The following is a 576716-nucleotide window of genomic DNA, read 5'->3' as shown; positions in this document are numbered from 1 at the left end:
TTAAAAAGTAAGGAACTTGGGGCACCTGGCTGGCTCAATTGGTAGAGCATGCGGCTCTTGATCTCGGAGCCATGAGTTCAAGCCCCATGTTGGGTGTAAAGAGTACTTTTTAAAAAATGCAATAGAACTTACTTCAGGGCTTGTCCTAGGTGGTTGCATGATGAGTAGATGTCCACACCTGTCTGCCAGACTCTTAAAAGGTTACATAAGAGGCCTTACCTGGGTTCAGTCACCTATATGGCTCCAATGTCCTTAATAACATATCACTCTTTCAAGGCTGTGTCCTCAAATATGGCCCCAACCATGGAAAGAATGTATATTCTAGAACAGTGCAAGGAGCTTCCAATTCCCCAGATATGTCCTCTCGATGACCTCCTCCAACCCTGGAGCACACCATTCGGGAGTGAAACCTCCTGTCCCATCACATTACAGAAAAGCTGGCCACATGCACTTCCTTTCCTACTACCTAGGTAAGTAGTAGCACCCTGGACCTCACAGTTCATTACTGTTAGACCATTATTGACTCATTAGCCAGTAGGGTTTCCTTGGGGCTACTTACTATTTCTGAGGCATTTTATAGTTATCTTGGGACAAATATCCTTTTAAGGGCAGGCTGAACTTCTAGCTTTAACTAGTATAGTGGTCCCCAAAGTGTGGTCCCTGGGCCAGCAGCATCAGCATCATGTGGGAACTTGCTAAAAAATGTGAATTCTTGAGCCTATCCATACCTACTGGATCAGAAACTCTGAAGATGGGCCAGAAATCGTGTCTGAACAAGTCATCAGGGCACTTTTTTTTAAGTAGGCTCCATATCCAGCACGGAGCCAAATGTGGGTCCCTAAGTCACAATCCTGAGATCAAGACCTGAGCTGACATCAAGAGTTAGACACCTAACCGTAACTGAGCCATTGAGGCACCTCCATCCAGGGCACTCTGATATAGGTTAGAGTTTGGAAACGACTAGTGTAGTCAGGTCTAGTCAGGCATGAGATATGACACCAGTGACTGAAGAGAAGAGTAGAGAAGATTGTTAGCTAAGCATAAAGTTTTAATCAGGTAACTGAAAAGGCAAAAAGGGAACCCTAAGGTCTCAGGGAGACCATGAGGAGAAAGCAGCTGGCATTTGGAGGGCTAGGGAAACAAAGAAAAGGGACTAAAATTATGAAAAAGATGCCAGGAGAGGAGGGTTCCATTGAGAGGGACCCTTGGTTTAGCCGGTTCTGTTCTTCAGACTCAGTCACTCCAGGGCTTTTTAAGGAAGGGCCCTGACAGCTGGTACCTGAGTGCCTGTGGAGGCACCACGAAGCCGGTTCTGTGAGTGGTGAATAAACTGCAAGGCAACTAACTGCTGCCGCCCCAGAAAACAAAGGGTGTTCAGGTGACACCCACCTGCCCAGGAAGCCCCTTGTCCCTCCTGTAGCCTTGCCTTCTCAACCTAGCATCCCTGTCAGCAGCAGCTGGCCAAGCTGAACTGGGAAGAATGGGGTCTTTGCCCCAGCACCGCAGAGTTCAGAGACAATGGCTTACCAACTGACAAGGTTATTTGGAGCTATTCTTTCCAAAGAATCTTATGTGGTCTCAGAACAAATATCCCCTTTGGGGCAGGCTGCCCCTTGTCTAGAAGTCTGACAGCCACAGTACCTTGAGTGGCTTCCTGACAGTGGCTCACTGACTTGTGTGTGTCTGTTTGGGACTCCATCTGATAGCAGGATGTACTTTCCTTGGCCTCTTCTCATGGTGAGAAATAGCCAGGGATTCTTTTACCCACTGCAGAGGAAAGCTAGAAAATAAAGAATGGAAGAGGACAGCCGAAGGAGCAGGGATTCTAGGTAAGGGGAAAGAGCTGAAAGCTGCTGGGGGTGCATGGCCTTTTGTTGCTTTCGAGAATGAAATGTGCATTAGAGCTGTCTGCTTTTGTCTTCCTCGGACATCAACACCCCAGAAAAGGAAAGTTCCTTGGATTTCTGTGGAGCTGGGATGGGCCTGGCACGCATACCCTTTGGCTACTTCAGAGAGTGTTCCCTGAGCTTTAAAAAAGATAAAATCACACACCCTTGAGGTCCCCTCTGACAGCTGGCACCAACACCTCCACTCCAGGCCCTGTCAGCTCCTCAGGCTCAGCCTGCCCATTACTTTCAAGGCAGCCCTGCCAATGATGCTGAGATGCATCTCTCTCCCACACTCTAGCTCTTTCGGGTAACAGAATACATGATGCTTAATAGAGAAAAGAACATGCAAAACTTTCAGTGAAATTGAAAAGAAATTTTGAGGGGCAAGACAATAAAGCACTTGGGCAGTGGAGAATAAGTTTTTCATGAAGGTCACAGATCCCAAGAGATAGCTTCTGATGGCTCAGTCAGCTCCAGCCCATCCCTCCACCATGTCTCAGGAAACCCCAAGAAGAATACATTGGGAAATCCCCACAATGAAACACTCTTTAGAAAAGAAGGAAAATACAAGAGGATACATTTTGTGTGGAACTTGGGCCTCCCTTCTTTGGCTATTCTTTGAACTATAGCTTTTCTTAATGTTTGAGATTAATGTGACTCTAAAACTTGCTTTAATGCATTTGACTTTATGTAGAATAAGCATTTTATCTCAATTCATGCCCAGCTCTGAACTAAAATGAACTTATAAGATTCATCACAAGCCTATTTCTCCTGTCCAACTTGCCTCTTTGTAGAAAAGGAAGAGTCAGACTATCATGGTACAACATATCAACAACTATGGAGGAGAAGCTAAAACCCAAACTCCTGGCATTCAAGGCTGTCCAGAGTCTGGCCACAGTTTTCTCTCTCCCTATCCTCAATCCTCTGTCATCTAAACATGTGTTTATGTTCATAGATTTTCTTTAAACATGCATTTCATCTCTTCATCAAAATGCAGCTGGACCTTTTGGCTCCTCCTCTTTTCTGAGGCCCTTCTCCAACTAAACCAGTTCACCTATGGCCTCATCCTCCTTCTCTACTACTTAGCATCAGCTAAATCTGACAATGATTGGCACCTCATCTGTTTTTGCTCTTCAGTAAGAATGTGAGGTAAAGAGGCAAGAACTGTATTCTATACAGCCCTCTGAGCAGCCAATACATTTTAAACTTGCAGCATAAATAAATGTGTGTGTCTGAGTTCTTGGTGCAAACTGACAGAAACAAAAAATGAAAGGTACCTAAAGAACCTAACAAAAGATATGCAAGGATTTTATAGATAAATTCTTCATTAAGGGGCATTAATACCTTTAATAAACAAAGCATGTTCAGAGGTGGGCTGGCAAAATTGTAAATACATCAGTCTGCAAATTAAAACATATTTTTTTAAATTTTTTATTGGAGCTCTATTTGCCAACATATAGCATTACACCCAGTGCTCATCCTGCCAAGTGCCCCCCCTCAGTGCCCATCACTCAGTCACCCCAACCCCTCGCCCACCTCCCTTTCCACTATCCCTTGTTCATTTCCCAGAGTTAGGTGTCTCTCATGTTTTGTCACCCTCACTGATATTTTCACTCATTTTCTCTCCTTTCCCCTTTATTCCCTTTCACTAATTTTTATATTCCCCAAACGAATGAGACCATATAATGTTTGTCCTTCTCCGATTGACTTATTTCACTCAGCATAATACCCTCCAGTTCTAAATGCAATTCCAATGAAAATGTCCACACAGTTTTTCATGGACCTTCACAATCAAATTATTGGGAAAAGGCCCAAGAACAGCCAAGCCAATTCTGACAAAGAATGAGGATGAATGGAGAAATTCATTTACCAAAATCTAGTATTTTGTAATGTATAGTGATAGTGATGAATGCAGTGTGGTATTGGCACAAAGATAAACGGAAGTCAATAGGACAAAATAGAGATCCTTGAAATGGTCCCATTCATACAGAAAGTGACATGTAACAGAAGAGGCACTATAGATTACTGAGGGAACAATGGACCATGTATTAATGGTGCTGGGAAGATAGCTCATTACACATGTAATTAGATCCCTGCACTACACAACACACAAGAATCCATCCCAGGTGGTCTAAAGGCCTAATGGTGGCAACACAGGAGAACCTGCTTATGATTTTAAGGTAAGGAGGACTTTCCTAACAACATACAAAAACCTGCCACAAGTCACAAAAATAGAGATTAATAAATTCAACTCCATTAAAATTTAACATTTCTGCCTATCAAAAGACTCCATCAAAAAAATGAAAAAGACAGGTCACAGACTGGAAAAGGATATTTCCTATTTCCAGGGCTTGTAACAATAAAGAATTACTATCCAGAATACATATCTCACTCCTACAAATCTTCAAGAAAAAGACAAGCAACTCAGAAAGAAAAAGAGTAAGGCAAAGGATTTATACTGAAAAGGAATCCAAACGTCAAAAATCATCTATAAAGGTAATTGATTTCACAAATAAACAGGAAAGTACAAATTGAAAGAAAATACCATTTCCCATCAAAAATTGGTAAAAATACTTTTTTTTAGGTATGACCACATATCGGGAAGAATATGAAACAGGAAACAGAGTTATTGGATGGAGGTAGGAGTGTAAATTGATGCAACCACTGGGAAGAGTAATTTGTCAGGCACCCAGTATATTTGAAGATAAGTAGATGCAGTGACCCAAAAATTCTGAAGAAGGTACCCCCAGGTAAAGCTCCCAGGTGATACCAATACTGCTTTGAGGGGCAAGTTACTAAAAATTACCTAAAAGGGATAGTCAACTCCCCTTTCCAAACAGAGGTAGTATATGAGCTAGAAGCTCAACTAAATGTGCACTTAGCACCTCAAGGTCTTTCAAGAGGACTCTAACACTACTGAGCATTCATTCCAATGGTTCTTAAAAAGTATAAGATACTTAACACTGACAGTAATCTTGGTTTTTAAATAATAATAGCATCCAATAGCATTTCGTGTCTTCAGTGGCCACTTAGCACCTCATTATCAGAACACAGATATGATTTAATGAGCTTCATTCCCAAGGATAAAGTGTCCTAAGAGTGGTTTTGTGCCTTGCTAACCGTGATCCAACTGAGAGTTTAACCCAAATAAACTTTAACACCAGGGAAAAGGACAGCCTCTGAATGAAAAACGTCATCATGTCAACAATTTAAAATCTGTCACCTGAGAACACATTTTAAACAGAACCAGGTTTGCAAAAGTGAAAAAGGCTCAGCTTTTGACATGGAATGCACGGAAACCACGGTAATGCGGGATCCACCTTTACAGCCAGAGTGGACTAATTATTCTGTCCACTTTATACCAAGAAAGAGAAAGGCAAAGGTGACCTCAAAAGGTAAACTAGGCAAGATTTCCAACAAGAGGCCTATCTTTTGTCCGTTGCTTTTAGTGGCTTCCAATCTGACCTATTAAAGGTATACCCTCGGCTCCAAAAAAGGGGGAAGAAACTATAGCTTTGTATTCCCAACTCATGTATCTTTGCTTGCGATCTTGCATTCAATTTCAGTGTAATATGAAGAGGCCTATTCTTTTACAAAAAGTTCCCTCTTCCCACCAGGCTTGTTTGTTATTTTATGTGTTTCTGCATCATTTGTAGACTCTGCTTTGATCTGCATTCCTCCTGGATGTGGGGTTTCCTTTTCAGCTACCAAAAGGAAAGCTGGTTTGTTTGAAAAATCTGTTTATTTGGATTTTTTGCTAGCCTAAAGTCCCTATCTTTATCAGGATGCGCAGAGCTCCGTGTCTGCCAGTCTCAGACATCACTCGTTTTCCCTAAGGAAAAAGGCAAGTTGGAAATAATACAACTTGCCCATTTGTATTTGGAATATTCTGGGAAAGAGGCTTTAGAGGTTTCAGTTTAAAGCTGAGGAGAAGTGATTCTTTCCCAGATATATTTAATCAGCGGTGGATCTTTCATGTTCAGACTGAGAAAAAAAAGAGTTTCCTCTCATTATTTCTCAATTAGGTATTTTCTCAGCAAGTATGAGCTTACTTGTGTACACAACCAATGACATCTGCATTTACTGGTGAGAACCTGTACTCCCCACTGAGCGAAGACATCTAGGACAGTGCGGCATTCCTCTCCCTGTCTAAACCAGCCTGTGGATGTAGGAAGAAAAGAGTCCAAATCACTCCAACCTGGCAATATCACGTCACCATATCCAGAAAGTTTTCCTTTTGAAAGAAAAGTCAGTGTTTGACTCAGGGACAGATAGTAGGTTGCCACTACCATCTCAGCTCTGATTAATTAGCACTGGCTTTATGAAGAACATGGGGCATATCACGGCTCCTTGGGAAAAGGCACCCATGGTCATGTGACTAGGGATGCTGGCCATGGCTCGGAAGGATGTGGCACACATAGAACATCATCAGTGGATGCATCCACAGGTACCCTGTGAATCTCAGATCATGGTCTCTGATGAGTATGTGTAGCGGATGGGGGAAGGGAACACTTGTTGAGGGCAGGGTCATGGGTTTCTTAAACCAATCCCCTAATTTACTACTTATTACCTGTAAGCAATATTGGCTCCTGAACAGTGTTTTTTCTTAGGAGGCCTGGAATAGTCTATAGACAAAACAGAGAAAGGAAATAAAGGTTCCCTAAATGGGGAAGACAGGAGTCATTCTCCCACATCCTTCAAATGCCTCTTTGACGGAGAAACAGGATGTGTTCCCCAAGGAGCTTATGAGACCATCACCTCACGGGATGGCAGTGGCCAGGACCCTCTCTCTGGAGGGTTAACCAGCAGGATTCAATCTGGGAATCCAAACAAACTTAGGAAAACAATAGGCAGGACCAGGAAGGAATGGGAATTATTTGTCTGTTTTTAATAGAATCCTGCCTTCAAATTGCAGCTTTGCTCTAGGAAAAAAAAAAAAAATCACAGTTTTCTTTAAAGTCACACATGAACAGTTTCTGGCTTCAAAAGATAGAGATCAAAATAAACTCCAGTTGTCGCCTAAGAACCACCTCTTTTTGCGGGGACACCAGGCCTCACTCCGTTTAGGCTGCCTTGGGACAGGTGGCAAGTCTACAAAATAAAACTAGTTAGGTAAAATGACTCCACGCTGAGTTTCTCAGCTATTCAAGCAGTTACAAACCCCAAATAGGAATTAAGATGGACTTGTTTACACCAAACCGTGGGCTGATCTGATTTCTCCATGTGGCCCTCTGTAGGAAGATTTTGAGTCTCTGAGAACTAACAGAACTTTACACCCCCCTGGATGATCAAACCTCAAAAATCTACACGTTTGAAGTAACCAGAGGGCTTTGTTTTGGCAAAGCATTTAGATTAGACTTTGCTCCTAAAAAAGATTACATCAATTCACTGTAGAACTGCCCAATCCAGAAAGGGAATAATGTGGGGTCAAACTGAATTGAGGATTTCATCCTGGCAGATGAAGGAGAAACAATAGGATCCCTTCTGGAAAGTTTAGGGTTTGGGGCTCAAACTACAATGTAAGTTCAGCAGAGTAGTCGAGACTGTCCAAAAGTTCATTAAGAAGGAAAGAGTGTCTTCCTCTTCAACACCCCCTCCCCAGGTGCAAAAATGTATGACATACAGATTAAATTTACAAAATTGTATAGATACATTCCCTCCCCCCACCCACTTACACCCCCCCTCCCCCCCCCCCCGCCACTCACCTTACATTTCTGAATCTCACATACTTAGATGGGACACAATAAGGAATGGTGACTCTCCTTGGAAAAGCTTGGATATCACACACAAAAGCTACTCTAAAAGGGTATGAGTCCTATTAATAAACTTCCACTGAGAAGACCCATTTGAGGCCAGAGTTCCAACTAACATCCCCTAGAGAATTTACTGAAGTCTAATCCCCCCCTAGCAGATAAGCAAAGGCATACACTCAAGACTCCTGAGGGCGGCTAGAGTAGGCTTCTTGAAGTATAAACCGACCAGCGGCTGCAGCTGGAAGCTCATTAAAAGCAGGTTTCCAGCATAGCACCCCCTCTACCCTGCACTTCCAGAATCCGAATTGCGGCTGGGAGAGGGGAGCAAATCGCTTCACAATTTTTCAAAAACGATTCTTATGTATACCTAATTGTGAGATCTTAGGGAATGGTCCAGCAGCTGGCTAAGAGGTCCACCGCTGAAGGACTTCGTAAATGCAGGAAGGACCCAGAAGACAGACAGGTAGGAGAGAGTGGGTACCCAGAACTCCAGAGTAAAAAGGGAGCTTGATGATTACTACCTGGGCCTTAGTGTGAGGCCATAAAACCAACAAGGATACACTAACTTTGATCCTTGGTGGAACACTGGACATTTCCTGCCACCCTTCTCATTTTTCCTGTGGCAGTGCAAAGGAAGAGCAGGTTCAAGGGCCAGAAAACTAAACAAATCCTAACATGAGTGGACTCTTCACCAGCCTCCTCTGTTTGGGCTCCATCTTAACTTCACCTTCCAGCTGCTCTTTCCATTCTATTGCTTATGACCTACTAACAACCTCTCAAACCCACACACCAGTATCTTCTCCACACCCATCTTGCTCCTCTTTCCTGGGTACACTCATTCAAGCCCAGGACTCATCGCCACTGATTAGGGCCTCACCGCCAACTCACTCTGCTGTGCTGTCATGCAGGGTCAAGCACCATCCAAAAGTTGGTATCACTGCCACCTTAGCTGCCTCCATTTTAACTCAAATCAACTCAGCAAGTTTTTCATTGGGTGATATAACCTGCCTCGCTCCCTGGTTACATGCTACCTCTGTTCCTTCTGAAGATATCAAACACAGACTTCTTCAGAGATATAAGAAGCCTCTCAGAGCTCAAATGTATCAATTATGATGTCTTTTTCAAAGAGCTCCTTTAACCTTAGCTTCTGGAATTTTTTTAGTTTCTACTCTATTTGGAAAAAAATTTTACTCATTTCTCCTTCTCCTATATTCTTTGACAGAGGCTGACCTTAGATCTCCACCTCACAGCCCATTTCATGGTGACCACAGTGATCACAGTGATGATAATGGTAATGGCCATTAAAACCTATGGAGAGCTACCATCTGCCAGGTGTTGAATCAAGCATTTAACACAATGTCATTTAATTTACCTAGCCAGCCTGTGAGGAAAGTACTATTATGATGTCCATCCTACAGATGGGAAAACTGAGGCTTAGAGGGGTTAAAGAACTTGCCCAAGATTACAGAAATAATCCCAGAGCTGGGATTCGAACCCCAGTCTATCTCATATTCTTTATGCTTTATTGCCTCTGTAGGCTTAAGAGAAAATACACGTGAAAGTAATTTTACCTTCTGAAGCACTATCTTCAAGAAACACATTCTTCTAAAGGCTCTCCCCTTCTTTTTGGCTCCTTCCTTAGCTGATTCCATTCCCCTCTTGACAACACGGCATTCTCTCAGTTTCTCTTTCACCACAATTCCAGATCCCAGTCCTGTTATGTGTCCTAAAGCTTTTCCTGATCCAACTTTCCTGTCCTGTTGTGGCCATGAGACCCCCCTCTGATGGGCCTTCTATGGAAGAGAATGTCATTGGTCTGTCATTGATTTGTCCCCTTCTTAGTACACGGTTTGTGAAGCCAGAGCTAAGTTTCAGCCTTGGCCACATGTTGGAAGATTTCAATTATTCTTAGTGCCTAAGCTGCCAAGTAGACCAATTAAAGCAGACTTTCTGGGGGTGGGGCCCAGCAGCAATCTTTTTTAAGGCTCCCCAGGTGATTCTAATGTGCAGTGAAGATTGTGAACACTGTCTCTCTGCTACTCTTCTAATTTTTTTTTTCAAGTACCTTATGACTACAAAAGCCTCCAGGCAGCCTTACATCTGTGTTTCTCTGGTAAGCCTTCTGGACCATCCATCCTACATTTAGTAGAAGCTTAATAAATGATCCTTCTGGGGTCCTGAAACAAGCCAGAAGGAATTTATTGTTTGATGGATGGGTGAAATTCCCTTTGTTCTTTTGCTTTCCTTGTAACTGTATGAACTATGGGACTCTTATGAGGGGACTTCTCTAAGCCTGGAAAGACCTGAGAAGTTCAGGGAGCATGTTTCTCATAAGTATCAATGAGTTCTGGAATAAAAAGAGGTTTGATGCTCATTCTGAATATATCAGTATCTTATGACCAAGTTTCTTAAAATTAAAGGACTTGGCTATAAGATCTCACATTCCTTGGTGGCAGGGGAGAGACCCAAGATACATGGCTGTGGGGTGCCTGGCTGCCTCAGTCAGTAAAGCCTACAACTCTTGATCACGAGTTTGAGTCTCACGTTGGGTGCAGAGATTACTTAAAAAAAAAAAAAAAAACCTGTGGCTGTGCTTGGCAGTTGAGTAAAATTATCTTCGTTTTCTTCAGTCATGTCTAAAATAGAGTATAAAAAATTTAGTAAAGATCCTTAACAATCCATAGGTGAAAGTCTACTCAAACTCCCCTCAAACATCTCTACTTCACCTGGGTTCTTTTGCTATCTTTTCAGAAGTGAATGCATGGTATAAAAAAAAAAAAATCCAAATGTTACTTTTCCTTGAAGACGTTATTTTAACCACTCTCAAACAGGGGTTATGAATAGAAGCTTCTAGGTTAGGGAAGAATCAGCTTCCTGAATAGGATGTCAAATCATGTGACATCTTTCATCTCCTTTCCAGCATAAGAATTAAGCCCAGGTTTACCTCCAGCCAGCCGCACCTCAGTGAGAGAGCGAAGAGGATTTTCAACAGGATTAAATGATATGAATAGCTTTCAGGTTTCCACTGGGGGCAGAGCCAGGGAGGGGTGGTAGTGCTACAGCAGCTGCTCCAAGTAGAGAATAAAGGATTTGCTGGAGCTTTGTGTGACTCGGTATATCTGCTGAGGATTGATCTGAGAGCCTTTCTTAGCCTCCTTTTGACAGGAGGGGGAAGGACTTCTTTTCAAAGTCACATTAGCTGGCAACAAAGCCTGGCCCAGGAGGGTGGTGTTTGGGGGACTGCACACTTGCAGGGGAGAGAGGTGGGCTCAAAGCCTCCCTCAAGGAGGTGGCACGCAGGCCTCAGCAGATGGGTCTGGAAGCTGGGAGGAGCCGGGGGAGGCGAGCCACCTTCCCTCACTGTCCCAAAGCCTCTGACCTCAGCCTTTTCTCAGGCGGCTCAGGCTACTGGCAGCTTCCTCCATAAGATCCTAAAGTGAACACTGTACTGTGTCTGGAGGCTAGGGGCAGTTTGTGGTGTGAAGCTCAGAGAGATTACTCACTGGGACACCTGGGTGGCTCAGTGGTTGAGTATCAGCCTTTGGCTTAGGGTGTGCTGCCCGGCTCCCGGGATCGAGTTCCACATCAGCTCCCTATGAGGAGCCTGCTTCTCCCTCTGCCTATGTCTCTGCCTTTCTCTCTGTATCTCTCATGAACAAATAAATGATCTTTAAAAGAGAAAGATTACTCATCTATTGCAAGGGGCCAGTGCAAAATGGTAAGTCACTCTGGAAAACAATTTGATTCTTATAAACATATCCTTTCCAAATGACCCGGTAAACTCACTCCTAGGTCTTCACCTACGAGAAATGAAAACTTATGTTCACACAGAAACCTGTATGCAAATGTTTGTAGCAGCTCTCTCCATTCATAATCACCAAGAACTGAAAAAACCCAAAGATCTCTCACCTGGGAATAGATAAATACATTGTGGTACATCCCAACAATGGAATATCATGCAGAAAAAAAAAAAAAAGGATAGAACTGTTGCTACATAAGACAGCATGAATGAATCCCAAGTGCTTTTTGTTAAGTGAAAGAAGCCAGACTCAAAAGGCTGAACACTGTATGGCTCCATCTATAACATTCTAGCAAAGGCAAAGCTCTAGGACATATAGGGAGGAGATGAGTACAAAGGGGCAGCATGAGGGGGTGTGCATGGTGTTGGAATATTTATATCTTGATAGTGGTGATTACATGACTGTCTGCATTTGCCAAAACTCACAGAAGTGAGCCACCCAGGCATCCCAATAAATAAAATCTAAAAAAAAAAAAAGAAATTAAAGCCAGAGGTATGCAGCAAAAGGAGTGAATTTTACTATACGTAAGTCAAGAAAATAAATCAGGAACAGTTATGCCATGAGAAGTGTGAAAACAGATGTGAAGAGACCCTCTTAGATTCTTTCACTATAATTCACATTCCCTTTTCCTGTTGATAGTAACCAGGAGGGCAGAGTGGATTGTTCTAGATTCCCATCATATGCTTCTGCAGTTGGTGAACAGCTGACCCAATGCCCTTGCTGCTCCCAGAGGAGATCGTGATAGGGCACAAGCAGTGGATATTCTTGTTATGAACCCAATTCCCTCCCCTCAGCTAAATACATTCTCAAGAAGAATGTATGGCCTTGGCATTCCTCCTTGAGCTCATTCTTTTAACACAGATTCCCCTTTTGATCCCAAATTCTTCATTGACAAAATAAGAGGCAAATTGTATTGTGTGTCTGACATGATTAGAGGACCATTCAGGATCTCCAGTTCCTGCTGAGAGACATCTCAGACTCTGCACTGATGCCAATGGGGTTCACAGCCTCACTTCTCCAAATGTGTTCAGGGAAGACCACAGCCTTGGCATCACCTGGGAGCTTATGAGAAATAAAGGCTCTCAGGCCTGTCCTAGACAGAATAAGGATCTGCCTTTCAATAAGGTGCTCAGGGATTCACATACATATAAGTAGTCCTGCTTTAGATTCAAGTGTTCATCCTAATGACATAATTTAGGTCCCCATTAGCTGTTATGGAAAGAATGGGGCCTTTGGTTTTGACCAATCCTGACTTTTTACTGATTTCTAGCTGTGTCCCCCAGTTGAGTGAGTAATTACAAAAGTATATAACCTTTTTGAACCTCAATTTTCTCATCTGTAAAATGGAGATATTAATGCCAACTTTATAGTGTTGCTGTGGGGGTTAAATTATGTAATACACAAAGGCAAGGCTACTGTGCATTTAGCACAGGTTATATAACTTGGTTGCCCCACCCCACTTCTCAATCTTCTTGGCCAATTTAGTAATTATTGAAGGAATTAAATGGGCTGGGGAGGGTAAATAGATGGGGGAGGGGCAGATTACCTTGGTAATTGATCACTTTCAGGCTATGCTAGGTCAGTAATTAATAGTTTGGTCCCTGTATAGCATCACCTGGGAGCTCATTAGAAATATAAATTCTAGGGGTGCCTGGGTGGTACAGTTGGTTAAGCATCTGACTCCTAGTTTTGGCTCAGGTCATGATCTCAGGGTCATGAGATCGAGCCCCGCATTGGCCTCTGCACTCAGTGTAGAATCTCCTTGAGATTCTCTCTCTCTCTCTCAGATGAATAAATAAAATCTTTTTAAAAAGGAACCTGGGCACCGAGGCTCCTTCCACAGTTTGGCTGTTGTGGCCATTGCTGCTAGAAACATCGGGGTGCAGGTGTCCCGGCGTTTCATTGCATCTGTATCTTTGGGGTAAATCCCCAACAGTGCAATTGCTGGGTCATAGGGCAGGTCTATTTTTAACTCTTTGAGGAACCTCCACACAGTTTTCCAGAGTGGCTGCACCAGTTCACATTCCCACCAACAGTGTAAGAGGGTTCCCTTTTCTCCTAACTCTGGGAAACGAACTAGGGGTGGTGGAAGGGGAGGGGGGTGGGGGTGAATGGGTGACGGGCACTGGGGGGGGCACTTGACAGGATGAGCACTGGGTGTTATTCTGTATGTTGGTAAATTGAACACCAATAAAAAATAAATTTATTTTAAAAAAATAAAAAAAAGGAACCTGGGTCACTCAATCAGTTAAGCATCTACCTTCAGCTCAGGTCATGATCCCAGAGTCCTGGGATTGAACCCCAAATGGGGTTCCCGGCTCAGCAGAGTGTCTGCTTCTCCCTCTGCCCTTCCCTCCTGCTTGTTCTCTCTCTCTCCCTCTCAAACTAAATCTTAAAAAAATAAAAAAAATTTAAAAATAAATATAAATTCTAGGGTCTTACACCAGATTTACTAATTGGCAACTGTGGTAGACCCTAGCAATCTGATTTAACAAGTCCTCCAGGTGATTATGATACATGCTAATGGGACCTCAGGTAACACCAAAACCCCAGTTTTAGCCTTTTTCAATGACCTGGGATAAAAGAATTGATATTTAAAGAGGTTTGCTGGAAAGCTTAGCCATTCCTTCAGCTTCTAGAGTACTGATTTTCACACTCAATATTGAAATACATTGGTGTGTGGAGACATGTCTGGTTGGGTTGCGATGAATATTGTCGGCAATTTGCAACTAATTCATTCAACAAATTCATTCATCAACTAGTTCCCGTGCTCCCGTTATATGTTAGGCATTCCTCCATGTTCTAATAGAATAAACCTTTAAGTGATGCAATCATGACCAATTATTGGTTAATCAAGAATATAATTTAAAGATGGAATCATAAAGCATGACATGCACAAATCATACAAATGGTTATTTCTCAGCTTTTGGTCTAAGACAAAGCTTTTTAAGTGGCTGGTGTTGCATCCTATTTCATCTGTAGCACCTCATTTATAATTTATAGTTTTGGTTTTCTTTAAATTGGAATGAAAGTTAAAAGACACTTGGGAATCAAGTTGTCTTTTTCACATTCATTCAACAAGAATATATTTTTAGCTACTCACATTTATTCTCATCAAGTTCTACTCAGTTTGCAAAGAAGTGACTTTTTTTTTTAGCACTCCTATTCACCGGTGTAAGGAATAGTGGATTAAATGATGTAGTCCAATGACAAGTATGACGGGCGTATACAGGTTTGGGAACCATCCAGATGGACTATTACAGAGTATAACATCCCACCCCTCCTTGTGACAGGAATTAGTCTATTACGTGCAAGAGTTCTCTGTGCTGTGGGTAGCAGTCAAGAGGGAAGGAGGACATCCCGTGATTATATTTAAGTACTTTACGGTTACAAGAGTCTCTGCCATGATCATCTTACAGGGACTGCAAATAACTTATTTTTTAAGATAATTTGAGCAGAGCCAAGATTATTCCTATAATAATGCGACTTGAACTCACATGTCAGCTTCCTTTCTCAAGTGGAGACTGAAGATTTGTCGCCCCAGGCTAGGCTTAGCTAGTGGCAATTATCACTCATTTCAGGCTTGCAAACGATTTTTGTGTTTCTGTTTTCTTTAACTTTTCACCCACAGAGGCCATATCCGTTATCTATTGCCACAATAGTGCTGCATAACAAACCAACCCCACGTGTACGGACTTAGAGTTGTTATTTCTCACTAGTTTATGAGCTGGCTGGGAGGTTCTGCTCAAATGGGCTTCCTGGTGTGTGTGCGCAGTCAACTGATGGGTGCTGACTGGTTAAGGAAGACCTCTGCTGGGATCACTCTGTTTTCCTCTACATTATCTCTAGTTCTCCAGCAGGTTAGCCCAGCTTGTCCGACGGCAATAGCAGTCTTGAAGTAAAGAGAATATAGAAATGCGCAGGACCTCTGGGGGCCTAGGCTCTCAGCCTGCGCTTGGGCACCTGTGCTTCCTTCCCTAAAGCGAGCGAGGAGGCCAGCACGGATTCCTGGGGTGGGGAAATAGGCCACACCTCCTAGGGGGAGGAGCCATAAAAATCACATCCCAAAGGGGGCGTATGGATATGGGGTTTGGGGGGTGTTAAAGAGTTGGGGTGATTTTTGCAATTAATCAAGGATGCATCTGTAATTATGAGAGCAGGAAAGGACAGATGAAGAAAGCTTGAAAAGTAAATTTAAACTGAAGCTAAGCTTATAAGTTTATTACCTGTGGAGTACAGGTGTGGAGTACAGGTGTACCTGTGGAGTACAGAAATCAAGACATTGAAAAACCAAGTGTAGTACCTTTTGATATCAGATTAGCCATATTACCATTCATGTAAAATTTACATTTTTGAGGAAGCTAAATGGCTTATTTCACTCTTTCGGTGCTCATAAAAGGCTTTTTTTTTTTTTTTTCAAACATAATGCTTTTTTTTTGTTTTGTTTTTTTAATAAATTTATTTTTTATCGGTGTTCAATGTGCCAACATACAGAATAACACCCAGTGCTCATCCTGTCAAGTGCCCACCTCAGTGCCCGTCACCCAGTCACCCCCACCCCCCGCCCACCTCCCCTTCCACCACCCCTAGTTCGTTTCCCAGAGTTAGGAGTCTTCCATGTTCTGTCTCCCTTTCTGATATTTCCCACATAAAAGGCTTTTTATAAGTACCCTACAAAGAAGAAAGAAAAAGGAAAGAAAGGAAAGAAAAAGAAAGAAAGAAAAAAAAAAAAAACAAAAAACAAAAAAGAAAGAAAGAAAAGGAAGGAAAGAAATAGAGGGCTTATATCCAATAGCTTTACTTCCCAGAAAAAACTACTGAGTTTCATTAAATCTACACATCTATATAAGAGGGCAATTTACATAATTGTGGGGGAAAAAACCTTACTGTGTTACCACCCTGCATAATCACGACCATGTAAACTGGAAGATTAGCTAGCTCAGAAAAGCTGTGCTAAAAAGGCCCATCTTGGGTTGATCTTTGGACAGGGCAATTTGTGAATGTTTTTAGAATATGAACACTTAAATTGTTAGGAATTCATCTGTAATCATTTCTTACACATGAGAATTTACTCAGTGACTCGATAAATAGTTGCTAAGCAGTATTTAAAAAAAAAAAAAAAAACAATACCAAAGCCACCATACTAGTTAGGAATCATGTTTGGATTAAGCAAACTTTCAGAAAGATGTATTCTTTCCTTACCCCCACCCTGCTTTCCCTGAGCAGTGCTTTGGTGTCATGCCCTCAAATTTCCAGTATACATCATTCTCAGAAAATAGTTGTATTTCTCAGCATTCCATATATATAAGGCCCAGGCCTCCAAATATCTGTAACAATATACCCACGCATATGTGGATATTTTTCATAACAAAACGCCAAAAAAAGCTTGGCTTCACCTGAGGGACTAGCTTGTGGGCGCATGAGTAAAGTTAATCTTGTAACTGTTTTCTTGGTCAGCTTGGCTGTCAGTGAGCCCAGCATCCAATTCTCAACTCAAATAGTTAATGCTCAACCTGCTTGTCTCCGTTTATTATTTTTCCTCCCTGATCTTGTTCTTCTTCTTTTAGCTCTATTTTCCTTGGTCCTGATATTTATTTACATACATATTTTACCTGAAAGCCTCCTGATTTTCTTTTAAGAATATGCCAGTATAGAGGCGCTCGGGAGGCTTAGTCAGTCTGCCTTGGGCCCAGGTCAAGATCCAGGGGTCCTGCAATTGAGCCCCACGTTGGGCTCCCCAGTTAGTAGGGAGCTAGCTTCTCCCTCTGCCCCCTCCCTCCCCCAGCTTGTGCTCACTTTCTCTCTCTTTCAAATACGTAATTAAATCTTTTTTTAAAAAAGCATATGTATATAAACATATACTTGGATAAATAACTGTGAGGAATTCTCATTATGACACTGAGCCGGTGATGGAACAACCCTCCTCCCCAGTGATGCAGTATTGCAACCATTCCTGGAAAGAACATTTGATAGCTTCTGCCTAACTACATACAGATTGTTTCTATATTAGACGTAGATTAAACCTTATCATGTATATGAATTGTCTGGGGATCCTGTGAAATTGCAGATTCTGATTCACAAGGTCTGGGGCAAGCTGAGAATCCAAATTTCTATCAAGCTCCCCGGTGATGCCAACACTGCTGGTCCTCTGAACTCATCAAAATGGCCAGGGACAAAATGGCAAATGGCAGGGGCATGGTGATCAACTCCGCGACATTTAGGCTTAACTGATTTGCCATAACCATTTGGTAAATATGTGTGTGATTGATACTGGAGAAGTCAGTTCAGAAAGCAAATGCGTCCATGCCGTTCTCACTCCCGCACACCAGGCTCTGCTAACCCTCAGTCAGTGGCATCAACATCACATTGGTCGAAAATTGACTCCTAGATTTTTATTTGTTTATTTATTTTTACTCCTAGATTCTCTCTGCAGTGTAGACCTGAATCGCCATACTACTCATTAGTCCTGGCATGGCCTCATAGAGGCTCCTAGGAAATCACCTGGTTCAGGCTCCCACCCAGGATGGGGAATCTCCCTGTCTGCTGCCCCTGTCCTATGGTCCCAGCAGGGTCTGTTTGATTACCTTCACTGGCAGGGACTCACGATCCCCAAGGCAGCCTATGACATTAAGGAATAGCTCTTATGAAAACAAAGCTTGTCTTTCTGCTGAGTCAAAATCAACTTTCTGGTAACCTCCACCCACTGAGCCTTGTCTGCTGCTTGCAGCATTTCAATTCGGCTCCTACCCATGTCAGACTTTCCAGTACTGCAGACAGCTGCTATGCCTCCTGTCCACGCTCCTCCAAATAGATGCTCCCAAGTCCTCCAATTGCTGGGCTGAAAGATCCAAAATGCAAATCTTCTTCTGAGCATGGCCCAGCTGTCAATATGGTTCTTAAAAACAGTGCTCAGCATGTATCCAAAATAATTGAAAGCAGGGTCTTGAAGAGATCTTTGTAGATCCACGTTCACAGCGAAATTGTTCACAATAGTTAAAAGATGGAAACAGCCCAAGTGTCCACCAGCGGATGGAGAAGCAAAATGTGGTGTGTACATACAATGGAATATTATTTAGTCTTACAAAGGAAGGAGATTCTAACACATGCTATGATATGAACATTGAGGACACTATGCTAAATGAAAGGACAGTCACAAAAAGATAATTGCTGGGGTTCCTGGGTGGCTCAGTCAGTTAAGCATCTGACTCTGATTTCAGCTCAGGTCATGATCTCAGGGTCCTGGGATGGAGCCCCGCATCAGGCTCTGTGCTCAGCAGATTCTTTCTCCTTCTGCCCTTCTTCAACCTAGTCTGCCGTCCCCCCGCTCTCCCCGCCAAATAAATAAATCTTAAAAAAAGGAAAAAGTCATGCTGTATTATTCTACTTATGTGAGGTAGCTAGAGTAGTCAAATTCATAGAAAGCAGGATGATGAATGATGATTGCCAGGGGTTGGGGGAAGAAAGGAATGGAGAGTTGTTTAATGGGTACAGAGTTTCAGTTTGGGAAGACGAAAAAGTTCTGGAGATCGGTTTCACAACACCATGAATGTACTTTTATTGAACTGTACACTTAAAAATGGTTAAGATGGCAAATTTTTTGTTATCTCGATTTACCCCAATTTTGAAAACAATGGTGCCCAGACCTGGTCAAAACACCTCAGTTGTGTTAAGGCTAGTGTAGAATAAGCTAGAGCTATGATTTTTCCTTGACTGCTAATCTACATTTCTAGTAATGCAGCCTCAGAATGTGGCCTTAGTATTTTTAATAGGCGTGTTGCACCATTAAGGCATATTACACATGTGGTCTATTAAAACCCCCAGTCCTCTTCACATGAATTACTGCCAAACTATCCTAAGATAATGTAAAATTGACTTCTTTAGTTATTACCTGCCTTTGAAAAAAATATTGCCACTTCCATAGATGCAATATCCATCTTTTGGAAACGAAACTTTCTCCTTTACAGTCATTTTAAGTTTTCTATGCCTTAAGTTTATTTCCAAAAAAGAAAAGAATCTTCGGCATGTTCTGAAATCATTTTTAAATGATGCTTATAAAAATCTGTGTATGTTATGACTAATATCTAAGGATCTAGAAGTTTATAGGTAGTACTTGTGCCATATTTCTGTGCCCAAGTGAATGCTTCTTTAGCCATCCTTGAGCACTCTTGGCATAAAGACAATAATAAAAACAACCATTTACATTCCAAATGAAAAACCTAAGGATTGCAAACACCCACTTTTCATGTTCTTCATAACTTCTAATTTAGAGGAGGGCATCAGGAAAGGCACCATTGGCTTGAGAACAAAAGTGTCAAACACAGACATAGTCTTGTAATTTATTGAGAACCATTAACCCAAACATGAAATACTGTGATTGGAAAGCCCGTGGCTTTCATGCCATTGGCAGGTGTAATCACCTTCCTTTGACTCTCACATTTATGTATGTTTTGAAATTTTCTCAGATAACTAAATATATTTAGCTTTCCTTTTCCCAAGTTCCAACAACTACTTTGATTCTTACAAATCTTTTTTTTAGATCTGGAGGTAGATTTGGGTTTGTTCGTATTTGCAAAAGCTGAATGCAAACAAGATGAAAAGTTGCTCACAGAGTGAATTGTATTTTGGTAATTTCCACATGCTACCTGCTTCTGAGAGTATAATTTCCAGAGCCTTTTTGGAGATAAAAAGGTTTGTAAGAGCTCAGTCACACTTTGCAATTACAGAAAATTGTTAGTTGCATTTAGATCAGTCAACTGTACAAATGGACCAATTTGGTTTTCTGCCTTTTGTTTTTTCAAATGCTATCCCAGAATATCTATGGGTCAAGTTGTTCAGGTGTCATTCACAGAATAGAAAACTCACTACATCATCATCACAAAAAGGAGGGCGAGTGAATCATTTATAATTGTTTTGAGAAGGCCAATTTAACAGCAATTTACACCCAAGATTTTTTCATTTTCAAAAAGGCTCTTAGCTGTAGAAGAGGGGACATTTTACAAGTAGAACTTTTTTTCCTCAGTAAACTATGAAATTATAAAACTATATAAAACTATGACAGGTCATACAGAATCGTTGGTTTTAATTCAAGGAGTAAAACGAGGAAATCAGTTCCACGGTTCCTGGATTCTGCATCTTGGATTTTTTTGTGTGTGTCTTTCAATGATTGGCTTGTTAAAGGGGCCGTGGACACATTAACTCTGTCCTGATAGCTTTCCACCTAATGTCTGTGAGACAGCATTGGGGCAGGACAGGCAATATTATAATACCTGAGCTCATGGGCAAACCAAAGCAATGTTTTAAATGAAAGCTCATACATAATTACTGTTAATAAGGCCAGAAATTCATAGTTCTTGTTTCCAAAGAAAATTAATTCATCTCTCTTGTGTATGTAAGATGAAGCTTTGAAAAAAAAAGATGCCTGGATCTACTCACTCTATGCTTAAATATATAAACCTGTGGCCTGGTTATGGTTGCTGTGGGAGCAATAACTTTATCCTGAATTTTTAACGTCTTATTTGCTGCCCATAGGTTTGTTTTGCTCAGAACTTCTTGTGATGTGGAAGCATGAGAATAACCCATGAAGGTGATTGTATTTTCAGATGCTATGCTTCCTTGGAGAGCCTGCTGGGCAGAATTTACAGGGGCTTACATTTTCTGAGGCGGTAAGGTGGTAGAAGGAAAGAAGAGCTCATAGGACACTGAAGCATCCCTTGGTTCTGCTGCAAAGGAGCAGAAAGATATCCCATCTGCTTTTCTATGGAGGAGGGCTCGTGAATTTGCCTGAACTTCTCTGCAATGTGCAAACAAAAAGGGAATATATTAAAAGATTGTTTACGTGGCTCTTCATATTTGGACCTTCCTCTCATTTATTGGAAAGAAGAAAGGTATTAAGGAGACAAGGAAGGGGGGAAAATAAGTACCTTCCTTTTGCTACTACAATCTCCACTATCATCATCCCTTACAGGAATGCCCTTCACTGTCTAATGTTTAAGTCCAATGCTTTTGTGTTGCCTACTATACTCTTGGCACCCTACAGAGTACCTGGCATATCGATGACTATTTTCCCGAATATCCTGCAGTGAAAAATTTCAGGCGGAGAAATTTGAAAGAATTTTATGTGAACACCAGCATGTCTCCATCTAGATCCTATCATTAATTTTTTAAAAGATTTTGTTTATTTATTCATGAGACACACAGAGAAAGGCAGAGACATAGGCAGAGGGAGAAGCAGGCTCCCTATGGGGAGCCTGGTGTGGAATTTGATCCCAGGACCCCAGGTTCACAATCTGCGCTGAAGGCAGATGCTCAACCACTGAGCCACCCAGGTGCCACATAGATCCTATCATTAATTAACCCTTCACTATTTTGCTTCAGCATATATCCAGCCAGCCATCCTCTCTCCATCTATAATCTCATTTTAAAAATGCACTTCCAAGCTGCAAATATCATTTCACTTCCCTCTATATACTTCAGCACCCATATAATTAGGTTGAGTATCACAATTTTGTTTCTTTTGAACACACGAGATGCACCAGTCTTAAGTGCACTGATGAATTTTGACAAATGCACACACCTGTGTAACACAAAGGCCTATCACGATACAGAACATTATCCCTCTTCTGGAAGAAGACTCAAGACCATCCCACTTCATCTCCACCCTTCCGTCGACATTTTACCACAAATTAGTTTTGCCTGCCCTAGAACTCTCTACACAGTTTCATACAGTATGTAGTCTTCTGTGTCAGGCTTCTTTTCATTAGTAGGACATATTTTGAGATCATCCATGTTGCTAGGTGTAGTTCTCAATAAAGATTGATTTGCTGATTTTTATCACAGTGCTGAGGCATTTAAGTTGACCAAATGTATTTACATACAGTTGCTATAGCTTAAATGTCTCTTATTAAGCCTTTGGTGAGGAGGTGTTCAGGACTGCTGTTTGTTGATGAGTCAGTACAATAGGGCAAGTTCTGTGGAATAAGTGAAATAAGGCATCTTTTTAAAACTAAGGACAGTGGGGTGCCTTGGCGGCTCAGTTGGTTGATCATCTGATTCTTGATTTTGGTTCAGGTCATGCGTGATCTCAGAGTTGTGAGATGGGGCCCCACATGGGACTCTGTGCTCAGTGGTAGGTCTGCTTGAGATTCTCTCTCTTTCTCATTCTGCCCCTCCCCCTGCTCTCTCTCTCTCTCACTAATAAATACATGTTTAAAATTAAAAATACCTAAGGATGGTTATGGTTTGAACACATTAGACAGTCCAGACGGTAACTGACCACAAACTTCTCCCCTTTGCACAGGTGTAGGTGAGATGGCTAAACATGGCCCTTTCCATAGAAACGTTATCTCTGGAATGTTCATTTGCTATATCCAAAGGCAGGATGTGACTTGGCCAAGGGGGAATCTGTGTGCTTGAGTTCTTTCCGCAGTAGTTCCCCATTCTCTAGAGAAAGAGACTAAGAGCTGCCTGCAAGGAAGTAGAGATCAGAGCTTCCATTTAACGTCTGTTGTGGTAAACGTGACCGGCTTTTTGGGGGAGTACCAATTAGTTGGAAGAGTCCCAAGTGAAAATTTTCAAAAGAATCCCCTCTAGCCCACAACTGTCTTCTCTAAAAGTGGGTTCCCGAGTTCAGGAAGGGTGAGGGACGCTGTGCTCTTTGGCAAGAGAATTTTGTGTTTAACCGTAACAGGAATAGTGAAGTCAGATAGTTTCAACCCCCCCCCCCCCCAAAAAAAAATCTTTGTTCTCTTCCTTAAGAAAAAAGAGCCATGGGGGCTAAACTCAACTGTGGCCTGGAACTGACCCCAGCTTACATGCCCACCGGATTACTACCTGGAGGCACCTGAAATCTCAGGTGGCCCTTTCAGGTTTAGCCCAGGTGGCTGGATCTAAACTCTTCAACTAAAGGGCTCAGCCTCCTTCCTGAGCAGTGTGTGGGGGACGAGCCACGGGGCACAGAATTAAAACAGGTTCAGACATGGGGAACTCCAAGGAGTGTGTAATTTAAGACCTCATCAGCCTCCATGAATTGTCTGTCTTCCCCTGCACCACAAGCATTTTGCTTTTGGACCATTACTTAGCACCCCGATGGACATTTGGCAGTACAAGGGAGAAGGAGATAGACAGGAGGTAGAGGATGTATGGTTTGAAAACTTTGGTGAGAAAAGTCTGTCTAGATGCAATTACAGTTGACAACTGGATGCCTTGCATTTAGGATAATTGGATAGACCGGGGCACATGAAAATGCTCAGGTTGCTCCTGCCTGTGCTAGCTGCAGATGTGCTCTGCTCTTGGATAGGTCCCTTCCAAAATATGGATTATCTCGCCAATGATCAAGATGGGGCACATTACACACTGAGAAGTTACCTTAAGAGTATTTCCTGGGCTGTTCAAACGCCAAGATTGCTAAACCACCCTTGGTGACTTGGAACCAATGTAAAGAGGTCAGCTGGCTGCCTCATTGCCTGGCGTGATGAGATCTAGCACTGAAAATGTTGTCCATCTGAGCCACCCATTAAATGCGGGAAATAACCACGACTTACCCAACCTTTTATGCACTCGTAACTCAGTATATTGGAAATTATTTTCCCTTGACCCATTGCTGCCCATCATGCCCGATAGTCCCAGGGGGCTCAGTACCCCCGCAGGACATACCCATCACAAGGGCCAAAGCTCTGCCTCCTTTATTTCAGTGGAAATAAAGAGTCTCCTCAAACGCAGCCTCGGGGGTGCTGCGAGAGGGCCTGGCAGGGGGCCTGGCCAGCCCGCAGGTTTCCTTCGACCTTGGTTATGCCCAGGAGTGTCGCCGTTAACTGCGAGGCCCGCCTCAAGGTGGAAGGTAGCAGCGGTCTCCGCTGCCACCCTGGAAAGCCGAGCTCGGCGCAGGGCGACGGCGGCGAGACGGTCCCTTCCAGGCTGGTCTCTGGCCACCCAGAAAGCTGCTCGGAGGCCGCCTACAGGTGCAATCCCGGCACTGCGGCCCGGGCAGCGGGACCAGCACCGCGCGGGCTCCGGCCGTCAGCATCTCGCTCGGCCCCTCCCCGAGCCTGAGCAGACCCCGGTGCGCCCGCGCCCGCGCCCGCGCCCGGCCGCCTTCCCCCCGCCTCCGCCCGGGCACGGTCTGGGAGAGAAGCTGGGAACCCTCGTCCGAGGCTTGGCCGACTCGGATCCGGGAGGGGGAGGGGGAGAGGGTGGGGGCGGGGGTGGGGCGCGGCCGAGGCTTCCCCTCGACTCGGCCGCAAGACTGGCTCCGGGAAAGTCTTTCAAAGTTCCCAGCAGCGCCTGCCCAGGTCGGCTCCGCCGGGCGAGCCGACGGCTGCAAGCCCGCCCGCCTCGCCCCCGCCAGCCTCGCCCCCGCCGCCGCCGCCGCCGCCTCCGCAGCCGCCAGCAGCGCGCTCTGGGCGGCTCGTTCGCTCGCGGGAAGCGGGCCGGGCTCCCGGCGGGCAGGGCTCCCGGCGGGCAGGCCCTCCTCCCGGGGCGACAGCCGCAGCTGACGCGGGCGGCTCGGAAGGCGGAAGCTGCCCCGCGCCGACCGCTCCGGCAGCGCCTACCCCTGGGGCCGCGACCCGCCGGCACAGCCGCCCGGCCCGAGGAGCCCGAGGAGCCCGAGGAGCCCGAGGGGACTCCTGGCATCCCCAGGCCGCCGCGCGCCCCTGAGCAGCGGACCCTGGCGAGGTCCTCGCCGCACCCCGCCCGCCTCCCCGCCCGGCCCGGAGCTCCCCAGCGCGCGGGTCCGCGCCGGGCCCCGGGACGCCCACGCCTACGCCGTCCCGCGGGTCCCGGAGCCCCCGGCCCCTTCCAAGTTCCTCCCAGAACTCCCCCTCCCCAGCAGCCGGAGGGAAGGGGCGTGTCCTCGCCTGGCACGCCCCCTCATGAATATTAATAGGCGCGCATGCGCCCGTCCGGCGCGCTGGGTAGAGGTGGCCAGCCCGGGCCGCGGCTCCCAGACGGGCTCTCCGAGTCCCTCTCCGAGAGCCGAGCGGGCACGCGTCATTGTGTTACCTGCGGCCGGCCCGCGAACTGGGCTCGGGTTTTTTTTTTTTTTTTTTCCCTCCCCTCCCTCTCTTCTTTCTAAGCAGCTGATCTGAAAGGGAATAAAAGGCTGCACATAATCATAATAATAAAAGAAGGGGAGCGCGAGAGAAGGAAAGAAAGCCGGGAGGTGGAAGAGGAGGGGGAGCGCCTCAAAGAAGCGATCAGAATAATAAAAGGAGGCCGGGCCCTTTGCCTTCTGGAACGCGCCGCTCCTGAAAGGGCTTTTGAAAAGTGGTGTTGTTTTCCAGTCGTGCATGCTCCAATCGGCGGAGTATATTAGAGCCGGGACGCGGCGGCCGCAGGGGCAGCGGCGACGGCAGCACCGGCGGCAGCACCGGCCGGAGCACCAGCGAGAGCAGCAGCAGCCGCGGCAGCGGCGTCCCGAGTGCCCGCGGCGCGCGGCGCAGCGATGCGGTCCCCACGGACGCGCGACCGGCCCGGGCGCCCCCTGAGCCTCCTGCTCGCCCTGCTCTGCGCCCTGCGAGCCAAGGTAGGAGCCTGCCGGGCCTCCCTCCCGGCCCGCCCTCTCCTTTCCCTCGCAGCTCCCTGGACGCCTGCGGTGGAGCGCCTCGAGCCGGCGCGGGAGCCCTCGGGCGCCCCGCTCCGCGGCTGGGTCCCCGCGCCCGAGAGGCTGCGCCCGGGCTGGGAAGCCCCAGCCCCCCTGCGTGTCCCCTCCACCCTCCGGGCGGGGCGGGGGCCGCGTCCTCTCCGCTCTCCTCCCCCGGGAGCACGCGTCGGACGGCTCCGGCACTCGTGCGTTTTACGCTCGGGGTCACGTCGAGCCCTCGCACTCAGTCTTGCAAAATTACTTTCCCCCGGCGCCGGGGGCCCGTCGGGGCGGGCGGGGAGGGAGTCGCCACTTGCCCCCTCGGAGAACACCGCTCTCCCCCGCGCTGACCTCCCGCCCCCGTCCCTCGCCGGCAGGTGTGCGGCGCCTCGGGCCAGTTCGAGCTGGAGATCCTGTCCATGCAGAACGTGAACGGGGAGCTGCAGAGCGGGCACTGCTGCGGCGGCGTCCGGAGCCCGGGGGACCGCAAGTGCTCTCACGACGAGTGTGACACGTACTTCAAAGTGTGCCTCAAGGAGTACCAGTTCCGCGTCACGGCCGGGGGGCCCTGCAGCTTCGGGTCGGGCTCCACCCCGGTGCTCGGGGGCAACACCTTCAACCTCAAGGCCGGTCGCGGCAGCGAACGCAACCGCATCGTGCTGCCTTTCAGTTTCGCCTGGCCGGTGAGTGCGCGGCGCGGGGAGGGCGGCCCGCGGGGCCCCACGGCCTTGCCACGGGGCTCGGAGGGTCTGGGCCGGGACCTCCGCGCTAGCTGGGAAGCCCTGCCGGGTGCGGCGGGAGGCGGCTGCGACTCCGCTTACGGTCTCCGCGGGCCCCGTCTCCGCGGCCTCTCGCCTAGCGCGCGGCGGTGGGGAGCCCACGGGGGCTCGTGGGGCAGAGCTCCCAGGGAGGCGGGCTTATTAGACCCGCATCTGGAAGGCCCCAGGGTGACCCTCCCCACCCCTCCCCACCCCTCCCCACCCCCACCCCCACCCCCACCCCGCCCGGGCTGGGCGTCATCATGGACGATCTCCTTGCTTAACGCATTAAACCTGATGCGCCGTGGAAGGCGACGCGCAGCCCAGGCCTTCGAAGCCGTCCAAACGGTCACTCCCCCCTTTCTCGTGAGCTGCCGCGAGGGCGGGTGTGCCCTTCCTGGAGGGCGGGGGAGCCAGTTTCCCGCTGCTCCCCGGGAGACTGGGGCGTGCGGGGACGCGCTCCGGGCTGGACGTAGGGTGCGGGGGCGGCCGCCGCCCGGGAGGGGGGTGGGGGTTGTCTCTGGGCCTGGGCTGGAGCCGCGAGCCCGAGAGCCTCCGCCCCCTGCCGGCCCCTTCCTGCCCTCGCCCCCGCGCGGCGTAGCCCTTGTGGCCTCACTTCCAGCGGTTCCCGGGCTCTGGAACCAGCTGTGTTTGCAAACTTCCCCGGGAAGGGCGGGGGTGCGCCCTCGTCCGGCGGGCTCCGGCCCCCGCTAGCCTCCGGGGGCGTGTCAAGGCCTGGAAGGGGCGGCCCGCGGGAGGCGGCTGCGGAGAGTGCAAGTGCTCGGACCCCTGCCCCGGGCGCCGCTCGAGGCCCCGGGCCCGGCCGGCCCGCCCTGCAACCAGGCCCTTGCAACATCCCGAACTGGGTAGAAGGAAGATGCGTGTGATTGCAGAAGCGGAGGAAAGGGGAAAATGCCGGTGCCCTCTGCTCCGCTGCTGCCGTCCAGGAGGCGTGGCTCATCGCCAGGACTGGGGCTTGGCCCGGCCTGTGCGGCGAGGGTGGGCGGTGGGGGGGGGGGGGGGGAGCTCCGTGCCCGGGGGAATACTCTCCGCCACGTGCTCTGATGGGGTGCGCTCTGCTGCCTCCTATCCGCGGGCTGGGGCTGTGATTCGCAGGGCCGGGAGGAGAGGGAGGGGGGAGAGTGCCTCGGTGTGGGCGTGGGGGGGCACGTGTGAGTGTGTGTGTGTATCTTGGGGTGGCTCTCAAGCCGCACATTGACTGGAACTGGCGTTATAAAGCGCCCTCTGCCATGGGTGAGATAAGACAGTTATCGGAAACATGCCATTAAAAGGGACTTATAAAAACCCATGGTATGTAGAGTTCTGAGAATGGAGGGCCGCGTCTGTCGTGAGATTTCAATTTTACAAAGACTGTTTATCTTGTTTGTTAATCCCCTACTAGGGAGAACTTTAAAGAGGCTGGCCACTTTGTAATCTGACTGTGCCCAAGTTAACTGTGAATACTGCCCGCCCTTGAACTTGTGTTTAGAGTTTAGGGGGGAAGGGGCCTGCAGGTGGTTCCACCCTCCTGAGGATCAGTCCGGAGCCCCTTGCTTTTCACAAGACCATAAAAGGAATCTTATTAGTGATGTGGAAAAGCTGCAGGCCTGGCTGAGGCTCACTTTGGAGAGTAGGGTCAGAGGATGGCTTGGATGAGAACAGGGAGCCTTGCTCACCAGACTGGCCCCGGAAAAGTGACCCAGAAGGTGTGTCTGTCCCTATCTAGGACTCTGCCAAATGTCAAATGGGGAATGAGCAGAAGCGGTGTGTGGGGCAGGGAGACGATTGATTTGCTGGTGCTCTTCTGTGGTTTCAGGGCCCACGGGTCACCAACCATGAAATAGACTCTCGGCTTTTCTAGAATAGGGAGACTGCTGGGGCTACACAGAGTGTAGTTCTTTTGAAGTTGGGCCAAATGCATGTATCACTCATAAATGAGTCTCCACCCTGCCCCCCTAAAAGACCTGCTGTGAAACATAAGCTTTGCTTCCCAAGAGAAAGTGAAGTTTAGGTGTATTGTTTTAGTTTATTTTCCCGAGTGTGGTTAGAGAAACACCACAGTCTGTAACTTTAAAGAATGATTCCAGGGTGAATGTTAACCTGAAGTGAAAGCTCTTAGGTATTGAGGAACATAGAACAGTCTCATTCAGTTTGGCAATAAAATATTAATAAGCATGTCTATTTAAAACTGACTTCCTTACTTGTACTGAACTTACTTGTACTGAACTTGGTACAGAATTCAAGATGGGAAGGTGATACAATTTTTTTTTTTTTTTTTTTAATCAAACCACTTGGGACTTCCATTGGAGGCCCTGGCCCGTAAGCAGTCACAATTACCCTTAGCATGGGTCTTCCCAAATGTGCTGACAGTGGAAGAGCTGTGGTTCAGAGGGCACGGTAGAAGGTCAGTTTAGAAGGTGGTGTAATTCATGTCTTTTGTTTGGAATTATGACTGTAGTCAAACAACTGTTCGTGTTATAGAGAGGAAGAAGAGGAAATGAGTGGTCACATTTGAAATCTAGTCCACATTCCAGTGTCCACGTGGGGAGCTCTGTAGAGGTGGGTCTGCCTGTTGGATTGTATCTGATCAATGTGCCACTGGTTGTCTGCTGCCCCTGTTCCGGGCTTGTGGTTCTCATTGGTGGCTTCTAATCCCCAAACCAGGGCTGTTCACAGGGTCTTAACTGGAACTAACTGGCCTGATTGATGACCCTCCAATCAGACGCACCCAGTGATAAGAACATATGTTATGGAAGGTAATTGAGCTCAACGGGAAGTGATTTGAGAATAACCATTTATAAGTCATTGAAATGGTTAAGTTGTACCTCTCAAAATTAGTGCTAACTCCCCATAGTACCTGCTTATTGAAAATCCATTCATGCAGTTACCACTACCCAGCCCCCAAAGCTTCTTAGGAACTCCAGGACCCCAGTTCCTGAACTGATGCTTTGCGGACCCTGCAGTGAAATGAATCTAGAGAAACTTGGGGTGGGGTGGAGGTAGTTGATTATCAGGTCTTTTGGTGTCCTATTTAAAGGCCATTGACAGTGATAAAAGGTTTGCTGGGAGCAGCTGATTTTTTTTTTTTTTTTTTCCAGGAAAATCCAATGAAGTGTCTTTCTTACAGAGGGATGCCAGCTTTGGCCCCTATCACACTTAGGGCCTGATTGAGCAACTGTGGGGGGGGGGGGGGAGATTTGAGGAAATCCGATGCCACTAGATTCATCACAGAATATAATTGACATGTCCTTGCCTTTATGCCCTCTGCTGTGTTTCTGGGTCCCTGTGCTTCTGTTAGGTGCGGTGTGGACACATGGATGGGGTTCTCCTCTGAACTGGCTCCTTTCTGCAGCCAGTATGTATAACCCATGTGGTCATCATGCATGCAGACAACTGCACACAGGAGTTTAAGTGCTTAGAGCACAGGCCTTTTCTCATGTGGAGAAAACCTCTTCTGCTCTCAGACCCCTGTGTCAAATGAAAGTGATGAAATGACACATCTGCGTTGCAAAACCAGGCTTGGGGGGAAAGGGGACCTGTGCTTACTTGGTGCTAAGTGTCTGTAGGATGGCTGCTCCCCACATGAAATCCCTGTTCAGATTACTTGGTTTCTAATTTTTTCTTCTCAAGGTGTAAACCTCTGTGTTTTCTTCCTCCTTGTCTTGTTTCTTAGCAACTTAAACCTCCAGTACTTACATGAGTTTGCAACCCACCAACTCCACACCCATAATTCTTCAGGAACTTCAGACATTTGTAGACAACGGTGAAGCTTTTGGCATCCAGGCAGTAGGGGTAAGAAGGAGTGGCAGCCACTTAAACAGGCATGTCACTTCCCTGAAAACCAATGATCTGAGTATTGCCTACAACCTTTACATCAAGGAGCAGGAAGGGGTCCCTTGGTAGAAGGCATGTGGAAAGTTTCACACGGATGAAAAACGTTGTTCCTGAAAAACATGCAGCCAAGGCAACAAAGGAGTCTTCATGTTCCTGATCTGAAAACAGGAAAGCAGGCAGAGGTCTTGGCTGGATTCATAGCAGCCACCAGTCCATTCTAAAGGCCCAGAACTTGGTTCCAGTGTCAGGCTTGCCATGTAGGAATGCATCCTCTCTGGATGTGCACACAGCATGGTAGTCCTTAAGGCAAATATTCCCAAGAGTTCCCCCTTGGTAAACTTCTACAAGTGTGTTCCTTCTGAGAGAAGTGGCACATGGCTCGAGCTTTTAAATACACTTAAAAAAAAAATAGAACAAAATAAACATAACCTACTTTTCAACTTCAGGAAGATGTATTAGGATGCATGAGAAGTGATGACTCTTGGGTTTCCTAGAACGGTGACAGAGGCAGAACCGGGTTCTGCATTCAGAAGTGTTCCACCTTTATCTTGGCTCGTGGTGCTGGGTGGCCGTGTGGTGATTGCCTTGCTGGTTTCTGGTCACTGCGTGGACTGCCCTGCCCTGTGGTGACGTTTGTCACTGGTGCAGTGCATGTTCAGGGAAGAAATTCTGCGATGTGGCTCCCAGGGGCTAAAGTGGTACATAAATAGTCAAACATTGAGTCCTCCACCAGCTCAGCCCAGTTTTTCTACACTTTTGGTAAATAAGTAGAAAGGCTTCTTGTTCAGGCTTGCTCTGTGTGAACCGGACGGTTGTGCTTGGCTGGCTTCTCGGTATTCTATCTATTAACCTCGCCACCCTTTTGTAACTGGTGCATTTAATTATCAGTGGGATGCTTTTCAAACAGGTAAGGGTAATGATGGGAAAGGCGGTGGGGGCATCTCATTGAGAGTCTCCAATCTGGATATGAGCTTTGGGGCCCACTTGGTGAGTCTTTGAGGTGGGCTTTCATGAGAAAATCACCCTTTGTAACCAGATCGGACTCTATTGAAATGTCAAGCCCTGCAGACTAAATTGCAGTCCACGGCCCGGCCGAAGTCATGTCAGCTCGGACGCTGTGGGGCAGTTGTCCTTTCTTCAGGCCTCCCCTGGCCACGACCTGGTGACACGTGAATTGTTCGTGCGAGCGTGCGTGTGCCCACACATGCGATCGCTGAAGCCTTTAATATGTTTGTGACTGGAATATTTTATACTGTGGCCACCCAGACGCAGGCAGGACAATAGTGTGGCCGAATTGACTGAAATGAGGATTACAGAGAATAATGCCGCCTCTCCAAAAATACTGCTAATACAGGGCCCGCGACAGGAAGCGACAGTTGAGTCAGCAGAGCACAGGGCCCCAGACAAACCCCGGGCCGGCCGCCTCGCACAATGGCCCCCTGGGCACGTCGGGCATCCCCGGGGTCTGTGCTCCTCGGCCGCCCCGTCGCAGCGGCCTGGGGTTTTGGACGCCGCACGTGTGCCGCTTGGATGGCGGTTTGTTTGTGTCCGTCGGCTTGGCAGGAATGGAAGCAGCCTCTTCTCCGGGCTTGGTTTGGCTGCCACTGTTGCCAGGAAAAGGAAGCTCCCAGCTGCCAACACAATTACCTTTGTTTCTTACATCCCCCTTCTTAATGTGGCAATTAAGTGCTTACCACTGTGCGCGGTGCCAAGGTAACCACTGTGGAGTCGCCTGGGCGCAGAACGCGGCCGCCCGCAGCCTCCGTGCCCGGGGTGCTGGGAGGTCCCGGGCGCCCCGGGGGCCTTGGGGTTGGAGGCCGGACCCTCCTCCCCAGAGGTCATTCTGAGAGCTGGCCATTCCTGCCTGCTGCATGGGAATGGGAACCAGCTGCTGTGGCCAGATTTCCTGGGCCTGGAGGTGGGAAGGGAGGCACAAACCCACACTGAAGGAGCTTCCCATCTACCCATCCCTCCTGCTCTGCCCCCAGGCTATCCTTCTGGGAGAGATTTAAGAAAAGAAAAAAAAAAAAAAGTAAGGGGACTCTTCTTCTAGTCTTGCTTGTGTAGTCTGAGACCAAGAAAGATCCAGGTATTTGCTGGTTCTGTTTCTCGTGGGTGGTATTATTGTATGAACTTGTTAAGTTGGACACTTGCCCGTCATCTGGCCTGGCACCCCCTTTCCAAGCCCTTAAGAGGGTGCCCAGGGACTTGGCCTCTGCTGGGGGACAGATTGGCAGTGACAAATTGGGGGTGACGTGATCAGAGCAGATTGCATCCAATTTTTGGCCTGATACTGGCCTAACATGATGACACAAAGTGTGCGGTCTGGACCTCCGAGTATGGATATATATTCTGGGATGTACAGAGGTCAAGCGTGGGCCTGGGAAAAATTAAAGTTCCTAGCAACTAATAATCATTACCAAATTATCTTGATTGTTGATCTATAGTGTGGGGATGGAGTGGGAGGGAAGAGGGCCTCCTAATAGGGGCCTTGGAGGGAATCCTTTCTTCTGAAGGCTGGGTGGGAGGAATCCTCCTGCCCCAGGAGGTGAGGCCCAGAACCATCAGCACTTCTCAGAAACCAGGGACAGAGACATCCAGGGCTTTTTATTTCTTTTGTTTATTTTTTTGACAAGGCCTTGTTGTCAGCACTGTAGCCCCAGCCCTCACCCCGTGTCCGTCTCTGAGAAGGCAGTTCACGGAAGATTAGGACACTTGGCGTCCCGAGCTCTGTGCTGCTGTGTCACTCTTTTCCCTCGGGGTTGGGCAGTGTTGGTCAGCACCTCCTGAGGTCTTCCTGGCAATGGTGGAGATCAACCTGGGACACAGCTTGCTCTTCCTGGTTCTTTTGCAAGAACTGAGGGATGCCACCTTCTTTGAGCATCAGGCAGAGTTAATACTGTCATGCCAGCTCAGTCCAGGCACGCCTTCTCCTCCTGTGGGGTTTGTGGATATTACATGTTTAGTGCTTGTGCAAGTCTGTCAGAACCGCGGGTATCAATGCATTTAATCAGAGGATTAATTACAATACGTGAATGTATAGAACGTGGGTCTCGACATGGCCAGCCAGCGATGGGCTTAATTATACAGAATCAGTCCCACATCTGGCCTCATTTGGACTTGGTTCTCACCTCCAATCCGTAGAGAAATGTAATTTCTTGCTGCTCTCAGGGAAGAGTCCTGTAATTTGTTGTTAAGTCCCGGGAAATTTAGTGGCTGTAAACAAGGTGTAACTTTTACTAATAAAATATTAACGATGACAACAATGAATTGGGACCCATGGCCACCAAACAGGAGAGGGCTGGGTATGTGCCCTGGCTTGCCTGGTTTTGCTTGCTTTTCTGAGCATTTTCCCACAGTTATCAGTGAACGAAATGGAATCCTACTCTGCTTTGAGTATGAAACATATTTCGGCTGAATTCCAAGGCAGGGTCTATCACAAGATATTTTTATATTCAGAGACAACATGCTGTGTCTCTGTGCGAGCCATAAGCTTGCCTGGAGTTATGAATGAAGCTCCTTTTTTCTTTCTTTTGCTCCATGTTTGCCTTCACCTTGTAGGTCTGCCTCTTCTTGGTGACTGTGCTTCTGGCCACACGGGGTTCTTTGAGCTCCGTGCGCCACTGTGTCCAGCGCGTTGGTATCTGACAGTGACCATGCAGGGATACAGAGGAGGAAGGCCTCATGGGCCTTTTCTCCCCACCCCCCTCAGATATATTTCTCCAGCGCCAAGATAGCAGGTTTATTTAAACTGTGTTTTGTGAGACTGACCTCATTCTAAATTACAAGTGAAGATTTGAGTAAAAGCGGGAATTTGCTAATGGCTTGGATTTGGGGGGGGGGGGGGTGTGGAATTCTGAGATAAGCCTGGAAGATAAAAGGTGCCTTCAGTATAATAGCTGGCATCCTGCCAGTGTCCAGGGAATTTGTTTAGTTAGTGGACTCTGATTATTCCTGGAATGTTAGATCTTATTGACAGATAAGTCCATCAATAGCTATAACCCGTGGGGGTGTGGTGGTTTCTCCCTTTTTGTGCTTTCACCCCCAGAGTCTGGCCCTCAAGCACCCCAAGTTAGGTCGCCGCCTTTGTCCTGGTCTCTTTGCACCTACCCCCCCTCCTGCTTCCTAGAGTCACCTGATACTTGTGGGAGCCGAGATGGTCTCACAGACAGGGCTTTCAAAGGGGTTCTGGAAAGGAAAGGGGGCCTCCCCAGGGGCTGCCCCACCAGGGCCCAAAGTGTAACCTTAGCAATACTCAGCCCTCCTCACTGGATGGCCTCCCCCCGCCCCCATGCAAATACCTGGTTAGGTTAGCTTAGAAGAAATTCTTTGTGTTTCTCATGCACTAGAGTTAAGGTCTGGAAAGTTTTGGAAAACTGTACTGTGTTCACATATAGGGAGGTGGTACTTCCTGATGATGACTTTGGGCAGCTTGCACAGCTGACGGTGACCAATCGTGGTGGGCCCCTGCCAGGCAGAAGGAGTCAACCTGGGGATGGGTACCAAGGAGGGGCGTTGGGGGAATCTCTGCTCCACAGCAAACAAGAGTTTTCATTTTGGCTTTATGGTTCTGTTCGGTGGAGTATGTGAGGGAGGGCGAGCAAGTGTGACATGTGGGAGCTGACTCTTATTTCTGAATACTAAGTGGTGGTTTTTCTCTGTTGCAGAGGTCCTACACTTTGCTGGTGGAAGCGTGGGATTCCAGTAATGACACTCTCCGTAAGTATCACAGCAACGGGCTTTACTCCAGGTGTGCCTTTCTGGAAGTGCGGTGCTTGGGGCACAGTAGTGTTGGGCTGGATCTGTCTCCGGAGTGCTGCAGAGGGCTTGTCCTACACTCCCTGCTGTCTGCCCCCATCCTGTACCCACCCCACCATCCCCAGGGTGAACTCCCTGGAGTCTCTTCCATAACTTCCCTAGAATGTGTCCACTTGGAACATTGAGTGGCCAGGACAGATTCCCAGTTACCTCAGTCCCTGAATATGAGACCTAGATTATCTTTGGGATAGAGATCTTAATGGTTTTACAACTTTATTTATTTATTTTTTTTAAGATTTTATTTATTTACGAGAGAGAGAGAGAGAGGCGCAGAGACACAGGCAGAGGGAGAAGCAGGCTGCATGCAGGAGCCCGACATGGGACTCGATCCCAGATCCCGGGATCGTGCGTGCCCTGAGCTGAAGGCAGAACCACTGAGCCACCCAGGCGTCCCGGTTTTACAACTTTAAAACTGTGCAGACTGCTAAAGGATCAAAGTAGTGACTTTTTAAAAGTCCATTTAAACTTTAAGTTGAGCGTTTAATCTCTCATCAGAAAGATAAAGCCTGCAAAGGTGGCGCTGAGCTCTAAATCTGAAGACCTTGAATTTCACTTGGTGGGCAGGTGAGCCTCTAGCGGCTCAGGGTTTCTTTCCCACACTGTGCATGACAGACCTCTCATTGAAGCGGAATCCCAGAGCCTCACAGGCACCGCGGCTGCCTGTCCCCTTCTCAAAGATGACGGCGGTTTCAAGGGCAGGTTGCTTTTCAGAGCTGCGAGGTGGGGAAGTCACAGGGGTTGTGTCTGGAAATGGCAGCAGCCTGGCTTCTATGGTGTAGTCTTTGCTCTTTAACTTAAAAATGTTTTCCCTCCCTCGCTGAAACTCTGCACTTCCTTTTTTGCTAGCAAGATCTGGAAGGTTGTCCTGGGAAAGCTTGATTCATGCTGAAATCCCTTAGTCTGCATAGGGGGAGGGTGATCCAACTCTCTTTGCCCTCCACCCTCTGAATGTCTCCTCCCTTCTTCCGTACCTCACTGACCCTTTCTGGTTTTGGCTACTGATAACCTCTCCCCTCATTTCCTCACCATGCCATTTTCTTTTAAGCACATCTGAGGATGCTGAATGCCCAGAGTGGACGTGGTGAGGGCTTGGCACTTGTGAGGAAGGCTACTTTGGGCTGTGTCTGGCTCATCGGCTCTGCCCCCCAGCCCCCCACCTCCCTACCCTCCGCCCGGGGCCGCATAATTACTGCTAAGCCCTGTAGTGTTGAAGGTTCCAGGCAATTTGGGTCACTCCTCTTGCTCTGATATCCGAAGCCCAGATCTGTGGACTCTCTGAGGGCCACCCCGTCCTGCTGTGGTGTGGTGGCAGAGGAGGGTGGTAACCAGCCTCAGTTGTGGCCCATGCCTGTCAGGGTCATTAGACACCTTTTTGTTCTCCTCCCTCATGGGCCACAAACACTGGGGATTGTGTGAGAGTTGTGTCACTGTGAACTGGTTACCATGGTAACTAAGCTTTGGGAAGATGGGGAGGGGGCAGTTAGACACTTCAGATATTCTGGTGCAGATGTGATCTTCTCCTTCCCTTCCCTGTTAGATGTTAAAACAATCTGGTAGAGTGAAGATCCTCGAGATTGATTCTGACTCATGGCAGGAGCTGGTTCAGGACACCTGTTAGGGTGTGCAGCACAGTTAGTGTCTGTAGGGCCCTTCTTGGGCCTTCCGTCCCCCCACAGGTCAGCTAGCTGCGCCTGTGGGAAGCTGGTGACCATCCAGAGCTGCCCGCGGTTGTTTCCATTTCAGAGTAGCCCTGTTTTGGGGTTCTGAAGCCCCTCCTCACTGAGGAGGGGGTAAAGAAATCCCCGGAAAGGCACAAGGAAGACTTGAGGTAGGGAGAAAGAGCTTTCAGACCTCTACTCTTGAAGACAGGAGTTGTCACAAAGCCCTGGAATGCCTACTGCAGGTCGCTGAGACTCACTGTGTGAGCCCCAAAGAGGAGGAAGTGGTTTATACACTTGTTTATTCAGCCTCTCTCTTTACGGCACTTACAAGGGATCTTGAATTCACGTTCAGAACCATATTTGGCATCTTCTCTCTCCAAATTAGATCCTGCCTAGGGCCCTTCATGGATGACTGGCACCAGCATTTCAACACCTAGTACCATGAGCCAGAAATCTGGAAGACACCCTGTAGTACTTCCCTTTCTCTTCGCATCCATATCTAATCCACCTCCAGGTTCTGAAAATCTTATCTCTAATGCCTCACTGGAATCCTGCCACCTCCCGCATGTCCCCTGCTGGTCCAAGTCACCATCTGCTAACACCCGAACCCCTATGGTAGTGGCTGAATTGGCCCATCCATATCTACTCTGGTCCACCACCAGTGCTTTCTCCATCCTCTTGCCATCCTGGTCTTTCCAGAGCATTTCCCTTTTTTCATTTAAAATGATTGACCTACAATATCCTCTGTTTCTGGTTTACATCTTGATTCGATTTGATTGTCCTCTTCACTAAGAGCCACTTGGTGGCTTCCTGTTGCTCTTGGGACAGCTCTCTGTGTGGCCCCAAAGGCCTTGTACAGCTGTTTTGTTTCCTTGCTAGCTCCTAACTCCATCCTGCATGCTGCATTGTCTTCTACCATATCCAAATCCTCAGCCTGTTCCACCAGTCCCCATTCTGTCCTCCAATGCATCATCACCTTCTGTCCTGCCGCAGGGCCCTTGCACATGCTGTTTGCACTGCCTGGAATGTTTTGCTTATTACTCTTTACCCTCTGTCCCTCCCATGGGGCAGTACTCCATGAGGGCAAAGCCTAAGGATGTGTAGCAACCCAGATGGAGTTGGCTGCTCTTTGGGGGCCAAACAAGTTGCCTAAATTCTGGCTTCATAGAGGCAGAACCCTGAGTTTTAGGACAGAGGATTCCTTCTCACCTAGGCTCTGTAGAGAGATTGGCCCCGACAAAGCCCAGGTGCTGTTTGAGTGTTAGACTGTTGCCTAAAGCCTGGCCCTCCTGGCATTAGTCCTCTTGAGACCATTTCTCTTTCAGAACTATATAAGACCCACATTTTTCTTTTCTCCCCCAGTGCAAACGGTTTCAGTTTATGGCACTGCTCAGCAGATCGAATAAGCGTTAGTCCAGGTTTTCCTTCTAGCTTAGGCACCTTGACTAAGCTCCTGTCCTAGGTTTGTGGGTTGGCGTGGCCTCAAGGTTATGCTCAGACTCGCCTTATTACCTCTGCCTTGGCCTGCGAGGCTGTTGTGGGGGCTACGTGCTCCATCTTCACACAGCTGAAGATCACAGGAGGGTCTGCTAACATCGTCTTCCGGTCATAGAGCTGGACCCCCAGGTGAAAAACCCCCTGGATACACCTCTATGCCCCAAGCTGAGAGGAAGTACAATTCAGGTGGTGGCAGCTTGGAAGAAGCAGGTAGCAGAGTTGATGTCTACAACCAGATACCAGAAACCCTGTCCTGCACCCATGACTCCTCCCCCCCACCCCCACCCCACCACCCCCAGCTGCTGGGAGGAACCTGCCACACAGGTGTGAGGCTGGTTCTATGGATCTGTTAGCCATGGTGAGGATTCCAGAATAATAGTTTTCGCATATTCTAGACTTAGGTGGAAAGCCAACTGAACTGTTGAAAATGACCTGTCAGCCTGTGCCTTTAGGATTACCCTAGACTCTTGTCTGAACTGTTTGTTGTTACCTGCCCAAGAGATGCTGGAGGCTTTTGAGCTGTGTGTTTAAATAATTCCCGTATTAAGATCTCATAATCACATGGTAATAGCTTGCTACACTTTTTAATTGAACCAGCAGAGCAAACACACAGTTAATGGAGGGACATTTTTGTCATTCCTTGACCTGTGTTATTTGTAAGACTTCATGTTAGTAAAGCGTTATCTGCAGGTGGTTCTGTGTGTGCTGGGGTGTAAGTCTACAGGTATGTGGGCTTGTTCGACGCTTGTCCTGCCCACACTACAGTTAAACCCAGAGGGTGAATGCTGGGGTGAAGCTGGAACTCGTGTGGATGGAGCCCCTCGGGAGCTCCTCCTCCCCTGGTCACTTGTTGGCTTTGCATAATCTTGTAGATGAGCACAGGCCCTGGTCCTAGAAAAACAGGGGTGTGGGTGGGTAAGAATCACAGACATTGTGAGTAGGTCCTAACACAGTCTCCCGAAGGTGGCCTTGCCCTTGACAAGGCAGTGAAGGCTTGGTGCTGGCAGGTTTAAGAAAACAAACACCGCATCAGGCTGTGGTGCTGACTTACTGCCTTGTTTCCCTTTCCCGTCCCTCCCCTGGACTCCTGGCACCTGGCGGTTGGATTTATTTTTGAACCTGTCTCTTCTCTCAGACTAGATTATAAGTGACCTCAGGGCAGGGACCACTTCTTACTCCTCTTGAGTGAGAGCTGGCTGCTTGAGCTCTGGGCGTGTTCATTTTCAATAGGCACCTTTTAAAGAGCATGACTTGGCTCTGAAAAACCCCTAGTGTACCTGTCCCTAAACTGGGGTGTGTTACTTTCCCCTCTGCCTTCTGGGCAAAGGTGAAAGGTGAATCACATCAAGTTCGTGGTACAAGTGCCAGCTGAAAAGGTGGCAAAGTTTACAAATTTTTAAAAATCTAAAACTCTACCCTTGGCTTCCAGGGAGGAGTTTAGAAGTAGACCAAGTCTTTCTAGAGCAAGACCCAAAACTCTAAAACCAGAAGAGGAGGATTGCTAACCTTTACCTGGAATAAGGTGCTTTCTCTAATATGTAAAGAGCTTTTGCAAATTGGTGTGGCCAGCAACGCACTAGAGCACTTGGCAAAGGAGAGAAACAGGTTACAGTTCACAGGAACAGATGCAGATGGCTTTGTAACCACGTGGAAGGGTGCTCACCATCACTTAATTAAATGCTAATTAAAGTAAGAGATACGTCTTTACCTATCAGGCAAAGATCAGAAAGTTTGGTAACCTATACTGTGCTGGCATCGCTGCCGGGAAAGCCAGTTTCCTGTGCGGGTGGCAGGACAGGCTGACAGGCCTTTGTTCGCGGTCGTCTGTGGCTGGATGTGGGTTGGGTGCACTGTCCTCTGACCCAGCGCTTCCCCTTCTAGGAGGTCTCTTACACTAGAACCACACACATGGGCAGTCGGTTCAAGGATGTTTGTTATGGCTTTGCTCACTTGTAAAAGGTCAAAATGGCCTAAGTGCTCATATGTCAGGAACTAGGTGAACGCGTTTCACTGTATTCCCAGACAGGGAAGTACTACACAGCCATTTAAAAGGGTAAATAGGGCAGCCCCAGTGGCGCAGCAGTTTAGCGCTGCCTGCAGCCCAGGGCCTGATCCTGAAGACTCGAATCGAGTCCCACGTTGGGTTCCCCGCATGGAGCCTGCTTCTCCCTCTGCCTGTGTCTCTGCCTCTTTCTCCCTCTCTGTGCCTCTCATGAATGAATAAATAAAACCTTTAAAAAAAGGTAAATAAACGTAAAGGTGGCTGCCTCTGGGGAGGGGGACAGACTTTTCACTTTTCTGCCTGTTTGTAGTGTTTGAATTTTGTACTATGTGCGTTTGTTTTCATTGTTAAAAATAGGCAAAATGGTCAGGGGAGAAGCTTCTGGTGCAAATGTTAATGCAAATCAATACTTTTTTTTTTCTTTTTTTGTTTTGTCTCTAGAGCCCGACAGCATTATTGAAAAGGCCTCTCACTCAGGCATGATCAACCCCAGCAGGCAGTGGCAGACACTGAAGCAGAACACAGGGGTTGCCCACTTTGAGTATCAGATCCGTGTCACCTGTGATGACTATTACTATGGCTTTGGCTGCAACAAGTTCTGCCGACCCAGAGATGACTTCTTTGGACACTATGCCTGTGACCAGAATGGCAACAAAACTTGCATGGAGGGCTGGATGGGCCCAGAATGTAACAAAGGTGTGTGGGCAGGCATGTGCTGGGTGGGTTAACCAGCTCTGAGTGGCTGGCACTGTTGGTGTCAGGTTCTCTCCCCACCCCCACCCAGTCAAGTGGCTATCTGACATGGGGGGGGATATTTGGGCTGTTTTCTAGGCCTGAAGCACAAAGATGCTGAAGATGCTGTTGGTACTCCCCTTTCCCCCAGCTGCTGAGTGTTGGCTGCTAACGGCTCACAGCTGTTCCTTCTCTAGAGCCTTGTCCTTGGCCAAACAGCCACTCCATGCCTCTTCCCTCCAGCTCACAGTCTGCAAATGACTATATGGGGGTACAAAGGCCAGCCACCACCCCCACCACTCCCCACCCCCCGTTGGCCTTGCACTCTGTGCTACAGTTCACACGCCAGGGCTTCCCCTGGGATCACGTTAAAGCCAGATTCCAGCTGAGACCTCTGCTTGGCTCCTTCCCCACCCCATCTGCTGCCTTCAACTCCTTTCTCCTGTACCCAAACCCCTGTCTCAGGCTCTGCTTCTAAGGAACCTGACCTAAAGCAGATGCCAAATGGGACAGGGTTAGCTCAGTGCCTGAATATGTGATCCTGCAGCAAATGACAGCCCCTAGTTCACGGCCATCTGCTGGCAAGCTTTTATGAGGTGTTTTCGGGGGCTGTGGTGTTGAGGGGGATGGGGTGAGTGGTGAACCGGAGCTTTAACACTTGCATAGAGTCGAACCCATCACCGCAGCATAAGCTCTCAGATGTGCTGTCTTTTGTTCCAGCCTTCTCCTGGGATTCAGGGAGTTAACTGCATAGTCACAGATGTTCACAGAATTATCTGTGCTTTGTACCTTTACAAAGCTTCTAATTCATAGCAAGTGGGTAATTCTAGTTGACCAGTGTAGGCCCTCACGAACATTAGTGTACTCTGCTTATTTCACCTAATTTGGTAAATTCTTTCAAGATACACTCAAATTTAGAAAGGGAGGTTTTGAATTGACTGAAGGGCAAGACACAGAGGAATTTGCAGGTCTCCTGAGCTTTTCTTAAGTCACTAGAGTTTTAAAGGGATGGTATTTCCGGGATTCAAATGAAAGAATTAGCAAACGTACTTAAAGTAGTTGGTGTTCTGAAAATAAGTAATTATTACTGGGATATCATGTTGAGTATTTTTTTATTATCTGTTAATTTTTTTTTTTTTTTAATGAAAGGAAAAAGAATTCCTTTGCAAGGATACTTTGCAAAAGTACCACCAGATCTGGCCTCTGGATTAGCCTGCCAAATGAGGCCTGCCTCATTGGCTTTGTTAGTCCCATGGGATTTTTGAGACATTGGGCATTATAGGGGGTGGGGATGAGGGGGTTAAGGATGCTGGGGCTCATCTTGAATGTGCCCTCATGGGACAGGGTGGTGAGATGAGGAAGGATCACAGCTCCTGTTCTTTTGGAGAGGGTGGGAATTGACAGGGAGCTCGCTAGCTATTGTGGAGAGCCTCAGGATGAAGATCCCCCTCCCCCATTTAGTCCCTGAGTAGTATCACGTTTTGAAGAGCTGCTAGCATGGCCTTGAAGTTTAAAGCTGGATTTGCTATTTGGGCACCTCCCATCTTCCTTCCCTTACAATGGACTTGACATGAGATCTCTTAAAGTCATGGATTTTGTAGGCTTAATGTACTGGGCCATTCTCGTGGTGGTGGTGGTGGTGGTGCAAGAAACCATGTGCTTGACTCATCTTTGTGTGTGTTTTGTTGTTTTTATAGCTATTTGCCGACAGGGCTGTAGTCCCAAGCATGGATCTTGCAAACTCCCAGGTGACTGCAGGTAAATGACTAAACTTTTTTTTTTTTTTCTTTTTAATCCTTTAATGCAAGAGGGGGACTGAATTTATTGTGAACATGCCTCTTTTCCTTTGGAGGACAAGAAAGCTTAAAAAAAAATCCAAATAGGCACATCCGAAGCTTATTAAATTATACCAGCTGTCTGGTGGAATGTGCACACTTCTCTCTTGGAAGGAAAAAAAAAACTCTTATGGGCATAGTCGGTGACTTCATGTATTAACTGTTCTGTAAATTGATAACACGTTTTTATAATCTTCCCCTTAAAGTGCTAATGGATGAGATGGAGGGATGTGGGTTTCTTTGAGTCTGTCTCCTCCCCCAACCTGGTTTTCGGTCTCCCAACCCTCCCCCACTTTTCCCATCACTAGGGGACAGCCGAGCATTCTTTAGAATGGGATTAGTACAATCTCCTGGCCCCTTTGCAGGCGGGAGCCAGGCCGGTGCTGAGAGGTTAATGGCTGCGCTGGAATCTTGTCAGTTGAGCCTGATGAATGTAGACTTTTGCTGCTGGCCTTTGAAGTCTGTTCTTTTATGGTCCCGGACAATGCAGAAGCCAAACAGAGACCCACCCCAACTGCTTCATGATTACAGTTTTTGGAACCTTCTTGAAATGTACATTATGCCAATTTGGGAAAGACTTGTTTCAGGAAATGGTGTTGGTGCCTGTGACATTCTGACACAGTCTCACTTGCCTCCCCCTCCTCTCAGATCTGAAGGATTAGCAGATTTAGTGACACTGAGAGGATCCTTGGGGCCCAGCAGTTTTCCCCCAGGAGCTACCCTGGGTTGAGCCCAGGGAGGCAAACGAAACACACTAAACCAGCACATCTCAAGTGGACTCTCTTCCACCGCTCTCGTTACCATGCAGGGTCTGATCCCATAGGTCTGGGGGGACCTGAATGTGCATTTCCAATAAGTGGCCCGTCCCCCCGCCCGGTGATGCCCATGTCGCTGGCAGGACCATACTTTGAGAATCACTGCCCCAAACCTCAGTGTTCATGTCAGCAGTTCCCCGAATGAACTGGGGACTTGGACATGCAGATTCCCGGGTGCTGCACCGCACCCACTGAATCCCAGGCCAGGGTTCGGCCCAGGAATCTGCATCTTGACAAAGCCCACCGAGCGATCTTGCTGTTCTCTGTGTTTGGGGGACTGCCACTTTGCAGGGAATTCTCTGGTCTTTACTTTGCGGCCCCGCCGGCGCACGTCTCTTCCCCTCCTCTGCAGCGGGGAGCACTGCTCTGAGGCTTGATGCCAAAGTGAGAACTGAGGCAGCTGGAAGCAAACTCAGACCAGGTTGACCCGGCATTGTCTCTTCCTCCATGTCAGAGAGGTTTATTTTCTGGAAGGCCGTGGGTGTTGGCATGCTAAGCCCCATTGGTGGCAGCTGAGCATCGGAGTTGACAGCATTGCTGTCAAAGCGTGAGCAGGAATCCACCTACCTTCACCCCTCTTAAGGGTGTTCTAGAGAAAGTCAGATGAGCAGCGCTGATCGCGACTCTGGGCCTGCTCTGCTCAGATGAGTGTCGGGAGGCCTGCCGCCGTGATTTCGGATTTCTGCTACTGTCATCAGAACGGCTGCGGCTGCGCAGGGGAGGGCCCTCCCAGCCAGAACAACAGGCTTTGTTTCCAGAACGGAGCCCTTTCTCTTTCGAAGTCTCCCCTCCCACTCCCTGCCCAGACATGCACTGGTGCCTTTATTTACTTAAGGTGTGACTTTCCCACACGTCATTTGCATAGTCTCCCAGCCTGTCCTGTTCTGCCTACCTTGAAAGAAAATCAAAACAGAACCTTCTAGCTGAGGAAGCTCAGGTTGTGTCCTGCTCCAGAAATAGTTGAATGGCCAGTTACCTGTAAGTTGTCCTATGGATTATGTATTACAGAGGTGGTGTTTTTTTGTTGTTTGGTTTGTTTTTGCTGCTTTTTTTTTTTTTTTTTTTTTAATCCCCACATGAGAAAACTTCACCGGTTTTGTTGTTCCCAAGTAGACTCAGATTCCTTTTCCTGGGTGCACATGCTTGCTTTATTGCAAGCCTGCCAATAATATCAAACTTAATGATGAATCATTGTAGGAGGAAAGTCACTTCAAATTCTCATGAGAACCTTAATCATGTATTATTAAACTGGGATAACTTTGTAGATGCCTCTTTTAGGGTCAGTATTTTTATTTGTTTTCTTTTGAAGTCATCCATGGCCTCTTGTGGTTTCTTCTTTATGCTTGGGGATCCAGCTCTCGTTAATTAAGAGGTGAGGTTGGGTCCTCAGCTGCCTCTTCTTGCTTTTATTAGGCAAAGTGAAGAGGTGTCGCCATCCATAGTTTGGAAGGAAGAGAAGACAGTAAGAATATTGCTATTTCCGAATCAGTTTCCTCTTAATAGCTTTCAAGCTAAGATGATCTTTTACTGAATGAAACCCCCTCCCCCAACTCCCACTAACTTGAGTGTCCCACTTTTAAAAAAAAATTTCTACCAGATTTTTTTTTTTTTTTTTTTACTGCTCTGAATGGTCACGGTCATTTAGACTGCTGTTCTGTTATACACAAAGCCAAACCCTCTGTCTGATTAATTTTAAACCACGCATTCTGGTGGTTCTTTGAATTGGGGTGTGGATGGCTTGTTTGTGGAAGTTAGGAAGTGGTTAGTCAGTGTTCTCAGGGGTTAAGTTGACTCTTGGCCGTGGGTGATTAGCTATTAGCTGGATCCCTATAATTTTCCCATGATAAGGATTTGCTAGCCTGCCTCCGGCTCTCTGGAAACGGAAAGCCTTTCCTTCTTGGGGGTGCTTGTTTTCCAGAGTTACAGCTGAGTGGCTGGGGGTGGGGGAGGGCGCTGGTCGTTCTTACTGTGGCTTTTCCCAGGTCCAGTTCCATGCTCGCCCCACCTTCCCTGGGCTTTCTCCTGTTTACTAAAGCTTGAGTTTTAAGAGGGCAGTTAAAGTTTCTGAGGGCTTAGAACTTGAGGGGAGAGTGACTGAGACCCTGCCCTCTCTCCCACCCCAGGTGAAGGTTTATGTTTGTGTTTCTGTTTGGGGATCAAAGGCACCGTTTGGCCTCTAAAGAGTCCGATTAATGAGACGCTTATGAAGGAAACTTGACTCTGTTTCCCAATACTAGATAAACTGAGTTGACCTCTTCCTCCCCCCCCCCCCCAAGTGAGAAATCACTATAAAATGAATTAGCTTAAGCAGCCCCGGTAGTGGGCCATAAATTATCTATGGGATTGGTTCCAAGTGCTGCGGCTCCGCTCGCTCTCCTGCAGAAGTGGGTTCCGAGATCTTTGCCTCCTCTTGGCCAGAGGAGGGTGCCCCCCCCCACCTTTGATTTCCTAAAGCCTCACAGGGAGGTGGCTTCCTGCCTCACTGGGTGTCTTGTTGCGTTTTTGTGCACTGGTGACTTGCTGTTTAGACAAAGAACCAGGCCTCCGTGGCAAAGTGGCCGACAGTGCCGTGGTTGCGACGACTTTCACATGGCTGTTGTCACCCGAGAGTCCTTCCTGTGCCTCTGCAGCCGCTCGCTGGGGCCCTGAACTGATTTATTCCACGCCCCCACCCTCGCGCAGCGCAGCCGTGTGAGCCTGAGAAGAGAGTGGCTTTGTGAGGCCAGCCCCCGCCGCCTCTCCCCAGACAGCCCTGCTTTTGTCGGCAGCCGCCGGGGAGGGGACCTCGGCCCAAGTACCGAAAATGTTTGTTTAGACGGAGCCCCCGCACAAGCCTGCCTTGCAAGTCCACTGTCCTGTCACCAAGAATGAAACAAGACAGGAAAGGCCTGGACTTCTTAGCCTTGCACTTAAATGGTGCAGATCGCCCCGAATGTTCTAAGGACTAAAGGGGGGGGTGTGCTGTCTGTCCCCAGGTGCCAGTATGGCTGGCAAGGCCTGTACTGCGACAAGTGCATCCCGCACCCTGGGTGTGTCCATGGCACCTGTAACGAGCCCTGGCAGTGCCTCTGCGAGACCAACTGGGGCGGCCAGCTCTGCGACAAAGGTAGGCTCCTCGGGGATGGGGCCCTGGGGCGGGACGGGGGCCTCGGGGTTCACGGGAGGAGTTAAGGAGTGCGGCCGCTGTCCTAGGGTTTTTACTTTTATTTATTTTATTTTTTTTTCTAGGGACTTATTTCTGAATCTGTTCGAATTTGCCTTTAAGGCCGTGGCTTGGGGTCTTTTTTTCTGGTTTTAGTTTTTAAAGAGGAACGGTGGGGGTTGGGGCCCCCGCTAGAACCGTGGCAGCTGAGCAGCCTGTCGCCGCCTGCGAGCCACTGACCCCGTGCGGTCTCTCTGGCAGATCTCAACTACTGCGGGACTCACCAGCCCTGCCTCAACGGGGGGACCTGCAGCAACACGGGCCCCGACAAGTACCAGTGCTCCTGCCCCGAGGGCTACTCAGGACCCAACTGTGAGATCGGTAAGCGGTCCGGGTGGAACGAGAGCCCTCGGTTTACATTTTTTTTTTTTTTTTTTTGTACTCTGAGTTTACAAAAAAATAACAATACCCTTAAGGCCTCATAAAAAGACAAAAATATCCTCCAAAGTGAAGACCTGTTACCCCAGCGGTTCTGTGGGTCCCCTAAACTTCCTTCAGGCGGCGCGAGGGTCCCCGGTGATCTGCCCACGCGGGGGGCGTGACCCCGGCTCTGAGCCGCCTTGAAATGTGGCTGGGGACACTTAGGGCGAAAGCCGGCTTCCTGCCTTCCCTGGACACAGCGGGCCTATAGCCCGGGCTGGCTTTCGCTTGTCCGAAGCGAGCTTGAGCTGCGGCCCAGGCGTGGGACTGGCTGCGGGGAGAGAGGACGTAGGTTGAAACAAGCGGGTGCCCCTTGCTCACTGCCCTCCGGGTTTCGCAGCGGAGCACGCCTGCCTGTCCGACCCCTGCCACAACAGAGGCAGCTGCAGGGAGACCTCGCTGGGCTTCGAGTGTGAGTGCTCCCCGGGCTGGACGGGCCCCACGTGTTCCACAAGTAAGTCTGGGGTTGGGCCCATGTCTCTTCCAGAGGATCACTGCATTGAGGTGGGCCTTGGGGGCAGGTACCTGGGCCTGGTTTGGGGGTCAGGTCTCAGGAGTCTTGTCTCGGTGGGAGGGGGGAGGTGCCATCAGCAGTCTGATGGGGAGTCTGGCTTGGGCTTCCAGCCCTTGCAAGCGAAGTCTCTGGGCACCCTCCTCCTACCAAGCCAAGTTTGCATGGTGTGGCTGCTACCAGAAGGGACTTCTCCGCGGGATACCCCCGTGCTTTGTGAGTGCTCCCTGGAGCTCTGCTGCCTCCAAATCAAGTCCTAGCTCTTCTCCTTGGAGCCATGGAGAGGCTGCCGGCAAGGGAGGTAGCCACTCCTCAATTTGATCATGGGTGGAGGGTGGCCCCAAAAGAGAGACCCAGGCTACAGAGTGGTCGTGGCTCTGAGGCCTGGCTGCACATCAGAACCCCCAAAGTGCTGGACAGTGCAGATGAGGGGGTCCTCACAATTCCCCTCAGGACTGGGGAGTCCACATTCTTTCGTGAGCACCTGGGTCTCTCAGGTGCAACCTGGCCTAAGAACCACTGTCGTCAGCACCCTGAAAGTAGAGCATGCCTGATTAAGAATGTGGGTTCTGGGGTTGGGTCACAGGGGCTGGCACCCTGGCCCCACCTGCCTCTTGTAGGACCACTCGTTACCTCTCTGTGCCCTGTTGAACGGGACAGTGGCAATGCCCGTCTCTTAGGGTTGTGTAGAATCAATGAGCAGATCACAAGAGAGCCTGGTACTTCCTAAGTGGGCAGCAGAGGAAGAGGCCACTAGAGACAAGTGCAGAAGTGGGATGTGAGGCCCCCAGCTATATGGATTTGGGAAAACTCTGAGAAAATTAGAAGAATGAAGTTTTCTACCAGAAAAGAGTCTGTTTTCCTTACCTCTTCTTAGCTACCTCTGAGCCACGCTGAAACTTCTCTTTAAAAATAAAGAGTAGGTAGGGTGCCCAGGTGGCTCAGTCAGCCTTTGGCTCGGGTCTTGATCCTGGAGTTCCAGGATCAGCTGCATCGGGCTCCCTGCTCTGCGGGGAGTCTGCTTCTCCCTCTACTCCTAAACACCCTCCTCCCATGCACTTTCTCTCTCAAATAAATAAAATCTTTAAAAATAGAGAGTAGACAGAGCTAGAGGTCCCATGTTACCAGTGTGGTGATGCTCTTGGGGATCCAGCTGGCTTTTCCTGCTGCTTAGATGGGGGATTAAATGAACTGGGGCAGTGGAGGATTTAAAGCTAAAATCAGGCCTTATCGTCATAGCAGTCACTTAGAGCAGGTGTCTGGCTCTTAAGTGAAGGCCCCTCATGTGAGGGTTGGCATTAAATTATCTAATTGTCAAACGGACTGAGATTAAATTGCCAACCCTCTTCCCTTTTGTCCAACAGACATTGATGACTGTTCTCCAAATAACTGTTCCCACGGGGGCACCTGCCAGGACTTGGTTAATGGATTCAAGTGCGTGTGCCCACCCCAGTGGACTGGCAAAACGTGCCAGTTAGGTAAGGAAGTTCGGGCACCCAGGTTGGCCCTTATGGATCCGAGTTGTTACTGGAGATGAGCCTGTGGCTAGTGGTGTGAGTTTGCACACCATCATGCTAAAAAGTAATTTATTGTCAGGAGTCCAGCGGGCCTGGGAGAGGGTACTTGAATGCTAATGGCCTAGCTCTTTAGGCCCTGTGGGAAAGTCGTGGGATTCCTTGAACCATGTCAATCGTCTGTCCGAGGAGTGTTCAGCTGGGTTCCACGGGGATGGTCTCATGAGGAATGAGCTGTCTGCATTCTTCCTGCCACATTTAAATCCCAGCAACTAGGCTGCGCCGCGCTCGCACAGCAATGCCTGGTGGCTTTTTGCTCTCCTGTTGGGGGCCAGTTGTTAACCACCAGCCAGAAAGTTATCAATTAGCATTCCTTATTGGGTAATGGCTAGGGAGAGGGATCAGCTGTTCCAAATAGTGGGAACCTAGTCTCTGATTTAGCGAGGTTATTAAAACGTCTCCTAGTTCAGACTATTGATAGGGTGTGTTTGGGCGGGGGTGGGGAGTGGGGGTAAAACTCCCATTTCTCAATGCCCCTCCACATTTTCTTTCAGATGCAAATGAATGTGAGGCCAAACCTTGTGTAAATGCCAAATCCTGTAAGAACCTGATTGCGAGCTACTACTGTGATTGCCTCCCTGGCTGGACGGGTCAGAATTGTGACATAAGTGAGTCCCTTTGTTTCGATTTTGATTTTTGTTGAAACTTGGGTATTAAAGGCTTTCCTCAGCCTCTATGTCAGCTCCAGCTCTAAGACTTGAGCGGTAAAAGGAAAACCTCAGAGAGGGAATGTTTTTTTGGGGGGGGGGGGGAGTGGTCAGTGCAGAAATGAAAACATGCACTTTATCAGCTCATTAGCCGGTAAAACAGCCGCATGCTGATAAGGTGGCTAAAACAATGATGTGAAGTTTCACTCGCTCAGTCTGGAGGAATGAGGGAGGGTTCCCACCCAGTGTAATAACCGCATGTCAGGAGAAGCACACAGGACATCTGATTTGAGGCTTTTATCTGTCCTGAGCGGAGAACGCTTTTCAATTAAGCCCAATTTCAATGTAAATTGCCTCTTTAATATGACAACTTGTTTATTTTTCAGATATTAATGACTGCCTTGGCCAGTGTCAGAATGAGGCCTCCTGTCGGGTATGTGAATCTTTGCTTAAGTGAAAACCTTACTGATTGACACAAATCTGTTAAGATACATGTGGCCCTGGGAGAGCTTGATCCCTCTGAGATTCTAAAAATGCAGGTGAAAAGTGATTCTCTGCAAGTTTCAGTTGGGCTCCTGTTACCTTCCCAGCCCCCTGGGAGCCATCTCGAAGGCATGCCTATAGAAATTCCTCTCACACGTTGCCGTTGCCGTTGGGAGAGGCTGGGCATTTAGCGATGTCAGGGATTCAGTGGAAGGGCAGCGGGTGTGCTAGACTGCCAAAGCCCCATGTTTGTGGAATACAGAGGAAAAAGCATGTGTTTCTCCCCCCCCTCCTTCTCCTCTTCCAGGATTTGGTTAATGGTTATCGCTGTATCTGTCCACCTGGCTATGCAGGCGATCACTGTGAGAGAGACATCGATGAATGCGCCAGCAACCCCTGTTTGAATGGGGGTCACTGTCAGAATGAAATCAACAGATTCCAGTGTCTGTGTCCCACTGGTTTCTCTGGAAACCTCTGTCAGGTGAGTGGGGCTAGAACCTCCAAGGCCAAGTTTCTAGAGCAGAGCAGCTCCCCACCCCTGCCCAGTTCCCCTCCTCCTGATCTCTGGACTTGCCATGAAATCTGTTACCATCCAGTGACCAGGGACTTCTGCTCGGTGAATACAGGTGGAAGGACACCAAGGAGTGGGTTTTGTTCACAGTGTCAGCAGCCTGTCCATTTGTGCCCCCAACTCCGTGCTCTCCCACTCTGCCCTGTTTTGCCGTGCATCCCTGGACAGTCTCTAGGACATAACTGTCTATTATGTAGGGTGTTCTGCAAATGGAAGGAGGTGAAGGGGTCAGATTCCAGCATCTGCTGCCCCAGAGCAGTTCTAATCACACCTCTGTTTCCTCTCCCCCTTCCCTGCTCCTGGCAGCTGGACATAGATTATTGTGAGCCCAATCCCTGCCAGAACGGTGCCCAGTGCTACAACCGTGCCAGCGACTATTTCTGCAAGTGTCCCGAGGACTACGAAGGCAAGAACTGCTCCCACCTCAAAGACCATTGCCGCACGACTCCCTGCGAAGGTACCTGCCCCACCTGTGGTCCTGGCTGGCCTCCGAGGCTCACTCCTCTATCCCTATTTGTCAGTACCCCCCAATATTCTCAGAAGCTGGCTGGGTGAGACGGTAACGCCCTAACCTGCCTCGCTAGGGGAGCCAGAACACGTGGAAACCCTCTGTCCGGGCCTGCCAGTGGGAGAACCTTGTCCACACGTAGCATTCCTGTTCTGGTGTGGGCTGATTTGCAACCCTGAGACCTTCCCCAAAGCAGTGCTGCCGGAAGAACTGTCTGCAGCACTGGAGATGTGTGCTGTCTGCACTGTCGGGTGTGCTAGCCACAGGAGCACTTAGTGTGACCGCTACGACTGGAAACTTCCTTGACTCCAGTTCATTCAAATCTAAATAGCCCCACGTGTCTCATGGTCGTTGTATTAGGTGGCCTGGCTCTGCAGGTTCTCTGTCCTTCCTGCTTGCTTAGGTAGGAAGTAAAGCTCCTCCTCCCTGTAGCAAGCTTCTGCCCGACTGAGGAGATGTCAGGGGTAGGAGGAGAGGGGCCCACAGACACAGAGGCTTCTTAGCCACGTAAGGTGAAATGCCTAAAAAAAAAAAAAAAAAAAAAAAAACAGAGCTTCTGTCTGGAGTCTCGGCTTTGCCTGTCACAGTGTGATGTGGCACATCGCCAGAGTCTTGGCCCCAGGGTGCCTCTTGATTTCTTACCCTCATTAGCCAAAGGGTGCCTGTTTCCAGGAAAGCGAGCTTGGGCGGAGGTCCTCAGCTTAGGAATGCCATGCCTTATGGGTCTGTGGCCCTGATCTGACCCCGAGTCTGCCTTCTAGTGATTGACAGCTGCACAGTGGCCATGGCTTCCAACGACACACCTGAGGGGGTGCGGTACATCTCCTCGAACGTCTGTGGTCCCCATGGGAAGTGCAAGAGTCAGTCGGGAGGCAAATTCACCTGCGACTGTAACAAAGGCTTCACTGGAACGTACTGCCATGAAAGTAAGACCCCTCTTCGGGGAATGGGGTGTGGTGCCCCCCACCCCTCCTCTGCCCAGTTCAAGGGAGCATTTGAGCTTGATTCGTTTCAGTCGAGACCAGTGACGGTTTACCATTACATCTAAGATCTAAGACCGAGTTGTGTTTAATTTATTGAGATCACAGACACCTCTGACCCTTCAGCACGTTTACGTTCTGGAATCTTACTAGTTTGGGTGGTCCTGCGCTCTGTAGGCTTTTCTTCCCCACTCCATCCAAGTAGCTTAGCCTCCAAGGCATTAAATAAAACAGACAACGTATCCTCTGGAGGCTTCTGCCTGGTAAGCTGCTTGCTGAAGTCGGAAAAACCTTCCTGATGGAGTTGAGGATGTTGAGGTGCCTGGCTGCCCATTATCTCAGGAGGTGGCCTTTGGGCCAGTGCCTGGCTATGGCATTGGTTGTCCTTACCAGCTTTTTTGTCTTCGTTTCACAGATATTAATGACTGCGAGAGCAATCCCTGTAAAAACGGCGGCACTTGCATCGATGGGGTCAACTCCTACAAGTGCATCTGCAGTGACGGCTGGGAGGGGGCCTACTGTGAAACCAGTGAGTGTGTGGTCTCCCTGGGCCAGACAGCTCTGGGATGCTGGGGTAGGAGGTATCATCAGGGAAGCTCGCCTTTTCAATGGGAATTAGATAGTAAGACCCCAACCGTTCCTGTCCTGGGACAGCATTGCCTGTGTCCCGTCTGTATTTGTGAATGCTGAGGACGGCCAAAGGGGAGGAACTTCTGCTGAGGAGCTCTAGAAACAGACTGTCATTAGGCTAAATATCCCTGCTTGCAGAGAAAGTAGTCTTCTTTCTGTCTTAATAGTAATTTGTGTCTGTCCTGATTTTTAACTTCCATGGGAGTGACAGAGGCCTGCCCTTGTCTTGCCACCTTGTGGGGTTAACAGTAACCCAGCTGAGAAGAGTGAAGGTGTTTAAGTCCCAGGATGGATGGCTCAGCTGGTCTTGGACCTTAGAGTGGAAAGCTGTGGGTGGAAGTGGCCATAGGAAGGGTGTGGCTCTGACATGCCGTGGATGGCCCTAGAAGCTTCTGGAGCTGGGTGTCTCCTCTTTGATTCTAGACATTAACGACTGCAGCCAGAATCCCTGCCACAATGGTGGCTCGTGTCGTGACCTCGTCAACGACTTCTACTGTGACTGTAAAAACGGGTGGAAAGGAAAGACCTGCCATTCGCGTAAGTGGTAGCTGGCTGGGGCCCCCTCTCCGCGACCCCTTCCCACCACCCTGTCTTCTGTGAGGGGGGCTGGCCAGGGCCTTACATGGAGATCCCCCTCCTCCAGGTGACAGCCAGTGTGATGAGGCCACGTGCAACAACGGTGGCACCTGCTATGACGAAGGGGATGCTTTCAAGTGCATATGTCCTGGAGGCTGGGAAGGGACGACCTGCAACATAGGTAGCTTTCTGCCCCACGTGGGGTCGGCAGTGGGTGTGGCCATCTCAACACCTAGGACCGCTTTCCTGGCGGTCTGCTTCTCGGCTCTCCTACTCTCTTTGGATCCTCAGGGAGGGTGGTCCTGTCTTGTCTTGTCTTACAGCCCGAAATAGTAGCTGCCTACCCAACCCTTGCCACAACGGGGGCACCTGTGTGGTCAACGGGGACTCCTTCACGTGTGTCTGCAAAGAAGGCTGGGAGGGGCCGATCTGCGCTCAGAGTGAGTGTCCCCTGCCCCACCCGCCTTGAACTCCACAGAGGGCTGCAGGAGTTCATCCTGACACCCTCAGGGACTCGCGATGGAAACCAGAAGCAGGGCTGTTTGATGTCTGCTTCTGCATCACCTGGGTCTGTTCTAATGCACTTGATGGACCGCAGCCCTGACCTGGGCATGAGAAAGTCGCCGATGAGATAAGTGGAGACAGATGGTGTCTCTGTTCCCAGCGTGGGTCTGACCAGCAGCCTGTCTCCTTCCATTCTCACAGCCCCCTTCCCGCCCTGAGCGGGGCCTCTTCCTGTGTAATGTCCCACGGCACACAGAACAAAGTGTGGTGCAGGCCTGGTTCCAATTGAGCAGAGGTCTTAAGCGCATTTTGCCAGTGTAAACTACAGTGTGATCATACGGGTATTAATGGAAATAAGTGGTGCTTCTACTTAGGGTTAAAACTGCTTTGCCCGGTGAAGGCCTCGCTATTAAGTCGTCTTTTTACTTTGCAGATACCAATGACTGCAGTCCTCATCCTTGGTAAGCATGAGCGCTTTGGAAGCCAGCCCTTGCTGGCTACGATGTGCATGGGCATCACCTGGGGGTCCTGTCTAAGATGCAGGTTCTGAGGCAGGAGGTCTGGGTGGGGCTGCAGACCCTTCCTGTCTAACAAGCTCCCAGGTCCTGCTGGTCCGTGGACCACACTCTAATTAGCCAGGTCATGTCTTGGTTGGGGGCTGTGATTATTCTCAACGATTCTCAACCTTGGCTGTGCATAAGAATCACCTGGGGAGCTTTTAGGAGTCCCAATGCCTGGATTGCAGCACAGCCCCATGAAATGAGACTCTCTGGGGTTGGGACCCAGGCACCATTATTTTGAAATCTCCCCAGGCTACAGGGGTGTGTGGCCAGGGGTGAGAGCTGCTGAATGGAACTGGCGTGGCCGCCTGTGGTCAACTGGCTGGTGGAGTCGTGGATCAGGAGGTCGGTAACTGAGGCCGTCTTTGCTTTCTTCTTAGTTACAACAGTGGCACGTGCGTGGATGGAGACAACTGGTACCGGTGTGAGTGTGCCCCTGGTTTTGCTGGACCCGACTGCAGAATAAGTAAGGACCAGCCCTGGTTGGTTTCCCCAGTGGCCTTCTTCCCCCTGATTCAGCCCTCAGCCTGAGACTTTTCATCTTGAAAAGTTAAGGTTACTGCTCTCTGTAGCTCTGAGAGGCACAGAACCTCCCACCTCCAGCTGGGATTAGGATAGCCTGGCTGGAATGTCCCAGGTCCTTGGTGTTCCTTCCCCAGGGGACACAGCCCTCTTCCAAGGGAGAGAGGAGCAGCCACAGGATCTGATGATTAATCTGTTCTGAGGCCCCAAGGAAAGGGTGCTTTTTCCTCACGACTACCTGAAATTAGGGGCAAGTGGACATTTGCCACAGAGGACCGAGCTAAGGACAGTGGCCAGAACTAGGGTTGTGGTTCCCAAAGGATTGATCCGGCCTTAGTGAAATTAAAATGGGAGACAGGCAGTGCAGTTTTTCAGGGTGCCTAAAGTCTATTTTGAGCCTTTTCCTACTTTCTTTTTTTTTTTTTTTTTTTTTAATTTTATTTATTTATGATAGTCACAGAGAGAGAGGCAGAGACACAGGCAGAGGGAGAAGCAGGCTCCATGCACCGGGAGCCCGATGTGGGATTTGATCCCGGGTCTTGAGGATCGCGCCCTGGACCAAAGGCAGGCGCCAAACTGCTGCGCCACCCAGGGATCCCCTTTTCCTACTTTCTTATATGCCTTTTAGTTTGGGAGGAGGGAGTGATACTTGTATTTTCTGTTATTCTCATCCCCAAATTATTTGGAATTTTCCTAGTGTTTGAGATCCCCAAATCTGGGGCTGACTGGTGTTCACCAAAATGGGGTACATTTGGTCTATCCCATGTTTCTAAATTGTGTTGGCAAACTGTAGCCTTGGCCCACTGCCTGTTTTTGTAAATAAAGTTTTGGCACACAGCTACCCTTTTATATACTATCTAAGGCTGCTTTCATGCTATAACAAGGGTAGTCATGACAAAGCCTACAAGGCCTGCAAGGGTTAAAATATTTGACCTTTCTCAAGAACTTTACCCTTGCTCTTAAGTTGTAGTATCTGATGAAAAGGAACTTACTTAATTAAAAAGTGCCGCCTCCTGAAATGATTCTCAGCAGCTTGAAGTCAGGCTAGTGATGATCTTTGGGAGGAAGTGACTAGTGGAAATTTGGGGGCTACTGATCGGTTTATTTGGGTGTTGGTTACATAATTCATCAAGCTTATACCTAGGGTTTATACGCTTTTCTATCTGTATGTTAGGTTAGTAAAAACTTAGAAGAATGTCATTGCTTCCCATTGGAGCCTAAAGTTGGTCTCCATTTCTCCTAGATATCAATGAATGCCAGTCCTCACCGTGTGCCTTTGGGGCAACCTGTGTGGATGAGATTAATGGCTACCGGTGCGTCTGCCCCCCAGGGCACAGCGGTGCCAAGTGCCAGGAAGGTATGTAGGTCAGGCTGCAGCTGCCCATGTGTCTTGTGGGGGTAGTGGGCACTACAATCACCACGGTTACCCTTTGACTGTCCCTGAGTAGGCACTGTGCTACAGGAGAACATGGCGGGGATATGCACAGGGGGCCACAGGGACGGGGAAACTTAGGGGGTCCCCTACAAACAGGATAGCTGTTATTAGTCAACTCCCGAAGTTTTGCCATGTGACAAACCACCCCCAAACCTGCGGCTTACAGCAGGCTTTTATTTGCATTGCTCATGGGCACGCAGGCTGGGCTCAGTTCTGTTCTGTGTGCTTCGTCACCCTCCTTGGGCCAGCGGCCATATCTCAACTGCGAGAGGCTGCCCACATCACATCCCCTAGTGCTGCACAGGCCCCACAGGTCCTGAGGCCACATGCAAAGGCAGCAGGTGAGGGAAAAACACCTGTTGCCCCCGTGGCACAGGGCAAAGGTACAGCCCTTCCCTGACAGGGAGGGAGTGAAGAATAGAGAACGGTCAAGACAAAAGGAAATCTGTTCCACTCATGCGCTCTACCTTTCAGTTTCAGGGAAACCTTGCATCACTATGGGAAGTGTGATCCCAGATGGGGCCAAGTGGGATGATGACTGCAATACCTGCCAGTGCCTGAACGGAAGGATCGCCTGCTCCAAGGTACAGCATGAGGGCCCTCTGCCTCTCACCTGGGTTCTAGATTGCTGCTGGGTGTTTCTCCTGAGCTGCCCGCTCCATCTCCTCTCCCCCTGCTCCCCAGGTCTGGTGCGGCCCTCGACCTTGCCTGCTCCACAAAGGGCACAGCGAGTGCCCCAGCGGGCAGAGCTGCATCCCTATCCTGGAGGACCAGTGTTTCGTCCGCCCCTGCACAGGCGTGGGCGAGTGTCGGTCTTCCAGTCTCCAGCCGGTGAAGACCAAGTGTACCTCTGACCCCTACTACCAGGATAACTGTGCCAACATCACATTCACCTTCAACAAAGAGATGATGTCACCGGTATGAATAACTTTGGCGGTGTGTGTCTGCTGGTTCCAAAGCAGGAGCATTGCAAGCTAGGATCTTCCCCTTAGCTTAAATTCCTAACTTGCAAGGAAACGTCAGCCTTTTTTATTTTTTTCCTGTTCCTTCCAATATCTTACATGTGTGGTTTTTACATGTGTTTCTAGGGTCTAACCACAGAGCATATCTGCAGCGAATTGAGGAATCTGAATATTTTAAAGAACGTTTCTGCTGAATATTCAATCTACATAGCTTGTGAGCCTTCCCCTTCTGCGAACAATGAAATACATGTGGCCATTGTAAGTATGAGACCCAGTCACGCCTCATGACTCGACTGCAGGGTAGTTCTCAAAGTCCAGTTAGCCGGTGTCCAGACAGAGCAAGGACACTGAAACAGCTTGGCACACGGGCTAAGGCACTTTCAGTGATGGCTGCTGTGTAGTGTTGCCCTGATCCCACATCTGGCCCTTCTTTTTCCAGTCTGCTGAAGACATACGGGACGATGGAAACCCTATCAAGGAAATCACTGACAAAATCATAGACCTCGTTAGTAAACGTGACGGGAATAGCTCGCTGATCGCTGCTGTGGCGGAAGTGCGAGTACAGAGGCGGCCTCTGAAGAACAGAACAGGTAGGTGGCAGGTGGGGACAGTCCTTTCGCGTGAGGACTGTCCGACGGATCTTGGCTCACCGTTCAGGGAGGGCATTAGCTGACAGCTTCTCTCAAGGAACCCCACCCCCACCCCATTTAACTGGTGGAAAAACTGGGACCAGCTGCCATGACCAAGGTCCCGTGGTGATGGGCAGAAGTACGGTTTTTCCCTGCTGCCAGGCTGTGCTCTCGGAAGCAGGCACCCCTGCGGAGCATGCATTGTTTACAGACCCCCTGCAAAGCCCTAGGGCAGAGCATTGCTGCGCCTTGAGCTGGTGGCATCCTGGTGTCGTGGGATCACCCGGCCTAAGCACTGAGAGACCCGGGTTTGATAGGCAGCCGTATGGCCCTGCAGGGGAGCCACACCTTTAGACCACCATTATTCTAGCTAGGAGCACGGCCCATCGGAGCTATGCACGCTCAGATCGGGTTTCTGGTAATGCTGAAAACCAGCTCTTCTAATGAGCTGCCGCCTGAGTAGCCAGACTTGCCTTGCGTGAACCAGATGCTCCTCTCCACACGGGAGTCAGGAGCCTGCAGGAGCTGCTGCTGTGCCCGGTCTCTGGAGACCAGCACGTCATGGTCCCCACGGGCCCTGGTCCTGTGCTTATCAAGCTGTGAAGTGACAATATGTGGTTGTGAAAAGGGACTTGTCCCCATGGCACCCCTTTCAGGAATTAAGGACAGGAGCACCACTGTTGGTATTCTTTTGTTCGTGTGATGGCTTTTTTTTTTTTCCTCCTTCTTTGAGAGTTAATTGGTTTTGTGCCCGCCTTACAGATTTCCTGGTCCCTCTGCTGAGCTCTGTCTTAACGGTGGCTTGGATCTGTTGCCTGGTGACAGCCTTCTACTGGTGCGTGCGGAAGCGGCGGAAGCCCAGCAGCCACGCGCGCTCGGCCTCCGAGGACAACACCACCAACAACGTGCGGGAGCAGCTGAACCAGATCAAGAACCCCATCGAGAAGCATGGGGCCAACACGGTCCCCGTCAAGGACTACGAGAACAAAAACTCCAAAATGTCAAAAATAAGGACACACAACTCAGAGGTGGAGGAGGACGACATGGATAAGCACCAGCAGAAAGCCCGGTTTGCCAAGCAGCCCGCATACACGCTGGTAGACCGAGAGGAGAAGCCTCCCAACGGCACGCCAGCCAAACACCCAAACTGGACAAACAAACAGGACAACAGAGACCTGGAAAGTGCCCAGAGCCTAAACCGGATGGAGTACATCGTATAGCAGACAGCAGGCGCTGCCGCCGCTAGGTAGAGTCGGAGGGTGCTGGGGGCTTGTAGTTCAGTTCTTCAGCTGTCCTGTCCTCTTCAGTCTGAGGCTGTCGTTGACTTAGAATCCTGTGTTAATTTAAGTTTTGACAAGCTGGCTTACACTGGCAATGGTAGTTTCTGTGGTTGGCTGGGAAATCCAATGCTGCAGCTCACAGCTATGCAAAAACCAGTCCAAAGTGCCCCCCCCCTCCCCCCACCGTCGCCCCTGCCCCACAGCTGACACCTCTCGGACCAGGCTCCCAGGAGAATGCCCGGCCCCGGGGCCTTGAGCTTCCACCTCTGCCAGATGTCCCGATGGTGATGCAGTCTTAGGATCATAGTTTTTATTTATATTTATTGACTCTTGAGTTGTTTTTGTATATTGGTTTTATGATGACGTACAAGTAGTTCTGTATTTGAAAGTGCCTTTTGCAGCTCAGAACCACAGCAACTATCACAAATGAGTTTATTATTTATTTTTTTTATTGTATTTTGTTGTTGGGGGAGGGGGGACCTTGATGTCAGCAGTTGCTGGTAAAATGAAGAATTTAAAGAGGAAAAATGTGTCAAAAGTAGAATTTTGTATAGTTATGTAAATAATTCTTTTTTATTAATCACTGTGTATATTTGATTTATTAACTTAATAATCAAGAGCCTTAAAACATCATTCCTTTTTATTTATATGTACGTGTTTAGAATTGAAGGTTTTTGATAGCATTGTTAAGTGTATGGCTTTATTTTTTTGAACTTATTTTCTTATTACGTGTTGCCTATAAGCCAAAACTAAGGTGTTTGAAAATAGTTTAAAACAATAGGATGGGCTTCAGTGCCTGGAATACTGGTGGAATTTTTTTTTTTTTTTTTGTACGACGTCAGATGTTTAAAACACCTTCTATAGCATCACTTTAAAACACGTTTTAAGGACTGAGGCAGTTTGAAAATTAGTCTAGAAAAGCAGGTGGTTTTTTTGTTTTGTTTTTGTTTTGTTTTTTTATGCTTTAGACTTGAAAAGAGACAGGCAGGTGATCGGCTACACAGCAGTTTAAGAGAACATGTTGAGCTTCAACTTAACGTAGCCAAAATGTGAGTGGTTGAATATCATTAAAAATATCAAATTGTGTGAAGTTGGAAGCACACCAATCTTATTTTGTAAATTCTGATTTCTTTTCACCATTCGTATGTAATACTGAACCACTTGTAGATTTTTTTTGTTTGTTTGTTATCTACTGCATTTAGGGAGTATTCTTATAAGCTAGTTGAATACTTGAACCTTAAAATGTCCAGTAAGATCACTGTTTAGATTTGCCATAGAATACACTGCCTGCCTTAAGTGAGGAAATAAAAATGCTATTTACAAAGTTGAAGATCAAAACGGCTTCTAAAACAGTTCACGTCGTCGGCTCACTACGGAGACCGTGAAGATACTCTGTATTGTCCTATTAGTGTTATGAACATAAAAATGCATCTTCGATGTGTTGTTCCTGGCAATAAATTTTGAAAAGTACTATTTATTAAATTTTTTGTATGAAACCTGGAACAGTGTGGCCTCTTCTGAGCTTCTGTAGTTTTGCTTGGCTCTACCTTGTGCCTTTGCCACCCCACCGAGGCCGTTCTGGTAATCAGGGTGTGATAAACAGGCTGTGCTTGACAGGGGTGCTGAGGAAGACTGAAAGCCTTTTCAGCCACAAAATTTCAGCTGAAGTTCTCAAAAAACCATGGGCTGCTGTGAAGCCAGAGCTGTGAGAGCCCCAGCTCGGGGGTCCTGGATTCCCTTGTTATTCAACAGCAAGTGTGAATACTGCTTGAATAAACACCACTGGATTAATGGCCTGTAGTGTGGAGGTGAATTGTTTGTGAGCACTCACGGGAAATGCCCACCGCACTAAAAGGGGTTTTAAAAAGCTTGGAATTAGTGTTGGGGGAGGAAGAGGGAGATTCGGTGCTTTCGATCTTTTTTTTTTTTCCCCTGGCTGCTTGGATTAATATTAATGTCCTGCCATCATTTTAGACCACACCCTCGTGGCTTCTGTGCACGCTTACGCCTCCAGGGCGGTTTCCTCGCTGCACAGGAGGTGGTAGTTACAAGCTTCTGGGGTTAGAGCCATGTACTCATCACCTTGTTCCAAGGGAATCAGTGCAGCTGTGGGATGCCAGGTATCTGGCCTTCCTGGAGGTTCCAGAGGCCAACCATCCCCACCTGTTCAGGACAGGTGAACTGTGGTTCTCCTTGTGGCTGCTGGTGCCAGAGGCCAGAATGGCCCTGCCCGCACATCACGGGTGGGGCTGGGAAAGCTTTGCCTCTGGCACCTCAGTAGTCAGAGATGAGCCAGAGTGACGGGCACATGGATGGCTTCCAGCAGCTTCGTGGAGTTGCCAGGAGTTCCCTGCTTCTGATGAGTGAGCCAAAGCCTAACCTCTCTGGAGCTGTCCCCTAGCGCTGCACGTTCAGGCCATCCGTCCACCTCTGATTTTCATAGTATGCTTTTACTCTTTCTTGGGAAAATTCTCTTCTACTGGACTAGGAACTGTGTTCTCTGATGGGCATCTGCTTAAGAATGGGCAACGGGCTTTAAAAATATCTCAAGTTTCCTGTGCATGAGCAGAGTACTGAGGAGTCAGAATCCGTAACTATGCGTTCGGGCTTGCTGGGAAAGCAGCTCGAAGGACCTGGAATCCCGTGACGACTCCCTGCCCTGGTGTAGCAATACTTTCTGTCCCTAATCTCTGCTGTGGGACAGCTGGTTTCTGCAAGGTGGGGTCACAGGGAGAAGTGCTCTGGTACAGACCCAGGGAGCCAGGACACAGTCCGATTTAGCAGCACTCAAACACCATCCCGAGGCAATATCTTGCTCCGGTGGTTTGTGAACTTGGATTCTTCAGGACCCCAGAATTCCTTGGGTAGTTGCCAAGTGCTTGCTTTTGTGCCAAGAGGAAAAAAAAAAAAAAAGTTTAACGAGCCTCTGCAATTCTTGATTCCAGGGGGGAAGCGATCTTGAGATTCACATTTGTTGTTTTAAGAAGCCATCTCAGTAGTGAGAAGGCAGAGATCAGGCTCCTCTGGGCATGGCTCAAAGCCAGGACCTTAATCATAATGGGCAGTTTCCCTCTTTTCCAGGTAGAGGGAATCCGGCAAGGGAGCCCTGGTTATCGTGGGAACAAGCTGGAAAAGAAGGGACTCCATACCTTTCCCATTCCCCAGCAATGTTCTGAGCCCTCGTTTAAGCAGACCCTGGAAGAGAAAGAATTTTTAGGCCAGAAACCTGACCAATTCAAACCCCAGCATTAGGCAGTACTGTGAAACTCCAGTAAGGAATTCACTCGAAGCTGACTGTGCTGAGGTTCTAGACTTCTACAATATAAAATCAGAAAAGGGGTGGTGGGGGGGGGGTGTCTACCTTAATTGACTCCAAGGCAACACTCAAGCATAACTTGCCAGCAGGTTTCTCTTAATGCAGGTTCCCAGGCCCAGTCCAAGAGTGGGGCCAGGGCATCTGTATTTTCAGCAAGTTCTCCCCTCCTCCCCTTCCTCTCCAGCTTATGTATAGTAAAATTTAAGAACAACTCTCAAGTACAAAAGGATAAGCTCTCCATTAATTACAATGTTTTTCCTCCTTGTTAAACTGAATTAAGTAGCCTGCAAGCCGGTTTGTTGCTAAATTGCCACCTGACATCATTTTTAAGTAAAATAATTATACTGCCCCTTAAGCAAGTTGTGGTCTAAGTGCTTCATGTTTATTGACTGATCTGAGGGGTCAGGGAGTCAAAGTTAACTTATTTGGTAATATTTCTTAGGTACCCAAGAGCCAAAGGAACAAGTATGGGTTTCCCACCTTCCTAAACAGTGTATACCTATCTATCCAAAAGTGAGCGAGGGTGTAGCTAAAAACCAGTTGCCTTTAAAGAATGAAAAACTCTACGGACCTACAGAAACTTGCAACTTGGCCTGGGCAATGTTCTATCATTTCCGCTTCGGCTGCGGCTCCTTCTTGCCTCTACTGGGAATGAGAAGCAGGAGTTCAGAGGTTCCTGGTCTGGGAAGACACACAAGCACTGGGTTATGGGAAGCCTCCTCCTGCTAATGTGTATTTATACTTTGTGAGCTCTGATTCATCCTAGCATTGGAACAGAAATCTGCTTCCTGAGGTTCTGTTTTTAAATAGATAGTTTGCAAAAACAACAATTATTTTTCTTAACATTTTTTTTTCCACCCCACAAGCAGCTAAACATCCCGGCCTGGGCTTTGTCAGTCTCCCAACAGTGCCAGCAGACAGCTTGCTTACTAGAGACAGAAGGGTGCCCCCAGGCAGTTCTGTGGGGTGCTGGCCCCAGAAGTGTTAAAAACAAAGGTCAGAAACCATTAAGGCAATCTCGTTGTTGCATCACTTTCAAATCCATAAGATATTTTTGGTCCTCTTAAAAATAACGAATTTCCCTTTGTGAACAGTTGCCTTCCGATGGTTGTTAAAAGTAGGGGCAAGTGGGGGGTGATGCTTGCGGGGCCCCGAGTCCCACTGCCTGGAAGCAGAGGAGCCTGCACACCTGCATGGCACCCTTTGAGATCGTGTCAAAAGGGCGCGGCTCCCTTGCTTTGGACATAAATTCTACCTGTATTACGTGCTCTTGCATGCCGGGCACAACCTTCCTGGCTTAAGAGTGTGTTTCTTTCAAGTCCCAGGCAGCTTTTACAAGTCTTAAATTATGTATCATTATGCATGGGTCTGGAATTAACCTGTGATACGCACAAGTCAAGTCGGGAAAATTAACCTGGAGAAGAGCAAAGGCTCTTAAACCAGTAAGGACCTGGAACCAGGGCCTACCGGCTGCTTCCCCAACCCGGCCCCATCCCCTTCCCTGGCAGTATCCACACCAGGGCACCCAAGGGTTGAATTACCCGGAGAGCAAAGGCAGATGCCAGCAACATGAAAGTAACAGCTTTGTTTTAAAGAGAAGCTCTCTGGGCAGGGCCAGTGGGGCTCCACCTCGGCCCCAGAGGGGAATACAAGTTTGCAGCTGGCTTCCTAATGACTACTCAGGCAAGCAAACGGCTTGGCTCCCACTCTGCACCTGAAGAGTGCAAAGCTGCTCTATTTCATCAGTGCTGAGAAATGCGCAGTTGAAAAGCCTTGGTTTCAGACCTGCTGGATATGAATGCAACTGGAGACCTTACTTGTCAAAGGATCCAAGTCACATGCTTTCCCAGGAGGGGAAACTGAGGCCTACGGGGCTTGGAGGGCTTGTCTCAGGCCACACAGGTTAGCAACAGCCGGGACGAGAACCCCGGGCTCCTGCTGCTCGGGCTGCTGCAGGTTCTGGGAATTTGCCAGAATTAGGTCTGGACCCTGCCTTTGGTGTGAATTTCAAAGGTAAAGAATCGGGAGATGAGTGATTAACAAAAAAAAATGGGCTGCAGAGCCTCAAGGGAGGCTGCAGAGAGCTGCCACAGAGACACTGTCACCAATCTGAGTGGGGCCTAAAAAGTGACATCTTTATAAGCTGATAGCAACAGGTATTTTCTGAACCAAAGGCTAAGCCCTGTCCCTTGGTAGGTGGTTCCTTTGTTCTTGGGCAGCTTCAGATTTCCTCTTGAGTTTCTGCTTCACAGAACCAGAGCGTAAGACTGCGGGGAGAGAGATCCAGAAAGGCACTGGACAGTCCCGCTCACTACGGCCCGCTCCTCTGCGCATGCACACAGCCCGCAGGCGCACACCTTGCACCTTTCTGGACGTTTGTGCTGCTCCCGGTGTGGGAAAGGCAGCTGGGAGGGTCCTGCCAGTGTCAGGCGAGGGCAATTGTAATTAGGTCTCATCCCACATTCCCTAACGCTCCTGCTTCCCCTAGCAGGCTACGTGATGGGGAAATTACCTGAGCCTTTAAAAATATTAAAATCCAAGGAGCCTGAACGCGATTAGGTTGGCCGTGTCCCGTGGGCAGCTGGGCGGGCACGGTAGATCGGGGAGTTCCTGGACCAGCCTGTGGGCAGCAATCCTTCCTCCACCCAGCACCCCAGAAAGCCTACACCCCCGTGCCCTCCCCACTCACCACCAAGGGATTAGGAGCGCATCCCACAAGTCACTTCCAACCTGTTTGTCGTGTCAGGGTAGCCAGAACCCTGTAGGATTACTTTCCTGTGGCTTGAGGCACCCACGCTGAGCCACTTGGAAAAACCCCGTCCCAGAGACAGAAAGGTAAACCCTCCCAGTCCACGTCATTAACAACCAGATATCCTCATGGGGCTCTCTCTGACTTTGCCAGGATGGTCTGTGGAAGTGCATTTTAAAAGGAATCAAGCAGGGGCGCCTGGGGGGGTCAGTAGGTTGAGCGTCTGCCTTCCGCTCAGGTCATGATCCTGGGATCCTGGGGTCCTGGGATGGCAGAGCCTGCATCGGGCTCCCTGCTGAATGAGGAGCCTGCTTCTCCCTCCGCCTCCCTCTACTTGAGCTCGCTCACTTTCAAATAAATAAAAGGACTCAGGCACAAAAAACAAAGGGAGAGCACAAATGTGAAACAGCTACAAGGTTGCACAAAACTAAGGAAAAAGCGTGAGGGAAAAGAACGAGTGGGATGGGGCCTAAAGGGGGTGGGTAAGGCCTCCCCACACATCCACGACCCCAATATTTCTGTGTTTCCTGTGAGCTCTTGGTACAACACTCAGCAAAAGAGGTCCCGAACATTTCCTCCAGGGCGTCGTGCCCCGACATGGGCCTGACTAGTGTGCAGAGCCAGGATGTCTGCTGAGTGGCAAAGGCATATGCTCCGGAGCCAGACTTCCTTGATTCCAATCGCAGCTCTTCCTTCCCGGCTTCTGGCATGCTGTTTTGCGCCTGTGCGGTGTGAGGCTCACACAACTGCAGCCCGACAGCAGAATCTCTGGCCTCTGAGGTTGGAGGGACCTGGATTCTAGGCTCTGCTACTTACTAGCTTTGGGAAGTTTCTGAAATTCTTTGCATCTTAGTTTCCTCATCTGTGAAATGGTGATAATAAATGTGTGCCACCGTTCGTATTCATAGAAAGGGCTGCAGAAAGAAGAATGCACGCGGCTCTTTTTGTCTAAGCATCCTGGGATAGGAGGTAGAGTCCACTAAACGATGAAGGAATCCAGCTAGATTCCAATGATAGTCTCTGTTCTTGCCACTTAACTGGACCCCTGAGAAGAGATACGGAAGGGCTCTTGGTCTGGTGGTAGACAGAAACCCAAGATAGCCCCTCAAGATTCCCGGGCCCTAGTTATTTGATCAAACACTAATCCAAGTACTGCTGTGAAGGGATTTTGCAGACATAATTAAAGTCCCCAATTAGTTGGTCTTAAATTATGGAGATTTTCCAAGTGGAGATGACTTAATCACAGGAGCTCTTTAAAAGCAGTTTTTCTTCTGGCTGGTTACAAGAGAAGTCAGAGATTGAGCACAAGGTAGGTTTCTCCATTCTCAAGACGGAGGCAGCCATGTGACAAGGACCTCAGGATGGTCTCCCATTGCTGAGTGAACGCCCCATCCCCCAATCACCAACAGGACAATGGAGCCTGCAGTTGCACAACAGGAGGGAACTGAATTCTGCCAAAAACCCAAGGGAGCTTGGGGGTAGGTCTTTTCCTAGTTGAGCCTCCAGATGAAGAGCCTGACTGCTACTCTGGTCCCAACCTCAGGAGACCCAGAGCAGAGGATCCAGCTAAAAAGTGCCAGGACCTGAGGGATCATCAGTTTGCATTGCTGCAGGCTGCTAAGTTTATGGTTGTTAGGCAGCAAGAGCAAAGTTCTCTAAAGGGAGCCATACCAGGCTAACATGATGAGAAGATGCTGGTCTTGGCTACACACATCATTGGCTTTCCTCCCATCAGTTCAGTGCCTGCTATCAGTGTAAAAGAAAGAAAAGTTTAAGGTAAGGGTCAACTACAGGAGCACAAGAAAACTTGGTTCCCAATTAAATTCTACAACAGTGTGTGCTCTGCCAGTGTAGACTGCCCTCGACAGCCTCTATATAACAGTAATAGAATATGGTTCTGTCTTCCATATCCATCCTCCTTACCGTTTTATAGAGTTAGAGCCAAATGAGGTAAAAGCTCAGGTGCTTGGCCTCAGAGGACTCTAGGACACATAGTCTTGGGGCAGTTTTCTCTCCTTATATAATGATAATATATGACTTGATAATATATAATATATAATGTTTGACTGGTTTTCTTGATGAGGTTTATCAGAGGACTGGACGTCCCAGAAATGCTTGGTAATGTCCCCCTCCCAACAAGCAGCCTTTCCCTAGAAGGAAGTTCCCTCCTCAGCTGTTCTCACTGTGAGTGGCCATTTGCTCTGGATAGAGCCAGAGCTAAATATCAAGCCCAACTTTCTCTCGTACCATCTCCTCTATCCTGAGTCAGCCCTCATAGGGGCAGCTGGCCTAGATGAACATGCATAGCCAGTGGCAGGAGGTTTAGGTTTCTCTCAAGTTCAGCAAGCTTTTCTAAAGCGTTACCAGGATCTAGAATTAGACCTTATAAACTTGTAGAGCAACAGACAAAATTGTTGCTACAGCCAGGATCGAGAACATGCAATTTGATAAACCAATGTTGAGGAATACTGTCTTCAAGAGAAAGCAAAGCCAGTTTGATGTGGAGAATTCACAGATGGGCAGTAGTCTTGTCTTTGAGCATATATAGAGATTTTAGACGAGATCCAGAAGGTTCTTCCAACTAGAGATAATTAACATCAAAACAAGAACACCAACAGCAGATCCCCTGAATCTTTGACCCGGAAGGCTCTTGCTCCCAGAAGTGCTTTTGTACTGATGGGCACTTTCCACTGGGAAGCCACCAGAGGACACCTCTCTAGATGTCGCAGGGTCTGCCCATGCAGTCACCACTCTGCTCTAGATGGTCACCGAGCCGAGCAGAAGGCACTGGAAAAAGGCTCATCCAGGATGCATATTAAGGGGAATACAAATCAAAGCGGTGTTGTTGCTTCACAAGCCTCGACTCATTCTGGCATCATTACAAAAGGGCCTTCTAGGCTCCTCCTACAGGGACACATCCCAAACACCCCGTCTGCCACATCAAGGCTGGAGGTCGTCCTAATTCACCATTCCACCTTCTCCCTCTGACACAGGAATGGATAGGCTGGTATTAATCCTCCCCGGTACCCACAGTGCCTTTGGGAAAGAGCTTTCTGCATGCTTCTCACCAGCTGAGCATGTTAAGGAGGAAGAGAAAAGGCCTTATGAGCCACTGGGCTTAGTAACATTCCCAGTCAATCCATCACCTGCCTCCTCCGGAGAAGGGTCTGCCAGCCCAATCTGCAGTTCCTGGGGCAGGTGGAGAGAGAGAGGTGAGGCAGAGGGTGGAGGGGAGAGCTGAGGGCATGTGTGTGTGCACGTGCATGTGTGTGTGTGTCTATCTAAGGGCAGAGACAGGACTAGTAACAGAAGAGCGGTGAGAGGGCGTGGGAGACTGGGAACTTATTTATAAAATCTCTTCTGCCCTAAAGCAAGTCAAACTCCCTGCTGAGGAGTTGCTTTTTCTTCCTCCCTTTTGAGTCTTGTGTGCTGAACTGACCTCTCCCCGGCAGAGGTCAGCGCTCTGCTCACCCTGTGCACACTCGGCCTTCTGGGGCTTGATCGCCTTAGAAGCCTGAAGAGGACAGAATCTTCAGCTCTAATTTTTGAGAGAAAAGCTGTAGTAAATCTCATGAGGAGCCTGGTCTGCATGTGTTTTAAGGATATATATATATATATATATATATATATATATATATGTTACGATCTTTTGGAAACTGTGGAGAAAACAAAAGGCAAACATGAGAACTGTACATCACCAGAATCCCCTCCCACAGCCTGCTTCACCCACTAAAATAAATCAGGCTGGGTAATGAATGAGGTTTTAAGAAATGTAGCTGAACTTAAAATACAAGGTCAGCATCTCATCGTAGGTAATCCTTTGGAGGATGAGAAATTCTCCTGACTTTCCCACAGGGTTATTTCAGATGTGCTTTCTGAGCCAAACTATTTTAAAAGCGTTCATTCTTCCACTGCCTTGCCAAATGTGAACTTGAGATTCACACGCACTTTTTGAGAGCTTATTAGGGATATTAATGATCATGGATCAAAGGCAAACCCTAGACAATTATTTAGGTGCTTTAAAAACTCATCTTCTGTATGAGGGCAACAATTTCTCAGTGTTGGCAAAGATGAAACTGTTCTGTGTTGGGTCTAGAGCAGCATTACTAACATAGAGGGCCTGAAGGAGAAAACAAAACACATTTCTGCGATTAAATTGTACACCTATTGACACCTTGTCACCAAAGCATTTCTCATTCATTTAAAAGTAGGCACATTCCTGATGTGCAAGCCCCTTTTATAAAGGTTACTTAGCTGTGAGGACATCCTGCATCTTTAAACACCCGCTATTGAAACACACCCCCCCATATTTTATATATATATATTTTTTTATATTTTATATTTTTTAAGATTTTACTTGGCAAAGACAGAGTGCACACACGTGCACATGTGCGTGTGCACACGTGCGTGCACAAACACACACACACATGAGTAGCGGGAAGGGCAGAGGAAGACAGAAATGCAGGACTCCATCCCCGGATCCTGAGATCATGATCTGAGCTGAAGGCAGCCACTTAACCAATTGACCCACCCAGGTGCCCCACACCCTACATTTTAAAACAATTTTTAACTATGCCTCCTCATTAGAATCAGTATTTGAAGAACTTTTAAAACTGCTGATATCCAGACCAAATTTCAAGGATTCCTATTTAACTAGAAGCTATTCAGGGTAATTCCAAAATTCGGCCAGTACAAAGAACATGTTTTTTAAATGAATACAGAAATTTAACACGTGGGAGTGGTATGTCTACCTTCAATGTGGCACTTATAATGTTAGAGAAATTTTATTTGACAAAGGAAGAAACTGAGGCCTGGGAGGTTAAGTGACTTGTCCCAAAACACCTGAACCCGGGGTTTGCAGCTTGGAGCACCAGGCCATCTCCAGTCTCTGGATCCCCAGCCCAGACCCCAGGTCCAGGGCAGGTCGGCTTTCCCACGGGCAAGGTCAGTCAGTGCACCAGCAAGAGCAAAACACTAAGAAAAGTGCTTTGCTTCATTGATTGCAGTGGTTCTCACCATTTCATTCACAGCTTCTCAAATGTATTATCCCAACCTTGTATTGAAATGCTTCTGAAAAATTTTGTGTAGGTCCGAGGGGAGATACATACACAAGCAATTAGAGAGGCCTGGGATCCTGTCATAAAAGGCAATGTAGACAGAGTTGGCCCAGGACTTCAGTCAGTGATGAACAAGGACTAGATCCACTTAGAAATTGGAAATGAAACCACTTGGGAAACGTCAAGATTTTCTGGAAAGGAGTCAAGGTTGCATACTTTAACCTCTCACAAGAGGGATCTATCTTAGCTCACAACTGGAAGAAGTGGGAACATATCTGGATTGTAAAGAGCATCCCAGAATCGTATGGTACAATTTAATCACAATACCCTAGACAGGGTTTTCCAGACCTAGGTGTTCTAAAGCAGAGCTCCTTGGATTATTTTAAAAACAGTGTTTGAAATCACAGGGTTGCTTCCAGGAGGAAAAAGTCTCTAATAGAATGTAATTTTAAATTGCATGTTCAGAAAAGGGCATTTTGGATATATATTTCTTGGGGCTAACTCACTTGTTTTGAAGAAAAGTGATAACACACTAATTTAATTTTTTAAACAATTTTATTTATAAGTGGGTTCATTTCCTCTACTTGCACTCATGTACTCTCAGGCACATTCAACTATTTAAACTATTTAAATAGCTCAAACAAAACAAACGACAGGATAAGGGCAGTGGGAAAAAAGAACACTCAAGTGATGACTGCAATGTCTGGCTTTCTAACTTGGTTCTGTCAAATCCACACCTACAGTCATCTGATCATATGCTTTGGAGTCTTAAGTATGGTTTTATTGATTTTTGTTTAATTAAAAAATCAAGATTTTTGATAAGTAATTCTAACGGCAATTATAAAGCAATACATGGCAATATTATGCTGCAAAATAAAACTTACATGAATGTGATTAAAGTCCAGTACTGAGTTGTTCTCCACAATTACAGGTAATAATTTCATCTACTCAAGTCCTCTCTGTTAAGTGCACACACTGACATATATCTGTTTCTTATCTTGTTAAATAAATACAGAAACCAAATTAGAAGTTCTGCAGATTTCTGAGAATTTAATCGTATCATTAAATTGTAATACCAATGATATATATATACTTAGACTTATGTCCTGAGCAATTATGTGCATTAACTTCATTTTACAATGCTTAGTTTACTTAAGGCAGATTTTAAACTACTTAACAGAAATCAGCTTAATTTTGATTTTTTACTTGCTCCACCATGTTTCAATTCATTAGTGTTTCCATAATAAGGAATGAACTCTATTGTCTTAACAAACCAAGCATGGAAATTTCTTCATAAGAGAAAAGACGAAATTAAAATGATTTCCATATTCAAGTCATGGAATGCTGAAGAGAGGACTTTTGGCTCTTAGGAAAGGCATTTGTTACCTCCAAAGGAAGGCCACTCACTAAAATTCTGTGGAAATATGACAGTGGGGCTGCCAAGAAGGAATTCAAGGAAACTGGGAATGGCAGCACTGTGATCCCAGGCCATTCTCTTGGGCACAGAGGTTTCCTTCCCTTATGTGCTTTGCCCTTACCAAGCTCTCAATAAAAATCAAAGGCCGTGAGATGCATAACAATTCATGCTCAAATCCGAACAGGACACCAGAAGCAAACAATTAACGGTGATCACATTGTTGTCCCCAAGACATATCTTGAGATATCTCCTTCAGAAACAAACTATGTTCTCCATAAATCCAACTACAGAGTTTTCCATGATTCTTGCTTTTTATAAAATGAAATACACTTTCTTACTTCTTTAACAAAAGTAAACAAAAAAGCTGTAGCCCTCACTCCTCTCTCCCCAAATGCTGCTCCTTGGCATTTAACAATTTATATGCATAGCTGGACAACAGTTAACCTCCAGGGGCAAAGAAAAAAAAAACATGTAAGAAAAATCACACTGACTGTTCTCAGACGTTTGTTTACAAACACTTAAAGAAAAAACACAAAACACAAAACCCAACATCAATCTATTAAAAAGTCATCTGAAAGCACATGGATGTGACGTAGAAGCCATGACATTGAGAAAGCGAGTTCAAAGTTGTAACATTAACCGAATTGGATCCACATTTCTCCCAAGCATCAGAATTACAGGAACTTGAATATAAATTGAGTTTAGGTTATTAAGTAAGTGGTTGAAGAACTTGTTCTTTTTGCCTAAGAATACTGACAGGCTTTCAGATTTTCAGATGCGGAATTAACAAGATTATTAAGAACGTCTACACACATACCACTCCCAGTCATAGAGAACTGTGCATTTCCCAGCTAATAAGCAACAATAAAACCTGGCAGCCATTTTCCCCTTTGTACTTTCAAACATCCAAAGAATCACACAACCACTCAAGTAATAAGAGATCCGGGGGTGTTTCAGACATGTGGAAGAAAATGCTTAAAGGCAAAATTCCTCAAACACATGCCACAGTGTGGAAGCGGAGAGCTGTTCCCTCTGCTAATCCTGTCACAATCCCATGGACTTGTGGGCTGTGAGAAAGACTGTATCAATCTACAACCAAAGGTGCTATTTTCCCTCTTACGTCAAGGTAACTGTTATTTCCACAAATATACCAAACTCTAAAGCCAACACTGCTTTTGAAAGAAAATCATTAAATCGCCAAGTATTGGCTTTACCCACTGTGCAAGCCCCTGTTAACAAATGAAATAAAAACTTTTCAGTTAAAACCTTCTCTCTGGCGCCTCCATTTCAAACATCTTCTAGTTCTGGGGTAGGCAGCAGCTATTGTTCTGAAATGGTTGTCCTTTTTATTCTAGACTCTGTTCCCAGGAGCTTATTGTTTCTTGGCCGATCACCTAGGTTATTATTTGTACACCTTCTCTTTAAACTGTTCCAAGAATTCTGTTTAAGAAGATTCAGTGACACATTCTGCCCCTGTCCTCAGTGAAGAGCACACCTAAGAATAGTTGTCACTCTAAGAGAAGGAGCCCACAATGGAGCATTTCCATTTTGGGCAGTCTAGTCTACTCTAACTGAATGAACACAATCTGCTCCACTGTGGTTAGGACTCTGTTGGGCTCCCTCTTCTCCTATAGAATGCTTTGACTGGGATCAGCAGAGAGCAGGAAAAAAACTGTAGGAAGAGGAAGACACTGGTGGGCAGGGTATGTTCCTGGTGGGGGTGGTGAGGCTGGGACCATGAGAAGGGGACAGGTTTCCAGGCAGTGTGGGGAACATCAAGGAATAGCATATACTTTCATGGCCAGGTGTACTGACCAACATTGAATTTCACAACCCAAAATGGTGTCATGAAATATGGTTGCCTCTTAATGAGTCTTACCCTACAAGTGGGAAAGGAGTCATGGGGAAGTAAAAAAGAGCTAGGAGAAACCACAATTAGTTTCAAGCATCCTGAACCACCTACACTGTGTCTGTTTCCATATTCTTTTATTTCATTGGGCCTTTTCTGGGTTATTTTTCGCTAACTCCAACACTGGGAATATACTTGATGTTCCTTGTTACTAGGGAGGTGCTACTTCAAAGGACCACACAATGTTGAGCAAAAAAAAAAAAAAAGATGTATTTGATGGGTGGCCTTTGAATATGGTTTTCCCCCTATTTTAGAATGAAATTGGGTTAAGAAAATCTTTAGTAGGTATCCATCCAAAATAAGTCATTGCTATGATTCACTTTGTGACATTTCAGCAAGCCCACTGGAGACATTAGCGGGTGATACTGCAAATGGAAGGCTCCTGTTTTGAAATCTAAACTGCCTGTAATGCCTTCCAACTGGGAAACTGGAAACTCTGGCCACTGAGTTCCGCTTGGGTTCTAATCCTTCCTGAACCTAACCATAATCTTAGAGATGGGGGCAAGGGCAGGGACAGGGACATGCCTGGGTTACAAGTGAGAGTATGCCTCTCCCCCCACTGTCTTCCTCTAATGCTGAGCCAAATTACCCATAAACGTCTAGCACTTCTTAGGGTAAGTAATAGTCTATGGCCACCACGCTGCAGAGAAGCCAGGAACTCAGCAGCTCATACACTGAACCTAGGTGTTTTACAAGTTTAAGGTAGCATGAGGGGGTGCCTGTCCACAAGTGGGCCCCAGCTGATAAGCTGGAGGCCATGGGAGCCGGGCTGGAGAAAACAAACACTAGGGAGTCTCTAATTAGTACAATGGTTCTCAAATGGGAGCATGTTTCAGAATTGCTTCTCATTTAGTAGGTCTGGGGTGGGGCCCAAGGTCTGCATTTTTAACACATTTTCAGACAGTGATGCTGGCCTCAGAACCAGATGTTGTTGAGGACCACTAGCCCGTTCCTTCACTTCTGCTCAATTCAGGCTGAGGAACAGGAGAAGAAATTGTACCTATAGATACAGCACTGTGGTACTGTCTTCATATGGTCCACCTTACAGTTGCACAGTGATGAGCCACAAAGGCATATGATTGGTTTCTTCGTGAAGTTCCTTCAGGGATGCGGTCATCCTTGACAAGGTGAATGGCTCTGAAGACAATTATAAAGTATGATGAGAAATTAGCAATGTTGTTAGAAAAAGCACATAGCCTCCTGGAGATGAATGTGTTAAAAAGTAACCTGCACACAGATACCTATTTTCTATACAAAATAATCACTCTAATTCCTTTAACATCATGGCAGCAGCACACCCCTCTCACTTTCCACACCTTCAGCCATTATACACCCAAATACAACTTTGCAATCCCCTTTGGTAGGTTAGTGGCCTCTTTCACACTTCTTTCTTTTCTTGGTTGGGCTGCCCCGGATTGCAGATAATCTTTCAGTGTTTGTGGCTGAGCGGTTTGCTGTGCCTGCTCTGGTTTATTTTTTGTGAGATGTCGGGAGGAGAGATTTTCCAAAACATGCAACTCTTCATTAGATGTCGTTTTTGCCAAACCTTGTTTCAAAAGTAACCCCGGATCTGACAGCTCTGAGGCTGGCAAAACTCTGACAGCTTTGCTTTTTTCCACTATTATTTCTCTTGGGACTAATTGATCACTTCCAAGAGAAACTCTCTTGTGGTGGTCGACGTCTTCTGCAGAGCCGCAGTTCCTGCATTTCTGTTGTGTTCTGGCCCCTTACGGACTTTGTTTTGGACCTGGTGATGCTGACTCACAGCTATAGACAGGGCTCCTGCTTAGAAGCCCTGTCTCTAACCACTCCCCAAGATGAGGTTTTTGCTGGCTGCTAGTGTCTTCTGGCTGCTTCTGATGAACATTTTCCAGCTTTTGAGCAGGAAGCCCCCAGTGGCTCTCAGCTGCCTTTATGTAATCTTTTGCTTGTCCCGTGGACTCTGATGGGGGACTGGCTGAAGCCTGACTGTCACCCCTCCTCTTCACTAGCTCCACAATCACTGGGTCACTGATGTTCCCACAATGTCCCTGCTGCTCCATGGTCTGCTCACAACGCTGCTTTTTGCTTCAGTTCTTTTCACACTAAAAGAAAGAAAGATTGTTTTGTTTTGTAAAGTGTAATGGCATGCTGTCCTCCAATTCCTACAATCCTTGTCACATTTCCTATACCCAGAAAAGGAAGCATGTGCTACCTTTCTTTCTCCCTTACCTCCCTGGCAAATCTAGAGAAATCCCCAAGTGTTATGTTAAATTCAGACTGGATCAAGCCATAGCTGTCACATTTTCCAACACAAGAGTTTTGTTATTAGGATACATAAAGACAGGCTTTGTTTACTGATCACTGGGTTATCAATGTAGTTATATTGGAGTTACGATGGATCTATTTTAACTAAGGCAGACAGGGACAGGTATTCATTTCAGATGTTAAGGGTTAATATTGCCTAAAATTGATAGATTGATTTCCTTCCCCCAGAAGTAAATGACCAGACACACCCAAAACACAGGCTGCATGTGTATGCACATGCACACATAAGGATGTGCTTGTACACACATACACACACCTTTTCTACAGCACAAAGTCAATGCAAACTTCACTCTGATTATAAAATTCACTTTGAGGGGCAGGGCAGGAGCTGCCTGGGGAGAATTAAAGAGACCAGACACTGACTTCAACACAGATTTGTAGGCTTGTGAATAGCAAGAAATTTCTTAAACCACTAAACTCAAAACACTGAAGCTGAAATGTTTATTTTGGCTAAGCTTTAGTCTGGAAACACACACACACACACACACACACACACACACACACACACACACGTATGTTCTTATTGTTCCTAATCAGGGCATGAGGATCATCATAATTATACTAGAATCGGAACTTGCATTTAGCAAAGGAATGTATTTTTTTAAGATGGGTCTGTAGGCACTTGGAAAGTTGTATGAAACACACCACCAAACAGGTGCTTTTCATCTTCAAAGCACTTGTCATTAATTACTTCTTGCAACACACCTGTGAAGCAAGGACTCGTTCCCCACTGTCTAGAACGCAAGAGACAAGAAAGTAGAAGAGCAAGAATGGGACTTAAGGGTAAGGTTGATGCCAGGGGGCTTTGTGATTAATTTCCAGGAACTCCTGTTGAATTCTACACCATGCCACATATCTATACACATGCACACAGTCAAAAAGAAGGAAAAGAAAACTTGTCAGACCTACATTTTTTTCAGAGCACTTCTCTTGCGCTTTGCACTGGGAGGAAGTGGACTCTCCGCACACTCAGCAAAATAATCAGACGCTCCGTGGAGAGCTCCTTCCGTCTACTCCAAAAGATAACAAAGGTTCAACCAGAAATCTATTAGCTGAACATGAGGAAAAACAGTTATACTCTGAATGCCCCCAGTGAATGGATTTTTGTGAAGACTAGGTGAAACTACTCAGGGTTAGGCTATTTTAATTTTTTAAATCTAGCACTTTTTGGTAAATTGTTACTTTTTTTTGGACTCCTACCCAACACAGTTCATACAGTGATATGCACCACAAAATACAAGACTGTAAGAGAAAGGATGTTGGTTCCAAACCATCTGGGAACTCTTGGCCAATATCTTTATCTCTGCAGCCTAAAGTGTGATGAAGCCCAGAATCATGGTGCCAGGCAGCAACATGTTTGTGAGCTCTGATCTTCCAGAGAGACCTAGTGGCACAGTGGTCTGTACCCTGATTATCCTAAGAATTCCACACATTTACTCTACCTACAAAAATACAAAATGTGGCCTTTATAATAGTCAAGGCTGCATAAAGAGTTAAGCCTTTTTTTTTTTTTTGAGTTAAGCCTTTTAATACTGGTACTTTGAAAACTGAAGTCTGTGATTCTTAGCTACCAGAAAACTGGGAGTTATGTTCTTAAACTAACAGCACTAACACAGTTTTACATAATTCGTAGATTATCTGTGTATCTATCCTTACATGTTCCCATGGAAGCTTCATACAGAAGTACTTCTAAAATGTCAAAAACTCCCAACCTTTGCCAACATTGACCTATTTCATAGTTTTAGAATCAGTTTTTTAAATAAGCAAGTAGATAATTGAGACAAGGTGTTAACTTTTCTCATTTCTTGGGATAGTAAGAACCCTTCTCCACTAAATTCCATAGTAAAATGTTGAGGCCATGAGGAACAATTCTGGGAAATTATCAGTAGGTTTCTTGCTTTAGACTTCCATTGGAATTCATTTATTTATTATTTTTAAAAAGATTTTATTTATTTGACGAGAGAGAGAGAGAGAGAGAGAGAGAGAGAGAGCGCGAGCACAAGCAGGGGGAGCAGCAGGCAGAGGGAGAGGGAGCAGGGTCCCTGCTGAGCAGAGAGCCTGAGATGGGCTTGATCCTAGTACCCCAGGATCATGACCTGAGCTAAAGGCAGATGCCTAAGCAACTGAGCCACCCAAGAGCCCCTAGACTTATACTGGAATTTAACAGTGGCAGCCACCAATATGATGCATGGGTGCCCCACAGGCAGGTGCTGTGCAATCACTGCCCTGAACCATAAGTATGAGCCTTTAGCTCCCACTAATCCTGCCTATGGTTTCAGACCTGGATCAATGTCACTCATAGTCATATCCAGTTATAACCTAAGTCAGTTCTAAGAGTTAGTGAACAGGATATTGTAGGTTTTATTGGATTATACTTCATTTTGATGCTTCTCCCTTTCTCCCCTTAAGACTTACTAGTTGACTAAATAAGCTACAGTTTTAAAGTTAAATGAGAGAGAGATGAAGGGGGAGGGGGAAAAGAGGGGAAGAGCTTTGAGAAAGACAGAGAGAGGGAGAGAGAGAGACTGAGATTTATGTGTGAAACACTTCTAAACATGCCCTATAAGTACAGTAGATTTTCCCCTTACGACCACACCCTGTAAGTGCTGTATTTTCAGAGCTGAACAATTAACATAAGGAGCATGAGTCAGGCTTTGAACAACTCTGTGGGAACCAGAAAGCCTTTTGCTATTAGGAATGATGTAAATTCCCCAAGGCTTGAAGAAGTCCACAATGGAAGGCAGACAGGGTCATAAATAACAACAATGGATACTGCGTAGACCACATAAAGTATGATGCCGCGATAGTGACACTCTTCAAATCTCATACTTGATCCAATCTCTGCCTTTATTTATTTATTTTTTAAACTCAGTTTAAAGAGCATGATGTATTTCCTATGGGAACTTCAAAAACTTCTTTAAGAAACATGACAATTGACTCTTGTCCCAAATTCCTCTGATCACAAACAATGGAAGAAAATGTCCTTGGAAGGAGAAGGACAACAGAAAACGTGATGGAATGACAGAAGGAAATGTCCAGTTCAAAAAGTGCAAAACCTGTGACTTCGATTTTAAAAAAGAGAGAAAAAGAAACCAGCAAGGCAGGGTCTCCTGCTTACAAATTAAAACCACATTTGGCAATTTGTTGAAGGAGGCATATTTACATTTGTATGAAGACTGGGTGGGCAGGAAAATAAAAAAAGCTTAGATTCCTTCTTCAGTCCTTGAACTGTCAGATCTCATTAGAAATCTCTCATTCCTATTTTTCTAGGGTCAATTCATTCCCCTTCGTCACTAAATCGCAGCCCCCAGAGCCCACCAAACAAATATTCCAGAGGAAGCAGAGATCCTCTGGAATAGATCTGGGAACAGGATTTCCCAAGGGAGTTGTCCTGATTACTAATGGCTTCTCACATCTGGCACCAAAATGTAATCTGTGGCTTATCCAGAGTCCAAACTCTAAGGTACAGACAATGTGTGCTCAGAAGCACTTCTTGGGTTTACTTAAATGACATGACTCCTTTTTAGATTCTGCCTTGAATAACAACCCAGACATCTTCTGCAAAGAATACACACAAACTCAATATACTAAAAAAAGATTACCAGTTGGCCATCCAGAGTCCAGAGTGCATAGTCCATGGGGACTCAGGTATTTAAGAAATAGGTTAACCAAGGGGTGCCTGGATGGCTCAGTCGGTTAGGCATCTAACCCTTGATATCAGCTGAGGTCATGATCTCAGGGTCCTGGGATGGAGCCCACATCAGGCCCTGTGCTCGCTGGGAAGTCTGTATGGGATTCTCTCCCTCTCTCTTTCTCCCTTTACCCCTCTCCCTGCTCACTCTCTAAAATAAAATAAATCTTCTAAAAAAAAACCCCTCAAAATATCACTAAAAAAAGAGAGAAAGAAATAGGTTAACCAAGGGACTCTCTTTGGGCTTTCATCAGTGATTCTTCTTCTTCTTTTTCTTTTAAAGATTTTTTATTTATTTATTCATGAGAGACAGAGAGAGAGAGAGAGAGAGAGAGAGAGAGAGAGAAGCAGAGACACAGGCAGAGGGAGAAGCAGGCTCCATGCAGGGAGCCCGATGTGGGACTCGATCCTGGGTCTCCAGGATCATGCCCTGGGCTGAAGGCAGGCGCTAAACTGCTGAGCCACCCAGGCTGCCCTCAGTGATTCTTCTTAACCTAAAGGCTAGCTCTGAGTCTAGCTAAGGAATAAAATTCTGTAAGTAACATCACCTGTTCTGTCCACTTGTCACTCATTTACTTTTTTATATATATATAATATTGAATTTTTATTTTAATTTTGAAAGGGAAAGTTCCAATATCTACTTTAAATACCTAGGACAAAAAAACATTTTTTTTTTTTACATGAGACAAGATAAAACATAAGGTTTAGTAAATGCACTCACTTTAAAAAACAGCAAATTTTCCAGTAGTATTTAAGAAGAAATAGTCTAATAATTGTCATTTTGGATGGTCTCTTCAGTTAATATGGCTTTGGCTAAAAACCTATTTACTTTTTATTTATTTTTTTTAAAGATTTTATTTATTTATTCATGAGAGACACAGAGAGAGAGGCAGAGACACATGCAGAGGGAGAAGCAGGCTCCATGCAGGGAACCCAAAGTGGGACTCAATCCTGGGTCTCCAGGATCACATCCTGGGCCGAAGGCAGCGCTAAACTCCTGAGCCACCCAGGTTGCCCCATTTACTTTTTAACTTTTGGTAATGCTTTGATTTTAGTTTTAAACTTTCCAGCTGTAAAGAGTGTCTAAATAGAATTCCAGGACAAAGCCAAAAAGAAGTAGGGCAGGGCCACAGGCCCCAAAGGGAATCAAATCCAGGGGGACACATTCTTTGGCAGACTGAGCAGCCCAGGCAAGCTCCCAGAGCAAGGGGTCAGGTCTTGTCACCATCCCCAGGGATGTTCTAGAGTCTAGTGGATGCATCCTGAGGCTAAGGAAGCCAAAGCATGCACACCCTAGTACAGGTCTGAAAGGAAGGTTGAATAGGTAAGTGTTTAAGTATGAAGATGGGTGATGTCACCTCAATGCTGTCTGGTCTGACCTGAGAAACACATTTTACATTTGTGGACAGGAAATACTACCAAGAAAATCCCCACCAGAATTATCGAGGCAGCCAAGACACACTTCATGCCTCTTAATCAGAGAATGGGCTAGACTGAAATGTAGTTAGAAATGCTGGTTGGTGTTCAGGTTACAAAGGCAAATCAAAATTGTGGATAAATCAAGGTGTTCACTCCATGTGACTTACTGAACACCACTTTTGAATAGAACAATGTTGGGATTAATGAGGGATGGGAAGAGAAGTTGGCCTAAAAAGACATAAGAAACACATGCTCTTGAGTTTATAACCTTCTCAAGGAGTCTGTAAAACAGAGCTGAGGCTCCCAAAGGCTACTGGGAAGACTGGCACCAAGGGAGCTTTTCAGATATATAGATTCCCAAGACCCATCCCTGGCAGTTCTGATTCACCAGATCTAGGGTGGGTCCATGAGATCTATATTTAGGTTCCCAGGTGATATATGTGAAAAATAGTCGACAGAGCAGAGCAACAGATAAACAAATGTCAACTGGTATGCTGAAGCGGTGTTGGCAAAGTGTGGTGCAGTTACCTCAGGCATCAAAATTATCTTGGGAGTTTGTTTGTTCACTAATGCTCAGGATTCTACCCCAGATTCTACTGCATTTAGATCTCCAGGGGGTAGAGTAAAAGCATATGCATTTTAAGCAATCTCCCCAGGGATTTTTTTTTTTTAAAGATTTTATGTATTTATTCATGAGAGACAGAGAGAGAGAGAGAGGCAGAGACAGGCAAAGGGAGAAGCAGGCTCCCCTCGCAGAACCTGATGCAGGACTTGATCCCAGGACCCCGGGGTCAGGACCTGAGCTGAAGGCAGACACTCAACCACTGAGCCACCCAGGTGCCCTACCCCCTCCCCCCCCCCCCCCCGCCAGTGATTCTGATACCCAGCAGAGTTAACAAACTTCTGTCCACTCTAAAGTGGCATGGGTGGACTTGATAACTGAGTGGAGTCTGGCAGAAGCATCCAATCAGACAACACTGAACTCTGTATTGAACATTGTTTTGAGGCCCTTGTGGAAAAGATGTGGACTCACAGAAAACATCCATGCTCTCATGGAGTCTCCATCCCATGGGGAAGACAAGAAACAAATAAACAAATGATGTGTCAGAAGGTTGTGATGTTATGAGCAGAAATAAAACTCCAAAGTATCTGTTTTAGATATATTGGTGGGGGAAGGCTGTAGTAGGTAAGAAGATAAGCTTTACCCAGAGATCTGAGTGGAAGGGGAGCCATGTGAACATAGTGTATCTCGGGCAGGGAGAGGTATGAACATCAAGGCTCTGAAGGCAGTGTGCCTTGGGAGGAGGGGAGAAATGGCAGCAGACCAGGGGAAGGCACTGGAGGGCAGGTATCAGGGGTGCGTATGTATTGGTGATGGTGAGGGGGGCAAATCATATATGGCTTTTGTAAGGAAGACACATTTTATTCTAAGGACGATGGTATGCCTTTGGAAGGTTCCAAGGAGAAATGTGAGTTGGTATTTTAAAAGGATCACTCTAGGTTCAGCAGAGGGACAGGTGGATGCGAGGACAGCAGTACTGAGACTACTGTAAGAGTCCACTCAGCGATGAGGGATCTTCAGGAGCTGATGATGGTAAGAAATGGTTAGACTAGAAATACAGTTTGAAGGGAGGCCCAATGGAATTTGTTAATCGATTAGATATAGTTGGTCAGAAGAAAAGTCAAGGATGACTCCAAGATTTGTGGTTTAAATAAGTGGGTGAAGGAAGTTAGCTTTTACCAACACAGGAAGTACTGGGGGAGGGGTAGGCTTGGGGAAATGGAACCAAGAAATCAACCTTGGATTTGTAAACTTAGAGTTCTCTTGGGTATCCATATGGAGATGTTGAACAGAAGTTAAGACACAGGTTCCAGGAAGAGAAAGGTCTGGGCTACAGACACAAAGTTAGGAAGTCTGTGAAGATGGTATATAAAGTCATCAGTCAGGATGACTCCACTACAGGGTGAGTTTGGATGAGTAAAAAAGAAGTTAAAAAGATGAGTAGGATTCAGGAAAGGAGACCATGAGGGAGCCATCAGTGAAGAAAGAGAAACATCAAGATAACATGATGGTGTCTCACTGAAAGTGACAACCTCGTCAAATGGCTGCCAAGCAATTAGGAGTGAATTAGGAGTGACCAGTGGAAGGTGACTTGACAGAGGCTGTTTTTGGTGAAGGTCTGGGACCCAAGCCTGTTTGGGATGGATGGTTTCAAGAGTGAGGTGAAGACATAGTAGAGACTAGGGCTCTCCAGCAGGATTATAACATTTGCTGTCCATGTAACTTTAAATTTTTCTACAGACTACTAAAAAACTAAAAGAAAACTGGTAAAATTAGAATTCAATAATATATATTATTTAGCCCAACATTAAATATTACCATTATAACATGTAATATAAAATATTGAGAAATTTTATATTTTTAAACTAAGTCTTTGGAATCTGGTATGTTATTTGACATTTACAGGACATCATTTCTGACTCACCACATTTCAAATGCTCCATTGGCCGAACATGGCCAGTGGCTACAGTACTGGGGCTTGCAGGGCTAGTTACTTTTGAAGGGTTCTACAGTAAGGGGGAGCATGGAAATGAGGTAGTGGCTAGGCTGGGGTGGTTAATGGAGGGGGCATAACTGATGATTCTGAGCATATTTAGAGGATGTGATTGGCTACTGTGTGCCAAGTTTCAAGTGGCATCAGGCACTATTTCAGAAGTTTTGCAACTATTCACCAATGTCACCCTCAGAAGAGCATGGTGAGGCAGGTAACATTGTTCCTCCCACCCTCCAGCGACCTCACCCAACATGGACAGACAGCATGGATAGCAATGCCACTAGTCATCTGACAAACGAGGGTTCTGTCAGGAAAATCCTGCTCCAGCTTTCAGCCCCAGGCGTAGGCCCTGGGACATCAGTATTAGCCCTCGTTGGAACTGCTGGGGAAGGTCCTTGGGGCCATAGCACCAGACTACACAGGTCACTGCTAGAGCCCTGTGGGTGCATCACCATCACAATGCAGTACCGCCCCCCCCCTGCCATCCTCACAGCCATACTTAGAAGGGATAACAGGAGTTATCCCTCCACACTCTTGCTTCCAGGACTGCAGAACATCCTGCCTGATATGAAGGCAATAAAGGGAGAAGGGAGGAAAAAAAGCTTTTCAATGCCATTAAGGATTTTCTCACAGTAGGGCTGAATGTACTAATGTGGTGCTCAGTCTTTATCTTCTTTTAGATCTGTTTTCTTATAGTTATGTACATGAGTTTCCTCTGATTGTTTTATTCACTCCTACATGAAAATAATTAATAACCCAACCAGAATATTTTAAAAGTGGGTAACTCATAGTATAGTAGTCTTAGGTCACATTCAACATGTTCCTCTGTCTGAATTCTTTGTGATCACATATCTCCAGAGTTGATCAAATCAGGTTAACACTTCTGGGATTAGAGGCAGAGCACAGCAAAGCAGGAGACAGAAGCCATGGTCTGGTGTTCATCAGTTGCTTGTCCCAGAGCCCATCTCTCAATTCTCTGATTAGGGGGCTTCTCATCTTCCCTTCGGGATGGCTTGGGAAATTTAAATGCAGAGAGGTGTATGAAGCACACTTTAGAAACTGGAAAGTGCTAAACACATTTTCTTGACATTAATGGTAAAGAAAACCTGGTGCCCATGGAAACCATAAAGGGTCTTTTTTTTTTTTTTTTAAGATTTTATTATTTATTTATGAGAGACACACAGAGAGAGAGGCAGAGACACAGGTAGAGGGAGAAGCAGGCTCCATGCAGGGAGACCGACATGGGACTCGATCCCGGGTCTCCAGGATCATGCCCTGGGCTGAAGGCGGCACTAAACCGCTGAGCCACCCGGGCTGCCCCATAAAGGGTCTTTAAGGAGGCAAGGCTGCCTTGCATTTTTAGAGAACTTATATAATTAAAGTATTTTATCCGCCCCATCTCATCAGAGCCTTACTGAGTTATTTGGCAGGCAAGTTTTGTCCCTCTTTGACAGACAAGAAGAACGAGAACCAAGAGACTAAGTGCCTAAGGCCATACATTTAGCTGGGGGCAGAACTGAGTAGAGAAGGACTGGCCCTCTGTGTAGTGTTCTCTCCACTGTGCCCAGTGGGTCATCTGCCACCACAGTCAGAGATGGGAGTTGTAGAAAGAGTATAGGATGCTGAGTCAGAAGTCCTTGGGTCTAGCCCCCACTTGGTCTCTTCCTTGCAATAAAATCTAGACAAGCTACTTACCTTCTCTGAATAGCAGTTTCCTTGTCTAGAAAAGAGGAATGATAAGAACAACTCTATGGCAGATACTCATTTATTTCCTGGAAATAAAACTCAGATTTTGTCTCCAGTCCCTATCCAGTGTCCATGTATTTCCAGAGGTCTTGTCTCCACACCAGACTCCAGAAATAGGCCCGTGACCCTATCCAAACCAATCACAATACTGAATTCATGAGGCTCAAAAAGATGCATAAGCTTCAGCTGGCCTGGGAAGAGGCCCACTCTCTGTTCCCATGGACCTGGCAGCACTAGCAGAGCCAACCACCACGTACAGGCTAAGAATGAAGCCAACACTGTGGAAGGCAGAGCCAGAAGATGTGAGAAATAGTCCTGATGATATTCTTTGTGCTTCTGATCAATAAGCCATACCTGAAGTCTGAACTTTACAGGCACATGAGCCAAAAACTTTCCTTTTTTGCTAAGCCATTTTGAGTTGGCCTTCCTGTCCCTTGAAAACTAAAAGGTTCAAGACTGATACAATCTTTTCTCAGGTTTGTTGCATTGAATAAGTTATTGTATGTGTCAGCTCCCTGCAAACAATAAAGGTCTTTTGCAAACAATAAAAGCAGAGTAAAAGTAATTTATTATCAACTTATTTGGGCAGCAAATAATAGTATTAAAGTATAAGCCTAGACCACTTTCAATTCTTTATAGCTCTGTGATAAGGTGAAAAGAAAAGTTATTCTTGAACTTTAGCGTAATGTCCAATGATTTTATGGAGCATCAGCATTCTGAAGTTTGACATGCTAGTGAAGGTTGAGTCACTTACAGAAAAGCATCCACAGCACAGCATGAATTCTGATAACGACCACAATCTTAGATCACGATGCACTGTAACCATACAGAAGCTACATGTCTTAAAATGAGAAAGAGGTCTCTCTTTCCCAATTTTCACTTCTAAAATTTTCTTAATTTAGTAATTAATAAGTTATGGAAGGAAAAAGGATACAACAGGTAGGATATAGTAGTAATGAACAATTAAAAGAATGTATATAAACTACATATAATTACATATATAGACTCAACGGCACTGAAGAAAAAAGAGGTCAAATGAAAGGGACAGGAATATCTCATGATTTCCACTGTAAAATGAAGATGATAAGGATGGAAGACATCTGTCCTGAAATACCACAGACAAAGCAGTCAATATAGAGACTAGCACCAAGTGAGTCCTCATGGGACACCCAAGAGGCTGATGTGACCTTCCCCATTTCATAGATGAGGAAACTGATGCCCTATGAGGCTAAGTCATTGTCCAATTCCCACAGTGAGGGACAAGTCTTTTGCTTCACTCTGTTTCTCTGGGCCAAGTCCCTCTTCCAAGCCCTCCTTTTTTCTGCCTTGCTGTGAAAGGACAGATCTTTAAGGAAAAGTGGAGTGCAGCCTTGCTGATGCTGCTGCCTTGATCAGTAGCAAACACTAAATTTTAAAATTTTCTTTTATTCTGAATTGATGACTATTAAACTGTCTTATGTAGATCTAGGGAAGTACCAATAAATAGCTGCAAAGAATGTTAACCTGAAAATGAAATCAGTGAAAAAAAAATCAAGGAAGTTATTTTGCAGGAAGTACACATTTCACAGGGATTTTCCAGTTTACATTTACTTTACCCTTGAGAATCTAAAAATAAACCCTGAGCACCCTTAAGCCCCACTGTCGAAGTCTCTGGCCTCATATAAGCATGATGAAACTTGGATGCTTTATAGAATTTGTAGGTTTGGGACCTGTGCTTCTTAATGATGGTGGGGAGGTTTGTTGACCACTCTGAGGACTGAATGAAAGCCATTTAACTTTGACTAGAAAACAAAGAAAAAAACCCCAAACTTTTTTTTTTTTTCAATTTCAGGGAATTCATGAATCATAGGCTTATAGTGCCCAGTTTAAAAGCAGGATGGAAAGATCTGTGAAAAATAGGAACTTAATGGGAACTACCTCAGGCAGAGAGATACCCCACCTTTAGGGGTCTCCTTATTAAAAAATACCTCCTCCCACAGACACCTGTGGTTGAAAAATGCCAACACCTGCAGAAAGGTTGCTAGTCCTTCATTCAAGTTGATGATTTTTTTTTTTCCCCTAACATCTCCCATGGTAAGTGTGTGTGCCTGGACCAGGTGGGAGAGGAGGCAGGTGGGGAAATGTATATCCAACCATGCAGGTGGTAGGGCTGGCCAGAAGAGGGCCTATGGTAGTCCTGGACACCAGTGGGAAAGAGGCAGGAGAGCCAAAGAGAAGACATTACAGATGACTGTCTTATTTCAAAATTCTACTCAGAGCTGGCCCTCTGCCCAGGGATGCAGAATGAATAGCTCTTCCCATTTCTCTTGAACACAGACAGCAAGACCCCCTTTCCAAGACTCCCATCTCATGACAGTAACAGCTTCTGTGAACTAGTCTGGGAATCTCACCCCATTTATGACACAGTTTCCTTGGGAAAATGAGTACTGAATTCTAAATCATCTGCTTCCTAAATGAACTTTCTAAACATAATCCACTTACACGTCAAACTCTATCTATACTTCACTGTGGGTGTTCAGATGAACACATGAGCTTTTACGAATTTGGGTCTAAGAAGTCTGTGGACTCCCAATTCCTGTCCCTCAGAGAAGAAACTGGGCCCTTCCTCCAAAGCCGTATCTCACCGTGAGTCTACTGGCAGCTATTAGAAATGAGAGGTATTTTAGCTGGTGGTCTCTACCCCTCCCTTCCTCCTCTAGATGTTGGTTAACAGAGGTCCCACTGAGGTCACGAGTTAATGCTCTCATTGCATCCCTTCTTTACCACTGACTTGCTGACTAAATGAGGATTTATCACTTAACTTTTTGATACCTTTCTTTTTATAGCTACAAAATGAAGCTGGGCTGGCAAATGGGGACAAACAAAAAATGAGCTTCCTGGGAAAATAATATGTGCAGATGGATATTCCATTTCTAGCAGGCAGGGTAAGATACATAGCAATCTGCTAATCTGGTGTTAATGACATTTAAATTAACTCCTCTTCAGGGAGGAATGGAAATGATAATAATTAATACTGAATAAGTGCTTTCAAGTCTAGAAGACATTTTTATATTCACTATCTCATTTGATCCTTAATAAAACTTAGGAAGGCTTGTATAATAGGCATTGTTTTTACCTCTGCTTAACAAGCCAAATGACTTGTCCAAGGTCATCCAGGGAGTAAAAGAGGCAGTGGTCAAAGCCAGGTCTTTTATTTTCAAGTTTGATCTCTTTTCTACTTATTCTATGTCCTGCCCTATTTTTCCTGATTCAGTCTATCATCTAACTGGTCAGCAAAGGAAGATTACTGGTCTACACTATGGACAATAAGCACAAAAGATGAGAGGTCCCAGAGACATCCTATTCTAACTTATTCTATCTAACTAGTCTAACTTAAATATGTCCTATTCTAGTTTATCCAGCCTAACCTATTCCAAGTCAGCAAAGGGCAGTTCCTTAGGGATGCTGGAAACAGGAGCATGACCCATCTCGTTCACAAATACTGGCTCATCATTGGGGAGGATTTTATTATTAGGAAAGGAAAATAAAACCTCAGGTTACTGCAACATATAAGCAAAGGATAAACTTTTTAAAAAATTTATTGATTTATTTGAGAGACAGCAAGAGCACACAAGTGCCAGCAAGGGGAGGAGTGGAGAGGGAGGGGGAAAGAATCTCAAGCAGACTCCTCACTGAGCAGAGCCCAACATGGGGACCCCAAGATCACAACCTAAGCAGAAACCAAGAGTTGGACGCTCAACTGATTGAGCTACCCAAGGGCCCCAAGGACAGTTAATCTTTAAAAAAATGATTTCACCTGAGAAAACATTTTTATCTTTTTTGTCACAGTCTAGAAATATGTTCTAGGCAGACCAAGCCAGCCAAGAAGATCTCATCCCTACCACCAGCATGTTCATTATGACATTGCACCTGACAATCCATATAAGGGCAGGTGTGTGATGGCTGTAGTTTCCAATTCAACTCCATGGGAAAACAGCCCATCTATAGGACCTACTGAAGGTATAGCCCTAATCTGTTCCTCAAGTATCTGGTGACCATGTTCTGACCCTGAGCACTGGCTTCAGGAGAGGAGGGGAGGCAGAAGGCAAGATAGTGGGCATTAGATTAGTCCTGCTGCTACAGAGTCAAAAGGAGAGTCTGTTCCCTGGAGGAGCCTTCTGTTTGTGTGCACCCAAAAGTGAAGCCTCCTTAGTTGTGGCAGACTGAGCACGTTTATCCTTAAAACCTAAAAACCACAATTATGACAACACTGATCAAGATACAGAATAAAAACTACCTCATATTACAAACTAAAAAAAATTCCAAAAAACACAAGAAAAATATCAGTGACTATTTGTCCAACTTTGAAAATCGTTAACACCAAGATTATCAAAGGCAGAAATCATTACGGAAACCATAAAATTGAAGACATACAGCAATGTCATATAATTGAAAAGTTAATGATAAATTCACTAAAAGTTAACTTTCTTTACTATGTAAGAACTTTTTAAATAGCCAGGAGTTGGTGAAATACAAAAATACCAATAGAAAAATGGACACAAGCACACAATTCACAAATGAATGGGTCCTGGCTAAAATAAGCACACAGTGACCTCAGCTATCAAGTATCAAGCATGGAGGGGTACAGACTAGGTCATTAAGAAAGGCTGTCTTTAGGCTGGGAGTTGTGGATAATTTTTGCTTTCTTTGTTTATATTTGGATTCTAGAGTTTTTGTACAGTGAACATGGACAATTTTGGTAAGCAGTTATTAAGTGAAAAACTAAGTTCAGAACACTGTGGGAAATGTGAAATATAGAAACAACCTCTTCTCCCTCAAGGAACTTTTCCTAGTACTACAGGAATCTCTGGTTAATTTACCATCAGCATTGTTTAGGAAATACAGTAAGATGAGAAGAATGGATTCTTAAAAAGCTTATGACACATCATGAAAAACCTAGAAAAAATCCACCACTTAATTTTTTGATACAAAAAAGTTCTTTTCTCGAATGATCTGATTTATATTTATGCATTAGTTCCCTTGAAAACTTTAATCTATAGGTAAGAGTGCAAAGTTAATGTATAGTCAAACTGTTAAGTAGTTTATTTCTTCTAAAGGCAGAAGGTCTGAAATGTTTCTTTCTATATTCTTTTTATTTTTCCTAAAATAAAATGTAACTCTACCCCCTCACTTTTATCACGTTTAAATCTACAAGGGAGGCTCTCTTTGGTACAAAATTATTTTCCCACTTTTATTGAGCTACATTTTCATCCACTCCCTCTGACAGAAATTCAGTGTGAGAAAGGATTTTTGAGATCATTTGATACCCTCCCCCCTTGACTGAAATGAGGGTTGAAGGCCCACAGAGGTTCAATTATGACAGCCAAGCTAAAAATAACTCAGGCTAGCATAGTTTATTGCTTCTTTAGACTTGTTCTCATTTCAATTTTATACTCATAAACTAGAGAATTCTTTTACATTACACAGTAGTTTGACTTATGAGTTCAGCTGAGTGCTTAAAACACTGTCTTCTGTCAGGACATGCCGGTGATCATCCTCCTGAGCTGATGCTACAGCAATGAGTGCAGAGCATGTGTGACTGGTGTACATCTGCACAACTTCGATGGCTCCTGTCACAGCTTGGCCACAACCCCCAATGAAGCATAAGGCAGAGAACTAAAAAATCTTACTTATATATCCACTTTCAGGCAACACTGGTAAACTAAATGCCATTTTTAATTTCTAAAAGAATCACAGATTTGTACAGCTCCATTTTTTGTTTTTGTTTTTTACAGCTTTGGTTTAAAAGTAAAAGAGTAGTTTAGAATTTTGAACTTTCTTCTGAATAGTAGAGGATCCAAGTGAACCATTAAGGTGCATAATTGATGCATCTTTAAGAAAAAAAGAGGCTCTGCGTGAATTATATATATATTTTTTTAGGTCACCAGAGTAGCCTTCAGTACCCCGATGTGGCAGATTACAAGCTCCTTGAAGGCAGACTACAAGCTTCACTTTCTTATTTTGTCTTTGTTTTCCAGGGCCTACCAGAGCTCCTGGCAAAAAGTGAGCACTCAGCAAATTATGATCAAGTGCGATGGTAAGGACAGATAGGAAGGATATCTAGAGCGTAGGAGGGCCTGTAACCAATGCCCTACCAGATTACCAATGCTCTACCTGAAAGGTCCCAGATATATACAGAGTTCTAGTTACACAACAAAGTTATTACTTTGTAGAGTAATTACTTTGGTGATTATGGGCTATTGATTTTAATAAAGAAATAATAAAACTAATGAATAATTTTTAATTTCCTCAAAGCCCCAGAGCTTTACATCTGAGGGGAAAAAAAAGCAGCCTCTACACAGGGACATGGGTTTGTAAATATGAAAGATAATCCTGTTGAAATGGAATATAACTGCGTGCAATCAAAATTCACTTTATGCTTTTCATGTTTCTAAGGAAAAAAGGTAAAGGGAAAACAAAGGAAACAAAACAAAAAAAAAGGTAAAAATCCTCAGAAAGACTTCCCAGCTCCGTTCCTAGCAATAGGTCAAAAACCGAGGCTACAAGGGCCTCGAGATTTCTTATGAGAAACTGTAGTAAGAAAAATATAGTGACTCATCTCATAATAATGCCCTTTCTTCCCAAAGTACACATCACAATTCCCACATCCCTGGCACAGGGGCACTCGGTGCAGAGCTATTGCAACACGGAGCATCTCCCTGCACCAACGCCCCTCGGTGGGTGACAGAAATGCCGATGCTGGGGTAACAGACCTCCCCAGTGCTGGGGGAGGGCATTAGGGGGTGGCATTGCTGCACTCGTTCTGCCCTCCAAAGAAGAGGGATTTCTCCCTTTGTACTGCTTGATCTGGAACAGTGGTTCTTTTGTACAGCCACCTTTAAGCACTGGGGAGCTAAGTGCAGCTGGCTTCCTTCTGCACAGGCTGAAAGAATCCCCTGGCAGAGCTATTCTGAATAGGCACTCCCAGATTTCCTCACCAACTGTCATTTAGATACTGAGGAACCAAAAAGAAAAAGAAAAGGAGAGCCGGGAAGGGGGGGAGGGGCGGGGGAAGATGAAGGAAAAGGAATCTGCTACTCAAGGCACAAGCAAGGGGCCCAGGCTTTTGCTTAGGTACTGGCTCCCTCCCCTATCACTTCTGGGGCCATGGAAGACTGTGTTCAGTAAATACTGATAGGAAAATAATTGATGTTTATTGACAAAAACACTTCTCCAATACAGCTATTTAGGAAGCCAATTTCCCAGGCCTTGCCCAGTCAGACATTCCTAGAGAATAACTACCAACAGAAAGGAGACAGATCCTGCCCTTTGGTGAATATCAATGTAAACTGATAAAGAATTCAAAGCTTTCCAGAAGTTCAAGGAATACTCACACAGCCAGATATCACTGGCTTTGGGCATTTGAAGTATGTAACAAACAGTATGCATGCCTTCCCTCTGATAGATTTAAGGATGGGAAGGAAAGATGGTTTATTGATCCTCAAATGGCTGAGACAGGTGGGCTCTACTGAGATCAAACATCAGTGAGGTTAAAGCTCCAAGGCACTGGTGGTGGAAGGACCATGCTGTTGGCTTGATGGGCCATTTGCAGGAGGGCCCTCTGCTAAGCCTGCGTATTTTACTCTTTATAGGAACAATAAGCTTAAGGAGGTGGTGGACTGGAGCCTGAAAGGAGGGGAGGTGCACAGGTGAGCAGGCCAGCAAGAAGGAGTACACAGAGCCTATGTCCAGGTAGGGAGCTGGTTAGTGATGCTGATTAGCTGATTCCCGTGTATGTGGCTGAGAAAGTGTGTATGTGAAGGCAGGGTCAGAAGTTTGGAAAAAGAGCAACTGAAGAGACAGAGACTGAGCACATCTAAAGACAGTCACTAAAACAACTAAAGATCCTCATGATATAAACTCTGAAAGTGTTATCACTAGAAGTCAGAACACACTGAGGATAAGAAAACTAAACTGGTTTCTGGTGTAACTGGTGTAAAAGGCTCAGACTGTCAATTCTTCAGAATGAAAACCTTAACATTTAGGAAGTCCTCCCAATTACAGGATTTATATGACAGCAGCTATATAAAACTCAGTATAAAGACCAGTGCCCCTAAGGAGGATAACATTTCATTTGTATTGAAATGTTTTAATCCACCTTTAATAATTTAAGACATTAAGTATTAATATTACATATCATACAAGATCTAATTTCTTTTGTATTCCATCTGAAACAATGACACTTCTTGTTAGTAGTTATTTTCTTAAACCACAGATCAATTTCTTCACTGCCCTGAGAATCAGTTGTTATATTATAGCTGTTTCCCAAAAGCATTACTACTTTAGTATTTATTACTTTACAAAGACAACTCTTAACATCCTGGAAACATTTCAAAGAATACATTTTTAATACTTCTCACCAAATTTGTTTCGATTTATGTTATTTAATTGATAGATGAAGAAATAAGGGTCCCAACTGGCTTTTCCAAAAGATTCATCTGCTCCAAACAAAAGCATCTCTACTCTTTGCTTTTCCTAGGTCAGTCTCTATGCATTTATTTAAGATGAGGTAAGAAGCTGGTTCGAGACCATGTGGGCCAAATTTCACATTTTGTGTGGATTAAAAAATAATAAACATAAGGAGTAATCTAATATTCCCATAAATTATTTTAGAAGCATAATAATCATATCACACTTCATGTCCTGGTTTCACATCTGTGTGATTTTTTTTTCTCTTTGTTAAAGTTCAAGTAATATATCCAAAATTATGGGGGAAAAAAAGTCTGCACAGAGGTAAGTTCTGATAGATCGGATTGTGGCTGCAGCAAGATACACAAACACACATACACATACACACACACACATGCACGCCAAGTAGACGCTCTCAAGTGTATATGTTAAGCTTACAAGACAAAGCTGCAAGCTACATTACAGGTGAGTTTTCTGCATCTGCTTATCTGCACAGAGAACATCAATGAAACACAAATGAAACAGGACCTAAAGAAGCTTAGACCAAGCCTGAGAAAAGATACAGAAAAGCTCTATCAGCAAAGAAACAACACACTGGGGAAAAGTACTGATTCTCATGAAAATGTGATTCACCATGGAATAAAATTCAAAAGCCACTGACCCCAATGAAAGCTTCCAGTGGAAACATGTGGATTTTGCTTCATTTCACTGAAAGACTTTACTTTATCTCATTTGAATATTATTATAAGTACCAACACAGTTTTTGTGATATGTTGCTTTCTCATTTAAAACTGACGTAGAGGGGTGCCTGGATGGCTCAGATGGCTAACTGTCTTCTTTGGGCTCAGGTCATGATCTTGGGGCCCAGGAAATCAAACCCCACATCAGGCTCCCCGGCTGAGTGGGGAGTCTGCTTCTCCCTCTGCACTCACCCTGCTCATGCTCTCTCTGTGTCTCAAATGAATAAATAAAATCTAAATAAATAAATAAATAAATAAATAAATAAATAAATAAATAAATTTGAAGTAGAAAAGACATGGCTGATCAAACTAAATTTTCAAGGGGTCTTCAGAAAACAAACAAAAACAAACAAACCAAAACACATCAGTTAATATCATCATGCAATAGCTGGAACATTTTTGGTCCCTTAAAACATGCACTGAATGCTGGATAGCTGAATGATAAATAACTGAAGACAATACCTTTTTTTTTATATATAATAAGTTGTCACTTAAGCAGATTTATTTGTAGAATATTTTTGTACATACCAATTCTTCATTCTGACTTGACAAAAGATCACGACTGCATGAAAGCTGACTTACACAGACCACAAATCTGTCGGGAAATACACGGAGCTCTGCACAAAATGAAGAAAATCAAGTTACTAAAGGCATCAAAAATCTATGAAAACAGAAATGCTTGGTACCAGATTTTTTCAGTTATAGTTATAAGCATGTATGTATACAACATATGTCTCTTCTCCTTGCCTTTCAGTGTTTGCCATCAGCAGGGCGGGGCGAGCACAGCTGTAGCTCTGGGGAGCACCCAGGAGGTTGCAAATTGGTCCACCTGAGCCCCTGGACCATTATGTTCTATCCCATGAAACCCCCAGGCAGGGCCCTTGCAGCCCTCCCACTGTATCAGTTTGCTGCTTTCTGACCAGAACTCACATTTGGGAAATAGGATCAATGTTCTCTAATGAGTGTGCAGATTTATACAGGAAAAGGAAGAATAGGAAATAAGATCTGAAAACCCATCAATGTTCTTACTAATTAATTCGTTTACTTATCATCTCTTTGGTCAACTGGTCTTAGATCGGTCCCCTAAAGTAGAGGGCAAATTCCCAATCTGAATTAGGCTATGAAAACAGCAGGTCATTAATAGGAATAATTATAAGGAAACGGTAAAATATGTGATAGTTAAGATGATAGAATTACACCACAGTCACACTAAACTATCATTACAACTTCTTAAAGCAAAGCCACTGACTTATGGGTGGGGAAGGCTGAAAAGAATCACAGAACTGGACGCCCCAACACTCAATGAAAAAGAGAATTTATACAGGAAAATGGTAAATAAAATGGTAAATGCCACCTTTATCTTTCCTCCTCTCTAACCTGCCTGCCTATCCATCCACATGTACTTATGCAGCCTCCATCTATCTCTGGAGTGATGTTTACTTGATGCTAGCAGTGTATATTCTGAGTGGGAGGTGAGGACCTTCTCCCTTCTTTATATTTGATTGTATTCCTCTAATATTTTTATAATACACATGTATCATACTTACAACACAAAGCCATTTTTCTAAAAGAGAAAACTTCTCTTAGATGTGACCAATATTTTCAAAGAGGGATAGTATGAATCAGATAAGTGAATCCTTTTGCATACATTGTTCATTTCTAACAATGGATGACAATGTGAGGAACAGACAGAGGCAGAACTCCTCTTAGCCTGATACAGCATGAAGGTGTTGATTATGCAAGCACACAACTTAAACACAGTTAACACTGTACCACCTGGCTAAGTTAAATTATACCAAAGGCCTAATGAGTTGATGTTCTAGTAATAGCCAAGTCTTTATCTCTCCTTTAGACTACTGATGTGTTTGTCCTTTGTGATCACTCCTCCCTATTCTGATTCATCCTACTCAGTGCAAGTAGGTTAACAGTACTAAAAAAAAAACCAGCTCCACTTATCCTGCTCAAAACCCCATCCTGGCTCCTCAGTAGCTACCACATGACCTGCAAACTTCAAAGCCCTCCCTGTGTGGGGCCTAACCTGTCAATCTGGTCTTACCCTTGTAGTCCTCTTCATGTAGAAATCTCCATTTCAAAAAGCCTGAGTGTGTTGAAACTTTGACCTCTCATGGATGTTCTATCTGGCTACGAGACTAGGGGTGGATACTGAAAAGCCAAAAATAAAACCAAAACAAAAAAAACCTACCCTCCCTCAAAAAAACCCCAAAGTCATTAATATTTATTTATTAATTCTTTTGTAAAAGATTATTTATTTGACACAGAAAAAGAGAGTGTGTGTACAAGCAGAGGGAGCAGCAGACTCCCCAGTGAGCAGGGAGCCTGATCCCAAGACCCCAGGATCATGACCTGAGCTGAGGGCAGACACTTAACTGACTGAGCCACCCAGGCACTCCATTCTTAAAATTTCTTAATGGGGTAAGTGGTAAGTAGTCTGCTTCTCACTTTCAGGAAGGAGGAACTGAGCCACAGAATTCATTATTTATCCCCTGTCCAAAATTATAACATTGAAATACACCTCAGTAGATCAGAATTCAAATTCAAAATGATCATTTCTATCCAATAATTCCTCTGATTTGTCCTTCCATTTCTTTCTCTGAAAAATAAGAATGCTAGAATGATGAATTTTGAACATTTGGGGGCCAGGTATTGTATACACAGAGAGAAACTTCTGTACAACTTTTCTTTGCTTAGATCACAACTGAGAATTTTATCATTTTAATATTTAAATAAAGTAAAGATTTAGATAATAGCAATCTCTACCATACAGGGTAGCTAGGCTTCATTTTAATAGCAGAAAGTTAACTGGCTTATTTTACTAAGAGAATTGAATAAAGTGGAAAGCTCCATTAGGAGAGTAAAATATTTGAGTGGCACTTAACAGTTTAAAAAGTGAAGATAATTGTTACGATTCCAAGAGCAAATCTCCATATAGTTTATTTTCAAAGTCCCTGTTTCATATCTTATATATTAAAATCATCCAAGGAAGTTCAGTTAGATTTTCTTTCCAATGTTCAGATCAGCTTGGAGAATTGTCATTAGCATCTGACTTTGTTGTTGTTGGCTGGATGTGTTTGACATCATTTCCCAAGTGGACATCTTGACTTGGGGAAATGAGGAGGGAAGCTGGCCTTGTCACACACCTAAGAAAGGCTCTGACAGCTCTGGGCTGGGAAAGCATTTTCTCGTGTACACACTTGTTCTATATCCCAGGGACTTGGTGTGCACAGACAAAGATGAAGTGATTCATAGTTTAACTGCCTGTCAAATCATTCTGGAAGCTCAATGAAAGTGCTGAGATGCAGCAGGAGAGTGAAGCATAATGTGGCTCCACTCACAGTTCTCAGGCAGTGAAAATTGAAAAAAAATCACAAACGTTTAGAAATATTCTTAATTAGCACTTTAATTTCACAAAGGCAATGAAGCAAGTTGGAATCTTCATTCTTTAATTTTCATTCCTTCTCTAGAGCAAGTTAATAATCAAAATGCCTGACAACTCAAGAAATCAGTTTCTTACCAGCACTCTGTGAGCCCCTGAAACAGTGAAGGCGTATCCCTCTCTTGAGGAAATAGGCTGTGATTTGAAAGCCATACCCTATAAAGTGAAAGAGGGCATCATTAGACCATAAGCTTGTTTGCCACTAAATTCCATAGGCCTCCCCAGTGCTTATTACATAGTATGTGTTCAATAATTATTTAGCATATGAAATAAAAAAGAATCAAGAGAGGGACTCACTTGAGAGAAAGAGGTAAACATTACAATCTGAGCTCTTCTAGCCTGGCCAGAACACCTGGCTAGAATGGTTTCCAGTCCCTGAAGTGACTCAGTTACTTTGTACAATGAATTCAAACCAAGAATTCTCTACCCAGCAAGGCTATCATTACAAATTGAAGGAGTGATTAAGAGCTTTCCATATAAACAAAAGGTAAAGGATTCATCACCATGAAACTAGCCCTACAAGAAATGCTAACAGGGCTTCTTTAAGCCAAAAAGAAATGGCACTATTATAACCAAAAAAAATTTATTTGGTTATAATTAATATTTTACATATTATACACATTCATAATTAATGTATATTATATATTCTCATATGGTTTCATATTTATATATGAATGAGTAAAAATCTTACTGGAAAAGGAAAATCTATAACAAAGGTAGTGGACAAGTGCTTGTAAAGCAAGTATGAAAGTTAAAAGAAAAAGGTAGTAAAATTCCCTCAAATTACAATAATTAGTTAAGAGCAGCATAAAATAGAAAGATGGAAAAAAAAATAGAAAGATGGAAAATGTGTCATCAAAAAAATATAAAATATGTCAGAGGGTAATAAGGTAAAGCTTTAGACTGTATTTAACATTAAGTTGCTGTCAACCTAAAACAAACTATTTACATATGATATTTTATGTGAACCTCATGGTAACCACAAGGCAATATATATATATAGTAAATATATGAAATAAAATGTGAAAGGAAGCAAACATAATCCTAAATAAATCCATCAAACTACAAAGGAAGAGAGAAAGAGAAGAAAGGAACAGAAAGGAACTACAAAAACAAGAAAACAATGAGCAAAATTGCAATAAGTATATGCTTATGTACGATTATTTTAAACATAAATAGTCTGAAATTGCCAGTCAAAAGACACAGAGTGCTAAATGGATAAAAAAACAAGACCCATCTACATGCTGCCTGTAAGACATTCACTTCAGGAATAAGAACACACAGACTGAAAGTGGAGGGATAGGATAGAAAAAGATATTCCATGCCAATGGAAATGAAAAGAATGCTGAATAGCTATATTCGTATCAAACAATATAAACTTTAAAACAAGACTATTACAAAAAAAAAAGAGCATTACATAAAGCAGTCAATCCTTCATGAAAATAAAACATTTATAAATATACATGCACCAGATAGGGGAGCACCAAAACATATAAAGCAAATATTAACAGATCTAAAAGAAGAAATTAAAAGCAATACAGTAATACTAGGAGAGTATAACACCCCACTTTCACCAATGGGTAGATCATCCAGACAGCAACAACAAATCAATATAGAAACATTGGCTTTAAACAACACATTAGACCAGACAGATTTAATAGATATATACAAGGTATTCTATCCAAAAGCAGAATACATATTTTTTTCCAAGTACACACGGAATGTACTCTAGGTTGGATCACAGGTTGGGCCACAAAACAAGTCTCAATAATTTCAAGAAAATCGAAATCATATTAAGCATCTCTTCCAAGCACAATGGTATGAAACTAGGAATTAATTAGAAGAAAACAGGAAAAACATAAAAATATGGAATTAAACAACATGCTACTGAACAACTGATGGGCCACTGAAGAAAACAAAGGAGAAATAAAAAAACATCCAGATAAATAAAAATAAAAATAGCACTTACCAAAATATATGGGATGCAGCAAAAGGAGTTCTATGAGGGAAGTTCATAGCAATACTCAATATTTCTTGAAGCCTACCTCAAGAAATAAGAAAAATCTCAAATAATCTAACTTTACACCTAAAGGAATCAGGAAAGAAGAACAAGAAAAGCTGAAAACTAATGGAAGGAAATAATGACCAGAAGAGAAATAGAGAATAAAAAGTCAGTAGAAAAAAATCAATAAAGTGAAGAGCTAGCTCTTTGAAAAAATAAACAAATTTGACAAACGTTTAGCTAAACTGAGAGAGAGAGAGAGAGAGAGAGAGAGAGAGAGATAATTCAAATAAAATAAAAAGATAAGTTACAACCAATACCAAAGAAATAGAAAGCATTATAAGAGACTACTATGAAAAATGATATACCAAAAAAATGGACAACCTAGAAGAAATGAATAAATTCCAAGAAAGTTACAATCTTCCAAGATTGAATAATGAAGAAATACAAAATCCAAATAGACCAATAAGTAGACTGAGACAGTAATCAAAAACCTCCCAACAACAAAAGTCCAGGACCAGACGGTTTCACTGAGAATGAAGAATCCTACCAAACATTCAAGGAAGATGTAACACCTATCCTTTTCAAACTTTTCCAAAAATTGAAGAGGAGGGAAAGCTTTGAAACACATTTTACAAGGCCAACATTACGCTGATACCAAAACCAGACAAGGGCACCACAAAAAAGAAAAAAAAAATTAAAAGCCAATATACTTGATGAACATAGATCCAAAATCCACACATATTAGCAAAACAAATCCAAAAATACATTAAAAGAATCATAAACCATGGTGTAATTTATTCCAGTGATGCCAGGATGGTCCAACATCTGCAAATCAATCAACACTGCACATCACATTAACAAAATGAAAGATAAAAATCACATGATCATCTCAAAAGGTGCAGGGAAAAAATGTGACAAAATTCAACATCTGTTTATGATAAAAAATCTCAACAAAGTGAGTATGAAGGAAATATATTTCAATATAATAAAGGCCATATATGACAACCCTACAGCTAACATCATGCTTAGTGGTGAAAAGGTGAAAGCCCTAAGATCAAGAACAAGACAAGGATGCCCACTCTCATCACTTTCATTCAAAAGTAGTATCAGAAGTCCTAGCCATAGCAATTAGGCAATAAAGAGAAATAGAAGATGGCCATATCAGAAAAGAGGTAAAACTGTCACTACTTACAACAGATGACATAATACTATGTATATAGAAAACTCTAAAGAATCCACCAATAAAACCTGTTAGAATAAGTGAATTCAGTCAAGTCGCAGGATACAAACCAATACACAGAAATCTGTAGTACTTCTATACACTAATGATAAAACATTAGAAATGGAAGTTTAGAAAACAATCCCATTTACAATTGCATCAGCAAAAGAATAAAATATCTATTAATAAATTTAACCAAGGAGGTGAATGACCTGGACACTGATGAAAGACACTAAAGACAACACAAATAACTGGAAACATATTCTGTGCTCAGACTGGAAGAATTAATATTGCTGAAATGTCTATACTACCCAACACAATCCACAGATTCAATGCAATACCTGTCAAAATTCCTGTGGCATACTTCACAGAACTAGATAAAATAAGTCTAAAATTTGTATGGAACCACAAAAGATCCTGAAAAACCCAAGCAAATTTGAGAAAGAATAACAAAGCTGGAAGTATTATACTTCCTGATTTCAAACTATGCTGCAAAGTGTAGTAAATCAAAACATTATGGTATTGGTACAAAGACAGACACACAGATCAATGAAACAGAATAGAAAGCCCAGAAATAAACCCACACATATGTGGATAGTTAATCTATGACAGAGGAGCCAAGAACATACAAGGGAGAAAGGATAGTCTCTTCGATAATGATGTTGGGAAAACAGGATAGTCACATGTGAAAGAATAAAACTAGACCTCTGTTTTCTATTATACACAAAAATTAACTCGAAATGCATTAAAAATTTGAATATAAGACTTGAAACCATAAAATTCCTTAGAAGAAAACAGAAGTGTTAAATTCTTTGACATTGTCTTAGCAACATCTTTCTGGATCTGACTCTAATGAGAAGGGAAACAAAAGTGAAAGTAAACAAACTGGACTATATCAAACATAAAAGCTTCTACCCAGCAAAAGAACCATCAAAAAAAATGAACAAGCAACCCACTAATAAGAGAAGTTTGTTTTGTTTTGCAAACTATATGTCCAATAAGGGGTTAATATCCAAAATACATATAAAATTCATTTAACTCAACGATAACAACAAAACAAACAATCTGATTTAAAAATGATCAGTGAGAGGCACCTCTCTCTGGTGGTTCAGTCATTTTAGTGTCCAACTCTCAATTTTGGCTCAGGTCAGGATCTCAGGGTTATGAGACTGAGCCCTGAGTCGGGCTCCACAATGGGCATGGAGCCTACTTAAGATTCTCTGTCTCCCTCTCCCTCTGCCCCTACTATCCCCAATGCCCTCTCTAAAAAAAAGGAGGAGAGGCAGAAGATTTGCATAATCATTTCTCCAAAGAAGATGTAAAGATGGCTAATAGGCACATGAAAAGATGCTCAACATGACTATTTATTTATTTTTATTTTTATTTTTATTTTTTAAATTTTTATTTATTTATGATAGGCACACAGTGAGAGAGAGAGAAGCAGAGACATAGGCAGAGGGAGAAGCAGGCTCCATGCACCGGGAGCCCGACGTGGGATTCGATCCCGGGTCTCCAGGATCGCGCCCTGGGCCAAAGGCAGGTGCCAAACCGCTGCGCCACCCAGGGATCCCTCAACATGACTATTTAATAGGCAAATGCAAATCAAAACTACAATGAGAAATACATAACATCTGTTAGAACAGTTATTTAAAAAAGACAAATAACAAGTGTTGATGAGAGTGTAAATCGGTGTACCCACTATGGAGAACCTAGTGGCCTCAAAACATTAAAAACAGAACTACCATACGATCCCGATATTCCACTCTGTAGTATTTACCCAAAGAACATGAAAACACTAATTCAAAAAGATATATGCACACCTATGTTTACTGCAGCATTACTTATAGTAGCCAAGGTATGGAAACAACCTAGGTGTCCATTAATAGATGAATAATGGATAAAGAGGATGTGGCACATTTATACAATGGACTATTACTCAAACATAAAAAAAGAATGAAATCTTGCCATTTGTGATAACACAGATGGACTTTGAAGGTGTTAGACTAAATGAAATAAGGCAGAGAAAGGCAAATACCGTATGATTTCACTCGTATGTGGAATCTAAAGAAGCAACCAAATGAACAAACAAAATAAAACAAAAATAACAGACTAGTGGTTACAGGGGGTGGGGGTGAGGGGGCAAGAAAGGGTGAAGAGAGTTATCTGGATGGTGATGGATGATAACTAGACCTGTGGTGATCACTTCGTAACGTATATAGACATCAAATTATAAAGATGTATATCTGAAACTTACATTTAGAGGGAAAGGGGCATAGTCAGTGAAATACTACATTGCTCCTAAAAACAAATAAACTACAACTCCAGGCCATATTAGAAAAAAGTCTCAGAAATAAAATATTAAGTTAAAGAAGCCTGGTACAAAGAAATACATTCCAACTGAAAATGGAGACATCACCATTCATCTCATGGGATAGCAAGAGAATTTCACTAAAAGTGCAGCATGGTTCCTTCTTCTCTCCTCCTTTTCCTTCCTCCCTCACTCTTTTCTTCCTTCCCTTCCAGCCCACCTCCAAGTATAAACTACTCTTTTGAAGACCTTCCTGAAAAGATTACGTAAAAATGTCCTCCCAAATAGGGTATCTCCAGGCTATAAGACAACCTCAGAGATAGTATTATGTCCATGAAATTGGAAGGGCCAGGAGTTATCAGAGGTAGTCTCAGATTTTAATTGTTCTGAAATGACTTTTATAAAAAAAGAAAAAAAAAAAAGAAAAAAAGTTCCCACTTTTACATTCGGTATCCTTCTGACACTCCTGTAGAAAGATCCAGAACATCAATCAGGGACTATAGATCTGACGTCTATCTGCACAAGCTACAGCTTTGACAGCACAGCTACCTTAGTCAGGGGGATTGTGAAATAACAGTGACATCTATGACAGCATAATCTCTAGATTTATAGATATGAAATATATTTTTTCTAACACATTTGGAATGGATTGCATTTTGGTCATGTCATATGCCTTTTTTTTCTGTGTAAAATGTCAAACAAAATATGCATACCACTGGCATTATTCTGAGTGCTTTAAAACAAATCCTTTATTCCTTAGGTCACTGAGAGAGTGGAACTGACTTCCACATCTGTTTATTTGTCCTACTGCTTAAGAGGGGTCGAGGTTGTAAAGAAAGGAGTCCTTAACAATTTGGAATTCACCAATACAGGAAAATTTTACAGTGACTTTCAAAGTAATGATTTATAATGCCAGTCTTCCAAAGGTGTGAATAACAATAACAAAATCCAGTATCTAAGTCATTCTGCCTTTGGTAGCAGTGAATCATACTTAATACTTACAGCTCTAGGTAAGACTCAGATTCTCAAAATCTTCTCCCTGTACAAAATCTCCAGCAATAAAATATTATTAGGAAGGGGTCTAAATCTGAGGTTGACCCCGAAATCTGAATTCAGAAAACACGGTATCTGGACATACCCTGAGTGATAACTAACTCTTACTTGGTAGGCTAAACAACAGTCTGAATATAACACCGTCCCCAACAGAAAAAGAAAGCAGTATAAAGAAAATAGTAACTAAGTGATTATTAAACTTACTAGAATTGAGTTCACTGAACCAGTTTCCCTATGCTTCCCACCCCCAGGATAGGATTATGCTAAAGAGAATCATTCCTAAACTGGCCACCTGTCATGATTTTAATGGAAAACCAATTCTCCAGCCCCACCCCCACCCCACCATGGCATCTTCAAGAGAAATGGCAAATTTAACATGTAAAAAAGATTTGCACCTGCTTAATCTAAATTCCACCAGCCATAGGAAAGTTTATTGTTTAAAGAGAACTTGAAAAGGGATTAAACACAAAAGATACTGTGTCAGTTCTTATGGCAAACTAATTTTGATATATAAACAGAGAAAATCACTGCCACTGAAATATATGGACTTGAAATGCTACAGAGATGTATTTCATTTATCCATAGATAACAGGCAGTGATAAAGACTACAGGCTTATCTTTGCTCTTTAATGTAATTAACTTCCTCACAGAGTTCAGCAGGCCACTGAGATTTTGTACTTAGCCAGAGCTAAAGCAAAGTTTCACTATTCTCTAAAACTAAATAGCAACTTGGCAAAGAATCCAGGCGGCCTTTTCTATTCCCTTCTCCTGGCCTACGCTCCAAGCTTAACAACTGGTGTTGTAAATGCACAGAATTGGAGTAGGGGACAAAACGGAAATAATAAAGTGAGCATCTCTTCACTTGAAAACTACCTGACAATAGCATTCCAAGATCCTGAGGCACTTGTAAATCACATTTAAATACGCCTGTTTCCTTGCTGGGTATCTGAGAATATTGTCTTTAGACCCAGGAAGAGACTGGGGTTAGGAGGGCAACAGTTTTGTTGTGGAATCATCTTTCTACCGGGAGTCTTCAAGTAGGCATATTTCTAGAAATAATTTATATTTCTGTGCTGCTTAATGTCACTTGATGTCCAGTACCAGCAAGAGTCCATCTCCCGTCCCCCTGACCTCGGAACAGTCCCCAAAAGTCTCCAGTCTATGCCTCTGGCATTCTGTAGTTTGTAAAGAGCTGCTGTTCTACCTTTGTATAGATCTCCCAAATGATGATTTGTTACCATATTCACATTCTTCTGGCTCACCTGGTCATCACTAAAGAGTTTAAGTCTCTAAGATAAAAAGGGGTGGGGGTGGAGGGAAGGGACTCAGCAATATTTACGAAAGAGTGGCCTGTGTTTTAAGGACAAACCTGAGTTCTGCTATTTTACTCCATATTTTGTCTAAATAAACTGCTCCAAAATGGCTTTAATAGAGATTCAGAGACTTTATAAATAGAAGGAAAAACAACAACAAAAATCAAATATGGGTTGAACAGATCTCATCCTGGTTTAGTAGAGCAGTACATTAGTTTTAAGTAGTATCGTGCTCCATTGAGTAATACTTTTTAAGGGAGTGGTCGTGTATTTGGGTTGTTATATTTCATAGTCCCAAGACACTGAGAACAAATATCCAATGTGGAGTTTTTACTGTAAAACTATACAGCTTCACTTGTTTTCCAGGGGACTCATAGCCAAGGTGATGTGAACTTCCCTGAGGCTGCCAAGAGAAGTCTGTGGTACAGTGCATCACAATGCAAAGCCCTCTCCCACAGCTATTCTGAGAGCACGTGGAGCCTGGGAAAATGCCTCTGAGTGGCCTGCTGAGCCATCAGGACTGAATGACAGGTAAGCACTGCTTCATACCTGGCTCCACCCAATGCTGCATGGCTCTCCTCCAGCCAAACCTCCCAAACCTCAAGGCAGCCTCAAAGCAGAAAGACCTACTTTGTCCCACAATACTTCTCTCCATAAGATGACTTATTCGTTATTGTTATCATCACTCACAATCATGAAAGATGTCAAACATCCAGAAAAGTAGAAAAATAGTGCCATGAACACCTAAAACCCCAGCTAGACTCCATAATGGTTAATACCTTATCATATTTCATATACCTATTTGGTAAACCATTTCAAAGTATATTAGACATCATGACCCTTCACTCCTAAATACGTGAGCACAGATTCATATGTGACAAGACATTCTCCTATATCACCGAAATACTGTGATCACAACTGAGTATGACATTATTGCTTCATCAAATAACCAGCCCATATTCAAATCTCCCAAAATACCCTCAAAATGTGTATCAGTGATTTTCCTCTTGAATTAGAAGCTAACCAAAGATCACATTTTGCATCTGGTTAGGTCTCTTACATTTCTGGTAATCTCAAATAATTTCTCCCTTTCTTTCTTTTATTTATAACTCTGACTTATTACAGAGATCAGGCTAGTTGCCTTCTAGAGTGACTCCTATTCAGGATTCGAACTTTAAAAATGAAATCTCAGTTGCCTAAATACAAATTTTCAACTTGTATGCTCTTTTATATTGCCAGCCCTTTGTTAATTTTGATAGCTTCTTTAAATGCTGCGGGAAACAGCAGGTTCAAACTAATGCTGTAATTATAATTCAAAGTCTGGAACACAGATGACTTGAAGATGTAGTCCTAAAGATAATTTCAAAGAAATGAGATCTTAAATTTGTAAACAAATTTTTAGCAATGGTAAAAGCAGGTGGGATAGTGGTTTCCTACTTGTTTGAAGAAAGGGTACTTGGCGGCAATCAGATGACTATATGCTGACCTGGAAGCAGCTCCAAATTTTCTACCAGTTCAGACTTGTGACTGTTTTCAGTCTGAGATCATGAGTCAGCTCTCATTCTCTATCTGAAGACTTGGTGAAATTTAATAAGAGGGTAGGAAGGAAGGGGTTGACAGCTACCAAGTACTGACAATGTCTTTTATGCTAGACTAGACCAGGAACATAGAAAGCATTTTAAAAATAAAGAACATGTGTATTTTAAAGCTATTCTGTTCAGGAAAAATGAAGTTACAACTCATTGTAACTGTCCATTTGGAAAGTTACACCTGTCCTTATCAGATGGCCATGGGTAGAGAAGTCACAAGTGTGATGCTTTCTGAATGAAACATTCAGAACATACAGAGAGGTTAGGTATAATAACAAGATGGAGACGTGAGAAAAGCCCTGATGGGGATCTTTGAAACGTATTATAGGCTTAATGTGATCTTCACCATTGCTGGTGATGGATGAGGTTGAGGACAGGAGTTGTTCTGTGGGAACCAAAAAACAAAAGTCCTACCCTAAGTTTAAGAACACACACACACACACACACACACACACACACACAGGATCCTAGTTTAAGACCACAAGTGGGAAACAATTTGGGTGGGTAAGTGGAATATTTGGTTCTAGGCTAAAAATTTCACTTATAAACCAAGACATTTAGAGACTCCAAAAGGATCCCTTGAGAGAACATTTCACGTTCTTAAATAAGGACAGTACTGGACTCTGAGTCACAATAAAGCTATGTCTATTTGATGCCAAAACAAATGGGGCAAACTAGTTAGTTCCACGAAAAAAAAAAAAAAGACCTATGAAAAAAATTATTACTTAAGGCCAAATTTACTTAGAAAAAAATTTTTTACCTGTCACTTCATTGACTTTGTATGCAATACCACTGGCCACATGTGCTATTAATTTTACTATCCATGGGATCCATCTGAGCATGTTACCACTGAACGAGAAAGCTGCTCGGGCAGACAAAAATTAGAATAAAACAAATCGAGAAATTATCGCTTCAGATTTCTTTCCTATACTGCTTTCCCACTTTTTGGTTTATGAAAATATGTCCTTAAAATTAGGTATGAAAACCATGTTTAGATAATGTGTAAGCACAGATGAAATGATATTCAAAACAATGGTTTCCATAACCGTAACTCTGCCAGACCATGCATAATGATGGGGATGACAGAACTGGGTACTTATAAAAATCAACGTTCCCTACAAAACCCTTCCCTCACCTTTAAATAACTATGCATAAAAGAAACAGATTTTTTAATAAAGCTTTGTAATGAGGTAGCCAGTTGTTTGAATTGCTGGCTGTTCAAGCTGGCCCCTCTGCAACAACTTTCACACTTCCTGTGCGTAGGACGAACTCCAGATGAAGCATATCCTCTGTGGCCTCCCTGTCTTGCAGGGGGTCTATTCCAACCCTACAATTCTACAACCATGTGCAATGAGAAAAAGAGTTTGGGAACCACTGGACTATTCTAACAGGATCGCCGAATCACAGGACATGAAACATCCTTGAAGACTCATCCAATTCACTCCTGCTTGTTAGCCAGGATCATACTTAAATCATATTTTAAAAACAGCACCAAAATTCCAAATGAGAAGATGCTACACTTCACCATGTGCAACTTAATTTTTCCTTTATCATTTGAATTGAGGTTGCAAATTTAAATGCATTAAGGGGCAGGACAGTAACATGAAAAGGGTTGGGTTTGAGCTGTGAAAAAATGGTGAAAACACATGCCTGGTTTACAGGGGACAGAAGCTACTGAACTCCAGCCTCAGCAGCCACAGGGAATTAGGGCACTAGGGTACCAGATTTTGGGCGTTCCAGAAAAACTGTATATCCAAGTTTTTATGTGAAATCTCCCAAATTTTAAATTACTAATAAATTAAAATATACCATGCAGTCCAAAGACAGTGTTTCTGAGGGCAGCTTCAGCTTTGCACTGCCAGTCTGCAATCTATAATCTAAATTCCTTGAGCTATAGCTGAAGTTCATTTTCTTGTGTTCTGTTTTTGGCAGAGCTGAAAGAAGGCTGGCTGCTACCAAATGCTTGGAGATAGGTAGCCAGTTTCAACCTAGTCATTTACTCTAAGCTAAATAAACCCAGGTCCTTAACCTCACTACACAGGACATGTTTATCTACCTTAAATCATTCTGACACTTCTAAGTCCTGACACTAAAGATACACAGCTAACAGTCTGACTCGATGTGGGGTAAAATGAAAAAACTGTACAATTTTAGAAATCATTAATCATGTGAACGTGAGATCTGTATTTTAAAAAATCACAAAACTTACATTTATTGAAAAAGGACTTGAAAAGCCTGAGTAACATACCATATTCTGGGTTGGAAGGGCTAACTGTTATAAAGATGCCAATTGTTCCCATATTTATTTACTTAACAAACATGTACTGAGTGTCTATTGCGTACCAGACAATTCCAATCAAAATCACAATGAAACGTTATTTGTGTGTGTGTATGGGGGTAGGAGGCAGTTTGGAAGTTGTCAAAAACAATTCTAAAATTAATCTAGAAGACTAATCAAATAAGAATAGCTAAGGGAAGAAAAAACTCCAAATGAAAATTTTTTTTTTCTAATTTAAAGTGATATATAGTCAATGTGTTAAAAACAAAACAAAACAAAAAAACTAGACAAAAGCAAAAAGGTATTAAGGAAAACGTTAAATTGCCAATAATGTGACTACTCAGAAACAATTACTTGTCACCTTGACTTTTGGTGTCCTCCAGGTCTTTTCTCAAGATAACATAAATACATAGATATTGTCTCTCTCTCTCTCTCTCTTTTTTTTTTTTCTCTCTCTCTTTTTTAACAAAAATGGAATCACATGACAAATGCTGCTTTATAACCTGATTTTACTTTTTAAAAAAACTCAATGCTACATACATTGACTTTAGGTGTGGCATCACTGAGAAATCCACTCCTGCTCTTTCATGATTTAATATTCAATAGAACATGGCTCTGCTGGTTTGCAGTGGCAGCTCTGCCATATACAGGCCTCTCTTTCAGAGTTACTCTACTCCGTTGGCTTATCAGTCAGTATGCACTGTATTAACTACCTAAGCTTTATTTACAATAAACCTTAATATCCAGTAGGGCAAATTCTTTTCCTGACCCTCAACACTGTTTCTAGCCTTCTGGAACACTTGGAGTTATTCCTGCTCCTTTATGCTTTCATATAGCTTATCAAGTTGCATGAGAAAATTCTTTTGGGAGTTTGATTAGAAAAGCCCTGATTTTATAGATCAATTTGGAGACAAATAGGACCTCTATACATTTGACATGGCAGACCTCCCAACTATTTTTAAGGACTTTTAAAAATCTCTTTCAATAAGCTTTAAATTTTTTCTTCATAATGTTCTTGTGTACTTCATTAAGTTTATTTTGAGGTATTTCCTACTTTTTATTGTTGCCATCATACATATTACTTCCTAAAAATTTCATTTTCAAATCATCTGCTTTTGCAATTGACTTTTGTACTTTGATCTGCAGCTGAAAAACCTATTAAACCCTCTTATTAATTCTAATAATTAGCCGCTATATTTCCCTTAGACTTTTCATGACACTTTTATTCTTTATTTCCAATTTTTCACCTGTATTTTTCTTCCTTGACTTATTGTTTGAGCTGGAATCTTCAGTAAATGTTGAATACTGCTGCTAGTAGGAATCGTTGTGGGCCTCTTCATCATAAAAGAACAGTTCTTAATGTTTCAGCACTGAGAATAGCATTTCCATTTCACCTAAGATTTTGTGTTTATTAAATAAGCTATCATAATAGGCACTGCATCTCAGATTTGTGGCTCTGTCCTTTGAGACACACAGTGAACTGCTTTCTCCTATGAAGTTTATATAGCCTATTTTCTGTTCTATATTTTCTACTCAGCATTTGTCTGTAACAAACATGCCCCTTAAAAAACAAACATTCCCCTCAGTATTGTCACAGTCATTTGGGATCTGTAGCCCATTTTACAATGTGCTGGGTCTTTTTCCAATCTTTGACACATTCACTTAAGTCCCGTAAAAACAGTAAGTATTCCCAAAGTTATCAATCCTACCATCTTCGGTTATTAAATAAACCACTATGATGTTTAAGTAACCACCTACCAGTTGAGAGTTTTTCCAACTCCCAATCATGAGCTCACCATCCATACCTTAATCACTTGGATATGGGTATCTCATCACTTGGAATCTAAAGTTCCAAGGCGGAGTCTTTCTCACCTGTACAGATTCCTATATCCCCAGGACCCAAGAATCTGATGTAGATCTGGGGTGGTTCCAAAAACCTGTATTCTTTTTAAAGAGCTCCAGTGCATTCTGATATGCAGTTCAGATTTGGAAGTCACTGCTCTAAATCTTATTTTGTTGATTTACTGGTGTGTTATAATGAAATTAGTAGCAGGAGTCTTTACAGAGTTCTTGGAAGACAAACACAAAATGCAAGTTCTGTAAGTGAATGTAAGAGAGAAATTCTCCCAGCTCCTTAAACACAAACAAATAGGCCTCTAGTAGGAGTACTATAGCAACGGTGAAGAGGCATGGGGAGAGAGATCATTTCTAAGGCACTCAAGGCCCAAATGATGGAGGCAATTTATGAGAAGCCAATGTATATTAGCTCAATTACTATCGTATCTCTGGAGGATTTCAAAAAACAAGTCTCGTGCCTCCTTTGTTTCATTTTCTCTCTCTCTGCCAGACGATCTACCTTTTCACGGAAAAAAAAAAAAAATCACCACTTCTCATTTTTACCTTCCCCAAGTCCTTAGAGTTCACATAAAATGTACATCATTTTGATACGTAAAAATTAATGTGATAGGCAAGCAATGACTTCTGATCATAATTAAGATGCTAAATCAGATCTCACACAGACTCAGATTAAAAAGAAACTAACGCTTCCTTTCCAACTAGGGCTCGGCAGAATGGCTCCCGCAAAGAAGGGTGGCGAGAAGAAGGGCCGTTCTGCCATCAATGAGGTAGTGACCAGAGAATACACCATCAACATCCACAAACATATCCATGGAGTGGGTTTCAAGAAGTGTGCCCCTCGGGCACTCAAAGCGATCCAGAAATTTGCCATGAAGGAGATGGGAACTCCAGATGTGCGCATCGACACCAGGCTCAACAAAGCTGTCTGGGCCAAAGGAATAAGGAATGTTCCATACCGTATCCGTGTGCGGTTGTCCAGAAAACGTAACGAGGATGAAGATTCACCAAACAAGCTCTACACGCTGGTTACCTACGTACCTGTCACCACTTTCAAAAATCTACAGACCGTTAATGTGGATGAGAACTAATCGCTGATCGTCAAATAGAGGTATAAAACTGCTAAAAATAAATAAATAAATAAATAAATAAATAAATAAATAAATAAATAAATAAGAAACTAACGATGTAGGCTTTGTCTCAGGTTTTATTTCTGAAACATTACCTTGATATTCTTATCTTCACTGCCCTAAAAGAGGCCGAGTTTAGAAGAATATGTAAAGAGGACTTTTTAATGTTGTTTTGCTTACAAGTATTTACTGTTAATACAAATATCAAATGAACAAATAAAAAACACTGGTTAAAAAAAAATCATAAAACCACCTTCACTATATACATGTCCTTAACACAAAATTAAGAGAGATATAACAAGACATGTACTTCCCAATGAGAACAACATGAAATATACCCCATCCACCCCAAGTTATCTTGTATAAGAAACAACAACAGGGATCTGATCCCATCAAGTCTGTGGATCTAACTACCAGTTTACAGGAAATACAGGGGCTGTAAGAGTATGTTAACACTACCATGCATATGCAGCCAGCCAAACCCAAAATGTAGGAAATTTCAGAGGACATTTGACCTAGTTTCTTCAATAATAGCAAGAAAAAAAAAATGAGAGGGGTGTTCCCATAAGTTCAAAGAGATATTCACCGAAGGTAAAGAGAATCAACCAAATGTGATGAATATGTGGGCCAACCCTGTTTGAACCCTGATTTGAACAATACTACTATAAAAGAATAAGAGAGAGAGAAATCTGAAGATAGATTGTATCTGATGACATCAATAATTTTTTTTTCCTTAATGGTGCTCTGATCATTTAAAAAAAAAAAAAAAAAAAGTGGGTAGCCTGGGTGGCTCAGTGGTTTAGTGCTGCCTTTGGCCCAGGGCGTGATCCTGGAGACCTGGGATAGAGTCCCACATCGGGGCTCCCAGCATGGAGCCTGCTTCTCCCTCTGCCTGTGTCTCTGCATCTCTCTCTCTGTGTTTCTCATGAATAAATAAATAAAATCTTCAAAAAAAAAAAAAAAGCTTCTTAGTTTTTACAGCTATACATATTATGTGTATAATATACAATATTGTATGGTATGTATACTATATACAGTATATAATATTATGCGTACAATATTTGATATCCAGGATTTACCTTAAAATTATCTGGGAGTGGGGACAGGAAGATGCAAGTGGGGGGATAAATGAAATAACATTTGGCCATATGTTTAAAATGTAATGCTGCATGGTTGATAAGAGTAGGTTCATTGTATAATTCTATTGTTTATGCATTTAAAATTTCTAGTAAGTTTAAAAAGGAAAGTGACAACTTTTTTGAATATTTAAATTTAAAAATATCACCATAATTTGATGAAAATATTTAAGAATCTTAAAGATGGGGGCAACTGGATGGCTCAGCGGTTTAGCACTGCCTTCAGCCCAGGGCCTGATCCTAGAGACCCAGGATCGAGTCCCACATCGGGCTCCCTGCATGGAGCCTGCTTCTGTCTCTGCCTGTGTCTCTGCATCTCTCTCTGTGTGTCTCTCATGAATAAATAAATAAAATATTTTTTTAAAGAAAAGAACCGCTTAAAGATGATGCATTTTTAAAAACTATTTGTTAAATATTAACACAAATTAATTTAATTAATATTAATTTAAGCTTGCTTTTCTAATTTGCTAACTTTGAAAATAACATTATGTAAAAAACACAAAAGCATTCTTTAGTACGTTATGAATTTTTTTTTCAATATTTTGTTTATTTATTCATGAGAGACCCAGAGAGAGAGAGAGAGAGAGAGAGAGAGAGAGAGAGAGGTGACACAGGCCGAGGGAGAAGCAGGCTCCATGCAGGGAGCCTGATGTGGGACTTGATCCCAAGACTCCAGATCACGTCCTGGGCCTAAGGCAGGTGCTAAATCGCTGAGCCACCCAGGGATCTCCATAGTATGTTGTGAATTGTAACCATAATCTTTAGAATAATTTTGTAAGTAACAATTCAAAAGTAACAATTCAAAACCTAAACAAAAATTATCTAATAAGTGACTGTAAAGCTCTCATCTTCCTTAAGCCCTAAATAAGCACACTATTGCATGCACAACAGAAATGGTAATTTCATTATTGAGCTACTTGCTTGAATATGTTAATTGATTATCGGTATAGGTATACATATAGATATAGATACAGATACATACATTTTGCAGACTTCAAGCCACATCATCAAGCTCTTAGGTATGGAGTAAAAAGTATATCATACTTTTAAAAAATTGAGCCTTGAAGTAAAAAGGGCATATGCCTAAAAGCGGAATCTGGGGAGGCAGAGATAAAGGATTCCCTCCTGCTAAAAACATATCGAATCTGGATAAAAGAAAAACATACTTCAGTACAATAGTAGAGCTCAAAAGAAATGGAAATACGAAGGAAATACCAGAAACAGGGAGGGAAGGAGTAGGAAACTAGTGGGCTGATACTCTAATGGTCTCTGGAGAAACATCAGATCAGAAATACACAGGAGAGGACTGAAGATGTACCCTGCCTGCAGCTCAGTCCCCAACACCCTGAGGAGTAGACAGACACTGCTCCATCAGTCCACAAAAATCCCACTCTCTCCTGACCTGTAAATCTTTCCTTTTGTTGAATGCTCCTGAGGCTCCACAAAAGCCTCTTGTAATGTTACAACATCCCAAACAGCTTCCTGGATATCCATCCCACAGAACCACTCTTCTGCAGGCTATTCCTCTATTCCCAGCTTTCAAAGGCAAACATTTTCAGGGTGCCCCTCAGCTCTCAGTCACAGGACTGAAGCTGGTTCCAGCCACAGTTTTCCCTCCTCTTCACAGCAGCTTTCTCTCTTCCTTTTAGGGGTTTTCGTAGAAGGTTCGTATGGTAGGAGACCTTTGCAATTGGTATTTGAAAATACTGGACATTGGAGTGCTTTGGAGTCTCTGAAAGGGAGTCCTGGAGATCTCTGTGAGGCCCTGGAGCAGGCTGTGGGTTTCAAGGTGATACCCACCTCAGCAAAGACATCAAGACCCTTTGTAATGTATTTCCTTCTATCTTGTGCTCTGCACCGCCCTCCCACCTCCTCCTTGGCCTTGTGCTCCTCAATGGCTTACTATGTTCGTCTCCATCTTTTCTCAGTGGTGCAACCTCTCCACGGACTCTCCCACCATCAAGGTTCTACAAGAAGCTTCTGTCACTTCTTAGGGTTTTCCTCAACACCGGCCCCATCTACACCGTCCCATCATCACCTCCCCTGGCTCCTCAGTCGTGCCCTGTGGTCTACTCAAGCTGATGCTTCATGGGCCTGCTTTTCCCTGTCTACCTTCACCTATACCCCTCCACTCTGCTGAGTCCCATCACTGAAATATTTTCTCACACATCAGAGTCTTACTTCTTTCTCAACTCTCTTCTGAAAACACAGTTTCTTCTAGAAAACACTTTCCCGGGCTCAGGAAAAATAGAAAATTCCTTAGAAAGAGAAATAAGGCCAATATTGTGAAACAGGTTTGAGTTATATATCTCTATCTGGGAAGTCTATGTTAGTCACGTGACATGAACTAAATATCACACTGACAGTAGTGAGCTGCTGCTGAGGAAGCAGGATGGCAGCAAACTGGAGTAGTTTCATACAAGTGAGACACTCTACAAGGTAGAGTTTTTCCTCTTTCTGACTCTGAGAATGATCTCACTAGAGTTATAGATTAATATGAACAGAAAATGGTTATTTTTTTTTCATCCTGTCAAAAGCCAGGTGTTCCTCTAAAAGAAATAATCACACCAGAGTCTTCCCACTTGCCCTATTTATGCACCCACCACATACAAGTGCTATGTGAATCCCTGGCTGTGCCAAGAAAACTGCTTAGCTCCTGAGATACTCAACTGAGGTCAGAGGGAGAGATAGTGCAGTGAAAGGATGATGGCTACAATCTAAGTGCTACAACAAAGACATGCACTGGAAGCCAGGGAGACTGAGAAAGGAAGGGTATGTTTCATTAAACAACGGAGAGTAACAAATTAAATTGGGGGGAAGGCGCTCCCCAAGGAAAGGAAACATCTAAGCAGAATCTGGAGGGATCAAAAGGATCCTGCTAGAAGGACTGAGAATGGTGGGCACCACAAGAATGTCTGCCTCAAACCAAGACAACTCCTATTGGCTCCCAGGAACCCTGGGAGGTAGGGGAGGCTTAGAGTTCAGTATGCACAAGAGGATAGGGAGAGACAAAGTACAGAGGAGAGATGGAGGGGTGGGGGTGGGTGAGTGTTTGACTTGCAGTCAGCTTTACAACCTCGAGTAAAGGATTTTAACAGAAGTTCCTGAGACTCGTAAGCATCCCCAGTATATCTTACAAATACTGATGACTCACTATGGGTTTCCATTAATATGAATACCTTGACTATACTAAGGATCACTTTTCTCTTCACTAATTTGGTTAAAATGGAGTAATTAAAGCTGATAAATTTGTGAAAGGGTTTAATTTAATCTAAGAATCCTAGAAAAAAGCTTGGTATAATTAATATCTTATTAATTCTTTAAAAATAAGTCGTTTATAACAATTTAAAATGATGTTTATACTCACTAGGTTAAAAGAGACTCTTGATCCTGGTAAATGCCAGCTTTAACCTTGTTGGGAAAGAAATAACATTTAATACAAGGCTAATTGAAATAGTTTGGTACTGGCATAGGACAGACATGTAGAAATAGAACTGAGAGTCCAGAAACAAATCCTTGTATTTACTGACAACTGATTTTCAACAAGGGGGCCAAGATAATTAAATTGGGATAGAACAGTCTTTTCAATAGATGGTACTGGAGCAACCTGATAACCACATGCAAAAGAATAAAGCTGGAGTCTACCTCACATCATACATAAAATTAACTCACTAACTCAAAATGGATCAAAGATGTAAGCAGAAGAGTTAAAACTATAAAAGTCTTAGGAAATAAACACAGGCACAAATCTTCATGGGCTTGGATTAGACAATGATTTCTCAGATATAATACAAAATGGAGAAGTAACAAAACAAAAAAGTTGAATAAACTGGACACCATCAAAATTAAAAACGTCTTTGTTTCAAAGATACCATCAAGAAACTGAAAAGACAATCCACAGGAGAAAAATTTTGCAAATCATCTATTTGAAGGGGCTTGTATCTAAAATATGTAAAGAACTCCTACAACTCAACTCAATAATAAAAAACCTTCAACTTAAAAATGGACAAAGGATTTGAAAACATTTCTCCAAAAAAGATTAAACAAATGACAAATAAGTACTTGAATAGAAAATAAACATCATTAGCCATCAGGGAAATAGATTGCAAAATCATAATCAAAGCCACTTCACATTCACTAGGATGGCTATAACCAAAATGCCAGATAATAGCAAGTGTTGGCAAGAATGTGGAGAAAATAGAATACTCATCCATTTTTAGTGGGAACATAAAATTGGTGCAGCTGCTTTGGAAAAAAGTCTGGAAGTTCCTCAATATATTAAATACAAAGTTACTCAGAAATTCCATTCTTAGATATCTATTCATGAGAAGGGAGCACATACATCCAAAGACCTGTACAAATATTCATAGTGGCATTATTCCCAATAGCCAAAGAAAGCAAATCCAGGTGTCTACCAACTGATGAATGGATAAACAAAATGTGATACATCCATACAATGGAGTATTATTTGGCAACGGAAAGAAATGAAGTATTACCGATAAATAATTATAATATAGATGAACCTTGAAAATGTGCTAAATAAAAACCAGTTACAAAAAACAACATATTGTAAGATTCCATTTATATGTAATGTCCAGAGTAGGTAGGCAAATCAGTAGAGACCAAACAGAAATTGGTTGTTACCTAGGGACAGAGTGGGAATCACGATAGGGAAAAATGGGAAGCAGCTGCTAACGGGCACAGGGTTTCTTTACAGAGTGAAGAAAATGTTCTAAAACTGGTTCTGGTGACAGTTGCACAACTTTGTGAATATATAAAAACCACTGAATTCTATACTTTAAATAAGTGAACTGTATGGTATGTAAATTATATTTCAATAAAGCTGCTATTAAACAAATAAAAAAGAATGGGATGAAATGCTCTTCAACTAAATGGATAGGACCTGTCAGTGTTCCTCATTCTTAAATCTCTAAATTCAAATACTTAGGAAGAATGCTGCTTTCCTCCAACTGAAAATGTCTGAGCTTTTAAAATGGGGCATATGACTGGTTGATCATGCAGGCAAATTCTAAGAGGCTACACAGGAAAAATGTTCCCCACCACTGTACTAGATTCAGGAAATACCATCTACAAGCATTTGATATGTGCATTCTATAATTTTCTAATAGTAGGCCTCCTTACCCCACAGTTATCCCAATTAAATTCCATTGGTGTCTTTTAGCCCATTAGAATACCATACACTACTCCGAGTCCCCAGAGTTTATTCAGCCTAATTTTTACTTATCTAAAATACTAGAGAGAGGGGAAAAAGAAGATTTAGTAAGTTGGACACAGAAAAAAAAAAGTATGAAAAAGCTTCCTCATACAAGAACTATTTATAAACTCTATACTTTTGCTATTAAAAAGTTAGTACTTTACTAAAATAAGGATAAGCTTACACAATGCAAAAATTTGAGTCTTCCAGAAGTTCACATTACCTTGAAAGGAAACACAGAAGCTGTTTTATTTTCAAATATATCTTATGAAGAAAGATTTCCTAAGTGTTTCAAAAATGTTTTCTATTTAAGAGAAACCTTTACAAGTCATTCTTTAAATAATGAGAATTTCTTTTCCCTCAAGGGAATAATTTCTACTTCAGTGTTTCTAAGAATATACAGGGTTAAAACCGTGTAAAATAGATTTTCTCACAGTTAGGGGAGAGCAAAACACCGCAAATAGGAAACCAGACAGCTCAGAGGTCAAAACACTACACTTCCAGGTCAGACTTCTGGTTGCAATTAAGTAAAATTCCTGCAAATATTTGTAAGGAAATCATATTTTTGGTGTCTCCTTTCAGACCTTGTAACTTTTTATTTTCTTTACCAGCAACTTGTATCTGTGGGTATATACTTATCTGTATTATTTATTAAAGACACACAGAAATAAAAAACATAAACATTTATGAACACACACATACCCCAGGATTGTAATTCGATCTTGGCCTCAAAGGTAAAACCAGCATCTCCGCTAGGCATTCATTTTCGATGTTTCAGATCATGTGGACCTAGTTTTGTTTTTGCTTGACACAGACATGGATAATTTGGTTCTCAAGACATTTCACAAAACAGGTTAAGCCAAGTTTCCCATTAGATTGCATGGTTCATGATCAAATAGTTAAAGTAAATTTGAATCTGATTGGAGTTTAGGCTCTAAATAATAACAGCACTGTGTTTGAGCAACAAATATAAACAAGTTCCACAATTAAGTGTACCTGAGCAGTTTATTAAATACGCTTCTACTCAACTCTCTGGGGAATAGCCCAGGCATTCACAGTGCTTCACAAATACCAACCTCAGAAATTTGTGGCGGATTCACTTAGAGACCACAGAAATGTCAAAGGGAGCAGATACTACCTGCCCAGTTCACAGAAGTTATTACAGTGAGTGTAAAATTATTTTTATTATAAATAATTGAAGTAGTAAACTGAAAATAGTTAACTACAAAAAACAATTTTAGATTCTTTCACTTTCGTCCTAAATAATTACAATGATTAGGTGTCATGTTAGGGAATTTGAAAACGAAAGCATCTCTGGGTTTCAATCATCATGTGGGTTGTAGTCCTCACAATTCCCAAGGTATTTAGTTAGCAAATCTCACGTCCAAAGTGTTAAACCACAGTGTCTTATCCTACACTAGGGCCTCTTCACTTGTCCCTCCACCCTTCAAAATCAAGGGGTTCTTATAGATATTTAATCTGTTAGATAACTACTGTTTTCTCTCTCAGGCTTTCTAGTGGCAATTAACACTAGTGATGTGAAACTCAATTACTAGAAATGTTAAAATCTTTGCATGTGACTGGAGAGCCTGGCTAAAGGAAAAGAATTTAAAGGGAACAAACAAGATGGTAAATGCTCTGGGCACTTCCCAGACATCGGAAGGGTACTACTATAGCGTAATGTGCATAAAACTCCTCTGAGAAATGAACAGTACATGCCAAGGCAAATAGTTTCCACTATCCCTTGTCATCCCACACATTAAAAAATTATATGCAACCCCTACAAGACAAGGCCACTGCTTTATGAGTGGCAGTGGGAGGATAGGGAAGAGGAGCTGCCCTCATTAGTATCTGTCAAACACAGGAGAGGTTGCCACTTTTTAAGACTTCATCTGGGATGCATCAAAAGAAAGTACCTCCTTATAGAAGTCTCACTGTCCTTGTGTGCCACCCAGTCCTCTACCCCTCACCTCAACACACAGACACATACATACGCTAAGCAGCTGCCAAACCATTTGGACAACAAAGCCAGTGCCACAGGGTACACATTCCCAAAATGCTGGGATAAATCACAATTTCCACTGGGCAAACACAGAGAATTACAGGCCTCCTATCCAGTTGTCACCATTAGAGATAATGTGACAAAAGAGAACACCAAAAGAAAGTTTTTTTATCTCACCCTTATTATCAGTTAAAGGCCAGTGACTTTTTCTTCCATTACTTCTCCTCCCACCCACCACAGGGCAGGAGTGCCAACCAGTTCTACCTGACCACCAAATGGGATTTGTCTTTGGAATATCTGGTGACAAATCATCAATCTTCATAGAGTTGGTAATGGGCAAGGCTCTCAGCCAACTGCGCCAACTGCTTAAAAAGTCTTGCAATCACCATTTGATGACAAAGATCTTTCTGAAACCTAAGAGTCCTCCCAGAGGATTTGGAAGAGTTGTTTTGAACTCCCCAGTTCCAGAATAGGCAGAAATGTGGGAGCACTGAGCCCAGATATAAATGTGAAAAAGCAGACTCAAAAGGAATACTGGCATTGCATCACCATAAAAGCTCCAACAGAACTGGCTTTGTAATTTGAAACTAAGCAATGGCAATATAGACTTTGTTTTATGAGGGAAAAATCATTGTCTTTCTGATGTGCATGGTAGGAAGTTAAGGGAGAAGGGTGGGGTGGGAGAGATGGAAGCAGCTTACTCACAGGCCAGTAGGATCAATCTCATGAGGTTCACTCTACCATGGACAAAGTTTTCTAGGTGGCTCAAATTGAAGTGTGACAACCTCTTGGTGTGGCAGAGAGAATCCTCTCTTTTTGAAACCTTGTGTATCAGAGGGGGTTTTGTGTGTGTTTTAATTTCTTCCAAAATTAAAAAGTGAACAAAAGACCAGTCACTGAAACTGGCAATTTCCTTAACAGGTGACTGTGACAAGTGGAAATACTGCCCTTCAAGGTGAAGGATTTTTGTTTTCTTTCCACTTATTGTAATAAATGGTTAGCAAAGCCTCCCGAGTTTTTGCAAATCCAAAGCATCTTGTGTTGTCAACGCTGTTTTTGTATACTTTTGGTAGACAGTATAAGAACTTTAAATTCTGCAAACTGCCCTTTCCTGGAAAAATAATCTCTGCTGACACTGTGGCACATTCACCAGAGGGCTTATAGGCACTTGCTTTCATTATTGCCCTTTTAAGCTTCTCATGTGGATGAAAGCCTAGAAAATGTTTTGATTGAGTACACTATGGGAAGAAATGTAAATAATAAGCAAAGCTATTTAAACACATGTGTAAAAAGAAAACACATGTTTCCACTGTGCCCTAGGACAAATTTAAGGAAATCCATTTCTATTTGTAAAGGGCTGTGAATAGAAAAAACAATGCCTAAATATTAAGAATATTTACCAGAACAGTAGATAATTGAAAATGTGTTGCACTGTTTTGCTGTTTATAAAACCACACGAGGGCCGGGTTCTCCCCCTTTCAGTCGTCTGTGTCTGGCTGGGGAAGCCTGGGGACCCCACCATAGCTGCACACGTGACTGTGGCCCAGTTCTGCCACCACGGAGCAGAGGCTGCCATTCCGCGGGGACAGCTGATAGCCGTCAGGAGTGGCTGAGGTAGTCAGTAGCATTTGTCAAGAGGGGCTTTTTCAGGGTTAACAGTTGTTGGAGGTACTCCTGTGAATGTTTAGGGATGGTGTTTTGAGGCCAGTTTTCACTGTCCTCTTGGAAAATGCCTGCCCGTTTATGGTAAGGAAGGGCTGGGCACAAAGGGAAAAGTAGTTCACTTCCAAAATTTATTTTCAATAGGAAAAGGCCCTGTTTTCAATGTGCTGGGAAAATAAACACAAACCCAAACAAACAACCCATATACAAATTTGCACTCCTGGGGCCACCAGAGAGAAGGGCTCACAATCAGGCCTGTGTCTGAAGAGCAAAGGGAAAGCTTTCTTTGGCAGGTACCACACACTGGGCGTTGGGAAAAGGAGGGGAACATTTCTCAGACAGAGGGAAGAATAGGAAGAACTTGCTTGTTTTGGCGATTCTTTTTCTTTTTCTCCTCTGGTGTGAACACCCACTGATTTCCTAACATGGTGGTAATGTGCCCCACCACAGAATGCTGCGTGGGTGTTGATGAAGAGAGGAAGCCTGGTAATTCAGCCCTGAACATTCACAGAGGATACCTTGGATGCCACAAAAGAATGAGCAGACAGCTACATGCATTGGCTAAAGATTTAAGCTAAGATTTTAGAGGCATGTTCAGCTTAGAAGAAAAGCCAAAAAGAAAGCCACTGCAGACAGAAACCACAGTACCCAGGAAAATTTAATTTATTTTATGGCATTTTCCAAAGGATTGGGTTTCTTAGATGTTAAGTGCAAGAAAAAGGTTACGCAAAATGGAATAATAGGCAGTAAAAAAAAGAAAATTTACTGCTCCACAAACACAAAAATGTAGCAAACCCCTACTATTTAGACAATGCACTGAGGTAAGTGCTTGGAGGTGAAAGATGAACTCTATTTTGGAGTCTGTGTCTCCTTTTCCATCTTGGGATCAGAGAATAGAGGATAGAAACCCAAACAAAGACAGCCACATGATAGTTCAAGCAGAACACTGCTCCTGGCTTTCATATGGTTAACCGAAAGATAGCTTTGTTTTTATTATTAAAAGAGAAAACATACATACATTCTCTCTCTCTCTCTCAGACCAGCCAGACATCAGACAGCAGCATTTTAACACTGCCTCTGACACTTAGTAGCTTTTCAAACTTGGACAAGTTGCCTGAACTCTTGAGTTTGGTTCTCATCTTCAGATCAAGAGTTAAGAATGCCAGCTAGATAGGGCTGCCCGAGGATCTGCCATGGGGATGCAGGAGAGCCAGCACAGGGCTGGTCAGGCTGAAGCTCACTAACAGGTAACTAACTGGTAGGGGTAAGAATGCTAACAGACACCTGGGCTAGAGAGGGGCTGGAGGGAGGATGTGTTCAGTCCCGAGATGCCAAAAAGCCAGAAAATACTACAGTTGTCCTTATACTGGAGTAGGATGTGGTTTTGACTTTCTGAAAACCAAACGAGAACAACTGTTTAATAACTTGTTAACTCACAGACCACTTTCACCTCTGCCTTTTGTTGAAGGGGCAAGAGATGTTGCAATGGAAGTGCATCGCAAAGCCTTGGCAGATAAACATGTGACTTGTAACCAGAAACTACATTTCAGTTCTTTATTTCTTCCATTGCTTGTGTTCCTCCTGAGTAACAGCTCTGCACTGGGTGCTGAACAGCACAAGAACCCTGCCTTCAGTGAAAGTGAAATCTCTCTGGGAAGCCAGGAACCAGCTGAAATGGTGAGTGCTGCTACTATTGAGGGTGGGCCGGGTACACGCGAAAGGGCAGGGGGCAGCTCCCTGAGAGAGAAGGTACAGAGAGTCAGATAAAGTTTCTTAGGAGAAATGATACCCCGGCACAGGCCTGCAGGAGGAGGAGCTTACCTAGCAATGGGAAGGAGAAGAGAGTTGCTGGGAGAGGAGGGGAACATATGCAAAAGCCCAGAGGCAAGAGTATGATGTTCTGGGTGCTGTTGGTCAGTGAGGCTACAGTGACAAGCTGATAAATGATCACAGAAGCTCTCCCAGGGTTGCCTGGCCGAAGCTATCTGGCACTACTTGGGGGAGAGGGGCTCCTCTTGAACGCAGCTTCCCATGGGTCTAGTTGTAGGGCTGGCAAGGTCAACAAGCACTGGGCAGTTGGCTTGGATACAACATTATTCTGAATAATCAATCTGCTTGGTGCCTGAACCTGGTACTAAAATGTGTGCCAACACCATGCCCACAAGGTCACTTTCATACTTGCTCAATAAAAAGGTCAATCAGTGGGAGAACCAGGGCCCCTCTGCTGGAATACAGACATAAGGTACATTGAGCTGTACCTCAGCCATGCACACCTAGCTACAGGATGCCAAGAGAATGGAGAATATGCATACTGATCTGTGTGAGAATGTCAGCCTGTACCAAGTGATTGTCCTGTGTTCCCAGAACTGTCTGCACAATGGTGAGGGGTCAACATGGAGAGGATACTGTTACCAGGCCTATTCCTGGGCAGCCACATTGGGGATGAGGGTGAGGGAGTGAGTATAGTTGCTGAGACTAATGACCAGGACAGACATGGTGTCTGTAGACCACAAAAGCCCAAGAGTGGGTGTGTCATCTGGTGACTGGGTGGCCTAAACTTTGCGGTCAACTAAGGCCTATGGCTGGCCAAGTCACTTGGTCCAAGATTACTCAGTGGTAACCTTGGGAGGAAATCTGCCAGTGGCTCAATCCACAGACATCTTTGGCTTATTGGTTAACAGATATGTCCATAACTCCAAATAAAATGGAGAGCATACTTAGGCCCTACTTAAACTGTGTATTATAGGCTGAACTGTGTGTCTCTCCAAAATTGTATGTTGAAATCCTGATCCCCAGCACCTCAGAATGTGACTGTATTTGGATATAGGATCTTTAAAGAGGTAATTAAGTTAAAATGTTAAAATGAAGTCATCAGATTGGGCCCAAATCCAATGTGACTGGTGTCCATATTACAGGAGGAAATCAGGACACAGATACAAATAAAAGGAAAATTATGTGAAGCCACAGGAAGAAGACAGCCACATCTACAAGCCAAGGAGAGAGGCCTCAAAATAAACCAATCCTGCTGATACCTACATCTTAGACTTCTAAGCCTCCAGAACTGTGAGAAAATAAATTTGTTTAAGCCACTCAATCTGTGGTATTTTCTTATGGCAGCCATAGCAAAATAATATATAAAAGGGGGGAAAAAATCTAGGTCTGTTCAACAGGGGCCTGACTGGGGCTACTTTGAAGGAGCACCACAGACTTTCACTCAGTCCCCAGATTTGACTCAGTTCTCAAAATCCTATCTCCCTGAACAGAAAGCCAGGTGTCCCTCAAGTCAGGACCATAACTCTTCCACTTGGGATGTGCAACTGTTTCCTAGGATACCTGCACAATGAGAAAAGGGGAATACCTAGAACTTTTGAGAATGACTGGACAATCAGGAAAATACAAATCAAAACCTCAATGAGATACACCTCACACCAGTGAGAATGGGGAAAATTAACGAGACAGGAAACAACAAATGTTGGAGAGGATATGGAGAAAGGGGAACCCTCTTGCACTGTTGGTGAGAATGTGAACTGGTGCAGCCACTCTGAAAAACTGTGTGGAGGTTCCTCAAAGAGTTAAAAATAGATCTGCCCTACGACCCAGCAATTGCACTGCTGGGGATTTACCCCAAAGATACAGATGCAGTGAAACGCCGGGACACCTGCACTAGCAGCAATGGCCACAATAGCCAAACTGTGGAAGGAGCCTCGGTGTCCATCGAAAGATGAATGGATAAAGAAGATGTGGTCTATGTATACAATGGAATATTCCTCAGCCATTAGAAACGACAAATACCCACCATTTGCTTCGACGTGGATGGAATTGGAGGGTATTATGCTGAGTGAAAGAAGTCAGTCGGAAAAGGATAAACATTATATGGCCTCATTCATTTGGGGAATATAAAAATTAGTGAAAGGGAATAAAGGGAAAGGAGAGAAAATGAATGAAAATATCAGTAAGGGTGACAAAACATGAGAGACACCTAACTCTGGGAAATGAACAAGGGGTGGTGGAAAGGGAGGTGGGCAGGGGGTTGGGGTGACTGGGTGATGGGCACTGAGGGGGGGCACTTGGCCGGATGAGCACTGGGTGTTATGCTAAATGTTGGCAAATTGAACTCCAATTTAAAAAAAATTAAAAAAAAAAAAGAGAATGTCTGGACAGTGGCTCTGAGATAATGCTAATTCTTGGGGTTCCTGACTGCCACTGTAACCCAACAGAGTGTGATAAGTAGAAACTCGGTTTCAATACATCTCACAGAGGGCCCAGTAGGTCTATGAAAATCTGTATTTGTCTTCTCAGTTGATGAGTACAAAACTGGGATAGATTTACCCTGCAACCAATGGAACCTAAACTTGGACTCCATATCTCATGGAGTAAGTGCTATACAGTAATGAAGGGCCAGAAAAATGGTCTCTGAAGTTCCTGCTCCCCACTGAAACCAAAAGCAGGGGTGCCTGGGTGGCTCAGTCAGTTAAGCATCCGACTCTTGATATCAACTCAGGTCATGATCTCTGGGTTGTGGGACTGAGCCCCAAATCAGACTTCCCACTTAACAGGGAGTCTGTGTAAGAATTTCTCCCTCTGCCTCTCCCCCTGCTCTCCCTCTCAAAATAAATAAATCTTTTGAAAACAAAAACAGTATTGATCCTTGGAAATAAAAAAAATTTTTTTTTAAGATTTTATTTATTCATGACAGGCACACAGAGAGGCAGAGACATAGGCAGAAGGAGAAGCAAGCTCCCTGCGGGGAGTCCAATTTGGGACTCAATCCCAGGATCCCAGGATCATGACCTGAGCTGAAGGCAGATGCTCAACCATTGAGCCACCCAGGCACCCCTGGAAATCAAAGAATTCATTCTGGGCATGTCAAAAAGTTCGTTCAAGCTTCTGCACCCTGTAATTCTTACTACTAAGAAATAAACACAAACACTTGTGCATATGTTTGCATGTTTGTTTGACCTATGTAAGTGACCTGAAAGGGTGACAGCTTGAGTGATCAGCTTACTAACAGATTTTTATCTGCTAAAAATCTGTTCCGGGTTATTCAATGGTTCTGCCCAATATGATAGTATCAGCCAGAAGTGAAGGAGTGCAATGATATAACCTCACTTGGGGTGGAGAAAAGACATCTGTCCAGTGAGCAGAATGTTGAGAGATATACTTTGGGTTCGTTTGGCCTGTAAGGAAAGATAGCCTGATGTGTGTGTGTGTGTGTGTGTGTGTGTGCATTTATTCATTCATTCATTGGCATGATCTCAGACCAACTGGTGACGAGGACATTTTAGGAAAAGTTAAGTGGAGTGTGTGTGTGAAAATATCTTTATCTTATGTGAATGTTCTCCAAAAACCGCCATTAAGAAATTCATGTGATGACCTGGATAAAATGACCTTCCCTGTGGATGCTGGCCAGCCTCTTTCCCCAGATGTCAGATTACCTGCTCAAACGGCTCATGAGGCATGTGGCCATGTTGGCAAGGATGAGTATTATGCTTGGGCTCAATGGCATGGACTTAAACTCACCAACACTGAGCCTTGCCAAATGCCAAATCTGCCAAAGCAGCAATTAATTTGAGTCTCCCTACCAATTCTCATATTGCAAGTAGATGGGCCAGCAGTCAGCAATGGTGGGTAGATTATTATATTAGACATCTTTCATCACAGAGAAAACAATATTTTCACTGAAATGGACCCTTATTCAGAATCTGGGTGTATTTTCTATGCCTGCCATGTTTCTGCTGGACCTACTGAAGGCCTCATTCACCATTACCATAGTACTCCTGACCAAGAAACTCTTTTTAGAAATACACTGGTACATTCATAAAATGCAAAGGTCCTACCAAGCAATCAAGCAAGGATCAAATGTGGCTGGCCTTTTATAGGGTGGTTGAAGGGCCTACTGAAAATTCAGTTGTGATACAAACTGCAAGGCAGGACCTTGTGGGGCTGGGTTAAAGTCCTACAAGTCATATTACATGCTGTGACCAGCAGAACAATATGTGTTCCCTTGGCAAGAATTCCTGGAACCAGGGAGTGGAAGAGGGAAGTGACCACCTCAGCAAAAGTTTGCTTTCTATCCTCATGACTGTGCTTCATGAGTATTCAAAGGAAAACTGGAACGAAGGGGTAACAATGACCCAGGCAGAAATTTAAAAGTGTCGCATACTACTTTAGGTTTTTTTATGCCACTAGACAAACAGACCAAAAGGGGAGTAGAAATGCTGGCCCATGATGACACAACAGAGGCAAGTGGATAAAACACAGGGATTATGACAGGCTCTATCTAGTGATACATTTCCAGTGCTAAAAATTCATGAGAACTGTGGACAGCCTCATAAAGGCAGGATCATTGTAGGCTCAAATCTCTCCGGAATGGAGGTTTGGATCACCTTGCCACGCAAAGAATCCTCATCAGCTGAGTTACTAGCTGAGGGCAAAAAGAATATGACACAAATGTTAAGAGGAGAGAAGATATAAATACCAACTATTTATTTTAAAAGTTAGAATGGTGGCATCCTCCTGCACTCTCTTCCTTCATATATTAAGTTTTTTTGGCTGTTTCCCTACATTTTCTTTAAGGTATGTTGTCAAGAGTTAACTTCATAATTTAGTCAATGGGTTAACAAACAAGGGCCGTGAATGAATGTCATTCAGGAAGCCTAGGCTTGGAGCTAGGGTGTGAGACTTTGGGTTCCCTCCCTCTCTCTCTCTCTCTCCTTCTCTCAGAGGAGATGCTGAGCTTATTTCCTCTGGCTTTGGGAGAGCTGTCATTAGGCAGAAGTCTGTTGTTTGGAAGTTTGTGGAAGAAGGCAGCCAAGAAGAAAACTTGAGAGGATATTTTGTAACTTGTGTCCACCCACCAAAACTTCTAACCATCCTCCTTGCAAAGTTTTGGCAACTTCCCACGTTTTAACATCCCACTTTCCCAAGGTAAAGGCCAAACATTCTGTCCTCCCTGGCCCACCTGCAACTAGGGTACAGCCATGGGATCTAGTTTTGCCTTGCACTAGGCTCAAAAGGAGCAGCATGGTGCTCAGCACTAGAGGCTGACCCCTGGTCCTGAGCATAGCAGACTGCAGCTGAAACGGCACATGTACCAAAGCTGTCCCCATCTGTGGCTGAGATTATGCTGTGTCCTCCAAAAGGTAGATCCTGTGAGCTATCTATTATCTTTACCAACTCTGCTAAAGAGCCAGATCCATTCTGATAGTCTCAAGCAGAAATGAAATTAAAATAAAGGATATTAGACAACTAAGGCTCCTGACCACAGAAGGTTTTAAGCTGGAGACTATCACAGTTGTTTTCGAAAGGCCACTTTGGCAGCAGAGGTGTGGATAAGTTGGAAGGAAAATCAAGGAAGGAAAGTCAGAAGGCTATGGCAGTAATTCAAAAGTTGATTAAGAAGGCTGTGATCAAGGAAGGGACACTAGGAAAGAGAAAATATTAGGAAGAAAAAGGCAAACAACCCAGTACAAAGATGAGCAACAGCTGTAAACAGGCAGTTCAGTCAACAAGCACATAAAAAAGTGAAAGATAAAAATCAGAGAGCAGACTATCTTCTTTTTTGATTTTTGGCCTGTCAGACTGGGAAAAATTAAAAACACTGATAACACCTAGTTTTGGCAAGGTTAATGAAACAGAATTGGCAGAAATTGACAGTTAAGCCTTTTTTTAAAGATTTATTTATTTATTTGAGGTGGGGGAGAGCATGCACATGCATGGGGGATGGAGCACAGAGGCAGAGGGATAGAGAATTCAAGCACACTCCACGCCAAGCCTGTGAAGCTCATTGCAGGGCTCAATCTTACAACCCTGAGATCATGACCTGAGCTGAAACCAAGAGTTGGACACATAACCGACTGAGCCACTGAAGTGCCCCATGACTTACAACACTAATTTTTACTGAATCTATTGAAATAACACCTCAGGTGACTTAAAAAAGATGAAACTATCAGCAAATGTCTGTGTTATGCTGTTCATTTAGTTGGTGAATACTCTGCGTTCCTTTATATTGTAAGATCAAGGAAATGGCCTCAAAACCATTTACACAATTTTTTTTCATAAAGAAAACCAGAAAACTGGCATGAAAAATATTTTTATCTGAATAATCAACAAAGTTACCAGCTCAGAGACTTCACCTCAGCCAGCATTATGTTCTATGTATCTGTACTGTGATGAGGTATATTATTTATGTGGATCTAGAAATGGAAAAAAGGTAAGAAACTCATGTAAATAAGAGAAGATATCTACTTTACACAAAAGCATAAATTACTCACATTCATCCAAACCACCAATATAGGATGTGGACTCTATTTTCAGGGAACATGAGACACAGAACTGGATACCGAGGAGGAAATAGCAAGGCCTTACGGTTAGTGGCTTTGAAATTGCTTTTGAAAAGGGCATTTCAGTAAGATTATGGGGAACAGCTGAGAACAGGCAGTCAGATTAAATGTAGAGCGATGTCTTTGGCTCTGAGGCAATACTGAAAACATGTACTCAGTTTCCATTTTTATTGATGTTGTTAATGAACAATATAAGGCGATAGTACATTACAGTATGTGTCCACTGTTCCTACAGGTGAGCACATCCTAGAGCAAGATGGACCTCTTTGTGGAAGGAAGCAGTTATGTGATTTGGAGAAGAAAAGAAGAGGCCCTGTGGGGGGCAAAGAATCAGTCTTTGCCAACTAAGAGGTGGGAGAAAGGCAGGTATACAATTATAACATAATGTGACAAATGTATTAAAAGTGTGAAGTGCCAGAAGAAGAGAAACCGAGGGAGACTTTGGAGAAGTAATATTTGAGTTGGGTCTCAAAAGTTAAATAGGAGTTTTCCAGACAAAGGTGAACTGTGTAAATATTAAGGCAGAGGTATAAAGAATGCAGGCTTGGCTTGTGGGGAGGCAGGAAAGTAAGTAGCGGGAGGAGACAAGGCATGATGGGGATGTTAGGGCAGGCCTTGACCTTACTAGGAAGAGGAAAGATAGTACCGTGTATGTAATTTATTACCTGTATAAACATTTATTAAGTACTTACTACAAAGCAGGCAATGTCCTCCAAGCTGGAGACACAATGGTAATAAAAGAGGCAGAACCTGTCTTCAGGTGGCTTATATGTTTGTGGAGAGACAGATATTAATCGAATGGTGTTCAGGATGCTTGTGGGCCTGTAACAAGGAGATCTGTCCCCAGGTAGGCTTCCCTAAAGAGTGATTTTGAGCAGAGAGCAGAAGGAACACAGGGAAAGGGGAGACCAGGGCTCCAACATGGGCAGAGGCCCCATGAGCAGAAGAATGGAGCTTTGAAAGAAAGCAATTAAACTGCCATCAGTGGAGTAAAAAAGAAGGAAAAAGTGGGACAAGTGGAGGCTGGAGAGGCTGCTACTCCAAGGATCCTGGCTTGTACCTGGAAGCCTTGGGGAAGTGGTGGGGAAGTGGTTCACAAGATTAGACCTGTGATTTTATTTTATTTTATTCATTTATTCTTGAGAGATACAGAGAAAGAGAGAGAGAGAGAGAGAGAGAGAGAGAGAGAGGCAGAGACACAGGCAGAGGAAGAAGCAGGCTCCATGCAGGGAGCCCAATGTGGGGAACGTGATCTTGGAACTCCAGGATCACACCCTGAGCCAAAGGCAGATGCTCAACCGCTGAGCCACTCAGGCATCCCCAGACCTGTGATATTAAGGGATGACACTAACTGAAGTATAAACAGCAGGAGAGGCACTGGCCAGAGCAGATGCAAGGAAGCCAGCCAGGGAGCTGCTGTGGGTGCCCATGCCCAGGCATGCAGGGGAGGCTGGAGCATGGATGTTGGTGGCAGCAGAGGAGGGGACTTGTTAAGGTATGAACATCAAAAGACATGGTCAATTAAAGGTTAACTGTGATCAGAAGTAGGCAGGAAAGGAAAGAGAGTGCTTTTATACCAAGTTGACTTTCAAGGAGGAATACTTAGCACAGCTTTTCTTCCTAAAGAGTGAATAACGCAATGGTTCATTAGTATCACCCTGTCTACCTCTGGTAGTCGATTACACTACTTATCTCATTACAGAGAAGCCTAGCATTCATCCCCACAAGTGACTGATCACTGAAGGCTCCATGAGGCAAATACAGGCTTCTCCTAGTTTGTGTTTGGGCAGCTAAATAAACCAAGTCAAAGGCAAATGACAAACTCAGAAAGGACACTTAAAACCTATAAAACATACAAAGCATTCTCATATTCTTAAGAAGCTCTTACAAACGAATAAAAATATGAACATTAAAACTAAAAATATTATAGAGAAGTTGCTATGTGCAAGCATGTATATATCATCAGGATATTCACTGTAGCATTGTTTACCACAGTGAAAATATTAGATGCAAACTAAATGTTCTACCTATAAATCAGAGTATGGATATTTAATGGAATACTACACAGTCACTAAAAGTAGTGACAGGAACCCTGAATGGCCAACACAATTTGAAAAACATTAAGAAGGTTCGAAGACTCATATCTCCTAATTTCAAAACTTATTATGAACCTATGGTAAGCAAAACAGTGTGGTACTGGCATAAAGACAGACATATGGAACAATGGATCAGAACAGAGAGCCTAGAAATAAACCCTCACATTTATACATACATACATACATACATACATACATACATACATACATACTTATTTATTTATTTATTTATTTATTTATTTATTTATGATTTTATGTATTTATTTGACAGAGAGAGAAAGCACAAGCAGAGGGAATAGTAGGCAAAGGGAGAGGGAGAAGCAGATTCCCCATTGAGCAGGGAGCCTGCCACAGAGCTCGATCCCAGGACTCTGGGATCATGACTTGAGCCAAAAGCAGTTGCTTACCCGAATGAACCACCTAGACACCCCCAACCCTCACATTTATGATTAAAGACTTTTAATAAGGGAGCCAAGACCATTCAATGGGGGAAAGGACAGACTTTACCAACAAATGGTGCTGGAACAACTAAATATCCATATGCAAAAGAATGAAGTTGGACCCTTTCCTTGAAATTAGGATAAATCAAATACCTAACTAAAAGGAGCTAAATCTATAAAACTCTTAAAAGCTTCATGACATTGGATTCAGTAATGATTTCTTGGATACAGCATCAAGTACAGGCAGCAAAATAACAGATGAATTAGCTACATCAAAACATAAAACGCTTGCACATCAAAGGACACTACTGAGAGTAAAAAGGCAACATACAATGGGAAAATATTTTCAGGTCAAATACTTGATAAGGAATTAATATCCAGAATATGTAAAAGAACTCTTACAACTCAAAAACAAAAAACAAGTAACACAATAAAAAATGAGCCAAGGACATAGACATTTCTCCAAAGAAGAAACACAAATGGCCAGTAAGCATATGAAAAAATGGCCAAAAATCACTACAAATGAGGGAAACACAAACTGAAATCACAATAAGATACCACTTCACAACTCAGCATAGCTACTATCAAAACAACAGAAAATAAGTATTGACAAGATTATGGAGAAACTGGGATCCATTCTTGGTGAGAATGTAAAATGGAATAGTCACTGGAAAACAGGATAGCACATTCTTCAAAAAAAAATTAATTAAAATAAATATAACTGGTAATTACCAAATGATGCAGCAATTCCATTTCTAAGTATACACCTAAAGAACTGAAAGCAGGGACTCAAAAAAAAGCAAGGAAATGGAATATTTAGTACTTTTCACTCTGCAATAGAGGAAGCCAGGGGGAAGGCTAATTGAGAATCAGTACTGACCATGCCACCTGCATATCAGAAATGGAAGTTTGAGACCCTTCTCTGTTCCTTCTCCTTTTGTACCAGTTAGAAAATGAGACCAGCCAAGTCTGCTGAGGTACAAAGGATACAAGCTCCTCTGGATTTTCTCAAGATTTGTCCTACAACTAATCAAAATACCAAAAAGCATCATCTAATATAATATTGTATGGACTGAAAAATCCATTTGTTTGAAGCTTTCGGTTTGGGTTAAATTAATCTGTCGGCCCACTTATCAGCTGTGCCCAGGTGAACACTGTAGATTAAGTATGGCTTCAAAGGGGTTACTTAACACAATTCTTCTTCTAAGGGGGTGCTGCATTAGCATTACCCAGTTTACTGCCGTCCAGTCCTGTACACTGAGGATTAAAATGAGGTTGACCTTATCTGTACCACAAAGAGTATTTATGAGACACTGATTTAAAGTTAAAAGAAAATTAAAATCACAACAATGACAGAGTATAAAGAACAACAGGCTGGGAGTCAGAAGAGCTGTGTCTGGAGTCCAGTTCTGCCACCTGTCACCCAGGTATGCTTTTCTTCAACAGGTCACTGAATCTGTGTATCCAGCACTGGGCTATGTAGGGAGGAGTGGGGCGTGTGGGGGAAGACGGCAAATAAACAAGATCATCTCTGTCCTCAAAAAGATGATCTTTGATTTAGGTGAGCTCTTAATCTTTTAGCTCCTCGACATTATCACCTACAACTCAGACATAACCATTCTCAAAGTGTTGTTAGGAAATTGGGTGGGATAGTTCGACCTCAGTGCCCTTCTATTTAGGGCCAGATAACACCTTGCTATGGGGGCTTTTCTGTGCATTGTAGGATATTTAGTGGCATCCTTGGCTTCTACTCTCTAGATGCCAGTAGTTACCAGGATGACAACCAAATGTCCCCTGAGGTACAATCACCCCCAGTTGAGATCCTCTGAAATATGGTGACATATATGAAAGCATTTAAAAAAGCATAGCACCCCAAATCAAGTCAGTATTAATGTAAATCAATTTGTAAGACTACTTGTTAAAAAAAAATCCTTTAAAGTATTCACAAGTTTCCTTAAGAATGTTTTATTTTCTATCTTTATATATTTTGCCTCCCATTAAAAGCCCTCCAGGGCTTTTTTGTTAATTTTCTCTACCCAAACAAAGCATCTTCATTAGAACATGTTTTTTATTTTTTATTTTTATTTTTATTTTTTTTAGAACATGTTTTTTAAATGTATCACTGTACTAATATGACAAAGTCCAACAAAACTGCCATCTCCACAAAGCAGAAATTTTACCCAAAATCAAAGTACTCTGTGCCTACCTTTTAAGGTCAAGGGACTGGATCTTGTGAATTCTGTATTTGATGGCTTGTGTTGTTTACGAACTTCCAAGTACTCATTAACTCTTGAATCGATGGTTTCTTTTAACAGTAAACAGACTTCCTAAAGTAAATTTAAAAATGAGATATATTCTCTATGTAATGCAATGCAAAAAGAGTCAACATCATGCGTATTAAAAAGTCAACACTAAACATTTCAATTTGTTTGCTTTTTTACTTAGCCGTGAAAGCTGAAAAGAATGCTATCTGTGTTCTAGGGTAACATCCCACACGTAAGTTTGCTACTGAGCTTTGTTCAAAAATCATGACGTTGGCTTACTCTGTGAACTGAGAAATTCATTTAATTTCCCTCTGCCTCAGTTTCACATTTCTAAAAGAAAGACAAAAACAGTGAAGTGCCCTGTGTGGCCATGCAAGACTGAGGATGGCAGTGGACGGTTGTTAGGTGGGAGTACCAGGTACAGTGCTATTAGCTCTTCCAATTTATTCAAGAGGAGCCAGCCAGTGATTTCTATGTGAATATTTCTCATTTTTCAAACTTGGTTTAAAATCTTTTTTATCCTAAACACCACTATTCCTTAGTTTCTGGCCTCAGATTTAGAAATCTATTGAAAAAGTAACAGCACTAAGTGATGGGCTGGAAAGAACTGGGAATCAGTAATGTGATTTTCTTCCACGTTCTTGTTGACCATACTCTATATGCCCATTTCCTTTTGTAAAAACTGCACTATATCTGCCAATTAATGGTGAAAATAATTTAACTTCTCATATTTCTCTAAAGTAGATTAATATTTATTAGACAACAGAAACAGATGGTTTTAATTCAACATCAACATACCACATCACTAGCAAATTTCTGGAACTATTGTTTGATGAATCAGTGTTACTTATGAAAAGAAAAAACTCTCAAAGTCCACCACACAACAGGAAAGAAAACTGTCCATCAGAGACATGTAGCCAAGGTAGGGAAAGGAAAAAACATGGCACACCAATTGAAATTCCTTAGCTTAGATTAAGAACTGGTGTGTAAGGACTGGTCATTCTGGTCCGAGTCCCAGACTCTGCAGAAGGCTCAGAGTTGCCAAGGTCAACTCAAACCTGTTTCACTGGTTTATTCAATACCATCTCAGGTTGATCTCTTAGAATCTTCATAAATTAAAACAAGAGCAAAATTTTAAGCAGCTCTGAGGGACAATGATAGCTAAACTTTTATTGCAAATATGTACACTCTTTAGCAGCACCAAAAATCCCTGATTTAATTCACAAATGCGATCTTCTACATAAAATGTAAACACTGGTCTCCTCTCTCTTGCTCTCATTTTGCAGCCCAAAGATGCAGTGCCTTGTGGACTACAGAGATATCCGTTTACAGTTGAGCGTTTTGGCATTGTTCACACAACAGAAAGGCAGCTTTGCCTCATACTGTTGTTTTAACAAAGAATTTTGCTTCACATGCAGGGTTCAACTATGACTGAGCTAGAAAATATGTGAAAGACATACATGGAAACAAAGATTGTTAAAATTTGGCTATAAATACCCTATAAGGCTAGAACTAAAAATAGTATGACAAAAATAAAACAAAGGCCCATACAACACAAACTTTCTCCCTATAGTTACGGGGCTTTCCTTCCATGAGTCAGGTTTGACGAATGGAAGGTAGACCATGGGTGATGTGGTCAAGATACCCTAGTAACTGACCACAGTACACTTAGCAAAGCATTCTTTTCAGAACCAGAGCAGTGCAAGAAAAGACAAATTCCCAGTTATAGTGGAGAGGCAGATAAGAAGACCAAGCTGAATCAATGAGCAAAAAGACATAGATATATATGGTATTTCTAGGCTAATGGGGCTCACACTTGCTTCCTCAAGTTTACAAATAAAACAGTTCAAGTTTGTCTGTTTGGGTACAAAGACTACTCGTGCTGGACTCAAAATAAACCTGGGTTTAATACATGCAATTAGTTCCTTTTTCTGAAAAGGAACTGGACATTCTTGAGACTTTCACTATATAAAGTGATGGCTAAAATGTAATCAAATTGATTGCTCATGAAATCCCAATCATGAAAAGATCTAATATTAAAAAAATATGAAAGCACTGAGACACTGAATACAGACTAGAGTCAGATCCTTTCCTTGACTTTTTTCCTCTCTCTCTCTCTCTCTCTCTCAGAGCAATTTTAATGTCAGTGAACAAACTTTAAAGGAACAACTTGAAGTATAAGCAGCAAACTATCTGCTTTTGCTTTGAGAGGGAAGCTTGGCTCGCTGGCATAACCTGCCCTCTTGCAGCTAACACTGCAGCCAAGCTCTGCAGGTCCAATCGTGCACTGAGCACCTTTGCTAAGTCATGCCTTGCTGCTGGGACGTAGTACTAGGTGGAGCAGCAATAGCTGTGTGTGGCACCCTGGAAAAATCTAGCTTCATGCTTTGGCTAGGAGGTGATTCACATATTCCTAGCCTTATTTTAAAGCCTTCCAAATCGACTGACTCTTGGCAAAACTGACTACATACCAACAAGAAAGTGCTAAGGCTGAGGTGGTAAAGTTGGGAGAGAACAGAGAAGAAGGTGGGCCCAAAACAGTGGATTCCAGAATGCTGTTCCTGTCAGTCAAGTCAGAAGACTTTTGGGGTGAGGTCCCCTCAGGTGAGCATTAGTCACATTGGGGAAACCAAGTATTGGTAAGCCAAAGTTGGAATTCCCTGGAGTCGAGTTGTACTAGGAGAGGCTGGCTTACCAAATATTAAGTCCTAAGGAGGAAAATCCATTTATTAACCTGAACAACAAATCCCATTATACCAAATATTGTGCCTGCCTTCCCCTAGCTGTAGGCCACCAGATATCCTCTACATACTGCCTAACCATGTAATGATTATATTATTACTTTGTGACTGAAAATGTATTCCTTATAAATTTTCTTTGAGGGATTTTTTTGTTTCCAATAATCTTCAAAAGTTAACTGAAAACAGTCACCACAGTAATGGTGGGTTTTTTTTCCCTTTGTTTTGTTGCTACTATCACTAAATTCTTCTCCATACACTACCTTTCTATAAAACTTAACTTTATTTCTAACACTAAAAAGCTATTGTGATGAGTATCATGGAGGATACAAAGCACTATAATACTCTGAAAGTTCTGTGAAAGACAGTGCCTTGCCGTGGTTCTCCCTGCTCTCTAGTACAAGGACATGCAGAAGGAAGCAGAACACGTGAGGAGAGCCAGATGCACTCTCCAGCCTTCTGGCATAGCAGCACTGGGGTGGGATCATGGAAACTGAGGGCTAGGAGTGACTCAGAGGCTGATGGTCCAACTCCTTCATCTGCAGATGAGGAGACTGAGGCCCAGGGAGGTCAAACACCATGTTCCCAGTCACATGACCATCCAGCCGTCCGCTTCCCAGATGGACCACAGTGAGAAGGAACACAGTCCAACAGAGGTACACTCAAAGACTCATGTTAATAAAAGTAGAGTAGACGACAAAAGTGTGGACAATGAGAATTTAAGAATTAAATAAGAATTTGACTTAAAAGTGTGAAAGATTAGCTTTGCATTCACACCATGCCTGTTTCAGGGGCTCAGTCTGTCCTTTACAACTGATTAGATTAAAATCCCTGCTTGCCTAGAACCCCCACTTTAATGTCTTCTTCTGTTTTAACTACAAAGAGCCCATTCCCCAACAACAAAGTGGTAGAAAATGTCTGATTTAAATAAATAATATAGTTTATGAAATATATAGATGTGTCACTTTCTCAGGGGAAAAAAAAGTGGATGTCTGTCATCAGGAATATAACAACTGTTTCCTGAAGGTCAAATATCATTCAATATTTTTTGCTCACTAATGAAAATGAAAGCTGGAAAGAGTTAATATTTCTTCGAGCAGCAGCCACTTGCATTTAAAAAGTGAAAAGTTTTGTGATACCTCTTTCTTATGTTCAGAAAACCAGCTGGTATCTCTGTTTGAACCTTGAGGCAATACGTGAAGATCCACCAGGACAGCAAAATTCCCACACTAAAAAGACATTAATGGCAGAGTTAGCTCACACCCAGCAAACAATGAAAGAAAATCTCACAAATTCCTATGTGGTTGCTCATGATGAAATGGCAACAAAGTTCCCTAGTGGACAGAAAACTTCATATGGGGCAGGGCTACAGGTCATAAGTCTACTAGTTTTTGCAAGTTTAATATTTACAGTAGAAAAGCTAAGGAGAAATATAATTTTCACCATGATAGTAAAGACAAAATATCTATCTCTGGCCACACCATTAAGGGGGATGTTCAAGACATTCAGTGACAGCTGGAAGACTATCAGACATTGAAAGAAGTTAAATGGGTCAGTCCTGGGTAGGCTCCAGAAAAGAAGGGTTCCGTGGATAGTCAGGGGAATTCTTTCTTCTAGGTAGGCAACAACAGATATAAGCTACTGCATTTTTAGACAGACAAAAGGAATGGCTGTGACAGCACATCTTAGAATAGAAATGGAAGTGAGGACAAATGAAAAAGAAACAAGGAGAGGAAGCTAGATGCTAAATGACAGTTAACAAAACTAGTAACTTGGTTTCATTAAAATATGCTATAAAATTGTACAAATCTTGCTTCCTGCCCCTGTACAACAGGGTAGCCAATAACCATGTGTGGCTACTAAGCACATGGAATGTGGCTACTATGATTGAGAAGCTGAATTTTAAACCTCATTTAACTTTAATTTAATTTAAACAGCCATATGTGACCAGCCACTCTGTGGCACAACTACAGATCCTGTAAAATGTGGTTAGCCTTATAAATCCTCACACCTTATGAGTAAAGTAATTTCTGGAGATATATAAATAACTGGATGGGCTAACTCAGAAAGGAATAGAAGACCAAGACTGCAGGTTGGGGATGATCCCAGAGGCCCAAAGGGTCAGTGACAGCCTGTAGGAAAATGTCACTTCTGCACCTCTCTGGCTAAATAGTTTTTTTTTTTCTTTAAAATTCTGTGCTATATTTCAATGATGAAAGGAAAGTAGTTTCAACTAATGATCTGAGAATACCAAATATAAATATGGAAAGAAAATAAAACATGACATTTATATCACACCATACACAAAAATTAATTTGAGATGGATGAGAGACCTACACATAAAAACCAAAGCTATCGGGATCCCTGGGTGGCGCAGCGGTTTGGCGCCTGCCTTTGGCCCAGGGCGTGATCCTGGAGACCCGGGATCGAGTCCCACATCGGGCTCCCAGCGCATGGAGCCTGCTTCTCCCTCTGCCTGTGTCTCTGCCTCTCTCTCTCTGTGTGACTATCATAAATTAAAAAAAAAAAAACAAAACAAAACACATTTAAAAACCAAAGCTATCTTGCCAAACTTAGGGTAGAAAAACTTTCTTAGGACCCAGAAAGCACCAAAGACAGCCAAAAAAAATTTTAAATCGAACTGTCAAAATTTAAAACTTTTGTTCATTAAAAGACACCATTAATAAAATTGATATGTATGTCACATGCTAAGAGAAAATATTCATAAATTCATTTATCTGATATAAAGGACTAGCATCCAAAATAAAGAACTCCTACCAGTTGATATTAAAAAAAAACAAACAACCCAAGCTTGAATAGATACTTCACAAGATAAACAAACAGCTAGTAACACATGAAAAAGTATTCAACATCAGTCATTGGGCAAATGCAAATTAAAACCATCAACTATACATACCTACCAGAATGACTAAAATAAAAAAGACTGACACACCAATGTTGGTAAGGATGTGGAGCAACCCAAACTTTTATACATTGCTAGTGGAAATGCAAAATGGTTTGACCACTTTGGCAAATGGTCAGTTTCCTACAGTTAAACACACAATTTAATTTACTGACTAAGCCAACAATGCCACCTTCCGTATTTACCAAGAGAGATAAAACGTGAACAGAAAGACTTGTATGCAAATGTTTGTAGAAGTTTTATTCACAACAGCTAAGACAGAAGACAACCTAAATCTATCAACAGGAGAATAAACAAAGTGTGGTGCATTGATTCAGTGGAATGCTCCTCACAAAACTACTCATACACTCAACAGGGACTAATTTCCACCTTATGTTGAGCAAAAGAAGCCAGGCTAAAAGAATACATATTGTATGATTCCACTTATATAACGTTCTAGAACAGCAAAACTAAATCTGTGATCAAAGCAATCAGACAGCGATTACTTAGGGAGGAACTGATTAAGAACAGGGACAGAGGAACTTTGTGTGGTGATGGGAATGTTCTATATCTTGGTGGGGTATATGCTGAAGATCAGTTCACTTCAGAGTATATAAATTATACATCACTAATAAATAATTTTTAAAGGCTGTGTTTGTGTAAAAGCACATGCATATTTACTGACATATATAAAATGTATTGTGTCTCTGAAAATATATAGGTATTTTGGGGAAGACCAAAGTGAAGTTCACTAGGTAAAAAAATCATGAAATATGATGAAAGAGAGTTTCCTATAATGTCAAACAGTACAATGTGACCTACTGAAGTGCAGTATACTGTGTTACAATCAGTACTTTATTTTAAAGAAAGAGAATCAAAAGTAGTTATTTGAATAGAATAAAAAATATCAATGTGTCACAGTGTAAGGTCAAGTCTTGTTTTGTGAAACTTATATATGAGTATAATGAATTATGATGAAAAGCCTATTTCTTACTGTGGACTTGAGGTCAAAACTGTTTGAAAATTATACTCAAGCATACAGTTATTTTATGCTTCTTCACAATGCTAATTACAGATTTAACCTTTAAGGAGTATGCTGCCACCAGGCGGAGGTCATATGCCACAACTACATGATCTTAGCCGGGGTTATTAACCTTTTGTGTGCCATGGATCTCTTTGGGCAGCTGTGCAGTTGATGAAATCTGCTCAGAATGTTTAAAAATGTATGAAACACAATGCGCAAGACTAAAAATAAAACCAACTTGACTGAAGTACAATTATCCAAATTAAAAAATTTTTTGCGTGTGATTTAGTAATGTATGTACTTGTTTATTAAGGCACTGGCTCTTACACAGTGGTAGATCTAATAACTACCATAATTTCAAAGTAGTGGTAAGCACAGATGATATCTTCAGATATGTGCCACAATTATAATATGAAAAGAGCTATAATTCTAAAGGTGACATATACTGTAAATACCACTGTGTTTTAAATACTCAACTTATGGGGCACCTAGGTGGCACTCGAGTCTTGGTCATGGTCTCGGGGTCATGAGATCACCTCCCTGGTTGGGCTCCATGCTCAGCATGGAGTCTGCCTGAGATTCTCTCTCTCCCTCTCCTGTACCCTCAGCTCCTGCATGCTGCACACTCTCTCTAAAGTAAATATATCTTTAAAATAAATAAACACTTAACTTATAATAAAAAAATTGATTAGAATTTGGTTTAAATAAAGATGTAATTTCTGTTCCAATCCAAGCTCACTGATCCTCTGAATTCCATCCCAGACCTGTGGAGGCTCCACAGATGGCAGAACAAGAGCCTCTCCAAAGCAATGGGATATGCCTTACACACATCCTACTGAGTTCCCTACAAGTGTTTCATCTTGACTCCTCAAACCAAGTTCTCTACTATTCCTTCTTCATTAGCAAAAATATCTTTTAAAATAGTTTTTTTTAAAAGTGATGCTTGAACATTCTGAATTGATACTATATAATAGCTTTCTAAAGAATTAAATAGCAATTTGATATTTTCTCATCATTTTGTAACTTTGATCACAAATAACCTAGTGTAAGTTTGATTATAAACAGACTGATTAGAATGTCTTTTCTTTTCTTTTCTTTTCCTTTTTTTTTTAATAAACCATGGAATCTTACTCTGGTGTTCAAACTTTCCTGGGATTTCAGCCAGACTCTGCCACCGAGCACGCGTGCAGTGCCCCCCCACCCCCCGCCCAGCAGCGTTCTCCTTTTGCAGCCAGCAGTTCTGAATTATCCAGCAAGAACTCTCTCAAACTCCCACACTAAGCACAAGTATTTTGCCTTTCAAAAGTTCCCTGCTCTCAAAGCTTTGTTGCTTAGCTCCTATGAGTGAAGAGACATCGGGGCTCTTAACTGCTGCCAGAAGCATAGCCTTCACTTTCCTTAATTAGGAGGAGGTCATTTCATCTCTCAACAGATAAACTCTCCAGCTTTCTTCAGAAAGGAGGAACATGCTAACCATCACTTCTTTCTTAGGCCAGAGCTGCTCATTTTAGACAGGCCAAGTTATGTCTTTAGTAGACCAAAGGTTACTAGAAAAAGCTTTGCATCCATGCCCTGGTTTGTGAGTCAACAGACCAGGGTCTGATCCACCATCTATCTAGCTCCCTCCACCCAGAGATTTCAGCCAAAAGCCTGGGAGTCAACTCTTACTCCTCCTTTTCCCTAACCCTCCACCATTAGTCATCAAGTTTTGTCGATTTTACTTCTAAAAGAGCTAAACACACCATCTCTTATTCTGCAGCTCATATCACCTCCCACTTGGAATATGATGGCTACTTCTCCTTGTGTCTCATGAACTCTCAATGCCCCTATCAGAGCAATTTCTAACATACGGACTGTTTCTGCCCTCCACTTTTTTTTAGGATTTTATTTATTTATTCATGGGAGACACAGAGGAAGAGAGGCACTGACATAGACAGAGGGAGAAGCAGGCTCCCTGTAGGGAGCCCGATGCGGGCTCAATCCCAGGACCCTGGGATCACAACCTGAGCCAAAGACATGCTCAACCACTGAACCACTCAGGTGCCCCTCAGCCCTCTGCTTCTAATGCACCTCAATGCTCCTGTGTTTAGTGAATTTTTATGCGTTCTCGAACCCTAGCAAGGGCATGGACATCTCTGTGGAGCTTTTCTGAACAGTCTGTCACTTCCTTTTCTGGATCAGGCATATGTTACACACCCTTATTTATTCCTGCACTAATGGCTGGTATATGTACGGGTAGCCCCTGCTAGGTTTTTAGCTCCTTGGTACAGACAAGGTCCCAATCTCATTCGACTCTACACTGCAGCAATTAACATAGGACCAGCTCACAATAAGTGCTTAATATGTGTGTATTTGTGTGTGTGTGTAGATAGTTTTAATCTTCAGCGTGACCATCCTGGCCTTGCCCTCCAGCATCCGGGCCACCACTGCTCTTAATAATCTTTCTCAAGGAGAAGGAAACAAGGCAAATGCTTAACATTTAATAGAAGGAATAAAGGAATGAATGAAAAAGGCAAGATAAATTGGGCTCTGAATTTTGGGCAAACCACAGCCTTATGTACAAAGGGAGGGCACTGAGCCCATGTCGGGGACAAGGTGTTCCAATTCAGCCCAGGACACTGATGCATTATAGAACAACTCCATCCCTCCTTATTCTAGAGCAGCAACAACTGCATCATCACCAGTAGCAATCAGTCATTTTCTATAGTTTGAAAAAAGGTAATAAATAATACAAGGATCCTACAATTACCTCACCCTAAACTCACTACCAGGGGTGGAAGATCTCATCTTCTATTTTTACCTTATGTGTAAAAGAAAGGTGGAAATGCTAACCCTTCTCACACATGTAGGTATTTCAGAATCAGGCTCAGAACAGTGAGATATGTGTATATTCTCGCTCTCCCATTCATCCATTCAACACCTGTGAGTTTTCTAGAGGCACTGGCTAGAACTTGAGGCAGCAACAGAGCACTGCAGTAAGTGTAATCACAGCATCCACCCAAAGACCAGAGGTGGCCAGGCCACCACTCTGTCTGAGGGAGGCCAGGGATGATGGATATGACTTCTCAGCTCAGTCCTGAGGAAGAAGGCAAGAGGTAGAGAAAGAAAAACAAATGGCATCCACACAGGGAAAAAGGCCTGAATAGATTGGCATGCTCTGGGGACGAAAAAAAGAGTCCAATAAGCAGGAACAGAGCAATGTCAGCAGATGAGGCCAACAGGGCAGGTCAAGGGGGAACCAGAAGACCTGTAGGCTGCAGAGCTCTCTCAGGTAGGTGTGGCACACATGAGCTGGCAGAGAGAAATCATGGAACCATGAAGAATGGGTTTAGAGCCACCCCAAAAGCCCAACTAAGAGACGGTGGAAGTTGATGGGTGAAGACAAAAGGGTAGATTTGAGAGAAACTCAAGAGAAAGAAGAGGATGTGGTTGGGTGTAGGAGGAGGAAGAACAAAGATGATGTCCTATGCATGTGAGTAGTTTCAACCATGCCCGTGGGTCTGTCCACAGGCAGCTTGTCCAGATGGATCTGCTCTGTCACTGGCATTTTATACTCACCTGTAATCAAGGATTTAAGGCAAGCTGGGTTAACAAGGCAAAGATTAAAAATAGAGGAAATAAGAAAAACAAAGGTCGAAACATAAAATGAAGCTGATGGTAGGTCTGCACAAAATTCCCACCACTGTCAGAGGTCTCTGCAATACTTGGCTCTGAGTTTGCTAGTTTCCAATGTCAAAAAACAAAAGCCAGAGTCCAAAAGATGAGAATGAATCAGTATTGAGGATAAGTCAATATTCCTAAATATTAAATCTAGAAAGACATTTCTTTTGAATGTTTTCATGAGAAAACAAAAACAAAAAAACATGGCAATTCTCTTCTTGGAGTATCAACTTTACTAAAAGGTTTTAAGGAACATATTAAATATTTTCATATCAAAATAAAGTGCCTGTATGTTACAACATGAAATTTAAAAGTCATGTGGTCTTTAAAGAAAAAGCATAGTTTACAGAGTACCTATGTTCTAAGCATTGGGTTAATAAGCTTTACCGATAGTATTCAATTTAATCCTCACTACTAGCCTATAAAAGAACACAACTGTTACTCACATTTTATAGGTAAGGAAGTGGAATCTGAGAAAGTAAGGACTAGTTCCAATATTATACAGTCAGTTAAGTGACAGACCCAGGAATCAAATCCAAATCTGACTCTAAAAGCCCACTGCCATGCATTACTTTGAATAAAACATCCTCTCTGCAGAAGGCCACTGAGGACTTTCTTCCAGAAGCCATGTGGAGGCACAGTTAAGGCTGCCTAGCCTGAAACCTACCCCACTATAGCTATTCCCTCTAGGGTGGGCACTGATAGCCGTATCTATCCATTACTGCCAGGGGACTGAACCAAGGATTCCAGAGTCACTCAGCTCCCTTCCCTAAGCAGAATGACTCACTCTGTGCTAGAAGAGCACTAAAAGTTCAGATGCTGAAGTTGCCAAAGTGGGATGCCATCTTAGGATAAGAGGGCAATGTAATAGCAAGAGCCGCATTGCAGAAGGACTGGGGTGGGAAGGCCGGTTAGGGAGAAGGCAGGAGCAAAAAGAGAAGGGAAAGAATGCAGCAGAGCACTAGGGCAATAAATCATACTGAAGGTGAGGCAGTGGGGAGGGAGGGCAGGAACAATGGTCCCTGGACAGTAACAATCCTTACCCAGAGTTAAAGCAGAAGAAAAGTCAGCACAAATCTTTTGTTGATTTAACCCCCTTGGCCTGCTCCTTATTACAATACTCGCCCAAGGAATCCAAGCTTGGAGTTTACATTCAAGAAAAGCAAGCAGCGTACCTTTAGAATGGCATATCCAATAAACCAGCAGACAGGTAAGGGGAGGAGAGAATAAAGAGCCTTTCCATTGGGATATACTGTATCCTTAATCTAACTGGGAAAACTTAAGCATGAACAAATGCTCAATAATAATAGTTAAAATTCATTGAGCATAAAGTATACGCCAGATACTGTGTGAAGCCCTGTCTGTACATTATTGCATTTGATTCTCATGACACCCAGAGAGTCATAAATGATTACCAGTCAGTGTTCTGGAAACACTGAGAAACTTAAGAGCTCTACTCTCTTTTACTTTCAGAAGATCCCTGGTGATCACGGCTAGGTTTTGTTTGGTGTGGTGCCTTGCCAACCTGGCAATCCTTGTCAGGCCAGGTAGAAGGAACACTATGATCTTAGTAACAGAATTAGGCACAGCCTGAATTCAAGAACACAGCACACAGAGAAGGCCTGAAGAAAGCCCTCTGATGACAAACAGAAGGGCCTAGTGCAGGAAATCCAAGACCACGAATCTCTTCTGATGAAGTCCCAGTTTTGGAGGGGTGAACTACCTCCCTTCTCGAGGTGTCAGTTTCCCTGTGTGTAAAATGAAGGGCCACAACTAAGATCTCCTTCAAGGTGCCTTCCACTTTAAGGTCCCACCTCCTGGTTGTGTTTCCGTTTACAACCATTGTTTGGATTCTATTTGCACACATGTGCCCTGATGTATAGATTATGAAAGAGCCATGCTGAGTCTGGTGCACTGTCTCATCCTGCATCAGTTCACTATGGGCCACACAAGCGCAATAGGAAAAATCCTAGCAACCAATGAGTCTTTCCCCTGAGCATTCTCTGACATCCTTCAGGCAGGAATAAGCTCCTGTTTGCTGCCACAGCACTTTATTCATGATTCCGCTGTGGAATCACCACAGGCTGTAAACATATGGCTGCATACATCCACTTCCCATGGGCTGCCTTCTGTTCCCCTTGGGTGATCACTGCCCCAAACTGGGCCTGGCACAGAGAGAACAGTGGAGAGTGTTAAATGAATTTGAAAAAATACATCAATGATAAAAATTACTTTAAGTGTCTGCTTTATTCTCTGCCTCGGAGGGATTACCTCTCTCTTAACTGCACCCTGTCTTCAGAATAAGAAACACCAGAGAATCAATCTTACGGTTTACAACTAAGGTTGCCTCATTTATGAACATATTGTCACCCCAGAAAACAGGCAGCAATGCCCACTCCTCCGTGCCACGCAATTATTTTACCACCTTCCAATCAGGCAGAACGATCTGCAAAACCCTGGTTGACCGTGTGAATTCAAACCCATTAAAGGGTTTGTGTGGGGGCTTCCTTGGTTGCTAATAGATGACTAGTCCTTTGAGCTCAAGTTTTACAGGCTGAAAGGGATGCAGGGGAGGAGGTGACCTGTCTCAAGTGAAAAGGAATCAGAAGGGGAGGGAGTTTCTCTCTCCTGACTGGTGTCTGTTATGGGGCCTCTGGCTACAGATCAGGGATGTACACCTTACCAGTCACTTGTTTGTTTTTCTTAACAGATTTACTGTTACAGCTGGGGAAGAAGCAAGTCAAAAAAGAATGAGAAAGAACACAGAAAAGCAGAGCTAATGGGTTTGATGACAAGGAGGGAAAAACAATAAGGGACTGATAAGACAATTTATCTTTCGTAAATTGTCTCTGGTCCCCTACTAAGAAAGAGTTGGGGGTTTTGACTTAGAGTGCTCAGAAAGTGGCTCACAGTCTTTCTGGGTGAAATTTGGGAATGGAAGTAAAGCTCTGCTGGGAATAAAGCAAAGGGCAACTAAGGTGGTATATATTATAAAACGATGCTTAAATTGAACATACGCCATTGGCACCTTTAGGTAGCATTCGAGGCTGAATCACAGACTCAAACCCACCGTCACAGGAAGAATGCAGTTAGCAATAAGCCCTCAGCCACTCCTTTGGAATGGTAAGGACTGACTTCACTTCTTTAGACACTTTCCCTGATGATTTTCCAGAACTTATTCTTTCAAATGTAACCAGGAGGCAATGTATTCTTCAGAGGACTGGCCTGCGGTGTGTACGAAGCCTGTGCAGAAACGAGGAGCACAATGACTGGGGCCAGGACAGACCTGACTTTAAATCCCTGCCCTGAACCTCAATTCTCCCAGGCCAGAGGAAGTTCCAGCAATGCAATGGGGACAGCAATGAGAAAGACCTTATGGCGGTGTCTGAACATGAAATGTGGGCATGCAGGTGCAAAGCTGTAGCACAGCGCCAGCCATACCAAGAGTTCAATGGGTTGTTTTAGGGTTTCCCCCCACTCCAAAGGTAGAATTTGCCTCAAATTCCAGGGCATATTCAATGAACTCTGAACTGGCAGTTCCAAAAGATTTACAAACAGGGCACAGGTTTCCATCTATTCCTACTAAGAGCTAATAAATGCCTCATAATTCCTTCATTCGGTTTTATTTGGGCTACACACTGCTTCTTAGAAGAACAACAGATGGCTTGTATCGTGGCAGATTACAAAGCAAAAGTATGAATTCTCCTCTTGCATATTTACACAACAGAGAACATGAAATGAAAAGATAATCTGAAATAAGTTATTATGCATTTTTCTATAGGGAACTTGCCTTGAAAGCACTGTAAGTGGCTAGAAAGACAAGCAAGTTCATAGTTAGCAACATTCAGGCCATCGGGATTGTGTTCAGGACCAATTACTGCCAACCACTTAGCAATTTGAAAATGGAATTTGATAAACAATAGGGGTTTGGTCCCTACAAATTCCCCTCAATTTTATTTAGCATATGTGTTATCAAGAAACTTTGGAATGTGAGTTTGATTTTGAACTTTCTAAAAATTAACATCTTAGAAAATACTTTTTTCATATCCCTGAAGAATCTTGATGTTCTTCTGCGTCAAGAAGAATAAAAGCAGTGTAGCCTCTGAGTTAAAGAAACTTGAGACCAATTATAAATGAATCAGAATGAAAAAAAAGAAGGAAAAACAGAAATTCTGTAAATATTCCTCTACTGATCAATGCCCAGAATTAGTGGATTGTTCTAAAGGGTCATCAGTCCTGGAGGGAAATTCCTTGAAAGAGGAAGAGAGATACAGGATAGGCAGCACAATTTTCCAACTTCCTTAGTGTGGGGGACAATTTTTGATGATACTCTGGTGAATCTGAGTGACTTAGAGGAATTCTGTTTATTTGGTTAACTGTAAAATAATTTTAGGAATCCTTCACATCAGTATGTTTTCTCTGGAATCCTCTCATCTACTTTCAGATATAATAGGACTTGCCAGGTAAAGTTACAAGGCACTCTCTGTTCAATCTAGGTGCCATTTCATTTTTTGTGGAGTACAAATATCGTGCACATATTTGTTGATTGATATGTTGATAAAGGGGGCTACGTTTGCTCTTCTAAACTAGGTCCGAGTAAGCAGTGCTTCCAACGCCAACTTAAAGAGGCAAAGATAAGGCTATATGTAACCTTTACAGGAGGGCAAAAAAAAAAAAAAAAAAAAAAAAAGCAAGTATAGGGCTGCAAACCAAAACACAACCTCAGGGTGAGGACTTCCTGAGGCCTATGACACAAAAGGCTTCCACTTCAGCACGGCTGCAGGGTTACCAGAGCTTCAGAGACCCAACCAAGTCACGCGAAAGCCTCATCTCTGCCGTTAGCCATACTTATTCTCCTGGTTCTGCTAGCTCAGGAAAGGAATCTGTGTGCACAATGCTGAGGATATTTACCCACTGGAGCCTAGAAAGAGAGCCCGGGCTCTCAAAGTACTAGGAGCATCAGCACCTCCTGGAGCTGGGACCCCTGGGTGGCTCAGTAGAACATCTGCCTTTGGCTTGGGGCGTGATCCCAGGATCCAGGATGGAGTCCCGCACTGGGTTCCTGCAGGGAGCCTGCTTCTCCCTCTGCCTCTGTCTCTCTCTCTGTCTCTAATGAATAAATAAAATCTTCAAAAAAAAAAAAAAAAAAAAAAAGAATCTCCCGGAGCTTGTCTGCTATACAAATTAAGACCTACCCAACTTTAGGGATACCCTGTGTTTAACAAGTTTTCCAGGTGATTCTAGTAAACAATCAAGTTTTAAGAACCACTGCTATAGGGCAGCCTGGGTGGCTCAGCGGTTTAGTGCTGCCTTCAGCCCAGGGCGTGATCCTGGAGGCCCAGGATCAAGTCCCACAATGAGCTTCCTGCATGGAGCCTGCTTCTCCCTCTGCCTGTGTCTCTGCCTCTCTCTCTCTCTCTCTCTCTGTCTCTCATGAATAAGTAAAATCTTAAAAAAAAAAAAAAAAAAAAAAAAAGAAAGAAAGAAAAGGAAAAAGAAAACACTGCTATAGGCCATTGAGTCTTCTTGAAGATTACTTGTGGCATTCTCAGTACAATACAGGAACTTTTTGGGAGGTGACAATAAAAAGGAAGAAAAATCTAATCAGGTTTTACCATGTAAGACAATGGAATGTGGCAACCAACACACTGTGAAATTATTACAATTCTAAAACTTACAAGAACATCACAATTTATCACAATGATAAAATAATACCCTTAAAGTTGTAAGAAACTCAAATTATGATTTTCCTTAGAAAGAAAACATAAAAACCCTGTAGAGGTGAATATGATGTGCAGCCAGGGTTGAGAACCACAGATATAATAATGCCTTGCTGAGAACCTTAAAAAACTCACCTCTGGCTTAGGATGATAAAGATGGTGACAAAAATCCAAAGGGAAAACAGGACCTATCTGCCACACTGAGATCAAGTCTTAAGCAGAAATGGAAAGGAAGGAGATCATAAACCCCAAACATGGGGAGGTTATACAGTGGCACTTCAGTCCTTTAAATGAAGTCAGCTCACTGGGTTGGAGGGAACCTGTCCCAGGGCACAAGCAGGATGGGCACTTAATAGGGCTCAGCCACAGAGATGATGAGGGGTACTGCAGTTGCAGTGAGATCATAGAGAGGGGGGCAAATGACACCGCAATTTGCAAAAGGGGAGAATGGTAGATTTTGCAACTATAAACTTAATCCCTAATCCCTTAATCCAGATTATTGAGGGGATCTGGAAGAAAACCCAAGGTACATAAAACTAACTACATTCTCTTCGTAACAAGGTTCCCAGACTGCAATGACTGGTGTAATGTAGCTGACAAGGTAGGTGTGAACCTCAGCCAGGAATCAGGCAATTTCCCATGATGTCCTCTTGCCTGGACCACTCCACCAGAAGAGCTTCTGTTAAGATTACCGATGATCTTCACGTAGCCAAGTCCAGTGGTTGGTTCCTGGTCTTCATGTTACTTGACCTCTCAGTCCCATCTAAGAAAGTGGTTCTTTCACTTGCCCCTGGAAACCCTCACTTCTGGGATGCTCTGCTTTCCTGGTTCTCCTCCTTTTTCCCTGGCCACTGTTTCTCAGTCTCTTCTGCTGGGTCCTCCTCATCACACTGAATCTAAACTGACCAGACAGAGCTCAGTTGTTAGACCTCTCCTATCTCCACATTTCAATTCATATGCTGATGACACCTAGTGTTCCTGCTCCAGCCCCGACCTCCATTGAGCTCCACATGTATACATCCAATTGCCTACTCTACATCTCCATTTGTCTGTCAAACAGGCATCTACAACCTAACAAGCTCAAAACCAAACTGTCGATATTTTACCCTCAAAAGCTGCTCCCACCAGGTGTTGCTAAGCTGGCTTCATAATGACAACTCTGTTCTCCCAGTTGTTCAGGTCCCAAACCGTGGAGTGATCTTTAATGTCTCTCTTCTTTCATAGTCTAAACCTAACCTATTAACAAAACCGTAATAATTCTACTTCCAAAAGGGCTGCCTGAAACACAAAAGGAGCTCAATAAATATTAATGAATGAATCTCTGAATGAACAATTGAATCCTGAAGAAAAACCAGAAAAATAGGAGAAGAAACAATGATTAGGTATATTCATAACCAGTTCAACAGCCATAACCATAGGAGCCATGAATGCTAAAGAACAACATGGAGGGAGATGGGAGGGATATGGTAAAGAGCTTTTTCCTTGACTCTGATCTTGGTCATTCTTGGCAGTGATATGGAAGAAGGTATGAAAATAGAGTGGCAACAAAATAGGTGGATGATACTGCAAGGGAGGGAATAGTGAATATCTGGGTTGGCAAAATGATCTGGAGGAAAAAAAAACCAAAACAAACAAAAAACGGTATCTCTGTGACTCACAGACATTTAAAATCAGGTTATGAGGATGAGTTAAAGAAAGTAGTTAGATCAATCTAACTAAATGGAATTTAACAAGGATATATGCAAGGGCCAACCTTTGGCTCCAAAAAAACTAACCACCCAAGCACAGAGGTACTCTTGATTAAGAGTCAGCCCTATGAGTGGGCAGTATCATGCTGTGTCAGTCAATGATGGCAACTTCATTTTAGGTTACTTTAACAGCAGCAGCTAGAATACATATTATGATATAGCTATGTTTTACGCATTTAGTGTTCAATTAGTTTCAATGTACATATTGAGACAAACTGTATTAGAATGACACATAAAATCATATTATAAGGATCAACTGAAGAAAGTAGAATGATTAACTTTTTTAAAAAGAAGCCAGAATATTAACAGCACCTTTAAAGGTGGAAAACAATTCTTTTAGTTCTTTAGGGCCTTAAGAAATAGAGAACCAGATGAGAGCAGAGAAACCACATGAGCAAGACTTTCTGACAGGAAAATGATATGCCATAGGAGGTCGGTGTGCTCACCACCCAACCCAAGAGATCAAAGCATGAAGCACTGAAATAGATAACAGAGTAATACCTCACTGTTATCATAGGTCACTGGTCTGATTGTGAGGAGTGATGAGAATCACACAAGAAAGGATGTGCTACTACTGACTTGCTCCATTTTATCAATTAGCCACTTAACCTATCCAAGGCACCATCACTTACTGGTTTGGAGTTTTTTTAGTGTACCCAAAAATACAGGCTTTCTGGCCTCAAGAACCAGAGAACTTGTCTTCTAAGAGACATTTTAACAAGGAATATTTGGGCTTTAGAATCAGGCCAATGATTGCCCCAAGGCTGGCTGAACCTTTTCTAGTCACATGGTTGGGGCAAGTTTTTCAGCCTTTGAATCTTAATCCTCTTGTCTGTAAAATGGGGTTAGGGTTCTCACAGAGATATTGTTAGGATTAAATTCAAAGAGAATAAAATAGAGTACAATGACAAATAGTAGTTAACCAATAAATTGGGAGTAGTTAACAAATAATGGTTTCATTCTTAGTCTCAGTATCCCAACTAATGAGAGTCACAAAACTGACCAACACTGCCCAAAAACTTTCCTTGGTGACATAAATGTTTTTTGTTTTTTTTTTAAAGATTTTATTTTTAAGTAATCTCTACACCCAACATAGGGTTCAAACTTATAACCCTGAGATCAAGAATCACATGCTCTTCCAAATGAGCCAGCTGGGAGCCCCAGAAATGCTCTTTATCTGTGCTGATACCTTAGCCACGAGTCTTAAGAAGGCCTGAAATGAGGCTAGTGCCAATTCTGAATTTTATTTCATTCAAATTAATTTAAATTGGTTGATCTGGGCAACCCCGGGTGGCTCAGTGGTTTAGCGCCGCCTTCGGCCCAGGGTGTGATCCTGGAGACCTGGGATCGAGTCCCATGTCAGGCTCTCTGCATGGAGCCTGCTTCTCCCTCTGCCTGTGTCTCTGCCTCTCTCTCTCTGTGTCTCTCATGAATAAATAAATAAAATCTAAATAATAATAATAATAATAGTAATAATAATAATAAATTGGTTGATCTGCAATTAATGTATTCACCTGAATAGCTGCAAGCAGCTAATGGCTACCATACTGGATAGCAGAGATACTTCCTTAAAGTGACTCCGAGTTCAGAAGTCCTGGTTCTATTATTTTGGTGAGAGAATAAAACCAAAAGAGCAAACAACATCAGGAACCCCATTATAGGAAGTGCCCAGTGATGCAAGGGGATTCCCATCCCGCAGGGAAATCCAGAAGGCTCAAGACTGCATGTGAGGGAATGATAGGGACTAACCTGGGAGATTTCGATGAACTTTACCAAGGATGGTGCTGATCCAATAGAACTATTTTATGTAAAGGTGTTTTCCTTGTAAACAGAAAATGAAGCAATAAAAACTGTTACTGCCAATTAGAGGATTAAGAAGTTTAAGTTTCCCCTTCACCTCTCACCCCTTTCACTGTGACCTGCTTTATCCAATCAGAGAACAAGATTCAAGGAGAATTCTTAAAATTATTATTGCAGTCATAATAATCATTCCTAATCCCATGGCTTTCTCCAAGAATGAACCTTTTAAGCTTGGTGAATTTCCCCCTTCCTACTCTGCTCTGCTTCTCAGAGCTCAGGACACAATCTCTTAACTACTCTCATCACTACTTCATCAAGTTTCTACAAAATGAGCAAGAGTTCAAAGGGAATTTTCAACCAATTCATGCCTAAGGCAGGAAATTGAAATACCAAGTGGAATAGAAGAATGTTAGACAAACACAGGCAAAGTCCACTGGTGAGAGCCTGAGTTTTTTCTCCCCACCCCGCCCCAATCCATTTCTAAAGAATCACAAAGAGGAATAAAGGGAAGTGGTTAATTGGTCACAGGACTTGTTTAGAGCCACCTCGACTTTCCTTTTCTAATTGACTGCTGGGAATAACGCCCTCTTCAAGGGCTGCTCCGAGGGGAAACGTGCTGGGACAGGAGACCTACTGATGAAATGGCTTCAGAAGCTGAAGATCATTAATTAAGAATATTGAGAGTGAGGCTGAAAGCTTCGCTGGAACGAGCGGGAGGCACAACTCAGTATCAGCTGCGACCTACACATTAGCAATTAAGCCTGGTGAAGGCTCTCAGTGGAAAGTTACAGCTCCCAGGCATTCCTCCTTGGATGAGTGAAGAGTCTCCTGAGGCAACTGAACTCTGAAGACTATAGATAGCACTGGCTCTACAGTACTATTTCCAACATCCACTATTATATATATATACACATATATATAATATATATTATACACACATATATATAGACTCTATAGTACTATTTCCAACATTCATAAATATATATATAACAGTACTATTTCCAACATCCACTATTATATTATATATATGTGTATATATATGTATATATAGATACTAAAATTTTATTAAAACCATGTTCCTTGTGCTTGCTGCTATCATCAATGATACAAATTCACAAATGTGTTAGCTAATGAAGCAGTCAGACAGGGTTTCATAGGCAGAAAAAAGGCCGAGAGAGAGAGAGAGAGAGAGAGAGAGAGAGAGAGACTCTACAGTACTATTTCCAACATTCATACACACACACACACACATATATCTTTGATTTTCAGGATTCATTGTCTTCTTTTTTTGTTGTTTGTTTTGTTTTGTTTTTGATTCATTGTCTTCTGAGCACCACTACCCTCAGCCTGAAATACTGTCTCTTAAATCTGAGCATGTATCAGATTCACCAGGAGGGTGTATCATAAATGCAGATTGCAAAGGCTCACCCCTAGAGTTTTCTGATTTCACAGGCTTGAGATGGGGCCCAAAATTTGCATTTCTAACACACTCATGGGTGATGGAGATGCTGATGCTGCTGGTCCAGAGACCATACTTTGAGAATCAATGGCCTAGAAATAGGGGTCTGCAACCCTGGCAGAACCCTACAATCATTTGGGGGATTTTTAAAGATTATGTTTAAATTCTACCCCAGACAAATTAAATTAGATTCTCTCAAGGTGGGGCCTGGACACCAATATATTTTAAAAGCTCTCTATTTGATGTGTAATATGCTAGCTGGTTTGAGAACCATTACAGACAAGATCACCTTCAAACTATTTAAATCTGGAGATTACATACACTCTTACAAACCAGAGACAGGGAGGCCGACCTGGGATCTGCCTGATTCCACTTACCCTCAGTGGTAATATTCACTGGGCATTTTTTCCCCCACAAACAAAAGTATAATAATCCTCCTTGCACCAGCAAACCACATATTCTCATTCTCTCTGCACAAGAATTCTCTGAAGATTTACTAATTACAGAGATTAAAGATCTATGAACACTGGTAAGTCTGCTAATCCTCTAAAAATATTGTAACAATTGATAAATTATGAAATGAGAATCCTGTAATGAGATGAATAGCACATAACAATTCTTAAACATTCAAAATCATCTAACATTTTCTTTCCCTCAATCTTTCTCCTCAAATTCATTTTCCTTCTTTGCAAATCAGATTCTGTGTTACCTAATTTCTACACATGATTTGCCTGCTTCTTCTAGTCTTCCCTCATTATCTCTGCCTTAATAATGACAAGTATAAAGTTGAGTTATTCTTATGAAATAGTTTTATGATACCTGCTCCTAATTTAATAAAAAAGGGAACTAAATATTTTTCTTGGTGAGAAGAAAGAAGTTAAATCAAATTATTTTTGGTATGTTCCTCCTGATTAACTCTGCCTTGGGCATTAGCCCTCAACAGGAAACCTATTTCCCACCCTGAATTCCTCAAATTCAGGAACTTTCTGGTTAAAATACACCGTGTGTCCTACATCAGTACCTACTGATTAAGTGTGACAGTGCAGTGTACCTCCAAGTAATAAGGCTAAAGAAGAAGGAATATACCATTCATAATCCAGAAGTGTGGTTCCCAGGCAAAATCACCATCTTTCCACCACCTGTCTACTCCCAATGTGCAATGTCTGGTGACATTTAGGGTTGTCACAACTGACACCTAGTGGGATAGAGTACGGAAAAGCTGCTAAACAATCTATAATGCACAGAATAGCCCACAAGAATCACCTGGTCCATGTCATTAATGCCCAAGCAGAGAAACCCTGCTCCAGAAATTGCTATATGAAGCCAGCTAATCTCTCAGGCATTAGAGGAATTTGCAGGAATCTGTGGCCAGACAGAAAGAGGAAGAAAAAGAGGGGCAAAAGAAGTACTACAAAATGCCCAGCCAGAAGAGAGAGCTGAGACTGCTGCTCATCTTGCCAAGTATCTAGAAGAAGAGGGTCCTCTTAGCCTTGACCTTGCCAGATTTTGTCAATAAGGGCTTTTTAAAAATATAGGGTGAAAGGTTTAATTTGATAAAATGATTCAATTCCATGATTCATCACCTGGCCAACTGACAGACTACCCTCACTCTAAGAAGCATTCTTACATCACTATTAACTTTTAACAAGGTCTAAACTGATAAATGAATGAAAGAAAGAAAAAAAGAATAAATGCAGGAATTTTGAACAGATATTTTAGAAATAGACTACATCCTGATTTTTATAAAAATCTAAATGAGTATTGCTCATTCTCTTGAGAGACTGTTATCTAACCATTTTTATTTGGGGCAATCTGCATAGGGTTCTTTGCATAGGGGTGAATGGGATAGTACTTAAGGACTTTTCTCACACATCATTAATATCATTATGAGATCATGACTATTAGATGTCTGTCCTATGACTCCTGAATTTCTAAAAAAATTACATTGATCAATAGAACTGTAAATATCAAATTGGTCCAGCTTAAAAAGATCAACTCTATGTGTTTAGATTTTAAAAACCAAAGTGAGTACGGTAGCTAGCTTTTATTTGTGGTACTCTTCAGATTTTAAATGCCAAATAGCTTCTTAATGGGTTACTGAAAAACTTAAATTGTCAAAGGGGTTATGCTTAAGCACATGCTTAAATGCCTCACAAAATAGTATTTCCATTCTAGGGACTCACAACAAGGTTCCTTTAAACAACAAAGCCCACTGAGTCTGTCTGAGCGCTTACCTTCTGTTGGGTAGGAAAAGAGAGGTTGCCACTGCAAGACAGATCAGAGAAGAATAAGCACCAGTTGGACAACAGGAACTGTCCTTTAGCTATGATATAAGCCGTCACAGTAACCACATCTTCTCCTCACCCCTTCCCAATGGAGTTGTTTTAATATATTCTTTAAGTTTTACCATGTAACATAAACTCATCTCTAAATTATAAATTTTATAAATATGTCACCAAGAAATGCTACAAAGCCCCTACTGAATATGAATTGTTTATCCCAGGCCTATAATATTCTGTGCCCTAATGCTTCGGAGATATTAGATACTAAAATTTTATTAAAACCATGTTCCTTGTGCTTGCTGCTATCATCAATGATACAAATTCACAAATGTGTTAGCTAAAGAAGCAGACAGGGTTTCATAGGCAGAAAAAAGGCCAAAAGAAAACTTTTTTTGCCAAAAGAAAGTGGCCCAACTGTAGAAAATGATATGGATATCTAAGGTAGCCTCTACAAGCCAAAACTGTAAATAAGGTTAGACCCTCATATGGTTCCATGGTCTGAGTATACATTACAACATTTCAAACCAAACACTCATTTCACTATAGTGATTCAGGCCAGCTGGCAAAGCACAATTGACCCAAAATGAAAAACGAGCTTGAATTCTCCCTCTCTGTAAAACTCAGTACATTTGTAGAAGGAGCCCCTTACCAGAAGAGGGCAATGGTGACCCAGCTGGCAATCCACGAAGCTGTGCCACTTACCTCCAATGCAGGTATTACCTGCCAAGGGAGCTGAAGCTCAGCATACGGCTTGAAGAACAGCTGGCTTCTGAGTACCACATATGCAAAGACCAGTCCCTTTGCCTTTCCTTTTTCTGGAATGAATTAACATTCATCCAGCTGTAAGACCATATCATTCCAATAGTTCCAATTAATGATAGAGAACTACAGTTCACTGCAACCCAACCAACACATTTTAAAGAGGGTCCGTTAAAGATCTCCAAATAGAGAATATTATATAAATAGCACATTAGAAGACTGCAGCTTATAGATACTGTAAGAGCCACTCTTTAGATTCTTGTTTGCTCATAGTACCCGAGCTTTTCAGAGCCCTTCAGTGGAGTCTCAATTATGTGATCCTTTTCTCCCTCATGAGTGTTTCCAAGTTCACCTTCAGCAGTACTTTTCCAGCTCAGGGTCTTGGAGTTTTTCTAAACGAAGCATTCACCTACCTCCTGTCCCTCACAAACCTTTCACTTTGCTTTGCAGGATCACTCAATGTTTGCTCTATAAACACATCAACCTCTAATGAAGGAAAGAATTTGGTTTTGGTTAATCCAATTTGAGGCATAAGCGAGTAGTGAACAGGTGAGAGGGGCTGAGGGTGGTTGGAAGAGGGACAGGGCATGATCGCATGCAACACTGGTGGAGTTGCATTATTACCTCCTGTGTTAGGAATTCACAAGCCAAAGAATGAGAGCTCTTAAGTTCATACCTTGACTTCTCGACCTGTCCAAAACTATACATTCTCCCCAGACCTGCTCCTTTACCCTGTTCTGGCTCATCCAGCAGCACCCAACATCTGTCCAGTTCTGAGATCCTGTTGTCTCCCTTTCCTGAGCAGCCACGTGCAACCCATCACCACATCCTGTGTCCTTCCCCCGCCTCCCACCGTCCTGGCCTCCAGTCCAAGCTACCACCTCCTCCTGCTTGGCCCTTGACTGCACCAGTCTCCCATGATCCCCTAAAGTCAGTTCACCTTCAATCTGCTACCAGTGTGATCAAGTCTTACCCTGCCTCCACCTCCCCCTACCCCCAACTCAAGCTGAAAAACTTTTGAAAGGCATTCAGCTCTTAGAAAAAAAAAGACTAAATTCTTTGTGGTGGCCTATAAGAGGCTGTCCATATATTCTAGTTTGCCCAAGTCAGTCTCATTTTATGCCTAGTATCCGAACACAACTATTCATAGCACCTCCCCTTTTGTCTCGATTTCCACAACAACCCATATATATGGTCTCTTTAGCCACAAGTCTCCATGGGTTCTGACTCCTGCCAGCTTCTCCAGCCTCATGTCAATCCACGGTCTCTACACTCACTGCTGGCCTTCATTCACTTAATTTTTATTTACTGAATATATACCAAACACCATCCCTGTTCCTGGAGCTGAACACAGAACAGAAAACAAAAGATACAGGACCCTGGCTCTGCTGAAAGGCACTCCCCCAACGCTGGCTGCACCCACCTCCCCCTGGGCACTCACTGGGGCTTCATTCAGGCTTGGCTCAAGGCCTCTTCCTCATGGAAACCTGGGGGCTCCAGAACAGGCATCCCACCTTTTACCTTGCCAACAGTATCATGTGCCTCTGTTTGAAACAACGGTTCAAGACTCCAATTTTTCCTGCTTCTGTGTCACTGATCTGACTACCAGATTCTTCTGAGAGGTGATGAGGTCTGCATCTATTTTCGCTAATTATTGAAGCCCTGATGTTTAGCAATGCCTGGCCCATAGAAGGTGTTCAAGAGTGCACTGCAGGAAGGAAGAAGGGAGGCATGGAGTGTACCCCACTCCTCCATGCTAGGCCAGCTCTCCTTCCTGGGTCCCAGTGTGACCCCGAGGGTACCCAGAACCTTACAAATCCTCTCCTGATCTCAGCTTCCGGCCCTGTTCACCCCACCTTCCTAGGCTCAAATGTGATCAGTGGGTTCTGGCAGGGAGCAGAAGCCCTCCACCCACATCATCATCGTCGTCATCATCATCATCATCATCTCCTCCTCCTCATCATCACCCCTTAGCTGAGACGTACTCTGTGCTCTGTACAAAGACCCTCCCTTCCAGAAAAAGGCTGGAGGGAGGTTTACCTGGCAAACCTGTACAATAAAAGCAGATAATATACTATCTTCTCAAGCATAAACAGTTTCTGTATCTGTCAGTCTAAACTACCAATTTCCAAAATGAATCTGAACTTCAGATTCATTCAAAGGCAGAGCGGGCAGCAGGTGGGAGTGAGGGTCTGATCCCATAAGCAAGATATTGCAGCCATGGTGTGGGGAGAGGTCCCATTCCAGAAAAGGGGTCAATATGACAAGCTGGGCTACTGCCCAGAATCTATCTCTTAGGATGTCTCTTAGATCTTGCATGTCACATTGCTTAGTGGACATTCTATGCACAGTCTAAACATAAAGATACGCTACAGCCTCATTAGCCAGGAATAAATCTAAAGATGTATTAATAAGCAGAGGACTCTACAAATATACATGCTCCTTAAGCCACTGATGTATTCACTATAAGAAACATCTCAATGTGTCTAATATGAGAAACTGTTCATCAGGGTCTACCATCTCTGTTTTTACATGCATACATACTTTTCAAAAAAGCTAGCTGCAACACTGGTTCTTTTGAGAAGTATTACTAATCATTTCTTATTTTCCACCTTAGAATCACTTTAGGAATTACACTTCCCTTTAAAAAAAATTGTTTCAATATCAAAATTCATTATTTTCTCTTTGTAATCAATCCAGTTTTTGAAGCAAAATGGAAAAAGGCCTACAGCCTCTATACCAAACCCTTATGCTCATGCCATAAATAATTTACAGAAAGCTGGTTGCTTCTCAGTGACAGGCTCAAATTTCCATTTTAATCAAAACTGATTTTGAAATCTATTTCTCAATTTACATGTGGTCAGGGAGCTTCTCCCCATGTGAGCTCTGACTTCTTCATGGAAATGGGCACTTTTCCCAAACTCCTAAAACTTCGGGACATTATTAAGCACTGGTAATCATTTTCTCCTGATGCTCTTAACTTCATCAAAAGTTAACATCATGGTGGCAGCTTCAGAAGGAAATCAAAAGCGCAAAGCCACAAAACACCAATGGTACCATGTTCACACATCTTTCCCATGTGCAAACAGATCTCACAAGGGCAAAAGCTTGAAGACTCACTGAACCATCTAAATACACAAACTCATACCAGAAACATAAAGACTAACCAATAAAGGACAGTACCAACCAGTACAGTAAGTACTGTGCTTCAAAACTCCAAATCTGTATCTCAGAGACTGCTTTGCCTAACTCCAGGACAGATAACATGAGAAAGCTTTTTTATGCTATTTTTGTTTTCAAAAACAGAGGTTGTTCATCCCCCTGCAAAGCTTTTTAGCATTTTTTGTCTTTACTACAAAGCGGATTCCCTTAAATATTAAATGAAGTGTCAGGGCAGCCTGAGTGGCTCAGCGGTTTAGCGCCGCCTTCAGCCCAGGGCCTGATCCTGGAGACCCGGGATTGAGTCCCAGGTGGGGCTCCCTGCATGGAGCCTGTTTCTCCCTCTGCCTGTGTCTCTGCCTCTCTCTCTCTCTCATTCTGTGTCTCTCATGAATAAATAAATAAAATCTTTAAAAAATAAAAAAAAATAAATGAAGTGTCAGCCTGTTCATAACTGAGTGCCAATATGGATTCCCAAAACTTCTGATAGGTACCATGTTCTATGGCTGAGTACTGGCTAGGTAGCCAAACCTGGAGCAGAGAAAACTAGAATAATCCTCACAGTGCCAACTCTGCTGGTTGTCTCCCAACTTCCATAGGTGGCAGCTCTGTGGGCTGCACCTGGTCCTGGACTGCACCATTAGTGGAGAAATAAAAACACAGCTAAAGTAAGTCTCTTCTGAAGGCAGAGACTGAAAAAGGCTTCCTGCACTAATGAAATTCTCCTGGCATCAAAAATAATGCTAATTTTGACTTAAGTTAGTTTCTATCCATGTAGACTAGAATTAAAAAGAACACTTCACATGATAGCAATTACGGAACATGGTCCCTGAGTCCTTAAACAGAGTCCTTGAATTTTCAATGATTTTAGTGTTCCTTCTTTCTTAGTGATATGAAATTTTAACTAGTATTAAAAAAAAAAAAAAGAAAGTGATAAGAATGAGTCTCCAATGGTGAACCATTTATTTTATCTTCTTTTAACACAAGGCTAATGAACAAAAAAATATGACTGAATTATAAAAATCAAAACTCTTATCACCATGAGAGGAAAATTATATCTACATGGCCCACCTGAAACTGGACTTCTAATTAAAGGAAAGCAGTGGGCAATATCTGAATCTACTTTTTGTTAGACGCCATCCTAAACTTATTATTACAAAGCAAATAGACCCAGAAATCCATCTGAACATATCACTGATGAATACCATCTATTTTCCTTGCACAGATCAAAATGAAATTTTATACCACCATGTTTGTAAGTCACACACCTGAAGGAAAGATCCAGGGATCTCTGATAGCCTAACTTTGAGCTGGGCTGCATTTGGTCATAGAGTTTAAAGGTATCTGAGATGTTTCCATCCAGGTTCAGAAGGAAAATCCCAAACTGCAAAAACAAACATGACCAGCCAAACATGTCCAGTGACTCTGGCTGGGCACAGGTCTTCATGTGGACTCAAAAGTGTTTGTCTTCTGGGTCTTCAGACAGGGACTGACAAGTCTAGGCCTTCCTCCCTTGTCCTGATACATAAGTAGAAAGGCCCAGAGCTCACTCCAAAGACCAAATCTATTACAGTAACACATATTTCCAGGAGTTTAAAGAAAAGAAAAAGAAAAATCTATAAATACAGCAAGGCCAATGAAGCTTAAGGCCTAAGCCCCTTAACTCTCCCTGGTAATATAAGTAAAGTTATTTTCTACTTCATAAATGTTAGCTGGTGCATGTTTTTACTCATGAGTATGGAGATGGAGAGGAAAAAAGAGGGGCAAGGGGATGCGTGATTATGGAAAGTACAAATCCCACTTGAATAACTTAATTGCAACATGAAAATTAATTATGCTTCAAAAATTATGTTTGTCAAACTAATGTCATGTTCCCATGAAGGGTCCAGTTCTTGTAATAAGCACAAACTTTTTAAAAATTGCTTTGATGCTTTTTCTTAAAAAAAGATTTTTATTTATTTATTTGAGGAGGGGGGCTTGATCTCGTGACCCTGATCCCATGACCTTGAGATCATTACCTGAGCCATAACCAAGAGTCCAATGCTTAACTGACTGAGTCACCTAGGCACCCCCATCTTTCATTTTGATATAATTTCAAATTTAGAAAAATTGTGAGAACAGTACAATGTTGGAGAATTTCTTAATAACACATTTTGAATTATCTTCTAAGAACTTAAAACTATTTTTGGGGACGCCCGGGTGGCTCAGCGGATGAGTGTCTACATCTTTGGCTCAGGGCATGATCCCAGGGTCTGAGATTGAGTCCCGCATCAGGCTCCCTGTGGGGAGCCTGCTTCTCCCTCTGCCTGTGTCTCTGCCTCTCTGTGTCTCTCATGAATAAATAAAATCTTAAAAAAAAAAAAAACAAACTTAAAACTATTTTTTAATTAGCTTCAAAAGTTAAAAATAAAATCAATTCCACTCTTAATTGGTAAATGATTGCACAATACCCATAATGATCAATTATTTGGGTAAGATAGAACCACTAGGTCTGTCAACATTTTTGTTTGCATTTTGTTTTTTTAATTGTAACATGCAAGAAAGAGGATGACATTTGTGATCCACTCCCAGGAATTCACAGATAAGGTTGGCTGGCTGTGATGTGCAATTACAGAGGCACCAGCTGTCCCTCCACCTTTTCTTCCCCAAATGAAAAAGCAGAATGAAATGCAAAAGAGAAGGTGTAATTATATTAATGGATAATCTTAAATGTGTCAATCTCTTTTCTTCCCCCAGTAAAGAAATCACTGACAAACTCAAGTCCTTTATTCATGGTATCAATTTGTCTAAAACACTACACTTTATTATAAAGAAACCTTGGATTAGAACCTCTAATAGAAGACATAATTTTGGATTAAAAGTATTCTTCCTTTCTATTAATGAAGTTCCAGAGAGCCTTATAAGAATACCCTAAAGAAATAGTTTTGAGTACAAGCAAGTATCCTAAAACAATGGAAAGTAATAAAGCATTTCCAAAGGCTGAGGGTATGTTCCATTTGCTTTGTTAAAAACATCTTCCTTGGGGATAGAATAAATTTGGGGGGCATGAAGTAACAGGGCTCATATTAGACAAACTGAGATGATTCCATGGAGAGTTTAACACCTAGCTTTACCAATGTGTTCATGTTTGTATCGTCCAACCACTGTGCACACTAAAAGTCTGCTCAAAACCCCTCTGGTTGGTAAAACTGACAGTAATCCTTTGACTAGACCTCTCTACACTTTCCACTGTGTCTACCGTATCTGCCTGCATTCCCCTTTGTATTTCCAAATCTATTTCTACAGTTATTCAAAAATGTGCTCAAATAATAGATTAGAATCCTCATGAGAAAGCTGGCCTTTCTGGTAATACTGTGGGCTCTGGAGAGTCGGGATTTTTTCTGTGTTAGCTTTTGTAATGCTAGCGCCTAGCACAGGGTCTGGTACATGGTATGTTTATCTGTTAATTAATGAATAAACCAGGAAAATACTGGTTGATGCATGATCACTATGACCCGAGAACAAATTTATCAGCTGAGACAACATATCTCAAAGGGCACCGTGCTTTAGAGGCCATACTAGGTTGAATGGTGCCCCCCTCACTGTGCATGTCCTAATTGCTAGAACCTGTGAATACTACTACCCTTTTTAGAAAAAAAGGTCTTTTTTTTTTTTGGTTAAAGATTTTATTTATTTATTCATGAGAGACACAGAAGGAGAGAGGCAGAGACATAGGCAGAGGGAGAAGCAGGCTCCATGTAGGGAGCCTGATGTGGGACTTGATCCTGGAACTCCAGGATCATGCCCTGAGTTGAAGGCAGATGCTTAATCACTGAACCACCCAAGGCGTCCCTAGAAAAAAGGTCTTTAACAAGGATTCTGAGGTGAATAGATCATCCTGGATTATCCAGATGGGCCCTAATCCAATTATAAGTGTCATTATAAAAGACACACAGAGAAGACAAACACACAGATGAGAAGGTGATGTAAAGACAAAGCAAGGGATGCAGTCAGAAAACGAGGAAGCTGGCACCCGGTGGAAGCTGGGAGAGGCAGAGAATGGCTTCTCCCCTAGAGCCTCCAGAGGCAGCAAGGTCCTGCCAACTTCAAACTCGATTTCAGATGTCTGGGTTCTCAAACCATAAGACAATAAACTTTAATTGTTTTAAGTCACCTCATTGGTAGTAGCCTGTTCAGGCAGCCTAGGAAGCTAATGCAGAGGCCTACTAAAACTATCTCAGAGGATCAAAATGAATTTGATGGACACAACACCTGAATGGCAATCTTGAAGATGTACTTCAGACAGCCAGCAAACTGAGACAGTTTGCTCACCATTTCTAAAGTCACCTGCCATGTTGAAACAGTATAACTCTATTTGCTGATGAGTTATACCCTAGCTCACTCCCAAAAGGATTAAAGCAGTTGACAAACCCTAATCCAACAGTTGCCATATGCTTGTTTGAAAACTGCCATTTCATGCTTTGCTAAACAAATGTAGAAATAATATTCTTTCTCAATTATAATTTTATCACCTGAACAGACATCTAGCATGCTGACTAGACTTCTACCAGGTAGACAGTTGGAGAAGAGCCCTTCAGCCTGAGGGAACAGCACGAACAAATGCAGAAGTGTGGAAGGTTACAGTGATGTTGAAACATGGAGGAAGGTATGGTGGAGAAAATGAAGCTCTACATGTAGGTGACAATGAAGAGGACCAGCCCATGGGTCCAGCAAGGAGCAAGGGAGAGGACTTCAGGGGACAGCGAGACCCTTCTGATGCTCATCCCCAGGGATGCTGGCAGAGAGGCACTGACCACAAAACTGCAAGTCCTTATCCCCTACATCCACATTCCTTATTCAGAAAGTTATTGGAATAATAACTTACAATAAGTTATAAATAAATATAAAGTGGAAAGAGTAAAGGAGGAGAGAGAGGATCTAACATAGGAGAGAAGTGAGGGGAAAATGAGGATGATGCCTGTGAACTGAGTCTCAAATGCGGCCAATACAGAAAGCAGGATAACATGTCTGGGAAGAGACAAAGAAATGTACCAATATTATCCAATAGGGCTGATCGTGGGAAAATATTCTTTAGAAGGATATAGTCTATTTGGATAATTTAGATGGAAAGAAGTGATAGAAACAAAGAAAAAACTATATATATATATATATATATATATATATATATATATATATATATATATATATATAAAAGAAGCAACTCTAAATTCCAGGAAACACAAAACATTATAACACTAAGAAAATATCCGTGGTATAGTTTGGTACAGCAGTGAAAATACTTGTACAATTACAATAATATAAACACCAAAGCCAGATTTACCTAATAAACAACGTGATACAACTACAGGGGACACAGGGAAAGTTTCTATGTGGGCTGATAGGAAGCAAGAAGTGTAAGAATGCCACTTCCCAACTACAGAAGTGCATAGATAACAGAAAATTTGGCAAATCAAGAAATTACAATATCAGCAGCTAAAAAGAAGTATCTTTGAGGTACAGGATTTTGAGATGAGAAGTGGGGGCCAGGGACCTGCTACCTTTCATTAAAGTCTTTTCAGTACTACTTCATATTTGAAACTATTTACATAAATAAAATGATTAAAATATATATATACATCAACTATAAAGACAAAATACACTTGGAAGAAAAAAGGTAGACTGGACAAGAATATCAAGCTTTTCTTTGATTTTCCTTCTTTCTTTACTTCTACTTTAAATAATGTGCTAAGGACTTTTAATCATACACTATGAACACACATGTGCATGCATGCACATGGACACACACACACACACACATACAGGTAAATAACAAAGATCACCCAGGCCGGGTGGCTGCAAGAAGGGAGAAACTGAGGCATGAAAGTAGCCAAGTGGCCACTAGACAGTCTGACAATAGAAGGTGCCATCTGGAGCCAAGACAATGGCAGCAGAAGCAAGAGAAGGGAGCATGGCCCAGAAATACTCCAATGGCAGGAAGAGAATGAGACTTCTGGATGTTGGATGCAGAGGCCTCACCTGGGAATTCAGGCTAGATGTGTTTACTTGATATCCTAAGTGTTCAAGTAATGACAGAAGCTAGGAAAATAAGAAACCAGGAGACAGTGTACAGAGCAAGAGACGATGAGGGCTTGGGGCAAAATGTCAGCTGATCTGCACTGCATCTTAAAATATAGGCAAACATGAATCATGATCCTTTTTTGAGAGCTTTGAAAAGATCCAGTGGCAAGTAACTGGTTGATTCCCAGGTCTCCACACTGCTGTGTTGTCTCCTGAACATGCGTATCTTGGTGTCTATGGCACCATTACCACCATACGCCCCCTCGGGTCAAATGAAAACTTGAAAGCAACTCACAAAAATATTAATTATTGTAAACATCAAAGACATTTTTATGTGCATATTAAACTGAAATTCCAATTAAATGTCTTCCCTACGATCATCGTCTCAGCATCACTAAACAGGCCCCGGGAGCCCTGCACAGAGCCCTGGGTGTGTCTGACTTCCTCCCCAGGCCTGGCCATAGCAGATGGAACAATCATTTCATGTTTCTCAGTAATTGGAACTAGAACAAGGCAGGTAGCCTACAATGTTTCCCCAATGGCCATATCTGTAGCATGTTAACCCAGGAAATGTTGGGGCTGCATCAGAGCTTGAGAAGAACCAAAATGATGCCCAAAGAGGAGCTAACCTGAGAAATACCATACAGCCCCCACTCCTCACCATGGAGTTCTGTGCACCATCCATAGGTAATAAACACCAAATGGACACAGCTGGTCCACTTTACTAATAACCCCATAAGGCCTGCAGCTTTCTTCCCTCACACAGCCCCGGGCTGAGTGCAGACTGTCACTACTGCCAGACCTTTCTGTTTCCTCCACATCTCCCATCTTGAGGGTCTTTGGGGCCCCTAGCCAACCCTGCAGGCTCTGTGCTGAACCAGCCAGCCCAGCCCTCCCAATCCTGTGCCAGGCAAGAACAAAACCAAACCACCAAACTTCACAGCCTCCTACTCTGGATTCATTTTAGAAGAAATACTTCACCTATTGTTCACATCCTTTTAAAAAATGGATTTTACAGATGCAAAAAAGAATTCAGACGAAGCTGAAAATGTGAGTTACTGTTTATAAGAAAGATAACTCTTACAAAGATTTCTTAACCTGCTCATAATTTTAAAGCTTAACATGAGCTTCTTACATAGTAATATATCCTCCAGCAGACAGCTCCAATGTATCCTCTCCTGCAAAAAATTTTTCACTCATTCAATAAGGCAGCACTGGGTGCCTTGTACCAGGCACCATGCCAGGAGCTGGGGAAGATGATAGTAATAAGCAGTCATGGTCCTCATCTTCCCTGGTGCTTAGGGTCTCATTTTAGAAATAATTATTAGAGTTTAACATAACATTTAAAAGGGTAAAGGGAATATGACCTCATTTATCCTATAATTAATCTCTCTCCATATAATTGTACCTCAACAACTATGGAAAAATAAAGCATTTCATTATGTTCCCGTACAGAGGAGGGGATAAATTTAGCCAATCTAACAATTAGCATGAAAATCAGTGAAATGTGATTTGAATGAATTCAATCAACTCCCCTCCTCTCAATTGGTTCAGTGCAACTTCATCATAGGAACAAATTTAATATGGGCACCTAGAGTTATGCATCCAACTCTTGGTTTTGGCTCAGATCATGATCCCAAGGTCGTGAGACCAATCCCTGCATCAGGCTCCGTGATCAGTGCAGAGTGATCTTGAGATTCTTTGCCTTTCCCTCTCCCTCTGCCCCTCCCCTCATTCTCTCTCTCTCAAATAAATCAACAAAATCTTTAAAAAAAAAAATAATATAAACTTCTACCAGGAGGAGAAAGCTATCAACAATTTCCATGTCTCGGTGACCATTACAATATCTGTGGCCAAGTGTCCCTTCCAGGCGGATCTCAGCTTGACATCCATCTAGCCAGGGAGGCAGTGATAGCCACTTTCCCCATTCATTTGTATCCACTGATCCAGTGCTAATAGGTTTGAGGCAGAGGAAAGATTAGACCTCTGTTTGCATACACAGATACAGCTAACAAAAGCAGAGAAGACAAGTGGACCGGAGACTTAGAGGCTAAATGGCAGGGAAAAAAGCAAAAGCTTAGGGCAGAAGGGAAGGGGATTGTGCACCCAGCCATCTTACCAAACTCTGTATTCGCAAAAGGCCCAAGCAGCCCTGTGGCAGGATCCCTTCCCCACCAATGGGGTATGTTCCCTTCAACATTTTTGCAGCTGGGCTGCTGTCACATAGATGGATTATGTATGCAGCTGGGAAGAAGGATAAGGAAGGTGATAGGGGAAGAAGACCAGCAGCTGGCACCCAGGCTGATACATGAACACGTGTAGGACAACCCTTCTTCCCCAGGAACACACAGACCTGGGTGGGCAAAGGACATCTTAATAGGTGGTGGGGCAAGTGGGTGAGAAAAAAATGGGTCAGCAAAATCCAGGTTTTAGTTTTGTGCAGTGTCATTGGTAGTCACAGGCCCAGGAGACCAGAGGCCAAATTATCTCTCTCCCTCCTTCATTATCTCCTTCCTGCTCCCTATTGAGCAGCCTGGATGGGAGTGGGGAGGGAGACAGGCTCCTACCAACAGAACACCTCCACTCTATGGGGGGGGGGGGGGGGACAAAGAGAAGAGGTTTGAAAACCACTGATTTGCACCACTGAGCTAGGAGGGGAGGGTGATAATAAAACTTTACAAAAAGATCTATGATCCCAAGAAAAAGGTGACACCAAGGGAGAATAATCCCTTGATATTAACTGCAACACAATCTACATTTTCTGACAGCAAAAGATCAAAACAAACATTTACCAGTTTTACCTTATTAATAATTCTCTCCAATGCTCACGTGTCACACGCAATACATGCCACCAAACTCATATTCAGCCTCTGCAGTGTTGAGCCTACTCTCCCCAGACTCCAGCGGCCACCCAGTCTACTGCACTGATCTCTAACATCTGTAGCATCCACCACAGTGGCTTCTTCCTGTTTCATTACTGTGGTTAATGGAAGTTCTAATGAGTTCAATTTACTGGGCAAGGTCTTGATCAGCCCTCAAAATGAAGCTGTATCTTCTTGATGTAACAGAGATGATGGCACAGCTGGATGGGTGGGTTCCACTTCAGTCCTGTTTTACTCAAACAATCCTAACCTCAGATTCCTCCTTTGGACAATCTGAAGGGGCCAGTCCTGATCATGGCTAACACCATGTCCAGATGGTTTGTTTTAAGAAGTGGTCCGACTTGAAGACAGCACTCCAATGAACATATTCGGTGTATTTTTATTACAACACGTTATACAAAACTCGTTTTTAGAATCACAGCTGTAATAATAGATTCCTTGGTTAACTAAGACAACATAAGGTGGGGAGGAAAGACAGAGAGAACTCAGAAGTTTATTAAAACTATCACTGAGGGGCGCCTGGGTGGTTCAGTCAGTTAAGTGTCGGACTCTTGATTTTGGCTTGGGTCATGATCTTACAGGGTCACGAGACCGAGTCCTGCATCGAGCCACACACGGGACTCTACACTGGGTATGGAGCCTGCTTGGGGTTCTCTCTCTCCCTCTCCCTTTGCCCCTCCCCCCACTGCTTACATATGCTCTCTCCTCTCTCAAAGAAATCACTGATATGCTAACATATATACATACATATGTATATATAATTTTTTTTTACTTACTGTACACAAAGTTTTCGTGACAAATGCCATTCATAAAGATAGTCATTATGTGTTTTTTTTTTCTTAAGATTTTATTTATTTACTCATGAGAGACAAAGAGAGAGAGGCACAGACATAGGCAGAGGGAGAAGCAGGCTCCCTGCGGGGAGCCAGATGTGGGACTCAATACCAGGGCCCCAGGATCATAACCTGAGCCAAAGGCAGATGCTCAACCACTAAGCCACCCAGGTGCCCCATAATGTGTTTTCAAAAGCAGATAAAGGAGATTAAGTCCAGGGCCTACCAAGTATCCTATTCTCATAAGGATATAAGTTGATAATCCTTTATTTTGTAATTGTAACAAATGGATTATTCCACATAAAATTACTTTCCCGATAATTAAAACTTACTCCTTATAGGCTGTGTTCATAAAGAGCTCCAGGCATGATGCCTAGCACAAAGAAGTTGTTTAGTATCTTAGAAAGGAATGTATTGAGGGGAGATAGGCCACTGAGAAGGACCATAATGAAGTAATATCTCCATGTGATTCTGACGCACATAGGATTTTCTATAATAATGATACATGATGTATGCATCAGTTCTTTACTAATTATATATTGGTTTTTAAAATAATATCCCTATCTATTGGCTAACTGGCACTTCTTAGTGTTAACAGGGTGTCTACCTCTAGCATTCTCTCTGCTTCTGATTTTTAAATTTTTTGACTAATTATCTGTTGTACCCTAGAAAGTCAAAGAAGCAATTATTTTAGAACTGCATGAAAAACAGAGCACGCTTGAATAAAGATAGATATAGTGATGGCCATATTTGGGAATGAGGCACCATTTCTGGTCTTCTGGTAGCTTCTTGGTTCCTAGAGTTAACAGTTTTGGTAAGACTGCCCTTCTGGGTAAGGGAGCTGGTTCTTGACTTGGGATTTTTAATTGACTTTATTTCATTTTCAGTAGTCAGGAGTGGGGGGCGGGTAGCTAATTGGCTCAAGGATATTAATAAGAAACTTCATTAATCTGGGCATCAAGTACTTCAACTGTACAGAAATATCTCTGATAGAAACATTCATGCTAGGCTAGGAAGCAGGGTATCCAAGACAGGAGAGAATGAAGGGGACTCCTAAAATAAGAGCAATAGGAAGTCTCTGGAAGACAGCAATCCTAGAGAGTGACCAAGCCTGGAATGAATGGAGTGAGAGAGGAATCCAGGACAGATGACCCACAGAACAAAAAGGACAGAAAGACAAAGGGAAAGAATAGAACAGAAAGATTATCTATCTGTTGGGCTTGATCATTTGGAAAATTGGAAAGGCACGCACTTTAAAGAGCTGCTGGTGGGTAAGGACAGATCAGCTTGACTGCTGAAGAGGGCAGGGGACTGAAAACAGGGGGGGCCTGTAGGGAACACGGGAGCAGGAATTAACTCAGAGGAAAACAGAAATGATACAGAAAAAGAACTGTAATCAGAGTATACTACTTGGCTCTGTAATAAATATAATAACATAAAACTCTGTCAAAATAATGAGACACATTATAGATTTATATAAGATGTATCAAAATTAAGTAGATTGAGTTTAACTACAAAGAAAGAAATTGCCATATAAGCCTGCTACTTAGATATATGGAGGTAAAAACCAGAAGAAACAGCTAAAAGAGGGAATCCCTGGGTGGTTCAACGGTTTAGCGCCTGCCTTCAGCCCAGGGCATGATCCTGGAGTCCCGGGATGAGTCCCGCATCAGACTCCCAGCAGGGAGCCTGCTCCTCTCTCTGCCTGTGATGTGACTCTGCCTCTCTCTCTCTCTCTTTCTCTCTCTCTCTCTCATAAATAAATAAAATCTTTAAAAAAATTTAAAAAGTTCACAGTGATTACTTCTAGGGAGAACAGAGTAAAGAGACAGGTGGGACAGGGAGCTACTGCTTTTCTTTCAAAGTCTATAATGTGATGTCAAGGCAATTAAATGGAGGAAAGAATTAAAAGAGGAAAGAAAAGAAAACATGTACATACAGATGTGTTGGGACAACTGGATATCTACATGCAAAAGCATGAAGCTGGAACCACCATTCCTCAAACCATATGCAAAAATTAACTCAAAATAGATCATAGATCTAAATGTAAGAGAAAACATAGACATAACCTTCCATGACCTTGGTTAGACAATGATTCTTAGATATGATACCAAAAGCACACATGATAAAGAAAAAAACAGATAAATTTGACTTTGTCAAAATTAAAAACCTTTGTGCTTCAAAGTACATGATCAAAAAGTAAAGAGACAATCCACAGAATGCGGGATAACATTTGCAAATCACGTGTCTAATCAGAATATATAAGGAACTCTTACAACTCAACAATATAGACGACCCAATTTAAAAATGAGCAGATCGGGCAGCCCAGTGGCACAGCGGTTTAGCGCCGCCTGCAGCCTAGGGTGTGATCCTGGGGACCTGGGATCAAGTCCCACGTCCAGCTCCCTACATAGAGCCTGCTTCTCCCTCTGCCTGTGTCTCTGCCTCTCTCTGTGTGTCGCTCATGATAAATAAATAAAATCTTAAAAAAAAAAAAAAGAGCAGATCTCAACAGACATTTCTCCAAACAAGATTAATAAATGTGCAGTAAGTATCTGAAATCATCATTAGCCATGAAGGAAATGCAAAATAAAATCACAATAAGATACCATTTCACACCACTGGAATGGCTATAATCAAGACAACACTCCCTCTGCCTGTGTCTCTGCCTCTCTCTCTCTGTGTCTCTCATGAATAAAACCTTGAAACAAATAATGTTAATGTTAAAGAAGACAAACAGTAGTTATTGCCAAGGATGTAGAAAAAGACTGAACCCTCGTACATTGCTGGTGGGAATATACAATGGTACAGCCTATTTGGAAAAGTTTGAGTTTTTCCAAAAGTTAAACAGAGCTACCATATGACCTAGCAATTACACTCGAGAGAAATGAAAACATACAAGTATACACAAAAACTTTAACTCAAATGTTTATAGTGGCATTATTCCTAATAGGCAAAAATGCAAGCAACCCAAATGTCCATTAATTGATAAATGGATAAATGGTGGTATATCCATACAATGGAATATTAGTCAATCAAGAAAAGAAATGAAGTACTAATGCAGAGCACACCATGGATGAATCTTAAAAAACAATTTGCTAAGTGAAGACACTAGTCCCAAAAGACCACATGTTGTAAAGTTCTATTTATACAAAATGTCCAAAACAGGGAAATTTATAAAGAAAGCAGACTGATGGTTGCTTCATTCATTTCTAGGACTAGAAATGAGGGCAAGGGGTGGAGAAACAATAAGGAGTGATTGCTAACAGTTACAGGTTTCTTTTGGGGGTGATGAAGGTGCTCTAAAATTATACTGTGGTAATGTTTGTATAATACTTAAACTCACTGAATTATGTACTTTTCATAGAATTTTGTACTATGTGAATCATATCTCAATAAAGCTGTTTTTAAAAGCCTATAAAGCAGGGGCATCTGGGTGGCTTAGTCAGTGAAAGGTCTGACTCCTGATTTCAGCTCAGGTCATGATCTCAAGGTCGTGGGATTGAGCTCCACATCACAGTCCTCACTGGGTGTGGAGCCTGCTAAAGATTTGCTCTCCCTCTGCTTCTCTCTCTTGTGCTAGCATACTCTCTCTGTCAAATAAATAAATAATTTTTAAGGGTATAAAGCAGTGGTTATTACACTGATGTAAACATTTGTCAAAACTCACCCAGCTGTATACTTAAGCAGGTACATTTGACTGGTATAAATTAGGCTTCAATAAAGTAGACTTCTAAAAACTATCTCCAATGTAATAATTTTATTACAGTGAATTTAAACAAAGGATACTTTCAGAGCACCAAGCAAGAAAGAAGATAAAACTCATTACTACCTTTCCATGACTAGCATTGATCACTGTTAGGCAGACATCATCTACTTTTATTAGGAAGGCCTCTAATATTGGTCAAACGATGGTCATCTGTCAGAAGAGACAAGATTCAATGTCCAGCAAGAAAGTTACAATGTCAATTTAATCAACATTTTCCTAAAGTTAGCAAAAGCAATGTCCTAACAGAATATCTAATTTTCTAAATAGAACTATTAATTATTAAAGTACTATTTGTTCTCTGTCAGCTTAAGGGGAAAGACACAATTTCACCCTAAAAACATAACATTTTTTGTGCTGGTAGGAACACAGGTATCAAACCCCTTATTGTACAGGTGTAGAAACTGACTGAGGCCTGGAGAAGTTAAAGGTTTGCTCAGGATCACACAGATGGTAAACTGGCAAAGATGTAACCAGATTCCTTGTCCATGAATACCAGCACTGTTCCGTTATCAGCATCCTCAGAGGCAAGGCCCCCATAATCAGCATACACTGAAGGCTTCCTAAATTCCAGGACCTGCACTAATAGAGGAAATGCACTCCTCACTTATTCTTCTATTGACTCTATTACCCACCTCACCCTCTCCAAGTGACTGGTGAGAAATTAGACACCAAGCAGTTAGTACGCAGCCTACAGTCAAGGAGCTAGTACCTAGGGAGCCAGAGTCCCACTTGGGCCATCTGTCTCTAGAACTTGAACTTCTAACCAATAAGATATCCCCACCTCCTTAAAGTAAACATTTTATGTCTACATTTACCCTTCTTTCAATAAATGTTGGGTTTTTATATTTCTAAGATATTGAAATACACTTCCTGACACATTGTTTCTGTTAGAACACTGTTTATCCCTACCTCAAATTATGTTCTGGCCTACGTCTATCTTTTGTCTTGAATTCAGCCTCTTTTCTTTCTCTCTCTCTCTGAATCTCCCCTTGTCAAGCCAGACTGGGGAGCACAGCATTACACCTGTCTCTGGTTGTGCCCAGCACAGCGCTGACCACTTGACAACGGGTATTAAAGAAGCACAGTCTTTTTTGTGTGGTATTCTATGAAAACAAAGAACCAGTAAGAGAGGATGGCATGGAGTTGAAAGAAACAACTGAAACAAATTCTTATAAATGCTTTCTCAAATGTAATGGCTTGACAAATTACAGTGGACCAGAGTGGGGATACACAGTCCCTCCCATGTTCATTCTCAGCAATTCTTTTACTAAACCCATTTAGTCTATCAGGTTTTAAGTTGCACGTTGCCCTAGAAGATAATCTTGACCTCAAAATAAATCTATTAAATACTGTATAGATTGAAGGGAAAGAAAAGGAGACTTCTCTGAGAAGCAATCCCATATTTGGTCTCAGGAATCCACTGCGATGTAAAACAGACAAAATTATGGGCCACTTTAGAACAAAGCTGTAACTGCCCAGACATTTTTCATTCTCTTAAAGGGAAAGATGAATAAAAGCCAAAGGAGACAACCTAAGCCACTCTGGGATTTTCTTTTGCCAGCAAATTCCTTCTAAAAAACAAAGTAGCAAACTTATTACTTGGTATCTGTCTTGAGCTGTCTTCTGTTTCCTGGCTTTTGGGTTCCTCCCTGTTAGAGTAGAGCCACCTGATTGGAGAAGGGTCATTAAGCAAGAACCTGACCTGTCATAAGACATCCCAAAATTGATACATGCAAACAAACACACATCTTAGAAGGCATGATGTTCTTTCCTGAATACTTCCAAAGTGCAGGGATCTCTTTTTTGGAATAGCCCCCAGAGTCCGTTTATAAGCCTCACAGTCATAACCTCCTGCTTTGCTCAGTAATATTACCTACCTTATCTGTCATGCATAGTCAACAGCCTGTTATTTCCTCTGAAGTGAAAACCTCAATCTCCCCTGCAAGATTAAAAACTTGCCAGCAAAAAAGATTCTGTGTGTGCACCTAACCATGGCAAAGAAGGCACTACCAGAGTAGATATAATGGAGCAGACAAAAATTGACTCAAGGACATAAAGAGAGAGAGAAGAGAGATTTCAGCTAATAAACAACAGAGCAAAATCTGATGTAAAGACTTTATCGCCCTTATAATAAAGGCTTTAAAGAACAAACTAATCAATATTCTGATATCAACCATACCAACAGACCTAAAAGGATAATTAATATATGCAAATATCTGACATTTTCAAGTAAACAACAAAGTCTTCAGACAAAAAAAAAAGAAAGAAAGAAAAAATTCAAGTGTAATATTCAGGCCAGTGAACTGATGAGCTACATTTATGTCATGAATTTTATTTAGAAGACATCATTTCCTTCCCAACACTTGAGAAATATCAGTTTCCTAAGTCCATAATTTATGCACATTATAAGTGTTTTGACTGGATTTCACTACAGTCAAGAACCAAGGCTATTTTAAATAAGCCAAAACAAAGTAAAATTGGTAATTACATTATTGGACTTTGTCCTTATACCAATCAATCCTTTTGGAGCTTCTGAGAGCAATTGTATCATTTCAAATGCACACCTATTTCACCAGGAAACAATTTCTTTAAAATGCTTCCACTTAGAAATAAATGTGAATTCAATTTAACACAATACACCCATCAGCCTTTGACTTTTCCTTCCAAAGGTGTTGTATTTTAAAATATACTTCAAGAGGGGCCAAATTCAAACAATCCAATCTTCCTCAAAGAGGAAGATCTTGGGGCCAGTAAGACCTGTGCTCTGTACAGGTCCTACCACTAACTGCTCTCATAATCACTGAACCTGACACAAAGCAGATGGACTACACTGGTGGGACACTTCTTCCCAACCTCGAAAGTCTTAAACTGCCCAAAGCAATAGGTTAATAATACCCACATTATTTCTATTGTTTCTTTTTACATAAAAATTACTTTCAAAATATGCTATTTGTTTCTAAGCTTATAAACTTCCAACCCCTCAAAGCTGCTTCGAGGAATTTCTCTCAATTTGATGCAAGTTAACTTGACAGTGAAGAAATACATTTTTACCACATTAAGGCTCCCATGTGGCCCATTAAAAGTGTTTGGGTTATTAGTACAGTTATTAAATGTTTAATGCATTATACAGAGGGTGATCTTTCCGTGCTATGAGAACTTTAACTTTAGTATGCTCCAACCCAAATGCTCAAACATGAAAGCTAACTGTTTACAGATTTTTGCACTCGGTGCCCTAACATCAGTTGAAATGTGGAATACAAGAGGAAAGAACTTAGCCAAATGCTTAACAGAACAGAGAAAGAAGTAGGGGCAAGAGTCAGGCAAACAGGAAACATCCTCTCATTTGTCCTGATGCCAAAATGAACTTAGACAATTGTCCTGGGGCAATATTGAAAGTCTGGGAAAATACACCAACTATAATACACCTCGAAGAATACATGTTAAAAAGTAGGGGTCAGGAGGCATACCCACTGGTTTTCCACTCTCACCTCCTACCCTTGGGAGGAGTTCTGTAGCCAAACCTACAGGCACCCCTGCTTTGCACTTGTGAATAAGTAGTTTGCAAAAGCTCCAAATGACCGTCCTCATTGTGGTTAGGGTCACGGCTCTGGAAACTACAAAAAAATACCACCCAGAAATAATAAGAGTTGATGGGAATTATTTTTAAAGATTTCCTTTTGGCACAGGTTTATCTGAAGAAGGCAACTCCCTTTGAAAATTATATACAACTTGGTGTTCTCTTTAAATCACTGAGCTAGAAATATGGAGGTCTGACCTATTATGAGTCCAGAGACTAGTGTGGGCCACTCCCTCTCCACTATCTCAGCTGGAAGCTACAGGTATCCTAAGGAAAAGCACATCTTAATTCCTAGGCATATGCTTAATTCCCAGTCAAATTAAGCAAATACTTAATTCCCATCACACTGACTACTCTGCTGAAGAGGGGCAATGACCAGTCAGAAGCAAAGCCATGACTTCTCATCCTTTGGCCAGCCAGCCATAGACATGAGTAGGCCAGAGGAGGCTCTAAACAAAAGTAGCCCCCAACGCATCAAGCTTTATATCCTTTAAAGTCCAAGGATGCCCTTAGTCCATCGGGCATCTTTTGGCCTCAAGTCCCTCCAATGCCCTGAGGCTTCTTTCAACCCAAAGGACCTAAGGATGTTGTAATTCCTTTACTTCTACTGAAAAGTCCCACCTATGGCTCACTGACCTTGGTGATATTTATACCTAATGTGAAAAGGGCAGGAGGTGATGTCTGTCACTTCTTCTATCTTGGAAAAAGCATGGTTTCACCTGATCACAATCTCGTTCTGCTTGTATTTGCCTGATTTATTAGATGCAATTTTTTCATACTTGATCAGCCTCAGAGCTTAGGTTCTGGGATTAGACAGTCCAGGTTGGAACCCAAATCCAACTACTAGCTTTGTGATTCTGGGTGAATTTCCTAACTTTCTGTGCTTTAGGTTCCTTATCAGTAAAGTGAAGATAATAATCATACTTAATTCATGAGATTAGGGTATATCTCATGACACAGTCCCTACATAGTCCTTGTATAATGCCCAGCACACAGGCAGTATTGTAAAAAAGGTGAGCTATGGATATGTGGGGGCAGGGGGGTGTCTCTGTATTCTCTCCCTCATTCCCTCCAGTTCCAGGCCATCTTCCTGGACTAGAACAGGATAATAATCTATGAACAGGTCCCCTGATTCAGTAAGGGCCTGGAATGTTCTAACACAAAATAAGTGAATGAAGGAAGAACAGACACCGAAGTTTTTATTTCATCTTAGTCTCATTAATAACCTTGAGGTGACATAATACTAGGGTGACAATACGTTAATTTATGACCAAGACACTTGAAACTGAAAGAGAGTTCTATTAATAATAGAACTACTTAACACCCACTTGTAAACACTTTCTCACCATCAAGGAAAACCCCATTAAATGCAAACTATGATCTAGGGTCCAAACCCAGCTGTTGCTTCTTATAAATAAAGTGTTACCAGAACACAACCATCCTCATTTGTTTACACACTGTCGATGTCTCCTTTCATCAACAAGGGTGGAGTTAAGTTGATGCAGAGACCGGATGGTCTGCATAGCCTAAGATATTTAGTAGCTGGCTCTTTAAAGAAAAAGTTTGCCAACCCCTGTTTTAGGCTCAAGTAATTCAGAGACACTGCCTTCCAAGCCCACAGGCACACAGTTGTGTGCTATTCTTTGACAAGGATAAAATAGCAAATTACTTCTCTTATGATAGGGACAGATTCTTATTATATAGCAATTCCATGTTTTAAATGAACTAAAATGTCTCAAAACACAGCTTCCTCCTGAACACCAGATTTTCAGAAGACTCTGTCAAAGTAGAGAGGATCCAAAAAAGTAGGAATACCTGAGTGTCATGTTTAGGAATATTACTCATTTGGAATGGTTGAGGGAACTTAACTATTTAAAATATAAGGAAAAAAGATTTGGGTTTCAAAGGATAGGACTATGGTCTTGGCACACAGGAAGGGCTGTCATGAAGAGTGGGAGCCAGCATGACGTAGTGACTCAGTGCTCTGCTCCCGAGTGTGGTCACCTAACTAAGGTCCTCATCCCTGAGTCTCGTCTGTGAAACCAGGGTAGTAATAGTACCTTCTTCAAAGGTAGATAGTGAGCATCAACTGAGAAGGAAAGTGCCCAGCTGCTGTTACCTTTATTAAATCAATCACTTCTGTTATTGTTACTACCATTGAAGAGGTGGCAGATATATTCTGCTGGCAAAATCAAAACAATCAGGAGTAAGATTCAGCTTCACATTAGGAAGGCTTACCACTTCCCTGCCTGCCCGATAAGCAGAGAAACAGACACTCTCATAATCCCGGACATTGTCCCCGGAGGAGTCATGACCCTAGAATAGAGAGGATGCAGAGGGGGCTGCAGAAGATGAATAATTTGTATTGAATGACTTCAATGTTGTTTTCTCTGTGTCTGTGATTAAGAAAGTTTTATATGTGCCTGAGAAATCATCTTATTGACAGGGAAATATGACATACCAGAGATTAAACAGATGTTGGCAGATTATGAGGACAATATATTGCAAACTTTTGAAATTTTAAAGGACCACAAGATACTCAAAAGAATCAGAAAACAAGCTGGTTCTATTTCACCAGAAAGGTGACTGGAGGGTAAGAACGTGGCAGGAATGAATGCCACGATGTTGATGGATTAACCCAGAAACAGCCCACTCCCAAACAACAGATCTGATGGTTCTGGCTGGCAGGATCCTACAGAGAGGCACACTGTGCCCAATTCTGGGCAGGTCCATTCAATCTGGGCCCACTGATTATTTGCCAGGCACCTGAGGGTAGGCCCAGGCTCCCTCTCATCACAGCGTGCCTTACCATTTGTGGACAAGCTCCAACAGGAGGCTTCCTCATTGATCATGGTGGGTGGAAGACTGCCAACTGTATAACAGGCCTGCAGCCCCAGCTGCCAGTTACCCAGGATGAAAGGTAAGTGTGACCACAAGTACAGACTCACACACAGTGGTGTAAGGGACTGAGGGTTATTAATTGGGGATCAGAATACAAATCAAGAGTTTTTGTTTTTTGGGGTTTTTTTGGTTTTGGTTTTGGCTTTGGCTTTGGCTTTTAAATAGAGGAATAGAAAGAGGAGGGGGAGAAAGCACGGACTTGCTACAGAAAATCACAGTTGAAAAACCAAGAGGAGGCCAATGAGGCTGTGGGTGGAGAAGTGGATAAAGGTAAGTGTACTGTGAGAAGATACACAGTCCATGTTTTCTTCTTGAATTACAATTATGAAGTATCTTTTCACGGGTTTTCGAATCTTCCATGCCATCCATCTCAAGTCCCCTCCCCCAGGTTGGACAGGCACGGGAATGCCTAACAAGCGCTACTCCTTTGTGTGGAGCGTGACAGTTTATAAAGCACAACCACAATACAAAAACTGGTAGGGCGGGTAGTTCTACTCTCATTCTTGCAGATGAGTTCACAGACTCAAAAAAAGATCAGTGACTTGACCAATGTCTCATAACTAAAGGATAACACAGTCTGCCAACCCACTGTACTTTTTATCAGACTGCTTTTCAGAGCTAGGATCAAAAGACAGGGTGGGAGGAGAACAAAGTGGGCAGACAGGGAAGGAGGAGCACTAGGTCCTTTCTCAGAGGTTTTTTCCTCACACAATTCTGATGTCAACCCTGCTGGGTGTGTAGAACTCCTCAGCATGGCAAAGTGGACTCTGAGGAGCCAAGTTCAAGATCATATATGAACTAGCTGACAGCATTAACTCCAGGCTGTTTTTCATACCCCAAGGCTGCCTGGAAACCAGATGTGGAGGCAGTAAGGCTGGAGAAACACTGAGGGTAGCTCTAGAGGCAGCTCTGTGCCGCCATGAGATGCTCACCAGCTTCGGAGAACAAGGATGCCAGAGCCCAGGCAGGAGCAGTATTGGATACTTGGTGAGAAAGGACCAGGGATCTAAGCAGAAGAAAAGGAGGTAAGGGTAGGGGTAGGAGGAGTAAAGGAAGGAGATGGTCTGAAGGACCCAGCACCATATCTCCTAGCAGGTGACCTCAGACACATGCTTACCCACTGTAGCAGGTGGAGTCAAAGCTCTAAAAATCCAATCTGAAAGGAGTCATGGGAAATACACCAATCAGTGGTTTGTAATTAGTCTTTGATTTGATGAAAAGAGGAAGTTCAACCCTAATAAAGAAAAACCAATGTTTGGAGCAACACCTGCCTCCTCTTCATCCCATGCTCTCATCCATGGCCATGTTCTCACTGCAACTTGGGAGAGCTGTCCTAACCCCTTGGAGATCCCATCCCCTATGCTTCTCAACAGTTTCTAGAAAGCCAGCTGGAGGTGAAGACGAGGGTTTGAATCTCTGTTGCAGCTTTCTGGACTCTTATTCAATGTCTGTCATCCTAGCCAAACACCATGGATACTGAGACCAGCAGGATGGGGCTACAATGAACCATGCAGTTCCTCTACTGCCACTGCCAGGCATCCTGGCAATAAATGGCCACCTTGCTCTATTACTCAGCCAGGGGCTCTCTTCTGACTTCCCTGTAGCGTGAGTTGCCTGAAGGTGCTGTAGAAGGTGAAGGAATGATTTGGGCTTTGACCTATGCAGACGTGGATATGAATTTCAACTCTACCAAGTGCTCGCTGAGTCCCAGTTGCCTGATCTGAAAAATGGGGATAAGGATTCTTATCTGAAAATGTTGCAGGAAAGAATCAATGACACTGCATCTGTTAGAATCTAGGTATGCTAAATGGTACTATTCATCTAGCATACAGTAGCTCATGAATAAACATTAGCTCTCTATATTTTCTCCCTCTTCATCCAATACTAGGAAGGTGGGCTGGGCTGGCCTTGTGTGATATGGAGTACAAAGTAACAATTCTCTCTTCCCCTGGCTTCTCGACTCCTCCATCTGCCTTCTCCTTCCCTCTCAGGTTTCATTTCCGAGCCTGATAAATACACCAGACAAGGGCAAAGACTGCATTGCAAAGCCTCCAGGGCTTGCATAAGCACACCAATAATAACATACATTTTTTTAGGCACACAGAGTGGAATTTTAGCTTATATGATGGTTGGGTTCTAAATTCACCAAGAAATGACTACATTAAAAATTATTCCTGAAAATTTCTTTTTTTTTTTTTTTTGAAGTTGTGAAATTCTTTTATTAGTTTCTAATTTATAGGCCTCATCAGTGCCCCTGGTGGTACTGTTGAGACCATCTTACCTAGTTTAGACTGAAAATTTCTTAAACACAAAAATAAGTAAAACATAAGTTTAGTGTTGTCTGCGTATATATCAATACAATGTGGCCGGTTTTGTTTTTTCCTCTCTCCTGCTGAAACAAATCAGTCTCTTTGGCTAAGTAACAAACAATATAGCTGGCTGACATTTAGTGATCACATTGTAAGAGAAGTCCACCCTGTACATGTGTGGTGGCACCACATACAGAATAACAGGTGTGTGTCACTTGTATGAGTCATGTGGCTTCTCACTATTTTATCTAGGGAACTTTAAATATGGTTCTCACCTTATCTCTCCAACCAGTTACTCCTGCCTCCCCACCCCTACCCACCCCATTAAAGAATATTTTTTAATTTATGAAAACAGTAAATGGGCATTCTAGAAGTTAACAAAGTACAGAAATGAAGTAACAAAAAGAAAGCCTTTCACAAAAAGGCAGCCTCATTTTGGAATATTTCCTCTCGTCTTTTTTCTCTTTAAGCTTTTATATTGCTAGGGTCATAGTATATATAATTTTTCTACTGTTTTTCTTCCTTAATTCTGCCTGTTTGATGTAATATTATAACACTTGGCTCAAAAATAATCAGCAACTTTGTTACAGTCCTTGCTATTAGCTACTCTGTACATGTAATTTTAATGGCTGCATAATTATACAACTATTTCAAAATTTATTCATAGCCCAATACTAGACCAACTGTCTCCAATTTTTCACTATATAAATAATGCCACAATGAACATCTTTCTGTATAAACCTGTGTCCACACAATGAATAGGTTCCAAATCACTTTTTTTTTTAACCAGCAGAAAATCTGGTCTGCACAGAGGTGATATCCCACCAAATCTCACAAACGATGCACAGGAGACCACCTACTTGATGGTGTTGCCAAAGCATTCCAACTCACCAACCAACCAGTGTGTACAGATACAAACAAGTCTGCTGGCCAGTATCAGGATTTCAGGCTGTGAAGTCTAACAGATGCCCAGCGTTAACCCCTGCAGCCCAAAGCAAATGCTCAGTGGAGAGCCACTCATGTGTAGTCTCCTTTAGCCTTACCCGGAATTTTCTTAATTTGGTTATCTACTTCCCCAGGCCAAAGCAGACAGGAACTCAGAAGTATGGAGAAGCGGGACTGAAGGAGTTAATTACCAGCAGGCTGATGACAGCAAGAAGGGAGAGGTGACGGCTGATGGAGACAAAGAGCTGCACAAGTTAGCAGAAGCAGGCAGAAAAGTTCTCACAAAGCAGTTTGGGGCCATTTACTGGAGGAGCAAGCTGTCCATGGCCCTTGGGAGCAGTAATGGATACAGCTATAGGGGTTCAAAGGAATGATCCCAGTTAATTAATACCGAAGGTTAAGGGACCTCATTTGAGAAGACAGGGAAATCTAGACCTGCGAGACATGTGAAGATAATTGCCATCAAAAGTGTTTCAAATAAAAAAAGGGAGGGGTGCCTGGGCAGCTCAGATGGTTAAACCTCTGGCTCTTGGGCTCTTGGTCTCAGCTTGGTCTTTTTGAGACTGAGTCGGGCTCCGTGCTCAGCGGAGATTAGATTCTCTCCCTTCCCCTCTCCCTCTCTCCTAACCCCAGGGAGTAATTTAAAAAATTAAAAACAGGTAAATTTCAGTAATCTGAGAGAATGACCCATGTTAAGCACCTCATCTGCTAAAGATATCAAGAGTCAGTGCAAACTGATTCAGGACATATCATGTTAGGGGACACTGGTAAAAGGCAGGGATTTTCAGGGCTGAGCTCTTGGATGCTCTGCCCATGTTGGCATCACACCTAACACTATGGCAAGCCCAAGAGAGGTGCCTGCGGAGCAGGGTTGATGTTTCAGGGCAGGGTCTGTATGTACACATACTGCTGTTGACTCTAGCCAGGGAAATGTTGAGCTACAATGCCTGCCATGGGCCTCTAAGAAAATAATGGCTCTCCTCTCTACCTTCCCCTTCCTGAGACACAAACCAAAAACATAAGATATGTTAAAGAGTTATTAAGCTAATTCACGACATGGTTGCCTCTAGGGTGAGGAAAGCAACGCAGGTTGGTATTGAAAAGAACTTTCACACTCACACACACACACACACACACACACACACACACACACACACACACACAAAGGCTGAAAGCAACTATACCAAAATGTTAAGTGCTATAAATTCTGAGTGACTGGTATTCTTGGGATTTTCTGAATGTGTGTTTTCAAGTATCTCCAAAAATAAAAGATAATGGGTTTCTGTCCCCCAGGAGGTTATGTCACTAAATCACAGGTCTATGTGTCCATCCATTCAGGTATCTCCCGCTTTTTTATGGCCTGGTAGCTGTCGTCAGGCCAGGCAGAGCTGGGGACACAGTGAAGGGTGCAGGTCAGGTCCCAGCCCTCCAAAGCCTCCATCCTTCTGTGTCATTTAGCTGCATGCTTTTTCCATTCTTTGAAATCTTAGAAGAGGAAGGGGGTACCTCATCTCCTTCTATCTGTTTCCACTCCAAGTAAAACCCAGAGCCCTCACCTAGACCACAGGACCTTAAACCCAAGCCTCCTCCCTCTTCCATGTCTCCCCACTCCATGTTTCTACCTCCTGATTTCAAAGAGCAGTACAATGGCCTCTGTCATTGTGTCACAACTCCCAACATGCTTTCATGCTTAGATCCTTAGGACATCTGTGGCCTCTACTCTCCTTGTCTTGCTGACTCCCCTCCAGTCACACTGGCTTCCTTGCTGTTCTCAAACACACCCACTGGTCTCACCCACAGGCCTAAAACACTCTGCCCACAGATATCACTGAGCTGGGGGATCCCTGGGTGGCTCAGCGGTTTGGCGCCTGCCTTTGGCCCAGGGCGCGATCCTGGAGTCCTGGAATTGACTCCCACGTCGGGCTCCTGGCATGGAGCCTGTTTCTCCCTCTGCCTGTGTCTCTGTCTCTCTCTCTATCATGAATAAATAAATAAAATCTTTAAAAAACAAACAAACAAAAAAAGATATCACTAAGCTAACTCCCTCACCTCTTCAAACCTCCTCAGTGAAGCTTTCTGGGATCACTGATTTAAAACTGCAGCCTGTACGCTTCCAATGCCTCTCCCTCTTGATACCTTTTACATTGTTCTACTTTTTCTAGTTGGATAGCACTTACTACCTACCAACACACAATTATAGTTTATGTATTCATTTGGGTTACTGCTTATTGCCTGTCTCCTGCACCGGAATGTAAGACCCATCAGAGAAGAAACTGGTTTTGTGCACAGACATTTCTGAAGGGTTTCAATAATGTCCTCAATAAACATCTGATGTTGAACAAACCCATTTCAGAGCAATCACAAATATAGTCTTTCTTGTTTACCTGATTACTTATTTACTATTTTCCCCAGGAGAGTCCCAGAGCAAGCACCATGAGGCAACAGCCTTTCTGTCCTATATAATCCCCACATTCAGCAAGTAGAAAAGAATCTGACACGTTTGAGGTGTTCAGTAAATATTTGAGACAAAAGAAGACAATGTTGGGCTAGGTCCAATGTGAGTTCTTCTATAAAAGGACTTCATGTGAATTCAGCTACCCATTTTCCTCTAATTCTTTGGAAGAATCGTAGCCATCTGAAAAGGAATCATTATTTTAACTAGCATAATCATGATGCAAAAATATTTCACTTATTCTGCATCCCAAGTTTGGAAGTCAACTTCAGACTGTAATTGCTGCCCAAATCCCAGTAGTAAACAAACCAGCTTTGCATTTTATATGTTACCATGAGGCTCTCCAGGTTTGTTCTCTCCAGCCAAAGAAATGTTGACACAGTTGCACACCAAGTTTCAACATGCTGATCATGTTAAAATAGTGCACAAGAAATATTTTTCCACTTTATAAAAAGCCAGACTGTTTACATGCTTAAGTGGCCAGAGACTTTGCTATCTGTGTGTGGTCCTGAAGTTTCAATATCATAACCATGAATACAAAGTGGAGCAGCATGCAACAAACTAGTTGATGTAGTTCCACAGCCAAATTGGGAATCAAGCTGTTACTATGCAAGAACTGACTCATAAAAGGGCAGGTTAAACAAGGCAGGGGTGGCAGGGGTGGGCGGAAAGCATGGAGGGAGGGGATAGTGTCTAAAATATAATTTTAATAAATTTTTGAAGAAGAGTAATTTGCTATAACTAGGTTGTATCTGCATATACATATAGAAAAATGTAAAAAAAAAAAAGAAAAACATGTATCTTAAATAGAGAAAAAGAACACGAGAGAAAGGACAGAAATAGCTCATGAGGTCTTTGGCCTACAAATTCCTACTCACAATCATATATGGATCTGCTGAGCACAGGGTTAACCACAAGCCCAGATTCAAGTGGCAGGAAGATCTAGGAAAGAGTTCCCAAGCACAGACCTTCATGGGCGGGAGCTAAGTGGCATTACTTAGGCTGGGCCCAGTGGTTCAACTCAGGCCTTGTGCAGCCTGCATGGAGCACCCAACAGAGGCAGGGCTCTGAGTTCACAGCCTGGCCAAATGAGAAGACTTGCCCTGTCTCCTCTATCTTTCCATTTTCCAAGTAGCACTGGCTTTGGACTACAATAATTCAGTCTTTCTTCAAGCTAGAAATAGAATTCAAGCAGAGGCTCCACCCTGTCCAGACAAGATATAACTGAAAAAAGAAAGACCTCACAGAAAGAAAAATTATCTACACCTAATTGAAGACACTCACTCCCAGAGTCTAGGGTTTAAATGCTCAAGACAGTTTCTGGATTCTGAGCTGTTTGCATTTATCATTCCTCCAAGTCCCCAAATGCTTCAGGTTAGTAAGGACTGCCGGTTCTCACATTTTTAATAGTTCTCCACTTGAAAAAGGTTCTCAGTGCACTATGTCTAAACAAAAAAAAATAAATCACTTAACGTGAGCAGGTTCATGTTGCAACCTGAAATGTGATTTCCCATTTGACTGCCAAGGGCACAAATTATTATTCTCAGTTGACTGAATAAGTGAAAGAATGGTATACTGCATTACAATTTTCTTTCTTGGCATTATTTTTTTTCCTTCTATGAAGAAGTTTCTTTTACAGAGTCTTCTACAACTATAGGTCAGGATAGTTTTCCTGTTGCTATGACAACGGTGTAAATAAGTCAACTTTAAAATTCACTCTGGGGGTATGGAGCTGCCACATTTCCGGCTACCTAAAAGCCCTGCTGGGTGTGTGCCACACTCTTCCCCGCAGACAGCGGATCATGGCCATTTAATTGGCCTCCCTCCATTGTAGCTACCATCTTTCTGGCCAGGAAAATCCCACAAGCCTCTGAGAGGCCCCTCTCTAACTGCTGGGACTCCTACACACACATCCTGTAACGGTATCCTGCAGTAAAAGGAGAGGAATGGAAGTCCAATGTTACATTTCCCCAAATGCAGAGCCATGATTAAAGGAACATGGTGGATATATGCCTCTCCAACGACTCCAAGCATCTTCAGTGGCTCCCACTTGATACACAGTGATGCTACAGAGCAATTATTAAAATAAGGAGCACTGAGAACATCTTTGGAGGGGCAGCATGAAGGGTCTGGGAGAGCCCTTGAAAGGGGCTCTTTATATTCAAGAGGCTCTGACCATTTCTCCACCATGTCCAGTGTCCTGCTGTAGCTTTCCACAGCATCTCACTAGAGGTCCATGAACTCCCACAAGGGACCAGCCTATGCCTGAAGGAGGGTGATTCTTCCTGTCATTTAAGGGAACTCTCCATTCATAAGTATTCTGTCCATTCTCCCAGGGCTCTTAGAACCCAAAGAAAAAAGAAGGTACATACACTTAACTGAATCCCACAGGGCCTGAAGACAAAAGACCCCAGTCCCAGAATAAGCCAAAAGTAAAAGCAAGTTTCTGCCTGATATAAAGTCATGATATTTGTGGATGGAGTTGTCCTTCAAATGAAAGCAGCAAAGCTGCTTGTAAAAGCATAGGGTACACACAGCAGATCCTCCTGTGCTAGGGGGCAGCAGGCTGGCCTCAACAGCAGTTTTACAGAAAACAACATGTTTGGCTACTTCTCAGGGGAGCAGATCAGCATCTGGCAATGTCTGGCTCCATATTTAAAATCTGCCCGTTAGGTGCACCTGGGTGGCTCCTTCGGTTGAGCATCCGACTCTTGATTTCAGCTCAAGTCATGATCTCTGGGTTATGGGATCCAATAGGATTGGGCCGCACGTCAGCTCCACACTCAGCACAGAGTGTGCTTATCCCTCTCCATCTGCTTCTCCTCATGCGCACACTTGCTCACTTGCGCTAATAAATTTTTTTTTAATCTTTAAAATCTGCCCATTAGCCACATCCCAGCTACTAAGGAGACGCAGCAGCTATTTTACCCCTAGGAAGCTCTGGAGGACAAAAGGTCTGGAGACCTAGGAGCTCCCAAGAGGACTGCAACATATACATCCTAGGGCCCCACCTAAACCTGGGCACATAGAAAAGTTCCATTCACATCCAGAGAGAACTCTACTAAGTTAAGAGGAGGCAATGGGACAGATAGTAGGGTAGGCCATAATGGTGGTGGCCCACTATCATAACAATGCTGGAGGAATATACATCTACATTCCAGGGCAATGTAACTAGAAAGAGAACTAGATCACAGTCACCAACACCAAGGTTAAGTAGCAAGAAAGGTAGTACAGACAATCAAGTCTAAAGAGCTAGATGCACATTTTGAAGAGCTTCTTGTACACACTGGCAGATACACCAAATATTTCCTGAGCACCTACTATGTGCCAGGCATTATTTTGGGCATTAAAAATATAGCAGTAAATAAATCAAGTAAAAATCCCTGCCTTCCTAAAGTTTTCATTGTAATAGAGACAGATCAAAAAATAAAAAAGTAAAATATTAGACAAGGATTTGAGTAGTAGAGCAGGATAAAGCAGAAGAAAGGGCAGGAAATGCTGGGAACCAGGAGAGTTATTGGATTAAATGGAATGGAGGAAGGCCTCAAAGAGAAGCTCAAGGACAGGGAGTATACTCTGCAGATATCTGGGGTGGCAGCGGTGGGGGGTGGGGGAGCATTCTAGGCAGCATTCTAGGAGAAGCAAAAGCAATGGCCACGAGACGTGGGCTGGAGCCTTCAAAGAATAACAAGAAGGCCTGTGAGGCTGAAGCCAGTTGGACATGTGGGCAAGGATGCACATGCACACATACATCAGATCTCAGAGGGCTGAGGACATGGGCTCTGACTTTGACTCTATGAGATGATACAATCTGACAAGTGTTTCACACAATCACTCTGGCTGCTACATGGAAGGCCAGGGTACAGTCAAGGGGAGACCAAGGAGGAGGCTCCTACAGCAACAGCCACGCCTTTGCCAGCACTGAGGATTACAAATCTCGGCCAGTATGGTACAGTCAGTGAATTCCCCTTCTGAGTAAGTATCCTAAAGAAAAAAATCATTAACTGCTCTCTTAGCACCACCCTATGAAAAATATGACCATTCTCTGCTTAGTGAAACAAAATGCAAATCAATGATCACATCCACCTCTATTTAAGAAGAAATGGTCTCCCCTATTCATCAGAATTCTGATACACTGAACCCATTGATTACATCTTTATATAGGCAATCAAAACACTGAAAGGTAGAAGTGCATTTTTTAAAATGATTATTAAGGGATGCCTGGGTGGTTCAGTGGTTGAGCGTGTCTGCCTTTGGCTCAGGGCGTGATCCTGGAGTCCCGGGATCGAGTCCCACATCGGGATCCTTGCAAGGAGCCTGCTTCTCCCTCTGCCTGTGTCTCTGCCTCTCTCTCTCTCTCTGTCATGAATAAATAGATAAAATATTTTTAAAATAATAATAAAAATGATTATTAAATATTATGTTATTAAATTATTAAACTTTTAAATAAGTTATCTTTGTCTCAAGAGAAAAAGAAATTAATACGTTAGAATATAAACTTTTCTTGATGGCGATAACAATTTTCATTTCAACATCAGACCTTTTTAAGTCTGTTTACCTGAGTAAGTAAAAGTAAGTATAACCTGCTATCTGGCATGATCACCAACTCTTTGTGGCTGTAAAGTAAGTCTTGAGCTCTCTGACAGGTGAGGGCCTTTGCCTGCCAGCCTCAAGAAACAATTGGAGTGGGAACTGTGGAGAGAAGGTAAAACAGGAGACTTCTGTGGACAGAGAAATATTAGCAGTTACAGTCCTGGAAGAAGGGTATTCTGTTGTGTTACATGAACATTTTGTGTACCAGCTCTTTGGCAAGTGCAAAAAAGTTAACTTGCAACTCTTCTGTGAAAGTGAGTCCACTTTTTATGATGAAGACAGTTCATTTTTTTTTTAAGCTTGAATTCCTTCTATTTACTATCACCATTTTTGAGAGGACAGACCATGGGGTGAGGGGAGAACAAATTAAATTAAATTTAAATTGAATCATTAGTATATGGTGGAAATTCTTCTATATTGGTTAAGAACACAGGTTGTGGAATTAAACAACTTCAGACAACATGGGGGATATCTCAGTGTGTAAGTTAGGATTTTGCAGAGAAACAGAACCAATTGGATGTGTGTGTGTGCTGAGAGATTTCTTTTAAGAAACTGGCTCACACAACTGGGGGTGCTGACAAGTCCAAAATATACAGGAGATGCCAGCAGTCTAATTACCTAAGGAGGAGTTGATATGGGAAGCCTGAGTCCAGAAGGCAATTTGAAGGTAGAATTCTTCCTTTCTCTGGGGGACCTCAATCTTTTCTCTTCAGGCTCTCAACTGACTGGATGAGGCCCACCATTATGGAGGGTAATTTGCTTTACTTGATGTCTACTGATTTAAATATTAATCTCATCTAAAAGATACTGACACAGCTACATCTAGACTGGTATTTGACCAGAAACTGGGCACTATGGCCTAGCCAGGCTGACACATAAAATTAATCTTCACACCCAATTTCTCATCTGAAGAAAAGGTGAAAAGTCACAAGACAGCTGTCTTACATGAAATACTTTTACATGAGATACTCCATGTCAAATGCTTATTTGTTCATTGACAGATGTCTATGAGAGGGCTCATATTCATACATGCTAGCCATCATTATCATTATCACTGCCACCACCAATGTTTCTAGTTACAAAGTGACTGTAAGTTTCACTTATTTTAGTTGCCACTGATGCAAGTACATAATGGCTACACCAGCACTTCACGTAAGAACTTTCATGATTTACTTTTAGGTATTATTCATGTAAACAAAACAACCATCTGATCTCATCAAACATCATCAGCCCAGGGGAGATAGAAGCCCAGGCCAAATGAACTTAGGAAAAGACAGACTGGTCTTAGAGCACTCTGGTGCTCTATCCCTCCACAGAACTGGCCTTGACCTGTGCTTCCATCATACATTCTGCATCTGATGCTGGGTTTGGAAACATCTTTACCAAGAACATTACCCCAGAAAATAAAGTTGGCAACAAAACATTATTCCAAAAGGAGTACCTGGGGCATGGGCAGGAGCAAAGGATGTAATACTAAGTCTTTAGAAAAGTCCCTCTTTCACACACATGAAAAAAAACGACCTGCAAGATCTTGACACAGAACATCATCAATGCAAGGCTCTCTCTCCTCCTATCCCCAGAGCTCAGACAATAAAAGGGTCAGGATTTTTAAATAGCCTTCTGGTCTCCCAATAAAGTGGTATGTGTTTCTTAAATTATCATCTAAGAATTATGCAATAATCATGTTTTAATCACAGATACTGCTTTTTCATTGACATGCCCTTTTCTTGCATTCAGTTTTTGAGTTTATTTGTACCTTTGACAGCAATCATCACAGTTAGTGGTATTTGCTCTTTTAGTCCAGTTAAACCTAAGTTATAGTTTATGATGGAAGAATTTAATGTTTTTTTTATCATCTTGATTTTTAAAGATTATTTTAAAGATTTTTAAATTTATTTTAAAGTTTTAATAGCTTTTATTTCAGAACAAATAGATTTTATGCCACACTCTGTGAAAAGGGGTAAATAATGCCTTTGTTCTCATATATAATACCACTTTCTTAGCATTTTCAGGGACACCAGAAGGTGTCTCTTGTATGTATGTAATAGTTTTAATATGTCTGAATACTTCCTGTGTCAATAATACTAGTGGGAAGGTGAGGCACAATAGTTAACTTTCATGGAAGTTATCACATATACGGTAGAAACTATTCTCCAAACAGTAACCCATTAGTGGATCCTGAAATCAGCTTATGGGTTTAGAATCAGTATTTTGTTTAACTCAGTATAGTGAACACTCTGAAACTGAATGAAGGAAAGTATACTACTACATGTTAAAAGAAACATTTCTAAAACATATGAGAGCTAAATAATTGCTTTGTGATACTTTCACAGTTGTATATATGAATGCATGTGTGTATTCACATTGTGTATCTTAATCTGAAAGATTTTAAAACATGAAAAATGTAAGCTTTGTAACTAATTAAACATACCCTATGACTTGGCTCTAGACCCCATGCTGAAGGAGCCAAAAGAAAAGAGAGCTGGTTCTCAGGGGCAAGAGGCAGCTTTTTAGAAAATGTAAGAGCTGGGGTAAAGATTTCATACAGAGGGCAACAAAGGAAAATCAAAAACCAAAAAGCAGCAGCAGAGCTGCCACGCCCACCACCTACTGAAAATGAACTAACAAACCTGAATTCCAAAATATACGAAGAATTCTAATGCTAAGAAAGGTGAACAACAAAGTCAATAGGTAAAGTAATTTTCTAGAAAAGTCTCATACGCTTAGAAATAAGTATGTCTGAGAAGTTTAAAGAGGTAAATAAAAGCACAGCTTTCATTAAAAATATTAAGAAATTAAAAATATAGGAAGGGACAAAAAAAGAAACTGATGAAAAATACCAAAAGAACAAATCAGAAATCTTGGAAAATATTTTAAAATATCTTTAGACAGCATCAAGTCTAGACTGAAGTAAGATGACAAAATAAATAAAGAAATAAAAGAAATAAAGAAATTAGTAAGCTAGCCGATAGTGCTGGGGAATTTCCCCAGGACACAGTACAAAGAGAAAGAGAGAAACCCATACATATGACAGAACACAGCTAACATAGAAGATGAATTATAAGACTGGAATAAGAGTAAGAACAGAGCGGGGAATGGTGGAAATACACTATCTGAAGAGAGTATACTGGAGAATGTTCCAAAATTGAAGAAATGATTCGACAGATGAAAAGACCTTTGAGTACAAAGCAAACTGATAAATCCACACTTAGACACACTATAGTGAGACCATTAAATATCAGGAATTAAAAGGAAGCTGTGAAAAAAATAAAAATAAAAAAAAATAAAAAAAAGGAAGCTGTGATGTAAAAGCTATCATAAAGTCTTAGACCAGACTTAGAGTTTATCAGAATATTTTACATTAAAGTTTGTGTGGAAGACACTGCTGATGGCCTTTCCTCAAAGCCTATTCTCAATTTCAGCCCAGCCTCTTTCCAGCTATGGAAAGCTACATGGCACAGCTCTGACCAACAAAAAAGAAGGGTCTTGGTGCTCTCAGAAAAGTCTTTGTTTTTCTGACTAAAAAAAGAGAGAGAGAGAGAGAAGAGAAAGAGAAAAAGAAAAAGAAATCGGGGAGTGGGGTGGGGACTCCTTGATAGGCCCAGCTTTCTTTACCCATTTGCCTTTCCCAATTTCTTGCTGCCTGATGGATGGATGTGATGCCTGGAAGCGCAGCGACCAGCTTGCAGCAGTAAAGCACCAAGAATGAGGAGAAGCCAAGAGTTCTGGATGATGGAGTAGAAAGTTGAAAGGAGCCACAGTCCCTGACGGCAGGCTCACCTCCAGATTTTGTGCTATGTAAGAACAATAATACCTATTTTTTTGTATATAAGTAGGGTTCCTGCTACTTGTAGTTGAATATCATTTTAACTATATAATAAGAATTAAGAATAAACTCCATAAGAATAGAATTATTATATGTATACATATGTAATACACATAATATATATATTCTTAAACAGAAGAGACTTCAAGTGGGAAGGAAACAAAAAGTTTTGATTAATCTGGCAGAAGGCAAGAAAGGGAAAGATATAAAGAAAACAAATGATGGAGCCCCTGGGTGGCTCAGTCAGTTAAGGGTCTGCTTTCAGGTCAGGTCATGATCCCAGGGTCCTGGGAATAAGCCCCACGTTGAGCTCCCTGCTCAGCAGGGAAGCTGTTTCTCCTTCTCTCTCTGCCCCTTCCCACCTCCCCTCAACTCATGCTTGCTCACTCTCAAATAAATAAATATTTTTAAAATAAATAAGTAAATAAATGATAAGCAAAAGGTACTGTTGTCGAAATAAGTGCAAATAGTATGTCCAAATATATTAATACTCAGGATTAATGTAATCAATGAAGAGGTCATATTATATTATACTAGGCAAATAATGAAGCAAACAAAAAATAGCTACCTGTTGCTTACAAAAGAGAAGAGGCAAAGAAAGAGTTGGAAAAGCAAATATCTTGCAAATTTGAACCAAAATGTCAATATCAAACAAACTATCATCAGAGAGAAAAAACATTAATATCACTAAAGGAGAATATCTGACAATAAAAAGAGAAATACAGGAGGGTAATGGAACAATCCTGAATCTGTTTGTACCTAGCAACATGGCTTCTAAATACATGAAGCAAAAACTGACAAAATTATAAGGAGAAAACCACTCTATAACCATAGTGAGAGAAACTATCAGAAGCTGAGATATCAGGCAGCATATATCTGAGCAATAAAATTTATAACCTTGAGGGATGCCTGGGTGGCTCAGCGACTGAGCATCTGCCTTGGGCTCAGGGCCTGATCTCAGGATCTGGGAACAAGTCCTGCATCGGGCTTCCTGCGAGGAGCCTGCTTCTCCCTCTGCCTGTGTCTCCACCTTTCTCTGTGTGTCTCTCATGAATAAATGTTTTAAAAAAATTTATTACCTTGACCTGATTTTTTTTGAAGAGGTTCTTAACTTTATTTTTTATTTTTTTTTAGATTTTATTTATTTATTCATGAGAGACACAGAGTTGACCTGATTTTTAAGTAGAATCCTGCATTTAATAAATGCTAAATGCCAATTCTTATCAATTATACAAGGAACATTTACAAAAACAGACGAAGAACCACGTCAGAAAGGAAACCTCAACAAATGTCCAACTGCGATCATACAGACCACATCCTCTTAACCATAATATAGGCAGTTAGGTTAGAAAATGACAATGTAGGTGCTCTTTAGGACTATCTGTTTGGGAAAGTCAAGATGCAATCCTAAATAAATCAGGAATTAGGAAATAAGAATAAAAAAACACAAAATAAATTTAAAAATAAATAAACACAAAATATTCAGAAATTAACAATGATTAAAGTACTGCATATCAAAACATATAACATGCAGTTAAAGTGATATATAGATGTAATTTTAGAGTCTTTGTGTACTTTCCAAAACACAAGAAGGAACCAAAAATAATTTCATTTTAAGGCAGGGCAAACTAAAGGAAAGAGGAAGAGATAGAAGAAGGGGGAAAAAGTGAGAGGAAGAAAGTAAAAATTAAACAGTAAATGAAAAAATAGCAAATATTACTAACAAAACCAAATTAAGCAGGCAAACCTCTAGCACAAATAATATTGGATAAAAGACTGATAGAACTTTAAATACAGTAGCATTTTTAAAGACTCTTTTTTTAAGTCAGTTTCACCCTCTGCACAGTCCAATGTAGGGCTTGAACTCACAACCCTGAGATCAAGACCTGAGCCTAGTTCATGAGTTACATGCTTAACCAAATGAGCCACCAGCAGCACCCCAACAGTAGTGTTTAAAAAAAAAAAAAAGGAAAAAAAAGAAAAACTTATAACTCAATTCTATGGCAATAGATGTGAAAATATAGAAGAAATGGCTATTTGTCTAGATAAATATTAACTACTAAAATGGACTCAAAATAAATATTAAAATGTGTGCAAATCAGTAACACATAAAGAAAACAAGCCAATAATCAGAAGTCTACATTCCCAAACTTTACCCCCAAAGACCCAGGCAGTTTCACAAGAGTGTTTTACCAAGTCTTCAAGACACAGATAATCCCAATCTTATGCAAACTACTAAAGAATATTAAAAGGGGGTAATCTACTCAACTCATTTAGTAAGATTAGTAACAAAGACAGTAAAAAAAAAAAATTCTGAAAATAAAGCTCACTTATTAAAATAGATACAGTAATCCTAAAACCTAATACTGGCCAATCAAAGCAGAGTTTATCCCAGGAATAATATCGACAAAATCAGAATATCTACGAATAAAATATACCATATCGAGAGACTAAAGATCAAAATATCATCAGTTCAATAAATGCTTTTCAGAAATCTTTAATAAATTTCAACATTCATTCATGAGACAGTACGGTTGCAAACCAGACGAGTGGGAAACTTCTTTGATCAGAAAAGCTGTATCTATCTAGACCTAACACAAATGCTATTCTTAATATTGAGACTAAAATTCTTTCAAGTCAGACATAAGACAAGTACAGACTACATCTATTCATCATTGAACCAGAGGTCCTACCCAATGCAATGATTCAAGAAACAGAAAATGGATATATAGAATTAAATGAAAGAGAACTGAACTTATTTGTAGATGAATATTTACATTAAAAAAAAGTATCTGAGAAACTATTAAAGAGTTCATTCAATAAGGTTGGTGGTTTCAATATCAATCTATAAAAAATGAAGAACTCTCCTAAATCCTGTGATAACCTATGACAAAACACAACAGAATAAAAAATCCCATTTACAGTAGCAGTAGCAACAATGGTAACAAAAGCCCAGGAAAAACCTACTAATAAAAGATCTTCAGAAGGCCAGTATGGACTTGGTTAAAAGATAAGACTCTAATGATCAAGATGGCAAAACTTTCCAACTGATGAACAAAATCAATGTTACTTGAATCAAAATTCTAAATTTTTAAGGAATATCAAAGGCCCAGAGCAGACAATTTTGAAAATGAATTTAAAAGTAGAATATAAAGTTATAGTAATCAAAACAACTGATATTAAAGGTAGTCAAAGGTAAAAACTCAGTTATAAAATAAGTCTTAGGAATTTAATATACAATGATGATTCTAGTTAATAATACTGTTTTGTACATTTGAAAGTTGCTGAAAGTACAACTTAAAAGCTCTCATCGAAAGGGGTTCCTGGATAGTTTCAGCTCAGGTCATGATCTCAGAGTCATAGGATCAAGCCCCACATGGGCTCCATGCTGAGCATAGAGTCTGCTTGAGTTTCTCTCTCTCTCCCTCTTTGCCTCCCTCCCCCCCCCCCCCCCAGCACACTCTTTCTCTAATAAATAAAGCAAGCTTAAAAAAAAAAAAAAGTTAAGGGCACCTGGGTGGCTCCATTGGTTCAGCATCTGCCTTCGGCTCAGGTCATGGTCCTGAGATGGAGCCCTATCTCAGGCTCTCTGCTCAGGGGTAGTCTGCTTCCCCCTCTGCCTCTTCCCACTACTTGAGCTCACACACTCTCTCCCTCTCTCAAATAAATAAATAAAACCTTAATAAATCATTTTTTAAAAATTTAAACTTTTCATCAAGGAAAAAATCTGGTAACTGTAGTGACAGATATTAACAAGATTTATCTTAAGATGAGCATTCTGCAATATAGATATATATCAAATCACGTACATCTGGAAGTAATATAATGTTATAAGTCAATTATATTTCAATCTTTAAAAAGTTGGCACTGGCTTATCAAGAGACAAGGTAATAACAAAAATACATCTATGTATATCTAGAATTATAATATATGACAAAAGAGCATTACAGATCAGTGGAAAAAGAATAAGTTGTTCTGGGACAACTGGCTTTCCATCTGGAATTAAGTGAAAGTAGATACCTATCTGATGTCACACATAAAACCAAATACCAGGTGGACTAAAGACCTAAATATGAAAACTCGAACTCTAAAAATTTTTTATATAGGGCACATTTTGTATATAGGACACATTTTGCTTGGAAAGATGGATATTTTAAACCAGATCTAAAAAACACAAATCATAAAGACTGATAAATCTAACTACTGGAATTTAAAACTTGGGTTTTACTTTGTCTCTGATCAAGTCACAGATCAGTTTTTGCAATACATACAAATGACAAAAGATCAGTATATCAGATAAAGATTATATCAAAAGATAAATACAAATAATCCTGCAGAAAAATGAGTAAAGATATGGACACCTGTAGAAGAAATAAAAATCAACTCTAAGATATCATTTTATACCTGCAAGACTGTAAAATTTCGGCAATATTAAGAATTCCCAAGGATGTGAGGAATAGGAAATTCTCAAACATTGCTGGTGGTAGGGAAAATAGCACTTTAGTGTGGAGAGCACTTTGCAGTGTCCAGTGAAAAATGAGCAGTTTCCCACAGTCCAGCAATTCCATCCCGGGTATATTTTCTAAAGCAACTAGCAACTGTGTACAACTCTCCCTCAACTACACAAGCATGCACCTCAGAAACTGCTGGGAATAGCACAAAATGAGAAAAAACTTATACATTCAACATAAAAATGGGAAAATAAATGGTATATAGTTATGAAAGAGAAAACAAGCCTACACAGCAGACCCATCACTAGAGATACAGGTCCCAATGTGATTATATCACTGACCTAACAAGGTGAAAGCAAACTGCAGGATACTATGCACAGCATAGCACTTATTTATTTATTTAATTCATTTATTTTTAAAGATTTTATTTATTTATTCATGAGAGACACAAAGAGAGAGGCAGAGACACAGGCAGAGGGAGGAGCAGGCTCCATTCAGGGAACCTGACGTGGGACTCAATCCCAAGTCTCTAGGATCATGCCCCAGGCCGATGGTGGTGCTAAACCACTGAGCCACCAGGACTGCCTCCATTTATATGAAGTCTGGAAACATGCAAATCAGTATTATATGCTGCTTATAGATATGTTTGCTTATAGAAAAGCCATGAGAGCATACAAAGAAATAATAAATACCAATTATTATTTCTGAGCAGTCCAAAGAATTACAGGTTGAGGAGAGGTACACAGGGAGATTCAAATGTGTCTGTCATTTTTTTTAACTCAATGATATGACATTGTACTAGCTGTGATGCTGGGTGATGAGCTCACGAATTTCTGTTGAATTAGTGCTTCATAGTTTACAAATACATTACACATGTTCTTCTGTATGTATCAAACTATTACCTAGTACAAAAGTTTAAAGATTTAATAGAAGAAATGCCCTCTGAAATTAAGAAATAAATAAATCTTCAGATCTATCATGTTTTGGGGAAGGCTGATACAGCGTAATTGCTTAATGGTGTTTAGGCTATAGAACTCAGGCATTCTTCAGCCATGCACACAGAAAAATCCAGTCATGAAGGGAAAACTTTCGTGAATTGTTCTTATATAGAAACAAGGTAATTATCTGGGCACTTCCTTACACTGGTTATCAGAGAAGACAATGGACAAAGTCCAAAAGCTGTGAGGGAAAGAGTTAGACCTGTCCGAGTTGCTGGTCCAGAATACACACAACATAAAGCCATATATGTCAAAAATGGAAAAGCAAAAACCCTCAGGGAACATGGGATCCCGGAGCCATTCTCAAAGACTCCTTTGCATGAGTAACTCAGGCCACTGAGGGGTAAACAGAGAAGACGTGGTCAAGGGGCAGGAAAGAGTGTTATGCATGAAACCCAAACCAAATCAAAGAACTAAGAACTAAGAGCAAACAATGTCATAAACATGATTAAAGGGGATAAATATGAACAATCTCAGTGGTATAAAATCATAATCTAAAAAATAGGGAGGTTGAGGAAGAAACACAGAACATTAAAATATTAACTGCATATTCTTAAAGAGAAGTTGACAGATATTGCCTATATTTGGCAAAATGTTATGAGATATTCAAATCAGAGAATGAGTACAAAGGTGTTGTTTATGTCATTATTCACTTTATTAAGTACATAAAATACAAATTGTAAAAATCATTCAAATCTACACATAACTAAAAAGGACAATAATCAAGTGCCAAAGTTTGTAACCATTTGCTTTTTAAGAAATGGAGCCAACTGACAGCAATGGGATAGAGCCATTCTTTCACTTGCTTTTCACTGTATTCTCCTGAATGGGAAATAAAGGGGTGGAATTACAAGTAGCTTGCCTGGAATTCTGCATAGGCCTGGATACCCCCCTGTGAGTATGTGAAGCATGTGAAAGCCATCTGTGTTGTAGCAGAAAACAAGTTGAGAGCCACTGAATCAGAGCATTCAAATCAAATAATGAATGCACACTGGACTCTTACCATGAGAAACTATACTCACATGGAGAAGGAAAATTGACAGAGATGCTTTAAAACAAACAACAAAACAATGAAAGAAAAAATCTTAAGTCGTTATTTGGTCAATGATTTTAAACTGAGACGCATCAAATCTTTTCAACTTCTATTAACTAAGAGCAACACGATGGTTGGGTTTCAAGATCGACCATCCTTTCAGAGTCCTTTGGAAAGAGCACAAAGGGAGAAATAAAAATGCCAAAACACTAGGTCTCCAGAAAAGGCTCTGGAACTAAAGACCTGGCAAAATTCACAGAACAAGTGACCAGTCTCAACAATGTGACATCAGAATAACCAATGTGGGACCTTAATCTTATTCTAAGAATCTATGAGACTATGACTCCTCCTGAGTTTTATTTCTAACCCACCTCTGACACCATAAGAAAAATGTTACAGAAAACGACATGGACAAATTAGCTGACCATCTCTTTTGTCACTGCTACTCTGCTTAATCCAGTGCAGAGGCCTAGAACCAGCATGAAGAAAGAAGAGCCAGAAATGGAAGGTTTTTAATTATTTTATTCAGAAACAAAATTATAGTAATAAACAATTAATGTACAGACATACAGAGAAGGTTAATACTAAAAAAAAGAGATTTTCACTACTTTTAAGTACTAAAAAGAAGTCTTTTCAAAACACACCATGTTTTTTAGGTTTCCGTAGAAATTCTTTCCTAAGGCCTCTCACGGTATGGTATTTTTCTAAGTTGTGGTGTTCTTTCTAATCCGTACAGGTGATTCATTGGAGCCTCTTTAGAATAAATATTAAGACTAAGGACATTCTTAGGCCCTTCCCTGCATTTTGACTTATAGATATAAATGGGTGGGGTAGAAAAATGTGAGGAAGACAATTTCAGTCAGACTGGAAGCCAAGAGGGAGATGTCATGCATGAAAATATAAAACACTTTTAGAAGATAGCAGATAAGCTTGTGAACAAACGTGAATAAAATCTTTGTCTTTAATTTGGCTGGATATAGTAAAACCATCCTCAAGTTAATCATTTCTCTACCCCTTTCACTAAGGAGTACAAAGAAAACAGAAAGAGCCATTAAGGCCCACCCAGCCATATCCCACTATGGCTATTCCCATTCTCTTTTGAAATTCTTCTCCAAGGCCTAACTTGACTCCCTGGTCTTTTAGTTCTAACAGATTGAGAAGAGGGAATATCCTAATAGAGGAAGAAGATATAAAAGAGCTCTGAGAAAATAGGAAGAACATGACAGAGCCTCAGATAGGAGGGCAAGTGCTATTAAACAGTACATTTATCTTGTTTTAAAAAATTTATTTTCTGTACTTTGAATAAAATACGTGATTTTTTTTTTTAGAGTGAGAAAATAACTTTCTTTTACTTATCTTTTCTTAACAAGGTTAAGGCACATTAAAAGAATATTCACTATCATATAAAGATTAAGGGGAAAAAAAGAAAAAAAAAACTACAGAGCAGATCCAAAGGAAGCATTATTTCAAAGATATCTTACACGCTTCAGTTGCTGATTTTGTGAGGAAAGACATTTCCTGAAGAGGTGGGCAACTGTGTCCTCACTGCATTCCTCTAGGACAGCACTAAATCCAATGTCTTAATTTTGCTGCATCAGTAGATAGAACTATCTGCTATTGACAAGTCAAGCAAGAAGGAACCAAGCTCCCCTGCAGAACTTCTGGACATGTGAGACTCTGGCAGGAAGAACACTTTACAGTGCACAGGGTGCTTGCTGTGCTGCTAGTCACCAAAGAGGTAAGATCTCCAGCAAATACCTGAGCGGCCTGTATCTACGTGGCAGGTTCCTTTGGGAAAAATAGAGTAAGCCTGTGGACGTCTAAAAGAAATCATCCTACAGATATAAGGAAGAAAAGTTAATGAAATGTCATCCAAAACATGCTAACTTCCAATCAGTAGAATGTAGCCGCATGCTCTCAAGTGACATGTTCTTTGGTTACGTATTACATACGGACTAGACAAGCTGTCATTCGTTTAGTGTGTCAACTTGGAAGGGACAGCCTTGCCCAATCTCTTAGATAAAGGGAAGTATCAAGAATGACTCCTGAATGAAAAGAACAAAATCGGGAACTGAAAAAAAACTTCTTCTTTGCGTGTTTTAGCTATATTAAGAAATGTAACAATTATTACTTTGCTGGAAATGGAGTACACTTTTTGAAGTATTAATCATCAAATGTCAGAGCAGGAAGGTCCTGACATCATCTACTCCAAGGCTGCTACTTGACAAATAAGGAAGCAGAAGTCTAGGAGGTTGAGAGACTCGCTCAAAGTTTTGTGGCTTTGTGGGGGGAAGGGAGATGGATTAGAACTGTATTCATTTCCTGGGCCTGCCATATCAAAGTACCAAAAAGTGGATGGCTTAAAACAACAAAAATTTATTGTCTCACAGTTCTTTAGGCTAGAAGTCTGAAATGAAGGTGCAACGAGGTGGGTTCCCCCTTGAGCGCTGTGAGGGAAAATCTATTCGATACCTTACTCCTGGCATGAAACGAATTCCATGCCCCCCATTCCTCTGCTTGAGGATGGTGTTCTATCTTCCCCCCATGCCTGTCTGCACCTAAATTTCCCCTTTCTATAAGGATACCAGTAATACTGGTTTAGAGCCCACACTAAAGACATCATTTAATTTGATTACCTCTGGGATCCCTGGGTGGCGCAGCGGTTTGGCGCCTGCCTTTGGCCCAGGGCGCGATCCTGGAGACCCGGGATCAAATCCCACATCGGGCTCCCGGTGCATGGACCTGCTTCTCCCTCCGCCTGTGTCTCTGCCTCTCTCTCTCTCTCTATGACTATCATAAATAAATAAATAAAAAAATTAAAAAAAAATAATTTGATTACCTCTTTACAGACCTGATTTCCAAATAAGGTTACATGCTGAGGTACTGGGGCTTAGAAGTTCCACACATCTCTTTGTAGGAGGTGGGGGACAAAATTCAGTGCATATCAAGCACTTATGAGAGAATTCTACTCAGGACCTGAGGGGACCCCAGGTCTCCTAACTCTATACCTGCAGCCTTTCCTATTTAGTAGAAGATTCTTTCTGCTACTGGTACATATTGCATATTGCAAGGTCCAGAGACAACAGGCCCTACTTACAAACTCAGGTAGGACTTCTCCCATCCACAGCAAGCTGATTTTGCAAAAGTCCATAGAACATTTCAAAAACGTTAAAAAATAAACGCAAAGGGAAAAATATGATTCCATTTGGTCAATAAATGCTCACCAACATATTTTAATATCCTCCCTCACAAAAATGCCTGAAATATTTTTGTCACAGGCCAGCCCTCATCTAAAATGTCTACTGTCCAGAGGAGGGGAATATGTGGAAACAGGACTGTGGAGGAAGAACAAATGAAGTATCTCCCACATTGTCCAAGACTGCTCATCTCACACATCTTAGCCTGCCTAAGAAAGAAAACATGTGTGAAATTTCCCTTGGTGAGACGACACCTCGAGGGCCCTGGAGTTCCAGCAGACCTGTTTCTTTCTGCCACCCAGGCTATATATACAGAGAGCAGCTGGCTGGCAGAGCAGGGTCAAAGGCAACAAGGCCCAGGCTCATCCTTCATCTTAGGGCTGCATCCTGGCAGTGGCATTTTGCAGCAGTCTCTGTTCAATCATCACTCATCTTAGTGCCTAAGTATTCTTGAGTCTGAAGATAATTGTCATATTGTCTATGTTCCATTATAAATTAATGACATCTGTAACAGTGAGTCATAAAAAAAGTCTATCCAAAGAACTGTATTAAAAATTACATGGAACTGGTTTCTCTAAATGGCCTCTTAACAAACACATACCCACCCTTTTCCATTAAGGCCTTTAGAATCCTGATTTACAGCTGGCCTTGGAAAATTGGGAATTATGTTTTACAGCACAAGATCTAACAAGTTATTACAGTTCCAAAAAATGTCTGAGTAAATAAGAGCAATAATAGAAGAGCAGGATTAGACTGAATGTAGGGGTGGTAGGAGTGGTGGTGGTGGGTGTCCTCGTTAACCTTCCAAGAACTATTGCCTGAAGGAGGAGTCTTCTACAGTATAGGATAGAGAGTACACAGCTGACAAGGTCTGGGGGCTGCTCTGCTTACTGAGTAGGACAGCAAGGCCCACACTGAAACAAATCAAAATCAAATGATGAAGAGAACTACACCAATACACTTAGTTGTACCTTTCATTTGATTATTTGAAAGAAACAAAGTACGTCTGAATGCAAAATCTGGGGCATTACTTTGTTTCATCAGGAGAAATTTTTCAGACTAGAAATCCTTTCAAAGGACAATTTTTAAAGCTTCTGAGAAATGGCAGGGTTCAGTATTTAGGGTAACTAACTTGATTCTAAACAACACTCAAGGGACTATGATCTTAGAGTCTAACTTTTCATAAATAGGGACACTGGACTGCTCTGCTTATATCCTCTGCCTAATCAATTACCCCAGGAGAGATCTAACAATACTGAGTTATTTTATAAGACTGATGGCCTTTCCTATTAACGTACTATTAACAAATTCATCCAGACCTATGACTGAGATGCTCACGTCCATATATATCAGCCCCTAAGCCTCCTTTCTCCTCTGTATTAGGGATGATTTTTACGAGGAGGTGGTGAGAACTAAAAGAAAACATAGGAAAGCACCTGATGCACAGGTCCCATCTTCCAGTCCTTGGCTCCCAAGCAGAAAGCAGCACCTTCTCTTTCCTCAAGAAGTATTTCATCACTTCCTCGATGATGTTCTGACCATCCTGTGTAGTACCTCACATCTAAACTCCTCACTTGTGTCCTGCATACAGCACCCCCAATGAATTTCTGCCTCCATGTTTCAAATAAAATATTTTTGTTTTTATTTGCAAGACTATGTTAGAATCCCTATGTAGGAAAATTAAAAAATGAAGAGTGTGCATAAGGTGCTAGAAAAAAAAAAAAAGAAAATGCAACAATCAAATGTACAAACCTTATTAAAATCCATAAGCATTTTGCATATTGATTTGCAAAAAAGAGCAAAATTATCCACAGAGTCAATCAGTAACTTTAAGAGTGAGTTTACAAATTTTAATCTAATTGTTTATTGGGGGGGATCCCTGGGTGGCACAGCGGTTTAGCACCTGCCTTTGGCCCAGGACGCGATCCTGGAGACCAGGGATCAAGTCCCACATCGGGCTCCCTGCATGGAGCCTGCTTCTCCCTCTGCCTCTCTCTCTCTTTCTATCATGAATAAATAAAATCTTTAAAAATAATAATAATAATAATAATTGTTTCTTGGCTCAAGAACCCAGTGACTCCACAGTACCCAATAAAACAAACCCAATCTCTACCCTTAGGCTTTCAAAGCCATGGGCACTATAGCCACTCTTTCCATCCAACTCAATTTTCCCAGTTCTTTCCTCTGCATCCAGATTCTGTCCTGTCTCCCAGATCTCCACAAAACCATTTTCATTTCTACCTTGAAGCCAGTGCATTTGGCCTTCTCAAGAATATTCTCTGTTCTTATTCAGGGATGCAGGTGTACCCACTCAATTATCACTAACTCTCCTGGCTCTTCTGAGCACTCTTAGCCACCACCCTTCTCCACCTTTTTCAGGCACAACTCGGACAATGTGAATACTTGGGATGTATAAGGGGCCCTGTGTTATCATTTATCTTTTTCATATGCATGTAATTTAGTCTAACTAGAATATACTTTCCTGGAAGATAAGGAGTACATCTTTCTTATTCTTTTATTCACTCACGCATTAAATATTTACAAAACATCTGTAATACACAAAGATCAGAGATATAAAAAGAAATTTGTAAGATCCAGCTCCTCCTTTAAGGACTTCACAGTTTTCGTATGTCCCACCACAGTGCCTAACAGTGACAAGCACACAGAAGTCTTTACCTATCTGTTTGCTGGAAGGCTGACCAGTAGGAAGCTTGCCATATTTCTTTTTGCAACTAATTGATTACCAGAGTAATGAGCACCCAATAAAGATACCTTAGATAAGTGAATAAAGCTCCTGCTAAAAGGGGGATCCCTGGGTGGCACAGCGGTTTGGCGCCTGCCTTTGACCCAGGGCGTGATCCTGAAGACCCGGGATCGAATCCCACGTTGGGCTCCCGGTGCATGGAGCCTGCTTCTCCCTCTGCCTGTGTCTCTGCCTCTCTCTCTCTCTCTCTGTGTGTGTGACTATCATAAATAAATTTAAAAAAAAATTTTTTTTAAAAAAAAAAAGCTCCTGCTAAAAGAAATGTAGTTTGTGGGACACCTGGGTGGATCAGCAGTTGAGCGTCTGGCTGGCGCAGGGCATGAACCCAGGGTTCCAGGATCGAGTCCTGCATTGGGCTCCCTGTGAGGAGCCTGATTCTCCCTCTGCCTATGTCTCTACCTCTCTCTCTGTGTCTCTCATAAATATATAAATAAAATCTTAAAAAAAAATGAAGGTTGTAATTTTGTAATTCCTTATCTACAATATATCAAATCTTTGCAATCTTAAGATCATCAAGATTTGGCTCTAATCGATTCTACATAAATAAAAGGCTAGCTCATCATAGAATATTTTTAGGAAAGCATTACTTCAAATTTTCTTCTTTTTGCTCCTGGCTTCTTTTACATTTGGAAAATAAATAAAATCCATTTGCATTTTTGCAACATTTAGGTAGGACATTTTCATTTATATACCATCAATCAATACTAGCAAACTAGCATGTTGGTTGCTAGTGAAGCTAAAGAGAACCAGTCAACTCATTCCATAATAATTATAAAACTATCTTTCTGGTTTTACTTAACAATGGTAGTACATGTCCTAAATTAATTAATAAACATGAATTGTTGGGACTACTGAGTCATCACCATCCTGAAAATTATTCTTAATACTTCTAATTCTCAAGAAAAGCACACCGAATATGCTTTTATAAAACAATTTTATTTAGTTTTAATTTGCATATCATAAAATTTACCTGTTTTAGGTTGCCAATTTGATAAGTTTTAATAAATCTATATAGTTGTGCAAGAGTCATCATAGTTTAGTTTTATTTTTTTTTAAAGATTTTATTTATTTATTTATTCATGAGAGAGAGAGAGAGAGAGAGGCAGAGACACAGGCAGAGGGAGAAGCAGGCTCCATGCAGGGAGCCTTATGTGGGACTCGATCCTGGGACTCCAGGATCACGCCCTGGGCTGAAGGCAGGCGCCAAACCACTGAGCCACCCAGGGATCCTCTATAGTTTAGTTTTAGAGTAATCACCCCAAAATGTTGCCTCAGCTTATCTGCCTACTCCAGCAAACCTGCTTTTTATTCCCTTCTATTAAATATGGTAAACAGCCTTTTGGAGGGCAGAGTTAACAACAGAACGTTTTCACAGAAGATGATCTAGCCCTGCCTCACCCTTCCCCAACAAGGAATGAATTCTGGCACAGGACCTCTAACAGAACCTCAGAAGAGAGTAGGATCCAGATATAGTGGTTTTAACTTCCTTACTGCAACTGAGCTTTCTTCCTCCAGAGACCATCCTTTACAGCTTCATAAAAATGGACTGGCCAAAATACCCAATCCTCAAAATTTAGTTTGAAGGGAAATCAACTGGCATCAGATACAGAGGGAAGAATATAAAAAAGTCATTCACACTGTATCAAAGCGAATAGAATGTGTGAACAGAGCCACAGAAAATGGAGATCGAAATAAATGGCATGGCTTTGGGTTTCTATGAAAAAGCACGATATAAAAAAGGAACATGTGCAAAAGGCATATGCCACTCTAAAAGGGAAGCATAATATGAGAAATAGGAATATCTAATTGCTTCAAGAAACCCAAGCCACTCAGGGCTAGGGAGAAAATTCATTAAATCAAGAACCCAGAAACAATGATAAAACAGAATAAAATGGTAAAGAGGGTGTGATGGCCTCCAATGATCTCATCTCCTGGTTTTCACGATCTTCTATAATCCTGTTCCCTTGATTGTGGACTAGGTTTAATGACTTACTTCTAACAAACAGAAGGTGGCAGAGGTGATTATGTGATATAATGTTGAGGTTAGGTTACAAAGAGGTTGTGGCTTCCATCTTGGGCACCCTCTCTTGCTCTGAGGAAATCCACCTGCCATGTTGTGAGGTGCCTTCTGGAGAGGCACATGTGTTGAGAAACAGATGTCTCCAGCTAACTGCCAGTGAGCACTTAAAACATCCTGCCAATATCATGTGAGTGACCTAGAAATAAGATCTTCCCTAACTAAGCCTTGAGAAGACTGCTGTCCCAGCTGACAAATGATTAAATCCTTGTGAGAAATCCTAAACAAGATGCATCTAGATTCCTAGAAACTGTGACTCAGCAAATATTTTTATTTTTTGTGTTTTTTTTAAAAAGATTTTATTTATTTATTCATGAGACAGAGAGAGAGAGAGAGAGAGAGAGAGAGAGGCAGAGACATAGGCAGAGGGAGAAGCAGGCTCCATGCAGAGAGCCTGATGCGGGACCCAATCAAAATTAGTATCATTATATAAATAATAAGTGAAAACAAAACAAGACAAGAAATTACCAACCCTAAAAACTAATTTACTGACAATCATGATGATATGGTTAGTATAATCATTTCAGATTAAAAAATAAAAGAAACAAAGACATTAAAACAATTAGAGAAAAGTAAATATAGAAAGCAAATGAAAATAATTTAATAGGAGGACCTATCTGTGAAGCGGGCAACGTAAGAAACAGACAGGTGAGAGATGAGACAACTAAGAATAAGAGACAACATAGGATAAGAGACAACCTAAGAATCTCCATGGGGGCAGCCCAGGTGGCTTAGGGATTTAGCGCCACCTTCAGCCCAGGGCCTGATCCTGGAGACCAGGGATTGAGTCCCACGTCAGGCTCCCTGCATGGAGCCTGCTTCTCTGCCTCCCCTCCCTCCAGCCGTGTGTGTTTCTCATGAATAGATAAATAAATTCTTTAAAAAAATGAATTTCCATGGGATGAAGAATGAACAGAATTTGTAGACCAAAAAACAAATGTTCCAGAAATTTTTTTTTTAGAAGATATGACAGTACTCCAGACTGAGAGATATTTATGAAATCTTTCAGGTATCCAAGAATAAAAAAATAAGTCATCTGTATAACAAAGGAAATACTGGGCTGGCTTTACATTTCTCCACAGCAGTATTTAATGTCAGAAGACACTGGTGAAAGTTCTGTTACGAGATCCTGAGGGAAAGAAAATATGTGCCAAAGTAGCCTGCAAATATAATGGCAAATAAGAGACAGTCTCAAACATGAAAGAATTCGGGATAAGCACCTCCAATAACCCCTTCAAGAGACACACAGTTCTGTCCAAGAGAACTTTCTGTAATACCTGCACTAACCCACTAGCCACCTGTGGCTAACTGAGCTCCTGAAATGTGGTGAGACTGAAGAATTCAATTTTTAATTTTATGTAAATTTAAGTTTAAAATTAAATAGCCACACACAGTTAGTGGCTACCATACTGAACAGCATGGGACAAAAATGTCAATAATACAAAACTGAAAAACATAAAAATAACAAAAATAGTGAGATGAGAAGAAAGGGTGAGAGGCTGTTGCCCACTCTTACAGCAAGTGGTCTATCCTGGGGCCTAAGGCTGAAATCTGGCTTTTAAAAAATGAGTTCAGCTGCTTATTTGCAAACTATTTTAATCTTAGTGATATCTTTTAGGAAATAAAATCCACATGAGAAGAAATCTGAGATACAATTCCTTACATTTCAATTCAGCTTTTTTCTACTATTAAAGTAAAATTACATTTTGTTTTTAATTGAAGTAACAGCTGTAATATCCAAGATTTAACAAAAGTGTTTCTACCTTTTGCTGTGATCATTCTATCAGTATATATGATATATTCATAGTATCTACCTGGAATGACGTTCATCTAAAGCTAACAAGAGCTGTTTCCAAAAGAGATCCTGAGTGACCTTTTTTTTCACATTTGAATTCTTCATAATGAAAAAAGGTCCTTTTTGTTTTAATAATACAAGTTTGTATAAAACAAGTCTATTGTCTGTTTTTAAATAAAAGTATAAAGGTTAATACTGCAAAAATATTAACTATTAGAATATAAATATGAGTGGCGGGCATAAAATTTTTCTTCGTTATGCATTTCAGAATTTCTTTGATTTTCCATAGGTTTTGAAAAAAGAAGTACATGAAGAGTCTAGAGGTTACCGCACACTGATTTTTACTTTGCATCCACACCAGCTGACGATCCAGATTATCCCCAACCTGAGAGGCAGATTTGTCATGTTGGGAAGAAGCCATAGTCACTGAGGGCATCTAGGCAGAGCTCAATGATACCACTCACTTCCCAAGGTCTCCCCAACTTCTTCCCTCAAACTAGGTCAAGACCAAAGCAGAGGCCTTAGTTGGGGAAGGACTGACCAGCCTGTCCCTGGAACTCTAGCTCTTGGGCAGTTTTCTTTTCCTTTTCCCTAACTATGGAGTCAACATGTCTTTTGCTTTGGGACTGACCTCTTCCTCTCTCACTGTCCCTCTTCATTCTCTCTCACCCTATCCATTTGGTAAGCCAAAGGAGCTCAAGAATCTCTCCCTTGAGAGGGGCACTTACCCGAAGAAGGGCTTGGCAGAAGTGGCCTGGATCATTAAGGAGAATGGAGCCCAAAACTGACCTATGACTAATGTGATCTTCAATGCATCTTTTTCACTGAAAGACTTTTTTGAAGGGAGGGCAATAAAGAACCAGAATTGAGAGCTCCAGGGTCCCCCTCTTTAATAATTACATCTGTCCTGCTTATTTCCCAAGATAGGGTTTTTAATACAGCTAGTAAATGTTAGTAATATAGTTATTTAAACATTAACAACTAAAATCTAGGGGCACCTGGGTGGCTGAGTTGGTTAAAGTCTGCCTTTGGCTCAGGTGTCCTAGGACCAACTCCCAAAATTGGGCTCCCTGCTCATGGGGAACCTGCTTCACCCTCTCTCCCTCTGCCACTCCTCTTGTTTGTGCTCTGTCAAATAAAAATAAAATAATTTTTTAAATAACGTGTAAAAAAATTAAAATCTATAAGTAGTCCTATTATTACTGGTCAAGGGCAATTCTTAACTAATATCTTTACAAGACTGCATCTAGCAGTCTCTAGTTTCTTCATCAAAGCATACAACTTTCAGTAAGAGGTCCCAGGCTTGAAACCTAACTTTACCATTCTAACCTCCGACCTGAGCCAATTCTTCAAGTTCACTGTCCTTTACCTCCATGACTGTCAACAGTAAAGCGTAGTTGGCAATGTTGTGAGAATTAAATAGATTAATATGTGACAAACACCAGTTCCGTAGGTAATAAATATGAGTACAGTTCTTTTGCTATCACGATAGCTTTTAAGAGAGAGCCTGTGACCAAAAAACAAAACAAACAAACAAAAAAACAACAACAACAGCCCCACAACCCCATCATACCACACATACTAGGCTGCTGAAATGAAATACCTGATGAGGGCAAGAAGGAGCCTACACAATCTTAGAACAGCTCTATCTCCCAGCTGTGTCTTTAATGTGATTACTGATAGCTGAGACTTAGTGAATGCTTACTAATTGCCAGGCACTGGGTTAGACATTTTTTATGGAACAATGCTATGAAAACTGACACATTATCCCCATGTTGGAGAAAAGGAATCAAGATCCCACAGGTAGGGGGGACGCCTGGGTGGCTCAGTCAGTTGAGTTTCCAACTCTTGGTTCGGCTCAGGTCATAATCTCATGTGTCAAGAGATCAAGCCCCAAGTCAGCCTCTATGTTTAACAGGGTGTCTGCCTGAAGTTTCTCTCCTTCTGCCCCTTTCCCCATTTACTTTCTCTCTCAAATAAATAAATAAATCTTAAAGTAAAAAAAAAAAGAGCCCCACAGGTAGGAAAACTAGTGAAGTCCATGTCACTATTGTGCAGTAATACTCCCCAAATCTAAGGAATCAGAAATCTAAGGAATACTGGTATCTTCAGAACCCAGACAACCAAAATCAGCAGCTTTTATGGATCCTGTTGTCATGGACTATCCACATTAACACCCTAACAAGATCTCTTGTACCTATACACTTGTAATAATATTTCTTAGAATTTAAACTGAAGGAAAGAACAGACTCTTTTGATTTTGTGAAGAACTATTAACAGTGCTGAAATTTGGAAAACTCAGTTTAAACACATGAGTGTTAAGGTCACACAGTGTTAAGGTCACTCACTTTTTGCAAACCAGCCTTCAACTTACATATTACTTAATTTAAAACTGTCCACAACGTAGAATATGGGTGATGGGCACAGCAGTGTTCATTATACTCCTCCCCTTTGGTAGTTTTAAATTTTTTATAAAAAGTGTTTTAAGGTCTACACACACACACACACACACACCCCTCCCTGATTACTGCAGTAAAGGGCTGAGTCATGTAAATTTTACAGAAAACACCCTTCTCTGGATAATTTTAATTTCTCCTAAAAATAAACCTTCTAGTCACCAACCCAGGGAAGGGGCAGCAGCTCAGGAATGCACTGTCATGGCAGATGGAGAATCAGTCATTGTGGGAAGTGAAACAGGCTCAGGCGGCATTGGCAATGATGCAGCAACATCTGATCCCACCAGGCCATATTTAAAAAAGCGTTTCATCAGCTGTTAAAAGACTCTGCACAGTGGCTAGCAGCACGACTTGGTGACAATTAAAAACACCATGTCACACCATGTCCACACACTGGAGGAAATGCAAATGGAATGCTGAGTCAAAAATCAAATATGTGGGCTCAAAGCTGAGTCTTTGGAATGTATTCAGTGCTTTGAAGTTTAAGATTTAATGACAGATTCACACTACTCAAGGTTGGGTCCTCTCCTGACTCACAATGTCATCTGTAGAGTAGACATTCAGAAATGTTAGTAGAATGACATCCTCTTTGATACTTTTCTTGACTGTAGTAATATTTTGGTGTAACTACCATAACATATCAAACACTGCAGTATGTGAACAACCTTCAAGCACCTTAGTATACATACCAACAATAAAGCAAGTTGCAAACTGTAAGTAAAGCCCTAATTATGATCATCCTCATCCCCAGTAACCAAGAGAACCTTCTCAAGGGTCAGATTATTCTAGCTATCTCCAGGATGCCCCTGAGGCCTCTTACAAACTTTAAGTACTCATTATTATGTTCTGTAAGAAAGCCTGTCTATAGGATTGCCAAGGAGACATCTCAAAGTAAAGTCTCTAAACCCTAAGTACTACTGCATAACTTCTGAGGTACTCTGTGCCCCTTTTTCTAACAACTGCCATGCCCAAGGTTAAGTATAGGCATGGACAACCACATATGTGCTAAGTGACACTGCCCCTATTTCACAGTCATCGGAGCAAAGGTGGGTACCTGCCGAAGCTCACCTCTAGAAGTTAAAAAATCTACCACTTGGGAGGTGAGGAGCCATCACATTTTATAACGTGCATAGGGGAGCAGAAAGATACCAGCAGAGGGAGAATGTCAGGAAGATGCAGAGACCAGGGCCCTGCTTGTCAAAGAAAAGTCCATGGTGGAGCTGGGCCATGGGGGGCCGAAAGCTGTCTCCAGGCCTTCAGGAAGCTCAATGCTGGGGTACTCTGAGACACTTCCATTCCCTGATCATGAAGTATCCTTTTTCAGCCCTGGCAGCCTGCCAGATTTGTTTCTTCTTCCAATGAACCTTCACTACCACCAGTCCAATAGAGTCCTTATTCTCTTTGTAGGGCACAAAATTCTCTTGGGCAACTTTTCAGATCTGTGTCTTCTGCTCCACAGGGATTCTGACCTCCTCTGTGAAGAAGCTGAACTACATCGGTGGTCTTCAATGTGTTTTATGTCTCTCCTCCCCCATTAAATTCTATGCAGAACCTCAATACATTAAACTGCTGGGAGCGGTACCATTGAGCGGGAGCAGGGACAGGGAAGTTAGGTTCTTCCATGGAACACAGCAAGAGCTTCCAGGGAACAACTGCTGAAAATCCAGAGCAGAATGCTCTCTGGGGCCCCTGCCTCAGTATCTCATTCTCCAAGGGAACAGCAGTTTTATATGAGCCACTCTACATCCTCCCCCAGAGAGGCAAGAGATATGAGGATAAACACCAGCCCTTGAGCCAGGACAAGCAAGTATAACCAAGACAAACTGTCAATCATTAGCCATGGCCTGCAGCCGAGGCTTCCTTGGGGAAAGCAACCACTTCTAGTCCTAGAAGGAGGCGCCAGAAGGAAGCTGACAGCTCAGCCAAAGGATGGTTGACAGCTCAGCGGTCAGACAGTGACATCCCAGAGAGCACCCATGCCTCTGAATCAGCAAGTCCCAAAGACAAATAAACTGCTTTTCACTTTGAGATTTGGCTTAAACATAGTGGTAAGGAGAAGAAAAGAGGAAGTGAATAAGGCAGCAGGCTGAGGTGTAGAGGCTCCAGGCCTTAGCCCAGGCCCCCACAGCCTAGCTGGCCTTCCTTTTGGGGTTAACCATGATCCTTATGAGACCACAAATGGAAAAAAAAAAAAAAAAAAAAAAAACCAACAACAACTTCCACAGAGACTTGTTTTAGGACATCAAGATCTAAAAGAAGAAAGAAAGGAGGTCTAGAGACAGAATGGCCCTTAAAAGCAAACTCCAGAGTTCAGACATTGCCTGGGGATTCATTAAATGGCATAAATGACTCCCACAAACATTAAGGCTTTGAACATATTTGCATAACTATGTTATATGATTTCTCAACATCACTTTAGACTGAGGAATATCTTCTTTAGAACTATGAGCTTTTGTAAGAAACACCTTAAGACATTGCATAAACAAGTCTTCATTTACATAACAACATGAAATACTGCTAGACTGACAGACCATCTGTGAAACTTTAAAAAGGACTAAAAAGAACTCTGGCAGCTTTAAGAAGTGCAAAATAAGTTGCTTCATGAAACATCCTGGAAGAAAAACTTAATCAAAATGATTAGTATTTATGATGATAGTATTATTATAATGTCTAATATTTATTAAAATGATTACCCTTGCCAAACACTTTATATGAATTATTGCATTTAACCTTCACAATCACACTATGACAAAAATTACATCTCCTACACCACAATTAGTGTAGGAGATGCTAATGCTGCTGATCCAAGGAAAGCACTTTGACAATTAGTGCTTCAGCGAATACAATCTTTCTTTTCTCTTACTCTTCTCAGTCTCTGAGCTTTTTGGACCCATTTCACATGGCAGTGGAAGCACATGTCCCAGTTCACCTATTGGTCCTGGCCCATGGGCGAGGTACTCTCACAGTCCAAAACCACCAGACAGAATGCTGGCCACCACACATGGGTTTTTTTTCATTCTTCCAGACAAAAGATACTAGAAATGCCAAATAAGTCAGCTGTTCACAGGCCAAAATACATTTTCAAATTAGTTATTTTCAAGCGTGTTTTCTAAATAGCAATGTGTTCGAGGGATAATTCATAACACCAACATGGGTAAACAAGCCAAATCGTCTTGTTTGAGCTTCTGATCTCACAAAAATATCCTATCACCCACAAAACGTGATTAAAGACCTGAACATCTTCATATTTGAATTAAAAAGACCTGCAATTAATGTCTTCAACTCCTACTGGCTTTGAAAAAAGCCCATGTCAGGTAACACGAATAGAAAGAAAAGAATACTAACACTTTCTGAAAGATGACTCTGTGCTTCGATGGACAATTATCCCAGAAGAGAGTTTATGTTAACACTATTTATTTAACCCTATTTAACAGCTGAATACAAAAGCTCAGAAAGAGTATGTCGTTTTGGAAACTGCAGGTCAATGTTAAGGCCCTGATTTAAATCCAGACCTTTCTGTCTCCAAAGACCAAATTCTTTCCACGATAACATACACAAAAAAATTCCTCAAATAAAAATTTATAGAATCATAAAAATGTAAGGCGAGCACATCCTTAGAGACTCCCTAATTCAACATTTCATTTAATAGATAAGGGAACTTTGGTAAAAAAAAATCTCCAAAGATGGCCACCAACAATTCCTCACCTTCCCTGTATATGTTTGCTGTTCCTCCTATTAAAAGGCAGAGTCTATTTCCTCTCTCTTGACCTTGTGATTTGCTGACCAATAAAATATGGTGGAAAAAACAGTTTACTAGCTCTAGACACAATCCTTAGAAGCTTTGTGGTTTCCACTGCCAAGTTCTCTAGGGAAGCCAGCCACCATGCTCTAAGGGCACTCAAGCTAGACATCCTGTGAACAAAAAAGGAGGCATCATGGAGGAAAACCAAACATGTGAGCAAGGCCTTCTTGAGATTTCCAGCCAAGTCAGTATCTGAATGTATCCCAGAGAGTGACCCCAGCCAATGTCATATAAAGCAGAAAAACTGCCTGGCTGGATTTTCTGACCCACGGGATTATGAAGTTTGGGGCTGGTTGGGGACACAACTACAGATACTAAAACAAAAGAGATGGACTCACCTGTCCGTAGCCAGGAATGGCAAGGACATCTAAACCCCCTGACTTCTAGCCCTGGCCACCTGCCACTGTAGTCCACCATGTAAACTGACACACAAATAAGACACCAAACCAACTGACTGACCATGGCTTTGCCACAACATCCCATTCAAAATAAACCTGAACAAAATCACTGTACAGTAGTTGTCCGCAGTTTCACTTTATGTAGTTTCAGTTACCCACAGTCAGTCAAGGCCAGGAAACAGATGATCCTCCTTCTGACAATATGTAGTAGCTTAGGCCCAACAATAACTTAATGCTACACATCATTCACCTCACTTCATCTCATCACATAGGTGTTTTATTATCTCATGTTGTCACAGGAAGAATTAGTGTAATAAGATATTCTGAAAGAGATCATATTTATGTAACTTTTATTAGTTTATCATTATAATTGCTCTATTTTATTATTGTTTCTCACTGTGCCTCGTTTGTAAATTCAATTTTATCTTAGGGGTGTGTGTGGGGGGGGTACAGACATATATACATATAGTAAAAAAACATTATATATATATATGGTTTCATATACATCTCTCTCTCTCTCTGGTTTCATGCCTCCATGGGGGTGGGTCTTGGAACGTACTCCCCCATGGGTAAAGGAGGACTACTGTACTCATCTGTTTACAACTAGGCTAAGCGGGGCACTCTGGCATCTCTGTGTTCCACTAACCTACTGCTATTTACAGTTTGACACATTCATTTATCATTGCAAATCCTCCTAAGGATAAGGAAGAGTGATCATCAACCCTGTGTCTCTAGTGCCTAACCGAGGGCCCAGCATAAACGCAAGTTTGTTAAGTGATACCTCCCATATGAAAAGAATTAGACTAGTCCTCACTCCAAAGAATTATGAGAGCAGGAACAAGTGAGATGCTGACACCAAGTCCCTCTATTACTGTACAAATTATCACTGTAAAATAATCACTAAGGGCCATGATGGGTATAAAATATAATTTTCCCAAACACCTTCACTGCATTGTCTTTTATTATATATCTGATGCTCACAAGGAAACAAGTCAAACATATAGTGCTATTATTCCTCTCTCTTAGAGTTGAAGAAATGAAGTTACTCAGAGAAGTAACAGGATTCACCCCAAGTCATCCAATTTTCACAAGTGAAACCACAATGTGAATTCAGGAAATCTGATTAAATGTCGATGTTAATTTCATCTTCTAGAATTCTTTCTCAAAAACCTGATGATCTTGGGACACCTGGGTGGCTCAGTGGTTGAGCGTTTGTCTTCAGCTCAGGGTGTGATCCCGAAGTCCCGGGATCGAATCCCACACTGGGCTCCCTGCGGGAAGTGGGCTTTTGTCTCTGCCTCTCTCTTTCTGTGTCTCTCATGAAAAATCAATTTTAAAAAAAAACTGGATGATCTAAATTTCAAGAAGTACTATAAAAGAACTTAAAACAACGTGAATAGAATATAGCCAATAACAGAAATTTAGGACTAGGCATAACCTCAATATTATCCATATTTAATATATCCATATATACAATATATAGTGAATCTTCAGGTCATGAGAACTGGGCTATTAGGCCTGGCATATGCCATGTCAGCATCTACATGACACTACACCTTTGTGAAATAAACAGTGTAACTTTCTTTCTCATCTCATACCACATTTGCAAAACACAGCACATGCCTGTGTGCGTATGTAGGGTCACTGTTTAAAACTCATTACTTGATGTTTCTTGTCGTCTTAAAATCAGAATGTTACTGTCACATGCTACTCACATGCGACAAAGTGATATATGCAGTGGACCAGCTTCCTATATTACTTAATCATGGGTATTCCAAGACATTACTGTAAGAGGAGCTTTTAAAGGACAGTAAGTGAACTCTGCATGTTTCCATGATTTGGCTGACTGGACTGCTGCACACAGAGCTATTTCAGTGGAATGTCATCTGCATGCAATTCCCAGGGACTAAAGAATCCAAGAACACTCTGTAGGCCACCCCGCCCCCACACACCTCTTGACACCTCAACCATGCATCCATCCCCTAAAGGAACAGTGATGATAGCAATAAGGAGAGTAGAAAGAGCAGTAAGTGTAGTAACACCATGGCTTCAAGGACTCGTGCCACTTCCAACCAAATCCTCCAGGCTTTACTGCCAGGACCAGGGTGGGGCTGGGCTTCCAAAGCATTCCAAGGACAAGGGGGATTCTCACTCTCAACCTATCACTTCCGGTTCCTGAATTTGGAAAGGAAGTACACCAGAGGCAATCTTGTGTCACTCTAAGAATGTTTTCTCTGAGGCCAGTTTAGATTGCTGTGATTGTTTTCTACTGCTTCAGTTAATGGTGGTGTTTGTTTCCGGGTTAGAACAATTATAAGACAGAGCAAACTAAACTAAACATTGACAGGCACAACAGACTGTGGATGAGAGCATACACACAACTCCCAGGCAAACAAACACCCGCATTTAGGATGTCATGATAATTTAGGAATGAGCCAGGGATTCTAAAAGCACTTTAGCTGATGTGTTTTCTTGAATCACAATGTCTGCAGACACACATACTTAACAAAACACAGAACAATGATGCCCTCTACAGCCTTCAGAGAGAATCCAAGGAACTTACTGAGTTCTCCTATCTGGTAAAAGATCCTGAATCTACTTTTCTATCCAGAATTATTATTTTTTTTTATACTAGAGTAAGTTATAATATACAAAGCATATGTATGTATGTTGGAAAAATTAAAATATCAAGGTCTAAAACTACCTTAATGTAGTGTTAATTAAAATGAAATATGATAATGTCCAAGTAACTAACATTATACAAAAATAATTCACTTTCCTAAAAAACCTACAGAAGCGGTGGTCATTTTGGCTATTAACAGAGGCCATTTTCAAAAGAATTACTTAAAATATTTTCAAAGTGGAACTGTGGACTTTTAAAAGGAGAAACAGGTTGAAATGATTTTTTTTTTAAGAAAAGAAATGTACCACAAATTGAGGATTACAACATTTATTCCTTGTTTGGAACTGAAAAAAAAAAAAAAAAAAACACACCAGTAAGAAATAACTCTAAGCCCAAGTGACTTCCTGTTCTCCATGAACCATAAGGAAAAAAAAAAAAAAAGCTCGTCTCTGTAATAAGGAAAGTGAGTGGGTACTGAGCACCTCAGAAATATTCCAGATTACTCAAGCCCTGTGTGGATACAAAAGATGCAGAGTACAAGTCCTTCTTCTCACAGAATGTGGCTGAGATGGTATGCTGTAAAACTGTGTGTAAACATATATATCAATAATTGGAGCTCATATAGAAAACATAAGCTGGGACGCCTGGGTGGCTCAGTGGTTGAACATCTGCCTTCAGCCTGCTTCTCCCTCTGCTTGTGTCTCTGCCTATCTTTCTGTCTCTGTCTCTCATGAATAAAGAAAATCTTAAAAAAAAAAAAGAAAAAGAAACATAAGCTGCACATAACAGTCAAAGGAACAAAGTAAAAGGATAAGCAATGTGAGAAAAGTTTAGATTGTGTGTCAAAGGAAAAAGCAAGTCATTAATCAAGACTGGTACAAGCTGTTGTATAGACACTAAGGAAGAAAAGGTAAAAGAGTACAGAAAGTGAGAAAACCACTTGCTAGATCACTGCAGGAAATGCAAAGGCATCAGTTTCAGAGGAATAGGTGGGCCATGTTCCCAAGTTCCAAGATGAAAACATGGGTCAATGTTAAAGAGGAAGAAAGAACAGTTATCAGAGTGCCTTAAATCAGGCCAGAGAGTTCAGATCAGATCTGATAAAACAAAAGGAATTACTCTGATCACTTAAGGAAGTGACATGATGAAAACAGTATTAAGAAAACAGTATCCTGGCACTTGTCTAGATAAACTAGAATGGCAGGATCGGAAAGGAATAGAGATCGTCCAGAGATTAATGAAGAAACACAAACCGCAAGGATCATAAAGTCCGAATTTTTAAGAAAAGAAGACAGAGGGCAGCCTGAATGGCTGAGTGGTTTAGCGCAGCCTTCAGCCCAGGGTGTGATCCTGGAGACCTGGGATGGAGTCCCACGTTGGGCTCCCTGCATGGAGCCTGCCTGCATCTCTGCCTCTCTCTGTGTCTCTCATGAATAAATAAATCTTTAAAAAAGGGGCCCAAGTAAGCCCAAGATACTCTGCAGAGGGTGGATGCCTTATACAGGTTACCACGAATACAGGACAAGAGATATCAAAATTTGACAAGCCTGGGACACATGAGGGTAGCATTATGGACATTCAAAGCAAAAGGTAGTTTAACAGAAAACTATGACACACTGAATTCTTCGTCTGAGGTCTTAGGGATCAATTTAGGCAGAGATTTAATAGAGGCAGGTGGAAAGTTGAAATTGAAAAGAGGATGAGAAGCCAGGGCTGTATTTAAGCACTTACTAATTATCCAAAAAAAAAAAAAAAAAGAATACATGAGCTTATATGTACAAGAAGAGACTGGGAAAAGAAAGCCCAGAAACTGGGTGTCTGGCCAGAAAGACAGAGAACGCTTGGAAAAGGAAGTTTCATTTCAAATCCAACAAGAACTCTGTTTCAAAGTCATCAACACTCAGAGCAAATGCCCTATGAGTGAGAAAGAACCTCAGAGCTTTAAACCTGAGGCAGAATTAACTCGGTGACTATGGTGAATTTGGTGAATTTTATTTTGAGTCTATCAAGTAATCAGGACACACTGAGTTGACTACAGTTTCCAGCATGGCCAGTGTAACAGAACAGATAACATGCAACAGGGGACAAAGAGCAGCGTACTTTAGTTGGAGCCTGTCATCCACCACTATGCAGACTCTTATTGGCTCTGTCTTGAAAACTTAAAAGCTCTCCCCAGGAAGACAAAATTAAGAAGGAACTGGAAGATGAGAAGAGTTTAAGTACCCGGAGAAGAAATACAGAGATACTTCTTTTTACCTTGATAAAAAGACAAAGACAAATGCCTTTGTAAAAACATTCCCAGGGATAAGGGTTGCACTCCTCATTCAAATTCATTTCTAATAAAGAATGCAACCATTTAAAATTTCTGTAATTTGTTAGGACAGTTTAGTTTTATTCTTTCTTAAAGTTTAGTAGAAAATCATTACCTAGAATTCAACTGGTATGAAAATATTTGTATAAATCTTTTTTTTTTCAAAGTAATACATAAAGTCAATGCATCAGTTTTCAAATGAGTAGTGATGACAGGGTCCGTACCACATTCCCCTTTAGGTAGACTAAAAAACCTAGGACACAGAATTGAAGTGGTTCACTGAGGCAAGCCAGCAAGACAAAAGCCCATTTGCTATTCAACTTTCTCTTTCTCTAGAAGTTCAAAGCGCTGCTCTTCACTTTTACTACAAAGGGGAAATTACTGTCACTTCTTGGACATATTTCTTTTTGTGGTTGTTCTAAGAAATGTAGAGACTAAGGTTAACTTAAATTCAGAACAGTACATAAAACTAGAATAGCTACAAAAGAGAGAAAGAAAAATAAAGATAGTAAAGATGCAGGGAAATAATTTTTTTTAAAAAGTTAAATCTCTCCTGTCCTTCTATCATTAATAATACCTTAAACCTGTTACTTTAGATTCAGAAAATGACTCAGTCTTCCTATCCCAAAATTCCAGCTCCCCACTGTTCCCAGAATAAAAAGTGGACAAATACTCAAAAAAAAAAAAAAAGTGGACAAATATCAACAGCAAAAGTAATATCTTTAAGTCTCCTGGAGTGGGTGGGAAGGAGGAGGGGGTCATTACAAATTCTCTGTGAAAGAAGACAAAGCCAGATCCACATTCCAGGGAAATCTGTCTGGTCCGAGTTTTTCCTTAAATACAGATTGGCCTGTCACTAAGCCAGGCTCTGTAATCTTCCCAGGCTGCCACTGCTAGGGAAGCCAGGAATCCCTTCTAATTAATCAAGCCCTCCCAACAAAAATTTTCCCACCCACAATAAAGTAGATTGGGGGGAGGGAAAACAGCAGAGCAGGCTTTGTAGCCAAAAGAATTCTAGACTTTGGTATAATACCTAACTAATCCAAGAAAACAGATGCAGGAAGCAGAGGAAATGATCTACAAACAGAGACAATGAGGTAGGAACCTTTCAAAGTACTGCTTTGCTGGAACCTGAGCTGAAAATTTTAAATCCTAAGATGTAATTATTATCAGGAATGAGACCTAGCAACATTACATACTTTTAAAAGGACCTTTACAGCAGAGGATGGACCCAAACGTTTCAGAGGCAAACACCATATATACTGATTTGACACTTTGGGCCCTAATTTATTATTCAAATTTACTTTTTTCTTACTAAAACTATGTGATTTCATGGATAAAAGTCCATAATTAACACAGTTGATGTCCATGGCTATTTCTTGTTTCCACTTGGAAAAGAAACGGCCTCATCTTGGCCTTGCTAATTTACTCACCCTTGCAGCCAGTTTAATCCAAGGTAACTTCATTGAAAGCTTACTCTGACAAGGGGTAAGGAGGCAGGAGCACAGAAGGATGCATAGATTTATATCCATGGTGTCCAATATAGCTGCTACTAGCCACGTGTGCTTCCTGAACACTTGAATTGTGGCTAGTAGGAATGGAGATGTGCTTTAAGAAATTAATTTATTCACCGAAACCAAGATTTACTGATATAGACAGATATTTCAGATTTGTAGACAATGAGGACTTTGTTACAACTATTCGACTCTGCCAGTATAGCATAAACGCAGCCAGAGACGATATATAAACAAATGGGAGCGGCTGCATTCCAATAAAACTTTATTTACAAAAGAAACTGGCTAGTTTGTGGGATATAATTTGCTAACCCCTGACTCCTGATTTTGGAAATTCTAAGATACGGGGGTAAATGCAGACCTAGAATTGAGATCACTAAGGTGCCCTGGGGACACACAGGTCAGCTGTCACCACAACACCTGAGAAAAGAGTCATAGAAGTATAGGACTTAATCTCCCCACCACAAGCTATAGTAACCCAGATGTCAAAAGACCCTGAAAACTGTGGTTCCAAGGACTCTGTCATCTCATTCACTGCTGCCATTTCCTGGAATTCTGGCCTAGGATACAATTATAAGAAAAAGTTTAAGGACAAGGACACAGCAGTTAAAAAAAGAAAAAGAAAGTTCCCTTACATGCAGGAACATCAGAAGGCTTTTCATCATTTGAAGGATAAGGGGTTTGCGTGGATAACTAATACCATTCCAGAGAAAGTCTCAGAATAAACAACTGAGATGCAAGTGGCAAACTATTTGGTTTTCTATTACTTTAGGAACCATGCTCTATCCAAGTATTTTTCAACCCAGAGAGCCAGAAGTACATGCATCTATGTGAAAATTTGCTAAGGTTAATTTCTTTTGAACTTCACTTACTCATTTAATTACTGATTACAGTGATATATATACACTGATTAAAATGCTTTATCAAAAACAGGCCTCCTCTGCCCTATCCTGTCACCACCCTCCCCAGCTCTCACCAGGAGCAACCACAATGAAATTTTCAGCTATTTGATATGGTATTTACTAGCATGTTTCTAAATACTATGTGATTTTACCAATTTCTTATTATTCCAGTTTCACATACTTTCTACTGAACATGAGGACAATGTTTACAACCCACTACCCACACATCTCCTTCCCTAGTCTCCCAAAATCTGGAGTTCACAACATATGAAATGTACCCTCCATTCAAAACTGAGCCATGTAGTGTACCTTGCTTACCTTCCAATCTTGCACAGAAAGAAAGAGTAGTTTCATTTTCTTTTGCTTAGTTTCCCATATTCTTATCACTCCATCATTCCTTTCTGACACACTTTCTGACAGACCTAAAAAAAATCTCTCTACCTTCAAATATGTGAGGTATTTCATCCTTTCATTTCTTGTGTGACATCTTCCATGGAACCCTACGTCCCATGTCATTTCGACTGGTTGCTTTCTAGGCAGGACACACTGCTGATCACATGGGATTTACTCAGGCACTCACCTGCAAGATTCCCTATTTTCTGGACCCTAAAATTCACTCCTTCTCTGTTTACTCCCTCATTTTGGAAAACCACATTCTTCCTAAAATAGGGTACATTAGAAGGAAATTTTTTTAGACTGCATCTCTGAGAATGTCTCTGTTCTGCCTTACCTGTCAGAATGGGTAAAATCAAAAACACAAGAAACAAGCATTGGCAAGAACGTGAAGAAGAAAGAAACCTTGTACTTTGCTGGTGAGAATGCAGTCAGTACAAGAACTGTGGAAAACAGTATGGAAGTTCCTCAAGAAATTAAAAATAGAATTACCAGATGATCCAGTAATTCCATTACTGGGTATTTACCCCAAAAATACAAAAACACTATTAGTAAATATTAGGTTACTAATTAACTAGTAAAAAAAATAGATTTCTACAATAAAATTAACAAACCTAATCTAAATGACATATATACTTCAATGTACCTGACAACCATCACATTTTTCAAGTGCTTATGGAACATTTTTCAAAATAAAAGAATTATGCCAAACAACAAAATGATCAGAAACTTCCCAAATACTTAGAAACAATAAAATATACATTTCAATAACCCAGTAATCAAAAATGACATCACAAAAAAAAAATGACATCACAGGGGCACCTGGGTGGCTCAGTTAAGAGTCTGACTCTAGGTTTTGGCTAAGGTCATGATCTCAGGGTCATGAGATCAACCCCTGCATCTGCCTCCATGCTGGGCAGGGAGCCTGCTTAGGATTTCCCCCATCTCCACTTTTGCTCTTGTGCTCAATCTCTCTCTCTCTCCCCACCCCACACTCAAAGAAGAGGAAAAAAAATTAAATCACAGCAAGAATTAGAAAATGTTTATTTGAAAAACAAAATCTCTAGCAAATACAAATAAACAAAAATAACAAAAACTGCATCTCATAAAAGAGAGGGATACAATGAAAGCAGTAAACAGTTGTAGAGAAAAGTTTATGGCTTTAAATGTATGTATCAGAAAAGAAGAAAGGCTCAAATTCCATGATTTAAGCTTCCACCTTAAACTGGACAGAGAAGAGTAAATCTGTTTAAAGAACATGTAAGGGAGAAAATCATAAAGAAATCCGTAAGATAGAAAAAAAGCACGTGATGTGATCAACATGGGGTATTATATACTGTATGTTGGCAAACCAAATTTAAATTAAAGAAAACAGGGATCCCTGGGTGGCTCAAAGGTTTAGTGCTTGCCTTCCACCAAGGGCGTGATCCTGGGGTCCAGGGGTCAAGTCCTGCATCAGGCTCCCTGCAGGGAGCCTGCTTTTCCCTCTGCCTGCTTCTCTGCCCCTCTCTCTCTCTGTCTCTCATGAATAAATAAGTAAAATCTTTTTAAAAAATTATAGAAAACTAATTAAAAAAAAAAAAAAAACAAGTACACTACAGGAAAAAAAAAAATTAAAGCCAAAAGATGGTTTTCTTGTCTGGAAAGACTGATAAATAAACAAAACCCCAAAAGTATTAATAACTGCTCCTTTGGAAATGCAAATCAAAACCCTATCACCTCGCCCCCTACTAGAATGGCTATCAAAAAGACAAGAGATAAGGAATGCTGGGAAGGATGTGGAGAAAGGGAAACCTTGGCTGGTACCCGATTGGTGGGAATGTAAACTGGTGTAGCCATTATGGAAAACAGTACACAACTTCCTCAAAAAATTAAAAATTGAACTACCATGTGATTTAACCATTCCATTTCTGGGTATATATATCCAAAGAATATGAAATCACTATCTCAAAGAGATATCTGCAACCCATGTTCGTTGCACCATTATTCACAATAGGCAAGAGAGAGAAACAACCGAAGTGTCCATCAGTGGATGAATGAATAAAGAAGATGTAGCATAAATACACAATGGAATGTTAACCAATTAAAAAAAAAAAAAAGGAAATCCTGCTGCTGTGACAAATGGATAGACTTTGAGAATATAATACACTCTTATAAGTGAAATAAGTCAGAGAAAGACAAATACTGTACGATCTCACTTATATATGGAATCTAAAAACATCAAACTCATAGAAACAAAATAGAATGGTGGGGAGCTAAGTGGTGGGGAAAACAGAAAGATGTTGGTGGAAGATGAGTAAGTCCAGGGGATCTAATGTGACTTACAGTTATCAATACTGTTTTGTATCCTAGAAAGGTGTAAGAGTAGAGCTTTAATGTTCACACCACAAGAACAACAAAATGGCAATTATGTGACTGACGTGTTAAGTAACCTTACCATGGTAAACATTTCACCACTTATGTTTACTAAATCACTGCATTGTGCACCTTAACCTTACAGAATGTTGTATATCAATCATATCTCAGTACCGTGTTGGTGGGCGGGGGTGGTGGTGGTGGTAAGATCACCCCTTTGGAAGGTTTGAACCAGTCAGGATAGTGGAGAGCTGGGATCCTAATGCCCTAAAGGATAGAAGAGAAAGGAGAGTTCCAAAGGAACTCATTCCAGTTAAGCCCAGAGCTGTGAAGAACTTCGACTTCAGTTCTTTGTACAATGTTCAACACCTATGTACGTATGGGATTTGTAGCTATCCTCATGCAATACTCTGATTTACACAGTAAGTCTGTCCATAATTTCTTGGAGCAGGAACTATTCCATAGTTTTCCCTTCATTCTCCTGATAAACTGTGACCTTCATGAAAATGCAACTAAAAAAAATCAATGCTTGTGGACCAAGGGAAGCAACTTGGAAGCTTGCCATCCATCCAGGGCTTCAGCGGGAAGGAAGAGAAGGGAGAACAGTAAGGCAAATACTGGAAAATACTAAAAACACCAACCTTGTGCCCGACTCTGTTGTGGGTTGCAAAGCTGTACTACCCACAAGGTGGTGGAATCCCAAGCCATGACATTAATATGAAGCCTGGTCCAAAACCACTGAAATGTCAATGGCTCCAGCAGAAGTAAACGTGAAACTGCTCAACTGCACTACAGGGCTCAGAAGTCCTGATGCGCACACGTGCACGTATGCACATGTATGCAAGCACACATGCACATGCATAGGATGTGACTGAAAATGAGCACACAATTAAAAATTACACACATTGTGGAGCATGGGTGGCTCAAGTGGTTAAGCATCTGCCTTTGGCTCAAGTCATGATCCCGAAGTCCTGGAATCGAGCCTGTTCTGCAGAAGGCCTGCTTCTCCCTCTCCCTCTGCCTGCTGCTCCCCCACTTGTGTTTTCTTTCTCTCTCTCTCTCTCTCTCTCTAATGAATGAAGTCTTTAAAAAAAAATGTTCCACACATGAACAATCCAGCAATTTAATCACCAATTTATTGCACACTTAGTAAATAATAATGGAAATAACAGAACAACCTATAAGTGACTATGAAATAAACTGCTTTAAAATTATAAAGATAAAAGGATATGGGAACATTTAAAAATAAGACAAGTATATTTAAAAAAGAACTGATAGAAAAAAATTAAAATAAATAAAAAAGAACTGATAGAATATGAATTTTAAAAGCAAGTTCTCAACTGAAAAATATAGTCACTAAAAATAAAGTCAAAGAGTAGATTAAATACAGATTAAACAGCAAACTAAATACAGATGAGAAGATTTTAATCAACTGGAAGAGGTCTAATAAAAATCACTGTGAATGCAGCATAGAGACATTAAGAGAAATAAGAAAAGGCAAATGGCCAAGCAGTACTCATACAAATCTACTGGAACAGCATTCATCAGAAAAGGCACATGATGAGCATCAGTAGCAGGTGTGTAGGTCCCCATGACACTCATGGCCAATACACCCAATCTGGCAGGACAGGATGTCAGACATTCAGAATGGAATCCCAATGCTTGGGTGGTGGAGCTTTTGAGGCTGCATGATTAGCGAAGCACCAGCCCCTTGCCCGTGTGCGATCAGATGTACAGATATAATCACAACATGATGCATACAAATTCTATATAATGTGTCAGAATGCTGTCTGTATCCCTAACTTGCTAGTTTGAGACTCATGGCTGGAATAATTCCCCTGTCTGGCATGACCTAGGAGCTAAGTTCCAGGCCTTGCTAGGGTAGCTGAGATGGGGCAATATGGTGGCAGAACCCGCCTCATCATTGTGTATGGCTTAGAAATCAAGAGACTCATCTCTGGTATAATTAGGCACCTGAGGTCCAAAATCAGTGGTTGACCAGAACTATCTGACCTACTGGGCCACTGACAGTTTTGGCAGAGCTTTGGACGAAGACAGCCCACACGGACTCTGTCTTGGACAAGTTAATATCACCCTCGAAGCACATAAGAAATTATTGTGAGACTACCCAGAAAACTTAGTATAAGAGTGCCAGAGGGACGCCTGGGTGGCTCAGTGGTTGAGCGTCCTCCTTCGGGTCAGGGCATGATATCGGTCCGGGGATCAAGTCCCGTATCGGGCTCCCTGCAAGGAGCCTGCTTCTCCTTCTGCATAGGGTCTCTGCCTCTCTCTGTGTCTTTCATGAATGAATGAATGAATGAATGAATGAATGAATGAAAGTTCCAGAAGAGAGAGAATAAAGAGTAGTATCTGAAGAGAAAATGGTTGAAACTTTCCAAAACTGATTAAAAAAAAAAAAAAAAAAAAAAAGATGTGAATCTTTAAAATAAAGATGCAAACTGCATCCCAAGCCAGATAAAACAAAAACAGGCCTATGGCTTGAGGCTTCATAGTGAAAATTGTAAAACATCAAAGACAAAAACAAAATAAAAGTTTATAACCCAGATAACTATGAAAGAAATCACAATGAGACAGGCAACAGACCTCTTGTGGTTACTATTCTCCACAGATGCATCCCCACAAATCTTTGCTTCCCTGTGAGCACATGCTGCTTCTCACATCAAAAGCTGTAGCTGCCCTTGGGCTGGGCCCTTTGAGTGCTCTGACCAATAGAGTACAGTATAAGTGTCACCTGAGACTTCAGAGCCCAGGTCTTCAAAGAACTGGCAAATTATCTTCTCTCTTCTAGCAACTCTTGCTCTGGACACCATCCCTCAAACAAAGACACCAAGCATGGAGAAGCCCAAGCCACAGAGAGTAGCCAGGTGAATGAAAACTGACAGGCAACAATTAACAGCCCCAGGTAAGGTCCCAACCACAGCCAGTAACAAGTGACAGCTATGTGAGCATGTTATCATTGATGTTCCAGCTGAACTGGGTTCCCAGTAATTGCAGCCCCAGCCACCATCAAAAAGAGAAAGAGATGACCCAAATGATACCAGGCAACCTACATAATCACAAGAGAATAAAATGGCTTGTATTTTAAGCTACTAAGTTTTAAGGTGGTTTTAAACATCAATAACTACAAAGTTTCTCGGTTGCAATAACAGATTGCAGAAGACAATGGAAAAATATCTTCCAAGTGCCAAGGAAAAAATAATGCTCAACCTAGGTTTCTATAATCAACTTTCTAGAGTTAAGACAAAAATACATTTTTTAGAAAGACAAATGATGAAAGTTCACCACTTATAATCTCTCATAAGAAATATGATAGAACATGGGGACACAAGAGATAATTGTAAGCAATGAAATTTATATATCCATTGTAAATCTAATAACCCGTGACTTGGTAAAAATAACTACAATATTAATTAGTATCTGATCTGGTTAACAACTGTAATTTGTCTGTTTTGGTGTTCTGAATGTATTTAATATAATACTAGCACAGAAAAAATGTCAACAGCCAGCATCAGTGAAGGCATCTTAGAGACCTCATACTATTTATAAATTCTTCCCCTCTCAGTTCCCACCACCCCTCACATCTGAGAAGGTCTCAGCCCCAGCCATCAAGGGATAGAGGAGGGATACTTAAAAAAGAAAAACAAAAGAGGACCAACAGACAAGAGACCTCTCTCCTGACATTCACCCACCTGTGGCATTTGCTGCCTACATCATTTTTATCTGCTTTTTCATAATCAAAAATCATGTCACAGACACATATATGTGAATACAATTTTTAACATTAAGCACCAAGTTATGACCAAAGGCATCTTACAGAAGACCTGAAGCAAGAAATTCCCATAACCATATGAAGTATTTCTTTTCTCCCCATCTCATTCTTAACATGCAAATCTTCAATCACCTAATTTTAAGAATAGAAGGCAAGTTCAGAACATCAGCTGTCAGTGAACACAGAACTCAGTTATATTAAAAATGATTAACCATTTTAAAGAAGATTATTAAGCACTACTTACTTTAACAGCAAATTTCTTTGACGCCATGGATTATTGATTCCAGAGTAATTATAGACCTTTAATACAAGAAAAAAAGTTATAAGCAAGTGTATCAAAATCTCTATTTGAATCATATATAGGAGAAAGTTTGGCTGAATAATCATGTAACAGTAAGTATTTGCAAGATAAACATCCACTTTTAACTGGTCTTAAAAATATATTGGGGGCCCTGGGTGGCTCAGTCAGTAAAGCATTTGACTCTTGATTTCAGCTCAGGTCTTGACCTCAGGGCAATGAGCTCATGCCCCACATTGGGCTGCAGAGTGGGAATGGAGCCTACTTTAAAATACATATATGCATACATATTTTTACATATAAACATAATATTCAATCAGTAACTTAAAAACCAACAACGGAAAGCACAGGCTCAGGTGCATTCGACCAGATGTTTAAAGAATGAACACCACTGGGGCACCTGGGTGGTTCAGTCAGTTAAGTGTCTGACTCTTGACTTTGGCTCAGGTCATGATCTCAGGGTTGTGAGATACAGCCCTTTATTGAGTTCCATGCTAAGCATGGAACCTGCTAAGATTCTCATTCTCCTTCTCTCTCTCTCTGCCCCTCCCCTCACAAAAAATCATAAGAAACAATACATTTATAGTACTGTATTATTGGGGAAAAAAACCAGTGATAATAATAATAATGATACCTCATATATAAGCAGGCCCACACAGTTCAAACCCTTTACTGTGCTCAGCCAGGCCAACTGTCCTCTCTCACCCTCGTGTAGAGAATTATCTTTTGAAGAGAGTAAGACAGAGGATCTCTGGTATGGAAAGCACCAGGCACAGCACAAAGTAGGGGATACCCTACTGAAAAAAGAGAAAATTAAGGGAACATTAACAAACTGTTTGATATGTATGTTCCCCAACCTGTATGTCCCTTAAGATGGTTAATTTTATGTGTCAACTTATCTGAGCTAAGGGATGCCCAGATAAATAATAAGATATTATTTCTGGGTATATCTGTGAGGGTGTTTCTGGAAGGAATCAGTATTTACACTGATGCACTCAGTAAAGTGGATGGCCCTCTCTGATGTGGGTAGTTATCACTGAATCCACTGAGGGCCCAAATAGAACAAAAAGGTACAAGAAGGACGAATTTACTATCTATGAGTTGGGATACTGCTGTCCTCAGATTTAAGCACTCCTGGTTCGCAGGCCTTTGGACTGAGAATGAATTACACATGGGCTTTCCTCGTTCTCCAGCTGGCAGACAGCAGATGGTGGGACTTCTCAGTCTCTATAACTGCAAGAGCCAATTCCTATAATACTTATACTCCTTCTATTAGTTCTGCATCTCTGGAGAACCTTAACTAATACACCCCTCTACCCTGCCTAGCTTCTCCAAATAGGAGACTAAAACCGTTCAGGGAACTGGACTTAACCTAAAGGTATGATCAATAAGTAGTAACACCAGGGATTCCCCAAGGAAACAGCCTAGACAGATGGCTCCAAAGTGAAGCCCACACCCACAAGCCCCACATCTGCATGCAGAACTGACTTCCATCTTTTTAATATTCCACTCTCAAATAAAAGGAAACAAGTAGGAATCACCTGTTGTCTAAGGAAAGACTGCCGTGAAAGAACACAAAACAAACAAGAAAAAAAATACTTGGCCAAAAGTATTGGACTATGCATGGAGAAAGAAACCATTTTCTAAAAACTATCATTAATATCAGGGAGATAGGAGACATTGCAACCATAAAGCAATAAATATAATAACAAAAAAAATAAGAAACTTTCAGAAAATAACAAATTAAAATGAGAGCTGCAATAAAATACTTAATAGAAGTGCTAGAGGACCAAGTTCAGTAAGTCATTCAGAAACTTCAGCAAAAATAAAAAAGATGAAAAATAAGAGAGAATAAATTAAAAATTAAAGGACCAGTACAGGAGGACTCATATATGAAAGATAGGATGGAAACATCTCATATTAGGGCACATATCACAGTAAAACATCAGGCACTGGAGATCTAAAAAAAAACACAAACAAACAAACAAACAAAACAAAACTTTCCAAAAGGAGTAGGAGGTAAGTTAAAAGGAGTGGTAAGTGAATGTTTGGCTCCAAACAGCTCAAAGCAACTCTGGAGACTAAAAGACAATAGAGAAATGTCTTCAAAATTCTAAATAAAATTGTCTCCAAACTCCAATTTCATTTAAACATGAGGGGGAAGGGACATTTTTAGATATATGCAAGGGGTCTTAAAAAATTTAAGTCCCATGCATCCTTTTTCAGGAAGCTACTAAAGATATGTTTCGCCAAAATGAGGAAATTAATCAAAAAAGAGGAAGATACAGGAAACAGGAAGGCCACAATAGGCAAAAGGCAGAGGAAATCCTAGAATTTGGTGAAAGCAGGTCCCTGAATGAGATCACGGCTAGACCAGGAGAGAACCATAGGTGCAGTTTACAAGTCTCCAGGAGATGCATCTTCAAAAGCATCTGCAAGCATGCAAAATCAGAAAATGGTGGAGAATATGAGATTGAATTAGAGCAGGAACATGGAAAGCTAGGCAACTGAAGAATAACAAGACAATATTAATCCTAGGATAAACAAAAACTTTGCAGAAAATAAAAAGAGTAGTTCATACACAGCTCACTTACAGCTAGCATATGTAGTCATGATAACAAACACTGAATCTTGACCTAAGCAATGTTATGTTTACAGTAATATTATGAGGATGGGGAATATGTGTGTATGTGCATATTATACAGCAGGGGCATAGGAGCTAAACTGAGCCAGAGCTCCCATTAATAATAAGCAGACGTTTCAGAGGCAGAGCCTAGGGCAGCCCAGGTGGCTCAGTGGTTTAGCGCCACCTTCAGCCCAGGGTGTGATCCTGGAGACCTGGGATCAAGTCTCATGTAGGCTCCCTGTATGGAGCCTGCTTCTCCCTCTGCCTGTGTCTCTGCCTCTCTCTCTCTGTGTCTCTCATGAATAAATAAATAAAATCTTAAAAAAAAAAAAAAAAAAAGGCAGAGCCTAAATAAAATCAATATAAAACAGTTACAACTTCCACCACAACAGGAAAAATTTAAGCAGAAATTCAGCAAGTAATTTAGTGATATGGACCTAATCATTAAGTGCTAAATTTGGCTCCAACACGAAGAGCAAGTTGAAGAGAGTTGCTCTGGAGAAAGGAATGAAGTGAAAAGGATGCCATAATTCACAAGCTGTATACATGGAAATATTCATCTGTTTCTTTTTTTTTTTAAATAAATTTTATTTATTCATGAGAGACACACAGAGAGAGAGGCAGCGACACAGGCAGAGGGAGAAGCAGGCTCCATGCAGGGAGCCTGACATGGGACTCGATCCCAGGTCTCCAGGATCATGCCCTGGGCTGAAGGCGGCGCTAAACCACTGAGCTACCAGGGCTGCCCTCACCTGTTTCAATTGTGTGCACAGGTACATAGAGCAACACTGTACAACAGAAATAGAATGCAAGCCACAGATATACTTTTCAATTTTCTTGCAGTTGCAGTTAATAAAAAAGTAAACAGAAATAGAGAAAATTAATTTTAATAATATTTTAATTTAACCTAATAAATCCAACACCTTAGTATTTCAGCATGTAATCACTATAAAAATACTTACATTCTTAGTGTTTGAACTTAGGCTTTGAAGTCAGCTGTGTATTTTGTTTCCAGCACATCTTAATTTGGATTGGCCACATGTCAAGTGTTTGACACCAGTGATCAGTGGCTACCATAATGGACAGTGCAATCTGAGAGTATCTGGTTTCATTACCAAAAAAACCCACTTATTTTTGTGTCCCAGATCACAAATTTAAAAAATAGGGAAATATCTCACTCAAAATTATCAAAAGGATTAAATAAAATGATATATGAAAACCCCTGATGCAATCATTTATAAACACTAGGCACCTGAGCAGTGTTAACAATTGGTCGGTGGTGATTTAAAATCTGGTAATTTTTTTTTCAAAATGTGATAACCTTTGATTCTACTTTAAGACCTTATTTATTTTATTTTTAAGATTTTATTTATTTATTCATGAAAGACACAGAGAGACAGAGACACAGGCAGAGGAAGAAGCAGGCTCCTCTCAGGGAGCAGGATGTGGGACTGGATCCTGGGACCCTGGGAGCCCAAGTCAGATGCCCAACCACTGAGCCACCCAGGCATGCCAGATTTTATTTTGAAAGAGAGACATAGAGAGCATGGGGTGGGGCAGACAGAGAGGGACAAGCAGACTCCCTGCTGAGCACTGAGCCCAATTGAGGCTTAATTAATTTCACAACCCTTGAAATCATGACCCAAGCCAAAGTCAGACACTTAACCAACTGTGCCACCCACAGTTGGTTGTATTCTTTTAGGCAAAGATATCTTTATCCAAACCCCAAATCACTTTAATTATTCATTTCTATTCTCTGAATGATCTAGTGCAAATGATTTAGAGAAATTCTGAAGAACATTCACCTAGTAACCTCATTTAGAAATAGGTGTAAATGGAAAAAAATAAGTTCCTAGAGAATCAGGAACACGTGTTTGGAAAAAACATTTATAAAGGTTGTCCTGCAAACTTTAAGTAGATCTCTCTGTTATTTGAGCCTGACAAACACAAAATCAGTCCCCTTAAATATACTAAATTAGGTTTGAAAAACTTCTGCCAAGAATTTAGGGAATCCCTCCACTGGAGGGTGCTTAAATTTTTCAGCTGACAGAGAAAAGGGAAAGAACATTTTGTCAGTAAGTACCCAACCAAACTGAAGCTTAATTGTACACTGGTTTTCCCATATGTCCTTCCTTTCCTGAAGGACAGGTGGACCACACCAAAGGCTGCAGCAAGGCTTTCAAGCCATATCTGTTAGATTATAGCCCATGTTACTGTGAAGGTTACATTTTTTCAACTCACGATAAGGTTCCAGTATTCTTTTTTTAAATAGTCTTTTTTTTTTTTCTTTTTGCTTTTATCAGCAAAGAATAGCTGCATTTTTAAAGGACTGGATTCTTCAAAAAGTATCATCAGGGCAGCCCCGGTGGTGCAGCGGTTTAGCGCCGCCTGCAGCCTAGGGCATGATCCTGGAGACCCTGGATCGAGTCCCACGTCAGGCTCTCTGCATGGTGCCTGCTTCTCCCCCTGCCTGTGTCTCTGCCTCTGTGTGTGTGTCTCTATGAATTAAAAAAAAAAAAAAAAAAAAAAAAAAAAAAAAAAAAAACTTTAATAAAAAAAAGTGTCATCAAAGCCCAATCTCAAAAGTATGATCTGTAAGAATGTAGGACTGAACAGTATATATTTTTATATAAAATAATATGGTCCATTAATGTAAAATTAGGCCACTTGGGGAAAAGGAATTACATTATATATTTTGTACATATATTTTTTCTTAATTCCCTTCACCTATTTCATATTTTTACATTTTGCTTATTTTTAATCTGTTTTTTAGTATCATGTGGCATTCTGCCTCTCAATGTATATAATTTCTTCATTTGTTTCCACAATATTTGAAGGCTCAACAAGTCACAACTTCAGAGCTAACTTTAGAGTCACAACCTCACAAACTATCTACTCTCAGCTCTGCCATCTATTCCTCTAAAAAGTATACTTGTAAGACCAGGCCAGGGTCTCACAGCTGAGGGTCAAGGGTGAGAGAAGAGTCCTGTCAACTCGGCGAAGGGTAAACGAAAACCATCTGTCAACTGCAGAACTGCCAAGGTCGATTGTTAACTGGAGTATCAAGGTATGTGTACCCTCTCTCCTTCAAATCCCCCTTCCTCCCCCACCCCACATTCCCACCAAGAAGGTACAAGATCCCAACAGAGTAAGACTTCAAATAGAGCTACATGAGTGGCATTTCTCTCTTACCAATGAAGAGGAAGGAAGTCTACAGCTAAGGAAATGTAATCTGCATTAATTTAACTATTGTGCTATGTGACTGCATACATCTTCATAAAAAAAAAAAAATAAAGTCCACCAACATAAAGCCCAAAACACATCTGGATAGCCAATGCATAGACCCTGAGCCTGCAAATCTGCTAAAGTCATTTTAGATAAGGAAGACACAATTTTTTTTTTTTTTTTTTTTTTTTTTGCTTCATTACACCATTAGGGACAAGTGCTAGAAATGAACTTAATAGTGAAATAGTGAATTCCAATAGTAGGCACTATTACCTACCCTGGTAAGAACAGGTTCTCAAAGATGAACCAAACCCTCAAGAGTACTGCTTTGACACTAGAGGGTACTTAAGAAATGTCTGTTGGATGAAGAAATATTCCAAATAGGAGTTGAGTCATTTATGCACCCAACCATTTTATTATGGAAATTTTCCAAAAAGTATATTGAATCTTTATGACTTTCATAAAAAAATGCCACATGGTGAATATTTGATATTCAGAAGAAAGTTATCACCTCTTAGGGCACTGGGCAATATACATATTAATGCCCCTCAACAGTGGAACCAGTGAGGTTTTTGCCAGCTCTCCTAGGCTATCCTTGAGCTGTCACAGCGCCTGTCTCCCAAGGCTCCCTCTCCCCTCTAGGTTCTGCAACTTAATCAGATAAGGCTAAAATCCTAAGGGACCAAGTTTGTTGGGATAATGGGGTATTTTCCTAGCCTCTGTTATATGGATTTGCATGGACTTCAGTGTGAAAGAAACAAAATGGCTGTTACCTTAACTTTATGTATGTAAAAATGTAAAATGTAAAAAAAAAAAAAAAAAAAAAAAAAAACAGAACCTCTCGAGAACGTTCTCAAGAACTCAAAGTAAAGGGGAAGTTTTTTTAGTTGAATACAAAAAAAGTGCAAACCATAAAGAAAAAAGAATGGTGGATCTGGCCATATTAAAATTAAAACTTCCCTACAGACTAGATGAAAATACTTGTAATTCATATATCCATCAAAAGTTTTAGAACTAGAAGTTACAAAGAACTCCCAAAATCACCAATAAAAAAACACAATCCAGTTAGAAAATGGACAAAAGACATGAACAGATATCTCATCTAAGAGGATATACAGATGGTAAATAAGCACATGAAAAGATGCTCAACATCATTGGCTAGCAGAGAAAGGCAAATAAAACCCCAATGAGACATCACTACATACCTACCAGAATGGCAAATTAAAAATAGCAGTAACACCAAATGTTGATGAGGATGCAAATAAAATGGATCTCTCCTACACTGCCTGTGGGATCATAAAAGTGGTATAGACACAATGGACGAGAGACAGATTTCTTATAAAACTAAATATGCATTTACTATATGACTCGAAACTTTCACTCATGGGAATTTATCCCAGAGAAATGAAAACCTAGGCTCACAGAAAAATCTGTATGCAAATGTTCACAGCAAACTTTATACATAATAGCCCCAAACTGGAAACAACCCAAATGTCCTCCAAAGGGTGAGTGATTAAACAGATGATGGTATATCCATACCACAGAGTATTAGCGAAAAAAGGAATGAACTGTTCATACAGGTAACAACTTGAGTAGATCTTAAGAGAATTATGCTAAGTGAAAAAAAGACAATCTGAAAAGGTTATATAATGTAGAATTCCACTTATATAATATTCTTGAAATAACAAAATTATAGACATGAATAACAGATTAAAGTCTGCCACAGATTAAGGATGGAGGAGTAGTATGTGGCATTACTAAAGAGGTAGCAGGAAGGAGCCTATGGCAGTGTTGTTCCAAACCCTGATTATTGTTGGTACTGGTTACGTGAAATGGCACAGAACTAAATAAATACATGTAAACTGCTTAAATGTAATAATAAACTCTGCATATTGTACCAATGTCAATTCTCTGGCTTTAATATTGGCACTATAAGCATGCTATTATTACTGGGGTAACCTAGGGAAAGTTACAGAGGACTCCCCCTTTTTTGCCCACCTCCTGTGAATCTACGATTATTTCAAAATAAAAAGCTTACCAAAATTAAAACTTCTCTTCATCAATATACATCATAAGGAAATGGGGAGGGGGGCACCGACAAACTGGGAAAAGATATTTCCAAGACATATAACCAGCAAAGGATGACAATCCAAAATTAAACAATCCGATAGAAAAACAGGCCAAGGTGGTATCCAGAGCAAGGTACCCATCTCCTAGCCACGTCTGCAGGTCTGGCAAGGTGGTAGGGAGTAGAGGTAGAAGAGTTTCCCGATCCCTTCTATTACTCATGCCTTTACAACCACTGTGCAACAACCAATTATGACTCACCCTCTTATCTCCCCATAGAAGGGAGGGAGGTATGTCTCTCACTATTCTTTCTTAAAAGCTGAAAACCATGAAGTTTAAATACAGAATGACCACTTATCAGCAAATCTGGGGAAAGCACACACTCTGCTCTCTTACTTCAAGCACACAACCCATCATCTGAGACAGAACAGATGACAGTCAAAGATGGATCCATCTGCCTCCCATGAGAAGGAAAAATCATTACTTGATGATGCCAGAAGTCCCAGACCCCAAAGAGCTGGTTATCCTGAAGGTCTCCACAACCAGAGGCTTTTAAAATACTTCCTGCTGGGACACCTGGGTGGCTCAATTAAGCTTCTGCCTTAAAAAAAAAAAAAAAAAAAAAAAAAAAAAGCTTCTGCCTTCAGCTCAGATCATGATCCTGGGGTCCTGGAATCAAACCTGGCATTGGGCTCCCTGCCCAGTGGGGAATCTGCTTCTCCCTCTTCCTCTTCCCTACCTCATATTCTCTCTTTCTCTCTCTCGCTTTCTCTCAAAAAAATAAAATCTTAAAAAATAAATAAAATACAACAAAAATAAAATAAATCCTGTTTCCATCTTTGCACTTCTCTATCCCCAAAGCCATCACTAGAGGTAACTGAGCAGGAGTACTCTATTCAGTATTATTGGCTAGGATCTCACACATTTCACAGGCCCTCTATCCAAACCTCCATCTCACATCTCAAGCAACTTCACAGCTTCATTGCCCCCACATAGCCACCGTGCATCCTTGAACATGCAGCTCTAGCTCTCACCACCTTCACCCACACAGCAGTCCTGGAGAATGATATCCTCTCGCTCTGAAGGGGACTTATCCTCGCAAACCCAACTCAGACACCATCTGCTCCTTAGAGGCCTCTTTAAGTCTCCAAAGTGAATCACTTTCTTCTCTGGGCCACATGGGCACCTCACACCACCACTACTCTCATACTTAGCTCAGCAAATTACATATAACTCTGGTCCTCAGTCTCTCTCTCCTTTGTCTGACCATAAGTGTCTTGAGGACAAGGTCCATCCCTATCTTCTTTGACACCTGGTGCAGGGCACAGGTGTGCATCCAAAGTTTGCTGACTTGAGCCTACTGATGTTACAAATAAGGGGCTCCAGGCTATTTTTATGTTTTTTAGACTTCTACCACCTATTTAATCTAATAAATCCCTACTGTCACCAAATCCCAAACTCCACAATAAGCTTGCCTAAAAAGAGGTCAAAGCACTTTGGACCTATTTCAATACATAAATAACACTTAAGTTGAATGTATCATGCAGCCTAAGTTGAACAAGTTGTAAAACACATAAATTTGTAAACAGAAGATCAAAGTGTTTCCTCTTGAAAATAATGGGCAACAGATCAGAGGTACTGTTGAAGTTTAGGCCATAAGTGTTAGTTTTTCACTGCATGATTTTTCTTGTTTTTAAAAAGTGGAGATTCTAACATTCATTTGAATGGAAAAGATATTATTGGCCTCTGTATTCATTCAATTTTAAATCTGGGAAAATCCTGAGGTTTTTCTAGACTTGCTTTACTGATCATTAAAAGGTAAATGTGCAAACACACACAAAAAGCAAGTATGCACCTTAAAAAACTACTTTCCTAGGCCTAAAGTTGCTTTCAAGGAGGAGCAACAAGGGGTGCCTTATTGAGCATCTGCCTTTGGCTCAGGCTGTGATCCTGGGGTCCTGGGATCAAGTCCCACATCGGGCCCCTCCACAGGGAGCCTGCTTCTCCCTCTCCCTATGTCTTTGCCTCTGTCTCTGTATCTCTTGTGAATAAATAAAATCTTTAAAAAAAGAAGAATCATCATCAACAAGCTCAGTGCCTGGGGTTTAAAGCATAATAACAAGTCTTGCTATCTATCAGAGCTTCTAGTTGAAGTCCAAGTTCAGTGGAATTTTTAGTTTATTGCCTGATTTTAAGAAGTTCAGGACAATCTCCAAGAAGATAAATTTTCCAAATATCTGAAAACATAATTTACATAAGAATCCTGAGAAGTTAGGGTATATTATAAATCTTACAAATAACATCTCATCGTCTATTCCGCATTCTCAAGCCCACTTTCTCTGGCCTGAAAACAAGCATTCTTTTCATAAAGAGGAGACTTTGATAGAGTATGACCCTACCAAAAATATGTGTGCATTAATGTCTTTTTCATAGAGACGGAAAGATCCTAAGATCCTTAGGAAAATTAGTTTTGGGAGGGAATGGAAGTAGATTAAACATTATCACATGATTGTCCTGTCATTTAAATACACAGCAGAGATAAACGCTAATAAAGAAAGTCAGTGACCTTCTAGATTATACTGTGGGAAAATCCAAGGCACTCTGAAGTTCACATTTGTCTTCTTTTTACATTTGCTGGCCTGTGTCATAAACCAAAGCAACTACTCCAGATTAAGAAGGCTAGAAATTAACTTTAGGTTTCTAATCTCTGGATTTCAAATTTTATCAAGAAAATTATTATACTTCCTTTTCTCATCTTAAAAAGGTTTTGCTAACTATAGGAGCAGAAACAGAAAAACAACAAAGGCCCTGGACACCTAAAGGAACAACTATAATTCAAGAGTAAGAAATAATTTCATTTGCTGCCCATTCAATCTACTTTTATCACCAAAAAAAAAAAAAAAATCACAAAAACACAAAAACCAAAAAACAGTATCAAGGAAGAAATCACAAACTTTAACAAAATACCAAGGGAAATCGACAAATGAGCAAAGATCTTGCTGTTGACAACTCAGATAAAGCTTAAGAAGGCAACTTCATTGTAAGAAAGAATTAGCTTTTCCTATTATTCCTATGGTAATTTTGAATGCCAAAATCAGCTTGTAAAAAAGGAAAACAAAACAAAAAACAAACAGGGATTCTCCAACAGTAGAAGGAGGATAATGCAACTGACAAAAACATTTGGACTTTTTTTTCCTTGTCTTTAAATGTCAGTCAAATACTGAAATCCCCTATCAAAAATAATTCCACAGAACAGTCTTATCCTTCAGTCCCTCTACACCCTTCAACCAGTCAGTTAGCCCAGGATCTGGGCCCCTTATTTCCTGCTGTACCCACAGAAAATCCTCACTGGTCCTGGCATAGGATGCTTCCCTAATAGGCAAGATCTAATTTTTATTTAATCCTTTGTCAGAAATAGATACTGGCACCTGCTCATGGGGTGAGCAGTCTTCAGGCTCTAGTAAAAGAGAGATGCAGTCAAATCTGCCTCTTCAAATCCTGTCATACTCTATGACTTCAGACAAGTTATTCAATTCCTCTAAGTTTTCTGTTTTCTTGTCTATGAAGTGGGATAATAAATGAGTGTCTACCTAGAGATCCTTTCAGAACTACATAAGATCTGATAGGTAATACCTGCAGAGTTCCTGAGACATCAGTGGTTGTGATGTGGGAAACAAAGGCAGAAGAGAAATTATTAAATTTCCTTACTACCAACAGCCCATTGACAAGTCCTCAAAACAGGCAGAGTGACCTTCCTCTAGAGGCTCAACTGCCTTGATGTTGACACTTTGTGAAAGGCAAAAGGCAATCTTAGCATGAACCCCAAGAACCAGTAAGTCTACTTTAACATATAAAAATTCCTTTTGGAAACTCTCTTTATCTCTACCCTCCCCGCCCCCCAACAAAGATACATGTTGGCAATCATCCTACAACATATGACCCACTAATAGACATCTGAAGAATCTCATGACTGAGTTTTTACTAAATGGTAATAAATGACTTTTTCCTAACAATAGCTAGCCCCCTCAGGATCCTGGAAACCTTATTTCCAAAATACCTGAGAGACTTATGCTGTCCCTAATCCCCTACCAACTTGAAAGAATATAATGGGCCTCTCCTCAATACCCCAGGGCAGGTCTTTCTGTCCACAGGTCCTGTCCTGTGCTTTAATAAAATCACCTTTTGCACGAAGATGACTCAAGAATTCTTTCTTGACCCGTGCCTTCAAACTCTAACTTTCTTCCATCAGTTACTCAGTCTCTATTAACCATAATCATTATAAACATTGCAGGCATAAAGAGCAACTAAGCAATCCACTTCGTATCCCAAGTCCCACCCTGATAACAACTGTTTTTCCAGTCACCTTCACAGTACAAAAAAAAACCTTCTGATAATCATTAATGTAATTGTCTTAAAATCTAATCTTTTCAACATGAAAACCATAGAGATGGATTGCGTATCTTTCTTTGGTTGCTCCTTTGGGGTAGAGTTACTAAGAGAGCAGCAGGAGGGAATTTGGCAGGGGAAGGGATATGATGGAACTGTCCTACATTCTGACTGACACTGCGGTTATGAAACTCAGTGCGTTGGTCAAAATTCATGAAAGTGTATACCAGAAAGAATGAATTTTACCATAAACAAATTTAAAAATAATTTTTTAAAATTTTTATTTATTTATGATAGTCACAGAGAGAGAGAGGCAGAGACACAGGCAGAGGGAGAAGCAGGCTCCATGCACCGGGAGCCCAACGTGGGACTCAATCCTGGGTCTCCAGGATCGCACCCTGGGCCAAAGGCAGGCGCCAAACCGCTGCGCCACCCAGGGATCCCTAAAAATAATTTTTAACTGCAAAACAAAAAATTCAACCTTTTCTACCTAGAGAATCAACATAGGGACACAAATGAATTTAAATGTCCAAGATGTTATAACAGCAAATTCTATATATTATCCTATAACTAATGTAAGTCAAACCCAATCTTAGTTACCAGCTCTGATTTATTCAAGCACAAAACGTCAATACCATAATAACCAGGCGACACTGCCTTTCTGTAACAGAAGCAAAGACTTTAGAAATGTACCCATACCAACACTAAATGAGTGGCACTCTCCACTTAGATGTCTACTCTGTTACCTAGTGGGCAGGTTTCCTAGTGTGCATCCGTTATCATTTTCAATCTCCAAAAAGTAATATACAAAGAGTAGGCTTTAAAGATTTAACACAGTTTAAAATGATTAGGCAGGTACATATCATGAGCTACAACCCACTGAAAAGTCAACGCATGCATTTTGCATTTTAAAAAAGCCATCACAGGGATGACTGAGTGGCTCAGTGGTTGAGCGTCTGCCTTCCGCTCAAGGCGTGATCCTGGAGTTCCCGGATGGACTGATCGAGTCCCATATCAGACTCCTTGCATGGAGCCTGCTTCTCCCTCTGCCTGTGTCTCTGCCTCTCTCTCTGTGTCTCTCATGAATAAATAAATAAAATCTTAAAAAAAAATAAAAAGCCATAACATGTTTCATAAAACATTAATTCATAAACTGACTGAGGCGAAGGTAAAAAATCCCAATACATACCCATTTTACCACTGGCATCCTCTGTTCAGTATATATAGAAGGCATGGACACACAAAATAATTGGACTTTTCCCCCCTCCCGCAATCCCAATAAGCTGGAGTACAAAGCAATGTGAAAAGGGGTACTGTGAAAATAAAAACAACCCCAAAGTCCTTCAATTGATGAATGTGTACACAAATCACAGTACATTTAGCAAGAGAATACTACCTAGCAATTAAAAAGAAATAACTATTGATAGTTGCAACAAAGAAGGCTCTCAATCCTGAAAAGACACCAGCCACTCTTCCAACTTCCACCAAAAACCAGCACTCTAAGGTTCCTTTTAGATAAGCTAAGAAATGCAAACTTATCTATAGTGACATCTACGGTGACAGAGCAATGAGTGGTTGCCTAGAAGACAGTGGCTAGAAGGATTATAAAACAATACAAGGAAATTCAGGGGAATGATGCTGCTCCTACCCCATCCCACCATCCCCACTTTCAGAAGCAGGACTGAGAATTCCTGAGACAAGTGAGATTTAGATTTCTCATTACAGGAAGACAGAAGAGAGCAAGATGGCAAAAAAAAAAAAAAAAAAAAAAAAAAAAAAAAAACCATGGGGAATAAAAGCGCCCAAGGTTTTCCAAGTCAATACTGAACTGCTGAAAACATGCAGGCTTTTGAATTCAACTTGTAATAAATTAAAAGTAAAATATGCGCAAAGGTGTTGCCATGACTACAGTTACATTGATAATATACCAGGCTGACAAATCCTCAACCTTTTAGAATGCTAAGTTGGTACCCTGACATCAAGTTGATGGACTAAAAGCACAGGAAAGAGGCTCCTGGGTGGCTCAGCCCGTTAAGCAGCAGACCCTTGATTTTGGCTCAGTTCATGATCTCAGGACTCTTGGAGGCGGCCCCGCTTCCGGTTCCACACTGGGCCTGTTGCCTGCTTGGGATTCTCTCTTGGTCTGCCACTCTCGAATAAAAAAAAAAAAAAAAAGTAAAAAAGAAAAACCCAGGAAAACATGTCGTATGGTCCACTGCATGTAAAACATGTAATCAGCTGACGATGTATCGTTAACAAGAAACACAGGTTGAGGGGCACGTGGGTGGCTCAGTGGTTAAGCCTCTGCATTCGGCTCAGGTCGCTCAGGTCATGATCCCCGTGTCCGTGTCCCGGGAGGAGTCCTGCATCCGGTTCCCCGTAGGGAGCCTGCTTCTCGCTCTGCCTAGGTCTCTGCCTCTCTGTGTCTCTCACCAATAAATAAATAAAAATGTTAAGGGGGTAAAAAAAAGAAAGAAAGAAAGAAACACATGTTGAAAAGAGACATTCTCTAGTTCCTGTTCTGAATTAATGTTCCTTGAATTTTAAGGTCCACTCAACAGAAAAGATTCCGATTCAGTGGGTCTTGAGGTGGGGTCTGACACTAAAGTCTCTAAGAAGCTCGCAGGTGATGCCGGTCGGTAAACCGCACTTTGAGCAAGACACTAAGTAACCTGAAAACTGGTCATAAAATTAGCCACCTGGCCTACAAATGTGATGGCACGGGGGACCGAAGACCTAAGTGTCAACTGATCCCTAGTACAGAAAAAAAGGAAGGTGAGGAGATCCAGGAAGAAGCAAAGGGATACTCGTCACAGTCCAGCAGTGCAAACAATCACAGAATATTGCTACTTGCCCAGGTCAGTTAGACTGTAAACTCCGTGAAAGAAAAGGGTTGGTTGGTTTGTTTTCTTTTGGTCTAGTGCAGAATCCTGATGGCCGAGCACACAACAGGTACTCAGTAAATGCAATGAATACGTGACTGACCGGGCAGTACATACAAACACCATTCGTACTTAGGTCATAACTTAAAAAAGACTGAGAAGAGACTGTATTTGACAGACGGCTGTGGGCAGCCACAGGTTGATACAAATACCTGGCCCATTCACTATACTCCATTTTTCCCTAGGGAAAAAAAAAAAAAATTCTCCAGACCCCTACTTCCACTTTTACGCCCAGGTTTTCCACACTCTTATGTTAACAACTCTTTAGCACTTGGAAACAATGAAAAAAGGTGGAAGCACAGGGGAAAGAACTCAGAAAAAGCTCAAAAATCAAAAGAAAAAAAAAAAAACCCAAAGGGAGAGAGATGAGCAAACAGCTCGAGGGAAAGAACATCTTCGCTTGTCAGGAGTACCAGGTTCTTACCTATGATAGTAGCAGGGTTTGGGTTCGGGCTTTTATTAGTTTTGTTACTGTCCAGGGTCACAGATGTAGTAGTACTTGGCTGAGGAACTCAGACTCAACAGGGAGCAGGCTCTCCAGCCCGCCTTCAGATGCTTTGGGGACTCAAGCTTCGGCCTTACTTCCCCTTTCCCAGGGTCTCCCCGTGCGTTGGTAAAAACGCAGCCGCCGCCCAAACACAAAATGAACGGGGCTGCTTCACAGCCGGCCGGAAGCCAAAACCAGCACCCAAGATGGCGAAACGCTGGGCGAGGGGCCCCGGATAGCGCGAGGAATCTACCCCAAAGAAAAATGGCCTCCGCCCGTTTTTCAAGGAGGGCCCGAAACAAAAATGGCGGAGAAGACTGGCTATTCGGAGACTAGGAACGCCGTATGATTGGCAGGTAATGAATCGCGATTACCCATAGTGCTAGACAGCGGAGGTGATGGAGGGAGCGGGGGCGGGGGGGGATACGCGTTTTTGTGGTACAGAGCTTCTTGGTACCGGGAAATTACCAGCACAAGAATTAGGTTATTAAAAAGGTCGGAAAGCAAAAGTGGCTTTCACGATGCCGGATAAACTTTAAAATAGCGATACGCATAACTTCGTAATTCTTTTGAATTCTCCACAGAATAAAACTTTTGTCCTCGAAGTAAGAAGCAGGATGGGGAGACAGCGCCCGAACCGCCCACTTGGTGAAGGGTAAAGTTGCACTTTGCCCGACCTCCTCAGAGGAAGGGCTCCGAGCAAAAGCTCGGTGAAGGCGACCGGCTCTCACTGCGCATGTCCACTTTCCAGCCCGATCCAGGGAGGCGGTGACGAGCGAGTCCTCCTCTCCTGGTTTTGGAGGCAGACGTAAAAGAGGGCGGGGAATTGGCGCCTGGCGACGAGTCGGGCGCCCTCGGAAGCCCGGGCTGCGGAAATCCGTTGGCTACTTTGTCATTCATTCAATAACAGCTCTGAAGTGCGCGCCACTTGGCAGATTCTGTGCCCTGACGCGTCCACTTGATGTTATTTAAATTCCTTAGTTTCAACTCATTTGCTGAGACGAACACCTAATAAGCACCGCCCCCGTCCTTCCGGTCTCGGCCAAAGGCTTTCTGGGCTGAGAACCTCGCGAGAACCCGGAGAAGCGGCCTGTGAGCAGCGCCCGCGCCTGCGCCTGCGCCCGCGCCCACCCAGCGCCGCGCATGCTCCGTGTCCGCGCGCCGAGCGCAGGTTACCAGCACCGGCTGCGGCGGCGGCGTGGGGCCCGGCCTCTGGGGGCAGCTGGCGGCGGCGGCCTAGGGAGGCTCAGCGGCTGGCGGGCAGGTGAGCGCGCTGGCACCTCAGGTGGAAAACCTGCTTTCTGCCTGGCCGGAGAGAGGGGAGGTGGACTTGTTGGTGCCTCCTACCCCATCCCGGGAAGGTCACTGGTGTCTTCGCTGAAGGATACTTGGGGGCGGGGACGAGGAGGAGGCCGGCTTCTTAGAAAACTAAAGACCGACACTTAACACAGCCGCAGCCCGTGTTTGCTGATGGGAGTGTTCCCGTAGAGGGCAGAGTTCTGGGTGTGGACCCCCCGCCCCCGTGTGCGGGCCGCACCGTGCGTGGATGGAGGAGGTGTGCCCGCGGGAGCGCCGACTGCACCTGCGCCGACTGCACCTGCGCCGCCCGCGCCTCGCGGGGCCGGGACTGGCCGGCCCCGCCCTCGCAGGGAGAGGGAGGGCGCTGTGTGCCCGGCCGGGCTCGGGGCTGGGGCCGCCTGACGTGGACCTGGACGTCAGAACTGTTGCACCGCATGGTTAGTGCCCACTGTGTGAAAGCAGAAGCAGGGCTCCGGGGACTTGACTTTATGGGGACGGAAATCCTTTAGAGATGGAAACCCCCTGGGTCAGGTTCATCCTTTTCTCGAGTAGGACCGTGCCCAGATACTGTTGCTGTGTCGGAGGCTCTCAGTTCTGGCAGTTTGATCCAGTCACTCATTCACTAACCTTGCCCATTTGTGTGTATATTCCTATGTATATATTGGTGACAGTGTGCTGAGTTAGCAGATTCAGCAGTGATCAAGACAGACACAGTCCCTGACCCCCGTGGAGCTTATATTGTAGTGACGGGAGAAGAAACCATAAACAAGTACTCTGATGATGAGCAAGATGTTTCCGGATTGTCCGAGGTTGGGTTCCCTGGGAAGCAGACTCCAAGGAGGAGATTTGTGGGTGGGACGTTTATTAGGAAGAGCTTCTTTGGGTCTCACAAAGGAATAAAGGAAGCAGGAATTGGTGGATAGAAAAAGTTAAGCTGCACTGCAGCCCCAAGGGAACTTTAACTGGGGTCCTGGGGTCCACCTGGGTGGTCATTGGATGCCTGCTGTACTGAAAAGAAGGGGAGACTTCCGCTCTTTTCAACCAAGTCATTCCTGGAAGGGGGCTGACAACTGAGGGCTGTCTCCGCAATCCCAAGAGCTAGGGAAATAACCCTTTCCTTCTTAAAGGGGATCAGGGTGGTGCATCATAGCATTCCCCCACAACAGTAGGGCTTTGAAGGTAGTGGTGGGATGTGTTAGGGAGTAATGGGTGTGGGAGAGGGAAGAAATTTAGAGTGGGTGCTCAGAAAAAGGCTGAGTAGGTGACACGTGAATTACAGCTGAAGCACAAGAATGAGCTCCCCAGTGCAGGACAAGGTGGGGGAAGATACTCCGCTTTTTGCTCTGCACTGAGAATACAACAGAAAACAAATGGCTGCTACCTTCTGTTACAGTGGGTGGCTGTTACTGGTTCTCATACATATTGACTCCCTGCTATGACTAAAGATGGAGTACGTAAAAATAGATGGAAACTAATTCAGAGGAAGATAGAGGAGAAACTGAGAGGTCCAGAAGTTTTGAAAAATTAGTAACTTTTGGTAAAGACTTTTAATCTCTACAGTTTTGTTTTGTTTTTGGGGGGTTTCCTGCTCGCATACAGCAGTTAATCTATGTTTTATTTAGATTGTGCCTTTCTCTTCTCAAGCTTTCTCTTTGAGGACAGGAACCATGCCTTATTCATTACAGTAGTCCCACCCTCACCCAGCCTAATGTCCTGTAGTACCCAATAGACATTTGCATAGAATTAATCTCACACGTATTCGACGTGAATATTGATAAGCCCAAGTGATAGAAACACTGTTTTGGGATCTGTCTCTACAATACTCTTCAGTTTTATAAATTACAACCAAATATTAATTGAAATATTAAATGATAATACACTATTGCTTTGGTCAGAATCTCCAGAGATGCCTATTTCTGTTAATTTGTATTAAAGATAATATCTTTCCAATAGTAATAGTTGCCATGTGTTGAGTGCTTCCCACGTACCAGACCCTGTACTAAGCCATAAATACATAAATATATATATATATATGTAGTGATCTTCATAATATAGCCAATATTACAGACTATTAAATTGAGGCAGAAGAGAAGTGATTTGCCCAAGATTATAACTAATTTTTGGTGGTTAGAATTCAATTCCCATCATTATTTAATTCCTTTGCTGTTAAGTAACATAACATTTCAGGAGTTACCTTTCCTATAACATCCTAGAATCTGATTACAGCTCTACCTCCCTCTAATCTAAATAGCCCCAGAAACGTGGGAAGTTCTTTCATCAGAACCGGGGTATTTTTATTCACATCTAGACTAACTGAAACTGCCACTGAAGCAGGCCTCCTTTGTGGGGACCGCTTCCCTTAGTAAAGCATTCCTGTCCTCTCCTGTTTTTGCTATACTCTGGGCTGGCTCTGTTCCTTTTGAAATAATGAAAATGAACAATAGCTAATCACGGAGTCCAGACTAAATGGCAGAAATGTATTTACTTCACGACAACCTTGTGATGTGGAAGTCATCATTACATTCATTTTACAGATGATGACACTGAGGCATAGTGAGATTAAGGGACTCATCCAAAGTCAAGCTAGTTGTGAAGTGCTGAGGTGGAGATTGAAAGCTCAGGCAATAGGATTCCACAGTTCATCCCCTTAATCGCACTACCCAGCAATGCCTTCTTACTAAAATGATTTGCTGTGCTTTACCTTCTGAAAACTGGTAGATAGAAACTAGATCCTGGTGGGCTTCGGTGCTGTACTAAGAAATTTAGATTTCACCTTCAAATAAAAAATATCACTAATGGCTTCTAAGCAAAGCATAAACAACCAGATTTGGGTTTTTTGCAAGATGGCTGTTAAATGGTTGGAGAATATTTAGGGAGGAACAAAAGAGAACAGTGGTTCTCAAACTTTAACTTAAAAAACACAGATTACTGGACCCCACCCTAGAGTTTATGATTTGGTAGGTCAGAGGTGGCCCAAAAACTTGCCTTTCTTATAAGGTGATGATGCTAATGCTACTGATGAGGGGAACCACACTTTGAGATTATAAGCAGGGACATCACATGAAGTGATGAGGGTCTGGACTATGACTGTGGGGAGAGGTTATATGAGATTACCATGTCAAATGGCAGGACTGCGTGCTGACTTGATGAGGAATACAAGGAAAAGGCAGAGACCACTATATCCAGACTTTTGAATTCGAAAGGCTTAGTAGGTAATGCTTTTGTTTTTGTTTTTTAACCAAAATAGTTAATAGAGGTAGAACAGCAGTTTGGGAATGAAAGAGGATTCATATTTACGTGAAATGAGTTTAGACTGTTTGTGGGTACAGGTAGAGGTGAACAGTAGCTGTTGGATGTGTGTGAGCTGAAGATGAAGGTGCAGCCAACATTGATGGATGGATGTGCTATAATAGGAGCTGTGGATGTGAGTGAGACCACCCAGAGAACGGACACAGGGAAGAGACAGAGACGACTGAGAACAGGTCTTTGATGAGGGTGAATAGGTGGATAGAAACCGAGGCCCTAAGGGGCCAGTTAACTGCACACTTGATCTGGAACAATCTGGCTTTCAGTGTGATATGCACTCCCCTTCCCCGACCATCCTCAGCATCAAATGGCAGCCAGTTGTAAAAACAGCAAGGGAATATAAAGTTTAAGTATACTTAGGTATAAACTCTAAACAACAATACAACCTTTCTCATACACAGCCTGAAGTAAACTGATTTACTTTTTCATTAGGCCCTAATCACTCATTCACTGTTCAAATTTTGGGCTGCCGACAATTAGTAAAGCTCCCATATAACTTGTGATGCTTTCAGTATATTATTTATTTATAAAGACACTGAATTCACATCAATGGTGGGAGAGGTAGTAGAGACCATAAAATACATAACGGTTGACCTTCACTGTGTTCTAGACCAGCTGTGCTATATAAGCACAGTAGCTACTGGGTGTAGGTCAAGCCGACCTTGGGAGTGGGGAGAACTATGGTAGGATTTTACCAAATAGAAACTTTAGAACTTGGGTATGATCCACTCAGTTCACCAAGAGCTGATAGTAATGTATTTGGTGTGTGTGTTTTTACAAGATGAAAATTGAGCAAAACTGTTATTTTTGATGATACAGATAGAAAAGGGGGGGGGGAACACTTGATCTCTGTCAGTCAGTTGAATAAGCATGAAGACAGTACACAGAAATTTCAAATGTATACACAGAAAGTGCCAACATTTAAACTGCCATATTAAAAACTGAGGATATTTTTGATGTCAGAGATTGGAGTTCAGAAATGAAGATTTCCCAAATAACTAAAGCCACCATTATCATTGTAAAAGGAAAGGCCTCCTACAGCTCCAGTAAACTTCATCACATATAATTACAAGATCTGGGCTAATTGTTTGTTTAACATTCTGTCTAGTGTCCTCTTCACATTTAAATTGCTTTTGGTGGAAGTTTTTAAAAATTATTATTTTTCAAATACTTTTAAGCAGAGCGGTAATGAAAGCCTGAATTAGAATCTACCTTACATTGTGTCCAAAAGACCAGCAGATGGCGCTCAGCAAGCCCGGTAGACAAAGGGATGACCTTTTACAGAATATTTCTTGGACCTAGGTTGCTGTAGGCCTAATTTAGTAATGGCCAGTAACAAAACTTGATGGTTGTAATTGACATGATGCTACACAGAAAGAGTAAACTGACATCTAGAACCAGGCTGTTTAGGATTTGGTAGGAAGCTTCATTGCCTTTTGGTCCTTTGCCTTACTGTCCTGTTCTGTCACCCAGAAACCTGCATTTAGCTTGGATGTGACAAGCCGCAGCAAGCCTGTCAGAGGCCTTAGTGGTAGAAATTGAAGAGATAATTCCTGTAATACATAGTAGAAGGAAGGAGAGTTGCTACTTTAGATACAGAAATACTGTAACTTGAGATACTATTTGTGGTCTGAAGTAATATATCTGTGTTTTCCTTTCTTGGCCTTTTTATTTATATGTATGTACTCAGAAGATTACAATATTTTATTAAGGTGGAGGAGATAAAGCAAGCTTCTCCCCATTTTGTTCATTAACTCTTGCTGTTCATTCTATACTAAGAATTAAGCTAAAGAAAACTGAACTAAAATTAGCACAGCTAATCTGAACTATTAGTAGGTCACAGATGTGTATTTGCAGGATATAGACTCTTAATTTTGGATAAGTTGGCACAAGACCAGTGTTAACCTCTTACATACCTGACATGAGAATCAGAAAAACATGCCAGGCTTAATGCATTAGGATAGTTGATCTAGGTGACTCTTACAAATGTGCACGATGCACTCAGAATGTTCTTCTTGTCCATCATCGTGCACTGAAAATTCTGGTTAAATCTACTGCCAAAGCTGGGTCACTAATTCTTGACTTTTGAAAATGGCCTGAAAGAATACCAGCCAAGATTTTAGGACTCCAAAATCCAAGCTGAGTCCCACAATTAACTGAAAGTAATCTTGGAATCAGTCATTTATTGTTTCCTCATTTATGAAGTGGCCTCATAAAACTGCTATGAAAACAAAATGAGAAAAAATGAGAAACCTTTGGAATAATGCAAGATTAGAGTATATAAAAGCATTATCTGTGTTAAGATTGCCTCTGAATGTTTTTTAAATTTAACGAAAGTCCTTTCAATCAATAAAACTATACATGCTATTTTACTTGACCTAAACTTAGTAATTTTACTTCTCTCCCTTTCTCTCATCTTTCCAAGACTCCCATGCTTTCTTGGTTTGTTAAAAGTGCGCTTAAAGAAGATTCAGAAAAGATAAGAGAAAGGCAGTTGCAGGTCCACCAAAGTCGGGTAAGGAGGAGGAAAAATTCTGCTCTCATTTCTGTTGCTTCACTCCAGGCAAACTTGTAAAGCTCAATGAATAAACAGGAAGGACTTCCTTATTTTCAGGGACCAGCCTGTTACTGTTCATCACGTCTGATCATTTTGAGTGCATTCTTGTTTTGTTTCAGACTCAGGAATCTCTCCTGTCAGTAAAAGAGCTCCATGTCACTTGCAATGACTTGCCAGGTGTTTTGAGGGAAGGACTATCTCAAGAGAAGTTGTATTTAGCTTAATTTCCCATTTCCCAAATTGAATCTCAGTATCCCTTCTGCTCAGGGATACTATGGGACTTTGTAAAAGTCAAGGTTTTAAAAATCTCATAAATTCATTTGGAAAATGAGTTAATGAAAAAAATCTGATAATTCTTTCTATTATCCTGAGAAGCAGCATATAGGGACTGTAAGCAAGGACTTACAGGGAGAGAGAGAGAGAGAGACAGAGACACAGGCAGAGGGAGAAGCAGGCTCCATGCAGGGAGCCTGATTTGGGACTCGATCCCAGGTCTCCAGGATCATGCCCCTGGCTGAAGGTGGCGCTAAACCACTGAGCCACCAAGGCTGCCCTATATTTCCTAACTTTAAAAAGCAAGCCTATATTATATTAGAAGTGGCAGGATGCTACTTTTCATTTTGAAAAAATCCCACAGAAGAATTGAAAAAAGAAAAATTGTTAAAATTTTATCCCCAAAATATATTTGATTGTATGTTAAAGCTTCACAAGAAGATAGGGAGCATATTACCTCACTTCCAGGTTGAATGTCAAATTTCAAAAGTCTATTGTTTTTTTTTCTTAAAACTAATAATGAGCTTTACTTAATAAAGTCTAATGTGTTTTGTCCTGGGAAGTGGGTTCTTCAGGCAGTTGGATACATATGATTGCTGGAAAGCTATTATATGAAAGAAATGAAGGAGATTAAAGTTTCTGTACCATTTTAAAAGATTGCTAGTTCCATCTGGTTTGATGGAGATGGACTATTAGGTATACAATGTGGTAGTATTTTTATGTAAATTAAAAAGCCCTATCATCCTGATCCTGATAGTTTTCCAAGCATCTCAGTACAACAGAATAATTACCGGAAAATAGTTACCTGCCTCTCACTCCCATTAGCTAAATCAATATATGAGATCTAGAGGAAATGGGGGCATGTAGATGTTGCATAAACATTAAAGCAATTAATCATTAGATCAGTCTACATTAGTTGCTAACCAGGAAGCCTGTTAACGGGACCTCAGTGACAATGGCCAATAATGAGTTTTCAACCAAAATAGATAATAATTCCCAGTTTTAACTAAGCCTAAGTGTAGAAAAAGATACATAGACCCTTAAGTTATCCTAATGGAAATGAATAATAGACTGTCAAACACAAAGTTTATGTAAATAAAATGGAATGCCTCCTTTGTCCTTAACCCTTGGATGACCCAAGGAGTCATTAAAGGTACACTAACTTGATGCTAATCCAGACTCTTCTCAAAGAAAGTTCACGGGTACATCATCACACACTGTGTTCTACATGGAGAGAATATTCTGTACATTTTCCCAAACATTGCTGTTACAGATTGTAGTTTATTTAATTGGTTCTGAATTTTAGTTATTGAGTTCTTTGTCCCAACTTTATTATTTTATTCTTTTATACAACTCTCTTTTCTGTAAACAGTTTCCCCAAAAGTTTATAATTCAAGAAAAATCTGATAAATACTGAATTATGTTAGTAATCAGGGAGAAGTAAACCGTGAATAGAGGAGATGCCATCCATTAAAAGTAATGTGTCTTGATAACCTCATGTCGAGAGTGTCAGAGGTGCTGGAGTCACCGTAAGTATTGATGAGACTAGATATGAATGACGATATCTTTGAAACCTTTCATTGAAGGTATTTTGTGGGCAAAATATCAAATCTGTCAACACAAGCCAGTTCACTGGTGCAGCCTGTCTCTCTTTCCCTCTATGAAGCAGTTCTTACTATAGTTCTTCCTCATTACCCCAAATCACGGAGGGTTTTATTGTATCCTCAAATTGAAGGCATTTTGTACAGTGGGCTTCACAGTGAAATTTAATGATACAGTTCATTGTGATTGGCTTTCTCTAGAGACAGAATAAGTATGTCAATCAAAGGTATGGTCCCTAAAGGTTACAAAAAGTATATAGGATACAAGAGCACTTTATCTTTTTTATATATTTTATTTATTTATTTATTCATGAAAGACAGAGAGAGAGAAAGGCAGAGACACAGGCAGAGGGAGAAGCAGGCTCCATGCAGGGAGTCTGATGCAGGACTCGATCCAGGGTCTCCAGGATCACGCCCTGGGCCAAAAGCAGGCACTAAACTGCTGAGCCACCCAAGGGTCCCACAAGAGCACTTTAGAACAGGAAAAGGGCATAAAATACTTTCAGTTACAAAGTAGGCCATTATTTTTTCCATAAAATAGTTTTTTACAACAAACTCCTTATAAAATGTGGATTTGGACACTGGAAGAAAGGGTTTCTAATGCTGGAAGTGATATGTGTACATAGGCATAACTCTAAGCTTTCTGTTTATTTCTTTTTTAAGATTTATTTATTCTAAAGAGAGCACATGTGCTAGAGTGGCACATAGGACAGAGGGAGGGAGGGAGAATCCCAAGCAGACTCCCTGCTGAGCACAGAGCCCCACACAGGGCTGGATCTCACGACACTGAGATCATGACTTAAGCGGAAATCAGGAGTCGGATGCTCAACTGATTGAGCCACCCACGTACCCCTCTATTTTTAATACACACAGAACACTGAGGCAGTTAAGGTGTTTAACTCGTTAGCAGCATATTTTAATCTTGACTTAAAAGGGAAAAGAGTTCTGTTCATTTTTCTAATGGCATTCATACAAAATTATTGTAACATAAAAGACTGCATGATACTGAAACTCAGATACATGCAGTTGAACCTAATTCTAATTCTTAGTTATACTCCTTAGTATACCCTATAGGGTAGAGTTATTAGTTATAAGGGCAAACATTAAAATCCTGTGCTTCTGGACATAAGTAGAAATGGCATTAATTCATCCTACCTCAGAGCGCATGCCAAAATTCACTTGCTACATGTGGAATCCATGCATGACTGTCCCAGTCTCAGCTGAAACACCATCACTTACGTGTGTCAGAATGCAGAATCTAAATTCTTAGTGCATGTATAAGGATTACCATTTGATTCTTCTGTTAAAATTCTGACTAAATGTAATTTTTTTAAATCTAGTTTTACTGTGGCTCAGAGAATTTATAATTAATTATATAAGGAAAATGATATCTATGCATGAGCATTTCCAAAGATTTCTATAGCTTTTCTAGCAGGTCATACGGCTCCTTTACAATCTTTAACTAAAGGTTTATGTTGCTTTATAAGTTTCTCAAGCCTGACTTCCTGCTATCCCTTTGAACCTACAACATATCCTTTTTTTTTCTTTTTTTTTTTTTAATTCATGAGAGACAAGGAGAGAGAGATGCAGAGACATAGGCAAAGGGAGAGGCAGGCTCCATGCAGGGAGCCCGACGTGGGACTCCATCCTGGGTCTCCAGGATCACGCCCTGGGCTGAAGGCGGCGCTAAACCGCTGAGCCACCCGGGCTTGCCCCAACATACCCATTTTTGTTAGTTAATATTACACTATATTGCACCCCAAAATATTTAATAGTTGACTTTTATTAGAGTGCAATATTCTACTTGTAGCAGTTCATAGATGTAACTTGAAGGGAGTTGTTTTGTTCTTGTCTCTACTTTACCTGTTGCCCTTTTCCTAGGTTCACTGATGCTGAAGTACTATGAGTTTTCAGAACTTCTGGAAAGACTATAAAGTTCTAATTGTTATGGTACCTTTAGTTGGGCTCATACATATGGGATGGCACAGAATCAAGAGCAGCCCTGTTTTCCAAATGCCTAATAAGGACAATGTTTCTGAGCCAGAAAATCCGGAACTTGGATGTCCTCCGAAGAGTCACATCCAAGGGAAATAGCAGGCTTGGAATCTTCAGGTAAGTTCAGTTTTATCTGGTCAACCAAATGGTATGTTCCAATGATGAGAAACATAATCCTTTTTTTTTTTTTTTTTTTTTTTACAGATTTTATTTATTTATTCGTGAGAAACACACACACACACACACACACACACACACACACACACAGGCAGAGACACAGGCAGAGGGAGAAGCAGGCTCCATGCAGGGAGCCCGACATGGGACTCGATCCCGGGTCTCCAGGATCACTTCTCGGCCAAAGGCAGGTGCTAAACCGCTGAGCCAGCCAGGGATCCCCCGAGAAACATAATCTTTAAAAAAAAAAAAATAGCTCTGGGAGGAAAAAATTTAAGTTGGTAATAAGTTACCTACTGTTTTTATTATGACCCACTGATATAATATTCTGCGCTTGCTTCTAGAAAAGTTTGTTCCATGGCGACCTTTGACAGTTGCCTTGCGAAGTCATTTGGATGAAAGGAGAAAGAATAGCCCATTACTTATCCTTTCCTTTTCATTAAGGATGTCGCAAAGATCATTTGGGTGTGTCCAAAAGAGCAGTTGTCTACTTGCCATAAATCCATCCCAGAGCATATAAATCTGTAACTTATAAAAGTTCTCTCCTTTATTTTTATTGTTCTGTTTCTTTCCAAGGCAAATAATACTAATTGTATTCCTTCTTTAAAATCTAATTTTTTTGTATCTAATATTTTAGTTTCAAAATAATTTACTTTTGAGAGTCAGTAAAGTAAGAGAATATAGTTACATAATTGAGGATTATAATCCCTCAAGTATAATTCCAAAATGTTCTAAAATCCAAAAGGTTTTGTCATAATTCCTTTGGTAGCAAAACTTGATCTTAACACATGAGGCAATTTACAGTCTGTATTTCACTCAATATGAATATTTAGTTTCACTGCAGAAATACTGTTATGTTTGATTATGAGTGTTATATTATGATTATATTGCTTATGGGTATTAAACTCTATAGTATTTTGATTATGGGTACTAGTCACTATATTATTTTTCTAAAATCCCAGAAATTCTGAATTATGAAATTAATCTGGCCCCAAATAAAATTAATCTGGCCCCAAATAGAGAATTATAGCCCTATAATTGTGGAGCATTTTCTATCTTAATATACCTTTTGACCTTCAGATGAGTAATAATGTGCTTTAAACTTTGACATAAGGTAGGTCAATTTAGGGTCAGCTCCTTATAGAAGGAAGACTTCAGTAAGATTTTCCTCGTTCTTAAAAGGTCTATGATTTTGACATATGATAAAACTATGATATAATATTACATTATTTTAAATCAAGATTTTATTTTTAAATGCTCTCAAAGAGAAAGGGAAGAGCATGGCTTAAAGTATTAGACAATTATTATAAAAAGCCAAATAGTAAAATATCAGAAGCTTCGTAAAAAAGTATCCTTAAGACATTCTGTGTAAGATTTGTGTTTATAAAGGGAGTTTTAGTGGACATGATCAGGGAGTTAGAGTTTATTAGATGCTTGATTTTTTTTTTTTTATTTCTGAGCTTTTCTAGACTATAATGAAATCATTAGAGAGAGTGCATAGGTGTGCATGTGTAGAGGGAGTGAGAATTCATGTATAGTGTAATATAGTGTGTATGTGTATTACTTATGGCATAATTTTTTCCCCTTTAATTCTTGTCATAGGAGTTTGGAGGCCTGCTAACCAAACTTTGGGCTTTGTTTTCTCCTTCTGTGAAAAGAAATACAAGGAATATTATTGAGGTATTCCTAGAGGAAAAGTAAAGTTGAGAAAAGAAAACATCCCCTCTAAAATATTAAGGTAAAAATAGAGATTTTGGATGTCAGTGTTGCAGCACTTAGAAGTCTTAGAATGATCAACACTGCTAGTCAAGCATCAGAAACAGATACTAAAACAAGTTTGGGATGAGCAAATGTTAAACCAGATTCAGAGTGAGTTAAATACTGATTCTATCAAAAAAAATGTACTGGTATATGTACCTTATTATTTTTTAATTTTTACTTTTTGTGAGATTTGTTTATTTTAGCGAGGGGGGTGCACAAGCAGGGGAAGACAGACTCCCTGCTGAGCACAGATTCCCAACACAGGGCTCAATTCTAGGATCCGAAGATCATGACCTGAGCCCAAATCAAGTCTGAGGGGCACCTGAGTGGCTCAATGGTTGAGCATCTGCCTTTGACTTAGGTCCTGATCGCGGGGTCCTGGGATCGAGTTCTGCATCAGGCTCCCCATAGGGATCCTGCTTCTCCCTCTGCCTATGTCTCTGCCTCTCTCTCTCTGTCTCTCATGAATAAACAAATAAAACCTTCTGAGAAAGAAAGAAAAAAAGAAAGTCACTTAGTCAAGTCTGATGCTTAACCAGCTGAGCCACCCAGGCACTCCATAACTTTTACTTTTATTATGGAAAATAGCAAACATACCCCAAAATAGAGAATAGTATATTCAACTCTTTTTAAGATTTTATTTATTTATTCATGAGAGACACAGAGAAAGAGGTAGAGACACAGGCAGAGGGAGAAGCAGGGAACCGGATGTGGGACTTGATCACAGAACCCCGGGATCATGACCTGAACCAAAGGCAGACGCTTAACCACTGAGCCACCCAGGCATCCCAATACATTCAACTCTTGATTATCCATCACCCAGCTTTAACACTTAACAATATTTTCCCAGTCTTCTTTTATCTATCCTTCCGTCTCCACCCCCTTTTTTATTGCTGCCAGTATTTTAAAGCAAATCCCAAGCTTCAGTGTATATCTTTAACATTAAGGATAAATACACAACCGTAAGTGCATTATAACACTGAAAAAAAATTTTTTTTCATATAGCACAAGCTATCTTTTTTTTTTTTGTATATTTTTTTATTGGAGTTCAATTTGCCAACATACAGCATAACACCTAGTGCTCATCCCGTCAAGTGCCCCCCTCAGTGCCCATCACCCAGTCACCCCATCCTCCCCACCCACCTCCCCTTCCACTACCCCTTTGTTCGTTTCCCAGAGTTAGGAGTCTCTCATGTTCTCATTTTCACTGATATTTTCCAGTCATTTTCTCTCCTTTCCCCTTTATTCCCTTTCACTATTTTTTGTATTTTATATTCCCCAAATGAATGAGACCATATAATGTTTGTCCTTCTCCGATTGACTTACCCAGCATAATACCTTCCAGTTCCATCCATGTTGAAGCAAATGGTGGGTATTTGTCATTTCTAATGGCTGAGTAATATTCCATTGTATATATAAACCATGTCTTCTTTATCCATTCCTCTTTTGATGGACACTGAGGCTCCTTCCACAGTTTGACAATTGTGGACATTGCTGCTGTAAACATTGGGGTGCAGGTGTCCTGCTGTTTCACTGCATCTATATCTTTGGGGTAAATTTCCAGCAGTGCAATTGCTGGGTCATAGGGTAGCTTTATTTTTAACTCTTTGAGGAACCTCCACACAGTTTTCCAGAGTGGCTGTACCAGTTCATGTTCCCACCAACAACACTAAAAAAATTAATGGTAACAACTTACTACCATTGGATACCCAGGGCCATGTATGTATTTCCAAATTTGTCTTTTAAAAAATCTCCTGGGGGGATCCCTGGGTGGCGCAGCGGTTTGGCGCCTGCCTTTGGCCCAGGGCGCGATCCTGGAGACCCCGGATCGAATCCCACATCAGGCTCCCGGTGCATGGAGCCTGCTTCTTCCTCCGCCTGTGTCTCTGCCTCTCTCTCTCTCTCTCTGTGTGACTATCATAAATAAATTTAAAAAAAAAATGAAAAAAAAATTTTAAATTTAAAAAATCTCCTGGGGATCCCTGGTGGCTCAACAGTTTGGTGCCTGCCTTCGGCCCAGGGCCTTATCCTGGACTCCCGGGATTGAGTCCCGCGTCGGGCTCCTTGTATGGAGCCTGCTTCTCCCTCTGCCTCTCTCTCTCTCTCCCTCTCTCTCTCTCTCTCTCTGTGTCTCTCATGAATGAATAAATAAAATCTTTAAAAAAATAAAAAATAAAATAAAAAATCTCCTTTATAGGTGGTTTGTTGGAATTGGAATCCAAACAAGGTCCACATACTGCATTTGATAGATATTATCTCTCTCTTTTCAACTACTAGATTTCCCCTCCCAGTCTGCTGCTTTTTGAATGTCCCACATTCTGAATTTGGTTGATTGAGTCCTCATTTTGTCATTTAATGAGTTTCTCACTCCCGTATCTCCTGTAATCTGGTAGTTAGATCAGAAGGCCTGCTCTGATTTACTTTTTTTCTTCTTGAAAAAGAATACTTCACAGATGTGCTATTATGGTATACATCCTAGTGAATCATATTGTTTCATCTTTAATATCTAGTCCACTTTCAGTGTTGCTAAGATTAAAGTGCGTCATGGGGCGCCTGTGGCTAAGTCAGTTAAGCTTCTGGCTTAGGCTCAGGTCATGATCTCAGGGTCCTGGGTCCTGCTCAGCAGGGAGCCTACTTGTCCCTCTCCCTCTGTTCCTCCCTACCTCTCGCTTGAGCTCTCTGTAGCACGCTCTCTCTCACATAAGTAAATAAAAATTTTTTTAAAGATTTTTTTATGTATTTATTCATGAGAGACACAGAGAGAGAGAGGCAGAGACACAGTCAGAGGGAGAAGCAGGCTCCATGCTCCATGCAGGGAGCCCCACGTGGGACTCGATCCCAGGTCTCCAGGATCACTCCCTAGGCTGAAGATGGCACTAAACTGCTGAGCCACCGGGGCTGCCCAAATAAAATCTTCCAAAAAAAAAATAATAAATTACATTATCAGTCCAATCTCTCCATTATAAAATCTATTATAAAATTTATTTATGATCACACACCTGGGTAGCTCAAGTCTGTTGAGTGTCTGACTCTTGATTTTGGCTAAGTCATGATCTCAGGATTGTGGGATCAAGCCCCATGACAGGCTCCATAATGGGTGTGGAGCCTGCTTGGAATTCTGTCTTTCTTCCTTTGACCCTCCCCCCCCCCAAAAAAATTATTTATGATCATTGTTCTAGTCTAGGCATTGGCAAACTTTTTTCTATAAATGACCAGACAGTAAATATTTTAGGCTTTGCAGACCATACAGTCTACTACTCAAGTTTCTATTGTAGCACAAAAGCATTCATTCATAATACATGAGCATGAGCCAATAAGAATTTATTTACAAAAATAGTCAGCAGTATATGGCCCATGGGCTGTAATTTGCCAGCCATCAAGGTGGTTTTCCTTAGGGGTTGCAAAATGATGTTCAAATTCTGTCATTCCTTTTCCATTTATGAGCTAGAACAACTTTCCCTCATCAGCAATTCAGTTACCCCTCAAAATGAATTTATCAGGAAAAGCAAGATAATTGCTTTATTTTCTTTATTAGTTTTTACAAAAATGAGTTAATGCCCTAATAGCAATGAGGGTTTTGGGGTTTGATGACAATGTGAATTCATGAGTTTGCATATTATTTGAATTATCTCAAGCTATTATTATCAATATTCTTTTTATGACTCAAATTGTACCATCTTGGATGCCCTCCAAGTTGACTCCTCTTTTTTTCCTTTGCTCTTTGATATGACCCAAATATTATTTTTTGACAAAAAAACAGTCCTGAGCTCATCTTGTGTGTTTCTTACCTCAAACCTAGAATCAGCCATTTCTCCAAGGAAACCTGGCTTTTTTTTAGGAGAAAACTTTACCTGTTTTTATTTCTTTAAATCATAATTTATAATGTATGTCTAAATTCAGAATACAGTCATGTAAATTTTACTGTTATTTTAATTAAGTTACCATTACTGCAAAAGCCTGCCTGCCAAGCCCATGCATCCAGGAAGTCAGTCGTTCCTGTATGGTAGCATTTGGAACTGGCCAGCCTTATAGAATATGTTTGGTTCATTTCATTTCCTTCAATTGTAGCTTGTTTTAAATGGATCTAGACCCACAAGTTAGCGAATTTTGACATCCTAAAAATGATTTCGGAGTCACCAACATTTTAGTGATTTCTTCCTTTCTCATTTTATACAGATATTAGCCAAAAGATGGGGTTACTGGTCTCACTACCACAAGACTGTTAGAGGTGCCAACTTAACAAATTTGACTTTTGAAAAGTTGTGTGTCACTGTTACATATTGAAAAAAAAATTTATTTTTTAACTAGAAAAATCATTTTATTGGTCTCAGTTTCTGTTATGATTTGTGTTGTACTATATCATGTAAAATAATGTATGGAAGTCACTTCACTAAGGTTTCATTTAAACGTATGTCCCAGATTTTGCTGAATCTAAAATTACCATTGAAATAATATTTAAGTACCTTGGCTGTTCCTGGCTTAAGATGAAAGATTTTTTCCTCATCTTGTAAAAAAAGACGACCAAAGCTTTATTGCAGGGAGAGAACTAGCCATCATTGCCTTTCCTTTATTGGGCCCAGTTGCCATGGTTACAGTCCTTTAAATGGGGAGGAGTGGTAACCAAAATAACGCTTTGAATAACACTCCCTCCCTCTCTTCACCTCTTTGCACATCTTCACAGCACCTTTTTGGTCTGTATCACACTATGTATGCCATAATCTACTTCAGGTATACTGTAGTCAGGTAGTCCAATTAGTTTTATTTATGCTAAATATTGTCCAAGTGATGAGCATAATTATCATATTCCTGAAAATAATAATTGGCTGAACCTTCACCTTCAAAGCACCTAACCTCAACAGATAAGGTCTATGACCTGAGATTTTTTATGTTTTTTGCACACATTATTAAAGTGTCAGGATTTTATGCCTCAAAGCACACAATTTATTTACAGCTTTGTTAAGGAAGCCAGCAGAAGTTGCAACTGCACTTGTTAACATTTTATGGTATTTAGACCTTTTGAGATCAAATTGCAAATCAGATCCCATTTTTCTCTTTGTCAAACAGCATATCTTCTGGTTTTTATATGTACTGTCATTAACCAGAGTCTTGGAGAGGATTCAGTTGTAGGACATTAAAACTTAGACAGTCATTGATTAATGGAATAAAATTAGTTCTGATGTTAGCCAAACATTGAAAACATGGTTTATTCTTTAAAAAAAAAAAAGGCAGACACTTACCTGAGCCACCCAGATGCCCCCAAAAGACATGGCTTATTCTTTGGTACAATGTGCTGTGCAGATTTATACAGTTAGAGGTAGCCTGTACAATACAGAGTGTGTCTACTATAAAGAGACTAACAGTGCTCTTATTTCATAATTATTTACAAGCAGGGTTTGATGTAAGTGTATCTTTGTTTAGACCTACAGTTTCCAAGTAAACCAGAATTATAGAAAAAACATTAAATCTTGATGTTAGAGAATAAAAACATTTGGGTTTTTTTTTTTTTTAAAAGACTCGGTTTTATAATGAGTTTTATAATGTAGCATTTCTCTTATAGAGGCATACTATTTTCAAATAACCTTACTGTAAGCTTTCTAGCTATGATGTTCTGCATTCCAAAATCATTTGGATATCAGTACTTTTTCTTGTAGGGATTCATTGAAGAACAAAGGAATGACTGTTAGCCTGAGTGGATTTTGTGGAGTTTTGTGCCAATTAGTAATTCCTTTATCTAAAGAGGGAGCAGAGCATCAAAATATTAAGCTGCATTCTATTAAATGTTTGGAATTACTTCTCTGAAATGTTTTTCCTTTATTTCTTACAGAAAGAAGTGTCTTTGAATCTGAGCTTGATATTGAAAGAAGAGATGAAAAACACCAGCTGGATTAGAAAGAACTGGCTTCTTGTAGCTGGGGTGTCTTTCATAGGTGTCCATCTTGGAACATACTTTATACAGAGGGCTGCAAAAGAATCTGTAAAATCTCAATCTAGAGGCAAACAACAGAGTATTGGAGACTGAAGTAAAAATAAATATTTGGAATTACTAATATGTCATTAAGTCATTACATGCTAATTAGCTTCATAAATCTGGAGCTATTTAGTTTTATAGCCACATTGTTACATGTTCAAGACTTCCATTCCTGAAGATTAATTTTTTTTTCTAAATGTCAAGACCCCTGACAATGCAGTAAATAGAAAAAACATGGTTAACAAAATAAAAGCCATCTTCACCAATTACCGCCTGAAGTAAGATGTCTCGTTTAGAAGCTAAAAAGCCGTCGTTGTGTAAAAGTGAGCCACTGACAAGTGAGAGAGTCAGGGCCACACTTTGTGTCTTGAAAGGAATCCTGACATCAAGCTATGGCCCTTCGGGTAGGCTGAAGCAAGTGCATAGCAGCTTCGGAGGCTGTGTGTGTACAACCTCACAGTCGTCGGCCCTACTCTCTAACCTTCCCGTCACCCATCCCATCTTAAAGATCCTGACAACATCCATGCAGAATCATGTGTCATGCTTCAGGGACTGTGGCTTATTCATGGCCATTCTTTGCTGCAATCTGATTGAAAATGTTCAGAGAACAGGCTTGACACCCACCACTGTTACTAAATTAAATCAGCATCTCTTGAGCCTCTGCACCAGTTACCTCAAGTCCGAGTCCTGTGGTTGTCGAATTCTAGTTGACTTTAGTAGTCCTCAGACCCTCCTTTGTTTGGTGCGCAGTATCATTACAAGTAAACCTGCCTGTATGCTCACCAGAGAGGAAAGAGACCATCTCAGTGCTTTGATTCTGAGAGCCTTTTTGCTTACAATTCCAGAAAACACCAAAGACCGCCTCATTTTAGGAAACAGTATAATTGTGCCTTTAAAAGGTCAGAGGGTTTTAGATTCTTGTGTATTACCCGGAATTCTTATTGAAATGTCAGAAATTCAGTTGATGAAGATCTTACCTATCAAAAAATCCGAAGCCTTCAAGGTAGCACTCTTTTGTGCTTCTTTATCAGGAGATCTCTCTGATACTGGAGAAGGAACTGTGGTGGTCACTTATGGGGTTTCTCTTGAAAATGCAGTCCTGGAGCAGTTGCTCAGCTTAGGGAGGCAGCTTGTCAGTGATCACGTAGATCTTGTTGTGTGTCAGAAAGTTATACACCCGTCTTTGAAACAGTTTCTCAGTATGCATCGTGTCATTGCCATAGACCGAGTTGGAGTAGCTCTGATGGAACCCCTGAGTAAAGTGACAGGTAAAAAGCACCTTCAGCTTTTGCTCCTTACAGTTAATAAATGACCCCTTTTTTTTGAGCGTAGACATTCTTGATGTGTGTCACTGTTAACATCTTGAAAAGTTTTAGAAGCTGCCAACCTCAACAGCATGTGTATCATTTCTGCCAGAAAAGGTGGTTTCTCAAAAACATCCTATAATGTTCATTTTCTAAAAATTGAGTGATTATGGCAATTTCTAGGTATTTTCCAATCCCAGAAAGGCTACAGAATCTGTTAAAAATCTAAAACTATTAACTCCCCCAAATACCTTAGGAGTATGGAGAAGTTTAACAGCTTCACAATACTTTAATACTTTACACAAAATTCTTCTACTTGAATATTACAAACCTCTTACATTATATTCAGAAGGTAATTTTGTAGCTAAAATATCTCCTTTTCTCTACTTTTCTACCTCTTCACTACTGTACTTCTGCCTAAATTCCTAATTAGGGGTGGGTAGGTGGGTGGATGTGTGCGCACACTAGCTTTAAATATCCCAGATATTTCCAGCTGAGCTCCTTGAGAATCAGGATTGTCTTTTATTTTTAGTACGGACAACAGGCCTGGTCCACAGTAGGTGTTCTAAAACGTTTGTTCAACTGACTCACGTGATAAGATACAGAATTGTAACAGGCAAGAAATTCACTGTATTTTGTAAATTAAAATCTGAATAAGGTTGATATTCACCTATTAATTACAGCCAAAGAAACCTGACCATGTAGAGTTAATGATTTGAGCCACTTTCAATATCCCTTTAATTGCATTGATATCAGTCATTCCATTCTGATCAATTGCAACATTTATCAGACAAGCCATTGTTAAAGTTTACTATTTTTAGTTTTTAGTTATTAACAAGTCATTAAAAGGTGGTAGTATGCATGTCAGTATTGAATACCTAATATCTCTGTGTTATTGCCCTATCTTTATAAGGCTGTCCACGATTGTCAAAGTGGAAATTATTAAATAGTGGAAATGGTTCTGTGGAACTCACTGTTGATGTTCTGGATTAGACCCATAGTTTTAAATATTTACTGGTTTTTCATGACTTTTCCGGTTGGAAATATTAGGTATTACAGATTATTTAGTTTATTTAGTTTTTAAATTTGAGCCAGGTGGCTCAGTGGATTAAGTGTCCTACTCTTGATTCTGGCTCAGGTCATGATCTCAGGTTTGTGAGAGTTTTAAAGATTCACTCTCTAACAACAACAACAAAAAGAAAACAAAACAAACAAACAAAAAGAAAGAGTGCCTCGGTGGTTCAGTTGGTTTAGTGTCTGCATTTGGCTGGGGGCATGATCCCAGAGTCCTGGGATTAAGTCACTCATTAGGCTCTCTGCTCAGCAAGGAGTCAGCTTCTCCCTCTCCCTCTCCGCCTCCTCCCTGCTCATGCACTCTCATTCTCTCTCACTCTCAAATAAATAAAATCTTTTTAAAAATATATACTTCAAAAATATTAAAATGTGAAACATTTTGCCATAGAAATAATAGTTTAGGGACACCTGGGTGGCTCAATGGTTGAGCGTCTGCCTTCGACCCAAGGCGTGATCCTGGAGTCCGGGGACCAAGTCCTACAACAGGCTCCCTGCATGGAGCCTGCTTCTCTCTCTGCCTGTGTCTCTACCTCTCTTAGAAAAAAATCTTAGAAAAAAAAAAAAAGTTTAAGGGGGCACTGGGTTACCATACCAGCCAACAATTCTTATTTATCCCATATATAATTAGAACATAGTGTAAATAGCCACAGCTTTAATCCTGGTTCTTGGGAGCAAAGACCTTTGGAGATGAAGGGGGAAAACAACTATACCTGAGCCCATGGCTCAGGTAAACTATGTTTTCCACCTTCCCTAGTTTATCTAAGTTAATGTTACCTCCATCCTCCCCCTTTCAGACAAAATTCCTCTTTATTGATACAGATTAAGTAGGGTTATTGTGCATGGGCCCCTGGTGTGTTTGAAGCTTGTCATGGGCATACAGAAGATTGAACCTTTGATTTGTTTTATTTGTGAAGGAGATAATACCATCCCCATTTTACTCCTGTAGGGGGACCCATTCAGAAAAATTAAGTGACATGAGTGACTTGCTTCGTGTCCAGTGGGTCATAAGCAGCAGAGCCAGATCCTCTCAATACAAAGATTTTCTGTTGCACCCACCAAATGAAATAATAAATCTTGTAGTTTTTTTTTTAATCCTTAAATTTTAGATCATCCAAGTATTCCTTATTCTTTGAGGCTTCAGAAGAGAAAAATCTATTCAAAGAAGTCTAGTTGTTCATGATTATTTTCTGGGCTCCTGCAAATTTTTTAAGCTCCCAGAAAATATACTCACATTTCTGTGTGCCTTTTTCTAGAGAATACAAAATAGCTCCTAACAGATGTTCAATGAAGTCTGTAAACCAAAAGAACCTCTGCTTTATTTGTATGTCATTTTAATAGAATACTACTTGTTTTATAGGTATTAGAAGCATCTTGTTATTTATATTTCACGTTTTAAGTATATGCTTAAAAAATAAAGTATATGCTTGTGGGACTTTTAATATTGGCTAAGAATCAATTTTAAATGATTATAAGTTCCATCTTTACTCATATATTTTGTGTTTTCTAAACTTTAAAAAATAGGAACACAGCCTATTGGTTCCATAAGCTCAATCTCTCCTAGTAGTTATGGAAGCGTGAAAGATTTGTGCCCTGCAAAATTTGGCTTCAAACATTTTCTCCATCTTATTCCTTATGAAGCAACTATCTGCAGCTTGCTTCTCTGCAACAGAAATGATACTGCCTGGGATGAGCTGAAGGTAGGTCACAGACTCTGCATTCCATTATCTAGGGGCTGAGGCAGGGATTAAATAGACAATAGTTTTTTTCATATAGGTGAGCTATGTATTTTGTTTTTTGTAACTTTCCCAGGTGATATAGAAAGCAAAAACAACAAAAATGATGGAATTAAAGTCATAAGTAAGCTGATTTACTTACCTGTGATATTACAGTAGACTGGTAGCAAGTGCTACCAGTTACTATTTCTAGTATTTACAAGCAATGTAAAGATCTTTAACATGTGAACTTTTCTTAGTAATTAACTTGAACTCTGTACTTTTTTATGCTAATGTGTATGAATAATTCACTGAGAAAATTAGTTCCCCAGCCATACCCATCATCCACCTCTTAATAGAATTTGTTGTCTTCTACAATAACAAATGCAACTTAGAAGTGATAACTGGGGGATCCCTGGGTGGCTCAGCGGTTTGGTGCCTGCCTTTGGCCCAGGGTGTGATCCTGGAGTCCCGGCATTGAGTCCCACGTCGGGCTCCCTGCGCGGAGCCTGCTTCTCCCTCTGCCTGTGTCTGTGCCTCTCTCTCTTTCTCTTTCTCTCTCTGTGTCTCTCATGAATAAATAAAATCTTAAAAAAAAAAAAAGTGATAACCTGTGGTATTGGTCACAATCTTAAGGATTCATGTATACTCAAGAATATATTTTAGGTAAATATGAAAGGTTCTGTGTTTTTATTACTACTGGGTTATAGATATTATTACTTCCACAGCAACTTGAATGGAATTCTATAGCATGTATACAGCTAACTTATTTAGACTGAAATAATTTTTTTTAGTAGAAATACTAGCAAACCTTGCTGACCCAGTTATTTTGAGGCCATCCATTTGTGAATCTCAGTTTGAAGAACGAAGTATATATGAAAGATGATATTGTCCATGGAGACAAACATCTGGCTAAAGTATTTTTCTTTAATTTCTAATCTTTATTATTCCAAAATGTATTAATTACATTACAACCTTGGCAACACAAGTTTTTTCTTTTGCAACTAAAATTCAGCTCTTTGAGTCTACTACATAAGTTCCCTTGAAAACATGGTTATGTTTCTTTGTGTGTCTGATGCCAATGTCTGATTCTGATAATTCGTCTCTTTTTTAGCTCACATGTCAAACTGCACTGCATGTTTTGCAATTAACCATCAAGGAACCATGTGTTTTGTTGGGAGGCGGCTGTACTGAAACTCATTTGGCAGCATATATCAGACACAAGGTAGGTTAGGTAGTCTGCTCAGATTATCTAAATTCTCAGCAACATTTGTTTTATAGATAATAAACCAAATCACAATACCCTGCAGCCTTTAATGCTTACTTTCTCAGTAGTATAATTCAGATTTTGTATTTGAAAACACTTGAGGAAAATAATACTCGCAAATATAAGGTAGTATCTTTATCACAATGATTATTATCAATCCAGCCTTTCACCAAATGATCACAATCTTTGAGTATTGTGAAATACTGCGTGTTGAAATGAGCATTCTGGTAATGTAAATTATATACAGATTTCAACTGCCGCAGTACGATAATAATTGATAGTCATAATGAAAGTATTAAGATTCTACAAAATACTTCAGTACCTTCTGGACTATCAAGAAAAGACTTAGTTTCATTTAATAAAGCATTCCAAGCACTAGATTCTATTATAATTTTTAAATTTGCATCTATTTATGATATAAATTCTATCAAATAGAATGTTTTTTATTCATTTTAAGAAACTCTGTGTCCTGATAATAGATAAACTTAGTGCAGGATAGTTCTGATTAATTATTTCATAAATACTGACCTACTTTATTTGAAAATAGATACAGAAAGGTATGTGTTTTCCAGATATTTGCAGTTGATTCTTTGGTTAGTCAGGAATGTTATCAAGAGACTGCAGGGGGTGGCTGGGTGGCTCAGTCAGTTGAGCTTCTGACTCGAACTCAGCTCAAGTCTCAGGGTTGTGAGTTCAAGCCCTGCATTGAACTTTAAAAATAAAAAAAGAAAGCAAGAGAGACTGCATAGCTTCCAGTGGCTGACTAGGATTAGAGAGAGAATACATGCTTTTTACGGATATGCCCCACCCTGGTTCCCAAAATGATTTAAAATCTATTTGATGATAAAGTCCATTCATGAAAGGTTACTAGAATATACATTATGAAAAACAAAATAAATTAGTGCCCATGTATTGATGCTGAATATACAATAATATAGCCTGCAAATTGAATTAAGTAAACTAGAAAAAGTTTTTTGGAAGAGGAAAGTTTTTTGAGTAGGATTTTGAAGAAACAACACAGCACTGAAAATATGGGAAAAGAATACACAGTAAAGATGGTCTCATCTGGTTCATACCTCCTGGGCAGAAAAAAAAAAAAACAAACGATTGCTGCTTTGAAATAATTTAGATATGGGTTTTAACTATCATTCAGTTATTAGCTTGCTAATATATTACTTCTTTCATGAAATTGCTAGGATAAACTTTTTTAGAATGGTGGAACAAAAAAAGTTTAGCATTTTATTACCTTTCAATTAATTTAAAGAGATTATTTTTAAAACATTGATGTGAAAATTGCACATGTCCCTAAATGGCTTTTGTCTCAATAATTATGTGTGTTCTCATTTTAAACAAATCTCAAACACTTTGCCAGCTAAGTACTTCATTTGGATATTAGCCTTCAGGAACCTCCTCCTAATATATGCATTATGCCTTGTTCATATATTGAGGAGGCATGACTGGGCAGTCATTCAGAGAAAGCTGATGATGGGGTTTATTCTGATTCATTCATTCTGATAACATGACTAGCATATATTTATACTATAACCAACCCAATTAAGGGATAATAGCCTGGCCAGAGGACCCATGTTTGCCCATTAACATTGTGCTGAACCCCTAAGGAAATTGAGCATAAGTAGTAACTTTATAAGGGTCTGATCAAGTATCTTATTTTTAAGAACCATTTTTATAATACTGTTCTGTGTGTGTTTTCAATGGTTTTATTACTCTTTAGACTTGTAATGAGCCAGAAAGCATTCTCAAAGATGATGGATTTACTCAAACAGAACTTCAACTAAGCACCGAAGCATTCTGCAGTGCCTTAGAATCTGTCGCTGGCTCTTTAGAACACGATGGAGGTGAAATTCTTACCGACATGAAGTATGGACACTTTTGGTCTGCTCACGCAGAGGCTCCCTCTATTGTTAACTGGCCAGATTTGCTCTCAAGATGTGGCTGTGGACTCTATAATAGCCAGGAGGAACTCCACTGGTCTTTCTTAAAAAGTACTCGGCATCCCTTTGTACCACAAACCTACCTTCCACATGAAGCTACAGGCTCAGCCGACAACCTGACCTTGGACTGTTTTACTGCTAAGCTTAGTGGCCTGCAGGTGGCTGTGGAGACTGCCAATTTGATTTTGGACCTTTCATATGTCATTGAAGATAAAAATTGATAGGATAGCATGTTTATATTTTTTAAAAACCTAGTCAGGTGTCAGTTAAGAAAAATGTTGAATGTATTTTTTTTCTCTCCCAAAGGCCTGCTATGCATATTTGGATAGATTATTCATAAAATTATAGAGATACTTAGATAAGGGGGAAAAGTATGATTCTTAAATAGAAATACCATAGCATATTAAAAATATGAAGCGTTGTTATTAAAGATAGTACAGTTATCTTAGGGCTTCCGCAGATGCCTCAGTATGTTCTAAATTTTTGTTATTTTTACATCATTCAAGAGTACAGAAATAAAAAAACTTCCTAATCTATGCTCTAGTTTGGATATACTTACTATAGATACTTTTTAGTAGTAATTACACGTTTAAAATATAAAATTAGATTCCAAAGTATCACAAAGCTCCCAATACATATTGTTCAATCAAGAGAAGTACTCAAACTGCACATTTAGTAAAATTTTAGTGTTCTTTACCTGAGGCACTATCATTCAGTGGTTAAGTAACTGTTGTCGAGCCTGACCTACCTATAATTTCCAGTTTTATCACAGTTCTTTGGGTTATTTTGAGGAAATGTGTGATTAGGAAAAAAAATTACTTATATAGTAACTAAGCAGTATAGAGAAAAGAAGTGGAAAAGTTATTTCTCTAGTTCACTCAGTAGTGTAAAGAAGAAACCAGAACAACTCTCATATTCAAAGTAGAGACACTTGATGTTTCACCAAGGAATATAATTTGCATTTTATGCAAATGTAACCAATGTATTGATAAATTGAAGAAGAAATACAGGATGCAGCTTGAAGAATAAGTATGGAGCTATAGCAGATGTTATATTAAACCTTAGGAAAACATTTTGAAAAATTTTGGAAAATTAAACAATGTAAGAGTCAGTGATCAGATCTATGGCCATGCTAGAAGGAGACAGAATTTTTACACAATTTCCTCCAAAATTCTTCTGTACTACAAAAGAATTTTGGGCAGCCCGGGTGGCTCAGCGGTTTAGAGCCTGCTTTCAGCCCAGGCTGGAAGGCTGGAAGCCCAGGCTGGATCCCTGGAGACTTGGGATCGGGTCCCACATTGGGCTCCCTGCATGGAGCCTGCTTCTCCCTCTGCCTGTGTCTCTGCCTCTCTCTGTGTGTCTCATGAATAAATAAATAAAATCTTTTTAAAAAATACAAAAGAATTTTTACCCTGAGCCAAAGAAAAAACTGCAATACAAACTCACAGCAATGTAATAAATATTGAAAACTCAGCTGTACCCCATGCTTCATAAAATACTCTTAAATTTTACTTCTTTATTGTTAGGGTCAATTAGAAGGGTAGTATGGTAGGGTGGCCTTTAAGATGGCCCCCAGTGACCCCTCGCACTCCTGGTCTTCACACCCTTGCACAATCTCCTTTCCTTGCATGTGGGCTTAATGTAGGAACTCCTCTGAGTCTCCATTTCCCTTTGTGAACAGGAATGTCTTATTGCAGTTCTCCTATGTCTGCTTTATTATTATATGTTGGGAGCAAAAGGCACATGACTTGTCCCATTAGCTTTGGGTCTCCAGATGAAGAGGAGTTCCAAAGCATATCCAGAGGAGCTTTGCCCACCCTGACCTGATTTCAGTGATAAGATTCTGTACTTCAAGCTGATATTGTAAGGCAGTGAGACTTTTGGGAATCTGGGGAGTGTGTGAAAGTATTTTGCAATTTTGCATGTGATGGGCAACCTCTAAGCTGGCTCCCTGATCTCACTTCTTGGTAGTGCATCCTTAGAATGTTCATGAGACATAATGACAAGCTTTTAATGAGTATAGAGCAGAAGTGATAGGATGTCACATTATAAAAAGATGGGCTTCTCTCTATTTCACTCGTTCATCCTGATGGAGGCCACCTGCCAGGTTGGGAACCACTTATGGAGAGGCCCACATAGCAAGAGACTAAGAAAGGCTTCCAGCCCACAAGGAACTGAATCCTACCAACAAACACAAGAGTGATTTCAGAAGCATATCCTCCCTAGTGGAGCCTGAAGAGTAGCCCGTGCCACTGCAGCCACTCAAGAGGCCCTGAAGCAGAGAACCCAGCTAAATTACTCCCAGATTGATTCCTGACCCTCAAAACCTCTGACATAATAAATCCCAAGTTTTGGGTGTAATTTTTTATGCAACAATAAACATAATAAAGGCAGGAACAAATGCTTATTTAGAATTACCTACTGAAAACTTGGTCACACAATGGACAAAAAGCATTCTTGATGCCATTCCTCTGCATTTCCACCATCCCTCCAAACATAAAGCCATTGTTCTTTATCATTCATATTCACAGTGGGGTTTTTACATTCACTTAAGAAAGCATGTCACATGGAGGGGTGCCTAGGTGGCTCAGTTAATTAAGTGACCGACTTTTGGTTTCAGCTCAGGTCATGATCTCATGGTTGTGGGATTGAGCACCACCTCCAGCTCTGTGCTTAGTCTGCTTCAGATTCTCCCAAATAAATAAATAAAATCTTAAAAAAAAAAAGCATAAAAAAAGAAAGAAAGAAAGAAAGAAAGAGAAGAAAGAAAAAGAAAAAAAGAGAAAGAAGAAAGAAAGAAAGAAAGAAAGAAAGAAAGAAAGAAAGAAAGAAAGAAAGCAAGCATCACATTGAAATATGAGAATTCCCCTGAGTCTCCTTGGCCTTCTACTGGATTTCCAGGTTATTCTAAAAGGGACGCTACAGTGAATCTCTCCAGTTGACCTTAGAGGTTAAGAGCCTCTCTTACTTCTCATGATAGCCATTAGCTCTGCCATTCTTAGCTTTGTCATAAAAATTCAGTTACAAACCTTGGTGAAACATTAGTACTCCCATTTTTTAATATGTCATGCATTTGTTGAAATAGTCTCATGAAGTTTTTGCTTTCTGAAGTTTTATACAATCCTTAGTAGAAAATACTGTAAATAATTAAAAGAAAAAAAATACTTAACAGTTCAAGGAAGTCATCATTCAAACTCAGATGGCAAAATATGAGATGAAAATTCTTCTTTTTAAAAAATGTTATTTATTTATTCATGAGAGAAACAGAGAGAGAGGCAGAGCCATAGGAAGAAGTAGAAGCAGACTTCCTGTGGGGAGCCTGATGCAGAACTGATCCCAGGACTCCAGGATCATGCCCTGAGCCAAAGACAGACACTCACCCATGAGCCACCTAGGTATGCCCTGAAAATTCTTTAAAAAAAAAAAAAAAGATTTTATTTATTTAGAGAGAGCATGAGTGAGTGGAAGGAGGGGCAGAGGGAGAGGGAGAGAATCTCAAGCAGACTCTCCACTGAGCATGGAACCTGAGCAGGGCTCAGTCCCACAACCCTGACACCATGACCCAAGCAGAAGTCAAGAGTTAGACACTTAACCAACTGAGTCACCTAGGTGCCCTGAGATGAAAATTCTTGATGAAAATAATTTCAGAGGAGCTTATTTTGACAGAAATAACAAGAAAAAACAGGAACTAAGTTAAGCCTCAAGCACTGGTTTTCTGATTTAAAGTTAAGATTGAGTTCTGAATATTGCATTACAAGGTTCCTCAGGAGACAGAACAAGAAATCTTGATAGTTACAGAAAAGAAAAGGGAGAATAATGCTCAAGAGGATGAAGTCAGTGACAGCTGCTCATGACTTTTGTGAGACAGGATGGACAGTATTCAAGTTTATTGAGTCCAAGAAGACTAGCATCTTATTAATCAAAAGAGGTTAGAATTTTGGCAGAAAGGAAAAAATTAGAAAACCAAAGTAAATGAAAAGAGTCTTTTAAGTTGCAATACTGGGATCCCTGGGTGGCGCAGCGGTTTGGCGCCTGCCTTTGGCCCAGGGCGCGATCCTGGAGACCCAGGATCGAATCCCACGTCGGGCTCTCGGTGCATGGAGCCTGCTTCTCCCTCTGCCTGTGTCTCTGCCTCTCTCTCTCTCTGTATGACTATCATAAATAAATAAATAAATTTTTTTTAAAAATTATTAAAAAAAAAGTTGCAATACTTACTTGGTCTTGTAAATACCACACTCCTTAATTCATCCACTTGTGCTATATTAAAAAATATGGGGCAGCCCAGGTGGCTCAACAGTTTAGCACCGACTTCAATCCAGGGCCTGATCCTGGAGACCCGGGATTGAGTCCCGCATCGGGCTCCCTGCATGGAGCCTGCTTCTCCCTCTGTCCGTGTCTCTGCCTCTCTCTCTCTCTCTGTGTGTGTGTGTGTGTGTGTGTGTCTCTCATGAATAAACAAAACCTTAAAAAAAAAAGAACATGAACATATTAGATATTTTAAATCAACCATAACAGTGAAGTAGTTTCCCCAGGATATTTAAATTACATATTATTAGTATCTTTTATTATTAGAGTATCCTTGAACTCATTTAGTTCGTGCAATCAAAGGTAGTCAGGCATTCATATGATATTAGAGAAAATTTAAGTACTTCTGTAAGATCCATCATATCCTGTATTCATCACACTGGTGAACAGTTCTTTGGATAACTTTAAAATAAAGCAATATTGTTTATAGTCACATAAACTATGCAGGTTATTATGTAAGAGCATCATGTTCAAAAATCACTTACATAATTAATGCAGGCTCTGTCAAACATCCAATTTGTTAGGTTATTCATTACTTTCTGATAATCTTGGGGGAATAGTCAAGGAGACTAAACATCTCATACAGGGTCCTGTTTCAGCTGTCTCAACAAATCTATCTCTTAATCTGAAGGAAAAGGCAAGTTTGAACATCTGATATTTTTATAATTTTTTTTTTAACCTGTAGTTAAATGTTTCCACTTAGTAGCAATGGTATCCCATAATCCTTGGAAAATTTTGCCACTTCCCTACAAAATTTGAATTTAAATGTATGTAAACCAATGTCAGCCTGTATCTTTAGGTTACAAGTAAATGTATATACTTCTTTATTAAGAATATAGTAATACTCATAAAACAGTGAAAACTGAAAAGGTTTGTTTTCTGTGTATACTTTTCTAAAATGTGATCACATAGTATGTTGTTTTATAATCTGTTCCTTTTACCTAATGTTATGAACATCATAAACATGTATAATCACCACATATTCCACTACTACATTATTTTTAATTCCTAAGGAAATTTCAGTTGTAGAGATTCTACCATAATTTAATCAATGAGCTTTTATTAGTATTATACGATATAAGCAAAACCTCAGTATCTTGTATTTATCCTTTTCCCATGTCCGGATTATTTCCTCAGGATGAATAAATATAATCAAGATTTCTGGGCTCAAGTATTTATTTGAAATGGGAAAACTATTAATGTACATTGTCTTAATTATTCAGTCTTCCAGAAATGTTGCATCAATATGCTCTGACCACAGCATTTGGAAGTGTTCATTTTCCTGAACTTTGGCCAACACTAGTTATTTTTTGCCAATTTAACAGCTGAAAATGGACTCCTTTTAATAATTTGCATTTTTTAAAACTATTGAGATAAATACTTTTTATCATTGTTAGCCAATGTCTTCCTTCTGTTTTTCTTAATAGGCCTTCCATGTGTTCTCTCAGTAAATTCATCTTTCACATATATATTTGTATTTCTTTTCTCATACACATTATTAAAGATATGCACATATCAGAAAGGTAAATTTTTAAAGCAAATTCCCTGTTCTTCAGGGTCTCAGTTTTCTAACCAGCTCCACATGCCAAGCTTAATGGCACAATTTTGCACATTTCTACTGATTTTATATGATTTTATAACTCATAAGCAGTGGCAAAACATCTATGTAATATGAAGAATATAAAATAGTAGACAATCGCACCTGCCTTTTGATACCATCGAACCCATGCTGTATGACTCGCTAGGGCTGCCATAACAAATTACCACAAATTTGGTGGCCTACAACACCATAAATTCATCATCTTGCTATTCTGGAGGCTAGAAGTCTGAAATAAAGGTCTTGTCAGGCTACACTGCCCGCATAGGCTCTAGGGGACGATCCTTCCTTGCCTCTTCTGGCTTCTGGTGGCCATTGGCAATCCTTGCATTCCCTTGGTTTGTAGACACGTCCTTTCAATCTCTGCCTCCATCTTCACAGGGCCTTCCACTCTATGTCTCAATGTCACAAATCTCTCTCCTTTCTCACTGGGAAACCAGTCATTGGATTTAGGGCCAACCCTAAATCCGGAATGATCTCATCCCAAGATCCTTAACTTGATCCTTAATTTTATTACATCTGCAAAGACCCTGTTTTCAAATAACATCACATTCACAGGTACGATGGTAGGACTTAGACATTATCTTTTGGGGGCAACACCATTCAACTCATTACAGATGGGAAAAATTTACCATGATGTAAATCTTCCTTCCCCAGATTACTGTTGCACAGAGAGCAAAGTATGGCCGACTGGGCCAGGTTTTGCCACCAAACATTTCAAACCATTTCTCCATTTATTGTTTTAAAATTATAATCAAAGTGCAATTTCTCCCCCCGCCCCCTTTTTCTTTAAATAGCCCTATACCTGACATTCTCTTCTGTTCCACATCTCTACCGGGATCATCTTCCTACTTGTTCTTCTCCCCCAAGAAACACATATAAACTACCCATTGCATATTCTATGCTTCCTCTATGTTTATATAATTTACAGACAAACATATAGAGAAAAATGTTCGTGTTGCTTTTGTCAAAAAAAGAGATCATTTTATATAACTTTGCTTTTTTCAGAAATGTCTCCACATCAACTGAAACTGATATAACTCATTGTTTTCAGGGTCACATATTATGCCTTTTTATGTTGTAGTAGATGACGTGCCTGTCCCCTTTGCACCCATCCCTAGATGCTTTGAGTGTATTGGCTACTAAGGGCTTACAGTTAACCCTTTCTCCAGGGAACTTCTCTAAACCCAAACAAAATCCACCTTCCCAGGGAGATTATGCCTGGGAGATCATTATGCCTGACCCTTTGCTGTGTGTGTGTATGTGGAGGCAGGACCCTCAGCCAATGCCTTTGTATACATATTCTTACCTACTTATGTTTTTTATTTATAAGTGTGAGGTTCTAATGATTCTAATGAGTAATGAGTTTGGTGACAAAAAATGTGTACCATTTAATAAACACTGCCTAATTGTTTTCTAGAAGGCTATCACAACTCACATTTCCACCAGCAATGCATGAGAGTACAATTTCCTATAACCTCTTCTTCCTCTAGGGTCTCTGCCTGAAATATGTATTATGTTTCTTGTTTTTCCCAATTGTTGTTTTGTGGTTATTTTAAAGTTCCTGATTACTAGTGAATTTGGGCATTTTAAAAAATATATTACAACTTCTGTTTCTCATCCCACATGTGAGGAGCTTCAAAAGTTGCCACCACATCCTAATAAAGAGTAGAAAGCTGAACAAACTACAAAGTCAACGACTACTTTGAGATCTGTAAAAGGTGGTCCTCATCACCAAATCTCAATGTGTGTTTGGTGGGGGAGAGGTTCCCACACCAACAAGTAATTCTCTGGACACCAGCAGCATGTCCTACAACTCAATTCTGACACTTATCTGGATAGCATCAGATTCCAAAGGTGAAGGGTGTAGTTCTGTATGACTGCCCTCACCACCACCCACTCCACTTCAGATCCCATTTGCAAATGAGGATATCACCTATGCTTCTGACCGACCAGCTACAGATCAAAGATTCTGGTGATCCTTCCTTGGGTTCACTTAATTTGCTACAGCGGCTCATAGAACTCAAATAACTCATTAGGTCACCAACTTATTATAAAAACATAATTTAGGAATAGCCAGATGGAAGAGATGCATAGGGCAAGGTATAGGAAAAGGGCCCAGAGCTTCCATGCCCTGAGTGTACTACTATCCCCAAATCCATGTGCTGACTAACCCAGAAGTTCTCTGAGCTCCATCCTTTTGGGGTTTTATGGAGGCCCAATTGATTAAATCATTGTCTGGAGGTGAACAGTTGAGACTCCAGCTCCTTTTTCCAGTCTGGATGTCAGAGGGCAGAACTGAAAGTTCCATGTCTATATTCTTGGTTGGTTCCCCTGGCAACCAGCCCCCCATTCTGAGGTACAGTCCAAAGGTCACTTCATTAACATAACCAAAGACACCTTCACTCTCATCACTTAGAAAATTCCAAGAGTTTTAGGAGCTCTGTGCCAGACATGAGACAATGACTAAATATGTTTCTTATACTCAATCACCAGTATCACAGTCCATCAGAGAAGTGAGGTCACAGGGCAAACAGCTACCCCCAAAACTGGAGACAGATACAGAAAATTACAATTTATCAGAGGAGAAACTCACAATCAGAAGCCATGGCAGAAATAAGCGCCAAGTTAGGAGAACTGGAAGTGTGATTTATGAATTGCTGTCTGCTCAGTATGGAAAAGTCTGAGAATTAAAAACTCCAGGGGGACTGAGTCATAGGGGAAGTCATACTTCTGTGAGTTTTGGAAGTCATACTTCTGTGAGTTTTAACCCTCATCCCACTCCAGAGCCCTACTAGGTAGTTACACTGAATATCAAAGAAAACTCCTCTTGTATTCCCAACAGGGTGAGGGGGAAAAGGAACCATGTGGAAATGGTTCTTCTTAAAGCTTGCCCTCAGGAGAAATTATTTTACCAATGCCTGTTAACCTCAAAAATAAAACTGCCAGTTATTCTACTAGCAAATGGGCTTATTTGGGAAGAGTGGAGAATTGCATTCTGGGACACGCAAGCTATACACCAAAACTAGGCAAAAAATGACAGGCAAGGCTGCAGAACAAAGCAAAAGAAGGGTCTTTTATAAAATAAGAAGGGGAAAGTTGTAAAGGTTGTGATAACAAAAAGTCCATTGGAGGGCAGCCCGGGTGGCTCAGAGGTTTAGCACTGCCTTCAGCCCAGGGCCTGATCCTGGAGACCTCGGATCGAGTCCCATGTCAGGCTCCCTGCATGGATCCTGCTTCTCCCTCTCCCTCTCCCTCTGCCTGTGTCTCTTCCTCTCTCTCTCTCTCTTTCTCTCCCTATGTCTCTCATGAATGAATAAATAAATAAAAGTCTTTAAAAAAAAAAAAGTCCATTGGAATAAACTCGAGTTCAATAGTGGCTTTTCATTGGCTGAATTGTGACAGCTCTCACTGGCTGGGCTGTTGCCAGGGCAGGAAAAGAACCTTTCTTCCTACTGCTAGGATAGTAAAGTAGCAGCGAAAGTAGAATTGACTTGGAAAGTACATCTCTAACTGTTGGTTCTGCAATTGACAAACTGTAGCAGAGTGGGAGAGCTCCCCCTTCTGACCTCCTGACTCCCTAAACAAGGTTTCCTTTTATTAATTTTCAACTATTTTATCAAACCTGCTAGAATTTTATCAGAGCCAAACCTACCTGAGTGAAGGGAAAAGCTCCAGCCCCATCTAGCCTTCCAAGTGGAGAAAGGGAAATACAACCTCCAGCTCCCTTCAGCTGTCCTATCTCACCTAAAGGGGAAAAAAACTTGGAGGCGTCCAAAATATCTTTCAGTAGATGAGTCGATAAATAGTAGTATATCCAGACAATGGAATATTGTTCAGTGCTAAAAAGAAATGACCTTTAAGCCATGAACAGATACAGAGGAAACTTAAATGAATTCCACTAAGTGAAAAAAGCCAACCTGAAAAGACTATATACCATATGATTCCAACTTTATGACTTTTGGGAAAAGGCACAACTATGGAGAAATGTAAAGATTAGTGGTTCCTAGAGATTGGGGGGAAGGAGGGATAAGTAGGTAAAGTACGGTGGGTTTTGGAGCAGTGAAACTTCTTTGTACAATACTGCACCAGTAGATACATGTTATTATATATTTGTCAACATGTATTTAAAAAAAGAATGTTTAAAATTTTAATTAAGGCAAAATTACAAATTTATAAAGTTGGGGTGAGCAGTTACAAGGATATTAAACCATTTGCTTAATTTTGAAGTCTTCATATAGCCTTACTGAGTATAATCTAATAATTATCTTGGGTTATGTCAGAGACTGCACAATGGGCATACTTATTAAACCTCCCTGACAGCCTTGGTTCACTAGAAACAGAGAAATGTGCCACATTTTACTTTTTGTCAGTGTATCAGATATATCTATGAGTATGGAGTGGGTGATTTCATTGCTAAGGAATTAAATATTCCCTGAAATTAAAAACAATGCATCTGTGTCCACAAATTCCTAACATTTGATATCAGTAGTGCTTAAAGTATTATCAAATCTGCTATTTTACATCTCTTTACTCTTATTAAAAATTGTTTTGGGCTGCAAGAAATGAATAAGTATATGTGAAATAAGTATGAATCTATTTTATGATTATATAAGCAACTTGAAAAATCTCAAGTTACTCTTCAAAATTAAAGAGCTTCTTAAAACTAAAACAAAAATTTCTATCAGTTTTTCAAGATAAACTATCAACCATTCTTATTTATTTTAGTTATGAATTTACTATGCATGAACATCTTATTAAATTAGGCTACTCTTACACGATGGTGAAATATAACGGAAAATTTTATCTTTATATTTATGACACATGAAACCAAAGTCTTTACAACACAGATGAATTCAAGTTCTTGTTTAAATATTCTTTTTTGCTCTTTATTGAACATTGTAAGAAATATTTTCATTTTTATTATAAATTAAATCTTGATTATCTGCATGGATGAATCTCTCTTCTCATATTTGAATCGTTTCTGGTTTATTTTCATTGTAATCCATTGATGTAAATATTGGGACTCTTCTGTGGAAACAATTTCAAAATGTCAAATTAGATATAAAGCACTTGTTGTTGGTTTTCTGACCCATGATTCTGACTTAGAACCAGATTTTCTCCTCATTCATTCAATGAAGAGCTATTGATTACTTACCATGTCAAACCATTGTACACATACTTGTCTATCTAGTTCCATTCTTCCATTCACTTATTCATGACCTGACATCATAGCAAGTGCAAAAAGACATTGTCCCTGTTCTGATTAAGCTTGAAGTCTGAAAATCATCTACATAAGGGTAAATGTAATTTGAGCTATGTAGCAGAGTGATATGAGTGTAATATGAGGGGCACCTGGGTGGCTCAGTCAGTTAAGCATTTGCCTTCAGCTCAGGTCATGATCTCAGAAGTCCTGAGATCCAGTCCTGCATTGCGCTACCTGCTCATCAGGGAGTCTCCTCCCTCTGCCCTTATCCCTGCTTGTGCTCACTCTCTTTCTCTCTCTCTAATAAATAAAGAAAATATTTTTTAAAAAAAGGAGCAAAATGGCAATCAGGAGGATCTTGCCTAAGAAAAATATGATTGCAATGAGATCTTAAGGAGAAGTAGAGTCATTAGGATGAGAAAGAAATGAAATGATTCTAGGCAGGAAGATTAGCATATGCAAAGGCCCTGTGGCTGGCAGGAACATAACATATTTCAAAAATTGAAAGGTCAATGTGGCCAAAGCTTAGAAGTAAGGGCAAATGTCATGGAAGATGACTCTGAAGATATGTGGGGCCAGGCCTTGCCCAACTTTGTAAGCCATGGGACTTACAAAGCTCTTAAATGAAGAGCTTGGAATTGATCCTAAAAACAATGAAAATCATGACATTGTTTTGAGGTAGGAAAGGGAAATGTACTGAGGTTGATGAGAAAAAGTAGTTAGGAACTTATTTACCAGAATGGGGAAGAAATCATGGCAGATGGAGGTGGCAATATAGATGAGAGACACAGATGGACTCAAAATTTCAGCATATAAACTCAGCAGAATTTGTGATGATTTAGATAATCATAAATGGACAGTTGGATGGTTAGAGATAACTCCCTGCTTTTAGTGTACCCATCTTGATGACTGGTAGAGGACAGGATTTGTAAAAGGAATAGTATATTATGTTTTGAACATAATGAGTCTAAATTGGTTTTCTTGCTAACCAAGTGAAGAGAGTAAGGAGGCAATTAGATATACAGGTCTGGAACTCAGAGGATGACTTTAGGGTAGAAATACAAATATATGAGTCATTTGCATTTAGGTAGTTACTGAAGCTATTCATTTACTGATTATTCGATCATCATACATTCATTTATTTATTTTTAAAGATTTATTTTATTTATTTTAGAGAGAGAGAGAAGCAGATTCCCCTCTGAGCACAGAGCCTGATACAGGGCTGAATCCCATGATCTTGAGTTGAAATCAAGAGTTGGACACTCAACCGACTGAGCACCCAGGCAAGCCTTTCACCACACATTTATTACACTCCTACTATGTGTCAGGCACTGTTCTAGGTTCTAAGGATTCAGCTGAATTTTAAAACCAGCTTGACAAGTTCCATGAAAATCCTTTGGGATTTTAGTTAGGATTTCATTATTTGTACATAATTGACACCTATGTAATATTTAAGCTGCTCAACCTGAAATATGGTATATATATATATATATATATCTTTACTTAGAATTTATTTAGTTCTTTAATACTTTTATAATTTGTTTCATTATATGCCTTGCATGTTTCTTTTGCTGAATTTATTCCTAGATATATATTTTTTAAATATTTTATTTATCTACTTGAGAGAGAGAGAGAGAGAGAGAGCTGAAGGGGAGGTAGAAGGAGAGGGAGAAGCAGACTCCCCCCTGAGTAGGAAGCCTGACATCCCATACAGGGCTCCATCCCAGGACCCTGAGATTGTGACCTGAGCTGAAGGCAGATACGTGACTGACTGAGCCTCCCAAGCACCCCTGTTCCTATTTACTTTATAAGTTTTTTTGTTGCTGTGAACAGAATATTTATGCCGTACTTCTCAATTGATTATGATTGACCTATAGAAAGAACATTTGTTTTTGTAGGTTGAAAATTTATTCAAATTCCTTACTAAACTCCCTACTAGTTCTAATAAGTCAGTTATTAGAGTTAATAAGTCAGAATCTCTGGGACTTTGAAGCTAAACAGTTGTCTTATGAGCAAATAATAACATTTTTGTTCCTTCTTTCCTTTTCTGATCTCACTACATTGGCTAGTAAGAGGGATAGTTAGCACTTCTTTTAGTTTCTTTTGTTTTACAGATCTGTACCTTTCCTAGTCGATATGAAACATATCTTTTGAGATATAGAATCAAGGAATATATATCCTATGGTAATGTCCCAAATGATGAATTTATATTGAAAATGAGTAATATATAAAATAATTTAAGGTATAGGCTCTCTTGTCATTGCTATAAAATTTCAAAACATTAAGTTTTACTGTTTAAATGGATTTTCTAAAAAACTACTGAGACAACATGGACCTGGCAATTCCAAATAAGAAAGATCTTTTTGGTTTTCCATTTGAGATCTACATCCTAAAATATATCAAGCAAGCTTAGAAAATAGCAGGGATAACCAAGCCAAATTGGAGCATATGTCTGAAAGGCTACAAAAGCACTAGTCTTGCACAGTTAATGATGACCCTGTAACGTGTGCTGTGAATAGAATTTTGCTTCCTGTTAATAATAGCTTGCCATCTAAATAGCATAATGTAAAGTATAATGAGCACTACCCTTAAGATAAATATTGCTTTTATTTTCAATGAAGTGGAAACTACTGCCTTTATCTTTGTTTTATATTTCCAATTGCTACAAAAATAAATTCGCCTAAAGGTATGTCAAACAGACATTGTACAGCTCTGAATTCATGATATGGTCTACTAGGCTGATCAATGAAGAGCACAACTATCATTATTAATCTGCAAAACATTTGATTGACCTAGGACTGTCATACCTGCCTGACTAACTGCATAATTTTTATGGACATTTAATGTCAAAATGAATAGAACTATGATGATTTTGGCATGCAACTCTATATGAGAACAAATCATTTACTCCTAGAAAAATATGCTTTTTTTTTTTTTTTTTTAAGTAGTCTAAATGCCCAGCTCAGAGGCCAACACAGGGCCTGAACTCACAACACCAAAACCAAGACCTGAACCAAGATCAAGTTGAGTAAGACACTTAAATGACTGAGCTACCCAGGTACCCCTAGAAAAATACACTTTATAAGGAGGAAAATATTTAGACCAAATGGTCCCTTACCAATATTTTCAGTTAAAATATATTCTGATTTTCAAATTGTGAAATGATTGAGACAATTCTCTGACCTCAACTAAACCACAGAGGAAGCAGCCTTTGTTTTGCTGAATTATAATACTCTCCTGTTACCAAGAATTTTAGAAGTCCTAACACTACCCACCCCCATGTCACTTCAAACATTTTAAACATGTATGAAGGATTGAAAATTTTAGATGATACTTCAATTAAATCATTCTGTAGAGTTTTATTCCTAATTGCAAAGGAAAAAATTATGTAAGAAATCTCAATTATGATTTTCTCTGGGTAATAGAATTAAGGATGGCCTATCAACTTTTCTGTTTTTTTTTTTAAATCATTTATGGTGAGTGCATATTACTTTCTTTCTTTTTTTTTTTTTTTTACTTTCTTAATAATAATAATGAACTAGTATTTTTTAGAAGTTGAATCAAGGCAATAGGGAATATGTTTTCTAGAGTAAAGCTTCCCAAGGCTAGAAATTTTGCATATGTTGCTAAATTAGAAACAATCTTGTGCTCAGCGCACCTGGACAGCTCAGTCGGTTAAGCTGCTGATTCTTAATTTTGGTTCAGGTCATGATCTCAGGGTCATGGAATTGAGCCCCACATTAAGCTCCATACTGGGAGTGGAGCCTGCTTGGGATTCTCTCTCCCACTGACCCCCACCCTCAAAAAGAAACAAAAGCAAAAAACCCCAAAAACATCCTGTGTTGAATAAACATAAATTAAAAAAAAAAATCTTGTGCTCAAATCTTGAACTCCCCAGGTCTCTCTGGCGCTGTCTGCTCCCAATCCCCATAGGACAAAACTTGACCACTCAGAAATAGGAGATAGGAGGGAACAGTAAAATAACTCTGCTGTTAGAATTTTTTTTAAGATGTTATTTATTTATTTATTTATTTATTTATTTATTTATTTATTTAAGAGAGAGAGAGAGAGAGAGTATGCACATGAGCAGCTGGTGGTGGAGAAGGGAGCAGAGGGAGAAGCAGACTCCCCACTGAGCAAGAATCCCATGGCCCCACACAGGGCTGGATCCCAGGACCCTGATATCATAATGTAAGCTGAAGGAAGACACTTAACTGATTAAGTCACCCAGGTGTCCCACTTCTTATAGAATTTTTATCAAGTGTTTCCCAAGCAGTTGTCAGTCTTTATGCTGCAAAAAGTAATAAAAGGAAACTTAACTAAAGTGGACTCAGGGTGATAGAATAAGAGGCTAGTGGTGGGGCGGGGGGGCTTACTGCTCAATGACAATTACAGGAAGATTAGTCAATTATAGACCCATGACAGAAGAATCTAAACAGAAAAGAATCGCCATTTATAAGTTCCAACAGGGAAAGATACACCCTATATCTCCTACAAGAAATAGACCACCCCTAGAACTCAGCCCATGACAAACTATCATCACCCTGAACTCCTCCTGCTTCTCTCCAATGGACTTTTATTCAAAACCACCTCTCCCAACTTCCTCCTTCCTCTTCATAAAATAATGGTCCCCTGTTTTATTTGCTGGACTTGCCTATGGTTTTGTTGAAGCTTGCTTGTCTGGATTGCAATTCTCTGTTACTCCCTAATAAATCCATCTTTTGCTGGTAAAAGAACTAGTAGTTTTATTTTGAAAGTTAACAATGCCCTGACCAGCAGGAAGTGCCTACTCTGGTCTGCCACCTCTTCACCTGCATTTGGACTGGTTGGCTGCAGCGATGATCAAACCATGCTGCCTCCCTGGGCTTATTTCCTTCTCTGTACTACTCTGTGCCTCTGCACACACCCACATACACACTCCTCTTCCTAGATCATGGAGAGTAAGCCCATTACATGAATGCTGCGGCCCAGACTCACTGCATTCATTTCTTTCATTCAGAAATCATTATACCTACTGCATGGTAGACAGTTGAACAAGGTACAGATGAGAAAGGTACAAAGACAGTGACAGCCCTCAAAAGGCACTAGTCAGGTGAAGGTGTGGTGTATGTGTGTGTACCAGCTTCGAGGAGAAAGGAAATGAGACTGTATTCTGTCTGAGAAAAGGAGGCAGTGAATGCAGAGAATGCCATTCGGGCTGAGCCTCGGAGGCGAACAGGCAATTGCTGTGCCAACTTCAGACAAAGCATGTAGTGGAAATGGCTTCTCATGGTACATCCATCACACTGGGTGTGTATTTCTAAGAACCCAGGAGTTCTAACACAATAGCTACATAGATTTCAAGGGCAAGGTAGGGCAGGGTAGCGAAGTAGGAAAAGGAAGAAAACGGAAAAATACATGAAAAAATGGTAGAGGAAACAAAGATAAGATAAATAGGGAAAAGCTCCAAGAAAGAGAAAGAAACATTTTTTTATTACCTTCCCTGGTCATAAAATCCAAAGACATAATTCAGGGTTGTGAATCTTTTTATATCTTTCTAGATTGCCCCAAAGTAGTGAGTAGAAGAATTAAATAGCCATCCCACTTTTTAAAAGATTTTATTTATTTGAGTGAGAGAGAGAGCAAGAGAGCACAAGCAGGGGGAGTGGCAGCGGGAGATGGAGAAGGATGCTCCCCACTGAGTAGGAAGCCCTACTTGAGGCTCAATCCCAGGACCCCAGGATCATGACCTGAGCCAAAGGCAGCGACTTAACCAATTGAACCACCGAGGCACCCCTTAGGTAGGCATCCTGACCACTAGCCTGGCAAAATATAAAGTGGTGGCTCTCAAGCTTTGGCCTAAGAATCGCCAGGAGAACTTGGTACAGGTTCTCTGGGCCCAACCTCCAAAGATTCTGATACAGAAAGTCCGAGGTGGGACATAGGTTCTGCATTTCTCCTGCTGGCCCATAAGTTACACTTTGAGGAATAAGAGTATAAAGAAATAACTGCTAAAATATGGAAGTCAGGTCTAGATAGAAACACCTCCTAGTATGGGGGATGTTTTCTAAAAGCCTAAGCTCATAGAACAGTGCTGTTGTTAAGAGCATGGATCTGATGCTAAACAAATTGCAGTCCCAGTTCTCCCAGTTCCAATAGTTAGAGACACTGGACAAATTACTTAACTCTCTGTGCCTCAGTCTCCTTGCCTGTAAAATGGAAATAATCATAGCTGCTTTATGAAGGGCTGTGAGGATTCAGTGAAATAATGTTTGTAATGTACTTAGTGCAATGTCGGCCAGATAGTAAATATTTGCTGACAGAGCCACTTACTAATGGGACAGCATAAAATCCCATTTCATAGTGGTCTTCTGGTAGGACATAGAATTTAATAGAAATATTGTTATCTCACCTCTATGAAGAAACTACATCTGAATAATAGTAACTGTAAATCCGAATAGAATTATAACGCCAAAGTCAACTTGTTAAACTGTAGTGTCACAGTCTGTTTCTTCAACAAATAATGGCAGAGAAAGAACATAGAGGGGGTGAGGAGCCTACTAATTAAAAGATGCTTAAGAGATACATTATGGGCCCTGACTAGATCCTGAATCAAAAAACTAGCCAGAAAAAAATTACAAACAATAAGAAAAATTATAGTGCTATTTGATGATACTAAAGAATTTTTGTCAATTTATTTTTGATATATTTCTAAGTCTTGAAAAGATGTGTGTGCATGTCTCTACTGAAGCCTTTACAGATGTAATATGATGTCTGGGATTTGTTTTAAAATTATCTAGTGAGGGGAAAGAGGCATTAGGTGGAGTATAAATGAAACGATACAAATCTTATGCTGGTAAATGTTGAAACTGTGTGATGAGTACATGAAGGCTCATTATACTATAATTCTCTGTATATGTTTAAAAAATAAAATACTTTGCTATCACAATAGAGCAGTAACAATTTATATAAGTCCTAACAATTCCATATTAGAAATGCTTTTATTTCTCTTAAATTATTGAATGTCATGTTAATTCTTTCACATTTCTGGCAATATCTTAACATGAAAATATTTATACAGCCTACATTTAAATTTCTGCCTCTAACTGCTCTTATAATGTATGAAGTTCAAAATAACATTTCTGGTCACCTTGGACCACTAGAAATAATATTGAAAAGTGGAGTCATGATGGGGAAATCTTGAAAAGGTCTTGAAATGATTCGGCTCTGAAGTAAACGGAATTTAACTTGATTTTGCACCTATTGATTAGAGAATCAAAATATGAAAAGGAATTTTAGAAAAGGCTCAGTCTGAGAACATTTGCACTCTGAAATGTCATCAAGAATCATTATTCATAAAAAAAAGAATCGTTATTCATTTTACTAAAGAACTGGCCTCAGCCTTACTTTAGAGAGCTGCTTCCACTTGAGCATGTAAAATAAATAACTCAAATTTGATTAATTCTATCAGTTTTAAGAATATACCCATTAGATAGAATAACTGTGACAACATTCTGAGCCACAATCTTCTAAAAGATTGGATAGTATTTTGTTTTGTTGTACACTTTATTGAACCATAACATACACTGTGGAAAGTGCACATAGATATACAATTACTGAATTCTCACAAGTTGCGCATACACTTGCAACTACCACCCTGATCAAAAATCAGGACATTTTTCTTTGTGTCCCCAATCCAATCATTACCTACTCCCAAGAGAACCCACTCTTCTGACTGCTAACAAATCAATTCATTTTGCCTATTTGTGTGTGTGTGTGTGTGTGTGTGTGTGTGCTTTATATAAATGGAATCATACGGTCAGTGAGGACTCTATCTAGCTTCTTTCACTTCTCATTATGTTTGGGAGATTCATCCATGTTTTGTGAAGTTGTAGTTAAGTATTTCATTCCCATTGCTATTTTTTAAAATATTTTATTTATTTATCTGATGGCAGGGGGAGAGTGTGTGTGTGGGAGAGAAACAAGCAGGGGGAGGGGCAGAGGGAGAAGCAGGTTCCCCACTGAGCAGGCAGCCAGACATGGGGCTCCATCCCAGGACCCTGGGATCATGACCTGAGCTGAAAGTAGATGCTTAAACAACTGAGTTACCCACCCAGGCACCCCTGCTATTTTTGTATTGTATTGTCTAAGTAAACTACGACTTATATATTCATTCTTCTGTTGAGGGGTATTTGAGTTATTTCCAGTATTTGGCTATTATGAATAGTGCAACTGAGAACACTCTTGTACGTGTCATTTGGTGAACATATATACATATTTTTGTTGGGAATATAACTTGGAGTGGAACTAATGGAGCATGTGTGCTTATAGTCAGCATTAGCAGATAAAACCAGAGTGGCTCACAACGATCAGTGTGAGAGTTCTAGTTGTTCCACATCCTACCCAACATTTAATATTTTCTGTCTTTTTAATTTTAGACTTCCTGCCGTATTTTGATTTGTCTGTAGTTTTAATTTGCATATCACTCATGGCTAATGAGTGAAATGTTTATTGGCCATTTAAGTGTTGTCTTTTGTAAGGTGACTGCTCAGACCTGTTGCCTAATTTCTATCAGATTGCCATCTTTTTTCTTATTGATTTGTAGGAGTTCTTTATATATTCTAGATAAAAGTCTTTCTGTTGGATATATATATTATAAATATTCTATGAGTTGTGTTTTAACTCCCTTCATGGTGCTTTATGATGAACAGAAGTTTGTAATTTTTACATAGCCTAATTAAAATTGTTTCCATCATGAGTGTCTTGTACTGTTTTAAAAGAAATCTTTGCCTACTCAGAGTTATTAAGTTGGTTAATTTTTTAAAAAGATTTATTTATTCACAAGACACTGAGAGAGAGGGGGGCAGAGACACAGGCAGAGGGAGAAGCAGGCTCCTGCAGGGAGACTGATGCAGGACTCAATCCTGTGACCCTGGGATCATGCCCTAAGCTGAAGGCAGATGCTCAACCACTGAGCCACCCAGGCATCCATTTAATGTTTTTTTTTTATTATTCATTTATTACCCTTTAATGTTTTTTTAAGCTTAATGATTTTACCTTTATAAGATCTACAATCCATTTGGAATTGATTTTTGTGTAATAAGTTGTTTAGGGGTCAAATTACATATATATATCTCCCAAGTATCTTGCTACCTCATGCCTCAATCAAAATGACACATAAAACTACTGCACAGAGCATGGTGGGGGTGCCTGTTTGATGAACATGTAACGTGTGTGTGGGGGGAGGTTAACATGCCTAGATTCCATGAGGAAAGAGCATTGAGGCTCTGCCTTATCTCCTAACTTTGCTGTACGCCTCTTTATTGGTCAGACCCATATTCTTTATAATAAAACTATGATTGTAAGTATAAAACTTTCCTGAGTTGTGATAACTCTAGCAAATCATGAAAACTGATGGGGTCATGGGACTCCTGAATTTGGAACCAGCTCTTTAGAAGGGCAGATATCCTGGGGACCCTATTTGTGGTTAGCATCTGAAGTGGGGGCAACCTGTAGGGTCTGCATTAATTCTGGGTAGTTATATCAGAATTGAATTTCAGGACACCCAGTTGGTGTCACAGAATTGGTGTCAGTCACACCTTGTGACATTGGTGTTTTGGTTTTTTTTTTCAGTTACCAAATTATTTTGTGTTTGTTTTTTTAAGAAATGTTTTATTTATTTATTCATGAGAGACACACACACACAGAGGCAGAAGCACAGGGAGAAGCAGGCTCCCCACAGGGAGCCTGATGTGGGACTTGATCCCAGGACCCTGGGATCACGATCTGAGCCAAAGGCAGATGCTTAACCACTGAGCCACCCGGTGCCCCCCAAATTGTTTATATTCACATTATTCTCATTCGTTTTACAGGAGAATTTTGCATATATGGTGCCCACTCTACATGCTGTGGAAGCTTATGGGTATCACAAAATGCTCACAGAGCTCTCTATTTTGATCTCCAGAGCTTTCTCCTTTCTATTTGCTCCTTAATGCTAAAACACCCAGTGAGCACTTGCAATTTCCACTCTAGAGGATTTCCTGTTATGTCTTAAGTTTTAAAGATCATGAAGGCTTGGACAGCACTTCTTTCTGACAGGTCAGAGTGTTCTGCTCTGATGGAGATAATTATAGCACCATCTCTAACAACCTCAGCCCTTGGATCTTTTTTCTTTTTTACCTAGTTTTCTACCAGGTTTTCTGTCTTTAGTTGATTTCATCCAGTATCATGGCTTTAAATACCATCTATATATTCCAAACCTGACATCTCCTCTGAACTCCAGATTCTCCATTCAATTGCCCAGTCAACATTTCCACTTACACATCTAATATTCCTCTCAAACTTAACACATACAAAAGTAAATTCAATGTTTTCCCCAAAGCCTACACCTCCAACAGTCTTCCCAATCACAGTTAGGTGTAACCTTCTAGTTGCCTGGGTGTGATTCTTGACTCTCTTTCATACTCCATATCTAATCCATCAACAAATTCTAATGGTTCTATTAATAGATTTATTCCAAATTCACTAATTTCCTCTACCCTCACTGCCACCAGTAGGTTCTACTCATCATTATTTCTTGATTAAATTATTACACTAGCCTTCTAATTGGTCTCCTCGCCCAAATGCCCCATGCCCCCACATAGTGTATTCTCAACACAGAGGGCAAAGAGATTATATTAAAAATAAATTAAGAAAAAATAACTTAGATCATGTCACTTCTCAGCCTGAATTGTCCAATGGCATTCTTGCCAAGCCATTCAGAATAAAAGCCATAATTCTTATTAGTAAAACTTACAGGTCCTACATGACCTGGTTTCACTTCCTTTCTGACTTCATTTCCCAACTTCACCTCTTATTCACTCTTTTACAATCAAGATAGTCTCCTTTCTATTCTTCTCACATAGTAGGCACACTCCCACCTCAGGGCTATTTACTAACTATTGTCTTTGCTGGGAATGCCACATCCCACAATCCATGGCTCATTTCTCACTTAATTCAAGTCACTTCTCAAAATTCTGCTTTGAGGGGCACTTGGGTGCTTCAGCAGTTGAGCATCTGCCTTCAGCTCAGGGTGTGGTCCCATAGTACTAGGATCGAGTCCCACACTGGGCTCCCCTCAAGGAGCCTGTTTCTCCCTATACTTATGTCTCTGCCTCTCTCTCTGTGTCTCTCATGGATAAACACAATTTTTTTTAAAAAATTCTGCTTTGAGTAAGACTTTCACTGGCAACCTTACTTAAAATTTCAACCCTCCTCATCTCCAGATATTCATATTCTTGCTGCTTGATTTTTCTTCTTAGCTTGTATAACCATATAACTGTACTGTGTATTTTACTTATTCAAGACCCAACCAGGAACCAAATTAAATACCTTAAAAGCAATTTAAAAGTTTGGGAAAGGGGAATATTCATAATAGCCAGGAAAAACTTCATAGCACAGGATGATTTGAACTCACTTTTGAAAAAGCAGATAGAATTTGAGTAGTTAGTGAGGAGAAAGGAGAGCATTCTATGTGAGGAAAAAAAAAAGACATGAGCTATTTTTCAGAGATTTGAGTTGCAAAAGTCTGATCTCTTAAGTAAGTAGGGCATTGTAGTACTGTTTTGGGTGTCTCCTTGAACACAAATACTTTTTCATCTCTGTTTTCTCAAAATTTATCCCAGTACCTGGCATAGAATAGAAATTCAGTAAATATTGGGTGGATTATAGGATGAATAAATGTATGAATGGGTGAATCAAAAGATAGATGAGAAAGTCAATGATACAAACTCACAAACCCAGCTACTTTCTGTTTAAACTACATTGGATTCTGATGCATTATAATCATAAAGATAATTCCTCACCCAGTGGATCAAAAGACTTTGTTAGTTTTGACCTACATATGAAAGAATCTTTTTCAAAAGACTTATTATTGTAAAACACACATTATGTTAAATTTACCATCTTAATCATTTTTTTAAAGATTTATTTATTTATTTGAGAGAGTAAGCATGAGTGGGAGGGGCTGAAGGAGAGAAAGAGAGGATCTCATGCAGACTCGGCACTAAGTGCAGAGCCTGATGGGGGCACTAAGCACAGAGCCTGATCTCAGGGTCATGAGATCATAACTTGAGCCAAAACCAAAAGTCAGCACATCCAGTTGGTGTCACAGAATTGCAGAACATTCTGACTTGTCAGAAAGAAGAGCTGTCCAAGCCTTCATGATCTTAACTGACTGTGCCACAGAGGCACCCCACCATCTTAACCATTTTTAAGTGTGTGGTTTAATAGAGTTAAAGATTTTCACATTGCTGTGCAATCTGGAACTTTTTCATCTTGCAATACTGAAATGCTATACCCATTTAATACTGATTACCCATCTCCCTCCCCTCAATCTTGGTAACCCCCTTTGTACTTTCTGTTTCTATGATTTTGACTATTTTATATAGTTTGTATGAGTGAAATATTTGTCCTAAAAAGAAATTATAAGAAATTTTAACTTCCCTTTATGCTACTTTGACAGTAGTCACTGGAAAACATACTACCTTGGAAGCTAGAGTTCCCTGTTGTGCAATTCAAAACGAGATTGAGAAATAAAAGCTGATGATTAATTTCTTGGTTTGATCTTTACATGTATTCAGTAGAGAAAAAAGATAATTATTATCATTATATAAATGAGGCAAGTCAAAAATGTATTTTAGTTCTAAGTCACTCATTTCTAACCCCCTCCTTTTAATATCTCTGAAATAAATGTCTGATAATCATTAGTATTTTTGCATTATGTCAGTTTAATTCTCAGTATTTCTTTATTCCTGGTATTCCTGGTGGCTTTTTTTTTTTTTTTAAAGTAGGCTCTTTACCCAATGTGTAGCCCAATGCAGGGCTTGAAGTCATGACTTTGTGATCAAGACCTGAGCTAAGATCAAGAATCAGATGCTCAACTGATTGAGTCACCCAGGTATCGTTCCTAGTGGCACTTTTTATTGGCAAATTTATGAGCATTGGTGCCTTTGAGCTTTGAAATAAGATAAATGATTAACTCAAAATCTCACACCCAGTCCATGACCACGACAGAGCTGGGACTGGCACTAAGGTTTCCTGAGTTTTAAAGTAATCTTTTAATGGCTAGGAAACATTTCCACTTAAAAAAAAAGGAGCCCTTCCCAAATTGTTTTTATGCCATACCTTATGACTTTAAGGGAACTCTCATTTACCTGTAGATGCCTGTTAAAAGGCAAGGCATTATGAGTTTTAGAGACACTGCCTTATGACAAGTTTCTTGCAGCTAGGACCTCACCTCATGTTGCCAGATATAGCAGATTGCAATATAGGAATGTCTCATATATTGCATGGGATACCCTTACTCTAAAGAGTAACTTATTGTTTATCTTAAACTCAAATTTGACCGGGGATCCTATATTTAATCTGTCAATCCTAACCTCACCTAATACTTGGAAGAAGGGCTATCGATGGGTTGGTTTTGACTTTTTGCAAGATTCTCAGTGAGAGGGCTGGGCAGGGAGGTGTGAGATATTCTAGTTAACCAAGAATAGAAGCCCTCTGTACAATATCTGACCCAGAATCGTAGGAGTTCCCTTGATTTAGCTCTTAAGATTCATGTGAGAAGTGTAGCAAATACTCTTCTTGGCTCAATGCCAAATGACCTAGTGTTAAAATAAACATTGGGCTGAAGCCAAATGTCACCACCTTATAATGAACTTCTAGGGCAAACTGTTTTCTTTAAAAACTTTCAGGCTAAATGGAATTAAATAGCAAAATAAAAATAAATATGACTTTTAAATGTTATTTCCTTTAGAGTCACAAATGATAATGACCGAATAGTACTGCAAAGACTATAAATATGATTTGTATGTAATCTCTATTATCCTGCCTTCCATTCTTTTTTTTTTTTTTTTTAAGATTTATTTATTCAGAGAGAGCGCGAGAGAGGCAGAGACACAGGCAGAGGGAGAAGCAGGCATCATACAGAGAGCCCGACGTGGGCCTCCTTCCAAGGTCTCCAGGATCACACCCCGGGCTGCAGGCGGCGCTAAACCGCTGTGCCACCGGGGCTGCCCCCTGCCTTCCATTCTTATTTAAAACTGTACAAACACTTGGTGGCTTAAAAAGAATAGTGTGTTGGGGCACCTAGGTGGCTCAGTTGGTTAAGTGTCTGCCACTTAAGGATGTATGGTTTGCCTAAAGTTATCTGCAGAAGTATTCTTGCTTAATATTTGTGTTGCTGATCTATTTCTTTATTGATTAAATTATATGAAAGTTTTTAATCAATGATCTTTATACATAAAATTGATAGCTTTCACAATCATTAATTATAGTAGTATTTTACCCTTTTTAAAAAAGAAGATGCGGGATCCCTGGGTGGCGCAGCGGTTTGGCGCCTGCCTTTGCCCCAGGGCGCGATCCTGGAGACCCCGGATCGAATCCCACGTCAGGCTCCCGGTGCATGGAGCCTGCTTCTCCCTCTGCCTATGTCTCTGCCTCTCTCTCTCTCTCTCTCTGTGACTATCATAAATAAATAAAAATTAAAAAAAAAAAAAGGAAGCAACTTTAAAAAGAAAAAAAAGAAGATGCTATTTATTTATTTATTTATTTAAGAGAGAGAGAGAGAGAATGGGGAGAGGAGTAGAGGGAGAGGAACAAGCAGACTCCATGCTGAACATGGAGCCCAATGTGGGGCTCAGTACCACAACCCTGAGGTCATGACCTGAGCCAAAACCAAGAGTTAGATGCTTTAACCAACTGAACTACCCACTTACCCCACCATATTATTTTTATAGTAATAAATACATATTTATGCTTCAGCTGATAAAATCTTAACATGTAAAGCTCACAAGTAGATTTTCATTTCACATTATATCTAGATGCATACCTCTATTTGAAAATGAATATTCAGATGTTAACAATTAATTTTAAAAAATAGATATATCTGTTTTATTTAACTGTTTTTTAAACTCTGAGTGTGATCCTAGACCAGCAGGATCACCTGGGAGGAATACACAAGATTTCAGGCCTGCCCTAGACCTAAGGAATCAGAATTTCAGAGTCAGAATTAACAAGCCCTCCAGATAATTTGAATATACAGTGAAGTTTGAAAAACTGGCCTTGAAAAAGAGTCTTCTGGCCATTGGCTGGAAATGCAAGTTCTTGGGTTCATTACAGACCTAAGGAATTTGAATATGTATCTTTTTTAAAAACTTAGATTATTTATTTATTTGAGAGAGAGAGAATACAGCAAGGGGGAAGAACAGAGGGAGAGAGAGAAGCAGATTCCCCACTGAGCAGGAGGCTCAGTGTGGGGTGGGACTCAGCTCCACACAGTGTGAGGCTCATTGGAAGCAGGCCTCCATGCAGGGCTCAAGGTAGGGCTGGCCCCGACAACCCTGAAATCGTGACCTGAGCCGAAGACAAACACTTAACCAACTGAGCCACCCAGGCACCTCTGAATATGCATCTTAACAAGATGCCTTAGTGATTTGTGTCCTAAGAAGTTACCAAAACTGAATGCTGCATTTCATCATCACTGTCTAATCAGCTGATACTGATGAAGAACCAAGGACTCAGAGTGGTCCCTGTGCCTCAGAATGACAACTAGACATGATTCAGGACTTGTCTCATCAGTGTAATATGTTGATTATTTCAGCCAGTGGTGAGCAGAGATCAATCTCATTCCATTTCATCCACAGTATTCCTTTTCAATCTTTAATTAGCATAACTATCCCCCCAAACCTCTCCTAGCCCTTACCCCTGGTTTTGTTACATGACAATAGCTAACTGATATAATGTCTTCCAATTTGTTTAGAGGTTTCTTCTAAAGACTGATTCTCAGCCCTGGCTGTATATTCAAATCCCCTGGTAGCTTTAAAAATTCTGATAACCAGGCAGCCTGGGTAGCTCAGTGGTTTAGCACTGCCTTCAGCCCAGGGTGTGGTTCTGGAGACATGGGATTCAATCCCATGTCAGGCTCGCTGCATGGAATGGACCCCGCTTCTCCCTTTGCCTGTGTCTGTGCCTCTCTCTTTCTCTCTCTGTCTCTCAAGAATAAATAAATAAAATATTTTTAAAAAGTTTTTTTAAATTCTGATAACCAAGTGTCCCTCCAGACAATTTGAATCTTTGGGGCTGGGATCCAGGCATTAATATTTTTTAAGAGCTGTCCAGAGGATGATTCTAATATGCAGCCAAGATCTAATGGGAGAACCAATGATCTAAAGTCTGGCTTAATTATCACACTTCCTCTATACAACTCAGCCTATGTAGCCATACTTGACACTCTGGTCTTGGAAGTTTAAGCAAATGAAACACAGAAGGCTTCTTAGTTTGGGAAGTCTCATAATCTATGTCACATTGTAGAGTCTTTTAAGCAAGAGGCAAATGGACTCTACCAAAACCATCACTCTAAAAACTCTATCAGTTGTGAACTCTATACTAAATGCACTTTAGGAATTGAGTTCTTTATCACAGGCTTCAGACACATCAAAGTTGGCATATCGAAAGTTTGCCCTAATACTCATGTTTCATTTTCTCTTCTTCCTAATCTGATGACTCCTCTTAAATGTGGTGAGATACACTCCCCATCTACCCCCTTATTTTACCAGTAGGAAAAAGACATGATATGTGAGAGTGTGAATCCTATAGGCAGTTTGGGATTGACTTTTAAGTTGGAACTCCAGGTTAAATATTGGTTCTCTCCACCTAACATAGTCTTTTGGGAGAAAATATCCATTTTTAACAACTCTTCTGGTCATAAGCCTGTTGTTTAAATTTAATCCAAATCCCTTTAGCAGCTGAACAGTTCATCTCTACTTTTGAAGAGGAATTCTTGATTACAGCTCCACAATCCCAGATGTGCTTTGGAATCTGAAATTCGTGGAGTGTAGAAAGGTAATGCAGTGCATATGTGGCAAATCATATCACATCTCCAAGGAGTTCTAAAGCAGCATCCTGTAACAAACACATTTAAATCCCTGCAAATGAAACACAAAAATTCACAGCAAGTGAGATGAATAGACATTATAAACAGTCTCATGTGAGCAATTTAAGAGAAATTTTAGTTTTCAGAGCTTTTTCGATTTGGGCATTATGGGTAAGAGATTGCAGAATGCAAGTTGCTGCAAAAAAAATAAATAAAAAAGAGTGAACTTCAATTGGGAAATGCTGAAGGGGAAAAAGATGAACAACAGCAGTGATGTCCTCTTGAAAAGCTTGTTTAACAGATTTCTCCCCACAAACAACCCAAATTTGGAATTGAAAATTGTCTGTGGCCAGGTTCAGAGTCACAACCAGGAGACATTGCAATAAAAAGGTACTGATGTGAATTGGGCGATGGGTTTTAGGGAGAGACAGAACAAGAGAAATAATAACAAGCCTCCAGAGTGCCTAGAAATGGCATCTTGTATGTGGGCTAATTATTTTCAATGATGATTCATCCCCCAAGCAGTTCACAGCTGGCTCCCTTTTAGTTCTCCATTTTAAAATTCATCTACATCAATGTAGTTAGTGGTGGGTGGTTCAGGATGTCTTGGCCCACCCTCAGATCCATTGTTCTTGTAGCTTTTTAGAAATCTCATGGCTTCTTTTCAGATCTTCTGATTTTGTATCCAAAATGCTCAGGTCTTCTCTGCTCCTTGAATGTTTTCTCTTGGCAGGGACAAGAAAGGCATCCCTAGGGTACCCTTTGATTATTGACTTGGCTTTTGCTCAAGGAGCATCACAGGTACTAGTGCAAAGAAGATGGAAAGTAGGAGGCTGTAGCCCTCCTTTCAGAAACCATATGCTGCTTTTCTTTCTCAGCATATTCCTGAAAATTTCTTTTTGGCATCATCTTTTAAAGAATGGATCTAAGCTGAGAAGTGTCAGATCAAAGACAGGTTAAAAATTCAGAAGCAAATCATTTTTTCCTCTCAAACACTTCACTGAATATAATAACCAAGCACTTCAGAAGTATAAAGTCGCTTTTAAGATAATCTCAGGGTTTTTTGTAATGTAAATTTTGTCAATGCATAGTGTACCTACAGAAAGTGCACATATCATAAGTGAATAGATAGATAAGTGAACTTATCACAAAGTTTACATACTTTGTAGTCTGTGTCCTGCTAAGAAATACAACATGACTAGCACTACTGAGGCCCTTCTTATGGTTCCTAAGTTGTTTCCAGATTTTGGCTATTGTGAACAATACTGTAATTAACATCTGAGGGCATATATCTTTTTGAGATTATGTTTTCATTTCCTTTGGGTATATATCCAGAAGTAGGATTGCTAGATCATTTGATAGTTTTATTTTTAGTTTTTTGGGGAACCAGCTATTGTTTTCCATCGTGGGTACACCAATTGACGTTTGCAGAAATAGCCCCATTTTAGAGATGAGGAACCAGAGGCATAAACAGTCCTTGAAAATGCAAATTTAAAGAAAGACTGACAAAATAAATCAATAAAATAAAAGAAAGAAAGAAAGACTGACAGTAGAGCACACCTTTAAAATCATTATGCTGGGGATCCCTGGGTGGTTCAGCGGTTTGGTGCCTGCCTTCGGCCCAAGGCATAATCCTGGAGTCCTGGGATCAAGTCCCACGCTGGGTTCCCTGCGTGGAGCCTGCTTCTCCCTCTGCCTGTGTCTCTGTGTGTGTGTGTGTGCGTGTGTGTATGTGTGTCTCTCTGTGTCTCTCATGAATAAATAAATAAAATCTTTAAAAAAAATCATTATGCTGTGTGACCTCCAACCTATTTAATAAGACTTTAATTTATGTGTACATTTTTAAGACCTTACCTTGGCATAAATAAATGATAGAGAGCCCACCAGGTAAATAAGTTTAATAATAAATTTGGCATCTGGTCTTTAAAGTATTGACCTTTGGATATTTTGCTGGTAAATGATTAAACAAGGAAGAACGTCACAACGGAGAATTGGTTTTGTCCTCAGGAAAGGTGGGTGGGTAAGCAGATGAATAAATGAGCTGAAAAGTTTAACTTTATTTCAGGCTTATGCTTCCAGAGAACAGACTCCCAACTTTTTGTTTTCTGAAATCCCACCACCTTTTTGTGTTCCAGGAAATGCCTTATTGCAAAGAACCACTCCCCTTCCCAAAATAACTTAGATCTGGCTGTCCATTCTTTGTTAGGACTCTCATCAGATTTGTAGATGACCCTCTTGTGACAGGCCATAGACTTTTTTCTCCTTTTGCTTGAACTTGCTGAAAGGCCAGATGCAGATCTTCCACTTCCTGTTCTTTGTCTTATGAATGGTTAGCTGAGATTAGAACTATTTGTCCCTTTCTGAATCTACCTAGACACAGAAATAAACATTTTCTGTTCAGCTAAGACATCATCTGATTGCAAAGTATTCCAACTATAAAGCATTCTGCCTATAATTATTTAACTCCTCCCTATAAAAGGGTAAGGCAAATTAGTAGATATTGTATAGTATTCTCCCTGTTTTATCGCTTAAATAAAATCTATCTTTTTAGTTGTTTGGTTTTTATCCTGGCCAGAGTTCATGGTTTCATATCTTTATGACTAAGGGTTGGTGGTCATTTGGCAAAGATAAACCTTGCCTTATACTTCTGGGCCTTGTAATATCAAGAGAAAGAAATGACTGTTCTTTTGAAGCCTGAAGGAATATCTTCTCCTCAATTTACTGTCATCTTGCCCCAGGTTTGGTAACTATAATAAGCAACCATCTTCCCAAAGGCTCTCTGGGGCTCAGGACATCACTCCAGCATCAGCCTATATTAAGTCTATCCTTAGCAGGTTCAGCAGCCTCTGAGCTTCCTGTTAAGGTGCTGAAAATGTTTGAAAAGTGTGGGAATACTTAAAGTAGAAATCCTCTAGATAACTAACTGTATATGGGATTGCAGAATTCATCTGAAGAGCACTGGAAGGCTTTGAGAAAAGATATATAATGTAGATACTCTTTCAACATTTGCATTTCATTTAATGCCATTTTGCTCCTTTAGAAGCCTGTTTAACCTCTGAATACAAAAGGTGTTATGGAAGAGATATGTATTTATTCAGTTTCATTTGTTACAAAGAAGAAAAAGCAACCATTTTCCTGTACTTTGCTAAAAGGCATGCTTTCTATAAAATTATAGAACAGAACAAAGTTTCCATTTACTCTTCCATTTTTTTTGTATTATATTGTATTATAAATACAATCTTGAGATTAATAAACCTCACCTGAGCATCCTTTACAATGCATCTGTGTTTTGGGTTCAATGTTAAATGATTATGGACTAGAGATAAATAAAGAAGTCCTGGTTAACAAAATAGGTTTTGGTTTGGATTTTTAGTTTTTTAATTTACTTTTATTTTTTAAAAAATATTTTATTTATTTATTCATGAGAGACACAGAGAGAGACAGAAGGAGAGACATAGGCAGAGGGAAAAGCAGGCTCCATGCATGGACGTGGGACTCGATTCTGGGACTCCAGGATCACGCCTGGAGCCGAAGGCAGACGGTCAACTGCTGAGCCACCCAGGAATCCCTGGCTTGGATTTTTAAATCCTGACAACTAAATGCTATTTGGTGGTCTTTTCATAGAATGTGTAGAGTATATGTAATTAACACAAATTAGTTTCAGGTTCTTTTAAAATCAAGATTTAAAGCATCAGCAGAAAAAAAAATAAAGCATCAGCAGAAATGGACATACAAAAATGTATTAATTACTGTATCTTCAAAATTATGCCGCACTATTACTAGAATTCTTTTTTTCTTTAAGGTTTATTTACTTAAGTAATCTCTACATCCAACACAGGGCTTGAACTCACAACTCTGAAATCAAGAGTCACATGCTCTTCCAACTGAGCCAGCCAGGCACCCCATTATTAGAATTTTTATAACCCAAAGGGTCCATATATTAATGTTTGTGGTTATAGAAATTTTTATTCTGCATATAGACTATGCAGAAAGATCACCTGCTAACTTCTGAAGCACTTTCACTGCCCACCAGCAAGTTGTTTTCATTGAAATATCAAGATTTACTTTCATATCAATATTCTCTGGTTTGTCTCTAGAGAATAATTAGGAAGAACCAACACCACTGAAGGTAATTAAAAAGTTGGAATAGATTTCAGAGGTAGCAAGAAACAACATGAAAAAAAAAAAGTGTAACCCTCTATGCACTATAGCAACAAAGGCTGGATTTCGAGCCCAAGTCAACAGAATTATTTTTGTAGTATAAATGTACAGCTAGGTTGAAGTTATCTTAATGTTTTCACAAAATAATTTCTTTACTCTGAATCAATGCATAGCATCTCAAAAGCATTGTCTATTATTTTTTCTAAATTAATTATAAACTGAGTTAATCTAAGGTCAAAATAGCTGCACATACTATTTTTTTCCCAGCTTAAAATTTTTTTTAAAGATTTTATTTATTCATTTGAGAGACAGAGACAGAGCATGAACAAGAGTAGGGGTAATGGGAGAGGAAGAAGAAGCTTCCCTGTTGAGCAGGGAACCCAATGTGGGGCTCCATTCCAGGACCCTGAGACCATGACCTGAGCTGAAGGCAGGTGCTTAACCCGCTTAAACCAGCTGAACCACCCAGGCGCCCTTATTTTTTTCCAGCTTTATTGTGGTATAATTAACATATAACATGCAAGATGTACAACCTGATAATGTGATACACATATACCTTGTGTCTAATTACCACAATAAGGTTAGTTAACACATGCATAATTTCACATACTTATTTGTGTGTATGTGTGTGCACGTGTGTGTAATGGTAAGAATATTTAAGAGCTACTTTCATAGAAATTTTCAAGTATAAAATACAGCAGTGTTAACTATAGTCACCATGTTACACATTAGATACCTAGAATGTATTCATCTTATCACTGGAAGTTTGCCCACTTTGACCAACATCTTCCCATTTCCCTCCAACTTCTAAGTGCTGGCAACCACCATTCTACTCTGTGTCTATGAGTTCAGCTTTTTTAGATTCCACATATAAGTGAGATCATACAGTGTTTGTCTTCCTCTTATTTCACTTAGCATAATGTCTTCAAGGTTCACCCACATTGTTACAAATGGCAGGATTTCGGGATCCCTGGGTGGCGCAGCAGTTTAGCGCCTGCCTTTGGCCCAGGGCACGATCTTGGACACCCGGGATGGAAACCCACGTCGGGCTCCTGGTGCATGGAGCCTGCTTCTCCCTCTGCCTATGTCTCTGCCTCTCTCTCTCTCTCTCTCTCTGTGACTATCATAAATAAATTAAAAAAAAAAAAAAAAAAAAACAAATGGCAGGATTTCCATCTTTTCTTTGTCTGAATAGCATTCCATTTTATTTATATAGATAGGTCTATAACATATAAGATGTATATTATAATTATTATGATATAATAATACATATCATATTTTTAAAAATATTTTTTAAGATTTATTTATTTATTATTTATGATAGAAAGAGAGAGGCAGAGACACAGGAGGAGGGAGAAGCAGGCTCCATGCTGGGAGCCCGACGTGGGACTCAATCCCGGGACTTCAGGATCGTGCCCTGGGGCAAAGGCAGGCGCTAAACCGCTGAGCCACCCAAGGATCCCCTTAAAAATATTTTTTATTCACTTGAGAGGGACAGAGAAAATTAGAGCATGAGCAGGGAGGAGGGCCAGAAAGAGAGAGAGAAGCAGACTCCCCACTGAGCAGGGTGCCCGATGCAGGGCTCGATCCCTGGACCCTGGGATCATGACCAGAGCCAAAGGCAGACCCCCGTGACTGAACCACCAAGCACACCATCATATTTTCTTTATCCATTCATCTCTCAACAGGCACTTAGGTTGTTTCCATATCTTAGTTATTGCGAAAAATGCTGCTGGAACATAGGGGTGCATATATCTCTGAATTATTTCAATTTGTTCAGCTATATATCCAGAAGTGGGATGCTGGATCATATGGTAGTTTAATTTTCAACTTTTTGAGGAACCTCCATACTGTTTTCCATAGTGGCTATACCAATTAACATTCTCATCAACAGTGCACAACGGTTCTCTTTTTTGTACATTCTTGCCATCATTTGTTACTCTTGTCTTTTTGATAATAGCCATTCTACCAAGTGTGAATATCAATACAGTTTTGATTTGCATTTTCCTGATCATTAGTGATGTTGAACATCTTTTCATATACCTGTTGGCCATTTGTATGTCTTCTTTGGAAAAATGACTATTCCGTTCTTCCGCCCATTTTAATTTTTTTATTCTTTTAAATTATTTTTGGGTGGTTTATAAAGCTTGTTTAATATCAATGAAACATTTTTTTTCAAAACTAGTATTAATGAAAGAATAAAGAGTAGTAAAGTTCTTCCTTATCTACAAAAGCTCCCTGGAACATTAAAGATCTTAGCCACAGCCACCTAATACAAAACACTATGAAAAAGCAGAACCAACCATTTGTTCTTAGCTTTTTCCCATCTTGGAGCATGCAAAAGTAAGATTGTCTTTCTTGACAATATTAATCTATATCTATGATTTTAAATTTTATTTTTGTTGTAACTCACATTTGTTCTTTAAACAACTATCTATGCAGGAGAAAGGTGAATAGACCACTGACAATACTGGTTTCTCTGTAGCCACTGGAACAAAGGCAGAGTTCAGACTGGGCCTCTGAGGTAAGGCTCCTGACCCAGACCCACCCCCTTCCACTGAGGTCCTAATCACAAAAATTACACTGTTTTGGTAACAGGTTCCCGGACAGTCTCTTGACCTATTTCCAGTGACTGTATGGCTTCATCCGGGCTGCTCATCACTGTAGTGGAGAGGGAAGCAACAGAATGAACATTCTCTCTTTGGAAAGACTCCTGATTTCCAGGCTGAGCATCATTGTGCTGAGCATCCACACTGTTTCCCTGTTTCCCTCAGGGCTTCCTGGCCAAAATGCGAATCAGCCTTTCGCCCTGCTAAAGGTATTGGCGATTTCAACCTTGCCCTCAGAGTTGGGCTCTCTCATCTGGAGGAGGACTTTGAACTCTCATTCCAATCCTGGGAGAAGGGCTCTGCTTGGACCAAAAATCTTTTCCAGGGATCCCTGGGTGGCGCAGCGGTTTGGCGCCTGCCTTTGGCCCAGGGCGCGATCCTGGAGACCCGGGATCGAATCCCACGTCGGGCTCCCGGTGCATGGAGCCTGCTTCTCCCTCTGCCTGTGTCTCTGCCTCTCTCTCTCTCTCTGTGACTATCATAAATAAGTAAAAATTAAAAAAAAAAATCTTTTCCAGCAGACAGGCTTCCACGTGAAGCATGGATGGCTTCAAAAAGTGTTTAAACTTATACCAGTACCGTTAAGTGTGCATAAGGAACCAATTCCTGGAATAAGAACACTTCTTGCTGGCTCCTGGGTTGTGCGATATGTGCAGGGTCTTCATCATGAAGGGCACCATTGCTCATACCCAGACAGGATCTGCCTGCCCGTTTTTATTTTTATTTTTATTTTTATTTTATTTTATTTTATTTTACTTTATTTTATTTTATTTAGGTTTTAGGTAGTTAACACACAGTGCAATACTGGTTTCTGGAGTAGAATTTAGTATTTCATCACTTACATACAACACCCACTGCTCATCATAACAATCCTTAATACCCATCACTCATCTAGCCCATATCCCAACCACCTTCTTCTATCAACCCTCAGTTTATTCTCTGTCATTAAGAGTCTCTTATGACTTGTTTTCCTCTCTCATTTTTTTTTCTTTTCCCACTTTCCATATGTTCATCTGTTTTCTTTCTTAAATTCCACATATGAATGAGATCATATAGTATTTGTCTTTCATGACTTATTTCATTTAACATATTATACTCTAGCTCCATCCATGTCATTGGAAATGGCAATACTCCATTCTTTTTGATGGCTGAGTAATTTTCCACCACACACACACACACACACACACACACACATAACTTCTTTTTTTATTTTTTTATTTTCACTATTTTTTTTTTCACACATAACTTCTTTATCCATTAATCAGTCCATGGACATTTGGGCTCTCTCCATAGTTTGGCTGTGGTTGGTAATGCTACTGTAGACATCAGAGTGCATGTATCCCTCTAAATCTGTATTTTGTAAATACCTAGTAGTTCAGTTGCTGGGTCATAGAGTAGTTCTAGTTTTAACATTTTGAGGAAACTTCATTCTGTTCTCCAGAGTGGCTGCACCAGTTTGCATTCCCACCAACAGTGCAAGAGCATTCCCCTTTCTCCACATCCTTGCCAACACCTGTTGTTTCTTGTGTTGTTAATTTTAGCAATCCTGACAGGTGTTAGATGGTATCTCATTGTGGTTTAGATTTATATTTCCCTGTGGTGAGTGATGAATCTTTTCATGTGTCTCCCAGCCCAGGATGTCTTTTTTCCTCTCCCCATTTTTAAACTGGGTTATTTGATTTTTTTTTCAAATAAAAAGTTGAATTGTGTAAATTCCTTATGTAGTTTGAATATTAACTCTTTATCAAAAAGTTTGCAAAACATTTTCTCCCATTCCATAGGTGTCTTTTTTTAAATTGTTTTTTAGCTTTTTGTTGTTGTTGTTTCAAAGTAAGCTCTAGGCCCAAAGTGGGGCTTGAACTCACGACCCTGAGATTGAGTCACATGGTCCACTGACTGAGTCAGCCAGGAGCCCCTGTTTATTTATTTATTTATTTTTTTTTTTCCTGCTGTGCAAAAGCTTTTAGTTTGATGTAGCCCCACTTGTTTAGTTTTGCCTTTGCTGCTTGTGGTTTTGGTGTCATATCCAAAAAATTATTACAAAGGACCATGTCAAGGATCTTTTCCCCCATGTTTTCTCCTAAGAGTTTTACAGTTTCAGTTCTTATATTTAACTATAATTCACTTTGAGTTCATTTTTTTTGAGTGGCAGAAGATAGGGGTCCAATTTTATTCTTTTGTGTGTGATTATCCAGTTTTCCTAACACCATTTTTTATTAGTGCATAAAAATGCAGTTGATTTCCACAAGCTTGCTGGATTTGATTTATTAGTTTTAGTAGTTTTTTGGTGGAGTGTTTAGGATTTCTCTATATAAAGTCATAATATCTGCAGAAAGACAATCTTCCTTCTTCCTTTCATTTGGAAAGGAAAGTCATTTGGATGACTTTCTTTTTCTTATCCAATTGCTCTGGCTTTGTCTTCTAGTACTATTAAATAGAGGTGGTGCTAGTTGGCACCCTTGTCTTATTCCAGATCTTAGAGGAAATTTTTCAATCTTTCACCATTGAGCATATTAGCCATGGGTTTGTCATACATGGCCTTTATTTATTTATTTTTAAAAGATTTTATTTATTTATTCATGAGAGGCAAAGACATAGGCAGAGGGAGAAGCAGGCTCCCCTTAAGGAGCCTGATGCAGGACTCGATCCTGGGACTCGGGGATCACAATCTGAGCTAAAGGCAGAAGCTCAACCACTGAGCCACCAGATGTCCCATAATGGCCTTTATTATGTTATGTTCCTTCTATACCCATTTTTTTATATCTTTGATAAAATGATGTAGAATTTTGTCAAATGCTGTTCTACTGAAATGATTATATGATTTTTATCTTTCATTCTATTAATATGGTGAATTACATTTATTAATTTGCATATGGTGATTCCATCTTTCATTCCCAGAGATAAATCTCACTTGATTGAAAGGTGTATGGTCCTTTTAATTTACTATCGAGTTCAGTTTCCAGCATTTTGATGAGAATTTTGCATCTATATCCATCAGGAATATTGGCCAGTAGGCTTTTTTCCTTGTAGTGTCCTTATCCGACTTTGGTATCAGAGTAATGCTGGGCTTGTAAAATAAGTTTGAGTGTGTTCTCTCCTCTGAAATTATTGGAATTTTGAGGACTGCTATTAACTTTAAGTGTTTGATAGAATTCTTCAACTGATCCTGGGCTTTTTTTTTGTTGGGGGCTTTTGATTACCAACCGAATCTCCTTACTCATTATTGGTCATTTCAGATTTTCTTTTCTTCATGGTCCAATCTTAGTAGCTTGTATGTTCCTAATAATTGAATTGTTTTTTTCTAGATTATTAAACTTGTGAATTGCAATAGTTTATAGTAGTCTCGTAATCTTTTGTATTTCCATTATCAGTTGCAATGTCTCATTTCTGAATTTTTGAGACTTCTCTCTTTTATTTTTAGTTTAGCTAAAGATTTATAAATTTTGTTTGTCTCTTTAAAAACAAGCTCTTCATTTCATTGATCTTTGCCATTCTTTTCCTGGTCTCTATTTCATTCCATTCTGCTCTGATCTTTCTTATTTCCTTCTTTCTGTTAGCTTTGGACTTAGTTTATTCTTCTTTCTTTAGTTCCTTAAGGTATAAAATTATGTTGTTTATTTACCTTAATATATGCATGTATCATCATTGGGGCATCTGGGTGGCTCAGTCAATTAAGCATACGACTCTTAATTTTATTTTATTTTATTTTATTATTTTTATTTTTATTTTTTTTTTTTACGACTCTTAATTTTAGCTCAGGTCATGATCTCATGGGTTGTGAGAATGAGCCCCACATCAGTCTCCATGTTCAGTGGGAAGTCTGCTTCTTCTCTTCTCCCTCTCCTACCCCTCCATGTGCACATGTGCTCTCTTTTTCTCTAAAATAAATAAATAAATCTTTAAAAAATACAGACATTCATCTCTATAAACTGCACCCATAAACTTTGGTATGTCATATTGCCATTTTCATTTGTTTCAAGATATTTTTTAGCATTTCTCTTGATTTATTTTTGACCCATTGGTTGTTTAGGAGTGTGCTGTTTAGGGACACCTGATGATATTAGAAAATGAAGCTTCTGGGGCACCTGGGTGGCTCAGTCAGTTAATTGCCTGCCTTCAGCTCAGGTGATGATCCCAGGGTCCTGGGACTGAGCCCAGCATTGGGTTCCCTGCTCAGCAGGGAGCCTGCTTCTTCCTCTCCCTCTACCACTCCCCCTGCTGTGCTTTCTCTCAAATAAATAAATAAATAAATAAATAAATAAATAAATAAATAAATAAATAAATAAATAAAATCTTTAAAAAATAAGTGTATTCTTTAATTTCCACATATTTATGAATTTTCTGTGCTTCTCCTATTAATGGTTTCTAGTTTCATACCATTGTGGTTGGAAAAGATCCTTGGTATGATTTCATTTTTCTTAAATTTACTAAAACATTTTTTTGTGACCTAACAGATGCTCTATCCTGGAGAATGTTTTATGTGTTCTTGAGAAGAATGTGTATTCTGCTCTTTATGAATGGAAAATTCTGTATATATCTGTTAGGTACATCTGGCCTAAAGTATAGTTCAAATAAATGTTTACTTACTGATTTTGCCTACATGATTTCTCCACTGTTTAAATTGGGGTGTTGAAGACCCCTACTACTATTGTATTATTTATTTCTCCCTTCATATTTGTTAATATTTACTTAATATATTTAGATGCTCCAATGTTGGGAGCTTATATGTTTACAACTGTTAAATCTTCTTGATGGATTGACTCTATCATTATATAATGACTTTTGTCTCTTGCTACAGTTTTTGACCTAAAGTCTATTTTGTATTATGTAAGTTACTTATGTTCTTTTTTTTTGTTTCCATTTGCATGGAATATCTTTTTTATATCCCTTTACTTTGAGCCTATGTTGTCCTTAAAGATGAAGTCAATGTCTTGTAGGCAGCATATAGTTGTTGTTGTTTTTTTAAGATATTTTGCCACTTTATGCCTTTTGATTAAAAGAATTTAACCCGGAATCCCTGGGTGGCTCAGCAGTTTAGCGCCTGCCTTTGGCCCAGGGTATGATCCTGGAATCCCAGGATCGAGTCCTGCGTCGGGCTCCCGGCATGGAGCCTGCTTCTCCCTCCTCCTGTGTCTCTGCCTCTGTCTCTCTCTCTCTCTCTGTCTATCTATCATGAATAAATAAATAAATAAGTCTTTTTAAAAAAAAGAATTTTACCCATTTATTTTAAAGTAATTATTGACAGGTAAGGATTTATCATGCCATCTTATTAGCTTCTTCCTGTTTTGTAGTTTCCTTGTTTGTTTCTTCCTCACTTGCTATCTTCCTTCGGAACTGATCGTTTTCCGTAGTGGTTTGCTTTTATACTCTTGTCTTTATTGCCTAATTGTTTTCCAAAGTTGTTTTAACATTCAAACCATAGTTTATTAACTCTTTTTTTTTTTTTTTTTTTTTTATGATAGTCACAGAGAGAGAGAGAGAGGCAGAGACACAGGCAGAGGGAGAAGCAGGCTCCATGCACCGGGAGCCCGATGTGGGATTCGATCCCGGGTCTCCAGGATCGCGCCCTGGGCCAAAGGCAGGCGCCAAACCGCTGTGCCACCCAGGGATCCCAGTTTATTAACTCTTAAGTCAGAGTAAGTAATGCCAGCTATTATAATAAATTACTTGCAAATCTCAGTGACATCACATTTCACTCATGCAAAATTCAATGTAGAATTTTCTGATTATTTTGCCTTTTGGGAAGTTCTCCTTCAAGCAGTGACTTGGGTATTCATGCTTCTTTCATATTGTGTTCTTCAACATGTGGCCTTCATGGTCACCATAGAAGGTGAAAAAGAACATAGAGGTATGTGCTGCTGGTTTGTGGCTAATAAATCTAATAATCCACTGTCCATTCATACTCTATTGATCAGATGCCAGACAAAGTCAAGGGAGAAAGGAAAATGTAGTTGTTCCATGTGCCATGAAATAAAATATTTTGATAAGCATCTAACCAGTATTTACCACATATGATAGAACTCAATATATTAGTATTTCATAGTATTTCACAAAAGGCATCATGATTTTCAGATTTGCCACTTGAAGAATTTGAAAACCATTGAGGTATGTCCTTCTTTACAAAATTGTCACTCTTATTGGGCTATATAAATGCTATTTTACTATTTTCAACTAAAAATTAATTTTCTTGACCAAAAACACTGGATCAAAATAGATGATTGGAGCCATATACACAAATAAATATCTTCATTCAATGAGTACCTCCATTCGTCTTTACATTTCACTTCAAGAAAAGAATTTCTATAATGAAGTTGAGACAAATACTTTATCTTTCACTCTAGACTTATTGGCTAAGGTTTCTTACTTTTCTTTTTAACTCTTTGGAACTCACACACATCATCTAAATGACAGCAAATAATGAATGATTTGATTCTAAGTTCCTGGAGCTTTTTAGGAATTTATTTATTTTTTTTAAATTTTTATTTATTTATGATAGTCACACAGAGAGAGAGAGGCAGAGACACAACACAGGCAGAGGGAAAAGCAGGCTCCATGCACCGGAAGCCCGATGTGGGACTCGATCCCGGGTCTCCAGGATCGCGCCCTGGGCCAAAGGCAGGCGCCAAACCGCTGCGCCACCCAGGGATCCCATTTTTAGGCATTTATATTACACTAAATGAAATGTCCAGGATGGTTGTATAACTAGCCCTATATGGACGATGTATACTTTGTGATTAGGATTATCAGAGTAATAATTCTTCAGAATTAATAATAAGAATAATAATTCTTCACCATAGCTAATTTCTTCAAGCCTGTTGGTTTTTCAAGTTTTTAAGTAAAGTTCTCTGGTTCTATTTCATGTTGACCACAGGAATTTACTTCTTTTAAAGTAGAAGCATAAAAGACTACATAAGAGACATATAGTTTATATATACCTTTATGCTGTGCTTTACAATAAAATGAATTTTACTAAAAGGGATTCCAAAAGCAAAGCCCTTTCCAACAAACTAAGTAGTTCATTTCTGGTAATGTGAAATAAGTTTAACTGAATCCAAAAATAATAAGAGGATCAAATATTCAGGATGACTACATTATTATTATTAAAATAGAGAAGTTCTGGGGCACCTGGATGGCTCAGTTGGTTTAGCATCTGACTCTTGATTTCATCTCAGGTATTTTAGGGTCATGGGATTGAGCTCTGTGACAGGCTCTGTGCTCATTCCAGAGAGAAATTCTCCCTCTCCCTCTCCCTTACCCCACCCTTCCATCCCGGGGTCATGCATGTGCACTAAATAAATAAATAAATAAATAAATAAATAAATAAATAAATAAATAAATATCTTTAAAATATAGGAGTTTTTTCCCTCTCTAATAATTACTCCTGCTGCTTATTATGAGATGTTGCTGGTGTCATATTCAATATAATTTTAGCCCTATCTCAAGGAGATAGGTATTATTATCCTCACTTTATTAAAGTTGAAACTAAGGTCCAGTGTCCCATCTATTGTCACATGGTTAGAAGCAGTAAAGGCAAGACTCAAATATAAACCTCCCATTTAAGTCGATAGTGACACTTTTTTTTTTTTTTTTTTTAATGCCAGAGCTGCCTCCAATAGAAGGCAGTCAACTACAGAAGACCATATGATTTAGGGCAATACACCTTGTATTGGCTTTGTTTGTTTGTTTATAAATTCCCAGAATGTTATAAAATTCAGTTCTTCACAGAAATTTCATGCTCAGCATCCCTTTATAGAATCTCTGCCTGTAAAAGAAATCTGTTATTGCTAATTCAGGCTTTTCATTGTTTGGGAAGAAGAGTTATGTTTTACTAAATTAAAAATGAGAAATGAACTACTGATCAAACAAAGCAAAGTGAAACTTTGCTTGAGGGAATGAAAAGTATACTGGGCTTCCTGAGATAACCTGGACCTAAACATATTAAATACTAAACATACTAAATACAGAAAACAGACTCTGCAAGTGTGTCATGGAAACTGTTCACAAACTGGATTAAAAAAAAAAAACTCATAAAAAGCTCACACCATTCCTTCTTGTGGTCAGAGCACCTAAGTACTTGAGTCTTTAGAAGAGATATCACTAAAACTGCTTAATCTTTCTGGAGTTCAGTTTTCTCATCTGTCAAACAGGAACAACAGAACCTGTTCCTTTTCTCTTGGGGCTGCGAAAGTCAAACGAAATGATTGCTATGCATACTGACTTTTGTGCTATTCTCAGTTTCCTCTCTGAGCAGGCTTAATCTTCTTGAGTTAGAGTAAGGGGTGCAGGCTACTGAAGTTGCTGTGATCCTACAATTCTGCATGCAGATCCAATGTGTGGGTTTCTCCCCACCCCCCACCAACTTCAGTGTCCTATAAGTCAAGTCAATTCTGACCTTATCCACCTGAAGGTAGCATCAGATCACACAGGTTCAAGGCTTAGTCCCATCACTTCAGATGCCAATTAACCAAATCAGCTTGTCACCTGTGTTTTTGACCAAACTGGCTGTATATCAGAGCTTCCCACTATCCCCTCCTTAGGTTTGATTAATTTGCTAAAGCAGCTTATAGAATTCAAGAAAGCAGTTTACTCAATAGATTACTGGTTTATTACAAATTATATGAAAGCATATGGATGGAAGCCAGATGAAATACACAGGGCAAGGTATGTGAGGGGAAGGGGGACATGAGCTTTCTTACCCTTCCAGCATGCCACTCTTCCCAAATCTCCATGAGTTCACCATCCTGGAAGTTCTCTGAACCCCATTCTTTTGGTTTCTATGGAGGCTTTATTACAACAGTATGGTTGATTAAGTCATGGGCCCTTGATGACTGAACTCAATCTCTAGCACCCCTCCTCCCAGGTCTGTGGGGGACTGAAGGCATAGGACTGAAAGTGCCCACACTTTTTTTTTTTAGATATTTTTTTCATTTATTCATGAGAGGCACAGAGAGAGAGAGAGAGAGAAAGAGAGAGGCAGGGACACAGGCAGAGGGAGAAGCAAGCTCCATGCAGGGAGTCTGACGTGGGACTCGATCCCGGGGCCCCAGAATCATGCCCTGGGCCGAAGGCAGGTGCCAAACCGCTGAGCCACCAAGGGATCCCCAGTGCCCACACGCTTAATCACATGGGGAGTTTCCCTGGCCACCAGCCCCCAGCCTTAGTGACGTAAGGGCTTTTAAAAAGTCATCCATTTATGTAACAAAAGACTCTTAGGAAATTCCAAGTTTTAGGAGCTCTGGGCCTGGAGAGGACTAAGACTAACAATAAATATTTTTTATTATACACATAACATCATAGATCCTAAGCCAGGCTTTTCAGGAGGGAGGAATATGCTTGTTCTTTCTCATCGTGAGGCTCCTTGCATGTAGCAATGCTGGTAGGAAAACAATGTGGATGTAACATCATTCGAGTTATGGTAGACCAAGATTAACCAAGGTCAAAAAGGAAAAATATCAAAAAAAAAAAAAGGAAAATATCATATGGACCCAGAAGCTCTCAAAGAAATAGGTTCAACTTAGCCTCTTTATAAATAATAAGTGTTTTTCTCTACTACTTCATCCTTTGTAACCTAAAATCCAAGGTGAGACCTCCAGAGGCTATGGCCAGCTCCACCTACCTCCATTTGAAAGCATTGCAGAAATGTAAAGATGCATAGAAATTAAGTTGGACACAGCAATGCTTCAGCAAGCCTTGACTTTAAATTGAACACATTTTTCTCTTCCTCATTCTCGAAGCCTCTCCCTCCCCTTTACTTGTTTTTCTGTAGAATTCCTTGTTTCAGGAACTCAATATCTATACTTAGTAAGGGAGGCTCAGATGGCCATCATCAGTGCTGGTCATGAGACCACCCTGACATGACTGACGCTGCTGGCCACACCAACTGGATTCCTATCAAAACTGCTCAGAGCCAGCCTTTTACCCTGGAGCGGGTCTACAGGGGTTTTTTTGTTTTGTTTGTTTTTTGTTTGCTTGTTTTTCATGTTTTGTTTTTAAGTAGGCTTCACACCCAATGTTGGGCTTGAACTCATGATCCTAAAATCAAGAGTCAAACATTTTACTGGCTAAGCCTGCCAGGTACCCCCTGGGTCTGCAGATTTGAAGACATTAGCTTGCTGCAGCCTCCTTTGCCTGGAAAAGTAATAAACTGTCTTCCTTCTTTATACCCAAACTCTGTCTTTGAGTCACATATTTCAGTTCTGGAGCACAGTGGTCAGTTTTCGACAACACAATTACTATTTTCTTCATTTATGTTATGTTTTTTTTTTTTTCCCATTAGCCGAAAGGGGAGGGCAGGTCCTCACCAAGGCAACCCCAAGTGGGTGTGTGTTCAGGCTCCATGGGATTCTCTTTCCCATTAGGTTATATTCCCATTGGCTCAATTCACTTTCTTGATTTCAAGAATATAAATAATTCACTTTTCTCCTCATTTTCACTTCTTCACAAAGTCTTGGTAACCTGAATACATTCCTCTGAATTCACAGACTTCATACATTCCACTTCTACAGCTGACCTCAATATCTTTCCTTCCTTTGATAAATAAACTCAACAGATCTATACAGGCTCCTCATAGTGAAAAGTTCATGAATAAACATGACACCCTTTATAAGCCTGATATTGCTATTGTTAGATCTGTGTTGCTTGTTTCAAACTTAAAACATCAGCAAGGGTATACTAATTGTCCAGACAATAGTTAGGACTACGTTTCATCTTTCTTGTCTCTAGGCTTTTGCTACTGCTTTTCTCCCTCTTTCAATGCACTCTTCTCTTCCCCCAAAAGGTTTAAATTCTGCCAACCCTGGTATTGAAACTTGCCTGTAAACACTTCCTCAATCTCTTAAAACTGAAGTCATTATTCACTGGCATTTATTGTGAAATACACTTATTTGCTCAAGAATTGCTCTGCAGTATTACTTTGCTTGCTCTTTACTATGAATCTTTCAAATAGTTTACTTTCATGTTAATGTCACTTTTCCCTGCGAGAATTTCTAACTCCTTGACAGCAAGCACTGTTACTTCTAGGTAATCCCACTCTATTCTACCCAAGGTCTTCATTTAGGAGGCCTTCCAGGAATGACTGGTTGTATTTGTTGCTTTAAACATACTCTTCTACATTTTGCCAAAGGAAATTAAACTGAGCCGGTATTTCTTTCTAACACTTTTACCCTGAAAATTTTTTTCTTAAGATTTACTTTTTTATTTGAAAACAAACAGAACAGAGTTTTTATGGAGGGGGGGTGGTGATGACACTAGTGCATGGCAAAGCTTCTTGAAGTTGGGAACAATTATGGTCAATGTTCAGTGAGTGCTTCCTATGGATCATGCTGTAGTCTAATTTTGAAAGTACATTTGGTCTTTGTTCCCATTTCCTGATAAAGAGCTTCAGAAATCCTTGGAATTTCCTCAGTGATAGAAGTATCTTTTACTATTCATATGATCCTCTTTCTACCAGACCTGCATTTATGCTATTGAAATGAATTAAGATAGGGCCTTTCTATAGCTTCAGGGTGAAGGCTGGTGGCCTGCAAAACCAACCATGTGATTGGATGGTTGAAACTTTCAGCCCTACCTCCCCAACCAATGAAGCCAGGAGAGGGGCTGGAGATTGAGTTTCATCCTGTGGCCTACTGATTTCATCAACCGTACATATAAAATGAATCCTCAATAATGACTTTGAAGAACTAGGTTTAGGAAGCTTCCTGTCGGTGAACATGATGTACCCGCAGAGTGGTGGAACCTGATTCCATGGAAACAGAAGCTCCTATGCTCAGAACCCTTCCGCACCTTACATCCTATGTGTCTCTCCATCTGGCTGTTCATTTGTATCCTTTCCCATAAAATGGCCATTTATGTGTAGTGTTTCCCTGAGTTCTGTGAGTTGTTTTAGTGAATTATCAAACTTGCAGGAATGTGAGAAGCCCCTGAATTTGTCGCTTGCCAAACAGAAGTGGGTGTCTTGAGTTCACCCAGGACTTATAACTGGCATCTGAAGTGAGGGGCAGTCTTGTGGGACTAAGCAGTTAACCCATGCAATCTGTTCTAACTCCAAGTAATTAGTGTCAGAATTGAGTTCCCACCAACTGAAGGACACCCAGCTGCTATCAGAAAGCTGGTATCAGAATGTACACCAACTGGGCCAAGCACTTTCTATATATTATCTCGTCTCATTCTCACAGTAAACCCTAGAGAGAAGAATGGCCATCATTATCTTTTATGCATATTAGAAGGTTGAAACACACAGAGAGTGATTTCTCCAAGATCAGAAGCCTGGTATTTTGGTGTCAAAATCCAATGATGTGACTCATTATGTTACACTGTCCCCAAGTCTGCCAAGTCTCATAAACTAAAGATAACACACTTGGCAGTGGGGGAGTGAAAGTATATTGGGCACCTCTTTTGCTCACCTACAAATCCTTTTAGCATTTCCTTTTACTGCACCTACTTACCATGGTGACTGGTTCAGGACATGCCTTGACCAGCTTTATGGGGATACATCTCATTCAGACTAACCATGTCCCTTTTGTGCAAACATCTTTAGTTTTGCTCAGCCTCTACATATGTGCACCTAGATGAGTGGCAGTGTGGACTGTTGACCAATGGGGGATGGAAGCCAATGGGTCGGTAAAAACTTCCCTCTTTTGTCTCTGAGATATATATTATTAAACTCTTCAAAAAGTGTTCTGGGTTCAAACATCAGTTGCCACACAATGGAGGCTCATTTGGCAACATATTCCTGTACTGTCTCTCTCTCTCTCTCTCTCTCATGCCTTCCTCCTCTCCTACACTCCTGCTCCCTGGTATTATTTCCTAAATAAACTACCTATATTTTTGCAGGCTTGCTTTCTGTGGACAAAATGCTGTTAACTTCAGCCAAAGGTATGTTGATGATACCTTAATGACAAAATGACACAGATAAATGGGCTCTCCCTGAATTTAATGCCCCTGCACAACTCTGATTTGTGGTGAAACAAAATATATTAAAACTAATTAAAAGTGTTTCACATCATGAAATTTTTTTTAAGATTTTTTATTTTATTTATTCATGAGAGACACAGAGCAAGAGAGAGAGAGGCAGAGACACAGGCAGAGGGAGAAGCAGGGAGATGCAGGGAGCCCAACGTGGGACTCCATCCCGGGTCTCCAGGATCACGCCCTGGGCTGCAGGCGGCGCTAAACCACTGCACCACCAGGGCTGCCCCACATCATGAAATTTTTTAAAAGGGACAATTTTGAATTAATAACATCTAAAATGATGAATAGTATGGTAAATGAAAAATTAACATCAATAGTGTTCATTAGAATTTATGGGAAAATTAACATGAAGAGATTTCAGAGTAGATATCCTCTTATATGAATTTAAAGTTAATTCTATTTTAAATAAAATTTCAATTTTATTTTGGATCTGAAGGATTTAGAATAAAAACCTTTGATAGATTACTATCTGCTACAGAAACTCAGTGGTCATAGCATACTGTTTGCATCCTCAGTGTTTAGTGTCAGGCACATAATAAAGACTTAGTAAATGTGTGCTGAATGAATAGAATCTGAAAACAGAATCAGAGGTTGCAGTGGGTTGAATTGTGGCCACTAAGAACATATGTCCTCATTCTAACCCCAGTACCCATGAATATTAACTTACTTGGAAAAAGGGTTTTTGTGGCTGTAATTAAGTGAAAGATCTTGAGATGAGCTCATCCTGGATTGACAGGGTAGGCCCTAAGTCCAGTGATAAATGTCCTTAGAGGAAGAGAAGAAACAGATACAGGGGGAAGGCCATGTGAATATGGAGGCAGAAACTGGATGCAGAAATTGCTGCAAGCCAAGGAAGACTTGGAGCTGTCAGAGACTGAAAGAGGCAAGGAGGGATTCTCTCCTAGAGACTTTGGAGTGACTGTAGCCCTGCCAACACCTTGATTTCAGACTTCTGGCCTCTAGAACTCTGAGAGAATAAATTTCTACTATTTTAAGCCACCCAGTTTGTAGCAATTTGTTGTGGCAGCCCTAGGACCCTAAAATACAGCGGCATTAAAATAAAACATGACAGAGATGCCTGAGTGGCTCAGTGGTTGAGCGTCTGCCTTTGGCTCAGGGTATGATCCTGGTCCGGGGATCCAGTCCCACATCAGGTTCCCTCTGTGGAGCCTGCTTCTCCCTCCATCTATGTCTCTGCCTTTCTGTGTGTCTCTCATGAGTGGATAAATAAAATCTTAAAAAAAAAGAAAAAAGAAAAGAAAAACATGACAAAAGTTAAAATGGTTTCAACCATAAACTGTTCAACAAATACAAACTGAACATTACTATGTGCAAGGCATTTCTCTAGCAAAACATCAATAAAAAACAGAGGCCCCTGCACTTATGATGCTTATATTCTAGCAATATTCTGATTAGAGAAGCTAGTTTATTTAACACTCTTTTACCTTTAACCAAGATGTGTTTGTATCTTTGCCTGTATCAGAATAGATTATTAAACACAGCTAGTGGTAAAGACATCACTCAGAGAACGAAGGTTGTATAACAATGTGGGAAGAACTCACACCCCCTGGAGAATGCAAGCTCTAGATTTCCAGATAGGAAATATTAGTTCTTTACAAGTATAATGGAAGGAACACATTCAAGACTTTTATGACCTTCAGATTTCTATTCAGCTAATAGGATGGATTGAGATTGTCCACTCAGTAGCAAAGCAACACTGACCTTTTGTGAGCAAGCACAGGGGGTTCTGCTAAATGGAACAGTATTGGATGCCTGGGTGGCTCAGCAGTTGATCATCTGCCTTTGGCCCAGGGCATGATCCTGGGATCCGGGATCTAGTGCCACATCAGGCTCCGGACAGGAAGCCTGCTTATCCCTTGGCCTATATCTCTGCCTCTTTCTCTGTGTCTCTCATGAATAAATAAATAAAACGTTTAAAAATTAAAAAAAAATAAAATAAAATGGAACAGTATTATAGTTCAGAAAAAATAAATCAAGGAGATTTTTTATCAAATTTGATTTCCTACAATAGTTTAAAAATATAATGTTTCTTAAACTTTTGACAGGTGCCATTGATTATTTTCCAGGGAGGACTAGCCATCAACTAAACAAATGCACATTTAGCAAACCAATGTTAAAGAATATGTTTGAAGGTATGAGGGTGATCTTGCTGCAACATCTATCACCCCACTGATTGCCAGAGTTGATTTGGCTGATCTGGCTGTCCTCTTCCCTCACTGCTCCATGTGCATCTCTCCCAAAGCTATGAGCTCAGTGGAAGAGGATGACCTTCTCTGATAGAGGAGAAGATAGACCTTTCTTTGGTCAAGGGTATACGAGTAGCTTTGCTCCCCTCCTAGAACCTCAAATAAACAAAGTCCATCTGTAGGAGAATATAGGGTAGTCAAGCTTCCAAGACTTCAGACACACCTATATGAGGTGATGTGTGTGGCAGTCTGCCTTTCTTAAAAAAAAGAAAAAGAAAAAAAGAATAGGTTTGGCTCACAGATTTGTCTCTGTGTGTCTGTGTATTAGTATCTTGTGATTGTGATACTCTGTTGGCTTTTATATTGTATACATTTAATTTAATTATCTCAATCAATATAAACTTAAGATAAACAACACAGGGATCCCTGGATAGTTCAGCGGTTTGGCACCTGCCTTTGGCTCAGGGCACGATCCCTGGAGTCCCAGGATCGAGTCCGGCGTCGGACTCCCAGGGTGGAGCCTGCTTCTCCCTCTTCCTGTGTCTCTGCCTCTCTCTCTCTCTCTCTCTCTCTATGTCTATCATGAATAAATAAATAAATAAATAAATCTTAAAAGGAAAAGATAAACAACATAGAATTTTGTCCTCAGGTATTATTTATATGATTGGAGTAAAATATACTAAGACTTCATCAAAATGTACTTTGGTTTCCAAGTGCTCTAATATTAAAACAATTCTGAGTCCTGCTGGTTTAGCATCAATGAAAGAGCAAAGCTCTGAAATGCTGGAAGGACAAAGCATAAGGTGAGAAATTGAATCCTATAAAACTAATAATTCGGTGCTTACAGATGAATCAGAAAACTTCGTTACATTTCAACATGTCAGTGTTGAACATAAATGTATTTAGCTTACACAAATTCAATTTGGCAACACATAGAGACACACACACACACACATACACACACACAAGGCATTCAGGGACCTAGGAAGCTAGCTGAGGGAACAGAGATTCCCATCTCAGACTGACCATGAGGCCCACCCTCAATTAGTGGAATGGCAATACCAATTGAAAAAAATCTTTTATATCTTTGTTCCTTCAGCTTCCTAAGTCCTGGAATGCCTTGTGTTTGTGTGTGCATTTCCATAAAATTAAGTTGAAGTTTGACTAGGTTAAATACTCTTGTGTTTAAAGGTACATAACTTTTCATACAGTATGTCCTCTGATTCTTTTTTTTAAATTTTTATTTATTTATGATAGTCACAGAGAGAGAGAGAGAGAGAGAGAGGCAGAGACATAGGCAGAGGGAGAAGCAGGCTCCATGCACCGGGAGCCCGACGTGGGATTCCATCCTGGGTCTCCAGGATTGCGCCCTGGGCCAAAGGCAGGCGCCAAACCGCTGTGCCACCCAGGGATCCCCCCAAGATACTTTGAATGGAAATAGTCACCGAATGTCATCTTTGCCTTGAGAGTTAAGACTATTTCCAAATTTTTAAAATCTTTTGATTAATCAAGAATAAGCACAAAACATTTCTTTTCCCAAAAAATCATATTGATGGCTGAAATTTCGAGTATATAAACTTCAGCATCATTCTTACTGCTAATGGTCTATAATTCTGTGAAATCAGATTTGTAAACCTAAGCTGGAATGAAAATGGTTATTACTAAATGAGGAATGGTTAAAAGTTGGCCCAGATAATTGCCTAAGCCAAAGTGGAGAAGCATCTACCTCTATATCTGGAGAGGTGACGAAAAGGTTACCCTGCCAGTGATTCCTTCACTGTTTTTGTTTAAACACCTACCACCCCTAGGGTTAGTGTCACCCCCTTTGTGTTTTTGCGAAGCTTAATCCTAAATATGCATAGGTAAGGATTACAGTGTCAGAAAACAAAACAACAACAAAACCCAGACCCAGGGACCTCCAGTATAAACCAATCTGTATAAATCAGCCTCTCTTCTTCAATTCCTGAAAAACTATTCCAAATCTTCAAGGAGAATGAAAAGCACCTACCCACAGATTCCATCTATGTGAAAGTAGGAGACAAATATGACCCATAAACTCTAAAATAAATAAAGCACTGGAGCAGGGCAGCAGCTGAAAAAAGAAAGGGAAGGAAAAAAGCAAGAGATTCATGAAAGAACCCAGGAGAAAAACAGATCTCAGAAAGCACTGTAAAAGTGCACTTGCTGAAGGTGATGGGCTAACCCTGAAGCAACCATGGACAATACAGAAATGTCACAACTTACACACTGGAATGAAGTAGGTAGACTTGGAACAAATATGCTGATTATCTCATCTATAATAACTTTTATTTCAATGACATCATTCAAAGCTGATTAATTAAGTTCTAGACAGGTATATAATTCTTAATAATATAAAGATAACATTAAGAAAGGGAATATTAGTGATTTAAATTGGATGGTGGAGAGAGAGGGAATGGGGAAGAAAGAAGGAACACTATTTTTATTATTTCTCTTAGTGGAGGGCTATAATGCACTGACTAAATGCATTAATAAGGGTAATCACTAGGACAGAACTGCAAAGCTTCCTAAAACTCAGAGCTACATAAAGCAAACCAAAGGAAACAGACCACATTGAAAAAGGCCTTAAAATATATAGACAGAAAATGTGCAACAATATGACAGAACTAAGACAAAAATATAAAAAAAAATGTTATCTTAGTAAATATAAATGGTTTTAACCTACATATTAAAAGAAGAATTTTAGATTAGATTGGATTACAAAGAAAAAAACAACTATGCCATATCTAAGGATCTCACCAAAGCGATTGAGGATAGGCAAAAATAGAAAGATGGGCAAAGTCTACTAGGAAAAAGTAAATTTTGAAAAAAAATCTTTTTTGATTTTTTAAAAAGTAATCTCTATGTGCAATATGAGGCTCAAACTTCCCACCCAAAGATCAAGAGTCAGATGCTCCACCAACTGAATCAGTCAGGTGCTTCAGAAAAGATACATTTTTAAACAACCAGAAACTATTAACATAATATCAGAAAAGCTGTGATTCAGCCCAAAGAGCAATGGGCACTTTATGGTTTTTAAGGGCACAATGAATGCAAAAATCTATCAGTTATCTATCAAACTGAATAGTTGAATATCTATCAAATTACATAGCAACAATGATCATAAAGCAAAAATTACAGAAGATAAAAAGAAGCACTCTGGTAATAGAGGACTTCAAAAAAAAACTCTTTTAGTCTAAGAATATTGAGAAGATGAAAAGTCAGAAAGCATATGAAAGGCCTAAATAACATCATTTAAAAGTAGAACTGACTAATGTATATCCTACTGCACCCTGAAAATAGAGTATATGCATTCTTTCCAACTGCCCATGAAAATTGACCATGTTGAAAAAAATTAAGGCACTGAAAACCTCAATAAATTAAAAAAGTAGAAATACTTTAAGGCATGGGTGAGCAACTGAATGTTTCTTGAACACCTACTGTGTTTTGCGGGGGGCACTCCTAGGAAACAGATCCTGAAACAATGATTTGAGTGTAATTTGGGAGGTGCAGGAAACATACGGTGTATTATGTAAGTGAGACAGGGGAAGGGAAAGGAGCCAGTAATCATGTACCTTATTGAGCCAGCTACTGTTACAGATGACTGGAGCCCAATTTTGTTGGGAAACTCTGAAAGCTAGTGTAGAACATGTCAGGATTATCCTACGTGAGGATCAAAGGAAATGGGACATTTTACACCAACTAGCAGAGGATGTAAAGCCCTTAGGGGAAAAAAAACCGTAGAGGCTGGCTGCTGAAAGTTGGGTCAATGTGCACTGAATTATAAAGAGAAGTGGAGGGGTACAGATGGGACACCAGCAGCAGCTGATCTTCAGTGTGCAAGCGTAGCTTTTAATAATCGGAGAGAGCTAAAACCAGAATGGATGAGTTTTTCTGGGCACACAAGTTGGACTGAGCAGAAGTATGAAATCAGGTTTTTTCTAAAGCTCCCTGGTGTTGTTTTTCTATTTTCTTTGTTCTTTCCCTACAAGAACCCCTTGCCAATGGGTGAATAAATGCCCCAGTTCTTTTCATTAGGCTCGGCTGTACAGTTCTTCCATACTCAGTCGTGTCTTGATTATGTCTAGCGCCCTTTGTTAGAATGGTCTGCACAACTTTTTCTCATTCAGGTAACATTAATGTCCCATTCTAGGTTTGTCCCTCCTGTTTTGCCTTGTAGTTTGCCGCTGCTGTTTTTAAAGAGGTGTGCATTGATTCTCTGTGGTGGCTGGTGGGTGCTGGTAGCAACTAGAAAGGGATAATAAACAGTTTGTTAATATGGAAAACATTACAAGGGGGTGTGAAACGTAAAATGTTTAGCATACAACATGGTGAGGACACCAGTCACCAGTCCTGAACTCTTGACTGAGTGTTGGTTCTCCACTCCATGCCAGAGAGTCAACACTTTGGTAACTGGCTGATTCTAGGACTTCAAGAGGGAGAGGTTGGGATGACTGAGATAACCAGAGGATTATCTAAGGTACTGGCCGAAACTCAGACCTGAATGCAATCTAGGTAAAACTTTGTCAATATTTACTTTTTTTGAGTTAGATTTAAGATGGCATTTTCCCTCACTGGCTTTGCAGATGGGGGACCAGGGACGCTATAAAATCTTCCAAATGTCTGTAGTACACACAGGTGGTAGGTTGGTGATATAGGAAAACCTCTACAGAAGCAACATGAACTGGATTAGTCTAGACAGATATCTTAGCATCCTTGCTCCAATACCATTTCTAGAAAATAAACAATTATGTGAGTTTATTTATTTTTATAAATAAAGTTACCAAGGTAAAGTCAAAAGTTATTTTTTTTGAAAGTGCAGTTCCTGGATGTGGGGCACATATAGCAAATTTCTGAAGGAAAACCAAGATATGGATGAGCTAAATATAAAAATCTGGGTTGATGTTTTTAATCAAAGAGAAATGAGTAATTCAAAATGCTGAGGACTTAAGTGGGTCATGAGCTTTCTTCCTAGAAATAAAGAACTTGGTATTCTTCTGCTTTCAATGCGTGTAATTGATTCTGAAGGAATGTCTGAGGATCTATAATCCAGTCAAGCAGAATTCATCGTGTAGTGTGGCTACAATGCACGCAATTTTCAATCACATGTACATCATCAGAAGGCACATACTTCTGATGTGCCTTTTCCCTGAAGTTTTTCTGATTTTACTCTCATGCTTTCTTATTAACACTGTTGCAAAGAAAAAATATCATCCAAAACTTAAAAGAGGAAAAAAACATTATGCCACTCTCATTTTTGCTGTTAGACACTGCCCTGTTCCTAGTGTTCCTAGATCAAAGGTTGGCAAGTTTGTTTTGTTTTGTTTTCTATAAAGGGCTCCATGGTAAATATTTTAGATTATACAACCACCTAATCTCTGTTGCAACTATTCAACTCTGCAGCAAGAGAAACCATCTATAATACATAAGCAAATGCCTGTGGCAGTGTCCCTATAAAACTTTATTTAAAAACCGGGTGGCTAAGTCAAGTTGAGCTATAGTTTGTTGAATCCTGACCTAGAGTCACACGATATAAAAATTTCTTTGGGGAAGCCCAGGTGGCTCAGCGGTTTAGTGCCAACTTCAGCCAGGGTGTGATCCTGGAGACCCAGGATCGAGTCCCACGTCAGGCTCCCTGCATGGAACCTGCTTCTCTCTCTGCCTCTCTCTCTCTCTCTCTCTGTGTCTCTCATAAATAAATAAAATATTTTTTTTTAAAAAATTGTTTGATTTACCATTACTATTGATTAGGCCTCAGACAATTTTCAATTCTATAAAGCTGGATATTCCTTTATTGTAAATTGATAAGCTATAAACTACTTTGCCCAATATTATGCAAATAATTTTTGTCCAGGAGCAATGAAAATTATTTTTGTCTGATAGTAACACAATGATTTTCTTGTATAGAAAAGTTAACCCCAAAGACTATGGTCATATTACTGATAGAACAAGGACAATAACCAGTTTTGCATCTAATCTTGTGACTTATTGCTGTTTTCTTCCTTTCTCTCACTGACAAAATAATCATCAATTACATGTATCCTTTCTTGAACTAACTTCATTGATAAGCTTAATAAGACTTTGGTTTCTGTTCATTATGATTTTATATGGGAATTGCATGATGTTAAACATTTTGAAATTTATACTTTGCATGTCATTCTGTTAAGATATTTACCTGAATTAGACCCCATGTTCTTTTCCTTTACTTCTATTAACAGGGAGGGAAAGGAAAAGTGCTTCTTTTGACTTCAAAAGCCAACTTGAGATTCAAAAAAATCAAAATAAGAGCTGAAGACAAGTAAAAACTATCTGAATGTGATTAAGAAGCCATGGTTGCCTTAGAAAGAGCATTCAACCTAAAAGCCAGGATGTGGCTTCAGGCTTGGCAATAGAAAGTGTAGGAGACCAGAATGTACCACCCCAAAATATGACTGCAGGAGATCAGGATATGTTACCCCCAAAAAATGCCTCTTTGATAAAAGTACTACTTAGAGCTGGTCATTGTTGTTAATATTTAGAGCTGATTGTTTTAAGAAAGAAAAGATTCAGAAGAAGTTCTAAAAACAGAGTAGAGGCGATCCCTGGGTGGCTCAGCAGTTTGGTGCCTGCCTTTGGCCCAGGGTGTGATCCTGGAGTCCTGGGATCGGGTCCCATGTCGGGCTCCCTGCAGGGAGCCTGCTTCTCCCTCTGCCTGTGTCTCTGCCTCTCTCTCTGTGTGTCTCTCATGAATAAATAAATAAAATCTTATTTATCTCTTATCAATAGAGAAGGCACAGACTAAAATCTGTATAACAAACCTTACCCTTCTTTACTGTACTTTCTGTGTTCACCTTCCCATCCTTCTTCCTCTGTTTTAGCTGAAGACAGTAGTTAGGCTCAAGTTCTAGCTATCTCTTTGAGTTACTCATCCCTGAGTTTCTCCTATGTATATGGGAGATACACATGTTAATAAACTTCTGTTTCTTTTGCTATTCTCTGTTGTTACAGGGGCCCCAGTGAATCTAGAATAGTAGAAGGAAATTATTTTTCCCCTCCTTTATGAAAATGTGGCATGTATTCTAATTCTGATAGGATAATGTGTACAGGGTAGACCTCTTGTATCTATTTCTATTTATGGCAAAACTTCTGTCAAGATGGCAGGTATTTTACCCAGTGGAAGTTGTCAGTACCCTTCTCTGATATTAGTTTTACTTTCATACACAAAAATGAAACAAAATTAAAGTAACTTCAATATAAGCTAAAACCATTCACCAAATACATTCTCCCCCACTCACTCAAAAACAACTCTCAGGGAAATCTGAGAATTTTAACTCCTGTTCTCCCTTTGGCTCAAAGCAATGACTGAACCTGCGTTCAAGAGGCTGAAACTTTGAAGGACAGCTGAGTTCATGCTAATCAGCAGGCAGTGGCAAAAATGAAATGGATTTTCTTTCACATTAGACTTGATGGTATAGTGGCAATCTGAAAAATATTGTTTCATTTTGGATTCATGTTTTTTTTTTTTCCTACTCTGTGATACTTGAAAGTCATACTGAATGTTAGAGATAAAAATGTCATGCAGATCATGGCTCAGTTCCCCTAGGTTCACTGGAGATATATGCAATTGAAACTTTTGACTGAGGTCAAAGAGAGGTCAGTTCAGCTACACTGTACTGGCCATCCCCTGCTATTCCTCACTCCAAAAGAATAATTCAATATTGTGTCCAGTTGAAACCCAGGTAAGACTAATATTTAGCTGAGCTCTCAGAGGCTGAGAGACAGTTTATGAAAGTATTAAAGGATAATTTTTTAGAAAAGATAAGCACATCCCTCATACATATATAAAATGGGCACATGTCAAATATTTTTACTTAACTCAGAAAACGTATACTAGGAATGTTGCAATGAATTTGAATTTGCTTAATTTGTGCCATAATGGCTTCTTCCACAGAGAAGGAGGAAAATTAATTAAACCTTTTCCAAATTCATTTGCATATTTTTGGACAAGAATCATTTGTATCTCTTTCAGTTATCTACAACTTACAGATTTGTGAAAAACACCAATATAATGAAAGTTGTAAAGACACCCTAGAACCACATAACCTGGAGGGGGAGGTTAGACAATGCCTAGTTTTCCTTTGAAAACATCCAGTAACTTTTTTTTAAATGTATTTCAGTACTTCACAATTTTTCCCTACAAAAGAAAACCTGACTAACATTATGTTTTTATCTCTAGGGTTATATAAAACAGAAAAGGCAATAGTGTTCTCCTCCTGCATCTGTTTGCCAAAAACAATCAAAATAGGACAACAGATGGGCTGAGTAGCAGATACTTGAAAGCTGGAGAAATCAAATAGAAAGAAAAGTAAACTTTAAAATACCCTTTGCTTAATCATTGTCTTTCCAGCACATTGCTTTGCATTTCACATTGGGGAAAATTTTAAGAGAAACACTTAATGGATGAGCTATCTTTTAAGCTACCCTGTTTGCATTTCATAATCTTTTCAACATTTTGGCATGTCAGGAAAAGCACCATGAATTTTGAGGCCTTGAATCAAAAGCCCTGGAGAATAATATGAAAGTCTTATGACAATTGTTCTTTGAAGAATGGGACACTGTGCTGCATTCTGGACAGCCTACTTTCCTAAGAACCCTTCTTACACACCTCTTTCTCCCACCCAAAGCTTCTGACTCTTTTTCTCACTCTCTCAGAATCTTCAGTTGTGCTAGTTCCTCTCCCTACCTTCCCTATCTTTTCATTTTTGGTTTTTATGAAAAGTAATTTTATCATCTCAACTCTTCAGATCTTCTTCCTTCCACTTCTCAGCACAAAGTCCTGATAAACAACCCAAGTAAATACTATGTCCTTTATCCTTTGAAGGGAGTGGAGGGAGCCATCACAAAAGCATAATTTGATATATTCCTCCATGCCACAGTTTATTTTAAACTTAAAGGGAAAATATCTTTGCTATATATCTTAGATTATAAATAGCTGCCACATTGTTATTTTAAATTTAGGTACACAATAAACGATAATTTTATCAAATTTATGTAGGAAAAAATGATTTCGAAGCTTTTCCTAAATCTTATTCACTTTCCTTCCGACACCCCAAATTCAGACAGGCAAAAAGACTATATTAGTTTGCTAGGGCCGATATAACAGAGTACTCTAAATTGGATGGCTTAAACTATAGTAATTTATTTTCTCACAATTCTGGAGGCTGGAAGTCCAAGATTAAAGTGTCAGCAGGGTTGGTTTCTTCTAAAGATTCTCTTTGACTTGCAGATGGCCATCTTCTTCCTGTGTCTCACATGGTCTTCCCTTTGTGTATGTTTACATCCTACTCTCTCTCTCTTTTTTTTTTTTTTTAAATAAGGACACTAGTCACATTGGATTAGGGCCCATGATAGTGACCTCATTTTAACTTATTTATCTCTTTAAAGATCTTATCTATAAATATAATGACATTCTGAGGTCCTGGGGGTTAAGCTTTCAACATACAAATTCAGGGGGGGATATCATTTATCTTTTTTTTAAATTTTTTTAAGATGTTATTTTTATTTATTTGTGAGATACAGAGACAGAGGCAGAGACACACAGGCAGAGGGAGAAGCAGGCTCCATGCAGGGAGCCCGATGTGGGACTCGATCCCAGGTCCCAGGATCAGGCCCTGGGCTGAAGGCGGCGCTAAACTGCTGAGCCACCCTGGCTGCCCCGATATCATTTATCTTATAACAAGGGCCATTCTTTTCATTTTAGTAGCAGAAAACTGACAGGTGTTCAGAGATTAAGTGATCTCTGAATAATCCATAAGGAATGCAGCCAGCATTTGTAACTGATAGCATGTAGTATGGATTTAAGTCATTCTTAGAAGAAAGAGTTGTTAGAAAACCTGAAGAAAGCAAAGCTTCATTTTTGTGTTTAATTTAAAAATATAAATGATGGATATATGCTAACCTTATAAATATTCATCAGGGTAGCTAGGTTAGCTATTTCCATAGTTAATCTAAATATTCGTACAAAAGCATCATAAATATTTTTTGTGTGTTTTTTTCACAATGTTATTGATATTTACATACTGTGAAGTTCACCAGTCTAAAGTGTACAGTTATCAGCAATTCTTTCTGCCTATGGGTCCTAGCCTTGTACTTTAATAAAACCACCTTTTTAAAACAACAAAAGCACCTTTTTTTGCATCAAAAGATTATAATAAATAAATATAAAGTGTACAATTATCATAAGTATATATGTATGCAATTACATGGCAAACTACTCTGCATTTTAAAAAATATTTTATTTATTTATTTGAGAGACAGAGTGAGCAAGAGAGGGAGCACAAGTAGAGGAGGGACAGATGGAGAGGGAGAAGGGGCTCCTGAGTGAGCAGGGAGCTCGACGCAGGGCTTGATCCCAGGATCTCAGGATCATGACCTGAGCTGAAAGCAGATGCCCATCCCACTCAGCCACTTAGGCAGCCCTACTCTGCACTCTTTATGTAGACTAATTACAATTTCTATGATAACTCTACAAAGTTGAGATCATTGGCATTTATAGATGAAAACATCAGGCTTAAAGATGCAAATCACTTTCTCAAATTCACCCAGCAGATAAGTAGAAGTGCTAGTAATTCAAATCCAGGTTGATGTGAGTCTAAAACCCAGGTCCAATATACTGGACCACCTAGCCTCTTCTTCTCAATTTTCCCACAGGTAATACATTCTCATTGCATGGAAGTGAAAGAGCACAAGTAAATGAAAAGAAGAATCACTTAAAATCCCATTTCTCAGAATTTATCATCTATTATTATTTTGGCATTTTACTCTTATAGTTTTTTTCCCTCATTTATACATATCAAAAACGTGTATGACTTCCTACACAGAAACTCAGTTTTCAAAGGAATGTCACACTTCTACATTTTCTTCATATCAAATTAAATCTGTCTCTGAATTTCATTCTACCAGGTTGTCAGAAGATCCTTAGAAGTCCTGGGGCTTCTGATCTTTCTTGAGGTCAAAAAGAGAAATGGGAGGCTTATGCACTGCTAGCAAAATAGGGTGATGCCTTTATCATGGTCTAATGTCCAGCAGTTCAGGAGGTAAGGGACTCCACTACTTCAGATCCCAGAGGAGCACTGAGTCTTGTCCTGACTTGGAGGCTAAGTAGCTGTCTGAGGTGCCCTCTCAGGCCTCACTGCCGTGAGGCATCAGGCCCACCGCCTCTAGCTCCTGTGCCCCACCTCCTGAGCTTCATGGAATGAAGCCTGTCAGGCTCTCCTGCAATTCCTTCTCCCACAGTATAATCCCTTTTGTTCAGTTAAACAGACTAAGAGCTGAGAAGGGAAATGTTTATAGTTAACAACTCCCTTTCAAAAAAAGGAGAATAAAAGATTTGACTATGGAGAAATTATTTATTTACTCATTTACTGTGGTTATTATTTACAAAAAATCACATTCTACCTGCTGTTTTTATCTCATTTGACAATCTTTATAGTTTTTAGCTCGATTTTCTTATTACTGAATTTTAAGAATTCTTTGTCTATTTTGCATACAAGTCCTTTATCAGATACATGTTTTGCAATTAGTTCCTCCCATTCTGTCTTTCATCTTTTTAACTGTCTTTTTCAAGGCAGAAGTTTGAAATTTTAATAAAATCCAACATATCAAGTTTTCATTTTATAGACTGTGCTTTGGTATTGCATCTAAAAACTCATCTCTAAATCCAAGGTTATATAGATTTTCTCCTATAGCCTCTTCTACGCTTTGCACTTTACCTTTAGGTCTATGATTCATTTTGGGTTAATTTTTGTGAAAAGCATAAGCTATATATTCAGGATCCAGCACCATTTTTTGAAAAAAACTGTCTTTTCTCCACTGAATTGCCTTTGAGTCTTTGTCAAAGATAAATAAACTATATTTGTGGGAGTCTATTTCTAGGCTCTCTATTCTGTTCCACGCTCTCCCCCCCCCAACAATTCTATGCTGTTTTGATTATTGCAGATTTATAATAAATCTTGACATTGCGTAGTATAAGTCCTCCAACTCTGTTCTTTTTTAGTATTGTGTAAGTTGTCCTAGGTCTTTTGCTTTTCAATATACATATTAGAATCAGTTTGTTGGGGATCCCTGGGTGCTCAGCAGTTTAGCGCCTGCCTTTGGCCCAGGGCCTGGAGTCCCCGGATAGGGTCCCACATCCAGCTCCCTGCATGGAGCCTGCTTCTCCCTCTGTGTCTCTGCCTCTCTGTTTGTGTCTCTCATGAATAAATAAATACAGTCTTAAAAAAAAAAAAAGGATCGGTTTGTTGATATCAACAAAATAATTGCTGGGATTTTTATTGGGATTGCATTGAATCTATAGAGTAAGTTGTAAAGAACTGACATCTCTCGTCAGGATTGTCAAGCAATGACAGATGGTAGTTGATTGATAAATACCCAAGCTTTCACAGCCCTCAGGTAACACATGACTGCGCATGTTCTGCAGGTTTTCCCAGAGTCCTCAGCAGGATCAAGCATCAGTTGCCCACTTTTGTAACTTCTCATTAAAACACCTATTATGGACTGTTATCTCTCCTCTGCTCACTTCCTCATCCTCTTACTGTCACCAGCTAGACCCTAAGACCTGATCTTTACTGCCCACCTGCTTATACTCACTAACCTTTGCCTTACATTTTTCCTTAAGCTCCTCTTTCCGATTTACCTTTTAACTCAGAGGAATAAAGCCTGAAATTACCCCTCAGGTGTGACAACAGCCCTAACAAGACCTCCCACCGGCACATTTGAATTGAATGACTCACACCTGCACAGAGGGACCGTGGCGTGACTCCCCTGGAATATTTGGTAGTTGCCTTTATCTCATTGTAATACTAAAATCTCCACCCAAAGAGGAACCCCAGCCTCATTTACGTAACATAACTTTACTATAGGATGTTTCCTTAAGGCGCTTGCTCTATCTTATGCGCACCTGTACATTCACACTTCCCTATCTGAACATTGATCGTACCCCTAAACAAAAGGAACCCATTTACTCTCTCTTGGGGAGTCATGGCGTTGGAAGCCATTTTCCCTATCTCCTTATTTGCTGCAAATAAAGTTTTCTTTGTGCGACTCACCTGGTACAGTTTCCTTGACTCACCAGGGGCAAACTCATGTTGGTTTGGTTACATACCAGTGTTTCCTGTAATCAATTACCAAAAGAACTACTTTCCCTCAAAACTTCATTTTAGGGTTTCTGAGGGATCCAAACCAGCAGCTGTGACAACACAGGAATACTAAAAGGCAAGGTCAAGTAGGACAACTCCTATTTCCTAAATGCACCCAAGTTTCAAAGTAGTACCATGCTTACCCAATTTAGATAGAAAACTCACAGATAGGTAATTTAATACCTACTCTGGGCACTCAAATTTAGTCTTCAATTTAAGATGCAGAAAGCAAGTGCCTCTCAAGCCTGCTATCTCTCCAGAAGGAAAAAAAAAAAAAAGACACAAATGAAACACATTTAATTTCAACAAGTATGCCCATGCATGAAAATCTACCTCAAAATAGCTAAAATGGTAAAAGATGTGTTGCTATTTTAAAGCCAGATTTGGATTTGCCTCAGGCAGCTTTTAGCTTCCAGAGTTTTATGGCTCACTAGTTTCAGGTTAGAAAATTAGAATTGCAAAGGCATGCTGTGGTTTATCTCTGCCATTCTTTCATTATTTTACAGCAAGAGGGTTTTTCCAGGGAGGGAGATGAGGGTGGGGTGGAAAGATAGGAAGAAAGGAGTGAAAGGTATTAAGAGAACTGATCCAAGTATCTGCCTTTATGTTTAACAGTCTTCAAGGCAAGTCATGCAGGATGAACACTGCAGAAGCACCAGACATTTGTTGAGGGGGGAAGAATCCTCTGGGAATGCACCTCTTGAGGGGAGAAAATGGCTTCGTAAAGAAAGGATACAAACACTGTGCTCTCTTTATTTGCAATTGCAGAAGGAAATAGCCACCACACCAAATCCTCAGTCAGCTGCAAAAACAATGTGTTGTAATCTGATATTTATTTTTGCTGAAATGGAGCTGCAGCTCTGTCATTCTAGATTCTGGAGCCTTGCAAAGCACCCAGAGAGCTTTTGCTGACCTTGAGGGAGTACAGCCTAATGACACGTCCTCACTTTTGCAATTTAATTTTTCTCTAAGAACACAAAAGCCAGAGTTAGAGGAGTTTCTATCCAACCTTTGGAGGGAAAAACAAAAATGAATTAATTAAGCTTATCAGACGGCCTTTAGAAAATGTAGCATCAGCCTTTTATTGTGATACAGTATCAGCCAACACTTGTTTCGTTTTTCCTGGGAGGAATTGGATTGGGGCTGCTGATCATGGCAGAAGCACTTTGTTGTCTCTGCCCACATATTCAAACGATTTAAATCTGGTTTCTAGGAGACCTGACATCATAAAGGGAAATTGTGTTCAGGCCTTCTAATCTATGAAGCATGACCTCAACACTGCTTGATTTCTGTCACTACCACTGTTTCTCTCCATGTATCACCAAACTTCATGGGAGAGAAGTTACTACTGCTCCACTACTTCACCACTTATTATTTCCTTAACTCTAAGAACTGCTGCCATAAATTCTTGAATGATGCTATTCTTTTGAAGATCACCCAGGACCCTCATTTTCTCCCATCCAATGAGCATGATGCAGTCCTCATGGTCTGCACCATTGGACACTACCTACCCACCTCTCCTTCCAACCTTAGCCTTGGGTTTCCTTACCTTCTGTTTGACATGGTCCGTCCTTCCTTCCTTCCTTCCTTCCTTCCTTCCTTCCTTCCTTCCTTCCCTCTTACCTATGCCTCCTCCTAGTTCTTCCTTGTAATCTTTCTCCAAGGTTCTTCCAGTCTCCTATTCTTTATGTTTACTCTCTCAGTAAGCCTCCAGTCCCATAATTTTGGCCATCACCACCTTGATGGCTGGCACTTCAGCAGCCATCTTGACTGATGAAGTACCTGGAGGATGGAATTCCCCAGGGGAGGATGCTGAAACAGGACATTCGAAGGAGCTTGGCCCCTTGATGACTGCTGAAACCAGCATAGCTATCCTGCCCTGCCTACCTCCTGATTTCTTCTATATGCTAGAAGAAACCCTGTGTATTTAAGCCATTGCTATTTTGAATTTTCTATTATATGCAACATAACTCAGTTAAATAATAAACATGGATATAACAATGCCTTCTTGGGGCTCCTGGGTGGCTCAGCTGGTTAAGCACCTGCCTTCAGTTCAGGTCATGATCTCCGGATCCTGGGATTAAGCCCCATATCAGGCTCCCTGTTCAGTGAGGAGCCTGCTTCTCCCTCTTCCTCTGCTCTTTGTCAAATAAATTAAAAACAACAAAAAAATGCCTTCTCATAAAGTTAGTATAAGCTTTAAATGATATGAGTCATGTGCCTATCTCATGTTCCTACCCAGGCATAGCCTATGTAGCCGAATATTATAGATATTATTATAAACTCTATGTTTACATTTCTACCTTCATGGTGAATCATATGATAGGAAGTCACCTATGATCAAAACAAATCCCTTCCAAAACCAGCTCCTCCTCTGGTTGTCTTATTCTTTGGTTTATGACATGACTATTCTTTTATTAATCAAGGTTTTGATTCCATTTTCTTGCTCCAAATATTGAGTCAATTGCAGAATGCTATTGATCTAGTCCTTCAAATTTTCTCCCATTAATTCCCTCATATTTCCCCTGTAAACTCCCTAGTTGAAACTTTCATTATTACCTACCCAAACTATTTGCAGTCGTCAACTCAGTTGGTTCTCCACTTCCTGTATATCTTCCTACTTCAGGTTATCCTATTGAAACCCTGAGACCAGTCTTCCAAAAGCACTGCTCTAATTTCATTATTCCTCTGATTAAAAACTTTAGGCTTGTCACTGTCCACGGAGTCAGACAACCTGCTCTACAGCTTGGTGCTTGAGACCCCAACATATACTTCTGATCCTCATCTCCATCTCCTTCCATGGCCATCAATCTAGACTCTTTGATTTGCCTTCTGCTTTCTTAATTCTGTTGCTTGGCTAACATTTCACTCACCCAGAGTGTCCACTTATTACTCTACTGCCTACATTTCAATATTTCAGCTAACTTTCAAAGCTTCATGGCAAAACTATCAGTCCTAGAAGTCCTCCTTCCAAAATAGATGTGATCTTCCCTTTACTCAAAGCACTTTGTATCTCTCCCATGGTGTGTGTGCTCAATTGCTTTACAGCAGCAATGCTCAAATCTTAGGGAGCATCTTAATTATCTGGAAGAACTGTGAAAATACAGACTGCCGACTCCAAGAGATTGGATTCAGAAAGTCCGGGGAGGGGTCTGAGATCTACATTTCTAAGAAAGCCCTGTGTGCTGCTGATGCTGCTTCTCTGGGGATCACCACTGAAAATCGCTTTCTAGTTATTTGGATCTCATTCTTTCTCTGCATTGTAAGCTTCTTGAGATCAGATGACGTGGCTTATTCCAATCTTTGTATTTCCCGATGCTCCTAGCACACAGTAGATACTTAACAAGTATTTATTAGAATGGAACTGGATAGAACAAGAGGCCAAACAAAGTTGGCATGGACCCTTTGAAGCTATGTTCTGTTGTTGGTTTCCATCTTACAGAAAGAACACATTTAAGTGCTTTTGCTGAGAGCATAACCAAATTCTTCTTGGTCTTATTGTTCTCAGTTTGGGGAAGTGAGCTCACAGCATGTGCTTGGAGGAATGTTAAGTATTAAAAGCAAGAACACGACAAGAATTGAAGGGAGTTGAAGGGTTCCCCCAAAGGAGCAGGATGACAAAAGTTCAACATTTGGGAAATTAAGTATGAAGGTTGCCATGGAAAGGTAACAACAAATTTCAAATCTATAATTGTACCTGGAGAGAGGCATGTTAGAGTTTCCTCCATATACTTTTGTTTCCTTCTTATGCTGTTAATGCTTCAGAAGCAAGTCACTCTGAATTCAAGTTGTGCTTCTAATTATCCTTATTATTCTCAGAATGTTTAGAACCGACATGATTTTTGGGAAAGAAAATTAATTGCAGCTTTAGAAATGTGGGCAACTGTGTATTCCGGCAACTTCATGTCCTGTTTTCCTTCTGTGTGTAGATAATAGACTGATAATCACCTTCTGCTTGACTATCCAGTTATCTAGTCAGGGCATTTTTTTTTCAGGGGGTGAGAAGATATTTTGCATATGGAAAATGTTTTTGAAATGACAAGAAAATGAAGGACAAGTCAGCCAAAGAAATAAAACATGCTACAGTCATCCCCCAAAGACCTTTGTTCTTCGCTTTTTTGTATTTCATGTCATACTTCTCATGAAATAAATCCTACAGAAATAACAAAAGATAGATGGAGACCATTACAAGAAAGGATGTATATCAAATATGGATATTTTTTATTTTAAAGAGGCAATTCAATTATACCCAGATGGAACATTAAAAAAGTCACATCTATGCCTCATCATTTTTCAGCAGCAGCACAGATGGTACCTTTTCATTTGCATGGCGTGCCAACATAGTCTGTGTGCTCAGCTGTCTGCCTCACCCCCATCATGATTCCAAGTTTACATGTAAGAGGACATGTTGGTTGAGTTAACTCGGAGACCCTTGGGAAACTGCCTTGCCTGGAGCCCTGACATTACTATTTTATAATATTTCCTTCTTCAAGAAAGCAGATGGGGTTGCCAGACCGTGACTTTTATCTACTGTTCTTGAGTAAGGCGCCCTAAGGCTTCCTGCCCCTTCCCAGAGACAGGCCGCAGATCTACAGTGATGAGGAGAAGCAGGCAACATCTGCAGACCTTCTGTTAAAGGCTCTTATTTGTTTAAACATCCTGTTTCCTTGCTGTTTGTGTTTCTAGAAATTAGGGAGATGCTTATCCCTTCTTGTCCCAATACAGTTAAAAATTATAATTGATGTCATCAAGGGTCCACAATTTATATTCTGAGTAAAAAAAAAAAAAAAAAAAAGGAAAAAGAAACAACAGAAAAACAAAAACAGAGGGAAAATACACCATCACCATCACCACCACCATCACAACTTTCATCATCACCCTCACCTGACTGCTGAAGTGGTTTTTCTGGAGACAGTAGTAGAAATTCTGCTTTCTCTAGGGAAATTACTATGGTCTCCCGGGGGGGGGGGGGGGGGGGGGGGGTTGGCAACGTACCATCTCAGGGGGTCCAGGAGAATCCCACCTAGGGAAGGTACTGGGTCACTAATCCCTGAGAAGAATTTACAATTCAACTAAAGGGAGAATTAAATAGTCTGTCAGCCTATCTCATGCTGTCCTGCAATGTCTGCTTCACTTTGATTAAACAGAACTGGCCAGAGAGCAGAGAATCCCTCAGTTTGGTATACATGGAGGCCCTAGGGTATTTTGCAGCCTAGCATTTATTTATCACGTTAATTCTTAGCTTCCTAAACTCACTGATTTCACATACAGTGATAGGCACTTCTTATTTCCAACATTTCACAACTGTGTTAACTTGTTGTCTCCTGTCCTTGGCTGGCAATGGAGAGCTGCCAGTCCTTTAAAAGCCGGGTCTTCCCATTCTTTAGCCTCTCCTGTATCCATGCCCTTTGCCACGTGGCCTTATAGCTTCCCCCATTAAGAGGCCAAGCCTATTTCCCTGCCTTTTGATTCTGATTTCATCCATGTGATTTGCTTTAGCCAGTGGCATATTAGCAGATGTGACTCAAGCAGAGGCTTAAGAAAAAGTTTACTCAAGTCCATTGTAGTTTGTGTCTCGGCTGTCTCCAACAGTGTATGCCCAGGCTATCCTATTGGAAAATAAGAGACATATGGAGCAAAGCTGAGTTGTTCCATTTGTCGCAGGTAAAGACAGTCTGGATCAACCAACAGCCAACTAATTCCTGTGATAATCCTCTACCTTTCAATCCACTGTTGAATTCTGGTTTTACCCCCAGTATAATCTTCCAAGTCTGCTCATCTCTCTCCACCTCCACTGTCGCTGCCCTAGTTGGTGTACACCTATACCATATTTCACCTGGATTTTGTAATGTCCTCCTAAATGGAGCCCCTGCTTTCCCTTACATTTACCTGCAAGCCTATTCCCATTCAGCAGCCAAGGGATCTTTTAAAAAACGTAAATCAGATGGTGTTAGTCTCCCATATAAACCTTTTTTTTTTAAATCTGTAACAAGTACTTTTTTTTTAAGATTTTATTTATTTATTCATAGAGACAGAGAGAGGCAGAGACACAGGCAGAGGGAGAAGCAGGCATCATACAGAGAGCCTGATGTGGGACTCAATCCAGGGTCTCCAGGATCACACCCTGGGCTGCAGGCGGCGCTAAACTGCTGCGCCACCGGGGCTGCCCCCAGATAAACCTTTTGATGGGTTCTCCTTGCTCTTAGGATAAAATCCAATATGTGGACACAGTTCTGAAGGTTTGCATATTTGGCATCCTCAGTGGAACTTATAAAACCCTTGCTACTCTCCTATTCCACTGGTCTGCTCTTTTGCATCCTCAAATAAGCCAAACCTACTCCCCACCTTAGAGCCTTTGTTCCTGTTGCTCACTCTGTCTGGAATGCCCTTTCCCTAGCAATGCTAATCACCAGCTTTATGTCCTCTGTCAGTTTCTGCTTCAATTTCACCTCCTCCTGGAGCTCCTCTCTGTCCTCTTATAGGCCTCTTCCAATTTGCAATGAGAGCATCTAGGTAGTTTCTTTTACAACCTTAATCACAATCTGTAATTATCTTATTTATTTATTTGCCTTTTTTTTTTGGCTGCCTTACTAGTTAGACTATAAATTTCTCATAGACAAGATCTTATTTTCTTATTTTTCATTGATATTTCCAGCACCTCACCTATAGTCAGTGCTCTGTGTATGTGTACGAGAGATTAAAATTGGAGGACTCCTATACACACATCTGGGCCTGCATATATATATGTATACACATATATAAAATATGTATACACATATATAAAATATTTATACACATATTTGTTTCCTATGGGAAACTCATATATATATATATGTGTATATATATATATATATATATATATATATATTTCTGTGTATATATTAGTGAGTCCTTTAAGTTCACAGACATAACCCCAAATAGCCAGAGGAATGTTGAAAAAGAAAACCAAAGCTGGGGGGCATCACAATGACGGACTTCAAGCTGTATTACAAAGCTGTGATCATCAAGACAGTATGGTACTGGTAGAAAAACAGACACATAGATAAATAGAACAGAATAGAGAACCCAGAAATGGACCCTCAACTTTATGGTCAACTCATCTTCAACAAAGCAGGAAAGAATATCCACTGGAAAAAAGACAGTCTTTTCAATAAATGGTGTTCGGAAAATTGGACAGCCACATGCAGAAGAATGAAACTAGACCATTCTCTTACACCATACTCAGAGATAAACTCAAAATGGTTGAAAGATTTATTTTTTTTTTAAGATTTTATTTATTTATTCATGAGAGACACACAGAGAGAGAGGCAGAGACACAGGCAGAGGGAGAAGCAGGCTCCATGCAGGGAGCCCGAAGTGGGACTTGATCCCAGGTCTTCAGGATCACACCCTGGGCTAAAGGCAGCACTAAACCACTGAGCCACCAGGGCTGCCTGGTTGAAAGATTTAAATGTGAGACAAGAATCCATCAAAATCCTGGAGGAGATAACTCTGGGAAACGAACTAGGGGTGGTGGAAGGGGAGGAGGGCGGGGGGTGGGGGTGAATGGATGACGGGCACTGAGGGGGGCACTTGACGGGATGAGCACTGGGTGTTATTCTGTATGTTGGTAAATTGAACACCAATAAAAAATAAATTTATTAAAAAAAAATCCTGGAGGAGAAAAAAAAAAATCCTGGAGGAGAACACAGGCAACAACCTTCTTGAACTTGGCTACAACAACTTCTTACAAGACACATCTATGGGGCAACCGTGTGTGTGTGTGTGTGTATATATATACACACACACACACACACACACACACACACACACACAATGGAATATTATTCAGCCATCAGAAAGGACGAATACCTACTATTTGCTTTGATGTGGTTGGAACTGGATGGTATTATGCTGAGTGAAATAAATCAATTGGAGAAAGAAAATTATCATATGGTTTCACTCATATGTGGAATTTAAGAAATAGTGAAAGGGATTATAAGGGAAAGGAGGGAAACCGAGTGGGGAAAAATTAGAGAGAAAGATAAACCATGAGAGACTCCTAACTCTAGGAAACAAAGGGTTGCAGAAGGGGAGGTGGGTGGGAGGATGGGGTAACTGGGTGATAGGCACTAAGGAGAGTACTTGATGGGATGAGCACTGGGTGTTATACTATATGTTGGAAAATTGAATTTAAATAAAATATTTTTTAAAAAGTTCACAGACACAGTAATATATAGGTGGAAGACATATTTGTAATCTACTGTATATGAATATGTACATGTATGTAATGTAATACATACATGTACATATGAAAACATATGAATATGTACGTAATATGTACATAATGTACATATGATTTATGTAATGGGTCCTTTATTTTTAACCTGGCACCTACATATATGCAATTTACTCTTTAGGATCCTGCATTAGATCAAATAAAACTTGAACATATTCTATCAGTTGATATTGTTGATATTGCCCTTCTTTGTGGCTTTCTGTCAACTATCCTCCCTCCAGTGAATCCATCTTCCAACAAGTCTAATGAGATGACATACATTAGTGGCCTTCAAATGTTAATGCCCGTAAAATTACCCAGAGATCTTGTTAAAACACAGATCTCTGGGCCCTACCCTAGAGATTCTCACTCAGCAGATCTGGGCTGGTGGCTGAAATTCTACATTTCTAATAAATTCTTAGATGAAGCTGATGCTACCAGTTGATGGAGCACACTTTGGTTATGCAAAGTTCTCCATAAGCATTAAAGCCCATGCAAACTCAGGAGAATGTGAACTTTAAGTTTGTATTAAGTCCCTACTGAATGCCAGCTATGGTGACAGGCATTATGGCAAAAAATGCCATATGTGAGGTCTCATCCATGAAGATTTAAGAAATTAGTTGGTGAAAACAAAATATGTGTCACAAAAACATAAATTTTCAGTGAAGGGTGGGATAAATGAGAAAGAAATAGTCTTTAATTAGAAACCAGTTCTGGGTATAAAAACACTCAGTGCAGACCATTCGATTTTGGGCATGTACTTATGAAATATCAATTCTGTTGATAAACCTTCTTCCCTCATTTTAGTTGGGTGCCAAATTAGCTTCCTCCCAGGACTCATCAGCAACTGGTTTGAATCTCTGTTTGCTGCCCTCTTAGCTAAAACGGACTTAAGAGCTGCAGTGTCAGAAAGGGAGACTGGGTTAGGTTGGGTTCCCTGGAGTAGAGCCTGAGATGAGGCTTCTTAATCAAGTGATATATTTAGGGAAAATTTTGGGGAAGACTCTATGACTGGGTAAAGCAGGGCAGTAGAACAAGAATGTGGTCTCATGTGAAGCCTCACCTGACTCCAAGTCACCAAGAACTTCTCAGCTTAGGGGGCTGGCCTTTGTACCTTTGTCATTGACAGTGGATTGCCCTGGGGTGCTTTGGCATCATCTCCCAGAGGAGGCACCTCCCATCAGCACTGGTGTGTTCAGAAGGCCCTTGCAGGCCAAGGGGTCCTTCTACTGTGGCTCACTGAACTGCCTTTCCCCCATTTCCACATTGATTCCTATAATCTTTGTAAAAATTCATTTTTCTTATTTTATTTACAAGCATGTATTGCCCATATTCTCTAGGCACTAAGGACTTGTAAGGTCAGGGCATTAACTGTCAGGGCCTGAACTTCTCTGTCTCAAAGCCCACAGTGATGTCATTTGATACTGAAACCTAGTGGCTATGGAGAGAACTCAGGCGCTCTCTCTCCAGGCTGCACACGTGTAACTCAACTGGCATATGATATAATGGCCTGCCTTCAGTCTAGCCCTCCTCTACCCTACATCATATGGCTGCCCTGGGAGCCTCCAGTAAAGTCAATCTGTCTAGTACCCTCTCACATAACATCTTCAGTGCGTGCCCTATTGCCCTCAGAGTAAAGTCCAAACTCCCTGTTCTGGTCTGTGGGATCCTTCATGCTCTCCTATCTGCCTACCTCATCTCCCGTCTCCCATGAAACCTGAGGGATGCTGAAACATCTGTCCACCAGGATCTTCACATGTCCAGGTCTTAGGTTGTTGTAGTACACTGAGTAGTGGGATCCCAAAAATATTAGCTCCTAATCCCTGGAAACTATTAATCCTACTTTTTATGGAGAAAGAGTCTTTGCAGATATGATTGTTAAGAATCTTGAGAAGGAGAGATTAGACTATCCAAATGGGCCTTAAATATAATCACGAGTGTCTTTATAAGACAAAGGCAGAGGAAGATTTGATCGAGGAGAAGGTGATATAAAGGCAGAGGCAGAGACTGGAGTGATGTGGCCCACACCAAAGCATGCTGGCAGCCCCCAGAAGCCGGAAGAGGAAAGAAGAGATTCTCCCCTAGGATCTCCACAGGGAGAATGGCTCTGTCAGCACCTTGATGTCAGACTTCTAACCTCCTGAACACCGAGAGAATAAAACTGTTGTTATAAGCCACCAGTTGTGGTAATCTGTGGTAGTGGCCTTAGGAAACTAGTACAATTATGGTATTACTGTTTCTGAGGTTACCTGGGCGCCACAACACATATTTCACAATCCCGCAACTCACATGCTGCTCTCCAGGCAGCCTCCTAGATCTTTCACCTCGTCACCTCCAGGCTCTGGTCTGAGTAGATACCCCTACTCTGTCTCCCACAGTTCCTTGAACAATCCTCTCTCATTGCTTTTGCCTTATTTTTTATATGACCTTCCTAGGTCAATCTCCCTGTGAAAACCTAAATCCCTGGGGTCTTATTCATTTTTATATTCCCTGGACCTGGTAAGTCTGAGTGTAAAGTGGCTTCTTGGTTATTTGTTTCTTGGCATGAAGAAGGAGTAGATGCTGCTGTTCAGTGGCTAAATGGGGAGACTCAAGGTCTCACATTACTGGGCAAAACTTGCTGGACATGGGTAGGTCGCTACCCCAGCTGAGATGCCACATGCAGGCTTCTCCCCTGTGAACCTGCCACTCCAGCCCTCCAGGCCAGCCTGCTGTGAAGCTCTCTGAGGCTTCAGGATGGGGTGCTCCCTTTGGCTTTGTGTCTGCAGAGCTCATGTTTATTTTCTGCTTGGCTCTTCTTATGTTCTTCTCACTCTGTTCTCACTCTCCTGGCTCCCAAGCAGCCATGATTCACAACCTCAAACACTGCTCCCTTTTGTCATTATTTTGAGGAGTCGCATGATTTCCCTCATTATTGCCTTCAGGCTAGAACAGGATCTGGCCTGCAGTGTTTTATTTCTCAGGGCCAAGGCAGGGGATATAAAGCAAGGGACAAGTTCAATAAGCTGGGGGGTCACATTGGTGTTCTAGTAATCTAGTTGATCTGAGGAGGTGGCAACTAAATGTGGAATTTGAAAATTGGAGATGGTGCTTCAGTCAAGGGGATGATATTAGTCTTTTTAATTCATCTATGAATTTGCTTTCTAACTCAGATTTCTTGGACAACACAGTCAAATTTAGCAGTCTCTCCTAAAACCTGGCAGTTTTTTTTCTATTAGCCTCCAAGGAAGGTAGATAATTATTTTGTCTTTCTTTTAAACATTAGGTAGGGGAATACCAAGGTGGGGAGGGTAGTTTTATTTTCTCCCCTCTATGCTGTTTACAAGCCACTATAATGTAACTGTGAAACCTGTGCTCTGGGGCAGGTTTTAACAATTTATTCATGAAGTGGCTGAGTTAGTTATTTATTGTTGTATAACAAACTATCCCAAAAACTTAGAGGCTTAACACAAGCATTTGTTAACTCACAATGTTTCTGAGAATTAGGATAAAGCAGTAGTGTATTCTGGCTCAGGGTCTCTCATGAAATTGCAACTGAAACATTGGTTGAGGCTACCACAGTCCTCAGAAGGGCCTGGAGTAGCTGCTTTCTGGGAGGCTTATTCATATGCCGGTTGGCTGGAGGCCTCAGTTCCTTGTCACATAGACCTCTCTACAGGATTCCTTGAGTGCCTTTATGAGACAGTAGCTGGACTCTCTTGGAGCAAGTGATCCAGGAGAAAGAAAGGAAGAAGCCCCAAGGCTTTTGATTACCTAGTCTCAGAAGTTACACAGTCATTTCTACCTTATTCTATTCCTTAGAAGTGAGTCACTATGCCCACACTTAAGATGAAGAGAATTAGGCTTCACCTGTAGGAGGAAATGTCAAAGAATCTGCAGATATAATCTAAACCACCGGAGTGCCTTTCCTTCGAATAGCTCCAGAGAATGCAGACCAATCATTGTTAGCATCTGGTATTTGAATGTTTGCTGATATTGCAAGAAACATAGACCTCTTACATTATAATCATTAGAATAGTGAAAAAATAATAGTATATAATAGAGGAAAATAATGCTTATGATGATAGGTGAGAGTATTCCGTACTGTCTTAGGTCTGGATAGGTGGGAGGATTTGGGAAGAGTAGAGGATACCATTGGCCTGGACCTCATACTTTCTATTTAACATATACAATATTAATGAACTATCTCATTGTGCTCTTTGATTCAACAATTCAACACCAGGAACCATGATAAACGAGACAAAATTTCTGGTTTCAAGACTGAAAGATAGATGAAAGAGAGCTATCCTAGAAAAAGCCAAAACCATGTCACCCCACCTGACCATAGATGAGTGAGCCCAGTAGAGACCAGGAGAACCACCCAGCTCAGATATGTTGAACCCTGTGGAAATGTGAGACATTAATATTTATTATTGTAAGCCTCTGACCTTGTGTGATAGTTTGTTATACAGCAATAGTAATTGATACAAGTTTATAGTAGAAAAGACAAACAGAAAGGCAGAATTTTGCAGTGCAATATAGTACATATCATACTCGAAGATGGAACAGGGTACTCTGACACGAATGAGAAGGGAGGCCTTAAATCTACCTCTGGGTGATCAGGGAAGCTGAAGACTTCTGGTATGCCTGAATGAAGGCCTAAGGATGAGCAGGTGTTTGCCAGAGTGAGTTGGAAGACTGAAGCTGGGGTGGGAGAAGCACAACCTTTTCAGATCACTGCAAGGTCTTAAGAAGCTAGAAAGCAGCTGTAATGGGTAGGTCTTAATTGTTGGCAGTCACTGGATCACGAATCACTTTGTATGTCCTGTGAAAGAGCTTGCTCCTTATCTTAAAGGTAACCATTGAAGGATTACAGAGGCATAACATAATCAGATTGATGGTTTATGAAGCCCACCCCGGGAGTGGTGTGACCCAGGCAGGAATTGGGGTGTCTGGTCTTGAATCTATTTTCCTCCAGATATGGCCATGGGAAAGAAGGGGGTGGAGGAGGGAAATATTAGGAGGTGGTTCAGACAAGGCTTGGCAACTGATATAATGAGGGGGTGGTACTTGGCTTCAGTTCCAAGGCAGAAAAGTTTGGAAGGGGGCGGTGGTAAGCATTTCAATGTGGGTCATGAGTTTGAAGTGCCTGTGGGTGAGCTGAAAGGAGGTGTTTAGTAGGCAGGGGAAAAGCAGTTTTGGGCCTCAGAAGAGGAGCCTGCAGCAGGCATATACTTTGGAACATCATCCACATGGAGGCAGTACCTGAAGCTATCACAGACAAGGTTGGGTTTATGTAGAGGGAGAAGCAAACCAAATTTATAGTACTTTAGGGAAATACCAACACCTAAATGATGAGCAGAGGGAGAGAAACCAAAGGAGACCGAGAAAGAGAAGCCAGAGAGTAAGAAAGGCAGAGGAAAGTGGGTTCACAGAAAACAAAGGGTTTTTAAGTTGCATGTTAATAGTATCACACATCACAGGGAGGTAGAAGCATGAGGGACTGAAAAATGTTTTGTTTTGTACCCAGAAACTGTGATGAGTTTCATGGTGACCTGAGCAAGGACCCAGTCAAAGGTGAAGAGGGATCTGTTGCAAAGATTAGACAAGGACATGCAGACAACAATGGATATTTACTGCTCTGTAGAAGAACCATCCACGGTCTCTTCGCTGCAGCTCTTTCTTACTTCAGCCATGGATAGGGAGAGAGTTCTGTGCTGGCTTTAACTTACTTCAAGCAGACAGCATCTTGCCTCTGGTATGTACTTTGAAATTTCCTTTCTGTCCAGGGCTTTTCCAATACCATGGTCACTAGTGAGAGCTTGCTCAGCCCCATACATGTAAGCTTGGAAGTCTAGGGGAATTAACACCTGTCTGGGAGATTTGATAGTCATCCATCCATGGGGATGCAAGCTAGTGAATAAATGCTTCTGTCTTGCATTTACCGACAACAGTCAAGATATGGAAATAACCTAAATGTCTACTGACAGATGAATGGATAAAGAAAATGGGGTATATATGCAATGAAGTATTATTCAGTCATAAAAAGGGAAATGCTGTCATTTGTGATAACATGCAAGGAATTTGAGAACATTACATTAAATGAAATAAATTAGAGGAAAACAAAAACTGTATAATTTCATTTATATGTGGAATCTGAAAATAGCCAAATTCCTAGTAACAGGGAGAATGTTACTGGTGGTTGCCAGGGGATGGGGGTCAAGGGTCATTTGGGCAAGGGTACAAATTTCCAGTTTTAAAATGAGTAAGTTCTGGGGATCTCATATTCAGCATGGTGATTATAATTAACAATTCTGTATTTTATACTTGAAAGTTGCTAAAAAAGTAAACTTAAATGTTATAGTAAGAACCAGCATTCTGACTAGTCTTAAGGGTTAACTTCCTTTAAGCTATGGACACCTTGCATCAAGACCTAAATCCCTTGATCTATAGCAGAACTGATCTTCTTTCCTGGAAACTGGCCTCAAGGAGTGAAGAACCAAACTTTCCCAGAAGATAAGACCTGACCACATTCGAACACGGTTGCCCCAGATGCCAGCAAGTCTCAGGGTCCCATCGACATATGGCCAAGCACCTGGGCACCTGCTTTTCCTGCACGTAGCTCCCTTCCCTTTTCCTGTGCTTCCGCTTCTAAAACCCTGGATCTTTGGGACGTTATTAGTCCACCATCTTCCCAGGTGGCCACTTTCCTGAATAAAGCAACCTCTCCTTTCCCACCCTTGCTAGTCTCGCGACTACTGATTTTTAAGCACTGAGCAGCTGAATCTGAGTTTGGAATGTGTTCTCTGGCAACATTACCACTCACACAATGTGTTAACTAACCTTATTGTGGTAATCACTTTGCAATATAAATGTATAGCAAATCATCCTCTTGTACACTTTAACACAATGTGTTGTTAATTATATCAGTAAAGCTGGGGAGGGGGGGGGCTGCAGAAATGCCCGCCTCTCATCTTTAGAGTGGACAATTCTGAGAGTGATTCTGTAAACTTCTCACAGGTCACAAGGAATTGAGCCCCATTCCCCAGAGTGGTGGTATTGACAACACATGCTCATGTTGGCCTTTCTTTCTCAGACCCCCTCCCTCCTGTTCCCTGGGATCACCTCCCAAATAAACTACTTGAATCCAAGTCTGTATTTCAGGTTCTGTTTGGGGAGAATCTAAATTAAAAATGTTTTTACAGGGCAGCCCTGGTGGCTCAGCGGTTTAGCGCCTCCTTCAGTCCAGGGCCTGATCCTGGAGACGGGATCGAGTCCCACGTCGGGCTCCCTGCATGGAGCCTGCTTTCACTCTGCCTGTGTCTCTACCTCTCTCTCTCTCTCTCTCTCTCTCTCTCTCTCTCTCTCTCTCTCTCTCTCTCTGTGTGTGTCTCATGAATAAATAAATAAAATATTTTTTTAAAAAATGTTTTTACAGTAAAGATTTGAGATAAATATATATATAGGTATCAACAGGCACTCACCCACTGTACTCCCTCTCCACAAACCTCCTTCTGCTGAGGTGGCCATGTTTTGTATCTCATGGCCTTACTCTCTAACAATAGCTAATTGGACCAAGGGCAAGCAGGTGACTGAGTTCAGCCAATTCAAACACACTGTGCTCAGCAGATGTTGCTGTTGTGAACCTTGGGGAGTAGCTAATTGGATTTCCTTTTTTGGTAATTAGACTAAAAAACATCTGGAGTGGGAAGAAGTAAACAATGAGAGCAGAAGCTGAAAGGTTGGGATGGATGGAGGGGTGGAGAAAACATGGTATCAACATTATGAGAGCACAAAAGCAGAGCTGGGAGTGCTTGGGTGGCTCAGTTGGTTAAGTGTCTGACTCTCTATTTCAGCTCAGGTCATGATCCCAGGGTCGTCAGAGTGAGTCCCACTCTGGGGAGTCTGTTTGTCTCTCTCTTTCTCTCTCTCTGTCCCTCCCCCACATCTCTCTCACCTCTTTCTAAAATGAATAAATCTCAAAAAGCAGTGAGCTAACAAAAGGGTAAAAAGCGACAGAAGTGGAGTTACCATGGGGCTCTTAAACATGAGGAAGAGGGGATCCCTGGGTGGCTCAGCAGTTTAGTGCCTGCCTTCGGTCCAGGGCATGATCCTGGAGACCTGGGATCGAGTCCCACGTCTGGCTCCCTGCATGGAGCCTGCTTCTCCCTCTGCTTCTGTCTCTGCCTGCCTCCCCACCCCTTCTGTGTGTCTCTCATGAAAAAATAAAATCTTAAAACAAACAAACACAAGGAAGAGAGGAGTCTTATATTCTCCTTGACTTTTTTTTTTAAATTTATTTATTTTACCTGAGACAGAGAGCACACACGCTATAGGGGTGTGAGCAGGGAGAAGCAGTCTTGGGGCTCAGTCCCAGGACCCTGTGATCATGACCTGAGCCGAAGGCAGGTACTTAACCGACTGAGCTACCCAAGTACCCCCTCTCCTTGACTTTGTTTTTTTTTTAAAGATTTTATTTATTTATTCATGAGAGACACATGAGAGTCCCTTTCCTTGACTTTTTAATTCCAATTCCAGTCATGTACTTCATCACGTGAGCCCCTTTCCCCTCCTTTTGTCTGCACTACTGTGAAGGAGACTGTGCCCTGCAGCCACAACATCCTCCATACTCCTGGGAGGAAGTGTGAAGGAGATGCCTGGGGAGGGGGTGTGCTGATGCCATCATTCACCCCTCCAAACCAATACCCTTCCCTACTCCACCCTGTCTGGATCTGCGGGCCAACTTGTGTTTTGTGGAGTTTTTTTGGTACAAAAAGATGGTTTTATTAAAGCACAGGGACAGGGCACCTGGGTGGCTCAGCAGTGGAGTGTCTGCCTTTGGCTCAGGTCATTATCCCGGGGTCTGGGATCAAGCCCACGTCGGGCTCCCTGCATGGAGCCTGCTTCTCCCAGTGCCTGTGTCTCTGCCTCTCTCTCTTTCTGTCTCTTATGAATCAATGAATGAAATTTTTTTTTCCAATGAATGAAATCTTTAAAAAAAAAAAAAAAAGCAAGCTAGCAATCAGGCAGAAAGGACCTGTGCACAGGCAGAAAGAGCTGCCTGCAAGCCAACTTGTGTGAACTTCACCTCCTCTCTATCCCTGGTTCCTGGTGGGGTTCAGCACATGGGGAGCCTCAGAAAGGCCAGAGATTAGAAGGTGGGAGGGGAAGGAAACTGTGGTGTGTATCCCCAGCTTCCTTCTGCCAGGTTGCCATAAATTAACTCCATCTCTCCAGGTAAGGCCACAGCTTCAGCCAGGCCATCCTCTCTGTTATCCAGCCACCCTTTCCAGGCTCGTGTCTTTGGAACTACGGATGAAACGGGCCCCTCACTGTTGCTAGTCCCAGGGGACGGCACTCTCGCTTCTGGTTTCCCTAAAGCTGCCCACACCTTCATACATAGTCCTGATTATTAATAGTCCCTCTAGGAGCCTGACATGGGAAGACGGTACAACAGAGGAGGAGAGGGACAATCTTGAAACTGGAGGGACAGGAAACTCAAGTAATTTGTGCCTGATAATTGTAGATTGCCAAGCTGCACTACTCCAGGAAGCATTTTTCACATTGGGATGGAATTGTATGAACTATGCTCCTGCTGACAACTGCAGTTTTCCCTTAAAAATATCAGGTGAAGTCATGCTAAGAGAGAGGGAGGTAAAAGGATGGGGCAAAGAGGGTTCCTTTATATCTGAAAGACACCTGCAGCTGGACGGAGAGCTGGATGAAGTTGGGAACTATATCTTGTTGTTTTTACAACCTTTCCAAAACTTCTTGTTGGGGTAAAACATATATCCCATAGTTATACCATATCATTTAACATATCATTTTACATAGTTCAGTGATTTTTGCAAACTGAACACACTCATGTAATCAGTACCCATACAAAGAAACAGGACATTACTAATGCCCCAGAAACTTCCCTTGTGTCCTGGTTAACTCACTAACCCTTTACGCCAAGGGTAACCCTATCCTGACTTTGAACACTATGGATTAATTTATCCTGTTCTTGAATGTTATATACATAGAATCAAATAATATGTTCCTCGTATTTGGTTTCTTTCATTCTATGTTATATTGGTAAGGCTTATGGATGTTGCTTTAGCATGTGGTTGTAGTTTGCTCATTCTCATTGCTGTATGCACTATATGAGTAAACAACCATAAGAGATTTCTCCATTCTATTGTTAATGGGCATTGAGGTAAATTCTAGTTTTGGGCTATGATGAATACTCCCACTAGGAACATCCCTGTATGCATGTGTCTTTTGATGAACAAATGTACACATTTCTGTTAAGTAGATACTTAGAGTATTTATTTATTATTTATTTATTTTTACTTAGAGTATTTATATTTATATTTAGATATTTATCATTGCTAAATTGTAGTGTATGTACACACTTAGCTTTTGTAGATACTGCCAAATGGTTTTCCAAAGTAGTACCAATTGACACTGCCACCTGCTGGGCATGAGAATTCCAATGGGACCACACGTTTTTATTGGCATCAATCCAAGTAATCTACGTTCCCAAGGAACCCAGGCATGGGAGGTAATCAGGCAGAGGACTACATTGGTCCAGAGTTTGGGGTTTGTAGGTAGTCCAAGGTTGAAGGGCAGAAAATTGTAGCATTTTCATTTCATTTGACATGAAAGTGGAAGGAGTTGTGCCCTGGGGCTCTTGCTGACATTGGAAGCTGGACTTATTGATAGATAGCTTAGAAGAAGAAACTAGAAGTTTAGATGAGTTTGAAGCACACAGGCAGAGATGTAAGAACATGAGAGAAGAGAGGTGTGAAATATTTTGGTCAAAGAATGAGTTTAGAGAAATGTTGGATGAGTTGAGACTGAAGCTTGAACGAGAGCAGCTTCAAGCTGGAGAAACTTATAATCAAGGTCACCTTGACGCTGGCCCTGAGAGTAGAGAGGAGGGCCCAGGAACACAAACGGGGTTATTTCAAGAAGATGAAAGAGAAATAGCCCGGAAGTGGCAATGGGGAACTAAGTCCTTGACTGGCCCCATGTCCTCCAGTCTTTCAGCCACTATTTCTATTTAAGAGTTCCTTTTTATATTTCTTTCTTGTTCCCTTTTAACTGGTTATGTCACTCCCGCCCCCATCTTCTTGTTATCATTGTGCCAGGAATTGCTCAACGTTATCTTCTTTGGTGTCTCTTTTCATTTTTTTCCTCCTCATGCTGAACTTCCTGGCCCTCTGCCTCTGAGTCTTCAGGATTCAAGATGACAACTTCAACAGAAAACAAAGACAAGCATTCCTTATTACTTTTCTGCTTTCATCTGAAGCCTTGGCTGTACGGCCAATATTTAGAACTTTATTTTTGCCATTTATTCTACAGTTTGCCTTTTCCATTTGTCCTCCAAATTATTTTGGAACAGTGGCTTTTCAAGGTTTTATTATTATTTTTGTTTTGTTTTGTATTTTTTTTCCACTGGAAGCTCTTTCAAACAATATCTCAGTTGAAACCCTATATATGGAGCAGGGAAGTGGGGAGCTGTTGTTATGAGGTGAATGACGCCCCCTAGGGTTTAGCAGTATGCAACCTGCACAACTGTATGCAGTGCATGTCAGACATTTCTTTTTCTTTTTCTTTTTTTATGTCAGACATTTCTTAAACATACCTTCAGATTCTCTTGTACCTGTCTCTTATGCCAGTCACAGCAGTGGCAATTAGTTTTGTGCAGACTTCAACCAGTCTCATTCAAGTATGAACTGACAGTGCATACCTCAGCCCAAACCTCTCACTCCTGCCCTAGAACTTCTTTCCTCCTCTAGGGCAGGACATCCTTGAGAAGAACCCGTTGACAGGCACATGCACAACCCAGAAGTACAGGGGAGTGAAGGCTCTGTCCTGTGACTGTACTTGACCAAAGGGAGATGGAAGCAGCTGGGTAAATCTCGCTTTCTTGCCCCAGGAAGATGGTCCTGATGTGCATTTCATGAGATTTCTCAGCTGCCTCATGGGAACTAAACACCCAAGTGCCTATAGGGTTGACTAACTCTATTGTGCATTCTTGCTGTTAGCTCTCCCTCCTTCAGCACTCCTGCTCCTGGGAGTCACACTTCCAGATTAACTACTTAGATTTCTGCCTCTGTCTCAGGCTTTGTTTTCTGAGGAACCAGCTGGTAAACACCCCCTAATTTAGCCCCCTGAGGGGTAGGGAAAGCACTTGCAAAGCACTTCAGTGATTCCCCTTTGTTTGAAATGATTCTTCTGAAATAAAGTTATGTTGAGATAGTTGGTAGTTCTTGACTAAAGAACTGCCCATTTTTCTTAGAGCTTAACACGTTATTTGCATTTCGTGTGTATACATGAAAGTTCATCAGACAGAAATTGAAATGGGCCATTGTCATGGTCAAATCAATAGGTGTGGAAAACAAACTGGATTTTTAGTGGAGAGGTATAGAAGCTCTAGCCCCTCGAGAATCTATTTTTGCCTAGTTTGGATTTTTGCCTTTAATAACAGATGAGAATATGGGTTTAGGTCTCTAGGGCTTTCTATCTACACAGCGTCTGAAAGTTTAAAAACACACACCATTAGCACTTGCCTCATCTTTCCCAAACTGGAGGTTGTCACAGTTTCTTTAAAGAATTAAGACGGTGCTTCGGAAGACAGCAGTCACCTCCCACACCCCTACTCCTCCAGACACCCAGGATACATCTTGTGTATACTTAAGCTGTCTCTGACACACATAATTTCTTTTTCATCCCTGAGTAATCAGTCTTTTTTATCCTCTTAGCAAAGAGAACAGTATATTTTTGAACAGAAAAGATTGAGAGGAAAGAAAAATAAAAGAAAGCCCTCTCCCCCAAGAAATTTCAGTGTAAATTCCCACAGAATAGCAACAAATAAAAGATGGTAAGGAAAAAACACAGAAGTTTCTAGAATGAGGGTATTTGTGAAGTGCTGGTTGAGGATCCAGTCCTATTTTGAACATTTTGAAATTGTTTTTTCAAGTTCTGTTGTTTGGGGGTTAATGATGCTGCTGAAACCCTATTGCTTTGAATAGGAGGGATTAGTTTTTCTATTTCAGGATTAAGGTCAGTCTTATCAGGCTGCCAATCCTGTCAGCAATCCTCAGTCCTACAATCATTCTGCTGTTTTCAAAATCCTCCCTTGGACTGCTGGCCCATTGAGCCCTACACTTATTCTTTTAAATATTACCAAAGGGGAGAGTATTAAGCAGGAGTCTACTCTAAGATACATGGAGGGTTTGCCCTAACCTTTCATTTCCATGAGGTTCTTTTTGTTAAAGATTTATTTATTTTAGATAGAGAAAGAGAGCAGAGCCTGATGTGGGGGCTTGATCTCACAAACCTGAGAGCATGACTTTAGAGGAAACCAATAGTCGGATGCTTAACTGACTGCACCACCCAGGCACCCCATTTCCATGAGATTCTAAAGACACAGAGGAAAGAAGGAGAACTGCACAGGCCTCTTTGAGGTTGTGGTAGACTGATAGTAAAGATAGCCATATTACTCACCCTTCTCTTTACAATATGACTTTGAAACTTTTCCCAATAAGAAGTGGAGTGTATTTCCTTATGTCTTGAATTTGAACTGGTCATGTCTCCTGTTTTTGGCTTTTAGAGTATGGGAGAAGCAGTGAGCCTAGGAGAGGCTTTGCATGCTTCCACTCTTTCTGACTTTGCTATGAGAAAAAGTCCTGGTCAACCTCCTGGATGATACCCTATAGAGAATAATAGCTGGCCAACTCTCAGAGGCTAAGTTGCCCAACTGACCTGTAGTTGACTATAGTCATGTGAGGAACCTAGCCAAAACCAGAAGAACTCCAAGCTAAACCTGGCTCAAAATGCCAAACTGCAGAACTGCAAGCTAAATAAATATTTATTGTTTTAAGTCACCATATTTTAGGGGCAGTTGGTTACAAAGCAGTAAAAAACTATTATAGAGGGTTCACAGCCTCCACCATACTGTTTGGATCTTTTGTCTAGTTTGCCTGATTATCACTAATAGTATTGACAGCACTGAAAACAATATATAATATTAGGACTGTAGAGGGTCCACCTCATTTAGGACATGACCAATGACAAAAGCAGTATTAATGCTATTGACTTTCATGACCTTTGGATAGAAATCAGAAAGACTGGTTGAATTTCAATGGTGAAAATTTTAGAGCACATTTTTCTACAACAGCATTTTTTGGGGGGGTTGCTCAGAAGCTGGCATGTATCTCATTAGAATGTATTGTCTGGGACAGGGCTTCCCCAGAAGCAGACCCTGAGACATGAATTTCAGGGAAAGTAGTTTATTTGAGAAGATTCCAGGAAACACAAATAGTGAGGTGTGAAAGAGAGAAGAAAAGACAGCCAATAAATAGTGATAATTACCAGGCAAGGTATGTGAGAAACTAGAGATTGATTCTGTTAGGGGAACTCTGACAGACAATGTAGAACACATAGCTCAGGGCTACCCCAAACTGAGGCCAAGGAAACTGGGCATCTACTCACCAATGCCCATCCACCTTTGGTTAAGGACTGCTTCTCAGGGCATTAAAACATGAGCAGTTCTGGAGTTCTTTCTCCCAAAGCAGAGAATTTCAGTGTTCTTCACTGCAAACAGCCTTTTGTGAGTAGGGATAAATGCTCAGAGGATATGAGCAGGGCATTAGCAGTGTTTAGTAGAAGGATTATGGGCCACATTTTTCTGAGTTGCTTGTGGAAAGAGGATCATGAGCTTAAGGCAGGAAGTCCTCTGAACAGAGTAGTCTTGAGGCTGTGTTATGGCAAGATGCTGGAGGAGCTAAGGATGGTGAAATGATGGGGGTGGGGAACATCAGCTGGTGGTACCCATCTGGGTTTGGGATTCTGGAATAGTTAGATACCTGGATGCTTTGGCAACTCATCCTGGAAATAGCTGTGGGCATTGGGGTTAACTGATCTTTTTTTTAAAGATTTTATTTATTTATTCATGAGAGATACAGAGACACAGGCAGAGGGAGAAGCAGGCCCCATGCAGGGAGCCCAACGTGGGACTCGATCCCGGGTCCCCAGGATCACACCCCAGGGCTAAAGGCAGCACTAAACCACTAAGCCACCAGGGCTGCCCCATTAACTGACTTGTTAATGGTTTACTTTCCTTTGTTTCCCAAAGTGTCCTGCATTCTAGGAGATAGATTTGGGTTTCCAAATCCTAGATGGAGAAATTGAGATACATGACTAACTTGCTTGAAGGTAAACTAGTATGTCAATGATTGTATGAAGAACACTCAGAGCGAGAATTCCTAAATCTTGGACCTTGAAGTCAACACTTTCTCCTCTCTTAAGATAATTTGACTTGATGTTCATTCCTTGTACACTGTTTGTTTCATCCTCTGTACTTGCCTCCTTCCTCTCTGAGCCAAGGGTTTTTCAGGTTTCTTCTGGACAGTGTGGGAAATAGTTACAATCAGTGTTTACTGAGTTACAGAGGAGGAAATCCAGTATTAATAAATGAAAAGATATAGTTTGTACAGTTGCTTCTTCATTCCCAACCACTGCTTCTCAAATGAGTTCACCCTGGACATATCATTTTGGTTACTCCAAATCTTGAAGAATTTTCTACTTAAACTTCATTTATCTGTGAGGTCTTCCTCCAATGATTCTGTCTTAAAATAATACCGTCTCCACCTTCTGAACTCTTTTTCCCCTTCACTGGTTATGTTTCTGTGTGACATGTAGAATCTGATATACTTCATATTTGACTTGTTGGTAGATTACCTATCATCCCCAGCTTGAATACAAATTCAATGAACACTGACCATTTTCCCTGTTCCCTCTTTCCCTCCCCTTGCCACATGTACTCCCAGTACTCAGAACAGGGCCTGGCATAGAAGCTCAATAAATATTTCATCACTGAATGAACAAATGAATCAAAGGTGTTTACCAAGACTTTTGGCTAATAAATCCAGTACATTTGTACATTTTTTGTGAAGCAAAATATCTCCTGGAGTTTCCTGGCTAGTTGAATTGAGAGGCACAATCCTGGATTTATCTTCCAGGCTTCCTTATAGCTTTGGAAGTACACATCTGGTTTGAATCATACCTATATCACTTAGTAGCTGAGAGGTCTTGTTCAAATAAACTATTAATTTCTTCTTCCACAAAATGGGCTAATAATTCCCATTTTGGAGCATTTTTTAGGAGGGTTTATTTGAGTCAACATAAATAAGGCACTTAGCCCAGTACCTGGCATGCAGATGATCATCAAGTATGAATCTTCTTTCTTTTTTCCTAATTTCAAGTGTGGTCATCAATTGGCTGGCCAATCAGTGACACAAAGATCGAGGGCAGCCCGGGTGGCTCGGCAGTTTAGCGCTGCCTTCAGCCCAGTGCCTGAAGGGATCGAGTCCCACATTGGGTTCCCTGCATGGAGCCTGCTTCTCCCTTTGCTTGTATCTCTGCCTCTCTCTCTTTCTCTCTCTCTCTCTGTGTCTCTCATGATTAAATAAATAAAATCTTAAAAAAAAAAAAGATTGGGAAAGTTGGTCAAAGGAGATGCTGAGGGAGGATGTCAAAGAAGGAAATCTGAAACTAGAAATGCAGGCAGGCCCTTAGGATCCGGGGTTGTTTATAGAACAACCTTTTTATACCTCCTGGTTATTTATAGAAAGACCATGGATGAGGGAGGCAGAAGATATGGCCTTGCCCCAATCATTGTATTTCTAATGTATTTCCTGAGTTGGTTCCTACCCAAAGCTGATTCATCCCTAGAGAAAATGTCCTTCTTTAGCCAAAAGGAACTGACTGCATAAGAGTTGAGGCTGGAGAAACTCAATTATCCAAGGAAATATGTTTCAGAATGAATCATATGATAAACCTTAAAGCAAAATTCCAGTATGGGGTTTTATTACTCACACAATGTGGAAATACACCTGACTGAGAGGAGATGGAATTTAGGACAGAATTTTCTAATATGACCCATATATTGACCCCTTAGCAGTTTTGGCATATGCAGAATATTTATCCACTTTCTCCTTCTTCTAGCAACCACCCTACTACTTTAACTTTCAAATAGAAATGTGTGGTATAGTTGTTGAGCATCTGGGCATGTCCAGAACTTGTTTTGAGGCTTGGGAAGACGGTGAATAACTGCAAACATTTATTGAGAATGATGAGTTTGTCATCATTGTTTCCACTACTTAACTTCTCTTAGAAAACCTTGAGAACTACTTTCAAGGGTGAAATTATTTGCCTTTGTCAAGGCAACTAGGACAAATTCATCTGTATCACTATTATGGGGTAGAAGAGAGAGGCAGAGGAGGAGGTGGAGGTGATGGAGGTGATGGTGATGTTGGTAAAGATGGTGGTGGTGGCAGGTGATGGAGGTGATACCATGGCTGAGGAGATGGCAATGATAAAGATGGAGACTCTGAAGGTATTAGGTAAGATAAAGGAGAGGTTGCAGAGCAAGTGGAGAGAAGGTGGTGGTAATCAAGGCAGTAGTGGCAGTGGTGGAGGTAGGGCTGGTACAGGTGTTGATGGAGATGATGGTGGTGGAAGTGTTGGCTTTAGTAGTGACAGAGGCAATAATGGTAAAAATGGTGATATCAAAAGAATTGAAAAATGTCTGCACAAAAACTTGTACATGAATATTCATAGCAGCATAACTCATAATAGCCAAAAACTGGAAACAATCCAAATGTCCATCAATGGATGAATGGATAAATAAAATGTAGTATCCACACAATGGACATTATTTGGCCACAAAAGGGAATGAAGTTGTTACATGCTACAACATGGATCAACTTTGAAAACATTATGCTTATGTAAAAGAAGCTAGACACAAAGGCCACCACATTTTGTATAATTCCATTTTATGAAATGCACGAGTAGGCAAGTCTATAGAGACAGACATAAATTAGTGGTGGAAGTGGGATGGGAGTGACTGCTAATAGAATGGGGTTTCTTTTGGGGGTGATAGACATATTCTAAAGTTAGATTGTACAACTCTGAATATACTAAAGAATACTGAATTATATACTTTAAATGGATGGATTGTAGAGTATATCAATAACGCTAATAAAAAATTTTTAAAAAGTGGAGGTAGCAGTGGTATGGTTGTGGAGGGTTCACTTTTGGTGGTGGGATTGGACTGGGGAGAGGAAGGAAGAGTTGATTGATACCTGATATACCTAAATCTATGTAGGATCAAGTCAGAGTACCAAAGATTTTTTTCCATAGATGTTTTTCCATCTTCTGGAAACTCTATTTTCTCCCGTAGCTAACACTGAATCCACACACAAGTATTTCTGAAACAGATGATAAAAATCAAGTGAAGTGTCACCTGCTGGAGGAATCATGTCTAAAAGGGATATCTTTGTTTTTTCCACACAATGTTCTCAGCACACAGACTGGCTTCTGAGAAGCAAGGGGATGGAGTGGCCAGGGTTCCTCTTCTCACGTGAGTGCAAAGTCAGATGGAGTCCATGAAGAAATTAAAGCAGACATCTGGGATCTATAATTTTTAATAATTTTTAAACTAGCTACAAAATGTCAATCACTTCACAAACCGACAGAGGAGACAGGAGGAATTTAATATTACATGCTGTAATGATATTTATCTCACAGTTTATCTATATTTCATTCATTTATATTATTTTTTAAAGATTTCTTTATCAGCTACTAAATATCTCAGCAATTTGGTGTGCATAGCTCTAGATTAAGCAACAGAGAATTGTACTGATAACAAACCACAGGGGGATATGGTGATTAATAAGAGTCAGCCTTATAAAATTTACATCTTCACACTGTTTCACAGCAAGATTGCTTTCTCCAAAACATAGCCTTCAAAAGCAGCAAATAAATCCTATATTACATTCATTTGACATAGTTCAGCCAAACGTATATTTTGCTGGAAATGATTAAATGGTGAGTGTGTCAAATCCATCTTTTTTAAAATTCATTTTTTAAAAAAAGGATGATTATGATTAATAAGTCTATATATTGACAGAAAGAAAGTGATACTACTTCAGTTTTGCTGGTATAACTTAATCTTGACAGTGTCTCAATACTGAGCATGCTTTGTTGTTGTTTTGTTGTTTCTGTTGTAGTGTGTGTGTGTTTTCTCATCAGTATGCTACTGTCATGGAAAGATTTTGTTTACGTAGGAATCTAAAAATCTATTTAGTTCTCATGCATAAATGCATAAATCACATCACTTTTAGTGCAATGCCTGTAATGTAATTCCACATTGTCTAATTATGAAATCATAAAGACAGATGACAGCCATGAGGAACCAAGGACAGCAAATTTTGAGAGTTTCAGAGCCTGACACCCAAAGAAAGTATAGTGACAGTAGCTCTGTGGAATGTCACAGTTTTACAAGAACAATACTGTGTATTGAAAGAATCAACAGCACATTGAGCATTCCTAAATTGTTGTCATTCAGCAAACACCACTGAGGAGAGAAAAGGAAAAATAAACCCAAGACATCTTATGTAGGGAGTCAGAGCCACTAAATGACTACTATATACAACCTTTGGAAAGAAAGAGACTCAGAAAGAACAAAAGACACATAATATTTTGGGGAAGCTGATGAACGACACAAGACAACATTCACAATGGGGGTGGACTGATATGTGTATGTGTGCAGACCTACTAGGTAATACAATGAGAAAAGCATGAAGGTGCTATCTTGCCCAACAGCATTTGGAAGAGAACACAGGTGGGCACATTTAACCACTCCCCAGCATTTTTGTTGCACGTTGGTTGGCCTCATCAATTCTGGTTTTGTTGGAATCAGCCTAGAAAAAAGGAGAAAGAAAACAGAATTCAGGTTGCCTTTTGACATTCCATTCTTTCTTCTGGGTCTCTTCAATTGCCCTCTTCTTGAGGGAAGGCATCTTGAAACTTCTCCTGTCAGAACTGACCCTTTCTTCTTTTGTCATCCCAGAATAATTGCTTGTGGCTCTACTTGGACATGATCATAGAAGCTTGGTTCCCATGACTGTCTTACCTTACCAGAGAGCACCCTTTTGAGGACAGGGTTACCTCATTTATCTTTCTCTATTGGAATAGCACCCAGTGATGTCTATGGATGGCATTCACATCTGCAGGATTGAGTTGAATTAGCACCACTTAAACAGCTGGGTTCAGATCATGGCTAACCTATTAGCAGAGTCACTTCAGGCCACTTACTTAATCTTGGGGCCTCAGCTTTCTTGTGTATAAGCTGGGGAAAAAAGAATCCTGCTAACAAGCATGAGTGTCTATATCCTGTTCATTCAACCTTGACATCAAGATTGATATAACTATGAAGTATATACTATTATTAATTCCTTTTTCCAAATGAGGAAACCAGGCAGCCTGGAGCTAGAGTCCACACTAGTAATCACTATGTTAATCATTATTGTAGTACTTAGGTCTGCTGTGAAAATGAAATGAGTTTGTACATATAATGTGCTTTGAATAATTTTTTGCAAAGATTAAGTGTTCAATATATTCTATCTTACAATTATTGTTATTGGGTGAAAACTTGACTTGTTTTCAGGATGTTTAGTAACTTTTAGCCCCATTTCCGAAGACTCACTCCTATGAGTTTGACAGTTGGCTTGTATTTTTTTTTAAGTAGGCTCCACACCCAATATGGGGCTTGAACTCATGATCCCAAGATCAAGAGCCATGTGCTCTACTCACTGAGCTAGCCAGGTGCCCCTTATCATTGGCTTGTTTGAACAAGAGCACTTTACCATAATTCTGTACCTTGACTGACTTCACTGCTTCAGTTACCTTTTGCTATACATGCAGCACGAAACCAAGAGTTGCTACCAGGACAGACTTTTAAACCCCAGAAAATGAACTATTCCCAATACCACTGAAAAAGGTATGAGTGAGCAAGCAGAGGCAAAGATGAAGATTCTGTTCAGGCTATTGTTTTGTCCTATCACGGTTGGTAATGGTGTCTGTCCCTCTCCAGCCTGGAAAGAGGAACACAAAGCTGAGAGGCAGTGTAGGGAAACTGAATTGCTTTTCTATCAACCAGTATTTGTTCAGTGATTACTGATTTTGCATTTACTATGGTGCTTGGTGCTTTCCAATCTCCGCCGAATTGGATCTTCTTTATTTAGTTTAATTGTGAATTCCAAGCATATTTAAAGTTATTTATATTCAACTAGAAATTTGCCAAGTTAAAATAGAAATATTGCTAGATTATTCAAAATTCTGAATTATCTGGCAACGATTTCCTACCATCTGTTTGGATAATCAAAAGTTGACTTTGAAAACAAGTTAACATAGGGCATTAATTTTCCTTGATTGTTTTGATCTATAGACTCATATTTTGGACCTTAGGTTCCTGATTTGGAAAACAGGTATTCTCTCCAATTTTACTTGGCTCTTAAATCTTCCCCCTTTAGCTACAAATCCTATTAGAAATAATGACATTTTGGTGCAAAGAGCATTATAAGCTCAGACCAATGTGAAATGTTTCTGTAGATTAAATGATGCTATTTTTCCAGACTAAATACTAAGAAAAGCTCAAATGAGGAAAATCATTAATTTAAAAATGGATGGCATTTCTGGAGGCAAGCATTCTGGAAACTCTTGCATTAAGAATGCACTGGTGAGCCTTCATCTGGTTGTAGAAGGAGAAATTTTGAAATAGAGGTTAATCTTTGGACATTGTCAAAGGATCCAGAACAGACCTACATTCACTGAAGATCTGTGATTTCCACCTAAATTTTCTCTGAAGCGTATCAAAATTCAAACCTATATACCTTATGCAAAACGTACTACATCTTTATTATATAACAGAAATAGCATCTTTTAGGAAGAATCCTGAGGTAATCTCCTTTTAGATGTCTCTCTGGTATTTGGAGAATGCCTTTGTGTTCATTCTGTTCATATGCCAGACAGGGGGCTCCATCCCATGACCCTGAGATCATGACCTGAGCTAAAACCAAGAGTTAGACTTCGAACTGAGCTATCCAGGTGCCCCAAGATTCTTCTTCTTAGAGTGTGAGTTTAATTTACTCTTAGATACTCAAGAGATCTTTGTATTCTGTTTCCTATTAGCAGAAGTGACAACTTTCGTGAGAGGGTAAAAATCTATTTAAAAATGTGTAGTTTATATAACATGTATCATTTGTAGCGATACTGGGTTGAAATAGACTCTATCGAGTCATGTTCAGATTGTGATTTGGAGGGTAAGACAAAGGCTAGTTATTCAAAGGCAAAAAGACCCCTCTCTCACTTCTTAAACAATCCAGCACTTAGAGAATGATACAAACCATAACGGTTATTTCCCATCCACTTGCCTGATTTCCAATTATAATTCATAGCTGCATATGTCTTTGCCCTTGTAGTAAATTGGGCCCAAAATGAAAGGTTTTCCCTAGAGAAGGGAACTAGAAATGCAAAGTGGTAGAATTAAGATGCCACTTGCCTTTCCAGGAACTCTTTTTCTTGCTGGAAGTCCAACTCTATCAATAAAGATTTGACCCCTCTCTTAGTAAAAGTACTCCTTCTGGAACTCTAATTGAGTTAGAGATACATTATCTCCCCACATCTGTGAGTAAATTGGGTCCATTGACAGATAATGAGTACTTCTGTTTTTTTCAAACAATTTTCCTGATGGAAGGTGGTTCGGCAATTATTTCTTAGTTCATTCTTCTGGGCCATAACGGGTTAGGTCAGTTTGTGTCAGCTCCAGCGCTTTTTGAAACTCTCAATATTATTCTAAAATCTATTGATTTGTGCAGCTTTAAAAGCCTTGGCATATCAAAGGCTCTTAACAATGGTAAGAGTGTCATGACTTGTAAAAGTAAGCAAAGCACAAGCTTTTTGCCAGCCAATAGTGACATCTGTGTAACTCAACATTGATCAGGGAAAATATTACGTGATGAGATATTTTTAATATGGAGCACATAGAGCGCAACAGGGCCAAGCGTTCCCTTGATGTCAACTCCTTCCTTTTTCAAGTCAGTGGAGGATGTCTGAGTACCAAGAAACTCCGTATTTAGCCTTATTTTCAAAGCATCCTTCTCTGCTCACCAAAGTGGAATGAATCGTTCAAAAGAAACTCAGGATTTCAGCTTGAAAAATTCAGCATCTCCCAGTAAATAACCAATGTAACCATTGGTTACAGATGTACCATTACCATTAAGCCTGTAATGTACCTATTTCTTCCTGTTGGCATTTTGACATCTTATGAGATTATAAGCAATATTCGGGACTCTACTGATTGGGAAGGAAGCAGAATACAAGATCATAGACAGTATTTCAGATTTGTGTAGGGTGGAATATCAGGTTTTGGTGCCCCAAATCTTCTTATAAAAGGTATCCGGTGTTTCTTTCTGTTTCCTTCCGATCTCAAGCCCCTAAAACCATTCCCTTCCCATTCTATTCTCTTCATTTTTCTTTATGCTTCTTGTTGACACCAGGGGGTTCAGTCTTAGAGCCACATCTGGTGTCCTTGTGTGAACTCAACTTCATCAGATTATGCTTTCTATTTTGAGATCTGGACATGTGAACTGTTGAACTGGAAATGGAATCTGGGCCTTTTTGAACTATTATTAAAGCTTTGGCATTTATAAATCAAAGCTCATATTCATCTTCTGGTTAAACTAAAATAAGTGTTCTTTCCCCTATTTCCTGATTCTATTCCTACATCATCTCTTGACAAGCTCCTAACTAAACTTTGAGACTCAATTTGACTTTTTGGGAGATTTTCCTATCACTTAAGGAAAATCTTTTTCTATCCCTTTCCTATCACTTAGATCTTTCCTCATCTAACCCTACATAGCATTTTATGTGTGGCACTCTCGGCAAATTATATTTTGTGTGGTAGTAAATTCATCTGGAGGCTCACTGCTCCCCATAGGCTGTGAGTTTCTTAGCAGTGGGGATAATGTCTTTCTCATCTTCATGTCCTTTGGTGCCTAGCACAATACCCGAAATAGAGGTGCCTCTGAGGAATATCTGATAGATTAAATTCTACCCTCTTATTTACTTATGTCGGTGAACTTTTGTCTTGCGAAATGAAGGGGGAAATTTCCATCTATCCCGTGTGCCTGAATCCAATATCACAGTTTGAGGGGCTTATGCCCTTCATCTTTCCTCAGTGGTATTTCGGAAGTAATGAACAATGGAAGCTCGCTGACTGCCACAAGCTCACCTTCTCCATGATCCTGTCGATCTGGCGGTTCTGTGTATCAATCTCATTGCCCATATCCAGGGCCATGTGACGGAGGTTTCCAATGATACCGCTCACCTGCTCCAGGTTTTCATCCATTTCATTTTCTCGGGCATCATTTGTTACCCTGGGAGTCAAAATGCAATTTTTATAAGATAGAAATTGAGAAAAAAACTCAAATACCAAGGACCCAAAGCTCAGGGAAAATCTGTAGACCTTTAGGTATCAATCCCATCTACTTTTAATCTCTGTTCAATATAAGAACATTTTAGCTCTCATACAACAGAAAATAATTTGATTGATTGATTCATTGATTGGGCTCCACAACCAGCATGGAGCCCAACGCAGGGCTTGAACTCACAACCCTGAAATCAAGACCTAAGCTGAGATGAAGAGTCAAACTAACCAACTGAGCCACCCAGGCACCCCTAAAAAATATTTTCTAAATTTCATTTTTGAACCCCTTGAGTTTCAACTTTTAAGGAAGGCATATTAGATTAATTTATCTACTTATCTCATTTCCACCAGCACATCATTTCCTCCCTTCATATGTTTATCCCAATTTTCATTTTTAAGAATAAAATCCTTTTGGGATGCCTGGGTGGCTCAGCAGTTGAGCGTCTGCCTTTGGCTCAGAGCATGATCCCAGTCCAGGGATCGAGTTCCGCATCAGGCTCCCTGTGAGGAGCCTGCTTCTCCCTCTGCTGTGTCTCTGTCTCTCTCTTTCTGTGTCTCTCATGAATAAATACAATCTTAAAAAAAAAAAAAAAAGAATAAAATCCTTTTGTTGAGAGGATTGCCGGTCAGAGAATGAAGATGGAATTAGTTAGAAATTATATTTTTCTTTCTGAAATGTCAACCAAAGTCTCCAAAAGTTAAATTGAGAAAGAAAGGCTTTTGCGTTAAGTCAGAGAATTTCTCTGCTCATCTTCTTCCCCATTTGGGACCCAAATACACGGGAAGAGTAATGATAATTATAGTCTGCCCTTAATCTTGCTTGCTCCCAAGAACTCCAAAGGGAACTACTTATTCAAGATTTCTATTTGCTCAGATTTCAATGCAATAGGGGGAGGGGGGGTTGGTGACATTCTGAATGGGTGATTTCAGGGGAAAAAGTGGTGATAAAATATTGTTTCAGTTTGGGAAGGAAGGAGTGGACTCTCAAAGTGCCTTACCACCTTGTCATTTTTTTCATAGCTTAAGAGTTAAGAAGGTAGTAACTCTTTATTGTAAATGGTAAGTACTCATTCTAGAATGTTCTGGCTAATTAACATTTTCCCACTGCAGATGGTGATGCTAAAGATGTCCAGTGGGGTTAAAACTCATCCCCCATGGTTAACTCCCAGCATAGACTGGCCCACCAAGGTTTTTTTTTTTTTTTTTTTTCCCCACCAAGGTTTTTAAGGCAGCCCAGGGCAGGGGAAATTAAAGGGGGAACTTCCTACTTTTCTTACATAGAAAAGAAGCTTATTTAAATGATCATCAACAGGTAAGGCATACTTCTGGCTCCATGATTCACAATACTGATAGCATATTAGAATTACTTGAGAAGCTTTAAAAACCAGAGCTGCCTAGGTCTAACTTCTAGAGATTTTGAATCTGTTGGTATAGATTAGGCTCAGGTACTGATTTTTTCTTAAAAAAGACTTTACTTACTTATTTAAAAGAGGGAGAGAGACAGAGAAAGAGAGAGAGAGAGAGAGAGAGAGAGAAAACAAGTGGTGGAGAGGAGCAGAGGGAGAGGGAGAAGCAGGCTTCCCACTGAGCATGGAGACCAATGCAAGGTTCAGTCCCAGGACTCTGGGATTATGACCTGGGCTGAAGGCATATGCTTAACCTACTTAACTAAATGAACCACCCAGATGCCCCTCAGGTACTAATGTTTTTAAAAAATAGCCTCAGGTCATTCTAATGTGCAGCCAGTATGGAGAAACCCTGGTCTGGTTGCCCTGGGAACAGATAGAAACAAGAATAGAGTTGTCATCTGTGAGGCTTTATGTAGATATCTAAACCTTATGTTTCAGTGACAGTGATCTGTCATTTGAATCTGGTATTGATTGGTAACATCAGTTAAAATGGCCTGGGAATAGATAGGTGTACAACTATCTGTACACTACCCTAGTCACTAGGTACCCTAGTCACTGCTGAGCCCTAATATAGCCTTAAAAAGGGATAGGAGTTTTATTTCTTCAATTTTTAACAACAAAAATATTTGTCATTATTTATTCTGTTTTCTGGTCTGAGAGTTGAGTTCTGGATCGGCAGATTTGTGTAATTTGAGATTTTTATATAGGTCTTTAAGTTGGCTTTTGCTTCCAGGTCTCAAAGGAAGTAAGTCAGGTATGTTTGTTATATTCTATTTGTACCCTCAGATCCATTCTCTCACCTGTTTTGCTCTCTGCCCAGAGATGCTGACCTCTCTACAACTGCATCACCCAGATTCTCTTACCCTCCAGCTTCCAATAGGCTTTGGCAGATGGCCAGTGAGATATTGGAGGGCAAGAGGAAAGAGGAAAGTGGGCATTTATTTCCCTTTCTCATTTCTTGCTAGTTTTGCAATAGCTGCATTTCTCCAGAGCCCCTCACCCACAGTGGTAACTACTGTCAGGTTCTGATAACAGCTCCTGTCCCTTTAGGACTCTTCCTGCTATTGCTAGTCCACAAATGCTTTATCATTGCTTGTTATTAACCCTGCCCACACCCCCGTAAACAATCTCTTTCATAAGTTCTGTTCAATTCAATTTATGGAACGAAACACCTGTTTACTGCCGCATTGATGCTGGATGTGGTCATGTGACTTGCTTTGTCTGATGAAGCTCTGGCAAACTCAACAAGGCTTGATAAATGTTTGCATGTTGGAGCCTGCCTCCTGGGAATGCTGCCACCACCATGTAAAAAACCAGGCCTCTTTGCTGGAGGGACAACACAGGAGAAAAGCGGAGGCGCCTTGCCCTAGCCAACCACCAGACGAGTAAGTGAGACCATCTTGGATCATCCTGCACCCATCTTCATGGAACGAGGGAGCCCAGGAGGGGCTCTTGGAAGAACTGCACAGCCAACATACACATTCATAAGTAACCAGTAAAATGGTTGTTGCTTCAAGAACCACTCAGCTTGGGGTGATTTGTTACTTAACAATGGAGAACTGCCAGGGCTGGCTGCACACAGCTCACCTCCGAATGAAGCCACCACTGATGGCCATCTGCTCCCGTTCGTCCACCACACGAGCAGGTTGGCTGGCCACCACTCCATCCTGATTATTGCCCCAGGCTTTTTTGTAAGCATCACTTGATTTAAGCCTATGCAAAAAAGAGGGTGAGTGACAAGGCAAGGGGGTGGAGCATCAAACTCACAACAATGGTCACCTCTTCAAGCGAAGAACCGAACCAAGCAAATGGGTTTTAACTCGAGGCATTAGGGAATACCGATATATCATAATCTGGACCCAAACAGTTGGCCACCACCATGCCTCAGCTACTCAGCATTTCAATCAAGCCAATTGCGATTGTCTAGATTGCAACTTTTGCCCAAAGGTTGTTCTTGTTTTGGTTTGTTTTTGCAGTTTAGTTGGATTTAAGACAAGAATTAAGGTAGCTGGAGGACATTCAGTTCTATTTCGGTGACATGGTTATATTTTGAGACACAAAACACGCAGAAAAACATACTGGCAGACAGACACATAACAAGACTGCCAAGTAGAGTGTGTACATCACACCACAGCAACACACTGTCATCAAGAAAAACATACTCGACCAAGTTTTTACACACCATCATGCAAAGATTCCCTGTTTTAATTTTTCCCCCAATGCATGTATGGAACTAACTATTCCAACTCTGCATGAAGGACATAAAGGATTGGTGGTTGGCCAAGGGTGGTGGTCTTCAAGTTGCCTCTAGAGTGATTTGAATTAGCTAATATATCGGTACTTCCAAACAGTCACCATACATCTAGTCGATGTACAAACCTTTGTCCACAGAGACAAAAAGTAAAAGAGGCATAGTGAAATGAATGCAGGAAAATAGAAGAGAGAACAAGCCATCTAGCACCAGAAAAGGAAATCCCTCTACGTCTTCTTCATGCACCAGCTACAGGCATGAGTAGAAAGTGAAGCATTCTCATTTAAGCCAAACTATTCCAGAAGTTGACCATTCTCGGAAAAGGCACTAGCAGGACAGTAATAGCCTTCATGAGGATTTGAAACGCAGGTTCAATAGCTTCTTTGTCAGGCTGGGGGGCAGGGTGGGAATGATTACAAACTCCTACTTCAAGCTATCCTGGGATGTGGCAGGGGAGTGTGGTCTGGAACTGGTGTGGTCTCCATGGGCCATGATTCACTGAGCTGCCTTGGAGAGAAACTTAAAATCCAGGCATACCTGTTGTGCCCAATAGAAACATGTGCAGCATATTTTGGTGGGTGTGTTGTAAAATTTAAGGCAATCAAAGATGTTTTTAGGTTCTTTGCATAGTAGAAACCACATACTTCTTAGTCCAGAAACAAGAGAACTTCCTTTGGTCCCATTTTCATATTTTCTCTTATATGACAGCAGAATTTAACCCCTCCCCCCACTTTTTTTCTTGCACTAGAGAATCGCAGCCATCTATTAAAACTGGCTCCAGGGACTAAGCAACCCTGGAATAAGTTGGAAAACTGTACCAATGGAATTTCAGCAACTACCACAATCTAGTGTATAATGCCACAGCCCTCAGAGCCGTCAGAATTTACTGCACTAAAGAGCCATGGGCCCACTCAGTGGGACAGGATCCAAAAACTAATTCAATAGAGCTTAGAATCTGGGTTTTTTTTCCAACTTCCCATTCCCTTCCTCCTCACATTAAAAGAAGTTACATGGACTTTGTGATGTTTTCTGCTATGTAAAATATCTGGTATACCATCTTTGGCAAAGTCAAGGGGGTGGGAAAGTTTGCGTTTCTGAAAGAAGGCGAATCACTGCACCCACAATGCTGCACATAGACTCACATAACTGCCGTACATCTACCATAGTCCTTTGAAACATGCCGAGACAGGGCGAAGCCCTCAGAGAGTCCAGGGCACCACCAGCCACTGCGTTGTGACACATGGTTTTTAAAGCATTATTTACACACAATAGGGAACACTTCAGTCAAGCTTTGAAGCTCAGTTAGGGTCTCTTGTGCAATATGGAGTTAGTGCCAACTGCTATGTGTAATTCGTAGGGGCCATCATTTCATCTGAGCATTAGAATCCATCCCAGGGCAAGGCCTGCCTCCACGCTTTCTCCACAGAGTTGATGAATGGGGAAATTGCATCTGTTGGAATTCATCATAAAACAGGTGGAAGTCTCACCTGGGGGGCAGGTGGCCACTGAAAAGAATACACAGCTAAGTCCTGACTAACTGGAATGCGTAGCAATGAGTCATGTTGGTGAATTACACCACTTTCTTAATTAACAGTGGGCCGTGGAGGAAAATTTTGTTTCAGGGGTGATGGCTGAATATGTTAGATTTTCAAGACACTTTCTTGCCTTAGAGTCTTGGGTAGTGAGCATGACTGAATTTTTCCTTGGTTATGGCTTTACTTGATGTACCTGATAGCCTTTCCTCTAGGATCAACTCTTACTCTTTGGTCCCCTTGGGTGTGGAAGTCACAGGATTGACTGTGGTGGCAGTCTGAGTGTCGACTGAGTGGAGGAACACAAACTGCCTAGATTGCCCTTCAGGAAAAACCATTTTAAGAGCCTGATGTGATTTCCACCCTCCTTTGTTCAATGGTCTCTTTTTACTAGTGGAAGGAAAGCAAAGGTATAAATACCTTAGAGAGTTCCAGTTAGCTAGATTCCAGTTAATCAGGCTTTGCTGTAGATCATTCTTTTAAAACAAGTTTAAATTTATTTGTAAATTGAGCCCCTCCCCCTCCTAAACAGGAAGTGGGATATTTTAAATCAGCCTCAAAGTTTAAAGGACGTGAATGGTCATATAATCAGCTAGAAATGACATCAATTGCTGTACTAAAAGCTAGGATCAGGAGAGCTTTTAGGAAAAAGGCTTCTGTTCAAAGGGAAGTGGGAGGGGTGACGGAGATTGGGTAACGGGTTTAATTTTCCAAATGCATGTTGGACAATCCCCTCATGCATTTTTTTTTCACTGCTAGTCAAATAAGACTATCTTCCAGAACCCTCCTTTTCAGGTTCCTTCTGTTGCAAACCTTTATAACCACATGTCACATTTCTGCTACATTCCAAAAAAGCGTTGCAGAACCTTGAGAACAGTTGAATGTTTTGTGATGTCGTGCATGCAAAATCTACACATTTCAACATTTTGGTCAGTGTACGGGTAGATCTTCCAAGAGGAAGAATGTCAGAGGGATGGGTCCAATTTGAGTAAGCCTTGAGCACTTCTTGCTGAAGGGCTCATGGCCTCTGTGGTGGGTAGAGCTGGGGCATCTACAGTCTAATCACTGGGCAGATTTGGCAACTGGCAGGGCAATCCCTGTCATACTCTCTGTCTTACAGATGCTTGCTTAGGCCAAATTACCTGTATCTTTTGCTTCTAGAAAATCGAACCTTGCCATCCATATGTGTTTCTTGACTTCCAAACTTACCCCCAAACTTTTCTAGCTCTGCAATTTTGGCTTTTGGGATTGGGAAAAAATAAAATTCCCTGGATGCCTCTTTGTTGAGGCTAGTCTGTGTCTCAAGGTACACTTTCTGGAAAATGTTGAAACGTTCGTCAATAAAAGTTGCTGACAGTGAAGCTTTCACTGTAGTATGCCTGATTTTTAATGCATCAACAGTAATTCCCACTAATATCATCTATGCTATGAGATGAATGCATTGGAGACGGTATTGATCTGTTCTGCATGCCACATGCTCATCCTGACTTTGTGCTTGGCAGGAATGAGCTTGTCAAGGCTTGGAGATGGGCCTTGGGAAACCAAAGCTTCAGGCAGGCAGGCAGCACCTACTTGTTACAGGGACACACACAAAGCCCGCAGAATTTTCCTAGGTCCGTCAAATTCTTTTCTGCTTCTTTCATGTCCTTATTGATTTGGTCCATCCCTTCCTCAATGCGTTCCAGTTGTTCTGATTAAACACAAGTATTTTATCCCCACAGAATGAAGCAGATGGAAAAGGACAAAGAAAAAAAAGACAAAACTTCAGACATTCACTTTGACATTAAAAAAGAAAAAAATTAAAAGAAAGAAGAAAAAAAAGAAAACTGGACGCCACAGATTAGAGCTGGTACCCAGTACCTACTTGTTACAAGGACATATGAAAAGGCCACAGCATTTCCCTAAATCTTTTAAATTTTTCTCGGCCTCCTTCATGTCTTGGTTGATATGGTTCATGCCTTCTTCGACACGATCGAGTTGTTCTGGTTAGGACAAAGGGATGACAGTGTGGAATGAATTTTTTTTGGGTTTCCAACAGAACATGAGAAATGACTATGTGGAACGGAATTTGAAAGAGAAAGATATTACAATGCACGATCCCAGAGGATGCATTGCTGTAGACTGCTGCCACCTTACACGAGCACAGGTGGAAGGAAATGAACAAGAAAGATGCTCAAAAGAGTCTGTAATTCAGACATGATGGGATGGAGGTACGTAGGCCTGTTTGATTCTGAGGATCCAGGAAAACAGCACAGCATAGTCACTTACTCAGGCACCAATGAAACCCGAGAGAAAGAAAAACAGGGTGTTAATGTTTTAGGAATTCAGATTTAGTGCTACTAGAGAAGGTATCTGTCTCAACTTTAAATATCTCTATTTTTTGGTTGTAAGCATCCTGGACCAGGTAAGGGTAGCAAATAGAATCAATTTTCTTTGGGGAAAATAACAATTAAAGTGATAATTAGCAATGGGTACCAGATCTTTTTTTCCCTAGCAGTGGGCTGCTCCCTAGCCCAGGGGCAGTTCTTGGTTTTGAATACTTAATTCATACAGACACTGTTAAAAAAAGAAGCAACATCAGCAGAGTAATGTTCCAAGCACTGGGACATTTAAATTCCTCTCTTCATCCTATGACTTACTTGCTATCAAAGTTCTGGAAGGCATTTCACCTCTCTGCCTCCTGATTTCCCAGTCTCTACAATGGGGGGCATGTTAGATCCCTAACTCAGGCAGACAGCAGGGAAAACAAACACATGGGTCTCTGGAGGAGGGGTGATGGGCTGGAACATAGAACAGTACGGAGTCATCACTGCCAGCAAAGCGGACCTGAGTGCATCTGAGACATAGATCGATAGCCATAAAACCAGCTCATGCTTCTAGGTTGCCAGGGTTACATTCACTAACTTGATTAATTTTTCAAAAGTTATGGCACCACACTGAGTAAATTACAAGTTCAGTGAAGGGGTTTTAAAAACAGTTTTTAAGACCGTTAAAGGAAAACAGCAGTGCAATGTCTTGGCTGTCTAGTTACAAACCCTAATTATACTTTCATCCCTCTTTTAATCTACATTTCTATGCACACCTGCCCCTTCCCTTTAGGAATAAAAGCTTGATTAGAATAAAACTGATAAATACATTTCGAGTCTAAGGGTATAAATAATTGCTTAAAAAGAATTTCACGTTAAATTGTCCAGTGGAAATTATTTCAAAAAATGAAGAAAAGTTCCTTACTGAGCCAAACTGGGGAAACGGTCTATCTAGAAAATAAGGGTCTATTGTGTTCTTATTAATGGGGCTAAAGAATAGAATCCAGCTTATTTGGAATCTGCTACCTGTGCCATGCTTTTCAAATGATGGATGAAGGCAAAATTTAAGTGTTTCTCCAGCATTGGATAGCTGGAGAAAATAACAGTGTTGTGCTGGTGAACTTCTATTGCATAAGGATAGGTCTAGTAATGTCTTTAAGAAAATCTTTAAAAGGACTAAAAAAAAAAAAAAAAGTAAGTCTTTACATTCTAGAAGATTCTGTACTTTTACAAAGGCTTCTTTCCAGTTCCCTTTTAAGACTGTAATAAATTAGTCTATAGATAAAATTATCTATTGAATAGGGGGATTGGTAGAGAGAGAGGAGCTCAACATTGTCAAGGGAAGAACCATATTAAATACAGACAGAAATCCCAAAGGAATACTTGCTAATAGCTTCCTGAAGTGCTGGGTTGAGATGGGATTGAAGGAGCATCTGGACTCAGGGAAAACATGAGACACTCCACTAATGATAGCTGGAATACACGCAGATTATGGCATGGGGATACACAGTCAGGCATTTGTCCTTCCTGAGGAGTTTCTCTGACAACATTTCAGAAGCCCCACTGACTGTGGCCAGGGATTAGGAGGTAATAAAAATAAAATATAATAAAATAAAAACATGAATTGGTCCCCAAGAGTTGTATTTCTGAACCAGAGAATTCAAATTAAAATATAAAAACAAATGTGCTCGTCCCAATTGGTATTTCTTCAAGCTGTTCAATCATGGGTTGCCAGACTGTTAGGTGAAGGCCATAGTTAAGAGAGGGATGCTGAAGCTCTTTCAGAAAAGTTGATTCAGAAAATGATTTTATAGCTACTAATATTGGTTGAATTTATCATTTTACACAATTATAAATCAAATCCCTTAATTTAAAAAATATTGTGGGACCATTTTGTCATAGTTAATTCTAACTTCATTTTTAGAGTTTACTGTGTTAGGCATATTGAGACTTCATGGCATTTCAATGGATTTCTGTGATGACATCTCTCAGGAATGCTTGAAAATAACCAATATCTTCATTCCAACCTAGAGTGGCCAGCAGCAGCTTACTGGCTGATCCAATGTAGTGTCCATAGTTGACTGCTTCTTACCTCCCTAAGCTTGTTTTCTGTTTTCTGTCTATTCTTGGAGACTGGGAGGACAATAGCATTTTGAGTTAGTAGAGGTATTCCAGTAGATTATACTATACGTTTGGGCAAGAGATTGTACCTTCTTTTGCCATATTTGGATGACTGGTTATTTATGATAGTTCCACCAATGGCAGGATACTCAGGGATCTAAGTTTAGACATCTTTTCTACTAATCTTTCTAAAGTAAGACAACATGAGGCCCTTAGAATACTCAACCTGGTTAAAAAAGAAACAAACAGTAGAAGAAGAGCAATACGTCAATGCTATTGACCCAGTGTGGAAGCCTTTATAAGTATATTCAGTTACCAGATGCTGCCTATATGATTTTCATTATCCTTGATGAACAAATGGAAATTCATTAAATAAATTTAAGTAGCCATATGTGGCTAGTGGCTACCATATTGGACAGCGCAGCTTTAGTTATTCATAACAGATACTGGTGTGTAAATGTTAGCAAAAGAAATGTTTTCTCAAATGCTACTTTGTAGTGCCATGAACCTTTTAAGAAAGTCAGCAGGCACTCTGGAAGAGGCCTTACTCTGCCCTTACTCTGTCAGGCAGAGGTCAAAGATTTCACTGCTTAGTTTGGCGTTGATCCCATGGGATTTTCCCAAGGGCTTCATCTTCAGCATTGAAACAAACACATAACTCAGCAAAGACCAACAAAAGGATCAAAAGATATGGAGGTGAGAGTTTATATCATCCCATATTTGTGATAAGGTGGTTTCATGGGGATTTCACTTCGAGACAAGTTTTCTAGAGGAATAAAAGTCCCAACTCAGTATATTTCCAGGGCCATCTGTCATGCTCAATGCTTCTCGGTGTCTCCTGATACCTGGGTATAAAACAAGAATCCCATAAAGAATTTCCGAGTGCAACCATTTAGCTGGACAACCTGGAATAGTTCTTTAGAAGGATGTCTGTTTCTTGAAACTCCTGTGCAGCTGCAGGATAGAAGCAATCAACATTTTTGGTGTTGAAGCATAGACAAAATTAGGAGAGCATAACTGGAGAGAAATTTTAAAGCAGTTACTGATCTAAACAACTAAACACAGCATATGCAGAATGAAAATGCATTTACCATGACAATGAAGATAGTCATTTATGACTATCCTAAATGACTTTAAGCTCATCATTTTACAAGATCCTAATCACCTTATAGTATAAATGGAACGTGTACCCCTTAAGACTAGGCAATAACTACTCACTTTTGGGGGTTTACCAGTTGTGTGTTTTTCTCAGTATCATTGTGATCCCCACCCATCTTGTAAAACCAAGGATATCCTAGGAAATATGTTTAACCAAGGAATTCAGCATTTTATGGTGTGGCCACAAATGAAATGTTTTAGCTGAGAACATGAGCTATCTTGTGGGGGAAATCTGCTATTCTGCTTCCTTTCTCAGAAAGGAAGTTGCTATACCTATGGGAGAGGTTGCTGGGAATCATTTGTGCTTATGAATAATACATTTCTGTGTGGAGATTTTGGCAAATTTTATCTTCAGATTTTCTTCATCAAAGTGCAATGAAATTTGCAACTCAAGTAAGCATGTTATTTCTCTCTTTTTGATTCTAGAGTTATATATATGTACATATTACATCAATGCATATCTGCAGCATATAATTCTAGGAGTAGAATGTCTTGGTCAAAGATGGGTGTATGTCATAATTTGAAAATATTATCAAATTACTCTTCAAACATTTATAACAGTCTATAATGCCTATCTGTACATTGAAGATGACTGTTTTTTCAATATATTCACAGCACTGGTGATTATCAATTTAAAAAATTTGTACCAGTCTGCTAAAGAGAGGCATCTCATTATTGTTATTGGTTGAAGCATGATTTTGTGTCTATTTATAAGCGGGTGATTTATATCTTACATCAATTTGCTTGTAGGTTGTTGCCCTTTTCTTTGATCATATGCAAAGTTTCTCTCTATATTAGGAAAATGCCTTATGTCTGTTATCTGTATGGCAATTCCCACCCACCTCCATCTAAGGTTTATTTATTTTTGAAGTTGGAGGTGTCCCATGTTGTGAATACAATCTTACATTTTCATCTTTGACATTAAAAAAATTATCATGATTCCTAAGAATTCTTTAATGTTTTCAAAAATATAAAGAAAAAAATTCACAACAATTTTCTTGTTATAAGAATTCAGAATAGAATCAGGTAGCTAACTTGTGGCTAGAATTAAATAAGCATCGTCATATGACTAGATGTATTGAGACAAAAAGAATATTACTCTTCTAGATTCCACTTTAGAGTACAGAGATGATTTTCATGGATTCTCTGATTTTCATTGCTTCTAGCATTTCCATAGTAATTAAAAAACAATTTAAATATTTTAAGTGGTTCAGTTTCTCATTTTCCAATGGTCTCCCTCAGCTTATATCCTTTTAAAGACCTAACAGGACCTAGTTACTTAAGGAATCTTCATGATGACTTGGAAATCAAAACTGCCAGATCCCGAATTAGGATGGTCAGAAGAAATGGATGTGATATAATAGTATTCTATCATCCTATCTAGGGATTATTACAAGAAAACTAAGTTTACGGGAAAAATTGGGGATAAGAAGGATCAGAGATTTCTCAAACTGTCCAAAACACTACCATTAAAGAAAAAAAAATGACTTTTCCCTTCAAAATTCTGTTACTCCAATATACATGAGAGGGACAGTAGTGACATTTAATCAGTCTTGAAGGCCTCAACATTACCATACTTTACCAATCTTTTCAATGGAGAAAGGGAAAAAAGCAAGACGGTGAAAACTCTAGAATCCTCATACTCATATACATACATAAATATGTTGAAAGGATCACCTTTGTATGGACAAATAATTTTTTTAAATGCACTTTATTCAGATGAGAAATTGTTCTTACTGAAGAAATCTCAACTTACCTCCTTGTTCATCCAACATAACCAAAGTCCTGATACCAGCATCTTTACTCTACATTCCAATAATGGTAGCAAAGTTGAAAAAGAGTTAGAGAGAGAAAAGAGAGAAAGAGAAATCAGTAAGGGGACAATTAGCCCTAGAAATGGAAAATGAAGAAGGACCAAAGGAGAAAGAGGGAGGAAATAGGGCAAGAGTATTAAGGGCTGGGGAGGGGCTCAGAGGAAGAGGTTACCTGTGGACCTGTTCTATCGGTGAATCTTAGGGTAGATAAGGGGGATGTAGCTCAGTCTCCATGGGGGTAGGGCTGGGGCTTGGCACAGAATTGGAATACACAATTTAATAATATACTGGGGTTTTATTTTTTGCAAAACAAAAATGCCTTATAGTTTCTCTAACACCAACCATAGAAAGCAAATCTTTCAAAATTTTCTAGACTAAATCTTCTCTGGTATGATACATCAGGAAGTTTCCCTCAGTGAATTGGAAGGAGATGCCCCACAGGAAAGTAAGAAACCTCGGGGGTGAGATTTTTAGGTTTATCAAAAGAGATGATTACTTCACAAAGATTGAGAAATACAGCCCCAAACAGAAATCAGCCTCCTACTTTCTCTCTATGGCGAAAAGTTCTGTGAAGTTTAGAAAGCTGATGGACAGATGAGAAATAAAGGCTCTATATTCTGAGATTGAAAATTTGCACAATAATAGAGTGTGAGAAAATAATTCATCTACAAGTTTTACTGCAGTTCTTTTGTGTAGAAGTCTGCAAAAGGCACTCCTCATCTCACTCCAAATGATCTAAACAAACTAAATGCCACCTAAATTATTTGGTGGAGGGGAGTGGGAATTGGTGGGTAGGGGAAAAGGAACACAGATATTTGGATGTCTCAACCTTAAAAATCGTCATTGCTGGGATCATTAACAATGCCATTTTATACTTCTTAACAATCACCCTATAAAACGAAAATCTTTCCTTAACTAGTTTGAATTCCCAGCAAGATTGAATTCCCCAAGATTGGGTGGTTGCTGGGTTGGTTCATTCACTCAGCTGTTTGTTCATTCATTCATTCATTGACTGAATATTTATTGAGCCTCTACTCTGTTCCAGGCACTATGTTAAGTGCAAGATACGTGTACAGCTTCTCAACTGCTTCACAATGTAAGACGCAGCTTAGGTTAGGTGGACAGAGCTGGGGTCTGGGAGTCAGTAATTCCAAATTCTAGACTTATCTTTGCAGTTCTCTTGCCCTAGAGTCACTTGTTCTGTGTCTCAGCTTTCCTAGTTGTCAGAGGACAGAAACAGCTCCCTCACTTCCCAGGGTACTTATATGGATAAAATGAGCTACAGAATGTAAAGGTTCTAAATATTCAACTCTATGGGAGGCTATGGTTCCAAAAAGCAATTAAGATAAGGGATTTAATTTGTACAGAATCTCAAACAGTTTAGACTGGACTGCTGTGTTTGTTTTCTCAGATCCTTTCCCTTTTTATGAAATTCTCAAAGGAAAAAGTAAATATGGTAGGAGTTCTGATGGAAGGGAATTGCTGTGTCTAAGAATTCACACTCTGGGATTAAAAAAAAAAAAAGCAGTTTTTAAAAAAATAATTAATTTTTTTGAGCTGGGTTTTAATTTCGTCTCTGCCATTTATAGCTAGGTGTCTCAAGCAAGTTACTTATTCACTGGGTACTTCAAGTTCCTCCTCACTAAGATGGCGATCAGAATAGTAGTGAAAGTGTGTACCTTACGAGGGTTAAGTTAGATTATATATAAGTTAGATTATATACCTTTGATGATGATGGCTCTGGTTATAGTACCCAGCACATAGTAGGTTCTCAATAAACATTAGAACCTACATTTGATCCCACTGTTTTGCTGATAGTTTTTTCAATCAAAATAACTGGATTTTTCTTTGGGCAAACTAGAAATGCAAGGGAGGAGAAGGACAGGGATGAGGACAATATTTTGAGGAAGGCAGAATATTACTTTCTCTTATTCTTAACAAGTATTAAGTTTTGATAGCTAGGAATGAGAGGAGGTAGTTTCACTGTTGTCTTAGCTTGATTCTTGGTTTCTGTTTGAGATTGCTGGGAAAATTGTCTACCTAAAAACTAAAGAGTTGGAGATAATGAGGAATTTTTTTTTTCATTTCTTTCTTTCTTCTTTTTATTTCTCTATTTTTATTTTTCTTTTCTTGCAGATGAACTAAGACTATTTCTAGAACATTTTTCAGTCTTTCTTTGATCATTCTGAGATGCTTTCCCCAAAATCCAACACATCTGAGCTAAAACGAGGACTCTCCAGGCACTTTCTTAACCACTAGAATTCCAAAAGCCTCCACATCTACCTATATGAAAAGAACTGCCCTGTCTCAATTTTCTAGCTTTAGTAGAAAGTCTGGCATAATAAAGACATGGCTTTAGAACACTTATTCTCATTACCAAGGTGTCTTGGAAGATAAATTGGGATGAGAAGAAAAGATGCTTAAAATAACCATGCAATGTTGAAGAGCCTCAGTAACTACCACTCCATGAAAGCTCTCTGTGGTGCTTGTGAACTGGCCTGCCCTCAAGCAGTGGGGGCTTTCCTGGGTTACTTTTCACAGCCCCAAGGCATTCACGTGTGTAGACTTCATTTCTGGCAGGTAGTGTCAACAGAGTTAACTTTTTTTGCCTGGAACCAAATATTACTTTCTTAAAGAGGTATTCATGATTCTATTACCAGAATTAATTATATGTTCCGAGGCAGGGAAGGTCTTGAGTTTGGAGAACCATTTTCATACCTGCTTTCCTACATGATACCAATGTATATCTTACCTCCCACCCCCAAAGTTAGGTATTCCATACATGTTTGTGCAAGTGTAGTCATCAAAAGAGCAAGTTTGCAACTCTAGGCTGGGAACCAAATGTTATATGATTTCTAATCTTTTTACCTGTGTAGGGTATCCATTTTTCTGAATTTTCCCAACTGACTTCTGTGTCACTTTACATCGTCCTTGAAATGCCATTAATGGCTTCTATTAAAAAAGCAAGTTTCTATACCTGCCACTTTGTTACACCCTAGTCTGTGAGGGATGGCACAAAATCTTATTTGAACTGAAAGTGGGGTTGTCTGCCGTAGGGAGGCTGCACAAGTTTTGCAACCTTTCCTGTCTTTGAGACTAAATTTCAATAAGAATGCAGCTCAATTCAAATTATATAGCACTAATGTACTTTGGGATCATGGGCAGGATACCACTATTTCAGTGCTCATATTTGCCAAATGATTTCTGTCCTTGATGAATATTTAATGCTGATTCTCTTTAAAGACAATTTCTTTTTTGATCGAAAAGCAGACTATCCTTTGAATAGCCAATGTTCTAGACATAAGGGGTATTTGACCATCAATATAAAATAACCCAGGAGGAAGTAAGAGCAATCAATCTATTGCAATAATACCTTGCTCATAATTTCCTAAGGATAGAAAGTCTAATAGCCTTCTCTCATTTAGTAGAGGTAGGAACTAGCTTCCATCTGTTTCACCCCTTGTTCTAAGATGCAACCTCATGCATGATCAAGAAATCCTTTAGGAGAAACAAAAATGTATGATTCAAGTATCCTACTTCAATCAATAGAGCTTTTGAGACTCCCCCCGCTCCTCCATAAGTTAGAGCAGACACACTCCTTACTCAAGACTGGTTGACACTGCCTGCAATTTAAGAGGCAAAAAAAAAAAAAAGAAGTATTCATTGGCTCAAAGACTCCAATGGATGAGGGGCCAGTTCAGAGTGATGTGTTTGATGCATTTGCTCCACCACTTCCCACAGTGTTTCAACACTACACAGGTAGACAAATTGGTGATAGTTCTGGTATTTTAGAAATTTACTTCACGTGGGCATACATGTAAATGAAAATGAAAAATGAGCCCAGAGGCTATGGTTGAAGGTCATAAAGATGTATAACATAACTAATTATGTCAGCTGACATGTGGGTTCCCTTCAGGTCAATGTGATATCTCATGTGGGAATTTATGAAGATTTACTCTTTTTGCTTGTTCTCACGATGGGTTAAGGGACAACAAGTCAACTCTGAAAACCTTGCCAGCACTCTTAGATTTAGAATACCTGCCTCCTTCTTGGTCCTCAAGTATTTCTGCACAAGTGGTATTCCCAGGATAGAGCAAGGACAAAATTTCTCCTCATTTAGAGAGGGAAAGCTGCTCCCTGTACTGCCAAGGGCTCCTTTGTTGGAGGGCCTTCCTGTGGAGGCCAATTTGTGTTACACTGCAGGCTCAAATGCTCATTTTTCACCAGGCTCCCTGGTGTCCTGGGGAGCTCATTGTGCCCCCTTCTCCCTACTCCTTCTGTGGCAATTTGCAACAATTGACATTTAGCCAATATTTCATTTCTGGGTAAGAAGCTGAAGCTGCAGAAATAAAGGAAGATGTTGGCTTCTGTAGTGTGAAAGGCAGCTGAACTTCATTTTAGTCTTATAACATTGATCTTTCTTTCCTTTCATGTCATTGCATAAGCAATTTACAGTAGCGCGAGGCAAGTAGGCTCATTTAATCATTCTGCTCAAGAACATGCAAGATCTCTAAAAATGATAACCACACATGAATTGATAAGCAGTTTCAAAGCATAGCTAAAACAGCATTTCACTGAATAAAAAACCATTAGGCTTGTTTTATTCAGTTAAGATAAATATAGCCCATCCCATTCTTTTTCCACTTCATCTCTCCCAATGGGCAAGTTCAATTAAACCACTTATTCTTCTTGGTTGACTGCTGCTCTCCCAAATTGGAATGAGCAAGGTTTATTGTAAATGCCCTTTTGATTCCATTATTGCTATCTGCCCTATTTTACCCATTTAAAAATAGTTTGGGATTCATTAACCATGCCTCACAAATGGATGTTTAATCCAGAGTCGGGAATCTAAAAGAGCTTCTATATTTGCATTATGGACTTGAAATTCCTTTTATCAAAGAATTTTCCTATTACTTCGTGAATTTTAGTGCCTGACTCTCAATATTACAATTTCTGCAAATGTTGTATCTATTGGGATACATATTTTTAAAAGTCACAAATGTGGCTGAGTCAAAACAGAGTATCAAGATTAGATGTGACTTAAGAGGCATCAAAATCATTACAAGTGAAGGTTTTATGTAGATAATTCCTTTATATTTGCTTAAAGTGACTCAATCTTCTGCAATTTCTTAGGAGCATTTACTTGGAAGTACCATCCTTCTCTACTTCCTCATCTATAAAGGTGGCCAGGACTGGGAGGGAGAGGGGATCATTTGATGGCTAACTGACATCTCCCTCATTAATGTGGATTCCTGGTAGGCGACATTAATTCTGTAATCAATGGGATCATGGCCTAGGAAAAGGCAGTAGGGTCTAGGGAAAGAATATGCCCGCAAAAGGGATTAGTTTATCTTGAAATATGGCCACTTCTTACCTCTTCAACCAGTTGCAGCATACGACGGGTGCTTTCCAGTGACTGAGATTTAAAAAAAAAAAAAAAAAGTTATGAGTGCAGGATCCAGAGGTCTTTGAAAATCAGAACTACTCTCTTCACTTGAGAAACACAAAGGGTTACTTTTTTTTTTTTTTCACAAAGGGTTACTGTCACATATTCTTTTAAGTTTATGACTGAAACACATTTTCAATCTCTTTCCTATCAGTCTTTCTACATAATAAGATTCCCTAAAGCAATTACATTAAAGCTGATCTTCTAAAATCAAAACCATATGAAGCTGATCTTGATATCAAAGACAAAGTAATCTGGAAAAGATAATTTTGCATGTGCAGGATGCATGAAAAATTATCTCAAATACTCAGAGGATTAATTTGGCCTCCTTGGACCAGGAATATTGAGTTTTAAACACAAACACAATTTTTCATGAATTGAGATGAATCTAACATCAAGTTTCTTATAAAGCTCCTAGAAACACAATTGGAAGCTCTTATCAATACAAATTAAGCTGTCGCCTTAGGGTGAAAAAAAAATCAAGCATGTTTGAAATAACTAGCCTATAGGAGACAGCTATAATAATTATCTCCATCCTTAGATAAGACAAAGTGAGATGGAAAGTCTGAGTCAGCACTGGTCCCTCGGGCACATCGTTGTCACTTTTTTCTCAATTCCTTTGAAACTAACTAGTAGACTCTGGCAACCACTGTGATTTCTCAAAGCTTTGCTTTTAAGTGACAAACTTATTTTGGACAAGATTCTGCAAGAACGGGAAGAACGTGAACTTCCCTGGAAGAGCTGTCAGGAGGCTGCTTGTTGAAATAGAATGGCTGTAAGCAGTGGTATGCTGGTAAATGCTAAAATATATGAATATTAATATGTAAAAAGATATGAATATGTGTATATGTGTATTTAAATTGGTTATTTTCCCGATATAGGGGAAGGAGAGCATAGTATTTACAAATAATAAAATATACAGTGCCCTTTATTATATATTCCATGTAGCCAATTGATTCTCACAGTAAGGTTTGTTAAGTTTTACTGAACTCTTGTGTCCATTGCTAAGCATGCAAAGAACAAGTGTAGTTCTGACATGGATGTCGGTTGATATTTTCATTAACAAGTAAGAGGACAGTGCAACAATGAAGATATATTAGACCTTTGCTAGTTTGTCAATGATGCAAGTGACTGCTGAAGAGAATAAAAATTTTCAAATACTAGAAGATTTTCTCCATTTCTTGTGTTAATTAAAGAGTGATGGCTAGAGACATGCACACTTTTAAGTTTATTCTGTTATTAATATTTTCTCCACTTTCTTAAGTCTAGACAGTCAACAAAACAGTAAGTCAAATCCTGATTTGTAGTGTTTGCAGATTCCTGAGATATAAATACTCCTAACCTGTCTGATTTTTAAGCAGCGTGGTGTAACTAAAGGTGAACTTGGGAAGGTGTACAGTAACACACTGTTATAGGGTATTCCTATATTATAGCTATAAAACCAAGAACTTTGAGAGCATAGGTAGTAGTAAAATATAGGAAAATAAATAAGAAGTGATGAATTTTGAGTATTTATTGCCTTTGATTTTTAATTAATATCATCTATTTTTGTCAATTTATATAATTCAATTTTAATACCAGCCTGTAAAATTCTAGAAAACGTAACAATCAGCTCTCAGAATTAGGCCACCTCCAGACACCCAAAGCCATTGCTTTTTTTAGAGGGTCTTGACTTCTCTAGATTTTTAGAAATTGGGAGTTTAGGCTAAGATATTAATTGTATATAGGTTTATCAACCCATTCCTGTCTGTAGAGGTGTCAGGTATATAGAAAATCAGTCATACTCCTCTGTTTTGTTTTGTTTTTTTTTTTTTAATTTTTATTTATTTATGATAGTCAAAGAGAGAGAGAGAGAGAGAGAGGCAGAGACACAGGCAGAGGGAGAAGCAGGCTCCATGCACTGGGAGTCCGACATGGGATTCGACCCCAGGTCTCCAGGATCACGCCCTGGGCCAAAGGCAGGCGCCAAACCGCTGCGCCACCCAGGGATCCCTCCTCTGTTTTTTAAATTGAGATGTTAAAAAACCTTTTCCGCCTGAACCTGAATAAGACCAAGTACTCAGCTCCCCATCTTTTGCTCTTTATGTCCCATCCCTCACCTCATCAGCCAGTTGGTCAGCCCTTCGCTGCATCTCCTCCAGCTCATTGCGCATGTCTGCGTCTTCGGCCATGGTAGTGGTTGGGGGTGGCTGGGTGCTTGGGCTGGGGGATCAGTGATGGCTTTGGACACAGAACCTGGAAAAAGCAGATTTGAACATGTAAGAGTTTATATAAGGACATGTCGTATGTGCAACAGGAGATCTAAATAGCCCACGCTGTCTCCATGACTCAGTCATCTTCTGAAAGATGGAAGCCATATTCAGACAGGGTTCAATAGAATTTTGCTGTTTCTCCCAAAGGTGCATTATGAATGCATACTTGCCAGCTTTACAATGTCTACCTATGAAGCATTTTTAAGACACGAACCATCCAAGAATTTGGAATGATGATATGGAGGGATATGGTTCTGGGTTAGTATATTTTTAACCTCACATTTATTTTCTATTTTTATTTTATTCTTAAGAGCTTTATTGAGGTATGATGGACATACAATAAATCCCATATATTTGAAATGCATAGTTTGAAAAGTTTTGACATTTGTACACACCAAGGAAACCATGACCACAATTAGGAAAACATATCCAACATCCCCTAAAGTCTTTTCATGCTCTTTGTAATCCTACACACCCACTCATCCCATATCACCTGGCCCCTGTGATGAAACAACTGCTTATCTGTTCTCTGTTACTATAATATATATATAATGTATATTAGTTTATATATATATAAATTATATATATTTATATATATAAATTATATAATATATATAATATATATTAGTTTGCATTTCCCAGAATTTTATATAAATGGATGATAGAGTATGTACTGTTTTTGTCTCATTTTTTTCACTTAGCATAATTATTTTGAGATTTATTATGTTGTTGCATATGTTAATAGTTTGTTCCTTTCTGATGTTGAGTAGTATTCCACTGCATTTAGAGGCATTTAGAATGTAGGAGCAAAGGACAGGCCACCCCCAGATATGCCACTTTGGCATGCACATTATTTCGAGCTGAAAATAATCAAGGCTCAGAAGACTCAGAAATAATATTTGACCTTCCCCCTAACTGCCTACGAGAATGCCCCCTAACTTCCTCCAGGAAAGGAGCAATCACCACAACTAACTATAACGAGGATTAGGGGTGGTAGACAGAGAAGGATTAGCAAAGTCTGATTATTAAAATTGCTCCCTATGTCCCATGTTTCTGTATGGCCCAGCCATACAAAGGAGTAAATGTTTACCAAACATCTCAAACCCTCAAATGTTTGGTAAACATTTACTCTTTTTTATCTTCCAGTGAATTTTTTCCCTTTTCTTTGAAGTTCCAGACTCTTACCTTCTCTTTAGTTCTGGATGACATACATACCTCATTTTGCCAATCTTTGGAACCCAAATCTATGTGGATTCCCCAGACATGTATAATTAAATTTGATTTTCTCCTGTTAATCTGTCTCCTGTCAGTTTAATTTTTAGACCACCTAAAAGAATCTTCAAGGATAGAGGTAAATTTTTACTCTCTAGCAAGGAGCTAAAGGCAGAAAATCTTTAGTTTCCTTCAGTTGTTATCAGAAGTTGCCAAGAAGGCTTACGTGAATATGCACAGCTATTTTTCTAAAAAGAGATGGATCCTTTGTATGTGAAATATGACCAGCCCATTTCTTGGTTACTCTCTTGAAATCTCATATGATACAAATTATAGGTAGTCAGACTGAGCTCCCTCCAGAGCCAATAAGCCCCCTCCCTCTCTTCCTTTTTCTTTTCTTTCTTTCTCCTGTTGTTCCTTCTTTCTCAAATATTTATTGAGTACTTGTAACATGCCAGGACAGTGTTAGGCACTAAGGATATAGTAATGAATGAGACAGGTAAATTCATTGCTGTCATAGAGCAACAGGCTAATTAGGAAGATGGGAGTAAAATAAGGAAATTAAATTATTCAGTGTGAAACTAATTATATTTGAGGACATACCATGGCTGCCCGTGGGTCACAGCAGGCCTTCCTGAGGAAGTCATGTCCCCAGGAAAGGCTATCAGAGGTGATAGGATAAGAGTCCGAGGAAGGGTTTGAGATGATAAATATATGATATGATAAAACCTTCTCTGCGAGTAGCACAACTGTAGAAGGCATGGGCTCTTGCTTTGTGGTTGAGATGGCCAAGTGTGCATTGGAATATTTCCTCCCTCTTCCATGGTAGAGCATGGTCTTGGGGACATGGCTGCTCAGATGGGAATTACATTTCTAGTTCCCATTGCAAGGAGGTGGTGCATGTGGCTAGAGATGGCTCATGTATTGCAGTGGGAATGATGTGCATCCTTGCCAGGCTCAGGCAGTTCAGAAGCAGGCATTCCTTCCATGTCCTCTCTTTCCCTTTCTCAAAAAAAAAAAAAAAAAAAAAAAACAGGGCCCTAGTGGATGACCAGGCCATGAGACAGCAAGAACTTGGGCCCTTGGAATTCCTACATAGAGGCAAGTTGATAATGAACCATAAAGACCCAAAACTTCATATGAAATGACAGTGCACTTCAACTATACTACACTACTGAAACTGTGAGGATTTGGTTTTGTGATAGCAGTGGGTATTATACTAACAGAGGAAGGCCTGAAGAAACTCAAAATGGGATAAAAATATTGCATAGGAGCATGATTTCCCAACCAAAAAACACATCTGTGTTTGTCTTCTATTGAAAATTGTAGATGGGAAAAGAAGTTAGATGTAGGGCCTTGGAGCAATACCATGTTTAATTATTATTCTAAAAATTATTTTTGTTATAATTTGTATTAGAAGCATTTTGTTTTTCAAAAATGAAATGAAAACTCTTCAAAAATAATCAGGTTTGCAGTGGCAGGCCCTCAATGACCTCATCTCCCAGGCCCACTGCTATACTGCTTTCTCAACAGCTAAGGTTGAACTCTTCCTGGGATTTTAATTTAGCACCTATTATTAGACTCTCCCACATGTATTACTCTTGTGAAGTAACTCAGACTATTCAGTGTTCCTCAGTAGGAGGAGTCCTAAAGTGAATCTCCTTTGGAGATAATAGATTTCACAGTTCTTTTATACCCAGTGGTTCTTCAGCAAAGTGACAAATGTGGAATCACGGTAAAAAAAAAAGAAGGAAAAAAGCTTCAGGACTACATTCTACTTACCAGCATTAAAAAAAAAAAAAAAAAAAAAGAGGTAGTAAGCTTATGTTAGGTTAGTTCTATGGGCAGCCATTTAAAATGTCGACAGAGCATCATACCATAAGCCTCCTGATTTTTTTTTTTAAATGACTTATTTATTTGAGAGAGAGAGAGCATGAATCAAGGGAGAGGGAAGGGGAGAAAGAGAATCTGAAGCAGATTACCCACTGAGCATGGAGCCTGGCACAGGGCTCAATCCCACAATCCTGAGATCATGGCATGAGCAGAAATCAAGAGTCAGATGCTTAACCAACTGCGCCAACCAGGTTGCCCTGAGCCTGCTAATTTTTAACACCAATTCTGGCCACCAGAATATGTACTCATGATATGATATACAACTTTAAATGCTTTGTGTTTTACTTAAACACAGATCTCCACTTTGGAAATTAGGGAACTAGCAAACAGAAACTGGAAGGAATTTACACTGAGCCACTTCTGAACCTTAAAATAAGCAGAAATAAAATTCCTGCTTTTTTCTGAATGACTGGGATCTACCCCCTAAAATAAAACGGTGTATCAATGGAAATGTAGAGTAGTTTATGAGCCACAGCTGTGGTGTGAACAAGGGTTTCAGACGATTGACTCTGGTACTCAGTTGCTGGATGACTTTGGGCAAGTTTATCACTGTCTCTGAGCCTCAGTTTTTTTCAACAAGGTGCATAATTCCAGTCTCATAGCCCTTTTTTTTTTTTAATTTTTATTTATGATAGTCACAGAGAGAGAGAGAGAGAGAGAGAGAGAGGCAGAGACACAGGCAGAGGGAGAAGCAGGCTCCATGCACCGGGAGCCCGATGTGGGATTCGATCCCGGGTCTCCAGGATCGCGCCCTGGGCCAAAGGCAGGCGCCAAACCGCTGCGCCACCCAGGGATCCCTCTCATAGCCCTTCTGAAGGTAATTATATTATAGAAAGTTCTGCCAACCTTGTTTGTAAGAATGTGGGAGCTTTCATATTCAGAAAGCCTTGCTCATTCAGGATAAGCCTGTACCCAATGCTAAGAGTGGACCAAATGCAGTATTTGTTAATTAGCTTTCCTTTACTAACAGCTGGGCAGGAGACACGTTGCTGTGGTGCTGAGCACCCGCAGAAGACTGAAACCAGGGAAACCAGCAGAGTGCCAGAGCCTGCAGTCTTGAAGCAGCACCTTTCGCAAGATTGCCACGTGGAGATAAATAAGTGCACCTTCTCACCCTGTTCTCTATCTTTGTATTTTGCTGCTGAGTTCCTTGGGGGAACATCTTCCTTCACTCTAAGCAAGCAACTGACCTTTCTTTCCTCCTAACAGGTTAGTTTATTAGAAGGCAGATCCTGTACTTTCCAACCTGGATTATGATTGCTAGTTCCCTCTTCCAGGTTTATTTGCTGATAGTGCTCTCTCTCACCCTCTCTTCGTCTCTCTGTCTCTGTTTCTCTCTCTCTCTCACACACACACACACTCTCTCTCTCTCAGGGCTCATGGGTTTCCTTGGCAATTTCCTCCCAAAGTTGCTATTCTCAGCACCTGAAAAACAGCTGTTGGGCCCCCATGGCTTCAAGCTGACGGCAGTCTACAAGGATCTGGCTGAGGGGCAGTTGGTGTGAGAGCAGAGAAGCCATGTAGTGGATATCTTTGTTTTCATCACTTCCACGGTCTCCCCAGGAGCTCCCACACCTTATTCCTGCTCTCATATGTGGGGGATGTCTGACTGGGGAGAAGGGCTGATGCATCCGTAACAGATATCAAATGCATGGCATTTCCTAGCTGAAAGAGCAATGCCCACTCTCCTAAAGAGAATACAGGGAGAGTAGGTCTGGAACATACCTCCAGATCCTCTGTTCGGATATTTATTTTTTAGATTTTATTTATTTATTCATGAGAGACACAGAAAAAGAGGCAGATACACAGGCAGAGGGAGAATCAGGCTCCATGCAGGGTGCCCAATGTGGGATTTGATCCAGGGAATCCAGGATCACGCCCTGAGCCAAAGGCAGACGCTCAACCACTGAGTCACCCAGGCATCCTCTCTGTTGGGATACTTGATGCTAGTGTTTGATAATTCTCCCCACAAACCTCAAATCCAAGCATATTAGGCTTCTGAGGGATAGCACCTGAAGAGGCATACTGATGTTGATGAACAACAATTTGATCAGCTGAAAGAACAGTAATAGTGAAACGGCATTTATTATCTAGGTGGCATAGAACATTCACTCATATTAGCAAATTGAACCTCTATCCCATGTGTTGCTCAAGCTAGTAGTGTGGTCCCAGCCAGCAAAACCTGTTCAGTTAAGTGAAGAAACTAGGAGCAGAGCCACTCAAAACTATTCCCTGGGGCTCTGCTGTAAGACAGTCTCCCATTTTATTAAGGGTCTAACAGTATCCTAGTAATTGTCTCAAATCACCAGTGTTTAGTAAAAGGTCTGGCCCCCAGTAGGTGTTCAATTCATGTTAACTGATTTGTTGAGTGAATGAAAGCACTGTTTTGACACTCGCCCCCCACCCCCACCCCCAAGTTAATGTTCCGAAGTCAGCAATTTTCCAGGTGTTGTCTAGGGCAGTGCTTCTAAAACTTCAACAGGCATCAGAATTACTGGAAACCTGGTTAAACAGATAACTAGGTCCCACTCTCAGAGATTCTGAGATAGGGTCCCAGATTCTGCATTTCCAAAAAGCCCCAGGCCATGCTGCTGCTGTTGCCCACAAACAGCACTTCTTTGTAGCTCTGATATATAGAACCTTGTCCCCTGGAGTGTTAGTAAGTGCCACCAGGTGGGTGGGGAGCGGGAAGGTTCTGCAGTTACCCAGACTGTAGAAACTATAGGCTCAGCCAGGGGCTTCAGGGCATTATGCCCAAATCCAGCTCACAGCCTATTTTTATATTGGCTGTATGCAAAGGATGATTTTATATTTTAAATGGTTAAAAAGACTCAAAGATGCATACTTTTTACATGCAAAAAGTATGAAATTCAAGTTTGAGGGTCTATAAATAAAGCTTTACCCATGCCCATTGCTTCCCTGTTGTCAATGGCTCTTTCAGGCTACAAAGGCAGAGTTGGGTGGTTTCAAGAGACCACGGGGCCCTCAGCACTGAAAATATTTACTTTCTGGTCCTATACAGAAAACATTTGCTGATCCCTGGGTTAAATCAAGTTGAACAAAAATCCTTAAAGCATTCCTTATTGGTCTTTTGTATCCATTTCCCGTAGAGAGACACAAAGTGGGGTGTTCTCTTCTGTCTATATTTATTTGAAGAAGTTCCTTCTCCTGGACCTTCCTGAAAAGTGGTTTGTGTTTCCTGGACCATTTTTTATTTATTTCTTTATTTTTTAAAGATTCATTTATTTATTTGAAAAAGAGAGAGAGAAGGAGAGAGCATTCACCCACGGGTAGAGGGAGAGGGGCAGGGAGAGTGATTAGCAGTCTGCACCACGTGCAGACAGAGCCTAACTTGGGGCTCAATCTCATGAGCCCAAGATCACGACCTGAGCCAAAACCAAGAGTTGGATGCTTAACCAACTCCACCACCCAGGAGCCTCTGGACCATTTTTAAATTTAACATATAATATATATTTGCTTTTGATTGGCAATTTCTCTATAATCAGATTTAATCCATGTAATTCATCACAAGGTCCTGGGATGCCTGCACAGCCTTCAGAGATTCCTAATTTCCATGACCAACTGCAGGCCTATGTTCCCAGCCCCAGCAGCAGCACCGGACTGCATTAGGGACAAAAACATCTGAGAGGCTGTTGCTGTCACAGTATGTGGTACAAAGCAGCAGGCTGCCGCTATTCCTTGATGTCAAATATAAATCGCAAAGCTTTTCATTTTCTAATGCTGCACGCAAGTCTATTTGAGTCTCATATTAGACATGGGGCAAGTGAAATACAGAGACAACCCTTACTTCCTTATTAAGGGGCTTATTTATCTTCATGCATTAGGCTAAGACTGTTCTCTTGATGTAGAGTCTGGGTTTTACCTTTTAATTAATAAAACAAATAAACAAGCCCACATATATCAACATCTATCGGCTGAATTATCACAGAGCCGAAACCTACAACTTGGTATCTTCTCACACTGCTAATCATTTGAACGAAACCTCTTCAAGATAATCTCTCTCTCCTTCTGCAGAAACTGCCTGCTTTCTGGTGGGGAAAAATTCAACAAAATTTTATCAAAGACTTACTGTAATCAACCAAGCCCAAAGAAGAACAAAGAGACTTTATAAACCGAGTGGACAACTCTCCTTAATTATTAATAAAATCACATGAACACTCACTGAGGGCTTACTCTTTGCTAGGCCCTGTTTTAAGTGCTTCTCATATAATAACTTACATGAAACTTCAATGCCATATGGTGTGCATACTACTATCATCCCCAATTTGCAGATTAGAAAATATGTTTAGAGGTAACTCTCTATTAACCACAGAGAAATTTCAGATCAAGAACCTATGTCATTTTTGAAAGCATATTTTCTTTCTTTTTTTTTTGAAAGCATATTTTTCTCAAAGCACATTGTATGGCTATTTTTGTCTTTTAATCAAAAACTGAAAACTAGGGGGATCCCTGGGTGGCGCAGTGGTTTGGCGCTTGCCTTTGGCCCAGGGCGAGATCCTGGAGACCCGGGATCGAATCCCACATCAGGCTCCCGGTGCATGGAGCCTGCTTCTCCCTCTGCCTATGTCTCTGCCTCTCTCTCTCTCTCTCTCTCTCTCTCTGTGACTATCATAAATAAATAAAAAATTAAAAAAAAAAACCTGAAAACTATTTTATTTTTAGTTTCATTTATATATTAGAAAATAACATAGAGTGGTTTGACAGATATATCTCAGGATACTCCAGCTTTTGATATAATCTATCATCTCTACCTATGCTTTTAATCTCTAGTTCTTCTTTCTCCCCTGTTTTTTGCTTATTTTATTTCTCTTTTCCTCCTAGGATATGACTGTGGTCTCTTTATATCTTTTTGAATTGACAAAAGATTCATTTATTTCACATTTTTCTTGTTTTTGGTACAGCATGCTTATTGCTAGAAATTATTTTTTATGTGTTATTGTGGCTCTACCCTAAAAATTTGGGCATACATTATAGCCTTTGTTACTTATTTCGAAATAGCATTAAATTTCAGTTTTAATTTCCTCTATTCTCATTTCTTCTGTTTCAATTTTTATTTCAAGTAACTCGAGTTATTTAAAAGTATTGTTTTAAAATTTAAATAATAGAAAAAATTTAAATAATAGAAGTTTTTTTTATTGTCATTGCTAATTTTATTTTCATCATGATCAGTAAAGGTGGCCCATGTGATTTGGTTTTTGAAATTAGGTGAGATTTCTTTTGTACCCCAGTGCCTGGGCAATTTCTGGGAAAGGTTGATTTGTGTTTAAAAAGAAAGTCTATTCTATCGTTGATTTTCTCTTGCTACCTATCTATACCAAATCAAGCTAAAAAGGAAGATCTGTTATTCAAACACCCTGAAATCTTTAGTCAGTTGATCTATTGATTTCCATGTATTCAAGTCCCTGGCAGTACTGTAGCTTTATCAATTTCTTCTTAAATTTCAGCCCATTTCTTGCTTTTTATATTTTGCAGCTGCATTATCACAAAATAGTCCCTTGATCACTTTTTCATAGTAAATTATAGCTTTTATTGATATTAAATAATAGAACTGTACCCATAGACTTTATTTATTTATATTTATTTATTTATAGGTGACACATAATATTACATTAGTTTCATACCAATTGACACCACTTGACACTATTATAATATCATTGAATATACTTCCTATGCTGTACCTTTCATCCCCATGACTTACTCATTCCATACCTGGAAGCCTATGTCTCCTCTTCCCAGTCACTATGGTATTTATGCCACACAACTTTGGTCAAACTTAAGGGTTGGGAATATATGTCTTCTCTATTCCTGTCATCTTCTAAAACAAACCCAAATAACAGCAACAACAAACCAGTATCATGCATCTAAGATGTGGGAGCTCTCATTTGGCTCATGACTCCGAATCAAACAGTGGGGCAGTCACCAGTTTTCTTTGGGTTTTTGCCCTTACTCTTGAGAAGGAGCTGGTACTTGGATGTGTTTGGAGGCAAGATCTCTTTCCTCAACTATAATGCTTGGATCTCTTCTCCAGTTACAATGATAATGAGAGGTGATCAAGGATGGACCTACTGCCATTATTTTTACTGGATGAAATGTATTACCTGAAGATAATAAATGCAACCATAAGACTCAAAGTGCCCATTCTAAGGGAATAGTGAAATGCAGTTACTGCTGCTGAGACAAGTCCTCAAGATTCCTCAAGTGCATCAGGAGCATTATTTACTCTGAATAATTAGAATTTGCCCCAGGTTTGAAGCAGCCTTTCTCAATTAAGAAAAATCAGCTGCATTTATTCCAATATTCTATGTCATTGTAACTCTTGCTGTCTAAATATTATGCATAATAATAATCATTTACTGAGAACTTGCTATGCGCTAGGAACTTTATATAAAGCTTGGGGGGTATACAGGAACCCCCAAACCTTTGCTACTCCAACTGCAGTTCCCAGACCAGCAGCATCAGCCTCTCCTGGGAGCTTGTTAGAAATGCAGAATTATAGTCTCTACCTCAGACCTCCTGAATGAGATCATCTATTGAACAAGATCTTCAAGCATCAGGAGTTTAAGAAGTGCTTCCCCAAAACATGTTATCTCCATAGTAAGCAAGAAAAAATGATATATTAGTTGCCTTGATAACCAGCCAAGATCAGAGGGTCAGTGGAAGAGGCTGAGAGTTCCAAGTGGGGGAGACAGACTCTGGGCCTATACTTCCACCACTGCACCCCATGCCATTATTCCATTTTGCCCATTCTACACAACTTGCGCAATTCCAGCAGCATTTGCTTCTCAGCAGACAGGAAGCTCCATGGCCAGAGGTTCCAAATGTCTCACAACAGTGTCCTGTACTTGGAGGATGGTCACACTGGCTAATTTCTATGAGATAGTCTTTCATTCAGAGAACAAGGGGAAGATGTTTATCAGAAAAAGCACACAGAGACTTTTCTTCTCCAAATAGCAGAGTCTGTGAAGGCTAAGACTTGATTAAGATGATTAGAGCTAGATAGTCCTGATAAACTCTTCCTCTGAAAATGATAATTAAATTACATGTCTTAATGACAAACTAAGGATCAGAGCAAATAATTTTTAGCAAGGTAGCAAGGTTCTGTTTATATTTCTATTGTTAAAAATGGCCAGTTCTTAAATCTGCTGTGTTTGTGGTTGTATAAGTTCTTCCAAGTGTGGACTGGACTTAGTTCCTTGTTCTTATATGTTGGATATTTTTGTGCATGAAATTCAACTTCCCTCTTTCTTCATAGTAGGCACTACTGGTATTAACAAATTATTTAGTTGAATTAAAAAAGATTTGTCCTTCAAATACGAAGAACAGTGGCTCATGAATAGATTTACTGCCTTACTTCCATTTTATGCCCAATATCTGGCTCACTGATAAGTTGCAGTGCTCATGACAGCACTTCATAGCATGGTCTAAAGTCTCCTTGCATCTAAACTTTTTTATTTTCTTGTAAAAATGCAGACTATCAATCATACCACCTATGCAAGGATGAAGGTGGTGCTAGAATTTGCATTTCCTGCAACAACTATAGGTCCTCCTATGCCCCTAGAATGGAAGGATTCATGTATAGCTTTGTGTAGTGCTGAAGGGCTTTGCAAGTATCCAATGGGAAACTCTGATAATCCTAGATAATCCTAGATAATAATTTATCTAGATGATAAAGCCATCTAGAAATGCAAATATAAAAAATATATAAAATATATTATAAAAATATATATATAAATATTAAAAAAGGCAGCCTCCCTTTCTCCCCACCATGTTCTTCTCAATATCTGATGGCATAGAATGGACTAGATTAAACACCATGAATGCATTCCTTACAGGAAAATTTGCCTTAAGAACCATCTCAAGTGAATAGATATTTCAACCAGCTCAGAGATATGTCACCATTTCCCCAGTATCTCTGAGGGAAGCCACTGACCACCATTACAGCCCCATGCCTTTCAAGCTTGGCTTCCTTATTTTTCAAATCATTGTGTCCCACCCAATTTCTACATGGGATTCTGTGTCTCTACATCTAGATATATAAACAAATACAGTCCTGATCTGGTTTCTTTTGAAAAAAGTCTGACTTCCCTGATGAGCCCCTTCCCTGGGCTACTCTGGGCATGACACTGTGGCTGATAGGCAGCTTCAGCTTGGCTTTTTGTTTTTTAGGGTCCTGGTCTGGGACCCTAAAGCAGCCAGCTCCCATGCAGCCAGCTTTGGCATCTCTTAATTGCAACAAGGCTGCTAGCCACAACCAACACTGATTATGCCTAAATCTCTCTTTTTCAAAAGTGCCAATGTTTCCTTTGTTTTGCAAATACAGCCAAATGGGTATTCAGCACTGAGGTTTGTATTATGCCACAGTTCCTGATTGTTTACTTGGGAGCCAAGCACAGAGGACTCACTGATGGGAAGAGAGGGAAGGGCAGAATGGGACTTCATCTCATTTACCCTGATCCTAGTCAAAGCAAACCACAGTAATTGGTTCAGCCATTTAACCAATGTTTACAGAGTGCTACGCTAGTGCAGCCACATTCAGCATGCAGCTGGAGTGGAACGGCCACCTCTAAGGGTTGGCTCTAGGAGCTCTAGGGAGAAACCTTTTGCTTCCAGTTCTCCTCTTTCATTTTTGTCTAGGAGGGAACTGATGAAAATGTTTGTATTCTAAGGAACCTGGCTGGTTCCTGGAAACAGTGATATCTATGCAGGAGTACACTTGGGCACATGAGAAACAAGTCTCTTTATAACCTAAATAAAATGGTTTCACTCAGGAGTACATGAACTGATAAAATCCAAGACCACACAAAAAGACCATCATTCTAATCAAAACAAACTATTTCTGTGCCCACAGGACCAAATCAACAGTTGTTAGCTGCTATATATTCCTGTTCACTGATAGTCTTGCCTTCGGTAATGGATATTGGTGCTCTCTTCAGCCCCCTGGGATCTCTCTCACTTGTTCCATGTAGGTGTCCCCTAGTTTTGTCATATTTCACTCCTGACTCTTCCCTGGGACCATTTTTGTAAGACCCCATAAGGCTGCTTCACCTGATCCATTGAAGGCTGTAAGTGCCCAGGTCTCACCAGGGCAGACCCATAGCTGTTAACCCATTGGCACAGCAGAACAGAAGTCCAGCTGTTTTTATCTTAAGGCAAGGCATATCATGAGGTATATTGGACCATCCAAAGGTTCTCTGGGGGTCCTGCCACATCTAAGACCTCTCCTGCAATTGCCCCACTGCCTGGCTTCCTCTCTGTCTAGCTGTCCTGCTTCCTCCTCTCCTTTCTTGTTTCTCCTGGCAGCACTTCCTTAATAAATCATTGCATACACATCCTTGTCTAAGAGTCTGCTTCTGAGGAACCCAGCCTGAAACAACTTCCATTGGCTTGGGAGTTATATTATATGAAGTATGGAGCACTGTAAACCAGGGACTGAAAAGAATGAATAAATCACTGCATCTGGAAGGGGCACGGGCAGGGGAAGAACAGAAACTGCTTGCATTCCTAGCCATGCCAAAGAATATGCTAAGTCCCAGCTGAACTTACTTGGGTTTGAAGACTCCACAACCAAATCATCATAGAGTGGCTAGAATTTGAGGGTTATTGGAGCATCATCCTCATGGGAGGAAGGAAAGCTCAGAGAGGTGGAGTAGTTTGTTGGCAGCCACATCATCATCTGGAACTCAAATCTTTAACTCCCAATCTAGCGTTCATCTTAAGGTACTACCGACATCACACACATTAGAAAACTTGGAAGGAAGGGACTCATCTTGTCTGGGCTTATTGAAGGTTTTCAGAATGTCTAAATATACCATGACTTATGCCAACGTGGCCTGTGCTCTTTTCCTACTGTTAAGTTGAGGCAATTGCTCTTTTTATCTGCCATCATAGCATCTCTCTACTAACAAAACCCAAACTGTAGTTTCCTCTAGCTTAGATGTCTTCTGGAAGGTACTGATTTTGGTATAGAATGTTTTCTCTCCTGAATTAAAAGGAGGCATATGAGCTACATGGGGCATATCAAAGAAACAGTATTATTTGTGTTGCTAAACTAATTGGATTTTGGCATTTTCTTTCTGTGGACATAAAGGTGAATGATGTTGATTATCATGATCTATTTTCCTAGGAAAGGTATTCATGATGAAGAGTCCTCCACATCCTAGACCTGTTATCCGTGTGAATAATTTGTCCAAAACCCTAGACTTCCTGTGTTTTCTTCACAATTAAAACATAAATGCACACCAGATTATTAACTTAATCCTTTTAACATTTGGTTTTAATGGACTCATGTTTCAAACTTAACCTCATTCTAAGTAATAACATCTATCCAACCAGAAGTTTTATGTGTTAGTTATGTTTTCCTAATATACACTGAAATAGACACACAACTATTTTTCTCAGAATCTGGGAGCCCACAGAACAAATGAGTGATTACCATCAAATGTCCATACTCTTTAATTTGTGGTTAAACTTGAAGCTAAGACGACAACAGGGAGGTAAAGGTCTTGGAAATCACACCGTACTAAAGATGAACGAAGGCATGAGGGTATTTAGTAGGAGAAAGAAGGCAGAGCATGACTCAAGACTCAACAGTTACCACAAGGAAGGGTCTTGTTCTATACAAGCCGTTAAGTTATTTGTTATTAACTTAAAATTCTTTGGCATGGATATGTGCAGGTTGTAAACTTTACACCAAAGGTGGTTGGTAAATACTATATGCACCAGAATTGGGAACATACAGTTCTGGGTGGGGAGTGAGCATTTCAAAGATTCTTAATCAGAAACCCACATTCCTGAAGACAGCTACTACAAGAGCTTCAATCCTTTTTACTATGGTCTACTGGGAGGTTTGGTAAGTAACAAAATGGGCATTAGGAATGACTTATCATTGGTGAAATGAGTTCTCAAAATATGCAAATTGGCTAGAAATACCGTACAGACACTAACATCCCCCATAACATAAATACATAAATAAGGGGTGTGTGTGTGTGCGTGTGTGTGTCTGTGTCTACTTGATCTGGATCGATGCTATTGCTTAAAGTGTAAAATTGGTCCTTTATTTTGTTATGATTAAGCAATACTCTGCTTACTGGTTCTCACCTGGAGAGCTTGTTAAAACGGAGACTGCTGATGTCTGATAATTTGCACTTCTAAGAAATTCTCAGGTGATACCACTGTGTATGGTACAGGGGACACACTTTAAGAACCAGTGCTCTTACCTGATCTACAACAAGGTCACCTGAATTTTGTTACTAGAATATCTTTGCATCTTCCCTGGATAAGCCTTTTATACAAGGTTCTTACTGGAGTGCCCAAAAGAAAGTTGGGGCATTGTGTTGGTAGAACAGGTTGTCCAACTAGGATTGTGTCTTCTAGTTAAGGTGTAGTTAAGATATTGATGATACAAGCATGGATTCCCCACATAAGAGTGGGTTCTTTGTAGCCAGGGAAATTGGGATTTGCTGATTAGCCAGAGCAAAATCTTTTAACTCATCTCTCAGTATCCACTTCTTCCATAGGCAGTCACGGAGCTCAGAACTTAGATGGACCTAATTCTAACCTCTTGTCCCTTTTGGGAAAGGTTTGCCATGATGGAAGGAACAACATCCCCTTTTCGGGATTAAAGGATCCACTGTGGTTGTAAACATGGAAGACATTCCCTAGGTGGACAAGTTCCAGGGAGGAGCTGACTCACTTGCAAAGTGGCTTCATGGGGGTGAGAGGATCAAAAAATGCCAACCTAATGATTATTTCCAATTAATCTGACAGTATCATATCAACGAATATAGACATTTGCCCTAGACTTTATCATTTGCCTTGAATGGAGATAATGATAATTATTATTTTTTGCTTTAGATAATAGTTCTGCTATGTCTCTCCTTGAAGCAACCAGGACCTACAAACACAATCCCACTTTTTGAAAAAAATTCATCATGCACCAACCTACCAAGTGGTTAAGCTAAGAGACTCATATAAAATATTTGCTCTAAAAATGAATTCACTGCAAGATTTCTTTAAAATAGCAAAGCTCCTGGCTTGCATTCTAGCATGTTACAGACTGTTAAGTACTTGACAGAAAGAATGGAACCAAAAAATAAAAAAGTCCAACCAAAGTGTCAGGAGTCCCAGCTGATGTCAGAAGAGATCCAATTGATGATACAGTGTCTCTGAAGTGATTGTATAAGTCAATGGGAATAGAAGACTGATTTATAAAGTTAGATTCATCCAAATCTCCAGTTGCTTAAGGTAAGTAGCTAATATAACTCTAACTGTCCCAGTATATAAATTTGGCTTCCTCAGTTAACTCTATTTGGCACTCACTATCATTAATATGGAGTAGATTTAAGAAGAACCATGGACTAGACCTTGTGGGCAAAAGGCCTGAGGATTTTTTTTTTTTCTTTTGCATGAACTGAAACTATCAGAGGGAAGGAATCTTTCTGTGGTCAAATGATAAAGATTTTCATGCTAGATAAATCTCTACTCAGTGAGTGTCCCATGTTCACTTCTATCACTGAATGTGTGTTTGATCATTGCTAGTTTCAAGATACAATTTCAACAAGTTAAAAACATAATTCTCATAAAAATATAGTGAATATGTGTCAAAGATTTACTTAACTCATTAATGAGGGAACTAGCATGATGATAAATTTGATTCAAGAATAATTGATATATAATAATGCTAGAATGAGATTGCTGTAATTACATATATAGCTAGTTAACATCTTCTAGGGCAATAAAACTAACTTTTATCTTTTTTTTTTACTAGCCAGAATCATTTAAATTTTTAGTACAAAAAAATCTTCAGGAATCCCTGGGTGGCGCAGCGGTTTGGCGCCTGCCTTTGGCCCAGGGCGCGATCCTGGAGACCCGGGATCGAATCCCACATCAGGCTCCCGGTGCATGGAGCCTGCTTCTCCCTCTGCCTGTGTCTCTGCGTCTCTCTCTCTCTCTGTGACTATCATAAATAAATAAAAATTTAAAAAAAAAATCTTCAAGTTAAGGAACATATAACTTCACAGAATATGGAGCCTGATCAAAAGTTAATGGTAAGTTAAATGAAGAGAATTACATAATCTGTGAGTGTGTCCCTTAGACATGCATCCATCCTTTGCCATATTTTCTAGTTTAGGATAATTTTTCTTAATAATAAAAATGTATGAGTTTTCCCTTGGGTGTTATACTATTATACTGGTAGCAGCCACCAGATGAACTTTCTGCTTTGAAAGTCTGAGTGATTATTTATGATTTCTCTCAGTGCACTTAGTGAAGAATCTTAAACATCATATGCCGATGGTTCTCAAATCTGGTGTGGGGGGAAGGGAGGGTGGAGGACATTAAAATCTCTTGAGGAACTTAAAAAACTCAAGATGCCCAGCCAAAACCCCAGACCAATTCAATAACAATCTCTGAGAATGGGTCATAGGCAGCAGTATATTTAAAGCTCTTCAGGTGATTCTAATATACACCAAGACAGAGAACCACTGTACTACTTAGAATCAGTATCTGTGTGCATGTGTATATATAAATTTATTTTAAAATTTTCATTAATCATTAAACATTGCTCAAATGCCATTTTATTATTTTTATTTATTTTTTCAATTGTCATTTTAAAAGACTGTATTGTGTTTCATCATATAAATGTATTATGATTTATTTGACTATCTCTTATTCCTGGACATTTAATGCTATTTATACTTTTCTGTCTCTCTCTTTTCTATTTTTGTTATAAATTAGATTGCCACAAACTTATTTATATAAAAACTTTATCTACATCTTGGATTATTTCCTTACAATAAACTGCTGGGAGTGGATTTACAGGTCAAAAAAAAAATAAATGCTTAAGGACATCTGAGACATATTACCAAAATGATTTCCACAAAGGCTTATTAATGTATACTTTAAAACTGATAATGTCCTCAATTATTTAGAAAATATATGCATATTTCAAGAATAGTTAAAGCATTTCTCAATGGACATTTTAAATTTAAGTTTAATTTAATCCAGCTAAGATTTATTTTAGTGTGTATATAGTTAAAGTCCCAATTTGATATTTTCTCTGAATAGTTCCTTTCTCAATGTCATTTGTGAAATAATTCATTCTTTCTCCATTAGTTTATGTAACATAAAGTATGAAGGCTAGTTCTCTTAACTCTAGAGAACAAACTGATGGCTGCCAAAGGGTAAGTGGGTTGGGGGGATGGGGGAAATAAGCGATGGAAATCAAGAGTACACTTATCTTGATGAGCACCGAGTAATGTACAGAACTGTTGAATGACTATATTGTGCACCTGAAACTAACACTGTATGTTAACTGTACTGGAATTTAAATGTATTTATTTATTTTTTAAAAAGATTTTATTTATTTATTTGTGAGAGACGCAGAGAGAGAGAGAGAGAGAGAGAGAGGCAGAGACACAGGCAGAGGGAGAAGCAGGCTCCATGCAGGGAGCCTGATGCGGGACTCCATCTCGGGACTCTAGGATCATGCCCGGGGCTGAAGGCAGGCACTAAACCTCTGAGCCACCCAGGGATCCCTGGAATTAAAATTTTAAAAAATATGTAGATTGGGGGCACCTGAGTGACTCAGTGGTTGAGTGTCTACCTTTGGCTCAGGTTGTGATCCCAGGGTCCTGGGATCAAGTTCTGCATCAGGCTCCCTGGAGGGAGCCTCCTTCTCCCTCTGCCTATGTCTCTGCCTCTCATGAATAAATAAATAAAATATTTTAAAAATATGCAGATTAGTTAACTGTACTTTGCAATAGTGGATAGACTCACAGATGCACATGAAAAAGACTGACACAATCTATTTTGAGTATATTCTTGTCTCAGTTTTAACCATTACTATTTCTTAGAATGATCTAGTTATGGTTTTAACTCTTACTCCCTTATAGAACTCATAGGTGTTGAAAAACAACTTGAAAGCTCATTCTCTTTGAGATGGCTTTAATCTGTCTGCAAGCAGCTTGTCACTTTGCCAATAACAGACCTGCCTAAATCCATCTGTTCTACTTTAAATATTCTCCCTCTGTAATATTGGTTATACCTTTGCATTATCTCTGAAGAAAGGTTTTTCTATGTAATGTTCCAGATTGACGTATTACCAATTCTGAATTTAATGGGATCCATTTTTAGGCATTTTTATTTGTATTTATTTATTTTTAAATATTATTTCTATAATCACCATAGTCTCATTGTCCTATGCTTAAGAACTCCATTGAAAATCATTAAATGAAGCCCAAAGTCCTCAAAGTCAGATTACACAAAGGAAAAGGAAGCCAGGATTATGCTCAAGAAAGCAGAAACATTTTCTTTTTTTTTTTTTTTTTTTTTTTCCGTATCATTATTTTTAATGTCCAATGTTTATCATATGAGGGCCGGGGCTGCTTTCTCCTCAACTCAAGTTTATAAATTTTCAATTGGCTTGTGAGGCCAATAGGGATACTTCTTCTTGTCTAATTTGGTTTCTGGGAAGACTTCATTCAGGTCCTCAATAGTCATCTGATCAAATGGAATTATGTTCTTCATCTTCTCCAGCTCTTTTTCATATTCTTCAATCCTGGCCTTTGAGAGGGACAAAAACTCAGCACAGCTTTTCACATCTTCTTTTTCCTCAGCATCCACCTGGACAGTGTATTTATCCTCTGGCACAGGAACCTTCAGGGCATTAAACTTCTTCTCAAAGTCATGTACCAAGCCAGCCTTTGCCACATTGGCCTTGTAGTAAGCCCAGTCGATAGCAGGCGGTTTCTCAGGAAGAGTAGCCAACCTGGAGGTAAGCATCTCATTCCAGGATTTCAGGGAGTTGGCAATGGCCTTCTGGTTTCGGGGTATGATCTCCCCAAAAGCTACCCAGTCAATGGTTTTTAGAGCAAGTTTTCGCCCAGCCACCTTGAGATCCTTCACCGACCCCGGCGGCCCCAAGCAAAAACATTTTCAATGAATTTAAGACACAAATCTCCTCCCTCACCCACAAGATTCCTTTGTTAGATCCATAGGAAAGGTAAACTTGTTTACTAAGTTTTTTAATGAGTGTACTTCATTAGCTATTGCACTTTTTTAGCTTTGTTATGTTCAATAAAGCTTTATGGTGCCTTTTCTACTGCCAGGCATCATACAGACCACTAGTCATTGCATGTCACAAAGAGGAAAAGCTGACTTCAGTAAATTTCCACTCACAACTCTCTGATGGCCAAGGAAAGGGTGCATATGTTGTTGTTCTAGAACCTGGAAAGAACTTACGCTGACCCATTCACCCTCACCCCCCACCCCCCACCAGTCTCTGTCTTGATCAAGAAGTTGTTTGCTCATTGGAAGGATACCTTGCCAGATGGTGGATCAGAATTAAGTGTGTCACCTGTGGCCAGGGAAGCAGGCATCACTTGCTGGCCCTATAAGTGATCAAACTTTGAAGTGCTTTCCAGCCCCAGAGTCGATGTCAGACCATCTTGGCTTTCAGAAATCTGGTGGGATGGTGGTTATGGTCATTACCCTCATACAAGGGCCCACTTGGGCTTCATAATCTGACAAATTCGAGTAGGCAAACCTTTAGGTATTTCTCTTACTGAAGGCCTGGCTATGGGCTGTTGTAATACCTTCTAGGGAAGAGATCCCTTGATGTCACTTCAAGTAACTTTGGCTAGCAGATGGCTGTGCTGCAAAGTTCTGGTGTGCCTCAGCAACCTTTTTACTTCAAATGAAGAAACAAAACAAAAACAAAAGCCTCAGACACCCTGTTGTAGCTGAGCTGAAGGAGGAAGTGGAGGGAACTTTCCTGAGGCACAGTGCTGCCTCATCTTTTTCAGGAGAAGTTCCAGTAAGGCAGGCCTGACTAGCCTACACCTTGTCTTGGGAACATGAGTTTTTCTTTGGAGGATTCCAAATGGCTGCTTTCTCCAACCATTACAAACCCCAAGCCTTCCTGTCCTGCTTCCCCTTTGCCCTCAAAGTACTTACAGAGCAAGCAGCAAAGGATGGGGCCAACTGCTCAAAGCAAGCCCTAGCTTGGTAGAAACTTCCAAGAAAGTTCTTGCAAATACACGTCTCTACTGGCAGTGAGAGTAAGGGGAAGACATGGTCCTGGGCTGGCTTCTTCCAGGAGTCAACCGTGAGCCAAGAATCTGTGTCCAAGAAGTTTCCTAGGGAAACATCCCTCTGCTGCCCTGGGAGACCGAGGAGGGAGTGGAGGAAGTAAATGGAGAAAGGGATAGAAGCCAAGCAAGACAAGATCATTCTGTGAAGAGCTCTGATGTATAAAACACACATCAAGGCCAAGGTGCTGGGTGCTTGGAGCCCCACACCAATCAGTTAGTTATTGGTGAAAATCACTGAATGGGGCAAGGGAGACAAAAACTCCCAGACATTTCTGGAACTCTAAGGATAAGGCAATCCTCTATGGGGTTATATACAGATAATTCTTTGCATGGGGGAAAGTTATAGGTTGCCTTTAGCAGCAAAACCTGCAGAAGCTATGCAGTGAGGAGGCAAGAAAGATCCAAGAGAGTCTTATGGGGAGCTACCATGTCCTCCACTATAGGAACCCTCTGGGGATAGATTTTACAGCTCCAGGCTGAACAATACCCCAGAATTAGAGAGAAGCTATCTTGCCAAAAGCAGGTGGTAAGCCATCTGTGGGCTCTGTGGGAACATGAGGGCATATCCTGCTTAGGGAACCTTGCCAGTCAGCAGGGTGGAATGCCTGGCCAGGTCACCCTGAAACCTGCCTGGCCAGCTCCCTTGTGGGTGTCAACACCTTTTTTCCATTCCCAGGGTGTGGATGATATGTAGACCACAGAATGTTTTTGTGTCATTAAACTGTGTATGCTACTGCCAGACAACCCCAAATACACCTATGGAGTTGTTACTGATGACAGCCCAAAAGAGAATTGCCCTGCATATAAAAATTACATTTTTAATCCTTACCACTCTGAGAAGTTCAACAACCCTCCTCAGTCTTGTTTACTATCCAGGACCCATGGCTACTCAGCCACTCATCCAAAGGCCCTAATAATAGGGAATGATCACTGAATGCTTAGTGTCTGCCAAGCCTTGTTTAGATCCTTGGATGTGATAACTCAGTGTAAAAGTCCCAGCAACTCTGCGAAATGGGTGCCTTTAGTGTCTCTATTTTACAGATAGGAAATAAAAGCACAGAGGGGTTAAGGCCTAGAGTACCATAGCTAGTGAATGGCAGAGTTGGGATTTGAAGCCAGAGAGCCTGAATCCAGAGTCTTTGCCATCGACCACTGAGTTACAGTATGGTGAACATACAGCCCTAAGTGTTTATGAATAGATTCTGGATGTGAAAACGCCAGAATTCCATCAGGATTCAGTTCAAGGCCTGTGAATGAATTCCACTTCAAAAGTTATACCCCACTTTGACCCTCGTTTACTCTTCTTACAGTGTAATTGGTGAGAGATGAGAGATAAGGGAAAGGGAAGGGACTTGGTCAAGGTCATGCAGTTCTTAGTATCCGTAGAGCCTCATTCTTGGTCTATGGTCTTTCTATCCTCCACATTGTCTCATTCAGACTCTCCATTCAGTTACTTTCTTCCTTGGAAACAATAGCTAGGAATAGTTAACATTTACTAAGTCCTTAATATAATATATACCAGGTGCTTTGCTAAGTACTCCACGTGTCACTTTGTTTAATTCTAAGTTATATGCCTATGCATAGGCATGTTTTATTATCTCCATTTTTTCAGATGGAAAAATCAGAGCCTTATGCAGGTTTAAATATTTTGCCCGAGGTTATATAATTAGCAAGTAACAAAACCTAAATCTCTTTTGTTATAGAATCAATTGCTTTAATTAGTGTCAAGAAAAAATTATCCAAAACTTGGAAATAAAGCAAAAGGACAATAGCATCCTTTTATATCATATTGAAACACTGTTTAATAGACTCACCCAAGGATCACTTAATTTTCCAAGGGAATGTGCCTTTGTTTTGCTTACTATTTTTCTTCTCTCTCAATAACTGCTTTATTGGGATATAATTGATGTACAATAAAGGCACATATTGAAAGCCTGCAGTATGATACATTTTGTTATATGTACATTGTCATGAAACCATCACTATGATCAAGATAATAAATCGCTCCAAAAGTTTTTACTATTTACTCTCAATTGGAGACCAGACTACCAAGTTAGATGTTACTTATAGAAGACTGGGCAAACGACTTTCATCCAGTAGAGATGCAAATGATTTCCCTTTGGGAGAAAACATAATCCCAAGTGTTACAGTTGTATTGCCCTACAGAACATTAATCAGTGTCATACTTAGCTGAGAAATTCATTTTAACACACCCTTCCTGACTGTCTATATGAATCTTTGTTTCTCAAATGCTCTGTGAATGAGCTTTACAGCTTCCTGGTGCACTAATGATGTGAATGAACCTTTGATCTATATTCACTGTATGTTGGTAGGAGAGTCATATTTTAACTCGAAATTGTATTTTGCCAATTGTATTTTGAGTTCGCATGTGTACATCTCAAAATGAGTTGATGTATTCTTATGTCCATAGGCCCTTCCAGACAGCAATCAGAGTACACATTGTCTTATCCATCTAACGATGGTATGGTTAGATGGATAGTTAGATCTTCTAGATGGTTCTAGAAGATCATGGCTGCCATGTTAAAAAGCAAGTTTGTGATCTCACTGATTCTTATTTGGTATATACCAAATAAGAGAGTGACCTGGCAAATACAGTGTACACAGAATTCATGCCTTGAATCTCTCTGAGTTCCTGTTCTTTCCATTCTACCAGATTTGAGACTTCTTTTTCTGTAGCTACACAAATATCTAAAATTTCCATAAATTTGCTTTCTAGGAGGCAGATATCATAGACAGACAGGCTTTTCTGGGCCTGCAGTTGATGTAACTAGACTCTCAGGGGGATGTGAAGAAAATAGAAGATTTCATGAATAACAAAATGTTATTAAGACAAAAGCCACCAGAAAAGGTTACTCTGCTTTAATCACAAGTGCAAACACGGCTCCCTTCAAACAGATTTATGTGTTGCTTTTTGGAGGTAGCAGCAGGTTTGTTTAACATTTTCTAAGGAATCAGATCTCATGCTTATTAATCATGTGGTCCCTCAGGAGCAAACCTGATGAAAATGCTTAACTATTTAAATTTGACTGAAATCCTCTAAATCCCTGTCATTTTGTTTGCCATCACATGACCCCTCAACCTTGCCCTGCCTTCTTTAACTGGTCAGCTTCCCTCCAGCTTTCAAAATTCAGCACAAATGCCATCTCCCGGAGGAGGCTGGTGGCCTGGGCCAAGGTTCCTCTGGATTCCTGTGTGTCAGGTGTCCTGTCCTGGTATTGTTTACCTTGTGCTACAGTAGTCTTCATGTTATCCACATGTCCCATTACCCTCGGACAGGTTCTCAAAGGATATCCTTTTAGTGCCAGTGGCTAGCACACAGAAATCATTGAGTAAGTATTTTTGAGGACAAAAACCATAGCTCACACTTCTTTATAACATTTTTTTTTTTGTTTCACATGATGCTGTGTCTCAAACTTGAGTATGGACTCATATTTTTGTTGCTTAATTATTTCTTGCAGCTTTCTGGTACCAGTCTCTCTTTGACCATTTAAGTCAATATGTTGTCAACTATTTTGAACATGCTAATATTTATGAGAGAGTCCAATAAGCAACTTAAGAAATTATACACACCCATCCACACACATTCATTCACTGGCCTCAGTATCTTGAGTGGTGAAATACTGAGGGCTTAGAGGAGATCCAAGTGTTAGAGAAACACATTAAGGTTTCTTTTCCAGAGAATTTACAGACCACTCTTGGTCATTTGGATGTTATTTTTGTAGGGCCTGATTAATGCACCCAGAAAATGTAGCTCCATGCTATATTTATCAATGGCTCTGGGTCTAAGCAGATGGAAGTTTATCAAAGCTTCCCATACATGAAGTCATGAAGATATACCTTACCCTCTTCCCCTTATTTAGACTTGACCAGGTCCTTTAGAAATGGCCTGGACATCAGAACCAGTACTATTTCAAAACAGTTTGTGGACTTCTGTTGAAAAATAAATTTTAGAAGTAAACAGCTTTCTGAAAAAAATGAGTTCCCTAGTTGAGAAAATAGCATTTTTAAATATAAGTATAGAATCAGAGATCTTAAAAAGGTCTTAAAAGTTAAAGTCAGGTTTTTTTTTTTTTCTTTAAGAAGAATGTTGGTTGAGGAGTGCTAGTTGGCATATGGTCCAGGACTAGCAGCATCCATCAGCCTCCCCAGGGAACTTGCTAGAAAGACAAATTCATGAACCCCATTCTAGATCTGCTGAATTAGAGTCTGAGGGTACTTCCCCAAAATTTGTTTTAACAATCTTTCCATGTGATCCTGATGTCACTAGTTTGTGACGTACAGAACTAAGTTTCCAGAAGGACAGCTGTCAAAACTTCCAGAAGGTTTGCTTCCTTGGGAAGCAAAATAATTAATTCTGCAGGGTTTTCCACAGACCAGAGCTTGTAAAAGTTTAGCTGCATAAAAGTCACCAGGAGAGCTTCTTAAAACACAGATTCTTGAGCTCCAATCTCAGAGATTCTAATCCAGTAGGTTTGGAGTGAGGCTTATGATTTTGTATTATTATCAAGTCACATAGTGATTCTGGTGGTCCTTGGATGACAGTTTGAGTAGTGAGGATGGCCACCCAGAAAGCTATGAGCTCTTCTTGCATGGCTACAAAAGCTATACTCTATTTAGCTGGAACATCATGAAGGCTTGGTGATCACAAGGAGGTTTTGTTTTTTGTTTTTTGTTTTGTTTTGTTTTTTCCCCTTGTAAGAAACCTGGCAAAATATTACCAGGTTCTTTGCTATTTAAAAATAGCACAGAAGCCTTTGGGGCAGGTTCCTTTCTATAGCTTCACAAGGCAACAACCTTGTGCATTTTTTTTTCCCTTTCAGATCTTTTTTGATCAGGAGAGTCAGTTAAATATCAGTATGTAAAGGCTGCTGGGGGCAGAGCTGATAGCATTACCCACTCCAGGGCTTCCCAGCTGGAGCTCCTCACCAAGGAAATGAATGAATAAAGAAGAAATGACTGTAATGTCTGCATCTCATAGTAATGTCTGGCTGTCACAGAGGCTGCATCTAAGTTCTGAACCATCTCCTTGAGTGCTATGGCCTCAACAGAAGAAAAGCATGGGCCATCAAATGAAGTGAAAATTGCTCATTCATTGTTTTCCACGAGATTAAACCGGACAGAGGAAATAACAGAGTTGACCATCTGTGTGTCCATAGGCTATTTACTAAACCTCTCTGAGCTTCTGTCCTGCCAGCTGTGAAGCAGAATTAAGAGTACATACCTAAATGCTGCTGTGAACAGAACTACTCTGTGTGGCTCATAGACCAGCAGCATCAGCATTACCAGAGAGTCTGTTAGAAATGCAGAATCTCAGACCCCACTCCAAACCCCCTGAGTCATAACATCTGGGGGTGGGGCTCAGCAAACTGTTTTAACTAGCCCTCTAAGGGATTCTGATGCACACTGAAGTTTGAGCAACAGTGAATATGATGACTGATAGTAGATTCTAATGGTGAAGGATGGCTTAAGGAGTGAGGCTGCAGTGCTTCAAATGCTTACTTGCTGTGTGATCTCAGGCAAGATGTTAATCTCTCTGAGCCTTATTTTCCTCATCACAGAAATGATTGCTATTGTAAAAATTAAATGAATTAATACATGTAAAATAGCAGAAAGCCTGAAACATAGGGCATATAATAACTCTTTAAAATTGTTGCCTCTGAACCATGGGATCATGGTTGAACATTTTTTTCTTTTTCTATACTTCTCTTTACACATTTTTTCTACAATTATCATGAATTGCATTCATAACCAGGAGAAACACTATAAAAATGATTTCTGTTGAAGGAGGGCAAATATTAACAGCTGAAGTAGATGAGGTGATGGGTTTGGCTAAGGAATATCCCATGGGTTATCATGAGTCTTCCCTACACCAATGCCATTATCCATATAGCCAAGCATACCTTTTATTGGCTTCTGAACACACAGGTGTGAGTTTGATCATTCCTATGCAATCAATCAGGAGGAACATCTTCTTAGGCCTTATTAGCCATAGGCATGGGCTCAGAATAGATTAGACTGAGGTGTCCTCCCATCCCTCCTTGTAACCATTAGGTGAACAAACCAGACTAGCCTAGTGGATAATGAGATAGACCATCATCTGATAAGCCACCCTAGACCAAGCAGTTCCCAGCAGACCCACTCACCAACCACAGAATGAGCTCAACCAAGACTAAGAAAACTGCACAACTGAAATCAGCCCAATTTGCTGACTTGGTAGAATCATGAGCTAAATAAATGATGCTTTTTGAAGCTACTACATTTTGTGGTTATTTGTTACCCAGTGAAAGCTAACCAATATGCTGGATATACCTCAACAGTTTGCTATAGTGTCATCATCCTGTTCTGCCTTCCATACCCAGTAGTCAAACTTCTTTTCACTTTTTTATGTTAGGAGTTTTACAGATAGTTGGACTATCAGTATGAGTAAGTAGCAGGCAGTAAGTAGAGCAGAAATAAAGCAAGCTTGGAAGACACGACAGTAATGGAAGGTACTGTCTTCACATCCTTTAATAAAAGAAAATAGGCCAAGAGGAAAAAAAGAAGACTGACTTAATATAAATTTTTCATATAGCATATCAGGAACAACCGGTAATTCTATTCTTAGCCTTTTTCTCTATTGAAGCTGAAATTTATTTTCAGGTTAATGTCTATCTTGGTCTGAAAAGTTGTGGGCCAGGACAGGAAGAATGCAGTTGGTAAAATAATATGCTGTCATCCCATTTCATTGCAGGAGGTGAAAAAAAAAATCAATGCAAGGCTGGACCCAGATGTCACCACCAATCTGCCCAAGTGATTGTTGGTGGCACACATTTACTGATCTGCTGATGGCCATCAATTAATGAGTCATCAGGATCAGTAATCTGGGCAGAATTAGGATGTTCTCTGTAGCTTTAAGGAGTAGAAATTCTTTGCCTTAGCTGTTGAAATACTGCCTATTCTTTTCTAGCTTTGGGGTCAACCAGATTTTAATTAGATGAATTAATCCATCTGGAGTACCTAGAAGCACCATAGTTGACACACAGTTGACTCACTGTGTGCCAGGCAGTGTCTGACCTCTTCGTGAGTGCTAATCCTTACAACAACCCTATTATCATCACCACTATTTTGCAAATAAAGAAACAGGACGGAAAGGTTAAATAGCTTCCCCCTTTGTCTGAGACCAGAGTGTCCACCATTAACCAGATCATGACCAGATGCCAGCACAGTGTGGGGACACGGCAGATGTTCGATAAATACTGTGTCTGACTTATCGTATAAGCCCTAACAGGGATGTTGCTCCTTGGGGACTGGTGAGCACTTCTTGAGAATAAGTATTAGTGATGAGTATTGATTTATTCTTCTCTTGTATCTCTATCTTTCCATTTAAAAGACCACTCTTAGCACATCTATTCTTTCTGAATTTCAAAGGGACCACGAAATTCTTTAGAGTGTAAAAGGTGGTGATTTGGTAGGAAGTTTAGTAGACTTGTCTGGAAAGTGACTTATCCTCACAAGCAAGAAGTTTTTACTTGGAGTCTGTGTGTGGATGATGACAGGAGTACCCCCTAAAAAGACCAATCACTGTCAAGGTAGCTCACCTCTATTCCTTCTTCTCTAAGATGTTTTAGCCAAACATCAACATTTCCTGGGCTCAGAGTCTTTCAGTCTTTATGGATAAGAAGAATCTTGCAAGTGCAATTTTGCTCTCCCTCTCAATAAATAGGTCAGCCCCTTTTATCTCTTTCCTACCATCTTCTACTCCCACCCCACATACCCATACAGATGTGCACAGAACATGCACACCCACCATTCTTTCTTTTGCTCCAAACCAGAAAAATTCAATATGAGACTGATCTTTGAAATATAATGGCTCAGAATCATTTCAGAATCAATATGTCCCCAGCAAAACCACCAGAATTCTGAGTTTTCCCAGCAGGCTTCAGACAGAAATGGAATCAACATAAACAAACATAAAATGAATTCCAATGAGTTCTACTAAATAACACCAATGCTTGAGAACACTCTTTGCCTGGGATGAAGAACATGCTACTTTGAAGTCTCAGATGTCAGTAGAGGTACATTTAAAATTTCAATCATGGTGTGAATGAACATACTTTTATTCCTTGACAATTTTGGAAGCAGAAAGTTGATTTTATATGGGACAAGATGGGACAAAGAAAGGGACATAGTTTGTGATTTACATGTGCTCCTGAGGTTTCAAATATACAGTTTCAAAAACAGAAAAAATAAGCAAGTCACAACAACTTCTCTACTTGATTATAAATCCATTTAAAAACATGTATTGAGGGACACAGGGTGGTTCACTTGGTTAAGCATCTGACTCTTGATGCTTTGGCTCAGGTCATGATCTCAGGGTCATGATCTCAAGCCCCTCTTTGGGCTCCATGCTCAGCAGAGAGTCTGCTTGAGATTCTCTCTCTCTCTCTCTCTCTCTCTCACTCTGCCCCTCTGCTCCCCGACCCCTGTGAAAGGCGGACACTCTTTCACTCTCAAAAAAAAAAAAAAAAGAAAAGAAAAGATCAAAACATTAATGTGTGGACTTTTTAGTGTGTGTATGTGTAAAAGATGGATAAGATAGCATTCCTGTTACCAAGTTTGTAGTTGAGTTCAAGTGCAAGAACATGGATCTGGGGATGTACCCAGGGTGAGGACCTAAATGCAACATTCTGAAATCCACGGAAACAGTATTTTTTAGACTCACAGATTCAAATGAATACTCATTTTCCCGAAACATATCCTGATAGCTAATCGAAGTTCTCACAATCAGGAATTTCCTTTGCACTACCAAACTCCTGACATAAAAATGAAGTGTTTTCTTAAGTGTAGAAAACAAAGCATAAGGATGTGTTTTGAATGGTCCAGATTCTTTTATGCTATCAGTTCCAGTTATTGAAAGAGGTGTCTGGTGCATCCTGCATTCTGATCTCCCTAAAATCAAAGACATGCTGAATATTCCCAAGTGCACATTAAAGAAATAAGAAAGCAAGCAAGGTAAGAGAGGAGACTTCTCAGGAAAAGGATGTGTAATGTCAGACGGTTTTGGGGAGAGGGAAACCAGAATATTCCTTAAACTTTCCAAACACACCCTTTCCCCACCCCACACTTGCCTGGTATATCCTGAATTAAGATTTCACAGATATTTTCTGTGACTGGGCCAAGCTCCCCTTTTAAATAGTATGGCAACACTCCACACTACTTACCTGTAGCATCTGGTGCAATGTAGTGGTTACCAACATGCATTTGAGAGTGAGATTGCCTCAGTTCAAATCCTGGCTCTGCCACTCACTGGCTGTGTACCTTAGCCAAACTCCTTCACCTTACCGTACCTCAGTTTCCTTATCAGTAAAATGGGGATAATAATATTTGTCACCTCATAGGATTTTTATGAAGACTAAATGAGGCAATATTTATGAAAATTATTAGAACAGTGCCTGGCATATAGTAAGTGCTAAATAAGTGTTCATTTAAGAGGTAAACATTCTAGGGAATCCCTGGGTGGCTCAGCGGTTTAGAACCTGCCTTTGGCCCAGGGTGCGATCCTGAAGTCCTGGGATCAAGTCCCACGTTGGGCTCCCTGCATGGAGCCTGCTTCTACCTCTGCCTGTGTCTCTGCCTCTCTCTCTGTCTCTCATGAATAAATAAATAAAATCTTTAAAAAAATAAAAAGAGGTAAACATTCTAGAATGAGGTGTTTAATATGTCCCTCTGAAACATAAGTTCCAACTTACTGTTTTATGTCACTGAGGTGCACTAGATATCTGATACATGACGCTGGAGTAGGGAAAGCATTACTAATATCATTACTACGGTTGATAGTTAACATTTATGGAATGCTTGCTCTATGTCCAGCACTGCAGTCAAAACTATATGCATTATCTACTTCATCTCTGCAATTAACTCTTAGAAATAGATACTCTATTGATATCTGTTTGTCAGATGAGAAAACTGAGGCTCAGTAGGGTCTAATAACCTGCTCAAGGTAACAAAGCCAGAAGTGCTGGTTTATTCCCAAGAGACTGAGGAGTACACCAAGTCCTGGATCATTTGAGAAAGTTTGCACAGTAGTGACTGGGAACTAAGGCAAAGAGATCAGGACATTATGGTAGCCATGAAAATGTGCCCTTCAGATTTTTGCTTGCAGGCAGGGCTTGATTACCACCTCCTTACACACACACACACACACACACACACACACACACACACCTTGATATTGGGCTAGACTCAGTGACAGGTTTCCAAAGATTAGAGTAACTTTATAGTGGAGTCACCTGGCAAACGCTACTCTAGGCAAGTATAACATCACCAGTGATATCATGTGGATTTGCTACACGCCCTGGTGTGAGATGATGGGTAGAACACTTCACTTCTACCATATTCTTTCCCAAAACCTAGAACCCCAGTCTAATGATGAGAAGAACAGATAAATCCAGATTGGGTGATGTTCTGTGGGTATCTGGCCAATGCTCCTCAAGACTACCAGGGTTGTGAAAAACAAAGAAAGATGAAGAGACCATCACAGAAAGGAGACAGGGGAGACACAATTAAATGCAGTGTGGTACCTGGATTGGGCCCCAGAATAGGAAGAGAACATTTGTAAAAAGGCTAGTGGAATCCACATAAAATCTTGAGTTTGATTAATAGTAATGGACTAATGTCAATTTCCTCATTGTGATAAATGTACCATGATAATATAAGGCATAAAAGTGGGGGAAATTGGATGAGGAGTATACATTCTTCAGGGGAGAGGTATACTATCTTCACAACTTTTATGCAAATCTAAAATTATTTCAAAATAAAAACATTATTTAAAACTGCCCCCAGAAATTGTGATTTGATTGGCTTAGGATATGGCCTGGACTTTGACATTTTTATAAGATCCTTGGCAATCCTGATGTGCAGACAAGTTTTGGAAACCACTGGTCTACATTCTTTTTCTTTTTTAAAATTTTATTCATTTATGTGAGAGAGAGCAAGAGTGAGAGTGAGCATAGAGGGAGAAGCTGACTCCCCGCTGAGCAGAGAGCCCAACACGTGACTTGATCCCAGGGCTCTGATCACGATCTGAGCCAAAGGCAGACACTTAATTGACAGTCACCTAGGTGCCCCACTAGTCTACATTCTTAAGAGCTACACAGTTGAGTGGTAAAGCCAGTTTTTAAGTAAAGTCACAAGGGGCACTTGTGTTAAGTCCGGTCCTTCTCCTGAGCTATTGGCTCCATCTCTGTGATCATAGTGCAGTGGTTCTTCCTGGTGAATGTATTCCTGTGAACAGGCCACATCTACTCTCACAAAAGGATTTCAATTTCTGTGGCAGTAACCACTAGGCAACCAATCAGCTGAAAAAGCTGAATAAGTTCTGTATTTATCCCATAAAAATCCCTTAGTCTGTGGGGAACTTGGAACTCACTGTTCCCCATAGCCTTGGGTTTCCTGGCTTGCAGGTCAAAACCCCTGCAATACATCTCTCTGCTTTGTTTTATTCAGTATGCATTTTGGTTTTTGACACTCTCCAACATGCACTGAATTTATTCCTAAGAAGCTAGGTGAATGGAACACCAGTAAATCAATTCCCATTTTAAGTGCATAGTGAGAGCTGACTGTTTAAAGATTTTTTTGAAGAGAACCTGTGGGCAATGAGAGCTTCCTCCTATAACAGGAGTCCCGTGTTAGCTCATTTAATTTATTTTGAAAATTTGGGGTCTAATGTTTTCTTGCAGCAGGGTGCTTCATAGCCTTGTCATCACCCCCCCTCCACCAGGAAAGTCGTGGCTACTATAATGGCTGCTGGAGGTGCCCTGCCCTGATCCTTATTACTCCTAACTGGCACCAGTTCCCTGGATGTGCAAACACACCAGCCTTGCTCCTGCCTCAGGAATTTGCACCAACCTTCTGAAATACTCTCTCCATTGTGATGGGTCCCTCCTCATCTGGAGCTTAACTGCCATTTCTTCAGAGGGGCCTTCCCTGCCTCTCTTGTTACCCCCTCACCCGATTTTAGCCTCTTGCTTAGCCTCCAGCCCCATCTGATACTGCTGTTTCTGTGTTTTTCAGTTTATCTCCTCCTGCTAATGTGTTATTTCCACGAAAGGAAATCTTGCCTGATGTTCACTTGTTTTCCCAGTGCCTAGAGCAGCAGTCGGCATATAGATGCTCAGTAAATATGTGGTGGATGACAGGAAGAATAAAGGAGAATTGATGGATGCTGTGTGCTCCTACTCTGAGTGATGAAGATCCACAGGGTTCAACCCACTGGATGCCCTCTGGGGCTCAGGAAGCATTGCCAGGCTGCCCGTAGATCACTGAACAAAGAAGCTGCCCTTATCTTGATTGTAGCCCTTCTGCCAGCCTGCCCCTTGAGGTCTGACCCAATCTGTGGTTCTGGCCAAGGCCTCTGCTGCTCTTTCCGGCTCAAAGTAGTCCAGCTTTGGCAGGGTTCAGAATGCTGAATACCCCCAGCCACACAGACCTCCCATGCATGGGGTGGGCAGCCCCAGACCTCTTGTTTGGCTCTGTGAAAGCTCAGCAAGGCTGCAGACGCTCCTATTACCCCTAGCAGCTGCTTCCCAGAGGAGTTTCCATAGCTCATCTCATGCCAGCGACTGCCCCACCCCCGGCAAGCCTGCAGTGATTGCTGGCCCCACAGAGTCATTGGAGCCATTGGCATCACTCTCCAGGATGCTGACAGCAAACACTGAAAGTCAAACCCTCTAGAGCCCCCTGCCTGCTCTTCCAGGGCTCTGTGAGCCTTGCCTCTTCTGGAACGATGATTGTGGATTGAGGCAATCAAGGTCAGGAAAATGCACGCAGGCCCCAACTCAGGCCAGCAGGCAGGTCTGCAAACATCAAAATTACCCAGTTCAAAATGAAGCCTGGCTGCTGAGAAATGGTCATCTGGGAGGCCCCTGACTGTGTGATGTGCATCCAGGTGTTCTCAGAATAGGGGCATGTGGCTGGCTGAAGGGAGAAGAACAGGGCTTTCCCTGGTGTGGGAGGCACAATTCTAGAATGGCTGTCACAATTCCCACTCCTGGCACACAGGCTCTGTGTGGAATCTTATCACATTGAGTGTGGGTGGCTTCTGTGAATATGACAAGATGTCACACCATAAGGTCAGGCCATAAGGAAAAGGTAAAGGGATTCTGCATGTGTAATTAAAGCCCTCAATCAGCTGACTTTGAGATCATCGAAAGGGAGATTATCCAGGCCTAGGCCTGGCCTGACCAGGTGAAAGCTCTTACAAGAAGGACCTGAACCTTCCTGAGGAAATCCTGCTGCTGGCCTTGAGGAGCTCAACTGCAATCTCTGTGATTGGGCCTACAGGGGGCCAAGCAGTGAGGAACTGAGAAGGGCTCCAGCCTCACAGTCAGCCAGGAAACCCAGCCCTCAGTCCTATCAGGCAAGGAGTTGAATTCTACCAACAACCTGAAGGAGCTTGGAAGTAGACCTCAGGCTCCAGATGAGAATGCAGCTCCAGGAGGTTGTGAGACCCTAAACAGAGAGCCCGCCGCCATGCTGTGCCCACACTCAAGACCCACGGAGCTGTGAGATAATAAATGTGTGCTGGTTTAAGCCTCTGGGCTTGCTGTAATGTTGTTACACAGCAATAAATAAGAAATGCATCTGAGCTCCAGAAAGGCCTCTGTGCATTCCTGGTGCCTCCTCCTGAATTCAGAGGGCTTTTGCAAACCCCTCTCATCTCCCTCCAATCCTCCACTTAGGGAATGCTGGTTGGTTTTGTGGTGTAGCCTGGGGGCTCTAGTTAACAACTGTTAACAAAGTCTAAACAGTATCTTTACTTGAGTGAGGAGTTTGGGTTGGAGGCTTCCCAACATTTCTTCCAGTTCAACCTTCCCTGATTCTACAATGTAACCCACACATGTGGGCACAGAGATGACACAGCATGCTGTGTGGTTCCAAAGCGCCTGGAGAGTTGGGATCCAAGATGGGGTTCAAAACTAGGTATGAATGCCAAAGGCCCCTACTCTTCCTTCTCTGCTAAAACACTTTGGATTTTAAAATGATCATTTAAAAATGGTCTATTTAGGGGCAAGTGGGTGGCTCAGTCAGTTAAATGTCCAACTCTCAATTTCGACTCAGGTCATGATCTCAGGGTTGTGAGATCGAGTCCCAGATTAGGCTGTGTGCTGAACATGGAGCCTGCTTGAGATTCTCTCTCCCTCTCCCTTTGCCTGCCCCACACCTGCTCATGCTTTCTCTCTCTCTCTCTCTCTCTCTCTCTCTCTCAAAATAAAAAATAAAGAATAAAAATGGTCTATTTGGATCCATGGTATAAAATTTGCACTCACTGATCTACAAGAAGCCATTTTCCATCACAGATGTCAGCCCCATTCTTATACTTCTTGCATTTCAAACTTTTTTCTGGTTTTGTTCTGTGAGAGGTGGAGTAAATGGGCTGCTCACCAGTACTGGCTTGAGAGAACCAGAGGTAGTATTGGCACTAATGCTCTATGATATTGTTTTTCAAAATGACAGTATGTGTTTCATGAAGTCAGACACATTATTTCTAAAATGGTGCCTTGCAGAATTGTTTTGCATCCCACCTGCCCCCCCTTTATATTTCTTCACCACCTGGAAGCCGAAGCTCTGTGTTTACTGCGGGGTGTCCTCCCTGAGACTGCAAGAGCTGCCTCCTTCCTCCCACTCCCCTGCTGGCAGGCTGGAATTAATTATTCCCTCTCCTGGTCCTCACCTCATGCCATTTTATTTTTAAAATATTAACAACAGTAAATTGGGACTTGCATTTTGGTCTGATGCTCAAAAACAAAACATTTGGTGCCCGTTTGCTTGGGGCCCACAGGTGAAATCAGTCCCAGAGTCACAAGATGTCACAAAGAGACAGTTCTCTGACTCCTTCAGCAGGATACCAGAAACGTCAGGACCTGCCAAAGTGCCCGACAGATGTGGGCTGAAGGAGCACAGATCATGGTTGGGTGTGAGCTGGAGGCTATTTAAGGACCTTGAAAGTCCAAGATGTAATGAGGTTGGAGAGAGATGTCACAGTGCCCAAGGTCAGGGGGCCTGGAGGGTGAGAGGGGCAGCCCACTGCCCTGAGAGAGGGTTTGGAACACCAAAGGGTCAAGGAGGTAATTCCCTGGAGGCAGCTTGAAAACAAGAGATAAAAGAACAGGACAGAAAAAGAAGGGAGAGGGGAAAGATTCTGGAAAATGGTGGCACAGGGGCTGGGCATGGGTGAGCCTTCTCTCAAATGAGCAGGATAGTGCCCTGACCTAACTGGGTGGTGGTTACAGTGGATGGAGTTGACACTCAAAAGTGGACCTGGATAGGAATCTCAGCTCTGCCATTTTCAGGTTGGGGGACTTACAGTAATTTATTAACCTCATTGCACCTCACTTTTCTCATCTGTAAAATGAAACTAATAATACCTCCTTGCAGGTTGTCACGGGAAGCAAATGCAATTATGTACGCAGAAACTCAGAACATGGGTGTTGAATAAATGGTACCCAGTAGGGGCCTAATGAATATGTGTTGAATAAACATGTTGACTAAACCAAATGGACCAAAGCTGGAGATGGGTATGTGCTTGGGGTATTTGGAGATGACAGTTTGCACAAGAGTAGCAGCCATTCGTAATGCTCCACCTGTATCTCCTTGGCACCCACCTTCCCTGTAGATTCTGAGGGCTACTCAAGCTATGACTCAGCGCCTTTGGGATTTCTCCAGTCTCCGGAGTAGCTTGGCCTCCCACTGGGCTGGAGGCAACTTTATAGCCCTTAGCCTCTGAAGGATGGGAGTTGCTTTGCCTATACTTCAGATTCCTTGTCTTTTAAATGAAGCAATTCAGGACTGAGTCCCAGCAGGTGCCTGCTCACAAATATCCCCTTGCACTGGCTTCCTTCTCATTCTCATCTTCCCTGGCTCACCTACTAGTGTGCTTCCTAGGGTCACCTCTCAAAAAAAATATGTGTACTCATGTCCTCAGGGTCTGCTTCTGTGGGAGGACCCAGCCTAAGAGAGCATGCTGACTAAAGAATTTAGAAGCCTTTATTTAAATTTGTGCACACGTGTGTGTGTGTGTGTGTGTGTGTGTGTGTCTGTGCGTGTGTCTGTGTGTGTGTGTGTTGAGGGGGGGTGGTAGTGGCGAGCTCAGTAAAGAAGCTGGTACAGGATCTGAAAGAGTGAACAGTTTCTCTGCTCAAGGTCTGATCCTCAGGAGTCTGCCATCTGATATCTGAAGTGAGCTGAGAAAATGTACAGCAGGACTCAGAATGCTTTTTGAAGTGCCGGACTAGACAGCTGGGTGAGTCAGACAACCCCTGCTCATCCACGGAATAACTAAGACGAAGGCTCTCGTGGGACCTGCTGGGAGGCACGAGTGCAGGTGCGTCGCTGGTTTTCCATGACGCAGCAGCACCGTTGAAAAGCCTTCAGGGTTTTTTCCACTGCCTCCTCCCTTGGGTTCCCATTTCCAAAGTGCTCATTGGGCAGAGGACTGGCTGAGAATTGTTTCTACCATGATGGGGAGCTCTTGCAATTAGAGGAGAAAGAAGAGTTTGCTTAAACAGGGGAAGAAAAAAAAAAGTTCAAATACAACTGCCCACACCAAGGCAAGCCCAGGCAAAATTTCAGATAAAGAAACACCATCACAAAACCATAAGAAGGTGATGTTTTTGTTTTTGTTTTTTCCAGTTTGAATCCTGAAAGGCTTAATCAGCCTTAATGTTCAGAGGAGAAAATTTTCCTTTTGTGTACCCCCTGAATTTACTGGACATCTGGGTCTGTGGCTGTTAACTTGGGGAGATGCAGAGAGATGTTCCAGGCACCTTCTTGACCCAAGGATATCTAAAACTTAAGCCCAGAGGCTCTAAATTTGGCAGGGTAATAATAACCCATGCCTAAATTCCCTGGTTTGTGGAATTTAGTGGGAGCTCCGTAGCCCCAGGACTGCTTCAGGGAACCCCAAGTATCGCTTATGCCCACATGACATGCAGATCTACCCTTCCTTCCTCTCCTTTGGCTTACTCCCACCTCTACACTGGTAGTGCTGGAGGGGATCCCGACCCCTGATGCAGCACCAGTAGAAATCGCAGATGACTTCCATATCACTTCACAGTTGTTACAGGTATCTCAAAATGTATACTCTTATTACTACTTGAAATTGTGGTCATTATTAGACTCTCCACCAAATACTGCTATTTAATGCTGTACTTTTTAAAAGATAATATATTACTATATCACAAATTTAAAAATACTTTGATAAACATATCTCAATATAATTTGTTTCCTATGAAATCTTATGTATTCAATTTTATACATTAAAAAAATATCACTTTGCAAAGGGATCCATAGGTGTCACCAGACTGCCAGCAGGGTCAGCGGGAAAAACAAAAAGCTAATTCTATTCAGATTTTTTAAAAAGTAAAAACTGCTTGGTCTATTTAGTGCAACTTATTTGCCCAATATTGTCTCTCAAAATATTGACATAACTTATGAAGGCATCTCTAGGGGAAAATTGTGGCAAAATAACCCAAGAAACTTGTATTTGATTTTGGCAGATCATAGAACCACCAAGAATGCTGTTAACTTTGGTAGGCAGCAGAAGCAAACTCGAATGTCTATAGGGGCTGGGAAGATAATAGAACTGTGTGGATTGAACCAGGTACATAAAGACATGTAGTGTTAGGCTCTATGGCGAATTGGAGGAGACATACCCTGCCTTAAGACGATCATATTTAAGATATCTGCAAAGCCAGCATTGGCCAAATAAAGTAAGTTGGTGAATGGTATTAAGCCTAGGGGCCATTAGTTTGCCATCCATTAATTAGGAGCAGAACTGGACATCTGGCCAACCTTCATCGTTGAGCTGGCTCTGCCTTTGACTAATTTGACTGCCTTTTTCAGGGCGAATTCATAGGCTCCAGTTTTTATTTCTGAAAAATGACTTTTTTCCCCCTTCTACATCTTCCTTTCCAGAGCTGCCATAAAGATTTAAAAATTAGGACATAGTGGGGGAAACAATTTGGAAAAAAGAAACAAGTGTCTTTAAATACTTACAGGGTGAATTAATACAAATATTTGGTAAATGACCTGATAATAATCATGTCTGTGTATATAGGACACATAATGTGGCTTGTTATGTCTGCCAAGAAACTGGTTCCACCCCCAGTTGAATCATGTTGTTCCAGCACATAAGTCATACTCTTCCCTAACACTCCACATTCACAACTGATTGGTGTTGGTCCCAAGCTAGACCAATCAGAGGCTTTCCCTGAGATTTTTTTTTTTAAGATGTTATTTATTTTATTCATGAGAGACAGAGAGAGAGAGAGAGAGAGAGAGGCTCCCCACTGAGCAGGGAGCCTGTTATGGGGCTCGATCCCAGGACCCTAGGATCATGACCTAAGCCAAAGGCAGACACTTAACCAACTAAGCCACCCAGACGCCCCTCCCCGAGATTTTTTTAACATGGGGTACAGACAACAAATGGCAGTGCCTTTTCCATAGTGGATGTGTAAAAAGTACAAATTGGGTGCCCATGTTTCGGGTATGTGGAAGGAGGAACTGGCTTTTTCACAAGAGAAAGTGAAGTTAATGTACAGAAAGAAGCAGGGACAGGAGGCAAAGAGAGAGCCTTGTTAGTGTTTGAACACCTCTCTGCTCTTCCCATGGTTCGACTGTTCAACATTTACTCACAGTCTTTGAGTAAGACAATTAATCTCCATTTTTGTCTAACCCACTTGTATTTGAATTTTTGTCATGTGCAAAACCAAATAAACACAAGCAACAAGCTCTGCTTGGCAGCTCCGAATCATAGGAATGTTTCAACCTTGCTTTTACAGATGCTTGGTCACCATCTGAGGCCAAAGACCTCTGAGGGTAACAGCAGACTGAGAGATTTCCAGACTGAAGTATGGACCTGTGCTGGAAAGAAAATGTGAAAGAGGTGGAGGCAGAAGGGGCAAGGCAGTCCAGGGCAGTAAAAGCAGCAGTGAACTGTGAGTTAAGAGTCCTGGCTGCAACGTTCACCCTGTGACTTTGATAAGTAATTTGTTGCTGGGCCTAGTCATTTAACATCTTTTAAAAAGGTCATTTGTAAGGTCTGCCCCAGCAACCCAAATGTGTGATTCTACATGAGAGGGGGGGCAGAAAAGAAGGGTGATGTGAGCCATAAGTATCCTTTCTTTCCCCCAAGGGCAATTGGTGCTGTGATCCAGAGCAGAAAACCAGAAATTGCAGGGATGTGTGGAAAGGGGCCAGGTCTCCTCCTTGTACTCATGACAGTTTATAGAAGGGCCCAAAGAGGAGCAATGGGAATTGCTTTATCCTTTGCACAGTGGGTACATTTTCCTCTCTGATGTCCTTCAGAGGCTGCAGGCTGGCACAGCAGAAAGAAGGAAGGGGCTGTCCTGTCATTTGGTGAGATTTTACATTTTGGTAAGATTTAGGGGGGAAGATTCTAGGAGCCAGTTGAGCCATTGTTGCAGGGGAAGAAAAATATAACAAAGGAGCCCTCTGTCCCCCACCCAAGACCCCTGTCCTCATGCTGTGAATACTCACCTTCTTTATCCTTTGAATTCATTCTCATGAATAATAGCACCTCTTCTGAGTCCCTAGTCACAGCTTTTGTGAGGCAGAGAACAGTAGAAACACCTCATCCTCATCAGACCCACTTTAGGATGAACGTGAACACTTAAAGGAGTTACTAAGATCTCTAGGACATTGGTTCTTAAACTTGAGCATGCCTCAGAAGCACTTGGAGGTAATGAAAACACAGACTCTGTTCCCCCCCCCCCCCCACTCCACTGGAGTTTCAGATTCTGTAGGTGTGGGGTGGGGTCTGAGAACTGCGTTTCTAACAAACTCTCAGGTGATGTGGATGCCGCTGGTCCAAAGACCCTAGCCTAAGAATCAATGACCTAAATCAATGACCTAAAGTAATGGGTCACTGATTGTGGAGGGTCCGTAGAATTGCACTTAAGATCTTAAAGTCAAACTCAAGTTTTCTCTTCTATTATCTATGTGGAAGAAGGAAGAACCATTTTCTGATGATCAAAGACTCATCAATTCCTACCTTGTCCCTTAAAATGGGAACCTCCACTCTTTGGGAAGACCAGTACTGCGAAGATAGCTTCTATCATCCTCTCCAATCCTTTCTTTATTTGTCCCAGCTTAGGAAAATGCAACCCCGTCTCCTCCAACTTGATTTTTTTTCTCAGATTTACCTGCTTACAGCAAGGTTGTATTTTCTGCTCCTCCAAGCTGCAAACCTCCTGAGAAATATTCTGTGCTTCGAGAGGTTTGGGTGGAAGAGAAAGATAGAACCTTAGTTTTCTAGCTATTCAGTCTGATTACACTTATCTCTGCGGCCCTTTCTCTTTGGTGGGTCCCAATATGTAGATTTGGAACAGAACTAGTCTAATTTTGGCTGCTGGTCCATTTTTTTTCGACCAGGCTCAAGCAAAAAGCTTGATATTTTCATCACTAATCCCTGTTTATGTATCCACTGGTTCATGGAGAAGGGAGGAGCAGCACCTAGCACCTTGACAGGACCTTGGTCAGACAGTAACATCTCTAAGTGTAGAAAATAACACCCACCCACATGGTTGCTGCACAAATTAAGTATAATACTAGCTACAGTAGGGGGTGCCTGGGTGGCTCAGTTGGTTAGCCAGGAGACTCTTGATTTCAGCTCAGGTCATGCTCTCAGGGTCCAGGAGGGAGCCCCACCTGGGCTCTGTGCTCAGTGAGGAGCCTGTTTGAGATTTTCTCTCTCTCCCTCTCCCTCCTGCCACGCCCCCCCCCCCCCAACTCTTGTATGCTCTCTTTCTCTAAAATAAATAAATAAAATCTAAAAAAAAAAAAAGACTACTAACTACAGTAAATCATAATATAATAACTAGTACACAGTAGATGCTCAGAAGACAATGTGGATTTCTAATTTTTTTCCCAAAGAGCTCTCTAATCCTCTAGCCTTAGATTCACAAGATTTCTCCAAAAAGCAGAATCTGAGGTTATCGCCACGGTCAGGGTTGCTTTGAGATCCTGTTCCAACTTTGAAAAGAAGTCATTCTGTGAATGAGACTTAGGAGCAGGGATCCCTAGGTGGCACAGCGGTTTAGCGCCTGCCTTTGGCCCATGGTGTGATCCTGGAGATCCGGAATCGAATCCCACGTCCGGCTCCCAGTGCATGGGGCCTGCTTCTCCCTCTGCCTGTGTCTCTGCCTCTCTCTCTCTCTCTCTGTGTGTGTGACTATCATAAATAAATAAAAAATAAAAAAAATGGGTTGGCTACTTCTTTAAAAAAAAGAGAGACTTAGGAGCATACATTTTGCAGTTCATGTAACTCACCCATGCAGGTTTCATATTTATTGGTTTATGAATAAAGCTAAAGGTTTTGACAATGAGGTGAGACATGCAGGAATCTTGTACCCAAGGCTGGCTGCAAGAAAACATCTGTTGTTTGCACCTCTCTGCCTTCATATTGTGAGCACATACAAAACACACATGCACACACACAGTATTTAATAAGGAATCCAACCCTTGCCGACAAAAAACCTAACACAAAGCTGAATACATAATGAAGCCAACAGATGTAGCTTCAGTAAGGATTCACTAAGTAGCTTACAGCAAATTTCTTTTTCTTAAGCTAAAGAATAGCAGAAAATTTTGCATACCATCTCTTTTTAACTCCTTAAGGGCCTTAAGTCCCCAGGCACCAAGCAAGAGGGGACCAGTGTTTAGTTAAACCGTAACTAAGCCTCCTGGGTTTCCAAATGCTATCTTGAGACTCACAAGGCCATTCTGCAAGCAGAGATGCTATGCAAAGGCATTTTTAAAATCCTCCCCCAAATAGAAAAACCAAAGAATGTTGACACATTTTCCCATTTTATCATGCATGCTGCTCAAGCTAAAAAATACTGTGATACCAAGACCTATTTCTGTAAGCAAATTCAACATTATAAAGCGGAAAAGAAGTATATGGCCTTAACATAACCTGCAATAAAGAACACTGGAAATCTGGCATTGCAAATGATGGCTAATAGTACATAATAACAACAGTTTCTTTCTTGTTCCCAGAGTGGTGAAGGGAATAGCACTTCACAAGCATTAGCTCCCTTAAGTCTCATGATAACCACGTGACATATGCAAGGCAGCTATTGCTTGCTTTTTATAGACATGAAAACTGAGGCTCAGTTCAGGTTATGTAAGTTGGTCAGGGTCATATAATTGCAGTGGCAGAAATGGGCTACGTATGCAGCCATTTCTCTCAATCCAGTGCTCAATGAGCTTGTCTAGATGCTGACTTTCTCCTGGTTCCTCATACCACGATATCTCACCTGACTTTTTAGTCCGGAGAACTCAGAGTTCTTTGGATTTTACTGACTCATGTTCTACAGGTCAGGAGCACACTTTCTGTTAGAAGATCTCAATGGATTGTATGTAACTGATGGGAAAACTCATAGAGTGGTGGGAAAAACATAGACCTTGCAGTCAGAGACAAGAATTTTAAACTCTTTTAAGGTGTTATAGAGATTCAATGAGGCAATGTATGTCAAGGATTTAGTGCACCATACCACAGTCATTCAATAAGTTAGTTACTTTTTTCTTATGGTCATTCAGTGGATCTTTGTTCTCAGCTGGAGAGAATAGGGTGCAGGATAACTGAACAGTGGTTTTAGACTTGTTTCATGACAATGGCTAGGTCAAGAGAAATGCAAAATTCAGTGCTTAGTTGGTAACAGCTTTTTTTTAAAAGACAAGTGGGACTGATTTACCACATCATGCCTCGTTTATTTTTCTTTCCTAGGCAAGAGAACACTGGATGTTTGAAAGGAAAAGTTAGAAGCTGACATGTTTGAGGAAAATCTCTGGGAAGCAAACTCAACATCAAGTACACCATGCTGCCATTCTAACAGAAGAGCAGCAAATATGTGACATTGAAAATGAGAGTTAGCTGAAGCCACCAATCTATATCCCTGTTAACTATGATATGTGTAGACAGGAGCATCAAAAATATCATTTTCATCTTAGTGAAAAGTAAAGAATTTTAACCATGTATTTTTTATATGTTAAAAAGCTGGCTCTGTATGTGAAACTGACTTAAATCACTCAAAGGCAACGGCTATTCATCTCTGAATATAAACCTGCTTTTGGCAACACTTTCTTGAGAATTACCTGAGTCTTCCTTAGCTTTTTAACCCCTGATTCATTTGTGATAAAAGAGCAGATGAGAAAAATAAATTATCTGCCAAAGTTGGGCAACTAGTTGGGTGAACATAAGTGCTTCCTTGGGACAAACTCCATTCCAATGTTTAGGGTGAATCTGCATTCCTGAATTGTTCTGATTATAACATTTGGTCAATAAAAGTAGGCATTACTTACAGCAGTAGAATTCCTTTTTCCGCAAAGGGGTAGTTGGTATTCCCATTCATTCATTCATTTTCTGTCTACCTGGTGTGTGACAGGCACTGTTACCAAGGATTCAAAGATGGTTAACATATGGCCCTTTCTCTCAAAAACTTTTATAGTCTGTTGAGAAAAATGCATAAATATGCAATTACAAAGCAATGTGATAAATCATACAAGGGAGATTGGTATGAAGAGGTAAATTTCTAAAAGCAAGAATTGGGGAACTAACACATATTTTTACTTGATCCTAAATATTTGAAACTCTTTTAATGACAGGAAGTTCTCAGAGGAGGGAAGTAGCTTGATTTGGGGAGTACTGTCATCAAAAAGATGCTGCTCTTTCTTTCAGTCACCCTACTCTTGCATGAACTTTATAGTTGGGGCTAGGTTTTCTGGCCTAGGAAGTACCACCCACATTCCTTAAAGCTTGACCTCTTTTCTCCATGAGTGGTGGGAATGATATATATAGGGAGAGATCTCAATAGACTGGGATACAGGAATACAGACAGATATTTAAAGGAAATTTTAGTGATATCCATGTTAATAGAGACGAATTTACATAAGGGCATATCTTAAATATTTACTGAATTCCTTGACGACTAAGGCTGGTTCTTAAACAGTTTTTAGATTTTATTTATTTATTCATGAGAGACACACACACACACACACAGAGAGGCAGAGACATAGGCAGGGAGAAGTAGACTCCATGCAGGGAGCTGGTGGTGGGACGTGATCTTGGAACTCCAGGATCACCTCTGAGCCGAAGGCAGACGCTTAACCACTGAGCCACCCAGGAGTCCCTTTTTTTAAAACAGTTATTTTTTAAAGATTTTATTTATTTATTCATGAGAGACACAGAGAGAGAGAGGCAGAGACAGGGTCCATGCAGGGAGCCCGACATAGGCTGGTTCTTAATACATATTCTGTTTATGATGTAGCAATCTTGCTATGAATACTGAGCACTTAGTAGAAACCTTCAATCAATTGCACATTTTGAATAGAGAGCCAAGTTCTTTTCTAAGTTGGGTTAATATATTAGATTCAAAAAGGGATCCTATGTGAAACATGTCTTCTAAAATGAAAATACCTCAAAATGGGGCGCCCAGAAAAATGCACTGAGGGCAGAAACATGCATGCTTTATTTACTGCTCTGTCTTCAGTAATCAGTACAGTGTTTTCCTGTCACATGAAAGATGCTCAATAAACATTTGTTGAATTAATTAATGAAAAGTGCCATAATGACAGCTGATTTATGTTTGAGGAACACGGGACAGTCATCTTGGAATTTGAAAAAAAAAAAAAGTGGATATGTTCAGCAATTTTTCTGGCCTAAATCAGGAATGCTATCTTGATTTCTAGCATTACAGTGAAGTTACAATAGGCTTTTCCACTAAAATAAAAAATCCACTTGACAGGACTATGCATAGTCTTCCTAGTAGACTCACAGGCATTTCTTTCCCTCTACTCTCTGTTTGTCAATGGAGAAGTTGCAGTGTGGGTTACTTATAGCTGTCAGACCGATCTTGGACTAACTGCAGAGAAATTCAATATGCTGCTTTGCAACTTGTCAGTCATTATTTTTTGAAACTGTACAAAAGATGAATATGAAGAAAGGAAATCCACAGCATGGTCTGAGATTCTCCATAAAAAAGGAATTCCATCTAACTTGCAGAATTCTCAGAGCTACACCCAGAGATTTCTCTGAAATAGGGGTGAGGCCAGAGTGCAGGGCTCAGGGGGACATCTCTGAAGGCTTTCATTTTCTGAAGTGCTGTTGTCAGCAAAGAATAGAAGCCACTCACTCAACCTGTGGGCATGAAAAGTCATCTCCCAAATTCAAAATCTGTGAGTGGTGGTATTTGGATATAGGAAGTGATGGGGAAGTGATGAGACTAGATGACCATTCTAGTGAGGAATATAACCTTGCTCTTCAAGTATACAATGAACCATTTTAGAGGATGGGTGAGGTGAATCAGCAGAAAGTGCAGTCTCAATTTAAGATATGAAAGAATTAGCCATCTCTGGGGAATAGGAACCAAATCCAGGTCAACAACAACAACAAAAATCCAAAAGCAGAAGAAAAGATTAGTGAGTTGCTTTAGTTCCCCCTTCACATGAAACAGAATTTGGCTTCCTTTACTAGCTAAGAGGATCATGTATATTTTTCCACGACCACAGAAATCAATCCCTAAATCTAGTGCAGCTGTCATGCAGCATCAATCCGGTGCTGACATTGTCATTCACTTTGAATTTCTCTAGAATGATTGTTAAGCATTTAAAAGGAAATACAAACCCTTAAAAAGGATTGTCTCCTCTTTTTTAAGGGATACAGATTTGTTCTTATCATCAGTTAATCACTACTGAGGCTAACCTCTATGAGTCAGCAGTAAGAAAATCAGTTAAGATCTCCTCTTGCAGTATACCACGCTTTACTCTGCTGAAAAGATGCCCAAATACTGCAGTAGGAACAGGACTGTAGCAACAAGGAGAATATGGCTTTTCCGGAACATGGGATTTTAATTCACATGTGACTATGAGTCTAATTAATAGACATTGTACTGCCAGCTATTAGCCTCTGAACTATAAATCTCATAAGCTTTAAGGCTTCCCCTTCTCCTCATCCCTTGACCTTAAAGCTTTTTTGAAATGTTATTTTACCTCCCCGCACCTAACCCATCATCAAACTTGATTAGTTTCTGAGCTAGCTACTAATACCATGTGATTCAGGTCATATGAAGTGTTGTGTTTTAAGTACTTAAGAGCTCACAGACTCTATGAAAGTGTTTTCTTTTTCTAAGTGGCAGAGGAAGAAAGTAGAGAAATGAAAAAAATAGTATCTAATAAATTTCTTTAAGTCCAACATGGGAGATCATGAAAAGGGGTCTAGAAAAGGATTTAAAACAACAACAACAACAACCAGTTAATTAGGAGGAAAAAGACTTATAAAAATGTTTAGGCAGGTTGTAGGATATAGTCTGTGCCAGACAGCAATAAATCTGATTGGGAAGGATCAAAGATACCCAAAACACTAACGGCTCAGATTAGGACTTTTAGGAAAAACCCAGGATTTCTTAAGTCTGAGTGTAAAGACTTCAGAAAGATGATGTCAAAGTAATTATTGGGAGGCAGGAAAGAAAAAGAGAGAAGTGGGAGAAAGAGATTGAGGAGGAGGGAGGCTGTGAATATAAATTAATCTTTTAATGGGGGAGGGAGTCAGATCAGGTACTGAAACAATATTAAGGCAATTCTCAGCCTGAGATCAACAGATCACTGGACCCAAACCTATTATCCAGAGTTTTCAGCACTGATTTCATTAACTTCTCAATGGTAGAGATACTGGAAAATATTAGCCCAGTTCTGTCATTCTACAGATGAACAAACTGAGTTCAACAGTGGTTGAGTGACTCGTTTAAAGATAGTATGATTCCCAAACAAGAAATTACAAGTAGATTCTTTTGGGCTAGAACCAGATCTCCTGGCTCCTGATTACCATCATGCCCTGAAGCCCAACTGAGGAAGAAAACATATTGGAAAAGAAACCATGTATATTCTCTGTGCCTGATCGACCAATATGAAAAATGTAGAAGATGCAAGAGGTCACATAATAGTTAATAGCTTAGTCTCTGGACTCAGTACTTGCATTTAAATCCTGGCTCTGTTCTGTGATCTTAGGCAAGTTTCTTAGTCTTTCTTTCCCTCAATTTACTCATCTGTAGAATGGAAATAATAATAGTACCCTGATTACAGGGTTGTTATGAAGATTCAGTGAATTAGTACAGGTAAAAACTTTTAGAATTAGAGGCTCACTCTTCTCCGCCATAGGCCTATTCTGATTAATTTCTGCTTTGGATATCTCTGTTCTTCTAAATCAGATCTATGACTTACTAAATGTTATCTAATATCATATGTGAACCCATCCTATCACTATGGTTTGCATCATCCATTTAGAAATCAGAAACTAGTTGTACTTTTGCGTGAAGTGCTTCGAAATCCTTGTGAAGAAAATTATGTAGAAATGAGTAGCTATTATCATTATAGCAATGATAGTATAGTAATTCTGACACTGCAGCTTGTGTTCTCTGGAAATTTCTCTGAAATCTCTTTCTTCTTTTACAACTAATTGTTTTTTAAAACTCTTCCTTCACTTACCATGTCCTGCTTCCTCAATGCTATGTGGTATCTATCTCTTCTCTCCCTCTTGATACTTGGAAGGCCCCCTGAATTCAGTTTAATAACCTACTCTGAAACGTCACTATTTCCAAATTTCCTCCAGGGAATCATCTTGGAAATCAACATATTATCCTAAGGATGTCTCACCTGCCAGTGTTTTGGTGAAGAACAGATGAGGATAGTCCCTTGACACTTCCTAGTGAGAACTGAAATAGCAACAAGATCTATGTCTGCAATTGCCATTTATTCCTCCACATGAAGCCACTGACTATTTCAGTTCAGCAGGGCTGACAGCATTTGGAATTTTGAAGCTCTGCTGTGAGAGTAGTAACCACAAGATTAAAAATGAAATAGGTATAATTCAGACCTCGAGCTAGCCCTGGAGTGAGGGTACTCAGCAAAGTCAGCTAGGATGGAAGGAAAAAAAATATGATATTCCGTCCACTTCACCTCCGTTTTCCAAAATTTTACTATATATATTTTTTTCAGTTTTAGCTACTTGGGGTTGATTGTATGTGTCATGCTGCCTGAAACATGCACAGAAAAACTGGCATCTATTTTCATCCATCCAACCAGTGTATTTGACAATGCAGAATACTCGGAGGCAAGAGAGTGTTCCACATATTTATCATTCAAGTGTACCTTCTGGATACCTCTCATTTCTGGATTCTTGACCTGCTTTTTAATCTTTCTGGTAGGTGCTCATCTTGAATAATTTGTTCTAGTCAATACTAAAAATTTGAAACTTACAATTAACTTCCTGGTAGGACTCATAAGTCCATGTGTATCCTGAGAAGAGATTCTAAAAGATGCCTAAATGAGGATTATTTTTTTTTCCTCTAATTAATCATCCTTTATACCAGTTAACTCTCCTTTATTTCTGGAAGAAGGCAAATGTAATCCAATCTGAGAATAGCAGTTCTCAGATTTTTTTTTTTTTTTTTTTTTAGTTCTCAGATGTTAAAAAGGACCCGGTTACTTTATTATATCAGCTTCTGCTCTGAAGTCAACTTTAGAAAATAAAGCACTAAATCATCAAATTGGTATTCAAGGCCTTTCATAGAAGGCTTCAGGTCTCTGTTCCAGCATATTCCCCAGCATAAGCTCCCACTACCCAAATGGATGGATATTTGCTGTCCATAACTTGGGCTTGCCTTACTTGTAATTCTGCCTATATTATAACTACTCAGCAGATCTCTCCCACTTCAACCTCCAAAAGCCAGTTGAACTCCTGCTTCCCTGCTCAAATCATTCTAGTCCAATGCAATATTGTCCTCCTTAGAATCTACCCTCCTTATTTCTGGTAACATTCATTGGGCAAATTATCATGTATTCCCTTAATGATTTTTCTTCCACTGTTTCATTGCATTTCATTCTGGTATTATTTGTTAATTTTTGTTGTTTATTGTTTTTACTAAGATTACTACCGGCTAAACTTACTGAGGTCAAAGACCATATAAGCATGAGACTTTATATCCTCTATGGGGTTCATTTATGTATCTGGTGCTCACTGATTGGTCAATATCTTCCTATCAGGTTGGTCCTTGCTGACAAGGGATGACACTGCAGAAATGTATCTACGCTGAAGCTGACAACACCAATTTTCTTACCTTTATAGAATTGAAAAGCATTTGCATAATATGAGAAAAATAGTTTATTCATAGTACATCATATAAAAAGCAGATTTATCTATTTTTATCCTTCATGTCTCCTCTCTCAACCTCTTTCTCAAGTTATCTCTCATTCTACTAATCATCAAAACCTACATGTTCTGCTGAAGGCTGCCTGCTATGGGAAGAGGTGCTACTGGCAGAAATATGTCTTCTGGCTGATAACCATCACTCTGGGGTTAACACCTAGAGTTTAGGAATGTCTTTAGACAAGCTAATTAAGAAGCAGTTTATTGTGTCTGTGCATGTGTGGTTGTGCATGTTTAACAAAGTAGGAATAAAATTGTAAATTCTTGGGGGATTTTACCATGGAGAGGTTAAGATTATAAATGGTTTCGTATTTTGAATGCCGAAGTGATAATGCAGAAAATGCCAATGCACAAACAAGCAGGTACCATCAGAGGATCTACATGAATGTTTCCTGGCACATCCTTATGTCCATCTGCTCCTGCCTCTTCTTGCCGTATTGCCCTGGATGTTTAAATTTTAAAATAGAAAATCTCTTCATTTTTTCCTGAAAAATTTAACATTCAATAACATGAATGTTAAATTCATGCTTCAATTATGTTTTTCTTTAATTTCTCAGTAAGCTGTTCTAGAATTAGCTCCATAATTGTGCACATTGCCACTTCTTTCCAGATCTTTACCCTTTGCCAGCCTCACTGCAGTCTTCTACCTCCACCCCCCTAACCCCCATTTCCCCCAGTCTTCCACTAGCAAACAAACCCAGCAGTAATTACTAATGTCCAAGCACGTAATTCTGGCACTGTTAGGATTTTTTTTTTTTTTTTGACGCAACTACGCAGAGCTGTCTGGACATGCAGCATGAAGTCAAAGCATTTTTAAAGACTCCTACCCATCTTTTCTCCCCTCCTCCTATCACTGAAATACAGTTGTTTATTTCGTTTGCGGATTGCAAGGTTATAAAATTCTTCCATGGAGTTACATACATAGCCCTGAATATTAATTTTACACCCATATACAGTAACAGATAAATATGTACTTATATGGAAACAAATAGGTTATCCATAAAATCGAAAAACATTAGGAAATAAATAGCTAGGAATGAAAGTACCTCCTCTATATGGACAGGACCATTTTAGCAGCTCTAGTATAGAAATCATTGGAATTATGACTAACAAAAACAATCCGAGATCTTAATGTGAGGCTTTTCAAAAGATCATGACAGTGTTTCTTTTAATGCGTTGCATAGATTCCTACATATGACGCTGTTACTCTTATTTAACAATTATTCAAATAGTACAGTTTTGCGCCTGGTATTTTATGACAATTTTAGTTATATCAAACAACAGGAAATATTCCTTGGTAATTTTTGTTCACTCAGAGGCCCCAAGGCTCAGAGTAGAAAATGATTAAAGTACTTATCACTGTCTCAGCAAAATCCCGCAGTGCCGTAATAGAAATTGCAGTAGATCTTTAGGTCAGAGTCCAGTTTCAGTCTAACACCTGCATTACCCTGAAGGGCATAGTTGGATTTTGAGGAAAACCAGTCTTAATAATGTCCAGATCAGAAACTATCGGCCTGAGATAACCAATGTTCATAGGAAACACTTCCACTCCCTCTGAAACCATGGCAAAAGAGGTTAAATCTATACCTTGTAGGACCTGTAATATTTCTGAGATGTATTTTGTGAGTGTGTGCTTATGTACATGCCTAATTACAAGGATGGGAGAGAAGGAGGAAGAAGAGGGCTTCATTCTTAAAGTTGATTCTGCTTAGTTTAACTATATATATATATATATATATATCTCAAATAGAAATATATACAGAAATATATTACTCCTGTAAACAGATCATTTTGGTATCTTCATATATACCTCATTCATGCCCACCCAAGGTGTGCAGACAAATATACTCTGTGTTAAAAACAAAACCAAACAAAACCCTTGATATCTGACTGGAGGATGAAGAGATTTTTCTTAAAAATGTGTTTACTTTCTACTTTAAAAAAAGGGACGAGGGCAACATGAGAAGTCTATAAGTAGGCTTATTTCTTTTTTAAGCTATGCGGGAGCTGAGGATGGGAGCAGGTAATTGCCTGCAAAGCAGTCCTACGGCAGGGTTTATTTTTTTCTTTCTTAAAATTGTTAACCTACTATGTCTTCTCTGTCAGGGAGTCTCTCTGTGAGACCGAGGTCTCAGAGAGGCAATTTGGCCTCCAGCCCTGGACAGCAGCTCTGGCCAGGCAGCTCTGCGGCAGGTGGACGCGGCGAGGCTGCCGGGCCGCTCTCCGCGGTGCTGAAAGGTCGCGGGCGCCCGCGGGGGCCCTCAGCGGCCCTCGGCATCGCTGTCCAGGGTGCTGACTGCGGGCCGCCGCAGTCCCCGAGGCGAGCCCACCCCCGCCAGCCCTCCGCAGAGCCCTCCCACACAGCATGACCCGCCCGCCTCCCGCCAGCCCGCAGTCGACGTGGAGCCGGCGGCATAAATCAAGTCCGCGGGGCTGGAGGCTGCTGTCGCCGCTGCAGCTCGGCTTGCCCGGGGCGGGAACTCCCCCTTCTCTCGCCTCCCCTGCGCCCGCGACCTGCCTTCTCCCTAATTCTTCGCTGGGTAATAGCGCCTTAACGACAATGGTCAAAATAACAGGGTCAGAACGACAGAGTTTGCTTGTTTTGGTCTACAGGAAAAAAAAAAAAAAAAAAAAAAAAAAAAAAACCAGCAGCCTAAACATCTCTGAAAACTGCATCGCAAAATGGAAGAGAGTCCCACCACTGTTTCGAAAGAGTAAGTTATTATTCGGCATGTATCCTTGCGCTTCCTCCCCATCGCTCCATCTGCAGTGTCCCCATTCCTCCCTTCCCCAAGCGGCTCACCTCGAAAATACTTTATAGAGCCCCTAGACCGGAGCTGCCCCGACGCGCACACACGGAATACCGCACCCTCGGTGCACAAATACTCGTATTTGCCCACGCTCACTTGGTCTCCTCGGCTGTGGTCCCCTCTGGGTATGCAGCCATCCAAAAGCAGAACCACGACCTGAGGCGGAGGCTCCTTACCTTGGCTTCTGCAGAGGGTGGTGTTCGCCTGGCCCCTTGCAGGGTGCAAGTGTGGAGGAGCCGCCAAGCCGGGAGGGAAGGAGAGACAGCGCCTGACCTCTCCGAGGTTTCGTCTTCAATGCAACGTGAGCTCTGCCCTCATCAAAGATGGCCGTCCCTTTTGACGTCAGCAGCTTTTAATAGCCCTGTCCGGGAGGGGCGGGGAGGAAGTGTGTCGCGGGGAGGGCGGGGGAGGATGGAGGTGGGAGGTGGGCGGCGGGAGGGGCGGGGCCGAGGTGGGCGGTGGGAGGGGCGGGGCCGAGGCGTGCGCACCGCTTGACTCAGCTCCCCGTGCGCTTTACTGCAAACCTTTGTATTTCAGTCTTCTGTAAACACCTGAATGAGACGATTCTTATGACTCCATCTTAACACATTTATGTCGGGCAAATACATTTACCTCGCGACTAGTTTTCTGATGTTCTCTGTGTGTGTGTGTGTGTGTGTGTGTGTGTTATCCGTTTGTGTCTACATTGTGTTGTATCTGCGACATATATGCGGTTATATAGAATTTCCCCTCCCCCTGCCGAGTTGTCTTTGGTTGAGTCATAGAAGGGGAGGGGAAGGCAGAAGAGTAGAAGTGGGGGAGGTAGTCGAGGGGATTTCAGCTGCAATTCGCTTTTTCTAAAGAAGCGGCTCCGAAGGGGCATCCCTGTCAGCCCTCAGCAGCTCCATATAAGGCCAGGCTACGTGGGCTGCTATTTTTATGAGTGATTTCTTCGTTTTATCAAAGCAGCACCCAGCGTTTAGAGTTTGCATTAATGTGGTCAGCTGGGGAGGCAGACTCGTACACGTTATTTTAAAGTACGTCAGAGCAAGTATCTCTGAGAGATCTAAAATGAATTGGGCGGAGGGGGAGGGGAGGGCAGTTAACCTAACCAGCGTGGGTTTCCTGGAGTTCAAGGCTTGCAGTTGAGAGTTATTTGCTGAGGGCAAACTAGATGACGCTGTTTTCGGTTAAATATGCAACCAGAACCTGGGGTTTTATGTTGGGTTTCTTAGGAATAGTTCACGGAAGCGCGCACAGACCTTATGGAACCGTCCAGACTTCCAAGGGGAGTGGGGAAGGCTGAGGATTCCAGGATCTCTGGGACGCTACAGAATTCTGGTGGTTCATTCCGTGTGCAAACCTGGGTACCAGTCGAGGCTAGCCGAGGGGGGGGGGGAGGGGAGTGCTCTGATGCTTAAAACCGCGTGGGCGAGAAAGGCTACCTGTGCTGGTCATATGAGGGATTAAAAATAATAACCATAAAGAAATAATCCTAACTGTCCTCCTTTGTTGTGCATTAGGCACCGAGGGAGGGCGGGTGGTGGGCTATGCAAATGGTTGCGCGGCGGCAGCCTCTCGGATGATTCACAGGTGTTGGGGAGGCTGTCGCGGGGCTCTCCGCGGGGAGGGCGAGCTGGAGAGCGCGTGGGAGGTGGGGGACCTCGGCGGAGGAACTGTTTGTACTTTTCCGGGAAGGATGCGATTAGAAGTCGTGCCTCGCAATGTTAAAACTCGATGGCCTCTTTCAGGCGATGGAAAATCCTTGTCTCGGGTCCGGAAAAACAAGGCACAATCCCCAACCCTGCCAACATACACACACACACACACACGCACACACGCGCGCACGCACTGCACACCCGCGCTCTGGCCTGAGAGCCAGGCTCAAGTTTTTAACTGCAAGCTAAAATTGGAGACAATCCCGGGAAAGGAAAGGAGGAAAGCAGAGTTGTAAAGGGGCCTTTTAGAGCCAGTAGAGCTTTAAGAATTTAATAAAGGATGCTTTTAATTGAAATAAGTAGAAGGCAATGTTTGTTGAAGATTCCCTGACCCAAGGATATTTTGAAATATTAATATTTTTAATAATAATTAACAAATAGTGTTTGGATTTTTATTAAAGCAGGATTCCTAAAACAAGGAATGTTGCTGAAATTTGTTTACTTAAATATTCATTAAACAATTAAGATTCTTATACAATAAAGAAGAAAAAGATCTGCATGGTCCTTAGATCCTTAATTGCCAATAAAACTCCTGGCAATGGTTCTCACTTTCATTATAAAGCAAGCTGGGGTGGGCTGGGAGAAGTGGTGGCAAATACAGAGTCACTACAAAATCCTTTATAGTCAGAATTTTGTTTTTCCCAAAATGTGACACTTGTATAGCATGTGGAAGTTTCTTGGAGAAAAGCCTGCAGTGGAGAGAAATAAAACATGTGTATGGTCCTCAGACTAAAGTCATTCATGCAGAAAGTTTTGTGAAAGAATGAAGGAGGTGGGTGATTTCCCAGATTAATAAATAAATAAATAAATAAATAAATAAATAAATAAATAAATAATAAAATTCATCACTGATATAGGTTCATCCTGCAGGCAAAAGTTATGTGGCAGTCACTGGGGAAGACTGGCTCCGTATCCTGAATTTTCAACTGCTGATGCCCCACACTGACATCTTTAAATATTACACGTAAGCGGAGACAGTCAGACTGATTCAAAGCTTCACAGAAAATACCACAGGCCCAAAGGATTATCTCGTGGTGGTGGCAGCATTTTCCACTTTCCTTTGCTTATGCTGAAAATGACACTGTTTAGGAGTTTCTTCATCTTGCTCTGGGAAAGATAGAAGAGTCTAAATTTGAGAAACCTGAACACTGGATAAATATAAGTCTACTAAGGATGACCAGATAGCCCTCAATGTATTTTAAATATGATAATGAGATTTTTCCCCTAGGGTTTATTCATTGCTTCATTAAAAAAAAAAAATCCATAGCCATCCTTGCCAGTAGGAAACCAGCAGATTCAAGTTATTCAGGCTCTATAAAGACCTAAACCACACAAAGAAGGAAGCTGATGGAAAATTTGCTTTGAAATGATTCAGCTTCCTATGAGTTATTTCCACAAAGAACCAACATGTAGAGTAACTAATCCTTAGGAACCCATTTGATGAGTAATGGGAAAATTACCTGCTCTGCTGGATGGATATTTACACTATGCTAATTCAGTCTCTGAAAACTTTTACTAGTACATGCCCCAAAGTATTCTAGTTTGTAATAGTTCCAGATCCAGGTATTTAGCTTGTATTTCCCAGGTAAGGTGCAAGATGCATGATTGACTGAAAAATGATGACTTCAAAAAGTATAATAACAAAAATTTCTTTTTAAAAACTTATTTTCATTTATTTGAGGTGGGGAGGGGCAGAGCAAGAGGAAGAGAGAAACCCAAGCAGACTCCATGCTCAGTGAGAAGCTCAATACAGGGATTCCATCTTAAGACCCTGAGATCATGACCTGAGCTGAAACCAATAGTCAGATGGCTTAACCAACTGCACCCCCAGGCACCCCAATAAGTTTTCACAAAACTTTCTATCATATGTTCTTTCCAAAGTCCATTTTGCAAGTAGTTTAGCTACTTGCTCAGCTCAGAAACCCCCTCTCCAAGGTCCACCTTTGGGATATGCATGACACCCTATAACGATATTTCAAAAACACCATGAGGGCACAAGGCTTGGGCACAGGAATATGCAATTTGACAAATCAACTGTTTTGATTCCTTGGTTTTCTTTCCACGTGGCTTGTTTACCACTTTTTCTTTAAATGTTCTTCTAGCCCTTAACCCAGCCCCCACCCCATCTACAGGTAGTGAATGAATAGTACCTAGTGAAAGCTTAGATGCTCCCCATCTAAACTCCCCCGATTTTCCTTGTTCCCTAAAGCCACTAAGGTAGGGACGTATCTTGTGAGAGGTAGAAAAAGAACCAGGAATATCCGTTTCTGTTTCTGGCTTGCTATGGAGAGAAGAAATAAAACTATACACCTAGAGTTTTAAATCACACTTTGGTTTTTACTAAGAAAAGCACTGTAGGAAAGGAGGAGAGTGCCCATTAGCCAGAGGCTAGGTGCTTCCACACTCCTCTTCCTTAATGCATCAAAATTATAGGCTCTCTTTTGTACATGGATGCATCCTAGAACCCTCTCCAATGCCAAGACATGGCTGTGGTCAAGTAGGAAGGAAGAACTCGTGTCGTCAGTCAGGGATAGAAAGAAGGAGAGCATGGTAGTCAAAATTAGGAAACCTTAAAAAGGCTATTTGGGAGGGATCACAGAATTCCTTCAGTGAATCTTTTCAGAATCTTCTTGTTCTGTCAGCTGTCTGTACCTCAGTTATCTCATAGGTAAAATGGGGACAATAACTATAACCAACTCACAAGGAAATCGTGAAGCACTTAGAATCATCATGTCTGACACCATGAAGCATTGGTTAAATAAATCAAATCGATCAATTTGATGAGACTTTTAACTTTCTCTAAGTAGTGACACATAACTCTGCTGCTTTAATATGGAGAGTCGTTTTTTTGTTTTTTTTTCCCATTAGCTTCTAACTAGATATATATAATTTAATCCTCTGGGCCTTGGTTTCTTTATCTGTATTCATTCATTCATTGACTCAACATCTCATAAATGGTACAGCTGGTATTTGAACCCCATGGCCCAAGTTCATAATCGTCATGCTTTAGTACAGACTCTTCTAGCACCATCAGTTTATCCCCTCTCTATTAGTCAGGGTACTCCAGAGAAAAGGAAACAGAACCAATAGAATATATACACACATACATACACACACATATTCTCTCTCCCTTGCCCCTCTCAGTATAATATGTACAAAAAGACTTATTATATGCTCACATGATTATGGAAGCTGATAAGCCTCAACATCTTTAGGGTGAGTCACAGGCTGGAGATCCAGTAGAGCCAATAGTGTAGTAAGTCCAAAGGCCAGCAGGCTTGAGACCCAGGAAAAGCAGTTGTTTCAGTTTGAAAATGAAGGCGGGAAAAAGCCAGTGTCCTAGTTTAAAGTGTTCAGGTTGAAGGAACTCTCCACTCTCCGTTACTCAGGGGAGATTCAGACTCTTTATTCTATTTAGGCCTTTTGCTGATTGGATGTGGCCCGCCACATTAGGAAGGGTAATCTGCTTTAGTCAGTCTACTGATTTAAATATTAATTTTATCCAAAGACATTCTCACAGAAATACCCAGAATAATGTTTGACCAAATATCTGGGCACCCCATGGCCCAAACATATTGACCCATAAAATCAACTATCACATCCTCCTTTGACAGCTAACCTCTCTGCCTCAACATATTGTGGCTTATGTATGACATTTTTCATTAGCAGCCTCAGGGTCCATTTGCTGATGGGATGAGTCTATGGATCACTGACTACAAGGCTTGGTTGGGGTGAATTCCAAAAAAGGGATCTAGGCTGGCAAGATGATTACTTGGAATAAACAGAAACAACATAGTCAAAGGGAAAGAGTGCCAAGTACGATTCCAGAGGGATCAGAGGGGATTCCAAGGAGGGAATTCAGAGATCAATACCAAATAAGTAGCATAAATCAGAATTGGGTCAAGATGATGCACTCAAAATACGCTTGAAAGAGTCAGCCAGGGAGGTCAGAACAGAACAGCAAGGTTGATCACTGTTTTTGAGGGAATGAAAAGAGACCTTAAATAAAAACTTACTCAAGGAGCCAAGAACTCTGGCAATGAAAATCAGGTTGAGATGGGTTGAGGTGAATAACAGATATGTCTGGGAATAGACAAAGGATATCTGGAATGATTCTGTCAGCCTTGGTCATGAAAGGCAATGCCACTCTGCCAGCTAACAGGCACCAGAGCATTTTCTTCACTCTACTATCTCAGCGAGTAGCATCAGTGATCTCTTGGTAATATCTAATGGACTCCCCATGTTTATTTTTTTTTGTAAGTTTAAGGACACTATATATGTTTTTAAGATTTTATTTATTCATTCATGAGAAACACACAGAGAGAGGCAGAGACACAGGCAGAGGGAGAAGCAGGCTCCTCAGAGGGAGCCCAATGCAGGACTCGAACCCAGACCCTGGGATCACACCCTGAGTCAAAGGCAGGTGCTCAACTGCTGAGCCACCCAAACATCTCTGGACTTCCCATGTTTCTAAACCTCTGGCTTCACTTGACACTCTTTATGACTCATTCCATTTCTGAAAGTGCTGTATGAAGTGGCCTTACCTCTGGTTCTCTCCCTTGTCCTCATTTTCCATAGCAGATGAGTTGAAGCAACAAAATTGTGATGCCCAGCAGGTGAAGCTGTACATTTCCCTGAGCCCCACACAAGCCCTCTGGGAGCTCCATTTGTCCAGGAATGCGTCCTGACTCTCTACCATGAAAACTTCTCTACTCTAAGCCAAAGAGTAGAAAATTTAGCAGCTTGCATTTGTATAGCCCCGTACAAATGATAAAATGTGATGACACACATGGTCTCATTTTATTCTCACAATTCTCTTAGATATGCATAAAATAATTATTATTTTAATTTTAAAATAATACATGAGAATTCCGGTTTTTCCAGACTCCTGTACTATCCATTGTACATCAAGAGAACCCAATGTCCTATTCCTTCCTCCACATGTTGTATTAAAAGAATGTGGCTCAAATACTTGAGTGTAACCATTGTCTGTATATATATGACTGTTAATTTTGTATTACCAGTCCCATCTTCTCTCATGAGCTTCAGAGTCATATTCCTAGCCTCTTACTGAATACTCAGATTTCAGGATCAAGGCATCCTCAAACCGAACACATATACGCCTCAGTTGATTTCCTCCACTCTTCTTCATCTCTTACATTCTTAATTAACAATCTCAGCAGGTGTCCTGTTGGCTAAATTAGCACTCAGAAACATCTTTGTTTAATTCTCCTTTTCTGGCTTTTCTTCATCTCCCCACCTCTGGACTGGGTCATGTACCTTTTCTCCTCTCTATGCACTCATTTCTGGGTGTTTTATCTAGTTCTAGAATCTCAAATAGCATCTATCTATTAATGCTCTCATATTTACACATTCAGCCCTGATTTATCTCTTAAATTCTGGTTGGTCCATTCAACTTCCAACTCAATCCCTGCTTTAAATATAAAGCAAATAGGGCAGCCCGGGTGGCTCAGCGGTTTAGTGCTGCCTTTAGCCCAGGGCATGATCCTGGAGACCCGGGATCGAGTCCCACATTGGGCTCCCTGCATGGAGCCTGCTTCTCCCTCTGCCTGTGTTTCTGCCTCTCTCCTCTCTCTGTGACTATCATGAATGAATAAATAAAAAGTCTTTTAAAAAAATATATAAAGCAAATATGGATATAAAACCTAGCATGTACCAAGTGGAATTTGTGGTTTTTGTGGTTTTTAACTCCAAAATGGGTCCCTTCCTCATTTTCCTATATTTATAAATGGCAACTACATTCACCTATTTCCTCATGATGAAAATCTTGTCTTATTTCACTGGTCTCTTTCATGTACATCTCACCTATGAGCAAACATTGCTCTATTTTAAATACATTTTCTAAACCCAACCACTTCTTAACTTCCACAGTTGAAGCCACCTTCATCTTTCACTTGGGCTATTACAGTAGCCTCCTGATTGCTCTCTAGTCCTAATTTCTTCACATGGCTACCATGATGGCACTTCTTTTTTTTTTTTTTATTTTTTATTTTTTTTAATTTTTTTTTATTTATTTATGATAGTCACAGAGAGATAGAGAGAGAGGCAGAGACACAGGCAGAGGGAGAAGCAGGCTCCATGCACCGGGAGCCCGATGTGGGATTCGATCCCGGGTCTCCAGGATCGCACCCTGGGCCAAAGGCAGGCGCCAAACCGCTGCGCCACCCAGGGATCCCCCATGATGGCACTTCTAAAAAATAAATCTTTTAAAAAAATGTTTAATGGTTCCTATCACATTAAGAAGTCTTTCTCCTAACCTACAAGATCAGACTTCTGGCCTCTTATCCAAATTCATTTCCCCACACTCTGTCTCAACTTACACCATTACAATCATACTAACCTTCTTATTCATTGTACAGTCAAATACAGTTCCACCTCAGGACCTTTTCATTTGCTATTACCTTTACCTGAAACACTCTCCCCCAGATCTTCTCATATCTAACTTCTTCAAATGTTTCTTTTTCAAATGAGTCTTCTCTGAGAATCCAAACTAGCTAACTTTGTGAACCTCCAATTCACTAACATTCTTTATTCCCTTACCTTGAATTATTTTTCTTCATAACACTTTCTCCCTTTGACGTTATATATTTGTTTATATATGTGATATATATAAGCATATATATAGGTAACAATTTTCAATGACAGTAGCTTTTCCTTTGGGTATTTTTTGTTTCTAAATAGTATGCAGACATTGCTAATTCTTGATTCATAAAATAGACAATCATTTGACTTATTGTTATGACCAATGATAATCAAGTTCTCTTATATTGCCCCTTTCCTTCTCCCTATCATCTCAATGACTTTTTATTAAATAACAACTCAGTTATTAATAAGAATAGGTTAGCATTGTTCACCGATAAATTAATCCCATATAATGAGTATGCTGCTTCTTTTGCATAATTTCCCACTTTACTTGGAGAAGATTTTAAGAACTTCTATAGAGGACAAAAAGATGGTTGCCTACAAAGAAACAAAAATCACATCAACATTCAACTTCTTATCAGCAAATATAGACAGTAGGGGTCAATGGAATAAATTTTGAAGTGTTAGAAGAAAAATAAGTTGCAATCTGTAAATATGTATTAAGCCAAATGTTGATAAAGAATTAAAGGCAAAATAAAGACATTTCCAGACATACACAGAATCAGGAAGTTTACTTCCTATGCACTCTGTCTACAAATAAAAACATTTTCTGGGGATATACGCCAGCAAAACAACAATCCACAAAATTCAGGAAGCCTAGGGATATAATAAATGTTAGAAATAACATAGGATTTCTTTCCCAGGATCAAAGATAGGAAGCAAGTATAGAAATAAATCAGTAAAAATTAGATCACTTAACAAATAGTGTAATTTAAAAGGTGAATTAGTCTGATAAGATTGATCTCTTTGAGCAGCAATAAAAATTTTAAAATGTCCTATAAATGCTAGGAAAAACAAGCTATCCCCATTTTTGGTCCAAATATGACACAATTTTGAGCGATTCTTGATGGAGCTTAAGGAAGGAGCTTCCATCTATCCCTTTTGCTTAATTATTTTCTTTGTGTGAAGATTTGGTGTCATAGGAATATTTAAAGACTCACTACTTGGTTCTACAGTAAATAGTATTCATATAATCATGATGCTATAAATGCCATTTATTGATTTTTAAAGTTTATAATCAAGCTGTAGGTCAAGCACAAGAGATTTCACTATGTTTTCCTAACAGAATATGAATGTTATGAGCTCTCACCTATAAAAGTGATGGTAGAACTGTCAGAATGTGGTAGTTAAAGGAGGAGCTGATGAAGGGACAAGGTAGAGAGGTGTCATTTAATATACAAGCCCCAATTGACTCATTTTCTATGATAAAGAGTTAATAGAATTAGTATAAAGTTGATAGAAGAAAGAAAGAAATTTTAATCATATATGATTATATATAAAGTTATATATAAAATTATAAAGTTAATTGACAGAAAACCAAAAAAAAGGTTTGACTAAAAAAAAAAAAAAAAGGTTTGAGTATTTGAATAAGAAAGACCCAATTAGATCATGTCCTAATCTTTAATAAAAGAGAGTTAATACATTTTATTCAAAGTTCATAAATCAAGAAATAGAAGTGTATATTTTAAAATTAAAGTTATAAACACCAAGAACTTAAAACTGAAAATAGTTACTTTGGAGAAGAATAAACACTAAGATGTACGATTTTATTTATTTTTTAATTTTTTAATATGACTTTATTAATCTTCTTTAAAAAATAGAGATAGCAAAATTATAAAATTATTTCAAAACACTTTTAAGAAGGCATACTTGGTGAACACCAATAAAAATTAATTAAAAAAATAAAATAAAATAAAATAAAATAAAATAATAATAAATAAAAAAAAAAAAGAAGGCATACTTGGTTTGGGTGGGCTGCAATGTTCTACCTACAATGACTATCTTATGTCTTGGCAATTATAAAAACTTGTTTGCCCAGTCTGTTAAAATTGTATTTCTTTTTGTAGTGAAGAACAAAAAAGAATACTGAAATGTATTTTTAACTCTTTTGCTTTTCTGGGTAATGCTAGAGAGAGTCTAGATTACTATTGAAAAATGAGATGTAAAAAAAAAAAGAAAGAAAAATGAGATGTGAGAGCTAATATCTGGGCAGGAGGCCTGTTGGAGTCAACATTTCAATAATATAATTGTGTTTATGGCAGAGCCACTTTTGTGATGGTGGGGTAAGGACTTCCAAAATTTGTTCCTCCATAAAAGCAATGAAATCATTGGCAAAAATTGTCAAAACCAATTTTTTTTTTAGAACTGTGGAAATTAACTGAAGGCTTGCAACAATTTGAGAGCATTTATTTGAGAAAAATGGCTAGATCTAGATAAGAACAGCAAATTTCATACCATTTAACTTTTTCTGTATCTACTCCCCCTCCTCAGTTCTGTGGTAACCTTGAAAACCTAGAAGCCTAAAAGATAATGGAGGGGAGTATAATTGGTTTGGAGGTCTCCAGAAGCCCCATCCAAAGAGAATTGTCTCTACCTGTTTGAAAGTTCCCTGGAAGCTACCACTTGCAGCCCTTCTCTTTGATATGACTCAGAACTCAGGGTGAACAGTGTTTTCTCCAGGGCATTTGTCAAAAACAATCAGCAGCAAATGTTTAACATAGCAGCTGCCTGAGGCAGTATTGATAATAATTGGGGCAAACAATGTGCTGACAGAAATACTTAAAAGGAAATCCTGAGAAATAAGATGTGCACAGGGGCTTTGAAAAACTCCAATACATTCCTAGGAATCTAGAAATTCATACAGATGCACATGCCCAGGAAAGATGAGAGAAGGTCCTATTTTCTGCATGACCTTGAGATTCTGCAAAAGCAGAAAGTAAGGACCAGGGCAATGTTGTAAACTGCCTGCTAGAGTGTTGAAACATTACCCTAGCACACCAACAGAGCTTCTATGCAAAGATTGTGAGGATTTTTGGTTCCAGGCATTTAAGGAAATCTCTCCACTCATTAGCTGATCACTAAGTTAGCTGAGCAGAGACTTCAGGCCACACACAACAAAGAATACACACTTTACAGAAGTAGTTTAGAAAAGTCATCAAACTAACAAACAGTGGCTGTAATAAATGCTGGGGGTGGTGGTGGCAGAATCTGATTTCCAGAGTAGCCACATTATACTATTTTAAATGTACAGTTTTTAACTAAATATTGAAACATGCAAAGAAATATGGCCCATAAGCAGAAGAAAAACCATCAAGAGAAACTTACCATGAGGACACGTAGATATGGGACCAACCGGACAAAAAATTTAAATTAGTGATTATCACTATATCAAGAACTAAAAGAACTTATGTCTAAGGAACTAAAAGAAAATACTAGAAAAATGACTCAACCAAATACTGAATATCAATAAAGAGATAGATATTATTTTTAGAAAGAACTATATAGAAATTCCAGAGCTTGAAAATATAATAACTGAAATAAAAAATTCACTAGAAAAGGGCAAGAGTAGATTTAAGCTGGCTAAAGAAAGAACTAGAAAATTTAAAGGTAGGTCAATTAAGATTATTCAGTCTGAGAAATAGAAAGAAAAAATAATTTAACAGAGGCGTGCCTGGGTGGCTCAGTCATTTAAGCATCTGCCCTCAGCTCAGGTCATGATCCTGGGGTCCTGGGTTGGAGCCCAATGTTGGGCTTCCTGCTCAGTGGGTAGTCTGTTTATCCCTGCCCCTCCCCTACTCCCACTCGTGGTCTCTCTCTCAAATGGATAAATTAAAAAACTAACTTTAAAAAAATTAGCAGAACCTCAAAGGCAAGTGGGACACCATGAAGCATACCAAATATACCTAAAGGGAATACAAGAAAGTGAGGAAAGAAAGGGATAGAAAAAATATTTGAAGGATTAATGGTCAAAACTTCCCAAATTTGGGGAAATTACATTAATGTAAATATTTAAGGAACTTAATGAACTCCCAGTAGGAAAACTCAAGGAGAGTCCCACTTGCATATATCGTGATCAAACTATCAAAAGGCACAAAGAAAAATCCTGAAAATAGTAAGATAGAAGTGATTCATCACATACAAGGGATCCTGAATAAGATTAACAGCTGATTTTTCATCACAAACCATGGAGGCTATGATATGATATATTCAAAATGATGAAAGAAAAAGACTGCCAACCAAGAATTCTATATTAGTAAAACTATCTTTCAAAAAGAAATTAAGACATTCCTAGATAACAACAACTGAGAAAATTTGTTGCTAGCAGAACTGCTTCAAATGAAATATTTAACTATAGGGTAACCATTAAGAAAATAACTAGAAAAATACAGTATAAGAAAAAAAAATGACAATAAATTAGAATAGTACACTAAAAAATATCTAACAGAAAAGAAAGCAGTTGGAGGAGTAGAGGAAAAAGACATAAGACATATCGAAGACAAATAGCAAAAGGGCAGACATAAATCCTACCTTATCAGTTGTATTAAATGTAAATAGATAAAATGCTCTAATCAAAAGGTAGAGATTGGTCAAATTGTTCAAATACCCCCAACTGCCTACAAGAGACCTATTTTATAGCCAAAGATATAAACAGGTTGAAAATAAAAAAGACAGAAAAAGATAAACAATGCAAACAAACATAAGAGAACTGGACTGACCATACTAATAACAGATAAAATAGATTTTCAGACAACAGTTGTTACTAGAGACAAAGAAGGAAGGACATTTTAGAATAATTAAAATGTCAATTGTTCAAGAAGACATAATAATACATACATCACAGAAGAACCACAAATAGATTGAAGGGAGAAATAAATAATTCAACAATATTAGTTGGAGAATTCAATACCCCACTTTCAATAAGGATGGAAGACCTTAATAGAAGATTAAGTTTCAAAGACTTGAACAACACTAAAACACACTAAAACCTAACAGATTTCCATATGATATTCTACCCAACAATAGCAGAATACACATTCTTCCTAAGTGTACATCACTTTCTTTTCTGTGCATATATGTCCAAATCTTTCTCTGCCTCTCTTTTGTAAGGGTACATGAAGCCTGATTTCATTTAAGCCTCATCCTAGATAATCTAGGATAATCTCATCCAAGATCTTCAATTTAATTAATCACATCTGCAAGACCCTTCTTAAAAATGAAATCATATTTACAGTTTCCAGAAATTAGAACCTGATATCATTGGGAAACATCATTTGACTTACTAGACAAAGCTGTTAAAAAAACTCATGCTTGGGTACCATTTCCAGAAATTCTGATTTCATTGGGTTGAAGTGAGCCCTGGATATTGATAAGGTTTTCAGAACTTCCCAAATATATCCAGCATTTCAAACCATTACTGTGGGTAAGACATAGATGAACTGATGAATAGGAGTTATCTTGTTTATTTCTTTTTGGTTCATTTATCCACTCAATCCTTTAATAAATCTCTTTCTCCTTTCAACATGGTAGTGGAGCTAACCTGTTGCCTTGGTAGCTTCTACTAAGAATGGATTGTCAGGTAGCTAATTCATATTAAATTCATATTAATTCATGTTCACCATCCCAAAAAGATCGTAGTAATTTAAAAAACAACTAAGGTAGGGTTTCAGACACATTGTCTGGTGTTTAAAGAAATCTCATGAGGAAAGAAGGGACAGTATAGAGAGTTGCAGTGTATCATGGAAATCACTCTAGACAGGGATCAGGATTTATTTTTATTTATTTAACAGACACATATAAAATGTTATATGTTGCTGGTATAATTTAAACACTTTACAGATTTACTTTCCTACAGCATCATGAAGTTTGTACTATATTAATGCCCATTGAACAAATGAGTAAACTGAGACAAAGAACTGTTAAGGATCTTCCCAAGGACACCCATTAATAAGTGCCTAGGCAGCCCAGCTCCAGAACAACAGTGTCCAAACACTACCTGCTGTTCTTTTGTACCTTCTCAGTTCTACTGTATCTTCTCACATCTGTTCTACTATAACTGCACTGTGTGGTGTTTTGAAAACCTGTTCACCTCTCTGGGCTTGTTTTCTCAATTATAAAATAAAAATAGTTTCTAGTTGAAGGTGGATATCATTCTACACACAGGGTCCAACCAATTGCTTTCTAACTGATCGAGGCATTCTTTAATTTTTCTGCCCCTTGCTTTTCCTATTAATCTGTATGTTAGGCTGTCCCAGTCTGTTTGAGCTAAGGACATGAAAAACATGAGTATCTTAGAAAGTCCAGGCTGGAGTAAATCTCTGAAATAGTCTGGTCTGTTCATTTCACAGGTGAGAAAACTGAGACAGAGGAAGAACTATAAGACTAGTCTTCTAACTTCCAGGCAGTTACTTCCTTACTTCTACCACTTATGTACATGAATTACTAGAGATTTGTAAGATGCAAATTATGTTTGGCAGGCCTATGGTGGTGCCTGAAATTCTGCATTTCTAACAAGATCTTAGGTGATGCTGATGCCACTGGTCCACACCCTGAATAGTGAAGTTCTAGATAGAACCTAAGACTTCAGGTCTATGTTACTCTTGGAAAGAATTAGGTCTGCCCAAATCTCTAGAGACATGACCAGCATTATCTCATGATAATTAGGCTTGTGATCATGGTGACAAGTACAATTACAAACATTTTGTAATTTGGAAGTTGGAAAATGACCGTGTCACAGGTGATAAGGAGCAGAAGAGAGAGTGGAAGCTGAGAGATGAGGACTTGTTTGGGATCAGCAAGATTGGAACATAGGGTAGCTTTGTATATGTGGATTATGTCACTTGCAAGTTATAGAAATCCAAAAAAAAATTGTCAAGATTTTATTTATTTATTCATGAGAGACACAGAGAAAGAGAGAGGCAGAGACACAGGCAGAGCAAGAAGCAGGCTCCATGCAGGGAGCCCAATGTGGGACTTGATCCCGGGACTCCAGAACCACATGTTGAACCATCTAGGCGTCCCTAGAAATCCAAATTATAATAACTTAGGCAAAAAGGGGAACATATTAACACATAATTAAAGAGTCTAGGGTTAGATCTGGGCTTCAAGCAAAGCTGGATTCAGGTGCTCAAATAATGTCATTAAAAATGTATCTCCTGTCTTCCATGCTCTGACTTCGTTCTCAGATAGACTCCACCAGCTGTGGTCAACAGTGGAAAAGAACACGCTACTTTCCCAATAGTTTCAACAAATATCCCTGACAATTCTTTTCATTGGCCATTTCCAGGTTATATACTTCTTCCAGAACCAGTCACTGTGGCTGAAAGGGTATTGTGCTCTAACTGGGTAACCTGGATCACATGTCCATTCCCAGAATCATGATAAATCCCATCCAAAACACATGGCCTGGGAATTGGGGAGGAGAGTTGTCTCAGAGTGAGGTCAACAGGAAGGAAAATGCACATGGAGTAAGCAAAAATAATTGATGCTGATTCTAGAGAGTAAGACCAGTTGAGTAACTGAAGGTGTTAAGAGCTTGGCTGGGAGGTCAGAGACTCAGCAAAGTGCTGGGCCTTGAAGCGTTAACTCCTACTAGCATGAATCCACCTATGGATGCTATTTCAATGGCATGATTCTATTTTGATTCTTGTTAAAGAAGTGCTTCCTAAGGGTGTCTGTGTGGTTCACTTGAGTAAGTGTGAGACTCTTGGTTTCCACTCAGATCATGATCTCAGGATTGTGAGATAGAGAGCCCCACATAGGGCTCCATGCTTAGTGCAGAGTTTGCTTGAGATTCTCTCCATCTCCCTCTGCTTCTCTATCCCTTTCCCCCAGTCCATGTGCAACATCCCCCCCACCCTGCCTCAAATAAAATAAATAAAATCTCTCTAAAAAAAGAAGTGTTTTTTAGAATCTGATTCAGGAGGTCTAGGGTGGAGCCCAAGAATCCACATTTCTAACAAACTCCCAAGTGATGTTGATGTTAGCATATCTAGTTCATGGACTAAATTTTGGTGTGGCACTGTATTGAAGTATCAACTTCAATCTTCTCTAGCTTTGGTGTATTCCCAAGCTTGAGTGCCCTTCCTTTGAAGTGATAGGGACTAGACGCTTCTTAGGAAGCTTCTTCCTGCTGTTAGTCATCTCTCTCAGGGATAACACGGAGATGGAGGCAGTCTTTGTGTCAGAATCATGGGCTTGCTCATTTCCCTACTGCAGGCCTATACAGATTTAAGGCATTGAATCAAAGAAGGTCCCTGGCATAGGGTTCAGGGAAGGTTCATTTGCTGGCTTATGGTCAGCATTTCATTCAATAAAGAAGCCAGAGACTACTCCATTTCCTGCTGCTCACTTACTGTTCTTTGGCCATAGACTAGATAGATTTGCTAAGCCTAGATGACTGCAATTGCATGAGTGGGCCCTGCTGAGGCCAATGGAAATGAACAGGACTCCCTAGCTGACTCATAGGTTGACAAGATATACCAAATGGTAGTTTATGGGCCACTGAGGTTTGCAAGACCTCGTCATTGTGACATTAGATTACTAAAAGACTATGTGAACTTGGGCACATTTTTAACTCTTTCCAAATCTCTTCCTTTGTAAAATGAGGGTAAACTTACATAGAATTACATGAGTCTTAAATAAAGAATATGAAAAACAACACAGTATTCCAGTAAGTGGCAGAATTAGAACTACAGTTTGCTGGCTCAGAAAACCTTATGGAGAAAGAAATATCTTTGTAGAATAAAGAAGAGACAATGTGAGACAGAAGAGAGAAACAGTGATCTCTGCTTGGTACCAAGGCACTTTCCAGTGTCCTTTAATATATTGTATAGCATTGTATCTTTCCTACCAACTTATGTGCTAAGTTTTATTATTCCCTTTTTTCAGAAAAGTATTTATTTATTCATGAGAGACACAGAGACTGGCAGAGACATAGGCAGAGGGAGAAGCAGTCTCCCTGTGGGGAGCCTGATGTGGGACTCGATCCCAGGATCCCAGGATCACACCCTGAACAGAACACAGATGCTCAACCACTGAGCCACCCAGGTGCTCCTATTCCCTTTTTATGGATGAGGAAATCATGACTCAGAAAAGTGTTGACTTTAACATTTTTATTTAACATTTTTGAACACTTTACACATTACAGATGTAAAAGATTTAATTTTAAAAGAGCTGACTTTTGTTAGTCAGATGGCTGGTAGTGATTGTGCTGGGCTATAAACCTTAGGTCTTTCCCATTCTAATGACCTTGCTCTTTCTACTGTGAAAATTTGATTAAAACCTAATCAATTTGAGTTTTTATGAAAATATTGTATAAAGAACTTCCACTACAGAATGAGAAAACTGATGTCATAGCCAAATCTTTCAAATCTTATTTTTGCTTTTCTCATTTGACTTAATAGTTTTTCTTCTTTCTCTCTAGAATCAATATTTCTCCTTCTCTCCCTAAATCTCTCTGTCTTTGTGTGTCTCTCCTTGCTGCCTTCAGGTCTCTGTAGTTAAAATTCAAGTGGAAGACAAGTGACTCAGCAAGCTGGATGTTAATCTCAGTGGTTTATTTTTTCTTAAAAGAGAAAAAAAATGATCTTAGCATATCTAGAAAGAGGGGAATGAAAATTTTAAGCCTCTTGTAGGAAGAGTATCTTAGATATCCATAGCCTATATAGCATTTTTTTCTTCAACCAGATGGGAAAAGAGGCCCCACCTCGCAGCAGAACTTAAATAAACCTCTATATACCATTTACACTCACACAAACAAGTTGTTTTTCCTTCCTATGTTTAATGTCTATAGGAAGTCAGGGCTAGGATTGACTTTATGAAATTTGATCCCTTGCCTCTCACTCTTGACCTGCACACATATAGCTTTTCTATTTTTATTCACAGAAACAAAAGGCTCAGAACTCATCGCTTCCATTTTGAGCCATATGGCCTGGATTTGGGTGATGTACTGATCACAATAGGCTAGAATATATTGCAGTAACAAACATCCTCATGTTTATAATGGCTTGACATAGTAATAGTTTATTCTTTTACTTGCTACTTGTCCAGTACAAATTACAGGGCCTTTTTTCATCATAATCACTAATGGATTTCTGCTGATAGAAACTCCAGTATGGGCTTCTGTGATTGTCAGCATGGGGAGAAAGGAGGAATCAGCCAAGCACAGGAACTTAAATTCTAGCACTGGAAGAGACATACATCATTCCTGCTCATATTTAACTGTGCAAACCAAGTCATCTGGCTTGTCTTGTTTTAGAAGGTGGTGAAGTGAAGTCTCTCATATTGCTAGAGAAGTAGAGCTAGAATTTTTATGAACAGCCTTAATAACTAGCCCAGATGGCCTCTCTGATGATCAGATAGGATTCTTGTCTCTCTTGGACCAATAATGGAATAGGTTCCTGGCCAATTCACTATCCTTTTGGGTGGACTAACTTCTCTTGGAAATAAAAATGATGCCATATCTTATTATACAGCTTACAGGTTAACATATACAAAGAGTATAAGTATTTCAGTTCTTTGAACATTGTAATATAGAATTTTATTTTTAAATTGATATGTACTTGGCGATCATACTCTTAAAAATAGGCAAAGTTCTTCTTTAGTTCATACTTACTTCTATTGTTATCTGAAAAGGGTCTCATATTGCTTGTTCTTTCTCTCTGGAAGATGTCAGGAGATATTAGATTTGTGGTTTTATTTAACCTTTAGTCTATAATGATGGCTGAGCTCCAGGCAGTTAAAACTCCATTCATATTAGAGATGCAAAATTTAGCTTTCCAAAGTGGACTGACCCTTCAAATATGTAAAATTTATTTTAAGAAGCTGCATGTATATGTCTAAATGTTAGCAGAATGCATGTGCTCTTTTGATACCCTAAAAAGAGTTTTTCATATTTTCTAACAAATAGGGGTGATATAACTTGATGAAGAAGGCTGGGCACACTATATAGAAGGATTTTCTAGAGGATTTCTGTCCAGTAGAACTTTCTGTGATGCCAGAAAATATTCTATAGCTGCATTGTCCAATGGAGTAGCCACTAGCCACATGTGCCTATTCAGCACTTGACATGTGCTTAGTGTGACTGAGGAACTGCATTTTAAATTTTGTTTAAGTTTAATTAATTCAAATTTAAATCTTAATAGCTACATGTGGCCAGTGACTACTGTATCGTAGAGTTTATTTCTAGAAGTTGGGCTTTCGATAAATGTTTATTATTGTTCAATTAAAAACATCCCCATTAAAATGCATTCTTAACTTGAAATAAAAGAAGCTCATGTGTGCATCCCTGGCCTGTATGCTGAAAACCTGAGACTTCCACAGGGATGTTATCTAATTCTGGGGTATGGGCATCTTGGGATTCTAGCAACCTGCCCTTCACATACAGACACAAAAATCAAACCTTATAGATCACCCCTCATCAAAATAGATATTTGGGAATGAGTGCTGACCACCAGCATCTGGACAAAGCAGTTGGGGATATCTTCTTTTTTCTGATTTTCCCAGGATCTCCAATCCTTAATAGATACCATCCACTACACTTAGCCGTGAGGGTATAGAGAGGAAATACACAAGATCCCTCTTTCAGGTAGTGCCAGCAACTAGTGAGACACAGACATAAAAGCATTGATTCATGATAAAACATAGTAGTAATATGAGGGGCTTGTTGAATATAGGACAAGCAGTGACACATTGGAATATTCAAAGTGAGATTAATATTACCCTTAGTTACTTGGAATTCAGATAAAGAAATATTTCCAAAAATGTTTACGGCAGAGACTGGCCCAGTATTCTCTAATACTGTTAGTTCTTTCTGGTCTTATAAGCTACATTACCCACCCCCACTTACATTTAGTCTGAGTCCATGTGACAAGATTTGGACAATGCATCTGCCCAAATTGACGTGTCCCCGATAATACCCCCAGTATAATTCTTTTTGTACTCTCTTATAGAAACTGTGAAAGCCAAATACAGAGGATGGTAGCACCATAAAGTGCTACCAAGAGTGGAGTTGGGCTCTTGAAACATTGCATGGAGGAGACACCAGGAAAGCATCATGAATCCAACTGGACCATTATGTGAGAAATAAGCTTTTATGGTGTTAAGCCACTATAATTTGGGGACTATTATAACATCAATTATTCTTACCAATACATTGGCTTCAATTAGGATATCAAATATAATCACAAAATTTTAGAACTTAGCTCTCAGTCTACTTAATCTCTTCATTTCCCAGAAGAAGAAATGAAGTGACTTGCCTAAGTATATACAGCCATTTTGGGGATATAACAAGAGTAGAATCCAGTCTTTCACTTCTTAGGCAAAGGCTGTTCCACCAGGCCAAACTTGCTTCCATTAGTGTATGCACACTTTTCAGCACTCTTGTATGACTACCAGTGAAACAGAAACACACAGGTTTAATTTTATGGAAAATAAAAGTTGTCTCTATGAAGAAAGGAACATTGAGATTTAGCAAAAGTGATTTATTTTGATATTAGCATATTTAAGTTGTTTTTCAAGTACTGAATTTAAAACATGGCTGGATTTGTTTATAAGGACAATTTTAGGTTTATTATCAGAACAGTACCTTATTATATTGTTTTGTCTTGCTTTACTATGCCTGGTATTTAAGTTTATCCATTGCCAGGAGGTAAGAGGTTGAAATTCTTTGAGTAAAACATGGGTTCATCAATTTCTGAGAAATATAGTTTGTAACCTTGCTGACCTTCAATGTCATGAAATTGAACTCTGAGTTTCCTAGTCCATGTACTAAATCTATGACACCTATACTTTCTAGGATAAAGTGGAACAACAAAAAAAAAAACCACAGGATAATTGAATGGCGGTGACAGATACTGTTGCTTGCATGATCAATTTCCATTCTCCCCTTCTATCACAGATACCAAATCTTGATGCATTTGTGTGGCAACAAGCCAAGCCACACAGGTGATGAATGGTGATGGATGCAGACCAGATGTGTCAGTCTTGATCTCCTTAGCAAATGACATCTAGAAGTAGGAGTAGAACCAAACTATGGCCAATGAAATATAACTAAAAATCTGCTGGGGGCTTTTGGGAAATGTTTTGCTTTCTGCTGCTAAGAAGGAGGTCCTGGGATGCCTGGGTGCCTCAGCGGTTGGGCGTCTGCCTTTGGCTTAGGGTGTGATCCCCGTCCAGGGATAGAGTCCCACATTGGGCTCCCTGTGAGGAGCCTGCTTCTCCCTCTGGCTGTCTTTGCCTCTCTCTCTCTGTGTCTCTCATAGATAAATAAATAAAATCTTTAAAAAATGTGGGTTTTTGTTTTTTTTTTTAAAGAAGGAGGTCCTGCGGAAAGGCCATTATTGTCTGCCCTTTCCTTCTTACATCTGGATTTGTTTTCATGAGGACATGACTCTGGGAACTGCAGCTACAATCCAAGGGTGGGAAACAACTAATTGTGAATTGGGCATTTTTCCCCCATCCCTTTACAACACTCCCTTCTGACAAGTGCACACAAATCTATCTGATATTGTTATGGAAGGGATTGTATTAAATTCATTTATTCAACTAATATTTACTTCATGCCTGTTGTGAGACAGAAATTATGGTAAGCACTGATGATATTAAATTAACAAAGTAAACACAATCTTCAGCTCTCATGGAGTTCTAATCTGGTAGAGAAGACAGGCAAAGACATAAAGGAAGGGAGGAAGGAAGGAAGAGAGAAAGAAATAAAAGAAAAGAAAAGGAGGAAGAAAAAGAAAATATACTAAGAAAGAAAATATACTATGAATAAGAATTTATAATAATTTCAATGAGCTGGACTAGATGGGCTGGTGGAAGAAAACAAGTGGAGCAGGAATACCACTTGAAAGTGTCCATGGAAGACCTCTAAGAGGTGGTAAGAGTTAACCTAAGAAGAATGTATTGGAGCCTACCAGATAAAGAACAAGGAGTAAGAGAAGTGATTTGTACAGACAGAATAGCAAGAATGAAAGTCTTGAGATAGGAGGAGTTTGGTTGTTCTAAAAGCAAGAAGGCAACTGTGGCTGGAATAACTGTGGCTGGCATAGTGGCAGGAAAATGGCAAGTACTTGGTCATGTAGACTTCCTAGGCTGTGATAAGAAATTTGGTTTTGATTTTAACTGTGGTGGGAAGTCTTTGAAGAGTTTTAAATAGTGGCATGATCTTGTAGGATTTTTTAAAGTCAAAACTAGCTTTTGTGTGAAAAGGGGTTGGAGATGGTTAGCAGTAGAGTGGGGAAATCAGATAGGAAGCTACTTCTATAGGCAAGAGATGGAATTAAAGATATCTTCCAGATTTTGTGTTTAAGATCTGGTTGTAGAGTAGAGTTACTTTCCAAGAGAAAAAGATTCAAAGGAGGAGGTTTTATAACTGGGGATGAAAATCAACAGTTTAGTGTAGACTTGTTTTTGGTTTTGTTTTGTTTTTGTTTGTTTTTTGTTTTGCTTTGTTTTGTTTTTTAAAATGACTGTGGACCATTTATACGGAAACATCAGTCTGGTAGTTGAATGTATGTCTATATATAAGTCTAAACTGGTATATCAGCTAGGTATTGCTGTGTAACAAACCACTCCAAAAGTCAGCGGCTTAAACAATAACTATTTGTCATGTTACATTTCTTCAGGTTGGCAAATTACCTTGGGTTAAGGTGAGAGTTTTATTTGCTTTTGTCTGGGTTCCCTAATGTATAGGTAGTCGGCTCTGTGTTGGCTAGGTGGTTTGCTGCTGGGGTTTGGCTGATTGTAGGTTGGTGTAATGATCTCTGTGTTTTTTAATTCTTTACTGGGGTGCCTTGGCTAGAAAAAGGGTTCCAAGAGTAAATAGAACCTTAAGTTTGCAATTGATACACCAGCCTTAAGTTTCCAATTGGTATACCATCACTTCCCCAGTATTCTATTTACCAAAAAAAGGTACAAAGCCAGCTCAAGTTCAGCAGGTGGAGAAATAGACTCTGCCTCATGATGGGAGCAGTTGTAAGGTCACATTGCAAAGGTATGGCTAGCAAGAGACCATTAATTGGGGCCACCAATGCCATTAATTGATGATATTATGGGTTATAATTTGAGAGTCTTCAGCACATAGATATTAGTTTAAAAAACATGGGAACAGGGGATCCCTGGGTGGCGCAGTGGTTTAGCGCCTGCCTTTGGCCCAGGGCACGATCCTGGAGACCCCGGATGGAATCCCATGTCGGGCTCCCTGCATGGAGCCTGCTTCTCCCTCTGCCTATGTCTCTGCCTCTCTCTCCCTCTCTGTGTGTGACTATCATGAATAAATAAATAAAATATTAAAAACAAAAACATGGAAACAATGGAGCTCAGTTAGAGTGAAAGAGTAGATAAAGAAGAGTCTTAAGAAATACCATTTGAGGGCAGCCCGGTGGCTCAGCAGTTTAGGACCACCTTCAGTCCAGGGCATGATTCTGGAGACCCGGGATCGAGTCCCTCATCGGGCTCCCTGCATGGAGCCTGTTTCTCCCTCTGCCTGTCTCTCTCTCTCTCTCTCTTTGTGTGTGTGTGTGTCTCTCATGAATAAATAAATAAAATCTTAAAAAAAAAATACCATTTGACCAGTGAGGTTGGGATCAGCTAAAACACTTAGGTCAGTGATGTAGAAGGTGAATTAAGAAATAAAGCATATAAAGAAGAAATTGGCATGTATTAATGTTTAATAAACTGAGTCTGAATATAGCTCATATTCATTTATTGAAGGTGTCCTCAGTTCAGGCCATTTAGCTAGCTCTGTGGTAGAAAAAATGAGGTGTAGACTATAGTCTTATTGTAGAAATCATATTGGATGTATAAATTAGTTGGCAGGAATAGCCTCATGCTTACATAAAGTTAATAACAATGTAGGACAACTATACAAGAGTATCTCAAGAGCTCATCACTGAGAATTAGTCCTTTAGCAAGATAAAAGTCAATCCTTTGGCTGGTTACATGGGTGTTTTCAGTTTGTGAAAAGTTCCCCAAATCATATACTTATTTGTGCAATCTTTCATGCATATGTTTACTGCCATAAAAAGTTTCTTTTAAAAAGCTACCTCAAGGACACTTGGGTGGCTCAGTGGTTCAGCACCTGCCTTGGGCTCAGGGCATGATCCTGGAATCCCAGGATCGAGTCCCACATCAGGCTCCCTGCATAGAGCATGCTTCTCCCTCTGCCTGTGTCTCTGCCTCTCTCTCTGTGTCTCTCATGAATAAATAAATAAAATCTTAAAAAAAAATAAAAATAAAAATAAAAAGCTACCTCAATCCTCTTGATTATTAATACTTGATGGTTGTTTATTTTGATTAAAAATACTAAATGTCTTTTCATAAGAGCTTACTTTTGTTATGTTTATTTATGTATATGTGATATATTCAGGTAGGTCTCAGAACCAACATTTAGAAAAAGAGGCTTGAAGATAAAAAATAAATAAAATTTTCTCCTTATAAGCAACTCAAACAAAATGGATTTTAAAAATTTTTATCTAAATAGTTTTGAAAAATGCATTTTGTCTTCTGCCTTAGCTTAAATGAACACCCAAATATAAAAGGAACTTCGTTCTCTACTTCAACATGCATTGCACTTTTAACACACGAGCAAAAGAAATCCAAACAGAGGAGAAATTGCTTTTTGTTATAAATTTATGCTAAGACAACTGAAGAAAAAATGTGGAAGAGTCAGAAAGAAAAGAAGACATTGCAGGAAAAATAAAGGCCAAATCAGATAGGGGCTTGCTTGGAAAACTGGAATGGGGATAAGTTGGCTGGGCCAAAAAAGAGAAAGTAGCTTTTAGAAAATTACCTATAGAAATTACCATATCATCTAAAGTTGGTTGGAATGATTTGGGGATGCTGAGGAGGAGGGATGGCAAGACAGCTCAAATCCTCAGAAGATTTGCATCATGTTCTATGAAAAGATAAAATGGAAGCTGATCTCATAACTAATGCAACTAAAAAATTATTATTAGCTATATATCCATAGTCTGTGAGTTCTCACGTTGTTGTTGGCTGAATTGCAAGGCACTTAGAGATGATGAGATATAAGGATCCTTAATTCATGAGGAAACCAAGACCGAGAGAGATTAAATAATTTGCCAAAGGCTAACTGAAGAGCTAACAATATAGAAGTAAGGGCCTGCTCTGAGTCAGTCACCTCAAAGTCTAAACAGGCAGGCTTGCTGAGTTCTTGTAGGTAAACGATGCAAAAAATGGACTTTGTAGAAAGATGCAGTTAGTGTAGACTTTTTTTCTTTTTTCATATTGGGGGGGCAGGGTGTATGACCAGAAGCAGTGGGAATACTAAGGGAAGTGCTTTACAATGGGTACCAATTTCTGTAAGATTGAGGGTGGTAGTTAAAAATAAATGACCACAAATTTTTTGACACTCCTTTTACTGAGAGCTTGGGGGTCAACGTTACCTCTCTTGGATCTAGGTTGGCTTGTGACTGCCACCTGAAGAATGAATTGGGAATGAATTGCCAAGACACCTGCTCAGAGGCTGTTGTTGCCATACACAATGATGGCATCTTGGGCTAGGGGGTAATGATTCTGGAGACGGAAAAAAAGTAAAGAAGTTTTAAAATACATTTTGGAGGGCATCCTGGTAGCTCAGCAGTTTAGCGCTACCTTCGCCCCAGGGCGTGATCCTGCAGGGATCAAGTCCCACATCCGGCTCCCTGCGTGGAGCTTGCTTCTCCCTCTGCCTGTGTCTCTACCTCTCTCTCTCCCTGTGTCTCTCATGAATAAATAATAAAAATCTTTAAAAATAAAAAATAAAATAAAATAAAATAAAATACATTTTGGAGGTTGAATTAACTGTACTTGATTACAGAATTGATACCAGAAGGTATGGCTTGAGCATTTAAATAGTGCCAATATCCCTAGATGGGAAAAAACTAGGCATAGAACCCAAAAGTTTTATTTTAGTTATGTTCAATTTGGGATGACCATGAGATTTTTTGTTCTGTTGGTGGTTGTATGCCAAGTGGGCAATTGTACCTATAAGCCTGGAGCCACAGGAGAGATCAGAGCTAGATATAGAATTTCTCTTATTATACAAAATGAGTTCTTTCTTAAACTATTCTTTTGACATAGCTATATTGGTCTTTCTCCAAAACTGTGAATCTCAATACCCCTCCATGCTTTTTCACACAACACTGGGGTCATTTCCCTCCATCTTTGTTTCTGTACTTATGAAGATTTTCTTTAGTCATTTTCTTTTGTGAAGTAAGGCAAAGGCCAACCAGATTTCAGGTTTTTAGTTACAGCATTTAAAAAAAAAAAAATCAAGCCAAGTCTCATAGTTTAAATGGCTCCACACCATACATTTGTAATTTCACAGCAGTCCCTAGGAGTTCAAGAGAAATACCAGAGACCCAAAATCTGAGAAAAAGGTGGTGGTCCTCATGAGTTTTGCCTATGAAATTCTGAAACGTAATGTGGCAGATTACATCAATTTTTCAGTCTACAGAAGTCTCACAGGATGGCTGCTTTTCCAGATCTAATAACTCTCCATGGGACTGTAGTGCTGGTTGGGTCTCTGCTCCAAAATCCACAGTGTCCCTCTCAGAATTATCCTTATTTTCCCACTAGGTCATTTCTATTCCCTCAAGCTTGTTGGCCTGACCCCATTAAGTCATAGCTTTGGAAAGATACACCTGTTTTAACTCCTTTCCTCAGAAATAATTTCCACCATTTCTGCAATCTTCGTAGTTTATCCTTGTCATAGAAAGTCAACATGCTAAAAAGAGTAGAAAAGGATACTTTGCTCCAAGATATACCACATGCATATGTGTATTGATTCCTGCCCTTAGGAATCTAACTGAAGAATGCCACATTCATAACCTAACGAGATAGGTTCTATACAATAAGGGCAGGAAAAGGGCAGTTAGTCAGTGGTGATATTTTTGTTCCTTTAGAAGACTAGGGCAATATTATTATCAGAAGGAAAAGTAGCATTTCACAAATGGTTACGATCACAGACTCTGGGGACTAACCAATCTGAGTATATAATCCTAGCCTCACTCTTGAGTAGCTGTCTGACCTTGAGCACAACCATTTAATATTCCTGTACAATGTTCCTCTCGTCTAAATTGTTGCACTTCTAGCTCATTTTTACCCTGTAAATCTTAACTCAGATGTCCTTTCTCGTGGAGTCTCTCTGCCTGCTCTCATTTAAGGAAACCACCCCCATCTTTGCCTAATTATTCCCTTATTCATTACTGCATATATTTTTTCCTTGTACTCTTGAAAATTATTTGTAATTGTCTCATTTTACAATGTTGGTTTTTATGCTTATTTATGATTCAATCGCTCCTTTATCGCTAGCTTAGAATAGGTGTTCACTTAATTAATGAAATGTCTGACCAAGGCCAAAATCAAAAAAAATCCGGTAAGAAAACTCAATCCAATTATGTGCTATCCTCTGCCAACACTACCCAATAGAAATATACTGCAAGTCATTCATGCAGTTTTAAATTTTCTAGTCACCACATTAAAGAAGTAAAAAGAAACAGATTAAATTAATTGTATAGTATATTCTGTTTACCCAACATATTATTTAAACATATAATCAATGTAAAAATTATTAATGTAAAATTATTAATGAAATAGTTTACATTCTCTTTTTTTGGTAGTAAGTCTTTAAAATTTGGCATTTGACACTTACAGCACATCTTTATTCAAGTGTTAAATTTTCATAGGAAATCCTTGATCTGTATTTCAATTTTATAAAATTTGTGGTTGAAAAAGGAGATTCACACACCCAAGTTGCTCCACACATGCATAAACATTTTCCAATACTTGAATCAAGTATCAGATTTTAAATGTAAGTTTAAATAAATTAAAATGAAATAAAATTAAAAATACAGTTCAGACACATTTCAAGTGCTTAATAGCCACAAATGGGTAGTGGCTACCATATTACAGCTCTAGACACTGCCAAATTTTTCTCATCATGTTGTCTTGTGGAAATGTATCTTCACAATCAGATTATCCGATTTCAAAAGGAAGAAGAGAAAGGAACTTGAATACATTAAGTAGAGGCGTTTGCCAGGAACTTTAGCAAGGATTTTCCAAATAACAATTATAATAAGCCTGTGAGGCTGGTTTCATTGTCCCTGTTTTAATACATTGGGAGAATGAAAGCTGACAGAGAGCGAGAACTTGCTACAAGCACACTGCATTCTCCTTTCTCTCCAGGGTTTCCAAATGAGAGGAATAAGCAAAGGGGTACTCACACTCAGCTTTCTGTCCTCTTCCTATGTCTTTCCATGCACTCCACCAAACATCCAAGAGCATGCCCAGCCTCTTCTGCTTAACACAAGGCAGACTTTCTTTTTCCCACTCATTGCAGAGCCTGAGGAAGACTGGTCACAGGTGAGGGCCTATGCGCAAGGAATAAACTCAACTTCCCTCCTCCCTCCTTAAAGGGTGCTTGAAGGTAGTACTCTGCCTTGAAGATAAGGAGAGCTTTGCCTACCCCAAAGTCAAAGACTCTCTAGACAGAAATTGAAATCATTGCCCACTGTTCCATGGAAAAGACTGTGGGTTGGGATGGCTTCTGGGGAAGGAGAGACCAAGTGGACTACAAACATTTAAAATCTTCTGCATTCTTTAACTTGGACAACTTTCCTTCTACTCTCTATATTTAAAACAAGTTTGAGGTGCCCAGACATCATCTATGTTTATGTACTCAGTTTCTCAAAAGGGTTCGGGCAGGGGGTGGGGAAAGTTTCTGATGACTTTATATGTCTGAGATTACTAGTTGCCCCTCCGTATCCCTTAGCTTTTCATGCTTAGTGGTAGAACACTTTATTTTTTAACTGGGCACATATCCCTCCCCGGAGAACAGACTATATTTCTTAGCATTCCTTATGGCTAGCCATGGTCACTACATTTTGGCCCATGCACTAAAGAGGAAGTGTTGTGTGAGCCTTCCTCCACTGTGCAGGCTAGAATGCAGAGTTGATGACTAGAATTTTAGGAGCTAGGTGGGACCATGAGGTGGAGGCCATATGACAAGGATAATAGAGCAACAGGATAAAGGAGGTTAAGTCTTTGGTATCAGGGAGTGTCAAATTTGCCCTGAATTCTAAATCTAGATTCTTATTAGGTGAGGGGAATATGAACTTTTATCTTCCTTAAGGCATTATTATTTTGCATGTTCTGTCAAATGTATCTACACTCAAATCCAATGCTAGCTGAAACATATACACTTTTCAAGTAAAAGATACCAGTGGAAGTGGGACTTTTGTAACTGAAATGTCCCAGTTAATAAGACTAAAAATGGACCAAGCCTTAAATGGGAGATGTAAGGCTCCACTTGGCCTGCTCATTATTAAGATGTATCTAATTTCTAGCCTCATCACCCATATTCAGGATGTGATGTACTTCCATTAGGTCCTTAGATTAAATACTAGACCAGAGGATCTCCATACCTTTTTCCAGATTTTTTTCATTTTATATTTTTTTTCCTACTGATATTTCTTGACTTTTTTTCCCTTTGTTTCTCTCACCTCCTTTTTCCCTTCCAATGTTTCTACACTAGACTTTCTAGTGTTATGCTTTAAAAACATGTGGGATTATTTTTCTGGTTAGGGAAGGACAGCATAAGGGTTGGACAAGGAGGATGAAAAGGCTGGCTTTCTGGACTGTAAGAGTGATGCCTGGGTGTTGGCCTTATTACCCCAGCCTTGCTCAATAATGCATGAAAGTCCCATGCAAAAAGTAAACACATAGGAAAAAGACTGGAAAGAAGTATCCAAATTGAGAGCAATGGTTACCCCTGAGGAATGAGGTAGAAGCCACACTATAATTTTTCTTATGTATTTTTGAATTATTTGCTATTTTTTTCCTTAGAATAAGGATTTCTTACCCTATAATTTTAGACCTGGAAATAATGACAGGTTCACAGTCAAGCGGTGGTAGTGATTAGAAGGTCAGAGAAGTCATGAAATGTTCAGCTGTACCTCTGTCCAAAGGCATTCAAGGCCCAAGACCATACTCTGGAAAACCTTTGCTCTTACTGGATCTGCCCTTGTGCCTTCTAGGAAATTTTCTTCTCTTCTTAGTCAATACTAAGGAAGTATTGCTGAGTAAACAGTAGGAGGAACTCTGGGCCAGGCTGGGGCCATCTGTAGACAGAATCTCCATAGATTTCTGCCCAAGTACTTATTCCAGATACTTATGAATAACTCACTTTCATTTAGTTATCACATTGTTTTCTGAGCTTTCTGAACTATCTCAATTCCTCTTATGATAGGCATTTTGCTATTCTTCCTTCCTTCTAAGAACCCAGTTCTCTGTCCAGCTTTGTGATTATTAGCTTGTTATTGAATATTGATTGCATTAATAGACACAGATTTCCATGCCTTTCTTTATCCACGGCATTGGCTGGTGACTTTCCACACTGATTCTGAGCATGGCTATGAGATGTGTTTGTTTGATTGATGAGATAATAGCCATCTTACCGAAAAGTGCATGTGAATCTTTGTTTTCTTTCTTGGATCCTTGTACCACCAAGAGGACATGCCTGAGCTAGCATGCTGGAGGGATGTGAGAGTTATATGGAGCAGAACCAAATCATCCTGAGTCCACCCTAGACCAGCCAGCTGCAGCCAATCTGGCAGCAGATAGTTGATGTCTGAACAAGCCTTGTCAAAATGAGTCAAGACTGATCCAGGGTTAAGAGCTTCTTAGTAGAATCAGAGGCTGATGAGAAATAACAAGTGGTTATTTTATGACACTTAGTTTTGGGATGGCTTGTTGCATATCAATAGCTAATTGACTCAGTAATACACTTCCTTCCTTAACTGATCCCTCCCATCACCTTACCACAACCAGCTCTGCCATTTATCATCTATGTGACTATATCAGTTAATTTTTTCAGTATAACAAACCACGCCCCAATTTTTGTTTTGCTTAGAACAATAACCATTTATTCATGATATTCATGAATCTATGGGTCAGGTATGGGTTCTGGGGATTTGAGTTGAACTTACTTGATCTTTGTGGCTTGCTTATGCATTCTGTCAGCTGGAGGTTTAGCTGGTGCTGGCTGATTTATTATGGTAACAGTGGGATGATTGGGGTCTCTCCATGTGGTCTCTCTGTGCTCACTCATTATCCAACTGGCTAGCTTGAGCTTATTCACAGAATGACTACCGAGCTCCAAGAATATGCAAGAGTGACAGTCCTAGCGTAAAAACACTTTTCAAGCCTCTGCCTATATCATGTTTGCTCTATCCCATTGTCTAAAACAAGTCATATGGCCAAGCCCAGAGTTGGTGTGGAAAGGCACTACCAAAATATGTAGATACAGAGAGGCATGGAAAAAATTAGGGTCACTAGGCAACTGATTCACCATAGCGACATCACACAATTCCATTAGTTTTTCTAAGCCCCAGTTTCCTCCTCCAAAAAAATGTAGATCATAATATTACCCTATTAGAAGTTGAATTGTGTCCCACCAACAGATGTAGAAGTTCTAACTCCTGGTACTTGTGATTGGGACCTTATTTGGAAATAGGATCTTTGCAGATGAAATCAAGTTAGGATGAAGTTATCAGGGTGGGCCTTAATCCAAATATAACCATTGTTCTTATAAGAAGAGAAGAACACCATATGAAGATGGAGACAGAGAGAATGCCATGTTAGGATGGAGGTAGGTATTGGCATGATACAGCTGTAAGCTCACAAATGCCAGACTAATAACTACTACTGGGAGCTAGAAAGAGGTGAGGAAAAATCCTACCTAGAAACTCAGAAGGAACATGGTCCTGCCAACACCTTGATTTTGGAATTCAAACTTCCAGAACTGTGAGGCAATACATTTCTGTTGTTTTAAGCCACCTGTTTGTAGTGCTTTGTTATGGCAGCCTTGGGAAGATAATACAGAGCCCAAGTCTTCTGGCAAAGCTTTTCATCAAGGGTCAGTGAGAACAGTGGCTGCGGATGGATGGACTCTCGTGGTTATTTGGAGGTAATGTTTATCCTATTTTACATTGGGAAGAAGCTCTTCAAGCATATGTTAGGTCATATAGCTCCTGCAGCATCAGAGCTGCCTCAGGTCTCTGGGTTGAGGCCTTGGGGTTTCAAAGGGAGGAAAAGGCCAGCATTGCTTGTCCTGTCAGCTTTCCTCCTGGTTTGTGATCAGCTCCCCAAGCTCCTGACAGACACCTGCCCTAGCCAGTCCTTCAAGCATGGAATGAGGCATGCCTTCAGGGCTGGAGATATTTCCCTTTGCTGAAGGAGAAGCCCTGCTCTCCGATTGCTGGCCTTGTTCCCAAGTAGCTCTAGCACCGGGAACATTCCAGGAAAACAGAGGCTAAATTTAATCTCCCTTACCTTATGATTTCTATTCTGTGTCCTCCATTCAGACTCTTATTATGCAGGGAACTTGGTTCCGTGCATTGCTAGAGGAAGTAGTAGTTGTTTGCAGCCAAACACAGGAAAGAAAAAGCTCCCCTCTTCTGTGGGAAGTCTTGCATCTCTGTAGGCATTTTCTGGGGTTAGGTATAGGAAGGTGCTCCCAGAATGTACCACATTTCTCCCAGAATGCTCCCTGTTGCCTCCTACCACCCTAACACTGCTCATTCTGTTCTCTTTGACTAGAGAGGGCTTTCTACCATGTATACTTGTTGAAATGGTTTTTAAGCTTTGAGAACCTTAAAGCATGGATCAGAATGGAGAGAGCACAGAATTTGAGACAAAAGAACTGAGTTTAAGATTCTTAATTTTTTTTTTTTTTTTTTATGATAGTCACAGAGAGAGAGAGAGAGAGGCAGAGACACAGGCGGAGGGAGAAGCAGGCTCCATGCACCGGGAGCCCGATGTGGGATTCGATCCCAGGTCTCCAGGATCGCGCCCTGGGCCAAAGGCAGGCGCCAAACCACTGCGCCACCCAGGGATCCCTTTTTTTAAATTTTTTTTTTTTTATTTATTTATGATAGAAGATTCTTATTTAACACTTACTGTGTCTTTTTTGAGCAGGTCACTTAACATCCCTTTCTCAGATATTGCTGTCATCCTTATTATCTGGTGAAGAGAATAATTTTATTCTGAGAATCTACTAAGATAACGGATCTGAAGATCCATTGAGAGTTGTTCAATTTAGTAAGAGAAAAAAAATTCATTCATTCATTCATTCATTCATTCATTCATTCATCTAACTAATAATTGTTGGAAGTCTAGTTTTGTGCCAGGTTCTCTGGTAGATGTCGGAGATGAAGAAATAAATGATGTAACTGAACTCTCTACCCTCATGTTCTTACATTCTAGTGCAGGAAATGGGAAATAAACTAGCAAAGAAATAAATAGGCATAATTACAAATAAGTAGAATTACAAATTATAATAATTTCCAGGAAGGAAGCTAATAAATGGTAAGCTAGAGAATTACTGGGGAAAGTCATTTGGACTGGATGTTAAGCAACATGGACAGAGTTGACATCATCTGAAATTTGAAGGGTCTAATCTTCTTTGCCTGAAGGAAAAAATCAGGCAGTCAGTGCGTTGTATGTTTTGTTTGTTTGGTTGGTTTCAGATTTTTTTTCTTTTTGCTATATTTCTATAATACATTCTGAATCTGTTTGTCTTGCTGCCTTGGTACTCTCTACTCATTGGCTTACTGGCATTTATATCTTTGTGAGGATGGATGCTCCCTAGAAAAATGTTGAGTGTCATCATTATAAAGGGGGCTTTGTCTAGTAAACAACAGTTAAAAAAGCTAGCAATTCTTGACAAAGGAAAAAAGGAATTTTAAAATTTCAAACCTTTCCTTTACAAGGTAAGATCAATTGGAGTCTAAACAAAGGATTTCACAATAAGCCAGAGGAAGAGAGAATTTAGTGTATATTTAAAGAGAAGTTCCAATGAGAGAGGAGAAGAAAGTTTCTCACTACTAAAAGAGAGAGGAAGGGAGAGACACCAAAGGAGAAGTGGTCATTATGAATGTACTGGTTCTTTTTAGGAGATATAAAAAAAACTTTCTGTGGGGTGCCTGAGTGGCTCAATCGGTTAAGCATCTGCCTTCAGCTCAAGTCATGATTTTGGGGTCCTGGGATGGAGTGGAGAGGAGGGTGCAGGATCAGGCTCCCTGTTCAGTGAGGAATCTGCTTTTCCATCTGCCACTCTTCCCCACCTCCTTGTGCTCTTCTCTCAAATAAATACATAAAATATTTTTTAAAAAACCTTTTGAATTATGTTTTTAGGAGACATTATTGTTGGAGAATAAACATCCACAATTGCTTGTCTTCTTATTAGTAGAATAAAGACTTTGTTAGGTCCATCTTTACTTCACACAGTCTTTGTGGACTAGGGAAACTGAACTTACCTTCAGTTACAGGGATGGAGCTTTAGTTGAACCAAATTACAGTAATTTCAACTGCCTTCATGACAATTGGTTCAGAAATGGAGGCTTTCACCAATCAACACAAGCCATTTCTCTGTCCACTCTTACTTGTTTTGAGTTGGTCCAATGAAAAGGAAAAACTTTTTAATACAAGATTACAGAGAAGTGTTCCTCCTCTCTCTTCCCTTGGTAATGGAGGAAGCAGGCTCCCAGTATGATTTATAGCCAATTTCTGAGCTGGCAGGAAACCAGTTTTAGAATGAGGTCAACAGTGAGGCTCTCAGAGCAAAGAGATGGAAAGAACCCACATCCCAGTCGATAATGTGATATTCTGAGGTCTTGAACCAAACATCCCTAATGCTAGACTTCCTCTTTTGTGATATAATAAGTTTATTTCTTTCATCTAATTTGAGTCAGGCTTTGTTATTTAGCGCTAAAGGCATATGAAATAATAAAATGGGAGAGATAACCATACTGTTTCGGAGAAGTGCCAGAGTGGGAGAAATTCTTTCTCAATTTTAATGAAAGATTATAGGAAAAATTCAAGATTATTAGAAGAGCCCTATGCCAATAAGAAGAGGTAGAAGCAGAAGAGAAAAGGACACATGGCATGATGTGGTTAATCATCAAGCAAGCTTATACCACCTGCTTTAGCCTGAGAATGCTTTGTAAGGCATTCAGAATTCCCTATGTACCCCAGGGAGTGTGAGACAGAAGGGCATGTAAGATAATTGACGTATCTGCCTTGTGACGTGATTCAAAGGGATCCTTGTAGTAACAGATGTGGTGATTTTGCAGTAGTAGGCAGCAAGGTGGGCCACTCAAGATAAAGGTTGAATGGAAATCATTGCCATGTCCCAGAGGAGGCCACTAAGACCCCAAAATAGAACAATTCATCCAGGGCACATCACAAGTTACACAAGATCCACCAGCATTGGATGCAATAAAATCAGAGTTTTGCCAGGTAAGGAGAGGTATATCCACATTTGAAGTCAATAAGAGTCAGCAGAGAACCACATGTAAGGAAGAATGTCAACATCTACCTATAACAAACCTCATATTAGAAGGGTAGATCAGATTATGAGATTAACTGAGAAAGAAGAGATACAATTTTAATAAAGCATCTGGAATTAGAAGTACTTAATCATTTACCCAAATGAGACTGTTTAATTCATTATGGTGGATTGCATCATTTGCCCTAATTCTTTGCTCATCCTGTATCCATGTCCTTTGCCATATGACTTCATAACTCCTCTTCCTAACAAGGTGAAGTCCCAGGCAGAGTCTATTTTCACATTCTTGAACCTGGAGTTGGCCACATGACTTGCTTTAATAAACGGAATGAAGCTGAAAGGATATGTCCCAGTTCTATGCTTAGGTCTCAAAAGGTCTACTGTGCTTCCATTTGCTTGTACTTTTGTGTCTGCCACCATCATGAAAACATGCCCAGGCTTAAGAATTATGTGGAAGAAAGCTGAGTCATCCTGGTTATCCCAGCTGAAGTCATCTTAGATCATCTGACAGCTAGACATCCACAGATGTATTGGTTTTCTACTGCCACTGTAACAAATTACCACAATTTTAGTGGCTTAAAACAGCACACACTTATTTTTATAGATCTGTAAGTCAGAAGCCTAAAATGAGCACAGAGTTGCATTGCTTGTGGAGGCTATAGAGGAGAACTATCTCCTTGCCTTTTCCAGCTTTTAGAAACTGCCTATATTTTTTTGACTCGTGAATGCTTCCTCCATCTTCAAAGCTAGCAGCAATGCATCTTCTCTCCTGTATGACTACCTACTGACCTTCTGTAAGGACTCTTGTGTTTATATCAGGCCCACTCAGATAATTAAAGATAATCTCTTCATCTCAAGATACTTAATTTGATCATATCTGCAAAGTCCCTCTTGCCATATAAGGTAATATATTCACAGGTGCTGAGGATTAGGACGTGGACAACTTTGGATACCATAATTCTACCATGCTAGTGATATGGGCAAGCCAGACCAAGACCAGCAGATACAGATGTGTGAGAAATAAAGAAATACTCATTGTTGTGTGCTATTGGGGTTTTGAGATCATTTTTTTGTGGCATTGTTCTGCCAATTGATAACTCATACATGGTGGCAATTGAGCTGTCCTTTACTGGCAAGTTTAAAACTATAGACTGTCATTAGTTAAAATGAAAACCATGAAAGGGAGTGCCTGGCTGGCTCAGTTGGTGGAGCATGAGACTCTTGATCTCAGAGTTGTGAATCTGAGCCCCACATTCGCTGTAGAGATTGCTTTAAAATAAAACATTTAAAAAAAAAAAGACAAACCACCGTATAAAACGAAAACAAAACAAAATTTCTTTTCATTCTTTTCTATCTTCTCTCTCTCTCTCTCTCTCTCTCTCTCTCCCTCTTTCTCTTTCTATTTTTTCCTTAGGGATAAAAAGAGGACATGTAGAAAAAAATCATAGAAAAGAATTTAAAGTTACTTTTAATCATACCATTTTTGAGATGATTACTATCAATATTTTGGTGCATATCTATCCAGAAGTTTTCCAATATTCAATACTTGGAAATTCTATTCTGTGACTTCTAGTGGAAGGCTGACCTGACCCAGGAAACCACTCCTTCCATCTTAAATGCATAGAAATGCCAGAACAAATGTACTAGAAAATAATAACATGAGTGCAAGAAAGTCAGAGTTAGTGCATTACTAAGACTTGTACTGTTTAGGAGAAGGACAAAGATGCAGATTAACTTGAGATTTCCATTTTTTTTTTAAGAGAGAGAGAGTGAGTGCACACTGTGGGGCAGGGGTGCTAGAGGGGCAAAGGGAGAGGAAGAGAGAGAATCTCAAGCAGAGTCCACACCCAGTGCAGAGCTACACATGGGTCTTGATCTCACAATCCTGAGATCATGACCTGAGCCAAAAATCAAAATTTGGATGCTTAATCGACTGAGCCACTCAGGCATGCCAAACATGAGATTTCTTAAGTATACATCTTAAACCTTTAAGGTTAACCACTAAAATAGTAGAAATAAAATATGACTTCTCAGCCTATAGAAGAAGCCGAAGGAAATAGATTCAACAAAATTCAGGGACAGGGAGAAGAAGCAAAGAAAAATCTCTGAAATGGAATGCACAAAATAAGATGGCAGAGGGAAGTTCAAATATAGTAGTAATTATAATAACACAAATATATTATATAAAAGGTACAGACAATCATATTGGTTTAAAAAAATCCATTTATTTGCTACTTTCCAGAAATGCACTTAAAGTAATAAGACTCAGAAAGGTTGGAAACAAAGGGATGGAGAAGGCCTTTGACACAACAAAGTCACATACAAACTGCAACACTTTTTACTAAAGAAAATATGGAAATAATAACCTAAAGAGCTGTGAAAAATGAAATGGATAAATGGATTATATATTCACATGATAGAATGGTATACAGCAGTTACAATGAATGAACTAGAATCACATGAATCAACGTAGACAGATTTTTAAAATATTGAACGGAAAAAGAAATAGAAAAATATTACATTCAGTCTGATAACATAAAGCAACTCTATATATTTCCCATATGTATGCGGTAAAAATATAAAAATCTGGTCTGGGCATATACATCATATTTATGATAGTTTGAAAAGGGAAAATACAAGATAAATAGAATAAACAAGACTTCAGCTTTATATTATAGTTACTTTAATTAAAAATCTGAAGGAGATATAATTAATTACTGTTTGTTTCATCATTTCATCTGACTTGCTGTACTTTAAAAAACATCTCAGCGTACAGTTCCTTAAAATAGAGTGAGAGATATTTCATGTAAGGCTTTGTTAAAGTGCTAAAATTCTGAATCTACTATCCTTTTTTTTTAAAAGAAGATTTTATTATTCATGAGAGACAGAGAGAGAGAGAGAGAGGGAGAGGCAGAGACACAGAGAGGGGAAAGCAGGCTCCATCCAGGAAGCCTGATGTGGGACTCGATCCCAGGACTCCAGGATCATGCCCTGGGCCAAAGGCAGGTGCCAAACTGCTGAGCCACCCAGGGATTCCCCTGAATCTACTATCCTGTCTAATAAATAAAGAAAAATAGGCATAAAAAGAAGAAAACCTCAGTGCTCTGGGATCTACAGGCAAATATTAAGCATTATTTGCTATCGAAAAAAATGTGAAAACCCTAAATATCTCAAAATAATAAAATTGACACATACCTTTCGGGGTAGTATTAAACAGCTGTTAAATTCATGCTCTTAAAAATGGTTTCATGACACGGCAAAATATTCACAATAAATTGTTAATTAAGTATGGTACAAAACTGTATATATATAAAAAAACTGTATATATATATATATATCAACATATAAAATTGAACTGTTCTGTGGCTGCTGGCATTATGGGTATTATTAGCTATATTTTCCACAATAAGTATGTATTACATATATTACTTTTAAATAAAAAAATTAATTTAAGAAGGCTAGTTTCATTACAATTGTAAATGGGTAAGAGTCAGATCCATAAGAAATCTCTTTTTTAAAAACTATGTGACAAGTGTTAATACACCAGCTCATTAGAAATGATTCAGATGATAGTGTTATTGAGTTACTTTCTGCCTCTCCCTTCCCACCTAAGGGCCCATTGGTTGTGGATTCAGGATGGAGAAAGATAAACAGGCTGGTTGGGATAGTCGATGAAGCTAAATGTGGCAAGCACAGCCATACTGCTCTCTGTCCTACTATCAGGAGAATAAGGGTATGTGCCCATATAGGTATTTTTATCTGATAGAGGTTTAGTTTCTTTCCAAAACTGAGGTATCCTAGTCTTGCAGAGCACTAACATCCAGATCATTGGGGCAATACAGCATTTGCCCCAACCAGTGCTAGCTCCTGGCTAAGAATCTGATTGCTCTAGCCTTAGAATAGGTTTTTACAAGGATGATCTCCTTGTCTGATTTATATCCCATCCCATTCTAGATTTTGATATTGAAACAAGGAATTTTACTTTTTCCTGTGGAGTGCTATTTATTTTATTTTTAATGCTTGCTGAGTTTGATCACTTCTCAGCTGTCTTAAAAAAAAAAAAAAAGCTGTCTTAAAAAGCCAAACTGGAGCACTGGAGGCCTAGGAATTAGCCAGTTGGAGGCCTCTATGAGGTATAGACTTAGGTGACCAACAAATTTCTGACACTAACTCAAATGAGCATCCAAGCTGCCACCTTGCTGCTTCTCAAAGCAAAGATGGCCTCAGAACCCAGTGAAAACATAGGCGGAAGAAGAACAGACACCTGTCTTCTGGTACACAGCTGGCAGACACTCTGGTTTGCCCCATTGTCACTGATAACGTTACTGATATTAGTAGATAACAAACAGCATTAAAATGTCTTCACTTTAATAAGCCCACAGGAAAAAAAAGAGAGAGAGAGAAAAAAAGCTGCATTTGGCACCACAATGTCACTTGGAAACTGGAAAAGTAATTGAATCACTGAGAATGTTTGCTTGTCTCAGGCTTATCACTAGGACTGGTCCTTTAAAATCTATGGGGAATTCTTTTCTTCATGAATTAAATTTCCTTGCAGTATTAGGACACAGAGGACTCTGAGATGAAAGAAAGCTTGGTTCAACTATTGCACTTCCCACTGCCACAGCTTGGGCTGGAAATTAGACTTTGTGCCCAGAACAATAGAAAGGGACACAAATTTATTTAGGGTCCTGCTTCAGCCCCTCAGCCAAGGAACTCTGGATAACTTACCAGACTATTAATTTAATTGGTCTCCTTGGATGCACCAGCAGCACATATCCTGCAGCTCTGTTGATTCTCAAGAAAGGACTATTTACCACACACCTTGTTTTGCTGACTGCAAGGTTCTTGTTAGAACCTGTTGTTGATTCCTTCCCTAAACACTGAAATAATCTTTCTAGTGGAAGCTGGTGTATCCTTTATGGAAACACATGGATCCTATGTTTCATTTCTTGCAACATGCTGGACTGCTGGGTAGAAGTTACTGAAGCTTCATCTTTTAACACAGATGTATGTGATGTACAGAGCAACCACAAAGCAACCACTCAGAGGCTGTTGAGTAAGGAACAATATTCTTCTCTGTCATAGTAACATAAATAATACAATTATGGGAAATGTAGATATATCTCCCATAATTGTGTATGTGTGCGTGCGTGTGTGTGTGTGTGTGTGTAATGTTTGGTAAACAGCAATGATCAAAGAATACAAGGGTCACAATGGAGTCCAATATAAGTAAAAAGCAATAATCAGGAATGCAAGATTCACAAGAGAGTCTAGGAATCCCTGGGTGGCGCAGCGGTTTGGCGCCTGCCTTTGGCCCAGGGCGCGATCCTGGAGACCCGGGATCGAATCCCACATCAGGCTCCCGGTGCATGGAGCCTGCTTCTCCCTCCGCCTGTGTCTCTGCCTCTCTCTCTCTCTCTGTGACTATCATAAAAAAAAAAAAAATTAAAAAAAAAACACAAGAGAGTCTAATCTTCTGACAATGCAGAGATGTCACCATCAGCCACTCTACCATTTGCATGTTCAGATAAATAATTGGGAGTAGCTATGGAAGGAATGCTATTGCAAAAACGTATGTCCATGAAACTATTTAAAAGCTTCCATGAGGTTCAAGAAATGAAACAATAGTCTTGATCTAACCTTTGGATTATGTATTTCTTGCTCCAGAGTCAGACCTAGCCTGATTTATCATTTGCTGAAACAATCCAAGTGTGATAGGACTCTGCTGTGGACCACTTTTGGCCTGGAACAGATAGCAGAGCACTTTTGATGCCTTGAAGGCAAACATAAATCTCTATAAGTTTCCTCAAAGATACAGTACAGGGACTTCTCACAGTGAGTGGCCCAGAAAACATTGGCAATGTCCTTTCCAGGTACCCGTCTCTAATGTCTCCCAGGAAGAACAACTGTTAAACTTTCTCCCTTCCTTTCCACACATCCCTTTCAGCATCACATGGCTTACCATTTCTTCATTTCAGACTCTCTGATATGTCCGCCCACTGTGCTGGATATGGGAGTTCCCAGCACATTACATTTTACAGCACTATTGTTCTTGGCACAATTATCCCCTTTTCCATTCCTAACTTGAAGTGAGATTCCAGTAAATAAAATTCTTTACTATGGTAAAAGGCAGAACATTCTACCTTTAAAGGATGGGTTATATTGAGTGACTTGCTTCCAAAGAATAAAGCTATGGAAAGGAAGAAAGAAGTAACTTTACAGAGGGGAACCTGCCAAACACTACCTTAGCCAGGTGATTGAGGTTAAGGTGATAAGTCACATTGATTCACATGGGCCCTTAATATAATGCATTTTTAAAATCCCACTTTGTGGGACGCCTGGGGTGCTCAGTGGTTGGGTGTCTGCCTTTGGCTCAGGGCGTGATCCCGGGTCCAGTCTGAGGAGGATCCAGTCCCACATCAGGCCCCCTGCGGGGAGCCTGCTTCTCCCTCTGCCTATGTCTCTGCCTGTCTCTCTGTCTCTCATGAATAAATAGAATCTTAAAAAAAATTCCACCTTGCCTCTGCGGTAATCCTCAACAAACCTATAACCCAAGCTTAACTATGAAAAAAAAAAAGAAAAAGAAAAAAACCTCCAAACAAATCGAAAGACATTCTACAAAATACTTGACCAGTACTCCTCAAAACTGTCAAGGTTATCCAAAAAAAGGACAGTCTGACAAGTGTCAACTGTTCAGAGAAGACTTCAGAGCTAAATGAATGTGACATCCTAACTGGGATCTTGGAACAGAAGAAAGATCCTCAGGGGAAAAAAAAAAACAATGAAATCTGGAAAAAAAAATGGAGTTAGGGGGATTTTGTCTTGTCTTTGTTTTTGTGTTCTTAAGAAAAGGATGACTAATTTTTTGATCTAGACCATGTATCTAGTGAAGTTACAAACTTTGGTTGTCCTGCCAGGGGACATATTGATTCTAAATCATTATGTCTTAATTTGCCCCAGCTAAATTTCCAGTTTTCATGTGGTCTAGGCTTGCCAAAATGTTACATTAAAAAAAAACTCAACAAAGTTAGTAGTCAAAAGTTATCAAAGTAAAAGGTAAAGCAAACTTTACTTGCATATCTGAAAGAAAAACAAAACAAAAGAGATCCAATTTATAACTCAGCATGGCATTTAAAAAAATTCTCCCTAGTTTTCCTATAACCTTATAGCTCTTCTGGATCTTCTTATTCTCTAAATCCTTTGCTTTCTATTCCCTACCTCTGATCTTCCTGAAGCCCCACCACATGTGGCTCCCCTGTGCCATCATTCTCTCTATGTTTTCCTCCTGCTTCTTCCAAACTTGCTTTACCCATTATCCAGATTCAGCTGTCAGTAGAAGCCTGGGACTCCACCCAACAATGACAGAACTCCCCAGGGGAGAGGTGACAAAGCTCAGTAGTCAAAGAGAAAATTCTCTGCAGCAGGGATAGGAAAGGGAATGAGGGTAGGCTAACAACTCTGTAAATTAATATAAATTGCTCCCATCACAAATATAAATAGTTGGCTTTGATATACTGACCAGCATTAGCAGAGTCATAACAGCAACTGGGGATGTCCAGAAGAAGAACAGAATGGTCCTGGTTCAGAATGATCTAACTTGTCATTTAAATGGTAACCTTTATGTTGTGCAGATAGATATGTCTGCCCTATTTTCTTTTGTGTCTCAGGAGCTGGTCCAGAGAAAGAATTCCAATATACTTGATGGGTGACCTTGAGAATAAGAGTATCCATTTTCTTTATTTGTAAAGAAGAAAATTTAGACAATGTCTGCCTTAGTAACTTCACAGTGTTTTTGGCAGGAGTCAAGCAAACCTACATCATATGGGAAATAACTAAAAAAAGAAGTGTGGTTAAGCAAAGCATCAGTATGGACACAGCATCAGTGTGGAGACCAGAATAATCCTCTATAGTCAGAGGGGGACTTGAATAAGCCCACTGACTGCCCATGAAATGGGAAAGGTTGGGTCAAATCATCTCTGAGTTCTCATTGGTTCACTGCAATGTGACTTTGCAACTCCTCCTATCAGAAAAGGGAGTTGCAATTCGCTTTGACCAATAGAATATGATAGAATGACAATATGCAAGTTCTGAGCCTAGATCTCAAGATTCCTCATGTGAGTTTCCTCTCACTCTTGGAACCCTGCCTCCACTGTGTAAATAAGCCCAGGCTGGACTGTTGAACGATGAGAGACACAAGGCCTGGTCACCTCTGTGGCCCCAACCAACAGTCAGCCACTTTCAGAAACAGGGCCACTTAGCTGAACAGAAACTGGCTGCAGATACAAGAGTGAGCCCAGCTGAGTCCAGAACAGTCCAGCTAACCCTAACCCAAAATGCTGACCTACAGAATAAGGAGCCAGATAAATCATTTGTTTAAGCCACCAAGGTTAGGGCTAGTTTGTTCTACAGCAATTGCTAACTGATATAACTTTCAAATTGAAAATCTAGTGAGTCAATTACTTGTCTCTCACTTGTACCTTCAGACAGAGGGCACATTTTCTAGGAAAGTGCCCCTGACCAAGAAAGCACCCAATGCCTTGTCTTGACAGTTTATGGACTGCTTTTGTTTGGCCATATAACTTCCTGTATCATTATCATATTGGCTATTTAAAAAGCTCTATCAGACTTGGTTAAATTTTAGTTTACACATTATCTCTTGGACGTATTTACTTCTGCTTCAAACATTTTCATATTTAGTTAAGACTGAGTTACTCGTGACTCCTGCTGTTCAAGAAAGAAAACAAAAATCTAGAACATGTCTGTCTTTAGTTTCAGCACCCCTCTCTTTTGAGAGCCACCAACTCTGAAGGTGGACAGTATCCTCTTACTATCTTTAGGTGTTTGGGATCATTCACCATGAATATCTAAGCTCATTTAATTGTGACCCTTCAGATCAGAACTCTGTTCCCTGCATTTCAAGGTAACACCTAGTTATGTAACAGATTAATTCTGCTATGATGTGGCACATCATAAAAAACTCAGCTCAAATTGGTTTAGGTGAAAAGAGGAATTTGTTTCTGCTACTGAAGGGTATCTGGCTTCAGGCATGGTTTTAATTAGGTTTCAGTCTCTTTCACTCCATCAATAATCTCTCTTTTCCTCCATGTTACCTTAATTTACAGGCAGGCTTTCTCCATGTGGTGACAAAAATGGCTGCTGGGAGCCCAAGACTCATTCTGTTTTCTGCTAAATAATTGCAGCCACAAAGAAACCATTTCCTTTGGTTTCAGCAAAAGTCTTGAGGCTGATTCTCATTGGACCTCTTTGGGTCACATGTCATACCTGAACCATTTATGTTCTACAGGGGAATGGAACTTACTAATTGGTCAAACTGATGACCTGTTACCCACCCCTCCCAACCCCCCAGAAAAACATGGTATGGGAGGTGATGGTGAGGTTAGCATCACTAAATCTCATGGATCAAGAGAGAATGGGCCTTCCAGAGGAACTAGAGAACAGTGTGGGCAGGCAACACCAGCAGTTACTATTATAACAGTGGTTTTCAACCTTACAACACACTGTAGTCATGGGGGCGGGGAGGGGGGGTAGGACTTTCCCACAATACTACCAGAAATAGTGATTTACTTGGTCTTAGGGGTCGCCTGGGCATCACTGTTAAACTCTCTAGGTGATTCTAATGAACAGCCAAGGCAAAGGATGGCTGCATTACGGATATTAACAGCTAATTAAGCCTGAACCCTGGGGAATGCCTTAAAGTGCTGTTGGTCACTCTAAAGGACTGCATCTCTTAAAGTAGAATTATCTATGCTGGAGAAGCCTAGGAGTCAGTGTGGTACAGTAGCTGTGGGAGTGAACTGGGATAGGCAGACAAGAAGCTTCGATTGCCCCTAATTTGAACCATATTAGCAACCATCTGCTGTGTACACAAACTGCCAGCCCTGATGACAACTTTTAAAATTAAATTTAAGAAACCTTTTGCTCCAGAAAGCCAAAGAACCCGTTATGACTCCCCCAACTGCATAATGAAAGGTACAAGGTTAGCTGCTCTGTCAGATGCCATCACTCCCAGGGTTAAGTGTAGAGACCTTTGGGGGTCCCTGGCATCATTGGACCTGTTGCGTCCCTGCCCAACTGCCCTGTACCCCATCTAAGGGGGGGTGGGACAGCCATTGCATCTTGGCTTTTACACAGTGTTTTCTCCCAGCTGGTCGGAGGAGGCAGATTCTCCTCATCTTTCTAGTGAGGAAAAGTTCTGGCCAATCACAAGAAGCCAACTTGAGACTGCAAATGTGGGGATGAGATGGCAAAATCTGTTTTTGGAGCTGCAAGAGACACTCCTCTCCGTGCACAGAGCTGCCCCAGAAAGCTTGTTGTCAGGCGGGGGCTGACAGCTGCTCACCGCCCCAGGTGGGGGCGGGGGGAGGGTTTCAGAGGCTTCTGGCTGCCTGGGTATCTGCACCCAGAATTCCATATTTTCCTTTACTGGGGCCCAGGCACTGAACAAATCACCATGTGGGGCTTCCCCCAGAACTTTTACTTTAGAGGAGCCTCCAGGGGAAAATGCTCGGGGAGGGCAATGGGCAGCAGTGGACTGGAGATCCAAACCCCCAGCATATCGATTCCTGTCCGGTCTTCCTCTACCTGGGCACACGACAGAGCCTCCCTGTAGAAGGGATGCTGCCCGAGAATCCTACAGACTCTGCAGATTTTGAGGTTGTGATGCTAAAGAAGGGGCCACCAACCTGCTTTGCTTTTGGGGGCCACTGCTGGCTTGGGGCCCATGGAGTGTTTCTGGCCCTTGCCATTTTTAAGAGCAGACCACCCCTTTCCTCCTTAACCTTTCCCCCCCCCTCCTGATCACCATCACTAATATTCTGGGAGCAAAAACAGCGGGGATGGTGCTCCCAGTGTGTGAGGGGCACTTACACCCACGCCTTTAATCCCTGGGTCACACAGGGAGTTGTTTTGCAGTTTTGCAGAAATGGAGGCTGGAGTTTGCTTCCGTTTCTATCCTTCTCTCCCGCCCCGTCTCCCTCCCCCCCTCCTCCCCCTCCTTCTCCCTTCCTTCCACTGCTGTTTACTGATCCCCCAAGTCGTGATGACGTGCCAGGCACCGTGCCGAGCGCCAGGGCCCCGAATCCATCCGGGGGTGGACTAGAAAGCTCTGCCTCGCGGAGTCCCCCGGGGCAGATGTGGCAATGAACAAACGGTGACTGCACGGTGACAAGACGGCGGCCCGAGGGCTCCCGCGGAAACCAGCACCGGCTGCTCGCAAAGCCCACGGGAGACCCCCGGCCCCGGGGACGCGGCGCCCGCGCCCCTCGCCTCGCAGGCCGACGGCAGGGGCCCCGCCTCCCCGCCTCCCCGCCCGCCCCGCGAACCAATCAGCGCCACCGACGGGCTGCGGCCCGCCCCCGCGGAGCCCGCCCCGCCCCGCCGCTCCGCCCCCGCGAACCAATCAGCGCCACCGACGGGCTGCGGCCCGCCCCCCGCGGAGCCCGCCTCGCCCCGCCCCCGCGGAGCCCGCCCCGCCGCGCCCCGCCCCCGCCGCGACCGCTGCTCTCCGGGGGGAGCTGGCTCCGCGGCCCTCCGCGGCTGCTGCGGGGAGGCGGGGCGGGCGGGGCGGGCGGGGCGGGCGCCGTGCGGGAGGGGGCGCGCGCAGAGCTGCAGTGTCCGTCCGCGGCGGGGACGTGGCCCCGGGAGAGGGGAGAAACAGATGCGGACCTGGCTCGGGCTTCTCCGAGTAGCTAAGCTGGGCGGTGCCCGGGGCGCGCTCTGGGAGGAGGACTGGGACGCGGCGGGCCTTGCCAGTCGCTAAGTCTCAAACTCGTGGGCTGTGTCCCAACCCTTAGCTCGAACTGCTGCGGGAGAGTAGAAACAGTTATAATGTAGAACTCTAAAAATATCAAAGTGATGTACTCGGATGAATTCACATCAAGCAGGTGACCCAGAAAAGGAAATAAGATCTGAAAGTCTTGAGCATCCACAGAATAATCACTGTGCTGGGCAAAGGCCACGTGCCTTAACCCTACTGACTTTACTAGGTGACTTTTTTGGGAAGAAACGCTGGTGGCAGGATGGAAGTGAAAAGCAGCAAATAGGGTCATTTCTGTCTGAAACCACTTAAAGGGCCCATCTCTGAAAATCCACCCTGATGTCTGGGGCTGCAGGTGGGGTGACCAGGTTTTGCAGCATCTATGGCTGGAATCTTCCCTAGGCACTAGGAGGCTAATGGCAGGGGAATGGTGCGCCTCTGGGCTTCTGGGATGAAAGAACCATCACAGATCTAGAAATGCCTCACTAGGATGGGCAGTGACCTGCTCAGCAAAGAGTATGAGGGGATCTCAGCAGGGGCAATGGGAAGCCCACTTTGTTGCTCTAGTCCCTCCCAGTTTGCTTCCAGATGAGGAAAGGGCTGGCCTGACTTTTTCTTTCTTCCTTTCTTCCTTTCTTTCTTCCTTCCTTCCTTTTTTTTTTTTTTTACATTTGTTTTTTGTTTTATTTAAGCTCGATTTGCCAACATATCCTGTAACACCCAGTGCTCATCCCATAAAGTGCCCTCCTCAGTGTGGCCTGCCTTCATATAGCAGCCAAAATTATGCTCTGGAAACTAAGTTGGATCATGTCACAGATCCCACCAGGAGCTTCCCATCCCACGTTATTACCAAGCCTAAAAGACCCTCCATGATGGCAGTTACCTCTCACTTCTTCCCCTTCCACTCTCTTCTCTTCTCCTGTCTGCTCCAGTCACACTTATTGGCTTATTCTCTGTTCTGAACACACCAGGCTCCCCCTAACTTCGGGGCCTTCCCACATGCTGTCCCCTTCACTCAGAATTCTTTTCCCCTAGGGAATTTATCTCAAAAGACCATTTATCCAAAATAGCATCCTATCCACAGCACCTCTGCTCTCTGTCTCTGCAAATCTCTATACTGTTTTCTTGTGCTCCTTATATGTTTATTTATCATGCGTCTCCCCTAGCATGTGAGTTCCCTGAGGGCAAGAACTTTGTCTTGTGGCCTGTTCTAATTCCCAGTGCCTGGCCCTTTGTAGTGTTCAATAAATATTTGTAGAAAGAATGAGTTTGGGATAGGCCAAGGAATTTGCTCAACTTCACATAATTAGCGGAACAGCCAGGAGCTAAACCCTCTATCCCCTCCTCTGGACCTAGAACTTTTCTACTATCTCATGCATAAGCTGATTATTTGGAAATGATCTCAAAGTGGAATCAGATTGGACAATGACAATGGTCACTGGGCAACCTGGATACTTTCTCAAGATACAGTTTTTAGGGTCCTCCAAATGTTTCATTACTCTATAATGTAAATATTTATAAAGGTAGTAAGTTCCAGTAGATGTTGAATGGTTCATGATATGATGCCAACCTTTGGTCTCTTCTGATGTTTCTTCTTTAATTACCTTTGAAGGCATGGCTGGAAGTTGAGATTTATAGAGTTCAGGGCTTTTGTACTGAGGCTCATCTTACCCACTAAGGATGGAGTTACTTTTGGATGAGTGAATCCTGCTAACTCAACCTGGAATCATTAGATCTGTATCAACGTATTAGAATATCACTGACAGTCATTTGGGCAAATATAGGCATTCTAAGTGGATCAGTCTTCTTGTGACCTTTTTTTTTTTTGAGCCGTTACAACTAGTTCCTTTTTCTTAGCAATTATTTATTTTCTCTTCTAAGTTTGAGTATTATAAAAGATGCCCAAGAATTCCAGCAGTTATAGTACTTAAAAAAAAAAAAAAGAGTTGGAGACAGGAAAACTGGGTTTGCATCTTGGTTGCTCTGTATACCACCTCTGTGACCCTTTTTGTATTCCAAGTACTCATTTGAACAGGTGGGGTTGTGCTGTCTACCTGAGAGCACTGGGTGAGGGTCAGACGAGTTAGCGTGCAATAAAGTGCTTTGTAAACAGTACAACATTGGATACTTCAGTGCCCAGCATGATGCTATTAGAAAGAATATTAAAAAGGAAACTGAGAATTAAGGTTCATCCTTCTGGAGTGACAGCCAAGGTGGAGGCTGTGTGCAAAATACAGTGTACCGGGGCACATTAAAAATGGGGTTGAGAGCTAAAATGGAAAATCTGCAAGTACCAAGAGTCGAGTCTGAAAAAAGTACTGTGCCAGAGACTAGGGGAAAATGTGATCAGTGAACAAATTTGGAGATTTGTGATGGTTGAATCATAGGGCTGGAACCAGTGGGAGTTAGAGGGAGCAGACAAATGGATGACTTTTGATCAAACTGAGATGAAACAGAGAGGAAGGATGGAAGGCTGGGTAAGGCAGGGGCTAGTTCCTATCTTCTTTCCTCCTTTCATTTGACAAATATTGTTGAGTGCTGGCCAGGTGTGAGGCATATTTTTTCCCGCAGCTCCAGGAAACTGTCTCAGATAACTGATGAATAGCCAAGTCCTTCTTCTGTCAGTGAGCTGGTATTGATATACCCCCCTCCCCCACCCCAACCACCCCAGCTTGGAACAGCTGATGAAAGGACTAGGGGATTTGAACTTCTTAAACACCTAGAAAAGTGTTTAATTTTTTATAGATGGAAGCCTGCTGCAGGTTTCTAAGGAGACAGAAGAATTAGGGCTTTAGGACTTTGGAGATTATGAATGCATCCAACAAAGCTAAAATGGGAGAACCAGGCCAAATAAAATATCTAAACTTGTCATTGACTTATTTATTTATTCATTACTTATACTATGTTTTCTACTAGCTACCTGTCTCTGTGTTGTCTGTTTTAGTCAATAAGCAGACGGGCAGTCTGTCTTTCTAGCACATCGAGGACCAGGTCACTCTGTAAAGAAACACATAGGAAATATTGTCTAATGGCACTGTATTTTCTCTAACATGCTAATTATAAAATAGCCTTCAAATGCCCAAAGTTTTCAATCATTCATTTAATATTTATTTGGCTTCTATGGTGTTCTCTCTTATGAGTATAACTTTACCTACTTTGTTTTTACTACCATTTGAGTCCTTAATATTAGCTTTTCATAATTCTGTGATGATAACAATCCTGATACTTAAACTCTTGCTAATCTAAGACTTAAGAAGTGGTGGTGATTCACTGCCTGGGAAAAAATAGAGAGTGAAGATAACAAAGGGAAGGTCCTATCTGCATTGATTTGAAGTTGGCAAGATGAAAGAAAGGTAAAGTATCGGTTGGCTATTGCTATATAACAAATCAGCCCCAAAACCAGTAGTTTCAAACAATCTTTTTTTCTTGCTTATGTGTCACTAGTTGGATAGAGGTTGGTTGATCTAGGCTGAGTTTCAGATGAGCTCAGCTTAAAGCTGCAGATAGGGTCTAGATCTGTATACATGTCTTTTTCCTTGGCTCAGTGAACTACATTGGGTAGGTAATAGGAATACAAGAGGGCAAACCAACTAAGCAAATTCATTTTGAGTCTTTGCGTCATGATTGCTAACATTTCATTGGGTAAAACAAATCACATGGCCACATCCATCATGAGTGAAATAGGGAAATGTATTCTGCGTCTACTTGGAGGAATTGCAAAAGGTCAAGGGTACAAGGAGAGGTGAAGCACTAGTATCAAGATTCATAATAAGAATCTAGTTTCTGTCTTTGGAATGCTTCCAGAATATGGGAATATCACTTTATTCCACCCCCTGATGTTCTAACTCATTAAAGCAGTTAATCCATGGATTAGGCTGTTCTAGCAGCAGTTGGAATTCTTCCCCAGTGAAGGCTCTTTTGGCTGTTGATTCATTGGCAAATGCCAAATCAGATGCATCACTAGATGCAGAATCAAAAAGTCTTGAGTTCAAGTCCCAGTGGCACCACTTACCCTCTGTGCATCCCAAGTGGTCATCTAACCTCTCTGAGCTTCTATTTCCTCATCTGTAAAATGAGGGTAAGAATTCATACTCAATTTATCTCATGGGGTTGTTATAAAGATCCAGTCATAGGAGATCATAAGTATGAAACTGTTATATAAACTGGAAGTAATTGCAGAAACAAGACATATTATTGCTGGGTACTGTTTGTGTTGGAGATTTCTAGAAGTACATCTTCTTATCCAGTTCCATTGATAGACTGACTTGCATTACTGTTGTGCTCCTCAGGCCTTGTTCCTAGGACAGCCAGATTGAAGCATAAGTACTTTGATGGGGGACAGATTAGTCAGGGTTGACTTCTCAGGCACGGGCTATAGAAATAAATGGTAAAGCCAAGGAGAAATTCAGTCTGCTTCTTGTTCTGCCGTCATTGGCCTTTCTGGGGTCTCTGGAAATTGCAACATGCTATGGAGACCAATACTAACAAATAAGAAATAATGCATATCCTTGGAAAATGCCTTGTGGTTTCCTTTGCTTGCTTTCATTTCAGCTATAAAATTCTTGATTTTCATGAATCCACCTAAAAACACATACTTATTTAACAACCTTAGCAGTCTAAATTATACATATTCATATCTGGAATGCCATCTGTTCTATCTCTCGGAATGAGTTGGTTCCTAGGTGTGTGCCACCAACCTCATCCAGGAGGTGGCCTGGGGAGTCCATATGGCTTCTGGCATTTTCCTGGCCACACCAGTACCTGGGCTCAGGCCCAGGAAGTGGTTCGGGATTAGGGATAAGCATCAAACCAAATGGGCTAAGGTTGGATCTGCAGTATAATCTGACTTTTCATGCTGTTTCTGAAGGGAAAAAGACAGGTCATGGGACTTTTTCTTGTGACAACCCATGACAAAACTTACTGTGTGGGAGATTCCTCCCCATTGTGACTCTTTAGGCAAGGCCACTAAATGGAGTGGTGTAATTTCACATTCTCTAAGAAGAAACACCCCACACCACATCCAGAGTAGATTATAGGGTAGAAACATGAGCTTAAGATAAAACAAACATGCAGATTAAATAATAATCCCATTAAACCAAAATTAATGAGAGTGGTCTGAGGGAAGTGCAAGCATGGGATCAAGATTCCTTAATTCTAGCCCAAATTTTGTCCCTAGCTAGCTATGAAGAAGTCTTGAGTGAATCATTTCACTGATCTGTGCCTCGGTTTCCTCATTTGTGACAGGAGTGAATTAGCCCCTAAAGCCCTGTCCAGTTTTGTCATCTAAGACTTTCATTCCTTCTCTATCCTTATTGGTAAAATAAAGAGTTTGTACTATGGTACCTGGAAGGTGCTGACTCCTTTATCCCATGATCGTACTTTCTAATAGGAGTGAAATGGAATTACACTGGGCTCAGTATGAGCCCAGTTGGCCATATGTGCTCTTTGGCAAAAATTTAGTATTGGAAGCTGGAAAGGAACACAAAAGAGAAGTGGACCTTTTCCCATTGGCATTAAAGTGAATGTTTTGTTTAAAATACCCCAAATAAAAATAAAACAAAGAAGTCTGCATTTTAACACTTTTCATGTAAATAATAGACAACATCCCATTAGTGAGACTAGTCAGCAAGTACCCTATTTAAAAGTGCTTTTTTCATCTGACAGGTACCATTTGGAGTGCAAATGCGTGTTTTTGGCAAAGGCCTATGCCTGGTGATGTTTTTCTTTGCATGGAAGGTTTAGGAATTGGAAGACAGACTATGCAGGAGGGGAGGAGTATATCCAGAGATTAAACATGTCTGTGTTGCTCATCTTTTAGGACCACTAAATCAATAACTTCAGTAACCATAATTCTTCCAATCTAGACAGCTCACGGCCCCTGCTAGGGCCTGAGGATTAATGAGTATCCTCTGTACTTTGGCCGTTCATGCTTTTACTTCTTTTTCTCTCTGAAATCTTCCATCTAGTACATCACCTTCTGTTTGTCTGGCACTGATGGGAAAAATGCATAGGCTTCTGGGATTTTGAATTCATAGTTTCTTTCTAGGCTGAGTCTATGTCAAAATGGTCTGTGTATACATCAGTCTACTTGGAGGTGGAAAGATGAAAATTGTGTAAGCCAAACAACTTGTGGGGTGCATTTTTAAAGTTATAAGTAGATGTTACTTTTTATAAATTCCTGTGGACCACTGTAGCTTTAGTTTGCTGCTCTGCTAAACAGTGCCTTGGCTTGCAAGGACCCAAGTGCAAGTAATTTAGTTGGAAGGTGATGCCAACAAGCCCATAGTGAAGTGAGAGAGTGAGACAGGGAAAGGAAGGCAGCCAATGCAGGGTGCATTTGCAAACAAATTAGGCTCAGCCCTGCTGGGGAATTCTGAAAGCCCATATGAAACATGTATCTTACCTATCCCAAGGGAGCAAGGCAACTAGGGTATTTACCCTACCAACCTCTCCCAGTCATTGGGTGATGGCTGCCTCAGAGGGGTGTTAACTACCCAGCACTTTTGGTCTGTCTTGTGTACTAAGGCAGAAGCATTACAGTAAGCCCTCAAGAGTAGGAAGTTAGGTAGAAGAGCATTACAATGGTAAGATCTGGAAGGATACAGTCAGGGCCCCACCTGCACTTGGTACAAATAGACACATGAAGGATACCACATATAACAAATAGATACATGTAAATGAAAGTATTAGAATTCCCCTCTCAAACATAAATAATAAAGGAGGCATAATGATTCAAAACTGGAATGTCTAAAGATTGGAGTGACTTCAGGTAAATCTTGATCCAGGCTTTTAAATGGTTTGACAGGCGAGTTTCTTTTCTCTATTTTTTTGCACCACTCACTATGTGTTGGCTCCATTCTTGGTAGTTTCTACCGTTATGATTACAAAATAGCTGGTCATAGCTCCTTAGGGTTCTATTCTCTAAGTTCAACTTCCATCTAAGAAGAGAATGTGTGTTTTTCAAATAGCTTAAACAAGTCCTGGAATTAAGTCTTTTGGGCTATGATTGTCCTGATTAGGGTCAAGTCCTGTCTCCCATCCCAATCATTGCAGCCAGGGTGCTTTAGGCTGTCCAGACTCACTTCTGAGTTACTGGAGGGTGGGGGGAAAGGTGACTCTAACTCAAAACACATGGCTGAGAAATTCAGTCTGTTGGGATAGGAAGAGGAGGCAATCAATACTAGGGACCTTAAGTCTAATAGCATAGGTGTTTGATAACCCTAAGAAAAGCAGCTAGATCAATGATATTATATTTCAACTCCTTGATGTCAGAATCCAGCTGAATGTCCAGGGAAGAAAGAAAGATTAATAGTGATGTGGTAAGGGAGAGCCAGGAAGAAAATGTAATGGTGAAAGCTTGGGTACCAACAGCCACTCCAGGGAGCTGAATTCAGACTGTATCTTTGACAACACTAATGCCGGGTAATATTTATTTAGCTGAGCCTAATAAGCAGTGTAAAGAGTCTCATCTCTCAAATTGGCACAGCAAGGGGCCACAGCAGCCAGGCTGCTGATAATTAACAGTGAAATGCCTGGCCTCTTCTCTCCCTGCAGCATCTGAAGAGATGCCTGGGACTGCCCAGCAAATTCATTTTTCTCTTACAGACTAGGATAAGGATGGAGTTTGCTGCAGAAAATGACTGTAGAGGCAGGTAGCCAAGAGCAGAACAAAATGGCTATTCCTGTTGTGCCCAAGATCGAGAATCCGAGAAACCACCGAGGAGCCGACACCGATGCAAACACACGAGGGTTTATTTACAAGCTCGAGCTTGGGTCCAAGTGTACCCAACACAGCGGAGCAGGGACTTGGACCCCGAGGTGGGTTTCAGCTTAGTTTTAAGGACTGGTCTAGGGGACCTCCAGAAGGGGTGGAGCAATTCCTCAAGTTCTGTTTACATTCTGATATGGGGCCTTCAAGGGCATTGAGCCCTGGTCACATTCTAATAGGGGCTTCCTAGGACGTTAAGCTATAAGCTGTTTTCTTCCTGTAACTGAAGTAAGGTGAAGTTCAGCTCTTATTCACAGGGGCCTGGGATGGCTGTACTTGTGATAACGCTGAACTTAAAGTGGAATGGCCTTGATTTTCTCGGCCTCCACATTCCGAGCAAGCAGGGCAATCCACCTCTTGCTCATGGAAGGTCACATACACACTACATTTTCGGTACCCATGAGCATAGACCTATACAGGCAGTTACACTGGTTTTAGCTCACAAGTGCTGCAGTTGAAATAGTAGTTGCAGAAACAAAGATAGAATTCAAATGAACCTTGGCGATTGGCTATTTCGATTGTATTTACTGATGAAAAAACAGAAACCTGTATAAATGTGTGGCTCATTTAGCATCACAGTGAGTTCACTGTAGAGTTGACACAAGGAACAAAACACCCCTATGTGACAATTCACTGTTAATAATAACAATGTTTATGATCTAAATTCTTGAGATTCAGTCTGGACCTAGCTCTTGTTCACCTCTTATAGCTGAATCATTTGGTGGAATCCATACAGTAAGTCAGTAGAAAACAGAAGACTCCAATACCAATTGACATTGTCCATTAATAATTCTGGAAGCCCTCTCTAATTAACTAATAATAGTGATGATGGAGATGATGAATAATTTTGTATCTCTCAAAATACACCAGGCACTGTACTAAACAATTTATGTGCATTATTTTGAATTTTAATCCTCATCATAACTCTTTGATGTGAGTACTACTCCTATTGTATGGTGGAGGAAATAGAGGTTTATAGAGTTTATGAACTTGTCTAAGAACACAAAATTTGCAAATGGTGGAGTTGGGTTCCACTCTCATGTGTTCTCATTCAAGAGCCAAGCATGTACCTGTAACCACCCCTAACCTTAACTTCGTCTCAGCCCTGCTAGAGTTTCAATGACTTGCACTGGATTTTCCTTCTCCAAGATGAAATTCTGTATCTGGAGAGACCTGGTATATTTTCCTTTATCTCTAAAAAAATATCATAAATTTACTGTACTTTTTAGAATTGCTATTAATGACTTTTGAGGTTTGGTACTTTTTTTTTTTGGAGGATAGCAGTAAAACACTACATTTACATATTTAAAGACAGTTTTCCTAAATGTCAGTTCAAAATATAGATTTATCAGAATTTGGAAATGAAAGGATTTTCTCTTACTGCTGACTCTATTGGATGTCAAAACTGTGCAAATTGCATCCCAGAATTAGAGCACTGTGGGGGCATCTGACCCTGCCCAAGTATCCTTGCCAAATAGCCTATCTTTCTTGTTTCCCCATCCCTTATCTGCATGGCTTCCAATTCTCCTTCCTCCAGTTTCTCCAGATGGCAGACATCTTTCAGCCTCTTGGCTCCTACAACTTCTTCCTACTGAATTGGAGCCAATTCCTGTAATCCAACTTCCTCCTCTTCAAAGGGATGTGCATAGCTTTTACAAGGACGAGGCCATCTGACGCCACTGCCTGTTGCCTTCTCTTGCCAGTGTCCTTATTTGACCTCAGTGTTTCCCCAGTTGGTCTCCATGGAGAGATGACCATTGGCTTGATTTGCATCAAGTTTTCCTGTTGGTCACCTTCTCTTTTGAATTCTTCTCTCTCATCTTCACCACTAATATACCATTGTTCTCTACTTTGGGGCTGTTTCTTCCCCACTATACTAGTATTATGACAATTTAGGATAGATGGATTAACTGATATTTTTTACACTTTAAGCAGTTTTGCCAATTATATCATCAGACAACTGGTTTGAGAATAACCAAAGAATTGACCCTTCATCAGTGGGTGGGGGGAGGGTATGGAAGGGACTGCTTAGCTTGGGGAATACTCACTACAGAATGGATGACTAGGGGAGAGGCAAGAATCACATAGAACATACCTGAGTATGATTCATACTTTTCTATTTTTATCTTTTATATTAGCTTGTTAAGACCTGAATTTGCCTCTCTTTCCTATCTTTAAGCAAATACTGTCTTATATAAAGTAAAGTATTCCTATATTATCAATAAAAAATTTACTTTCTCTTGTCTTCTAGAAATGTTTAGTCTACCTGAATGTGAATAATATGCATAATTGAGCGCATCCCAAAATATGAAGACTCAAAGGGGGCTCATACTGCTCATTGAGATAAACTTTTTTTAAAAAGTAATTATTTCTTCTTCTGGATCATCCCTTTATATTCAAGATGTGTACTTCTTACTTTCCCTCTACATCAGTGTTTATATTTTATTGCCTTATTTTTTATTTCTTTTATGTTGAGTCTTGATGAAAGCTATGAATTCTCTCTCCCCAATAAAATGTCTAAATATCACATTCACACACACACACACGCACAGAATTTTGGCCACAACTTCAAAGTGTTCGTTGATGCTCGGTACAGAAACCCATTCATCATACTGCTGTCAGACTAATAGTTCTATAAGATGAGTGAGGTCATCTCGCTTTCCTAATCCCTGTCACCTCCAGAATACAGAATAAAGTTGAAAGCCCTCCATGACTATTGCTCAAAGTACTTTTCCTTTCCATTTATCTTCTGCTCTAGCAACATTTTGAGTATTTTTCTTTCTTCATGCCTTTGCTCAAGCTGTTCACTTGACCTGGAATACCTTTTTCATTCTCTTCCTTGAAGAATTATGTGCAACTTCCCCTGTCCCACTAATGGCACCTTCTGTGAATCTCCCTATCACCCTAATCAATGCAGGTGACATAAATGTACTCAAGATTCATCTCACATTTCTTTACATTACAATTTCCTGAGGCTTTTATCTCTTTGATAGCATTTAGGAACATATAAATCTTAGAATAAATAGAACCTTAAAAATCATTTTGTAAAGCTCTTTTTTTAAACCTCATATTATTAATTTATTTGTAAATAATGATAGCATTTAAAAAATACTTAATATACAACTTTTATGTACCAGGCCCTGATCTAGCCACTGGGGCACAGGGGTGGACAAGGCAGATAGACACCTTGTTCTCATAGAACTTTCTTTGTATTGGGAAAAGAAAGAATAGGAATAAATTTTTAAAAACCTAGATACTTACAAATATTGACTATTTGGAAGACCATTAGTTTGAGAAATGCAATGGAGAATGACTGAAGAAAGGGAGAGAAAGGACTTTTTTCATTATGTTTTTAATTGGAAGGTTAAGGAAAGTATCTGATATTTGAATTGAAACCTGAATGGTAAGGAACTAGCCAGGTAGCAATAGGGTAAGTGAATGTCTGGTAGAGGGTATAGCAAGTGCAAAGGCCCTGAGGTGGGAGCTTACTGAAGCAAAGACAGAAGTGCAACGGGGGACAGGAGAGAGGTATTCTTAGACAAGGTCAGGGAGGAGTAAGAAGTTTGAAATTTATTCTAAATGACATAGAGGCTTCTGAGTCTGCAAGCTCCTTGAGAGCAGACCTATCTGCTTAGCATAGGACTTGGCAAAAGAAATAAATGCTATAAAGAAAAAAGTTTTATAACCAAGTCATTTCAAGAGTGTTAAGATGTTCCTTGTTGTAAAGTGGAAGAAAATTGTTTCCTAGGCTATTCAATGTATGTATGTCCATGGTCACGTTTGGCTGAGAGGAAATGTAGCTATTAAGTAACAACCCTTGGATTTCAATTTCCTCAAGGACCATTGTGGGGACTTTTATGAGCTCATAACAGTCCTACATGCCCTGCAAATTCCCATTCATTCCACTTTCTTCGATTCTATCTTATCACTGAAATGGTTTGAAGCCTCAGGAGTTTTACAAGCTTCAATCTGCTCTTGGCTTTTTGCCTCCGACATTCAATTTTCACACCTACTTTTATAAATTCGAGAATGGTACTAGACTTGCTTCCTCTGATAGGATTTTTTTCCTTCTCAACACATTTTCAAACATTACTTGTTTAGAAGGTGTATAAAACATGTACCTTCAGCTTAAAAAATCATTAAAAGCATATACTTGAGTAACCATTACCTAGGTTAAGAAATAGAATGTTGCATTTTAGAAAGTGGGGTTTTAGAACTGAAATCAACCTTTAGAACTGAAATTACCCAGCTTGCACCCTTTTTACAGATGAGAAGTCTAAGGCTTAGAGTTAGCGAGTGGTTTTATATGGGCCATACTGCAGCTACTGTTGGAGCTAACAGAACCATAACTCTAAACCAGCAGACCCCATAGAGATTAGGGGTTCAGTTTCTCAGACCAGGTTGTCTGGGCTTCCACATGAACATTTTCAGTCAGAGCTGAGAGTTAAGAGCTAAATATCTCAGGAAGGAACTGTTGTTTTTCTATCCAGAAGCTCTCTGTGAGGGAAGCACTGATGATCTACCCTCAATGTAGTTGCTAATTTCACATGTGGTTGGATTTCTAGCATGGAGTTCTTTCTTTTTCTTGTCCATCACCAACTTGGCTCATGTTTAGAGTTGACGTTTTCTGAGTATCATAAGATTTCTGGTGAGTACTGGAGTCATACAGGGTTTGGAGTTCTACCTCATTGGCTTTTTATTCCAAAGTTAGCTTTAGTTGGAAGGGTAGGGTGTTGGGACTATATTTGATCATTTCTCTAGTAGGGTTGAGCTCTGGGCTGGGTAATTCTGTCATTAGCATTATTTCTCTTTCTCTCTATGTCTCTCTGTTTCTTACTTTGTCTCATGTACACATAAACACACACTCACACAGGTACACACACATACATCAATAAGCCAATTAACACTGGTAACTTGGAAACATCGAAAGATGGAGACAACAGTCATACAAACATCTATATTCCTCCATGTAACCCTTTGCTCCCCAAGAGAGACTTTCGTGGCCCTTCAGAGGCGAGAGCGGAAGGACAGTATTTTTGGATTCCTAAGAATTAATTCAAAGGTAGAAAATTCAACTGTCTTTTATTTAGGTAGAAAATATGAATATAGTGTGCAAAGAGTAGTGGGGGATCATGATCAACAAGAGATCATTTGCTCATTTGTGATACTGTAATATAAGAAATGCATATTTGGTCTTTGTCACAGGTTCTTGGCACAGAGCTCCTGAAATTCCTGGCATTTCTTAGTGATAGACATGAGAAGAGCATCTTTTGTTATTCTCAATAAACCCATTTAATCTTACTTGAGTTTATGCTAATGAAGTGACTCCAGGAGGATGGGGCCTGGTTGCCAGAGGAACTTGCAGTCCCATCCTCCATAATCTGGGGTGGGGAGAAAGGCTGGAGGTTGGGTTAATCACTAATGGCAAATGACTTAATCAATCATGTCTATTAAATGAAATTGCCATAAAAATCCTAACTGAAGGGGTTTGGAGAGGTTCCTGGTGGCTGAGCACATGGAGGTGCTGGCTAGGGATAGCATGCCCAGAGAGGGCATGGAAGCTCCATGCTCTCTTCCCTCATTGCATATCCTATGCATCTCTTCCTTTTTGTTGTTCCTTTGTTGTATCCTGTATAATAAATGGGTGATAGTAAATGAAGCACTTTCCTGAATTCTGTGAACCATACTAGCAAATTATCAAACCTGAAGAGAGGCTGTGGGAACCTGTAATTTATAGCTGGTGGTCAGAAGTACAGTAAAAATCTGAGACTTTTGACTGGTATCTGAAATAGAGAGCAGTCTTGGAACTGAGCCCTTAACCTGTGGGGTCTGTGCTAACTCTGGGTAGTTAGTGTCATAACTGATTTAAATTTTAGGACACTTAGTCAATGTCTGCAGAGAACTGAAGAATTGCTTTGTGTGGAACAAAACTACACATTTCGTATCAGAAGTAAGTAGTAGAAGGAAGTAGTGGGTTTTTTTTTTTTTTCCATCTTTACCGATCTAAAGATATTTACATTCAAGCATTTAAAAAATGCCCTGTGTGAGCTTCAGGGTGGGTCAGTTGATTGAACGTCTGTCTGACTCTTGGTTTTGTCTTAGGGTCCTCAGGGTCCTCAGATCAAGCCTGGAGTCGGAGTCAGGCTCCAAGCTCAGTGTGGAGGCTGCTTGAGATTCTCTCTCTCCATCTCCCTCTACCTCTCCCTCTGCCCCTCCCCAGCCCACTCCCACTTTCTTTCTCTCAAATAAAATAAATGAATAAAATATTTTTAAAATGCCCTATAAATACCTCCAAAATAAATGACCTGTAGGTGAAATGAAGCCTATAGCCACTACCAGGTTTGTCATCTTTGAATCCTTTCACACTAGTCAAATCAAATTAAAATTGCCACACCGTGTAGCATCAGTGAGGGAAAAAGAGTAATAGCATACTGGTTCAGGGTTCTGGTGGTGATGATGCTAGAGAAGGACATGGGGTATAGAATGGGGCAATGTGGAGCATTTTGCTACAAAGCAGCCTATGTCTTGGTGAATGGGTGTGGTTTATCACTTTACTCTCCCTGTACTTCATTTGGGTTATCTTTTCCCTAAGCTGTTTTCCAGCTCACAAATTCTTTCTTCAGCTCTGTCAGTTCTACTGTTACAATCATCCTCCAGTTTTTCCTTTGGCTATTATAACTTTCAGTTTAACAATTCCGTTTGTTCTTTTTTAAAAAAAATATACAATTCTTTGTAAAATTTTTCAATAGTAATCTTTACCGGTTTCAATAAAGCAAAACGTTATTTGAAAGTCTGTTTGTTTCTTATATTCTTTAAAACGGAGACCCCATGGTTTTCTGTTGTCTGAAGTTTTTGATACTTCTTTTAAAATGTCTTCTATTGGGATCCCTGGGTGGCACAGCGGTTTGGCGCCTGCCTTTGGCCCAGGGCCCGATCCTGGAGACCCGGGATCGAATCCCACATCGGGCTCCCGGTGCATGGAGCCTGCTTCTCCCTCTGCCTGTGTCTCTGCCCCTCTCTCTCTCTCTCTGTGTGACTATCATAAATAAATAAACATTAAAAAAAATAAAATAAAATGTCTTCTATTTTTACCTAATTTCATTTTATATAAGACATTATATATGAAAAAAAATTGTGAAAGTTATCTTCCTAGAAAGGAATTTCATTTCTTTCTGTCATGTGCCTGGAACACTAGCAGTTTCAGAGCACCTTTAATCCAATTTAGGGATTTAGATTATTTGGGCAACCCAGATAATTCAAAGCTAAACTATGTATGAGAGCTTGGGAACTTTGATTCCAAGTTTTGTCTTCCTGATACAGTGAGATTGACAAAAAACCTTTACATGGTCTCAGATGAATCTTCCATATGGGCAAAAAGTGGCACCTGATAATGGCTCACCTCTCTGGATTTGCAACTCCTCCTGGATTTGGTTGGTAATTCCCTGCTATCTTATTTAACTCTTTTATGCTTTCAACTTAACTTTTATTGTTAATTTTTAAAAAAGATTTATTTATTTGAGAGAGAGAGCATGAATACAAGTGTGCATGCACACCCATTTGTGGGTGAGGGGCAGAAATAGGTCTTTTGCCTGAGAGAATCCCTTGTAGACCCCCCACTGAAAACAGAACTGGATGTCACAGGGCTCTATCTCATGGTCCTGAGATCATGACCTGAGCCAAAATCAAGAATAGGATGTTTAACTGACTGAGCCATCCAGGCACCCCTATTGTCAATTTTTTAAAATACATTTCTCCAGCTTCTTTTAGTTGTCCTCAGTAATGAGGTTAATTCAAATTACCTTGTCTTCCATTACTACAGGCAGAAGTCTCAAACTAGCAAAATTTATAGACTAGTTGCCTATGTATAAACTTGAGAGGGTGGCTATACAGTGGCTAGGAGAAAAATATCTGAACTGCCACCTTTCTCAGATACTCCCCTATTATCTGTTTTTTGGTGATTACCTCATTTCATTCTGACAGCCACTTGCTGACCTCCTTTTCCTAACCTCCTATAGAGCCATATTCATGATGCAAAACTCTTCGCATTATATGACCTGAGCTAGAAGAGAAAAAAAGATGTTTATCCACCAACACACTTCCTCTTCTCAGTTAACTATATGTATATATTTTATACTAAAAATATACATTTGTTTGTTTGTTTATATGTTTTGGTGAATGGTCAGGAGAGAAGATATGAAATTTTAGAGAATATATAACTTGGGATTCTGAAAACCAAGCCATTTTCTTTTGAAAAACTCAGGATATGTGACATCTTCAGATTCAAATGTGTTCTTTTTGTGAAATACAGCTAAAGATTCAACTTCTTTTCAACACATGCTTCTGATGGGTTTGAAAGTTGGCATATCAATCTGTGAGTACTTGCAAAAGAGCCTTTCTTAATTTTCTTGGCTTAAAATTCCTTAAAACATGAAAATTTTTAGTGAACTTTTATTGAAATATAGAATAAATACAGGAACATGCACATGAAAATGCTCAGCTAAATGAATTTTGGTAAAGTTAACATTTCCATGCAACGAGGACCCAAAAACAGAACTAGATCATTACCAGCATGCCTCTTTCATGTACTTTCTAGTTACTAACCCTTCAAGGGTAGCCACTATCCTGATCACACTGTAGATTAATTCTGCTTAATTTTAAACTTTACATATAGAATCATTTAGTATATACACTTGTGATTGTTTGGTTTTTCTCTATCAATGTTATGCTTGTAGGATATATTAATATTATAGCATGTAGTTATAAATAATTCATTTTTGAATTTTGTATAGTAATCCACTGCATGAATATAACATGATTTGTTTATCATTTCTACTTTTTTTTTTTTTTAATGTGGCCTTCCCTTTTTTGGAGTTTTTTTTTTTTTTTCTTTTTTTTAAACTTTATTTTATTTTAATTTATTTATGATAGTCACAGAGAGAGAGAGAGAGAGAGAGAGAGAGGCAGAGGGAGAAGCAGGCTCCATGCACTGGGAGCCCGACGTGGGATTCGATCCTGGGTCTCCAGGATCGCGCCCTGGGCCAAAGGCAGGCGCTAAACCGCTGCGCCACCCAGGGATCATTTCTACTTTTGATGAACAATGGGGAGTCTCACCATTTTAGGAACAGTGCTGTTACAAAAATTTTTGTGCATTCTTATTACGTTTTAGTAAATATAGATAGCAGGAAGATTCTTGACCTTTCATCTTCTAAATTTTATCCTGTTCCCCAGGACTATAACCCAGGTTTCTGTCCCTGATCTTTAATTTGGATCAAATACAGATAAAGACAGATGATGTCCATGAACTGCTTCCTAGATTAGCCAGGTACACGTTATCCAGCTGACTGTGGTCTTTTGCCTGAGCTTCATCTCCAGGCTCTAATGGTTTAATTGAATAGGTATGATCAAATGGTTGAAAAATCTCATTGGTAGAGTGCCTCAGTTTGACTTAAACCCTAGGTCCATACCTCGATTTCTGAACATTGTTTTGTAGTTTCATCTGGTGAACTGAATTATATCTACTACCCATTATAGATTGTTTTAGAAGTTAATCCTGCCATGTCCTAATTGAATCTTTTAACAATGTGAAAAAACCTGTTATTTAAAAATAAAATATCCAGCCTGTTATGAGAATATTATTACAATTCTATTAGATAATGACATTCTGTGAGAATTCACAATATCTGCTCGTGGGACCTTCAAGTTTCTGAAAATTTGATTGGATAGAAAAACTGTCCATACATTAGAGCAAAAGATGCTTAAAACAGGACATGGTAACCAACTCAACTTATTGTCATATATGCCTCAAAGCTAAACAGATGGCTAATTGAGAATTAGAGTAGAATTACTCATTCATTCCACAAACACCAAATGAGCCTCTACTGTTTGCTCCTCTCTATGCTAATATAATTTACATTAAATTATATTAAATTAAATGTTAATTATATAATATAGTATAGTCATAATATGATCTGCTATAATTCCAGGGAGAGATAAGAGCTAGAGAGAAAATAAATCCATAGAAGAGATGGAGTGGGATGTTATTTTAGATGGATGGTAGGAGGAGGAGTCAGGAAATCACTGAATGAGTGACGCATGCAAAGACCTAAGTGAAGTAAGGGAGCATTGCCTTGATCTGGGAGAAAGTGTTCCAGGAAGAGAGATTTGCAAGACCAAAGGCTGTGAGAGGGAAACAAGACTGGCAGATTCAAGTGGGAACAAACAGGACAGTGTAGCTGGAGTATAGTGGGCAATGGGCAGGAAAAACAGAGGTCAGATGAGAGAGGAAAAGAAAGACAAAGGCCACATAAGGAATTTAAATTTTATTCCAAGGCGATAGCATTCTACTGGATCTTAAGTGGGGATTGTGAGGTACGTGGTTTGATTTGACCTATGGTTGAGAAAAGATCAATTTGGCTGCTGCATAGAGAATGGATTATAGGTATTAAGAATGCAATTAGAATGGAAGTTTTCTGAGAAACTCATTTGATTCCCTTGGGTTGAAGGGTGGGAGAGATTTGTGTAGTGAAGCCTGCTTCAGGGCAGAGCAGGACCTTGCTCCCCGAGGGGAAAAAAAGACATTTACATAAGTTAGCTAATTGCCAAAATTTCAGTTTGAAAAGAAATCAGATGAGCCACTACATTTCATCCTTTATTTTACAGATGAGAAAACTGAGACTCAGAAAGCCTAAGTAATTTTCTTAAGGAAAAAATGACACAACTACATTGAAAATATGAAGGAATTTGGGGAAAGGCAACTTCTGCCACTAAGTCAAACCATTCACGTGCAATGAAGTAAAATTATTGGTAAGAGTTACAAACATTTGCAATTGATTGCTAAACCTCTCTCTCTTTTTGAGAACTGAATTTTTGGTGAAACGGAAATGACAGTTTATCATCTTGAGATGACTCTGAACTTTTTAATGGCAAGTGCAAGCCTTATTAATTTTCCTAAAACTGTTGGGAACAATGCTTGGCATATGGTTGGTGCATAACAAATATTTGCTGAATGATTATATGATGAAACTGAGAGTCAGAAGAATTCTAAAAAATTATAGAAAAAAAGGCAAAAGAAAAAGTACATTTCTGTACTGAGCACTGTACTAGTATTGAGAAAGAACAATTAAAACATTAATCAGCATGCTTTGGATTGTGGCAGAAACCCAGTTGAAACTGATTTAAGAATTAAAGAACATTTACTGGCCCATGATATTAAGTCTAGAAGGGTAGTTCTGAGTTCAGATATGGCCACATTTAGGGCTCATACGGCATTTAAAGATCTCTCACTGTCTTTGTTCTTGTCTTTCTTTCCATTTATTTGTTCATTTTTCCTTCATGTTGGCTTCATTCTTAGGCTGGCTCTCTTTACATGGAGATCCACCTACAGTTATGAGCTTATATCTTCCTGTTTATTAATACCAACAGAAAGAGTTCCCTTTTCCCAAATGGTTCTATCAAAAGTCTTCAGGGGCCAGGCCAGTCAGCCCATGTGAACATGAGCTAAGAGTAGCAGGGGAATGATTCCCAAAGGAAAAGTTAGAAATGATTAGCAAAAGTTGGTAGAGAAGATGGTGGCAGGAGAAACAACAAAGATCTACTACCAAAGTGAAAGAAAAGGGGAACCTTGCAGACAGGAAGGCAACTTTTATTTATGAAAGCTCCCTAAAACCTATGGCATCTCAACTCTAAAGCAAGATTTGCAGGGTCAGTATTCAAAAGACTTCTCTGCTTGCAGTATTGACAGTGCAGATTTTTGTAGATGTTTCTAAAAGCTCTACTTATTCTCTTTTCAGGCTTCCTGAGGCAGCTAGACTTTCCCAAGTTCCCCTGAGAAACTTAACAGACTTCTTGGGTATATAAGAGCTCACAGGAAAAAAAAAAAAAAAGAGATCACAGGATCAGCAGTCACTGCCATGGTTCTGTCCTCCTTACAGACTCTCCAGGTATTGGTATGAAGCCCCAAATGTCCATAGTTGATCCATAGTTTTTAAAAGTTGTTCTTCATGTTTATTAAAGAAACCATGAGCCCAGTGTCTGCTTTTCCTGGGCTCAAATGCTATGAAATGGAATGGCAAGCCAAATGGGGGGCAACTTCAGATAGGTTTTGTTCCATGATGAAGGTAATCAAAGAAACAAACTATTTTCCTATATTCCACAAAAATGTCTCCCAAATGGACATTTCCCAGCCCATTGAAAAGTGAGTCACCTACAGAACTCTAAAGCAATTAAGTTAATTGGAAATACATTTCATAAGATAAATTGGATAGATTATTTGAGGTCACAGAGCATCTACCAATGAGTATTAACTGCAGCATATGCAGCTTTACTTTCCCTCATCAGTTGTAACATTTCTGAAATCCACTTGTTTCTTCTTTGTGTGTAAATTCTGAAAATGTGTGTTTCTAGTTATGGCTCTGTAAGACCAGTATTTACCACTGTCACAATTTTTATCATATGTGCTAATCATCTGGGTTCAGTGAAGGAAAGTGAAACCACTCTAGTTATTTCAAGCAGAAGGTGATTTAATACAGGGAAATAAGCGCTTACAGAATGATGAGAAGAATGGAAGTCAGAGACACCAGAGGGATCTTGGTTTCAATGTCAAAGTCAAAAAAATGTGGTCATCACAGTTTCCACCCTTGCTGCCTCCCTAAGTGTCACTCCCATGAGGCTGTTGACTGGAAACCAGAACCCTGAGTCTGACTCCTGCATGTACTCAAATCTTTCAGAGCTTACTTTAATTGCCTCTACTGTAGCAAGACTGACTCCACTTTATTTCTGTCTTACAAAACCCAGGCAACTGCATCTAACTGGCACAATATAATTCATATCCAGAACCATAACAGCAAGGGCATCTGGAAAGTGTAATTTTAAGACATCCAAACTTGGAAAGAAAAGAAGAGGTTGAGAGAACAAATCAAGAACATGTCACTTATACTCACTTTACAAATTAAAGTTGTTGTTTTTTAAAGAAGACTTTATATTTATACTGTAAATAAAAATCCAGGATCATTTGCCATTAACAGAAGGTATTTGTCAAAACAAATGCAGGGAAGTTTTTTTGCCTTACATTTACCAAACATATTTTTCCTCCCTGAGAGAAAATTATAAAGGGCTCTTTTCCCAGGCTTTCCCTAAACTGCACTATCCCCTCCCATGCTACTCCTCCTCCCCATACACTTTGTGTGAGCCAAAAGTGAATACTTGCAATTAAACGACAGGTGATGTTTGAGTTAAAGCAGACTTTTATGCAACTCATAGTCAAGCTTTCTTTTTTTCCTGGTACGGGAATAGAGAACCAGTCCCACCAGCAGTGTACATCAATGGACATTGGGAAATGCTTTACTATGTTGTAATCAGTTTGAAGGTGCTTTGAACTCCTCCTCTGTCTTAAGTTCTAAGATAGATCTCACAATTTTTTCATCCAACCTGGAGTTACAAATCTGAGAAGGAAAAACATCAGGAAAGGTGACCCAGGGAATTTCAGAGAGTGAAACAAAGACCAACAGTCAGTTTAAAGCAGGACCTTGCTGCCTTTGTCTAGAGTGGGAGGTGGGGGACCTGGGATCATTCCTACCAGGGGAGCTACAAACTCTGGACAAGAGTTGTCTACTTAACCAGTTCCTTTCCTGGTGTTTTGCATCTACCCTTCATGTTATGAACTGGCCAAACCCTTCTCTGCATGAGGAGCATCGTTTTCTTCTTTCTTTCCTCCATTTCCCCCTGGTCAGCCCACCCCTTAACCTTCTGTCCCCAGCTCTGCTTCATTTTTTTTTTCTCAGAGCTACCACTACATATTATTGTTTTTAAAGATTTTATTTATTTATTCATGAGACACAGAAAGAGAGAGAGAGAGAGAGAGAGAGAGAGAGAGGCAGAGACATAGGTAGAGGAGAAGCAGGCTCCATGCAGGGACCCTGATGTGGGACTCGATCCTGGGACTCCAGGATCACACTCTGGGCTGAAGGCAGGCACTAAACCGCTAAGCTACCCACCACTACATATTATTGTCTGCTTTTAAAGAGCTCCATAAATGTCTGTTTTGTTGACAGCAAAACCCATAGGGTTTAGAACACTGCTTGTTAAAGACATTCAGTTCCCACCAGTTGAACAAATAACAAACGGGTAAGTGAGCAATCAGACTGCTTGGCTCAGCCAGGAGCCAAAAGAAGCCAGAACCCATCTCGGACTTACTTTGGACCTCACTGTGTTTCACAGAATAACAGATTGATCAAAACTGTGTATGGTGGAATGCATCCCAGGTCCTAGACCACCTGAATCAAGTATAGGCCTTCAAGTTGTTGTAAACTGAATTTTGAGATAATGTTGGTAATTTTTCATTTGTATTAGAGAATGAAGAATTGGGTTGAGCCTTGACTCCACCATCTCCTGGATGGCAAGTCACTTTCATTTGCCGAGACCCCATTTCCTCACTTGTAAAAATGAGGAAGAACTTACTCTTCGCTTAATTCATCACTTGCTGCATGGGCCACATGAAATTAAGCATTTACCCACATATTTCATCATTTAAAAAGTAGTTTTCTGAGTGCCTACTATGAGCAGTCTTATAAATGTAATCTTCTTAGTGTGACTTTTAATAATCACCTTATGTAACATTTCAGCCCCACTTTTTCAACACCACTAGCCCTCCTCTCTTCTTTTTTTCTAACAAGTAATTTAGATTAGATATTTTATTGATTTATGTTATTTATTATAAGTATCTATTTAATTTGTATTGTGTGTCTCCCCTCCTAGGTTTTAAGCTCCATGAGAGAGATGATTTATTTTTTTAAATTTTTATTGTTTTTTTTGCTTTCCAGGGTCTGGCCCATAGTGGGCACTTAATAAATAATGTTGAATGAATAAACAAATATCCCATGCTCAGGGTACAAGTGCTGATATAAACCAGGCTACCATGTAAAATTTAAATTTATTTTTTATTGGAGAAAACTCACTGAAGAATGTGTGTTCTATACAGAGGGCTTGCATAGAGGGCTAGAGTTGCACCAAAGGAACAATTAGGAGACCAGTATATAATCCAGGCAAGAAATGACAAAGGGACTAAACTCAAGACAATATCAATGAGTGAAGGGAAGGAATCAATTAGAAAATATTCATGACATAGAATTGCAAGACTTGGCTCCTTAGATGTGAGGTGTGGTAAGGAAAAGTGAAATGTAAATTGAATTCCTAGTTTCTGGATTGGACAACAGGGTGGATAAAAATGATGCTCACCGAGATGGGAAGACTAAAGAAGGATATGTTTATCTGAAGGACAAATAGGAGGAGATAATTTGTTACGTAACTATAGGTCAACAGATGTTCACCCAGAGGCTCTGGGTTTATTTATTTATTTTTACAAAGGAGGCTTTATTTTTTTAAAAGATGTATTCATTTATTTTAGACTGGGGGTGGGGGAGGGGAGGAGCAGAGAGAGAGAGAGAGAGAGAGAGAGAATCTGAGGCAGACTCCCAGCTGAATGTGGAATGGGAGGAAGGAATAGACCTGGGGCTTGACCTGAGGCTTGATCTCATGACCCTGAGATCAGAACCTTAGCTGAAATCAAGAGTCAGATGCTTAGCTAACTAAACCACATATAGGCTGAGGAAAAATATTTGAGAGCCATAATCCTAGGCTCCAGGGACAATATGTAGAGTAAGGATAGGGGAGGATCAACAGGATGATCATTTGGGATAAATATTCTTATCTCCCACTTTCCATAGATGAGACCACTAGGGAGGGCCCCTTTATTCTCAAACTTTAGCTTTTCATCTATTCCATTTGAGATCCCAGAGTTCTGCACCATGGATGATGGAAAAGACTTCCTTGTACTTGAAATCAAGACTACTATAGCCTCCTTCAATATCCAAAATTCTTTTATTATTTTTATTATTTTTTAAAAGATTTATTTATTTGAGAGAGAGAGAGAGAGAGAGTGGGGGAAAGGGCAGAGAGAGAAAGATGGAGAAAATCTAAAGCAGACTCCTGTTGAGCATGAAGCCCAATGCACAGGGCTCCATCTCACACACCTGATATCATGACCTAAGCTGAAATCAAGAGTTGGATGCTTAGCTGACTGAATCACCCAGGCAACCCAATTCTTTTATTTTATTGACAAAACATGGTGTGCTAGATAGTTCTGGGGTTGGGAGCCAGAAAACCTGGGCTGATCTTGCTTAATATCTGCTACAACTAAAGCGTGATCTTGAACAACACATGGATTTTTCTTTAAATTCATTTCTTCATCTGTAGAATTATGGAATTAGCCTCCATGAAGTTTCTGGGAAGATGTACCAGGAGCATTTGAAGGATTAAATAATGAAATCCAGAGTAGATATTTATTAAATATCTCATCAGGTATCTAATTTCTATTTCATTCCAATAATAATTTTGTTGTGGACCCATTCTGGTTCCTCTATATATTCTTCAAAGAATTTAGAAGCCTAAACAATACACAGAGCTCTCTAGCATGGTCATGACTAATGCAGCAGAGTACATAAGAAGTAGAAGAAAATATAGACTCTATGCCTCTGTCACAGGCTGCTGGTTGTTGTCAAGCTGCTAGTGATTTATTTAACATTCTGGTTACAAAGAAGCAGGGCTAAACCATTTGCATTGATACTTAAGATTTTCTCTAAAAAGTAATTAACCCAAATTAAGACAATATTAGCCAAGGGTCCTGAAAACAAAACACAATAAAATCACCCATCTACTGATTTAGTGGTAAGATTTCTTAAAGATAGCTAAGAAAATTTTGATATTTATGTTGTGTGCTCTCCCAACCAAGATCTTAGTATGTTTTGCAAACATGACTCAAAGCCAATGGTACTTCCCTGTCTTTGTCTCTCAAAAAATGGAGCCAGAGAAATGAAGAAACATGGTGGTATTGAAAATGTAGTCTTTTAAGTTCATGTGTGTAACTATAGTATATTATTATTTAGTTTATCTGCATTCCTTCCTCCCCTGGCCCCTAAACTCCAAGGGAAGTATAAAGTGTGTACTTCCTGTCCAACTCATGCTGGCCTTGATCATGTGCTTTGTTTAGGCCAATGGAATATGTGTGGAAGTGACAGTGTTACTGCAGCTTGATATCTTTCTGACATCTGACACTTTCATCTTCTCCCTCTTTGAAATGGTGTCTTACCTGAAGGAGATAATGCATGTTTCTACTAGTCTTCTGGGAAAATTATTCTATCACAAGAAGGGTTTTTCCCTGGTAGCTATTCCCTTTTCAGCTTGAATCCCAAAATGAGGCTCATGGAGTAAAACTGCCCCAGTGGACCTATAGACTCAGAGTGGCCCCAGCCAACTGGTAGACCCTAATGCCTAAGAATGAATGATTGCTGTTTGAAATCTCTGAATTCCACATTGGTGTGGAATGCAATATGATTGTTGTCAATAGTTTACTCAGACAGTATCATTTGGCATAACAACCTTTCTTGTAGATTTAACCCCCTGTGAGATCTCTGGTCTCTGTAACTACTCTATTCAGGGCCTAATTGAGTTAAAGCAGAAATCAAGACAGAGCTGTACTTAGCAAAAAATTGGTTTATAAAAAAAAATTGGTTTTAAATCTCAGGAATCAATTTTGCCTCTCTAACAGTTGACTATTTTTAAAGTCTAAACTCAACCAAAGGTAATTTTTCCTTTTAGGGCTATTTGGCAATGTCTGGATGCATTTTGACTGTCATGACTCAGAATGGGAGTGTCACTGGCATCTAATGAGTAGAGGCCAGGGATGCTGTTTAACATCTGACACAGCTCCTCAAAACAAAGAATTATCTAGGCCCAAATGTCAACTGGGTCATGGTTGAGAAAAGCTGGCCCAACTATATATTTCTTTCTCTTGGGGAATATCAAATTTATCTTTGGGCAGTAAAGCATTAAAACTGATATCATTCATTAGGAACAAATAGGAAAGATGGACCAAGTCTATGGTATCATTCCAGATAGCCTCCTGAGAAAAGACCAGAATTCTTTAATTGTTTATTAACCCATTGAAAAACATAGAACAAAAGTAATTATCTGCTCCCTTTTTGAGATTTAAAATTCTTTAATTGGATTAAAAAAGGCTTTCCTTTTTCACTGGCATTTTAGGATATTTCTGTATCATTCAAACATTAGAGGCCTCATTACTTAGTTATTCATTTAGTCTCTTATCCATTCAAATTATTTATGGAGCATCTACCTTATGCCAGGCAATCTTAAAATTTCTCATTCCAAGATGTCAGGTTTAATTCTGTTTGTTTTGTTTTGATTGGAACTGAGTGTATAAGAGTGTGTAGAAGTTCACATTTATTTTAAAGCACTCCAAGAGTGAACATAATCTTTCTGTTCACCCTGCACCTTTGAACACCTCTTCCTATATTATGAACTTCAAAAAGAAGTGGAGCTTACTTCTTGCTAGAAATACATAAGATGTATTTTCTTATCCTCCCATAGGAACAACCCGATACAACTGCATAGGACTTTGTATTAGACTCCAGTAGGTCCCAGTAATGGTCAGAGGTAGGTGCAAAAGTTTAGTGGTAGCAATATATGCACACTTCACTTTATAGACATATTTCTCAGTGTATTTTATGTATCATATTTTATAAGCAAATATTTCATGTGCTTTGTTAGTAAGAGGCATCCATTGGAATCTGATACTACTGTGTGAATAAAGATGATTTTTAAGCTGAAGAACAATGGTCACCCCAAGAGAGAACTTATTAGGTTGAGCTTAAAACAGCTGAGCACAAGGCTTTTATCCACCTGAAACAGAAGGAATTTTCTGGCAGATCCACAGGCCCAGTTGGGCCCTTGAAAATATCTAACCTAGCAAAAATGTTCTCACTTCCCACTGCAGGCTCCAGGAGAAGGCATGGCCAAGGCAGGCTGTGGTTATGAAGGTTCCTCCTCCAGCCATCTCTTAGCTCTGTATTTTGAAGCCATAGTGAGCTACCTCCCTGTGAGCTAGGGTATAGATAGCCGAGGACTCAAGCAGGAAGATTCAGAGCTTGACCCAAAGAGCTTAGGGTGCAGACAGACAACACACAAATGTAGTACTTTTCTGGCATCAGTGAACTGAAATGTCCTTTTTTTTTCTTTTCCTAATTTGATTTTGCTACTTTGGATTCAACCCCAGTATCTCCTTCTGATAACGCTCTTTTCCGTATCCAGTCACAGAAAGAGTAGAAGGCAGCTAGCAGGGAAACAATGGTCTGACACTTAAAATCAATGCCAGATGTCATCCTTTATGTTTTCTCAGCTAATCCTTACGAAGACCATGTGGGAAGGCTTAGTTTCTATTTTTCAGGTAAGAAAATTGAAGTGCCCAGAGAGTAACTAACTTGAATTTTAATTGAAGTGTGTCTGATTTTCAGATCTGTATTCTTTTTCATTAACTACAAAAGCTAATGTTGACTCTCTTTTATGACCTGTTAATATTCAAATCAATATGATTTTTGTCATGGAAAAATCCAAGCCCTACCCAGAGGGAGGAAACAGGGAACATAATAAATTCAGCCCCTTCAAATCAAATGGAGAGGCAAGGAATCTGCTCTGAGTTTGCAAATTTCATTTTGAGGACCCCAGGTATGCGACCAGTGTCAGAGTCGATATATCCACCCATGGACAGATTAGGACCAGGTGTCTGCCAGGCTGTTCCCTGTCCCCCTCTGACTCACCTGCTCCGCTCACCAAATCATTATACAGGCAGAAGGTCAGTGAGGTAAAAGTGGCCTTGTGCCATCTCACTTTTGCTCTCTGCCCTTTCATTGGACTTTTTGACACTATGTTGGAGGGAACGAGTGGACATCGGCTTACAGGCACTGGTCATCTGAAGTAATAAAACAAGAGGTAACAGGCCAGAGGCAGCCATTGAATTTTTAAGGGTTTCTTCAAAGAATCAAATGGAGTATAGGAGTTACATGTGTGGACTCTGGAACCATATTATTCAAATCCTTGAGCACTTGCTGAAAATTTACTTACTGTGTCACCTTGGGGATTTTGCTTCACCTCTTCAATGCCTCAGTTTCTTCATCTGTAAAACAGATTCATGTATTCATTCCACACATATGCTCTGCCATGTGCCACAACCTTGATTTCAAATGCTGGGGATGGAGCACTACACAAAAGCAACCAAGTCCTTCTGTTCTCATAGAGGAGACAGAAGATAAATGGATCTACTTGTAACATAATTTTAGATACTGTTAAGTGCCATAGAGTCAAATAAAGCAGAGAAAGGGATTGAGAATTGAGGGAAGGGATGGCAATATTACAAAGAGCAGAGACGAAAGGTTCTTGGAAGAGATAAAACACAGAGAAGACCAGAATATTGTGAAGGGAGGGAGCCAAACAATAACTTAGGCAAGCATATTCCAAGCAGAGGGAGCAGTAATGTAAAACAAAACATAACCACTGTATTCACCTTATGAGAGTGCTGTGGGAGTTATATGGGATAGTCCATAGAAAATGAGACCGTAGAAACTACTCTGTGAGAGTTGGTTCTGCATACATCTTAGAACCAGAGTTGAAAGAGTGATAAAGTTCTATTCCAATTTTTCCCTTATAATACAAGTGTCTTCTAAAATAGTCATGGAACTTCAGCTTAAGTACCTGTCATGATGAGGAACTCCTACCTTAAGAATCAGGGTCTTGCCTCCAGCATTGGGTGGCTTTTCTTTGTGAGGAAATACCTCCTTCTACTGAATTTACACCCTATCCAGGGAACCACAACAATGTCTTTGCTACTTCTTTCACATGGCAACATCTCCAGAGTTCGAAAAGAGGTTTCATCTGAGCTCCATCTGTACCTTCAGCCATTTGTTACCTATATGGCTTCCAGATTTCTCATACTTTCATTTGATCATTTCAAAAACACAGTACAATAGGCTCAGTCTCTGAAAGAGGCAAAATGATGAGATTAGTGTCTGAAGCTCAAACTTCCCCACTAAAAAGATCTTTCCTAAAAGCACAGTTCCTAGATAAAAAGGAGTATGTCTACCCTTCTTGGTGTGTGGCTGCCCTTCCTGCCATCTTGCTTAGGCATAAATACAGCTTGCACCAATTTGAAATCACATCCATGGTAATGGTTAAGAGAAGTAGTTGACCAATCAGTGCTTCCTGTATCCTGGAGACTGGAGTGGGGAAGAGAGAATAGGGTGGCTGTGAGAGGTGATAGGTTCAGGACATACGTTATTGCCATGTTATTAATTAAGCATTAGATCAATGGCAGTAGAATAGAGCTGATGAGTCAAAGATCTTAGGTTCCATTTCCTGTGATCCAGACAGCTGGGTCCTGTTACCCAGCGTCTGTTCAGCTCCTTATCCTGCCAGGTGCCTCATAAAACAAGCCATGGCTGCAAAGCTTAGAGGGTATGGAGGACTCAGCACTCAGTACTAACCCATCTCTGCTTCTAGAAAAGAATCTCAAGGAGGAATCTGCCTGTTGGTAGATGAGTCCGGCTGCCTTATCTTTAGAACTTACCTGCTTTAGAGCAGATTCTCCTTGGCACGACTTCTCAAAAGATGGGCAAGTTTTACCACTATGCAATGTAGGCCTGAATTTCAAATAATACATTTAATGGCATTGTGAAGTTCCACATCATTTTTTTCTGATATAATTAATGAACAAACAGATGTTTGGGCAGTAGGTAGAAACAGGAGATAACATTAAAGGCAGTCATGTTTTGATTTGTTTTTCAATTAATTTATTTATTTGAGAGAGAGAGAGAGTGAGATTGACTGAGAGACAGAGAGCATGGAGCCTGATGTAGGGCTCTCAGGACTCTGAGATCATGACCTAAGCTAGAAATCAGGAGTCCAACACTTAAATGTGCCATCCTGGCGTCCCAACGCAGTCATGTTTTCATCTGTTTGTTTCAGTTTTTATATTTAGACCAAAAAAAATATCTTAATTCTTAAATTGGATGTAGGAAAGGCAAGTACAAGAAAATTGAGGAACCCACTTCAGCTGATCTGACATGGAGCATAGTCACAGTGCAGACAGCCTCTAATGGCAACTTCACGGTGATTTATCTGTTCTCCTGGACTGGCCTGATAAAGCAGCCACCCCACGGATGCTCATATGACGCCGCTCCAGGACCTAATTTGCTGAGAGTTGCCAATTGGCTGAGTAACTGCTGGAAAAATAATGAACCAGCTTCTCATTGGTCATCTGTTTGACTAACAGACAGGTTGAGCAAGGCCAGGAGTCTTGTGTGGGCTGGTCCAATCCAGGACACAAGGCCATCTGACCTTGAAGCAATCCAAACTAGGCAAGTTGCCATTTGGGGATCCTGACACTGGCAGCCACAAGAATTTGCCGACTCATCCTACTGACTGAAAGCTTTTGCTATTGTGGAAAAATGTGTCTGCAAAATTTTACTGCCTTTTGCAGTTTGCAGACATATATATTTTTTAATTCAATGGAAGTGGGAAATTACTATTCTCTGAGCTCTCTGTACCCAGCCAAAGTCATCAGTCTTTTTTTAAAAAAATATTTATTTACTTATTCATTTGAGAGAGAGAGTGAGAAAGAGAGAGCATGCAGAGGGAGAGGGAGAAGCATACTCTCTGCTGAACAGGGAGCCCAATGTGGGGCTAGATCACAGGACCTCAATATTATGACCTGAGCTGAAGGCAGACACTTAGCCAACCGAACCACCCAGGAGCCCTGAGTTTGTCATTCTTGAAGGCCAAACTGATGCAGGAGTATATTTTTGACCACTGAAGTATGTGATAATTTCTCTTCCCTAAACTCATATAGCTTCCATTGTCCACATCACTGGTGTCAGATTCCACTGTGCTTGGAATCCCCTGCAAAATTAGTTAAAATACATATTTTTATTCAGCAGGTCTGGGGTGTAGGGCATGGGTGGTGGGTGGGCTGAGACTCTGTATCTCACACAAGTTTTCAGTGAATCCACACTTCTGTATGAGGGATCCACTCCTTGGACAATAGAAATGGGCTGTTTGTGATCTTGCACATTTCTCCAGATGTGTCTGAATCATCATGAGGGCTTATACTCTGTTTTTACCCTCTTGAGTACCTTGCACAGTGCTACATGAGGAGGCAGTGCTAATACATATGTGTAGGATAAAGAAAGTCCTATGTGGTAGTAACTATATCTACTCTTCTTTAGCACAATGACTTATTCACAAGTGCTCAATAACTACTAATTGAATGAATGAGTGAACTGCCAGTATCTAGGAGGCTGGTGAGAGAATAATAGCAAGAAGACAAACTGTAAGCTATGGCTTAGATTTTGAGCTCTGGCTGCTTGAATCGAACAGGTAGGAAAAACATGGATGCAAATTTAGGAAACACAGTATCTGGAATTACTGACTTACACCCTGGTCATGTGACATCTAACACATACGCTGACAGACCATTTCTGTCATGAAGATTTTAAAAAACATTTCCACTGTCACGAGGTTTTTTTTGTTGTTGTTGTTTTTTAAGATTTTATTTCTTTATTCATGAGAGACACAGAGAGAGACAGAGAGAGGCAGAGACACAGGCAGAGGGAGAAGCAGGCTCCATGCAGGGAGCCCGACATGGGACTCGATCCCAGGTCTCCAGGATCACACCCCAGGCTGCAGGCATCACTAAACCACTGCACCACCAGGGCTGCCTTGTTATGAGAAGGTTTGAATGAATATTCTGATCTATTCTGTTTTGGGAACTGTGTAGAGGTCTACAGCAGTGAGGGGGAAAGAGCATTTACTATGGCAGAGCTCAGTGGGAAGGAAGGCCTAGGCAGCCTGAGAAACAGTTCATCCTCAATCAGTGATTTCTGACAGATTCTTTCCAGTGACCACCATCACCTTTTTCTCTCCTTCTGACCACCCACCAACACTTACAACCCAGAAACCAGTTTTTGATCTTGGCCTGGAAACTGATCCTCATTCTTGCATAACTTTATCTGCAAGGAGGTTGGATCAGTGTCCTTGCTGCACAACTGGACCCTGACTGAATAAACAGTCCACAGCTGTTCATAGAGAGGGGCAGCCATCTCCCAGCACAGGGGAAAGAAAGCCGCTGATGGCAGTAGGGTGAAAGTTATGAAATTGGCAGTGGGAAGAACCCAGGAGGCTGAAGGTCAAGGCAGTAGCTGGAGTCCTGCTTTTTAGATTTAGAGATATGTTTGGGGCCCCCCTCCAACTCCTGACAAGCTTCTTTATTTGCTCTAAGTAGCTCTCTCCACCTCATGGTAATTCCCTCCCTTTGCCTTTTCTGGAGCCTCTGCCATTAGAGCCATCCTTGGGTTAGGAAACAAATCAGACAGTGGCTTTGGAAGGCCACTGTTAACTGTACCTTTGACATCTGGCATCTATAGGGGTGGTGAAGGGGAGGCTGTAGGTTTTCTTGGAGTCTTCCTATGTCAGTACCCAGATAGACAGAGCCCCGGGTATTTTTCCCAACCCGCTCCAGCTGGATTTGAGGGAAGGCCATAGAGTCTAGGTAAGTTTCACTGATCTGAACCGTAAGCCTTCCTGAGCCAGAACCATCCTGGCTGTTGGATTGTCACAGGGCTCAGGGTCAAGAGGGAACATCCAGATGTCTCCAGGCCAGGTGGAGCAAGTCTGCAGCCTGGAGCTGCTTCCTGGAGAGGCAGAACGAGAAGAAACCCCCTGGTCCTTAGATTCTGCAGGTGTATACAGGCATGCCCTGAGCTGCACCTGTGTCAGATTATTGCACCCAGCTTTCCAGCCAGCTCTGCAGTCTGGCTTGTTTGTTTACTGCAGAGCCGTGTCCCCTCTGGTGCAGGTGGTGTTGATGCTCTGCAGGGCCCAGCAAGGTATACTGGGCAGCTTCCAGTCTCCTTACATAGCTGAGAGCACTGCAGTGAGGGCCCGGGCCAGCTCTGGGCTGCCTGCCAACAGCCTCTTGCAGACTGCGTCACAAGCACAGACTTCTTGCTTACAGGCAAGGGAGGAGTAAGATAACAACGCTAGGAACTTGCAGTGTGTATCTGGTGCTGCTTTGAATGCTTTCCATGTCTCTCTGCTGTTTCATGCATTTCCTCATTCCCTCTCCTTCCCTTCCCATCCTTGCCTCTCACTCCCTCCACTCCCCACTCCCCATTCCACCACATCTGTGTCCTGATGACTTTTTAGGCCAAACTCCAGAGAAAGTGACCCAGACCATAGTGCCTCCCATTGGGACAGTGCTTTCTAGGGAGAAACAGGCTGGTTGACCTGAGGCCATGCTAGACATGCCAGTGGGTATCAGTGTGAAATAATGGAAAATGAGCAGTTTCCATTTAGAGAACTTCCTCTGGCATGGAACCAGCAGGGTGCCCTTAGTACATCAAGTTCACCCTTCTGTGTCTTGATTTCCCCATCTGTAAAATGAGAACAATTACCCCTTCCTTCTCTGATTATAGGGTCTTGTGAGTATCAAAAGGGATACTAGAAGGCTTCATAAACTTTAATGTACATGGGAATTACCCCGGGATCTTGTTAAAATATAGATCCTGATTCTATAGGTCGGGGGTGGGGAGAGTCTGCATGTCTAACAAAGTCCAAGGTTACTGGATGCTGCTGGGCTGGGGATCACTCTGAGTAGGAGGGACTAGCAAAGAAGAGGACAATGTAAACATTACAAAACACCAGGAAACTGTAACATTTTAATTATTTTATGTATTTACCCCCCTAAAAAACCATTTGCCTCTTAAAAGGACACTTCACATTTTTAATTCAAATGAATGTCATTATTTTAGGCATCTCAGATGGCTACCAGAGAGAAAATGTAAAGTTAAGAGGGACTGATTATCATTTCTGTTGTTACTGGCGCTGTCTCTTCCTTTCCTTTCCTTTTTACTTCTCTTTCCTTCCTCCCCAAAGAAGATTGAATCTGGATTTGAATGCAGATTTCTTATCTAAGCCTGTGGTCAACAGGTAACTAAGGGTGTTGTGTCTTTACCTAGGCCAGATAGTGGACAAAAGAGAGGTTGATTGAAAGCCATTGTTCTCTAAAGAAAGAGAATGTGTGTGCACCAAAAGGCATGTACAAAACTGTTCATAGCAGCACTATTCATAAAGACAAAGCTGGAAAGAGCCCAAATGTCTAATAGCTTTGGAATAAATAAATCATGGTTTATTCATACAATGGAATACTACAGAATGATTAAAAGAACCCCAAAATACTATATCATGTACCTTCATATATGGATCTTACAAATGAAATGGTGAACAGAAAAAGCCAGACCTTATGCCATATGATTCAATTTGAATGAAGTTCAAAACCAGGCAAAACTAAGTAACAGGGTTACTTCTGTATGAAGAGACAGTGTTAACTGAGAATGGACAGAGAGAGCCTTCTGGGTGCTGGAAAGATCCTTCCTACTAGTCTGGGTGTTTATACCACCAATTCACTGCTATTAACTTTTAAGATTTGTACTAATTACTGTATGCTTGTTACATCCAATAAATACACTTCAAAGCTACAAAAAGAGGGGGTCCCTGGGTGGCTCAGTGGTTTAGTGCCTGCCTTTGGCCCAGGGCATGATCCCCGGATTGAGTCCTGCATCAGGCTCCCTGCATGGAGCCTGCTTCTGTCTCTGCCTCTCTCTCTGTCTCTCATGAATAAATAAATTTTTTTTTTTAAAAGCTACAAAAAGAGAAAGCCTGTTTCTAATTTTACCCCGATTTTCACATTTCTGGGCTCTGTTCTATTCTTCCACCTCACATTTTTCATAAAATGGAAGCCCCTGTTGGCCATATCAGTCAACTTCTCTGCTTTACTCCCTGCTGGCTTCCCAGGTACTTTTGCTAGACCTTGGAACAAAAATAGAACGTGCTTTCTCATCACTTCCCTTGTGACTGCACGGGAGGCCTCAGGCTGTGGAGTTTGCTGTTCACAGGTTCCCCTCTGAGCTCAACACCTGCTTCTACCTCCAGTGCTCTCCTCTGGCCACAAGAACCCCTACTCTCTTCATGGCTGTCAGCTGCAAACTCGTCTCCCTAGACCAGAATCAGGCATGCAGGACTCTTTGTAGTTTATGGTTTGTTTAATGCTTCTGTCCCATATTTAGGTTTCTCCAAGGGGGTCTGAAAGCTGTAGGGTATCTATTAACTGTTGTCACAGTGCTGCCTAACAAACCACCTCAGAACTCAGTGTCTTCAAGCTACAACCATAATTAGGTCTTAAGGTTATGAGTCAGCTGAGTGGTCTTCCTGCTCAGGGCCAGGCTCTGCTGATCTCAACTGGGGTTGCTTGTGAGTTGGTGGTCAGTTGGAGGATAACTGCTTGAGGATGGCCTTGCCCACATGTCTGATGGTCAGCTGGCTGGTGTCTGGGGAAATGGCATGACTGGGTCACATGTCTCCCATCCTCCAGCAGGCTAGTCTGGGTATTCATTGCCACATGGTGGTAGCTGGGGGTTCTAAAAGAGAGAGGAGAGGTGTTTAAGGGCACTGGAGGTCAGGTTTGGAACTGGCAAACTGTTTGTTCTCCTTGACTCGATTGGTCAAAACCAGTCCAGCCTAGGTTCAAGAAGTGGGAAATACACTCTACCTCTAAATTGGAGGAACTGCAAAATCACATAGCAAAGAATGTGCACATGGAAAGGGGTAGAAAATGAGTTTTTTTTTTTTTTTTTCTGTGATCAATCTGCTCCATGTGGCTTGGGCATCAAGACAATGGTATTGAAAATCAAATCTTATCCCTTCTGCCAAGATCTGTGGGGTAACAGCTGCTATCCAGGCTCCCCAGGTGACACTCTTGACCCCTCACCCCACAAAAACAGTCAAATATGTTCTCCAGCACTCTTTTATGCATTATTCCTTTGGGGCTCAGCAGGCTGTTTTAATCTTGACTGGTCAAACAAATGTGCTGCAATGTGGGTGATCACATAAAAGGAACAATCTTAAATGTTTCTGCTCATGCAAAGCCGTTTTAGGTCAAGTTCCTTAGAAAAGCCTGAAATGGGGATTCTTATGAAGCGATTTGTTGAGGAAAGATTCTCAGGAAAAGGGGAGGGGCCTAGGCATGAACATGGTTACTCTTGGAGATTAGAATTGTTCCACCTTGAGACAAGGAAGCTGGGTATCTGTCAGCCATTGGCTGTGGCTGCCCCTGGGTGAGGAGGGCGGGGCACACCTCTCCATTGCTGTGGCTCCCATCAGCCTCAGGCATTTTTCTAGAGGATATAGCTATGAGCTCTCAGGGCAGGTGGGGAAGGGGAATGTAGCCCAGGAAAAGGTGTCTGGAGGAGACTCCAACAGTATCTACTACAGAGAGGCACTATTTAGAAAGTGAATTTTTAAAAAAGATTTTATTCATTCATTTATTCATTTAGAGTTCATGTGAGCATGGCAGAGGTAGAGAGAGAATCTCAAGTAGACTCTGCACTGAGCATAGAACCTGATACAGGGAGCTCCATCTCATGACTCAGATCATGATCTGAGCTGAAATCAAGAGTCAGATGCTTAACTAACTGAGCCATCCAGGCGCCCCTAGAAAGTGAATTTTGAACTCAAAGAGAGAAAATATAGAGGATGCTTACCATACCATGAAGCAATTCTTAGGCACCGGCTGGATGTTTAACATTCATTCGATTGACACTGTCTACTTGAGATAGTATCAGATCCCACAGGCTATGGGCTCAGTCCTACAAGATTGCCCTCTACTTCACAAGGCAGCCAATCGCAAGTACAGGTTGTTACCTGTACTTCTGAACAACTGGATACAGTTTGCAGGTCCAATGACTCCCTCCTTGTGTTTGAGTAATTTACTATCATGGTTCACAAAATTTAGAGAAACATTTTATTTACCAGGTTATGAGTTTATTATAAAAGGATATAACTCAAGAGCAGCTAGATGGAGGACATGCATAGGGCAAGGCATGTGGAAAGGTTGAGGAGTTTCCATATCTGAGTATGCCACTTTACTCCAAATATGCACATACTTACCAACCCAGAATCTCTCCCAAAACTGTCCTTTTGGGTTTTTATGGAGGCTTCATTACATAGGCATGATTATTAAATCACTGGCTATCAGCGACTAATTCAACCTCCAGTTCCTATCCCAGTCCCCAGAGGTTTGGTGGATGGGACTGAAAGTTCTAACCCTCTAATAATCTTGTTGGTTCTCTTGGCAAGCAACCCCCATCGTTAGGTGCAGTCCAAAAGTCATCTATTAACATAAAGACACTTTTATTGCTCTTATCACTTAAGGAAATTCCAAGGGTTTCAGGAGCTCTGTGCCAGAAACAGGGACAAAGACCAAGTATATATTTCTTATTATAAATCACAATATCACAAGGATTGACAATTGTCTAAATGTTTGATGAGTTGTAATGTCATGTAGAGAAACCCATTCTGTAGGCAGCTCTAGGATCCCTAATTGGGCCCTCTGTAAAAGCAGATTTGTGCTTAACATAAGGGGAGGACTTTGTGTGTGTGTGTGTGTGTTTTAAGATTTTATTTATTTATTCATGAGAGACACAGAGAGAGAGAGAGAGAGAGAGAGAGTCAGAGATATAGGCAGAGGGAGAAGCAGGCTCCATGCAGGGACCCCAACTTGGGACTTGATCCGGGACTCTAGGATGACGTCCTGGGCCAAAGGCAGACACTCAACCACTGAGCCACCCAGGCATTCCAAGGGGAGGACTTTGAACAATTAGAGTCATATGAACACAGAAAGGCCTGTCCTAAGAGTAGTGAGTTTCCCAAAAAGAGACTGGACAGAGTTTGGCAGGAAGGTAGTATAGGACATCAATTAAGTTCCTCAAAGAAAGAAAAAGATGCTGGTTCTTGACATTCTGATCAGAGATTTAAGAAGAAGGTATCCAATGGAGACATTGGTTCAGGTCAAGTACACTTCTGTTAATACAGGACTGTTTATTATGAGTGAATCCCCTGTTCATTAACCCTGTGGACCACATGCCAGCTGAGAAGTGGACTGGTGGGAACTTCTTGCAGTTAGAGTGAGCCCTGGTAGACATATAGTACGAGCTACAAAGAAGAAGAGAAAGGTGGATCCTAAAAGAAAGATTAAGAACCCAAGAGGAAAGGTCACTGGGTATATCCCTTTCAAAGTTCCATGGTCCAGTACTGGCTCTGAGTCTTATTGGAGATATACCCTCAGATACTGCTTGATAGAATTTTCTCATGCCTCTAGACCGGCTGCACAATAGACCCAGTTGTGGATATTTTTAAAATCCTACTGTCCAGCTGTTCCTTGGACCAATAAAATCAGAATTTCTTGAGGGTGGAGACATAAAATTTTTAAATTTCATTGTGTAATTAAGGTTGAAGACCACTGGCCTAGGGACAACAATTTACTGCAGAATCACCTGGAGGGCCTGTGAAAGCACATGTTCCTAGGTTCTACCCCTAGAATGTTAGATTCAACAGATCTGGGATGAACCTGAGACTGCATTTCTATCAAGCTTCCAGATGATGGTGCTGCTGCTGGTGGTGGGAACACCATACTTTAAATATATTTAGTTAGAGTTAGGCGTTTAGATTTAGCACCTCCCCCATCCCATCCCATCTATGCTCATTGGGGGTTTTAACTTTCTCCTGGCTAGGTCATAAGGGTTGGGGGTGGGTGGAGAGGAGTATAAATTCATTGGGATGCATGATAGGCAGTGATGAGTATTAAATGGCTTCATCTGGCACTAGAAAAAGAGCTGGCAAGCAGGGATGCTATGGTAAGTATGCATGGAATATTTTCTCAATTAAATTTAAACCTCTGCTGCCAGAGAAAAAAAAGTCTCTCATGAAATTTGTATACTTCAGAGTAAGTGAATTTAAGAATATTTCTCTGTGATAAAGATATTGTATTTGGCTTCTTGGCAACGTAAAAATTTGTGATCAGGATATAACACTATGATATGAAACAAATTCCACAAATAAGTGAAATGAAGTCGGTCAAGACAGACAACATAAGCCATCTTGCTCAAGGACAGTGACCCAGCATTACAGACAAATTTTGCATTTGATGCTAGCCATTCAACTTCTGAAATTTCTCCAAGAATGAAAATCATCCGGGGATGAAGAAATAATAAAGGAAGTCTCAACTACAATTGCAAATGTTGCATTTTCTGATCATAAGAGGAACAGTTTCCAAAATGAAAAAAAAAATCAAGCATTTTATAGTTATTTTGCCAGAACTGGATCTTATTCCATAAAGTTTTAAATCACCTTTTAAAACTTTTTGCGCTTTCTTATTGTCTCTTTCAGGCCTGATTATTCAATGTCTACAATTAATATTTATATTGACTTGAATCATCTTTACCAAGCCCCACTTAGCAGCTTTGCTAACTGCCCACCCAAGTCCTCTCTTCACTTGTACCTCACTAACTGAACCCTGATTCTTTTTCAGAGCAGCAAAGTACCCAGCTAAAAACCACTCCTCCTTTCTTTGCAGCTACCAGTCCTGGCCAGCGAAATGTGAGCAGAGGTCACTAGCTAAAGCTTCCAGAAAACCTTTCAGAAGTGGAGAGAGACCTAGCTTGCTTGTATCTTTTACCTCTTTCTCTTCATCATCTTTCTCATCTCATCTTTCCCAACATGGATGAGAGGCTATCCTGTGGCCTTCAAGTGTTGTACCTGAGGACAAAAGCCACTTACCAAAGCTGGCAGAATGTGAAGGTAGGAGAAGCCTGGGATGATGATAACGTGGGATTTGCAGCATCAGACCAGGGGTGCTGACTTCCAGTCTTCCTGTAACAAAAACGAAATCCTCATTTGGAGGGACCATGATGGGCGACTCTGTGTCTTGCAGCTCAAAACAATCCCAACTGGTATATCCACTCTCTTCTTTAAAGTAGCTCTGTTACTGGCAATGGTAGAGCAGTAATTCTCAGACCGGAGCATGCATCAGAATCAGCTGGAGGGCTTGTTGAAATACATCTGAGTTCCAGCCCCAGATCATCTGATTCAGTAAATCTGGGGAGAGGCCTAAGAATATGTATTTGTAAAAAGTTCCCAGGTGATCCCTGTGTTGCTAGCCTGATAATCAAACTTTAAGACCCCACTGATAGGCCCAGAAAGGAGGCAAACCTATCTGTGATGGTTTCAGTGTAACCCTACCTCAAGTGAGAGCTTGAAGTGAATGACACTTCAATGTTCATTTCTTGAATCCTCTAATTCTGTGACTCTGTTTACACTGGCCTAAAGACCTCATATCCTCCATATTCAGCTGTTGGGTGCCAGTAGTCAAACTCTCAAAATGGCTGCCTAAATTTTTTTTTTTTTTAAGATTTATTTATTTATTCAGAGAGGGAGAGAGGCAGGGACACAGGCAGAAGGAGAAGCAGGCTCCATGCAGGGAGCTGGACGTGGGACTCAATCCTGGGTCTCCAGGATCACACCCTGGGCTGCAGGCGGCGCTAAACCACTGCGCCACTGGGAACTGCCCTGCCTAAATATTTTCAAGACATCCTAGGTACTTAGCAGTGGCTAAAAACAATCTGGCGGTTGAGTCAAATGCCTTAATGAAATCTTATCTTTGCCCTTAACATACCAGCATATTTCTTGGGATCCAGTTCACATATGTAGTGAGTTTTAGGCACCAACAACTTCCTTTTGTGGCATCTGCCTTTGGGGACTACTCCCATCCACAGCTTACTTGAGGGAACAATTTAGAAGAAACTCAAGGTGACATTGTCTTACCATTCCTCTTTTGAAGACTCTCTCTTACACTAGCTACTAATAATTGCTAACTTTCCAAATGAGTCCAGGGAGATTAATTTTCTACAAAAGCTGATTTATGGCCCACCATTCTAAGAAGATGGCCTGAGTCACTCTCCTAGACTCATGCTCACAGCAGAATAGTCAGTGATAAAAATCTTCTCTTTAGAGGCAGAAAATTTATGGGCAAACTTCAAGGTCCTCCCCCTAAACTGAGTAATTAATCTTGAGGCTAGATAGGCAAAGCAAATAAAGATAATTTGCAGAGCAGCAAAAAGGGATGCCCCAAATTTGGATTTTCAGGCACAGTCTTCACCTTATGAATATTGAGGCTTTGCCCTGCATGTTCTTTGTTTCTTGGTTTTCTGGTTGGTTTCTTTTTTCCTTTTTGTCTTTCTTTCTTTCTTTCTTTCTTTTTTTTTTTTTTTTTTTTGCCTTTCATATTCTTTGTATTTCCCCAATTAGGAATAAAGCTGAGTCTACTCCAATTATAAGGCTAGTAGTTTAAAATTTAAGATATTTTTGAGAATCTGCAGAATAGGATAACTATAAAAACACTACAGCTACTATCATGTATTGATCATAAATTCCTTTTTTTATGACTGAACCCTGAATTTTTAGGAAGTCATGAGGCCTCCTAATGACCTTGTGGGATGAATTCAATTATTCCTCCCATTTGACAGATGGACCAAAGAGAGGCAGCTAACTTAACCTAAACCACAGCTAGTAAACTGACGAAACCAAGGATTAGAGGCCCAGTAGGCTGATCTTAGAACTCTTAACCACGTGATGTACCAAACCAACAGATACAAAACTACCTATGGAGGAAGTTGGGGTGGCATATTTATGTAAGTAGGAAGTTTTGTGGGGGTCAAAAGAACTTAGGTATCTTCAAAAGCAGACTAGGTGAGGTATAGGGCTCATTAACAATTATAACGTGCCCAATTACTTATTATTTTATACACTATAATTGCATATGCATTTATATAATATTATATTAATATAGAATTATATTAATATCATTATATTATATAATTAGCAATACATAATATATGTGAGATGTATATATAATATACACTATATTGATGATCTTGTCTTATATATAATATGTGATATTTAACATACATAGTTTTTGGAACAGTTTTACTAAGATATTATTCACATACCATAACATTTAGTAATTTAAAGTATACATTTCAGTAGTTTGTAGTATAGTCACAGAGTTGTGCAACCATCACCACTAATTTCATAATGTTTTCATCACCCTAGAAGAAACTCCATACCCACTAGCAACCACTCACTATTCCTCCCTTTCCTCAGTGTCTGGCAACAACTAATGTACTTTCTTAGACAATAGAGTTGTCTATTTTGGTTGGTCCATATAAATGAAGTCACACGATATGCAGTCTTTTGTAATGGACTTCTTTCACTTAGCATCATGTTTCCAAGGTTCCTCCATGTTTTAGAACATATCAGTGTGTTCTTTTTATGGTCAAATAACATTCCATTGTATGGATACATGATATCTGTTGGTCAGTTGATGGACATTTGGTGGTTTCCACTTTTTGGTGGTTATAAGTAATGAGGCTATTAGCATTCATGTATAAGTTTTCATATGAACATGTTTTCAATTCTCTTGGGTATATACCTAGGTATGGAATTGCTGAATCATATTTAACTCTATGTTTAACTTATAAGGATCTGCCTGGCTGTTTTTCAGAAATGGCTGAGCTACTTTACAACCCAATCAGCAAAGTGTAAGAGTTCCAATCTCTCTATTCTCACCAACATTTATTGTCTGTCTTTGTCTTTTTTATTTTAGTCATCTTCGTGGGTGTGAAGTGGTATCTCATTGTAGTTTTGATTCGCATTTAGGTAATGACTAATGATGTCAAGTATCTTTTCTTCTGCTATTGGCCTTCTGCATATCTTTTTTGAAGCAATGTCTTTTCAGATCCTTTGTCTATTTCTAAGTTAATCTTTTTTTGACTTTTTGCTGTTGACTTGTAAGTATTCTCTATACATTCTAGTCCCTTATCAGTTATGTGATTTGCAAATATTTCCTCCCTTCTACGGGTTGTCTTCTGACTTTCTTTGTGGTTTCCTTTGAAACACAAAATTTTTTTATTTTGATGAGGTTCAATTTATTAATTTTTTCTTCTGTCACTTGTGCTTTTGTTTCATATCCAAGAAGTCATTGCCTAATGCAGTATTACAAATATTTATGGTTAGGTTCTCTGCCAAGATTTTTGTAATTTTAGCTCTTACATTTAGATCTTGGATCTATTTTTTAAATTCAATTAATTAAGATATAGTGTATTATTGTTTTCAGAGGTAGAGTTCAATGATTCATCAGTTGTATATAACATCCAGTGCTCATTACATCACATGCCTTCCTAATGCCTATCACTCTGTTACACCATCCTACCACCCTCTCCCCTCCAGCAATCCTCTGTTTGTTTCCTATGATTAAGAGTCTCTTATGGTTTGTGTCCCTCTCTGATCATGTCTTATTTTACTTTCCCCTCCCTTCCTTTAAGCTCCTCTGTTTTGTTTCCTAAATTTCACATGTGAGTGAAATCATATGATAATTGTCTTTCTCTGATTGACTTATTTTGCTTGGCATAATACCCTCTAGTTTCATCCACATCATTGCAAATGGCAAAATTTCATTTTTTATAGCTTAGTAATATTCCATTGTGTGTGTGTGTATATATATATATATATATATATATATATATATATATCACATCTTTATCCATTCGTCTGTTGATGGACATCAAAGAACTATGGGTTCTTCCCATAGTTTGGCTATTGTGGACATTGCTGCTATAAACATTGGGATGTGGGTTCCCTTTTGGATCACTACATTTGTATCTTTGGGGTATATACCTAGTAGTATAATTGCTGGGTTGTAGGATAGCTCTATTTTCAATTTTTTGAGGAACCTCCATACTGTTTTCCAGAGTAGCTGTACCAGCTTACATTTTCACCAGCAGTGTAAGAGGGTTCCCCTTTCTCTGCAACCTCACCAACAGTTGTTGTTTCCTGACTTGTTAATTTTAGCCATTCTGACTGGTGTGGGGTGGTATCTCATTGTGGTTTTGATTTGTATTTTCTTGGGCCTTTTTTTAGCTGATTTTTGCATATGATATGAAGCACACATCCAACTTTATTCTTTTGCATGTGGATATCCAGTTGTCCTAGCATCATTTATTGAAAACACTATTCTTCCCCCATTTAATTATGTTGGCATTCCTGCCAAAAATGAATTGACCATAAATCTAAGAATTTATTTCTGGACTCTAAATTGGATTCTATTGATCTATATCTTTATCTTTATGCTCTTATTTAAGACAATTACTGAAGCTTTGTAGCAAGTTTTAAAATGAAGAAGTATAAGTTCTACAGCCTTACTCCTTTTTTAGAATTGTTTTGGTCATTGTCAATTCCTTGCCTTTCTGTGTGAATTTTAAAATAAGTCTGCCAATTTCCGAAAAAAATGCAGCTGGAATTTTGATGGGACTAGTTTTTAGTCTGTAGAGCAATTTGGATATTGCTACCTTAACATTATTAAGCCCTCCAGTCCCTAAACATGAGATGTCTTTCTACTTAGTTAAGTACTCTTTCAATTGTTCTAGAGATATTTTGTTATTTTCAGCATTCAAGTCTTGTACTTTTCTGCTTAAATTTTTCCTACATATTTTATAATTTTTGATGTTATAAATGGCACATTATTCTTAATTTCAGTTTTGGATTTTAATTGCTAGTATATAGAAATACAATTGATTTACATGTATTGATCTATTTTGCAACCCCATGAATTTTTTTTATTAGTTCTAATAGCTTTTTGGTAGATTAGAGTTTTCTACAGGCAAGATCTTGTCATCTGTGAATAGAGATAGTCTTAATTCTTTCTTTCCAGTGTGAATGCCATTTGTTTAATTAATTAATTAATGCTTAATTGCTTTGGCTAGAATCTCCAGTAAAATGTTGAATAGAAGTGGTGAGAGCAAACCATCTTGTTCCTGATCTTGGAGGAAAACTTTCCAATCTTATGTTGATATGATGTTAGCTGTGGGCTTTTTAGAGATGGCCTTGTCAGATTGAGGAATTTCCCTTCTTTACTAGTTTACTGAATATTTTTTATCATGAAAGGGTGTTGAATTTTGTCAAATGTTTATTCTATGTTTATTGAGACGAGTCTGTAGTTTGTGGCCTTTGTTCTATCAATATGGGTCATTACATTATTTGACTGTGGAGTGTTAAACCATCTTTGCATTGCTGGCTGGGATAAATTCCAGTAGGTCATGGTGTCTATTCCTTTCTATACATTGTTTGATTCCGTTTTCTGGAACATGATGCATTTTCATTTTGACATATGATTAAGTCTCAGAAGAAGACTTGGCAAAACACAAAGTTAGCCTTTGGCATCTATACTAATTGTATGACTGTGGACAAGTTATTGCCCCAATCTTTGCTTCAACTGTAAAATGGAGAGAACAGTAAAATATACTTCTATTCCCTTGGGTTGTTGTGAGGATTAAGTGAGATATCTAGAAAATTCTAGTATCTGGCTCATAGTAAGTACTCAATAAATAGAAGTTATTATGATAATTAGTTTAATAAAATATTATGACCATTTCTCTAGCAGCCAGTTGGTCCTTATTCATGGAGTTATATCCTATTTTCATTAAACTTTATTTCCATCCAATCAGTATTTGCTGCACAATTGTGGGGGGCAGTGGATTTACTTTGGCCTAAGTCATTTGTAAGGTTGGTTACCTCATAAAGGGTTGAACATTTTAATTACAGAAGGCAGAAATATGCTCACATGCTAGCTAACTACTAGCCCTTTGTGATGCAGGATCAGCACCCTGGGCTCACGGAAGAAACATGATCTAGAGCCAGAGAAGGAAGAGAGCTGGAGGAGAGGGAGCTGAAGGCAGGAGAAGGTCAGAGAGATGCTTCAGCATGACAGAGCTGGTACTAAACCTGATCAGACTGGAAGAGGGTTTGCCTTACACAGAGCTAAGTACACCAACACGAAGGTAATGTCAAACAGTCCTGTAGAGATGAGAGTGGGAGCAGTGAGGGGCTGGCAGGAATGGTATAGGGACTTCCTCTTGTAGACCAGAGGCACATCTTCTCTATAGACAAAGGGTTCTCTCTGGGGGAATGCCAGAGGGTGCTTGTGGCTCCAGCTCTGGCCTCTAAGATGTAGTGACTGGCAGACCTGAATTTATTTTATTTTTTAAATATTTATTTATTCATGAGAGACACAGAGAGAGAGCCAGAGACACAGGTAGAGGGAGAAGCAGGCTCCATGCAGGGAGCCCAATGTCAGACTCGATCCTGGGTCTCCAGGATCACACCCTGGGCTGAAGGCAGCGCTAAACCGCTGAGCCACCCGGGCTGCCCCAGACTTGAATTTAAAGGTGAAAGGACTTCCACATCCTTTTATCTGCAGTTTTGAACATTGCTCGTAATGTTCTTATAAAACAAAGATCTGATTTTCACACTGTTCTGCTTCAGGCCCTTCAAGGCTTTTCTTTATCACCAGCATAAACCCTAAATTCCTTAAAATAGTTTACATCTTTTGCATATTCTGCTCTCCTCTTGCCACTCAGTCATATTCAATGACTTCTTCCTTTTTGAATATGCCTTTTCATCTCTGAGTTTTTGCAATGCTGTCCCCTCCTTTCAGAATCCTCCCTCTTCTCTTCACCTCCCAGCTGCCTTCAGTGGCAAGAATTCCTCCTCAATCTAAAGTTGTCAGCTTAGCCTGAAATTTCTCCCAGGAAACCTGATCCCCAAACTTTTAGGTAGAGGCCCTTCCCATGTGCTTCTATAGCACCTTGTTCCCTCATCTATCCCTCACATGTATAAATTATTGCCCATTGATGGCTGTGGGCTCTGAGAAGGCAGAGGTGATGTGTGTTGTTCACCACTCAAAATGGGGTTCTCACCCAGCAGCAGCAGCAGCTGAAAGCATGTTGGAAATGCAAACTCTTGGGCTCACTTCAGACCTATTGAATCAGAACTTCTGGGAGGTGGGACCCAGGAGTGTTTCACAAAATTTCCAGGTGTTTCTGATGTGTGCCAAATTTTGAGAAGCATTTATATAGTCAGGTGCCTGGCTACTGGTAGATGATCAATGAATAAATGCATAAGTCCTAAGTGTACTACTCATATGTAATCTTTACCAGATCACTTAGCCTTAGGATGATTCTCATCTGTAATATGCTCACCTCCTTTCATAGGATTAGGAGACAAAAATGTGATGGCTTATGAAGAAGCTTCTGCACACTGTCTGACACATAGTAGGTTCTTTCTTTCTTATTCCTTCATTCTTTTTTTTTTTTTTTTTAAGTAGGCTCCATGCCCATCATGGAGGGGCTTGAACTTATAACCCTGACATTGAGACCTGAGCTGAGATCAAGAGTCAGATGCTCAACCAACTGAACCACTCAAGTGCCCCTTGTTTCTTCATTCTTATTTGTAGTTCAATTGACTGCCTGCTAGGGTGGTCTTCTAACCCTCAGCCTGTTTACAGACCCTGGGAGATGTTTAGAGCATCCTACTCTGTTCACAGATCCAAAAAGGGAATAAATAAAATGCAGCTGATAGAAAAGGGTGTTCTTAGGAGTTTGCAGATGGCCCATCTGATCAGGAGTTTGTCTGGTTATGTGGGTTGATCAACATATGTAACAGATGAGGGGATATTGAAATGCTTTCTTTCCCTGCTTCAAGCCTATTGGCTAGGTGAGAACCATAATTTTTATTTTTAAAAGATAAAATTTTGGTTATCAATATTTTTCAATGCCAACTATAATAATTTCATTCAATCTGTTTATTAAATGATTTCAAAACTTGAGGTAGTATCTCTCCTAGTTTTGTCGTTTTAAAGTTTTTCGTAAACGCAAAGTAAGACAGGATTTAAAAGTTCTTGGGCTATTTCCTTGACCACATCCAACCACATCCGAGTCTGGTTCCTAAGTTCCTAATGGTTTCAATCAAGGTCTCATTCTCCTTAAATTGTCATTGAGCTGTTGAAGAGGGTTATAATTTCCTCCACATTTATTTGAATTGAATGGTCAATTAAAATACACAGTAACTAACCCCTAAATCGACTGGACTTCTAAGAGATTTTTTAAAAGGTGGTTAAAGGGATATGAAAATAAATGATGCACGAATGGTTAAGAGCCCCACAATTCTTTTAAAGGCGCACTTTAATTTAGGCTGAAACCTATGCATTATGAAAAGCGCTACAAAGAACAGAGTGGGGGCAATTCGGACATTTGTGTTCTTCATCAATGGAAAGGGATAGGTGGAAATTAATGGAGACAAAGAAGGGGATAGTGGCTTCTGATTTTGTATGCTGGCATCTCCTTAGAATTAAATGGATGTGAGGCCCACAAAGGGAAGCTTGCCATCACACTCTGGGAAAGCAGTCTCAGCAAAGTATCCTGTATCCAAGAATGACAGAAAACTGTCAGAGCCACCTTCCCTCCAGGGATTGCACCAGTCTGAACAATAAGCGTACAGGGTGACCAAATACCAGGGAGAATCCCAACCCCTTCCTCCCCGCCCCAAATTGTATTCTGCATACAACTTCCCGGACCTTTCTGTGAGCTGAGGAGTGGGAGAGAAGTACATACATATTCGCTGTGATTGGATCCTCCCTAACCCAAGTGAAACGAAGATTTGGAGTCAGCTACAATTTGATTTTTTTTTTTCTAATGAAGAATAAAGCACTGTGTCATATTTTTAAGCATGAGAAATTTTGGAAGTAGAGGCAAGTTGACAACCTAAGTTAAAATTCTTCTCTTTCGGGATCCCTGGGTGGTGCAGCTGTTTAGCGCCTGCCTTTGGCCCAGGGCGCGATCCTGGAGACCCGGGATCAAATCCCACATCCGGCTCCCGGTGCATGGAGCCTGCTTCTCCCTCTGCCTGTGTCTCTGCCTCTCTCTCTGTGACTATCATAAATAAATAAAAATAAATCTTTAAAAAAAAAATTCTTCTCTTTGATCTCTGCATCTTCTTACTTCTGGTAAAGATGTCAGAACCAGGTAGACATAAATAAGGCAGGTACTTTGGGGCATGTAACATGAGGCCCCAGAAATTTTGATTGACCAGAAGGTATTCAACCTTCAAAGAAGTGGTATAGAGTAGAGTTAGGAAAATAAGCTAGGTTCAATCTGAGCTTCACCACTTACTAGCTGTGTGATCTGCAGGATATTATTTATCCTTTTTGTACCTCAATTCCATCATTTGTATATGGGGATAATAATAGAGTACTCTATAATATTATTGAGATGATTAAATGAGCTAATATATTCATAGCACTTGGAACATTGTCTTGCCCAGGATTAGGGCTCAGTGAATGTTAATATCAACATCATCATCATTATCATCATTCCATAGAGCCATGTCAGGTGACTAGGGTACTAATTTGACTTTACTCCTTTCCTTTTGTAAAACATCAAGTAGTAGATAACTGGACTAAGATCAGCTGTTTGTAAACACATCTTTAGCACCAAACATAATTTTCAAACATAAAATTCAAAAGGATCTTAGCATATATGTATTCATTGATGTTCTTTAATTCTAGTTGCTTAAATCAACAAGAGAAAGAAAAGAAATCCGTGGGCTCACATAAAATAGCCCAGGAAAATCCAGCTTCAAGAATAGCTGGGATACACAGGTACAAAGTTATCAAGATCAGTTTTGCTTGTTTGTATCTGTCTCCTCATCCCCTCTGCTTTCCCTCTTTCTACTCCATCCCCAGGATCACGTGCCCCTCCTCATCACAGGACAGCTGCTAGAAGCTCCCAGAAGAATATCCTTCTAAATCTAATATACTGAAAAAGAAAGAGCATCTCTTCTCTAGTATTCCCTGTGAATGTTCTGACTTTCATTTTGATTGGCCTGGCATGGACCGCATGTCCAATCCTACACCATTTATAAGGGCCAAAGGAATGTATTGCACTGGTTGGCTACTTGAGTCACATATTCTACCAGCAAGACTGGGAAGAAGAAAGGAACCCTGTCCCTGAGATCAGACAATGGGAATAAACTGTACCCACCAGCCTTGCTTTGCACCCTACTTTCTTGGCAGGCCATTCTCAAAATCCCAAGTGTTCCCAGTTTGAAGCCCATTGGATGTGGGGATCTCTATATTTTGCAAGTTTTCCAGCTTGCAGATCCTATCGGAGCAATTACCATGGGAGCATTCAGGGGCCTGAGCAGTCCCCCTGAGGGAAGTTCCATTGAGTGTCTCCTAAATTGTAGCAGGCTGACAGCTACCAGCTCCAATGTCCCATAAGGCTTTGACTTGTCTCTGTGTGCTTCCCATCAGCGCTGTCTATCATAGACTTGTGTACAGTAGTAGGCAGGAGAATCATTTGGGTTGAGTTCTATAGCACCCAAGGTGCCACATGCCTCCTGTTCTAGTTATTTATTGCAGCTTAGAACAACAACAATTTATTAGTATCTCATATGGTTCTAGAGTCAGGCTCATCTAGGCATTTCTGGCTTTCAGCTTTGGTTACAGACAGCAGCTAGGGCTAGAGTCCTCTTGGAGGCTTCTTCATTCATATACATACTGCATTCCCTAGGCGGAGAAGATCAAATGGCAGGAGCTAGCACATTTGGGGCTCATTGTTCATCTCTCTCTTTTTCTCTTTCTCCCCATCTCAAAGGTACCACATGGTACCCCGAGCAGGACAGCCTCCGGGTTGTCAGATTTCTTATAGGGCAGATGAAGACACCAAGAGTGAGTATTCCAAGAGAACAAGGAAGAACCTCTTTGCCCCTTTTCATACCCGGCCTTGGAAGTCACACAGTGTTACTTCTGTTGCACTCTTTCAGTTGAAGCAATGACAAAGCCCATCCAATTTCAAGGGATGGGAACATCTACCTATGTTCTATCTTTCAGTGGGAGGTGTGTCAAAGAATGTACAGCCCTCTTAAAACAATCTTACCCCTGGGGATGACTTTGGGTCAATCTAAACAATGTGTGCTTTCCAGGTCTCCAAGAAACCACTTCACACTTTTAAAGTCACATTTTAGGGATTATCCTCAGTCATTTTATTCTGATTCTGTCTTGCTTTTGGTGGGAATGAGGCAAGATTATCAGGGCATAGCAAGAAAAGTGGTTTCTTAAACAACCATGTGCCAGGAAAGCAGCTTAGACATCGCATGCAAACGTAGTGGTCTCCATTTGGGCACATTGACATATTTTTGATAGTTAGAATCCTTTCAACACTTGTGAAAATATTGTAATACTTCACCCCAGTAGTTTGGGTTTTTCCTATAGAATACAGCTAAACTCTGGAAAAGCAGTAATGAGGCACTCTGAAGGTACTGTGATATAATCTGTTATTACCTGGAGTTTGATCATTTTCAGGAAAAAAACAATGTTATCTTTAAGATGAGCTCTATTATTCATTGAAAACTTTGGCATGTCTTCATATTCGGAGTAAAAGGGAAAATACACAAACATCTGACTGTACCAAGACTCAATGCTCTGCTTTCTGCAACCAGCCCATCCTTGTGGTGATTAGATTACCCAGCACGTAAAATCAGAAGGCAGAGAGAAAGCAAGATAGGGATATAGTTACCTAATCCTTCAGAGGAAACCACTTAACAGTGGTTTAGGGAATCCTCATTTGTAAGGATGTTTAAGAAAGGATTGCATAGGTGAAAGACATGCAAATTAGATCTTCCTTTTAATTTCTGACACCTAGCCCAGGTCTAACTCCTTTTCTTGAAACTTACATGACTTCAAAATAGTGAAAGAATAAAATTCCCCGCTGTAGAATTGACTTATTATTAGGAGCTAAGTTCTGCTGAGTAAAGAGTACTAGGTTAAATGATAAAACCAGCAAAGAAGGTCTTTAGTTTTCTAGTCCTTAGTGTGCTAACATTTGGGTCAGTGAAATCCATCCTCTTACTAGTGACTCTGACAGAACTAACTTGGGGATGCTATTGCCAACATCTTTATTCCAAAGGCTTAGGACTCTGTCTAGTTAATTGGTAAGTGTTTATGATGCTGGCTCCTGGAGTTCATTCCACAGGCATTCAACATGCATTTATTGAGCATCACCATATGCCAGCAGTTGTTCTAGGTACTTGGTTTACAGAAATGAACAAGGCAGTCAGTTTTGATGTATGGAGCTTATAGTTTAGCACCATGTCTTTCTGGAAAAGCAACAGTGGGGAGAAGTTCTATACATTATTCATTTCTACTTTAAAGCCAAGAGGGAGACCGAGAGGAAGTTTTCTGAGCTTTACAGTTGAATGATGCTCTTTCTTATCTTCCAATCTTGTAATACATTCTAGAGAAAGTGCAGAGAACCCCAGAGGTGGCTGATACAATAGCAAATGTTTTCCAGAATATGAGTCTATTAGTTAAATTTCCCCAAGATATAAAATCACAAATACTTGTTCAAAGTGCATCCTTGTCGTTCTCTATCAATGTGAAATTTTGTAGCTTGAGACAGAGCTGGACTAGACTCATTAACTTGGGGCTAAGCTGAAAGGGAAAGAACCAAGATGCTGTTGCTGGAAAAAAAAATAGAGGGGCAGGTAGGATACAGTGTCTATTTAATCAACAAATATTTATTAATTCCCTAGGAATAATAGGGTCGTTCTAGGGTTGTTTTGGTAAACAGGACAAACTGACTCCCTTGTGTATGTCGTATTCTAGTAGGGGAGACAGGAAAGAGATTAATGCAAATAAATAAATTCTATAATGCAGAGTAATGTGGAAGAGAATGACAGAGGTAGGTGTTTGAGATAGATTAATCACAACACAATACTCTAAGGAATTGAAATTCAAGCCAGATCTGAAGAGTATGCAGGAGTAAGTCATGCAGAGATAGTAGCCTGGGACAAGGCAAGTGATCCAGTAGGACAGGACAAATAGAGAGATGCAAAGAGCAGGAGAACTTGCAGTAGCACATATCCCATTGGTGCTGAGCCATCTGGTAGTGGGCTATATCTGGAAAGAAATGATCCAGCTATTTAAACAGGATTATAGACACTTCAGAGTTAGGGCATTGAGGAAAAGCTGATACCATGAAAGTGAGGTAAACTCTACCTTTACAGGTAAAGATTGACCTTTGAGATTTGGATAAAACTGAGCTGGTGAGGTTCAGCTGCTGCTGAGAAGAGATGTGGAGGCCTTGAAGCAAGTTTAACTTTGGAGTCCATTGGTTTTCAGAATTGAGGGTCAGAGGACCTCATTCTACGGGGTGGAGGTGGACGGTGGTTGCTTCCTTCTTGGCTTAATCTGCCATCCTGGAAATGTACTAGGAGACTGGACTTTGTGTAAACTTTAACTACTGTGTGTCTGAATGGAGTTACACTTTAGAAAGAAAAAAATATATAAAGGATCCTAAGTTTTCTCTTCTGCATTAGGCAGGTGAGAATAATCCAAAGTCTCTTGGGGCCCCATAATATACAGAAATTCCCAAATCACTTAATTCACCACCCCTACTACCTCATGAGGCCAAGATCTTGCTTTCGGCTCTCGAGGTTGCAATAGCGTTTGGTGATTCGGTTGGAGGAAATTGCTGTACATCCTCACATGATGGAGACTATTAATCCAGAATAAGGCCTGCTTACTGCTTTCTGTGGATGTGGAATGCCTAAATTTCCTTCTCTAGGAAGGAAAAGATGCTGTGATGCTGTGGCCAAAAGGTAGAGTTGACTCTCTGCTTTCCATTGTAGGTTCTGTCATCTTCCCTACCAAGATTATGATATTTTTTGCGTCCTTTCTGGTACCTCTCTTTGGTTCCTCTTCCTTTGGTCTATTCTCCAAAATTGTGGGCTTTTCCTTGAGCATGAATTGCTTTCTACCTTTCAGGGATGGGGACCATTCTTCACCCTTTGTTCCTATCTCTAGCTTAGTCTACATGGTCTTCTTCTAGTACTTCAGTAGACCCTTGTTCTTCTTAGACAACCTCCCAGTAGAGGGGTTTTTCCTTGATCTTTCCATGGACTCTTTTATTTTTTTAAGTTTATTTATTTAAGTAATCTCTACATTCCCTATGGAGCTTGAACTCCTGACTGTGAGATCAAGAGTCATATACTCCTCCAACTGGCATGAGCCAGTTGCCTCAGACTGTGTCCTTTAGTAGGATCAGCCGAAGGTCAACAAAAGACCTCACTGAACTTTGAAGCTATAGACCTGCCTCTCATGATTTCTTTTTATCTTCTGTGTTTCCCATAACTCTTGCCTACTCAGTCTATGGGCAGTACTCTGCCCATTATCAGGCTCCAAAAAACTACTTCACCCCTGCCTTGTGGTCCTTAGTCAAGCTTAGAGGAAAGTTAGCTTGGCAAAGGTGTAATTGGCTTGCCTACTCCATTTCCCTTTCTTCCTGGCTACTCAGCTAGACTACATTTCCTAGACTCCTTTACTGTTAGTTGTAGACATGTACCTGAGTTCTATCCAGAAGAATGTGGCCCATGAAAATTTTCCATGAGCTCTCTACCATTTTCTGTTATTCATTTTCAGGTGAATGGAGAATATTCTAACAAACTAAGATGAGGAGTCATGAGATAAAGGAGTCTGGGTCTTAACCAAACCAAGAGAACCTGGTGGAATTTATATGAATAAGAACTACATTTCTAAATTGCTTGATTGCTGAAATTGTAGAGCTTGTTTGGTATAGGGCTAACATTATTTACCCTAAGTAATACAGTTGGTCCCATCTCTTTCCTAAGGTACTGCTCCACACAGACACACATACATTCTCCTAAACTTCCCTTAGATCCCAGACCACCTGGACAGGTCTTCAGGTCATTCCCAAGAGGCACTGGGTCTAACAAGGAGCACATGTATAAGAAACAAAAGCCCTTCTTTCCCAAACCAAATCCATGATAGTTAACTTTTAGTGAGCACTGGCTAAATGCCAGTCATTGTGGTAAGCAAAGGCAGATTTACAGTAAAGCCAATGAAGCTGAAATTTGGGACCTCTTCACATGCAGGACCCTTCTTAAGGCTCTGAAAGGGGACTTAGCATGTTCACATGGTTATGTTTTCATAAAATTTGCAAATGTAAATGTTTTCATTTATTTTAATTTGTGTGAGGGTATATTTGTATAAACTTCAGGCCCCACCAAATCTAGGTACAGCTTTGAAGCAGAATATTTAATATGTGTTTTCAAATGACATCCTCACAGCAACTGTGTAATAGTTTCTATTATTTTAGAAGAAATTACTAGAAGAAATTTGCTGCATGAAGACTTCAAGTCACTTGTCTCAGATCACCCAGCTCTGACTTGTTGGAATCAGGATTCAAGCAAAGGCTCTCAAGTCCAGGGTTGTTGAGGCTTGCATGGGGTCTCTAGCCCATGGGTTACCTGCATGTAGTCCAGGCAAGCTGAAGCAGCAACAGTGGCAACAGTTAGCATATTTCTCTTGGCCCCTCTGCATGACTTTCTTTTTCTTTTTCTTTCATCCTAATTTCTTTCTTTTTCTTTTTCTTTCTTTCTTTCTTTTTTTTTTTTTAGATTTTGTTTATTTGAGAGAGAGAGAGAGCATGAGTGTGGGGGGTGGTGAGGGCAGAAACAGACTCCCCACTGAGCAGAGAGCCCTAGGTGGGGCTTGATCCCAGGACCCCGAGATCCTGACCTGAGTGGAAGGCAGATACTTAACCAACTGAGCCCCCCAGGTACCCCCACCCTAATTTCTTTAGACCCAGATAAAACAGGCTGGAGAGTTTTTTCAGGGCTGCATTAAAGTGTTAATTTCACACACTAGGAAGCACATAGGATTTAGCATCAAAAGACATGAGTTTTAGAATACAGAAACAATGGGGTGTAATGGCACAAATTTTGCCAAGAGATTGCTGGAGGTAGCAGTAAGCAATTGGATCAAAAGACTGTTGTAGGCTGTCAAAGGGAGTGGAACAGCTTCAAAGCTCATTACTGCCTCACTTCCTGAGGCTCACAGGTTGCAAAGGAACTGGAAGATGTGGAGAATAAACAGGCTGGCTTGGAAAGGGGGATTAAAACATGCAACTCCAGATGAGCCTTCAGGGCCAGCGGTGCCCAAGGGCTTGTGGGTGCATACCCAGCTGTTACCTGTGTGGGGGTTTTATCCGCAACTAATACACCAGCTGGTGGAGTTTTATTTCCTTGTTGACTTTTTTGCTACCACCTGGGGAGTCTTGGTAACTGTAAACAAAGATTTAGAACACTAATAAAGTGTCAGGCGCCGATTCAGTTGACTCTGTGCAGATACTAAAATCAAGTAAGCTGTGGATGAGCAGCTGGCATGGGGGACCCCAGCCACTTGGGCTGGTGGGGAGCAGGAGGAGGCCAGGAATAGGGAGTGAGAGAGAAAGGGATTTGATTGCTGAAGTCCCTGTGTTCAGGGCCCATGGCTTAGGCACTTGTGGTACATGCTGTTGGATGGGCAGGAGATCCCAAGCCCTGGCTGCTATGAGTATTGGCTGCTAAGGGCTCGCAAAGGCTCCCTTCCCCAAGCATTGCCCTCAACTCATGCTTACATCTTCAAACTTCCACCAGGAGAAGCCTATAGAAATGACTGACTGATACAAAGATACAAAAGGAAAATCCCCTTGCCTTAATGAGGGGACTGATCATGTCAGCATTGTGATTTGTGCTCCAGTGTCTTTCATGGATCAGACCAAGTTTAGATTTTACCTGAACACATGTCTTTGACTGGCTTCTTCCCCTATCTTGTCTGCTTTTCTCCCTTAGATGCTTCTCCTAAAAGTCCTTCCTCAATGCACTATAGGCACCTGATTTTCCCCTTCTTGAGCTCTACTTATGGGGATGACCTAACATGGCGCTGAGGGTTTTAGGCTGTCATTGCCACAGCCAACTTTGGTAGGAGGTGAGCAGGGTTTTGAAGTAGGCAGTACCCAGAGATGTGTATTCAGGCAAATCCTCCAGCTATGTGTATATGTAAAGGATGGTAGGTAGAGATAGAAGATATATTTTGAGGAACAGGTGTCAGCTCCCAGGGAAAGGAAACAAGTGGGCTGAGAATGGATGTCAGGGTCTTTTTTTTTTTTTTTTTTTAAGATTTATTTATTTATTTATCATAGACAGAGAGAGAGAGAGAGAGAGAGGCAGAGACACAGGAGAAGGGAGAAGCAGGCTCCATGCCGGGAGCCTGACGTGGGACTCGATCCCGGGACTCCAGGATCGCACCCTGGGCCAAAGGCAGGCGCTAAACCGCTGAGCCACCCAGGGATCCCCCGATGCCAGGGTCTTAACCAGGAAAATACAAGTAGAATACTTAGCAAGAAAACCAGAGAGAAATCCGGTACTAGAGCCCAGGTCAGCAAAACCAGGGGCAAGGTATGCTCTGACTTATAGTATACACGGAGGTCCAGGGATCTTATGGGACGCATCAAATCCTTGGTCTGTTGGTGGCAAAACCTAACTATATATTAGCCATGTGCATCTGGACAAGTTAATTTTCTTTTGTAAACCTCAATTTCTTCATTTGTAAAATGGCACATAGCATACATTCAAGGAATAGAAACTATTTTTTATATAAATAATATTCTAGGCCACAGTGGGTAATGGAATTTTTGTTTGCTATGTAATGGCCCTGGATTTCTACCAATGTCCCTGGATTTCTACCTAGGGCCCATTTGTAGATTTCTGGATTTCTACCTGGATTTCTACCTAAGGCCAGTTTGCAGATCCAAATTTGTAAAGTAAAGAAATGCAAAGCTATGCAATACGAAGTAGGGGCTGACATAATGGCCAAATCAACCTGCAAGGTCATAATGATGTTTGTATGATGACCAATCGTTTGGCATTTTAAAGCACAGAGCTCTGAGTTGCCATTTTTACACCTTCAGAGCCAGTCTTAGAAAAAAAGAGGAAAAAAGAGAGGGAGAGGGAGAGAAAATTATAAGCCAAGAATCCTCTAGCTGTGACCATCATTCATCCAGAATTGGACCCAAGAGGGTCTGTTAGGGAAAGTTGGACAGTCAATAGTTATTGACCCCAAGTCTAAAATTGCAAGAGTTTTTTCTACTTTGGCAGACACTACATTCACAATGCCAGATTGCCAGTGCCTAAATAAAACTGGAAATTCCAAACGACAAAAACATTAGGAACCCTGAGTCACTCAAACCTTCTTTCACTAGGACTATTCTCTACTCTCTCTATACTTCTAGTACAGAGTGTATGATCCTTTTTTTTTTTTTTAAGATTTTATTCATGACAGACACAGAGAGAGAGGCAGAGACATAGGCAGAGGGAGAAGCTGGCTCCCTGCAGGGAGCCAGACGTGGAACTCAGTCCTAGGACTCTGGGATCACATCCTGAGCTGAAGGCAGATGATCAACCACTGAGCCACCCAGGTGTCCTATGTGATCCTTATTTTAGGAAAGGATTCAAAGAAGCAGATCTTGAGATGATAATTCACGTGCAATTTGGTTTATTGAAGAGGTTCTCTTGGGAAAAACCGGGTGCAGAAAGCAGGACAGAAAAGGGAAGAAGCAAAGTAGAGTTCCAGCCTTGGCATGATCCTATAGTGGAGGATAGAAGAGTAAGTTACACCTCAGATTTTGGTCTAATCCCAAAGCAAGGGAGCTGGGCTTTCATTTTTCCACCCTAGTTCATTATTGGATAATGACCATTCTTGAGGACATAAAATCCCAGGAACTTCTGTCTCACTGACCACCCCAGTGGCCAAGGGTGGTTTTTTATAGAGAATCAGAGTTGAACAATTAGAAGCAAAATACATAGAAAGGAAAGGAAGGCAAACTGAAAAGGTCAAAGGAACCCAAGGACATGTGAGTAAAACACCAACGTAAAGCTAACTTAAGATGTGCTAACAGATACGCTAACTTATGCATACTTAAAATTATTTTAAGGGTCTGGAAAAGGCTAGTCAGTTCTGCAAATACGCAGTTTATTCTATACGCTTTAGTGTTATAAAACGAGTAAGGCATAGGATTTAGCATTAGAAGATGTCTTAGTTCTGGCTCTGACTCGTATAAACTGTGATCTTGAGGGAGTCACTCAACTTCCCTGAGCCTCAGTTTCTAGAGCTACAAAATGGGTTATTATTTTTTTTTAGTAGGCTCTCCACCCAAAGTGGGGCTTGAACTCATAACCCCGAGATCAAGAGTTGCATACTCTACTGACTGAGCCAGCTAGGTACTCCTAAAATGGGTTATTTAGCTTTTTAAATATACATTGCTATTTTCTGCTAGATACAGAGGTTTTGATATATGTGTTTTAAGACCTTGAATAGGATGGTAGTTTTTTTTTATTTTGTCTTGCAACTTAGTGTATTATTTTTCCTTTATATTTCAAACCATTTTAAGCCATATATATTTCCTATATATTTCAAGCCAATTCAAATACAGAATTGTTTCTTCTATGATATTAGGTCTCCTTTTATGCTTTTTGGCCTGCATTCAATTTCAATTCAATCTGATATTAATATAGCTGTATAGCTTTCTATTAGTTAGTAATTGCCTTTTTGTTCTTTTTCCATTTCTTTATTTTCAACTTTTCTGGATGATTATATTTTAGGTGTTTCTATTGTAAATCACACACAGCTGGATTTTTAAAATTCTGGTCTGATAACCATGTTCTTAAAGCATAAAAAACTTAACAGAGTTTAAGTTATTCGGTGTCTCTCCCTCATCCTAAATAACCCAGGAACTTAATATGCTCGAATTACTCACCGAATACCTTCCCCATCCATATTTTCCTTGGTAGTATTTGAATTATAGCTAGTTATATGAAAAATCTTTCTCTTTTTGAGTCAATAGCAAACTACATTGATCATATTTTATGAAATTCTGTACTATTGTTTATGTACTCCATTTCATCCCTCTCAGGGTGTTTTCTTCTTTTGTCTGAAATACATAGTTTAGTAGTTATTTCAGTGAAGATCTGTGGGAAATTATCTCTTATTATTTCCATTTCATCTTGAGTAAATTAATTTCCAGTTTTTTTTTTTTTTTTTTTGTTCTTAGTGTTATTTCCTCATGTGTTTTGGAATTCTATTATTGAATGGAGGTTCTCTCCCTCCCTCTCTCTTTCCCCCATTCCCCCACCTCAACCCCCATGTCTCATAGTCTTGCAGATTTACATTCGGTTTCTTCTTCCACCACCTCCTAGGAACATTTAGTCAAAAGCAGGTCTTACATTGGTAGCTCACAGCTCCCAAACTTAACTGATATTGGAGTTATTACATACTCAGCAACTGAGGATGAAAGACTATTTCTTAAAGCTTCCCTGTCACACAGTTTTCCAAAAATGGTAGTTGAGACATGGTTTTAAGAGTGTATTTCAGTGTCCTTTAATGGGTGAGAAAATCTCAAACCTGGCTTCTGACTTCAGTGAGTTTGAAGAGTCTCTTCCTTCCCATGGGACACTTTTGCTCTTGTTACCACACAGCAATCCAGATTTCTCCATTGCCCATTTGCTTCTGGATCTGGAGTTAAGTGTGTCTGAAAACTCAATCCCAGTTACTCCTCTGCATTCACTTCCATTTCTGGTCTTTGGAGTAGTTTATCTCAGTTTCTAGAAGGCGGTATTGTGTAAACTCTTCTTTCTCTGCATCATATTTTGTGTGTGTGTGTGTGTGTGTGTCATATTTTGTATTAGCTATTGCTGCACAACACACTACCACTGAAAATTGAGTGGCTTACTGCAGGTCATTTTTCTTTTTAAAAATTTAAATTCAATTTGCCAACATATTGTATAACACCCAGTGCTCATCCCATCAAGTGCTCTCCTTAGTGCCTGTCACCTAGTTACCCCATCCCCCCACCTACCTCCCCTTCCGCAACCCTTTGTTTGTTTCCCAGAGTTAGGAATCTCTCGTGGTTTGTCTCCCTCTCTAATTTTTCCCACTCAGTTCCCCTCCTTTCCCTTATAATCCTTTTCACTATTATATTCCACATATGGGTGAAACTATATGATGATTGTCCTCCGATTAACTTATTTCACTCAGCATAATACCCTCCAGTTTCATCCATGTCAAAGCAAATGGTGGGTATTTGTCTTTTCTGATGGCTGAGGAATATTCCATTGTAAATATAGACCACATCTTCTTTATCCATTCATCTGTCAGAAAACATTATGTCTCCTTCCACAGTTTGGCTATTGTGGACATTGCTGCTATGAACATTGGTGCAGGTGTTCCAGCGTTTCACTACATCAGTGTCTTTGGGGTAAATACCCAGTAGTACCATTGCTGGGTCATAGGATAGCTCTATTTTTAAATTCTTGAGGAACATGCATACTATTTTCCAGAGTGGCTGCACCAGTTCATATTCCCACCAACAGCACAGGAGGGTTCCCTTTCTCCACATCCTCTCCAACATTTGTTGTTTCCTGTCTTGTTAATTTTCGCCATTCTCACTGGTGTGAGGTGGTATCTCATTGTGGTTTTGATTTGTATTTCCCTGAGGACAAGTGATATGGAGCATTTTTTCATGTGCTTGTTGGCCATGTGTAGGTCTTCTTTGGAGAAATGTCTTTTCATGTCTTTTGCCCATATCATGACTGGATTGTTTGTTTCTTGGGTGTTGAGTTTGAGAAATTCTTTATAGATCTTGGATACTAACCCTTTATCTGATATGTCAATTGCAAATATCTTCTCCCATTCTGTAGGTTGTCTTTTAGTTTGTGGACTGTTTCTTTTGCTGTGCAGAAGCTTTTTATCTTGATGAAGTCCTAATAGTTCATTTTTGCCTTTGTTTCCCTTGCCTTCATAGATGTATCTTGCAAGAAGTTGACATGGCCAAGTTCAAAAAGGTTGTTGCCTGTATTTTCCTCTAGTATTTGATGGATTCTTGTCTCACATTTAGATCTTTCTACGACTTTGAGTTTATTTTTGTGTGTGGTGTAAGAGAATGGTCCAGTTTCATTCTTCTGCATGTGGCTGTATTACAGGTTATTTATTCTCACTCATGTGTCTGGGTTTTGACTTGAGTTTGGATAATCTGGGATGAGCTCAGCTGGGCAACTCTACTTCACTCTGCAGGAAATGAAGGAATAGAAAATCTGGATTTTTTTTTTTTATTTATTGCTTGCTATCCAGTCACCTATTAGTTACCCACCCCACATTAGCCAAACTCAATGGTGGCCATATGACTCGGGTACCATTGAAGAATCCATAAATATCCATCCCCTGTGGCACAGAGATGATAGAGAAGATGCAAAGGTCAAAACAGAATATCCCAGCACATGACCGAAGGAAAGTCAGAGGCAGTTGGAAAATCATTAGGAGACAGGGCATGCTCAAACAGAAAACCAAGACCTGCAAGTCTCAAAGGATATGATTGCCCAAGACATATTTTGGAAAATCACTCTTTTTGGGGATTTTGGAAACCTGTGACTTTTGGTTCACATGGGGGATACAGAGGCAGAGTGGACCTTATATCTCTAAGTGGGAAAATCTTGTCACCTTTGAAAGCTTGTCTTGCACTCAAAGAAATATTGCATCCTTTGAACTTTTTATTACGTAGGTCCCAGTAATCTAGTCTTTTGTACTGGAAAGAAGGAGAAGGCAAATTTTTCCATTCAATCAACACAGGAGTGGTAGTCAGGAAAGCTTGCCATTGTCAAGTTCTATGACCTTGGACAGTTCCTATGGCTTCCTGAGCCTCTGGTTTCTTCTGCAGAAAATAAGAAGGTTGAAATAAATGCCTTTAGGACTCTGAAAACTTAGTATATGTAGCTTATAAATGAGATGAATGACACTTTTTTTTAAATTAAAAAATATTTAGCACTAACTGTCCATGTTCTGGTCTCTTTACTGAATCACTGGGAATCTTGAGAAAGAACTTTATATTTTCCATTTTCCCCTCCCTTCATTTTTAAATTTATTATTTTCTTTCATGCCTCTCAGGCAAAGGAAAGCCAGGTCTGACAGTTTCCCTGACAGGCAAAATGTGATTTGATAATGGTAAAATGAAAAAGCTAGAAGCTTGTAAATTTAGATTTCCAGCATGTGTACTCATTTCCTGGCCTCATGGACATCCCAGTAATTATCTAGAATTATGCATAATTTACCTACTTCCATTTTCTAAGAAATTGTCAGCTTTAAGGTCAGAGTTTGACAATTTATTGGTTTGCCCTGCAGAAATAAATTGGGGGCATCTGGGGCTGGAGTCTCTAATGTGTGCAGTTGGGGCCATAGATGTGAAGCTGCCTCCTATTTATAGCTGAGCAAGCCTAATTGTTGCTTTTCAATCTAAATAGAAAGGCTCTGTTTACTGCTGCTTTTAATTGTAACAAGCTGGTGAAAAAGCATGCAGGGCCTCTTCAGTAAAGGCAATTCAATAAAAGCATTTTGTCAATAAATTATTATTGCCATCATGAAAACCATGCACAGCATTCAAATATAAAGCAAGCAACGGCTCAACTTATCCCTTTGATGGACCTAGCATAACGCTTTTAAATTTTCTTAATTCATTCTCTATCTCTCCCATTTTCATAGAATGCTAGAGCTGATAGAGGGATTGTGGATTCTCTTAATCCCTACCCTTCATTTTACAGAGGGAAATCTGATTTCCCTGTTCCTTCCATAGCATCTCTCAGCATGACTGGTTAATCCAGGAGTGGACATGTGGCTCAAGGGTAGCCATGTATAGATCTGGCTGAGCTAATAAATTTTCTTTCTTTTTTGGGAAGTTGAACCATACACACACACACACACACACACACACACACACGTTCGTGCGCGCACAGGGACTGTTGCAGCCACCTAGCAGTTAAGGGCAGAGATACCGATTCTTGTAGCCTTAGGAGTGTGGCTGCCAGTAAGGACTATGAGGAAGTTTGCAAGTAAATGGAGAGATTCTGCAGAGAAAGCAAAGTAGAACAGATGCGCAGAAAGAAGAGATAGATACTTCAGTCCCTGAGATGTGAGAAAACCCAGCTCAGATTACAGAGCTGCCTGCCACATCTGCCACTGACCCTACACACATGACAGCTCAACTGAGCCCACAACTTTCCAATTCAGTTCCAATTGCTAGCCTCAGAAATGTGAACTAAATGAATAGTTATTGTTTCAAGTCACTAAATTTTGGGATGGTTTATTATGCAGCATTGTTATGGTAATGGGTAACTGATACAAAATGGTTGGGAAGTCCTGTACAAAGACATACAAACACACCAGCTCCCATGGACCCTGGAGCGTGGAGAAGGCTGAGATTATTTGTAATCCCTGTATGGAGCAAGCCCAGCCCAGTGGCTCTTGGCTCTGCCTTCTCTATCTTTGTTTAGGGACAATTTCTTCCTGATTCAGAGAATCTCAGATAAAATGAGACCCTGAGGGATATTCTGTTCCTTTCTGAGGCTACTACCCTCAGCTTCCCTGGTGAGATGGAGAGAAGCCAGAGATCCCTTTTTTCCCGGAGGTCAGGTTCTAATTTCTCTATTCAACAGATTTCATTCCATACCTTCCACTCTTAGAGGTCCATTATTCCTCTCTTATCCTCACAACATTGTGTGTTGTCAAGGCTAGCCATGGGTCTTCTCTAATTTGTATAAGGAGTCAAGAGTTCTCATTTACACTCAGAAAAAGACAGTAGCTCTTTCACAAGCCATGCAAAAGCACCTAGGTCTGTTCTGGAAAGGGTTAGTGCCCCTTCAAGGTAGAAAACCTTAAGGCCCAGTGAAAAGTCAAGAATTGATAAATTCCAGGATCCCTTTTTACACAATGGAAGATGTCCCTCTAGCTATATTTCCAAGAAACATTTTGTCCTCTTTTTTAAGACCAATTCTCTCTCTGGATTCAGAGGAGCCAGGATAGGCTTAGTTAAGATTTTTCTGTTTTGCTGTATCTAGACAACTAGCTAATGATCTGGTTTGACTCAGTGTGACAGAGGAGCTTAACCCTTGCAACCTTGGTGCTAAGTGTCGGGGGGGAGGGGCAAAGGGAGCAGAGAGCATTTTTGGAAGGACCATCTTGCTTGGGGTATTGTACTACGTACTGCGGGTACATTACCTCATTTGAGTCTTGTGACAATCCTGTGACATGGCTACTATTAGTATCTTCATTTTATAAATAATGAAATAGAGGCTCAGAAGGGAAAGTATTTCGCAAAGTTTGCCCAAGAAACAGATCAGTGTTCCTTCTTGAACCCTACTGGACCTTGCTAATTACAGGACATCATATCCATTTTCCACAACACATTTTTTTTTAATTTAAGAAAAAGTAAAGATAACAATATGATAACCACCTAAAATCCATTATGAAGAACTGATCATTCCTGGCCTTTTTTCTTGTTTCAAATATTTTAAATATTAAATCACTTTGACTCTTACTTACAACCTCATCCTACTACCTTCTTTTCACTCTCACCCTCCAAGAATAAATCTTTACCATTAGTCTCAGGTTTTTTCCTTCCAGCCCATTTTTCTATATACTTCAAATATCTTTCTGGGGGTGGAAAGTGTCATTCTCCTTACTGCTTCCTTCCAGTGATTTTGTGAATCCCACTCCTTAGAAAGTGCCAGAGACCTCTGCCTGCCCCTCCATGCTCCATCTGCTCCCCATCCTCCCCCAGTGGTTTGTGAAGTTGCTGACAATGAGCCCAGACAGAGCCGTGGCCAAATGGCCACCACTGCTCCCTGCTGCAGACACAATCCTTCGCTCTCAGCTCAGGCTGGTATTGTTTGATTCCAAGGACAATTAGGAACACTGCCGGGCATCTGTTTCCTGATTTGTAGGGCAACTTGATATGATGCCATCTAGTGTCCTGACCTTTGCCAGCAAGAGAAATGAGGCATTACCCAAAATAAAACAAGTAGACAAGAAAGAAAGACAGAAAAACAGAGAGAAAAAAAAGAAGAAAGAAAGAAAGAAAGAAAGAAAGAAAGAAAGAAAGAAAGAAAGAAGAAAGAAAGGAAAGAAAGAGGTTTTGACTAGCTTAAAACAGAAGCTTGAGTTTTTTTTCTTCTTTTTTATTACCACTGCACTGCAGGAGATACTGGAGGTATCCTACCTGTATCTCCTGCCCTTACTTCTTCAGTGCACAGTGGCCAGGCCACCAGCTGCCAGGACCTACATACCTCTGGGGCCACTCTGCTCAGCATGGAAAGTTGAAATGATGGAGAATTAGTGTCCCCTGAGAGCAGCTCTCAACAAAGAATGGATGTGAATTGATGTATAGTACAAATATTCCAGCTCCCTCTCAGGTAGGACAACAAAAATTCTGTGTCCAACATTTCCAGAGTTTTCCAATGGCATTAAGCTCCAACTGCCCAGAGTGCTAGCTGGCCCAGTTAGGTACCCTTTACTGGCTGCTTTGCTCTGTGTCTCAATCCCCTACTCCCCTGACAGTATTTCCTTTACTTCCCAAGTAACCAAATATACCACTTGCTTTAATATCTTTGTCTCAGGATCTCCTAACCAAACAAAACATCTCTGTGGCACATTGCAAAAATGGCCACCTTCCCCCCTTTCTATTTCTTTACCCTGTGATGTTACAGCCCCTCCCATCAAGCAGTAGGCCAGTCGTGGGTCTTGCTTTTCCCCAATAGAACAAGGCAGGAGTGATAACAGGAACCTTGCACACATCTACTTTTTCCCCAAAATTCATAAGCAGTAATAAATGGTTGCTTTTTTTAAGCCACTGAGCATTGAATGATTTTTCGCAGAACAGAAACCAAATGTTCCAACCCCCAACCCAAGTCTACATATGAAGCCCTCTTTTATGTGTATTTACTTGAATGAGAGTATTGTTTTCCAAAAAAGAGGGGTGGGTAGGGAGATTTCTCAGGCACAGAGAAGTTAAATGACCTTCTCAGAATTGCCTAGCACAACGTCGCTGGCAGTTGCTGTCGGTATCCTGGTCCATTATGTTGCTCCAGGGCTTCCGTGCTGAATCACCTTGTCTGTCTGGGTTTGCCTGCATGCTGCTGCATTTTCTCTCCACCACGGCTGCCAGCCTGGCTGCTGGTTTTTTCCAAAGCTCTATCTTCACAGAACTGTGAAGTAGGAGGCCACTGTGTTTTCACGGATTGTGCCGATGACATATGTGTCTGATTGGGATTCAAGCGCCTGCAAAGCTGGCTCAAGATGGAGAGCTCCCCCAAAATACTGCAGTTGCTGGATGCTGGAGAATTTATGGAGCCTTCAGAGCCAGCAGGAGAGTAAACAATGCTGAATAGAGACAGGATGCTTAATCCTGGCTTTGCCTCTGGTATCTGAAGTCTCTTTCAGCTCTAAAATGACAGGATTAGGGGATGGAGTAGAGCTCACAGAGATACCAAGCAATGAGGTTAATTGTCTAATTTAAGAAAGTTCTGGTAGGCTAGAACAGTGGTTCTCAAACTGGGGTCCCTGTGCATCACCTGGAGAATTGTTAGAAGTGTAAAGTCTTGGGCCTCAACCCAGACCCTCTGAATCAGATTCTCTTGGGATGTGGCCCAGAAATCTGTGTATTAAGAAGCCCTCCAAGTGATTTGAATGCAGGCTTAAGTTTGAGAACAGCTAATGTAGAGTCATGTTATTCCGAATGTGGCTCAGGGCATTCACATCATCCCAGAGCTGGCTAAAGAAGCAGAAGCTCAACATGATCTCCTTAGCCCTCCTGAATCAGAATCTGCATTTAATAAGATCCCTAGGTGATTTCAGTGCACATCAAAGTGGAGAAGCCCTGGGTATAGATTCCTGGTCTCCAGGTTTGAAGATTGTGGTTCATTAGATCTGGAGTGGGCCCCTCAAGTTTACATTCCTAAAAAGGTTACACTGCTGACCCTTCAGGGCAGGGGTTATATTTGGAGCAGCAAAACTCTAGATTTTAGGCCAGGTTTAGAATCTTGGCTTTGGGATGGTTTCAAGCCAATTAAACGTGGTTTGAGCCACTCTACAGATGTGCAGGCTGTGCACTGCCCAAGTCTAGAAGGTGGGAGTTCACACAGACTATGAGTCAACAACCTGAAACCCAAAGTTAAGTACAAGAAGAGGCAGGGGCTGGCTAACGAGTAGGTTTTGGAGAGAGAGCTGGGTTTGAATCCTAACACTGCAGCTTACATAGTTGTGTGATCGTGGGAAATACATTGAACTCTAAGTTTCAATTTCCTGTCTTATAAAATGGAGATGATCATACTTGCCTCACTTATACAAGAGATACGATGGTCAGTACATAGCACAAGCCAAGGGAACAGCGGGTGTCATCAGACTTGGAGGCTCCTTCTCTTTCAGTCTCATCCTGGCTAGCGGCCTAATTGCCTGGTTCAGGCTGAAGGCCAGGTGAGTATGATGGGCTTTTCTTTAGAGCTCCCGGGGGTCAGATGAAGGTGAGACAGCAATAACTCAGGCTGTTTATATTAGGAACACTTCCCATGGGTTTGTTTGCACAAATCGATTCATAAAAATGACCAACGTGGTCAATTTCAAACCACCCCAGGTTCACCTACCAAAGTCACAAAAGACAGTAAGCAGCCCCTGGGTCTGCCAAGGCTCCCTGCGGTGCCCCTGGACTCATGCAGAGGCTTTGTGAGGGCACTTTGGATAACCAAAGTTATCAGCCCTCTTCCATATAAGGGCCACAGCTAGACACTTCCTGTATTTTTAGGAGAAAAAGACAGTCAGGAATGCTCTGACACAAACCTAAAGACCAAATTAAAGTCCGAACTTGGGGAGATGGATGAGGGGAGAGCCATTCTGGGTACAGAGCAGACAGTGAGATACTTTGAAAGCTCATCAATAACAAACCAACCAGGGCAACATTAAGAGGTCAGAATGTTTCTGACCTCTCACCATCAAGATGGTGTCAGAAACTAGACATCCCCAAATTTTCTTTTTAGGAGAAGTCTTCTAGAAGAAAAGGATTTTCTTTCTTTTTCTTTCTCAGGGTGGGGGGGGGGGTGCGGAATTTTTAGGTGGGAAGGGCAGCTGCTAGACAGGATTTCATCCTAAAATGACCACTAGAGGGCCTCAGAGACCCAGGAAAACTTTTCCAGTTTCCAAGGAGAGGCCCTAAGGCCCTGAGAGGGAGCTGGTAGGTCTGGTTTGGGTGGGGTGGGGGAGGGTGGAACACTAGGGGTGATTTCTGAGAACCTTCTCAGCAGATGCTCATGTTCCCATGAGAAAGAAGTAGCCAACCTGTTAGTTAAGTTAGGTAATTAATTGATCAATTTATCCACTGATAAAAGATGTCTGCATGCAAGACCCTGTTCTGTCCTTGGAGTGAAAGTAAAGATGAAAGTACAGGACTTTTATAAGCGAGCCGCTAGCTCAAAAGAAACCTAGTTTTAGTACTGTATCAAGGACAGGATTGGAAGGTATGGATTTAGTATCCCATTACTTTCATGTGCTGCCCCAATAAATAAGATTAAAATCAAAACAGCATTTTGCTATGCAAATATAGCCTCAGGTGAAGTCCCATTGGGCCATACATTGGCCCCTCCTATATAGAAATTCTAGCACTGTCCTCATTGGCACTTTGCAATGTACGTTGAAGCAGAGAAGAAGCTGTCTTCTCTATTACTGCTCAAACACCCTTAAAGTGTACAGAAAGGACACCAAAGAAACGCATTTAGAAACTCATTTTTCCTGAAGAGATCTAGAAAATAAGACAGCTATCTAAGTAGGGGGACATGCTAGAAGATGACCTACCAATGTGTGTTCCAACCAGAGAACTGCTGGTCCTGGGAGCCAGGAGGACAGAGCGTAGGGCAGAGTCTGCTGGGGGAAGAGATTCCTCTCCCTTAGCCTCATGGCTGGCTCTACAGCCCTCCCAGAGGGCATTTTGGCTAAGGAAGCCTTTTACCAACATGACCTAAACCTGCCACCCTCACTCCCACTCCACCACAGCGGCAGCAAATTTATTGAGTAGGAAAGAAGGTTCCTGAAAGTTGGAGAAGGGTTGGGTCTCCCAGTCCATGGGTTTGCTCTGGGAGAGCTGAGTCCTAGATGACTTGCAAATATGGTCTCCTCTGTGCAGAGAGCTTCTGGAAAATGAAAGAAAGTGGTTGGGTTTCAGTATATTTCCTTGGTTATACGAGACAGATGGATAAAACAGATGAGATGAATCAGATTATATTAAGCAATATAATTATGTTTCCCTTTTAATAGAAATTTCCTTTTCAGAGGCTAAAAACCCAATGAACCTCTTGTATGCCAGTTTCCCATGGATGAAAGGAAGGACATTTTCCCTGTGAGACTCTCTACTGCTGTCTGGATCCCTATGTCCAGCCCCTGTTGCTATTCTCTCCAGATGACAGTCGGCTACATCAGTCCTGTAGATCCTGCCTTGATCTCGTTGTTCTTAGCTCCTTAGCTCCCACCACATTAAGTTAAGCATCCTTACGTGGCTACCAAGGACAGGCCATCCTTTTCACATTATACCCATCCTTTACTCTCATCTTACTGGTCATCTCACTGTCCAATAAAGGATCCTTGACATTGACCCCTCTGAGTGTTTACCCATGCTATTCCCCTTGTTTGGATACCCTTTCTTCTTTCTGGCATAGAAACTGAACCCAAGCTACATTTTCTTCAGAGTCTTTCTTGACTACTTAATCTTATTGACTTTGAACTCACTTTTGAGTTTCTTTTCCTCTTTGTTATCTTATTTTAGGAAACTTGATTGTGATCTGACAATTAGATGGCTAGGTTTTTGAGGGCAGAGATTTGAATGTAGCATCTCAAGACCCCAGAATGGTGACCCCATGCACACATGAGAAACACAATTAGCATTTGCCTGGTTAACTCCTATGCATCCTTGGATCCTAGGTTGAAGTTCACTTGCTAAAGGCAGCTTCTCCCAATAGATCCACATCTCCTACTATAGCTCCCCAGGGAACCATGTATCTCTTCTGCATAGCATTCTTCAAAGATAGCAATTTTTATTTATTTGCTTTATTTCATTACTCTGTTCCCTCCATGAAGGCTTTATCTGGTACAGAGTGAGTACCCTGTAAATATTTATCTAAATGAATTAGTAAATGTTGGTTGGATGGCTGAACTGGAATGTGACGCGGACTTCTTGGGGAACGAGGAGAACAGAGTTAAATATATTACTCTCCCATGAGCTGGTATCCTTGAGCACAGTCCTAAAAAGAATCTAACAGCAGAGGCTCAGATGGACCAAATCAGCAAAATCATTTTAGGGTCATTATTGGAAATGACTAACATAATATTTTCTCAAGAATTTTATGATCAAGTTATAAAAGTAATACATGTTTATCGTGGAAAATATGTAAAGTTTAAAAAATTATAAGGAAGCAGAGGAAAATAACTGTAAATCTACTCCTCAAAGACTTTTTAAAAATAATATTTTCTTCCAACACTGAATAAGCACTTTTTTTTAATACACACTGGAAACCCTACTGAATATACAATGTTGGATCTTGCTTTCTTTTTAATTACTTAACATTAAATGATAAGTGTTTTTTCTTGTTATTGAAAGCTCTTTGGGTTGGATTTTAATAGGTCATAGAGTTTCAATTTTAAATAGCTCCAGAATATTCTACTGTATGAATGTACTCCAATATAGGAGTACAATATAGGACATGAGGGTTAATAAATGTGAGTTTTGACCCTTATGATTTTGAATACATTCTAAAGATAAATGGGAGATGTGTGGCAGACTTCCCCAGGTGTTTCAATGCAATACCTACCTTTATTACTGGCATATCACCCTGGCTATCCAGATCTCAGCCCCAAGTGAGTGCTCCTCATTCCTGGGGTCTTCATCCCCAGTCCCTATTCCTCCATCTTCTACTTCTTTCTTTGTAGCAGACACTATTGGTGCCCTGCCCATATACTGTCAAGATTCAGCATTTCTGTATATGACAATGGCTTCTTACTGCAAGCACCCCAGATTCTCCGCTTAAGGATTTTCTTGGCTGCAGGAGCACGCTCAGTCATGAGTGAAGCAGGCTGGGAGTGCCAAAGTATTAATGCCCCCAAATAGCCCTTAACCAATAATAAATGGGAATTAGTGGGTAATATCCCAGCTCCTCCTTACCCGTGAGGAACAAGTTGGAGGTGTGTTCTACACAGACCTCCCCACCAGGGCTGAGTTGCAGTTGCCCATGGGCATAATTCATTCATCAACACACCTGTATTAGCTTCTTTGCCTTCATTGCCTCATTTCCATATTCTCCTACTGTGTTTCCTAGAATCACCTCACAAACCATTTGGATTCAAATCTTTGTTTCAAGGTCCACTTCTGGGGGACCCAGTCTAAGACACCCCACTTCTTAATAATGAGTTCTAGCACTTTCCAGCTTAGATAGTGCCTCTTCTTTTCAACTAAAGTGGAAAGTAAAAGTCTAAATGATCTAACACATATTTTAAGGAACAGGGTAAAAATGCGAAACCATGCCAGATGGCTGACTCTTTATCATCAGAACGTCTGATAGGAAAACTCCCAAGAGGGAATAAATTATACAGAGGCTCTGGTCTCTTTGGAGGTGACTTTGGATTGTTCTTTCTTTCTCATTTCTCTCTTCCTCTGCTTCCTCTGCAGTAGAAGTCATCCTAAGATGAACTATTTTTGCTGCCAATCCCTAATTAGGTTTCCAGATGCAGCCATAAACCTGGATGCGATGCTCTAGGTATGCTATACAGCAAAGTTTATATTTATTTTACTTAATTCATGGTTACTACTAGTTACTAAAGGTCTAATATGTGCTGAGCAACTCTACTAGGTTCTGTAAGAGATTCTGAAGGGACCATTAAGACACTATCCCTGTAAAGATAAGACATAAACACTGGACTCCTGCAGGGCTGGAGTGTGATGTGTCAATTGAGGGGCAACACATAGACCAAAACAACTCTAGGGATTCAGAGAAAGTAGCTTTATTCTGGCTGGATTTTTAGAAAGCTGCTTGGATCAGGCTAAGAATAGTGGGTGGGTTGGATTTTATTAAGCCAAATAGATCAAGACAGAGATAGAACTGATCCAAACTTCCCCCATCTCAGTTCCTAAGGGAATTCTATTTGATGTCTGAAGGTAAAATAACTGCTTCCCTCCACCTCCCCAGCTTGTTTTCTTCTATCTCAGCTCCTCCAGTACAGGCTGAGGAACCTATAGCACCTTTCTGATATAAAGACTGAGCCAGAGCCTAGTCAAACTGTCATGTAGTCATAGGCATTTCCATTAGGAATGCATTTCATTTGAGATATGAGCATGTCATCTCACAGGTTTTTTTTTTTTTAAGGTTTTATTTATTTATTCATGAGAGACAAAGAGAGGCAGAGACACATGCAGAGGGAGAAGAAGCAGGCTCCATGCAGGGAGCCCCACGTGGGACTCGATCCCGGGTCTCCAGGATCAGGCCCTGGGCTGAAGGCAGGCGCCAAACTACTGAGCCACCCAGGGATCCCCTCACAGGGGTTTAAACAAAATAGCTGATTGCATCTTATGTTCAGAGAAGATTGGAGGTAGGCATTTGCTGGTGCTGGTTTAGCTACTCAGCAACATCAAGGATCCAGGTTTTCTCCATCTTCCTACTCAGCCTTCGTAAAGCCAGTGGCTTTTCAACTCATGCTACTCACCTCCTGCTTGCAGGTTGGCTGCTTTGGACTCAGGCGTCACCAATGCCTTCCAGGCAGGAAGAAGGGAGAAGGGTAGTAACAGGTGTTCCTCTTCTTCTTAGCAAGGCAGCAAGTTTTTTTAGGAGTCCCTCGCAAACTATACGTATGTACCATTGGCTAGGACTGGATCATATGGCCACCCCTGGCTGTAAAAAAAACATTCTGAGAATGCAGGGATTCCAATTTTAGAGTCTTTCCTTGTAGAAAGTAAGGAAAAGGGGGATAGGGAATGGCTGCAATAAAGTTCCTACAAATTCTGTCTTCTCTTACAGGAAACTTCATCTGCTGTGGCCAAGACTCAGTGCCTTGCTCCCCGATAGCTGGTATATTAGTCACCTATTCCCCCAGCCCTACTGGACGAACCACCCCAAATCTCAGTGGCAGGTAACAAGCATGTGTCATCAGGCTCACAAATTTGCTTATTTGCCAGAGTAAAAGTTCTGCTGTGCTCCACGTCTTTCACTCTTCTGGAAGCAGAGAAATGGTGCGGCAGAAACACAAGGGCAGCAGCACGCATTAGGAGGAGGCAGGGCCACGGGAACAATCCCCACAGACGCGCCTACAGCACCTGCCGCCGCTGTTACCCTTGGGCCCCGCCTCTCACCAGCAGAGCAAGGACGCGGGCACCAGTGAGCAGCCTGGGTTGCCTACCAATATCGGCCAATCAGGATGAAGCCGTTTTGACCAATCAGGATGTAGCCTTTCCAACCAATCAAGCGCTTTCTTCTTTCCCTCATTAGCATATTGCACCAAAGTGGAAACCGGGCAAGGAATTTTGTGTATATAAGCGGCGCCTTCCGTGTGTTTGGGGAGGTCGGTGGTACGGTTTTCCGTTGGGTGTGTATCCTTGCAATTTTAGCTTTACTGAAACACAGCATTTCCTGTGCTTTTGTTTTGTGTTTTTAATTTTATTTATTTATTCATCAGAGAGAGAGAGAGAGGCAGAGACACAGGCAGAGGGAAAAGCAGGCTCCATGCAGGGAGCCCGACGTGGGACTCGATCCCGGGTCTCCAGGATCACGCCCTGGGCTGAAGGCGGCGCTGAGCCACCGGGGCTGCTCTGCTTTTGGTTTTTTGGGTCCAGCCTCATTTTTATTGTTGTTTGGCCAAGGAATGCAAGGTTGGTAATAAAGATGTGCTGCCGCATCAGGTGCAGGCTTGCAACTCTGGCACACTACCACTTTGTCTGTATTCCACTGGCCAAAGAAGCCTCATGGGGCTAAAACAAGACTTTTTGTGAAGGAACTGTAGAGTACTTGGGCAAGGACATGGGAGTGGGTAGGGATAAGGATGGGGACGGTTCCCGTACCCCCTCTGGGTAACCTGTGTTTCTTGTGTGCTGCAAGTGGTGGTGGACTTAGGGTGTGAATGTGTGTCCTTGCTGGTAGCAAACGTGCCTGTGATGGGCAAGGACCTACTGAAGGTAAATCCAATTGGTAAAGTGACCCTAGGTGCGTAAATTTAGATCAGGTGTGAGGAAGAATGATCCAACACTTGTCATCTGCGAGACTCTATTGGTAGCACTTTGCTTACCTTAACTTCTTTAATCTTTATTACAAATGTATGAGGTAAGTCCTATTATTTTTTTATTTTTTTATAATAAATTTATTTTTTATTGGTGTTCAATTTGCCAACGTACAGAATAACACCCAGTGCTCATCCCATCAAGTGCCCCCCTCAGTGCGCGTCACCCATTCACCCCCACCTCCCGCCCTCCTCCCCTTCCACCACCCCTAGTTCGTTTCCCAGAGTTAGGAGTCTATGTTCTGTCTCCCTTTCTGATATTTCCCACACATTTCTTCTCCCTTCCCTTCTGTTCCCTTTCACTATTATTTATATTCCCCAAATGAATGAGACCATATAATGTTTGTCCTTCTCCGATGGACTTACTTCACTCAGCATAATACCCTCCAGTTCCATCCACGTTGAAGCAAATGGTGGGTATTTGTCGTTTCTAATGGCTGAGGAATATTCCATTGTATACATAGACCACATCTTCTTTATCCATTCATCTTTCTATGGACACCGAGGCTCCTTCCAAAGTTTGGCTATTGTGGACATTGCTGCTAGAAACATCGGGGTGCAGGTGTCCTGGCATTTCATTGCATCTGCATCTTTGGGGTAAATCCCCAGCAGTGCAATTGCTGGGTCGTAGGGCAGGTCTATTTTTAACTCTTTGAGGAACCTCCACACAGTTTTCCAGAGTGGCTGCACCAGTTCACATTCCCACCAACAGTGCAAGAGGGTTCCCTTTTCTCCACATCCTCTCCAACATTTGTGGTTTCCTGCCTTGTTAATTTTCCCCATTCTCACTGGTGTGAGGTGGTATCTCATTGAGGTTTTGATTTGTATTTCCCTGATGGCAAGTGATGCAGAGCATTTTCTCATGTGCATGTTGGCCATGTCTATGTCTTCCTCTGTGAGATTTCTGTTCATGTCTTTTGCCCATTTCATGATTGGATTGTTTGTTTCCTTGCTGTTGAGTTTAATAAGTTCTTTATAGATCTTGGAAACTAGCCCTTTATCTGATACGTCATTTGCAAATATCTTCTCCCATTCTGTAGGTTGTCTTTTAGTTTTGTTGACTGTATCCTTTGCTGTGCAAAAGCTTCTTATCTTGATGAAGTCCCAATAGTTCATTTTTGCTTTTGTTTCTTTTGCCTTCGTGGATGTATCTTGCAAAAAGTTACTGTGGCCGAGTTCAAAAAGGGTGTTGCCTGTGTTGTCCTCTAGGACTTTGATGGAATCTTGTCTCACATTTAGATCTTTCATCCATTTTGAGTTTATCTTTGTGTATGGTGAAAGAGAGTTGTCTAGTTTCATTCTTCTGCATGTGGATGTCGAAATTTCCCAGCACCATTTATTGAAGAGACTGTCTTTCTTCCAGTGGATAGTCTTTCCTCCTTTATCGAATATTAGTTGACCATAAAGTTGAGGGTCCACTTCTGGGTTCTCTCTTCTGTTCCATTGATCTATGTGTCTGTTTTTGTGCCAGTACCACACTGTCTTGATGACCACAGCTTTGTAGTACAACCTGAAATCTGGCATTGTGATGCCCCCAGATATGGTTTTCTTTTTTAAAATTCCCCTGGCTATTCGGGGTCTTTTCTGATTCCACACAAATCTTAAAATAATTTGTTCTAACTCTCTGAAGAAAGTCCATGGTATTTTGATAGGGATTGCATTAAACGTGTAAATTGCCCTGGGTAACATTGACATTTTCACAATATTAATTCTGCCAATCCATGAGCATGGAATATTTTTCCATCTCTTTGTGTCTTCCTCAATTTCTTTCAGAAGTGTTCTATAGTTTTTAGGGTATAGATCCTTACCTCTTTGGTTAGGTTTATTCCTAGGTATCTTATGCTTTTGGGTGCAATTGTAAATGGGATTGACTCCTTAATTTCTCTTTCTTCAGTCTCATTCTTAGTGTATAGAAATGCTGCTGATTTCTGGGCATTGATTTTGTATCCTGCCACGCTGCCTAATTGCTGTATGAGTTCTAGCAATCTTGGAGTGGAGGCTTTTGGGTTTTCTAGGTAGAGTATTATGTCATTGGCGAAGAGGGAGAGTTTGACTTCTTCTTTGCCAATTTGAATGCCTTTAATGTCTTTTTGTTGTCGGATTGCTGAGGCGAGGACTTCCAGTACTATGTTGAATAGCAGTGGTGAGAGTGGACATCCCTGTCTTGTTCCTGATCTTAGGGGAAAGGCTCCCAGTGCTTCCCCATTGAGAATTATATTTGCTGTGGGTTTTTCGTAGTTGGCTTTTAAGATGTTGAGGAATGTTCCCTCTATCCCTACACTCTGAAGAGTTTTGATCAGGAATGGATGCTGTATTTTGTCAAATGCTTTCTCTGCATCTAATGAGAGGATCATATGGTTCTTGGTTTTTCTCTTGCTGATATGATGAATCACATTGATTGTTTTATGAGTGTTGAACCAGCCTTGTGTCCTGGGAATAAATCCTACTTGGTCATGGTGAATAATTTTCTTAATGTATTGTTGGATCCTATTGGTTAGTCCCTTGTTGAGAATTTTTGCATCCATGTTCATCAGGGATATTGGTCTGTAATTCTCCTTTTTGGTGGGGTCTTTATTTTTTTAAACATTTTTTTTAATTTTTTTTAATTTTTATTTATTTATGATAGTCACAGAGAGAGAGAGAGAGAGGCAGAGACATAGGCAGAGGGAGAAGCAGGCTCCATGCACCGGGAGCCTGATGTGGGATTCGATCCCGGGTCTCCAGGATCGCGCCCTGAGCCAAAGGCAAGCGCCAAACCACTGCGCCACCCAGGGATCCCCTGGTGGGGTCTTTGTCTGGTTTCGGGATTAGTGTGATGCCTCAAAGAACGAATTTGGAAGTACTCCATCTCTTTCTATCTTTCCAAACAGCTTTAGTAGAATAAATATGGTTTCTTCTTTAAACGTTTGATAGAATTCCCCTGGGAAGCCATCTGGCCCTGGACTTTTGTGTCTTGGGAGGTTTTTGATGACTGCTTCAATTTCCTCCCTGGTTATTGGCCTGTTCAGGTTTTCTATTTCTTACAGTTCCAGTTTTGGTAGTATGTGGCTTTCCAGAAATGCGTCCATTTCTTCTAGATTGCCTAATTTATTGGCATAGAGCTGTTAATAATATGTTTTTAAAATCGTTTGTATTTCCTTGGTGTTGGTAGTGATCTCTCCTTTCTCATTCATGATTTTATTTTATTTTTATTTTTTTCATGATTTTATTAATTTGAGTCTTCTCTCCTTTTTAATAAGGCTGGCTAATGGTTTATCTATCTTATTAATTTTTTCAAAGAACCATCTCGTGGTTTTGTTGATCTGTTCCACAGTTCTTCTGGTCTCGATTTCGTTGAGTTCTGCTTGAGTCTTTATTAACTCTTTTCTGCTGGGTGTAGGATCTATTTGCTGTTTTTTCTCTAGCTCCTTTTGGTGTAAGGTTAGATTTTGTATTTGAGTTCTTTCCAGTTTTTGAATGGATGCTTGTATTGCGATGTATTTCCCCCTCAGGACTGCTTTTGCTGCATCCCAAAGATTTTGAACAGTTGTATCTTCATTCTCATTAGTTTCCATGAATCTTTTTAATTCTTCCTTAATTTCTTTGTTGACCCTTTCATCTTTTAGCAGGATGGTCCTTAACCTCCATGTGTTTGAAGTCCTTCCAAACTTCTTGTTGTGATTTAGTTCTAATTTCAAGGCATTATGGTCTGAGAATATGCAGGGGACGATCCCAATCTTTTGGTATCGGTTGAGACCCGATTTGTGACCCAGTATGTGGTCTATTCTGGAGAAAGTTCCATGTGCCCTTGAGAAGAATGTGTATTCAGTTGAGTTTGGATGTAAAGTTCTGTAGATATCTGTGAAATCCATCTGGTCCAGTGTATCATTTAAAGCTCTCATTCCTTTGGAGATGTTGTGTTTAGAAGACCTATCGAGTGTAGAAAGCGCTAGATTCAAGTCACCAAGTTTAAGTGTATTATTATCTAAGTATATCTTAACTTTGGTTATTAATTGATTTATATATTTGGCAGCTCCCACATTCAGAGCATATATATTGAGGATTGTTATCCTCTTGTTGGATAGATCCTTTAAGTATGATACAGTGTCCCTCTTCATCTCTCACTACAGTCTTCGGGGTAAATTTTAGTTTATCTGATATAAGGATGGCTACCCCTGCTTTCTATTGAGGACCATTTGAATAGTAAATGTTTCTCCAAGCTTTTATTTTCAGGCTGTAGGTGTCCTTCTGTCTAAAATGAGTCTCTTGTAGACAGCAAATAGATGGGTCCTGCTTTTTAATCCAGTCTGAAACCCTGCGCCTTTTGATGGCGTCATTAAGCCTGTTCACATTCAGAGTTACTATCGAAAGATATGAGTTTAGTGTCATCATGATATCTATTCAGTCCTTGTTTTTGTGGATTGTTCCACTGGACTTCTTCTTAAAGGGGAATTTTAAGAGTCCCCCTTAAAATTTCTTGCAGAGCTGTTTTAGAGGTCACATATTCTTTCAGTTCCTGCCTGTCTTGGAAGCTCTTTATCTCTCCTTCCATTCTAAATGAGAGCCTTGCTGGATAAAGTATTCTTGGTTGCATGTTTTTCTCATTTAGGACCCTGAATATATCCTGCCAGCCCTTTCTGGCCTGCCAGGTCTCTGTGGAGAGGTCTGCCGTTACCCTAATACTCCTCCCCATAAAAGTCAGGGATTTCTTGTCTCTTGCTGCTTTAAGGATCTTCTCTTTATCTTTGGAATTTGCAAGCTTCACTATTAAATGTCGAGGTGTTGAACGGTTTTTATTGATTTTAGGGGGGGATCTCTCTATTTCCTGGATCTGAATGCCTGGTTCCCTTCCCAGATTAGGAAAGTTTTCAGCTATGATTTGTTCAAATACATATTCTGGCCCTCTGTCCCTTTTGGTGCTCTCGGGAACCCCAATTAAACGTAGAATTTTCTTCCTCAGGCTGTCGTTTATTTCCCTTAATCTATCTTCATGGTCTTTTAATTGTCTGTCTCTTTTTTCCTCAGTTTCCCTCTTTGCCATCAACTTGTCTTCTATGTCACTCACTCGTTCTTCCACCTCGTTAACCCTTGTCGTTAGGACTTCTAGTTTGGATTGCATCTCATTCAGTTGATTTTTAGTTTCTGCCTGATTAGATCTAAATTCTGCAGTCATGAAGTCTCTTGAGTCCTTTATGCTTTTTTTCTAGAGCCACCAGTAGCTGTATAATAGTGCTTCTGAATTAGCTTTCTGACGTTGAATTGTAATCCAGATTTTGTAACTCGGTGGGAGAGAGGACTGTTTCTGATTCTTTCTTTTGAGGTGAGGTTTTCCTTCTAGTCATTTTGTTCTCAGTGCAGAGTGGCCAAAAACAAGTTGTATTGGGAAAAGGAGAAAAAGGGAGGAGAGAAAGAAGGAAAGAAAAGAGAAAAAGAAAAAAGAAAAAAAAGAGAGAAAGAAAGGAAAAAAAGGGTGGGGGGGAAGCAAACAGAAATCAAAAGGCAAACACACACACACACACACACACACACACACAAACACGGGGGAGTATCTTCCGATTCTGTATACTTTAAGTCCCTTGACTTCCCCTGGACCTGGACCGTCTAGCTGGTCTTCTGGGGGAGGGGCCTGCTGTGCTGATTCTCTGGTGTTAGCACTTGGGGGAGCTGCTCTGCCCCCTGCCTGATGCAGGGCTCAGTGGGGCTTGTTCACCCCCTGAGGCCCCAGGAGGAACAACCGCAGTGGCGGGGGCAGCTCTGCAGCCCCAGAGTCAGCTCCCGCAGTACCTCCTACTGCTCCGGGGCTCTCCGTCTGCAGGGCCTGGGGGCTCCCGGGCGGGGCCGCTGATCTGCTCAGCTCGGGGCAGGAGCGTCCTTGCTGTCCTGGGCCCTCCTGGCCTCTGCCTGTCCCGGGGGGAGGCCGGATCCTGGGCTGTGTCCCGGCGCCCTGTGCCCCGGAGCCTGCGCTGTTGGATTCGTGCTCCCGCCCCGCAGCCCCCTCCGCGGAGCCGCCGCCCGAGCCCCTCCGAGCTGCTCCGGGTCCCGCTGTGCGCGCTGCAGCCCTTAGGGAGCTCGGCGCGCTCTCCTGGGGCGCAGGTGCCTGTTAGTGTCCCAGGGAGCCCGAGGGCATCCCCGCCCTCCTGGGTCCTGCTCCAACTCCCTGCGAGCCCCTTTCCACCCAGGAAGGTTGGTGCAGCTCCTGCTCCTCCGGGACGGGGCTCTCCTGTCCTGGGGACACTCGCCCCGGCCTCAGCCCGGCTCCTCGCGGGGCCCCTCCCCCTTGGAGGCCTTTTGTTTCTTTATTTCTTTTTCCCCGTCTTCCTACCTGATAGAAGCGCGAACTCTTCTCACTGTAGCATTCCAGCTGGTCTCTCTTTAAATCTCAGGCCGAATTCGTAGATTTTCAGGATGATTTGAAGGTTATCTAGGTAATTTGGTGGGGACAGGTGACTTGGGGACCCTACTCCTCAGCCATCTTGCCCCTCCTCCTGGGTAAGTCGTATTCTTGATCCTCTTTCACAGATGGAAACCCGAAAGCAGAGTGTGAGTTGAAACAACTTCTTCAAGGTTGAGTAGCTTGGAAAAGGTACGGATTTCCACATGACTAATGGCAAAAGGAGATGAGGCACTTGGCAGATGATGCCATCTTCTTCATGAAGCCACATGAATTCTAACCGTAATCCATTTTGGAGAACCAAAGAGCCTCATTGCTAAGATTTTTGATTTGACATTCAAAGGATTTTTCCTGCCCGACAGCCCTTCTCTTCCCTAGTACAGCAACTTGATTTTTCCCTTGGGAGAATCACTGTCCCTCATCTAAAGCATGTGATTTGAAAAGCAGGTCTGACCCTCTATCTCCAAGGCTGGACAATCAATCAGGCCTGGGGACTAGGTGAGAAATCAGCATCCACCATCCAGACTTTTGTTCGGCTTTTAGGCCTGCTCTTTCTGGTAGGGATGTTAAAGCTGGGATAGCTGGTGGCTATCTTGCCATGGTTGGAGAAACTCTGAGATTTAAAGCAACCCAGGGGGCACGGATGCTGGCAGACTGAGAGAAATAAATTCCTAATGATGTTATTTGAGTGCCTGGATTTTTTGTTGTTGTTGTTATTTTTAAAGATTTATTTATTTGACAGCACATGGCCAGAGAGCACAAGCAGAGGGAACCTCAGAGGGAAGGGGGAGAAGCACACTCCCTGCTGAGCAGGGTGCCTGAGACTCAGCTTCAGATCGCTGGGATCATGACCTGAGCCAAAGGAAGACCCTTTTTTTAAATTTTATTTATTCATTTTTTATTTATTTATGACAGTCACACAGAGAGAGAGAGAAAGGGACAGAGAGAGAGAGGCAGAGACACAGGCAGAGGGAGAAGCAGGCTCCATGCCGGGAGCCCGACGTGGGACTCGATCCCCGGACTCCAGGATCGCGCCCTGGGCCAAAGGCAGGCGCTAAACCGCTGCGCCACCCAGGGTTCCCCCAAAGGAAGACCCTTAACTGACTGAGCCACCCAAGCACCTCCCGAGGCCCTGGATTTAGCCATACTTGAGCTTCTCATTACAGAGCCTGCAGACTTCTTAGTTACTTGAGCCAATAAAGAACGTTCACTGTCAAAGCCAGTTTGAATCAAATTTCTGTCATTTGTGGCAAACCGCCCTGTCTAAAAGTGCACAGATCACTTTTCTGGACCATTCTGCTGCCCTGGGAGCCTCCGTCCTTTCTGCAACAGATCTTGGAAAGTTAGGCTGATTTCCTTTCTCTAAAGCTTCCACCGACATCCACCTATTCTTACATGGAGCTTTGCTCCTTGAACCTTCAATTCCTTATTGACACCAATACCAAGAACAGTTCCTTTTCATTTAAAGGCTGTAGGCTCATCATTTTAAAGAGAGAACAGGTCACATGGAAAATCAGCATACAAAAGTTTGAAAGTGGAAAAATCTCACATGTTCTGACAGCTGTGGCAGTGTTTTGCTGCTCAGTGTGGTAGCCGTGAACCATCGCTGTCTACTGAGCACAGCAAATGTAGCCATTGTGAGTTGGAAGCTGAATTATTTATTTATTTAATTTCAGTTAAAAAAGTGCATATTTGATTTAGTTATTGGAAAATATTTTTATGCATGCTTGGAACAACTCGAGTATATGAATTTTTCTTACTGTACTTTGTAAATCTAAATACTGATCCAGTATTTCTGATAAAAATGTAGTATCTGAATTGACATATGGTATAAGCATAAAATACACATAAGATTTAAAAGATTAGATTTGAAAAGAAGAAAAAATGTTTAATTTTTATATTGACCACATGTTGAAATATTTTTGATATAGTGAGTTAAAAGTGTTTTAAAGATTTGAGAGAGTGGAGGGGAGGGGCACAGGAAGAGGAGAGCGAGTGGGGAGTCAAGGGAGGGGCACAGGGAGAAGCAGACCATCTTAAGTCCACTCCACACTGAGCACGCAGCCAGATGCAGGGCTCAATCTCATGACCCTGAGATCATGACCTAAGCCAAAACCAAGAGTTGGAGGCTCAATTAATTGAGCTACCCAGGCCCCCCTAAAAGTATTTTAAAAATTTACATGTTTCCTTTTACTTCCTCAAACATGGCTCACATTATATTTCTATTGGACAGTGCTGGTTTACAGTTTCTGTGTAACCAAATCAGTGATTTGAAGACCCTACTTGTACTATGTAAGGCAGAGTTCACCAAACCTATAGTCATGGTGTTTTGTTCTGACAGTGCTCAGGATTTGCACCTGTACTCTGGAAAAAGCAACCCTTCTTATGCTTGCTCTCTGAACCATTCTCCACACTTATGCTCTCCTCTGCATTGCAGAAGGCTCCTCCTGCAAGCTACATTTCTCAGACTTTCCAGCCAACTGGCTTCTGGGTCAGTTCAGCCCTGGTACGTATGGGTAGGAGATAGGATGGGACAGTACACTGAAGATAGGGAGAAGACAAGAAGCTTATCTTCCCCCCTCTTTCTTTCTGAAGATGTGTCATCTTTGGTAGTGGCTTTTGTGTCTTTAGTTTTCCAGTTCTTGTCAAACAACCCTTTATTCTATGACCTTATATGTAAAAATTTAGAAAAGGCACCTAAAATAATGCTGTAAATTGATTATGGACTTACAGTTAATATTTTAAAAATGGATATGTATACATGTTGAATTATGATTATGGTTGATGGACTGGATCAGAGAATGCCACTGGGGGTTAAGATTAAAGGGGACCTGATGTACAACTCTAATGAATATTTTATTCTTTTACAAAAAGAAGAGAGGCCATAACATGAAGGAGAAAAGAAAACCAACACTTTTGGACATTTTGGGGAGAAGAAATGAGCTTTAGCATAATATATTTTTTCTTAAGGTTTTTTTCAGGAATTGTATAAATATCATTAGTTTTCTGTTGCTACTGCAACAAATTACTGGATTTGGTGGCTTAAAACAATACCAACTTATTATCTTACAGTTCTGGAGGTCAGAAGTCTGACCTAGGTCTTATGGAGCTAAAATTAAGATGTCAG

At 40.8% G+C, this 576716-nt stretch overlaps 7 protein-coding genes, 2 long non-coding RNA genes and 1 pseudogene across 16 annotated transcripts; 7 read left to right on the top strand and 3 right to left on the bottom strand.

Moving 5' to 3' along the window:
- Positions 1-25383: 25383 nt before the first annotated feature.
- On the top strand, positions 25384-61469 carry JAG1 (jagged canonical Notch ligand 1). Of its 3 annotated transcripts, XM_072736393.1 has the most exons (28): positions 27532-27644; positions 29237-29337; positions 29443-29534; positions 30452-30570; positions 35280-35331; positions 41032-41286; positions 43020-43080; positions 46948-47078; positions 47376-47495; positions 47935-48048; positions 49470-49583; positions 50174-50287; positions 50713-50759; positions 51117-51290; positions 51687-51837; positions 52650-52814; positions 53284-53397; positions 53922-54035; positions 54142-54255; positions 54398-54514; positions 55012-55039; positions 55519-55604; positions 56904-57017; positions 57570-57679; positions 57780-58013; positions 58184-58315; positions 58497-58647; positions 59449-61469. In XM_072736393.1, exons 4-28 carry the CDS (start codon positions 30475-30477, stop codon positions 59904-59906), a joined length of 3366 nt encoding a protein of 1121 aa, XP_072592494.1. In that variant the 5' UTR covers positions 27532-27644; positions 29237-29337; positions 29443-29534; positions 30452-30474; the 3' UTR covers positions 59907-61469. The 3 variants fall into 3 exon arrangements, with proteins under 3 accessions (XP_025868059.1, XP_072592494.1, XP_025868060.1); XM_026012275.2 differs by having other exon boundaries at positions 27545-29337; XM_026012274.2 differs by lacking the exons at positions 27532-27644; positions 29237-29337; positions 29443-29534; positions 30452-30570 and adding exons at positions 25384-25963; positions 26398-26703.
- A 14171-nt stretch (positions 61470-75640) lies between these two features.
- SLX4IP (SLX4 interacting protein) lies at positions 75641-251230 on the bottom strand. Its single transcript, XM_026012280.2, is given in 10 exon segments — positions 75641-75859; positions 75862-76428; positions 76431-76498; positions 77631-77731; positions 95849-95937; positions 98853-98930; positions 136623-136743; positions 140558-140647; positions 235179-235234; positions 250903-251230. Coding segments are annotated over 9 exon segments (1221 nt in total). The 5' UTR covers positions 235206-235234; positions 250903-251230; the 3' UTR covers positions 75641-75779.
- Positions 113089-113491, top strand: LOC112930047 (large ribosomal subunit protein eL31-like). Its single transcript, XM_072735200.1, has one exon. It carries the CDS (start codon positions 113110-113112, stop codon positions 113482-113484), a length of 375 nt encoding a protein of 124 aa, XP_072591301.1. The 5' UTR covers positions 113089-113109; the 3' UTR covers positions 113485-113491.
- Positions 251231-251781: 551 nt separating the features above from the next.
- MKKS (MKKS centrosomal shuttling protein) lies at positions 251782-277744 on the top strand. The gene is made up of 7 exons (XM_026012276.2): positions 251782-252229; positions 261883-262113; positions 263773-263908; positions 269756-271167; positions 273799-273974; positions 275104-275214; positions 276989-277744. Exons 4-7 carry the CDS (start codon positions 270183-270185, stop codon positions 277427-277429), a joined length of 1713 nt encoding a protein of 570 aa, XP_025868061.1. The 5' UTR covers positions 251782-252229; positions 261883-262113; positions 263773-263908; positions 269756-270182; the 3' UTR covers positions 277430-277744.
- On the top strand, positions 261904-270165 carry LOC140593720 (uncharacterized). Of its 3 annotated transcripts, XR_011996965.1 has the most exons (4): positions 261904-262113; positions 262201-262357; positions 263773-263908; positions 269756-270165. XR_011996965.1 is itself a non-coding variant. In XM_072736391.1 (2 exons), the coding sequence occupies exon 1, from the start codon at positions 261904-261906 to the stop codon at positions 262093-262095; it is 192 nt and encodes a 63-aa protein (XP_072592492.1). In that variant the 3' UTR covers positions 262096-262113; positions 269756-270165. The 3 variants fall into 3 exon arrangements, 2 of the variants coding, with proteins under 2 accessions (XP_072592492.1, XP_072592491.1); XM_072736391.1 differs by lacking the exons at positions 262201-262357; positions 263773-263908; XM_072736390.1 differs by lacking the exons at positions 262201-262357; positions 269756-270165.
- Positions 269798-270165, top strand: LOC140595396 (uncharacterized). The gene has a single exon (XM_072736392.1). It carries the CDS (start codon positions 269798-269800, stop codon positions 269948-269950), a length of 153 nt encoding a protein of 50 aa, XP_072592493.1. The 3' UTR covers positions 269951-270165.
- Positions 277745-353812: 76068 nt separating the features above from the next.
- On the top strand, positions 353813-355687 carry LOC112930043 (uncharacterized). The gene is made up of 3 exons (XR_003237039.2): positions 353813-353986; positions 354113-354340; positions 355036-355687. It is a non-coding gene; the product is annotated as an uncharacterized lncRNA (long non-coding RNA).
- An 11358-nt stretch (positions 355688-367045) lies between these two features.
- On the bottom strand, positions 367046-446184 carry SNAP25 (synaptosome associated protein 25). 4 transcript variants are annotated; one of them, XM_026012282.2, is made up of 8 exons: positions 445674-446184; positions 393041-393176; positions 390870-390911; positions 385438-385486; positions 379669-379786; positions 375901-376026; positions 372710-372854; positions 367046-368339 (listed from the first exon to the last, which is right to left on the bottom strand). In XM_026012282.2, exons 2-8 carry the CDS (start codon positions 393110-393112, stop codon positions 368271-368273), a joined length of 621 nt encoding a protein of 206 aa, XP_025868067.1. In that variant the 5' UTR covers positions 393113-393176; positions 445674-446184; the 3' UTR covers positions 367046-368270. The 4 variants fall into 4 exon arrangements, with proteins under 4 accessions (XP_025868067.1, XP_025868068.1, XP_072592487.1 ...); XM_026012283.2 differs by lacking the exon at positions 379669-379786 and adding an exon at positions 379961-380078 and having other exon boundaries at positions 445674-445841; XM_072736386.1 differs by having other exon boundaries at positions 445491-445795.
- Positions 411624-412246, bottom strand: LOC112930050 (ATP synthase subunit d, mitochondrial pseudogene; annotated as a pseudogene).
- LOC140595395 (uncharacterized) lies at positions 444925-575474 on the top strand. The gene is made up of 5 exons (XR_011996964.1): positions 444925-445401; positions 531895-532118; positions 565968-566532; positions 566623-566815; positions 573718-575474. It is a non-coding gene; the product is annotated as an uncharacterized lncRNA (long non-coding RNA).
- The last annotated feature ends 1242 nt before the right edge of the window (positions 575475-576716 follow it).

Source organism: Vulpes vulpes, chromosome 14, assembly GCF_048418805.1.
Source record: "Vulpes vulpes isolate BD-2025 chromosome 14, VulVul3, whole genome shotgun sequence".
In the NCBI taxonomy this organism is placed as follows: domain Eukaryota; kingdom Metazoa; phylum Chordata; class Mammalia; order Carnivora; family Canidae; genus Vulpes; species Vulpes vulpes.
The sequence above is the reverse complement of the archived record's forward strand: the minus strand, read 5'-3'. Positions and strand labels throughout refer to the sequence as shown.

Excerpts from the sequence above, each read along its gene's own strand:
- JAG1 (XM_026012274.2), top strand. The coding sequence starts at position 25,883 with ATGCGGTCCCCACGGACGCGCGACCGGCCCGGGCGCCCCCTGAGCCTC. Across the intron at positions 41,287-43,019 it reads GGGCCCAGAATGTAACAAAG|CTATTTGCCGACAGGGCTGT; the intron begins GTGTGTGGGCAG and ends TTGTTTTTATAG. Across the intron at positions 54,036-54,141 it reads AGGAAAGACCTGCCATTCGC|GTGACAGCCAGTGTGATGAG; the intron begins GTAAGTGGTAGC and ends CCCCTCCTCCAG.
- LOC112930047 (XM_072735200.1), top strand. The coding sequence starts at position 113,110 with ATGGCTCCCGCAAAGAAGGGTGGCGAGAAGAAGGGCCGTTCTGCCATC.
- LOC140593720 (XM_072736391.1), top strand. The coding sequence starts at position 261,904 with ATGAGTTTTCAGAACTTCTGGAAAGACTATAAAGTTCTAATTGTTATG.
- LOC140595396 (XM_072736392.1), top strand. The coding sequence starts at position 269,798 with ATGAAAAACACCAGCTGGATTAGAAAGAACTGGCTTCTTGTAGCTGGG.
- MKKS (XM_026012276.2), top strand. The coding sequence starts at position 270,183 with ATGTCTCGTTTAGAAGCTAAAAAGCCGTCGTTGTGTAAAAGTGAGCCA. Across the intron at positions 271,168-273,798 it reads ACCCCTGAGTAAAGTGACAG|GAACACAGCCTATTGGTTCC; the intron begins GTAAAAAGCACC and ends TTTAAAAAATAG. Across the intron at positions 275,215-276,988 it reads CAGCATATATCAGACACAAG|ACTTGTAATGAGCCAGAAAG; the intron begins GTAGGTTAGGTA and ends ATTACTCTTTAG.
- SNAP25 (XM_026012282.2), bottom strand. The coding sequence starts at position 393,112 with ATGGCCGAAGACGCAGACATGCGCAATGAGCTGGAGGAGATGCAGCGA. Across the intron at positions 385,487-390,869 it reads TGCTGCAACTGGTTGAAGAG|AGTAAAGATGCTGGTATCAG; the intron begins GTAAGAAGTGGC and ends ATTGGAATGTAG. Across the intron at positions 372,855-375,900 it reads AGTGGTGGCTTCATTCGGAG|GGTAACAAATGATGCCCGAG; the intron begins GTGAGCTGTGTG and ends TTTGACTCCCAG.